The sequence below is a fragment of the Camelus ferus genome, chromosome 9 (assembly GCF_009834535.1).
Source record: "Camelus ferus isolate YT-003-E chromosome 9, BCGSAC_Cfer_1.0, whole genome shotgun sequence".
NCBI classification, from domain to species: Eukaryota; Metazoa; Chordata; class Mammalia; order Artiodactyla; family Camelidae; genus Camelus; species Camelus ferus.
In genome coordinates this window covers 13,353,432-13,905,198 of record NC_045704.1, presented here as the reverse complement: position 1 = coordinate 13,905,198, position 551,767 = coordinate 13,353,432, and the positions used below count along the sequence as shown (strand labels likewise).

Below are 551,767 nucleotides of genomic sequence, written 5' to 3'. Positions count from 1 at the left end.
GCTAAAAACTTCACTCTGTGTATCTGTACTTCTATTGAGTTCTCTGAACATCTTGGCCATCATTACTTTAAACTCTTTCTCAGATAATTACCTATCTCCTCATCACTTATTTCTTCTTCTGGGATTTTATCTTGTGCCTTGGCCTGGGAGATATTCCTTTGCTGTCTCATATCATCTATCTTTCTATGCGATTGTGGACACCTTCCATAGGCTTTGGGATTGTTGCTTTGTTATTTCTCTACCTTCCCCAGTGGATGAGTCGGGACTACAGGCTTATGCAGGTTTCCTGGCAGGAGGAGCAAGTACCTGCCCACTGCTGGGTGAAGCTTGGTCCTGGACCTCTGGTGGGTAGGGCTGTGTCTTTGTGGCTTAGGAAGTCTGAGGATAGGTATGGCTGTGCTCCCACCCTGTATGTTGTTTGGCCTGAGGCTTCCATACAGGCTGTTGGGTAGGGCTTGGCCTTTGTGCTAATGATCCAATCAAGATGTCAGCCTCCAAAACACCTCATGTAGACTAACACATCTGGAACGTCCACCATCTGCTTTTATGTCCCTTGAGTGAGCCACAGCTGTCCCCAGGAGACCCTCCAAATCCAACAGGTAGGTCTGGCCCAGGTTCCTATTAAATCACTGCCTCTGCCCTTGAACCTGGTGCACATGAGTTTCCTCGTATACTTCCCAAGTGAATGGAGTCTCCATTTCTCCCAGTCCCATGAGCCTTCCAGAGCCAAGTCCTCCTGGCCTTCAAAACCAGATGTCCTGGGGCCTCCTCTTTCCAGTGCCAGGACCCGAGCTGGGGGGCCTGACGTGGGGCTTAGAGCTCTCACTCCTGTGGGAGGGCCTCTGCAACTTAACAAATCTTCAGCTTTAGGGCTGCTCACTGGGGGCACATGGGGCCCAATTATATGGTGATCACGCCCCACCTACTGTCCTGCTGTGGTTCCCTCTTTATGTTTCCAATTGCAGAAGATCTTTTTTGCTAGGTTCCAGTCTTTTGTCTATGGTTGTTTAGCATTCAGTTATGGTTTCATTATAATCATGAGGAGAGGCAAACTTGTGGTCCTACCACTTCACCATCTTGACCAGAACTCAGGTGGTCACCATTCTTATTTGTGGTGTTATATACCTTTAGACAAACTGATGAATATTCTCATAAAATGTTTTCTCTGTTCACATAAACTTGACATCATCAACACTATTTCTTAATGATTGGAAACTTCCCAGAATTTGCCAAAAGATCTTCTATAGGTTCTCAAATCACTGGATATAAAACAAAAACCATAAAAAACATCCTTTGTAAAGGCCCTTCTCTGTCTGACCCCTGCAAAGACACAGAAAACATGTTTTCACAATAAAAATTCCTCACCTTGGGCACTAGTGTGCAAGGAACAATTTGTATGACGCTTTGTTTCTATAAGATGATACTAGCAAAGGAGTTGTGCTTTGCCTTAGAGTTTTTGGATAGTACAGAAACACAGATTAAATTTAAAATTGTCCCTTGATCCAAAAAGCCACCTTTAGAAATCTAGTCTATAAAATAAGAGCAGCTACCTGCAGAGAAATAGCATGGAAAGATATTCCTGAACTATTATATACGGTGAGGAAAAAAGAAAACCAGCTGAAATCCTAGGAATGGTGGAAGAATTGAAAACAAAATGTGAAAATGCATATTGTGCAATATTTTGCAACTCTTTCAAATGAGTTTTGTCCATGTCTGCTGAAGTGTTTTGTTAGAATGGGACAATATTGTCACACTATTGGTGGAGTTGACTCTGACATTTGGGGGTCCTCAGTCACTGGTCATCCTTCCTCCACTGAATCTTCACAATCTCATCCCATCCCCTGCCCTACAATAGTGTCCAAAGATTGAAGGTCAGCATCACGATGTGCCCCCTCTTCCCCAGACAAACTGCCATCTCACTTAGGTCGTGTCTATGAGTTGGGACTGGACATACAGTTTCCTGTCACATTTCAGGGTAGAGGGACACTTCCATCTCCCAAGCGTTGGCTCTCCATGCCACCCTCACGTGGTCCTGCTTCCATACTGGAAAATGTCTTATTGTTCAGACTGTAAGAATCTTTGGGTTTCTTGGTCCAATATGAGGAGAAGCAATGCATGTGCCTCATTCACAATTGCTAGCATCCTGTGTTGATGGAATGATGTCTAGTCCAAGTTGATAACCAACAAATACTCTGATAAAGGAATGTCAACACGTTCACCATTTCTCTTCAGATCAAAATCTTTTATGTGTAATCTTCTCTCATTTGAAAAAGATTTTGCCTAGCCTCAAGCATGCTGAAAGCATGTAGTTCAGCAACTATAATCCAATGAAAACAAAACCAAAACCAAAAATCCTTGATAGGCAAAGCCAGGATAAAATCAGACAACTGTGAACGCCTGGGCTTCTGGGTCAATGGATGTTACTAGGCTATAATTTTTTTAAAAAGTAAAACCTGCCATTTGGGACAACTTGGATGGAATCTGAGGGCATTATGCTTTGTGATATAATTCAGGGAGAGAAAGGTAAACTATGTGATGTTATTTGGGTGTGGAACTGAAAAAAGCCTAAGTCCTAGAAATGGAGTGCAGAAAGGTGGTTGTCAGGGGCTGGGCAATGGGGGGAAATGGGGAGATCCTGGTCAAAGGGTACAAAGTGCCATTTCTAAGATGAATAGTTTCTGGGAATCTAATCAACAGTATAGTTACTATAGTTAACAACACTGCATTTATACTTTAGAGTTATTGGGAATGTAGATCTAGAATGTTCTCATCACACACACACACACACACACACAAGTAGTTATCTGAAGTGATGGAAATGTTACCTTACTTTACTATAATAATCATGTTGCAATATCAGTTGATCTACAACTATGTGATGGTTAGAGGTGCCACCTGTGCACTACTGAAAATCCAAACGTAACTTTACAGTCAAGCCCTTTGTACCGATGGCATTGAATCAAACCTAGACCATGTAGCGGTAGAGTACATATTTAGTGAAAAAAAAAACACACATGTATAAGTGGACCTGCACATTTCAAAGCCATGTAATTCAAGGTATCAATTCATCACATTATACAACTTAAACTTACACAAAGTTATTTGTCAACTGTATCTCAACAAGGCTGGGGGAAGTAAGCTACACCAGGAGGGGGTCCAGTAGCGGCAGGTGGAAAAGTGAACATGTTCTCTGAGAAAGTGCTCACGGGTCATATGTTATCAATTTCCACTGATAAATTGATGGGAATTTCCATCAAGCAAGTGAAAACTAAATCTGATCACTTTTCTACATTCTGAAGTTTACTTTATGATGGAAGGTCAACTGGGAAAAAAGGACATCCTCAGATGGTGGTTTTGCATCATCATCATCAATAAATCTGAGAAGTTTACCAGGAGACTCATTTTGCATCTGGGAGGGTGATTTGTTGCTCCTCTGGGTGCATTAGGGTGATCCTCAGTAAACAAGGTCATGGAGACAGCGGTTGACGAGGTGACCCATTGGGAGCAGAAGTCCTGCTGTACCATCCCTGATATACAGCCTTTGCCCATCAGTCCCAGTCTTACCAAGATACCTCACTTTGTGGAGAAACCTACTGCTTTTGCTAAGGATTCTGTGACACTCAACCTTGAGAAGAGAGGGAGGTATAAAGACCTTTTCACTATTCCTGTTCCCCATCCTAACCTTCCTAATGGAGACTTCCAAATTTTTCTGATTTAACTTTCTATTAGGTTGCTGTTTGATATAAGTATATTTTCTCATTTTCCCCTTCTATTGCCCCTAATTCTTTTTTTCTTCATATATGTTGCTTCTACTTTCTCCATTCTTTCATTTCTTTTATTCTTTAGTAGCTGTTTCATCCTTTCAGTACCTTTTCATTGCTCAATAGATCCTGTTTCATTTTCAAATCATATCACACTTTCTGCTCTGTATATTGACTTCTCAGTTTATAACTAACAACTACCTGAAAATTTTGCATGTTCTATGTTTTGTCTGATATCCCCTCTTTGTGTTTTTTTATGTCTCTCCTTGATTCTCTGCTCCTCAGTTGATACTTATTTACATGTGATTTAACTTGCCTCTCAGTATCACCACTTAAGCCCTTTCCTAATCATCTGTTTTCCTGCTTTTGTTTCTCCCAACATCATTCTGTTTTTATACATAATAACTTTTATCTCAAGTTATCATACAATCAATGTTTTCATAAAAAATTCTTAGATCCCATTTCCACTAAGTTTTCACATTTTTTCCTCTTAGAGATTTTACATCTTTGTTAACTTATATTAATTCTTATGTTCAATTGGATTTTATGCTATTTAAATGCTATCATTATTTATACTGCATTCTAAAACTAGTTGTCTGCTGGCATATAGATATCCAAATGATCTTTATATTGACTTTGCTTTCAATAGCTTTGGAATGGCTCTTAAATTTTTTAACTAATTCAGCCAAATGATTACATCAGTTTCCTCCAAAAATATATAGAATCTCTCAATGATAAAAGATAGTGTTTCTGGTTATTTTAAATGTTACTTACTTTCTGTCCTATAGCATTCTGGAATCTGCAAACTTGGGCAATACAAGAGGTCAAACAGATCATTTTACTCATATTAACCCCAAAGGAAAAGCTTTCAATATTAAATACTTGCTATGACACTATCTATGTGGAATTTTTTTTTGTCAGTGTAAGGTTCTTCCTTCTAATTGCTAGATAATTAAATTTTTTTTAAATTTTATCATGAACATAGATTGAATTATATCACATTGTCTTATAACTATCTTGAAGTGGTCATATATTTTTGTCCCTTTAAGACTAAAGCCCAGGAAACAGAGCTCAGGGTTAGAACTAAAGAAATATAATGTAGAGTCAGATTTGTTCTTCCCTATTAACAAATGTATTTGTACTTGGCATGTTTGTCATATTTCACCATTGAAGCACTCTTTGAGATTTCTTTCAGAACAATTTTACCCACTGTTCAATGGTATCATGGGGAGATGGCACATTTATGTTATTTCTTACTCCAATATCTTTATTTGGTAAGTTAAGTCTTCAAGAGTTTTGTCCCCAGATATTCTAAACTTTCAAATATGCTGGCATAGATAATTGTAGTATCACGGTACTTTCTAACATTTGCAACCTCTCCACTGCTGTCTTGTCAACACTGTTAATCCCGATGCTACTGTGCCTTCCTTTTGCTGCTGTTACAATCTCATAGGTTTGTTAATTTTATTATTCCTTTGCAGGAACTGATTTTTGAATTAGTTTTTTTTTTATTCCATAGGAGGGCTATTATCTCTCAATTTCTGCTTTACCTTGTAGCAATTCCATTTGTTTTTATTTAGGATCAATATGCTCCTCCTTTTCTTGTGTCACAATTTCCCCTATCTCCATCTTTGACTGAGCAGTTTGAATTCTACCTGCATCCTAAACCTAATTCTTTACCTAGGTTCCCAAGTATTTCTGGAATTGAGTCTCTGGCGGTGACACATCTTGGCCTAAAATACAGAAGGTTTGAACATTACCCAGCCTCCTTCATACAGAACTGTCAATTATTATGTTCTCTCACAAGTTTAATTATTTAGAACTTCACAATATAACCTATTTCATTTCATCTGAAGCCTAGTTGACCTAATTAAAATATCTAAAGTATTAGTCAGATTATGTTTCCAAGTGATACAGTTTGGGGGGTCTTCTTTATATCTCAAATTTGTATGGGATTCATGGGGAACTCAATGCTCTTCATCTTATATATGTACAGCTTCTTAATTCAGTCACCCTTGAAAAAGCCTATAGATTTAATATTCATACACCTGACATTTGTCAACATTTTGACCATCATGTTCAAGCTGATTCCAGATCTCATGTCATCCTTTGGAGTAAGACATTTTCTGGATGATGTTGGTTGTAAGGTAACTTTGTTCGTATACAGAGTGACCCGGGGTCTTTCCATCTGTACGACTGCTCTCCTCAGCGCCTTCCAAGCCATCACCATCAGTCCCAGTCAGTCTAACTGGGTGAGGCTTAAATCTAAATTCTCTACCTGCATTTACCCCTCCTTCTTTTTCTTCTGGATCATCAACACACTCATCTATGTTGACATCACCAAAATTTTAAGAGCCAACCACAATTTCACAATTGCTCCCTCTGGGTATTCTCAAATATACTGTCAATCTAAGCAGATGGAACAGCACCATTTAATGGCATTCCTAAGTGTCATCTTGATTCGAGATCTCCTCTGTGTGGTCTTCATGATGTTGTCCAGCATCTACATGGTGAATCTCCTCTACAAACACCACCAAAGAGCCCAGCATGTTCATAGCCCCAATGTCTCTTCCCAGCCAGCTCCTGAGATCAAAGCCTCTCACACTATTCTTTTGCTGGTAAGTTGCTTTGTCTTCTTTTATTGCTTAAACAATTTCCTTACCCTTTATTTGATTTATAGACAAAATCCAAGACTGGAGAGAATGACTGGGATAATAGCATCCTGCTACCCAACCATCTGCCCATTTGTGCTGATGAAGAATAATAACATTATTTCCAAATTGACTTTTTCCCTTTTAAAGATGAGAATTAACTTTTCTCAAGGAAGTTTCAATAGATGATCTGATACTCACAACGTCCTCTGACAACAGAGAACTTTCCAGAGTGATTTGTACAAGGGAAAAATGGCATTGAACAGTGAAACAGGACTAGTATAATTGAGATGAAATGTGTCAGGGAGAGAAAATTTCCCCCTCTACCTCTTTGAATTCTTGTTCCTGGGCTCATAATAAAATTGCTCCAACATAGTAAGAGGAGAAAAAAATTATTTTGTGTGCACAAAGGTGTCATAGAAATGGAAACTGGGAAAGGAAAAACCAGACAGCTTTTACACTTTTTAGACAAAGAAGCAAGAAATTTGTAAGGATTTGACAAGACAGAGAAAGTGAAGTTCTAGGTGCTTCATTAGTGAAGAATTTAAACAGAGTTTGGACTTGGAGAAGTAAATTCAACAAGACACATGGTTTGTTTATACAGGCTTCTTGGCCCCCAAGTTCTTATCTCTGGTGTAGAGAGGATCCCTTCACCTCTACATGCAGGGATTCACCTCACATGAGAGAGGTTTCCTGCTTTCAGATGGACAGAGAGAGTCAGAGTTTCCTTCTTGCATTGGCTGCTGCACAAGCAATTCAAAATAATTTATATGCCATTGTGGTGTGTATTCTGGCCTCTGTGCTGAGCCCTGCTAGTGATAAAATAAAAATACTCACAGAGCGTCAAGTATAGCTGGAATGGTAGAGCGCAGGCTTGACATGCACGAGGCCATGATTTCAATTCCCAGTACCCTCATTTAAAAAGAGGAAATAATGATAAATAAGCAAATAGACATAATGACCTCCCCTCCAAAAATATACGTGCAGATTTTAAGTCTTAGAATCAAGAAGAAAACATGAGTATATGATTAATGATTTTCATATTGATTACTTATTTAATTATAATAATTGTGTTTTAAAAAATACATAATAAATATATCAGTGAAACTATTTTATCTGAGAAAATGTCCTCCATATATATATAGAATGGAATAGTACTCAGCCCTAAAAAAGAATGAAATCATGCCCATTTGCAGCAAAATGGAGGGATCTACATGTTGTCACACAAGTGAAGAAAGCTAGAAAGAGAAAGAAAAATTCCATATGATATCACTTTTATGTGGAATCTTAAGAAATGACAGAAATGAACTTATTTACAAAATGGAGTTAGACTCAGAGACAGAAAACAAACCTATGGTTAACATGGGAAAGAGGAGGGGGAGGGATAAATTAGGAGTTTGGGATTTGCAGATACAAACTACTATATCTAAAAAGATAAACCACAAGGTCCTACTGTCTAGCATAGGGAATTGGATTCAATAAGCTATAACAGAAAAGAATATGAAACAGACTGCTTGTTTATACGTATGACTGAGTCACTGTGCTCGACACTAGAAACTAATACAGCATTGTAAATCAACAATACTTCAATAAAAAAATTTAGACTATTTTATGTGCTTGTTTTGCTCTTTTTAATATGTGGCTACTAGAAAATTACATTTGGAATTTGATTAAATTTGTATTAAATGACACTGCTCTAGGTAAATTCATGTATTTATTCAACAAATATGTATCGGAAGCCTGACATATTCCAGGCAGGATTTTATTGTCTGGGCATGCATTGGTGATGAACTCAGGCAAGACAGAATTATTAAGGAGACTATATAGAACATTGTAATCTAGGAAAAGTTAAGTGCAGGTGGTAGAGCTATAAAAAATTAGAGCAGGTTAGGAGCATGGGAAGGGATGGGAGTTGAAGCATCACGTGCAGTAAAATGCAGCTGTGAGTCTTCCAGCATCTGCAAAACTTTATCAATAACAACAGCCTTACCCATGCCACCCTGGTGTGTTGGTCATTTTCGATGTATGCTGTTACGATCATTTTAATTAAATGTGTCCCTTCATTTTCCATGGAACCTTTAAAATTAAAAATTGTTTTAAATTGGAGAAAATGAGAACTCACAATAGCAGTTTTCTTGCCTCCGGTGCTGCATTTATGTTAACTCGATGTGATCTGCATGATTGTTTATCACAATTTACCATCATTTCATCCTGTGCTACTTGGAGGTCTCAGCTCCATTAATTCAGTTTCAATTAAAGACCTTAGTGAAAAACTCTTACACCATGAAAAAGAGATTTTGCCTTTTTCAGCAACATGGATGGACTTGAAGGTCCTTGTGCTAATTGAAATAAATCAGAGAAGGTCAAATACTTGTATGTTATCACTTACATGGGGAATCTAAAAAACACAAAAAAGAAATGACTACAACAACAACAACAACAACAAAAATAGGTTCACAGATACAGAGAACAAGCTAGTGGTTACTAGTGGGGAGAGGGGAGGGATGAGGGGCATTATCAGGGTGGGGAATTAAGAGGTACACACTATTATGTATAAAATAAGGTACAAGGATACACTGTACAAGACAGGGAATATAGTCAATATTTTATAAGAACTATTAATGGAGTATAACCTTTAATTTTGTGAATCGCTATATTGTACACCTGTAACATATAATATTGTGTCTATTAATCCTTTGAATAATTTCCCCATAATTCTAACATTACATACTGGTTGGGACTCAAATATTTTTTCTGTAAGAAAAACTCCAGCTGTTTCTGAACTGCTGATTCCCTTTTTTCCTCTGAAACCTTTTCCTGCCCTTACTGGGAAATACGGCCATAATAAAATCTGTGCTATATGATCGCCTGTGTTTATTTCCCATGCTTATTCGCTAGATAACATCACCTTAATTTCTCCTGTATAATCACTATCTGTAATTCCAGTCTGTACCCAGATTCCTTGAGCAGTAAGGACAGATTTTCCTAATAGCAATCCCACAGTTTTTTCTGGCAAGGGCCCATATATTCCTGTATTAATTAATGTAGGGGCTTCCCCTGGCAATATTATCATAGACCTTTTAGCAGGCTGATCTAAGGCTGCACTGCCTCGTGTTGCGGTGGATAATCCCACGACACTGCGTGGTAAGGGGTATTGTCGGTTGTCTGAGTCTGAAAGGCAGCTTGAGCTGGATATGCTCCCTTGCTTTGAAGGGCTAGGAGCTGGCCCCTCCGGGAGTTTCCCTGCAAGGGAGTGCCATCCTCATGAACAGTGGATCTACACTGATCGGCCCAATGATTACCCTTTATGCATTTAGGACAAAGGCCAGGTGGCCTTTCTTGTTTTTGCTTAACATTATTCATTGGTTTCCTTTTAATTGGCTTTTGACATTCCTTCTTAGTATGCCCAGGAGGCCACAATTAAAGCATTTTCCCATAAACCCTTTATTTAATTTTAAATTTGCCATAGCCTGAGCCATCATATTAGCTTTAAATGACTCGGTACCTGTTAATATCATCATTTAAGGAAGCCTTGCCTTTAAAGGGCCCAATCGCCTTCTCACAGTCAGGATCGGCATTTTCACATGCAAGTAGCTGGAGAATGGTATCTGCAGCCTCAGTACTGTTTACTTGTCTTCTGATAGATTCTTGCAATCGTGCAATAAATTCAGGATAAGGTTCCTTTGGTCCCTGTATAATTTTTTGAAATGATGTAGCTGCCTGTCCATTGGATTCAATTTTTTCCCAAGCTCTTAAATAGCATCACCTCAATTGCTCTATAGCCTGATCATCCATCAGAATCTGATCTTGGACTTGTGCCCAGGCATTGAGACCCAATAGCTGGTCAAAAGATATTGGAATGTTCCAAGCTTGGCTATCCCTTGCCGTAATTTCAGCATGGTCAAGCCACCAGGTTCCGCATTGTAAAAATTCAGAAGGAGCCAAGACGGTCTGGGCCAAAGTCTGCCAATCAATGGGAATAAGTCATGATCGTTCAGCCATAGTTTGTATGAGCCCCATAGTGAAAGGGGAATTCACTCCATCATTCTGAACTGCTTGTTTTAGTTCTTTTATCGTTTAAAGTGGAACGGTTCACGAGTAGACTCATAAATGCCATTTGGATTATTTGGATCCACTCCGGGAGCCAAACGTTCTCTCACTACGACAGGCAGAGGCACCTTAAGTGCCTCTAAGTTGCCCTGTTGTTTTGCTTCTAGAGTTCCTTGCTGTACTGTGGAGAGGGAGCTAGTTTTCACGGGTGAGATCTCTTTCATAAGAGTCTGAGGACAAGTTGTTCGTTTTGGCAATGAAACAGTAGGAGGCGGTGGCCATACATCCTCCTCCATTATTTCAGGGGCCGACGGCATAGCGGGCTCCTGAGGCATGGCCGTGGCTGCTCATGGCTGTCCCTTTCCATCAGATAGGGCATGATCAAGGGTCTCTCGGTCATCATCAGAGCTAGAAATATCAAATTCTTCAGCTGTTTGCAATGGCTCCAGAACCCATTTTATGAGACTCCATGTTGGCCAGTGAGTGGAATCTGAATTCCTTTTGCATGTAATTTCTTTAATTCTGCTCCTACCCTTTCCCAGTCCTGTAAACTTAAAGTACCTAATGTTGGAAACCAGGTACAATGTTTATCAATTAACATGAATAATTCTAGTACCCGGCCTTCACTCGTCCGGGCTCCTCCTGACGTGAAGAGCTGCCTCAATAGACAAACATATGGCTTATATTGTCCGGAGATTGGTACATTTCCCATTATAACCCTGAAAAAGTTCTCAAGACAATCCTCACTGGCAGCAGATTTTTGAGGCCTCTCACTCCTCTCAGGGTCCTGCAGCACTGCACTTTTGCTTTGCAGAAATGCCGCCCTCAGTTCAAGTCCCTGTTTGGGCGCCGCTTGCTGTGTCCAGCACAGCTCGGGACCATGTCTGAGGACGGGCGACGCAAGACTTAAGAAACAGAGAGACAAAGTAAAGAGCAAAGATGGGACCAGGGAACTCAAGATCTTGTGGATCTAGAGTGCCGAAAGCCTGGTTGACAACATATTTATTAGGCATATACAGCTCAGATAAAAATGAGATCAAAGGGGTGGGGCTTTAGATAATCCACGCGATAAGCACTAAATTCTGCTTGCTGGTTAACTGATTAATTTCAGGCCTATCCCTTCCAGGAACAATTACCCTCCTCAAGGTATGCAAAATTTCTAAATCTACGCTGTTATTGCCTCTGGGACATCTTGAGATAGCAAATAGAGTCCATAGTCCATAGCGAACTACTGGTGTTATAATCTGGAGTGTTGGTTGGGCTACGGTAAAACTCACTGCCCTGTCCCATGCTTGCACTTTAGGGAACGAGAAGGAACTAAAAGCAGGAGGCACTGAACAGGCTCAGGAGGAAAAGTGAATGTGTTCTTGAGGAGCTGCTCTGAGGTCAGACTTTACCAAGTTCTGTGGGAATTTCCATCAGCTGGGTGAAAACTAAGTTGATGACTTTCTTGGATCATGAAGTTCACTTTAGGATGTAGCTCAACTGGGAAAATGGACCCTCTCCAATGATGATTTTGCTGCTAACTGATAAACCTAATTAAGTTTCCCAGGACAATCATTTTGCACCTGGGAGGGTGATTTGTTGCTCCTCTGGGTGCCTCAGGATGATTCCCAGTAAACAAGGTCTTGGAGACAGCGGGTGTCAAGGTGACCGCCTGGGAGCAGAAATTCTGCCACCTTGTCTCTGATATACAGCCCCTGATATATGCCCTTCAGACCTGGATTCTCCCTGATGTCTCACTTTGCTGGGGAATCTGCTTTTCTTAAGGATCAGAGATACTCAGAGAAACAGAGGGAGGTATGGAGACATTTCCAATATCCCCATGCCCTGTCCTAAGCTTCCTTACAGAGACTTCTGTTTTCTTCAGACTTAACCCCTGTTAATTTTCTGTTACTTTATCTTCTTATTTATATTATTATCCCTGTTTCTCTTTCCTTCCATACATGTGGCTTTTACTTTCTTCATTCTTTCATATCATTTGGTTTTTAGTGTGTCTTACAGCTCTCCAATACTGGTTCATTGTCTCAGTTCTGCTTCATTTTAAAACCGTATCACATTCTTCACTGTATTTTGACTTTGCAGTTTATTATTAACAACTATTTAAAAGTTCCATACACTCCATGTCTTAGCTAATATCCCCCCCTTATCTATGTTTTCATGTTTTAAATTCTCTGCACCTTAGTTGATACTTACTTATGTTTGATATAACTTGACTCTCAGTTTCACTTTATTTCTTCTCTAATTACTTGTTAATCTCATTTTTTCCCACAGCATCATTCTATTTTATAGATAACACGCTTTATCTCAAATTATCCTATGTCATTTGTATTTAAAATCTTTTCATCACAGACTAATTTATAATGTTTTTAAAAGAAGTTTTACACATTTGATATCATATCTTAATTCCTAGCTTGAATAAAATTTTATAATATTTACATGGTATCACTCTTTAAATGCATTTTTAAGTTTCTTTTTTCACTGGCATGTAGAAATCCAAGTGATTTTGATACTGACTTCCTTTCAGTAACCTTGAAAACCACTCTTTATAGAATTTAGCCAATGATTTTATTGGTTTCCTTCCTAAAATTTATATAATCTGTCAATGATAAAAGATAATGTTATTTTCTTTCCAATTCCTATACATTTTATTTTCTATCTTTAGCATAAAGTCCAGGAAATCAAACAACAAAATTACCAAAGTAGTGAAAGTAGGTAATTTTACTACAGCCAATCTCAAAGGGAAAGCTTTCAGTATTAATATTTACTATGCTATAGTTGACATCATAGATATTTTTATCAGGGTAAGAATATTCTCTTCAATTGCCATATAACTAAATTTTTTATCATAAATGTATATTAAACTTTATCACATGATCTTATGCATATATTGAAGTCATCCTACAGTTTTGTGCCTTAGTCTAGCAGTGTGGGTATTCACGTAGATGAAATTTCTAAAGTCAACCATAACTTTCATGTTTGAGATCATTATTTCACCAACTGCTTGATTTTCTTTACAGACTGTGGATGCAATTTTCCAGTTGTTTCGTATAGATTATTCTTCCTTTGGTCCATGAAATAGGCTTGTACTTGTCCATTTCACAGTATGTTTGTTAAATTTTGCTACCAAGTTTATGCTACCTTCTTAATGTGATTAATGGAATGTTATGTTCTCCCTAATTCTATCCTTAGGGGTGGCTCACAGATACTGCTCATGTCTGCTGTGTTGGACATGCTTCGCCATTGACACATTCTTTGAGAATTCTTCTGGAACAATTTTTGCTACTGTTGAAATGTATTATTAGGAGGGTTGCATATTTATTGTTTCTATTCTTCCAATATCTTTTTTTGGTAAGTTAAGTCTTCTAGAAATTTGCCCACAGATTTCTTAAATTTCCAAATGTATTGGCATAATCATAGAATCATGTTATTTGATAATACCTGCAACTTCTCCACTGCTATCCTTAAATTTTTTTAATCCTAACATAATTTGTGTATTCCTTTGGGAAACTGTTACAGTCTCACAGAAGTTGGTTGATTTTATTATTCTTGTGATGGAGCCAACGTTTGAATTTGTTTTTCCTTTCCACATGCAGTTTGCCATCTCTAAATTTCCACTTTTACCTGTATCAGTTCTACTTATTTCTTTATAGGATTAATTTGTTATTTCTTTGTTAGTATCACTGTTTTCTCCCACTGCCCCCATTTGAAGCAGCAACTTGAATTCTACCCTCTTTATAGACCTAATTCTGTGCACTACAGCTTTCAAGAAATTCCAGAATCTAATCTCTGGAAATAACACGTCTTGGCCTGGAATACAGAAGGGTTGAACACCCCAGCACCCTCTCCTCATACTGAATTTTCAAACACCATGGTCTTCCACAGGCTCCATTATTTATCATTTCAAAACAATCTATTTTGTTCCATTTGAAGCCTGGTTAACCTAAGGAAAATGTAAAAAACATTATTAAGATAATGTTTCCAAGTGATGCAATTTGGGAGTTTTTCTTAATATCTCAAATTTGTATGGGGCTCATGGGGAACTCAATCCTTTTCATATCATATGTGTGCACCTTCTTAACTCACCTGAAAAAGCCCGTAGACTTGATATTCATGCATCTGACATTGGTCAATGTTTTGACCATCATATTCAAGTTGATACCTGGCATCATGTCATCCTTTGGAGTAAAACATTTTGAGAGCGATGCTGGTTGTAAGGCAATTTTGTTCACAAACAGAGTGACCCGAGGTCTTTCCATCTGTACGACCACTCTCCTCAGTGCCTTCCAAGCCGTCATCATCAGTCCCAGTGATTCTAACTGGGCGTGGCTTAAATCTAAAGTCTCCACCTGCATTTACCCCTCCTTGCTTTTCTTCTGGATCCTCAACATGCTCATCTATAGTCACATCATCAGAACTGTAGAAGCCAAACGCAATTCCACATTTGTGGGTTCTGGGTATACTACGCCATTCTGTCAATCTGTGCAGAAGGAACAGCGCTATTCAGCGGTATTTTCGAGTGCCATGGTGATTCGAGATCTTCTTTTTGTGGTCCTCATCGTATGGTCCAGTATCTACATGGTGAATCTCCTCTACAAACACCGCCAGAGAGCCCGGCATCTTCACAGCCCCAGTCTCTCTTTCCGAACATCTCCTGAGATCAAAGCCACCCACACTATTCTTTTGCTGGTAAGTGGCTTCATTTTCTTTTATGGCTTAAACAACTTTATTACCTTTTATTTGTTTTACTTACCCAAGAAAAAGCCAAGAATGGAGAACATAATAGGGATTATTTCATCATGCTACCCCACAATCTGCCCTTTCGTGCTGATGAAAAATAAGATTTCCAGGTTTACTTCCTCTCTTTCACAGTTGAAAATGACCTTTTCTCAAAGAACATTTAGTAGATGATCTGATCCTCAGAACTTCTTACAGCAACAGAGAAGTCTCCAGAATGATTTATCCTCAGAAAAAAATGGCTATTGAACACTCAAATTTGGGCTAATGAAATTCAGATGAGGTGGAAACTTAAACTTCACAACAATTTGAAGTCTTAGACAATGAAGAAGAGTACATAAATGTGATATTAATTATTTTCATATTGGTTATTTTATTTAAATGATCACAATTATGGTTTTTCAAGCTATTTTCAAATTGAAGTGTAGTTAATTTGCAATATTGTGTTAGTTTCAGGTGTGCAGCAAAGTGATCCAGTTATATATATATATGTATACTTAAACAAATTCTTTTCTAGATTCTTTTTCATTATAGGCCATTACAAGATATTGAATGTAGTTCCTTGTGCTGTACAGTAGGACTTTGCTGTTTATCTATTTTATACAGTAGTGAGTATCTGTTCATCCCAAACTGCTAATTTATCCCCTCCTCCACTGTCCCCTTTGGTAACCGTAATTTTGTTTTCTGCATCTGTGAAGTCTATTTTGGTTTTTCAAATAAGTTCCTTTTTATCACTTTTAAAAGATTTTATGTGTAAATGATATCATGTGATATTTGTCTGTAGTAATTATGATTAAACAAAATGTGTTATAAATGTATCATTAAAACTACTTTTATCTGCTTGATTCTGCTCTTTTTAAAAATGCAGCTGGAGGAGTGCAGGTCAACCTCCGTGGTAGAGCGCCTCCTTGGTGTGTGCAAGGTCCTGGGTTCAATCCCCGGTGCCTGTGCCAAGGGGAGAAATAAAGAAGAATACATAATAAATAAAATTAAATTAAAATTTTAAAATGCAGCTGCTTGAGAGTTAAAAATTCCAATGTGATTGAATTAATTTCTATTAAACCGTGCTGTTCTAGGAAGGGTCATTTATGTATTCAATAAACATATAATTGCTTGACTTCCACAGTCCAGGCACTGTTTTAAGGGTTGGGCATATCGTGGTGACTAGCACAGGCAAATTTAATTACTGAGGAAATTATATAGAATATTTGTGGTACAGGACAAGCAGAACTGCACACGCTAGAGCCGTAAAAGGACAGCAGGTTAAGAGAATGGGGTTTACTGGGAGTTTCACCCTTGTGTACAGTAAAATGCAAGGGTTTGTGTTTCAATGTCTGCCTAAATCCAGACATAATAACCCCCTTTATGTTTTGCTCATGTATCTTATTTTGATCCAATCTTTTATGAGAATTTCAATGAAATGGGTCCCTTCATTTTCAATAATTTTCCCTTGGAAATAACAAGGTGCTTTGCTATCTGCCATGCTGGGTTTACTTTACATAGGTGTAAATTGCAATTTTTTTTCCCTCAGCCTGGCTTCTCATTGCTTTCATTTTCTGCTATTTTCAGATTTCTGTTTTATTTATTGTTGTTTTTGGTTTTGGGGGGAGAGGTAATTAGGTTTGTTTGTTTATTTATTTATTATTGTATTTCATGGAGGATCTTAGGTTGAACCTAGGACCTCATCCATGCTAAGCACGTGCTCTACGTCTGAGCCACTCTGTCGGTGGCGCGATATCATGTACATACGAACACCGTGCCGAGGGAAGCGAAGCAGTTCTCTGTTTATTGATTCTTAGAAAAGGATTTATACAGGACACGCACGGTGCCTCACATATCATCCAAGTTATAACAATGTTAATCATCTTAAGCTATGTAGGTCCCCAGGCTCCTGCAGTAAGCACAGGACGTTACATGATCAAGGATAGATTGTTTGAAAGTTCGTCACGAAACTTCATTAAGTAGGCCATCTCTCACCCAGCCGGCAGTGCCTGTCTGAGGTTGTCCTACCCTGAGGATCTTGCCCGTCACTGGCTACCCAGCCCTCCGTACTGGATACATTAAGTAGGCCATTTCTTATCCAGCCTGGGGACGTGACATTCCTCACAGCTTGTTATCAGTTCAGCCCATGGCTTATTCTCTAGAGCCTTCAGACAGGGACCTACACACTCCCCCAATTTCTTTTTTCTTTTCTTCAGTTAAGGACTTGATATGATGCAAGGGATATGTAGCTTTAAATATTTGCACGGTAAGTTTTCAGCCTGCTTGATGGACTCTACATGGTTGACACGTAGAACTCTTGGGCGGAGCCCTTTATCATTCAGGAGTTCATGTTTATTATCTTTTCCAGCTTTCCTGGGTGCAGACAAGATAGCCAACCCCAGCTTGATTGATGTTTTTCCTTTGAAGAGATGAATATTTCTCCAGGAGCTTTCAAGTTTGTATTTCATTCTTAGATAAACTGTCACAGGGCTTAAGGTCTTTATGTAGGGTTGGTGTGTGTTTCATTGCTGCTTCTACCCAGGGTGCGGTTTGGATATGCAGCTCTGATGAACGCCAAGATAGGAAATCACCTAAATGATTGTCTCTCCTCCACTGGTGCTGTCACATCCCTCTGAAATTGTTACCCCTGTGTATTCAGCACATGTGTTATTCCTCCTCACTGGGTCTCCACATCCTTCCTGTAGCTTGTCTCCAATATGGTTTTTATCTCTTTGATCACTATAATATGATATTTTTCTTTTGCCTTCATCTACCCAAACCCAACTGAGCATCAGGCATCTTCTCCTGCAAGTATCTACGAACTTTTTTCCTTCATTTTTCAATAGTATAGGCCAAAGGTTATGCCACTCCGTGAATTTCCACAATGGACCCACCCAATCTAACCAGCTGTCAGATCAATACACAGAACATCAATGCCCCCAGAAGCCTGTTCATACCCCTCTCCCCTATCAGGACCCCTGAAGGGTATCTAAGAACTAGACTAATGACATCATCTACTGTAATCATTTTTAGGTTAAATTCCCCTCTTTATTCTATATTGTCATTTTCAGTGGTATCTGAGCCTCCTTAAATATTACCTTAGGTTTGAGTCTAGTCTAGTCTTGGTTCCACGCTGGGTATCAGCAGATCCCAGCCCACGTACAACTGACCTTGGTTTCCATTACGTTGTGTCTAGTTCTGCTCACCTGGAAATAATAAATCAGGTCGATAGACTCTAAATTTAACTCAGCAGATATGAAAGGATGTTGTCCTTTCAAAACAAACGGTGTCTTGGCAAAGTGCAGTATTTTACTTATTAATCTCAAGCAAGCCCATTTAAAGAGATTGAATTTGGCTTTCTTTTTATTTAAGAAATACGATCATAAAAATTGGAATTCCAATCATCAGAACAGAAAATCTGAATGAACAGTCTTTTGGAACTGGTTAACTCTGCATCAGTAACACAAGGCTTTCTGAGCTATGACCAAGTTCAACTGTATTAATCAGCCAGTAAGTGAGGTCTCCAGAAAAGCAGCAAAACTGCACACAAGCAAAATAGTTTTGGGCTTATATTTTCGCAGCTCATTTAAAAAGGTTCAGACATTGCAGCTGGAAGATACTAATTGCACAGGCTTTAAAAATATAGATAATATAAACAAGACAGGTGTCTGTCTCTGCATCTGTTCCCTGCTGTTTGGGCCCTTTCACACATACATGCCCTTTAGTTTTTCCCCCTCTGTCCATTTAATAGACTGAGATTTCTTTTTATTTCAATTGAGGTATATTCAATTTGCAATGTCATGTCAATTTCTGGTGTATAGCATAGTGATTCATTTACACAAATATATGCGTGTGGCATGTGTGTGTATATATGTTCCTTCTCATATTCTTTTCCATTATAGGCCATTACTAGGTGTTGTGTATAGTTCCCTGCACTAGACAGTATGACCTTGTTGTTTATTTATTTTGTATGTAGTAATTAGTATCTACAAACCTCAAATTCCCATTTTATCCCTTCCCACCCCTTTCCCCCGGTAACCATAAGCTTGTTTTTTTCTCTATTTGTCCATCACTGTAGGAGAGATACCCCTGCATAGAGGACTGAAGGTACCTCAACTGTTCAAATTGGTAACAATCTCTTTTTCAAGGTCCTAGTTCTGTGCAACAACAGCAAAATCTAGAAAAGTTTTGGTTTCATTTAGGAGCCATCATTTGCCTGAGTTGCACCTGGAGAGAGGTGGTAAGACAGATGTACCAAATCTGGGTATAATTTCCCATCCCACCCTGATCCATTTTACCAGAAAGGAAAGTTCTGGTTCAGCCCCTTTACAAACATGTAGCTAAGAGCTTCCCTTTTTGAATCAACATCTGAAGGATGACCACAGCTCTCCCATTAAGAGAACAATTTGCTTTTGATTCTAATAGTCACAATCAGATTTATTCAAGCCTGAATTTTGTTCCAATCAACAGGCTTTGGAGAAGCACTAGGAATTGCTCAGTGAAGTCACCTAGTGACTGCTTGAGCCTGATTAGATGATAAGTTAGCAGGCTGGTCTCTTAGTTTTCATTCTAGAGACATTTCAGGATTTTCCCGATCACTGGTTTTCATCCATTCCGGACCAGGCCTTCACTGGCAAACACGAGAACTAGCTGATAGAAGTCACTTTGGTAAGATTGAACGACTATATTAATATCCTCAGCAAATCTGTAGAAATCTTCAGCTAATTCAGGAAAATATTTTGACCACGGCTGCAAGTTCCAGGTCTATGAGAAATTAAAGTTTTTAGCTTCTGCATCCTCAGAAGGCTTAAAATTTTAGAGACAGATTCAGACTAATCAGAGGAAAAGAAAGTGGGGAGGGTTTTAGAGGAAAGGGGGCATTTGGTGAGAGAATGAGTCTGGGGAAGTTGGGGGTATAATGGAGGCATTGACCCCAGAGTAGGGAATGAGAAAGGTGGTGCGGATGTGGAATCTGACCCCCTGGGAGAGAGAAGGTGGCACTGGCGGTGGAGCCTGAGATTCAGAAGCCAAGAGGAGGAGCCGGGGGTTTGGAAGCCATTTTATCTTTCTTTAATCCTTTGCCTCAGTTAATCTAAAATCTAATTTTGCAGAGAGGCAATTTTAGCTTTCTGAGAGCATTGGGAAGCCTAGCCTCCTGTCAAACACGGAATGAAGGAAACATTGGCTAATGCAAGACTTTATTTCTCTACAAAACAAACTCCATGCCTGCCTGGATTATTATTATTTTGTTAAAGAAAGCTGTCAGTGGTGTCATAAAGGGTTCGTAAGTCTTTTTGATGGAAGATGATCCTGAGGAGCGTGTACCTTGCTCAAGATTACTGATCACCTGGGATTACAGCTTTCCACTTTGTATCTCATTCAAGATCTAGTCATTTTATTTCATGAAGACATTGTAGCCAGTCTACAGGGGAACCAAGTGTCTGGAGTTTCGGTTTCTGCTTAGCACTGATTGGTTTGGAGTTTATAAAGGAAATTGGAAACTGTAAGCATAAGATTAGGCATTTTTATTCTCTAGTATGACTAGAAATGCAACATTTCATTTATGTTTGCAGCTCTAGTTATAGTTATATGGTTGCACTGATGGTTAGAGCTCGCTGTGTATCTGATGTTGAAACGAATTCATTTCTTCTACTTTAGTCTTAGGGCACAAAAAGGAGAAGTGGTTATATGCACAACACTGAACCCTCCTGATTTTCAAACCTTTAATCTCTCCCTTTGGCCTACCTGGGCTCTCAAATAGAAAAAAAGAAATCTAACCAAAAACATAAACATCGATCAACTACGCTAAAAATTGAAGAACTTAAAAATCATTGAGAGGGGTTTGTCCTGTTCAGATGGAAAAACAATTCAATCTTCAGGCTTCATTCCAGTGATGATGAAACATGTTGGACAATCTCATGCTACATTATTGAGAAGTTATGTCGTAAATGCGTCTCAAAGTTTATCCAGCAACACATCAGTTTTATATAAGTTAGTACTCTTTCTTTCCCTTTTTTTTCAATTCTTTTTTCAACTTCAGGTACTGCGGATTGAGCCCAGGATCTCATGTATGCTAAGCATGTGCTCTACCACTGAGCGATACCCCGTTCCCTATAAGTTAATAATCTTTCAATCAGTACTTCCACTTAAGATAGTCGACCCCATGAGGCAAGGTGTGAAACTGTATGCACAGAAATGTTTACACCCAGGGCACCTCTAACAAGAACTTACAAGAGACTAATCGCTGGATAGTAGTGGCGCCTATGAAACAGATTTAAGGTTTAAGCCCCATGACATATTATGCCCCATAAAATAATGACTAACCAAATGCCAAAATGTTTCCTCTGTTTGTGTTACTCTGTCTGGGAAATACTTAATATGCTTAATACAATTTTTCTATACTTTCTATTTAAAATGGCCTTATTTGAAATGATTAAAAACAAAGATTGCACTTGCCAAGACCCTGTTTGTTTGGCAAATTTGAAATATTTTGGAATCTGCTGAGTTATATTCAGATTCAATCAACCTTAGGTAACATTTCCAGGTGAGCAGAATCAGATACAATAAAATAGGAACCAAAGTTCAGGGGTTGCACGTGGTGTCAGATCTGCCGACACACACCATGGATGCACCATGGACCCAAGACACAGAATGGAGCTTGAACGTGAGCTAATATTTGGGAGGACTCAGATATAGCTATTTCGAGATGCTGTGGAATTAATGAGGACGGATTCAACCTAAAAATGATTGCAGGAGGTGGTGTTACTAGTCCAGTGAATAGATACGTTTTGGGAAGGAGACAGGAGGGGACATGTAGGGACTCGTGGGAACATCAGTGTCCTATTCCCTGATTTCAGTGCTGGTTCCACGGGAGCATCCACTCAGAAAGTTCGTGGAGTGGTGTAATTTTTGGCAAACTTGCAATACCATAAAGATAGGTGAAGAAAACCATCATTACATAACCTGAAAAAGGGAGTGACTAATGCTTAAGCTTGAATTGGGTTTGGAAGATCAAGGCAAAAGAATAATTTCAACTGGTGGTCATACATGTGCAAATGTTCCAAAAAAAAAACAACTGTGCAAACTGCATCTACTTAAAGCAAATGAGGCACAGTAGGTGGGAAAAGGTCATACTATTTCTAATGAAAAATTGTTGAAAGTGGAGGGTCATATTTAATTGAAATTATCATAACAGTGTGGATCTAAAATAACAAAGACATAGGAGTTGCATGGATTGGGTTATTACTATGGATGAATTTACACAGATGTAGAAAGACGCTGTCTGCATTTCATAGTGGGTAATGAGTAAAAGTCCCAACACTCCCAAAACCCTTATCCTTCGTGAAATATTTATAGAATTGTCACAGGAACTTACTTTTTATAGCACAACATTCTCTATAATCACCCTAGTAATTATATACTGGCTGTGTTAATCACCAATGCCCGTTCAGCCCCTAACATAGTGCCTAAAATTTGCCAGGTATGGTATATCTATTTGTTGAATAGATAAATGATGTTTATGAGAGCAGAGTAGTTTAATAAAAATATAATTCAAGTCTCAATGTAATGAAAAAGTTTCTAGAAGCCACAGTTTTACAAACAGTAAAAACAAAGTACATAAATCTATCTGATGATACAATTACAGTTTGTTTAACCCAAATTGTTGTCAGGTAAACAAGTAATCAGTATAAAAAACACTTGATATTTTTGTACTCTTCTTCATGGTAAGAAGCAAATCTGTGTGTATGTTTTATTTGCAGCTCATCTCAATTCATCCTAGCCCCATTTTGAGAGCCACATGACATTTTTCCCACATGTAAATAAATCATTCTGATGACTCCTATGCTGCTGAGAAAAGTTGCTGGTATCAGATCATCTCCTAAATGCTTTTTGAGAAAAAGTAATCCTCATCTTTGAAATGGGGGAAATAATTTTGGAAATAATTTTATTATTTTTCATCAGGACAAAGGGGCAGATGGTTGGGTAGCAGGATGAAATAATCCAAATAATTCTCTCCAGTGTTGGGTTTCTCTTAGGATTATACAACAAGTAAAGAGTGATGACATTCTCTAAGAAGTAAAAGAAAACAAAGCAACTTACTAACAAAAGAATAGTGTGGGTGGCTTTGATTTCAGGAGATGACTGGGAAGAGAGGCTGAGGCTGTGAATGTGCTGGACCCTCCGGCGGTGTTTGTAGAGGAGATTCACCATGTACACACTGGAACACACAATGAGGACCACGAAGAAGAGATCTCGAATCACCATGACACATATAAATGTCTTTGAAAGGTGTTTGTCTGCCGGCTTGGATTGACAGCGTATATAAGAATGCCAAACCCCAACATATGTGACATTGCGTCTAGCTACTACAGTTTCAATGACATGGATATAGATGAGCATGTTGATGAGCCAGAAGGAAAAGAATGAGGGGTAAATACAGATGGAGATTTTAGATTTGAACCATGCCCATGTAGAATTCCTGGGACTGATGGTGATGGCTTGGAAGGCATTCAGGAAAGCAGTGGTACAGATGGAAAGACCCCGGGTCACTCTGAATGCGTACAAAGTTGCCTTACAACCAAGATCATTCAAAAAATGTCTTTCTCCAAAGGATGACATCAAATGTGGTATTAGGTTAAACAGGATGGTCAAAACATTGACCAATGTCAGGTGTATAAATATCAAATCTCTGGCATTTTTCATGTGATATTGAGTTATGAACATGCACATATATGACAGGAAAAGGAATGAGTTTCCCATGAAACCAACACAAATTTGAAACACGTCAAAAAACTGAAACATTTCATTACTTGAAAACATTCTCTTACTGATTTTAGATGTCTTAATTAGGTCCACCAAGTTTGTATGGAAACAGTGTAGAGTATATTGTGAAATTATAATGGGGCTTTGAAGAACGTAAGAACTGACAGGTTAGCTGGAGGTTAGGGTATGAAATGTCCAACTTGTTTGTATTTCAGGTCGAGGTATGACATTTTCAGAGACACATTTTGAGGAATTCCTGTGAACCATAGAGTACAGAATTAGGTTTTATAAAGAAGGTAGAATTCTATTACTAACACCAAGAATTCTAGTGTATTACCTAGGACATGTTGAGCTTATACAAAAGATGAAGTTAAATTTGCATGTTAGATGGCATTTTTCTTAAGAGTATTAGATTGCATACTGTCAGATTTTATCTGAAGCCATATGTTTCAATATTCCGACCTTTCTATGTAGAACATTATACTTCTAACACACAAAGAGAACTGTGTGTATTTGAATTTGCATTTGAACTTGTTTTGCATATTTTGTCATTTTTGATATTTTTAATATCTAAAAATTCTTTTTTTAACATTTTTTATTGAGTTATAGTCATTTTACAATGTTGTGCCAAATTCCAGTGTAGAGCACAATTTTTCAGTTCTACGTGAACATGTATATCTAAAAATTCTATTAAAGTATATTTTTGGTATTTTAAAAGACATTTGAATGCATTACACAATAGTTCAAAAACAAGTATTTAAAAACTCATCTAATACAGGATTTTCCATTTATAAACCAAAAACAGATTCATAGACATAGAAAACTTACTATAGTTACCAAAGGGGGAAGAGCAGGGAGGGATAAATTAGGGGCTGGTGATTAACAGACACACATTACTATATGTGAAATAGATAAAAAACAAAGACCTTCTGTATAGCACAGGGAGCTCTATGCAATTTCTTGTCATAATCTATAATGGAAAAGAATCTGAAAAGAAAAAACATATATGTATGTACATGTACAACTGAATCACTTTGCTGTACACCTGAATTTAACGTTGTATCAACTACACTTCAATAAAAATTTTAAAGAAAAACAATTTCCCAAATGGACCACTTTGCATTTACTGCCTACACCTTCCAGGTCAATTGCATTGTTCAGACATTTCTGGTTCTCAGAAGTGGGTGCAAAGCTGTGGCATCTGATAGGTAGAGGCCATGAATGCTGTGAAACATTCTACAATACATAGAGTTGATCCTACAACAAGCAGTCATACAGCCGTAAGTGGCAGTCATACTATGGTTGATAAACCCAGTCTAACCAATATTCCATGTATATTTCTGACTGCAACATCTACAATCCACATTGTGTTGTGAGTACTTTTTATGTGCTTCTCATAGAAGCTGGATTAGGAGGCTAGAAAGTCTATTTAGGAAGGAATGTTATAACATTCATTGAAGCTGACCTTCGAAGTCACAAGGTTATAACTTCCTCCGTGTGTATTGGACTTTGCAGTTGTTAAAGACAGGATTCTCTCTAAAATGGATCCTTCCAATTGTTGGAAGTCGTTGGCCAGTTGTTCCCACCATCTAAAACACAAATCTTCTTTACTAAATAGACTTCCAGTGAATTTGATATTTATCTCTTTCATACTGGCAAAGTCTGTTAGAACCTAAGAAGCTGCATTCTCTCCCCTCAGCTCAGCTCTGACCTCCATCCCTCCCATGGTCATGATAGTCTCATTATCTACCAGAGAGGCAGGGGGATCTACATGACTTCCTGAACATGGACGATGTGAGGAGTGTCATTCCCTCAGCGTATCACTTGTTCCATTTTGCTGCTATGAGATGTAGGTTTTACTTGCCTTACTGCTTTGAAATTGTAATGCTTGATATGGTTGACAACCATTGGCAGTACTCTCAGTTTTAAAAATGGATCTGATCTTTAATTCTAGAGCGTGATAGTTTCAAGTTCACTTCAAGCTTATTGACTACTTATTTCCTGACCAGTTCACTGAAGAGTGACCTTTTCTCACTCCTTAATATTAACCATATTTCTGTCTCCAGAACTGTCTCCTCCCTGCTTGTGCCTTCCCTTAGCAATTTAAGCTGTTTCAGTAGATTTATCATCCAGCTCAATTTCCAAACTTCCCATGTGCATTTATGTAGTTGGAGACCCTGGATAACACACTGAGCTCTCATCCAACTGTATTCACCCTGCATTCTGCAGAGCACCTGCTTGGATAAATGGTGTTAGCTCCCACTTCACATGACTAGCAGAGTTAAAAAAAAAAAAATCTGACAATGGAAGGTAACATGACCTGGAACCTTTTTAGTTTAATATGCACCTTGTTTGACATTCAAGAAAAGAAAATCATGAGTAGAAACACACAAAGAGAAATCATATATGACCTTGAGAAAGACAGTCATAAAAGCAGAGCAACAGCATCGTTAGATGTAGAATAAGCATGGAGGGCAATTCCAGTAAGTAAGATAATACTTTATCAGCCACATTCATTTAAGGAAATACAGTGACCAGGAACTTTTCAGAATAAGGAACTAGAGATAGGAATTAGAACTTATAGAAGGGTCAGAGGGGATGCATTCAAGTGTAGGAAAGACAATCATAGGAACAGAAGAAGTCAACGCCCACAATATCACAGAGTGCTAGCACTGCAGGGTGAGGGGATGCTGGTGGAAGGTCCAAACAGCCATGGCTATCTGGTCAAGCAGGTTGTTTTGTAAAGGGGTAACTTATGGCCATTTTGGGGGGGAAACATGGAGGAAGCTCTGCTGGATGGGAGCTTCGTGTCTGTCACTGAGTCTGAATGCCATAATATTACTGGATGAAGAGCCCCTGCTTTTCTCTTCCCTTCCTTGATTCAAGTGAGCCCACCATTGTCCAACTATATCCCAGAAACTGGCAGGGAAGGGTCTTCTGAAAGTGACGTGCTGACATCAACTTGTCAACTGGGTGCTATTTGTCTATTTGGCATCCACATCTTTCCTGCCTACTGCATAGTAAGGTGCATAGAAAAAAATCATGTTTTCAAGTAACGGGGCAAGTGTCCTGCAGAGAACTGAAAACACAAAACACCGTCTGTGACACAGGATATCAACGTTCCTACATGACCATATTTGTGTGCTGGCTGTTCTTCCTAAAACTTTTGATATCTTCCAAATTAAATTCTGTTATGTACGGTTTAAAACTAATTATAGACTTTACGTTAGTTATTGGGAGAAAGGGAGAGTAGTCCAATGAAAAGGAATCACGGTGTCATTCTTGACACAAGAAACAAAGGATAGAGGGAAGGATGGGAGGAAGGAAGGGAAACACAAAAGACAGATAATTCTCTATCTATATCTCATATTTATTTCTGGAGAAAAATATTGATTTCTTTTTTTTTTTTTGACTTTTACCTTTTCTCCAATATTAACTAAAGTCTGTGAATACTATTGTACGAGCACCATTTAATGAAATGTAATTGGCGAATAATAATTATAGAGTCATTGTGAAACAGAGAGAGATAGAGAAAAAGAGAAAGTGGATCTAAAATACTAAAAAATAGATTTCATGCAAATTATGGTAGGAAAGAGAACAGAAGAAAAATAGAAGACATATGGTAAACACATAACAAAACAACAATCCAAATATATGAGCAATTGCAGGAAATGAAAATGGACTAAACACTCTAAACAGAAGGCAGACAATGAAAGACTGAAAAGCACTTCTTCCAGACTACGGACTGTCTGATTCGTATTCCCATTTTAAAGAGAAAGACATAACACAGGGCAAAAGTAATAGGATGTAAAGATAAACCACCCAAGTTTTAACCAAAAGAAAGTGGAAATGACTATATGACTATCAGACAAACTAGAAATTGCCAAACTAGAATTTAAGACCATTGGCATGTGCTTTGTAAGATTTATGCCCAATGAAGAAGATAAATATTCCAAATAAAAGAAAGGAAGATGACAGCTATTATGAACAAAGCAATGAAAGCTGGTGCACAACCACTGTTGGTATTGACAACACAGACTTTAAGGGAATAGAATTTGCGGATGTGTGGTAAGGCATTTCTTATTGTTTTTTAATTAAATTGCATTTTTTAATGGAGGTCCTGTGGATTGAACCCAAGCCCTTGTGCATGCTAAGCACACACTCCACCAGTGAGCTATAGAAAGCCATTTCATAACAATAAACGTTTTAAATTTAGGTGTACAAATAAATATAGTTCCAATATGTAAATGCAAATGTGCATATTATATATAAGTATACATATAAATATAAGATATAGCTAAATCCATTACTTTAGTGAGAGAATTTTAACAAAAGCCTTTTAGTAATTAACACAACCAGAAGACAAAAATTTCAGTGTAGATATAAAAATTTTGAACATGTCCATCATATTTTCAATCTAATTTGCATAGAGTAACAATTTACACCTCACTGAAAAATATCCATATTTTTTCCTCAAGCACATATGAAACATATTAAACACAGCCATACAGTCTCCTGAAGTAGCAATCAAGTTCAAAAGTTTAATATAACAGACAAACGTACCTTAATATAATTATAAGAAGCTGTAATTAGAAGTAGAAGTAACTTTATGAGAAAAAATCCTGATATCTCAATATGATTAAAAAAAAAAAGCACTTTTTCAGTAATCACTTAGAAAAAGAATCTCTGTAATGGAAAGACTAGAAAAGAAAATAGAAGCAGAGAGTTGAATAGTGGTTGCCAGGGGCTGGGGTGTGGGGAAAGTCAGGAGATACCTGTGAAGAGTCCAGAGGTTTGGCTATTCTAGATGAACAGGTTCTGGAAAGACAATGTACAGCCAGGTGACAATAGTTAAGGATACTGTATTGCATGCTTGAAAATTTCTAAATGAGTACATCTTAAATGCCCCCCCCAACACACACAAACACACACACACGTGTGCGCGTGCGCACGGAATTTTGTGAAGTGATGGACATGTTAATGAGCTTCCTGGGTGTGACTGGGGGGGGCAATTGTTTTTAACATGTATCTGCTTAGCAAAATGTGACAGTGTACACTGTAAATAGGTACAATTATTATTTGTCAATTATAGTTTAAACAAGCTGAGGAAAAATGGATTGAATGTATTAGAAAAGGAAGGACAAAATGAATCCTAAAGAAGAAATAAATGGAATTGATACAGGGAAAAGCAGATACTAATAGAAATGGATCTACTATACGAGGGAAGTCAGAAGTTACTTCCTTGAAAAGAATAATAAAATTAACAAACCCCTAGTGAGACTGGACCACTCCTCCAAAGACAAGCACAAATACTATCAGGATTTCAAATAGTCAGTGAATAAGCTAGACAGAAGCTGCAAATATTAGAAAAGAATGTGATGCCATATCAATCTGGAAATTTGGGAGATATGGACAAATACCTACAAGACTTAACTTACCAAAAAGGTATTGGTGTAATAGAAAGTCATACGTGTGCAATGCCACTTGCAATGAAGTTGAAGAGTGGGTGAAAATAATTCCATAGGGAATTTTACAGAATGCTTGATGGTGAAGTACGCCAAGCACCCCAGATACAAACATCTAGGAACAACAGCTGAAGCTAGAAAATGGGAGAACATTCCATCATGAGCTTAGCATAAGCTTGGCAGCAAAACGGAACATAGTAGGTAAAGGATGATACAAGATTATTTCATGAACCAAGTTAAAAACATTCCATACAAAATAATTGCAAAAACTGAGTCCACAATATGTAAAAAGAATGAAGTCTTTGAACAAAGAATTATCTCAAACTGGAAGGCAATTTTAACATTTGAATCTTTGGCTGTATATCTACACCACTAGAATAAAGGAACAAAAATGTATCATAGCATCAATGTATGAGAAAGAGTATATGATAAAATTCAACATATATTTATGACAGAATTTTTAGTCAGGTAGCAATAGAAAGGAATAATGGTACCTAACAAAACATTTACAATATCAACAGTAGTAAATGAAAGGTTACATTTTGAAAGCTTTCCCTTTGAGACTGGCTATGAGTAAAAATATCTGGGTGACCACTTTTATTTTTCATGCTTTCAGATTCCCTGGATTTATATTCTTAAAAAGCCAACAGTTGGAAACATTGACTCACCATTATCTTTTATCATAAAGGGATTCTAAAAATTTTAAGAAAGAAATTGATGGCTAAATTATGAGAATTTTAAAGAGCAATTTTCAAGAATCCTGAAAGCAAAGTCAGGACAAAAATCTTTTGGATTTCTATATGCCAGCATAAAGTTTATTTTAAAATACAATGTAAAGAATTATACCTGTTACATGGCATGAACATTTGTTGAACCTAGGAGTTAGTGTATGATAAAAAATGTGTAAAACCTCTAAGAAGAAATGATGTTATCAGTTAATCTGAATGTGACTGAAGCACTTGGAAATTTTTAAAAGTGTGTTATAATTTGAAATAAAGATTATTATACAAATAGAATGATGCTGGGAAAAAAACCAAAAGCAAGGATAATAGAAGATTATAAAAAAGAGAAATTAAATGAACGTGAGAAGCATGACATATCAAATGTTAAGTAAATATCAATTAAGGTGTAGAGTATAAAGAAGAGACACAAAAGAAAAGCATAAGATAAGGGTGGGTATCAGTCAATACATGGAATTGTTTGGAATTTTAAATAGTTGCTGATAATAAAGAAAAAAGTCAAAATACAATGTAGGAAGTGTGATGGATACTGTTTAAAATAAAAATATATTATTGACAATAAAAGAGTCCTAGAAAGGTGTTAAGAAATACTGAAGAAAAATAATGAAGAAACTAAAAGCAATAAATATGAGAGGAAAGAGACATAGTGACAATATTATGAGAAAGAAGATCAAACATACTCATATCAAACAGAAAATTAACAGACAATTAAATCTGAAATTCAAAAAAAAATCTGTAAGGAAGTCTAGGATGGGGAAAGGGACTATTAAAAAGCTTCTGTACCTCTCTCTTCTTCTCAAAGCAGAATCCTTACTGAAAGCAGCCAGCTTCTCCAAATAAGTGATACATCTTGAAAAGACTGGGTGTGACCGGCAAAGGCTGTATATTAGGAATGGGACGGCAGGACTTCTGCTCCCAATTGGTCACCTTGTCACCCGCTGTCTCTGTGACCTTGTTTATTGGGGATCATTCTGATGCATCCAGAGGAGCAACAAATCACCCCCAACCCCCAGATGCAAAATGATTCTCCGGGGAAACCTCTCAGGTTTGTTGATGAGGATGCAAATCACCATCTGAGGATGTCCTTTTCCCCAGTTGAACTGCATTATAAAGTAAACTTTAAAATTAAGAAAAGTGATCAAAGTTAGTTTTCACTCCGCTGATGGATTTCCCACAGGACATGATAAACTCTGACCTCAGAGCCAATCTGCAGGGAGCACGCTCACTTTTCCACCTCCCTAGTTGTGTTTCATCTTTTAGCGCTCATGTTTTTCTTTAACTTTCTTACACTAACATCCAGAGTCACCCTTCGGGATTTTGTGAGATGCCTCTAGCATGTAGTTAAGCCATAGAAAGCTTTATTGGTTTCAGTCACTGTTTGAAATTAATATAAGATCCTATTCATCCAAGGCCAGATGATGGATCACTAAAACTGGCGATAGTGAAAACAATGAATTTATTTCAGAAATCTCAACAAATACCCAGCTGCCACATTGGTACTTACGGGAGGATAAAACTGAAAGGAAAAAACTTATAACAACTGCTCTAAAGGAATTCCTTATCTAGATGAGAAAGAAAAAAAAAGAAATTAGATTTTAAAAGAAGTCCAATATAAATTATTGTTCTGAACCACGCCCCAAGAAATAGATCAGTCAAAGGCCATTATAGACCTACTGACATAAACAGCTGTCTTTGTCTTGCAAAATCCTCCAAAATCCACAAGTACAACTCTAGAACCAAGTGGAGGCCAATCTGTCTTCACCAGTCCCCAAAACTGTACTGATTCCTCTCAAAATGCTTACAGATATCATAAATCAGCAGGCTACTGGAGCAAAAGTGTCCCATTCTTAATGAAATGTCCTATACTGAATTATCCTATAGTTGATGAAATAAATATAAAAAAGTTAACCTCAGACTTTTTATTATAGACAAATAGACTTTAAAACTCCTAGCTAAATCTTGCATTTTTCATTCTCTATCTCTTAAAGTTATAAATCTCATCCTGTCTTTGAAATGCATTACACAGTCCCACATCCTCTGAGACATTTCACTCAATGGGTAGAACATGAAAGTAAAAGGGAAAAAAGGGGGAAGAGACCTTTTTAGACGCAAACTGTGCAAGATTCTTTTCCCCCAAACTGCCTCCTGAAAATTGCTTGTCAAAGGTAAATACAGATGAAAAGTCTTGTCCACAAATATTAAAGGCTCAGCCATCTACACGAGTTAATGTAACTTATCAACAGTAGTTATTTATAAACCAGTGACTTTCATATTGTACCTGATTCATGACTAAAGTTTTCAGATAAAAAACTATGGGAGCTCTGCCTGTGTGTATCTGTTTGTATGTATGTCTGTGAATGTACATTGTATATATAGGGTATTTTTCTTCTTCAGATAGTATTACCCAAATTATTTTTGCTAAAGAGCTGTATTTAATTGGCTTAAACAAAGAAGCTCTTATAGAAAAATTCTCAAAAATATAATAAAAACTAACTCAAATATTTTTCAAGTTCATTTGATAGAGGATAATCTTTTAGTAAATAAAATCTAATTTTAAGCTTTTTGGTTTTATTAGCATAGACATGTCTTCAAAGTTATCAACATTACATATAATGCGGAAAAACATCTTTTATTCTGCTTGGGTTTAGCATTCAAAGGAGCTCATGTATTTCTGTTGCAAAATTTGTCTGCAAAAAATATTAGGATTATGATTAACTGCTTAATTGTCTCATGAGGTTTTCATGAGGAATTTAATTATGATTGTTGAGAAAAATGAATTAAATAGATGTAACTGAGAACAGTTTTTAGGTAAATATTTAATGGTAATTTTTTAAATGGTATGTCCACTTAAATATTCTCTTAAATCCTTTTGGTAATTTATACCCTTAGAGTTTTTCGGAGTGAAATTAAATGGTGGAAATTCATTGAAAGTGTAGATCATTTCCACATGATATAAAATACTGAAACAGTAATTGCTAAACAAGTCTAAATTTATCTACTCTTGATTTCTCATTGTAGAAAGAACAAGGATGGCTAAGGCAAGGCTTCACTCCTGTAGGAAACAACCCCCTTGAATCTTTGATATTAATTTTTTAAAAATTGTCAGAGGTGTCATAAATGGTTCTAAATCTTCCTGATGGAAGATGACTCAGAGGAGAGTTTACTTTGCTTAAGATTATTACTATTCTTATTTTTAATGAAGGTACTGGGAATTGAACCCAGGACCTCGTGCATGCCAAGCATGTGCTCTACCACTGAGCTACAACCACTTCCACCCACACACTCAAGATGATGATCACTTTGGGTTACAACTTTCCATTCTGTGTTGCTTGTTCACTATATATGTTTTCATTTAATGAACACATTTGGTCAGTCAACAGAATAACCAATTGCCTGGGACTAAATTCCTGCTTAGCACTGATTAAAATGGAAGTTTTAAAGGAAATTGGGATGTGTAAGCTGGGAAAGATTAAGCACTATTACATTTTTATGCCCTAGTGTGATGAGAAACAGAGAATTTTGTAGATGTTTGCAGTTGACTTTATATCTAAATGTCTCTGTGACTTTGGGAAAATCATTTCCCCTATTTTAAGCTGAGTTGTCCAAAAAGAAGAATTGGGTACAATGAGACTGAACCCTCTTGATTTACAAATCCTTGGTTTTGCACCCTTGGCCTTCATGGGCCCTCAAATGGGAAAAATATATATTTATCTATGAATATAAAACTTGGTACACCTCACTCTTAATTTAAAAAGTTTAAGTTGATTGAGTGGCGATTACTTGTCCAAAATGGAAAATATTTAAGTGTTCATACTTATTTCTAGTGATGATGAAAGGGGTTGGATCATCTCAGGCTTCACTCTTGAGAAATTCTAAGAGTGCCTTTTGAAAGTATTCTAAAATGCAACAGCTTTAAATAAGTTAACACTCTTTCAATGAATAATTTTACTTAGAATACGCTAACAAAAGAGTAAAATGTGTATGCATGGACATATTAACTGCCATCTATTAATGAGAAGTTAGAAGTGACTGCTGGAGAGTAATGGGGTGCTTAACAACCTACGTGCCCACGGACGGACGAATGGATAAAGATGTGATGTGTATATATGCTACTCAGCCATAAAATTCTGTTTCTTCTTCTAGGTTCTGGCTCCATGGTTCCTTACTAGAAGCAGTAGGTTTCTCCACAAAGTGAGATACCTTGGAAAGACTAAGTGTGATGGGCAAAGGCTGTATATCAGGGACCGGATGGCAGGACTTCTGCTCCCAGTGGGTCACCTTGTCACCCGCTGTCTCCATGACCTTGTTTATTGAGGATCATCCTGATGTGCCCAGAAGAGCAACAAATCACCCTCCCAGAAGCAAAATGAGTCTCCTGGTAAAGTTGTCAGTTTATTGATGAGGATGCAAAATCACCATCTGAGGTGATTTTTTCCCAGTGGACCTTCCATCATAAAGTAAACTTGAGAATCTAGAAAAGTGATCAAAGTTAGTTTTCACTTGCTTGATGGAAATTCACATCAATTTATCAATGGAAATCGATAAAACCTGACCTGTGAGCAGCTTCTCAGAGAACATGTTCACTTTTCCACCTGTCCCTACACCTGCTGGTGTAGCTTACTTGCCCCCAGCCTTGTTGAGATACAGTTGACACATAACATTGTGCAAGTTTAAGGTGTACAATGGGATGACTTGATACCTTGAACTACACAGGTTTGAAATGTGCAGGTCCACGTATACATGTTTTTTTTTTCCACTAAATATGCACTTTACTGCTACACAATCTAGGGTTGGTGAATCCACTGATCCAAGACCACAGGAAGAAAGCGCTCACTGTAAAGTTACATTAGGATTTTCAGCAGTGCAGGGGTGGTACCCCTAACCAACGCATAGTTGTAGATCAACTGATAATGCAAAATGATTACTACAATACAGTTAGTTAAAATTTCAATCACTGCAGATAACTACCTGTTCTCTGTGTGTGTGTGTGTCATAAGAACATTCGAGATCTACACTCCCAATAACTCGCAAGTATACAGTGCAGTATTGTTAACTATATTAACCATACTGTTGAATAGATTCCCAGAAATTATTCATTTTAGAAATAACACTTTGTACCCTTTGACCAAGATCTCCCCATTTCCCCCCAATGCCGAGCCCCTGACAACCATCTTTCTACACTGTTTCTAGGACTTAGGGTTTTTTCAGTTCCACATCCAAGTGACATCATACAGTTTGCCTTTCTCTCTCTGACTTATCTCACAAAGCATAATGCCCTCAGGTTCCATCCAAGTTGTCCCAAATAGCAGGTTTTACTTTTTTTAAAAAGTGTACCTTGTAATATCCACTAACCCCAAAACCCAGCCATTCAAAATTGCCTGACTTTATTCTGGCTTTTCCTATTAAGGGTTTTTTGGTTTTGCCTTTGTCTCAATAGAACTATAGTTGCTGTACAATATGCCTATGAAGGTTTGAGCATGCTTGAGGCTAGGCAAAAATCTTTTTCAAATGAGAGAGGATTCACATGAGAAAATATTTTGACCTGGAGAGAAAGGGTGAACATGTTGACATTCCTTTATCACACTACTCCTTGGGTATCTACTTGGACTACATATCATTCCGTCCACACAGGATGCTAGCTAGCAATGATGAATAAGCCATATGCATCGCTTCTCCTCATATTGGGCGAAGAAACCCAAAGATTCTTACAGTCTGAATGATAAGACATTTTCCAGAATGGAAGCAGGACCACGTGAGGGTGGCATGGAGAGCCAACGCTTGGGAGATGGAAGTGTCCCTCTGCCCTGAAATGTGACAGGAAACTATATGTCCAGCCCCAACTCATAGACACGACCTAAGTGAGATGGTAGTTTGTCCAGGGAACAGGAGGCACATCATGATGCTGACCTTCAATCTTTGGACACTGTTGTGGGGCAGGGGATGGATGAGACTGGAAGATTCAGTGGAGGAAGGATGACCAGTGACTGAGGACCCCCAAATGGCAGAGTCAACTCCACCAACACTGTGACAATATTGTCCCATTCTAACAAAACACTTCAGCAGACATGGACAAAACTCATTTGAAAGAGTTGCAAAATACTCCACAATATGCATTTTCACATTTTGTTTTCAATTCTTCCACCATTCCTGGGATTTCAGCTGGTTTTCTTTTTTCCTCACTGTATATAATAGTTCTAGGATTATCTTTCCATGCTATTTCTCTGCAGGTAGCTGCTCTTATTTTATAGACTAGATTTCTAAAGATGTCTTTTTGGGTCAAGGGACAATTTTAAATTTAATCTGTATTTTCATACTATCCAAGGTCTAAGTCAATGTATAGCTCCTTGGCTAATTTCATCTTAGAGAAACAAAGCCTCATACAAATTGTCCCTTGTGTACTAGTGCTCAAGGTGAGGAACTTCTACTGTGAAGACATTGTTTTCTGTGTCTTTGCAGGGGTCAGACAGAGAAGGACCTTTACAAAGTTTATGGTTTCTATCTTAGATCCAGGGATTGGAGAACCTATAGAAGATCTTTTGGCATATTTCAGGGAGTTTCCAATCTTTAAGAAATTGTATTGATGATGTTGAATTTATGTGAACAGAGGAAACTTCTTATAAGAATATTCATTGGGTCATTTAAAGGTATATAAAACCCCAAAATAAGAATGGTGGCACTTGAGTTCCAGCCAGGATGACAGAGTGGTAGGACCACGAGCTTGCCTCTCCTTGCGACTAGAACAAAACCACAACTGAATGCTAAACAACCACCAAAAAAAGACTGGAAACTAGCAAAAAAAGATCTTCTGCAACCCGGAAACATAAGAGGGAACCACAGCAGGATGGTAAGTGGGGTGAGCTCACCATATAATTAAGCCCCGTACCCCCCAGATTGGGTGACCCACAAGCTGAAGATTTGTTAAGTTGCAGAGGCCCTCCCACAGGAGTGAGAGTTCTAAGCCCCACGTCAGGCTCCCCAGCTCAGGTCCCGGCATTGGGAAGAGAAGGAGACCCCAGGACATCTGGTTTTGAAGGCCAGGGGTCTTGGCTCTGGGAGCCTCACAGGACTGGGGTAAACAGAGACTCCATTCGCTTGAGAAGCCTACATGGAAACTCACATGCACCAGGTCCTAGGGCAGAGGCTGTGATTTCATAGGAACCTGAGCCAGGCCTGCCTGCTGGATTTGGAGGGTCTCCTGGGGACGTGGGGAATGGCTGCGGCTCACTCAGGGGGCATTAAAGTTTGTGGTGGACATTCCAGGAGTGTTAACCTCATGAGCTTTCCTGGAGGCTGACATCTTGATTGGATCATTAGCACCAAGACCCAGCCCCACCCAACAGCCTGTAGGGAAGCCTCAGGCCAAACAGCATACAGGGTGGGAACACACCCCCACCCATCAGCAGACTTCCTGAGCCACGAAGGCCTCTAGACACAGCTCTACCCACCAGAGGTCCAGGACCAAGCTCCAACCAGCAGTGGGCAGGTACTGGCTCCTCCTGCCAGGAGATCTGCATAAAAGCTTCTAGTCCAGCCTCATCCACCAGGAGCAGATACTAGAAATAAGAAAATAATCCCAAAGCCTGTGGAAGGAATCCACAAACACACAGAAAGATAGATGATATGAGGCGGCAAAGGAATATCTCCCAGGCCAAGGCACAAGATAAAATCCCAGAAGAAGAAATAAGTGATGAGGAGATAGGTAATTTACCTGAGAAAGAGTTTAAAGTAATGATGGCCAAGATGTTCGGAGAACTCAAGAGGAGTATAGATGTACAGAGCGAAGTTTTTAGCAAAGAGTTGGAAAATATAAAGAATACCCAAACAGAGTTGAAGAATAAAATCACTGAAATGAACAATACACTAAAAGGAACCAAGAATAGACTAAATGAGGCAGAAGAATGGATCAGTGAGCTAGAAGACAGATTAGTGGGAATCACTACTTCAGAACAGAAAAAAGAATAAAAAGGAATGAGGGTAGTTTAAGAGAACTCTGAGACAACAAGAAGCACTCTAACAGTCGCATTACAGGAGACCTAGAAAGAGGAGAGAGAGAGAAAGGTCCCGAGAACAATTTTGGAGAGAGAATAACCAAAAACTTCCCCAACTTGGAAAAGGAAACAGTCACGCAAGTCCTGGGAGCACAGAGAGGACCACACAGAATCAACCCAAAGAGAAACACAAAAAGGCACATAGTCATCAAATTGACAATTAAGGATAAGGAGAAAATATTAAAATTAGCAAGAGAAAAGCAATGAATAACATACAAGGAAACTCCCATAACGTTATCAGCTGATTTTTCAGCAGAAACTCTAACAGCCAGAAGGGAGTGGCATGATATATTTAAAGTGAAGCAAGGGGGACACTTACAACCAACAATACTCTATCCAGCAAGGCTCTCATTCAGACTTGACGGAGAAATCAAAAGTTTCACAGATAAACAAAAGCTGAAAGATTTCAGCACCACCAAACCAGCTTTACAACAAATGTTAAAGTGTTGCCGTGTCCAAACTCTTTCTGCTCGCCACACGACAGGCCAATAAATCGGGAGACAAGGTGTTGGGGCAAGGAATAGCGACTTTATTTGGAAAGCCAGCAGACCGAGACAATGGCAGAGTAATGTCTTGGAGAACCATCCTGCTCTAGGCAGAATACAGGCTCCTTTTATACAAAAAATAAGGGAGAGGGTGTGGTTGATTGTTGTAATCTTCTTGCTGCAGGCGTTCTTTGTTCTTGCAGCCCTCCCCGTGGGCTAGGTCATGGTGTCCCTGTAAACCTCCAGCAAAACAAAGGTTTTTCTCTACCACACAAATGTTAACCTAGTGGTTATATAAAAATAGATGAAAAAACAAACTTCTTCTATATAGCACAAGGAACTGTATTCAATATCTTGTAATAATTTTTAATGAAAAAGAATATGAAAACAAATTTAAGTATGTGTTTGCATGGCTGGGACATTGCTGTACACCAGAAATTGACACATTGTAGCTGACTATGCTTCAATTTTTAAAAAAAGTCAATGGCAGGATGATCATTTGGGGGGTCTGTTGAGGAGCCGCATACAATGTGTTCAGACCAATCTCAAGAGAGGATGGGAGGCTGGGGCTTTTATTCACTGGCTGCCATCACCCCACAGTCAACTGAATCATTACTTTGCTGTAACCAGAAACTAACACAACATTGTAAATCAACTATACTTCAATATTTTAAAAAAAAAAGGGAAAATGAGTTTAGTATATATGACTATTAGATAATGTGAGTTTTAAGGTTGGGTTACCTTACTAGACATAAAGAGACATCTCACAAAAATAAATAATTTCATTGACCAGAAAGGGGTTCGGCTGAAGCAACTGGTGGGGCTGGCCTCACTCTTTCCTCCTCAGGAGGAAAAAAAAAAGATGCAAATCAGGTCTTGCTGGAGACTGTCAAAAAATTCTATGAGTGACTCAAACAGAGGAGAAAGGCTTTAATTTCTGTTAAATTTCAGTGGTTGTACATTGTAGGGTACCCGAAGAAAAGGCGACTCCTCAATTTATAAAAGTCTTGGTTTTTTCACAGGGTCGGAGGGAATGGGGTCCATGTCCTAGTGGCTTAATATTTTGTTATCAAAACAACTTTACTGAGGAACTATGTTCAATAGCTTGTAATAACTCATAGTGAAAAAGAATATGAAAAAGAATATGCATATATATGCATAACTGAATCAGTATGCCGTGCACCAGAAACTAACACAACATTGTAAATCGACTATACTTCAATTAAAAAAAAAACTTTACTTATGTTGATGCCAATAATCAGTAAATAATCTATAGCAGGAATAGAAAAGAGTTTTATTTGAGCCAAACTGAGAACTATAGCCCAGGACACAGCCTCTCTCAGATAGCTCTGAGGAACTGTTCCAGAGAATTCTGGTTTCAGCAGTTTTATCTTAGAACAAAGAATATCAAACACGACAGGTGTACACTCCTTTAAGATTAGAAAAAAGAATCAATACACACGTAGGGGATTCAGTATGACCTTGGCTCCTGTGAAGGGCATCTTAGCATCCAAGGAGTGGGATGATTCCAAATCCCAGGAAGGGAGGCATTTAATCTATCTTTTAAAAAGACATTCTTTACTTCTGGTCAATGAACCCTTTTCTTTCATGGTTAACGCAGATGTACAATGTACGTCTGATACCCCACGAACAGGCTGTTCTAGTTAGCATCCAATTCCAGTTAAATCACGTTTAAGCCAAAGTGACTTCCCCAGATCTCAATATGTGAACATTTCTTCCATCACTTACAAAAAAGACTTCATTTTTGTCATGAACAAGTGGATCTGGAATCATGGCAAACCTGGACAGGACAGGCAGGTAAGTGGTCAAAAGAAAAGAGGCGGTGGGGAGGGGCCCAAGAGGGAGCCTGAGGACCCTCTGTTAAGTGTGTTTTGGCCATTTTTCAGCGTAGAGGAAAAGCCCTTCCTTTCCTCGGAAAGTGGCTGTCATCTCCAGAGGGTGCACAGAGCCCACAGGGAGGCGCGCTGCCCTGCAGAGATCAGCTTCCCGGGCTGGGAACCCGGCGGCGGGCGCGGGGTGGGGAGGGGGCAGGGGGCGGGGACAGTGCGAGCCGGAGGCTAGGAGGCTCTACCCGCGCTAGCAGGTCCGGCTGGCTCCAGGATCAGGAGTGTCTGGGGAGAAAGTTCTGCAGGAAATGCGAATCTGTTGGGGGTGGGGCCAGTCCCTGGGCTCCGGGAGGTTTCCCGGGGGCGGGCAAGGGTCCTGGTCTCGGGATCCCTTCCTGCTTGGCCCCTCCTCCTCCTCCTCCCCTTCCTTAAGCCGTCCATTTTGAGGAGAGGGGTCTGGAAGCAGGTACAGACTACCTGGGCTGGATGGAACTCTGTCTTGAATCCTCCCTGGCGGGGCAGGGCGTTATTTTTATTTCTTTATTTCAGTATTATTTTTGCAGTTCCATCCCTCCCGTCTGCTGCCCTGCAACCGTCTAGTACCGGAATGAGCACTTGGGACACGTCTAGGAGCCGGTGCTGGTGAAATGGTGAGTTTGCCCGGTTGCTGCACGAGTCCACGCGCAGGGCGGGACCGGGTCGTGTTCCGGGAAGCCGGCCTGCGAAAGCCGGATTCTCTCCACCCGGGAGGGGAGGGAAGCCGCCAGCGGCCCCCCGCGTTGAGACCCAAGGAGAAGGGGCTCTCTCATCCCCGGGCGGCGACTTCGCAGGACGCTCCCGTCCCTGGGCGCCGGCCAGGAGCTAGTCGCGTGCAACGCTGGCGAGCGTTGTGTTATTTGAATCTGCAGATGGGCTGAGGTCGGTTATGGTGACCGTGAGCTGCAAAATTCGGGGCCCAGTCAGATTGATAGGATGCTCATTGGGTTCTGTTCCCCTGGAGAAAGAGCTTCGGGGTTTGAGTTGGGCCCTCTGGGCACACTCTTTTTGTGAGTTGAGACCTCAGAGGGCGGTTGTAAAAGGACAGGTTGAAGGGAAATTGACAGGGGGATGGCGGGACAAACCCTGCGGTCGGAACAAGTTGCATGTTTATCATTCGCGTTCTCCAGTGAGGTCCGCTTAACAGGACGCTCCGGGCGCGGGTGAAGATGTGTTTCATCTGCCAGATATGGGCGTTTTCCTTCTACCGGCTTGCCTGAGCTGACCCAGAATTATGTGTTCTTTTTCTTTCCACCCCCGCCCCCACGCCATTCTCCCCAGATAACGTGCCTCAGATCACCAGGGACAAAACTGGGGCCCCGGTTGTATTGGCTTGTTACTCGGGGGGAGGTGGACCCGAAAGGAACCTGACAAATAAAGGAAGGGACGGTGTCTTGATAGGATAAGGGTGGAGTTCAAGTTAAATCTAAATGAAGCCCTTCTTTAAAAGGCTCAGAGGTTAATAGCTCAGTGGTAGAGTGCATGCCTAGGTTCAATCCCCAGTACCTCTGCTTAAAAAAAGACAAAGGGGAATGACATCTCGTCTTTGGGGGAGAGTATAGCTCAAGTGGTAGGGTGCATGCTTCTCTGTCAAAGTGACTTGGATCCCCCAGGCAAGAGTGGGAGTTCCTTTCCTATTGATATGATGTCAAATATCGAATAGCAACATTTTTTAGCTTTCTTATTTTATTGAGATATAATTGATCTACAATATTGTATTAGTTTCAGGTGTACAAATAGTGATTCAAAATTTTGTATAAATTATACTTCATTTATAGTTGTTCTAAAATATTGGCTATACTGCCTGTGGTGTTCAGTATATCCTGTAGCTTATTTATTTTGAATAAATTTTGGCAGTAGTTTGTACCTCTTAACCCTCTACCCCATCTCGCCCCTCCCCACTTCCCTCTCCACACTGGTAACCAGTAGCTTGGTCTCTGGATCTGTGACTCTGTTTCTGTTTTGTTATATTCATTCGTTTTATTTTTTAGGTTGCACATATAAGTGATAACATACAGTATTTGTCTTTGTCTGTCTGACTTATTTCACTTAGTATAATAGCCTCCAGGTCCACCCATGTTGCTGCAAATGACAAATTTTCATTCTTTTTTATGGCTGAGTGGTATTCCATTGTGTGTGTACGTCTTCTTTATCCATTCATCTGTTGATGGACATCTAGGTTGCTTCCATATCTTGGCTTCAAATAGCAACATTTTTGACCGTCTTCAATTTTTAGAAGATGAAGTTTCGCAATGAATAAGAAAACAGTAAGAAAGAAACAAACCAACAACGACAACAAAAAAACTTCCTTTGACTTTGCAACTGGCTTTCTTTGGACTTTGCTATCTCCATCTGATGAATGGCTAGGCTGATTTTACATCATTTCATAGTGTGAGGGCTGCCTGTAATTTCTAGCTTGCCCAAGCATTCAATAACTTTATAATTATTTGAGTGTTACATTTCTTTTTGTTTTGTGAAAACCTTGAGTAATGGGAACTCCAAAGTAGTGAATAGAATACAAGGGGAAGTTGGGACCCAAGATACATATTTGAATTTTTTTATACCAAAGTAATACTGCTGCATCTTTCTTATAAAATGGAATCACTGTATTTAAGAAGCTGTGGGAGGGAGGGTGTAGTTCAGTGATAGTGCGTGTGCTTAGCGTGCACGAGGTCCTGGGTTCAATTCCCAGTACCTCCACTAAAATAAATAAAACGATAAATCAATAAAGATAAATACTTCCCCTCTAGAAAATAAAACAAATATACAAACAAAAAAAAAGCTGTGGGAATACAGTTCCTACTGGAAGAACGCCTGACTTCTGGCAACATCTTTGTGCTCCGAGAGACTTTTGAAATGTCGAGGCCATTAAATTTTTCAAATAGATGGAATTCCAATTTTAACTGGAAAATAAGACTTTATAGTAAAAAATCCAACCCATTGCATTGTAAGTTATTTGTCAACTGTATTTCGTTTAACCGTTTATTTTTTGAACATGTAGTAGATCAGTGTGTTTCAAAAATTGGAATGATTAGGTCAAACCTCGAACTCCTTCCTCCGTCCTGCCTTTGTTGACCCTGTTCCCAGCTCCTGGCCACCCAGAAGGAACCGCTTTTATAGGTATTTGCATACATCTTCAGGGTTCCTCATTTTCCCTCTGTTTCATAGAAATGAGCTACTTGTACAGCCTTCCACAGCTCTATAAGGGACAATTGTTACAGAGTTTTAAAGACTTGAGTGCCAAATATAACATGAGGGTCTTGTTTGGGAGACTGGCTGGGTATCTGCTTCTATAAAAGCATTACTGCTGGGACTTCGCAGTGTGATGCTGTCCGATTACATTTTTTAAGATGCCTCATGCTTTAGAGATTGCAATGCGAGTATTTAAGAATGAAATGCAAGAAGAAGAAAAAAAAAAAGAAAAATACTATGATATCTGGAGTTTTGTTTACAATAACACAACAGGAGAAGAATACGCTTTTGTACCACTAAGCTTTGGTTTGTTTGCTTTGGGTGGGAAGGTAATTAGGTTTTTCTTTCTTTTTTTTTTAATGGACATACCAGGGATTAAACCCAGGACCTCATGCCTGCTAAGTGCGCGCTCTACCACTGAGCTATACCCACCCCCTCACTGTCTTGAATTTTCTCTTAGCCTTCCTCTTGGTTTTCCCTTTTTCTCCCCCAAATTACCTTTTAAGCACTTTCAGATCTGCAATGAAAAGAAGAAAATGAATACCCAAGTAACCACAACTATTCACAATTTTTAAAAATATTTTGCTTTATTTGCTGTTTGTATGTACCGTACGTTCTCATATGCTTACACGTCTTTGCCTTGTTTGCTGTGTGTTGATGAATACGTGCTCACCTGTGTTCACCTTCCAGATCCCTGCCTTGTTTGCCTCTGTGCGAACAGGTAGTAACATAAATTCGCAGGCACAGGGGTTGTTTTCTTGTGGTGGTGGTTTTGCTTTTGCTTTTGCTGAACCACTTGAGAGATGCTTTCTGATATCATGGCACGTGTCCCCTTCTACCTGGGCGAGCCTCCCCTAAAATCTGGCACTCCCACAATGCTCTTCTCACGCTCAGGATGCACGCAGCCCCCCGCAGGCTACGGCACTCTCTCCCTCTGTTGTTTAGCAACGCTGGACCCGTTCCCAACTTTGCTGCTGGTTACACAGAACTGCCATGGTCGTTCCTGTCCAGGTGACCTGGTTTTCCTGTGGAAGAGCTTTCTTTACAACCTGGCTGCTCAAACTGCCATCCAAAGTCCTGCAAAATGGGCATTGCTGGAAACATGTTAGAAATTTCTGCTCTCAGCCTCCTTCCAGACCTGGGGAATCCAGCTCTGCACTTGACAAGATCCCCAGGTGATTCCTGTGCTTGTCAGGCTTTGAAACGGCAGTTCCACAACATATATCTTGGAGCAGAATTATTGGGTAGTAGATTTGGTGATATTCAGATTTTCAGTATAAAATACATTTTTCACAAAATGATTATATATTAATTTACATCCAAATAAGTTTTATACATAAACTTTTATATGTAAAAAAATTATAAAATTATATATTATGCTAATGATTTATTATATTTTCTCATAAGTTACATACAGATATACTATATGAATATATAATATTAATTGTATAATTACTATGTTGATATAATTATAATGTAATATGACTATATAATTATTTATATATAAATTTTATATATAATACATCCTTTAATGTTTATGAAGATATAGTTAATATATAAATATACATACCAATCTCCCTCATAGCCTCTGACTTTGTATATAGATTGTATATGTTTATATGAATACTTAATGTGTATATATTTTTAGTTTCTATTCTGATGTCTCAAATTTTAAATTTTTTTTCAAAGTACAAATACAAAATGTAAAACTCACAATACAAAATGATCTAACTACCCAAAAGAATGCATCACTAGAAATCAGGGCATCCAGGACCCCAAATATCATATCAGAAAAAAAGAAAGAAAATGATCATTCTTAACACCTGGTCAAAGTTTGAATTTCACCAGTTTCCACCAAAACTATTTCTTTCAGAGTTCAGTTTCTTTGAAGCAGGATGCAAACACATGCGTAGGTGATGCTTCTCCCTCAGATCTCATGGTGGAACGTGAACCCACTTCCCTGTGTTCAGGATATTGCGCGGCTGAAGTCACCGGGGTCTTGTGACTGCTCCCTTGTGCAGTTGAACATTAGACCTCCAGGAGTGATTGAAATCAGGGTGAACATTGTTGGGATGTTACACCTTAGGCAGTGTAAATATAATGGCTCTTGCCCCAGTGTGGGCAAGGCTAACGTCTACTGGTGGTTTTCCCACTTCTTAAAGTTGTTATTATCCAGCAAATAATGATCCAAGTGGTACACTTGTACCCTGCAGTATAACCCCGTCCCCTTCATATTTTTACCCCCGTGTCTTGGCATCCATTGTTTTTTTTTAATCAGTTACTTCATTTGGGTTGCGAAATGATGGTCTTCAAATGTGATCATTTCTTCTAAGTGTTTATTTGGAATTCTGTAAAGTTTTCCATCCTCAGCAAGGGCTATTCAGTTACTCCCAAATACTGTTCCTACTGGAAAGACAGAGTGAAGACTTAATTCTCTCTCTTTATTAAACAAGTTTGAGAATAAGGACTAATGCTCCTTATGGTCTCCAGTGGTGAGAAAGGCTCTCTTTTCACCCCCTCTTTGGTTTTCCCTTTCTGGGTGCCATTATGAGTTTATGTATTTTTAGTATTCAGGGTATTCCAATCAGTTGCAATTTTGTGGTTCAGAATATCCTAAACTGAGCTGTTGGAAGACTCCTGCAGCTGGCCTCTGCATCCTCTTAACACAGCGTAGGATGGTTTCTCTGCCGACTAGCACCTCAGGATATCTCAGACACACATTTTGTATTTCCTGTTCCTGCATCAGCCACTCCTCTTTCCTTCCTGCTGATTAATTCTTGTAAGCATTTTCTCTGCACCTGCTTATGTGCAGAATAATAAGGAGAAATACGTGTGTGTGTTGTGTGTGTGTGTGTGTGCATTTTTGTGCTATTATTTGACCATAAATTCAACATTTTTTAAACTTTTTAAATTTTTTCTTTGAATCTTTCTTCTTAAATGAAAAATCTTGCTTCCTAAAATTATGGACATAATCCCTTTGCCTGATCCTGCATATAAAATATTTATAAGAAACAGTGTCAAATATTACTTGTTGCAGTAAAGCCACTTGGTATGAAATATTATTTCCTTTCTTTTTGAACAATAGACTGTTACATATAGTCTAGAGGTTGTAGACTCCTTCAAATGAACTTTTTACTCCAAGTGGCTAACCTGTCAGCTTGATATATGCATTTATTTCATTTTCCGAATGGCTTTCTGGGTTTTTTTGTTGTTGTTGTTTGATTTTATAAATAAGATTTATTTATTTTGTATTTTTATTTTTTAATGGAGGTACTGGGGATTGAACCCAGGACCTCTACCACTGAGCTATACCCTGACACCCCCTGGTTTTCTTACTTTTGAATAACTAAATGTTACATGGTTCCCCAATAAAATCTGTACAGCAAGGTTATATTTAAACAAGTCTACTTCAGTCTCTTCCCTCCACCCTATTCCTTATGTGGTTTGCAATACATGTTCTGTGCCCTTTTTTCTTTTCACTTAAAAACACAAAATATAACCTGGAGACCACATGATATCACTTTATATGCATATGGAAAGGCTCTTCCTCATTCTTACCTGTGTGGTTCTTCATTTTGTGGCTACAGCATAGATTTTTATGCATCTTCCTTTATTGACTATTTGCGGGTGGTTTCCCATCTTTTGCTGTTATAAATAACCTTCAGTCAATAATTATGTAATTGCCAAGACAGGGAAGCAAATGAAATGTCCATCGACAGATGATTGGATAAAGAAGATGTGATATATACATACATTAGAATACTACTCAGCCATAAAAAAGAATGAAATAATGCCATTTGCAGCAACATGGATGGACCTAGAGATGATCATACTAAGTGAAGGAAATCAGGCAGAGAAAGACAAATCTCATATGATATCACTTATATGTGGAATCAAACAATGACACAAATGAACTTATTTACAAAACAGAAACAGACTCACGGACATAGAAAACAAACTTATGGTTACCAAATGGGAAGAGGGGGAGGGCTAGATTAGAAGTTGGAGATTAGCAGATACAAACTACTATATATGAAATAAACAACAAGTTCCTACTGTATAGCACAGGGAACCATATTCAATAACTTGTAATAACTTATAACAAAAAAGAATATATATATATATATATATGTATAACTGAATCACTATGCTGTACACCTGAAACTAACACAACATCGTAAATCAACTCTACTTCAATAAAGATTTTTTTTTAACTCTACAAGAAAATAATAAATAAATAAAATAAATAAGTGCATACATCATTTGGCTTTTTGGCCAGGGTAGTTTAGGACTATAATCCCATGAGTGCAAATGCTGGCTCAAGGGGTGAATGCATATAAAATTTTGGTAAATTGTGCCAAATTTAGCTTCAAATTAGAGGTGGGACAACTTTATAGACAAGTTGACCTCATCATTTAACTAGTTTACGTCTTCAAAGGCTCTATTTCCAAATCAGGTCACAGGTACAGGTGCTGGCCGGGGTGGGCTGGAGGGGGCGGTTTGAGGCGGGGATTTCAACATACCTTTGGGAGGAGACACAAATCAACTCATAACAATACCCAACTGATGTTTAGGACTCGGTGACCTTCGAAGACGTGGCTGTGAACTTCACCAAGGAGGAGTGGACCCTGCTAGACCCCGCCCAGAGGAAACTCTACAGAGACGTGATACTGGAGAACTGTAGGAACCTGGCCTGCGTGGGTAAGGATGCCCATCCTGCACTTGGTCCCGGATGGGACTCGTGTGAGTCAGGCACCTCCTGTGGTCCAGGGACCAGCTGGGAATCCAGCCGGGCATTTTCAATTCCCGACACACAACGTCTGCCTTCAAGTGGCGACCATAGCATTTTTCCCACGAAACTGGAAATCTGTCCTTTGCATTAAATTTTGATTCTCTTCATGATTAGTAGCCTCTGGAGGATCCTTAGGTGGGTGAACATGGAACTCGGAGTTTTAGTGCATTCGTGAGAAAGTCACTTGCTTAGCTTCAGAACGCCTGCAAACCAAAGGGCGCGCCCACCGTTCCCCCACGTCTCCTGCTCTCCCATCTTCCAGTCACTGGGATCGCAGTTAGGCCAACCCCATCCAATCTTCTATTTGGAGCAAGAAGTGGATCTGGGAATAGAGTAGGGGAAGATCACCCCGGGGAACCAGGCAGATATGAATCCTTATGAGGAAGGATTTTACAACGTGGAAATTTTGATTGAGAATCCATTTTAGGGTGAAGGATGGTACAGCTCAGTGGTAGAGCACGTGCTTAGCATGCACAAGGTCTTGGGTTCGGTCCCCATTACCTGCATTAAAAAAAATAAGTTTTTAAAAAACCTCCCCCACTAAATAAATGTTTTTTAAAAAGAAAATTTTTTAAAACTCAGTTTCACCCACTGTGGAAAACAGCTTAACAAGTCCTCAAAAAGCTGAACATAGACTCATCACACGAGCCAGCAATTCCACTCCTTGGTATATACCCAAAGGAATTGAAAACAGGTGTTCATACACTTCAATTAAAAAATAAGAATTAAAGAAAGAAAGAAAAGAGGTGTTCAGACAGTTACGTGCACATATGTAAATAGCGCTATTTACAGTAGCCAGAAGGTGGAAACAAACCCAGTGTCCATCAACAGATGAATGGAGAAACGAAATATGCTCTATTCACACAATGGAATATTGTTCACCATAAAAAGGAATGACGTTCTGATCCCTCACTACAACGTGGATGCACCTTGAAAGTAATATGTTAAGCGAAAGAAGAAAAACAGGAAAAGCCACATATTGTAGGATTTCATTTACATGAAATGTCCAGAAATAGGTAAATCCCTAGAAACAGAAAGTCAATCAGTAGTTGCTAGGGGCTGGAGGGAGGGGAGAAATGGGGAGTGACTGTTTAATAGGTACCAGGTTTCCTTTTAGGGGTGGGAGGTGAGGAGGAATGTCCAGAAACTAAATGGAGGTGATGGTTTTACAACTTGGTACCAAATGTCACTGAACTGTACACTTCTTGTGGGGGGAGGGGGTAATTAGGTTTGTTTATTTATTTATTGTAATAGGTACTGGGGATTGACCCCAGGACCTCGTGCATGCTAAGCACACACTCTTATAACTGAGCTCTACCCTCCCCCCTTGAATTGTATATTTTAAACTGGTTAATTTGATGTTAAATGAATTTCATCTCCATAAAAAAAAAATTGTTTCATCTGAAAACCAAGGCTCATCTATGTATGAGATTCTTCAGTTATGTATAGTTTTTTTTGTTTTGGGTTTTTTTTTTTTTTTTACTTTCAGCCTCTCAAATCTTTCTCTTTTTTTTTCCCAGAAAAAGACCTGTCCCCCTCTGCCTTAGTCATTCAGGCTGATATGACAGAATATCACACCCTGGGTGGCTGAGACAAGATACATTTATTTCTCCCATCCTGGAGGCGGGGAAGTTCAAGATCAAGGTGCTGGCAGATTCCATTGCTGATGAGGTCCCTCTTCCTGGCTTGCAGACAGCGACCTTCTCACTGTGTCCTCACAAGGCAGAGAGAGAGAGAGAGAGAGCACCCTGGTGTCTCTTCCTCTCCTTAAAAGGACACTAGTCCCATTGTGGGGTCTCATTCCACCCTCATGACCTCGCCTAAACCTAATTACTTCCTGATGGCCCCACTTGCAAATACCATCACGTTGTGGAGTGGGGGCTTCAACATATGAATTTGGGGAGGGGGAGGACATAAAGTCAGTCCATGACAGACTCTCGGTCCAAGTCTGTCACACTTAGCATTCCTGATCATACCATCAGTCTCTGAAGAACCATTTCTGGGTGACTTGCTGAGTGTGTTGAACCACTGTACTGAGCGTAGCCAAACTCCTGCTACAGCCCAAGTCCAGTGTCGCTCTCTGCTTCTCTGCTGGCTTCTTGCTTTCTTCCTTTTCACATTTTCCTCACAGGCATTGAGGGAACATTTGAAAAGAGATCCACACCACCATTTGCCTGTTTGGTCATCTCCAACCCACCTTTACTTTTCTTTTTTTTAAATGCATTTTTTTAATTGAAGTGTAGTTGATTTACAATGTTAGTTTCAGGTGTTCAGCAAAGTGATTCAGTTATTCATATATATGCATATTCTTTTAGATTCTTTTCCATTATATATTATTACAAGAAATTGCATATAGTTCCCTGTGCTATACAGTAGGACCTTGTTGTTTATCTATTTTATATATAGTAACGTGTGTCTGTTAATCCCCAACCCCTAATTTATCCCTCCCTGCCCTTTCCCCTTTGGTAACCAATTTGTTTTCTATGTCCATGTGTCTGTTTTGGGGTAAATAGAATTTGTATCTTTTTTTTTTTAAGAGTCCACATATAAGTGATATTATATATTTGTCTTTCACTGTCTAACTTTACTTAGTATGATCATCTCTAGGTCCATCCATGTTGCTGCAAATGGCATTATTTCATTCTTTTTTATGTCTGAGTAGTATTCCATTGTATGTGTGTATATGTCTGTCTGTGTGTGTGTGTGTGTATCACATCTTTATCCAGTCGTCTGTCATTGGACATTTAGTTTCTTTCCATGTCTTGGCTACTGTAAATAGTGATGCTGTGAACATTGGGGTGCATGTATCTTTTCAAATTATAGTTTTCTCCAGACATATGCCCAGGAGTGGAATTGCTCAACCCGCCTTTACTTTCAACAAAGAGCTAACATTTTGTGCCACTTTATTTTAGATTGGGCAACTCGACAGAAAACCAAAGACTCAATCCTTCAGCAGGACAGCCTTGCTAAAAAGACCTTTCATGAAGTGAACAGAGCGTGTCTGGCCAGCAGCAGTTCCCAGATCTCCGAGTTAGGAGGAGACTGGAAGTACCACCCAGTAGAGGAGCCGCGGGAGCAGAGGGGGCAAAAGCTGAAGCAAGTTGCAGCCTCCCACGGGAAAGGTGAGTCCCCAGGTGGAGTCTGTGAAACAAGGGACAGCTCTGAATCTGGCCCAAAGCTTATACCTTCACAGGAAGAGTCCACAAGAAAACGGACCCCCACGCATGACTCCAATATTTTGAAACAAATTCTTGTCTTAAATCAAAAAATCTATGAAAACAACGAATATGACGGAGTCTTGTGGCAAAACATCCCATTGGTTCCACGAGCAAGAACTCAGACGGAGCTGGGGTCAAACAGACGGATCGACAATCAGAACGGTGTACTTCGTTTGCGTAATGAAATGCATACGGGGGTTAGCGTTCATGAATTCATTCCACGTGGAAAAAAAGCCTTAGGTGAAGACACTTCCCTCGGGACACACATGACTCACAGGAAAGAGAAAAGTCATGACTCTCATCAGGATGAAAACAGCTTCCAAAATAACTCCCTCTGGGCTGTGCAGGTGCAACCCTGCATGGCAGAGACAAATAATGAGAATAGTCAAAGGGGAAAACCATTTGCCCGTGTTCCAAGTTCTGATTCACACAGGAGAACTTCGATGGGAGGGAAAAGCTATAAATGTGGCGATTGTGGGAAAGCCTTTGTGTATCAGGCATCCCTGAAGAGACACATGGAAATTCACACCGGAGAGAAGCCCTATGAATGTAAGGACTGTGGGAAAGCCTTCAGGTATTTCTTACACCTTAATAAACACTTAAGAAATCACATCATGAAGACCTTTGAATGTAAGGAATGTGGGAAGACCTTCAATAAGTCCTCAAACCTTAATGAACATACGAGGATTCACACTGGGGAGAAACCCTACGTATGTGAGGAATGTGGAAAAGCCTTCATTAAGTCCACAAGGCTTAATGAACACATAAGGATTCACACTGGAGAGAAACCCTACAAATGTGTGGAATGTGGAGAAGGGTACATTAGTTCTTCAAGACTTAAAAACCACCTGAAGACTCACAGTGGAGAGAGGCCCTGTGGATGATAAGGATGTGGGGAAACCTTCATTAATTTTCTCAGAAATACTGGCATAAGGAGGACATCTTGGAAGGGAGCTCAGTGAGTTCACAAACATGGAAAAGCCTTCCCTGAACTCTTGGATCCTACAGAAATGGAAGGATTCACCTGTTTTAAATTCAAAGAAACCCTGTGAAAAGAAGGTCTGTGGAATGTTTTTCATCGACATTCATCTTTAGTAGACGCCTGCCTTCACCCTGGAGAGAAACCCCATGGATCTAAGGAATATGGAAAAGCTTTCAGTGTTGTCGCAACCTTACAGTCTCTATAAGCACTCACACTGCAGAGACCTCTCTGGGGAGTAAGCCATGTAGGGAAAGCCTCCTTAACGTTAAACACTCATCCGTTAACATCACTCATGAGACCACACCCCGGACAGAGACCCTCATCATGGCAGATGTGAGAAAGCTTTTAATTCTCTCTTCACTCACAGGGCACAAGTAGGAGAGAAACGTGGTAAATGTTACAACTGCTGTCATTCTCACTGTCTTAGCCTTCGGTCGGAACTGAACTTCATTCTTTTCCATTTTTTCTTTCCTAATAAAATCCTGTGCGGTAATGACTACCCTTCTGTGGACCCTTTCAGCTCTGCCGTGTGAATTTTGATGCACAGGAGCTTCATTACAATTTGCTTACATATCACCTCACCCACACGAAGCCCTGTTTGAGCTGCATTTAATTTAGACTCGGGTTTACGAAGCTCCGTGGCACCACTACTGCCAATTTGTTGTTATGGGTCATGATTCGACTACATAATGGTCAGAGTGTGTGATCTTTATGATACTGATTGAGGAACTTGTCCCGACTTTGATTTTGGTCTCATGTGAAGATTCTGTCATTGGCCATATCCATTCTTATCTTCTTTACTAAGGGAACATAGATTTGTTTTTGTTTTTGTTTGGGGGTGGTTCCTTTTTGGGGGGTAATTAGGTTTATTTATTTATTTTAACTGAGGTACTGGCGATTGAACCCAGGACCTTGTGCATGCTGAGCACACGCTCTGCTACTGAGCTCTACCCTCCCCCCTGAACTGTACTCACCCCCCTCCTTGTGGTCCCACTGTTTATGTTTTTAAATGCATTTCTCGGGCTTTATAACTGATGGTGAGCAGAGCTTATAGCCCTGGCCAATGAGGAGGGCAGAATTCACTAGTTTGGATTCCTACAGAGCTGTTGGAAAGGTCAGTGTGTCCTTTACGCTTTTTCTCTTAATCACGTTCCCTTTTCTCTCTTTCCTTGTTTCTTTCTGGAAATTGGGTGATATCCCCTGAGTTAGCACAAACAACTCCAGGATCTTTGGAATGAAGGTCATGGTCCCAGTAACACTACCCTCAAATAAAAGATTTCTCAGTCTCCAATGGCCTATTTTGCGATATCCATGGCTGTAACTGACTGTATTTCTAGATTTATTATATGAAGTAAACCCCTAATTTTGTTAAGAAGCATTTTATAACTCAGAGTTAACTGTGAAACAATAAACTTAGTGTGTGCCCAGCTTTTTGTAATTTCTTCTGTGTATTTCAAAATACTATACATTCTTTGGTGGTGGGTGGGCTCAGAGTTCAGTATTTGGATGGTCAATCTTAAGAGTGTTTTGCAATCTCTTACAAATAAAATTTTTTACTCACTGAACAAGTTTATAATAAAATAACCCATTCTAAAAGTTGATTATCAAAATCATCTAGTTTTGTCAATTCTTGTTTAATGTATTTGGAGACAATGTTATTAGTTGCATAGGAGTTTGGGCATTTCCTTTATCAAAGGTATCTATGTTTTAACCATCTTTTCTACTAACAGTAATTTTTTGTTCATTTATGTAATAAAGGTGAAAGTTTATGTGCCTCTTACTATGAGCATGTACTTACATATATCACCTTATTACTCACCACCATTCCACAGATGAACACTTTTAGCATCTTTTTTTATAAATGAGGAGACTAACACTTAGAAATAAGGAAAATTGTTAATGTTAAATGGCTTCTTTTGAGTTTCAAAGCAATGAATTGTCAAGTTCAGTGTTCACTACATATGTTAGTTTCCTTTTGCTGCTATAACAAAATATCATAAACATACTGGCTTCAAACAGCACAAAATTATCTTACATTTCTGGTAGTCAGAAGTCCAAAATGGGTCTCATTGGGCTAAAACTAAGGTGTCCACGGGGCTATGTTTTCTGGAGCTTCTAGAGGAAAATCCATGTTCTTGCCTTTTCTAGCTTCTTGAGGCTGCTGGCATTCCTCGGTTTGTGGCCCCTTCCTTCATCTTCAAAACCAGCAACAGTGGTTGAGTCCTCAAATCACATCCCTCTGATAGTCCCCCTCCTGTTAAGAGTCCTTCCTCTTCCATTTATAAGGACTCTTGTGATTACATTGGCCCCATTTTGGTAATCCAGAATCATCCTCCCTCTCAAGATCAGCTGATTAGCAACCTTAATTCCGCCTGCAGCCTTAATTCCCTTTTGCCATGTAGGGTAACATATTCACAGGTTCAAGAGCTTAGAGGGTGGACATCTTTGGGGGCCATTCTCCCATCCAGTACATACATGAAAGATCAAACTTAGTAACTGACCAAAATAAAAGCTTTAACACTAAGTTATTTAGGCTTTCAAGACTGCTACTATTAATTGGATGCATTTTCCTGAGCATCTCCTTTGGCTGTGAGCTGTGATAGACTCTGGAGCTAGATCAGGTCAGCAAATTTTTCTCTAAAGAGCCAAAGAGTATTTTAGGCTTTGCCAGCCCTATAGTCGCTTGTGTCCACTGCTCCACTCCGCCATTACAAGCCAAAGCAGCCACAGACAACGTGTAAGCAAGTGAATGTGGCTGAGTTCCAGTGCAATCTATTTACAATGAGATTTGAATTTCATATAATTTTCACATATCATGAGATATTCTTCTTTTGATTATTTTTTCCCAGCCATTTAAAAATGTAAAACCATCCTTAGCTCCTAGGCCAGGCCTGATTTGGCCCAGAGGCCAGAATTTGCTGACCCCTTGCCTCAAGGAAAGAACAAAACAAGCCTTTAACTCCTAGCATCTGCATTCTTGTGGAGAAGACAAAAATATATAGAAGTATGGCTCTCTCTATCCTGATTTTTTCCTTTTTTCTTCTCAATTTTTAAAAAATTAGAAAATATGGAGTACAAAATTTACAAATATTAACTAGTATATATAAAAATAGATTTAAAAAAACAACTTTCTTCTGTATAGGACAGAGAACTATAGTTAATATCTTGTAGTAACCTATAATGAAAAAAACATGAAAAGGAATATATGTATGTATATGAATGAAACATGCTGTACACCAGAAATTGACATGTTGTAACTGACTATATGTCAATTAAAAAAAAAAAGAAAGAAAAAATATGGCTACCTAAAATTATGTGAAAAGGTACATATACAGTTAAAAGTAAAGTGATTCCTCACATACCCAGCAACCCCCAAGAGGAAAACACTATCTTACAGTTTAGATAATTCATTTCCTTGCTCTTTTTTTTTTTTTTTTTTGCATATATAGTTGAGTTTTACCCAGGTGGACTTTAGTAGCAAAAAACCATGTAGCAAGTAAAGCACTCTATAATACTTTCCAGAAAAAACTTCCACTTTAGACTTGAGATATTCAATATATATGTCATCCAGGCACCTGGTCTCACATTTTCTTTTTTCATTATTGAGGTATAGTTGACTTATAATATTATATTAGCTTCAGGTGTACAACATAATGATTCGATATTGTTACAGATTATACTCAATTTAAAGTTAATAAAAGATCAGCTATATTCCCTGGGCTGGACAATATATCCCATAGCTTATTTATTTTATACATAGTAGTTTGGACTTCTTAATCCCCTTCCTCTACCTTGCCCCTTCCCTCTTCCATCTCCCTACTGGTAACCACTAGTTAGTTCTCTATATCCAAGAGTCTGTTTCTCTTTTGTTTTGTTCATTCATTTGTTTTACTTTAGATTCCACCTATAAGTGATAACATACAGTAGTTGTTTTTCTTTGTCTGACTTATTTTACTAAGCGTAGTACCCTCCGGGTCCACCCATGATGTTGCAAATGGCAAATATTAATTCTTTTTTATGACTATTGTATATAAATGCCACATCTCTATCTATTTATCTATTGATGGACATTTATGTTGCTTTCTTTTGCTCATTTTTACATTTACCACCTAAATCCCTAAGTATCATGTTTTCCGTTTTTTGCTGATTTGTATACTATGTCTGATGGCATCCCATTGAATATTTCTTTGTGTCTTGCTTCTTTCAGAGAAAGAAAGATTAACCCAAGTGCATTGCAGGTAACATTTGATCTTTCATTTTCACTGCCCTGTAGGTTATTTTTCAGTTAAATTCATTTTAGAGACACTTGTGATATTTCTCATTGTAAATAATACAAACATTGCTGCTGAAACTGATTTTGCAAAGGTGGGTATGTGTAAAAGTCACAATTAAGGTGGAATGGCTGGGTTGGAGGATCTGCATATGTTCAGTACAAAAATATTTCAGACAAAATAAGATTGCATGATTCCATCTATATGGAATTTCCAGAAAAAGCAAATCTTTAGAGACAGAAAACTGATCAGTGTTTGTATGGAGTTGGAGGTGGGACAGGAAATTGACTGCAAGCTGGCAAGATGGAACTTTGGGGGATCATGGGAATGATCTAAAACTGGAATATAGTGATGATTGCACAACTCTGTAAATCTGTGAAAAATCATTGAATTGTACACTGCCGATGGGTGGATTTTACTGTCTGTAAGTCGCACTTTAATGAATCTGTGGAGGAAGAAATGAGGCAAGGAGAGAAATATATATATAAATTTAAATATATAAATAAATATATATATATCACAGGTTCTTTTGGGAGCCTGCAGCTGTGTGGCACCCAAAAGCTCTGCTAAGTTCAGCTTCTGGCGTTTGGGGAAGACCTGGGACCAAGAGACCCACCCTGTGGGTGAGAAGACTCTCCAGCTTGGCCCTTTCGCCCTCGGCCCCGCAGACTGCGTTTCCCAGATGCACTGCTTTGTCCTAGAATCTGGGTGCGTTCAGGCTCCTCCTCACTAGCCCCAGACCATGCAGGGGAAACTGGGTCCACTCGCAACTCGAGGGAGCGCTGTGCAGAGGAAAAGGACCCTGGCTGGGAGTGAGAACCCCTGGACTCAAATGTGGGGGTGGAAAATGTGACTTTGGGGGTTCCCTCCTCCACCCCATGCCCTGATCTCAGTTCCTGCATCTGTAAAATGCGAATTTTAAACACTTGGTTTAACAAACTTATCAGGCCTTTTTTATTTACAAATCTTAACTCATTTAATGCTCACGACAACCCTATGAAGTGGGTGATATTTGTCTCATTTTATAGCAGGGGAAACAGGCACAGAGAAGCTAAGCAAGCTGCCTGAGCTCACACAGCCGGCAGGACTCGCCCAGCGTTGTCTCGAAGCAGACTAGGTGAGGAGGACTCTTTGTACTGGCTGGGTCGTGAATTTGGCATCTTGTCTGTCCTCCCCCTCCGGGATGTGAGCTCAGGGAGGGAGGACTTCGTCCTGCGCACAGAGGCGTTTAATAAATATTGTGGAATGAAGGGGATGCCTGGATATCTGAAGATGGCCACATCCCTTCTTGACTGCCTGAGCCCTCCTGCTGCGCTCTGCTAAGGGAGCTCTATTCCTGGTCAGGGCTTATCGTTCTAGTAAACTGGATCCTCGGGGCGAGAGGGAACCCGAAGGAAATCCCGGGCTTGCGCCTTCCGAGTAGAAGAGAGAGAACCCACTTACGGCGGGGCACTGGCGCCACCTGGCGGCGGAGTCCTGGTGAGACCGAGCCACCGGGAGACCGGGAACGTTTGCTTTGTCAGGCGAAGTGGAATCTGCATCAGAAAGGGAGTTGATATCGGGTATATTAATGGGCAGTTGTCTGAATCACTGCTGTCTACCAGTGGCTTCCAAACTTTTCTGACCATGATGCACAGCAAGAAATCATTTCACATCCACATAGTTTCACAAAATACCACCCTGTACTGCATGATGTTTTTTATTCTACTCTATTCCTGTTTTTAAGTGTTGGAGTCCCTTAAATTGACTTCCTGACTCTCTAATGAATCTTCGCTGATACTCTAGGATAGTGTTTTCCAGTGTCCTAGAGTATGTCCTTTTATTTTTTCAGCTGACACAGATTACGATGGAGAAAAAGTTAGCACCAGACCACACCCCCAGTGATGCTTCTCTACCACGTTGTGCAGCCTCCAGGATTTTCCCCCAGCTCTGACTTCAAGATGAACTGGGCTCAGAGAGGTGAAGGCACTTGTCCAAAGCCACACAGGTTGTATGTGATAGTCCCAATTTCTGCCTCACTCTTGAAGGAGAAAAATCACTAAATGCTCCAAATTGCATTGCTATTGAGTACAATTTCATTTAGTCCTTTCTCCATTTTGCCAGTAAGATTGAGCTACACTGGTCTGCTGTTTTCTTATATTGTTTAATGTAAATTACATTCTCAAGCTCAGGCTTGAAAATGCAAGTCTTCCTATGTAACAAAATGAACCTGAGATGGCCATAAAGAGTCTGTGCTGAGGTGACAATCAGTTGCACTGCCAGCATTATTACCAAAAACTGGCAGCACCATTCACCACCACCATCACCACCATCACCATTATCATCACCATCATCACCACCATCATCACTTACCACCATCATCACCACCACCATCATCACTACCATCACCATCATCACCACCACCATCATCATCATCACTATCATCACCACATCCCCTTCTCTGTCACCATCAGCATCACCATCATGACCATCATCACCAATGTCACCAAAGTCACCACTTTATCACCACCACCATCCCCACTATGGCCATCACTGACATCACAACCATCACCATCACCATCACCATCACCACCACCATCACCGCCACCCTCACCACAACAATCACCCCCACCTCAAAGCAGGTATCAGGGGACCACTCTTTGTCTCCTAGCTACAGCCTTGGTCCAGCAAGCCTGCGTTCTCCATCCCTCTCTCCATCCTGGGCCATAGGGATGTGATGACATAACATCAAGGGAAGTGCTGTCCTGCTTGGGAACCAAGAGGATTCTGGGTCTGATTGTCCAACTTCTCTTTAAGTGGCCTCAGATGTCTTCTGAGCTTGCTGGCACAGGATGGACCATCTATAAATGGTGAGCCCAGCCCCCGGACCAGGGGATAGCAGAGGAGGGTCCTGGACCCTGGGGGTGGCTGAGAGTTGAGGTGAGGCTGAATGCCTCCTGTCACGGGGGTCTGTGAAACCACTTTGGGGGAGAAAGGCTTGGATTCTCTCAGCCTATTTTCCTGTCTTAGGAGAGAAAGAGGAGGATATCACTCAGAGATGGCAAAGTTTTTTATGGAATCTCCACACTGTTTTCCATAGTGGCTGCACCAATTTACATTCTCACCAACAGTGTAGGAGGGTTCGCTTTTCTTCACGCCCTCTCCAGCATTTATCGTTTGTGGACTTTTGAATGATGGCCATTCTGGCTGGTGTGAGGTGATACCTCATTGTAGTTTTGATTTGTATTTCTCTAATAATTAGTGATACTGAGCATCTTTTCATGTGCCTATTGGCCATCTGGATGTCTTCTTTGGAGAAATGTCATAGAGCCTTCTTTTTAATCAGGATTCCTTACTGGTACCAAACAGGTTGCTCTTCCTGTTCTTTTTCTTGTTAAAGGTTTAAAATTGTTGAGACCCTAAGCTTTGCACATTGGAAACTGAGCCTTGTGCTGTTAAAATGTTAAGGCAATTTCAATGTTTAAAAGGTCTGGAAGTTCTTCCAAAGTTCAAGGCCGCTTCGTTTCAGTCAGCAGCGGGAGTCTTCTGGAGGAAGTTACAGGAGGGTGGGGTCTAGGGAGGGATGATTACTGGGGACGAGGCACCGGAGGAGGGGCAGGCCCTGAGTGCTGGGCAGCACAGGCCAGCTCACAAGGACTGATCTGAGCATTGGGATCAATTCCACATTAGGTTCACAGGGGTGGGTTGAAATCAGTCATGCTGGGAGACAGTATTTACACAACAGAAGTGGGCAAACACTACAAGTCAAGGGTTGTTTGTTTTTCCTGAAGAGCGGGTTGTTAAACAGGAAAGGCCTCACCAGACTGTAGGGTCAGATGAAGCCAGAGGAAGCCTGGACCATCTGAATAGGGAGAAACATGCCCTTAATTTTCATCTTCATCCTCGTCATTCTCATAACCACAGGGACTTTTGAGCACTGACTACAGGCCAGATATTGGTCTACGGCTTTGCATGTATCAATTCATTTTATCCCCACAAAAAGCCGCTTTGAGGTAGGTACTGTCGTCAACCCATTTTAAAGGAAATGAGGCCAAGAGTATTATCTTCTTGTATTGGGAAGGTGGATGATGGGTTATCTGTTTGGGTTGGGTTGGATTCCATTTTGACAGGGCCTCAGACATGACTCAATGACAGGGAGGCGTCATCCATGGTGTTAATCCCTCTTCAACCAAACCCACCCCCAGGAAAGGGACAGACTCTGCTTTATCTCTGGGACTCTCTGGCAGGCATTAGGACCATCCAGAAACATCCTTCTCTTCTTCTAAACACACAGGAAGATCGCACTTCTCATCCTCCTTTGAAGTCAGGGAAGGCCAAGTAACTTGCTTCGTTCAAAAATGTGAGTGGAAGCAGTATGTATCGTATGCAGGTAGAAGCTTTAAGAGTCATTGCAGCTTTGCCATTTTCTCTCTGAGCACCACAGGGACTGGTGACATTCCAGATAGATGCTGTTCCATCAGCACGGGTCACAAGGATGATGTGAAACAGAGCTCTTAGCTGACCCACAATGGACTAGTAACACCTAGGAGGAATAAACCTTTGTTGCATTAGGTCGCTGAGATTCTGGGGTTGCTTGTTACTGCAACATAACTCAGCCTGTTCTGACTGATACAGTTCCCAGTTTCAGTAGAGCCTAAAACATGGAAGTCTCCAAAATAAGAGTGAACTAATGAATGAATGAATGAATGGAAGGGAATAGGGACAGGGTCATAGATTTTCCCCTGGGCCAGAGGTAGAGGAAAAGCAGCCATGTCTCAATCCTGCTCTCTCACACATAGGCTTGTAACCAGGCTGGGGTAGAAGTCAGGCTCTGAGCTTTATTTCCTTTGGTCACAGCTCATGTTGACCCCAACATCTCTGCCCTGATTCTTCCCCCACTTCTCACTCCTGGGGGCTCTGGAGGAGCTACAGAGATAGGGACATGAGATGCAAGGAGGGCCAGGGAGATGGAGGCGCAGAGAGGGAATTAGAAATGGGGAAACTGAAACAGGAGGCAGGGGAATAATCAGAGAGGTGAGACAAGACAGCATCACCCTGAGTGGGAAACCAAGAAACTAGGAGATTAGGAAACAGCAAGGGAAAGGAGGGGAGGAAAGAGAGGGGGACCAGGAGACAGATGAGGAGGAGCAGATGGACACAGATCCAGGGAAACAGTGAAAAGGAGGTGGAGGCAGTTCTCCAGGAACTGGGTGAGAAAGATGGAGGGTCTCAGGAAGAACTGGGAGGCAGAGACACTGCAGGCCCTGCCAGGAGCCAGGGTGGGGGCAGGGCACCCCTACTAGTTGCTCTGGGAGTCCTTGCTGATAGTGGAGCCTGGGCCTGTGCTGGAGGCAGGGCCAGTGCTCGAGATTTGGCCTCTGCTGGACCCAAAGCCTCCACTCAATTCTGACTCAGGGCCTCTGCTCTCTGTGCCTCCAAAGCTCTCCTGGCCTCTGCTGGACCCCAAGTATCCAGTGGACCCCAGGTAGCCACTAGAGCTGGGGGGTCTGAGGGTCACACGGCCCCTAGTCAAGCTCTGGCTGGTCATCAGTCTCCCGGTGGCGCTGGTGGAGTCAAAGGTCACGTGGCCCACACTGGAGCTTGCGTCCCCAAAGGTGACGTGGCCGACATTGGAGCTGGTGGCACGGCCTCCACTGGACACCAGGATGCCGCTAGTCCTGTGGCTCCTGACAGACCCGGGGACAATGCTGGGGCTCTTGGGCAGCAGGGGGTTGCTGGAGCTGGCCTTCTGGGTGCTGGAGAAGTTCATGGTTGGAGTGATATCCACCTTCACGGCCTCGGCCAGTTCCTTCAAGTTATGCTCCCTCGCCTGCTCTCGGATCTCCAGCTGTGGGGGAAGAGGGTTAGGGTCCCCAAGGAGCCCGGGCTCCTGCCCCGCACCCGTGGGTATCCGTGCTCACCGACTTCACCACTTGGCTCAGCAGCTCCTCCTTGCTCAGAGGATACTCATCTTTGGTCTCAAAGCCTGGGGGGTCCTCCCTAAAGTGGGGGGAAGATAGGAAGGGGCTATTCTCCCACCCCTCAAGAGGCGGATGGCTCCTCATCACTAGACCCAGAGACCCTCAGCCGCACACAGAGATCTGGCCAGCCCTGAGCACCCTTCAGCCTTCTGGTCTACCCAGTGCCCCATAGCATCCCTGGAGCCCTTACTCCTGGTTCCTGCAAAGCACCCACTCCATCTTCTACTCCAAGCCCCCCAGAGCCACACTGATCCTCTAATCCCCAAGAGCCCCCCACCAAAACCCTCCTTCCCATATGTCCCCTCTGTCCCCGTGGAATCTCCCTCTTCCCCCTCCCTCTTGCTCTCTGACTCACAGATTGTCGGGGGGCTGAGGTGGGGCCACTTTCTTCGGAAGATCCTCAGGGCTCTGACCCAGCACCAGGAGGGTAGCGTTAGGCAAGCTGGTGGCATGATAGTTCTGGAGGACAGATAAGCCAGCGGTCTGCTCAGACCCATCTCCAAGGCTCTGGTTCCCTGTCCCCCCCTCAGTGCCCTCTGCATCCCGACCTGGCTTTCCAGGAAGGCCTGCACTGTCAGAAGCTCCACCAGCCGCTTCTCGATGAGGCTCAGGAAGAGGCCTATGTCCCGGTCTCTCATGTGGGTCTTGACCCCCAGGAGGTCGTTGATGATGGTATTGTCACACTGGGCCCTGGTGAAGACGCGCTGGATATCTGGGGTCAGAGGGGGCCGGCTGTCATGGACCTGGTGCCCACTAGCTGGAAGCCCTCTCCTCTCCTCAAGTCCCTGCAACCTGGGCTGGGGAGGTGGCAAGCGAGGCTCAAAGATGGAAAGGGACTTGCACGAGCTCAGCCAGCCAGCCAGCCAGTGGGAGGGCATCGCTGTGTGCCTGGCCAGGGGCTCGGGACCACAGCAGGCAAAATGAGAGAGGGGTCAAAGAAAAACCTAACAAGGGCACCTCCACTCGGAGGGACTTTTTCACACGGCTCAGAAAAACCTGACTTCCACCCAACCCAGCGAGTCCACGGCCCAGAATGTGTTTCTCCTCCCGGAACACTCAGGCGCATGCTCCGTGGGAGAAGTCGGAGGAAATTCATGGCAGCACCGTGACCCGTTCGTGACCGGCGCTCACCGTGGGCCCCTGCATGGCACATTTGCATTCAGGTAGCGGGTTATGGTGAATGAGACAGAAGGCATCTATGACCCTGACAAAAATCTGCACCCAACCATACGGCATCCCCACCACCCGACCCTGTGCGGCCTCAGCCTGGGCTCCAGGCTCAGAGTTTCCTCCTGGGGTCCCTCCCTGACCATCCCCCAAGACTGCGCACACCCAGCTCAGGGTCATCCCCCAAAACTGGCTTCCCACTTCACCCTCACCAGGCCAGACCCCCGCGTGCCTCAGCCCCAATAGTCTGTCAGTCCAGTACCTCTGGGCTCCACTCTCCTCTCCATCCACATTCCCCTCCCTCCTCTCCACCACCGTCTTCTGCTCACGACCCTCCTGTGGCTCCCCAGCACCTCCAGGACAAAGCCCCAGTGCCTCAGCCTGGCATCCCTTTAGCACAGGCCTTCTTCAACCCCCACCCACGCGCTTACATTCCCCTCTCTGCACAAAGAATCTGTATTCCTTGAATGCACCTCCAGGCCTTGGTCCCACTTGCTGGGAACATCCCCTCTCCCCAGTTTTTCAGATAAATACTTATCCCTCAAAACCAGCCTCAAGTACCACTGCTCCCCGGAAGCCTTTTAAGGATGAATGGATGATGGATGTAGGATGGGTGGTTGGATGGATACGGGACAGACGGACAAGGGAGTGCACAAAGTCTCCGCGGCTCGGCTCCCGGCCTGCTCATCACTTCCTCCCAGATGAAGAAGCTGGGGCGGGTGCTCACCTGTCTTGAGCTTCTCCAGCTGCCCTCGAAAGTCCTGGAAGCGGGCCTCCAGGTTCTCGGCCTCCGAGTGCGCCTCGTCCACGCGCTGCTGCAGCTCAGCCCGCTGCTGCTCTCGCTGCGAGCGCTGGTCCTCCCCGCTGCCGCGCCCCCTCACCAAGGCCTCCTGCATCTGCGCGGGCAGGGGCGCGACGCTGGGCCCAGCTCGGGAGGAGCGCTGACGCGGGGAGAGGAGACCGGGAGGGAGGAGGAGCGCGTGGGGCTTGGGGAGGGGGCGGGTTTCGCTCACCAACTTGATCTCCTCCTGCAGGTGCTCCAGCTCCGAGTTCTGCTCATTGATGAAGGTGAACTCCGCGAAGTTCCGCTCCTCCACTGAGGGCGCGTGGGGAAAGGCAGGGTCCAGAGAGACACACGGGGACAGACACACACAGAAAGGCAGAGAAAGAGATGTTGAGAAAGACGTCAAAGAGAGAGAGAGAGACGGAGAAGGAGAGGCAGATAAAGGCACAGGGGACACAGAAATAGAGCAAGTCAGAGCGAGAGAGAGAGGGACAGAGAAAGTGCCAGAAATACCAACAGAGCCACAGAGAAGGAGAGAAGCGAGGGAAAGAAAACGGTAAGGGTGGGTAAAGAGAGAACAGGACAGCAACAGGGACACGGAGAGAGAAACACAGAAGGAGAGGGGAAGGTTTGGAAGGTGACCGGCAGCCCCGAATGAGGGCGGCGGAGGAGGGAGGAACCGGGAAGGGGAGATGGGGAGGCGGGAAGGCAGACACGCCAGTGAAATTCGACAGAAAGAAAAAGGCGGAGACACACTCCTTGAGGACAGAGAGAGGCCGACAGGTGGAGACCAACACAGCAGGAAGGTGTCAGAAGGCCCGAGACAGGGGCGAGAGAGACTGGGGAGGAGGATACTCGCACACGCGGAGGGGAGGGGAGACAGGACCAGAGGCAGGGCGGACGGCATGAGGCGAGGAGGGCGGAGCGGACTCCAGCGCAGGTGGAGTCCCCAGGGCCGAAGCGGAGGCCTCGTTGACCGTGACCCAGCACAGTGCGCACTGGACGCCGGGGAGAGTTGGGGGCCTCCCCCTCCGTGCCCCACCACTTTCCGCCCCAGCTACTCACACTCCAGGTACTTCTCCACCAGCACGTCCGGATCGCTCTCCCCGGTCAGCTGGGAGAGTCTTTTCAAGGCGTCCTCGTAGCGAAGCACCAGCTTCTCCTGGGACGTCTTCCGGTAGCCTTCGGCCACCTCCCAGGCTGGGGAGGACAGGGAGCTGCGGAAGGCGTCCGGGGCGGCCACCAGCCCGGGAGGACCGGGGCCGCGCAGACCCCGCCCCTTCCAGCTCCGCCCCCTCCGCCGCCGCCCGCTGGGGGACGCGGAGCGCGCAGCCCTGCCTCTCCCGCCGGGGCCTGCGCGGGGCGGAGGTCGCGCGGCCCAGGCCTCACCCCGCTTCTCGCGCTTCTCCACGATGGCAGGATCCAGCTGCCGGTCTCCGTTCTTGAGCTTGAGGAAGCAGTGCAGCTGCTCCAAGCGACCCATCTGCCGCTGCAAGAGCTGCACCTCCGACTCGTTCTGGGCCACCTCCTTCTCTGCCCTCTCCCGCAGCATGCCTATCTTGGTCTTCGCCTCCTCCCTGGGAGGGATAGTGGGTTAGAGCGGGGCCAGGGAGATTGGAGGTTGGATTTGGGGTCAACCAGGAGCCTAGGGAGGGGCGGGGTCATCCAGAGGTCATTGGAAGGGTGGGGTCAGCCTGGGGTCACAGAAACGGGCAGAGTCAGGCTGCAGTTACTCTGAGGTCACAAAAGGCAGAAAATTGTCTAGGTTCCTAGAGGTGGGTCAGGATGGGGTGAGGGAGCAGAGTCAGGGCTGAGGGGAGAGGGGGTGATAGGTCATGTAAGGGACTGATGGTTTTGCCCACAAAGGGGGCACTGCTGCAGTGCCCGGGGCACTGGGGAAGCCTGGGCATTCTTATGTGACTTGTGGAACAGGAGGCAAGATGGTAATGATGGCACAGGTAGAGTATACTCAGACCCCCAAGGTAGCCCCAGGTGATAAGGTAATTGTGCCGGAGTTTGGGGCGGTGTGGCTGGGAAGATAAGAGGCTTGGATCACTAAGTGGCGCACTTAGATGACATCACTGGCACTTGGGCACATGCCCTGTTAGGAGACTAGGGACATCCGAGAAGCCTCACTCACTGAAACTCCCCTAGCCTGCTCCACTGAAGATGGAGCTTTTAAGCTTTTAAATGTCGTGCAGTCAACTGTGAACTCAGAATGCCCCAAGGCTACTTCACAAGTCGGGGGGTCATTCAGTTGGGAGAACAGCAGGCCAGTCCCCTCAGGTCCCTGCCCATGGACCATCCCAGTCCCCCTCCACACCTTTGCCAACCTTGGTTGCCTCCACTCAGAGCACTAGCATCCTGCTCTATTCAGGTTCCTTTGAGGCTCACTCAGGTCAATCCTCCTGGGTGGGAGGCCTCCCTGGCACCCACCAGCCCCAGTCCCCAGTGACCCCTCCAGCCTCTGATGGCAGCCCCTGAGAGATTGGGACTCAAAGTTCTTTCTGTGCCTTGGGATCCATGCCAACAGAGGGACAGGGAAGAGGGTACCCAACTTCCTGAGAGCCAGGCCCTACAGTGGGCCATGAATCCCCACAGCGGCCCGTGAGGTAGATACCATTATTACTGCCATGTCACAGTGGAGGAAACTGAGGCTCAGAGAGGGGAAAACACCTTCCTAGGTCATCCAGCAAGGAAGCACTCAAGGAGAGGGACTTTGCCCAAAGAACTGGGAAATCAGAGGGAGAGAATGGGGCACCTTATGGAAAAAAAAGTAGATCCTGGTGATCTATTTCTTGAGTTTGGAAACTTCCCATCACTAAGAAAAGGCACATCCTGAGTTACCTAGGCCTCCACCCCAGGATGCACCCCAGGGCCCTACCTGACAGTGTAGGCAGAGGTGGAGGAGACCATGAGGGTGCTGACCGTGTCCCGCAGGAGCTGGATCTCCTGCCAAGAGAACAAAACAGATGCCACTTGGAACATCTTCATCACTGGAGGACTTTTCTTGAGGCCTCGCCTTTCCCCAATAAGAAGTGGGGCTCCTTCGAAACATGGACCTTCCCTAATTAGTGGCAACCCTTGAAAGGGGTTTTAAAGAGGTCCTTCCAAGTGAAAGGAAAGCCAGACTGATGAGCAGGAGTCCAGTGAAACATCCAACCCAGAATATTCCTAAGAGCGCCAACCTAACTTTGGGGGAGGGGTCAGAAATTTGTGTGAATTTCATAATGGTGACCACGCTGATCTGTATGCTAGTTCTACGGAAGTGTCTTTGCAGAGTTATGGGTAAAAGGGTTCTTTCAGAAGAAAGAAGGGAGGAAGTTATATATATATATATATATATATATATATATATATATATATATATATATATATATATATATATATATATATAATTATATATAATATATAAATAAATATATATGTATAAATAAAATACGTTATGTATTATATATTTTATATACATACATAAGGGGTATATGTGTATTGATGTATATACACACATATATACACACATACATATATAATTAGTGTAATTATATTATATTATATTATATTATAATATATTATATTATATTAGTGTAATGTACATATACACATATATGTGCATATAAGTACGCAAGCACACACACTTTTGCAACAAGAAACCCAGGATAAATACTCAGAAACTATGGGAGCTGAATGGGAACCAAAATGGAAGAAATGATGAGGAAATGATGTTTCTACCATTTGGAATAGTTTTGATTCAGGACCACTATTAATGGTTTACCAATTCATAAAGAAAATTAAATCAACAAAGATAAGGGAAGGAAGTAAATGAACCTAAATGTATTTCAAACAAACATAACCACAAAGAAGAAAAAAAAATAGGAACTGGGAGGAGGGTGTAGCTCAGTGGTAGAGCACATGCTTAGCATGCATGAGGTCCTGGGTTCAATCCCCAGAATCTCATGAAAATAAATAAGCCTAATTATCCCCCCCAAAAAAAACAATAAAAATTTAAAAATAGGAACAAATCCCAGTGACTTCTGAATACAATTTGAAGATAGATAGATAGATAGATAGATAGATAGATAGATAGATAGATAGTAGATACCCACGCCCTCAGAGGACAAAACAATCTGCAAACAAATCATGAACTCCGTTTCTAGGTTCGGGGGGTGGTAGTACAGCTGTAGCAATTCTGACCCTCTCGTGGGTTTTGAGGACTGAGCAAATGAATACGTGCATCAGTGCTGTTGGGAGTCAGAGTTCCCCCAAGGGGAGAAAAGAAAGATAAAATGGTGAATGTTCGGGAATAACCCAGTGCTGCTGGATTGGAATGAGAAGTACCAACATGAAGTCATGATTTTAAACTATCTGTTTCCTAGCTCTCTCCAGAGAAGGGGCGTCATGGCAACAACACCCCCATGGCAATGAGGACTCTTACTGCCTGTAGCTTGGTTTCTCACCACCAATCCACACTAGGAAGAACCAGGACTCCTTGGATAAATGCTAACTCGGGTGTTGAGGCAGAATGAGGACAAGATAACCTGAACTATCTTCCTGTGCCAGAAAGTAAGGAAGTGCTCAAAAACAAGCAAGCAAACAAACAAAATGATGGGCTTGTCAAAAGGACACAGAAGCCAGCTTAAGGCGGCTCCCACCAACCAAATCTGGGACAGTTTGAGCATCAAGATGAACAGTGACCACTATGGGTTATAACGTATAGAATAAAGTAAGAATCCATGAATGCTTACTGATAACAAATATACAGGGGAGAATGAGAAGCTCTTCCTTAAGTAAAATGCCATCACATAAAGGAAGGAGAAATGGTCGAGTTAGAAAAATCACCATCTGGCAGCCATTACAGTAATAATTATTCAGGCAAGAAACATTAACGGATGCTAAAATCACTGAGTGACAGGGCGTCAGGGAACAGGATATTTACATAGTCTCAAAGAATCTCCCTGGACTTATTCATTACAAAGAGGAAAACTATACTGGAGAAGTACGGCTAACCAAGAGATTGAGGTCAATGTCGCTGGTTATGGGGCACCTGACGTTATGTGGCCGATACAATGCCTGCAAACGAGACAATACCGTCCAAAATGCACAACCTGAAGCTAATCACGAAGAAAGATCAGATAAACCCATCCGTTATGTTGAAGAGAGACTCACAGCTCGCCCTCTCCCACAAATACACCAAGAATTACATCTAAGACCCATGAATCGCACAGAACACCTACTGAACTCTGGTAGAGTGTCTCTTGCTTCGAAATACAGGATTCTCACAAAATCCAATAAATAACAAATTCATACTGTATAGCACAGGGAACTATATTCAATACCTTGGAGTAAATTACAGTGAAAAAGAACATGAAAACGAATATATGTATGTTCATGTATGACTGAAGCATTATGCTGTACACCAGAAATTGACACATTATAAACTGACTATACTTCAATAAAAATATTTTTTAAAATAATAATAAGAAGAAGGGCCCAGGGACTGTTCCAGATGAACGGAGCCAGGAAAACCAAATGCAGTGTGGGATCCTGCCCTGCAGCTGGGAGCAGGATAATCAAATTAGGTACAAAGGACGTCACTCGGACAATCACAAGATTTAAATATGGACTATTTAGGATTGGAACAACGTAAAATGTCCTGACTGGCGGAAGGGTGCCGTGTTTACATAAGAAAATGGTCTTGTGCTTAGCAAAGCCACACTGAAGTTCTTAGAAGCGCAATGTCTGCATCGTACTCTCAAATGGTTCGGCAGTCATAATAATAAATTATTTTCAGCAAAAATAATTATACAGAGAGAGAGTCAATGTGGTAAATTATCCATGTAGGAGAAGAATATATAGTTAATTGTACTATTCTTGCACCTTTTCTGCAAATCTGGAATTATTTCAAAGTAAAACTTAGAGAGAGAGAGAGGGAGGGAGGTGAGAGGGAGGTGGAGGGAGAAAGGGAGGGCTTTTCAAAGGACTTCAAAGGTTACTGAGAAACCCATGGAATGTAAATGGTCTGGCCTGCTCCTTGGTTGCCTGGGGTGATAACGCTCAAAGTGACAACTCTGCTTTCTGCAAATCTAAACGAGGCTGCTTTCTTGTTGGAGGCATCCTGGAACATTCTCCAAGCGTCTGTTCCCTGTACTTGAGGCAGGGTGACTCTCGAATCCTCCAAGGGGTCCGGGGCTCCCAGGCCACTGACCTTCTGCAGCTTGCGGTCCACATTGAGATAGCGGTTTCTCTCGATCCTCAGGATATCCAGCTCCTCCCGCAAGGTCGCATTGCGCACCAGCTGGATGTCAACGCGACAGGTGACCTGGTGGGGTGTGGGAGAAGACGCCAAGAGTCTGTCTAAGGCCTGGCCTGCCTCCCTCCGCCACACTCAGCCGAGGAGGGGGTGCTTGTAAGAGATGGGGCCCATTCCCAATTTGGGGACCCTGAGAGCACTGCCACCCCCCGAGGACACCAGCATCAGTCTCTTTTCCTTGGGGACCCTCCATCCCTCCAAGACCTTGTCTCCTGACGCCCCACAGGGAGCCCTGTGTTTTAGGCCTGCCTGCATCTAGGAATTTGGTCCACCATTTCTGAAACTTGACCCCATGCTCAGTTCTTCCCCCAGACCCCAGAGTTCACGCCTGGAGACATACAAGAGGCTGACCCTCACCCTGTTCAACTGGTCTTCCAGGACCTTGATCCTTCGCTGGATCTTGCCCTTCTGATCCAGCATGCATCCCGGGGCCCTGACACCTTTACCATAGGCAAAGATCCGGGTCTCCCACTCCTGGATCTGGAGAAAAGAGGGTGGTACCTGTTTGTTGGCTGAATGTAGGAGAGATTGAGGGACCGAGGGAGGAGATGAGTGGGAAGGTGAGTAACTGAGTGTGGTGACACCTGCTGTCCCTGTGGCCCCAGCCAACTGTTAAGACCCCTCCTCTGTGGTCAGTACCCAACCTCCCGTGTGGATCGGGCTTCCAACCATAACCAGTCGCCCTGCCAACCAGAAGACCCAGGTCGAGACCATTCTTTTCGAGATGAGCGTGTGACCCAAGCTGAGCTAGTGTGAATCCTTCCCTGGTAATTTGGGAGAAAGGCGTGGGCTGGATGGATGGGGTGCCACGCCCAGTAGACAAAGTGGAGACGAGGGACCAAGAGATGGTGAGAAGGAGCCCTGATGCCATTAGAGTCCCCAGGGCCACTTACGCCAGGAACCAGCTTCTACCCCACCCTTCTCACTTCTGTATTTGTCTCTAGTTAGACCTCCAAGTAACTTGGAAGCTTCATGAGGGAGGATTTGTGTCCTTTTTGTGCTTGACACAGAGTCGGTGCTCAACACACATGCAGACTAAATGAATAAGTGAATTGCTTGATACCGTGTTTCCCAATACGTGCGCCATTCTGGGTTGAATTGCACCCCCCAAAAACGCACAGGTTGAAGTGCTAATCCTCAGTACCTCAGAATGTGACCTTATTTGGAGACAGGGTTTTGACAGAAGTCATCAAGTTAAAATGAGGTCATGGGGTTGGGACCTAATCCTCCATGGCTGGTATCTCTATGAAAAGGAGAAATTTGCACACACAGATCTGCAGATGGGGAGAATGCCATGGGAAGAGGAAGGCAGATGTGGAATCTAAAAGATACTACAAACCAGTGAATATAACCAAAAAGCAGCAGACTCACAGATAGAGAACAAGCTAGTGATGACCAGTGGGAGGGGCCAATTTGGGGCGGGGGAGAGAGAGGTACAAATGACTGGGTGTGAGACAGGCTGTACAACACACGGGGAATAGAGCCAATATTTTGTAATAACTGTAAATGGAATGTAACCTTTAAAAAATGTATTAAAATTTTATTTAAAAGACAAGAAAAAAAAAAAAGATGAAGGCAGAAATTGGAGGGAGGCTTCTACAAGCCAAAAAATGCCACAGATGGCCAGGAAACCACCAGAAGCTGGGTGGGAGGGCTGGAATAGATTCTCCCTCACACCCTCAGAAAGGACCAACCCTGCCGACATCATGATTTCGGACTTCTGTCCTCCAGAACTGGGAGACAATACATTTCTGTGGCACAAGCCACCCCAGGAAATGAATACATGCACCAAGGCTCCCTGGAGCTTTGCAGCAAACTCAAACAGGGCACTGCAGGGATATTTTAAAATTTGAGGAAGACATAGGCATTGTCAGACGCCTCATGAACTAGGAGCTCAAGGTTGTTCCCAGGTTCGACGTGAGATGGTGCTAGATCCCTGTGGAGAATGTCACTCCTTTTGAAACTGAGTTTTTAGCAGTTGCTGCTATAAAAATCATACTCCCCAAAATGGTACCATTGGAGGAAATTGGGCAAAGTGTATGTGGAATCTCCCCAGATTACTCCTTCAACTGCATGTGAATCTACAATTACCCCAGCACAACTTTCAAAAAAAAAAACAAAAAAGCAAGTACTGCACAGAAATTGGTATAGAATGAGGATGGTGAGTCCAATCTGACTCCAAGGTCTGAAAAGTTGCATGGTGCCCAGCAAGCACAAACATCCCACGGGTAATTGCGGTTTTTAAGAATGAAATACAACGTTTTCAATTTATGTACATTAGTTTTGCAAGGTTCCTAGGTTGTTAAAATGCAAACACTTGCTGGGTTGTCTGGTCCAAACTGTTAAATAGAGCTGTGCACTGCTAAAGAGTAGTGCAATCCCGGAGCCCCCTTGGGCAGCTTTTCAGAGCTGGTCGTTAGATTTTCAGGAATCACATGAGATAAATTGTTGGTAGCTTGAAATTGACCATTGTATTAGTTTTCCATTTCTGCAGAAAAACTACAGTCATCCTTCAGTCACCACAGGAGATTGTCTCCAGGACTCGCCTCAAATACCAAAATCCAAGGATTCTCAAGTCTCTTATATAAAATGGTGTAGTATTTGCATATAACCTATGCACCTCCTGTATACTTTAAATCATCTCTAGGTTACTTATAATACCTAATACTGTGTAAATACCAAGTAAATAGTTGTAAATACACTGTAAGTGCTTCGTAAATAGTCCGTCCTGCAAATTTCAGTTTTGCCTTTTGGAACTTTCTGGATTTTTTTTTAATATTTTCTATCTCCAATTGGTTGAATCCACAGATATAGAACCTGTAGATATGGAGGGCCAACTTGTTCCACAAACTTGGTGGCTTGAAATAACCCCCATTTATTATCGGGAAGTTTCCACAAATCAGGAATGTGGCACAGGTCAGCCGGATCCTCCGATCAGGGCTCACAAAGCTGCAGTCAAGGTGGCAGCCAGGACTGAGGTCTCATCGGGGACTCATCATGTGGCTGTTGGCAGAATTCAGTTCCTTGAGGCTGCAGGACTGATGCTCTCGGCTCCTAGGAGCTCCAGGAAATTCCTTGCCATGTGGCACTCCTCCAGGCTCCTGCACGGCAGTCTTATATAGCATAACCCAATCAAGGAGAGGACTAGAAGCTAGTCACAGGTTCCGCCCATATGGGGGGTAGTGGATTCTACCACTGGGGGTCACGTTAGGGTACGTTCACCAGAGCCAAGATCAGAGTATTGATGTTATGAAAATCAGAAGATGCTACTAAATCAGGGCACTTCCCTGCTGCTAACTGCTGGTTTCCCAGCAAGCCTCTGACTCTCTAACTAGACTTTGTTTTCATATGGTGAGGGTAGGAAATTTTTTTTCTCAGCTTTGTTGAGGAATAAGTGACATACAATAAAACTGCACATATTTAAAGTATGCAATTTTGTATGTTTGACATAATCAAGATAGTGAACATATCAATCATCCCAAAAGTCTCCTTGTGCCTCTCTGTCGCTCCTCTCCCCACTTCCTTCCCGCAGCCCCCGCCCCCAGGCAGTCCTCCATGTATTTTCTGTCACTGTAGGTCAGTTTGCATTTTTGAGTTTTATATTAATGGAATCACAAATATACACTCTTTTTTTGAAGAAAAGGGTTTGGCTTCTTTCACTCATAACAATTATTCTGAGCTTCGTCCACATTGTTGGTGTATCAACAGCCCATTCCTTTTTATTGCTGAGTAGTGTTCCATTGCATGGATGTACCACAGTTTGTATCCACTCACCAGTGGGTGGACCCTTGGATTGTTTCTGTTCTGAATTTTACAAACAAAGCTGTTATGAATATTCATGGACAATTTGTTGTATAAACATGTGCTTTCTTTTCTCCTGGGTAAACACCTAGGAGTGAAAATGTCTGAATCATATGGTAGGGGGACATTTCATTTTTTAGTAATGGCCAAACTGTTTTCCAAAGTGGTTGTACCACTGATGTTCCCACTAGCAGGGTGTGAGAGTTCCGGGTTCTCCACATCTTCACCAACACTTGGTATGGTCAACCTCTTAAATTTGAGCCATTCTAAGAAGTGTACAGAAGTATCCTGTGATTTTAATTTGATTCTCCTGATGACTAATACTGTTGAGCATGTTTCATGTGCTACTGCCATCTTATATATATTTGGTGAAGTGTTTGCTCAAGTCTTTTTCCTATTAGGTCATTTTTTTTCTCATTGAGTTTAAAACTTCTTAACATATTCTGGGGTTTCTTTGCTAGATTTAGGCCTTGTAAATATTGTCTCCCAAAATGAGGCTGGTCTTTTCTTTCTCTAAACAATATCTTTCAAAGAGGAGAAGTTTTTAAATTTTACAGAATCCAGTTTATCAATTTGTCCTTGTTGGGACCATGCTTTTGGTGCTGCACCTAAGAAATCTTAGCCTAACCCAAGCTACAAAGATATTCTTTTCTTCTATGCTTCTCTCTAGAAGTTTTAGAGTTTTAGGTTTTGCACTTAGGTCTATGATATTTTACACCTTTTTTTCCTTTTAAAAAAGATGTTATTGTGCACAGAAAAGTGCATATATCAGGTAGGTACAGTTTATCATTTATCTTAAAAGTGAACATGTTTGAACCACCACCCAGGTCAACAACTAGAATACTGACAGCACTGCATATGTCTCCCTCTCATCACTACCAACTTCCCCTCCATACAGGTACCACTCTCCTGCCTGTGTTAGTCCCCACTGCTGCTGTAACAAAATACCACAAATTTACTGCCTTAAGAGAAAATAAATTTACAATCTTACAGTTCTGGAGGTCAGAAGTCAGTTTCACTGGGTGTCAGCCAGGCCGCATTCCTCCTGGAGGATCCAGAGGAAAATTCATTCCTTGCCTTTTCTAGTTTCTAGATGTTGGAGTCCTTGACTTGTGGCCACTCCAACATCTGCTTCTGTTGTTACATCTCCTCGCTCCGTAATCACATCATCTTCTCTGAGTCTGAGCTTCTTGCCCTCTCTTACAAGGATTCTTGTAAGTACATTGGGCCCATTGAGACAATCCAGGATAGCACACCCATCTCAAAATCTGCAGTCACATCCGCAAGGTCTCTTGCCATGTAAAGTAACGTGCTCACAGGTTCCAGAGATGAGGACACAGACATCTTTGGGGAGTCATTAATCTGTTTGCTATACTTCCTCAAGAGAAGTTCTTTTCTTTACCATTTTGTCACCCATGTATAAACCCCCTAAATGAAAGTTTGTCTTGGCCTGATTTTGAATTTTATATAAATGAAATAATGCTGCCTGTATATTTTATGTCTTGCTTCCTTCAAATGTTTGTGAGATTCATCCATGCTGCTGTAATTGTCATTTTTATTGCTGTATACTCTTTCATTATAAGAACATACCACAATTTATTTAGTCATTCAAATACTGATGGACATTTGGGTTGTTTCCCATTTGGAGCTAGCTAATGTGAATAATACTTTTATCAACGCTCTTTTCATGAATCCCAGTTCCAGGCTATATACTCAGAAGTGGAACCGCTGGGTGGGAGGAGGGTTTCTGATAAATCTAAACCGTTTTCTACTGGGAGATGACTTTGGTTTACTTCCATTCAACACTGTTTCCATGGAAACATACTGGGTTAAGGTAAATACAGAATGCCAGCTGTGTTCCCAGGCAACGATGTTTATTGTAAAAATGGCCCCTGATTGGTGAACCAGATCAGACTAGAAGGGTTGTGAGTGGACCCATAGACCCCAAAAGCCTACATGACCAGGACTGAATAGAAAACTGGCTCTTCTGTAGGGTGTTTTTTTATAACTAAGTATGTTCCTGGTGGGATCTTAGAAGCTGCCCTCATGATCTGGTACAAGAGGTGGCTCCCGCTGTATATGAAAGTGCCCTATGCCCGGGTGGGCAACACCCACCCACCCACCCATGTGGTATCATCCAACTGAAGATGCTGAGAAACAGGCCTGGGCCACTCAGGGAAGATGTATTTGATGCTGTCGTGCAAAGATGCTGTTGTTTCTTGTCTTCTGTCCTTCAGAGGTAAGCGAACCTGGTGCCAAGGGGTAGTCTATTGAATCCTGTGGCTATGAACGTCAGGTGGAACCGAAGACTGCCTCTGGTGGCCATGTGGAGTGGATGCAACCCTAGATCACGGGGTATGTCTATCTTCAAATTTAATAGGTAGTAGAGAAAAAAAAAAAAACTTTTCAGAATACTTTAGACAATATATACTCCCACCAACTGGTGGGGGCTTCTGAACCAACAGTTCATAATAGTTCCCACTGCGCCTTCTCTTCCCAGCATTTGGTATATTTGGACACTAGTTGTTGAAAATCCGGTGAGTGTTTAATGATAGCTCATTGTGGCTTGCATTTGCCTTTCTTTGCTTACTGATGAGTGACAATTCCTACATTTAGTGGACATCTGAATCTCTTATTTGGCAATGTGCCCACTCGAGTCCTTTGACTATTTCAAAATTGAACTGACTCTTTAATGGTTTGTAGACGTTTCTTGTATGTTCTTGACACTAGCCTTTTGTCAGCTATGTCTTGCAAATAACCTTCCTGTTCTGTGACATAGTTTGCACACTCTTTATGGTTCTTTTGATGAATTAGGAGTTGCTAATTTTAAAGTCATGGAATGTATCAATCCTTTCCTTTAAAAGTGGAAATTTTTCTAACTTATTTAAGAAACCCTTTCCCACGTTCACAAATTTAGATCTTGGATCCATCTGGAATTAGTTTGGGGTACAGTGAGAAGGAAGGGTCTGACTTCATCTTACAGTGTGGATATCCAATTTTCACAACACCGTGATTAGAATCCTCCTTTTCCCATTTCCTGAAGTCATATATCAAGTGTCCTCATATGCATAGGTCTCATTCAGGGCTCTCTGTTCTGCCCCACTGTCCCATTTGATTAGCCCTGCACCAATTATGAGAGCTTTATAATAAATATTGATAATTGATCAAATAAATCTTTCCACAGTGTTCTTCTTTTAAGTAAATCTTAGTCATCTTGTTCATTGCACTGCTATAGAAACCTTAGAATACGTTTGTCCAGTTCATCTATTAAAAATAAAAAACTTTTAGTATTTTGATTGGGATTACATTGATGCTAGAAATCAATTTGGAGACATGACATTTTACAACACTAACTCTTCCAATCCATGAATAGGTTATATTTCTACATTTATTAAATTCTTCCTTAATATCCCTCAATAAACTCTTACAATTTACTCCATAGAGGTCTTGCACACTTTTCAATAGACTTCTTCTTAGGTACTTCTTTTGGCAATTATAAATTTGTCTTATTTTATTTTCTAATAGTTATTGCTAATATAAGGAAATATCATTGACTTTGTATCCAGCCACATTGTTAAAACATCTTGTTAATTATAGGTTAGCTTTAGATTCTTTTGGATCTTTTATGTACGCAAATATATCATCTACAAATACTGACAATTTCATTTCTTCCTTTCCAGTCTTTCTTTTTTTTCCCTGTCTTTAAATTGCTTTGTTTTTCTTTTCCTTGCCATATTGCTCCAGATAGGACCTCCAATACAATGTTAAATAGAAGTAGTTGTAGCTGACATCTTCATATTGCTACTGATCTCAAGAATTTTTTTTTCATGTTTCACTAACAAATATGATGTCTGCTGTAGATGTTTTTTTAAAACTTTTTTTTATTGAGTTACAGTCATTTTACAATGTTGTGTCTGCTGTAGATGTTTCATAGTTGCCCTTTATCAGATTTGGGAAATCCCCTCTTATTCCTGGCTTTCTAAGAGTTTTTAACATGAATAGATGCTGAATTTTATCAAAAATGTTTATACCTACATAGATTGTTGCCATGAACTGGCACAAGTCCAAGGACTGTCTGTTCATCAGTCTCTGATGTGATAGGTTCAGAAAATGAGAGTAAGCATTTAGAAACAGTGTTCTTGGGTGCTGTTGAATCACATAGCAAGTCACACAAGACACAAGCCTTACAAAGGTACCAGACAGTAACAGATTGGAAGTTTTAAAAGTTGATCCTTCAACACATATGGTTTGAGAAACACTATGGCTAACTTTACATTTTTCTTTGCCAGAAAATATGTATTCTGCTTTGTCATTCTTGGATGATATTTTCACTGGGTATAGAATTCTAAGTTGATAGATTTTTCTCTTAGGACAGTCAAGTTTTAATGTCATGCACTATTTTCTAACTTCTAATGTTTCTTTTGAGAAATCAGCTGTCAATCTAACTGTGGCTCCTTTGAAAAAAATGCTTTTTAAATTTTTTCTGGCTCCTTTTTTAATTTCCCTATGTCCTGTGTAAGTGTGGCTCTTTTATTCATCCTGTTTTGGAATCTAAGGCATCCTTGAATCTGTCGATTTGGTCTTTCACTGGCTCTTGAAAGTTCTCAAATATCCTGTCACACACTACATCTGTCCCGTTCTCTTTCTGTTCTGAAACGTTTGTTACTCATCTATTAACCCTTCTCACTAGGCCTGCCATTCTCTTAACCACCCGTCCATGTTTCCCATCTTTTTGTCTCTCTGTGTGAGATTCTGGATGATTTCTTCTGAGCAAATCCTTTCTTCAGCTTTCATTGGCTTACTGTCTGTCTCCCCAGTAGAATGTCAACTGCTCTCATGCAGTATGTTTCGGTCACTGTTGTGTTTTCAGCACCTAGAGCAGCACTTGGCACTCAACAAAATTTGTTGAATGAATGAATATCACCAGACAGCTACATCCTTTCTTGACCTCATGAGGAAATTTACATAGCTGTATTCTGAGGACCCCACCTGACCTACAACTCTCCATAATCAGGTTTCTTAGATGGAGTCAAGATAATAAAATCATCCCACTTGGACCTGTCTCTGGTGAGTTTCCATCCAAGACTAAAGGAAAACCAACCCAAGCAGCCAGCACCCACTAAGCCACTGTACTACCATGAAACAGCCAAAATTCTGACAGGTGTGAATCAGACAGAATTCAGCTTACAAAAGGTGGCTCGGGGTGATATTGATTGCTGAACAAACAGACTGACTGAAAGTCACATGTAATAAAACTACAGAACATGTGGTAGAACAGAAAAATATCCCCCTCCTCCTGCCCAGATGTCCACATCGGAATCCCTGGAACCTGTGAACCTGTGGCCTTCAATGGCAAAAAGAACTTCACAGATGTGATAAAGCCAAGGATCTTGAGTGGGGGAGATTATCCTGGATTGTCTGGGTGAGCCCAGTATCATAACAGAGGTTCTTATAAGTGAAAAAGGGAGGCAGGAGAGTCAGATTCAGAGAAGAGATGATAAAGGCATCAGAGTGATGCAGCATGAGTCGCTGCTGGCTAAGAAGACACAGAAAGGAGCCATAGACCAAGGAACGCAGGCAGCTTCCAGAAGCTGGAAAAGGCCAGGAAAATAATTCTCCCCTGAAGCCTCCTGAAGGAACACAGTCCTGCTGACACCTTGATTTTAGCCCAGTGAGACCCCCACCTTCGGACTTCTGTCCCCCAGCACTGCAGGATCATTGATGTGTATTATTTTAAGCCAGCAAGTTTGTGGTAATTTCTTCTAGCAGCAATAGCAAACTAATATGGACCACCAAGATAACTAACTTTCAGACCCCTCTGTGTGATCCATCAGTGTGCAAGGAAGCTTTTGGTCTAGGCAAGCTACTTTTTAAAATGAAGAGTAGACCAGAAAATAGCAGGATGGAGCCCACACAGAAAAAAGTAAGTATCATTTGGGGAAATTTTGTTTCAGCTATATATGTGTGTGTGCGTGTTTACATCCATTTGCATCTGTGTGTGTATGCACTGTGTCAGGATGACTCATGGTCCTAAAAACTGAGAACACTGGGCCTAGAAAAGTCAAGGTTTCTAAGGTCAGATAACAAGGTCTGCTGCATTATCAGCATCCTCTTTCTGTGGATGAAGAAACTAGGGCCCAGAGAGGTAAAGACTTGGCCATCATGGCACAGCTCTGATGTAGCAGGCCCAGGATTCTCATGCAGGCTTCACTGATTCCAGAAAGTGAATCTTTTTCTCCTAACAGTACCAGCTCCATTTTTGAATATGCGAGACTGTGCTAAGCACTAAATACTCATATTCCTACCAGAGTCTGAGCACAGCTCCCCCAGGTGGATACTTTCAGTAACCCCACTTTTCAGATGAGGAAGTGAAGGCTCAAAGAGGTTCTGACACTTGCCCCTAAGTAGGAATTACAGAGTCTTGACTCAGAACCCACCTGTCTGTCCAGGGCTCTGGTTTGCTCCTGCAGATCCTTGACCTCAGCCTGTACCTGGACCCGGCACTTGAGCAGGTGACCCATGTTCTCCAACTTTTCGCTGTCCCGCAGCCGCTTGACCTGGCTCTGGGCAACGCTGATCTGCACCTGCAGTTTGTCCCGCACCCCCTCCAGGCGCCGGATCTCCTCGCTGCCCAGACAGGGAGAGGGGAAGCCAGAAAGGGGCAGAGCTCAGCATCACTAAAGTCCAGGCAAACTAGGCCTGCCCTCCCGGCTCAGACCCAGGAGTCAGCCCCCCAACCTCCTTAAAAGCCCCCTCCCCAGCTCCAGGGACCCAGGCGCATGGCTCACAGTTGCTTGTTGATACGCTGGTGGACTTCCTTGCTGTAGGCTCGCCTTTCACCCTCCATCACTTTGCACTGTCGCTGCAGTCTGCTCAGCTCCCAGTCCACTGGGATGGGACCCGGCAAGGGACTCAACGGGAATCCAGGCCCCAGCCCCTCCCTTCCCAAGACCTAGGAATTCTGGCTCCCTTAGGGTCTCACAAACTGCAACTTAACCTCAGACCCAGGCTCCAACACCACTCTAGGGCTGCATCTCAGGTCCTGTATCCCTCATTCCTTCATACCCCCTGTACCCCATGCTGACCTCCACATTTTCCCCCTAAATCCACTCCTACCTCGGGTTTGGGCATACATCTGTTTCCCCACTAGAGGGCACTCCTGGGAGGCCTCACAGTCCTTAGGGACCAGAAGGGCAAGACCTAGAACTTGGCAAAGCTGAGATCAAGTGTAGGGACTCCAAGGGACACCATTCTTATCCCCTCCCTCCACTTCAGCCCCACCACCCAGCAGTCCTCAGACCCATCCTCCCACCTCCTCACTTCCAGCCCATCCCCTTGGCTCGGGCCTCATCCTCCCTGGCCTGGACCACCACCCAGCCTCTTCACCAACTTCCTGGCCTCTCCTCATGGCCCCAGAGAGTCCTTGCTACACCCAGATCTGACCCTGTCACAGGCCTCCCCTGGTGCTCCAGCACCATCCCCAGGGCAAAGTCCCAGCCCCTCAGCCTGGCATTCAAGCCCCACAAGACCTGACCCTACCCACCTCTCCAGACTTGTCCACCAGCTCCCCATCTCCCACAGCCCAGTGGTTCTCAAACAGGAGCAATTCTGCCCTTTAAGGACATCTGGCAATGTCTGGAGGCATTTTTGATTGTCACGATGTGGGGGCAGGTTGGGGGTGTTACTGACACGTAGTGGGTAGTGGCCAGGGATGGTTAAGCATCCTCCAACTCACAGAATTATCAGACCCCAAGTGTCAACTGTATGGAAGTTGAGAGATCCTGCCCCAGCCACATGCTGTTCTCTCTGCAGAAACACTTCCCTTCCTTCTCCTGTTGGTCATTCCTAGGAGGAGTTCTGGGCCCCACTCAAACCTCTCCTGGCCATCCCTCTCCCCCATATTGGCCCATCCATCTGCCCACTAGAGGGCTCTTCTGGAATGCCTCCCCCTCCCCAGTGCCCACTGTACAGGGCCTCAAACAGGGGGAAATCAAGGAAAAGAATGAGTGAAATAAAGAAAGAATGTATGAATTACCCATGCCCTCCAGGAAGGCCTCGCTTCCGTCCTCGGAGCGAGTGCTTCCAGCAGAGAGTCCCAAACGCATCTTGGCCAAAGAGTGTGGGGCTCCTGTAGAGGCAACGCAGGACCCCTTCAGATAGAGAGCAGGAGAGGGCTAGGAGGAGAGAGGCAACGAACAGTGAGGGACTAGGAGTTAGAAGAGGGTGACTCCGGAACCAGCTCTGGCCTCTCTTTGAGTCTCAGTTCCTTCGGTGAGTTGGAGGGGGACACTCTCAGGCCTCTCCCAACGCCCCTCCCAAACTTCCACCTCTCACATTCTGTCTTGCGTCGCGGCTGTGACTCTGGCGCGGGGGACAGATATATCCTCTAGGCTCTCGGTATCTCCGAGGCGGGGCTGTTTGGGGAAGGGATCACAAAAGAGGGGGAACCTCCGGCCAGCTGAGAAGAGCGAGGCCCGGTCCCTACCTGCTGGAGTGCTTGACCTGTCCTTGGTGCTCCAAGCTCACTGTTGTGGTCTGGTTACTGGGGAGATAAGGGGCCAATGAGGTCTCAGGACAGAGGCTGGGGAGGGACCAAGGCCGCCGAGGAAAGCAGTGGGAGGGGAGGTTAGGGAGGAGGGACCAAGGAGGCCGAGAGTAGACTTGCGGGGATCTCGGATACTGTGAATAGATGAGCAAGGGAAGCTCTGCGAGGGGCGGGGCTAGAGGGCTGCGGGGGGCGGGGCTGCGGGGGCCTTCGAGGGGCGGGGGTAGGAGGGCCTTCAGGGCGGAGCTGTAGAGGACTGACGGGCGGAGCTGAAAGTGCTTATGAGGAGAGGGACTGGGTGGGCCTGCGGGGTGCGGGGGCTTCAAGGCTTATGAGGGAAGAGCTCGGAGATTTGCAAAGGGCAGAGCTGGAGTGTCTGAGAGGGTTGGGGTTGGGGGCCCTAGGGAAACCCTGGACCCTGATACCCGTCCAGGGCGGGGCTTCGGAGCCTTGAAAGGGGAGGGGCACGGGTACATGTAAAGGGCGGGACTGCGGACTTTATGAGGGGTGGGGCTTCAGGGTCTGGTGAGGGGCGTGGTTGGGAGAACACGTGAGGACCCAGCTAGGAGGGCGCTGGAAGGACGCGGATTCTCCAGACTTGTGGGACCGGGGCTAATTAGGAGGCACTGAAGCTCTGAGAGCCTGGGGAAGGAGGTCAAGATAGTCTATTTGGAGAGCACGGGATTGTGAGGGGAGAGCTGTGTGTTTCCAGGTGGGGGAAGCAGTAGCTGAAAGAGCCCGTGGAGACAGGGCTGGGAGGGAACCATCTGCAAGACTCTGGAACTGGGCCGAGGTCCTTTGGGACGGGGCGCGAGAACTGCTTGTCTTAAGCTGACTAAGACCACGTTATTTTGAGGATTCATTAGCAGGGAGGCGGTGACGATGCCGGGAATTGTCGGGGGAGGCGCTCACCACTGCCTCAGGTCCTCCAAGCGGCTCATGACGCATGCGCGGCCAACGGCCTCTGAAGAGGCGGCCAAAAACCCTCAGCCGCCTGAGGTCCGCGCACTGAGGCGGAAGTGGGCGTGGTCTAGGGCGCTCCGTGCCGCCCTCGCTCTCCGGCCACGCCCTTCGTTGCCACACCCCCTGGCTCTGCAGGGCACGCCCCTTGACAGAGGGCTGCTGCCCACGTGGGCCTCCACAGAGCGGGCTAGCAGTAGGCAGCGTTCCCTGCAGGCTGGGTGTGTCCGACGCCTGCGGTTTCCTGTGGGAGGAAGCGGCCCGCAGGCGCTCAGCTCGTAGTTTAGGAGGCCCAGGAAGGGGAGATACCGCCACAGCCCTCTGGTCCCTTGAATTCTCGCCTTTCTACAGGGCCCTAGCATGGGGGACCGCCCCACCACCACCCCTCACCGGAACATCCCCAGGACATCCAACTCCGGCGCTGATTCCACTCAGGGAACTTAACTGAATCCTAGCCTGTTCTTCACTTATCCCGCTCAAATTTCCGTCTCCCTCGTCCCTGGTTCCCAGACTCCTCCCGGGACCCAGGTCTGGTCCCCTCTGCCTCCATGAAATCATATAATCTCCAGCCCCTCATTTTTTCCCCAGTGACCCAAACTTGCTAACTTACTTGTGGAACTGAGTTCAGACCTCCGGTCTCTGTCCTTCTCAAAAGTATAAGATGAAGCAACTTACTCCCCACCCCCAGGGATCTTCATTTTGTACTCCCTACGTTTTAGCCTTGAGATCCACTGAGTCCAAGAATTTGCCCTTTCCCCTAATCCTAGAGACCTTTATCTAGAGTCTCCCAGTACTGAATCCACTCAGGGACACAATGTCTGGTATTAATAAGCACATACAACTGTACTTACTGTGTACCAGACACTTCTCTAAGAACTGCTCCATAACACTTTTACAATTATCCCTATTTTACAAATAAACTGGGTCAGATTCATAACTCGCCCCAAATCACAGCTAATGAGTAAAATGGCTTCGAACTGAATCCAGCCAGTGTGTCTAGAGCCTGTGCTACACTGGTACCCCAGCTTCCCGAGCACCCACCCAGTCACTGAACTGCCCTTCCCTCACCGCTTCGGTGAGTCCAAAAGACCAACCACTCTCCCTTCCCCTAGCTCTGGCCCCATCACATACCCAGACATCCCATTGTCCAGTTCCCTTCCCTTTCAGGGACCCCGGATTTCAGTTCTCCAGCTCTTAATTCCACATCAGGACCCCAGACACCTGGTTCCCTGTCCTTCACTTTTCAACAGTACTCAACCCTGCAGAGAGACCCAAGTGCATAGTGGTCATCACCCCCACACACACACCCTGATTCAATAACCCAAGAAATAATAATAATAATAATAACAACAACAACAACTAACATGAAGTCCTGGTACTGCATTTTTGTTCTTCAATGGCTTCCCACTGCACTTAGAAGAAAACCCAAACTCCTTTTCTAGGCTTCAAGAGCCCTCTTTGGTTTCCCTTCCTACCACTCCTTCTCACGCCCTGTCTTCCAGCCACACTGGCCCTTCTGTCTGTTCCCTGAACAACCTGAGCTTGTTCTCAAAGGCTTGGGCACTACCTCTCCCCTCCCAGCATTCAAATCACTCCTATCTTCAAGTCTCAGCTCAGATGTTACCTCTTCAGAGAGACCTTGCCTGATGACCCTTTCAGAGTAGCCTCCCATCAATTAAAAAAAAAATTTTTTTTTAAGAACAGTCTCCAATCATATCAATGTCCCTGTATTTTAGTTCCTTCAAAGCACTTATCACTATCTGAAATTTCTCTTCTTCATTGATGTTTTGTCTTGATTGTCTGGCTGTGTCCCTTGATTAGAAGTTAAGTCCACAAGAATAGCAGGGCTTCCCTCTGTTTTCTTCATTATGAACTCCTGGTTCATAAGAGATGGTCAATAAATGATGAAGAAAGGAATGCATGTGTTAGGTGTGTCCATGTACTGGTTTTAACTTACTCATTAGAGTAAGTGTCAGAATTGTTATTATCGGTGTTAGTATATTGTCAGGATTATTAGTGTTATTGTACCCACCTCATAGATTAGGAAACTGGGGCTCAGAAGTTGATCAACTTGGTCCAGGTTCCCCAGGCAGGAAATGGAAGCACTGGGCTTCTTAACTTCCACCTCCTGCCCCCTTCTAGAGTTCTACACTTCTCCATTTCCCATCCCCTGACCACCAGCAGCCCTCAGCCCCACTCCACACCTCAGAAATCTGGCCTCCTCCCTCAGTCTCCCATCCCTCTGAGTATCCGGTCCTAAGCCCCATCAAGGAAAGCAGACAGAGGTCCCAGGACAAGACCCCGAGCAGAGGCCTGAGAATCGGATCATCTCACCGCCGCTGCTGGCCCCACCCGTGGGCCCCAGCTCTGTTCCCTTCCTTCCAAGGGTGGTTCATCTCAACCGCGGGAGGGAGCCCCAGAAGATGCCTGTCTGGGGGTAGTGGGTGGGGGCCTGAAGAATGAGGAAGCCAAGTGCCAGGGCCCTCCCTCTGGCTACAGACCTCAGCTGGGTGCGGTGAGGGTGGGTATAAAAGGGTCAGTATATATTGAAAGGATTAGAGAAATAGAAGCCAGGAGAGTGAGAAGAGGGAGAGGAAGGAGGCGTAAACAGCGAGGACAAGAGAGAGACCAAAGCGGCAGGACAGAGAAAGAGAGAGGGAGAGAGAAAGGGAGAAAGGGTTCCAGGGTTGGAGGGGAGAAAGAGCGAGGGAGGCAGAGGGGAGAGCGAGGGAGGGAGGAAGGCGGCGAGAGAGGCGGGGGCCGAGAGAGGGTGGAAGGAGGGAGAAGGGCGGGGCACAGAGGCCTGAGCGAGGGACCAGACTCCAACTCTGACTTTTTCCGCCGCTCTCGGTAAGTTTCCAATCCGTTATTCGGACTGGGATTTCCTTCTTTAGTTGTGTGTGCAGCACTGGAAAGGAGACCCCCAGCCCAGGAGAGACTACCCCTACCCCAGCTCTCAGACCCCTTGACAATCCTTGTAATTTAAGAAGTGATTTCTTCGCACTTGGCATGGGAACTTGGGAAGGGGTGGGGCTTGGCAAGATTTTAGGGTTTCCAGCAGAGCCCCCTACCCAAAAGATCCCTGCAATTTTTTTCCCACGGCTGTCCACTCTCCCTTGAAGACCCTGAGGACAGGATTTTTCGTTGCGAACAATCAAAGTCTGGGGACCCCCCAGCACCCCCCCACCCCCACCCTCTCGGGACTCTAAAGAGTCATGGGAGGCTGGCTCCTGCTTCTTGGGTCTCTCCCCACCCGCAAGAGATCTTGTCCATTTTCCCCACAAGATGTCCAGCAGACACTAGTCTGGCGGCAGGGTTGGGTGGGGATCTCGTGGGCATAGGCAAGGGCTGGGGTTTCCCTGGTGCTTGGAGACAGGAGGAGGTGAGATGAGTCACCCGATGACTCACCGGGTCCCCCTTCCTCCCCCCACCTCAGGAGAGGAGTGGGGTGAGTCAAGGATGCCCATCTCTGGGGGCAGCCCCCAGCTTCCGATGAATCTGAAAGGGTGGCAATATGAATTTTCATATCCTGGCTCATACGTGCCCAGGGACAGGGCTCTGAGATGATGGGAGCCACATTGCTAGTCCTACTCCTTCCTGGACCCAACAGTCTATCTCTTGCCCTCTCCGGTCTCTGGGGAATTCAGGAGCCTGGGCCCCCAGCCCCCTCCTCCTCGAGACCCAGGAGTCTGGTCCCAGCCTCCTTCAGACCAGGAGTCCAGGCCCCTAGCCCTCTTTTTCATTAGACCAGGGAATCTGGACTCAGCCCCCTTCTCTGCCAGGATTCAGGCATCTCACCGGCCCTGTGCCAACTTCTTGAAGTGACCATCCTCTACATCCCCACCCAGGCTTCCACCACGGCCATGTCACTCCTCTTGCTGGTGGTCTCTGCCCTTCACATCCTTATTCTCATCCTGCTTTTTGTGGCCACTTTGGACAAGGTAAGCCTACTTGGAATCGCGGGGCCTCCTTTTCTGCAAAGATTCTCAACAAGTTCCTCCTCTAAAGTCACTCTGGCCCCACCCCCTTTCTCTAGCATTTACCCTTCTGAGCTCTGCCTCCACCCTACCCTTTCCCCTAACAAGACCGCCTCTCCTACTTTCCTCCTAAATCCATCCTTTCTCCAGTCCAGCTCCTTCCTCCTTCAGAGTACCTCACCCTTTTCCTAACCCTTCCCAGTCACCCTAACTTTGCCCCTCTTCCTCTGTCCATCTCAGTCCTGGTGGACCCTCCCCGGGAAGGAGTCCCTGAATCTCTGGTATGACTGCACATGGAACAATGACAACAAAACGTGGGCCTGCAGTAACGTCAGCGAGAATGGTGAGGGGTGAGGGGCACTGGGGCTGATCTGCAAAAGGGAGGGGTAACCCCAAGTCTCCTCCTGGGACCAAGGATTGGGGGCCCCCAAAGTTTTGAGTGCATGGGTCTCGGTCTCAATGCTGGGTGACTGAGGCTGTTGTATGATGACCCACCTATCTGGATGGTAGGGGGAAATATGCTCATGTTCTAAAGAGGATGGTTTGAAAGCACCCCTCCCTATGATTCAGGAATGGAGATCGCATGCTATAGGTTTAAGGAATGGGGGAAAAGCTAAGATTCCGAGAAGATAGGATTATGTTTCCACAGTTCTAAGAAGACATGACAGGTGTTCTGAATGGATGGCTGGGACCAATTTGTCCAAGTTCCAAAGGGGTGGACCACATTAAGATTTTAAAGGGGTGAGGCTGAATCCTTCCAAGGTTCTAATGAAGCGAGACTAGAAGCATCTGAGTTCTAAAACCGCAGAGCTGTTATCTATCAATATTTCTAAGTGAAAGAAGGTGAAAATTATATGCTTTTCCCCTAAAAGCAAAGTAAGAGTTTCTGCTCTTATTTCTATAAAATGTTGTACTTAAGGTATCCAATGCAACAAGGCAAGAAAAAGAAATAAAAGGCATAATGCTGGGAAAGGAAGAAGTAAAAGTTTCTCTATTCCCTGTGGACATGTTTATGTAGAAAATTCTAAAGAATCTGCAAACAGCTTCTAGAACTGATGAGGGAATTTAGGAAAGTTACAGGAATCAAGGTTGACATGAGTGATATTACTTAGTATCTGAGGTTATATGGCCCTAAATGGAAGAAGGGTTGGAGGGGGGCAATGATGAGCAAGCAGGTGCAGCTGGAACTCTGGACCTGTGTGACTTCCACCTCTATCTCCTTTTTGCAGGCTGGCTGAAGGCGGTGCAGATCCTCATGGTGCTTTCCCTCATCCTCTGCTGTCTGTCCTTCATCCTGTTCATGTTCCAACTCTACACCATGCGGCGAGGAGGGCTCTTCTATGCCACTGGCCTCTGCCAGCTTTGCACCAGTGAGCACTGTTCCCTGGGAATTGAAGGGAAGGGAGGGGGGCCTGTGGGGATGCTGGGGGCCCTGAGAATGGACAGATACTGAAAGAAAACAATTCTCAACAACCCAAGGACCACCTAAAGTGCCTCCTTTAGCTGCCTCTCTGTCCCAGCAACTTACGGGAGTTGTAGTTTTCAGTGACTCGATGGTGGTTTGTGGTGTGTGTGTCTGAGTCATGGGGGAACTGGAACTCAGGGCTTCAAGAAGCCAGGGCTGGGGAAGTGGATGTGGACAAATAATTTAGATCCCAGAAATGGAGGGGGGCAGCAGGGATAGGTAGCTAATTAATATCCCAGGAGAGAACTCTAAGTTATAATAGTAGTGGTCTTATAATGTCAGCCAGCTGCTCTTTCTTGTGGACGTACCGTGTATCACACACCTCAGGGAGTTTTACGTACTTTTAAGTTTTTTGATTTCCGGTGCAAAGAGCTAAGTTAATCACAGTCCTCAATTTGGGGGACGTTACATTTCTAGGTTTCCTTTTGTTCTGTTAATTCACTACTTCTGTGCTTGGTTTGTAGAAGAGCACTCAAAAATACTCCTTAGTTGTGTGGATGAGTAGATATTATCGTCCCATTTAATGGATGAGTAAAGGGGACGCAAAGATATTAACTAATCTGCCCAAGGCCACGCTGCAGTAGCCCCGTTGGACGGCGCTGTGGGTGCGAACCACAACTCCCAGCAGACAGCGGTGCTGCGCACTCGCCCTCCCGCGGCTTCTTTGCCCCGTGGGTTGTTGGGAAATGCAGTCTTCTTGGGGGTCCTGAGTGACGTGTGGTTCCCGTCTCCCCGCAGGCGTGGCAGTGTTTACTGGGGCGCTGATCTACGCCATTCACGCCAAGGAGATCCTGGCAGAGCGTCCGTCGGGGGGCAGCTTCGGTTACTGCTTCGCCCTGGCCTGGGTGGCCTTCCCCCTCGCCCTGGCCAGCGGCATTATCTACATTCACCTGCGGAAGCGGGAGTGAGGACCGCGCGTCCCCTCACCTCCGCAGCCGGCTCCCAGCCCCGCAGCCTCTCCCCGAAGCCCCTGCCCTGGCTCCAGAAAATAAAACCGTCTAACCACCAGTTCTGCCTTTGCCTCCTTCCTTCCTCCTGCCGGGACCCAGGCCGTTCACGCCTGATGCCCCCATCACCAGCAGCTCTGCCCTCAAAATATCCAGCTCCAGGCCCCCTCCCGTCCCTTCTAACTCGGGACACAGGAGCTCAGCGTCCCGGCTGCCTTTCCCTTTCCACAGATTAAGGCCCCAGGTCCTCCTGTCTCAAGACTCAAGATTCTTTCCAAGTCTAAACCATTAGGAACCTCTGGGTAAGAGCCAGGAGTCTGAGTCTCCATGTCATCTCTCCTTGGTCCAGGGCCTCTCTCGCTCAACCAAGCAGGTTCTAGATCCTTAAGCCTCTTTTTGCTCCCTCTGACCCCTCCTCTGAGAAGATACTCCCGTTTCCCTCTTGGAACCAAACCCTCTACTCCCCCACCAAATTCTCTGCACAAATACAGCCTCTAGTCCATATGACACCTTAGTAAAACTTAGATGACATCCCCTTTCTCCTGGCTTACTCAACTCCATATCAAGATACACGGGGAGGGGAGGGTATAGCCCAAGTGGTAGACGGCATGCTAAGCATGCATGAGGTTCTGGGTTCAATCCCCAGTACCTCCCCGCAAAAATAACTAAATAAACCTAAACCTCCCCCACCAAAAACCAAAATACATGAGTGAAGGGGAGAGGCCAGATTTCACACCAATCCACCCCCTGCCTGTGTGCCTTAGTGCCATGAACAATTTGCCTTATCTCCTGTCTTCAGAAAACCAGTCTTTTGGGGAATGAGGGCCTCTAAGATCCTTCTCTGTGATCCACAGACAATTTCACCAACTACAAACCCAGTCTCTCTAGGACTACAGCTTTCTCTGCCCAAGACCCACCCAAATGCACTTCCCCAACACTTAGAATCTTCTTTCCAGGATTCTGATGACTTTCTTCTCTGCAACCCCTGCAACTATACCCTACTCACCCACATTTATTCAACATGATTTATTCCTTTGGGAGAGGGGACAGCGGGAGACATCGATAGATCAGTAAATATTGCACAGGCCACTGGTGGAGGCAAGATCCAGGCCGAGGTAGTTTCTGTAGGAAGGGTGAGGGACTTGGGCAGGGAAGTCACCTGAGTTTTGTTTTGGGGGCCTGAGTGGACCTGAGCCTTGGGGTGAAGATGGTCTCTGATTCCTACTGGCCCACAGCTTTCTGCCTGGGACAAAGCTCCCCACCCCTTCAGCCTGGACCAGCTGATAAGTATTTGATCAAATGGCCTGCCTTATAAGTAGCGGCAATTGGTAGAAAGATCAAGTCGCCGTTAGAAATTCTGATTGGTTGCTTGACACAGGGACAACCGGCTGCCCAAGGTTGGTAGTGCCCGGCAGCTGTCATTGGCGGGTTGCCAGAGAACCGAGCTAAACGGCTCTCATTGGCTGCGGGTTAAAGCTCCGCCTCGGTGAAGAGGATGGGCAGTTTTGCCCCGTGCGGGTGCGGGGTAAAAAGACAGTGACAGATAGCCTCGGGAGGGCTCAGTTTAACAACTGTGCCTGGTGGTTTGCAGCGATTAACAGCTGTGATTGGCTGACCCTCCCTCCTCAGCCAAACCACGTTTAGATGTTTATGGTGGGGGTGAGACTAAGAGATGGAACAGGCGCTGAGCCAAAAAGCTTTGATTGGCCGCTCATCGGAAGAAGGGACCTAGCAACGGCGGGCTGCCTCGATGCGCGGCTTTGTTTAAGAAAACAGCGTAACGGAAGTGGAGGTCGCCAGGGAGTACTTCGAAGGCGGGGAGGGGCAAAGCCAAGTAGCCGTGATTGACAGCTCGTCATGGAGGAAGCGGGGCTTAGTTCCCGACCAGGTGGCTGGGCGGGGATGGGCAAGAGAGGTTTCTGTCAGGGGTTGTCACTGCTGGGTGTGGCCTTGGGGGAAGTGATAGCAGCCAATGAGTCTAGTTTGGGGAAACCCGGGGGCGGGTACATCCCGATGTTGGGGGTCAGGGCTTGCAGGTGGGCCAGGGCCCGAGTTCCGTTGAAGGCCACGTCACAGCCTGACTGGGCCAGGAGCCAGTTCTCCACCTCCGACTGGAGCCACTGGGAGGTCTCTGTAGGGGGAAAGGCAGGTGTTGTGAGGCGGTCAGACAGACCCGAAAGGACTGGGGGAGGACGACAGGGCAAGGAGTCCGAGGGTTCTGGGTTTGGGAGAAGCCTAGGGGTCGGACAAGTGTAAGAGGGGAGTCGGACAAAGCCTAGAAGACTCGGTTTTGGGGCTCTCATCTGGGGACAAGCCAGGGACCCTTGTTCAGGGAAGGGTCCCGTTGGGAAGGGACCACCTGGGGCTTACACAGGGAAGGGTAAGGGTCTCTTGGAGGCAGTATTTGGGTTCACATATAGGAAGGAGCTGGTGGGGAGTGGAGAGCATGCCACAACAGGAGTCTGATCCAAGACTCTTGCCAAGGTTGAGGTTAGGAGAGGGAGGTCACCCCAGGGAAGGATCATGTCCACCAAGATCAGGAGCTAAGTCAGAGGTCCGGTCTACTGAACCAATTTCACCAGCGCGAGCTGAAAGTGGGAGGCAGACAACGGGGGTCGGGTGTCTCACTGTGGCAGGGCCACTTGGGACTACGGGGAGTCTCGACCCTGTAGGGGCAGGGTGGAGTTTGTTCAGGCGGAGCCACGTCGGAGGCCAGCCACATTGGCCTGGGGCGTGGCTCTTGGGGGAGGAGCTGCAAATGACGGGGTAGGTGGGGCCTAGCGAGGGCGGGCCCATAAAGGGGGCGGGGCCACCTGGCTCCGCGAGTCCTACCTTCCGGCCGGTTGCGGGACCCCCGGGGCCGCCGGGCCAGGAAGCTGTGGGCCAGCAGCGCCTCCTTGGCGTGCTCGTCCTGCGCGCGCAGGGCCAGGGCGCTGAGCAGCTCGGAGTTGTTGGACGTGCTGCGGTAGTAGAGCATATGCGCCAGCTCCAGCGCATGCGCGCTGCGCCGCTGTCCAAACATCTGCAGGCGGGACGAGATCCGGCAGGGGCCGGGCAGCGCTGGGACTCCACTTCCCCACCCATACACACACCCCTGGGTCAGTCACACTGGCGCCGCCCTTCCGGAGGACTCCCGGGCCCTCACCAGGCCTATTCAGTTCAGATCCCCAGGTCAGGGGACCAGGTATTTGGATTTTTATCCCCCACGCTCTCGCCCCAGTGACTCCGCAGCCGCTGCCCTGGTTTGCTCATCTGAGCCACGTATTAATGGCTTTATTAAGGATTTCCGGACCATATGAGTTTTAGCCTGGAAACTTTGTGTTACAAAGGTTTTTTTAAGTCCTTATCGTTTAGATACATACTAAAGTATTAACAGATATGCGTAGGATTCAAAATAATAATAATCTAAATGGTGGGAGAGTGGTAGGTCGTTAGATGAAAACTGACTGCTGCTAATTGTTGATGCTGGGTGCTGGCTACAGGGGTGCTCACCATACTATTACATTTCTGCATTTGTTTGAACTTTTCCATAATTAAAAACAAGATTTTAAACATTAAATTGTAAAGAGAAATGTTAACAGATGACAAATACTGGAAGAGCCACTTTCAGGGAAGAAGAGGGGAGGAGCAGGTCTGGGGCCCTGCTGGATACTGGCTGCCCCCTTTCTCCAACCTTATGGTCCCTAAGGAGGGAAATGAAAGCCCACCAGTGCCCTCTGGGGCTCACATTCAAAACGTCTGTCCAGATTCCTCCTCTCACCCACAAAATGAGCTGAAGACTGCTGGGTCCTACAGCCTGCAGGCCTGGGTGCCCGTCCAACTCTGTCCCCTCCAGCTGTGAGACAGTGGTTAAGACCTAAATCCTCGGGTAGTGCTGTGAATGGAGGCAGATAACAGAAGTGCTCTAGATGCTAATAAAACACTTGGCACAGAGCCTGGCCCATAACAAGCATTTAAACATTGGCTATGATTGAATATTTCTCTACACCCCGGGCTGGAGGCTCCCCTTTAAACATAAGCGTTTTCTGCCTATAGAGCATCACCCATCTTACACGGAGACCTAAGGTGAAATGCCTCTGAAGTTAACACACCCGTGGAAAATTGCTGAAATGGCCTGCACAGTACCGATGACACGCTCTGTTGTGGACTGTACTCTCTCCTTACAAGGCCAGCACAGTCGGTTTATGTCCCCGCTTTGGAACGAATCGCCATTTCTTTGGTTGAAGGCAAGATGTAGGAATTGCATGCATTCAGGATGAGTATAAAAAATATCTTGGGTTTTGTGCCTGTTTCTGCCAAGCTTATAGAGTTGAATTCTCACAGGTTAAGGGAGCGGGTCATGTGACTCCATGGCACACAGATGAGGCCAGAACTCTCCCTGGAGAGGGCTCACCAGTGGCCACCTGGATGTTCCCTTCAACACTCGTGGTGGCCCACGCTGAGTGCCCTGTCCCTCTTCACTCAACCCCTCAGTCCACTCCTCCTTCCTCCCCTGGGTTCTGTACCTGGGGTGATGCCACCATCTACTCAATCACAGGCCAGACCCCTGGCACAGACCCCACCACCTTCCCAGCAGCCTGTCAGTCTCCAGCCCCCTCCTCCTGCCTTGACTCTCTGCCTTTTCCCCTCCTCTCCAAAGCACCTAGTGCAACGCCCAGCCTCCTCCTGGCCTCAGTCTCCCCCTTCCAGTCTGTCCTGACACAGCCTGACCCTGCTCCTCCCCTGCTCACAGCCCTCCCATGGCTCCCTAGTGCCCTCAAAGAGTCTGACCTCCACGGCCTGGCCCCTGAGGATTTCTCCCACTCACCTGCTCCTCCCCTCTGAACACAGTCCATGCTGAATGAGCCAATTTACCATGAACATTCCCCTGAGCCCACCCTGCTCTCTCGGGCTCCTGAGCCTTGGAACAGGCCAAGTCACCTTTAGTCTGTTCCTGGCTAACATTCATTGCCTCAGCATCAAGGTTCAGCCACCCTCTGGGGCCTCACTTCTCCCCCCTGCACCCCAGATTCCAGCCCTGTGAGACCTCCAAGCTGTGCTCACCCAGCCCCTTCTCCACCAGGCTCAATCCCTGGCTTTCAAACCTTCCCTCCAATCCCACCCGAGCCCTGGGCCTAGGCAGGAGTTTCTCCCCCTCCCCACAACCCTTCACCCTCTCAGCCAGCGCAGCCTGGTTGTTATCTGTGGGATTTATTACCAGGCCTCCTAGGAGCCCACCGGGATGGCTGCAACAGCTTGAAAACCAATGAACCAGCAAGTGAACGATCGGGTCCAACAGACGCCTCACACCAGTCCACACCCCAGGGGCCAGTGCCAGCCCTGGGGGAGTATCAGTAAAAGGCAGTCCCTCAAGGCCCACTCAGCCTCAAGATAGAGCTCACGGCTCAGGGAGCAAAGCACAAGTTGGGTGTCAGCCCCACCTGTCCCCTCGGCCATGAACCCTTGGATGGTGAATAACCTGCACGACTGTACGAGGCAGCCCTGCACTCATGTGTAGCAGAATCAGGAAGGCAGATTGTTAAAAATACAGCTTCCAGGGCCCTAGGCCCAAAGTTTCCAACTCAGTCCACAGGGGCTAGAACACAGGGGCCGCGTTTATAAAATAGCTCCCCTGGGAGGGTAGGGAAAGCGCAGTGGCAGAGCACGTTCTTAGAGTGCATGAGGTCCTGGGTTCAATCCCCAGTACCTCCATTAAAAAAAAGAAAGAAGGAAAGAAAAACAGCCCCCCTAGTGTTAATGACACCTGGCCAGGACGGGGAGGCCCAGACACAGGGAACAAGAGCCCTGTTCTCAGCAGTATAATTCATTTAATCCCGAGTTAGGTCCCATTGTCATCCAGTTTCCAGATGTGGGAGCTGAGGCACAGAGAGGTTAAGCGGCTTGTTCAAGGTCACACAGCTAGAAGACAGTCAAGCTAGATTCAAACCCAGGAAATCTGGTTCTAGAACACACATCATTCACCACGTCAAGTGTCTGTCAAAGCAGGCGCCCAGTGAGTGGCCGTGAACACCTGTGTAGCACCTGCCACGTGCCAGCACTGCACCCAGTGCCCTTCACAGAGGCACTCATTTCATCCTCACAGCAGGTCTCGCCATCCGGCCCATTTCCCAGATGAGGAAACTGAAGCACAGAGAGATAGGACAGCCTGACCTCCTGGCTGCACACCAAGGAAAAGGGACCCGGGAGGCTTGGCGGGGTGGCCCACTTACCTTGGAGGCCCGCAGGCCCATGAAGGCCGCAAAGAACAGCAGCAGCAGGGAGGTGGCCATCTTGAAGTCAGAGAGCACGACCATGCCCACATTGACAAAGAAGACCACACCTGAGACGACCAGCGTGAAATTGAGCAGGGCACGCTGCAGGGTGGACGTGCGCACCTTCAGCTCGGGCAGCAGCTGCTCCAGGCCCTCCAACGGTGTGTCCTTGAAACTCTTCAGCACCAAGTGCCCCTGCTTTGTCCGGGCTGCTAGCACCACCCGCTTAAAGTATCTCCTGATGGACAGAGATGGAGGGGCGAGGGTAGTCAGGACCGCCCTGGGAAGCCCCCTCCGGCCCCAGGGCACTCTCTCTGGCTCTGCAGTCACACCATCATTTTAAAACCTACTTAACAATGGTTGGAGGAAAGTCAGAAATAAGTTTTGTGTCCAACAATAGGGGATCAGTTACATAATGCAATTCCCTATCATTGGACACATAGGTTTGCATCTTGATTTTATGGACTTAATAAATGAGAGTTGAAGAAGATTCCTTAGTTAATTTTCAAAATCAAATTCTAGATATATTTCAGAGTATCTGTTCAGTGCCAGGAGTGCTATGTAGCTCTGGAGAGACAAGAAAATGAGTCAGTTGCTGCCTTTGCAGAGCTTATAGTCCAGTGGGAGAAACAGATAATTAAGCAGTCTGCAAGTATAAATATCTCCCTGGCATAGATTCCTGGAAGTGGAATTACTGGTTTAAGGGATATGAGGGGCTTTTTGTCTTTGGTTTTTGTTTTGTTTTTGGATTTGTGACCCTATTTGATAAACTGATTTCCAGAAGGACTGGGTGATACACAGGCCCACTGGCCGACTCTGAGAAGATCTGGCTGTCTTGACCCTACTCTGGATTTGAATATCCTCTGTTAAAAATATGATGTTCATCAGAATCCCAGCTGCTCCACTTTTTCAGAATGTGGCCTTCCCTCTCTGAGTCTCAGTTTTCCTCATCTGGAAAATGGAGAGAAATGGAGAGAAATGTTCCTAACCTTTCTCTTCCCCTGGGAATTGTAGTTCTTACTTCTTGGGAAGGAAAGGTAGTATTGATTTACCCCTCCCCCTTTCTCGACTTCCCACCCAGGTCCCAGACACCCAGATCCAGACACTGACCTGTCAGTCCCCTCTCGACTCTAACCTGGCTCCCTCTTGCTGCAGCTGGGGAACAAGGGTCGCCTCACCTCTCTGCGGGGGGCGACTTGAAGAAGCCACGCTTGGAGCCCACGCTGGACTTACGGGGCATCTGCCCAACTCGCTGGCCCAGGGCCCAGAAATGCATGTAGATATACTGATCCAAATTTATTGTCACCTGTCAAGGGGGAGGAAGGAAGCAGAGGCAGCTGAGTATAACCTGGGATGTGAGTGCAGGATATTAGAATTAGATGCTTCTCCCCACAAGGATTTCCCCAGCCACCCCTAACTTGCCTTCCCAGGCTTATCATCACCCTGTGTCATTACCCTGCCATGCCAGGGCAGCCATGTATGGTTGTTCATGCTGTACATTGCACAAGGGCACCCCATCCAAGATGGCACCATTCACATCATAGGCATCTTTACTACCATATTTCTGAGAATCTAAGATGCTACTGATTTTAAAATACTGTATTATTTTATGAAATAATAAAAACAGTTTATTTCCCCAGCTAAGAGGGAAAATATATTGCCAATTAAACTATGTCACACCACCACTTATAAGTCACAACCCAATTTCAGAGATGATAACTTTGGAAGATTTTAGTAGTTTTATCATAATTTTGTTGACTTTAACAATGAGTGTTTTGGATTATCTATGATAGTCAGCTTCCATATCTGCAGGTTTCACATCCAGTGATTCAACCAACTATGGGATGGAAAATATATATTCTTTAAATTCCAGAAAGTTCCAGAAAGCAAAACTGGAATTTGCTGTGTACCAGCAACTATTTTACATAATATTTACATTGTATTGGGTATTATAAGTAATCTAGAGATGATTTAAAGAATACTGGGGGATATGCATAGATTATAAGCAAATACTATGCCATTTTATATAAGGGACTTGAATATCCTTGGATTTTTTATATCCACAGGGGTCTTGGAACCAATCCGCTCCCATACCAAAGGACAACTGTATTACAGTTCTCTGGCAGATGGTGATAAAGTCCCTAGTCCTAACAAGATCTGTTTCTTATGATACTTTTCCTACAGATGTCAGTGAAGTAAACTGAGAAAGATGTGACTTTTTCTTCAAAGGCGCCACGTGGACTGGTGCCCTGTGTTCAAGACTGCAACTCCCAGCAGCCTCTGCCTCCCAAAGGCGCCACCCCTGCCCCAAGGCCTTCAGGGAGTTTTGGTTCTCCTCTGGAAGACAGGCACCTGGACCTCATCTTGAGGGTGATGGACCACCAGAGCGTAGGCCATGGCGTCCTCGGAGAGCAGGGAGAAGTTGGCCTGAGCCAGCAGGGGTTCCAAAGCCTGAAGCACTTCCTGCTCTTTGGACAGACGCTGGGAGTCGGTAAGTGAAGGCTGGTCAAGGGTCTCCCTGTCAGGGTTGATGGGGTCATACAAGGCCTGAGGAGAGAGTCAGAGAGAAGAAAAATGGGCTATGTCATAGCCTGAGGGATTATGGGTACACATAAGGATGTTCCTGGCCCCATCCTTTAAATAATGTGGGACCCCCAGGCTTGATTCTGGGCTCTCTTCCCTTCTCTCTCCTGGAGCTCACTCTAAGTTGCCTCTCCATTCGCGCCTTTAAACACTGTCTCTGTGCATATAACTACCCAGCTCACGTCTCCAGCTCGGACCTCTCCTCCAAGTTCTGGACCTAAAATCCATTTCCAGTGCATGATTCTGTCCTCCCCTTCTCCAATGGAAATAGAGGTGAAAGCAGCATAGGGCTGCCCAGATAGACTACATTTCCCAGCCTCCCTTGAGGCTAGGTGTGTCCCAGAGAATTCATCCTAGTTCTGCCTACAACCCAGTTTTGACCCCACAAGGGTGAAGACAATGCCCTTAGGCGATGGCAGAGTACCAAGATGGAAGGACCCTGGGCCCCAGCCTAATCTCATGTGAAACAGAGCCACCTGTCCACCCTGGCCCACTTGCCACAAGGCCGTGAAGTGGAAGGGAAAGAATCCTCCACCTTCTTTAAACCATTGCATTGTGGGGCCTGCTTGTTACAGCAGCTAAGCCTTTACAGTAACTGATACAAACTCTCTACTTGACATTTCTTTTGGGATGTCACGGTCACCCTCAAATCCAACATGTCAAGCCCATAAGATCACATCCTCCCATCCCCGTCTTCCAACAAAATAACCATTTTAGGTTTCCCCTCCCAAACGTATTCATTCCAACCATCCCTGGCCTCTCCCCTGAGCATCAGACTCTCATATCCCATTATGTCTTTGGCATCTCCCATTGGGTGTCTAATGGTATCTCATATCTAACAAGGCCCCAGGAGAATGCCTCCTCCTCCCCTGGCCCAGTCCTCTCCTTTCAGGAAGTGGTACTATCACCTATTCACATGCTCTGATCAGAAACCACATCCTTGATTCCTTTCTTATCCTCGCTCCCATATCTAATCCTTTAGCAAATTCATTTGCCAAAACTCGGAATCGCTCTTGCCTCCATCTTCCCCTCCTGCCGCCTTCTCATTCCTGCCACCTTCACCTGTCACCTCACTTCCAAACCAGTCTCCACCCAGCTGTCACAAAGAGCTTATTGAGATTATAAACGGATCCCACACCCTGTCTCTCCAATGGCTTCCCACTGCATTTGGAATAAAATCCAGGCGCTTTCTAAAGGAACTTCAAGGTCCCTACATAACTGCTCACTGCCTTGCCCACCTCAGCTTACACACCCACCACTCCCCCCTCGAAAACTTGTCAGATGAATGAATGAATGAACAAACAAATAAATGAAAGAGCAAGCTTCCGGGTGGCTTGCCTATTTGCTCACAGAGAGATGGAGTTTCAGGGTGACACGTGACTTGTCCCAGACTATACAGCAAGCCACAGAGGGAAATCACCCCTCGGTAAAACCAGCCCATACACACAACCCTCTGTGTGTCTCTCAGGAGAGGCAGCCTTAAGGAAAAACTCGTGGAGATCAGGTGCGTCTTTGAAGTGGGAGGAATGACGCGGACAAAGGTTTGGAGGCAACTGAGCCAGCACAGCTGGGTGATGCGGGAGAAATACGAGCCTAGCAAATCCTCATCTAAACTACCTCCAGAGCTGGGTCATGCTGGCAGAGGATGAGACTGGAGCCCAAAGCTAAGGCCTGTGCCCAGGTCCTTAGCCAGGTCTTGGACTCACAGAATGACCTTGAATATTCCATTCCTGGGGCTGAGCTGCAGTTTGAGAGTGAAGGGATCTCAGAGCTGGAGGACAGCAAAATCTACATCCGTCAGACATCCCCTGCAAGCCAGATTCTCTTCTGGGAACTTCACATCCACCTGGGGCTTCAAGCCAGAAACCTGGACCTCGCAGGTGACCCCTGATGCTCCCTCCCCTCACATGATAAATCACAGTCACACTGATTCCACCTCCAAATCAGATCACTGCTTCACCCAGCTCTTTCCTCCCACCAGCCCTGCCCCATCCACACCATCACCGCCTTCTCCTGCCTGGATGAGTGGTCTCCCCAAGTCCCCTCCCCTCCCTCCTCTGCCAAACGGTTCTCCACATAGCAGCCAGGCAGGTCTCACCCAACAGTAACAACAATAGTGATAAATGAAAATGGCAACTTACATAGCACTTATTACGTGTCAGGCGCTGCTTGAAGAATGTTATCCACATTTGCACAGTGTGCCTCATTTATAGTTGTGGCAACTGAGGCTCAGAGAGGTTAAGTAACAGGCCAAGGTCACACAGCCAGGAAGTTGGATATCAGGAATCACACATCCAATCAATCTCCTACTAAGACACTTCCCAGGCTCTTACGGCCCTCAGGAAGGAGGACCATGCTCCATACTACAGCCTGCAAGGCCTCCCAGGGCCTGACACCACAACCCTCTTTGGTTGTTCTACACTAAAGCCACCACACTGGCTTTAGTTCCTCCAGGCACAAGGACTTTGCATATGCTGTTGGGACACTCTCCCTGCCCCTCTTCCTGCCTTCTTCCCTTTCCCCAACTGAATTCCTGCTCCTCCATCACATTCCTGCTCCCTTATCACAAAAAGCCTTCCTCCACTCCCTAGGCTGAGCAGGGCTGCCCGGTGCAGTTGGGCAGGATGTGCACTGCACGAATGTGCCAGACCTAAGAGGTACCATTGTAGATGCTATAGATCTAGACATTTATCATCACAGTCACCCTTTCATAGGGACATAAAGGGTACAGCGCAGCACCGTCCAAAAGAACTTCCTGCAGTGATGAAAACATCTAGATCTGCACTGTCCACTGGGACGCCTCTGGCCGCAGATGGCAACAGAGCACTTGAAACCTGGTGGAGGCAACTGAGGAATGGAATTTAAACTGTTATTTAATTTCAATTCTTCCCAATTTCAACAGCCATGTGTACATAGGGACTGTCATATTAGACCACCCCAGGCTTGGGAAAGGAGCACCTTTTTCTAATTTGTACACAGACCCTGGGGCAGACACCGAGGTCAGTTTGGACATCTGCTCAGACACTGGCCTTCACAGTCTGAATTCATCCAAGCACTGGGGGAGAGCATCTGCCTCAGGGCTGTCCCCACCACCCAAGTTCCGCTCCCTGAGGGCAGGGGGCAGGCTCGAGTTCTCTCCTCGGTGAAGCCGCAGCACCTGCACGGGACTGGGCACAAACATCTGCTGAAAGGATGAACGATGTCATCGGGTCTTTGTGGCAGGTGTTACTATTTCCTATCCTCGAGCATTCCCCTGGGGACCACACATGGCATCTGTCTACTGAGGACTCCCAGACTTCTAACTCTACTCTGACGTCTTTCCTAGGCTCCAGACACACAGCCAAGAGCCTATTCCACACTTTCGTGAAGATGTCCAACGGGCCTCTGGAGGCTTCCACACGGGCATCCAATGGGCCTCCTCTCAGACCTGCTGTGGCCCGCCTTGGGGTCCCGAGACTCCTCCCAAGAGCTGCTCCTTTTGCCACCTTATGCATCTCAAAAGAGGCCAAGTCCACACTTCCAGGTGCTCGAGCCCAAAGCCTCAGGTCATCCTGGACCTCTCTCTTTCTCATACATCCAACCCACCAGCAAGTCCTGATTGTCCTGCATTCAAAATCCATCCAGAACCTGACTTGTCATCCTCTGGGCTGTTGGGGTGGCCTCAGCCCTGGTCTCCCTGCTTCCATCCTCACCCCCTAGTCTGTTCCCCACACAGCCACCAGAGGGCGCCCATTGTAACCTAAGTCAGCTCATGCTTTTTTTCTCTGCTCAGAACCCTGTGGTGGCCCACACCTCACTCAGAGTCAAAGCAAAGTCCTCACTGTGTCCCACAAGGCCCTGCAGTATCTGGCCCTGGGTGCCCTCTCTGCGCTCCTCTCCAGCCCTCTCCCCCTCGCTCAGCCTCCTTGCTGTTCCTCCCACACACCATGCACACTCCTGCCACAGGGCCTTTGCACTTACTCTTCCCACAGATCTCCACATGGCTCCCTCTCGCCTCCTTTGGGTCTCGCCTCCTTTGCGTTACCTGCTCAAAGTTCACCCCCTTAGTGAGGCCCTCCCTGACTACCCTACCTAAAATGGCAAAGACACTTCTACTTTCTTTTTCTCCTTACTTAGGGTTTCCAGATGTAGCCCAGAAGAAATGAAATACAGGACACCAAGTTAAATCAGATTTTCAAATCAACAACAAATAATTTTTCAGTTTAAGTAGGTCCTATACAATAGTTGAGGATTGTACTGCATGGGACGTAATTATACTTTAAAAAAAACTATTCAGAGCATATCTGAAAGTCAAATTTCACTGGGTCTAAAGGGTTGAATAGGTGTCTCCTCTAAATTCTTGCCCCCTGGAAACTCAGAATATGACCTCATTTGGAAAGAGGGTCTAATGGCAGGTGTCATTCAGGTAAGGCTCAAGATGAGATCATACTGGATTAGGGTGGCCCTCAATCCAATGACAGTGTCCTTATAAGAGACAGAAAAGGACACACAGACAAGAAGGTGATGTGGAAGATGGAAATAGAGACTGGAGTGATGTGTTAAATGTTTATATAATAAGATTTTTTTAATAACAAAAAAAAACCACACACACATACACACACACTCTTCTCAGGTGCCCCAGAGAAGAGCTTGGAGGTGGGCAGACAGGGGCACAAATCCTAGCTCTGCCACTTGGGACCCACAGGATCTTGGGCACACCCGGGTCCTCTTGGAGCCTCAGTCTCTGTCTCTGCAAGTGGGGCTGATGTCAGCTGCTCCTCCAGGCCGCTGGAAGGCGCTGATGAGCCTGACATAGGGGGCTGTTGCTGCCACTCATCAAAGCAAAGGGGGAGCTGGGAGGGGCGGGGCAGTGTGCAGTAAAGGGTGAACTCAGCAGGCCTGGGTTGTCTAAATCCAGCACATTCCAAAGAACTGGCCCTTGCCTGGCTCCTGGGAGGGAGCCTCTAAGCCCTTGGACTAACCTGCCTGGTAAGAGTGTCTTGGTTTACGGATGGGGGGGGGCGACTTGGGACACATCTGATGGTCTATGCTAACAATGTGATTTACGGTGGGGCCTTGTGCCACAGGGTATCAGCTTGACCTCCAGAGGGGCTGGAGACTGAGGTCAGCCACTCGGGCAGTCCGTCTTACCTCCACGACCAAACCTCAATAAAAACCTTGGAAACCAAGGCCCCGGTGAGCTTCCCTGGTGGGTGATGCTCTGTGCGTGTTGTCACATCGTTGGGGAAAGCTGTTCCCATGACTCTGCTGGCAGAGGACAACCAGAAGCTCTCGCTCCGCCCCCTCGCCTTTTTCCTTTGCGATTTGATTTGCTATCCTTTTGCTGTAATAAACAACTACTGTGAGCGTAACGGCTTTTCTGAGCTCTGTAAGTCCCTGGAGAAAAATCAATGAATCTGTGGGTGTTCTTGGGGACCCCAACACAGGATCCCAGGATAAGGAGGATGCTGAGAATTTGGCTTCCTGACATCGCTCTTCTCTGGAGTTCCACTTCTCTCTGGCTGCTCCTGGTCCATCCCTCTTACTGGTTCCAGTTCCCCTTCTTGACCTCAAGACTGACACTCCCCAGGGCTCAGCAAATACCCCTGGTGGTCTCCTGTGGTACCTTCTAGATCCTCCCAGGATTTTTTCTTAGCCCAGACCCCTTGACCTCCAGACTGTGGGCATTCTAGTCCATCTCTCTACCTGGCTGTCCAATAGGCAGCTCAGATTCCTAAGTCCGAGACTGTGCCCTCCATCTTCCCCGCAGATCTGTCTCCCGCCCCCGCTGTCTTCTGCATCTTCGTAAGTGGCAGCTGGAGGCGCCCCCTGACTCCTGGCTTTCCCTCAAGGCCCTGCGCACACGGCCGAAAGCAGATGCCTTCCAACCATTATCAGCGTCTGCCCACTTTTCACCACTTCCACTGCTATTTCTCTTGTCAGAGCTGCCATTACCTCTCACCTGGACAAATTTAATAGACTCTTTAATAGATCTACCTGCCTCTGAGAGCCTGTTCCCCACAGGGCAGCCAGAAGGATCATGTTAACACATAAATCAGCTCATGACCCTCTGCTCTGAGACCTCCTGCAGCTCCCAGCTCCCTTAGCACGAAAGCCAAGCCCTCACCATGGCCCGCAGTCCGGGCACAATTTGCCCCCACTCCCGCTCTGCTCTCAGCCCTCATCTCCTGCCCTCTCCCCTTCCAGCCAGTGGTCCCACTGCTGTTCCCCCAACACTTCGGGGATCTCTCTCACTTCAGGGCCTTTGCACTTGCTCTTCTCTCTGCCTGGAATATCCTTCCCCAGACACTTGCTATCAGGCTTGCAGTGTCTCTGTACTCAGGTCTTAACTCACCTGTCACCTCCTTAGGGAAGCCTTCCCTGACTACCCTGTCTAAAATAGGCCCCCATCTGGTCCCTCTCTATCCTGCCTCAATCTCTTTTTCCTTGTTCTTCATAGCACTTAGCACTCCTGGGTATCATATTTTATATGTATTGACTTATCATCTCCCCACATGAATTCCACAAGGGCGTGGCTTCATCTGTCTGTTCGCTGCTTCATCCCAAGTGCTTAATACTTTCACTTTTTAATTTCAAAATTACTGTTTTTTTTTCTTTTTTCATGGAGGTACTGGGGATTGAACCCAGGACCTCGTGCATACTAAGCATGTGCTCTACCACTGAGCTAACCCATCCCCCATCCCCAGTGCTTAGAACTGGGGCCAAGCTCCCAGGAGGTGCTCAGAGAATTTTTGCTTAATAAACAGGCAAACAAGGACAACAGGCACCCCCCACCCCGTGCTCACCTGCAGCTGGGCCAGGATGTGATGGTAATGGAACAAGGTACAGAAGTCCACATGGGCGGCAAACTCCTCCAAAGCCACTTTATCCGCAGGACTGGAATGGAACTCCTGTAACCTCAGGAAGCAAAACTTCTCTTTAGGCCTCTCCCTTCTTCCTTAGGGGGAGGAATTCTTTCCCGGGCAGCCCTAACAGACAATCAGAGCTCTGAGCTCTTTAAAATGTTGTGATTCGTTGTGCTTTTTGGGGGGGTGGGGTGGGCACTGATCAGTTTTACTGACCAAGAAACTGACGTAGCCTCAGAGAATGAAAAAGGGATGGCTTACAGAGCTAGACATTCAAGTTCCCGCTTTGACATTTACTGGCCGGCATTGACACAATGCTTATTGTGTGCCAGGCACTGTTTGCCAGCATGATATCATCCCCCATAGGATGCAAGGAGGCTGATGGAATTATAACCCTCATTACTCAGAGGGGACCCTGAGGTTCAGGAAAGTCACTTACTGAGGACCACACTGTCTCTGTAAAGAGAAACTTGAGACTCCAATCTGGGCCTGTCTGACTCCAGAGCACGCATATTTAACCACTTTTTTATATTTCCTACCTCGGTGCCCTGGGTGAATGTCATCAACTCTCTGAGCCTGTTTCCTTATTGGCAACAGAGGCTCACAACCTCTTTCTCAAAAAAGCAACGGTGAGAATTTGATGTGATTATGTGTGCCTGTATACATACCTCTGTGTTCATGTGTGTGTATATCTATCTGTGTGTGTGGTTAAAGTCCAGCATAGGACTTAGTCTCTACAGAGGTATTTGATTAATAATCTTAAAAATTTTTTATTTATTTATTTATTTTTAATGGAGGTCCTGGGGATTGAACCCAGGACCTCATACATGCTAAGCATGTGTCCTACCACTGAGCTGTTTCCCTCCCTCTAGTCAATAAGTATTAAATGAATGAATGATAATCCAGAATAGTCACAAGGGTCATAGTAGCTTAAGCTTGGGAGCAGGGCCAGGACTAAGCAGATGCAAGTGAAGCAACTAAGGTGCAAAATTTAAAGAAGGAGCTCACTCTTACAGTCACGCAAGTGCCTACTTGCTTCACCCTAGTTGCTGCCCTGCTCTGGAATTAGACTACTTCGGTTCAAATCTGGGCCACTAGTCATGACCTTGGGTGAGTCACTTTCCTTCTCCTGCTTCAGTTACCTCATTTGTAAAATGGGCATGATGGTTGTACCTCTTTTATTGGATTGTTCAATAATTCAAGAATACATGGAAAATGCCTAGCACAGTGCCATGTAGTAAGAGCTCAAATAGTGTGATATAATTATAATGACAGCTGCGTAGCTATAATTATTAGGTAGTAGCAATAGTAATGATGAGGATGATTATTATACCCATTTTGCAGAGGAAAAAACCAGGCCCCAGCAAGTGCTTGTTCTAGCCTCCAGTACAAGCTAGAGGCTGGAGGGGGAAGGGTATATATAGCTCAAGTGGTAGAGCGCATGCTCAGCACCCAAGAGATCAGGGGTTCAATCCCCAGTACCTCCTCCAAGCAGAAATAAATGATGAAACCTAATTACCTCCCCCTCATAAAACAAGCTAGAGGCTGAAATTGCTGCTGCATCTGCATCTCAGAGGTCTGTCCCCTGCATTCCAACTCACGCCACGCCCACTTGGGGGGGGCCGGTGACGTGAACGCGAACTACAACTCCCAGTGGGCGCCAGGGCAGCCTCCTATAGCATGAAGCGCTATACTGCCGCGAGGCTTGCCGGGAGTCGTAGTCCCCAGGCTCTTGGACCCGGGGCGGGCGGTACCTGTATCAGGAGGCGGAGCAGCTGCTCCTTGGAGAACGGGATGAACCGCTCGCGGTACTGCTGGGACCAGTCGCGGGGTTGCGTGGGGTTCCACATCCTGCGGTACTCCCCCATCTTGGCCGCCAGCGATGACAGGGCCCGGGGGTGCCCAAGGACCGTGGGCAACAGGGGCCATACTCGGACCCTGGATCCCCAGACCCCCCGGGTCACATGCAGCATAGCCAGACCCTTTCCCCGGAGCCTAAACGAGGGAAATAGGGCTGAGGTCAAAGGTCATTTGGCGGACAAGCGCCCTCTCCACCTCCAGGTCCCAACAGTTTCTACCCCAGGATGGGCTCAGAGCCCATCCACCAGCCTCGTAGGCCCTCCTGCCCGTCCCCTCTCACACTGTTCAGTTGGCCTGGGTCCCTGGCAGAGGTCAGAGTTCTTAGGTCTAGGGGCGTTTTGCGGGTCCCTGAAGCCCTGTGGTGGTACAACTGGTCTCTGAAGGGTCTAGGCGGCAGGTGGATCTTAAGAGCATAGGAGATGCTCAGAAGAATACAGAGGGGTTGCAGAGCCGCCCTCCCCCGGCCATGCAGCCCTTGACCCTTTCCCTCACCTTAGCCAACGCTCGACTGTCATTGAGCCTCCTGCGCATGTGCAGAAAAGCGTCCTGGGCCTCCGAAGTTCGGCTTCAGTTCGCAGTAAGACGCATGCGCAAAGCCTGGGTCATTGAGCAGGTCCTATTCTAATGCCCTGTCCCGACTGCGCATGTGCAACCTTCTTGCGCCACACCCTTTCCTAGGGCTCAGCGCAGGCGCTGCAGAAGTATCTCCTTGTCCACTAGCCTTAAAGGAAAAGGGGCGGGGCGGGCGCGAGACTCCCGGGACGGCTGGGCGGGGCAGACCTCCCGCGCGCAGTCCGCCAACGGCGGGCGGGCCAACGTCCGCTGAGGCCACGCCCTGGCTCGTGTCCCCTCCCAAGTAGGCGGGGAAATAAATGGGCGGGGCTTTGGCGCAGCCAATCATCTGTGGAGGAAGGAAAAGGCGGGAAAAAGAGGAACCAAAAGAAGGCTGAGGTAGCGTCAGGGACCAAGCAGGGAGGGTGGGCGGAAGGAAGAGTAGGCCTCCAGGTGACGCGGACCGGGCCTCCACAGTAGGGGTGACTCTTTGTCAGGCAGCATAATCCCCAAGCCTCACCGCCCTCGAGCCCCACCACCCCCATTCCACGTCCTTAAAGGGAAGACTCCATTCCTCTGAAGGTAACTTAGTGCCAGGGGCACGGCCTCCTCATTCTGAGGCGACAGCTCAGCTCGGAGCCCATGTTTCCCACACATCTGAGGTCCAGACCTGCCACTTGAGGAAATGTACTTTGATGAAGATGGAGCTGAATTTCTAAGCGGGGGCCCTGATTCTTAAGGAAATCACCCCAAATCACAAGGACAGCCTAAAATCTACCTGGAGATGCCTGGTGTCTCCATTGTGGGTGCTGTCACCCCAAAACCTGAAAGGGATCCCCTGATTCAGACCTCCTAGTGTTTCTAATCTCCTTTCCAGCACCCCTGGTCCCTCGAAAATTCCTCTAACACTGTCCTTAAAATGGGACCTCTGGCTCTTGGGTCAAGGAAATCACCCCAACATCCTACCCCTTCTCCCTGGCCTGGAATCCCCTCGCCCTGCACCTCCACCTCTCAGGCTCTGGCCCCCTCACCCCACAGCCTGCATTCCTGACTCCTGGGACCCCCCAGCAGCCCCCTCACCCTGCACCCTTACTTCTAGAATTCTCAGAAGACCCTCACCCTGCACCCCAAGCATCATGGGACCATCAGCCATCCTTTTACTCTGTGCCCCATCTCTAGGACCCCCAGCAGCCCCTTCACCCCATGCACCGGCTCCTAAGGACCCTGGCAGACCCCTCCCCCTGACATAACCCAATTCCTGGGACCCCCCCAGAACCCCCATCCCATGTCCCCTACTCCTAGGACCCCTGGCAGCCCCTTTACCCCATCCCTTGGACTCTAACCATCATCCCTTTCCCTCTTATCTTGCAGCAGCCGAGCCCCCAGATTGGGCCTGGAGCCTCCGGACGGCGGTGCCCAGCAGGCAGCACCCAGCATCCCTGCCCCGGCCTCCGGGGATCGGGGAAGCAGAGCAGCTGCCATGCACATCCCAGAAAGCCTCCAGGACCTGGCCGACAGTGAAGCTGTGCAGTTTCTCAAGAGGCTAAAGACGATCACTCGGATCTTCGCAGGGGTGAGGCCCTCCTGTGGCCCGGCTGCCCCGTGGGTGACCGGAAACAGGAGTTCTCACCTCTCAGACCCAGTGCAGAGGGAGTGGGGGTATAAAAGGGGTCCGATGGGGAGAACAAGGCAAAAGGGAGCTTGTAACTGAAGGCAATTTTTACTGAACATCTAATCATAAGCCCTGCGCTATTCTAAGCACTTATCAACTCTCTTGGGAAGAAATGACCCTTCAGAGTGGGTGCTGTGAGCCCCAGTTTTGAGATAAGAAAACTGAGGATCAGAGAAAGTTAAATAATTTTTTAAAAGGCTATGCTGGCCAGTGGGGTAGCCACAGGCCACATAGTGGCTATACTAATTTAAACCAATTAAAATAAAACATTCTGTGCCTCAGTCACAGTGGCCACATTTCAGGTACCCAACAACCACTGTGGCTGGTGGCTCTCACACTGGACGGTAAGGATCTACAACATTTCCATCAAGGTGGAAAGTTCCATTGGACAGCATTGACTAAGGTCACAGAGTAAGAGGCGAAGCAGGGATTCAAACTGGGGTCTGTGAGATGCCAGAGCCCATTCATTTTCCACCTCTCAGACAATGGACCCAGAGAGGAGCAGGGGCTGGGAGCTCTGGGAATAAAGAGATACACAGAGGTAGGAAGAAAATATGTAACACAGACCTAAGATATCAGGGCCTGGGTGGGCACTGGGTGGGCACTGTGTCGGCCACTGTGCCAAGCGAGGCCTACACCTGCATTCATTTCATCATTACCACATTCCCAAAGAGTCAAGATGCCTGGGGTCAAATCCTCATTCAACCCCAGACTTTGCTGTGTGACCAAGCCAATGACTGCCCCTCTCTGGACCTCAGTACATGAGGGGTTAGAGTGGTGACTCTGGGCTTTATGCTGTGCTGGCTCCCTTGCCCTCCCTTGACAGAGTTGGGAACTGAGGCCCAGGGAGAAGATGAGATGTGATCAGAGTCTGGGGCATAGGAGGGGTACCCTGGACTGAACCTAGGGTCCTAATCCAGGATGGATCAGGCCCAGCTGAGCATCTTAGTCTAGCCCCATGCTGTCCATGTAGAGCAACATTCTCCACTTCTTGCCTGGGTCACTCCTGGTGTTATTATCAGCAGCACCACTTTTCATTCTCAAAAGTGCCCCGTTTTTTTTGTTTTAGATTTTTTGGTGGTGGGTAATTAGGCTTATTTATATAATTTTTTTTAATGGAGGTACTAGGGATTGAACCCAGGACCTCAAGCATGCTAAGCACGTGCTCTACCACTGAGCTATCCACCCTCCACAAGAGCCCTGTCTTATTTGATAACTTCCCAGGTCACCCAAGGTCTGTGTGACCTTGAGCAAGTGACTTGATTTCTCTGAACCTCTCTACCCTCCTGTGTCTAGTCCTTCCTGCTCACCAAGAAAGACTGTTGTGAACATCATACAAATTAATGCCCCTAAACTGATGAGCGTGGGCCTGACCAGTCGTAATCTTTTCTCAAATAGCAATTATTATTGGGACAAACCATGACCTGGAATGGAGGAGAGAGAGGGGTGTGGGGGGCAAAGGGTGGTGGGGACTTGCGTCCACTGTCGTCTCATCCAGGGGAAGAGGGGACTTAGGAATTCCACATCCCAATTCCAAGTCCCTCCCTGGGGCCGGCTCTTCCGCTCCTTACCACGACGCTGTGATGTGGGTGTTATCACACTCGTTGGACCTAAAGGGGAAACTGAGGCTCACAGAGGTTGAGGGACTTGTCCAAGGACATCAGCCAGCCAGCGAGCCAGTCAAAAGATACTTCTGATGCTTCAGAAAGAAGGGCGGGTGGCCAGGGAGGAGGAGGCCCAGCTGGTGTGGACTGGAGTCAGGAAGGGTTGGGGGAGGGCCGCCAACCGGGCCAGACGTTCCAGTCACGGACTTTGCCTGCTGCCTCCATTCTCCCGCCCGCCAGCCCTCTCCTCCAGCCCCCCTGGCCCGGCTCCTCGGTAGGGAGTCTCTGGGCAGCTGGTGCTCTTGTCCTTCTCACGGCCGCCTGCCAGCTGGTGCCTTAACTGATGAATCTTTGCTCCCTCCCTGGGGACAGGATGGGAAGGGTGTGGAAGGAGGTTGGACTCAGGCTTCAGAGGGCGAGAGGTCCCCTCAGCCCAGATGAGTTCCCGCTCCTTGCATCTCCAGGGTGCCCTGGGCTGGCGCTGCCACCCAAGGTTCTCGGGGTCAGTGGACAGCCGGCCCATGGGCCTGGAAGGCAGGAGGGCTGGATTCCAATCCCCGCTCCCTGCCTCCACCGCTGACTGACCTTTAGAGGACACCTCCCCTCTCTGGGCCAGATGTGAGGATGAATCTCAAGGCCAGGCACCCCCCCTTCCCCACAGAGGCAGACTGGGAAACTGAGTCTCCAGGAGGGGAGCGATCTATCTGCCCAAGGCCACACAGCTGGTGGAGTCAGAAGCGTCTGGCTCTTTCCACGGCACCATAATGTCTTCGATTTATCACCTGTGAAACAACAATGAATTAGTAACCTGTCTCACACCGGGTTGGCCTGAGGCTTCAGGGAGGCAGCGCCCGTCACGAATACAGGCTCAGAAATGATCAATGGGCCTTCCCGTCCTTGACCTGGCTCTGCCTCTGACCAGCAGGGCAAGATGCTCCCCTTCCACAGACTCAGCTCCTCAGCCCCTAATAGGGGATGGATGTAAACACCCTCACTTAATATTATGGTGCCGGACAAAAAGGGGGACTAGTGATTATTATTATTAATTTGGTGTGGGTTTGTTTTTTGTTTTTTGGTTTTTTTGGTGGGGAAGGTAATTAGGTTTATTTTATTTATATGTTTGTTTTATTTTAATGGCGGTACTGGGGATTGAACCCAGGACCTCATGCATGCTAAGCACACGCTCTACCACCAAGCTACACCCTCCCCCTTCCCCTGTCTTTTCTCGGTTATTTTTGTTCAGAGAAAGCAATTAAGGCAAAGGAGAGTTGAAGATGAACAGAGGCCGAGTTTAGGGGTCAGTCCTTTGCCTCCCACGTTCCCCCTTCCGAAGGGCAGGGCCAGAGCAAAACAGGAGAGCCAAAGTCATTCACTCTTTCAACGCGTGTGCTGAGGTCCATTCTGGTGCTGGGGGCCAGGCATGGAGAGAAGGGTCCCAGCTGGACCCTGTCCAGGAGGAGTTCAACTTCTGATGAATTCCCTTTCCCTTGCCTACTCCCTCCCTCCGGTCCCCAACGCCACCGCATCCAATCAATTACCAAGTCCAATTTTACGTCCTAAATGTCACCAGATTCCCCAGAGCTCCAGCCTCAGCGTTTCTTTCCGGACCCTCCCACCAATCTCCTCTCTGAGCTGTCATGGCCCTCCCATCCATCGTAGCTCAGGAGATTGTCTCTAACTCCCGGGTCTGAACCAGGTCATCCTGTGCTCAGAACCCTTCCACTCATAAAGTAAAGCCCCAATTAGGACTTTAACTTTCCATGGCTCCCAAGTCCAGGCTCCTTGGTCTGGTGTCCAAAGCCTCCGAGGGTCTGGCTCCCACCCAAGTTTCCAGCCTCACCTCCCACCAGCTCCCTCAGATGGGATTTCTCTCCAGCCCCTGAAGGAGCTTCACTCTGAGGCAACTAGTTTTTTGTACACATGGTTCGCGCTGCCTGGAATGCCCTTACTCCCATATGCCTGGAAAACCTCTCATTCTTTAAGGTCCAGTTCAGAGCTCACCTTAACTTCCTCCTAAATTCTTCCCCCTGACTTTGGTGCCTGCTCAAACCAGGACTCTCCCCGACTGCAGGCCCCAATCTCCTCCCCAGCCTGCAGTCTTACCCACTCTGGTCCATCTCTACATGGCCCCAGAGGGGTCTTCAAACACCCAGAGCTGCCCCTGCCCTGCTCACAGCCCTTCCGTGGCTCCCTACTGACCCCTAGACAGCATCCAGTCTTGTAGCCTTCTTCATCCTGCCATGTTCCTTACAGGCACTGCCTCATCCAGGAAGACTTCCTGGACCAGTTCCCATCCCTCACAATGTACACACAGGGGTTCCTTCCACATCCGGGGTGGCCTTTGCCACACTTCATTGTGACTGTCTGAAACCAATAATTGGGCCTCAGATTGTCTCTGAATCACAGTGATAGGGACCACTGCCCTCAAGGCGTCGGGTCCAGCCAGAGGCCGTATATACAGCCAGGGCTTAAGGCGGACTCAAGAGCCAGGCAGCTTGGGTTCAGATCCAGGCCCTGCCCCTTACTTGCTGACTAACTTTGGGCAGTTGCTCATACTCTCTGTGCCTCAGTTCCACTACCTAAAAAAACAGGGCTGTTCATAGTGCCCACCTCCTAGGGTGGTGTAAGGATGACATGGGCTAGGGCACGTGGGGCAAGTACATCAGTAGTTTAATAAATAAACCGGGTAAAAGACAAGGGTAGGCGGGGACAGCGTGCTCTGGTGTGCTGTGCGCAGCGTGGCGGATTCGGGGGTCGGTACCGTCTCAGTGAGGCTGTATTTGCTTTAAAAAAAAAAATCTTGAAACAAGATTAATATTTGTTAGGGACTGAATGTTTGTCACAGTCCTCTCTGCACTTTTCTGTGCCTTTTTAAAAATTTTATTGTGGTATAATTTCTGTACAGTAGACTACACATATTTCAGATGTATAATTGGACGAATTTTGATAGACGTCTACACCTATGAAACCACCACCACAATCGAGATATCTAACACTCCCATCACTCCCCAAGAGGTGCAAATTTCAAACTCTCAGTTTATCCCTTCCCAGCTTCTTTTCTGTGTCTTTGGAATATTGCACACACACACACAAATTTTTTTAATTGAAGTATAGTTGATTTACAATGTTGTGTTAGTTTCTGGTGTACAGCATAGTGATCCAAAAAAAGGTATTTTTAATGGAGAGAAATGAGCTAAGCCTGAGGGAGGAGGAGGAAGTTGTAGGCAGAGGGAAGAGCTTGGAGGCAGAGAGAATCAATAGGAGAGCAAATCCATATTGCCCTGTCTTCCTAGGTCCTGGGCACTGTGCTAAGCACTTCATGTTGGTACTTCGGTTTGGTAGCGTGTCCCCGTGTGGGATGGCAGAAGGGGAGAGTGACTGGGGAGAGATGAGGGGCTGGGACTCTGTCCTGATGGGTCCTGGGAGCCATGGGATGGGGAGCTGTTGAGCCAGGAGGGGCGGGGTGCGGAAAGACACCTCTGGGGCCATGTAGGGGACACAGGCTGAAAGGGCAAGACTTGGAGGCAGCGAGGCCAGGGAGGAGGCTGGGGCAAGCGCCCAGGGGAGAGGACGAGGCCTGAGTGGAGGGGTGACAGAAGGGATGGAGCTTGGAGGCTCTGAGGATGTGACAGGGAGGGAGGGGCCAAAACCACCCAGTGGGTGTACAGCCTGGCTGGCCCAGTGATGGGGAGCCTGGGGGGAGGAGTGGGTTCCGGGAGATGCTGAGCTCTGCTCCCGCCCCTGGGAACCCCGCTCCCACACCCACAGGTCTTCTCTCTCATCGTCTTCTCCTCCCTACTGACCGACGGCTACCAGAACAAAACCGAGTCTTCGCAGCTCCACTGCGTCCTCAACAGCAACAACACAGCCTGCAGCTTCGCTGTGGGGGCCGGCCTCCTGGCCTTCCTCAGCTGCCTGGCCTTCCTCGCCCTGGACGCCCATGAGAGCTGCATCGCCAACACCCGCTTCAAGACGGCCTTCCAGCTCCTGGACTTCATCCTGGCTAGTGAGCCTCACCCCGCTCCCGGGCAGGGCCCACCCACAGCTGCCCGACTCCAGCTCCCAGCACCCCTCCCCCCGGCTCCCCAGGGCCCCATGACACTGCCCTCGACCACCCAGCTGGCCTCTGACTGTCCTCCACACTGTGTCCTCCCTGGGGAATTACTGCCTACCCCTTACACTCAGTGTCACGGTCACCTCTTCTGACCCCCAGGCTAATTCTAGAAGCCGCTCTTCTGCATAGCTTTTTCCTCCCAGTCACCTCCCTTCTTCACAAAATTTCTTGAAAATCCACCAGTGGCTGGAGGAAGGGTACAGACCCGAGTTTGAAATCTCGCCTCAGGCGCCTCCTTGCTCAGTGAGCTGGAATGGGTCTCCTCCTCACAGAAGCTGGGATGAAAACCCCCACTTCCAGGGCTTTTCTGAGGATGAAAGGAGAGAAGGGACTGTAGTAATGTTGACATTTACCAGGCACATCCCACAGGGCAGGCAGAGTCGAGGGCTCCATGTGCCCCATCTCATTTCTTTCTGAGAACCACCCGAGGAGGTAAGTCCTATTCAGATCCCCATTTTACAGAGGAGCAAACTGAGGCTTGAGGAGGGTAGGGAATTGGGCACACAGCTGCGAAGCCCAGATCCAGGCTTCCGAGCCCAGCCTGGCCTCCTAACCAAGGCCAAGCACCTTAGCTAGAGCCCAGCACATAGTAAGTGCCAAATTAATGCACATCCCTTTCCCTCAGGCCCCAGGCTCCTTTCTCTCCTCTTCCACACCTGCCCAGTTCCTGCGTCTCCAGGCTGGGAGGGCCCCTAAAGATCACTGAGTCCAGTGCTGTCCAAGAGAACTTTCTGTGACAGTGGGAATGTCCCCAGTGAGGGAGCCACCAGCCGCGTGGGGCTACTGAGCACCTGCAGAGTGGCCAGTGCCACCAAGGAGCTGAGTTTTTTTAAATTCTATTTTAATTGATTGAAAATGTTAATTGATTGAAATGTGAAAAGCCTCAAGTGGCTGGTGACCTCTGTCATGGACAGCGCTGCTCCACGCCAGGGTGCTTTAGAGAGGGCTGGTGGGGAGAGGCCTCAGTGAGACCCCAGGCCCCACCCACCACCCCCAAGTCCCCCTTTCCACACTTCAACCACACCCCCTGAGCGTGCTCTCTCTCCACCCCTCCCCACCGCCTCTCTTCTCTCCTGCAACCCCCCTAGTCCTCTGGGCAGGCATCTGGTTTGTGGGATTCTGCTTCCTGGCCAACCAGTGGCAGCATTCGCAGCCCAGACAATTCCTCTTGGGGAGCAGCAGCGCCAAGGCCGCCATCACCTTCACTTTCTTCTCCGTTCTCGTCTGGGTGAGGATGAGCCCTGCTCCCCAGGCACCCTCTGCAGGGCAAGGGGGTAAGAGGGCTGGAATGTTCCCGCTCTCACCCAGCTCCCTAGGCCTCCGCCAGCCCCTTCTGTGACTTTGGGCAAACCAGGAAGAAGGCGCCCCTTCCTCTGAGCAGACACAGCCCAGCTTTAGGTGACATGCTGGTGCCCTCATCCAGTGAGCTGTGGACACAGCCGTCCTCCCCACCAGGCCAGCCTCCAGCCCCAGTCCCTCTCCTCCCTCGCCCTGCCTGAGCCAGCCTTCAGCTCACCCTCCTCTGCCCACAGGTTTTCCAGGCCTACCTGGCCCTCCAGGACCTCCAGAATGACGCTCTAGTCCCCTACAAGCGCTCCCTGGATGAGGGAAGCGTGGTGCTGACCTCCCTCTCCCCACCGTCGGCTGCCAGCCCGGTCAGCACGCCCCCCACGGGCCCCCACGGCCTGAGCTATGCCAACTCTGCCCTGCCCCCCTATCTGACCACTCCGAAGGCCCCCCGCCTCGCTATGATGCCCGACAACTAGACAGCCTCACCCACATCAGTAAAGAGATAATCCTCCCTCCAGAAGGGTTTCTGAAAACAGCCCTCTGTCCTCCTGTCTGTTCCTCTCTGGTCCCTCTAGTGGCCGGGGATAGGGGGAAATCCAATAGGGTCTTCTCAGGGGTGTCTGCAGCGTGTCCCATTTCCCTACTGCCCCCCGGATTCTCCACCCGGGCAGCCCCTTGACAGTGGCAGATGAGAGCCAGTGGCAGGAAGGAAACACTTTTGGGCCTATTACACCGTGAGCCCTTTTCTCCTTGCACTGGCCACGGGAGGGAGGCACGAGGTGGCCCCCTTTACAGCTGAGGATGCTCAAGTTCAGAGAGAAGATGCTACTGCCCGCAGAGAGGGCTGACACTGGGACCCGCCCTGTCGCTGAGCCAGGGCCCCACGCCCTTAAACTCACCCCAGGGACAAGGGACCCAACTCAAAACCATGCTGTGTGAGGAGTCGTTTAAGGAACAGGGAACGGCAAGTCCGTGACCGAGATGAGGGGAGATCCTTGTCTTCAAATATCTGAAAGACAGTCTTGGGGAAAAGGAAGGAATTGTATTCCAGAACCCCAAAACTAAAGGGGCCACCAGCATCCAGCACCACAGGCCCGGGGTGTCTAGAGCAGCGCTGTCCAATAGAAATCGAGCGTGAGCCGCAGGGGGCTGACTTTAACTTATCCACCTCCCCCATGAACAAAAGTAGAACAAAACAAGTCAAATGAATGTTTATTTCATTTTACCCAATATACCCCAAATAGTATCATTTCATCATGTCATCAGTATAAAAACCACGAGCCAGGTATCCTACATTCTCGCACACTCAGTTTTTTAAATCCTTCCCCATCTTTTACAAGGTGACGCCTCAGTTTGGGCTCGCCACATTTCAAGCGCTGATGGTCACGTAGCTAAAGGCTACCATATTGGACACTGCAGCTCTAGAACCTTCTGCTTTTTCTAGAACAACCGGAAATCTGTTTCTTTTGATGTGGATTGGTTGACAGTGAATACCAAAAAAAAAAAAAAGCTGAATGTTACATGGGCCGAACAAAACACACCCGCCCAAGGGCCATGGGGGAACCTGAGAAGCAATCATTCACAAACTGGACAAAGGGGTATGTGCCATGGAGAGTCAAATATGGGCTCCGTGGTCCCTTTTTTGGTTTCCTGTGTGGCAGACCCCATGCTCAGTGCTGAGGGTGCAGAAATAAACAGGATGTGGTCCCCATGCGCATCTGGAGAGAACAGCCACGGTGCAGTGGAGTGGGCAGTGTTCCGGGCTGGGAAACGGGAGGACTCGGAGCTCTGGTCCTCACTCTGTCACCAGCTGGATCACCTGGGACAGGTCACTTAATTTCTCTGGGCCTGAGTTGGGCTGGCAGTCAAACCAGAGACTTGGACCAGATTTAGATTGATAGTTTGCAGGTTGCGTTCAGAGAGGTGCCCTTCCAACCCTAAATCAACCCAAGCAGCCTAGTTCCAGCATTTTCCATATCAGGCTTCTGGGCAAATTCCTCTAAACAGAAAGAGAAAAGAAAGGAGAGAAAGGGAGGAAGGAAGGAGGGAAGAAGGGAAAGAAGGAAGGACAGTTGAAAAACCCCATAGCAGTGGCTGAACACATGGGCTCTGGCAGCAGGAAAACCGGGCAGGTGCGAACCCCAACTCTGCCACTCGCCCCACTAAGCCTCTCTCCTCCTCCGCAGTGAGGGCGCTGTGAGGGTCCCATGAGCTCCCCTCCTGCAACATACATTGCCTTGTGTTTCCAAAATGCTCTCAAAATGCCAGCTACCCGCCTCCTGAAGCTCCCAGAGCCGTCCTACAGGACAGCTGGAGGCGGTTAAGGAAGGTCTAGGCAGACATCTAGGGGATCTGTCTAGATCAGGGGGCAAAACTCCAAAAGCTTACAAGGGCCAGGCAAGTAACACGAGTGAAGGAAACAGGCCAGGTGTGAAGCCAAACTGGAGGGAAACGGAAAAGGTCTGACTTTCCTTTGACCTCCACAAAACAGAAACAAAACCCGACAGCGTCAGCCCATAATCGATGGTAACAACACTTCAGCCAAGTCCTGGGGACTTTGGGGAACTGTGGTGGGGAGGGGTGCAAAGCTCGCATCCCAGCTATTCACTCCAGCCATCTGCTGCCACCCAGAAACGAGGACCCGGCATTGTCAGATTGATGGATTTTTTTTTTTTTTTTCAAAAGAAGCCAGAAACCCTGGTTTGAATGTGAAAATCTGGTTTTTAAAGGCTGGCAACCAATTCCTTTTTTTTAAAGAAAACTTAAAGGAGCTCAACAAAATGCAAAATGATGGGGGACGGCGGATGCCCCCGGATGACTTTCAAATCACAGGTTCTAGAAGGTCCTCCACAACCCTGAGATTACAGAGAATTGTCAGGGCAGTTTTGTGCTAAGATAAGAAGAATCTCTGGATTTTTTTAAATTTCTCCAAAACCTCTTCCCCAGTGGAGTCCTGAGGAGTCGGGGTGCAGCTCAGAGTCTTGGGGAGCCCCCGTTTCTTATCTTCCTGCTCCTCCCAGGCCCGGGTCTCCTGTAGATGATGCGTGGGATAGAGCAGAGGCAGAGAGAGGGGCTGGGGTGGCGGGTGGGGGGACCCCACAAACACCAGAGAGAGAGCAAGGAGTAGCAAAAGAGAGGCATCATTTTCCTCTGTTTATTTCAAGAGAACAAAGAATCAACCATCAATTCTGTACAAAAACGTGGCGGCAGAGCTGTGGTGACCCTCGGGCCAGCCCCCTGCCCACGTCCACCTAAATTGCCAAAAAAAAAACCAAAAAAAAAAACAAAAACCGAGGACAAGACCCCAAAACCCAAACTCTGGGAAAAAATTATTATGAAAAATCAGGGGAGACCTCCCCTCCCCACCTCCCCCTCCCCAATGCAGAAGTTTGGGGGACACAGAGTGTTGTGCCACGGTGGGAGGTCCGGCAGGTAGGTGTCTGCCAATTTAGTGTTTGGCAACCAGTGGAGCTGGCGGGGTAGGATCTGGAAGGGAGCCAGGGAACTCGCGGGAGGGAAAAGATCTCCAGCCTTGTCCGGCCCCACGGGACACTCGAAAACAGTTTATAAAAATCGGGGCCAGAGAGTAGAAGAGAAAGGAGTCATCAGAATCAAAAACTACATAGTGGAAAGATTTGTGGTTTTTTTTCTTCTTTTCTAAAAGGCAAAAAACTACAAACAGCCCAGGTCCTGAGTTCCCCAAGACTTGGGTCCTCCACCGCCCCCTGAAACTCGGCAGGAGGGGGCTGGGGAGCGGGGAGAGGTTGGTTCTTTAAAAAATCACCCCTGGCTGGGAAGGCGCTTCGTTTTCCGTGGCCTTCCTCTGCCTCTCGCCGCCGCTGCCACCGAGGAGAGGGATGGCGAGGACCAGGGCTAGGCTGGCAAACTCAGCTTCTTCCCCTTCAGGACTGTCAGGAGAGAGAGGGGGGCGGGCATCACCATGGGGCCCCTGCAGAGGGGCCGACCTCCCACACCCACAGCAGGGGCTTGGATGCTGGGCTGGGCAGAGATGCAAGAGGGTCAGCCCGAGGGCTCCACCTGTCAACTGGGGGCATCAGCCTGAACTCTGAGGGGTGGGGCGAGGGACCCTGCTCCAGCCTAGGGGCTGAGCCACAGAACCCCAGAGGAGGCCCCATTTCTTCTAAGGCTGGCTGCCCCTCTTCCATCCTGGAAGGACTCTGAGGGCTGGAGGCCTTGGATCTCGAAGGACGCTGGGGTCAGAGGGTCTAGCCAGGCTGGTCAGGTGAGACCACCCTCTCCTGCCCTCCCAGCCTTAATCCTGAGCAGCCGTGGCAGCCTCTAGGCCTCTATCCTCCTGTCCTCTCCTCCCTTCACACTGACTCCTGATTGCAAGTCTTTGCTTTAACCATCTCTTGTAGGAGGCCTCCCCCGACCACACCCTTCCAAGGAAAGTCACCCCCTCACCCTCCACAATTGTTCACTAACATCCCTGATTTCCTTCGGTCACTGCCCTTCTCACTATTTGCAATCGTCTCTTTTTACTTGTTCATTTCACCATCTCCCCCAACTAGAATACGAATGGAGGGGAGGGCCTCAGCCATCTTTTTCCCTACGGTTGTATCCCCAGAGCCCAGCCCTGGCCAGGGACACAGAAAGTGCTCAATAAATGTGTTGGTTGAATGAATGAATGAATGAATGAATGTTGGAGGCCTGACTCCCTGAGGATGAAGACAGAGATCAGTCAGCAGAGACAGTGTCCTCCCTTCTCTGAGCACCGCTGGGGCTGGGGAGATGGGAATTCTGGCTTTGTTACGGGTGTGATGGAAACACTATGGATCTGGAACCTCAGGGCAGGAAAAGGGTTTATGACAAATCCCAAGAAAGGAAAAGTCAGAAGCCACCCCTGCCCCTTCTTTGTCCTGTCTCTTCCTCCACCAAACGCCCAGAGCTGGGGACAGGGACGCCTGGTCTCTGTAAAGGGAGACAGCACTGTTCACAAGAAGGCAGCCCCTGCCACATGGGGGCCGAGAAGAGTGACTTCTTGGTCCTTAGGGAGGCAAGGGCTGGAGGTCTGAATTCCTCAGAGGGCCCAGGTCCCCAGAAACTGGGAGAGGAAGCCCTCCCTCGAGTGGTACAGGGCTGGTGAGTTGGAGCCTGGGGCCCCCAGGAGGGTGGGAACTGGAGAAGGAGTGGGCTCCCTTCCAGTTGGCGCCCCAGCTGGCTACCTTTGGTGATGTAGAGGTAGAAGAAATCGCAGTAGAGGACCGTCTGGACCAGGCCTGCCACGATGGCGATGAGGTCGAAGAAGCCCTCAAAGTGGTAGCGCCAGATCCAGTTGAAGAGATAGAGCGTGCGGTAGACGCCCAGCGCAAACAAGTAGTGGCTGGTGATGGTCTCCGCCTCGCCCGTCTTGCTCACCATGAACAGCTGTGGCAGGATGGCCACTGACTCCAGGTAGATGGAGAAGGTCCAGAGGATCTGCAGGGAGGTCAGAGAGTGGGATGAGGCAGGAGGGGAATGAGGGCAGAAGGGAAGGGGAGGACGGCGGGCATCGTGGTTACAGGTGCAGTGATGTTGATGAGAGAACAGGTTCAGCGATGCCCACTGGGCACTCACTGCCTGCAGAACTGCTCTACCCGTCTCATGCGTGTTCTCTCATTTAATCCTCACAATGACCCCTTATTATTAGCATCCTCTTCTACAGAGGAGGAAACTGAGGCCCCGAGAGGGTAAGAGACTTGCCCAGGGCTACGTGGCTAGTTAGCAGCTGAGCTGGGATTTGAACTAAGGCTTCAGAGCCCGCGTTCATGAGCCCTCTGCAATTACGCCTCTCCCAACAGTGGACCTTGACTCTGAGACTTCCCTCTATGAGACCTTGGGCAGGAGACCCAGATTCTTGGAGCCTCTGTTTCCTTATCTCTAAAATGGGGATGATTTTTTTCTGCCCTGGTAGGGGCGACATTCAAATTCGTGAGCAGGACAGGGCATCAGAGGAAGGAGAAGCGGCAGCAACTGCAGACATCTGTCTGTCCTTTTTCAGTCCTCAGCTCCCTGAAAGTCCCACCTGGGACGGCTTGTGGTCTACAGACCCACCGAAACCTCCCCTCAGAGAATGAGGCCAGCTGGCAGGTGTACTTCCTCCTGGGGCGTTTAGGTTTGTGGGAGGGGCGTGGGGAACATCAGGACGTATTCATAAGAACTCACGTGTATACAGCATTCACTACATCCAAGGCACCGCTCTAACGGGTATTAACTGGCTTCTGCCTTCACCCTACAAGGACGTCCTACTGTTACCCCCCCTCATACAGATGAGGAGACTGAGGCCCACAGGATCAGGAACTCATCCAAGGCCACACAGCCAAGATGTAGGTAGAAACAGATTCCTCCCTGGGAAGCTGGCCTTCCGAGTTGGCTCCCATAATCCTTCAGAATCCACCAATGAGGCTCTTAGGTCAGGTTAGTTGAGGCTCTCTGGAAATATACCCACTAAATTGATGAGTACCCACTTGATTGTTAGCTTTAGACTAGAATCATGACATAAGAGGAAATAGAAGGTCTATGGCATTTTCCTTTATTTATTCGTGACATCTGAATTTTTAAATTTCGTTTCCTTCTATAATGAAAAAAATACCTTTTTAGCATGTAGCAATTAATAGCATAGGGTTGAAAGCAGGTGGACTTGGGTTCAAATCCTGTGAGGTCTCCCCTCTGAGCCTCACCTTAGTCCTCCAAGAAACAGGGAGGAGGAGGTCTGCTTCCCCAGGTGGCCAAGGGGTCCCACAGGATGATGACGGATTTGGAATGGCCAGCATGGAGCCGGACACAGAGTTGGTGCCAATACTTTGCACAAGTGACCTCCCCCCTCTGAAGGAGGGAATCACAAAAGCTGGAGTCAAGAGGCCTAGGTTTTAGCCTGGCCTCCTCCACCTGGAGTAAGCCCGACTGCCTTCCCACCAGCCTCAGTTTCCCCCATCTGCAAAATGGGCCCGCCTCAGATGCGTGCTCTGCCCAAGGTGGTGGTGATGATGACAAGTTTGCAAAGTCCAGGCCCTGAAGCCAGGCCTGAAGTTCCCACCACAGCATAGGGCAGCCTCCCTCTGATATTTCTGGGACCCATGGGCCAAAGTCATCCTCAGTCAGATCTGTCTGGCCTGTTGGGTGTTTTTAGACATCTATTTGGAATCTGTAGCCACAGCTGTCAAATGAGGTCTCCCAGGAAAACACCTGAACTGTGGCTTCTGTTGAAAACATCAGCATGTCTGGCCACTCAGGGCCAGCTTCTTAGAGGGCAGGAGTGGTCCTGGGGGAGGAAAGACCACTCTGAGTTTGACTCCTGCCAAGCCCCAGGGGTGAGGAAATTGCAGACTTAGCACAAGCTCTCTCAAAATTCCTCCCAGGAGTCTCTGTAGGGCACACCAAAAGGCCATGCAGTTAAAAACCACTACAGCCAATGTTTAGGGGTTAAAGTATCCACGTGGTCCTCAACGCTGCAGTCACTAACAAACGCTGACAGCACCTCCTACCTACCTCCAGATACTGTGCTTTACCAATATTAACCCCTCATTAGAACCTATGAAGTAGGCATTGATTATCCCCATTTTACAGATGAGGAAACTGAGGCACAAAGAAATTACATGACTCGCCCAAAGTCCCACAGCTGCTAAGCAGGCTTCGAATCCCGGCCCTCAGGTTCTGGAGTCTTGATATTTAATTTAGCCACTAGGCAATACTGTCTAATCTCAGTAAATCCTCACAATGACCTGATCTCAACTTTACACTTAGAGAAACTGAGGTACACAGAAATCAAGCCCCATGCCCAAAGTCATGCTAATAGAAAGTAGCAGATCTGGGATCAAAATCCAACTGGCCTGGTCCCCCAGAGCCCCTGTTTCAAATTCCTGACCTCTTCATTAGGCTGATGACCTTGGATGTGCCACTTTGACTCCTTAAGCCTCAGTTTCCTCGTCGGTACAATGGGGCTGCTCTGAAAGGCAATACATTAACGTACATGACATGCTCAGAGCAGCGTCCTGCATGTAGTGAGTGCTGCTGCTGGTACATGAACATCACCTGACTCCAGAGCCCATGTTTGGAACTTTCTGTCCTAAAATAAGGAAGTCTCAGCCAACTCTATAGAGGGAAGACTTTGAGTGGGTCCACTGTCAATAGCCATTCTCCCACAGCCTGTCCAACAACAACAGGGACCCTGCCAGGTAGCCTACCTCTAGAGGAGTAAAGTCATGGTTGACCAAGAACGCCAGGATGGCCGTGGGAACAACAAGGAACTCCACCCGGAACGTGTCGTGGTTCCCATCGTAAGTGGCTTTGAACTTGCTGTAAATCATCCAGACTGTGGTGAAAGAGCAGGCTATGTAGACCACCTACAACGGGGAGGATGGAGAGGGCGCTTCAGCTGGAATCTCGGGGCCCCAGTAGGCTTAATGCAGGAGTCCGGACCCTCAGACCCAGGACCCCCGGCCCCAGCCCCTCCTCCCTTGCACCTGCACCTGACTCCTGGCTCAGGAGGACCCAGCCGGTGTGCTAGAGCCTTTACCTTCATGCACGTGTTGTAGAGTGAGATGTAGTTGGTGAAGAGGTCCAGGTAGCGGGCAGTGAACACCACAGCAAACAGGACCTGGCTCTTTCCCGAAATCCCTGTGGTCCAGAGAGATGGGGTGGAGGGAGGCTGGAGGTGGGCTGCATGGGCAGTAAACCAAGGCCCGGGGCCTGGGAAGAGCCTGGGAACGGCTCTGGAGTGCAGCTGTCCCTCGAGGCCTCCTGGGCCGCCCGCCTGGGCCGGGCCCTTTCCCACGGTCTACAGCCAGGGGGCAGCCCGGCCCTGAAGCTACTCCAGCCCGAGGCTCTGTCCCAGGCTAGGCCTCACAGCCACCCCCGGCCCCCTCAGGGTCCTCCCACAGTCCGGACCCAAGGCGGGGCCTCGCGAGGACCCCACTTGACCTCAGCCCTCCAGAACAGGCTGCCGATCTCCCGCTCCCTTTCTGGCGGCCACAGTCCACGTCACCAACTCCCAGCCACCTCCCTGACTGCCACAGCTCTCTGTTCCCAGCCCCAGGAACCCCAAGGCCACCCAGATAGGGGCCAGAGGAGGCTGAATTGAGTTCCTGGACCCACCCCCACCAAACTGTATGCATCCCTGGTCGGGGAAATGAGCTGACCCCCTGGTGACCCCAGATCTGGAAAAGGGGATCCCCAGTAAGCAGCGGCTGGGAGGGACCCGTTCCCCTAGTGCCTCCAAACCCTTCCCCGAGTCCTAGGATGTCCCCTGCACTCTCCCCTCTTCTCCGGCCCCGGTGGGCGTCTCACCGGCACACGAGCGGGACTTCCAGATTTTAAGCAGAAGCAAGATGATGGCTAGGAGGTGGGAGAGGTCTCCCAGGAATCGGAAGAGATTCATGGTTGGGGGGAACTGGCAGGGCTGGGCGGGAGGGAGGGAGGCTGGCGTGGGGCTGCCTCCCGGGGCTGCTGTTCTGGCCGGGCGGCTGGGCTGGGAGGTGGGGCGGGAGAGGCGCCCTCGGGTGGGCTCCGCTCTGGGGAGGGGGCTCTGGGAGGGGGGCGCCGAGGCCGGAGCCGGTGGCCGAGCTGGAGATAGGAAGAGGGAGGAGGGCGGGAGGGGGAGGGGTCCTGTAGGGAGGCTCCGCCCCCGAGGGCGGAGTCCCGGCTCTCGGGCGCCCCCTACCACCCACTTCTCAGAGTTGGCGCCGAATATACCCGCCAAGGCTGCCTCCTAGGAACTTGTGGGGTCGCTGGGATCTGAAACTCCCGAATCCGGCACCTGTCCCTCCAAGCAGTCTGTGCCTCTGTAAAGGCTGCAACCCAGCCGCCCAGTCTCTGCCCTTGACAGAGACTCAGAAGGCCGGTCTCTGAGCTTTAAAAATCCTAAACAGGGACCCAGGGGCTGGTCTTTCAGGGGCCTCCAGCTCCAATCCACCCAAAAGGCAAGAAAGCCCCTCCCTCAGACCCAGGAGTCTGGGCCCCAGCACCTTCATCCTCCAGGACTTAGGAGTCCAGGCCCCACTCCCTCCTCCCTCAGACCCAAAAGTATGGCTCCCTTCCTTGGGACTTAGGGTCCCATCCAACGATCTTGCGTCTCAAGCATCCTAGATCCGTGAATCTAGATGCACAATCCATTCCTCTCTCTGGGACCCACGAATTCAGGCCCCCAGACTCTTCCTTTTCAGAAATGACACTTTCACTCCTGCTCTCCCAGACTCTGGAGTCAGTAGTCCACAGCCCTGGCTCCAGTCCCCAGTCCAGAACAACCTCCTCACAGGTGCATGCGCTCTCTCTCTCTCTCTCTCTCTCTCCTTCTCTCTCCCTCTCTCCCTCTCTCTCTCCCTCTCTCTCTCTCTGCCCTGCGCCACACTCCACCCCAGCACTTTATAGAAGTGCAGGGCCTAGCCTCTAGCAGGAAGGGCAGGAGCCAGGCAGCTGGCCTTGAGGGACCCTCCAGGGACCAGGCTGTGTCTAGGAGGGGGCACACACTGCTTTCCTCTTGGATGTTTGAGTACCCATTGGTGATGGACATCAGGGTCTCTCAATAAAATAAGGGGTACAGCGGTACAGAGGTATTGACCTCCTCCAAGTGCTGGATGGACTGGGTGTCTGAGGGTGACACCCATGAGTCTTGGACTTGTGGGCCTCTGAGTGTGGTTTGTGCCAGGGGGTCAGTTTGTCTGAATGCCTAACAGGGACTCAGGCCTGGAGGAGGGGGCCTGGATTACTGTGTACCAATGGAGAAGGGAGCAAGAGGCTAGGACTCCTAGGTCTGGGGGAGGAGGGGGCCAGGTACCCAAGTCTGAGGTCTGAGCAAGAAGGGGTCTGGGGGCTTGAACTCCTGGGTTCTGAAGGAGAAGCGAGCTGAGGACTTGAATTTCTGGGTCTAAGAGAGGAGGGGGCTCGGAGCCTGGACTCCTGGCTTCATGATGGAGATCTAGTTTGCAGACCTGGCTTTCCCAGGCAACAGAAGCCAAAAGATGGGTCCTGGCATGGTGGAGACTGAAGTCTGGGAATGGCCTCCTGCTTCAGGAGCCTCAAAGTGGGGAGTGGGCAGAGGGCAGCAGCCCGTGGGCCCTGGGGTCCAGGTCCAAAGTCAGTGTTTTAATGCTGGGTTCTGAGTCCCTGCCTGCCTCTCGCCCCATCCTCCCTTTTTTATTTGCAGCCCCTTACTCTCTTGCTCCGAGAGGAAGGCAGCGGCTGGGAGCCGGGGGTAGGGGGCGGCCCCCTCCCCAGCCCTGGCAGGAGGAGGGGTCCCCAGGGAGGCCAAGAAGGGGGGCTGTGGGTCTCCCGGCAGGGGCGGACGGGGACTGAATGTTAATCGCATCCCGAGTGAGTGTGTGTGTGTGCGAGAACAGAGCGAGTGTGCGAGTCCCTCCCGCTCCGGCTCCTCCAAGCCGTGGCCGCCGCCACCACCCTCCGCCCGCAGCCTCCCTCAGCCACCGGTGCCCAGCTCGGGGGTGTCGGCCTGGGTGGGTCTGCCCGGCCCCCAGGGGTCTCTCGAGCGTCTGCCATCTGCCCGGTGAGGATCTGTGTGTGCCTGGGTGTCTAGGGCTGGGCTGGTGGAGGGGGGGTGTGTCTGTAAGGGCTGCGGCGGCTGAGGGAGGGAGGGAGGGGTCTGTCTGTCTGTCTCGACTCTGAGCCGCCTGCCTAGATGTCTCGGGTCCCCCAGTTTCCTCCCCTTCAGCCCCCCAAACCCGGATGGATGCTGTATACCTGGGCTCTGTGCCTCCTGCCTGCGTCCGGCCGGGCGTCTGGCGTCCACGGCTGCCTGTGTCCTCCTGTCTGTACGGACAGCCCCTGACAGCAGTGGCAGCCCCCCCACCACCATTGGACCCCTTCTGTGTGTGTGTGTGTGTGTCCCTCCTCAAGCTCCGGGGGTGTTGAGGGGGAATCCCAGGGAAGTGAGGCGGTGCGTGTGTGCATGTGTGTATGTGTGTTTCTGCCTGTGTTTGAGAGTGGGGGCGCAGGGGGGTCTGGAGGTGGCGAAGGGAGGAAGGGGCAAGCAGTCTTGTTCCCCAGCCAGGCAGTCTCCCGCCGCTCACACGCACACACACACCAGCCACCGGCTTCAGAGGTGACCCAGACAGACAGACAGACACAAGCGCGGGGAGGTGGGGAGCTGAGGGCACAAAGGGGGGGGGGATTGCGAATGAGCCAGGGAGAGGCGGGACCGGACACATGGACGGGGGGGAGGAGCCGGGGCTGAAGCGGCAGAGGGGGGCACCCCGGGTGGGCGGAGGGGGGATCCCCACGGGGTCGGGGCGGCGAGAGGACACCCCGACAGCCTCCGCAATGTCCGGGGCCCAACTTCCAGCGCAACATGTGTAGCAGCGTCCTCGCCTAGCCAGGGTGGCAGCAACCTTGGGGGACAGACAGGGCAGGACAGACCGAAGAAGAGGAGGGAGAGCCGGAGCCAGGGACAGGCAGGAGGTCCCCGCCGCCACCGCCGCCGCCGCCGCCTCTGCCGCCGCCGCCCCAGGGCCTGGCACCCCCGGCGGCTCCCTGAGCCCTCCGCCGAATCTTCGGGTCGCTGGACTCCGGTTCCTTTCCTGGCCACCCTGTCATCCCCCCCCAGATCAGGGTCATGAAAAGGTAAGGCTGGGGTAGGGAATGCAGGGGTGGGGGTGGGAACGTGCACCCCCAGATCTAGGACAGAGAAAGTTGGCCAGGGGCCTCAGGGAAAAGGGGGGATTGAATGGTGAACAGGGGTCTTTACCCGCCCCCAGCTGACTTACCTCTTGGGGGTTCTCTGCCCCTCAGCCCTTTTTTTGAGGTCTCTATACCTCAGACCTCCTAACCCCCCATTTCTGACACTTTGATCCCTCTCCCCAGCCACATACACCTGACACCCCATCTCTCTCTATAACCCCATCTCTCCATCTCACCTTCCCTCTGCACCCCTCTGCCTGCATCAGTCTCCCCCCTCAGCTGGTCCTCCTCCCTCTCTCCTCTCCATCTCCCCTCCCTCCTCAACTGCAAGTCAGCTATTAATACCCTGGCCAAGGACCTTGAGAGCATCCAGGCCCTGGCACCCCTTGCCTTAAGCTACCATCCCTTCCTCAAGGTTCTGGAATCCCCTTCCAGTCTCTTCCAAGCATCAGGATTAGGGTGGGGAGAGAACGGGGTTGCGGGGGGTGGTCAACAGGACTCCGTCTGCAGCACGACGCGAGGAGGGGGGTGGGCTGTTGATCAAAGTGGCCTCTTCTGTGATGGACTAGGGGGAGTGATGGAGACAGGGACACCCCAGGAATCTCTGGCACCCTCCTCAGCTGGGGGACAGGCTGTACTGTGCACAGGACCTGAGTGGGGTGACTCGGGGAGGCTGGAAGCTGGCAGGGTGTCCAGGATGCTGGGACAGATGGGGCTTGAGACAAAAAGGGGTCCTTAAGAGAGGAGAGGGCTATGGGCTTGGATTCCTGGGTCCTGGCCATAGAGGAGGCTGGGCACCTGGATCCCTGAGTCTGGGGCAGGAGAAGCTGGGACTCCTGGGTCCTGGAAAAGGACGGAACTGAGCACCCGGACTGCTGGGTCCTCGAGAGGGAGGGGGCCGGAGAGCAGGACTCCGAATCTATGGGAGAAGTTGGAGGGTAGGGCTTCTGTGTCTGAGGGAGGAGGGGGCTGGGGGCTCAGTCTCCTGAGTCCCTGACAAGGCAGGGGATGGGGGTCTGGACTCTTTGGTCCCGTGGGCATGGAAGTGGGGAGAGTGAGACTCATAGGGAGGTGGAGATTGGAGGCCTGGATGATGTGATCCTGAAGGTGTAGATTTTGGGGGCTGGAACGCCAGTCCCCTAGGGGCTGGGGATGTCGCTTCTCTGTCCCTGGAGGGGTGGGAGACTGGCCTCCCAAATCCCTCATGGGAGAAAACTGGGTGTCCAGCTTCCTGAGAAGGGTGGGGCTGGAGCTGCTCTTCTGGGTTCCAGCAGGGAGCAGGACCTTGGGGTCCCCAAGGCCAGAGGCTGGGCAGGGGTTGGTCTGAGAGAGGCAGGGGAGGGGCTGAGGGGTGATCAGCCATAGGGATGGGAGAGGAGAATGAGTGTTATCCTGGGGAGGGGGGGCACCAGGCCACAGCTGTGGGTTATTTTGGGGCAGAGGGGGGCTATTCTGAGCACTGATTGAGCCAGCTGCTTGGGGAAGGGCAGAGGAGAGGAGGGGCGAGGGGGAGCCAGGATTTGGGCATGCTAGGAGCCCCCACCCCCACCCCTGGGGAGATAGTGGCCCAGGGTCCCTGGGAAGCCTAGGGGGTGTAGGGGGCAAGGCCACAAGGCAGGGGAGGGGGTGTGGGCCTTTCCCCTACCCTGGCTGTCTGTGGGGTGGATGGAGGCCTGTGCTACCATGGCAACCAGACAGGAGCCTGATTGACAGTCAAGAGTGAACCCTGCCCTGTCTGGACCCTCACCCCTTCAAGAAGCCCCTTCTGCAGGCTATAATCTCTCTCTCAGAACCAGGAGTCCAGGCCTCCGGTGCCCTCCTCTCCCTCAGACCCAGGAGCCAGGAGTCTGGGCTCCCAGCCCGACCACCCCAGGCAGCTAGTATTCAACAGGGGACACAAGAAGAGACGCTGTATTGCCTCTAATTTACTAAATTGCTCTGGGCTGGAAGCCAGGGACCCCCTCACCGCCCCCACCCCAGCTCTCCACAGCTGTGCCCCCCAACCCCATAGCCCAGCATGGGTTGTGACTCTGTAGCTCTCATTGACAACAGGACGGAGACAGGAGTAAGGGGCCAAAAAGGGGTTAGGGGTTGTGGTCAAGTTCAGGGGTAAGATCATGGGGAAATTTTTCTCTCTGTGGGATGCCCCACTAATTTCTTTTTCTCTCTGTTTCTCTCCCCCCACACACCTGACCCCTTTTCCCTTTCTCTTTTTTGTTCCCCCTCACTTTTTCTTCCTTTTATTTTTGATCCCTCCTGCCACTCGCCTTCCCGGCCTTCCTTTCATGTCTGTGCTGGGTACCTCTCTGGTGGGGGTCTTGATCTTTGCCTTGCCTCGCTATTTCTGTCTTACTGTGTTTTCTGTCTGCTCTGCCCGCCTCCTCCCTCCATCTCGAATTCTGCCTGTTTCTCCATCTCTTGTGTATGCATGTCTCTTGGTGGCCGTGGGGTCTCTGTCTCCCTCTTCCTGGGTTTCTTTCCATCTCCCTCTTTCTGTCCAACTTTCTCATTTCTCTTATCTCTCCCACCTCCCTTCGTCTATCTCTGCATCTCTCCTGCCTCTCACTCCCTATTTTTCACTCCGTCTTATCTCTCTCGGCCTCGTCTCCCTGTCTCTGTTCCTCTGAGCCTCTCTATCCCTATTTCTCCTTCCATCTCTCTCGTTATCCCTTGTCACTCTCTCCCTGACCATCTCTCTGAGGCGGTTTTCGTCTCTTCCTATCTTCTGGGTCTCTCTCTGCTCTTCTGATCCCATCTCTGTGGGTCTTTATCCCATCTGTCCTTTTTTATTGTCCTCCCCCTTCCTACCTTGTCTCTTCTCGCTGCCTCTGTTTCTCCTCTGTCCTCATTACCCACCTCCACTCTTCCTGTGTCTCTGTCTACCTCTGTACCTGTCTGTGTCTCTCCCTCTATCACGCCAACCTTTCTCCTCCCTATCTCTGCGTCTCTCCCTCCTTGTATCTCTCTCTGTTATCTTGTCTCCCTGTCTCTGTCTTTCCACCTCTGCGTCTCTCATTTGTGCCTCTGCTCCTGCTGTCTCTTCGTCTCTCTGCCCCACCCTCCTCTGTGTCCCTCCGCGGGCGCCCGCGCGCTCAGAGGCCGCCCGGCAGGGCCCGCAGGCGATGCGCGGCGCCGGTGGCCCCCGCGGCCCTCGGGGCCCCGCTAAGATGCTGCTGCTGCTGGCGCTGGCCTGCGCCAGCCCGTTCCCGGAGGAGGTGCCGGGACCGGGCGGGGTCGGCGGGCCTGGCGGGGGTCCCGGCGGGGCGCGACCGCTCAACGTAGCGCTCGTGTTCTCGGGGCCCGCGTACGCGACCGAGGCGGCGCGCCTGGGCCCGGCCGTGGCGGCGGCCGTGCGCAGCCCGGGCCTGGACGTGCGGCCGGTGGCGCTGGTGCTCAACGGCTCGGACCCACGCAGCCTCGTGCTGCAGCTCTGCGACCTGCTGTCGGGGCTGCGCGTGCACGGCGTCGTCTTCGAGGACGACTCGCGCGCGCCCGCCGTCGCACCCATCCTCGACTTCCTGTCGGCGCAGACCTCGCTGCCCATCGTGGCCGTGCACGGCGGCGCCGCGCTCGTGCTCACGCCCAAGGTGCGCGCGACCCGCGGACGGGGCGGGGCCAGATGCAAGGGGGCGGGGCGGGGACCTCATGCGTGGGCGGGGCTGTAAGGGCGGGGCCAGTCCCGAGAGTCAGCAGTGGGGAAGCCGTGAGGACCGACGTAAGGGTCAGGCCTAGGTAAGAGGAGGGGCTGACTTGCAGTGGCGTGTCTAGAGTGAAAGGGGTCTGCCCAGGAATCACCTAGAAGCAGGGTCTGAGATGATCAGGGTATGAGAGTTGAGACACTGCGGGAGAAGTGAATCAGGGGAGGGGGTGGAATCTAGGAAAGAGGTGGGGCCGGCCGGCGAGGAACGGAGATTGGGAACTAGAAGGGTCAGGTCTGAGAGGGCGAGATGAGGGAGTGGTGGGCTCTAGGATCAGCGAGGGTGGAGTCAGTTGAAAAGCAATGAGGTTCAGAAAGGGGTGAGGTCTAGAGAGGAGGCGGGAGCCAGGAAAGAAGGGACTGGGACCAGTAAAGAGGGGTATCAAGTCCTGAGGGACAGAGAGGGGCCCGGCCAGCTGAGCATGGAGTCTAGAGGTCAACGTAGGACGGAGCCATCCGGCGAAAGGCGTCGTTAGCGAGAGGTGGGCTAGGGATGCGTAGCAGCAAGAAAGTGGGGCGAGGCCAGTCAAGGAAGGATTCAGTCAAGGAAGGGGCGGACTAGCTGGTGAAGGGAGAGGCCAGGGAGGGCAAGGCCTACGCTCTGTACTAAAAAGGCGGAGTCTAGAGAGGAAGACGGCGGGGAAGTGAGGTTTGGTTAGGGGTACCCAGCAGCAAGAATCCAGAACGTGGGCCTGGGAAGATGAAGGCCCATAGTGGAGGCAGGCCCAGCCAATGAGAGGTCAAAGCCAGGAGCCTGCGGGCAAGGCCGGGGCAGAGGTTGGAGCTGGCTGTGGCCTGGAAAGAGACCGGCCTCCCAAGAGCACAGAAGGGGCCAGCTGGAGTGGACGTCTGGCAGGGAAGGGCAGAATTTGAGCAAACCTGGTGTGCGGACTGAGAAGCAGAAAAGATCAGCTAAGAGGAGGTGTCTGAGAAGGGGCGGGGCCTAGTCAGAGGTGGAGCCAGTGTAACAGAAGTGGGACTCGCCCGAGGATGGGACCACCTGAGTGGGAGGAGCCTAAGTCTTCACCAGTTCCCTGCTGTGAGGGCCGGCTGCTTTGTGATCACTATTGCATGTTGGGACTCGTAGTTCTCTAATGTCCAGCGCTCTCTGGAAAAGACCTCTGTCCAACTTTCTTCTTCTCTTTGGTATGGGGTTGTCCAGATATTTGTAGGCAGATCACCTGCGACGTGAACTTATTACTGGCTGCCACCTCCATGGCATACAGAGAGACATGGTCCCTTGTGCCTGCACTGCTGCTGAGGAGTGTGTGTCTCTCTGTTTCATTGTCGGCTGGGCACTGTGGCCCGCTCAGTGCACACCCGTTGCCTTCTGGGAAATGTAGTCCCCTCGGTGTCTCTAAATGGAGGAAAGAGTAGTCCTCACAGCTCCATCTGTGCCCCCAGTGAATGCTGGGAACGTGGTCCCCTGAGCTCACCTCCACCTGCCAAGAGTGAAGGCCTCTCAGGTTTCCCATGGCATGCTGGGAGACCTCATCCTCTCAGAACAACTGCCCTAATTGGTGCGCGTATAACCGCATGCCTAGGGAGAAATTCCACTTGCTCATCTCATTGCATTACTGGAAGATTTATTGAGGACTGATTCTCTGCCAGGGCTGTTTTAGGCTGTGGAGAATACAGTTGTAAAAGGTTAAAAAAGGAAAAGAAAAAAAAAAAAAAAAAGACCAGGTCCCCACAATTTTGGACCTTGCCTTTCTAATGAGGAGACAGGCAAAACAAGTAACAGAGAATGAAATCTGTCCTGGAGGAGAGGTAATGACCCAGGATGTGCTTTCAATAGATGGCAGTCAGGGGAGGCCTCCCTGAGAGGGTAAGGCTAAGCTGGATCTGAGGACTGAGGGAACGTGGCAGTGGCGGGGGGGGGGGAGTCCAGCATGGAGGAGCTGGGGGAAAAGTGTCCCCGACAAAGCCAACTGGGAAGGGTAAAGCCCCTGAAGCCAGAGGGAACCTCAGGTGTTTGAGGAAGAGCAAAGAGGTGAAGGTGGCAGGTGATGAGGTCAGAGAGATAACAAGGGCCAGGTCATGTGGGGCCTCGTGGGCCCCAGCGAGGACTTTGGCTTTGACTCTGAGATAGAATAATTGGAAGGTTTTCAACCAAGGAGGGAGGTGATCCAATTAATATTTTGAAAGGATCGCTCTGGCTGCTATCTGGAGAATGAAAGTTGTGAGAAAGGAAGTAGAGATGGGTTAGGGAGCTGTTGTTGTCTAGGCAAGAGAGTGCTAACAAGGACGGCCGGGGCGGGGATGGTAGTTAGAAGTGAATAGCTGGGGTTGTGTTTTGGATAGAAAGCTGAGAAGCCTTGGAGATGGCCTAAATGCTAGCCTGAAGGCTGTCCAATAGAATTTTCTGCCACGATGAAGATGGTCTTCATCTGCTCTGTCAAGTCTGATAGCCGTTAGCCATGTGTGGCTGTTGAGCCCTCGACGTGTAGTTAGTACAACCAGGGAACTAAATTTTATTTAGCTTTAATTAATTTTAATTGGAATAGCCATGGGTGGTTAGTAGCTACCATATTGGAGAGCTCAGGAGACAGTATTTAAACCCATGGATTTGGATGAGATCACCAGGAAGAGAGGATAGAGAAGACTAGGGCACTCCCATGTTTAGATGCTGACTGAGAAAGAGTCCAGCAAAGGAAACAGAGAAGGAGGGGACAGGCAGGTAGGAGGAAAATCAGAGAAGGGCAAGTCGGCTTGGCAAAGCCTCTTCCAGTTGGGAGAGACAGTCCCTTCAGCATCCTCATTGCCTGCTGGGAGACATAGTCTCTCTCAGTGGATGCTGGGAACTGTAGTTCTTTCCAGGGATGCTGAGGGTGTTCATCATGGTCATGTTAGCTGCTGTAACAGAAAGAAAAGAACCCCAAGAATGTTGTTTCTCACTCATATAAAATCCAAACAGATGTTCCTGATAGGAGGTGGCTTTCCTCCAAGCGATGACTCAGGGACTCAGGGTACTCCGTCTTGTGGCTCTGTAACCCCCTGGGACTTCAGGGTTCTCCTCTGGGGCTGGTGAATCTGCCGTCAGACAGGGAAAAGTAAGGTGCCTGGGATGAGGAGAGTTTTTAGGGATGAGCCTAAAACTCAGTCACGTGGCTAAACTTAACCAAGGTCTAGCTCTGTGCCCCAGCAAAAATAGGCATCTCCTTTGGTGAACAGCTAGTCAGTCTGCCATGTCAAGAGCTGGGAGCTGCAAAGTTTGGCCATTGGGAGCCATGATGCCCTTATCAGTTGCTGGGAGATGAGGTCCCCTTTGGACCCTCCGGAAACTGTCAGCAGCTGAAGGTCCCTTATTGACTGCAGGGAGCTGCGGTCTCCACGTGAGGAGTCCTGACTTCCTCCGCTTTCCCTGCAGGAGAAAGGTTCCACCTTCCTGCAGCTGGGCTCATCCACAGAACAGCAGCTTCAGGTCATCTTTGAGGTGCTGGAGGAATACGACTGGACGTCCTTTGTAGCCGTGACCACGCGTGCTCCCGGCCACCGGGCCTTTCTGTCCTACATCGAGGTGCTGACTGATGGCAGCATGGTGGGCTGGGAGCACCGCGGGGCATTGACCCTGGACCCTGGGGCTGGCGAGGCCGTGCTGGGTGCCCAGCTCCGCAGCGTCAGCGCCCAGATTCGCTTGCTCTTCTGCGCCCGCGAGGAGGCGGAGCCCGTGTTCCGGGCAGCAGAGGAGGCTGGCCTCACTGGGCCTGGCTACGTCTGGTTCATGGTGGGGCCCCAGCTGGCTGGAGGAGGGGGCTCGGGCGCCCCTGGGGAGCCCCTTCTTCTGCCAGGAGGCGCCCCACTGCCTGCGGGGCTGTTTGCAGTGCGCTCGGCAGGCTGGCGGGATGACCTGGCCCGGCGTGTGGCAGCTGGCGTGGCCGTCGTGGCCAGAGGTGCCCAAGCCCTGCTGCGTGACTATGGCTTCCTGCCCGAACTTGGCCATGACTGTCGTGCCCAAAACCGCACCCACCGAGGGGAGAGTCTACACAGGTGAGTGGGGCTGGGGTGGGAGGGCCGTGAGAAGACTCCAGGGCCTGACTACCTGGGATACTCACTGCCTGCATGGCCTCAAATGGTTCACATCCTCTCTCAGAGCCTCAGTCTTATTTTCTGTAAAATGGGTGTCATCGGGTCTCCTTTCTGGGGTTAAATCAGATTATCTGGGGGGAAAAAGCACCTGAGATACAGTGAGTGTCTGACTCCGTGATTTTAGGATGCACATCTTTGCAGAGTTGAATGTCTTTGTCTTATAGTTGATAGCTTATCATGGTTTCACGGGCAGCACTTTTTTTCCTTTGGGGTCCAGAAAAATAGTGACACATCTTCTAGTTGACAGCATCTTAGATTTGATTAAATACCGCAGTTAGAGTAGGAACTGAACTTCAGTAACCAAAAACCCCAGCAATCCAATGTCCCAAACAAGGCAGAAGTTTGTTCCTCTCTGACTTAACAATCCAGAGATGCGAGGTCCAGGTTATCAGGAGACTCAGGTCTCTTCCACTTTGTTGCTCTGTTATCTCCTTTCTGCACAGTCAAAGCTGGGTCCTAGAGCACATCTAAATTCTAGCTCAGGAGAAGGGGAAAGAGAGGAAGAGGAGAGCAAGCAATTTCCTTTAGGGCCAGTGAGCCAGAAGAGACAAGTCTTACATCCCATTGGTGAGAACGTAGTCACTTGACAGGGCTGACTTATTGCTTGTTTACAGCCACATCCATGCAGATTGGCTCGATGTCGATTCTGATTGGCTAGTGTCTATGCTGTACCGATTGTTACAGTTTGAATATTACCCTGCCCATGGCCTGGGCTAGCTGCAAGGGAGACTGGGGAATGTTGGCTCTAGCTGGACAGGTGTGTGCCAGCTTACACACTATTGTTTGAGAAGAGGACAATGGAGTTTGGTGGGAAACAGCATCTCCACTCTAGGAAGCTTTGGGAGTGAGAACTTGATGAGTTTGGTGATAGAACAGTGGGTGGAGAGATCTTTCATCCTGAAATAAGGATGAGCTTAGCTTGGGAAGAGGTGACGGGTGGGGAAGAATAGCCTAAGGGAGGAGAATTGAGAAATGGTGAGTTGGAAATCAGGATCCAGGGGCAAGAGGGTGAAAACAGCATCCCTCGTTCATAAATACTTACTAAGCGCCCGCTAGGAACGAGGGCTCCTGCTGAGCTCTGGGAACAGAGAGATGAATAAGGCTGTAGACTTCTCTTTAAAGAACACAGGGTCCTGTAGGGGTAGCGGACAGGGATGGGATAATGACAACGCAGCACGACACTTGCAATGATGGAGGTTGCACGGGCTTTGTGGGAGCACTGGGGAGAGTACAGCTAAGCCAGGACATTTTTGGTTGCAAGAAGCAGAGTCTCATTCAAGTTTCCTCAGGGAAAAAGGGGTTTATGGGAAAGATAAACATGCACAGAAACTCAGACATCAAGAATTGAGGCCAAACCTGGGGACCAGCTACTCTTTCAAATCTTTCTGATTCGCTCTGCTTCTCACCCCACCCCTTGCTCTCTCTCTCTCCCTCTCCGTCATCTCTGTCATTATCACCATCTCCATCATCATCACCATCATCATTTCCATCATCATCTCCATCATCATCACCATCATCATTTCCATCATCATCTCCATCATCATCACCATCTCCATCACCACCTCCATCTCTAGCTCATGCTTGCCACTCCCAGAGGCTGTCCAGTTCTTCTCTTACCACTACTTACCCAGAATTTCTGCTCCCTCATAATACACATTATGTCAGCCCATCCTGTCCACCACCCATCCCTCCAAATCTCACAGCTAACTCCCTCCCAGGAGAGAAAATTGTATTGGCCCCAATCAACCTTCCAAACTAGGCAAGGCAAGTCATGAGTCAGCCTGTGGAGACAGGGAGGTTTCCAGGAGGAAGAGCTATCTAAGCTGAGACCTGAAGGATGCATTGCTCATTCATTCACTGAAAAGCCCTTTATCAAGAGTCTCCTATGTGCCAAGGGTATAATGTTGAACAAGGCCCCCACTCTCACAGACCTTACAATTTCACAGGCAAGGCAGTGAACAAGAAAAGAAAGAAAAAATATCAGCAGGTAATAACTTCTGAGATGAAAATAAAGCAGGTAGAACATGATAAGAAATGCTAATGGGGCTAGGTTAGGTGAGGTTGTCAGGAAAGGCCTCTCCGAGCAGGTGAAATTTGGAGGTTAAAAAAAAATTGGATAAGGAGAAAGAGCCAACTATCAGAAGAGCTGAGTGAAGAGAAGAGACAGCGAACAACAGGGGCAAAGGCCCTGGGGCTGGAATCACCTGCTTGGGAGCCAGTGTTTCTGGAGCACAGTAGGCAAGTGGGCAGGGGATAACTCGGGGATGGAGTGTCACCCAGGACCCAGATCACACAGGGCAGTTCGGCCAGGTTAGGAGTTTAGATTTGATTATAAGAGCAGTTGGGGGTCCACCAGAAATAGATATTTCAGGCAGGGGGAAGAGCATTGTGCACAAGCCCGGAGGGGAGAAAACCTTGGGCAGGCTGGTGGGCCCATGATAGCTCGGGGTGGATGAAGGCAGGAGAATAAGGGGTTGGAGGGGATGAGGCTGGGGAGATAGACGATGCCAGGTTGGGAGGCTGGGACTTTGTTCCAGGGCACTGGGGAGCCATGGATGGGCTGTGAGCAGAGGAAAGGTGGAGTAAGTTTGGGGTGTAGGAAGACCCCTCTAGGATGGGGTGGGGACAGACTGGAGGGGAGAGACTGGAGGCTGGAGGCCAGATAGTCCAGGCTGGGGTGGTGGTTCAGGAGGGCTGAGGGGATAGAGAGGAGGGGATGGGGCAGAGACATCCCAGAGGCAGAAAGAATGGGGCTTGGGGAACTAACGGTCTGGATGGGGTATAGCGAGGGGGCAAGGATGGCAGCTGAGGGTCTGGCTTAGTGCCCAGGGCAATGCAGCAGGCACAATACAGGGTGCCATTGTAAAGATACCTGTCCAGAGAGTCCAGGGACACACCTAGGGCTTCTTTCCAGAAGGAGGCACACATGAGCTAAGATTGGAACACCTAAGACACCTAAGAACTGATCAGGATGAGGAGGGACAGAATAAGCACCTAGAAAGGCCTAGAGATAGGCAAGCACTTGGTATGTTTGGGAGACACCTTGCATTCAGTGCTAGTGGGGCACAAAAAGGGCTTGGGTGGAAAGAGTTTGAGGGTGGGAAGTGATCAGAGATGGGGCAGCAGAGGCAGACAGAGCCCCTAGAACCTCAAACCCAGGCTGGGGGGCTGGGGGCACTGGGCTGCCTAGGGAGAGTGCCTAGCGGAGAAGAGGTGTACTGGGGTATTCAAGAACTTGGAGGAGAGATTTTGAACTGGGGGCTGGGGTGGATCAGTAGAAAGGGGGCTTTCTCTGCCTGCAGCTGCCAAGGGCCAGGCCAGGTCCCCATTTGTCCCCTCCCTTCCTCCCGGGCAGGTACTTCATGAACATTACCTGGGATAACCGGGATTATTCCTTCAATGAAGACGGCTTCCTGGTGAACCCCTCCCTGGTAGTCATCTCCCTCACCAGAGACAGGACTTGGGAGGTGGTGAGTCCCAGCCCCGACCTCAGGCAGGGGAGAGGGGCTGGACTCCTGGGTCCTGGCAGAGGTGGGCTCTGGCCTCCGAGGGAGGAAGGGGCTGGGAGCTTGGACTTTTAGGTCATAAGGGGAAAAACTGGGAATCCCAGACTCCTGGGTCTGCAGGAGGAAAGGACTTCTGGGTCCTTCTGAGGGGAGGGGGATGAGGCCCAGACTCTTGGATCTCAGGGAGAAGGAGCTGGGAGTTCAGGGCTCTGAGGAAGGAGGGCCATGAAGATCAGAACATTCTGGAAAGTCCCCTCAGGAAGCCTGAATCCCCTGCTCTTGGCTAAGGTGGGCAGCTGGGAGCAGCAGACTCTCCGCCTCAAGTACCCGCTGTGGTCCCGCTACGGCCGCTTCCTGCAGCCGGTGGATGACACGCAGCACCTCACGGTGGCCACGCTGGAGGAGAGGCCCTTCGTCATTGTGGAGCCCGCCGACCCCATCAGTGGCACTTGCATCCGAGATTCCGTCCCCTGCCGGAGCCAGCTCAACCGCACCCACAGGTGACAGCCCGGGATCCAGCAGTTGCCGCTTGAAAACTTTCCCTTGAAGCCCAGTCGTGCTGGTCCCAGCCCTTTCCTCCCTTGGGACCCAGAATTCACAAAGCCCTCCAGCTTGGTGACCTTGGACAAGTCACGGAACTCCTTTGTGCTTCAGTTTCCCCAGAAAGCAGTACCCACCATAGTTTTAGCTACTGCTTGTCCCTCCCTCCATAAGGCAGGCGAGGGTCCCCAACGTCCCCAAGCCTGCTCGCTCCCCGCAGCCCTCCGCCGGACGCCCCCCGCCCCGAAAAGCGGTGCTGCAAGGGCTTCTGCATCGACATTCTGAAGCGGCTGGCGCAGACCATCGGCTTCAGCTATGACCTCTACCTGGTCACGAACGGCAAGCATGGGAAGAAGATCGACGGCGTCTGGAACGGCATGATCGGGGAGGTGAGGTGGGCAGGGACAGGGCGGGGACTGTGCCAGGACAGGCTGGGGGGCGGAGTCGGGGCCCAGTCTGGGCTGGGTCCAGGCGCAGGTGTCAAGAGGCAGGTCTGAGGGGGCGGGACCAGGAGGGGAGAACTGAGACCGGAGGGGTGTGGCCAAAGGTGGGAGCGACTAGATTTTAAGGGGCGGGGCCACGATAAGGACCTGCCTTAGCGGAGGGGCGTGGCCAGGAGGAGGGGCCTACAGATGGAGGAGGCGGGGATAGGAGGTGGAGCTACTCGGAGAAGGGGGCGGGGCCGGGAAGATGGATCCCCAAACCTTCAGAGGCTTGATTGGGGAGCAGGACACGGCCCGAGGCCAGTTCTTCCCACTGCTGTTCTTGACTCTCACCGCCAGCTTTCCTGCCCCACTCTGCCTGCATCCCGCTCATCCACGCCACCAACCTCCTAGCTCTTTCTCTCACCCTGTCACTGGTTTCCTGGGGCCCGTCTTTGCCCGCCGCCAGCCTCTATCCTATTCCAGACAGCCTGGTTCCCTCACTCCCTCCTCGCATTCACCCTAGGTGTTCTACCAGCGCGCAGACATGGCCATTGGTTCTCTCACCATCAATGAGGAGCGATCCGAGATCGTGGATTTCTCCGTTCCCTTCGTGGAGACGGGCATCAGCGTCATGGTGGCGCGTAGCAATGGCACTGTGTCCCCCTCAGCCTTCCTCGGTGAGCCGGGGCCCCGGGATGGCAAGGCAGGGACGGTATTGCCTGTACCGGCAGGGTGACTTTGGTGAAGTGACATCACTTCTAGGCCTCAGTTCCCTAATCTGTAGAATGGGAGAAGTAATTTCCCCCACCAGAAGCAATTTTACCATGAAACTAAGAAAGGAGTTTCAGGAGCCTTCTCTTACAAGCCTTTCTTTCAGAGGCTTCTCTTACAGCCTCTACAAGGCCCTGTACCTGGTCTTGTATTCACAATTTTGTATTACTTTTTCTTAAAGAGAACCCTCCACATTGTATAAGCAGTAGGCCCCACAAAACCCATTTTCCCCTATGAGATGAGGAACAGATTAGCATGGGAACAGCACATGGTAAATGCTTAATTCACCCATCAGTGTTAACTGAGCAGCTACTATGTGCCAGGCTCTGAGCTGCACACAAAACCCTGCCCTCTAAGAGCTCTCAGCTGGCCTCAGGGGGGAGACTGAAAAAAAATGTCTTAAAGGGATACACGGACAAGATCATTTCAGATGGTGGTAAATACTATGAGAAATTAAGGCGGGGGATGAGGTGGAGAGGAATAGGATTGGTGCTGCCATGGGTGGACAGGCAGTCCTACATAAATCTGTCTGGAAAAGCATTCCAGGCAGAGGGGACAGTCAAGGCAAAGGCCCCAAGTTGGGAACGTTTGTGATGTATTTGTGAAATATGGGGAGACTTGTGTGACTCCTGGCAGGGGGCAGTGAGTGAGCATGAGAGGGGTGGGCAGTGAGGGCCAAGAGGCAATCGGTTAGCATATCACACAGGGCCTTGGTCACTTTCATAGGAAGGTTGGGTTTTAATCTTATTGCAATGACAAGACTTTTAGCTACAGATGGTGGTGCAGGGATATACTATCAGATTTAGGCTTTTAAAATATCCCACTGGCAGCTCTGCTGCGGCAGGGGGCCTGTGAGAAGGCTACTGCAGAGGTCCGTGCAGAGTGAGGATGGGGTGCGGGATACAAAGATGGCAGTGTGGGTGAGACAAGTAAACAGGCTTAGGATGCAGTGGAAAGCTGACATCCGATGGGGTTGGTGGCTTTGCAATGGATTGAGTAGAGATCTTATTTACTGAGCTTGGAGAAGACAAAAGGCAAAGTGTATATCAGGCCAAGGGCAGCATCAGCAGTTCATGTCCATTCACTCTTTTTCTCTGAAGTCTGAGCAAAGCTCCTGGGGGATGGGGAGGGGCTGGGAGGAAAGGGACATCCCTTCCTTGGTGTTTGGTTTTCTGTATATTTCCCCAGTGATGTCTCTGGTGGCCTCCTCTTTGCACCAAGGTCTCTGCAGGGCACCCAGAGACACACCACGTGGGGCCCCTGCCTTCAGCAAGGGAGTGACAAGGTCATGTTTATGCCCCACCACGTGGCCTAGTGGAGGTGACAGGCATGTCCCCAGATGCTGCAGTGACAGTCCAGGGTAATGACCCTGCTGTGACAGGGGCAGTCCTGGCTGCTTGCACTTGGCCCAGGAGGTCAAATCCTGGGTACTGATCTCAAGGATGGTGACTTGGGTTTATGGTCAGTGAACTCCTGGAGGCAGTGTGAGGAGGGGAATGCACGAACTCGAATTTGTCTGATAGACAGGTCAGGGTGGTGCCTCTGGCAGGGGAGCTATTGAGAAGGGCGCAGAGAGGGTGTGGCTTGCTCGGGAACTGTGAGTCCCAGGTGGTTAAAGCAATGGGTTCTTGAGAGAATGATGAGGCCAGAGAAGGGGTTGGAAGCCAGGCTGAGGGATGGGGATTTTGTCCTGTGGGTACTGGGGAGCCATGGAGGGCTGTGAGCAGGGGAGAGGTCAGGTCATCTCTGGGAGTAGAAAGAGCCTCTTATGGCTGTGGTGGGGGAAGGGCTGGAGAGGAGAGAATGGGGAGATGGTCTGGGGGGACAGGATGAGGCCTGAGCTGTGTTGGCAGAGAGAATGGAGAGGAAAGGCCAAGGTAGGGGGTGGGGGGAGGCCAGGAGGATGGGGCTGGGAACTGACAGGATGCTGGGGAGGGGGAAGGAGAAAGGGGGTGAGGATGGCAAACGATGGTGGGGAGGGGTGCAGGAAATCTGAATCTTGATTGGATGGGTAGTGAAGTTCCCAGGATGGGGAGCCTGGGAGTCGATGCTGGGATCAGAGTGGGACGAGGTGGGGGGCAGGTTATAGCTTAGTGGTAGAGCGTGTGCTTAGCATGCAGGAGGTCCTGAGTTCAATCCCCAGTACCTCCATTAAAAATAAATGAATAAACCGAATTACCATCCTCCCCCCGCTCCCCGAGAATCAGGTCTGGGGCTCGGGAATCATATTTAGGATCTAGTTTCTATTTGGTTGTTGAAATCACAGAAATGGTTGCAATGACTGTCTTTGAGAGAGACTGTCCCCTCAGGGGTCTGGGTGGGCAGTGAGTTTGTCCACAAGATGGGGAACCTGGGAAGGGGGCAGAGTAGGACAAGGCCAGATGATCTCAGCTGTACTTTGTTCGCATGTCTGTGGGCCCCCAATCCTTGGCTTGGCTGAGTCATAACCAGACACCCCCTTGCCCCCAGAGCCCTACAGCCCTGCCGTGTGGGTGATGATGTTTGTCATGTGCCTCACTGTGGTCGCTGTCACTGTTTTCATCTTTGAGTACCTCAGTCCCGTCGGCTACAACCGCAGCCTGGCCACGGGCAAACGTGAGTCCGTCCCCTTTCTCCATCACCCTACCTCGAGTGCCTGGACCATAGTAGAACTACATTTCCCAAAAGCCCCTGGGAGAGAGCTATGGCCTCTTGAGGTGGCAGAGGCCTCAGGGCCCACTGGGAATTGTAGTTCTTTCTGCTCCCTCATTGAGCAGAAGGGATTTGGGGTCCATGACCCCCTCCTGGCCCCCTGCAGGCCCTGGTGGCTCAACTTTCACTATTGGGAAATCCATCTGGCTGCTCTGGGCCCTGGTGTTCAATAACTCGGTACCTGTGGAGAACCCCCGGGGGACCACCAGCAAAATCATGGTGCTGGTGTGGGCTTTCTTCGCCGTCATCTTCCTCGCCAGCTACACAGCCAACCTGGCCGCCTTCATGATCCAGGAGGAGTATGTGGACACCGTGTCTGGGCTCAGTGACCGAAAGGTGTGTGTGTTTGGGGAGGGAGGGAATTGGCTGGGGTTGGAGGTGGCAGAGCTTGGCAAGTGGGAGGTCAGAGGGGGATTCCTGAGAGTCTCTTTCCAGAAAGAATGGTAGAATGGAATATTCTGGAGGAAAAAGGTTATGTTAAACAATGAACTATTTAAACATTCCAAGGAGAAGAGAATGTCCCCAAATGTTCTAGGGGCAGTAGTACCTAATGGGATATTCTAGACCAGTGCTCTCTCAAACTGTGATGAAGGACTAATTTTTCCAATTTCTAATCCAGCAGAGACAAATGCTCTTGCAAAATAAAACAGAAAGGAATAGCTGAAAAAATAAAATAAAATTTAAAACAAAGACATGCAAAATTCAAACCCCAATTTTTATTTTTTAGGTTCAACAGACATAAAATTACTCTGTCAAATAGCTTTAAATGTTCACTCCCTCAGTTTCTGTACTAAACTCATCACGGATCGCAGTTTGTTCAGGGACCAGTGATCTGTACAGCACATTTTAAGACTAATGTGGTTAACTGGGTGTCATGAACTATTAGAAAGTTGAGAAACCAATTCAATGGATGACAACGAGCATTTTTTAAAATAACATAGAGTAGAAAATATGTTTGCATCTTCTGTAAGTTTTATGAAACTTTAGTTTTAGTCATATATACACCTGACATTGAGCCAGCACATACCTGTCTGGCTATGTCTGTTGTTAAAATAGTGACCTATTTCTGCATAGGCTGGTAACTAGCAACTGCCCGCGGTCCCCCACCACACCAGCCCCCACACCTGGGACAGCTTATGATCCGGCAAGTTAAGGGTCGATGCCCAGCACATCAGGGCCCACTGGGACCCTTCTGGAGCTTTGTTGCTGGTGTCTTTTCTTTTCTTCTCTTTTCTGTTCTTTGCCAGTGTCTTTTCTGATTGGACCATGATCAAGCCATGCTGGGTGTTAAATATTTTAATATTTCACCTGATTGTGGGTGCACGTGTATATGTGTACATGCCTGCATACATGTGTACAAATACCTGCGGGTGTATGTGCTGGGTGAAGAGTAGTGCTTACTACTCTGGGTAACAGTGAGCAAGTTTGAGAAACATTTCTGGACTGGGGTGTCTGCCAGTTGGCGAGTGTCCCCCAGAATCAAGGTTGAGGGAATCCTCGACCCAGATGCCCTCCAGTGGGGGGTGCCCTAATAACTCCCCATTCTGCCCCAGTTTCAGCGGCCCCAGGAGCAGTACCCACCCCTGAAGTTTGGGACGGTGCCCAACGGGTCCACGGAGAAGAACATCCGTAGCAACTACCCCGACATGCACAGCTACATGGTGCGCTACAACCAGCCCCGCGTAGAGGAAGCGCTCACTCAGCTCAAGGCAGGGTCAGCGCAGACGGGGGGCCGGGAGGCCGAGGGGGGGCTGTGGGGGCTCTGAGGAGGCTTGGAGATGGCAAGGGGTCAGGGATTGTTCATCAGCCCAGGGTGGGTCAGTTGGAGGGCAGAGGTCATTGAGGGTGGGAATGAACTCCGCCTTCCAGGAGTAGGATTCTTATGATGTTTTCAGGCATCTAGTGTTATGGATTCTGGGGCCAGACTGCCAGGGTTTGGATCCTGGCTTTGTCCTTTCTTGGCTGTGTGACCTTGGGCAAGTTACTCAACCTCTCTGAGCCTCAGTTGCCTCCTTTGTAAAATGGGAATAAGAGAACCCACCTCATAAGTTTTTTATAAGAATTGTTGTAGTTATTATTACGAACTCTCCCCTCTCCCTCCTTATTATTTTGACACGTTCCCTCCAGCATGTTTTCTAGAGCAGAGCTGGGGAGCCACATATTCAATTTAAACATATGCAGTAGCCACACTAAAAGAAACAGGTAATATTAATTCTAATGGTGTATTGTCTTTAACCCAATAACTCCAAGATATTACCATTCAATATGTAAGGTAAAAATTAGTGAGATATTTCCATTTTTTGGCGAGGGACGGGGGGATATTTTGTACGTTATAATCACAGCACATCTCAGTTCAGACTCATCACGTTTCAAGAGCTCAAAACAGCCACAGTGGCTTGTAGCTACTGAATCGGGAGACCCAGGTCTACATCATCCAAACGCAAAAAGTTTCATAATGAACGTTATGAACATGAGACATGAAAGGACTCTGTCCACCTCCCCACCCCCACTAGGACTTTTTTACTTCCTTACTCACCCCTAGTGTATCCTCCCCAGCCAGCCAGCTGACTCATCTCTCCCCCTTTCCCTCCTCAACCCCCCTCCAGGAAGGCCCCTGGGAATTCCAGATCCGCTCCCTCTTTTCTGCAAAGTAGGGCGGCTTTCCCTGATGGCTCTGTTCACCCATCCCTACTTCTTCAGCACAAAGCGCCCATCTTTGGGAGGCAGGGGAATTGCCCTCCTCTTTTACTTCTACAGGCGTCCCTCACATTCCCAGTCTATTTCATTCTCATGATTGGAAAACAAGAATTCCAAGACTCGGGGAGGGCTAAGACCCCATGTCCCAAATCTCCTTGGTTCCTGAGTTTTGGAGAGCAGTGAGAGTGTGGCCAGCAAGGGAGACACATGCCCCATCTCAAAACATGAACCCAAATCTACCCTGTCTCTGAGTTTAGAGAACAAGGGATATCTGTATTTTTCTTTCCATCCAAATATCAGCCACAATCCCAGTCCTTCATAAGTAAAAATAGCTCGAGGCTTCATCCTGTGCTTTTTTATATTGATTTTTTTTTAGCTATAACAGGGGGCGGAGGGTAGAGCTCAGTGGTAGAGCTCATGCTTAGGTCCTGGATTCAATTCCCAGTACCTCCATTAACATAAACAAACAAACAGAACTAATTTCCTCCCCCAACCCAAAAAATTAATTAAAAAAGAGATATAACAACATACACAGATCTTAAGTGTGAAGTTCATCCATCATCTATACCTTCAGGTGAGCACACCCAGATTCAGGTATAGAAAATTTCCAGTTCCCCTCTGCCCCTCTAATCACCATAGCTTATCCCTGGAAATTAGTTTTGCCTGGTTTTGAGTATCACATAAACAAAAGCAAATAGTATATCTCATAGTTTTTGTGTCTAGCTTGCTTTGCCCAACACTACGACCAGGTTTGGTCATTACCGCATTCCACTGGGTACACCATTGTGGAAATATATCAGAATTCTTCCATTCTATTGTTGGCAAACATTTGGGTTGTTTCCAAGGTTTGGCTGTGGTGAAGAGTCTACTATGAACAGTCTTGTACAAGTGTTTGGAGGACGTACACCTTCATTTTTCTTGGGCAAATTCCCACGGGTAGAAATGCTGGCTCATAGGGAGGTGTGTGTTCAGCTTCCAAAGATAGTGCCAGACATTTTCCTAAGTGGTTGTACCAATTTATCCTCTCCTCCGTGGTGTAGGAAAGTTCCATCTGTCCCATATCTTTGCCAAGGTTTGGTGTCATTCTCGTATCTTTTTCATTTGTTATAGTGTTTATTATACATCAAGTTCTGTTCAAACTCTTCATTATTCGTTTTCTGGGGCTGACAAAACTGCACCATCCCACAGCTCTGGGGGCTGGAAGTCCTCCTGGTTCCTTCTGAGGTCTGTAAGGAGAGGATCTGTCCCAGGTTTCCCTTCTTGGCTTCACAGATGGCCCTCTTCTTCCTGTGTCTTTTCACATCTTCCTCCCTTTGTGCATGTCTCTGTATCCAAACTCCCTTTTTCTTTGGAGGGGGTAGGGATGGGTAATTAGGTTTATTTATTTATCTTTTTTTTTTAATTGAGATACTGGGGATTGAACCCAGGACCTCCTGCATGCTAAGCATGCACTTTACCATCTGAGCTATACCCTCCCCACACACGCACACTCCCCCCTTTTTTTAATAAGAACACCATTCCTATTGGATTAGGGTCTACCCTAATAATGCCATTTTAACTTAATCACCACTGTAAAAGACCCGATCTCCAACTAAGATCATATTCTGAGGCACTGGGGTAGGACTTCAATATGTGAATGTTGGGGAATGCAGTTCAACCCATAACACTTTGTAGGTGAATATTATCATTCCCATTTTATAGATGAGGAGACTGAGGCTCAACAAGATCCTAGAGTTATGGAAAGGCAGAGCTGGGATCTGAGCCCTGGCAGTCTGAGCCTAAGCCTAACCTCCCAACAACTACCCTACATTAACGTCACTCACACAGTGAGAAACCCGGAGTCACCCTCCTTGAGCCCCTCCCCAGAAGCTTTGTGGATTCACAAAGGATGCCCCTGTACCTCACTGACACCACTTGCTCGGATTTCATGCTTTTGCTGAATTTGTTTTCTCCCCAATATTCCTTTTTACATTTTTCCCTAATATTCAGTTCAATTTTTACCAGAGTTGTACATCCACATAGTTTGGAGAGTCAAATACTAGATTGTTTAAACGACGAAAACCACCAACAGTCATCCCCCATCTGCCTATCCTCTGTGTCTCCCACCCTAGAGGAATCTGCTTTCACCTCATTTATTGTATCATTTTTCTACTTATCTCTCTGTCTCTAAATATCATATTTCTATGGCAACCTCTTGACTTTTCAATTTTAGTTATTTTCCATTCACTTCTCACTGTGGAGGACACATAAACTCATACTCATTTAAATTACTCCAGCCTCCCACGTTGTGATTCTGGCTAGATGAATGTGCAGTGTTTACTTGTTATGACTGTATAAATGCTCCCATAGATGCCACAAGTAGTAAACCATGATTACTTTCCTCTCCTACACAATTCTTTAGTTTTTCCTGGAGTTAATATTGTCTTTTTGTTTTTTTCACTTGCACAGTAACTGAGTTTTCTTTGTGCTTGACTAATTCAAACCCAAATTCTCCACTAACTATATGAATCTCTCCTTTGCATATTCAGATGCATCAGGTACTCCATTCATTTCATCTCATGATAGAAGTTTCTCATGTGGCCTTCTGGCCTCCTCCATTCTGGTACATGTTCACCCTCTTGATCCCTTCACCAGCCGCCTGGTTTGCATCCTGTTGTATCCCAATTCTTATTCTTCCTGGGTTTTGCTCCTTTTTTCTTTTGAGCTTCCTAACAAAGGCACCTGGGAGATAACATTTTGGAGACATTGCATACAGATGTGAAAACATCTCTACTCTTAATGGGCCATCTGGCTGGGTATAAAATTCTGGGCTGGAAATCATTTTCCTTCAGAATTTTGAAGGCATCACTCCATTGTCTCTTCCTCCTCCTCCTCCTCCTTCTTTTTTTTTTTTTTTAAGTGGGAGTAATTAGCTTTACTTATTTTTAGAGGAGGCTCTGGAGATTGAACCTAGGAACTCCTGCAAGTTAAGCATGCATTCTATCGCTTGAGCTATACCCTCCCCCCAGTCTTCTAATTCCAGTGTTACTGTTGAGAAATCCAAAGTCATTCTGATTCCTAAACCCGGTGTGTGACCTCTTTTTCTTTTCCTTGTCCTCAGTGTGCTGACAATGATCAGCAATGTGTCTTCATCTATTTGCATCACTGGACCTTTCGGTCATATCCTGAGGTCATTCATTCTGGGAAATTTTCTCGAATTCTTTCAATTACAATTTCCCTCCTCCTTTCACTTCTCTGTTCTTTCTCTCTAGAGCTCTTATTAACCTGATATTGGGCTTCCTGGACTGTCCATTTCTTTTATTCTCTCTCTTATTTTTCCAACTGTTTGACTTTCTGTTCTCTCCCTGGGAGATTTTCTTAATATTATTTTCTACTCTTGCATTATGCTTTTTCATTTCTGCTAGTATATTTTTAATTTCTAAGAACTCTTTTTTGATCTCTGAATTTTTATTATATTTTGTAAATTTTATAGTATTATTCTGTAGTATCCTACTTTATAAATCCTATTTGTGGTTCAAAGTTACAGTATCTTTTTTAAAAAAAAAAATTTTAGAGGAAGGAGGTAATTAAATTTATTTATTTATTTATTTATTTATTTATTTATATTTTTTTTTAACAGAGGTACTGGGGATTGAACCTAGGACCTTGCGCATGCTAAGCATGCATCCTACCACTGAGCTATACCCTCCCCCACCAATGTTGCAGCATCTTGTCTTGTTTCTCTGATAATATTGATGATAGTGGTTGTTGTTGCTGTTGTTTTACATTTTCTCCTCTCTGCATAATCTGTTTCCCTCAAGTCCCCCCTCCCTCCTCTTTGTTTCGTTTTTATCTGTCTTGTCAGAGGCTTTATCTGATGGCCAGTAATCTTTGGTAGTCTGTTCATATTTGGGAGTAGGGGTCCAAAACTCTGGAAGTGGTGGGCCTGAGAGCATTTGAGCAGGGTTGTAGACTATGAACTTCACTGTAGGATGCTCTGTCTGGACCACTTTTGTTGGGGAATTCCCAATGTCAGTATTTTTCAGTGTCTTTTCCTGGGTTGGTCATATATATATATGTACATATATGTATGCATATAAATATATGTTTTTAATTTATAGAGGACCAAAGAAGAAAACAAATTATGAATCATGATCTCCCTGACAAAATACCCCTAATGATTTGAACGTTAAAAGGCATTCATTCATTCACTCATTCATCCAATAAATGTTTATTAAGGTCTTGCACCAGGCGCTGGGCTAAGCACTGAGGGTAAAGCAGTGAGCACATCAAATCTCTGCTGTCCTGGTGCTTCCATTCTAGCCTGGAAGACGGACACATGTGTGTCTAGAGCAGACCTCTCCAATAGCTCTTTCTGTGGAATATTCTAGATCTGTGAGGTCCAATATGGCTGCCAACAGCACGTGATCACTTGAAATGTGGTTGGTATGACTAAGGGACTGAATTAATCTTAATTAAAATTTGAATTCAAATAGCTACCTGTGGCTAGTGGTTACCACCGTGGACAACACTAGAAAATTCCATCCTTTTAAAAAAAAAAGAAAGAAAGAAAGAAAGAAAATCCCATCCTTACAGAGAATTACGAGGGAATCGGCAGCCTCCCATGGCTTTGGCTGGCTCACACGCCAAACGTGGGCTTACCCTACCGCTGAGGGCAAGCAACCTCCCAGGAAGAAAAAGGAAATGCGTCTCTTAAAAAGAAATAAAGAAACACAGCTTCTCCTCCCAGGCTGTTCTAGAAGCCCATTCTGTGAGGGAAGTTCAATTTCTCACTCTCAGAGAAGGGGCAAAAGAGGAAACATGAGGTCCCCTTTCCCTAAAGTCAGCATTATTTTTCATCCCTTTCAGATCAATTAAACCATGTAGGCACACACGTCATCACTCACTCCTTACCAAAGGCACACACTGTTCTCTTGCTTATTCCGCGGAGGAAAACCTCTTGGCATCTTTTCCATATTAATGAGATCTTACCCTTCAGCACCAGTGACCGGTCCACAGAATGCTCCCCTTGAGCCAGCCTGAATTCATTCATTCGACCCCTTTCTATTAAGCACCTGTTGTGTGCCAGGAGCTGTTCTTGACCCTGCGAAGTGAACCACACAAACAAGGTCTGCTCCCTCATGGAACTTAAACTGCGTCAGTGGGACAGAGGGGAGATGAATGGTAAATGTATTAACTAAGAATATTTTATAGTTACAAGGAGGTAATTGCTATGGACAAAAACAGGACAGAGTGAATGAGTTTGGGAGACCTTGGAAGGAGGCTACAGGCTGCAGTATTAAATAGGTTCTCAGGAAGGTGTGTGTGTGTGTGTGTGTTTTTTTCTTCACTTTTTGACCCATGAGTTATTTTATTATTTTTTTTAATTGAAGTATAGTTAGTTTACAATGTTGTGTGAATTTCTGGTGTACAGCATAGTGATTCAGTTATACATACATATATACATATATATTCCTTTTCATGTTCTTTTTCGTTAGAGGCTATTACAGGATATTGAATATAGTTTCCTGTGCTAGATAGTAGGACCTTGCTGTTTATCTTCCCCAACCACACTTCTGCACACAGGAAGGTGTCTACTGAGCAACACTTGAAGGAGGGGAGGGGACCAGCCAGGCTGGTCTCTGGGGGAAGGATGATCCAGCAGAGGGAGCAGCCAGTGCAAAGGCCCTGAGGCAGGAGCATGTTGGCACCATTCAGGAACTGCATGACTGTGGCTGGAGCAGACTTAGTGAGGGACACATGTGTGGGAGATGAGGCAAGGAGGGACATGGGGGTGTTTGGTGGCACAGAGCCTCATATCATGAGTGAAGTGGACACCAGCGGAGGGCAGTGAGCTGGGGAGGGGCAGGAGCTGACAGGGCGGGAATTTTCATTTTTCCCAAACAAAGGCTATAGGACATGGTTGAGTTTTACTAGAGATTTAGGGACAATGAGGGTATAGGAAGTAGAAGGTGGGGAGAGGGAGGCAGGCATTATATCCCAGAATCACACAAAGGATTACATTAAAAGCAGACTCTTTGATCCCCTCTACCTGAAAGTCCCATTCACCTTTCCACCACTGGAAGCCTTGACTTTTGGCTTTCTCTACATGCCTCTCAGGTCTCTCCACCCACATCTCTCCCTTGGGCCCCACCCCCCACCACACCGCAACCTCCATTTTATCCTAATCCCCAGCACCTCCCTCCCTCCTCCTTGGCCTGACTCTGGAAACTCCGAGTTCTTCCCGCTTAAACCCTGGGGAACAATTCACCTCTTGCCCTTAAGGGCATTTTCCTAAACAAAGAGACACCCGGAGAGAAATTACAGTTTGCCTACAAGGCAGCAGTGCCCGCAGGCAGTGCGGTATTTTTCTTGCCTATAGACCATGTAGGTTTCCAGATGTCAGCTGGGCTCTCCTGGCCTGTTAGGATCTGTAGAAAATGAATTCAAACCCCGTTCTCCAACCACAGGTGGTGAGTGCCCTCCCCACGTCTTCTGCTCATTCACTGGAGCTTTGAATTCTTTGTTCCACCCCAAGTTTTTGCTTCTGCTGGATCCATTCAATTTGGGGAATCCTCTCTCTGTCTCCCCATTTGAGGTGCAAGGACTAATTCTGTCCTTTTCCTTAATTTCTATGCAGCCAACTCTGCACCCACCGTGCACACGTGGCACAACACGTGGCACAACAAAACTCCAGGTGATGTATTCTTGTCAGGAAGAGCTTTTGCCGTCTCTTCAACCCAGAGTCCAGCCACATGCCTTGAAGTTCTCTTGTTTTCCTCAGACCTGTGCTGTCTGATACTATTTAAATTAATTAAAATTAAATACAATTTAAAGTTCCGTCCCTTGGTCACAATGGTCACATTTCAAGTGCTCAAGAGGCTGGTGGCTGTGCAGGCAGAACATTTCCATCCTCCCAGAATGTTCGTTTGGACAGTGCTGGACTAGACAAGACAGGGACCTCCCTCTTAGGACTAGTCTGGTGTCCACAGTTGAGATGACCAAAATTTCACCCCCAAAATGACTACGGAGCTATAGTCTATATAAGATTCCAGGACTAATTGTTTTTTTTTCTCATTAATACATTCTGGACATCTTCATGTGTCAGATCATAAGCACTTTTGAAAATAGAATAGTTCCACAGTGTGTAAGTTACAGATGTTTGGATTCCTTCCTTCCTTCTTTCATTTATTGTGCAGATATTTACAACCACCTTGTAGGTATCAGGACCTGCTGGGTCACAGCCTGGAATGTGATCATCTTGGACCCAGCTCTAGTGAGGCTTGTGGTCTAGGGGAAGAGGTTGCAATTAATGAAATCATCACAGAAATAAATGTCAAACGGCGGCAGTTGTGAAGGAAATGACATGTAGCAAGTGCCACCATGTATTCATCTGTGAGAACCACTCATTCCACATCCCTCCTTGTCTTCCCATTAAAGTGTAGAAATTAAAGCCTAGAGGAATACCCCAAGCCAATTAAGATGCGTGTCTGGTCCCGTGTTTCCCTGTCTGAATAATGGAGACAATAGTTTCTACCTCATAGGGATGTTCAGAGAATTGAGTTACTCTAGTAGATAGAACAATGCCTGGCACAATATAAGTCATCGTTAGCGTATTATTATTTGTACGATTCTGCTTTCTGAGCTTCAGTCCTCCTCTTTAAAATAGAGGAGTGTATAGGACCTTCTTTGGAAGGTTCCTGTGAGGACTGAACACGAAGTTATTTCATTGACAGTCACAGCTAACATTTCTCCTGTACTTACTTTGCTCCAAGGACTAGCTAACCTTTGCAATAACCTTGGAAGGGAGGTGTTGCTGCCATCCCCATTCTACAGATGTTTAAACTGAGGCACAGAGAGGTGCCTTGACTTGCTGAAAAGTTCACTACTTAGTGGGAATTGGGAGCAGTTGGAGGTTAGGAGTTAGAGGGATTCTGAGTTGGGCCACTCGGGCATCTGGGTGGGACTTACTCTGCCCCTCACGCCCCTGCCCACAGGAAGCTGGACGCCTTCATCTATGACGCGGCTGTGCTCAACTACATGGCCCGCAAGGATGAGGGCTGCAAGCTTGTTACCATCGGCTCCGGCAAGGTCTTTGCCACCACGGGCTATGGCATCGCCCTGCACAAGGGTTCCCGCTGGAAGCGACCCATCGACCTGGCACTGCTGCAGTTCCTGGGGGATGGTGCGGTTGCTGGCAGGGATGCCCACCCGGGAAGGGAGGGCAAGACCCCTGGGGCCTGGGGAAGGAGGGGATGAGACTCCCTTATCAGAGAGGAGGGTCCTCAGAGGGTGCCCAAGGAAGGTGACCGCCCATCCACCTTTCTTCAGATGAGATCGAGATGCTGGAGCGGCTGTGGCTCTCTGGGATCTGCCACAATGACAAAATCGAGGTCATGAGCAGCAAGCTGGACATCGACAACATGGCGGGCGTCTTCTACATGCTCCTGGTGGCCATGGGCCTCTCCCTGCTGGTCTTCGCCTGGGAGCACCTGGTGTACTGGCGCCTGCGGCATTGCCTGGGGCCCAGCCACCGCATGGATTTCCTGCTGGCCTTCTCCAGGGTATGGGGGAGAGAGGGAAGTGGAAGGGGAGGTGAGGGGATACAGGCAGGGATGCCTAGAATTGAAAGAGAAATGGGTGCGGGACAGGAGGGAGGGACCGAGGGAAGGCAGGTGGTCCAGAGCTTCCGGGGCTGACCCTGCTTCTCCCGCGCCCCTCGCAGGGCATGTACAGCTGCTGCAGCGCGGAGGCTGCCCCGCCGCCAGCCAAGCCCCCGCCGCCGCCGCAGCCGCTGCCCAGCCCAGCTTACCCCACGGCGCGGCCGGCGCCCGGGCCGGCGCCCTTCGTGCCCCGCGAGCGCGCAGCCGTGGACCGCTGGCGCCGCGCCAAAGGTGCAGGGCCGCCGGGGGGCGCGGGCTTGGCTGACGGCTTCCACCGCTACTACGGCCCCATCGAGCCGCAGGGCCTGGGCGTAGGTGAGGCGCGCTCAGCGCCCCGGGGCGCGACCGGGCGTCCGCTGTCCCCGCCGTCCGTGCAGCCCCCGCAGAAGCCACCTCCCTCCTACTTCGCCATCGTGCGCGACAAGGAGCCAGCGGAGCCCCCCGCTGGCGCCTTCACCGGCTTCCCGTCGCCGCCTGCGCCCCCTGCCGCGGCGGCCGCCGCCGTCGGGCCGCCGCTCTGCCGCCTGGCCTTCGAGGACGAGAGCCCCCCGGCGCCCACGCGCTGGCCGCGCTCCGACCCAGAGAGCCAGCCCCTGCTGGGGCCCGGCACGGGGGGCGCGGGCGGCGCGGGGGGCGCGGGCGGTGGAGCCCAGGCCGCGCCTCCCCCGTGCCGCGCCGCGCCGCCTCCCTGCCCTTACCTCGACCTCGAGCCGTCGCCGTCGGACTCAGAGGACTCGGAGAGCCTGGGCGGCGCGTCGCTGGGCGGCCTGGAGCCCTGGTGGTTCGCCGATTTCCCCTACCCGTATGCCGAGCGCCTCGGGCCGCCGCCGGGCCGCTACTGGTCGGTTGACAAGCTTGGGGGCTGGCGCGCCGGCAGCTGGGACTACCTGCCCCCGCGCAGCGGCCCCGCCGCCTGGCACTGTCGCCACTGCGCCAGCCTGGAGCTACTGCCGCCACCGCGCCATCTCAGCTGCTCGCACGACGGCCTGGACGGCGGCTGGTGGGCTCCACCGCCCCCGCCCTGGGCTGCGGGGCCCCCTCCCCGGCGCCGGGCCCGCTGCGGGTGCCCGCGGCCGCACCCTCACCGCCCGCGGGCCTCGCACCGGGCGCCCGCCGCTCCACACCACCACCGGCACCGGCGCTCCGCAGGGGGCTGGAACCTCCCGCCGCCCGCGCCCACCTCGCGATCGCTCGAGGACCTCAGCTCCTGCCCCCGTGCGGCTCCCGCGCGCAGGCTCACCGGGCCCTCCCGCCACTCGCGCAGATGCCCGCACGCCGCGCACTGGGGGCCGCCGCTGCCCGCCGCGCCCCACCGGAGACACCGGGGCGGGGACCTGGGTACCCGCCGGGGCTCAGCGCACTTCTCCAGCCTTGAGTCCGAGGTATGACGCGGCCCGGGGAGGGGGGCCCGCCGCCCCCTCGGTCAGCGCAGGCCACAGCCCGAGGAGGCTTGCGGGGTGGACAGGACCCGCGTGGTTTGGGAAGGAAGAAAATGGAACTGGCCGGACCCCGCCTGGAGCAGCGTCCTGCGCCCCTCTCTACGGGGGCGCCGTGAGCCGGAGGGGATCTGGTCCCCCAAATCTCACCCAGCTTGAGAGCGAGGGGGTGGGGGTCTCGGAGCCCACTGGACTTTTTTTTAAACCCGACAAGGGCTTTTTAACGTCACCAGATGGGGCGCGAGGTGGTGGGGGCCAAGCCATGCCCGCGCCCCACGCCCGCGCCCCACCCCCACGCCCGGGGCCGTGGCCCCCACATCACTGTGCAGCTCCCCGGCTCCAGCCACGCCTCCGGGGAAGCCCGTTTTTAATCTTTCATCCATCGGACTCAAAACTGTGAGACGAGTTCGCCAAACTGTGACCCCAGACCTTGGCCCCGCCACACAGAAACCCCTGACCCCAGACTGTGACTTCCGACCCCCTAAAAATGGTCATCCGACCCCAGACTGTGACCCCTGACCCCAAACTGTGACCCGAGCCCCAGACTGCCCCGACCAGACTGTGACCCTTGACGTCAAACCGTGACATCCCCTCCTCCTTTTCCACCCTCAGTAGCTTTTCCTTCTCTTGACCTAGGACACGCCCCCAACGGAAGCCCCGACTCCCTGCCCCAGAGTTGATCCCAACCTCCATCAGGCCAAAACTTCCCACTCTGTCACACATCACCAACAGCCCCAGGTGCCACGAACCACATCCTCTCCAAATCCAACCCTTATTTGTGACCCTTCAGTGATGACCCAGTAAGACCCCCAAAAGCCTTCTCTTCCCAGATCTCCAGCCGGGTCTGGAGCTGGGTTGTGGAGGGGAGGGTCTGGGAGTCCACAATCACCACCAACCTCCCTTCCCCCTCTCCTGTTCCACATTGCAGTGTTTGGAATAAACCACGTTTTTATGCCTCCTCAATCCAAGTGTGAGCTCCATGTCTGTCTCTTAGTCCCCTTCAAACTTCTCTGGAGGTACTCAAAACTGAGAAAAGTCCCACAGAGGAAGAGGGGACAGAAAAAGAATTTGAGCAAGAATAGAGACCCTGGAGGGAGGTGGGAGGTAAAGACCCAGAAACAGGTGGTGAGAAAAGACCCTGAAAAGGGCTGAGAAGGGGTGGGGGCGGAAAGAGAAGGGGGGACAGAGAGTTCAAGAAAGGCCTAGGCTCAAAACATTCTAGGATTGAGTCTAGGGTCCCATTTCTATGGCAACAGGCAACGAGGCTTGCTGGGTTCTTTATAGTCTGTTCATGCAAGCGAGGAGAGTGTCTGTTACATCCCAGCCAATCCACATATCTCTGATGCCGTTAACCTCACCAATGCGAATCTATTTCTAACATTTCATTACGCCAACCAGCCAAACCTCTGGTGCTGATGGGCGATAAAAAGAGCGGAAGCACTTATAATAGCTGCCCCCAGAGTGTGGACTTTCTGATTAAGTGCTTGCTGACCTTAGCTGCAGTGTGAACGCCTGGTTAGGCAACTGACTGCCCCTAGAGGGTAGATTCAACCGACTAATTTACATAATATCATCCTGCCTACACTTAAGCATTTTGAAGTAAATTAAAGCCTTCATAACAAGGAGGGGAGAAGAAACAGGCTTTATGGGTCCTCGGGGAGCAGAAACCCAGTCTCCTAGCCAGTAAAAGCTCTTATTTGCATACACGAATAATTAAGTGGAAAGAAAGCACTGGGAGTCAAAGGTGGAAGATGGAGTCGGGGCTTGGAACGCCTCCAGTTGATGGAGCGAACAGGAGTCCTGCAGAACTACAACTCCCAGGAGGCCTTGCCGCTGCTCTGCGGAAGAGCGCCCCAAAGTCATGGGGAGGGTGTACTTGCTGCGGAACCGCAGGCTTCGATAGCCAGGCCAGGACGCTGTTACCTTAGTTTTCCTTCACCCTCCTCCCCGTCGCCCTCTCTAATTGGTGAACCAGGAAGTTTCCAGGGTAACTGCGCAGTAGGGCGCGTCTCATAAGAAGGCAAGCGCAACCCGGAAATGACGCTCTTACCTCGCGCCGGCGGCGAGAGAGTTCGAAGATGGCGACGCGCAAGGGTCGGCGGCGCACGTGTGAAACCGGGGAACCTATGGAGGCCGAGTCCCACGACGCAGGGTCCGAGGGCAGGGCTCAGGTCTACCTGCCCGGCCGGGGACCGCCGCTGCGGGAAGGAGAGGAGCTGGTCATGGACGAGGAAGCCTACGTGCTGTACCACCGAGCACAGACTGGTAGGGCTGGGCACCCGGACTCCTGGGTCCTGAGGAAGGAGGGAAATGGAATCCTGGGTCCTGAGGGGAGCTGGTTCTGAGCCTTTAACTTAACAGGCTCTCTAAAAGAGAAGACTGGGGACTAAGAGGGTTGACATCACACTCGAGAGGGTTGAGATTCCTCTATCCCATCCTAGTTTTCCAACCCCTCCCTCCATTCCCCAGGCTCCCCCTGTCTCAGCTTCGACATAGTCCGAGATAACCTGGGAGACAATCGGACTGAGCTTCCTCTTACACTTTACCTGTGTGCTGGAACCCAAGCGGAGAGCGCCCAAAGCAACAGGTGAGTAAGAACTGAGGCTTTCGCAGGACTAGACGTCTGAGCCTCCAGCTCCTCCTTCCTCGAGACCTAGAAGTTGTGGTTTCCAGCCTCTCTTCCCTTCTGAGGATCCTGGCATCTAGTGCCTCATTCATCCCACACTTCCCCCAGATTGATGGTGCTTCGGATGCATAATCTGCATGGGACGAAGCCTCCACCATCTGAGGGCAGTGATGAAGAGGACGAGGAGGAGGACGATGAAGAGGATGAAGAAGAGAGGAAGCCTCAGCTGGAGCTGGCTATGGTGCCCCATTATGGCGGCATCAACAGAGTTCGGGTAAACACAGCCCGGGGAGCCTGCCCTACATTCTCTGGAGCACAGCCCCACATCCATACCCTTCAGCTTTTAGAAAAGCACCTGGCATATAGTTTTATATATTAGTTTATAAATGTCTTAACTATTATGAGCATTGTCACTAGGTGCTAGATGCCACGGGGATATTTTTTAATCTTATTTTTTCTTTGTAAATGGTGATAGTTACAGAACTTCCCTGGTGGGGCTGATGTGAGGATAAAATGGAGTAACGTACATTTCAATAGCCGAAGTTATTTTAGGTATTTAGGAACAGCACTTGGCTGTAACATGAGATATGTGTTTTCCATTATTGCTCTGGGAGTGTTCTGGGCTGTGGGGTTACTTCTGTGCTTCAGAGTTACTGTCCCTTCTGATCAGGTTGATGTGAGAATTAAAGGCGGTGCTGTACTCGGAGCAGTGTTTGACCTGTACACAGTTCTTGCTCTGAGTTTCCATTAGAGTATTACCATGTTTCAGGACTTGTTCTAGACTCTAGGGATTTCACAGGAAGCAAAAGGTCTCTGGCTGTTTGAAACTCACATGCCAGGTGGGGCGGGAACAAGAAACTTAAGTGTCTGTGTGTATATCAAAAGATACTGAGTGTTGTGGAGAAAAATGAAGCAAGGGAAAGGAGTTAGGGTCTTTCAGGGTGGGGTTGCTATGTTCAATAGTGTGGTCCAGGGAGCATTCACCAATAAGGTGCCATTTGAACAGAGACCCACAGGAAATGAGGGAGTGAGGCAAGGATACCTGTGGGAAGAGGTTTGCCAACACGGGAATAACAAGTGCAAAGGCCCTGGGGCGAACTTGGCATGTTGGAGGAGTTTTGAGGGAAGCTGGGGAGAACAGTACTGAATGGATGAGGGGAGAGCAACACAGTTTGGCAGGTGGCCATGGAGAAGACAGATCTTTAGGGCCTTGTAGGCTATTACAAAGACTAGGCTTTTGCTTGGGGTGGAAGTGGGAGCTGTTGGAGGGTTAAAAGCAGAAGACAGACTGGATCTGACTTGTGTTTTAAAGGGATCCCTGTGACTGCTGTATTGAGAGTAGACCGCAGGGAGGCCAGGGCAGAAGGATGGAGACCTGTGAGCAGGAGGCCAGTACAGGAACGCAGGGAAGGGTGACTTCAGCAGTAGCCTGAGTGACAGCAGCAGAGGTACCGAGAAGGGTTTGGAAGTGGTGCATTCTGAGTGGCCCTAGCATAGATGGTGGGCCTGAGGAAGGAGAGACAAGTCAGGAATGAGTCGCACAGTTTGAGGCTGAAGTGGGGACCTCCAGGGAGAAGTAGGTTGCAGTGGGTGATTAGGAACTTGGATTTGGTCTTGTGCAGTCTGAGTGGTCAGTTCAATGTGAGTCTGGAGTTAAGGAGAGAGGTCAGGGCTGGGGGCTACTGGAATGGGATCTCCTAAGGAGCCAACGTACAGAGGCAGAGAGACCTGAAGACAAGGCCTGCGACCCGGTTACAGAGGGTTAGAGGGTTCCAGAGACCAGGAGTCTGAACACACTTTGGGGGGCTGGTGGAATTACAGCCTTGATTCCCCGGAGTCTGGAAGGAGTTTTGTTCTGCCACAGCCACCATTGTCTCTCCCGCAGGGTGGGGAATTGTCCCACGTGCCAGGCTGGTCTCTTGGGCTGTGATTCTGTTCCTGAAAAGGTTTCTGGGAGTTGTAGTCCAAGCCCGAGGCTGGGAGGGGGGTCTGAGGAGCCGCAGTTCTGATTCTTGGGGATGCTATGGTCACCATACTGAGCCTTCTCTCTCATCCCTCCCCTCCCCCCCTCCCTGTAGGTGTCATGGCTGGGTGAGGAGCCTGTGGCCGGGGTCTGGTCAGAGAAGGGCCAGGTGGAGGTGTTTGCACTGCGGCGGCTTCTGCAGGTGGTGGATGACCCCCAGGCCATGGCGACTTTCCTCCGGGATGAGCAGGCCCGCGTGAAGCCCATCTTTGCCTTCTCTGGCCACATGGGCGAGGGCTTTGCCCTCGACTGGTCCCCTCGAGTTCCCGGTGAGTCCCTGGGGTGTGCAGTTGGTCCTGGGTGGTGGGAGGGAGCTGGGTTTACAGCAGGGGTGGGTGCTAAGACAGGAGTGAGCTGTTGGCCAGGTGGACAAGGCGGGGTTCCTGCCTCTCTTCCCCAGGGCGCCTGCTGACAGGTGACTGTCAGAAGAACATCCACCTCTGGACGCCTACAGACGGTGGCTCCTGGCACGTGGACCAGCGACCATTTGTGGGCCACACGCGCTCCGTGGAGGACCTGCAGTGGTCCCCGACCGAGGACACAGTGAGGGAGGGCTGGGGGTCTGGACTCGAGCATCTTGGGGGAGGAGGGGCTGGGGTCAGGTCCTGATGAGGGGGTCTCTAAAAGAGAGGGCAGCCCACCACTAGTCCCGGGTTTTCAGGGTGGGGTACACCAGGGTCACTCAGAGCCCGCCTTGTCCAGGTGTTTGCCTCCTGCTCAGCTGATGCCTCCATTCGCATCTGGGACATTCGGGCAGCACCCAGCAAGGCCTGCATGCTCACCACCGCCACTGCCCACGACGGGGACGCCAATGTCATCAGCTGGAGCCGCCGGGAGCCCTTCCTGCTCAGCGGTGGGGATGACGGAGCCCTCAAGGTCTGGGACCTGCGGCAGTTCAAGGTATTGTCCCCGCTGGACACCTGGGAGGGAGAAGCACCTGCCCCCAGCAGCCACTAGGATTCCTGGGGTTTCCCTCCTTAGGTGTTTCATACACCAGAGCTGGGAAGTCCCTTTGATTAGGGGCCCAACCCCTTCAGGGTCCAGATGAGGAAAGAGGCTGAGCGAGCAAGAGGAAGGCTTGGGGCTGGCATGGGCTCGCCCACTCTGCCAGCTGGAGAACTGACAAGGGAAGGAAGGGGCCGGGCGGCGGCATAGAGTACAACTCCCATCTGCCCGTTGGGGAGCGGTGCTGCCAGCCGTAGTGCTGCCCAGGGGTGCCAGGGCTTCAGGAGATTGCAGTTTTTCTTTCAGTGGATGTTACAGTATCAGCTGAGAATCAGGGCCCAGCTCACTCATTTTGGGCGAGGACACTGAGGCACAGAAAGGACAGGAGCAGATATGTTACCACCCAGCTGAGAGCTGACTTTGTAGAGCTGGGGGGTGCTCTGGGCAGGAGAAATTGTAGCTTCTGGCATTGCTCCCCATCTCCCCCGAGACAAAGCCATAACGTCGTGCACCTCTGTGCCTTTCTGGGATCATCTTTTTTCTCCCTCCAACGTAATGAGTTCTATAGAAGTAGCCCTGGGGAAGCTTCCAGCAATGCACCAAGGCAGGGGCATGGCCAGGTCACGTGGCCAAGTTGCTTGGCCACTGGAACTTTGGAACCATTTCTCCAAATTAGACTCTGATCTCCACCCACAGGCTTTGCTGTAAAAGTGCTGTTCTTTGCATCAGCTCTCTCTGGAGCCCAGGGGCCATGCTTCTGCCTGCTTTAAGGCCTTTACAAGGGGAACTACACCTTCCTTTTAAAGGAAAGGAAACTGAGGCACAACCTGGAGGAGCAAGGGTGGGGATTTGGGGACCTGGAGCTGGGAGGGGCTTCTTTGCAGGTGAGACCACAACTCCCAGCAGCCTCTGGGACATCACACCTTTATGACCAGCTGCACTCTGCCCTCTGTCCCTTTCAGAGACTCTGGGTCTGTGGGGGCTTAAGGAGTGGCTCCTTGGTTGAACCCTAAAGCTGGAGGGCTGGGGGGGCTCTACCAGAAGGGGCTCAGAGGCCCTGACTCCCATCTTCCCATAGTCTGGCTCCCCGGTGGCCACCTTCAAGCAGCACGTGGCCCCCGTGACCTCTGTCGAGTGGCACCCCCAGGACAGTGGGGTCTTTGCAGCCTCGGGCGCAGACAACCAGATCACGCAGTGGGACCTGGCAGTGGAGCGGGACCCCGAGGCGGGTGACACGGAGACTGACGCCGGGCTGGCGGACCTGCCGCAGCAGCTGCTGTTCGTGCACCAGGGCGAAACAGACCTGAAGGAGCTGCACTGGCACCCGCAGTGCCCAGGGGTGCTGGTCAGCACTGCGCTCTCGGGCTTCACCGTCTTCCGCACCATCAGTGTCTGAGGCTGGCCCAGCGTTGTACGGCCTGGCCTTCCACTTGGGAACTGGAGCTGAAGTTCATTCCCCTGAAAGGGACTCATTCAGACCTGTTGGCCCGCCCCTTCCTGCGAGGACGCAGTCTGGCCCTTTGGCCGCCATGATGGACTCTGCCTGACTTAGTTTTCTTTGAAAGGACTTGGTTTGGTCTGGTGGCCCCTCTTGCCAAAGGATGTGGTTTGACCCATGGCTCTCAAAAGCTAGGACTTGGTTTGCTCCAAGGATTCCTCCAACCAAAGGCCTTAGTTTGAGCTGTGCCTTATAAAACCCCTGGGTTTGGCTCCAGTGACCACCTGTCAGAGACTCTGTTGGCTTTTTTCCCTGGTGGGGCCGGGTTGTTGTGGATATTTTGTCTTGACCCTTTGACCTCTCTGCCACTGGTTCCCCCCAGGGAACTTGAGAGCTTTACAGTGGCTAGACCAGATTTGAGGGGTGGCTTCCTCCAGCCGAACTGGGTTTGCCCCCTCCTGCAGCTGGCTTTTGGCCAGGACTTCCCGAGGAGAGGCTGCGTGGGGCTTTCCCTCCCAAAGGCAGGCGGTGCGCGGGGAGGAAGGTCAGGGGCTGCTGAGAGGCCGTAAAGGACCAGCACGAGGCCTGAAGTGTGTGAGACTCATCCTTCTGCCGCTGCTGCCCTATGAGGGGAGGGGAGAGGGAGGCAGGACCCGGCACCCGGCTGTCCCTAGGCCATTGGGTCCCCGCCCTGTGCCGTCCATCCCACACCCCATTGGGTGCTATCTGGCTCTGCCGTCCCTAAATTTTATTCTATCTGGAAATCACCCCAGGTCTCTGGAGGGGTATCTCACTTGTTCCCCCAAACTTTGTAAGACTTCATCTCGGGGGAACCAGGGAGCCCTGTCTCTCTTGTCTTCCCACCACTGTTCTCATTATCACTCTCTCACCATTTCTTTGTTCCCTCATCTGTGTCCCCATCTTCCTGTGTCTCCTGGCCCCCAGGCTCTGTCTTCCTCCCCCTCCCGTGTCTCCTCTGCCACAGTCTCCAGCCTGCTTGGGCCACGGCCCAGCCGCCCTGCCTGGCCCTCCTCCCTGGCTCCCCCTCTGCGGCTCTGAGCTGGCCCCACCTCCTGCCCCCCCCTTGGGCCAGGCCTCTGATCCGCCTGTGGACACCGAGGTCTATTGCCTGGCACAAGGCCCCTGGGGCCGAGGACAGACCGCAGCGCCTCAGCACCCCCAGAGGCAGCCCCTCAGCCTGAGCAGAGGAGCCCCCGGCAGCAGGCATGGGGGTGGGCTGCCCCACCAGGTAAGTACTCCACGCAGAGCCCCCAGGCCAGGGTCCCCTCCCGCCTCCTTGCCTGCCATCTTCCTTTCTGGGGCATCTGCCCCAACACCCCCACCCCATCCTCACTGTTCCCCCCTCAGAGGGTTCTATCTCACCCTCAGTGACAGATCCCAGCCCCAGAATAATCCCCCCCCCCCCAGGTCTGGTGCCCCCAACTCTGAGCTCATCTCCATTTTCTGCCCTTTTTCACTCCACCCCTCCATGCTCCTTCATCTTGTCCCACCTCTGTCTCCCATCTGCCTGTCTTCATGGCTCCTGTCTTTCCAGTTCCTAAGATCATCTCCACTTCTCTTGGCCCAGCTGCTCCTGGTCTTCCTGTTTCTTTTCTGTCCCCTCTGGGTTCCCGAGACACCCGTGGGGTCTCCGTCTCCCCCTCTTTCTCAGGCTGCCTCACTCCACCTGCCCTCTGCTGCCATCTCTGAGCCTCTGTACTCTTGTTTTCCTTCAGCCTCCACCCCTACCTCCCTTCCTGTCAATCTCTGCCCTCCAGCCTGTTGCCCAGACCCCACTGGTGAGTTGGGGGTCGTGGGGGGACCAGCCAGGGTCTCAGGGAGAGTGGGAAAGTGCTGTGAGGGGGTGGGGCGGGGCTTCTTGGCCCCAGATTAAACAGTGACTTTGACACGAAGTTGATGCACCTTAAGCCCTGCGCCGCCTTAATATGGAAACATTAAGCTGCTCTCCCAGGTCAGGGGGAGGCGGGGGGGGGGGGGAGGACTTCAGGCACTGGATCCTCTTCCCTCGTGTCTTGCCGTGGCTGCTGGGAGGTGTGTGCCCCGCGAGCTGGGCCATGTTGGACTCAGACGGGACCCCCTAGAGGTGAAGGCCCCTGTCCACTTTCGGAAATGGACGAGGTCACGTCTGCCTCACAGGGCTGAGGGGCCCCAGGAGGATTTAGGAAAGCGGAGTCCTGGGTTGGAAAGTCTGAGGACCCAAACCGGCACCTCCATCCCCAGTACTCTGCTGGTCTGGCCAGTTCTCTGAGCCACTCCCCCACCTGTGAATCGGGGCGATGACCTTGACCTCCCAGCATCCTGAGCAGCCAAGGTGAGCAGCGGGGTCTGATGGAGCCCAGCAGGCAGTCTGTGGGCATCTGGTGAGCTCTGCATTGTAGGTGCTTGGGAAGCCTGAGCAGGCAATTCGGTTGCCTGTAGTCCACTCTGCCACTCAGGCTTTGGCACCGAGAAGGCTGAGTGGGAGTCCAAGGTTTGCCGCTCCTTGGCTAAGGGACCGGGGACAAGAGATGGACCTCAGCTCTTCAGTTGGCTTTACTGTGAGAAGCCAAGTTCCGACATGCAAACGTTGTGGTCAGAGATGGGTGGGTGGGTGTAAGGGCCCCAACCCCCTGCCCCTACTCTGTCACCTGGTGGTCCCTGAGGGGTGCTAGTGCACAGTGGGGACTTCTGGGCAGGAAGGGGCTATAAATGGAGAGGTCAGAGCCTGGATTCTGACCTCATACCTGCCCCCTTCAATGACCAGCCTCAGTTTCCCCTTTTTAAAGAACAATCTCTAATGCCCAGAGTAGCTGAGGATGAAAAGAAGAGAGTTGGGGCACATCATGGATGCTAAACACAGCCAGGCCCCGTCCTCTCTGACCTGAGCCTCAGCTTTGACTCTCTAGAATGGGCCTAATAAGCACCCATGTGGTGGGGCTGTCTGGGTTCAGGTGCAGACCTCTGAGCAGGGGTCAGGGGAGGGGGAGGGTACCAGTTGGTGTTGAACTTGACATCACCTAACAGCCCTCTCCTTGGAGTGAGTGCCCCCAGCCCTGCCAAGAAGCCAATAATCTCCAGAGCCTGGTCCAGGGGGCCCATTGTACATAGGTGCTTGATAAATACTGACAGAACTGATATGCAAAATGTTGGGAGGGTGGTCCTTGTTTTTTTTTTTAACGGAGGTATTGGGGATTGAACCCAGGACTTTGTGGATGCTAAGTACCCACTCTACCACTGAGCTATACCCACCTCCCCATATGCAAAATACTTAACCCCCTACCCCAGACAGGTCCTGGAAGTCCCCGCCTCACAGTGCCAGATGTTAACCCTGCAGCTGCTGGAGGACAATGAGGTCTGCAGGTCCATGCCTAGTCCCTTCCCTCCTCCTCTCCTCCCCACCACTCTGCCCAGGGTTCAGCTGCTTAAGATTCCCTCCATTTCTCAGATGAGGGAACTGAGACTCAGGAAGGGATGTGACTTGCCACCAGTCACACAGCTAGTTAAGTGCCTGAGCTGGGATTCAAACTTGAACAGCCTGATGCAAAAGCCTGAGGTCTTAGATCGCTGCTCCTTTCAAGGTTGTTTTTTTTTAATCCCCATTCCACAGATGAGCAAACTGAAGAGGAAGCCAGTGGTCCCAGGGCACACAGTGGGTCAGCAACTGACCGAGGACTGGGTCCTGGGTCTCTATGTCTGGAAGACCTTCCTGACCTTGGAGAAGTCCAGTTTCCCCATTTTACAGCTGAGGAAACTGAGGCTCAGGAAGGCTGGCCCAAGATCTGAGGGTCAGGGCTAAGCCTGGGTCTTCCTGGAGGCTTTGGGGGGGGGGTTTGTAACAGCTTCATTAAAATATAATTCACAGACCCTAGACTTCATAGAGGAAAATGTACAATTCAGTCTTTTTTAGTATAATCAGAGTTATACCACTATCACCATATTCAACTTTAGAACATTTTCATCCCCTCAATAAGAAACCCCATTCCGCTGGCTGTCACTCCCCAAGCCCCCATCTCCCCATCCTCCCCACAACTAGTCTACTTTCTCAATTTATAGATTTGCCCATTCTGGATATTTTATATAAATGAAATTATACAGTACATGGTCTTTTGTGATTGGCTTTCACTTAGCATGATGTTTTCAAGTTTCATCCATGTTGTAGCACCTATCACTTCATTTTTTAAAAATTGCTGGGTAGTATTCCATTGTGTGGCTCTACCACGTTATATTATCCATTCATCGGCTAATGGATATTTGGGTTGTTTCCATCATTTTTTGGCTATTGTGAATAATGCTATGATCATCTGTATACCGTGTTTGTGTGGACACGTGTTTTTATTTCTCTTGGGTAGATACCTGGGAGTGGAATTGCTGGGTTATCTGGTAACTCTATGTTTAACCACTTAAGGGACTGTTAGACTGTTTTCCACACCAGCTGTACAAGTTTACATCCACCAGTAGCGTGGGAGGGTGCCAGTTTTTCCACATCCTTGTTAATGCTTTTTGGGTTTTTTGTTTTTTCTAATTTTTATAGCTATCCTAAGTGGGTATGAAGTAGTGTCTCATTGTGGTTTTGATTTGCATGTCCCCGCTGGCACAATGATGTCAATTATCTTTTCACGTGTTCAGTGACTGTATAGTTGACCCCTGAATGGCACGGAAATTAGGAGTGCCCACCCTCTGCACAGTCGAAAATCTTAGTATAACCCTAGAGTTGGTCCTCTGTATCTGTGGTTCTGAATCCAAGGATTCAACCAACCAGGGACTATGTCATACTACAGTAGTATTTATTGAAGAAAAAAAAATTGCATATGAGTGGACCCATGATGTTTAAACTCAGGTTCAAGGGTCAAATGTATATCTTTTTAGAAGAAATGTCTATTCAGATCCTTTGCCCATTTTAAAATTTGGTGGGTTTTTTTGGTTTGTTGTTGTTGTTGTTATAAGGGCTCTCTGTTTTAGAAAGTTTCTTAGATATAATTTGCAACTACTGTTTCCCATTAGTGAGCTGTCTTTTCACTTTCCTGTTAGTGTCCTTTGAAGCACAAGACTTTTTTTTTAATAAATTATTTTTTAAGCTTTTTTGGGGGGGGTGGGGGGAGGTCATTAAGTTTATTTGCTTTTTAGTGGAGGTACTGCGGTTCAAACCCAGGACCCTGTGCATGCCAAGCATGCACTCTACCACTAACCTATTTCCATCCCCCAAGAGGTTTTCATTTTGACAAAGTTTAAGTTACCTTTTTTCCCACCTTTTGTTTCTTGTACTTTCTGAGCTTTTGAACCACAGGTGACCTCAGAGCCTGGGCTCATCTCTGCGCTGCCTCCACGCTGAGCAGTAGTTACCATTAGTCTTTATGAGCATAGACTCTGGAGCTGGATGCTAGCACTCAAATCCCAGCTTATTGAGCCGTGACCTTGGGCAAGTTAAATAAACGTTCTGTACTTGGGTTTCCTCATCTGTAAAATGGGGATAATGATGCCTACATTGCTGTGAGGCTCAAATATGTAAATTCACATAAAGTGCACTGTATAAATGTCTGCTCTAATTACTGTAGTGCCTGCTGTAACCCAGTATTGTTACGGCTGTAGTTTTGTTGCTGTCATTGCTACAGGTAACTCCTACAGTATCATCATCATTGTTGTTGATGCTGTACTGTTCTGATTTTTCCATCCATTTGCCAGATGAAGCCACTAAGGCCCAGGGAGCATGCCTGGCCAATAAGCCCACCCATTCTTAGCACCCTAGACTTGGTGGCATCCCTGGCATGCGCATTTCTTGTTCCCGCAGGTTCGGGGCGCCCGCCCCCCGCTAGGCCAAGTGGAGGGGGTGTCCCCACCCAATGGGCCTAGCCAGGGCCCTGAGCCGCCTGAGCGGCGCCCTGGAGTCGGGGGACGACCGGCCGGGCGATGAGGAGGAAGCCGGACCGGGGCTGTGCCGCAACGGGTGGGCGCCCGCGCCGTCGCCGGTGGGGCGGCGCCGCGGGCGCTTCGTCAAGAAGGACGGGCACTGCAACGTGCGCTTCGTGAACCTGGGCGGCCAGGGCGCGCGCTACCTGAGCGACCTGTTCACCACGTGCGTGGACGTGCGCTGGCGCTGGATGTGCCTGCTCTTCTCCTGCTCCTTCCTCGCCTCCTGGCTGCTCTTTGGCTTGGCCTTCTGGCTCATCGCCTCCCTGCACGGCGACCTGGCCGCCCCGCCGCCGCCCGCGCCCTGCTTCTCGCAGGTGGCCAGCTTCCTGGCTGCCTTCCTGTTCGCGCTGGAGACGCAGACGTCCATCGGCTATGGCGTGCGCAGCGTCACCGAGGAGTGCCCGGCCGCCGTGGCCGCCGTGGTGCTGCAGTGCATCGCCGGCTGCGTGCTGGACGCCTTCGTCGTGGGCGCCGTCATGGCCAAGATGGCCAAACCCAAGAAGCGCAACGAGACGCTGGTCTTCAGCGAGAACGCCGTCGTGGCGCTGCGCGACCGCCGCCTCTGCCTGATGTGGCGCGTCGGCAACCTCCGCCGCAGCCACCTTGTCGAGGCCCACGTGCGGGCCCAGCTTCTGCAGGTGCGGGGCCACCCAGTCGCGGAAGGCCACGCCCCCCGGAGGGCGGGCGGGGCCCCTTCCAGGGGTTCGGGAGCCCCGGAAGATGGTGGGAATTGTAGGTCTAAAGGGCAGGTGTGCGTCGAGCCTGGAGGGGACCTGGACTACAATTCCCAGCAGTCTCTTGGGCAGAGACCCTCCCGCCCGCCTTGAGGGCTGAGGATGGTTCCCGGAGCCGTCCTAGGAGATGTAAATCCGAGAGAGAGGTCTCTGATCATTTCTTCCCGGAGGCCTAGATTTGAGACAGATTTTGAGGCAGAAAGAGCTTCCTGGGGCTTGAGGCTGGGCGCCCTATGGAATTGTGGAAACTCCAGACCTGGCCTGTAAAGGATCTGAACTACAATTCCCAGAAGCCTCAGTGGGCAGGGGAAGTGCCCACCTGGGATGGACTGAGGAGGCCTGGTAGTTTTGTGAGTGGTGTAAACCACAGCTCAGCTTTACAATTCCCAGCCGGCACTGTGGTACAGAGAGGGGCCTGTGACTGAGGCCAGGCCCCTTGGGCTTGTGAGAGATGTAGGCCTGAGGATGGGGTACCGCTCACATCTGCAGAGCTATGCAACACGGGGGATTCTCCATGGCCTCTGGGCATGCAGTCCTGCAGCATTTGTGGGAGACTTCATTTCCCACCTCAGTGGCCCAAGACTCTCCCACCAGCCTCCTCCTCAAAGAAGTACAGGACAGGGGTTGGAAAACTCTTGAATTTTAGCTTCTCACCAAAAAAAACCCAAAACAAACAAAAAACTACAATTCCCATTGGCCCCTGGGGCAGCGGCTCCCTGATGAAGGTACCTTAGTATTTCTAGAATTGTGGTCAAACTGCCCAAATTGTGGGGCAGTGGCTGACCTTACCCAAGTAAAGACACTTAAGAACCCTGGGCTGAGGATGGACTTGGGTGAGAGGAAGGACGGTTGGTGGTGAGAATTACAACTCCCAGCAGCCTCCAGGAGACAGTTGGAAGAGAATAGGTCCCCACAACCCACTTCTGTGGGTTAAGACACAAGGATTCAGGACCAGGAGGGACATGGTCTCTCCCAGAAGTCTGTGGAGCGCTGACATGGCCTGGGAGGTGGTTATGGAACCGGTGAGTAGGTGGGGTGAAACTGCTAATACCTGGCCTGCGGTTAGGCCCCCACCCTACACAAATGCACAGATGAACAAGGGAATGGAGGTAGTTGGGTTAGGGGTAGGGGGTGGATAGCCCAGGGGCTAGCCTAAGGCATCCAATGGGATGGTGGACCTAGATTGTCATCCTGGTTTATTTTTCTCTGGCCTTATATTGAAAACCATTTTTCTATCCCTCTCCTCCAATTGCTGGTTGGATGTCATTCTTATCTTCTGTTGTCTCTTTAATTCCATCTCTGCCTTGCCGATTTCTGTGGCTCTATGCCAATGTCACTCTGTCGCTCTCTTTTTCTCTCCCCTGTCTTTCTCTTTCTTGGGTTTCTTTCCCCAAACCCTCTCTGAGTCTCTGTCCCTTTCTCTGTATCCCTGGGTCTCTGTCTCTCTTTTCTCTGGGCCTCCATTCTCCTCTCCCTGGACCTCCCCTCCCTCTCTCTGGGTCTCTGTCTTCCTCTCTTTCTGGGTCCATGTACTCATCCCACCTCCACCCCTGTGGGTCTCTGCTTACCTCTGCATTCTCTGTTTCCTCCTCTTGCTGTCTCCATCTCCATTTATCTCTGTGCTCCCTGCTGTCTGTCTTTGGCTGTTTGCCTTTTGCTGCAGCCTCGAGTGACCCCGGAGGGTGAGTACATACCGCTGGACCACCAGGATGTGGATGTGGGCTTCGATGGTGGCACTGATCGAATCTTCCTTGTATCTCCAATCACCATCGTGCACGAGATTGACTCCGCCAGTCCTCTCTATGAACTAGGACGGGCTGAGCTGGCCCGAGCTGACTTTGAGCTAGTGGTCATTCTCGAGGGCATGGTTGAGGCCACAGCTATGACCACACAGTGTCGTTCTTCCTACCTCCCTGGTGAGCTGCTCTGGGGCCATCGTTTTGAGCCGGTCCTCTTCCAGCGTGGCTCCCAGTATGAGGTCGACTATCGCCACTTCCATCGCACTTACGAGGTCCCGGGGACACCCGTCTGCAGCGCCAAGGAGCTGGACGAACGGGCAGAGCAGGCTTCCCACAGCCCCAAGTCGGGCTTCCCTGGTTCTCTGGCAGCATTTTGTTATGAGAATGAACTTGCTCTAAGCTGTTGCCAGGAGGAAGATGAGGAAGAGGAGGCCACGGAGGGGGATAGGGCAGAGACAGAAGAAGATGGGGCTGCCAGCCCCCGAGTACTCACACCAACCCTGGCATTGACCTTGCCGCCATGATGCAAGCTGATGTCTCCCTATTTGTACCCCCTTCCCAGAGGTAGCAAGACGGAGAGATTGGGCCCTCTCCTGGGCTGGGGTCAGGTGTTTCCTAAGACCAACAGGCCTACTGGGTAAATTATTAGCTGGTGATGTTCTGCCATGCCTAGTGGACCTACCATGGATGTACTGGACCTTCATTCCTCTGAGTTCTGTGCTCCCTCCTGGGACCCCTTTGTCAGCCCAGTTCCTGAGTCTCACCAGAGATGAGGGATCCAGAATTCTGGACCACCCAAGAGGCAAGGACTGGCAATTCTAGATTCCTCCATATGGCTGGTTAGGTTTGTTGAGCAGGATCTTGAAACAATGGTATAGACTGCCTCTGGGGGAGGAAGTCTGCGGTGCTCAAGCAACAATGGAGATCAAGAATTTGTTGGTCTGAATTGACCTAAGATTCAAGGAACTGTTGCTTCTAGACTCAGCCAACCATGTAGCAAATCATTGTTTCTAGACTACCTAAGGAGGGAAAGTTATGGAATGCCCCAAGAATTCTTGATTGACCAATGACAAAGAATATTGACTGCAAGTCAAGAGAAGATTTTGTGGGTCCAGAAAACCCCAAAGTTGAGATTCTGTGAATCTAGATTAACCACAGAGGCAAGTACTGGTGAATCTAGAACAGCTTTGACCGGAGAGTTGGACGAATCCAGAAACGAAAGAGAGAGGTTTCTAGAATGCATGAAACAATGGAGAGTCTGTGGGTCTAGAGGGACTAAAGTGGCAGATTTGGGAGTGCTTGATGTAACTTCAGACCACTGGCTATAGGACCGCAAACCAAGGGGCTATCAGTGCTTCTGAATGATCCACAGGTTTTGTGTCTTTTTTAAGTGCCATTCTAGAAAGTCCAAAAGAATCAGATTGCTCTAGATTGATCACAGAGTCAAGGAAGGAGTGGCGATTCTAGGTGTCTGAGACTTGCTGGTTCCACTTTGCCCAGTGAAGTTCGGGATGCAGTCCGTGAGGATACATGACTTCTTTGTGGTTCTGTAATGCCAAAATAAATCAAGGCTCCAGGGATCGAGAGTTGTCCATTATCAAAACCTGGAAGTTCTAATCAGCTCCTAGAACTTGGCAGTTCGAGGAGGTGGACTCGGAATTTGACAGGCAGCATTGCTGGGCTGGCCTGGGAGGTGAGGGCCCCGCCGAGACCCTGTGGGTAACAGAGTTAGTTATTGGGCAAGGGAAGGGAGAGCCCTAAGGCTGGTGAGTCTACGATGCTCTGGAATCCTCCACCTAGTGATGTGTGTCTGTTTCTTAAAGATGTTATACATATGTGTATTATATATATATAATATAAATAAAGATATCTATCTATTTTTTCCTGTGGTTCCTAGAGAAGGGTTAGAAATGAGCTTGAGCTACGTGGAATGGCATCCTTTACAAAGATCCAGGAAGCTTTGCTCTAAACCCCAAGTCTACCTCAACTGACTATGTGACTTTCAGCAAATCACTCCCCTCTCCTCGCCTCAGTCTTCCCATTTGCAAAAATGGGACATTGGAACTCGAAATTCTCTAAAAGCCTTTCCACTTGGATGATTCCTCACTTCACTGAGGATGGGATGGAGGTGAGGGTCCTGGAGGTTCCCCAGTTCTCCCTGGTGCTGTAATGCATGATCTTCTGGGGGAAACTGGGACGAGAGATGCTCTGAGAGGGCAGGTTGGGACTTGAATGTCTGAATGACAGGGCAGGCTGAGGACCAGAATCACCTCCTCTCTGGTCCAGCATAGAGAGCAGAAGATGGAGGAGGTATCTCTGAATATCAGGGGATGTATGTGTTTACGGGGAGACTTATCCCCCAGATTAAATCACCGGGAGCCCTAGAGGTGTGTCTGTGAGTGTGCTTTTGGGGTACGGGTCCTCGGGTCTGGCTCTGGCCCATGTGGCTATCTATCTAAGTGCCCAGCAGGCTAGGAGCCAGCCGCAGAAGGAGCCAGGTCCAGGAAGGACACGTTCCCATCCCTGTGTCCCAGGATTGAGGACAGGCACTGTCATTGCCCATCAGCCTGCCCCAGTGCTGCATAAGTCCAGGTCCCCCCTTCTGACTTCCCCACCTCCCTTTATCCTTCAGAATCCCCACATAATAACCGGATGGGATTAATTAGCTGGCTGCTCCCCCAGCACAGGGTGGCCAGGGTAGGTACTGGGGGCAACGGAAACACAGGCATGAAGAAGGATGTTAAGTTGGAGGGGAAGGGATACGAAAAGAATTCTGTTTGGAATGCGAGGGAGTAGGGGCAGGGCTGGTGCAGCCTGGGTTTCCAGCGGGGAGGGCAGGGCTTGAGCCATTCATAAAGGTCACTGAGGGGATTAGGAGGCTCCATGTCTAATCTGTCAGCTTAACCAGGTCCTGGCCCCGAATCTGTCCCCACCTGCCTAGCTCAGGGACAGCGAATGAGGACCAGGCCAAGACACCATCTCAGACTCAATCAACCTGACCGTGATGGGGGTGCCCAGCTTCTCCATCTGAGCCAGGCCCCTGCACCCACTTTGCCCGCAAGGAATGGGAAGGAGAGGCGAGGGAGGGGAAAGGGCCTCAGGATACCCAGAGGAGGGAGGAGTTTAAGAGCAATAGTATGAGAGGAGGGGGAAGTTAAGTGAGGTGAGTCAGAGGAGGGAAAAGACCTTGAGAAGGGAGAAGGAATCAGAGGTGGGAGGATGCGGAGGAAAGGGGAGTTGTCCTACAGGGAAAGGATGCTAAAATAAGGGGAGGAGTTTTGAGGAGAATGGGAGGAGACAGAGGCAGCCGGTGCCAGGAAGGAGGAGCCTGTGCTTTCACTCTATTTGGCCTTCCCCTATAGTCCCATTCTCCACGACAGCTACTAAAAAGCATAGCATTTGAAAGAAAGAATAAGTCTTTTGTTTCACCACTTCTTGACGCTGAAGAGGCTGAGGTGAATGAGGAGGTCATGGGAGGGGATAGGGAAAGGATCTGGAGATTGGAGGGGCCAGTAGCCGAAGGAAGAGAACCAAAAGAAAGGTTAGCCAAAGCTGCTCGCGGTTGCGTGGCAACCACTGCGGTCTAAAGCCAGCTGGGCCTGCTAGAAGGTGTGGCTCACGAAAACAACCGATAGTTGTGGCCCCACCCCCTGGCAACAAGCCAGACAAAGTACCGCCCCCTAGCAACGTATTACTAGAGGCGGGGCTTGGTTGAACCAGTAGCTTAGTGCCCAGAGCCTTTGCGCAGGCGTAGTCCTCTCTGCTTGCGCATAGTCCCACCTCCAAGCAAATTCTTTCCGAGGAGAGCAGCCAGCCAAGTGCCTTCTTTAGTTTCGGAGGTGGGGCCCGGACCCCTGCCCGCACTCCGATTGGCTCCACAGACCGTCTACCTCAGGCCGGACACAGCTACGTCTACTCTTTGTGTGCCTATTGGCCCTGGAGGGCGAGCCCGTCGGTCTCGGAGGCGGAGCAGACGAGAGGGGCCGCCGTGGATTGGACGGTGTCAAAACGAGGGGCGGACCCTACTGGCGGGGCGGTTGGGAGGCGAAGGGAGAGTCTTTTCAGCGCTGAGGATTGGCGCTGAGGAGGCGGCGGTGGCTCCCGGGGCGTTTGAGCGGGCTCACCCGAGCCCGCGGGCCAACGCGGATCCAGGCCCTACCGGCGGGACCGCCCCGGACTCCCCGCGGGCCTTCCTAGCCGCCATGGAGGACGGTGTCTATGGTAAGTCGGGGAGGGGCGGGGACGGCTGGGAGCGGATGGAGGGTTTCGTCCCGAACGTTCTACTGCGAGCGTTCCTCCGGGTGCGCGCCTCACGGAGCCGTTCGGCCCTATTGTCGCCTAGCTTTTGTGGGGCTCGGGACGGGCTTCCGGCAGGTCCTAAGAGCGGGGCGTTCCAGGCCATTGTTTGGGCCGAGCCTGTTTCCGGTGGCGGCGGGAGGGGGTGGGATGGAGAGGCGGAGGCGAGGCTGGGGCGGAACCATTCCCTCTGGAGGGGCCGGGCTAGCCCAGTGCCTGCTGGGATCGGGGAGGGGGGCTTCTGCGGGCGGTGGGGTGGGGAGAAATCTTGGGGGCTACAGAGATCCCGCTAAGGCGGAGGGCTTCCATGCCCCGCCCCCTACCCCAAGTTGCAAGCTGTCATCAGCTTCCCCTGCCATAGTTACTTTCCATGGACCAAGGAGTCAGGACACCCAGGCCCCCAGCTACCTCGCCAAGAATGGAGGCAGAAAACCAAGGCTTCAGCTCCCTTTCAAGTAATGAGCCCAGCTGTTCAAGCTTCCAGCCCTTTTAACTCCCCAGACATGAGTCCAGGCTCCCAGTCCCTTTCTCCCCAAGGACTAAACAGTCTAGATTCTCGGCCCTTCCTCCCCTAAACTGAGGAATCTAGGTCCCCAACCTTTTATTCCAGCAGACAGAAGGCTGGACCCTCTCATCCTCATCCTCTGCCTGAACCTAGGAGTTCTGCCCACCCCACCCCCCAGCCATATGCTTCCCTAGATTCAGAAATGCAGGCTCCCAGTCCCCAGAACTGAACTCCAACCCGTGTCCTCCTCCCCCAGAGCCCCCGGACCTGACTCCAGAGGAGCGGATGGAGCTGGAGAACATCCGACGGCGGAAGCAGGAGCTGCTGGTGGAGATCCAGCGCCTGCGGGAGGAGCTCAGCGAAGCCATGAGCGAGGTGGAGGGTCTGGAGGCCAATGAGGGCAGGTGAGGGCTGGGGCAGGGAACCTGGGGGTCATGGGGCCCGACTGGGACGAGGGATGCCCAGGCAGTGACCCTCCACCCTCTACTCTCTGCCCCTGCAGCAAGACATTGCAACGGAACCGGAAGATGGCAATGGGCAGGAAGAAGTTCAACATGGACCCCAAAAAGGTGCTTGGGGCCACAGGGCTGGGATCAGCCAGGCAGATATTTAGACAGTGGAGTCTGGCTCATCCAGGTTCCAGAAGTGTGGTGGTTAAAGGTCTGCCTTTGGTAGACAGACTTGGTCCTTATCCCTGGATTCAGATACTGGCTGTGCATTTGTTCCCTGACCCCTAACCAAATGCTCCAGCCTCCTGACCTTTGCTTGTGCTAGTTCCTCTGTCCAAGAGGTCCTCTTCTCTTTTTTGCTCATATTTCTGGATCCATTTCTGTTGTCACCGGGAATCCCCAGGAGGAGCTAGACTGAGTCTTGTAGGGACCATGGACAGTGACATGTACAAAGGAGGGTTGACAAGTGCCATGACAGAGAGAGGTTCCAGGGCTGTGGACTCTCAGAGGAGGGAACCTGGTACCATCAGGGAGGGCTTCCTAGAGGAGGGGATATTAAGGTCAGGTTTGAAGGATGAATTACTGTTCACCAGGTGGAGAAAAGATGTTTGTTCATTCATTCATTGATTTTATACCCATTTTCTGAGGCCTCCCTTGGGCCTGCCCCTCTGCTAGGCAATGTCGGGGACCCAGAGGAGAGTTTGACCCTGCCTTGCCCTCAGGGAGTCCCTAGACATGGATCCCGCCATCCAGAGTGAGATTTAGCCACAGTGAGGTCCTTGTGGCATCGGGAGAATCAGAGAAAGCCCTAGTCCAGCCTGAGGCTTGGCCCTGCTAACAATTTCCCACTTTATTCCTCTTGCCCAAAGCAATTGTAGTTTGTTCAGTCATTCAGCAAACATTCATGGGGCTCCCGTTCCTTGCCAGACCCTGCTCCCAGGGCTGGAATTAACCAGGCAAAGGCAGACAGAACAGGAGGTACAAAGGCTATGAGGTGGGAGGGGTGGTCTGTAAGGCCCCAGGAGTAGCCTGAAAAGGAAACCTGGCTCTGCTCTGGTGAGAGTGAGGGTGGGTTTGGATGCCAAGGTTCCTGAGGACTTGGGAGAGAGTGGCTCCCTGAGCACACCAGCGCTGAGACTCAACCCCCGCCCACCAGGGGATCCAGTTCTTGGTGGAGAATGAACTCTTGCAGAACACACCAGAGGAGATCGCCCGTTTCCTGTACAAGGGCGAGGGCCTGAACAAGACGGCCATCGGAGACTACCTGGGGGAAAGGTGAGACCCCTCACCTCCGCAGCCCCTGCTGGATCTCTCCCCTCAGTTCCCCGCATGCAGCGCCTACTCTCAGGCTGCCGGCTCCTCCTAAGGAGAGGCCCTGATAGACCAGCCTTGTGACTGGACGACGACACAGGGAGCTGACACTGGCGTCTAGGGGAGTCTGGGACCTTCTGAGGAACCTGGGGACGTGAGCATCTAGGGGGCATGGGGACCATCCATTTATGTCTGGGAACAGTGGAGCACATCTGCAAGTGTCGTGGGAGCGTGGGAACCTTGTGTAGACAGTGGCATGCTTAGGGGCAGTGTAGACAGCTAGGGAGCATGGGGGTCCTCACTGGACATCTGGGAGCATGAGGACCACCTGTGAATGTCGGAATGTGAGGACCCTGTAGACGTCTGAGGTGCATGGGGACCTGTGACGTCTGGAAAACCTGGGGACCATCTGGGAGCACCTGGGGTGTGTGGAGACTATCTGAACACCTGGGTGCACAGGACTATCCGAGGATGTCTGGGATGTTTAGGGATTGTGTGGACATCTTGGGTGTGTGGAACTTTCTGAACATCTGAGGTGCATAGAGGCTGTTTGTGGACATGTAGGGTGTATGGGAACTATCTCGGGGGTGCGGGGATCATCTGTAGGTGTCTGGGGATCGTCTGTGGACATCTGGAGTGCATGGAGATGGTCTGGATGTCTGGAATTGTGGGGATGGTTTAGTGGATATCTGGGGTGCCTGGGGACTGTCTGTGAACAGCTGGGGGATGGGGGCCATCTCTGGCCATCTGTGGAACCTGGGGGTCATCGGAGAGGTGATGGCCCACAGAGACGTGTTTGCTATGTTTCTCCCAGCTGCAGAGGTCCAGGCACACCAGGGTTCTTGTAGCAGATGGTCCCCCCAAGAGTGTTCCGATTATCCCCACCCTGGTGCCAGGCCTGTGATGGGGGTCTGGCCAAAACTTCTATCTACTACAGCGGCAGCTGCTGTGCAGAAGAAGGGGTGCAGCCTCCCCAGTGCTTTGCCTATTGCCTCCTCTCCTCCCCGCCCGCCATCTCCCCAGACCCCTTCCTGTGCATGACTTTGTCCCTGTCCTCCCAGGGAAGAGCTGAATCTGGCGGTGCTCCATGCCTTTGTGGATCTGCATGAGTTCACTGACCTCAATCTGGTGCAGGCCCTCAGGTGAGAGGGATGGGGTTGGAAGGGCAGGAAGGTATCTGTCAGGGCTTTCTGTACAAAACCAAACAAAAACAAACAGAAATTAGAGAATTGATTGCCTTACACAACACCAGAGTCCACAGTAGGGCCTCCTTCCGGCATAGCTGTATCCAGGTGCTCAAATGGTGTCAGAAGATCAACTTTCCCTATTGTGGAGATAGACATTGGCATTGCTCCGTGCAGACCCTCCTCCCACAGGATAGCAGAAGCTCCGAGCCAACCCTCAGAGCTGTTCAATCTTAGTAGAAAGAAGTTGTTTCCATACAAATCCCACCAAAAGTCTTATGGTCAATGCTCATTGGTCAGATTGGCCACAGACTCAGACCTCTTATTGGCCAGTTCCTATCCCAGGGACTGAGAATGGAGGGGGTTCTGCCAGTCCTGAAGTTCACATCCGTCCCCTCTCTAACCCAGGCAATTTCTCTGGAGTTTCCGCCTCCCTGGAGAGGCACAGAAGATTGACCGGATGATGGAAGCCTTTGCCCAGCGCTACTGCCTGTGCAACCCTGGGGTTTTCCAGTCCACAGGTGGGGGCTCAGAATCCCAGGGCCTGGGGAGGAGGGAGCCGGGGGCTTGACCTCCTGGGTCCTGGGGGGCCCACACCCCCTTGTCGTCACCATCTGCCTGTCCGGTGCAGACACGTGCTACGTGCTGTCTTTCGCCGTGATCATGCTGAACACCAGCCTGCACAACCCCAACGTCCGGGACAAGCCGGGCCTGGAGCGCTTCGTGGCCATGAACCGGGGCATCAACGAGGGCGGGGACCTGCCTGAGGAGCTGCTCAGGGTCAGGCCCTGCCTTCCCCTCCCCCCGGCCCCCCAGCCCTGTCCCTCTTCCTTCCAGCTGCAGACCCTCCTCCCTGCGGGTCTCCAAGTGCTTAAGCTGTCCACTTGGCATCACTGCCTCTCCCTTGATGATGCCAGCCTGTCGGTTTCTTTTCTCTGTGTCTCTGCCTGCCTGTCCTTGTCTCTCTGCTTCTCTTTTCTATCTCTCTCTGCTCTCTGACTCTTTGGGGTCTTGATCTGTCCCGTTCAGCTGTTTGTCTGTCTCAGCACTTAGCTCTTCTAGCGTCTGTGTTGCTGCATCTTTCTTTCCTCCTCTTCTTGGGGCTCCCTCCACTCTTCTGCCTTCTGCTTCCCTTTCCTCCCCGGACTCCTCCCTCCCTCCCTGGGCCGGAGGATCTGTGGTCTCATTGGCTCCTCAGCTGCTGGGAGAGTACCCCCCCACCCCCGCCAAGTAGCCCCAGGAGGGTCCCAGGAGCCTGGAGTTGCTGACCATGCCTTCGCCCCTTAGAACCTCTACGACAGCATCCGAAATGAGCCCTTCAAGATTCCCGAGGATGATGGGAACGATCTGACCCACACCTTCTTCAACCCGGACCGGGAGGGCTGGCTCCTTAAGCTGGGTACGTCCCCCCTGACTCTGCTGGCTACCTCTGCAGGGGTCAGCGAGTGGGCCTGGGCTCTGGACTCAGCTTTTGCACATATCCACTGTGTGACCTTAGGCCAGTAATTCAACCTCTCTGAACCTCAGCTTCCACATCTGAAAAGGAGATCAGGCCTGCATGTCATGCCCAAGCCCAGGACCTGTCATGTTTTCGGTGCTCCCTAACTCCTTCCATTGGTCCCCATACATTTCTGGAGCCAGGCCCTGGTCCAGGCACTGAGGCCACAGTCAAGAACCAGATAGCACAGGCCCCATGGGGAAGGGGGGATGCTTTCAGCTGCAGTTAACAGAAAAACAGCCTGGGGGAGGGGACGCCTGGGAGGCCATGACCTCACTTGGCAGGAACTCCCAGGGGTCGGGGCAGGGCCCAGTGTGAGGGTCTTGCATCTGCCATCTGCCGCCACGGTCTGTTGTCACCTCATCAGTCCAGTAGCATGGTGTCTGTTCCAGAGGTGTCACACCTCCCCAGACATCAACCATAGGCAGAAAAGAGCCCACAGAAATGAGAAGACTGGTCTTAGAACGCTCCGTGGGCTCCTCAGCTGGTTGGATTGGTCCCCAGTGGGGAGGGGAAGCAGCATGGCTGCTGTCGATGAATGGGTCGGGTGAGGGCCAGTCCACCTAAACACGTGGCCCCATCAAACTCAGGGCCAGTGAGCAGAGGTCCTGCGGGTGCCCCTTCCATGCAGGTATCTGAGGACTGGAGTGGTTCTCAGCGCTGACTGCCAGGGAAAGTCATCTGGGAGCTTGGAAAACCGCAATGGCCAGGCCGCCAATTCGGGCAGTCAGGAACTGTGGGGCAGGACAGGCCATTAGTCATGTTGAAAGCTCCCTGGGGGGCGGTTCCAGTGCATGGCCAAGGTTGAGAGCCTCTGGCTTGCAGCCAAGCCTTGTAATAGATGCCACTGGAGGGTTAGCAGTGGCTATTTAACAGAGAAGCAGTGAGTAGCTACTCCAGGGAGACAGAATCTGGCAAGGACTTACAGTCTCAAGCAGACAGTGGAGGCAGCCCGGATGGTGGGAAGGTCCAGAGGAAGCTTCCAGCCAGGGCTTTGCTTCCTTCAGGTCTCATCATCCACCAGAGTCAGGCTCCCCGCAGCACCACCCAGCCCCCTGTGGAATTGCCTGCATCAGCTCCAAGGGAAGGAGGCAGGTCTGGGGGAAATCTAGATTCTTCAAGGCCAAATAGTGCCCCTGGCAGTGAGTGGGCGGGAAAGGAAAGCAGGAAGGGCAGCTTTATTGGGAGCTGGTTCCCCTCCAAACCACTCCCATCGGCAGGAATCCTCATTTCTTGGATGAGGAAATGGAGGCTCAGTCACTGTCCAGCAGCCACAGGGCAGAGGTGTCCTTGGCCCCAGATCTCTGACCAGAGCGCATCACAAGGTTGTTAGAAAAAGGCACCTCTTGAAACACTGAAGTACAGGAAAGGGAGTCTGCGGTGGTGGTTATAGTCACAAAGATGGTTAATAAAAGCCATTCTTATGGTTGCTATTTAATCTTTCCGGGACCACAAGGAACCCAGAAGCAGGTCACTTTGAAGGAGGAAGGTGTGGGGCCGAGTGGGTCTCCAGACTGGAGTCCAGAGAGGGCAAGAGGTTGTCCTAAGGTCACACAGCCACTTTGTACTGGTGTTGATATGAGTCCCCACACCCACCTTGGCCCCAGGAGTGGGGTTTTGTCTTCTGCCTGTGGAGGTGACCTCCAGATAGAGACATCTTCACCATGGCAACCGAGGGCCCTCCTGGCCTGGGATACGTCCTGGGGGTTGGGCTGGAGCCAAGCACTGACTCCAGGAGGGGCTCCCAGCTGCTGTGGTGGGGCTCAGCATCCCTGGCCTCCCCGGGAGGGAGGGGGTCCAGCCATTCCTCCCTCATGTGGATGTAACTGGTTTTCTTCCCTCTCTCTCCCTCCCTCCCTCTCTGCGCATTTCTCTTCGCTCTTTCTGTCTCTGTCCCACCCCCCTGTGCATCCCTTCCCTCCCCCTCCCTGTGGCTCTGGGGGGACACCCCCTTCTTTCGCCTCCCTTCTCCTCGCCTGGTCCTGCCTGCTTTCTCGCTGTCTGCCCCAGGAGGTAGGTACACAGCCTGTCCTTGCTCCCTGACACAGCACAAGGGGCGGGGAGGCGGCTGCCCTGGCCTGGGGCCCACAGGAGGGGACAGGGGGCTCAGACTCCCGGCCCAGGTCAACACAGGCTTAGAAAGTGTAGAGCCCCCCCGCCTGGGGTGGATGGTTCCCGGGGCTCAGACATGCCTGTCCCCTGTCCCCATGCTTATCTGTCTCTTCCCACGTACCGCTTGGTCCTAGGCCCTGATAGCGCCACCTTTCCTGCACTCACCCTGTCTCTCACCACCTCCCCACCCTCCCAGAGGCCCTGTCCCCCTGTTGAGCCCAGGCCCCCTCCCCCCTTCCCTTCCAGGGGGCCGGGTGAAGACGTGGAAGCGGCGCTGGTTTATCCTCACGGACAACTGCCTCTACTATTTTGAATACACAACGGTGAGGGCGGGGTGGGCGGGGTTGGGTGGAAGAGCAGGGGCGGGGCTGGGATGGGGGCCTGGACTCCCGAGTCCCAGGGAGGAGGGGGCCTGTGGTGAGGATTTGCAAGTCTGAGTCTGACTTGTCTTCTCAGGACAAGGAGCCCAGAGGAATCATCCCACTGGAGAATCTGAGCATCCGCGAGGTGGACGACCCCCGGAAACCAGTAAGACCCTCTCTGTACCCGGTGCTGCCACGGGGGGGGCGGGTAGGGGCGCCTCTGGCCCCAGGGCTGGCTCTTCCTCGCTGTCCTTGTTCTCCAGAACTGCTTCGAGCTGTATATCCCCAATAACAAGGGGCAGCTTATCAAAGCCTGCAAAACAGAGGCAGACGGCCGGGTGGTGGAGGGGAACCACATGGTGTACCGGATCTCGGCCCCCACGCAGGAGGAGAAGGACGAGTGGATCAAGTCCATCCAGTGAGCCTGGGTCCCAGAGTCCTCGGGGAGGTGGGGGTGAGGGGCTCACACTCCTCAGCCCTCATCCTGGGATCCGCCCCTTCCACAGGGCAGCTGTGAGTGTGGACCCCTTCTATGAGATGTTGGCAGCCAGGAAGAAGCGGATTTCTGTCAAGAAGAAGCAGGAGCAGCCCTGACCCCCGGCCCCCAACTCCATTATTTATTACGGAGCTGCCCCACCCGGGTGGCCGGACCACCGGGCCCTGGGGCTGCAGATCCCGGTCCCCGTTTGGAAGATTCACCACCTCTAGCTCCTCCCTCGTTATTTGTAATTAACACGCTGTTGGTAATCTTATTAATTATTTAACCACTCGCGGCCTGCAGACCCCCTCATTTCTTGGGGTTGACGGACCCAGCCAGGCAGCCGCATCTGTGACCTCGGCCAGGAGCGTGGATTGTCGGTAGCTCTCATAGCGCATGAGGAAAGGGTGCTGTCCGAGCCTGGAGCCCCACGGGGGCCTCTCTGGGACAGCTCACTTCTGGTTTCACTGCTAGCCTGCAGGGAGAGAGTGAAGGGTGAATAGCGTGGCCAGAGTTAGCAGTGAGTTAGAGCTGCGTGGCCCTGAGGATGTAGGCAGGTAGAGGTTCCCGGACGATGTGTAACATTCATTCTAGACATTACTGGACAGCCAGGAGCCAGGCAGATGCTCGTCCCACCTTTGCCCTCCTGGGCTTGGGGGCTTTGAGGGAGAACTGGAGAGCTGGAAGGACTCTGAAGGGGACCTGCTCTGGCAGGGTGTAGGATGAATCTGGAAAGAAGGGAAAAGGCCCAGGTACTGAGTACAGTGAGTGGGAAGGCCTTGCTGATGGGGCTGGGCAAGAGGTCAGTGCTGTGGAAAATGGGCTGGGACCATGTAGATGGGGCAGGGCTTTGGGGCCAGGAGGACAGGCCTCTGGCCAGTTGAACTGCATTTCTCAGCCACCGGAGGATTATTCTCCTTCGGAGACATTTCGCACCAAGCAGGGATAGTGCTGAGAAACTGCATTTTTACTCCTTCCCCAGGATTCTGGAGGTCTCCAGAAGTGTAAGGACTGCCTTCTTTAGGGGTGAAAACTTGGGAGGTGTGGTACTCCTGAGCCCCAGATTCAGGCCTGTCCTCCCTTCCAGCATGGGGCGTGCATGATGTCCCCAAAGAACAAAGGTGCATGGATCCCAAGAAGGGTGTTGGGAGACCCTGTGTCCCTCTCCTGTGGCCAGATCTGTAGCTGAGGAGGCTTTAGTACAAGAAACCACAACTCCAGGCAGGTCCAGGACCAAGACCGCGCTGGAAGGGAAACCTGTGGCCCTGGGACACGCCAGAACCGCAGTTATTCCTGCCTGCTGTGTTCTCTGTCCCCGAGGGCCAAACCCCTGATTGCTCCCAGTGGAGTGGGGAGGATCCCGAATCTCAGGCCTTGGTCCCAGCCCCACCCTTGGCCACCAAGTCCATCCGCAGGTGTGAAGGCTCCTTAGCGCTGTAACACTCCCCTCCCTCCTGTGAGACTGCAGACTACAATTCTGGGTGAGCTGTGGCGTCGGCCACCCCGCTGGCAGGAGAGCCATTTTGGAGGCCTCCTGGGAGATGAAGTTTCTCAGGTTTCCCTTAGCCTGATCCTGCGCCCTTCCACAGGTTGGGAAACAAGGTCCTTGGACCCCTGGGGCTGATGGAAAGTGGGGTTTCCAAAGGAGGAAATGGAATTCCTAACTCCTCCCAAAGTTTCTGTAGAAGTGGAGCCATCCACCCAAGGTCAGGGGAAATGAGGTCCCTGTATCAGTAGAGGGTCCCACCACTATCTCACCCTGTGTTGCTTTCCATGGAACAAACCCACAGGTACTGAGTGCCTCCTGTGGGGAAGGAGCTGACCCAGTGGAGATGCCTGGGAAGGGCAGAGGGGGAACAGCATGTGTGGAGGCAGGAAAAGGCATGGTGTACTGGAGTAACACAGCAGTGCCTCTTTGGTGGTGAGGGAGAGGGAGTGGGGGTGACAGGAAATGAAGGGGACGCCTGGGCCTGATCATTTGGGGTGTGGACAGCCATGCTAGGATTTTGGATGTATTCTTAGCTGATGGGAAGCCATCCAAGGGCATGAAGCAGGAGAGTGATGTATTTGGATTGAGGTTGTAGGCGGGACCTCTGGCTGCTGCAGGAGAGCGATCTGAAGGTGAGCAGGGGCTGGGTAAGTTAGGAGGCCGTGCTGTCATCCTGGTGTAACGGGTGGAGGTGAAGAGACCTGGACCCGCCTGAGTCATTTTGGAAGAGGAGCCAGCAGGACCTGCTGCGGGCTGGGTCACCTCTGGGATTCTGGCTCGAGCAACTGGTGACCAGCAATGTCATCAACTGAGCTGGCTGAAAAGGGAATTCATGGGGGGAGAAAACCAGTGGTCCTGTTTTGGCCAAATTAAGCTGGAGATGCCTGTGGAACATTCAGATCAGACTCCTGCCACCTCAAAATTGTCTTTCACTGTTGCCCCCAGTCTGTCCTCTAAGGATTGAGAATTCTGGCTTCCAGCCCCATCCTCTCCCAGGACCCCATACTCACAACCCCTTTGTTACAGATTGAATTGTGTCCCCCCACGAATCCATAGATGGAAATCCTAACCTGTGGTACCTCAGAATTTGATCTTATTTCAAAATAGGATCATTGCAGATATAATTAGTTAAGATGAGGTCATTACTGTGGGCCCTAATCCAATTTGATCAGTGTCCTTATACAAAGGAACATTTTGGACACAGAGACAAACAAGGGGAGAACGCCGTGTGACATGATCAGGGTGATGCTTCTACAAGCCAAGGAGCACCCCAGATGGCCAGCAGCCCACCGGAAGCTGGGAGATACACCTGGAACAGAAGCTCCCTCACAGCCCTTGGGAGGAACCAACGCTGCCAACACCAAGATCTTGGACTTCCAGCCTCCAGAACTGTGAGCCAATAAATATCTGTGGTTTAAGCCACCCAATTTGTGGGATTTTGTTACAGCAGCCAGAGTGAACAAACACACCCCTTCTCCCTCAGACCCAGGAGCCTAACCTAGCTGGGTTCCATGCACCGCCCACCCTGGGCAGACGTGTTCTGAGATCAGTTGGAGAACCACCCGAACTCCCGGCAGTGGCAGTAGTGGAAAGAGGCAAAACCTAATCCTCTGCCTCTCCCTCCATCCCCCACAACTTACATGTGACCCTAATGCCTTCATCACCTTAATTCCTAAGCCAAGAGTCCACAGCATCCCAGCTGGGTCCCCACTCCTGACCCCTTCCCTCCTTCATCCAAACTGCATCCCTCAAATACACAAAGGAATCTGGCTTCCAAGGTGATGGGGGACAGGTTGAAGCCAGGAGGTGAGATGCAAAGACAGACCCAATCAGAGCAAAGAAAAGACAGATGGAGTCAGAATCAGTCAAGAGCCCAGGACAAATCGGGGAAAAAGAAATCGAAGCAAAAACCCATGGCAGAAAGAAATCATAGAGACAGGAAGGCTATGGGGAGACACAGACAAGGAGGAAAAAAGTAGAGACAGGGAGAAACTCAAAGAAATAGAAATAGAATCAGATGGGAAGAAAGGCTGAGAGAAAGACACAGATGGAGAGATGGGAAAACATAAAGACAGGTAGACGAGAACTGGGGTGAGTGAAACAGGGAGCTAAAGAAACAAAAAGAAATTTGAATGGAGAGATTCGGTCAGGGAGATGGGTGGTCACATGGAGAAACAGGTAAACTGAGGCACAGTCACGACGGGCAGGGAGATAGATCCTCTTGAACTATAAGTTGAGGCCACAGCAGAAGTCGGTGATGCCAGCACAAGACACAGAGCTGGGATCCGAGAAGCAGAGAGGCCAGGGACTCACTGCTACACGGCCGTTCTGCCCTTCTGAGCCTTGATGATCCCATCTGTCAAGTGGGGTTGTGAGGACGGCCGTGCCTCCTGGATGGCACCTGACCCCTGCATCCACCCCTCTTTGCCTCCTGAAACACACACGCACCCCGCGTTCCTCCAAAAAGTTGTTTTTGTCTTTTTTAAATAATGTGAAAATGCCACGCGAAGGTTTGAACCAGAGGCCCCTCCAGGGGCCGGTCCAGGGTGGGGAAGGAGAGACGCGAGATGGGGGGGGCCAGGTCCCCGAAGCCTGCGGCCCCTGTCTGGGGCTGGGGGTGGGTGAGGAGGGGCCTCCGCTGTGCAGAGGGGCTCCAGGCCCAAAAGAGTTCAGTTCAGTTCCGAGAAAGGCGGCTCTCCAGGGAGGGGCGAGGGGCTTCCTGCCTCATTTGGCACCGAGGGGGTCGGGGGGGTCAGGGGAGCCGTCCGGGGGGCTGGGGGGCGGGGGGCCTGGGCCTCCCGTTTGGCACATGGTGGGGGAGGGGGAGGGCCCAGCCTCAGGGGCCTCCCCGGAGGTGGTGTCTGTGGTGGTGGCAGTGGCTCCGTCGTCCACAGAGGATTCTACTCTCAACCCCTCTTCTTGGGGTGCAGGGGGGTCGGGTCTTCGGGGAATCAGTTCTCCACGGGGCCTGAGGATGGAGGGAATGGAGAGAGGAGTGGAATTACTGGATGGAAAGGCTTATGGCTTCTGGCTCACGGGAGTGAAAACAAAGCCCTCACCATGGCCCACAAGGCCCCACACAATGCTCTGGCCCTTTTCTGTCCTCATTTACTCCCTCTCCCAACTCACTGTGCTCCAGTCACACTGATCTTCCTTGACGGTCCTCCCTACGTTCCAAGCACAGTCCTACCCCAGGGCCTTTGGTATGCCCTTAGCCCTTTTCAGAGAACTCAGGCCTCTGTTGCCATGGCCCCTCCCTAGGGGCCTTCTCTGGCTCTTCTCAGTCAACCAGTAGTCACCCTCACCTCTCCCATTCCACCCCATCACTCTGTCTCATTGCACTATATTTATTTTCCTTCACGTTTCTCCCCTGGGACAATCTCAGTCAGCTTCCTGTCTGCTTGTCCCTCTGGAATGGAAGATCAGAGAGGACAGGACATTTGGTCACTGCTGCATCCCCAGCATCCAGCCCTGACCCTGCACAAAACGCCATGACCCTCCCATGACCCCTTTTCTCTTAGGGGAAGGAGAGCCCCCAACCCATTCCACAGATCCAGAAAACCAAGGCCTGTGCGGGGGAGGCTCTTGCCGAGGGCTACGCCCTGGGCGCCCTCCCTCTCCACCTTGCACTTGTCACCTAGGTGGGCTGGGTCAAGTCACTGTCCTCCCTCCTTGTCCCTGAGCCTCAGTTTCCCTCTCCTTAAATGGGGAGCATGCCCCTCGTGTCCTTTTCAAAGGAGCAGGGAACTCTGGGATACGGGGCATCACTTAGCACCCAGGGAACATGTGTGAAGTGGGCAGAGCCATGCTGAGCACAGGAGTCCAACGAAGAAAAGAGGCCCCCACACCACGGTCTCGGAAAACAGGCTCAGTAGCATCCCAGCCCAGCTGCAGTGGGGATTTGCAGTTTTACACCGTCCCTCTCCTCTCCTGGTGATTAAAGGTGAAGTCATCTCCGACTGCTGGCCCTGCCGGCCTCAGTCCTGACTCACCACTGGGCCAGCGTCCCCACTCCTTGGAACCCACCTTGCCCTGTCCTTAAGGAGGCTTCAGAGAAGAACTCTGGGACGAAGTGACATTTGGGGTAAAATCTGAGGATGTTGCCAAGTGAAGAGTCAGCCCTCAGCCTATGACTCTCTGCATGGACTCTCACCCTGGCCTCTTCCCCAACCTCCCTGCCTCCGTTGACCCTCACGTGGCCCCCAGAAGTCTTCTTATACCCAGCGCCGATGCTGCCCCTCCCCTGCTCACAATCCTCCCTCGGCTCTCCAGTGCTCCCAGGACAAAGCTCCGCCCCTCAGCCCACCGTCACGCCCTACATGGTCTGACCTGCTCTCTATCACTTTGTCCCCAGCCCCATCCGCCCCACTCTCCAAGTAACCCGCAGACACACCCACTTCCCTTCTGTTCCAGGAACTGGCCAAGCTCTCTCCTGCCTCAGGCCCTCGATGCAAGCTGTTCCATCTGCTAGCATGCTGTCCCCTTCCCCTTCACCTAGTTAACAACAACCAACCCTTCAAGTCCCTAGTTAAATGACACTTCCACCACCAAGGAGACAAAGCCCTTTCCTCTTGTCATCTGCTTTCTCAGTAACCATGACTTCGCAGTTACTCATTTACTGGGGGACTGTGGGGTCAGTGCCGTGGGTGGGGCAGAGTGGGACTCACTGATCTTGCCCAGTCCAGAAGCCCCAATGCCCAGCTCAGCCAATGCTCAATAAGCATCTATTTTTTTTTTTTTAGGTTTTTCTTTTAATGGAGGTACTGGGGAGTTGAACCCAGAACCTTGTGCATGCTAAGCATGCACTCTACCACTGAGCTGTACTGCAATAATCATCTATTTTATTAAGTGCAGTAACAGCTACCAGTTAGAGACCAGGCTCCTTGCTGCGTGCATGGAAAGGATTAAGCCATTTAATCCCCTTAAAGTCTTATGAATTAGATCCTGGTATCATCCCCATTCTAACAGAAACTGAGGAACAGAGAGGGAAAGCAATTTGCCCTAGGTCACACAGCCAAGAAGTGGCAGGGCCAGCACCTGGACTCAGGTACAATGTGGTTGTGGTTGGAGCAGGAATGGAACCTGCCCTGCAAAGGGCCAGTTAGCTCTGTCATCAAGGAACACCTCCACTTGCCTGGCCCAGTGCAAGCCCTGTGTCCAGGGGCGTTCTCCCCAGGTGGTAGTGAAGATTAGTGATACGGCATACATAAAACTGTACAAGAAAGGAAGCTGACAGATGTTGACTACTGGAGAGGGCCAGGCAGCCAGGGTTTACATCCAGGTTCCTCATTCTTCTCTGTGCCTCAGTTTTCTCTTCTGTGAAATGGGGGTGAGACTAGAATCCACCCCATGCGCTCATAGGCTTAAATGGGTTAAGATGCATCAGGCACATTCTAGGGTCTGTTACTGGTAGTAGCAGCACCATTGTTGTACCACTGTGGGGCTCCTTGGCCATGTCCGCTCTTCTCTGGTTCGGACTAACTCATTTTGAGCCCCTTGGTGTCCTCTCTCTCCCTGTCTGTCTCCGATCAACTGTGCCCCCAAAAGGAGCTGGGATCAGGAGTCTTAGCCCAGAGATGGGGCAAAGATGGGCAAGACTTGGAGGGTTGGGAAATTGAGTCTTGGAGCCCATCTGATGGACATCGCTTGGTCTGAGCTGGTTCCGGAGTTAGGTGGGGTTTCATTGGTGAGCTGGAACATTGACTGAGAGAAGGGGAAGGGAGAAACTGGGAGAGGCAGGGAAATTCAGAGATGGGGACAGAGAGATTGGCAGAGGTGAGGCAGGGCCGAGAGTCTGAAGCACGATACCTGCGGGTCGGGCGTCGGGGGCCCGGGCGGGGGGCCCCGGGGTCTCCAGCGCAGGCGAGACGGAGAAGCGGGAGAAGCACAGGGGGGGGCCTGGCGGGGGGAGGAGGGGGAAATCCTCCGCCCACTCGAAACTGCCTCCTAGGGTTGTGGGGTGAGGGGGAAAAGGAGAGGACGGGTCAGACCCTCAGTCACTTCTTCAGCCCCCCAACTTCACCTCCTGCCCTCCAACCCCGGCCCTCCACAAGCCACGCCTCTGTCAATAGACTCCGCCCCCAACGCTGCCCTGCCCCGCCCCTCACCAAAGCCGCTGTCGTTGTTGGGAAACCCATCTCCGGGGGTGGCGGGGTGGGGAGGCGTCGGGGGCGCTGGAGGCGTTGACTGGTCCGTGTCCCCCTCGGGGGGGCCCTGGACACTCAGCTCGTTGGTTGGCGTCTCCTGTGAAGGTGAGGGGGCGGCGAAATGTCACATCCCACTCACTGCATCCCAACAAGTAACAAACCCTGCTAATATTTCTGGGGCTTCAGGTATCCCAATTTACAATCGCTCTCTCTGGAGGTCCCCTAATCTGCCTTGGAAGCCTCAAGCCAGCTTTAACCCCACCCCGGCCTGAGGCGCCTCCCCCGACTATGGAGCACCGTCCACAGCTAAGCATTCTACGGAAGGAATTCTCTCCCTGCTCCTTAAGGCGCTGCCTCCACGGAAGCCCCTAACCCAGGACTATCTCCGGAAGCCCGACCTCTATGACATTTACCTATGTCTCAGATCTCGGCCGCAGGCGTTCAAGTGCGGGCCCCAGAACTACATGCTTCTATGGTCCTCAAAACCCCTACCCGATCCTGAGCACCTCCCAAACCTCCTGCAAGCCCCTAAGCCCCGCCCTCTGAAGTGGCCCCGCTTGAGCCGTCCAAGCCCCGCCCCTTTGTTTCAGAGGCCTAGGCTCCAGCTCGTGACCCTGTTCCCACTCGTCTTAGGAGCATGCCCCGCCCCAGGTTCACCTAGACATGGCCCCAGTCCACAAGCACCGCACTGCCCTCTGTTTTGCTCTTCAGCATTATCCTCCCAGGCTAGTTACTCTTAACACAATCCTCAATTCATCTCTCTAAGCCCCGCCCCAGTTCATTAGCTCGGTCCCATCCCTGAACCCACTCCTGCACTTATCAACACTACAAGCCGTATGTTTTAAACCCCACCTACAGCTTCTGCATCGCCTGCCCCTAGTGGGTAAGATCCGCTCCATCCTGAGTCGGCCCCTCAACCTCTACGTCGATAGAGCGCTGGTGGACAAATCCCGCCCCGAGATTCAGTATACTCTGCCTCCACCTACAGACCACGCCCCAATCCTCTCACTTTCTCCTTAGCCTCTCCTGGCTCCGCTCTGACTACTATATAGGTAGCCCGCTTTCCCTCCAGGCCCCTCCTCCAGGCCCCTCCTCAACCCTGCAGCACCCACCCTATCACAGACCTCTCGCCATCTTCACCCCTTGCTCCACTTCTGCCTCTGGGCTCGGGTCTTCCTCCCGGCTCCGCCCATCCAAGGCCCCGACCTCATACTCTGGGACTCATCCCGACCTCCAAGTCCCACCCTCTTCCGTCTCTCCCCAGACCCCGCCCCCACCTGAGGAGCGGCTTTCCTCCAGTGCCTGCCCCATTCCCAGGACCCGCCCTCACCCTGCAGACCCCGCCCCCAATCTAGGCGCGGTCTTCGTCCAGGCCCCGCCCCCAGGGTCCTGCGCACCCCTCCGTGGCCACGCACCTGGTCGAAGAGGTAGACGGTCACGTCCCCGTGGAAGGAGACCATCTTGCGCTTCCTCTCCAGCTCGCTGTCCTCGGGCTCGTCGGCCCCGCGCGGAGACTTGAGCAGCCCCCGCAATGGGCGGGCCGCGTCCGCGTCGGCGCTGCTCACCACGACCGGTACCGGGGCTGCCCGCGCTCTCCCGGGGCCCCGGGGCCCCGGCGCCGCCGCCGCCGCCGCCGCCGCCGCCGCCGCGCCCGCCGCCTCCTCGTCCTCCTCCTCCTCCTCGTCCTCGTCCTCGTCCTCCCCGTCCTCCTCCGCCGGCCCCGGCGACCCCGCCCCGCCGGCATCCCCGCCAGCCGCCCCGGCGTCCGCGCCCTCCCACGGGGGCCGCCGCGGGCCCGGCCCCGGGAACGGAGTGAGCGTGAGCGGCGGCAGCGCCAGCGAAAGCCGCGAGAGTTTGGCTGCGAGGGGGAGAGACGTGGTGAGCCCCAGTTCTTGGGGAAACTGAGGCATGCCCTCCCGCCTAGCTGTGTGTCCTTGAGTAATCTTAGACACAGTCTGGGCCTATTTCCATCCTTGTGAACCGCCAGTCTGCACTGGGGTTCTCCAAGCAGTGTGGGAGAGCTCTTCCCTCTACTCCAGTGCTTAACCCCATGGCTCCCCAGTACCCACAGCACAGAGCTCCAGCTTCTCCCATGGCCCACCAGGCCCGAGTGCCCTGGCTCTGCTGACCTCTCTGGGCTCTGTCCCTACCTCATCCTGGCTTGACCTCAAGCTGGTCACATGGGTCACATCCCCATTCCTCCCACCTCTGAGCCTTTGCACAGGCTGTTCCCTCTGCCTAGAACTTCCTTTTGTAACTCAAGTCCTATTCATCTTCCAGCTCTGTCTGGTCTTTCAAAGCCTTCAGAGATCTCCCAGGAGGTCAGGCCAGACCACCTGCTCTGCACCCCACAGCACCAAGCACTACTCTACTTCCGAGTAGATGATCTCAGTATAGAACTATAATTCTATGGCAACCTGATTAATGTTTGCCTTGCCATAGAACAGAGGCTGAGTCAGGCTCATTCTGGCTGCATCCCCAAGCCCCAAGCCCCCAAAGTACTCAGTCAATATTTGTGGGATTAATGAATGAATATTCCGGGCTATATGATGTTGACCAAGGTACTTTACATCTCTGGTCTATGACTGTCAGATAAAACTGGTGTGTCTAAGCATCTTCAGGCCTTTTCCCTGCCCTAAGACTCAGTGATCTCAGCCTGCTGGGAGGGAAGGACTTCAGGACTCTGGAAAAGGAAACCTCACTTCAAATTCCAAGCCTACCCTGCTCTCTTGCTGTGTGTCCCTGGGCAGACAGATCCACATCTCTGAGTCTCTGTTTCCTCACTGGTAAAAGGACAGGGGACACTCATTCCTCCATTACTCGGTAAGTGAACTGTGTGCCAGGCCCTGTTGGTGATGGTGGGGATGAGAGGAGGGGCAGGGCAGGGAGAAAGATGAATGTGGACAGGGTCTCTCTCCTCACCTCATTCACTCTACTCCAACTTCACTGACCTGCTATTCACTGAACATGCCAAATTAGTGCTCATCTCAGTGTCCTCTACCTGCAACATCCTTCTCCCAGATGTTCACCTGGCTCACTTCCTTCAAGTCTGCTCAAAAGTCATCTCCTCAATGAAGCCTCCCCTGACCACCCATCTCAAAGTGATGGGGGGGGACTTTATCAGGGGCTATGGACACCCAGAGGAAGGACAGGGTGACATCTTTTAGAAATCAGGAAGGATTCCCAGAGAAGGGGAAATTCGAGTGGAGTCATGAAGGATGAGTAGGAGTTCATCGGGTTAAAAAAAAAAAAAAAAGGTCGGTTGTTCTCAGCCTCTTCTCATCCAACAACACCAATACTCCTCTGAAGCATCTTAGCTGCTCATCCCCTGACATTTTCATGCTGCCTGGGGTCTTTCCTGACACAGCTGGTTGCAAACTCCCCACAATAATCTGGAGGAAATGGTAGTGTTCCAATACCATGGGCTTTGAGGAAGGAAGTTTCTCTCCTCAGTCCCCTTCCTGACCTTTCCCTCCTGAGCCTCACGCTCCTCTGGCAAATGGAGATGATACCAATTCCCTCAAGTGTGGTTGTGAAGTTGCCAAAATAAAACAGGGCCTGGCCATTTATAGCTTTCATACAGATATTTGAGGAAATCAGGCCTCAGGGTGATTCCGCTGGAACCACAGTCCCTATGTCTACATCTAAACAGGGGCCATTTATCTTTATTCTTCATTTATCTTCTCTTAAATTGTCCCCTCTCTATGACAAAAAAATTCCCGTATTCCTATCAAAACTCAGCTTCGAGAGGAGGGAGGTGGGTATAGTTCAATGGTAGAGTACATGCTTAGCATGCAGGAGGTCCTGGATTCAATCCCCAGTACCTCCATGAAAAATGATAATAATAACAAAGAACTATAAAATTATTTTAAAAAACAAAAACAAAAACAAAAACCACCTCGGTTTTGAGAAAAGACATTTCTACGGCTTTCAGGCTATCAGTACCATGGTGGGCAGGGTAAGATCTCAGGCCCCCTGTGTCCCAGTGTTGGGCAGTTCAGGGCCTGGCATATGGGAGGCCTGACACATTGCACAGATGTCCCAGCTTGTTGGAAAGTTGAAACCAGTGATCACACACTGGCAGCCTAGCCCACAGAGAGGCTTCGATTGAATTGGTTTCAACCAGGAAAACACCCAGAACTCTGGTTTCAGGGCAGGTAGTGGCAGATTTGGCAACATGCAGTGGGCATTCCTGACTGAAGCTGAGAAGTGGCTGCATTTCCTCCCCATCTCCCACCCCGCCCCTCCCAGTTCTCATTCATTCATTCATTCATTCATTCCCCCCTCTCATTCATTCTCTTGTACTGTCTGGCACCCATGGGCATCTGAGTTTGAGACCCTCCTCCACCATCTAAGTGAACTGTGGTAATAACAGCAGATGCTTACGAGTGCCAGGTGCTAAGCCAAAGGCTTTGGAAGTCCTAACTCATTTAACCCTCACAACAACCCTATTAGGTAGATGCTATCCTTTCAACCATTTTTGGCAGGTGGGAAACCAAGGCATAGAGAAGTATGGTCATTCGTCCCAAGTCACAGAGCTAGGAAGGGGATGAGCAAGGATCTGAGCCCAGGTGGTTCGGCTCCACAGTCTGCCCTAGTCACTGCCAGGCTAACCGGTCTGGTACCCGGGAGCCTGAGCTTCTCCACTGCATCTATGTCTTGGAAGGGACTGGACCTCAGCCCACAACCATGCTCCCCTGCTCCCAGCAGCCCACTTACCTTTGATCTGCTCGCTGTTCCCCTGAGGGGGTCCCAAGTCCAAGAACAGTCGTGGCATCTCGGGGCCCTTCCTCTCGGGCTTGGGGGGGTCCCCGTCTCCGCTGGGTGCCGTGTCTCCGGTGGCTCTGCTGTCTGGGACCCCGGGCTGTCCCTCGGGGGACACCTCCGGCCTGGCTCTCTGGGGCGCTGGCTCCGGTCTCCTCGGCTGTGCCTCCAGTGGCGGTGGAGGCAGCTGTGGCCTCATGCTGTCGACCCATCCGGCCTTTGCGTCCACGCCGCTTCCGAGGCCGCCGCCGGGGGCCATCCCCATGCCCACTGGGGCTCGGCCCCCACTCCCGAGGTCCAGCCTCCCAGCCCCTGGGGCTCTCGGTGCCCCCCCAGTCTCGGGGGCTCTCCTCTCCGTCCCGGGTTCCGGCACCCCGCTCCTGGGGGCTGGGCCAGTGGGGCCAGGGGCTGTCTCCCCGCCGTTCAGGGCCAAGGCCATGGCGCCGGGTGCCCGGGCTCTCTCCAGCGAGGTCTCTGGGGCTGGCTCCCCGGTCGTGGGGGCTGGACCCCCACTCTCGGGCATCTTCTCCCAGGGCCCTGGGGCTCTCCAAGGCCCAGTCTCTGGCAGCCTCTCCATGTTCCTGGGGAGTCTCAGGCCCCCATTCTCTGAACCCTTCTCCTCGATCTTTGGGGGTGTCAGGCCCCCATTCACCAGCACTCTCTCTTCTCTCTCTGGGGACCCCGGGTCCCCATTCTCCAGCATTTTCTCCTCCCTCCTTGGGGGTGGCAGCTCCCCATTCTCCAGCACTTTCTCCGGCACTGTCTCTTCTTTCTCTGGGGACCCCGGGCCCCCATTCTCCGCCACCTTCTCCTCTCTCTGTCCCCCGTTCTCCAGCACTGTCACCCCATTCACGGGGAGGCTCAGGCCCTCGTTCGGGCTTGGGGCTTTCTTCACGCTGTCCAGGACTGTGGGGTCCCTGCTGGGGCCCGGGGCTTTCTCTCGGTTCCCGGGGCCTCTCCCCGCCTTCCTGGGCCCCATCTCGCGGGCGGTTGCCCCCTTCTCCCCCAGGAGGTTCCTTGTCACGTCCTCCTGCAGGGACATCAGCAGCTGCTCGGTGCTCACTTGAACTACGAAGGTCGGCTTCTCCCGGGCCCCCAGGAGCGGGAGGGGACCCGGGTCTGGGGGTGGCCGGGGCGCTCCCGGGTCGGGGGGCTCGGGGGGAGCCCGTGGTCGAGGGACCCCTTCCTCCTCTGCTGGTCCCCCGCCTGGGAAGGCTCCCTCGGGGGAAAAAGGGGTCTCGGTCTCGTAGCCGCTGTCCCCCGGCTTGGGGCCCGGAGACGACAGGCCTGAGCCAGGACTGGCCACGGCCGAGGGGGGGTCGGGGGACACGGCCGGGTCGGCGGGGGCCCGGGGAGGTGGCGGCGGGGGGGGGGGAGCGGGAGGTGGCCCCCGCCCGGGGTACTGGGGCGCTGCTGCCCCCATGAGGGGGTCCAGAAACTCGGGGGGGGCCGAGGCGGGGGGGTTTAGGGGCAGGTCGGCCAGGGAACCCCGCTCTGCCCTCAAAGACGAGTCGTCCTCTGGGGGATGAGGGCAGCCAAGAGCAGGGTGGCCCCCCCAGCCAGCGACAGCGTCCCCCCGCTCCAGGGGCAGGCAGGAACAGGCCCCCTCGCGGCTGCACAGGGGACAGGGTAGGGGGCCCCGACGGCTGGGGCCACCCCCAAGGCTGCTGCTGTCTTCCCCCGGGGAGCTGCCTTCCTCTTCCTCCTCTTCTTCTTCGGCCCATGGGGCAGTCCCCCGCTCCCCCAGCACCTCGGCAGGGTCTCCTGCTAGGGTCTCCCCGGCACCCCGGCCCTCGGGGTCCCAGCCACTCAGGAGGAAGCTGCCGGATGCTGAGGACTGGGCCGGGAAGGGCCGGGCTGCAGGGAAGAGGGGGGAAGCCCAGGTCTCGGACACCAGCTGGGGGACCTCGGAGGGGGCTTGGGGGGCTTGGGGGGCAGGCACTCCTGGGTCCAAGGGGTCCCAGTCATTGGGGAAGAGGGGCTCTGGGGGGGAGCCATGCTCCTCGAGGCGGATGTAGTATTCGCTGCTCACAGAGGGGCTGCGGGCGCTGATGACCGGCAGCACACTGGGCGTGGACAGCGCCTCATAGAAAGGGTTGGAGGGGTTGGCATGGGGGGCTGGGGGAGCGGACGCCGGCTGCCAGGTGGGAGCTCCCCCGCCCCGACCGGCCCCCCTCCGCGCCTTCTCCCACAGGCACTCAAGGTTGAGGCCACGGCTACTCTCGGTGACCGTGAGCACGTCATCAGGGTCAGCCCCAGGGAAGCCATCCAGAAGGGGGAACGGCGAGGAGAGGGTCCCTGGGCGGGGGGCGCTGTGCTGCGGGGGCCAGGGCCAGGGGAAGGGACCATCTCGGGGTGGGGGTGGCGGTGGCGGGGGCCTTGGGGGCCGCTCAGAGAGCAGGTAGGTGAGCTGCAGTTGTAGATCAGAGGCCGAAGGGCGCTGGGCAGGTGGCCGCCAGCAGGACTGCAGGATGTCATACCTGGCGGAGAGGGAGGAGGCAAGAGTGAGGAAAGCAGAGTCCCAGCGGGGTAGAGGGGTCACTGGGGGCGGGCAGAGACCAGGAGAAAGTCTGGGGCTGAGACTCAGAGGAGGACCAAGACCCGGGGGCGGGCAGAAACTCAGGGAGGGGGAGACAGAGACCCAGAGAGGGGAACAGAGCCCCAGACAGACGGGGGACAGAGTCCTAGAAAAAAGACAGCAAGGCAAATGTGAGATGATGGTCGACATGGCCTTCCTGTTTGGGCTATGAGTTCTGGAATCACAGACAAGCAAGCAGCAAGGGTGTTCTACGGTTGGAGAAACTAGGTTAAAACACCAGCGCTGCCACCCCATACCTCAGTTTCCCCATTCCAAGTGGCAGATTCTGGCAGAAGGTGGGGACGTCCCAGCTCCACACTCGGGGTGGCAGCGAGTGGTGCGTGCAACTGTAGTGGGTGTGTGAAAAGAGCTGGGAGATTCTGGGAACATCCTGGGGTGGGAGGTGGAAGGTCAGGGGTCAGGCCCCATCCTCACCAGTAGTCCGCATAGGGCAGCTTGAGCCTTGGCCGGGCCAGCTTGACATGCTGCTGACGGACGACGAAGGCAAGGACCTCCTCGTCTGAGAGATGGCGGTAGGGCTGCGCCCCAAACTCAAACAGCTCCCATAGGGTCACCCCTAGGGACCTGTGGGGAGCAGAGGGCAGAAAGAGGTCAGAGGCCCACCCTGACTGATTTGGGGGCCGCCCCGCTGGGCCTCAGTTTTCCCCAAACGTAGAACTTGTGACCCTTCCGTCTTCCTTGCCCTCCTTGGCACCCCCACGGCCCGGGCCTCCTCACCAGATGTTGCTTTCACGGCTCTGGTCCACCACCATGAAGGTCCCGTGCAGCTCCCCGAGGAGCTCGGGCGCTGCCCAGCGCAGCGGGATCCACAGGCGCTCGGGGGTCAGGTAGTAGTCCTCCTGGGGGGCGGATCGGGGTGGGGTCAAGCGGGCCGGGGCACCCCTCGCCGTCCCCCTGCCCTGATGGAGGGCAGTCCCCACCTTGTAGTTGCTGTGGGCCAGCCCGTAGTCTCCGATGCGCACGGTGAGGTCGGAGGTCAGCAGGCAGTTGCGCAGGGCCAGGTCGCTGCGGGCGGGCGAGGTGGGTGAGGTAAGGGGCAGCCCGGCCCCCACGCCTAGACTCCGCCTACTTTCCGCACTCCTCCCCACCTCCCCTGATTCCTCCGCCCACTCCAGGCCTCCTCGTCTCGAGGCTACCCCTCCTCTACGGACTCCTCCGTCCCTGACTCCGCCCCTTCCTGGCTCCTCCCCCTCTCCGGACTCCTCCTCTTCTTCTGTGACCTCCCCCTCCTCCCCCCTCCCCCTCTCTCCTAACTACTCCCTCTCCTTTTCTGACCACGCCCCTCCCCCCGACCCTCCCAGGTTTCCCCACCTTTTGTGTCTCGCACTCAGGCCTCCCTCCTTCCTTGAGCCCCCTCCTCTGTAGCCTCACCTCCTACCCCGAGAGCCTCGCCTCCTTTCCCTAAGTAGTCCCTCCCCCTCGCCCGGACTCCTCCTATGGCTCCCGAGCTGCCACCTGTGCACGTAGTTGTGGGAGTGGAGATGTGCCAGCCCGCGGGCGATCTCCAGGCCCATCCTCTGCAGGGTCCGCAGGTCTCGAGGGGGCAGCTCAGGGGACAGGCCCTCGGGGGGCCGCTGGGCCCTGAGGTAGCGCTTCAGGTCCCCCTGGGAGAGAGGGCAGGGAGGGGTCAGCACCCCACCCCCTCCCAGGCACCCCTACATCCAGCCAATCCGGTACGAGATGGGGGCGTCCTTTGCACTCAATGGGCAGACCCTCCGGGCCTCAGTTTCCCCTGCTGCTTAGAAGCGCATAATAACAGACCGCCCGCAGATGCTAGTGCAGTGAGCCACCTGGGGAGCGAGTGCGCATCTACAGGAATGGTAGCGCCTGTCACAGGTGTCGCGATGATGATGATGTTATTGTCATAGATTCCTAGGAATTGCCCTCAGTCCTCACCCCGTCCAGCCACCTGCCCCTCGCCCTGCTCCCCCCTCCCCCCCCCAGACCCTCACCAGTTGACAGAACTCCATAATCAGCAGAAAGGGCAGTGTCTCCACGCAGACGCCCAGGCACTGGAGGACGTTGGGGTGCTGTAGGCTCCTGCAGGGGTCGGGGGTTGGCTGGGTCAGGAAACGGCCCCTTCCATCCCACGCCAGCCTCCCAGCAAGACCAGGCTGTTGCTTCAACCTCTTTGGTCTCAGTTCCTGCACTTGAGATTCTTCCCCCCTCCCCCCTCCTACCTTCCCCACATCCCCATCTCAGGGCGCCCCACTGTCTCCCAGTTTCCGGGCCAGACCCCCGGGGACCTCCCTGAGCCTCCTTCTGGCTCACCATTCCCTCAGTCTTTCTTTCTGCCCCTTGACTCTTTCCCCTTCCCCCGGCTTCTCCACAGCCCCGGCTTAAGCCTCCTCCTCACCTCCTGAACTCTCTTCTCAGCCTCCTCCCAGCCTCACTGCCTCCAGTCTCTCCCTTTCAATCTGTCCCTGACCTGCTGTCCACCTGTTCACAACCCTTCATGGCTCCCCAGTGCCCTGGGACAGAGCCTGGCTCATTCCTTGTTCTTTCTTGCTCCTCCGGCTGGCCTCACTGCCTTCCCCAGCGTCACTCTCCACACCCGTGTACATCTCCCCAGACTCACAGGTGCCTGTGTGGGCTCCAGGCCTTTGCATGTACACGTCTTTCTGTGGAGAACACTCTCCTCTCATCCAAGTCCTACTCATCCCTCAGGCCTCAGTTTCAACATCATTTCCTCAAGAAATGTCACTGCCCCCTGACCCCAACACTGGATGATGCCGGTCCTTTATCCTCAAACTCTGGGCAAGGGTCAGACTTGGGGGTTTGAATCCTTGAAAGCCTTTCCCAGGTGTGTAACCTCGCAGAAGTCATTTCACCTCTCCCTGCCTCAGTTTTCCATAACATGGGGACCGTCACTGTAACTCCCTCATACAGTTGTGGGGAAGAACTGAAGGGCATCAGAGAAAAGAGCTGGCACACAGTGGAAGCTCCTCGCTACTACTGCTGTTTTATTTGAGCGTTGTAACATATTGTTTGATTTTCTTAGTGCCCTGCATTTCAACTGCATTCTCCTGCCTCGCCGCCTTTGCACCTTCTGTTCCCTTTGCCTGGAACACGCTTCTCACAATGCTTTGCGTGACTGAGTCCTCCCAGTCAGCCCCGCCTCCCCCACAACCCGGCCGAAGCTTCCCCTTTCTCTTATCACATTCTGCCTTATTTCCTCAAGGCACTTGCCAGCCTCTGATATTTTCTTGTTAGAGTTTATTTCTTCAACTGCTTACGTATTGTGTATCCCCTCCACTAGGTGGTGAGTCCTACTAGGACAAGGATTTGGGGCTTTGGGTTCCTGTGGCCATGTCCCCAGTGCCTAGACTAGTAGGTGCTCGGCAAAAATCTGCGGAGTGAAGGATTTTACCCTGATACGGGGCCCCGGGGACTGTGGGAAGATTAAAATATTTGGGGCTTGCAGCCCAGAGCCTGGCTTAGGGTAGGTATGCCAGAAATTATTGTTCCACTGGGGCTGGGGGGGGTAGGGGGGGAGGCCGGGGCCCCTTGTGTGTTTTGGGGGCCAGTGTTCAGGACCCAGCTACCCATCGCCTGTGTTTCAACGTTCTCCACCTGGGGGAACAGCGCCTCCTGCTCTTGCCTGGTAGAAGACTCATGAGACAAAGTGTTCCTAAAGCCCTGGGCATGTGCTGGGGCTTGAAAAATGGCTGGAGTTCACGACATGGGCAGGACTTAGGATGGCAGATGCAGAGGGAAGCTTGGATCCACTGTGCACCTACTAATCTGAGCCAAGGCTGGCCACTTTGTTAGCAAGTCCCCCTAACAACCCAGCTAGGCAGGATGATGTTTCCCATTTGATCCAGAGGCAAATGGAGGCTCAGAGACATGAAGTCACTTGCCTGGGTTCACACAGCAGAGTTGGGATTTGCTCTCAGGTCTCTGGCTCACTTACCAAACATCTACCAAGGGCTGATTTGTGCCTGGGTGACAAGATGGGCCCCGAGCTGCCAGTATAGTCCTGCCCTCTCCAACTGAACTTTCTGTGAAGGTGGGAATGTTCTAGATCTGGGCGGTCTAACATGGGAGCCGCTGGCCATATATGGTCACTGAGCTCTTGAAAGGTGGCAAGGATAGCTGAGGAAAGACATTTGTAACTTGATTTCACAGTATTTAAGATAAATTTAAATAGCCATAAGTGGCTAGTGGTTGCCAGCACAGGTCTAGAGAGAGACAGGCCAGTAAGCAGGTAAACAGGTGACATCATGACAAATAGGATACATGGGACAAAGAAATCACACAAGTTGACGTGATGGAGCATCCCTGGGCCCTCCTTAGGTGGGAGTGTGTGTGTGTGTGCGCGTAAGGGAAGGCCTTTCTGAGCTGACACTCAAGGAGGGGAAGGGACCCGACCCTCCGAAGCTGGGGGGTGGGTGAGCAGGAGTGATACTCTAGATGGATGGGACAGCAGGGACAGAGGTCCTGAGGCAGGAAAGAGGCTGATATGTGAGAGGGTCAGTGAGAAGACCAGGGTGGCTGGGGCAAGGGGGTCAGTGGCAGGAGAGAGAAGTGGGACTTTGTCCTGTGGGCCACAGGAAGCCCTGGGAGGTTTTAGAGGAAGGGGCTGATAATGTCTTGGGGAAAACTCACTCTGACAACCATCTGCTAAGAAGTCCCTGTGTACACACCCTTCCCATGACAGAGCACTCACTAACCCTCAGGGCATTGATGCAGCAATTTTTTACGTAGTCCTTGTCTAGAAGCCCTTAGAGTGGAGGGGGGACCAGGCATTGGAGGGACAGGGTCCTGCCTTCCTGGACCTCCCAGTCCAATGAGGGCAGGGGTTGGGGGACAAAAAATCCCTCAGTGGCCATGCTGGGCAACCACTCGGGGCCCTGGTCTGTGATTCTGATTCTACCTTTGCTCACCCACAAGCAGAGGCCTGAGGAGGAAACCACTGCGATGTACCCAGTGCCTGACACAGGACCCTCGTGCATCCTCTCAGCTCCCCTCTATATGAGGATGCTATGACTTCCTGGACTCACTTTCCAGATGAAGATACTGAGGTTCAGAGTGGAGAAGGGCAGGCCTCTGGCTCTTTCCCCTCACCTTCATCACACTGCCTTCATATCCCTGACTCTGACTCCAGGAAGAACCCGAGTGTCAGGGAGAGAGATCTTTTGGACTGATAGCACAGCCAGGAAGAGGAAGATTTAGGATTCGAACCCAGGTTTCGCCCCACACTGTACTCCTCCCACTTGCAAATGTTACCTCCATGAGGTACAAGATATCTGGGGCTTCAGGGCCCAGGTTTCACCAAGAAGTCCCTATACCTGTATGGCTGTGCTTCCGAGATGAACTTGCGCTGCTCCAGGGGCCCCGCACTGGCTCGGAGCTCCTTCACCACCACCTGGGCTGGGGTGTAGTCGGAGAAAATTTCTCCCAGGATCACCTGATCAAGGGGGATCCAGGAATCAGTGCCTGCGTTCTCCCCAGCCCCGTCCCAGGGACCACCTCCATCCCACCGTCAGGCTCCCAACTTCCCCCTCCTTCCCAGACTCTCCTTTCATATCCCACCACCCTCGTTCCCCACCAGATGCAGGGTGAGAGACTCACAGGCCCAGAGTCCGATGGACGCAGGGACGGGTGGAAGGATGGACAGACGGACGCGTGGAGAGCCGGATGGCGAGGCGGAGTGGTCAATGGAGTGAGAAGGGAGGAGCTGACCGACAGATGTGGGGGGATGGGGTGGGTGGGCGCCAGTGAGAGGTGGACAGAGGGGAGGGTGATGGGTGGGCTGAGGGGGCAGGAGAAGGAGGCAGGGGACAGATGAGAAGTGGTGGGGATGGGGGATGGACACAGAAGCATTGCCCTGGATTGTATGGACACCCCACCTCCCACCCCAAACCCCACTCACCTTCCCAAACCAGCCACTCCCAATCTCTTGTAGGTAGCTGAGGTGCTGGCGGCTAAGGCCCAGGGGGGTGGTCATGTCTAGGGGTGGGGGAGCAGAAGGGGGAAGCCCCTGAGCCTCTCTCCCCTCCCAAGTGCCTCCAACACCCCTCAACTCAGTGGAGACGGGAGTCAAAGCAGACACCAATCTCTTTTCATTGGCTGCCCCCAACATTCCACGATAGGATCTCAGTCTCCTTACTGGCTGCCCACAAAGTTCTACTGTCCAATCTGGTCCTTCCCTTTGGCGTCCCAAGATCCTATGACATGACTTCAGCCTGCTGCTGGCTGCCTCTTAGACCAAGATCTAGGCTGACCTCGCTACTGATTGCCCCACAAGAATCCCTAAATCTGGTTTTGGATTAAGCAATGGGTCCCACCAAGATGATCTCTGACTTCCTATAGGATGCCAAGGGCTCCTAGCCCTGCCTTTCCCCTTGGCTGCCCGGGGCCTCTGCTCCCTGTTCCCTGAGGGAAGACTCTCAGGGCCCTCCGCCCCATCCTGTGGGACCATGGGCTCCCGGTCAGGGTGTGGGGCAGTACCTGAGTGTGATGGCTGCGGGGCAGGCATCGGCAGGGAGACCTCCGCCAGCGGGAGAATGTAGACGTCAGGCAGTGACTGTGAGGAGGAGGTCTCCTCGGCCGGGGGAGTATACTCCCCGGAGCAATCCTCCCCTTCGGGGTTCTCAAACTCCTGGGGCCGGGAGGGGGGAGGGGAGGGAGACCACAGGGCTGAGACACGCCATTGTCCTTCCCATCAGTGTGTATCCCCATCTTTCTCACACTGTCCCCCAGTCCCAGCCCAGTTTCTATCCCAGGGTTCTGGATGTTGCTGTAGCTTCAGGCCTGAAGGGCTCTCAGACTCGCTGCCCTGCTCCCCCTCCTACCACCTGGGCTGAGGGAAAGGCCTCACTGGTGTCTCCCTCCCCACCTTGATCCCCCTCATACACCTCACCTTGAAGCCGACATCGCCCCGTTTGCAGCACAGACAGGTGAGGAGGAGGAAGATGAAGGCCAGCAGGCCTGAACAGGAAATGAGGACCACCGCGTAGGGAGGAGCCAGAGGGGCCCGGCCCAGGGCAAATCCATCTGTGGGCACAGGGCTGGGCTGCGGTCCCGGCTTCAAGCCTCTGGTCCCCCGACTCCATGCCCCTCCCGGCCCAGCTAGGCTTAACTACAACCCCCATGATGCTCTGCAACCAGGGGCCCCCTTGGCAGAGGAGCCGGGTGGCCTAGGGCATTGTGGGAGTTGTAGTTCGGGGCCTTCTCAAGTGGTTGGGTTGGGGGTGGGGTCCCACCTCTAGCCCCAAGCTGGAACCCCCCCCCCAACTCGCCATCACCTCACTCCCAGGCTTGGATGAATTCCAGTGAGGACTGAGGGAAGGAGGAGTAATAGTGGAGCGTGGAGCTCTCAGAATTTAAAATACGCTCCCACAACAGCCTTCTTTCCCCCTATTTGGGGAAGAGGATGAGCCCCCAGCTGCAGGCTGGGAGAAGATTCTTGCCCCGTGCTGGAACCTCCTAGTTAAGGGGGTTGAGGCCTGTCTCTTTAGGGACGCTGGGAGCACACACACGTCCTCTGTCCCCAGCCCAAGCCTCCAGAAGGAAACTCCGCAAGCCTTGAGTCTCCCCCAAAGCTAGAGACAGCCTCCTCTGCTATGTGCCCCTTAGAAATAGTATTCCTCCCCTCTGCTCCCAATTTTCCCAGAGGCCCTGTCCTTCCCCGGGTCCCTGCACACACCTGCAAACACTCATGCGTGTGCACACACATGTTGCCCAAACGGACCCCCTCCCCACCCAGCCCCCAGCCTTCCTCCCACAGGCCCTGCTGACAGAGACACAGTCTCCGCGGCTCCCCAGGCCCCATCTCGGCTGCGGGAAGACGCCACACAGGTGATGGAGCCGGAGCCCCGCAGACAGACCCCTGGGCAGGCCAGGGTTGGGGTGGGGGAGGCCGCTGGACTGCCGGATGGCCGGACAGACTCACCAGGGTGGGCCGGGGACGCCAGGCAGCTGGAGGCGGAGACGGCCGCGAGGAGGATGAGGGCGCCGGGGGCAGGCATCTTGTCGAGGATGGAAGGGAGGTGGAGATGGTGGCGGCTGGGGAGGAGGGGGGGGCGGGCCCTCAGCCCCCAGCCATGGGGACCCGCGCGACCCTGACCTCCCCCCGGCCCAGGAGAGGGGCAGGAGACTCAGGACAGGGGGAGGGAGGGGCTGCTTACTGGCTCAGGTACCCCCCTCCCCCTCTTTGAAGGGACAGACAGATGAAGGGATGGAGAGGCGGACAGAGGAGAGGAGCTGGGGAGCCGGGGTTGCTGGGGTGGGGGGGGAGAGGGTAGGATTTGGGGGGGGGAGAATGAGGGCCCCGCCCCCGAGGGCAGCCAGGATTGGGGGAGCAGAGAGCCTGTCAGAGGAAGGGTGGGAGGAGGGAGGATGGAGCGTCGTCATGGCAACTGGCTCCCCAGTAGCATTGGCTTCCAGGAGGGAGGGGAGGGGGAGGGACAGACAGGGACCAGCAGACCCTTGTGTTGGGGGGGCACAGGGCCCACAGTGCCTGGCCCGGACATTGCTGTGACTTGCCACCAGCATGGACACGTGTGCTTCACGCCAAGATACAGATGTCAGGCAGGCATATGCAGCCCACACATGGCTGACACACGTCGCAGAGACCCTCACAGACAAGCACATCACATACAAAGGTGGACAGCTATCGGCAGACGGGGACACGTACACGTCACACACAAAGACGCAGGGATGATGGGCTGCACTAAGAACGCAGAGGCAGGCCAGCCCCCGGCACAGATGCACCCGGCCACGCAGGAACGTCAATGCATCACAAAGACCCACACATGCCACAGACAAAGTAAAGCCCCAAATCCACAGACACGCACGCCACAGACAAAGATCCATGCAGACACCACGGTGACATCCCAAGGCACACAGTCACCAACAGAGACATTCCACAGACAAATGAGCAACAAAGAAGACCCACAGACACACACAACACATACACAGATAAACACAGACACGCACATCACACAAGTACACAGACATCATTTGCATGAGACACATAACGTATACTAACTTAGACACAAGTATCATAGGCACAAATATACACAGACACACAGCAGATACACGGAGGGACATGCACATCACATACACAAATACACACAAACACATACAATATACATCTATATATTTACAAATATATAAAAAATACACACATCTCTCACCCAAACACACATTTCACCAACATGAATACACAGAGACACGTCACATACACAGGTACACATGTACAAAAACAGGTCATACATCAATATAGACACACAATACATTCAAAGAATATACAAAGTTACACAAATCACATACAAAAATGCACATAAAATTACTGATACATGCATGTCACACACATCTATGCAGTCACACATACATACAGAAACACACGCAACATAGGCACACACATTGAACACACAGATACACAAAGACACATCGCATACCTAAACACTCGTGGACACATACACGACAGATGTACACACATTTCACACGAAGTTACAAGGACACATTACCCCACCGTAGTCACATATCAGATGCACAAATACAGGCATACAGGACACATACAAAGATACACACAGACACATGCATCACAGATACCCACAATTCCAATGAGGTTACACAGCCATTACACAACCAAAGGCACCTGATTCTTACAAAAGATAACATGGTCATTGTTTATTTAATTTATTTATTCTTTTGAGCTTTTACTCCGCGCAAGGCATTGTCCTCAGCGCTTTACACATACTACTTTTAAATCCTTACAACTGCCTTCTGAGACAGCTTCTTTTCATCATTCCCATCGTACAGATGAGGAAATTGAGGCACAGCGAGGTGCAGACATCTGCCCCAAGGCACACAGCCGGGAAGTGGCCAAGGGGGTACTGAGCTCGGTCTGTCAGGGACACAGACAAAACAGACAAGGACGCACACATCACGTGCCAGGCCGCCGCCGTCTCGGGGTCGCCCTCCCCCTCCCACCCCCGCACGGCACCCGGAGCTGCAGACACACCGGAAGCACGGACTCCCACCCTACGCGGACGTCTCCGTGGTCCGTGAGCCCCTGCGATGCGTCCCTCCCGGGTGAGGCTGGGCCGGAGCTGCGCATCCCAGGCGCAGCCTCACAACACACCGCGGAGGCGACCCAGACAACCCTTCCAAGCACAGCCCACACCGCTCCCGCCCCTGGCCCCCAGCGTGGGCCCAGGATCCCCTGGGTCCAAATCGCGCAGCCAGCACACTGGTACAGGCGACCCCATTGGAGGGGGAGGGGGAGGTGGGGGAGGAGAAGGAAGCTGTCTCTGAGGGGGGGCTCGTTCGAGAAACTGAGGCAGGTTCATCACGCCAGGAGGGGTGGGAGGAAAGGTGTGCCGGGACCATGGCTGCAGGGTAGGTTGACCATATATATATAGGTAGAGAGAACGGAACTGGGGGCTGGGGGTGGTGAGGAAAGGTGCAATTATCTGCCCGGGTGGCTGAAGGACACAGAACCTGGCGGAAGCAGAGGCTTATGGGAAATGTAGTCCCAGCCCTGAGACTTGTGGGAAATGGAGTTCTGGTTCATCCAGAGGGAGGAAGCCGCGGGTGGGTGATGGTAGCAGGATCCTGGTCTCCGCTGCCTGGGTCTTTGGAAATGGTGTGGACAGGATTCTTGAGTCCTAGAGACGGGCACAGGCGGGGATGCAGGCCTAACTCTGTTCCTGGCTTTCTGTTCATTCACTCAACAAACATTTATTAATTCCACTATGTGCTTAGCCAAGCCCTTTGCTGGAATTTTGGGGGCGCAGCACGGAACAAGTCAAACCCATTCTCTACCCTTGTTGGGGAGGATGTGTGTCGCAGGAACTTACAGAAAGTCTCTAGAGTTTTTCAAACAGTGAGCCATTACTGAGGTCTGACATCAAGCTTTCAGGTTGAGACCAGAGTTTTTTGAAAAACAACATAGAATAATCTAGAATATGAAGGGAAAATACAATGTAGGGAACTTTTATTTCTGACAGGTCCCTTATCTGAAACCCTGAGGGCAGATATATTATGGATTTTGTAATTTTTAGATTTTAACAAGGCCATAAGAATATATACTGTATATTCTGAACAGCCCCAGTGTGGTCTGGGGCAGCCTGGCTGGCGTATTTCTAAGGTGAAATGTATGGACAGTCCCAGTAAGAGGGATAAATAATTCAAGACTGTGACTCTGTTTAGGTCACGTTCTGCCTCCAAACCTATGATAAAACTTTTTGTTTACGGCGCTTTTTTGATTTCCAAACTGTGGGCCTGTATGTCAGTAGGTTCTCAAAGTGTCCCCTAGGGGTCCCCGAGACCCTGTCAGGGGATAACGGAAGTCAAAATTCTTCTCCTACTAACTCTGAGATGTTACCTGTTTTTTTCACTCTCCTTCTCTCATGAGCGTCCACTGGAATTTTCCAGAAGCTACACAGCGTGCAATATCATGACTAAACACAGAAGCAGCTACAAGGGTCCAGCTGTGTTCTGTTGACCCAGATAGTAAAGAGATTTGCAAAATGATAAAACCAATGCTCTAAACTTTTTTTGTTTGGGAAAGTCATTATATTTCATAAAATAGGTTTCTATGTTAACTGCAATGGGTTTGTTATTATTTTTAAATACATTAATAAACAAATATTTTTAAATGTATCAGTTAATTTCTAATGTGGTAAATATAGGTAGACATAATTTTTAAGAGTGTAAAGTCTTAAGAAATGTTGCTTGTGTAAATATATATGACCTAGTCACAATATTTATCTAGTATGTGTATATATATATATATATATATATTTTTTTTTTTCCTTATGGGTAACAGTAAAAACTGAAACAAGAAATTACAAAGTATTAGCTGAAATAGTATCTGAGAGACAGGGACATGAAACTCAGGCCCTGTGGGAATTAGCCAGAGGAAACAAGAGGGAATAGTGTGTTTGGGCAGAGGGAACTGCGCAGGCAGAGGAAGGTAGGAAGTGTCTGTTGAGGGCAGGGCAATGAGCACAAATATTTAGTTTGCTCTCATTACATGTCAGGCACTGATGCTCACCCACCCTCGTGGGGCCCTGCCTAAGGTGGAGGCAGCCACTGGGCAAAATGTCACAGGAACGGACATGCAACTTCAAACCATACTAAATGCAATAAGAAAGAAGTTGAGGGAGGAGTCAAGGAAGGCTTTTCTTGGAAGGTGACATTAAAGCCCAGATCTGTGAGGGGAAAGAAAGAGGTAGGGGAAAGCAAGGCAAAGAGGACTGGTGCAGAGGGAATGGCCCTGGGGATGGCTCTGAGGCTGGATAGCCCTTGGGGCATCAAGAAGTAAATAGGAGGCTGGTGTGGTTGGGTCTGAATGGGCAGGAAGTGGGGACATGTGTTACATCGGAGAGGTGAGCAGGGGCTGGCTAGGTGAGCCAAGCATGGTGAGAATTTGGATTTATTCTCAGCCAATGAGGAACTATCCAGGAGTTCTACTCTGAGGAGGTTGCAGCCCCCTGATTGTGTGAACAAAGGAAGAGCCTTGGGCCGGAATGGTAAACAAGTTATAAAAGGCTGCAGACTCAGAGGTGAGAAGGCTGGTTAGCCAAGGATGGGTAAGATCCCCAGAGGGGGGCAACCTAAGACAGGCACAGCCGCCTGAGTCAGAAAGAATGTCATCAAGCAGCTGTTTTCCTATATGTTCTGCCTGATACAGTGTAAGTCCCACTGGCTCCATGACGAGTGTAATCTATTAAAAATATCAAAGGATCTTAAGATCCTGACCTTAAAACAATCTGTGCGTCTAGGGGGTCATAAAATGTCATACCATAGTTAAACATTTTCCATACTTGTTCTCTTTTGCTTTATAAGCCTGTGTAGTTTAATAAACTTTTAGAGTAGCCATCAGCTCTCTCCGCATATGGGGTGTGTGTGTGTACATTGATATTGCGACGCCAACGTTTGGTGACCCCGACGTGATATCAACTTGGCGGCATTTCATACATGTGAGTATTCAGGGGAATTTTCTTTTCAGCCAGTCAGGCCCGCCGTGATTTACCATGGCTCAGCAACTGACCGTGCAACAGAGGTTATATTTTAAAAATTTGCAACAGCTCTTAAAAGCTATTTCCGTTTCGCTTTCTCCGACGGATGTACGAAATTTATTGTTAGCAATTGCCAAACATTGCCCTTGGTTATGGTAATGCTCTGGCTACAAAAATGGAGCCATTGGGAAACTTGAAACGGGGCATTCTCCCCAGTGCCCCGAAAAAACAAATATAGGGAGCAATGGTCAACAACAACAACGACCACAGCGCCTGTCAGTCCTCGATCTGTTTCAGCCTCCCCTGGGAGCGCTGGAATAGATCTGATGACTGTCAACGATGGAATTTTAAATGATGCTGAAAAAGCTTATCTTCTGCCCACTGGAGTATGGGGTCCCTTACCCTTTTCTTACTTTGGTCTGTTATTGGGACGATCTAGCACCGGGTTAAAAGGACTTACTGTTCTCCCCAGGGTAATAGACAATGATTACACAGGAGAAATTAAGATTATGATCCGTTCCTCCTCTTATTACATTATACCAGCTTATACATGTATTGCTCAGCTAATTTTAATTCCTTATCTAAAACCCCAATATTTTGAGAAAGAACAAAGAGGCCAGCAAGCTTTCGGACATTCTGCACAGCAGGCCTTCTGGATACAATCATTAACTCATAAAAGGCCCACTCTTACTGTAACCATTCAAGAATGTGCTTTTCAGGGATTAACAGACACAGGGGCTAATAAAACCATAATTTCTTCATCGCAGTGGCCTATAAGTTGGCCTAAACAAAAAACTTACGTGGCTGTCCAGGGCATAGGAGTTATTATGACCCCTGAGTTTAGCTGCAATGTCTTAAAGGTCAAGGGCCCTAAAAACAAAATGGCTATGGTGGCTCCCTTTATATTACCAATTCCTTACTCCTTATGAAAAAGAGATTTACTGACTCAATAAAACTTATCTTTAAAAATAGACCCTTTTTAATAGGGGCCACTGAGCTCACCCACAGTGTTCCTCCCATTGCCCTAACATGGACCCAACAACAGCCTATTTGGATGAAGCAGTTGCCCCTTCCTAAAGAAAAACATAAGGCATTTCAAAAACTGGTCAAGAAACAATTGTTGTTGGGTCATATAGAGCCTTCTACTTGTCCTCGGAACACTCCTGTTTTTGTTACTTAAAAAAAAAAAATCAGGTAAATGGCGTCTACTACAAGACCTAGAGCCTTTAATGCCATCATGCAGCCAATGGGACCCTTACAAAGAGGGTCACCCAACCCTTCTTTAATTCCAGACTCCTGGCCTTTACTAATCATAGATATAAAGGATTGTTTTTTCTCATTACCTTTGCATGACGATGACAAAGAGAAGTTTGCCTTTACTATACCTGTATGCAATAACCAGGCAGTTCCTCAATGATACCAATGGAAGTTTCTGCCCCAGGAAATGAAAAATAGTCCAACCATTTGCCAGCAGCTAATTGGAGGACTTCTCCGCCCTAGAAGACAATTTCCACGTGCCTTTATTTTCCATTACATGGATGACAATTTGCTTGCAGCTGAATCCTCTGATACTCTCTCTAAATTATATCACTCTCTATACTTTCTTTTGAAATCTAAAGGCTTACTTATTGCTCAAGACAAAGTTCAAAATCGTACTCCCTGGAAGTTCCTGGGCGTGAATATTGATGCACAAACTATTAGACCTCAAAAATAAATATCAAACAGACCATGACATTTATACAATTACAACAGTTATTTATTAGGGCATGTTAATTAGATTCGACCATTTTTAGGTATTCCTACTTATTGTTTACATCATCTATTTTCTTTACGGAAAGGAGACAGAAATCCTGCTTCCCCATGAACAGTAACACCTGAAGATCTAACAGAGCTTCAGTGCCTTAATTCAGCCATAAAAAAGCAATTCTTAAATAGGATACAAGTAGACCTTCCAATATTGCTTCTCATTATTAATACACCACAAACACGTACAGGCCTCTTGGCACAAGAGAGGGATTCACAAATTTATTTTTTGGAATGGGTATACTTATCTCATTCCTTTCACAAGGTACTACCCACCATTTTCCATACCTTTGCTGATTTAATTAATAAAGGACAAACACGATGCCTGCAATTACTAGGGTCAGACCCTCACAGCATAAACCTTCCTTGTACATCTTCTCAATTTCATACTTGGTTCTCTACTAATGAAGACATTCAGTTGTCTCTAGCAAATTATTTAGGACAGATAACCTTTAAAAAATTCTCTCATCTTCTATTACAATTTTGCATGCAAGTGCCTCTTAGCTTTCCTGCTGTCTTGTCAGAGATGCCATTGGCCAAAGCCTTAACTGTCTTTACAGATGGATCAGGAAAAACAACAAAGGCAGCTATAGCATGGCACGATGGCAACAAATGGGGCACACATTATTCCAAAGGACATAAAAGTACTCAAATTGCGGAATTGGCCGCTGTTAAATTAGCCCTTCGACAACATAAGGATATTCCTTTAAATATTATTACTGATTCTCTTTATGTTGCTAATGCGGTACCCCTTTTAATCACTGCTATTCTACCAAAATCCCCCTCAAAGATACACTTACAGCACTTTTTTGGCAATCAAGGGGTTACTGATGGAAAGAGAACACCCTTGCTTCATAGCTCACATACGATCTCATACTAAATTACCAGGCCCCTTAACAGAAGGTAATGCACAGGCTGATAAGATCGTCTCAGGTTTTACGCGAGATACCTGTAAATCTATAAATATTTCTGCCTTCCTTAAGGCACCACATTTTCATGAATTACATCATAGCAATGCAACAGCCTTGAGAGTTATATATTCTCTTACTAGGCATCGAGTACAAAGTATAATACAAGCCTGCTCTCAATGTAATCAATTTACTGTAACAAAACCCTTATATAACCTTGAAGGTATTAATCCACGAGGAATCAATGCTAATCAAATCTGGCAGACAGACACTACTTTCTTCCCACCTTTTGGCAGGTTAAAATATATTATTGCTTCAGTAGATACATATTCCAAATTCTTATATGCCACTCTTCATACAAAATGCAATGCTGCTAACGTAATTAGACACTGGCTTTCTGCTTTCAGTGTGCTTGGGAGGCCACTATACATGTAGATGGATAATGGGCCTGAGTTTTCTGCAAAAAGCATTTCTCAATTTTGTCAAGATTGGCAAATTCAACATAATACTGGGATTCCTTACAATTCTACAGGACAAGCTATTATAGAAAGATGTCACCGTCCTCTGAAGTCTTATTTGCATAAATTAAAAGGGGGGAAGTATGGGGCACAGGAGGCGCATAATATATTACGCCATGCACTTTACAGTGTTGCTTGTTTGAGTCACACTAAGGATGGCTCTACTGCAGCTGTCCGTTTTTCAACTCCTCCCATACCTATACCCTCTGCAAATAAGAAAGCTTGGGTGAAGAAACCATTCGTGGGTAAATGGGAGGGGCCCTTTGAGGTGAAACGTTGGAAGAGGGGGTCTTTATGCATTGACACAGGTGATGGTCTTCAGTGGATTCCGCAAAAATATGTTCGTTCGTGCTCCACGGCTGATGAAGCTGACCTTTCTACAGGTTAGTATGCTTTCTGTATACTTACGCATGATGGGTATCTCAGCTTCTACTTTCACTTCTGCAAGCACGAATCTATGCTATTGGGCTTATATTCTGAATCCTCCTTTATTTACACCCTTAACTTGGTGGCGTGCAGTTCCCCCTCTTGCCTCTAACGATTGAGTGGACAGGTGGAACATGGATCCCACCGGTGACCAGTACTGGAAATTAATCTGCGCAGCGACGATTCTCTGACGTTGTATTCTCACAACCCTCCGATATGCACCCAGTTTGACAACACAAGCGATTCTTCATGCATAAAATTGCAAGCTCAATTGTACTTATACTACCAACCAAAAAAGGGAGATATCGCAGCAAACCTTACATCTATTACTGCTGTATCTACATCCTCTACAACATTTGTAAATGCTTCTCGAGTTCCTCCTATACCCATTTCCCGGCCGAAAACAGACTGGAGGTGTAAGTTTTATTCGGTGCAATGGGCCCCTTGTCGGATTCCTCAACCCGGAAAAGACTATTTTTTTTTTTTTTGAGGGGGAGGTAATTAGGTTTGTTTATTTATTTATTTTTAGAGGAGGTACTGGGAATTGAACCCAGGACCTCATGCATGCTAAGCATGAGATCTGTCACTTTGAACTATCCCCCCAACCCCACAAAAGACTATTTTTAACGTGACTCTGCTGGATTGGGGGGCCTCATGGATATTTAAGCAGTAAAAATGTCTCCATACCGTTTGACAAATTCTTCAGCTCCCATCACGTGGAGTGAACATGGCCTTTCCGGACCGATACTACAACTCATGGGTGGAAATACAATTTTTAGTCCTGTACATAAAACAGTTTGGAGGTTGGGATTGCCTTTTATCAACAGGCTTCTTTATCATGGCCGATATGACAACCATTCTGATAATTATTCCATGAAAGTAGAACGGAATGTTTCCAATTCAGTTATGATATGTACTACGCATCCATACATCCTGGTATGGGGGCCTGCAAAGCCCAATATTACTATTGATCAATTGTATACGATCAAATTATCCTCACCTTTCTGGTATTCTGATTTTTTATCTTATGCTAATGTAACTTCTCATAATGTGTCTTTTGTTAGGGCATTGAAAAGGAGAGCTAGTGTCTGGCTACCGGCAACACTTAATAGGACTTGGTCTAATGCACAAAGTTTATATGTACTTTTAGAGTCCTTTAAAAAGATTCGACCCAAGATTTATTGCTACGCTAATAGCTTTCATAGTATCAGCTGTGATTATAATTGCCTCTGCTGCTGCCGCTACTACAGCCCTAGTTTTGTCCATTAACACCGCTCATACTGTGGAAAAGGTGTTAACCAACATCACACGAGAATTACAAACACAGGTGGATATTGATAGAGCATTATGGCCAGATTACAAACGCTAGAGGCTGCAGTAGAATGGCTGGGGGAACAGCAAGAGGCCTTAGCTAGTAGATTACGCCTCAAATGTGACTGGCAATTTTCTATGCAATGTGCCACTCCTAGACATTATAACGAAACGCATATACTTTGATATATGGTAAAACATCATTTACAAGGGGCATTTAACGCGTCCCTCAATGAGAAAATTGATGACTTGCAAACTAAATTAGATGAACAAGTGCAAAGTATTCACTCTGCCTTTGCAGAGTGAATTTGCAGATTTTCCTTAATGTGGGACTTTGTTGCCTTCTTGGTATCATTATCCTGTGCATGTTACGATGTATGTGTCGATTGTATAAACAACAGCAGGCACAAGAACAAACACTGGCTATGATGGGGCTTCTAGCCTCTGTACAACACGATTGCTTCGTTGCTTTAAAACAAAATAAAAAAGGGGGAAATGTAGCTCCCCGATTGTGTGAACAAAGGAACAAGCCTTGGGCCGGAATGGTAAACAAGTTATAAAAGGCTGCAGACTCAGAGGTGAGAAGGCTGCTAAGCCAAAGACGGGTAAGATCCCCAGAGGGGGGCAACCTAAGACAGGCACAGCCACCTGAGTCAGAAAGAATGTCGTCAAGCAGCTGTTTTCCTATATGTTCCGCCCTGATACAAAGTGAGGCTCACTGGCTCCATGACGAGTGTAATCTATTAAAAATATCAAAGGATCTTAAGATCCTGACCTTAAAACAATCTGTGCGTCTAGGGGGTCATAAAATGTCATACCGTAGTTAAACATTTTCCATACTTGTTCTCTTTTGCTTTATAAGCCTGTGTAGTTTAATAAACTTTTAGAGTAGCCATCAGCTCTCTCCGCATATGGTGTGTGTGTGTACATTGATATTGCGACGCCAACAGAGGGCAGGACTTGACCTTGGTGCTAATAGGTTCTCTCTGCTTACAGTATGGAGAAAGACAGAGGGCAGAAGCTGGGAGCCCAGGGAGGAGGAGACTTTGATTGTCCAGGTGAGAGATGGTTCCTGGCAGTAGAGAGCAGAACGCTTCAGGACAATAACAAATGTTGACAAGGATGCGGAGAAATCGGAACCCTTATGCAATGCTGGTGGGAACAGTGCAGGCATTTTGGAAAACACTTTGATAGTGTTTAAATGGTTAAACACAGAATTATTATATGGCTCAGCAATAGCACTCCTAGTTATTTCCCCAAAGAAATGAAAACACGTGTCCACACAAACATTTATACAAGAATGTCCACAGCAGCATTATTCATAATAATCAAAATGTGGGAGCAACCCGAATGTCCATCACCTGATGAATAAACAAAATGTGCTATATTCGTACAGTGGAATATTATTCGGCCACAAAAAGGAATGAATTAGTGACAGATGTTACAACATGCATGAACACTGAGAACATGCTGTGTGAAAGAAGCCAGACACACATAGCCACATACTGTACGATTCCATTTATAGGAAATGTCAAGAATAGGCAAATCAGATAGAAAGTAAATTAGCGGTTGCCTGGGGCTGCAGTAGGGGTCGCTTAGGGGTTTCCTGAGGTGGTGAAAATGTTCTAAAATTGACTGTAATTATCGTCACACAACTTGGTTAATATACGAAGCCCCACTGAACTGTACAATTTAAACGGGCGAATTTGCATGATATGTGAGTTCTGTTTCAGTAAAGCTGTTGAAAAATTGCTTCAGGGTATGTTTGGGTGAGAGACTGTAGCAAGCTTAGTGATGGTTTGGGCTAAGAGAAAGGGAAATATTTGGAGTACCTGCTGGTGGGGTGGGGGGGGGCTTGAAATTGGACAACTGGTCAACCTTCTTTCAACATTGCTTGCACAAATTTCTGAAGTTTTGTGGTCAGTAGGACATGCTCAACAAATGTCAATTATTATTGCTGTTGTTACGGTGATCCTGCTGACTTGAATCAAATCACATCACTCCTCTACTCAGAACACTTCCGTGGCTTCCATCTAACTTGGAGTAAAAAAGGGAAGTCCTCCATGTGGCCCCCAAAGTCCTGCCAGATTGTCCCCTTCCCCTTCCATTCCCTCTCTGAACCCTCTCTAACCTCTATTCATCAGCCCTGGCCACGCTGGCCTACTCCAAGTTCCCCCCATATTCTAAACACATTTCTACCTCAGGGCCTCTGCACTTGCTGTTTGCTCTTCCTCAATATCCACATGGCTTCTTCCTGATGTCCTTTAGGTTGATGCTCAAATGTTACCTTCTCAGTGACTCTGTGAAACCTCCCTAATCACCTTATGAATAACTGCCCCTCCTCACACCCCCACCTCATCTCACACATGGAATCCCAATTTTTTTCTCCATCATCATCACCATGAGACACACTAGATCTTTTACTTCTTTGCTTTGATTATTGTCGTCTCTCCTTGTAGAGACCCATGAGGGCAGAGATCTGCCTCTCCTGTTCCCTGCTCTCTTCTCAGTGCCTATTAGAGTTCCTGGCACTAGGCATAGTTGCTGAATGAAGGTATGGATTCAAGGTCATTTCCTGTTGATGCATTTGCTACCTGGCTAAAGCCATGGCCCCTCCTCTGTCACTCAAGTGTTACCCACTTGGCCCGAGGTGCTGGCAAATAAACTCTGACCGTCCCGTTGGGAAAAGAAGAGCCAGGTGTTGTGGGGCACACACAAGAGGGCACACCATGCTGAGCCAAGGTTAAAGAGAAGCTTCCAGAGAGGGTGACATTTTGGCTCAGCTATGATGACAGCAGGGGCGAGGCTGAAGCTGGAGGTGGGAAGTGGAGAAGGGAGGGCATTCCAGGCTGGGGGACTGGAACGCACCAGGGCCTGGAGGTGTGAAACAGCTTGGTACATTTACGAAACTTCCACCTGCCTCCCCAGCTCAGTGGCTTGGGCCCAAACCTCACAGTCATCGCTGACTCCAGTCTCTTTCTCACACCCCCACGTCCAATCTGTCAGCTGACTCTGCTTTCAAAATATTCCCAGAGCCTGACCACCTCTTGCCACCTCTACAGCTACCGTCACTGTTTGCTCAGACCATTGCAGTAGCCTCTTCAATGGTCTTCCTACATTGGCCAACCCCCGCCCCCCACAGTCTCTTCTTGAGAGGGAAGGCTGTTAACACCTATCAGTTTGCATCCCTCCTCAGCTCCCAATCCTCCCGTGGTTCTCATTTCACTTAGAGTAAAGAAAACAAAATTTATCCCTTGGCGCACAAATGCCCAAACAGTATGCCCCTCAATATTTGTGTCTCTACCTCTGGCTCTCTCTCCCTCCTCTTCCAGCCACACTGGCCTCATTCCTTCCTTGAACATGCTGTGTAAGTAGGAAACTGCCCCAGGGCCTTTGCACCAGCTGTTTTCTCTAGGGAACACCCTCTCCCCAGATCTCCTGGCTGATGTTCTTGCTTCAACCCAGCCTCTGCCCATGTATGGCCTTCCCAGAGCACCCTTTCCTGGCCACCAAAGATGCATCCCCAGCTCTTGCCTCCTCCAGCCCCTCTGCCTGATTCATTCTGCTTCAGTGCAGTTAGCACTACCTGACATCAGGCTGCATGCTTGTTTATGGAGCCCCCAAGGGCAGAATCTTGGCCTATCTTGTTGCCAGCTCTCTCCCTGGTACCTGCACCCAGAAGGCACTCAAGAAGACAACTGGATGGGCTTTGACAGATGCATACATCTGTGCAAGTTTAATATCCCAGTTAAGATATAGAACATTTCTGTCCTCCAGAAAATTCCCTTTCACCTCTTCCTGGTCAACCCCTCCGCCCCCAGGCAACCATCAGTCTGTTTTCTTTCACTATTTATTAATGTAGCCTGTTCTAGAGCATTGTATGAATGGAATCATACTGTTCATATCTTAAGAGCTTTTCATTTGCACAGAATAATGACTTCGAGGCGCACCCATATTGTTGAATGTATCAGTGGTTTGCTGCTCTTCATTGGTGAGGTATATTCCATTGCCATGGGTGGACCACAATTTGTTCATCCACCTCCTGATGGGCCTTCTTCAATTTGGGGTGATTACGAATAAAGGTGCTGTGAACACCTATGCACAGGTCTCGGCGAGGATCTAAGTGTTCATGACTCTTGCGTAAACACCTAGCAGGGGAATTATTGGATCAAAGGTTGAGGATATGTTTAACTAGATAAGAAAAGCAGCAGCATTTTTTGAGTGTTTATACACACTAAACACTCACCAGGAATCATATGTTGTCAGACAGCCCTCAGAGACAGATCTTGTTATCAGCCCATTTTGTAGGAGAGAAAATACAGGCTCAGAGAGGATATAATCTTTGCCCAAGGCCACAAACACTAGAAGTGACAGGGCTGGGACCCAGACTCAGGCCTGAAGGCAATGCATCCAAGGGCTGTGTCATCAGACCCAGGTTGATTCACTGGGTTTTATCTAGTAAAGGAGAGAGACATTTGTGCAGATCTGCCTACAGAATCTGAAGCCACATCTCCACCACCGAGGTACTGTCTGCCATTTGTCTTTGATTGTCATTTCTGTAAAAGTCACAAATCATGGGAAGCTACCTTAATATTCAACAGTAGGGAGTCGGTTGATAAACAGAGGTGCATCTATCCTACGAAATATTATACAGCTGTTTTTAAAAAATGAGGAAGAGCCATGGACTAATAGGGAAAGAGCTCTGAGATGTATTGTTGACTGAAAAAAAGCAAGTTCTAGAACATTAAGTATAGTGTGATACTACCTCTAAAAGAAAAAGAATGTAATAACAGTCCAAAGCTGCTTTTTGAGGCTCATACGTACATATGCTCAGAAAAAATATGCAAGCATATAAAACAAACTTGGCAACAAAATCGGGGGTAGGCATGAAATGTGAAGTCTGTATCATTTCAATTTAAAGAATATTCTGGTTACAAGAAACCCGCTTAATTTTCCCCCAGCTTTAGTGAAATAGAATTGGTATACAGAAAACTGCACATGATGTATATAATTTGGTGAGTTTAGACATCTATGTGTGCTCATGTTAGTCCCTTTGTTTGTGTGTGGTTTGGTTTGGTTTTGTGTGGGATTTTTTTTTTTTTTGGGGGGTGGTAAGAGCACTTACCATGGGATCTACACTCTTTGATCTTAGATCTCTACACTCAGATTAAAAAAATTTAAAGTACACAGTAGCATTGTTAACTATAGGCACTATGTTGTACAGCACATCTCTGGAACTTTTTAAGAAGAAAGTATTCATACATACTGTGTCTCTGTTTTTAATTGTTAATTTAAAATTAGATAATGTTAAGGACACAACAAAGGTTTGAACCAATGTTGTCATATACACAGGTCGAAGCAAATGTTTTTATTGGAGCAGGCATTGTGCGTCATTAGGGAAGCAAAGGAGATGGCATTTGATCTGGGCTCTGAGGAGCCAAGAGTTTGCCAGATAGATAATAGGGCAGTTGGGAGAGATTTACAAGAGGAGGGCTCAACAGCTGCAAAGGCAAGGAGGTGTGAGGGGACAGGGAGCGGTTTGGAGCATCTTGAAGTACAAGATGTAGCTATGAGTGTTTGCATTGCGGGGAGTGAGGGAGAAAATGGAACAGTGAGAGAGGTGCTTCTTTTAGAAATTGTGTAGCTACTGGTAGCCCAGAAATATCAATGGCTTAAACAAGATGGATGCTTATTTCTTGCTCACATTAAAGAAATCTGGAAAGCAGCAGTTTAGAGATGATATGGGAAGTCCACAATGCCACCAGGACCAGGACCTTCCAATTTTCTGCACCACCACCTTATGCATATGGCTGCCATCATCCAGATTGCCTCATGGTCCAAGGTGGCTGCTGCAGCTCCAGCTTAATGTCCACACTCCAGGTAGGAAGAAGGAGGTGGTGGTGTTGGGAGGGAGCAGAGAAAAGGGAACATGCCAGTTGTCTGTGCCCTTTTTAAGGAGCTTTCCTAGAAGTTCCACCCTACAACTTCCACTTACATCTCATTGACCACCAGTTGCAAGGGAGGTTGGGTAATGAAGTCTTTTAAGTGAGCATATTTCTGGCTCAAAATTAGGGCTATACAACTAAGGAAGGAGAGAACTGTTGTTGGATAACAATAAGAAGTCTTTGCATTTTAAAGTAGGCCCTGTCAGGAGAGCTCTCGAATGCTCAGTTCCTTGGCCTCTATCCTCTGGGCAGTAGGGGGTCGGTTTTGAACAAAGTGGGATATGCAGACCCTCCCATGGCAGTCACGTCTTAGATGTGCCTTCCTTGCCCCATAATCTAGGTTGTATGCTCTCCTAGAACTTGACTCCTTTCTTTTAAAGCTTTTTGTCTTGGTTTGTAATATATTGTATTAAGTAGTGTAATTATAAATATCTCCCTCCTCCACTATACTATATGTATCAGGCAAGCAGAGGCTGTGTTGGTTTTGATTGTAGTTGTATCCTCAGAAGCTAGCTCAATATTTGTTGAACAAGTGAATGACATACTTTAGAACAGTTGTTTGAAACATAACACCTCTTCTGGGGTGTAGAGAAAAGGGAAACCTCCCACACTGTTGGTGGGAATGGAAATTGGTGCAGCCACTATGGAGAGCGGTATGGAGGTTCCTTACAAAATTAAAAATAGAGTTACCATATGATCCAGCAAGCCCACTCCTGGACATATATCTGGAAAACATGAAAACTCTAATTCAAAAAGGTACCTTCACCCCAGTGTTCATAGCAGCACTATTTACAATAGCCAAGATGTGGAAGCAACCTAAATGCCTATCAACAGATGACTGGATAAAGAAGATGTGAGATAGATAGATAGATATGCGATGGAATATTATTCAGCCATAAAAAAGAATGAAATAGTGCCATTTGCAGCAACATAGATGAACCTAGAGATTATCATATTAAATGAAGTCAGACAGAGAAAGACAAATATCATATGATATCACTTATATGTGGAATCTAAAAAAAATTGATACAAATGAACTTATTTATAAAGCAGACTCACCAACGTAGAAAACAAACTTATGGTTACCAAGAGGGAAAGTGGGGGGGGATAAATTAGAAATTTGAGATTGAAAGATACATACTACTATATATAAAATAGATAAACAACAAAGTCCTACTGTACAGCACAGTGAACTATATTCAATAATAATTCAGTAATAATCTTGTCATAACCTACAATGGGAAAGAATCTGAAAAGGAATATATATAACTGATCATTTTACTATACACCTGAAACATTGTAAATCAACTATACTTCAATAAATTTTAAAAAACACCTTGGGGGAGGGAAAGTATAGCTTGGTGGTAGAGCACATGCTTAGCATGCATGAGGTCCTGTGTTCAATCCCCAGTACCTCCATTATAAACAAACAAACAAACAAACAAACAAACAAACCAAATTACCTCCTCCCCCCAAAATGAAGACATAAACTAAATTAACAAAAACCCACCTCTTGCATCCTCCTGGAAGTTCTCATATCTGAACTCGCCTAACTCTGGTTCAAGAGTTCTTAGTCTTGGGTCCAGGGACCCTCAAAAGGTTTGTGGATAGAATTCATGCCATCCATGAATTTGGATAAGAAAGAAAAAAAAAATCACATCTTCCTTTTCACTAACTCCAACTGAAAACTAGCATTTCATTCCATTTCGTGGCAGATTGTAGGTTCCAAAGATGCCCTCAACAGTATCTCCCATTCCACACACTCTTCTGCCATTTCCCCATTAAGAGATGAAGTCCGTGTCTCTACACCTTGAACCAGGGGGACAACCTTGCTCAATAGGGTGTCAAGGAAGTGAGGTTTTGTGAGTTCTGAGGCTAGGTCATAAAAATACCACGCACTTCTGCCTGATTCTTTTGGGACAAATGCATAAAACTCAGCCTCTGCGTTGTGAGGAAGCTCAGGAGTCCATGGGGAAGCCCACACACAGAGGACTTTGGGGTCCCCCAATCCCCAGCCCCAGGTGAGGTAAGAAGCAACAGCCGGGATCAACTCCCCAGTCAGATGAGTGAGCCATCTTGACCAGGAGGCTCCCCAGTTCCCAGAGGAGATGTCTCAGTTGTTGCTTCACGGAGCAAAGATGAGCTGTCTCCGCTGATCCCCACCCAGACTGCAGATTCAAGAGAAAATGAATGATCACTATTGTTTTAAGCCACTAAAGTTGTGCTGTGATTCCTTACATATCAGTAGATAACTCATACAATTATGAATGTAGGTAACGAGACACAATCCCTGTGCAATCCCTGTGACTTTGTTTATTCTGGAACCAATTATTCCAGTGATAGAAATCACAGCTATGCCCCAACCACATCACAGCTGTTGCAGATATCTGAAATATTATTTACCCTCCTCACCACTTGGAAATTACAGTAATTACTAGACCTGCTGCTAGTCTTTGTTATTCAGTATGTTAATCAAGAAGCAAAAGTATTGTATCAAAGAGAGATCCTTTAAATATTTTTAAAAGTGTGTTTTCATTGGTTTGTCTTGTAATCGTATGAATTTCCTTTCAAGTATTTACACATCATTTCAGAAGGTAGTGTCAAAGTATAATTTTCAGAGAAATACTTAAAAACATGATCCATACAAATGTATTGTAAGCGCATGTCAAAGATTCACGGAATACAGTAACGAGAGAACCAAAGTGCATGTGCCAGGCACGAGGTCCTGGGTTCAATCCCCAGTCCCTCCATTAATGAATGAATGAATGAATGAATGAGTAAATAAATAAACCTAATTACCTCCCCCACAACAATCAATCAATCAATCAATCTTTAACAGCTTTATTGTGGTATGGCTCCTGTACGGTAAACTATACACATTTTAGATATACAATTTGATGAATTTTGATAGATGTACACACCCACAAAACCACCACCACAATCAAGATAGCTAACATTTCCATCACTCCCCAAGAGGTACATTTTTCAAATTTCCAATTTGTCCCTTCCCACTCCCTTTACCCTCTGGTAACCATGAGTTTGTTCTCTATGTCTGTGAGTCTGTTTCTGTTTTGTAAACAAGTTCATTTGTGTCCTTTTTTAAACATTCCATTTATAAGTGAAATCATATGGCATTTTTCTTTTCCTGGCTTACTTCACTTAAAATGACAATCCGTGTTGCTGCAAATGGCATTATTTTATTCTTTTTAATGGTTGAATAGTATTCCATCATGTATATACATCACATCTTTATCCAGTCATCTGTCAATGGACATTTGGGTTGTTTCCATGTCTTGGCTATTGTAAATAGTGCTTCTGTGACCATTGGGGTGCATATTTCTTTTTGAATTAGTTTTTGTCTTTACTGGCTATATGCCCAGAAGTAGGATTGCTGGATCATACAGTAAGTCTATTTTTAGTTTTTTAAGGAACCTTATACTGTTCTCTATAGTGGCTGCACCAATTTCCATTCCCACCAACAGAGCAGGAGGGTTCCCTTTTCTCCACACCCTCTCCAGCAGTTATCATTTGTAGACTTTTTAATGATGGCCATTCTGACTGGTATGAGGTGGTATCTCATTGTAGTTTTGGTTTGCATTTCTCTATCAATTAGTGATGCTGAACATCTTTTCGTGTACTTGTTGGCCATTTGTATGTATAAAAAAACGAGAGAACCAGAAAGACAGACTTGCTTAAGAGCGGACATGAGAAACTGATGGAGAGATAGTGAAAGAGAGAATTCCAGAGGGAGATAACGGAGTTAGAGACAAAAACAGTTCATGACTCAAAGGGCAAAAACGTTGGGGATGGACTTTCTACTTGAAAAACAATCATTTCAATGTATTAATTTAAAACAAGTCAACATCTAATTTTACAGATGGGAACTCTCACTCAGTGATAAAGAGTAAGTCAAACGAAGGAACCTTCCGCTAGAATAGGGGTTGGCAAATTGCAGCCCTCTGGCCACATTCGGCCCACTGCCTGTTTTTATCAGTAAAATTTTATTGAAACACAGCCATGCTCATTCCTTTCTTGTCTATGGCTCTTCTTGCTCTATAGCAGTAGGGTTGGGTGGTGGTGACGCAGACCACATGGCTGCAAATCCTAAAATATTTATCTGGCCTCTTACAGACAGAACTTTGCCTCTCCATCCCTGGTGTGTCAGAAGACCCTTAGGTGGGCTTATTAACGCCCTAGCACTCCTCTGTGCACTATGGTTGCCTCCGGTCACTCAGTCACTTAAATGTAATTGTGTAGGGATTCTGGGGGGCCATCTTGGAGGCTGCCTGCTGTAATCTGGGGTCCATAATTCACAGTGGCAAATGACTAATTATCATAGGGCCCTGTTTGTCTGTGACACTCAACTCAGCTTTCAAAGCTGTAGCTGAAATGGTCCCCACTGGCCAGTGACACCCCTCACAACGCCCAGGGGACCATACTGCTCTGTTCCCCGGGACGTCGATGCCCTTTCAACATCCATCCAGTTGTCCCCGTTGTTGGTGTCGCGATACCATGTACACATACACACCGTAGGCGGAGAGAGCTGATGGCTACTCTGAAGCTTTAGTAAGTTACACAGTCTTATATAGCAAAGAAGAATGACAAGGGAAACGGTTAACAGGCAGCGTCTGGCTCAAGGTCGGAAGTTCCTTTATGTTTTGGTAAATCATGTTCGTGTTGGCACCAGCGAGCCTTACAGCTTATCAGGGCGGAACGTATAAGAAACGGCTGCTTCACAACATTCTTCTTGGACTCAGGCGGCTGTGCCTGTCTTAGGTTGCCCCCCTCTGGGGATCTCACCCATCCTTGGCTAGCCAGCCTTCTCACCTCTGAGTCTGTAGCTTTTTATAACTTGTTTACCATTCCGGCCCAAGGCTCATTCCTTTGTTCCCACAGTCGGGGGCCTACACCCGTGTCACCTTCTGGCTTTGTGTTTGTGTCTTTCACGTCTGTTATTAATTGAAATGAGGCAGAGTCTGCACTCTGAATGCAGAGAATGAAAAGTTGTGGGTTTTACTGTACCTTTAATATAAAGGGAAAAGAAGAGGGTGTTGGTTTGACAAAGGCATCTCATTAGGTATGCCTTTCAGGGAATTCAGAACTGGCAGTTAATATGATTAGCAGATATGAGAAGTCACAGGCATAATTACTTCGCAGGGTAGGGCCCAGGGACACAAGGGCTCGAGTTTGGTTTTGTTTTGTTTTGTTTTTTAAAAATCTGGTGCTAGCTAACTGGTTTGTCCACTTGGAATTAATTCACCAAGCTGTCTACTTCTGAAATGCATTCTCTTATATAGGTAATTTGTAGTTCAATAAAAACTTAAAAAGTTTGTTGCCAGGAAAGCAAATTATCAAATAAGATAACTAATTAGTGTCTCAGGTTTTTTAGAAACAAAATTGCCTGGTGGTTAAGAGCATGGGCTGTCTGCCTTTGAATCCCAGCTGTGCCACCAAGGCTGTGTGGCTTTGGGCAAGTTACTTGACCTCTGTGACCCTTCATTTGTACAGCTATGAAATGAGATACCTACGGGGCAAAATTGCCTGAGATAAAGAGTAAAGCATTTAGTAGAATAGTTGTCACAGAGCAGATGTTGAATACATGATACCACTGTTGTTTTTGCTTTTGCCATAGTTGTGGTAAACAAAAACCATTTATCCTCATTACTAACTCTCTTAATAGTACGACAGCAGGGTCCTGCTGTGGAGCACAGGGAACTATATTCAATATCTTGTAACAGCCTATAATGAAAAAGAATATGAAAAGGAATATATATGTGTATAACTGAATCACTCTGCTGTACACCAGAAATTAACACCACATTGTAAGTCGGCTATACATCAATTTTTAAAAAAGTACATATTGCTCTCTGATATGATCCATCCACTTATTGATTTACTTGATTACTGTCTATCTTGCGCCCCTTCATGCACTAGAACAAGTCTGTTTTGTTCATTGCTGCATCTGCAGTGCCTAAAACTGTGCCGGCCAAGCAGCAGGTGCTCAATAAACACTGATGCAACGAATGAGTGTAGAAAAAGTGACGGGGGGAGGGTGTAGCTCAGTGGTAGAGCGTGTGCTTAGCATGCACGAAGTCCTGGGTTCAATTCCTCAATAGCCCCCTTCAAATAAATAAAAACCAAATTACCTCCCCCTCAAAAATATAAATAAATAAATAAATAAATAAATAAATAAATAAATAAATAAATAAATAAATAAAAAGAAATGAAAGTGAAATTCAACTTGTCACTGACCAGTAGTAAAGCTCTGATAAAACGATAACATTTGGTAATAACGAGGGTGCGGTGAGACAAACTCTGCCCTTCTGTGCTTTTTGTGAACAGGTGGAAATTATTTTAACCTTTCTAGAAACTGACTTGGCACTCTTACCCAGTAATTCCATTTCCGGGACTCTATTGTAAGGAAATCCCAAAAGATCTGCACAAAAGTTTATGCACAAAGATATTCTCTGTTGCATTATTTGTATCAGTAAAAAACAACTGGCTACAACAAATATTTGTAATACTAAGTTTTATACATTTACAGCGATAAGCTTTAGAGGAAAGGCTCTGTAAATTACGGAATAGCAACATTATGGAATATTAGGCAATCATTTTAAATGAACGGGGAACATGTTTTTATGACATATTAAGTAAAAATAAGCAGAAGGCGGAAGTGCTGTGTGATGTACTCTCAACAAGAAATGGAAGAAAACTATTCATAATTTTAAATTATTGGAAGAATCCATAACAAATAACCGGGGGCAGAATCACCATGGTTTCTCTCTTTTTTTATATTTTATTAATTTATTTTTTAATCGGAGTATAGTCAGTTTACAATGTTGTGTCGATTTCTGGTGTACAGCATAGTGATTCAGTCATACATATACATATATTCCTTTTCATATTCTTTTTCATTATAGGTTACTACAAGATATTGAATGAAGTTCTCTGTGCTATACAGTAGAAACTCTCTATCTATTTTATATACTGTAGTTAGTATCTGCAAATCTTGAACTCCTAAGTTATGCCCACGGTTTTTCTTTTCATCTTTTGGTTATCTATAGTTTCCAAACTCTCTACACAAACATGGATGCGATTTTTTTCAGTGCCCACAAAGAAAGCAAATCATTTTCAGAGGAGAGTGTTTGCTTCCTCTGACTGGTCAGGAATTTAGTTCCGGAGATGGTGGAACTAATCCAAAATGCAGAAATGGCGCTGGGCACAAACACAATTATCCCACAGAAAACTTGGCAAAGAACTCAACATCTAACCATAGGGAATTGGGGAAGTAAATCATAATCCACCCATAGAAACTCGGGCAGCCATTAAGAGTTATGTTTATGAAAAGCCTGAAGCACCATGGCAAATGTTTGTGTTTAAAATCATCTGTAAAACAGCAAGATATAAAATGACATATGCAGGGGGAGGGTGTCGCTCAGTGGTAGAACGCACGCTTGGAAAGCATGAGGTCCTGGGTTCAATACCCAGTACCTCCGTTAAATTAAAAATAAATAAATAAATAAATAAACCTAATTACCCGCCAAAAAGGGCTGCGTAAAAAAATGACATATGCAATATCATTCCCTCTGTGAATATATATATACATAAAATCTCGTGTTACATACAGAGGGAAATATATATATATATATATACACACACACACATATATACACAGAGAAGATTTTATATATATGTATACAGACACATACATAACATAGAGGCATAGAGAGGATTTTACATACGCAGAGAAGGAAATGAACATATATATAATATAAATGTAAATTTTATATATAAACATAAAATATTCATTACTATAAATATATAAAATGTATATGTAAAATTATACAGATGAAAAATATACATATATGAAATTAGGAAGCAAAAACAGGATGCTAACAACACAATTTTACAAAGACAAAACCTGGAAATAAACATGTTAGACCGCTACTCCTGGTTGTTTCTTGGTGGATTAATCTTGCTGCTTCAACTTTATAGGAAAAGCCCCTCAGCCACTGGACGCCTCTCCCTGGAGACCAACTTTGTCTGTCAGATGTGTCACTTCATAGGGTTTCCCCCCCCCATGTATTTCCCACATATTTAAACCTTTATAAATACAGACTTCTGTAAGTTTTTTTTCCACCTAAACCTTGTATATCGTATGAATCGTTCTGCAATCTGCCTTCATCACTTCATAGGCTTCAGAAAATTTATTCTGTCAGAAGCACCGCCTTGGGAGTTTAATCGGCTGCCTCGCATCTCATAGAAGCGCGGACTCCCAGTTTATTTGACGATTCCCTTATTGGTGGCACGTGGGTCGTTTCCAGGGCTTTTGCTGTGACACACAGCGCGGTGAACATCCTTGCGCATCCTGCCGGGGGTTCAGGTTCAAGTATGTCTCTAGGGAGATTCCAAGAAGTGAAAGTTGAGGAGGAAGAGGGCGCACGTTTAAGGGTTCCGGGGGCCCTACATGAAGACTGCCCTCTCCTCTTCCTCCTTTTTTGTAATCGCCAGGTTTTCCGTTCTGAGCCTGTTATTTTCATGAAAACAAAAACCAGGCGTGATTTCGAAGAATGCGACTTGCAGCCCATTTTCTGGGAACCAGTTGAGGATCCCCCTGGACTGATAAGTTACCTGCATCCCCCTCAGGTGAGCTCCCAGTGTGTTGAGGGTGACCTGGTCCCACCTCAGGTCTGAGATGGAGGATCCAGGTCCCAGGTGCCCTGCCCCCTCTCTACCCAGCAAGAGGCTCAGAGCAGAGTCTGGGAGACCTGAGATTGCCTACTCTCACCCCATTTAAGGGGGCAGCTCACACTCCCTCAGGGAGCGAGCCGGGGAAACTGAAACTTGTTTTCTCTCCCTCCTGCTGCAGCGCGAGTCTCAGTAAAGCCTGGCTTGGATTGCTCCTCTGGCCTGTTATCAATTTCTATTGATTAAGGAGATCAAGAAGCCAGGTGAGTAGCAGCGAGTTTCATTATCCATAACAAGCCCCTTTCAACCACACCTGAGTTTATGCTAATCAGGTGATGCTCTTGCTCCCCTAGCGATCTTCAGAATAGAGGCTGGTTGCCAAAGGAACCAACCATGTGATTAGAGGGCTGGAAGGTTCAGCCTACCCACCCTGCACCCCCACCTCCTGGAAGAGGAGATGCAAATTAAGTTAATCAGGAATGGCCAGTGATGGAACCAATCATGCTTATGTAATGGAACCTCCATGAAATCTTAAATCAAAGAGGTTCAGACGGCTTTTGTGTTGGTGGATGTATTCACATGCAGGGAGGATGGCTCACCCCAACTTCCTGGGACAGAAGCTCCTGCCCTCCAGACCTCCAGACCTCCTTCATCTTGCTATTCATCTGCATCCTTTGTAACAAACTGATAAACATAAGTGAAGTGTTTCCCTGAGTTCTGGGAGCCACCATGGTATATTATCAAACCTGAGGAGGGGGTCTCGGGAACCCCCTGATTTACAGCCGGTTGTCAGAAATACAGGTGACAGCTTGGGACTTGTGATTGGCGTCTGATGTCGCGCCAGCATTGTGGGACTGAGCTTTTAACCTGCGGGGTCTGCCCTTACCCTGGGTAATTAGTGTCAGAATTGAACTGAATTGTTGGACAGCCAGCTGGTGTCTGGAGAGTTGGAGACCTGGTTGGGAGAGGGAGGGAACCTACGCATATTTGGTATCAGAAGTACTGTAAGTAGTCTTTTATCCCCTTTTTACTCACGTTGATATAAAATGTTTCAAACATACAGAAAAATCAAAAGGATTGTACAGAGACTGTCCCACCCCACCCTTTGATTCATTGGAGAATTTTCATTCAGTTTGCTTTGTGACCTATCTGTCCATCGACTTTTTACATTGGCATGTCGTTGACACATAATATTGTGTAAGTTAAGGTGTACCAGGTGATGATTTGATAGATTTATATGTTGTAGTGTAATTGTCACTAACACCTCCATCATGTCACTTTTATTATTGTTTCTTTTTTGTGGTGGGAAAAATTAAGATCCAGCCTCTTAGCAGCTTTGCAATTTCTAACTCAGTATTGTTTGTGCTCACTCTACTGTGCATCAGATCTCCAGGATTTATTTATCGACCAGTCGCAATCTTATTTTTTTCAAGTCAGATTTATTGAGGAATAATTTACCTAATAATCATACAATTCTGCACAATTCAACTCATCCTCTTAATAAAGTACATGGTTCAACTTTTCAAGTGTACAGTTTGAGTTTTGGGTTTTTTTTAACTTACAGCTCTATTGAGACATAATTAACATACAATAAACTGTACGTACTTGAAAGTGCACAATCTGGTGAGTTTTGACATGTGTGTACCTCTGCGAAGCCACCACCACAAGCAAGATAGTGAACACATCGGCACCCCAAAAGTTTCCTGTGCCCCCTTGTAATTCTTCCTTCCTACCCCACCCCACCCCCATCCCCAGACACCCATTGACCTGTTTTCTGTCAGTGTAGATTAGTCTGCATTTCCTAGACTTTTATATAAGTGGAATCATACGGAATGTTCTATTTTGTGTGTGTGTGTCTGGCTTTTTTTGCTCAGCAGAATATTCTGAGGTTTGGCCACATTTTTGTGTGCTTCAGAAATTCATTCCTTTTTATTGTCAAGCAGTATTCCGTGGTCTGGCTGTGCCACAATATGCTGATCCATTTGCCTATTGATGAACATTTGGGTTGCTTCCCATATTTAGTTACAATAAATAAAGCTTCTGTGACCATTTGTGTCCGGGTCTTCGTATACATGTGTGCTTTCTTTTCTCTTGGGTAAATACCCAGGACTGTAATTGCTGGGTCGTATGATAAATGTCGGTTTCAATTCATAAGAGTAGAGGGGGGGCAAAAAATGTCCTCTACCGTTCGAGGTTCTTTTGGCTAGTCCAATAATTAAATCAACATAAGACAGATCAACAGGAGAAAAACAAATTTGATTTTGTGTGTACAGGAGCCTCATGCAGACATGAGAGGCTCAAAGACAGTCAGGCAGTTGAGGTCTATGTGCCATCCGGACCTAAGGAGAAGCGGGTGGGCATCTGGGGCTTCAAAAGGGAAGGAAGACAAGTCACAGGAAAATGGGAGGAGCAAGCGTTTGGTAGACAAATGGTCGCCAGGCCATGCAAAGACAATGGGGTACAGAGAGGAGTTTGAACAAACAGACCCTGGCGAGCTCCCCCACAGTTTACCACACGTAGACCATACTCTTTGTAGTTGTCTCTGGGGTTAGTTCTCTTCCTGGACCAGGCCCCCAATCTGAATTCTTTTAGGCAGTTAAGGGAGAGATGAAAAGCCCTTGTTGGGCCCATTGGGCATTGACTGTCTTCAGCGTGAAATAATCTACATGCCCAAGTGGCACGCCCTGGGGCAGCCTGCCCCGAACGCCATCAGCCCCCTGCTCCGAAAATTCCCTGGAAGTTTCACACATGAAAAGCAGAGCTGGCTGATTGTTTCATGATTTCATTGAATTAATCTCATAGTCTTGAAAATAGGTCATTGCAGTTGAACAGTTGTGTCTCATTTTTAGGAGGTGGTGATGCAGCCGGTCTCCCCAAGTTAGGCCTATATTGCATGAGAAATTAGGTATTTAATAAGGCATTTCTATGGAAACAAAGGGAAAACAATGCGTTAATGACTGGAGCAGATGACAGTCCCGGTTTCTGAGGTCTGAAGGCAGCTAGTTGGAAGATTTCTAGATGTTGGGCTCAGAGAATCTTCGGATGGAGTGGAGGCAGGCCATGGCAATCTGACGGGTTTTCTTGGTTTGTAGTTTGAATGTCTCTGGTGCTTTTTCTGAGTGACCCTGCAGCAACAGGCGTGCAGATTGTCCATGCATGAGCTGTTGTGGATTTTGTATCAAATTGTCCAACTTTAGTTTCCATGGCTTTGAGGAAAAGGGCAGTTTTAGTTTTCAATTTTTCCAAGGCAGAAGGGTGAGGGGGGAAAATAGGAAGTGTTAGTGTGGACAATAGCCAAATATTGGAGGAAACTGGACAAGTTCAAGATCTAGTCCAGGTACAGGTTGTTTACAGGTAGAAAACAAAATCTCAAAGTCAATTCACAGAACTAGAATCTAATATCCACATGTATGTATTATGGTGTCTACTGAAACACAACTTTTCTCTCTACAGTCACCACATTTCCATCACAGATAACCACAGTGAGGTGAATTTGTTTGCAAGTTAAGTCTAGTTTCAAAAAACATGGCTTGATTATTTGCATAAGGGTAGCAAACATAGTGATTAATCGTATATAATCTTTTAATCTGTTTGTTGGATTTTTTAATGAGAAAGCTCAAACTGGATTTTTAAAAGCCTCTCAAGGCTAGGAAGTCAAGTCAAGGACTTACCATCAGACTTTGCTTGCTGCACTTATAGATTTGGGCTAATTCCTCTCTTTTTAGGGTCCTTAGACTGTTCTGAGGTTCCTGTCCCTGCCAGGAAGTGACCTTCCTTTCTCACCTGGTAAGGCTGCTGGGAACCGTGTAAGTAAGGTATCAGGCTGTTTTTCCAAGGGGCTTTATTGGTTCCATTAAGTCAGTCTTAGTTCCTTAAAGCGGTCTGGTCATATGTGATTCTTTGCATGTACTCAAGTAGGACGTTCCCATCAAAGCCTTGGTAATATAATCACTGTTTCCAATTGTGTCCTGTTACAAGGAGAACAGATCCTTAGTGAACTTACGCAAGTAACTATATTGCCGTGAAATAAGCATACTCACTGTGAGTTTCTGAATTCTGGAGGGATCAGGTAGGGAGAAAAGGAGAAATGTTTCATCTTTGTTCACAAAGGTATATTGCACTAAATTGTTCTAAGTCATAGGTATCTTTGGAGAAAAGAGAAAAAGATTTCCTTAATCTGAGAAAAACAAAACAATTTAAAAATCAGCAATGTTTTAAACAAAAAAGTCATAAAAATTATAACCATCCTCCTCAGTTCATTCAGTCCCATGTAATTCATATTTGTTTTGAATCCGGTTTTTCCATTAATTCTGGAAATTCTTACCCCATTCAGTTTGATGATTTTAAAATTATCAGAAACCTGTATTCTAGAGTACTTGTCAGAGTCCTTTCCATGAATCTTTCTGATGAAACACTTTTGCAGGAACACTTTTGCAAAAGCATCAGAATAAAACAATAACTGTCCATAAATAAGAAAAGACTTTAAAATGACATGGTTAAATATCTGATTAGAGTTCATTACAGTGCAATTGACAGGAAATTTCATTATTTCTGTGATATACAACATTTTAAGATAATAATTAGAATTATGACTGATAACATTATAATGACGTATCAGAATTTTAGGGACTTTATACAACTTCTAGAACACCCATGTTACCAACATTCACCTGTACAATATAACCTTAGGAGGTTTATCATTCCCTATTTGACAATGATTTCCATATAATTTAATATACCAGATAAGCCAAATTAGTTTTATCTCTCTTTTATAAGGAGAGAGAACAAATCTTTTGAGATATTCCAGGATCCTTCTAGAAAATCTTGGTTTTGTTCAAGGTAAAAAAGACTTCACTTAGAATTTGAATTTTTGAAAGTTTGTCAAAAATATCACAAAGGTTTGGACACTTTACTAAATAGGATCACAAATAATTATGAAAAAGTGCTAATTAGTCATTTACCCAAAGTGACAAAAAGATTTTTAGGGTAAATATAGATTACATAATTCTGAGCAAAACTCAGTTCAATATTGAAAAGACCCAGTTTATTTAAGTAACCAAATTCCTAATGATAACGTAAAGCATAGGAAATTATTTTAATAAAACATAAAATCTTTGTTTTCTAGGCAGATTACTAAAAAGATAAAGAAAAAACACTTTGTTTAAATCTTTGGAATTAAGAGCAGACCGATAATCTAATAGAACTTTGTCCTTTTAACAGAGAGAGAATCAAATTCTAATTTTTTAATCAGTGTACTTTTGATATTAAAATTTATTCATTTTTAAAAACTTAAATTCATTTCAATCTTAACCAGCTAGACCACACATAAAATTTCTTTCTAAAGTGTCTTTTTTCACAAAGCTTCTACAATTTCTTTTTACATTCAGATTTTTGGTCCTGTGTTCTTTCTCTTTCCCATTCTGAAATAACCAGCCTCTCTTCAGGACAAAACTACTTTCTTTTCCCTTAACAAACTGCATTTCCATTCCTCTCACTTTCTTTTACCAAAACACATATCCTACTTTCCTAATGTATAAAGATGTTTCCCTTACTATGTCTAGTAGCTTCAACGACATATATCAGAATTTTTACCTTTAAAAACCTTAATTTGGAGAGGGTGGATATAGCTCAGTGGTAGAGTGAATGCTTAGCATGCACAAGACCCTGGATTCAATCCCCAATACCTCCATTTAAAAAAGAACCTTTAATTTTTAATAGACACTAAGAAGTAAATAATTGTGAACTGTTATACCAGCATTCTACAGATTGGCAAATGTATGAAAACATAGACATTAGACAAAGCCAGCCATCATCTCAAGCTGTTTTTCTTGCTGAAAAATTTTGTAAGAGACAACATGAACTTACCTAACTTTAGCAAACCTAGGTAGAATAAAGGCATTCTATTTAACACTGATAACTCTAAAGACATGCCTGTTTTAATTTGAGCCAGCAAACTTAAACTAGCTTTAATAACCAAATATTTCCCTAGGTCATGTGAACCTGAAATCGATTTGGGTTAGTTTCTATTATATTTCTGAGGATTTAATTTATATAAGTGTTTAATTGTCTTTAAGCCAATTAAACAGAACTCTCTTTTACAACTGACTGAGAACCCAAAGGAGTGCAGAAGAGACCAGCAGGAGTTATTTACTCTTCCATTCTTTTGCTTTAGGTACCTCTTGCGTCATTCATTTTCCCCTAGCTTTTTACAATGAATCTTTCGAAGAATTGGGTAGCCTTTTCCCTGGTAATGCTTAGAGGCTGATTAGCTCATCTAATTCCATTATTCTGAATTTGCCTTTTTATATCAGGAGGAAATTTCCCACTAAGGCAGAAATATAAAGATTTTTAAAGATTTTAAAATTTCTACTAAGGCAGAACTTAAAAGGTCTGGAATTTCAGGGTTTAGTGTAGTATGGCTTTTAAAAGCCTATATAAAGTATTCAACAAAGGCCTTCGTTCTCAGTGCAAAATTTAATCTTAGACCACTTCACTCACCTTAGAGGGGGAAGCCTGTATGAATGTCTCTGTTGGCCTCTGAATACGAACCTCCTGCCTAGACATTTCCCCGTTATTTACAAGAAGTCCTAGGAGACTCTCTGGCCATCTGTGTCCTCTGTGTGGGTTTGTCCCCCAGGGGGTGGTCTGGTTTATCTGATAAACCAGAATGTCATATAACCATGGGTGGGAAGGACACCCCTTAGCTGCCAAACAAGATCGCTAAGAGTGGGGTTGTGAATGCCCATTAATCTATTAAATATATCTTTAAATTTGGTAGGATCTTCTGAAAGTGGAGGTAAAAGGGTTTGATAATTTAAACGATCTGCTGCTGTCCAGGGGACATAAATTCTCTGAGTGGGGATCTAAGCTGTATCTGCAAAGGACATTGTACAGGAAGGCAGAGCCTGATTATAGAGCCCAGAACATGAGCTGTATCACCCCTCCCTGGTGCTCCTGCTGACTTGCAGCATTTACAAGGGTAACCTGTGCATCCCAGGCCTGGAGATTAGGCTGAAGTGCTCTCTGCAAATCCTGTAGGGAAAAGGAGGCTAAAACAGGCAGTTGGGCCTTTAAGGGATTTTCCAGGAAAGGTGGAGGGATTTTTGGAGTTAAGGGAATTTCCTGAGTTGGGATAAGATTATAAGAAAAGGAATTTATGTAGGATGTGGACTTTAATTTTGTTCTAAGTCTAATCTCTGTTCTTTCACTTTATTAAGGGAGTCCCTAAGACCAGCCATTATGCAATTGACCCTTAAACAACATAGGTTTGAACTGGGTGGGTCCACTTATATGTGAGTTTTTTCAATAGTAAATACTGCAAGACTGCAATAATACATGATCCATGCTTGGTTGGTTGAAGGGTCAACTGTATTTCTTTGTATCCACTTTTTAAGTTTGTTTTTCCCTGGGTACCAACAAGACAATTATTTAGGATGAGAGCTCTCTGAAAAAAATTTTTTTTCAGATACGGAAGTTTTTCCCATTCAAAAGATCCATCATCAAAGAGTAGGATCTATTCATCTGAATAGTGACTCAAACCCCTAAGGTTTTGTTTTTGTTTTTGTTTGTTGGTTTTTTATGGTTTAACCAAGAACACAAGAGGTGTCCCCACAAGAGAGTGCGAAACATGCAGCCCTCACAAGATCCAGGAAATTCACTCCCAAAGACAGGCTAAGAAAGTAAAGCCCTTTGTTGTTACAGGTGGCAAGAATGGTGTAGTGAGAACAGCGTCTCCAGTTTCCCATGAGAACGTGAAACACCTCCAGCCACAGACCCACCAATCTGTGACGCTGGGCAGGACACTGGAATGGGACTTCTCTAGCACTAACAGAAAAAGGTTGAGATGACAAAAGCCCCTTATGGGCTTAGATTCCTTATGATAAACTCCCCTGAGAGCTGAAATAATCAAACAAAGAGAGGGCTGCTTGTGACTTCGTGTCTCAGAACCCTAGTCTATTTGACAGGCCACCAAGATGCGTGCCAGGAAATGCACCTTCTGGGTGGTGGAGACCAGACAGAATATTCTCACTGGTCACAAAGCCAAGCTCTCAAGACATAAAACAAGATGAAAGGAAAACCTCATCTAATTTTTTCTAATATACACAGGAACAGCTTTAGCTAAACCTTGTGTCTCTCAGGACCAAATTAATACCTAAGAGGGATGAGCCACTGCAATGGGGATTATGTGATGTTTTACAGAGTACCTGATTGCGTGGAAATTTTCTTGAGGTTGATGGGTGGTGTAGTGTCAATCTGATCCGTTCTGTGACCAACTTTTCGCAACACGGGAGTCTTTGAGTTAGCCAGTGCATGTTCCAGTAAATTTTAAGTCCTCAACCAATACCCACCAATTTAGCGGCTTTGGTTTCCAAGATGTTCCCTAGCAACAGCCTTTATCTCATGTGCACATTAACCCATAGCTAAGTTTGCCTGAAGAGATGCTAGTCTGGTGAGAGCTGCGACCTCCCCAGTCTTGAACAGCAGGCTTATAGGAGTTATGCCTGTGTTGTAGGGGAGGGAAAAATTTTCCTCCACTGTTCAAGGTTCTTTCCTCTGGTCCAACAATTAAATCAACATAAGACAGATCAACAGGAGAAAAACAAATTTGATTTTGTGTGTACAGGAGCCTCATGTAGACAAGAGAGGCTCAAAGACAATCAGGAAATTGTCTTTGTGCCATCCGGACCTAAGGAGAAGCGGGTGGGCATCTGGGGCTTCAAAAGGGAAGGAAGACAAGTCACAGGAAAATGGGAGGAGCAAGCGTTTGGTAGACAAATGGTCGCCAGGCCATGCAAAGACAACGGGGTACAGAGAGGAGTTTGAACAAACAGACCCTGGCGAGCTCCCCCACAGTTTACCACACCTAGACCATACTCTTTGTAGCTCTTTCTGGGGATAGTTCTCTTCCTGGACCAGGCCCCCGATCTGAATTCTTTTAGGCAGTTAAGGGAGAGATGAAAAGCCCCTGTTGGGCCCATTGGGCATTGACTGTCTTCAGCGTGAAATAATCTACATGCCCAAGTGGCACGCCCTGGGGCAGCCTGCCCCGAACGCCATCACTGGCAAACTGTTTTCCAAAGTGTCTGGGACATTTTGTACCTCCTCCAGCAGTGTAGGAGAACTCCAGGTGCTCATACTTGCCTGTTCTTTGATCTTTCACATTTTAGCCATTCTAGTGGGTATGGAATATTCTGACTCCAATTCCAATTCCAACGTGTGGATTTTCTTTCCCTCCACATGCAGAAATTCTCAGACACTAACTGGGTGTACTGCAATTCAACTCGATGCTGACACTGTCTACCTAGGGATAGTGTCAGATCCCACAGGTTTAGAATTCAGTCCTACAGGACTGTTCCCCTCATGCCCGCTTCAGGCATCAATAGAAAGTCCAGGTTGTCACTTGTGATTCTGACTGGCAGATCAGAGGTTTGAATAATTCTTCCCTGGGCTTGACTAATTTGCTAAAGCAGCTCACAGACCTCAGAGAAACATTTTACTTACTAGATCACTGATTTATTATAAAAGAATATAACTCATGAACAGCCACACGGAAGAGATGCATAAGGCAAGATATGGGGAAAGAGCATAGGGCATCCAGACTCCCTGCGAGTGCACCAAACTCCATAAATCTCCATGTGTTCTCCAGCCCAGAAGCCCTCCAAACCCCAACCCTTTGGGTTTTCATGAAGGCCTCTTTACATAGGCATGATTGATGAAATCACGGGCCACTGGTGACTGACTCAACTTCCATCCCCTCTCTCCTCCTCCCAGGTCAAGGGTTGGATCAAAGTTCCAACCTTTCAATCACATGATTGGTTCCCCTGGAAACCAGTCCCCATCCTTAGAGGCTTTCCAAAAGTCACTCCATTAACATAAACTCTGGTGTCGTGGAAAGGGGTTTGTTATAATTATCAAGACAACTTTATCACTTAGGAAATTCCAAGGGTTTAGGAGCGAGGTGCCAGAAACAGGAAGAAAGTATATAATTCTTATTATAAACCACAATATCACAGTATATGAAAATTTTTTGATGCATTTCAAAGTTCAGTATTCACAGTTGTATTTTTAGAACAGGGGTGAAATTTATACAATGCGAAGTGCACAAATCTTAATTTGATGAGTTTCAAGAAAGGTCTAACTTCTGTGGCCCTTTCCTTTTGCTGTTCCCCTATCTGAGGCACTGAAGAGCCTGGCATATTGTCCTGTATAGAACGCCCCACCTCCTGGATTCATCTCTTCCCTTGTAGATTCCTTTAGCTTAGACCCTCTCTCTGCTGCTCTGTGTCTCTCCAAAACTGGAAGGTATGTCTAGAACGAGGCTTCTTGCCTGGGCCCTGCTGACTTTTGGAGCTGGATGATTCTTTGTTGTGAGACCATCCCGGGCACTGTAGGATCTTGAACAACATCCTTGACCTCGACCCACTATTCCTTGTCCCTGGTGGTGAGAAGGGTGGACACAATCTCTCCTCCAGAGACCGCCAACCAACAGGAAAGACAGACGGTTACACTTGGACTCTGGCACTTCCAACCTGTCTCGGCACGGGGAGTGACTTTTAAAAGCTGTCCAGGGGATTTTGATGGGCAATCAGGATGAGAACTGGTGACCCTTTGAGTTACTGTTGATTAAGCATTGATTGAGGGGCAGGAAATTTGTAAAATGCTTTTTTTTAGCATGGGCTACTGGGTTTGAATCCAAGCTGGAAAAGTGATGTTAGCCCTCGGTGTCTCGGTTTCCTCATCTGCCAAATGAGGATAATAATAGTGCCAGCTGGGTAAGGTCATCGTGAGGACTAAATGAGGAGATGTGTAGGGCTCTTGGCACCATGTGAGGCACTGAGTAAGTGCTACGTAAGTGTCTGACAAACACAGCAAAACTATGACTCTGTATCTTGGTATTACAAGGGTGTCCCTGTGCACTGGCAAGGCGTGTCAGTTTCCCGGAGCTGGAAGAGAGCTTCCCACATCACAGGGGCCCAGCTCCTCCCATCTTTCTGTTCTGCCTGTGAGAGGCAGGGTCCCACCTCCAAAGCTTTGCCCTTGCTGTCCCCTCTGTCCTTTCCTCCTCGACCTTGTTCAAGTACTTGCTCAGATGTCATCACCTTCGTTAAAACTGCAATTCAACTCAACACCCAACCCGTCTCCTAGTCCCCTATTCTGCCTAAGTTTCCTCCATCACACTATATTTCTTTTTTTTAATTTTTTAATTACAATGTGTCAATTTCTGGTGTACAGCACAATGTCCCAGTCATGTACATATACACAGATATTTGTTTTCATATTCTTTTTCGTTAAAGGTTATTACAAGATATTGAATATAGTTCCCTACATCGCACTGTATTTCCATGTTTATTGGAAAGCTCTCCCTGCAGGGCAACCACATACCATTATTAAGGCCATTCAATCCCATACTAATATTTTAAAAAATTCATTTGAGAAAGAGAGGAGATATCTTTCTTTTTTCTTAAAAAAATTTTTTTAATTGAAGTATAGTTGATTTACAATGTTGTGTTAGTTTCAGGTGTACAGCAGAGTGATTCAGTTATACATACATGCATATATATTCTTTTTCACGTTCTTTTCTATTATAGGTTATTACAAGATATTGCATATAGGGGGGAGGGTATAACTCAAGTGGTAGAGCACATGCTTAGCATGCATGAGGTCCTGGGTTCAGTCCCCAGTACCTCCTCTAAGAATAAGTCAATGAATAAACCTAAATACCTCCCCCCACCAAAAAACAACAACAACAACAACAACAAAAACCCAAGATATTGAATATAGTTCCCTGTGCTATACAGTAGGGCCTTATTGTTTATCTATTTTACATATAGCAGTGTGCATATGTTAATCCCAAACACCTAATTTATCCTTCCTCCCCACCTCCTACTGTCTTCTTTAGTAACCATAGTTTGTTTTTTTTATGTCTGTGAGTTTGTTTCTGTTTTGTAAATAAGTTCATTTGTATCTTTTTTTTTTTTTTTTTTTTTTTTTTAGATTCCACATATAAGTGATATCATAACGATGTTTGTCTTTCTCTGTCTGGTTTTCTTTACTTAGTATGATCATCTCTATGTCCATCCATGTTGCTGCATTCATTCTCTGTCATGGCTGGGTGACATTCCATTGTATATGTACACCACAGGGAGATGTCTTTTTCTAATTGACCCAGAGGCACTGTATGGACACTCAGCTCCTCCTCACACCTTCTGCTCCAACCACACTCACCTCCTACCACATGCTTCTACCACAGGGCCTTTGCACTGGCTGTTCTTGCTGTCTGCAACACTCTTCCCCCAGATATCTAGGTGGCTTGCCTCCTCACTTCCTCCAGGCCTCTGCAAAATGTCACCTCCTCTGAGAGGCCCACCCTGACCACCACCTAAAAGAGCCCCTTTTCCCGATCAAAGTTTTCTTTCTGGTTCTTGTCACTTCTTGCCATTTATATAATTTTTAGCTATTTGCTATCTTTCTCCTTTACCACCATATTAGTTTCTGCAGTGGCTATAGCAAATTGCCACAGATCCAGTGGTTTAAAACCACACAAATTAATTGTCTTCTAGTTCTGGAAATCAGAATTCCAAAATGGGTTTTACTAGGCTAAAATTAAGGTGTCTGTAGGGCTGTTTCTTCTGGAGACTTCAGAGGAGAATTTGTTTCTTTGCCTTTTCCAAATTCTACAGGCTGCCTGCATTGCTTGGCTCGTGGCCCCTTCCTCCAGTTCCAAATCCAGCAGTGTGGGATCTTCAGTCTCTCTCTAACTCTGACCCTCCTGCCTCCCTCTGTCACTTTTAAAGACCCTTGTGATTACATCGGGCCCACCCACATAACCCAAGGTCATCTCAAGGTCCTAAACTCAATCACACCTGCAAAGTCCCTTCTGCTGTCTGAGGCCGCATATTCACTCCAGGACTAGGTGGCTGGCTCACTATTCAGCCCACCACATTCTCATTTTTTGTTCATCATTAGATTCCCCAGTGCCTGGAACAGTGCCTAGCACAGAATAGGCACTCTGTAGGAGGTGCTGAGTGAATGAATGAAACAGAAGGAGCAGGAAGGGCAGGATGGATGTCTGGCAGAGCAGGTTTGGGGGGAACTGAGGGCCAAGGAGGAAGTGCCAACCCCAGAAGGGAGTAGGGGCAGTGCCTGTTGCCCAAGACAGGACGGTGGAAGGAGCTGGGAGAAGCCAGATGGGTGGGACAGGCAGGAGGCAGAAAGATGGAGCTGGGACTGGGGCATCCTGTTCTCCAGGACTTGAGCCTGCCTTCCACCCGCCTGCTCACCTAATCCGCCTGCCCACGCCCTGGGGCTGGGCCCAGACCTCCTTGGAGCTGCTGTGGGGAAGGGAGGGAGTAGGGAGAGGGGGTCAAGGGGATGCCCAACTGGCACAGCTGGTTTGGCTGGTCCTGACATCTTGGCAGAGGAGGGCCCTGGGGACAGGTGAGGATGTCACTGGGAGCACCGACCAGGAGCTGAGGTTTGGGGGGAGGCAGCCCCTTTCTTCTTGGGTCCACTCCTGTGGACCTCAGACTCCCATACCCAACACCCCCACCCAGGAAGTTCATTTGATGCTGTCTGTCCCAGTCCCAAGGACCAGGAACCTAACCTCCCCATCTCCAACCTCCTCCTCCCTCAGACCCAGGAGTCCGGGTTCCCAAGCCTTGGATCCCCTCACACATTATCACCACCAGGCTTGATCTCTTTGGAGTCCTGCTCTCTATGCACCTACGCCCCCGGCTCATCCCTCTCCTCCTTTTGTGAGCACGCAGCTAGTAAGAACAGAGGTTCTCAGGCCTCCTCCCCCCTCCCCAGTCTCTGTCCCCCTCCAGGACCCCAGAGCCAGGATCCCCAGGCACCCACTGCCCCAGAAGAGGCCAGATGTGGCTCCGCCCCCACCCCTGCAGGAGCCGGGGGCGGTGGGGGAGGGGGGGTGCGGCGCCCCTCTATGAGTGTCTGGGGCGGTGCTGGGCCTGCAGTATCGGCCCTGGGGCAGGCTCCTCCAACCGGATGGAGTAATTGGGGTGGGGAGCAGAGCCGGAGGTTTCTGCAACGATGCACACCCCGAGATGGACCCACTGATTAGAGGGAGGGCTGAGGGGAGGGAGCTGTGCCCACTCTGAGGTGTCAGCTGCCCTCCTCCCACCTCACCCAGCATGACATCTTTCTTCCCTTTTCCTAGGGGCCCTGGATAGCCTTGGGGAAATATGCATCCCCACCACCCATGACCTACCCGTTCCCCGGGTCCAGGTGTCTAAGCAGCCCAGTTTCCTCTCTGTCTGAGTCACAGGAATCTCAGCCCCCTTCCCTTCCTCCTCCAGGACCCAGGAGTCAGGGCCTCCAGCCGCTGTACTCCACCCCCACCCTGATCCCAGGATTTGAGAGCACTACCTCCAGCCTCTGCCCTCTGGGGAACCCAGCCTAGAAGCAGACAGAGCTGGCCTGTCCTCAGCTTTCCCAGAATTCCCAGCAATTACTAGCTTTTATTGGAAAGGTCAGACTCTGGAGGTGGCAATGGCCCCGATTCTGTGGAAATGTGACCTCGTGACCCAGTGACCTCCCTTTGCCCATGTCTGAGCTCCAAGACCAAAATGGCACCTCGTGGGGCTTCCTGGGAACCAGGTGGGAATCTGAAGATGGGGGCAGGGAATTGACATGGGGGTCCCAGGGAGGGCACGCTTACAGGGGCAGAGGGCATGTCTCAACCGGCCCAACCCATCCTTACCTGGAGCCTCTGGGGATGAGTGTGAGCTCCCACTCGAAGACCCTGGATGCCCCCTATCCCCAGATGCCCCCTCTTTGGACTGGTGGAAATATCTCCCAGCTGTCTCTCCTGCCTCTAGACCTTTGCTGCCACCAGACCCTCCATCTGGATGCTCTCTCCATTCTGGCCACTCACCTGGTGAATTTCCCCCACTGGGGCATCCTTGCCCCTGGGAAGCCATCCCTGACCTTCCCAAGAGGCCCGTATCTACAGGCAGGATGCCAAGCGGACTGAAGGTTATTCCAGGCCAGCAGAGTCATTTCCACTAGTATGCTAGCCACGTGTGTCATTCTAAACTTTTCAGTAACCACATTTTTTAAAAAAGAGAGAAAAAAACGTGAGATTAATTTTAGGAACATATTTCATTTCATCCCATAAAGCCAAAATATCATCCTTCAATCTGTCATCAATATAAAAAATTACCCACGAGATATTTTACATGCTTTATCTCAATTCCAGTGCTCAGTTTCCAAGGGTGAGCGAAGTGTAGTCTTCCCAAAGCATTAATGCTGCATTTAAGAGGAATTACGTTGTTTCTGTTTTTAAAGTTTCTGTTTCTGTTTTTGAATTTAAATTTCACATTTCTAGTGCTTAACAGCCACATGTGGCCGGCAGCTCCTGTGCTGGATAGCATAGCCCTAAGCTGTGTCTATTTACCTATCTTGTTTGTGGACACAATGCCAGGTCCTGATGTTAGTCAGAGGGTTGGATGGCTGGAAGGATGATGAGGAATGGAGGGAGGGATGGGTGGATGGATGGACGGATGGATGGATGGACGGACGGACAGATGGATGGATGGATGGATGGATAGGTGGACAGAAGGATGGATGGTTATACAATCTCTTTTCCTTTCAGTGCCTCCCACCCCAACAGCTGGCACTGGGTTTCCCACCTTCTCCTTCCTACCTGTTTCCAAGTCTCTTCCTTATCCCCAGATGCCTAGGCCCCCCAGATCCATTTCTCTGGGGTCAGTGGTCCCCATTACTGTCCCTTCCCCTTGTCATTGGATAAGATGCTACTTGTGTCTTCTGGGTCCTCTTGCCACCTCCTTAGGAGTCTGGGCCTCTCACCCTCTACAATCAGGCTTTGCATCTCCCCATCTTCATCCCCATGTTCTGAAGGGATTCAACCAACTCCTCCATGCACCACTGCTACCCATCCCTCATTCCCCATCACCCTGTGACAATTCACTCATTCCATCAGCAGCACTGATTGATTCCAGGAGCTCTTACAGGCACTTCCCTTAGGATACAACAGAAGACAGATAACAAGTCTTGTCTTAATGGGGTTAACTGATGAGGAGACAGGCAGAAAGACCAAGGAGTAAAACATTTAGGATATCAGATGGTGATGAGCACTACGGGAAAAAGCGGAACAGGAAAGGGGGAGGGAGAGGTTGATGGGCAAGCTCAGAGGAGGTGAGACAGAGCAGACTTGGACAAACGGAGGCAGTGAAGCTCCCAGGTGTCTGGGGAAAAGCATGTCAGACAGAAGAACAGCAGGTGCAAAGGCCCTGAGGTGGGAGCATTCTCTGTGTCTCCTTGTTTGGCTGGTCCCTTGCTCACTAGGCACAGCCTCCAGGCCTGCCTTCTCCTTTAAATATCTTCCTTGAAACTCTCACTGGGTCTTCTTGGCTCTTTTTTGTCCCCAGGGCTGTCCCCCGCAAGTTTCCCTCCCAGTCTCCCTCAAGGATCTGGGCATTCCGTTCCCCCTAGACTCTCCCTCTCCTTGGAAACTCGAGGCTCCCAGCTGTCTTAGGTGCCCCTCCCCTCTGGTTCTGGCAGCGCTGTGAGGGCCCTGGGGAAGGGGTTCAAGGGAGGTTCCCATGGGAGGGACAGAGCAAGGTTGTCACCTCCTCAGGGCTAGGAACAAAGGGTCATTGAAGGCAGAACAAAAGCCAGGCAGTCCAGGCCCAAAGGCCAGGCAGCATGTCTCGCTCAGCCCCCCATCACCCCAACATGGGACGTGCACTCAGCCCCAGACAGGGAAAGCTGGCTCTCTTGACTTTCCTCCTCCCTGTGAAGGAGCCCTTTTCCCAGATGAGAACATCAAGGCTCATACTGAGGTAGGGGGAGGCTCTCCACACCACAGCCTCCTAGAGATAGGTCTTCAGGCAGATAAACTGACGGGGGGCATGACACCCCAGGATGCTTGTCTTCTGCCTGCCCTCAAAGTGAGGGTGGACAATGCTTTGTGAACTTGGGCAAGTCACTCCCTCTCTTTGAGCCCTCTCCTGCATCTATTACATGACTCTGACGTGCCCCCTCCCCCTCCCCTACACAACAACACATGGCAAACTGTACTGGTCAGTAAATAGATTTGTAAGTGGTGATATTTGTGTATTTATTCATCCAACTAAAATTTCTCTGGCACATACTAGAGCGATGAGGAAAAGTTTCTAGAAAGACACCACCAAAATGTTAATGGTATTTAGCTCCATGAGTAGAAGGAAGGTCACAAGGATTCTTATGTTCTTTCTGGACTTCTCAGCTCAGTTTGTGTTTTTTTTTTTTAAACAAAGTACACACATTTTTTGTTCTATGAAAATAAGTCATTTCTGGCGAGGAGATTCTGGTGGTCAGATGCTAAGTCTCTGAGGGGTCAGGAGACCAGGGGGTAGGGAGGAGCTGGGTTTGGAGGGACAGAGCAGAAGGAGATGTGGGCTTTGCGGAGCCTACTGTGTGTTAGAGACTCCGCTGAGCGCCTGATAAACGTCCCATCTGGTCCTCACAACAGCCCGATGACGTGGGTACCATTCACAGGTGGGGAAACCGAGGCACGGGGGCTGACGGGACTGGTTGCAGGCTGCGCAGCTGGAGGTGCTGGAGGTGGGATTCAGACCAGGCGCTGTGAGCTTCAGACTCCCATACCCAGCCAGGTCTGGCTGTTGCATCTCTGCGTCTCTGTGTCTCTCACTATCTCTGACCCTCCGTGTTTCTCTTTTCCCCTTGCTCTCTCACCATCTCTGTCTCTCTGTGTGTCTCTGTCTCTCCCTCGGTCTCTTGGTGTCTCTTGCTGTCCCTGACCCTCTGTCAGTCCCTCAGTGTCCCTCTCCCGCCTGTGCCCCTGTAATCCTAGCTGCATCTCTCTTGGTCTCTCGATCTCTTTCTCAGTGTGCCCCTTACGGTGTCAGCCCTCCAGGGCAGTTTCTGTCCGTCTGGTTCCCAGTGGTGTCCTAACCCTTAAAACAGCACCTGACAGACAGGAGGCGCTCAATAAATATTTTTTGAATGAATAAAGGCATGAATGAATGAGTGAATGAATGAACTCTGGGATGAGGTTAGCTCTGTGGTCAGACGAGCAAACTGAGGCTCCCGGTGGGCACAGACCTGCCCAGAGCCACCAGCCAGGGGCAAGATGCCCAGGAGGTGCCTGTCACCTGTCCTCCCCGCCCTCACAGAAGGGTGGCTCTCTCCTGGCCTCTCCCCCGTTCGGAGGCGTGGGTAGCAGCCGGGAGAACCGGCTGGATGCCGCCCCTCCCCTTGGGCGTGGAGGTAGACACCAGGCGGGCTCCCCCGGTGGCAGACGCCAGGGCTGCACATACCCGGTCCCTGTGCCGCCTGCTCCCAGCGCGTCCTCCTCTCCCCACCCTCACCCTCCTGCCATGGACGGGCCTGCCGAGCCCGGGAACCAGGCCGCGTGGGACCCCTATGAGAAAAACATCTCGGAAATCAGGTGAGGTCCAGACCTGAGTGTGCGATGACAGCCACCCTGGAGGAGGTGGCCTGGGGCAAGAGCCAGGGGCCTCTGCCAAGGTGGCCACCAGCCTCCCGGAGCCTCAGACCTGGCTGGGCTGGGTGGGCTTGTCCACCCCGGGGTGCAGGTCCCTCCTGAGAAGGGAGTCAGTGACCTAGGCTGGGCTGAGTCACCAGTGGGATGCCTGCGGTGTCCCTGTCCCTCTGAGAGCCTCAGTTTCTCTGTCTGTCCAAGGGGCCCAGAAACCATTCAGTCTCTCTGATATCAGACTGGATGAGAGCAGGGCACCGGATGTGTGTTAGCTGCGGAAACAAGGGTGCCTGTTGTACCCCCTTTCCTCCCCAGACACCCCCCAAATCCCGCAAGCTGGGGTGCTTTCCCTCCTGGGGGCTCTGAATGTGCCACTTTGTTTGCGGGAGGATGGAACAGCAGAGATGGGCGGCATTCTGGAGGGAGCAGAGCCCCAGAGCCACAGCCATGCCCCACGGGGGTACTTGGGGGCCCAGAGGAGGGACCTGAGACTCCTCAGTCCTTGTAGGAGTGGTGAGGACAGATCACTCCTCACCTCTGAAGTGTGGCTCCTTTGTTCCTAGGAATGAGTCACAGACTTTTATAGCACCCGCTTTTCAGATGGGGAAACGGAGGCTCAGCAGGAAAGTGATAGGGCCATCATGATGCTGCTTGGAAGCAAATCTGAACTCCATCTATCTGACTCCCAGGTCTGTGGTTTCTCCTTTCCTCAGCAGCCTCAGGGATACCCCACTCCCCACGGCTCCTTTTCTCAGAGGAGAAGCAGAGGCTCAGAGAGGGCAGGCAGCCTGCCTAAGATCACACAGCGAGCTGTTTTGATGATGTCCAACCCCTGATATCTTTCACTGTCAGGCGAGTCTATCCTGGCCTCCTGGGCCCCTCCAGCCACCCCTGGCTGTACTGTTTCAGACTCTCCCCTCCCCTCCCTCATCCTCGTGCCCCAGACTCCAGAGATCAGAGCAGTTGAATTCTCATTGCTGTGTGACATAGACAAGACTGATGGTATCTCTGTGCCTCTCAGGGTGAGAGTGGCCACCAGGCTGGTCCCAGCTCTGCTTGAGAAAGTCCCCAGCATTCTCTCCTTGGCATTCTTTTCTCTGCATCCTCTGGGTGCTGCAGTTTCTCCCTCCTGAGATAAGCTGGTTTCCCTCCTGGGTGCCTGTCTCTAGGAAGACTTCACCTCCCACCAGGCCCTGGGAGCCTCTCTCTTCTCTGCCCTCACACAGCCAGTTGGCCTCAGTGCGTGACCTTGATCCAGTCATTTGTTCTCTCCCAGCCTCAGTTTCCTCATCTGAGAAATGGGGTAAATAACCCTCACCTATAAGATACTTCTGGACCTGAATTCTGCAGCCCCCTGGGAGGTGCCCTCAGGACCTCAAACCTCCTTTTCCGTGAGCTTCTGGAATCCCCTGGATCCAGAAAAATGCCTCTCATGAGGGCACTGAACCCCAGGGCACTCTGACACAATGTCCAGGGTTGTGCAGAATTGGCTTCCACGGAATTGCTCCTCCTCTCACGCTGCCATCTCAGGGATGCCCCACCAGTCACCACGTCAGGCCCCCTCCCCCCAACATTGTCCTTGTCCCTTCATTCCTCTCCCTCCTACACTCTGCCACTCCCCAACTCACTCCCCTGTCCCCTGACTCTCTCCATTCCCATGGCCCCAGCTCAGGCCTCATCTTCACCCCTAGGTCCTCGCCCAGGCCTCCCCACCTCCAGTCCTTCCCAGAGCTGCCCCTCCCCTGCTCCCAGTCCCGAGGCCCTCCAGGTCCAGGCACCCCAGCCTCTCCAGTACAATCTTCTCCCTCACCTGCATTCCATCAGCCCTATTACTTCAGATTCCCTGGCTATGCCTCACTGTTCCCTGCCCCAGTGACTTTGCATATAAGGTTTTCTCTGCTGGGATTCCCAGAGCAGTCTTTTCTAATCTCCTAATCGCCCCCTGGGCTTATTCTGCTCAAGTCCCTTCCATGGCTCCCCAGCACCCACAGTGACAATTTCCAAAATCTTTTTAAGACACAGATTCCTTGGTCCAAGAGAAATCTTACATCCAAGCAGAAATACGTAATAGAGATCAAAACAGAACTGCTCTGGTTTTAAATGGGGGAGTGGAGCTGGGGTTCTGCTGCCAGCCCTACTCCCTCTGTGGGACTGCCTCTGCCCAACTCTCTCCATCCCCACCTTCCTCACTGCCTGGGTCCCACTTGGCTGCTTCCACATCTCCTTCGGTCCAGATCTCACATCTCCGGGCCTTTGCACCTGACGTCTCCTTTGCCTGGGATGACCTCCCTCTCTCTCATCAGGGAAACTCCTCCTCCTTAAGACTCTTGGCCACCACAGGTAGGTCCCAGATCACACTTCTAGCTTCAAGCCCGTACCATGGCACCAAAAGGCTGACCAGTTCACAGACCGAGACATAGTTGGGACCACCTCTGTGGTCCTCGGCTGGGGGCCCTGCAAAGTCTCTGAGGATGATGTCAAGGAATGAATGGAGGGGAGATTAGGCAGGCTTTGAGTTGGCGCTTGCAGGGTGAGTCGGGGGTGGAGGACAGGCAGGGGAGGAGACAACGGACACCAGCTGAGGGAAGTGAATGAGTGACTCAATGTCAAGGGCAAGAAGCGATTCCCAGGACGCCCTCTGCAGCCTGATTCTTTTAACCCTCACCTCCACCCCCACAAAGAAAAGATAAGCAATGTATTGTTACAGGCATATGTGATCAAACTGTCTTTAAAAAAAACACAAGTGGCTGACAAGGATTTAACTTGGGACAGTGGTTGGGGTGTGGGGTGGTGGGAGGCCAGCGGGACATGGAGGAGGCCAGAGAGACCCGCAAGACAGAGTGCTCAGAATGTTTGAGTTCATGGGGTATGTTATGAATTATGGTTTAGAAATTCTCTGTGTGTTCCATGTAGATGTGTATGTATCCCATGGACTAAAAAGGGATCTGAAGGGCAAAACCAAAATTTAAAGAGGAAAAAGTTAGAAACAGGGGGTAAGAAGGACCCAGGCATTTATGCACAGTTTACAGGCGGCAGAGCCAACAGAGACAAACCCAAGAGGCGTTAATCCCTATAGAATTTTTTTAATGCTCATTTGCTGAATATTTCCCACGTATTATCTCATTTTATCCTCACAACAACTGTTTGAGATTAACTCAGGTGAATGATTACTTATGATCATCCCATTTGTAACAAAAGCAATTGAGGCCCAGAGAGGTTCAGTGACTTGCCCAAGGTCACACAGCTGTTAAGTGAGGTGTAGTCAGGATGTGAACTGGGACAGCCTGACTCTGTCACGCCCTGGATGGGATGGGCAGATGCGAAATGAAATTGGGGAGAAGCAAAATGAGGGAGCAGCAGGATCAAGGAGGTAGCCCCTGCCCAAATAGGAGGCTTAGCAGGTCCTCAGTGTTCTGCTGTATTACCTGGATACCTTGTGTACTGGGCTGTACTTTGTCCAGGCCCTTCTGGAGAAGGTCAAGGCCAGAAGCCCAGCTGGCATTTGGACTCACGGTTGCTGCCCCTCCCCTCCCTCTGATCTCAGAGAACCCCCAAAAAGGTCCTTTCTGATCTCACCCTCCTTATGGTTAAGGCTGCCAACCCTGGTTTTACAACCCCAGCCCCTCCTTCCTTGGGGAGAAGGCCAGCCAGCTACTTGAAGCATAAGCCCTGTGGGTTATGGAGCTGCTTCTGCCAAGGGGAGGCGGTCTGATAATAAAAAGGCAATAAACAAATAATTAGATATTGGATCTTGTCGCCTGGGTGGAATTCTGGGCAGGCAGAGAGAAGTCGGGGCAGGGGGGTTCTGGACCTCCACTAATAAAGTGCCTTGTTAAGAATTAAAAAGAAGTGCTCACAGCTCCCACCTCCCCCTGAGCAAAGGGACCCAGGCGTGGAGAGTGAAGGGTGGGATGTGTTTTGGTTCCCGCTTGCTCTCTAGAGGCTGGGGAGTGGAAGGGGGGGACGTGTTCCTGGGGGTCCAGCACAAGGATCGGGAAGGGGGATCCTTCAGGACCCAGTTGGAAAAAACTGAGCAACCCTGTTTGCGGAAGGTAGGCTCTAGGAGAGGGAGTGGGACCCAGCGGACCATCGCTGGTAGCGAAGGCCAAGGCGGGAAGGGAGACCCTAGTCACGCTGGGAGGCTTGAATCAAAGTCCTAGGAGAGGTGTGGCCAGCTACTCACCGGGGAGTGGGGTCCCGGCCAGGACCTGGGCCCCGAGGACAAGGCCACTGCAGGCAAGAATAGCAGCCTGCAGGAAGACAACCCTGAGTTCAAACCCCGCCCATATCGCTCACCAGCTGGGACCCGCCGAACAGACAAGGTCTCTGTGGGAGCTGCGCACTTGTGAAATGGGCGGAGCTGCGCATCTGTGAAATGGGCGTGGTGGGTGATGCCCCGGGACGGACAGGCCAGACCCGCTACTCTCTGCTGAGTCAGGGATTGCTTGGTTTTCTGTCCTCCTTCTCTAATTCCTGTGACCACTCCTGAGCCAGGAACCCAGGGACCAGGAAGGGTGGGGATGGGGTGAAGCAGGATAATAATTACGGCTTTCCTGGGCATTGGCCACGCGCCAGGCTTGTGCGCATAGCTTCACAACAGCCCTGTGAGGGCAAGGATGCTAGGATTTCCACGTTACAGATGGGAAAACAGGCCCGGGGCGGGGGGGCTCGCACCTCTGGGATTTGCTCCAGAGACCTCGCTCTTTACCCGCATGCTAGACAAAGGGCTCAGACAGGGGCCTCGAACTACAGAAGAGGCTGCCCCTCTGGGGCCATAACCTTCACCCGGCACTTGTCACCCCAAATGGGATCACTGAGTCCAACCTCCAGACCAAAATTTTCCAGGAATTGAATGGAGTGTCAGTGTTTCAGTTGAAATCAGTAATAATTAAATAACCAGTAAATGTTTAGCACCCTGTTTGCAGTGTCATCATTTCAAGGGTTCATGTGGCCAGTGGCCACAGCAGCAGTGCAGAATAGTAGGGGGGCGGGCTGGAGGGTAGAGCTCAGTGGTAGAGCGTATGCTAAGCATGCACAAGGTCCTTGGCTCAATCCCCAGTATCTTCATTTAAAAAAAAAAGTCCATTTCCATCATCATGGAAAGTTCTGTTGGAAGGGAGAGAGAAAGAGGTAGAGAGTAAGGAAAGAGAGAAAAGTCGAGAAGAGCCTTCAGGCCAAAGGCACAGCACATGCAGAGATTCAACTGAGTGGTGGAGCATGGAGAACGCAGGGAACAAGTTGAACTTGATGGTGGGAGCAGAACAACACTGGCTGTGCTGGCCTGGGGACCCAGGGGAGGGGCGGGCAGTGCAGGCCAACAGGCCCACAAAGAATCTGCTGAGAGACAGAGCCAGGGATGCAGGACCAAGAACCCTGAGAATTTCAAGAGAGTGATTAATTTCTTTAGCTAGATTTTTCTCTATTATTATCATTATCATAAAAGTAATGTCAGTGATATATCTCAATTGTTTTTTTTTTAATCGTTTAAAAGTGTGTATAGATTTTAAATGTGCAGGAATTGCCAAGGGAAGAAAAAAGAACAGGGAAGGAGAATATACCCTATCAGACCTTAAAATCTACAAAGTTACTATAATCCAAGCAATATGACCCCCACCCTATGAGCCAGCAATTCCGATGCTACTTATTTGCCCAAGAGAGATGAGAACTTAGGTTCCACAAGAAGACAAGGATGGTCACAGTGGTTTTATGCATAATAGCTGGGCCTGCACGGGTCAACACACTGTGATTTATATATACAGTCGAATTCTATTCAGCCATAAAAAGGACCGACTCTGATGTACACACAAACAAGGATACATGTCAAGAATATTATGCTAAGCAGAGGGCGGACACGTGGCAGTCACTGCCGCTGTGTTCATTATTCCAAATTCAAGGCGTACAGAAAAGCGGAAAATTCTAGTTTCCATAACCACCCCAGACCCATCCCTGGAGTCAACACTTTCAATGCTTGCCTGCCAGAGAATTTCTGTTTATGTGTATAGCTTGCTTTTACTTATTTTTTCAACATAATTAAGATGCTACTTTATATCTGTCTCTGCCTCTTGCCTTTTCACTCTTTGTAACAGCTATGAAAATTTCAAAGCATATACAAATATTGGAGGAATTATCCCAGTGAACACTCCTCTATACCAAGTACACCTAAACTTTAAAAAAAATTTAAGAAAATTTTTTAATGGAGGTACTGGGGATTGAACCCAGAACCTTGTGCATGCTAAGCACTCACTTCACCACTGAACTATACCTTCTCCTTCAAAAACTTTTATTACATTTGTCCTATCATATATCTGTTTATCTTTCTCTTCATCCAGCAATCCGTCCATATTTGTGATGCATTTCAAAATAGTAAATTGCAGACATCAGAACATACCACCTTAAACATTCCAGGCTGCATATCATTAAATGGACTTCAATAATTGCTTATGTTTTTCTTTTAAAGATGATGTTTATGTACAGAACACTGAAAAACTGCAGCGCACCAGTTTTGAGAAAAATACGTGTAACCCAAATCCCTATCAAAACATAAATGCCTCCTTTAGAATGGCTGGATTCCAATGTTTGCTGGCTGTGATTTATTCATCCAGTCCTGATTTGTTTATCTGGTTCCCTGTCGTTCTGGTCTTATAAACACTGTTGGAATCAGCAGTCCTGGTGCTACGGAAATGACAGGCCAGCCAAGAAACAAGCCCCACTCGGAGGGTTGGAGTACTCAGATGTATTACGCCAGCGGGCTCAGAGGGGCTTCTGCTCTGAAGCTCTGAGCACCTCCAAGACGTGTGCATGAGGTTTTATAGGGTTAATTACAAGCTTGGGGTATTTGGCCAATAGGCGTAGAACAGCTTTAGCAGCATCATGATCACAAAAGAGGAGGCAGGGAGGCAGCAAACTAACATTCCAAGGCCAGATATGTCTCTCTGAAAATCCAGCTGGCTAGCAAAAAACATGAGCAGGGAATCAGCAAACCGACACTTATTAACTTAGATTTACCAGTTAGCCCAGCAGAACTCAGATCAGTAATCCGACACTTGTTACACTTAGATTTACAAGTAGGCCCAGCCCGGCTTTTCCTTCACATTCCCCTCTCTTGGTGCGTTCACAACCCTTGCTGGAGTGAGCATCATCATTTACCTGTTGCAGGGGCTCATAATTGGAGGCTAACATCTGGAGTTTCATAGTCTCTATCCGCTCACTGGCAAAGCAGGTCAGGAAGTTCAGGACACAGGGCCCAAACAGCAGAGCTGTAAAAATCAGGAGCAAGGGACTTATGAACGGTGCCAGCCAGGAGGTCCAGCCCCACGGGCCTGTCCATGGGCTCTTGTCTAAAATATGTTTCCTCTTTTTCACTCGGTCTTGTAACCCTTGAACCATCCCTCTGACATTTCCTGATTGATTGGCATAAAAACAGCACTCTTCGTTAAGGAAGAGGCCCAGTCCCCCCTCTCTGGCTATGAGTAGGTCCAGACCCCTCCTGTTTTGTGAGACCACCTCGGCCAGAGAGTCAATCTGATTTTGCAGCGCTCCCAGGGTTTCTGTTATTTATTGGAGATCCTGGCTGAACTCACCTGTAAGCTGATAATAGTAATAAGAGGATGAGGCTATGCCACCAATTTCTGTGCCCACCCCTGCTGCCATTTCGAGCCCCACTAGCAAGGGGAGTGAGGGCATTAGCATCAGTAACATCAGCCTTATGATTATCTTAGACATGACGCTGCGGTGATGGCACTAGTTATAACAAAGTATAAAACAGCTATCAGGATCCTATGGCCTATATCCCAGTCAGGAGGGGCGGTGCTGGCCAGCCCCACTGCCAATACGCAGGCTGGTATAGCAAACAAGGGAAGAGGCGAGGGAGCACATGAGGCATACATTTAACAGTTTCACTGCACTTTCCTCAAGCTTCGGCCGTGCGTTGACTAGCCAGCTTCCGGGTGTGGCTAGAGCAGGGCTCCTCAATCTTCTTCTGGTCCCTCTTGATCTTGATCTTGAGCGGGTCTCCTGGGATGCTCTCAATTCTTTAGGGACCCTCTGTCCGAGGTGAAGTCGCTCTCTTAACCCTGGAGTGGTGGATCCAAGGGATGATTACTGCAGCTTTAACAGCTTCCCTGAGCTTTGAGGCTGGTATGCTGTGTTTTTAGTGTCTTAGGATTTTACCCACCCTGTGAAGGTGCAGACGAAAACCAGCAGGTACTTATATCCCTTACTGTGTCCCAGTTTAGTAAAGTACACTTTTAAATCTTTGAAGGGAGCCAATCTGCATCATTGTATTTTCGTTGGCCCAGTGGGCCCTTGTTTTGGGTTGTTTTCAGCACAGAGCAAGCAGCGCTGGGAGACTGATGTGCACAGAGTAGGGAGACGAGAAATCGGGAAATATCACATTTGGAGGGCCTCCAAAGCCATTTTTCCCGTTGTGTGGCTTCGTGCTGTTGTTGGCCTATGCGATAAGCTAGTCATTCCGGGATGAAAACCCTTCCATCCATCCGTCATGATCCACCATCCGTCCTTTGCTTCCTTCCCTTGTTTGGCCTGTGCCCAATTGTTTTCATCGTGGCTATATTCTGGGGCAGTGGGTAGCTCTGGCGCTGCCATAATTTTAATTATTGAGTGTTTTTAGGTGGCTGCCTCTCTTGCCTTTTGATTAGCCAGCCTGTTTCCCTGGCTCACAGGGTCATTTCCTTTTTGGTGTCCCTTACAGTGAATAACGGCCACCTTCTTTGGATCCCATACTGCCTCCAGTAACTGTAAAATTTCTTCTTTGTTTTTGATCTTTTTTTCCCCGGCAGCCAAAAGTCCTCTCTCCTTATAGATGGCTCCATGTACATGCAAGGTTGCAAATGCATATTTGGAATCGGTGTATATATTGGCTCATTTTCCTTTCCCTTCCCTTAGTGCCTGGACCAGTGTCCAGATCTCTGCTCGCTGAGCAGACCATCCTGGGGGAAGGGACTCTGCTTTTATTACCTCTCGGATTGTTGACACAGCGTAACCTGCTCGCCGTTGTCTATCCTGCATGTAACTGCTGCCGTCTGTGAAAAGTTCCAGGTCTGGGTTTTGCAGGGGCTTGTCGGTTAGATCAGGCCTGCTCGCGTACACCTCTTCGATGATTTCTTCGTAGTCATGGTCAGGCTGCCCTTCCCCTTCAGGAAAATATGTGGCTGGGTTTAAGGTTCGCACAGTCTCTAGACGGACTCTTGGATTTTCACATAGAAGCCCCTGGTAGTGGGTCATCCTTGTGTTAGTTATCCATTTGTAACCTGGGCTGTTTATCAGGGCCACCACAGAATGGGGCACTTTTACATTTAAAGTCTGTCCCAGTGTGAGTTTGTCTGCCTCGTGACCGGGGGCTGTGGCAGCGAGGGCCCGTAGACAGGGTGGCCATCCTGATGCCACAGGGTCCAGTCTTTTAGACAAATAGGCCACAGGCCCCACATTTTGAGTCAGGACTCCGAGAGAAAGTCACAGTCTAGTCTGGTGTCAGGGGCCCGTGTCATAGCCCACCCCTGAGCATTTAATGTGTCCCTGGGGGCTCGGCCCTGCAGCCATTTTCGTGCTTCAGTGAGAATGTGTCTCTTTTCCTCCATATTGAAAAGAGTCAGAAGCAGCTGGCGAACATCTTCCCAGGTGGGCTGGTGAGAATGAAAGACAGACTCTACAAGGTCAATCAGAGCCTGCGGTTTGACAGCCTGATTACAGTCGTCACACACCACCAAGTAGAAATCATCGTGGTCTGGACAGAGACCAAATATTGGCATGTCTCCGTGAGAAAGCCCCATGACTGTCCCAGCATCACTTCGGGACTGGGCAGGGGCCGGCGCTCCCCGACAGCTGTGGCGGCGGTGGTGGTGGCAGCAGTGGCCGCCGAGGTGGAGGCGGTGCCGGGGTGTTCCTCCTGATGTTAAACACAGCCCGCTCCAACACTTTTTGCTCCTTTTTCTTTTTCTTTTTCTTTTTTGGAGGGCAGGCCAAAAATCCTGACCGATTTACCAGTGGCTCTTCATCTGCTATTATTGTGGAAGCTCTTTTTTAATTCTGTTCAGACCATGATGTGATTGAAATGCCTGCGGTTTTTCAGAGTAGGAAGGAGTATGACGGCGCCAATTGAGAAGGGCTGTAGTGCTAAAGGGTTGGTAGCAGAGTACGGGGCGCCTGGGCTGAACAGTCCCGTCCTCCCCAGCTTGCTGGGGCCCTTGTGTCCCCCGCAGCGGCATTTGGAGGGCCGGCGGTGCTGGCCTCCCGGCTTGTGCTGAGCAGAGTCTCCTTCCTGCAGGCTCAGGCTGGGGGCTGGGCTCTGCCTCTGGGTCCTCAGGTTGGGAAGGTGGTGACACAGAGGGTGGCCATGTCTCCAGTGGGACCGGAGGTGTCGGTGCCCCGGGTGCATACAAAGGGGGCAGGCACATCTCATCCTCTGTGTCTCCCTGGAAAACAGGCTTTTCTCTATCTGGTTTTTGTTTTTGTTTCTGTTTTTTTGTTTTTGCCTGGACCAGCTGAGCTGCTAATATCTTGCATCGTCCAGATCCATTTGAGCAGAACCAAATCCATGAGGGTAGATTCTGGGCGATATTTAGCCAGGAGTCAACATAAGGGAATTGAACTGGGTGGCCTGGGGTTCCGGTGATTATTCAATAGACTGCTCGCACTGTTGCGAGGTCCAGAGTTTCTCCTGAGGGCCACCCGACTCCAAAGGTCAACCATTTAAATTTTCACAAAGTATGGAACCTGCCAGGGGTCATTAAACTCTATAGTTTCCTGAGAACACCTTTTGGAAATTTTTAATCGTGCAGTCCAGAACTGTCGGCTTTGATTTAGAGGCTCCCACTATTATTAGTTGACAGATTTTACGGCCTATAGGTGTGGGTCTGCTCCTGGCACCAAGGACTGTGACCCCAGTATTTCTGGTTTTTTCCACTCAGAACAGTGAAAATTTTAAAAAAAAAAAAACCCTGTTGCCTGGCTGGGCCTAATATCTATCTGCTTGGCTGGAAGAGCTGCCAGTGAGTTAGGGTTTCACAATAGGCACTTGTCCCTGAGGTTCTCCTGGGCCTGGATGAGCTCTAGGGGGTCCCTGCACAAAGCCTTCTCTGTAGCCTAAATTGACAAAATATGAGGCCGGGATGGCCATCCGGTGGCAGAATAAATGGACCAAAAAGGGGACCTCAAAAGAGGGTTTTAGCCAGTCCTGGGGTGGCTCCCTCTGGCTCAGGTCTTGCGGGCTGTATTTTAGACAGAGGGGTAGTATTGAGGGTGGTTTATTAATCATGACAGGATATTCTGGGGGACTGGTGACAAGGTCGCATCTGAAACTTTTTTAAAGTAGTCTCATTTTAGTCCCCAAGGGCACAGGGGTCGTTTACTTCTATGCTGTTTTATGTCCCTTTCCCTCCCAGTGTAGCCACCCTGTGCAGGTGTTGCAGACAAGACAAGGGAGGGTTTTTGCTGCGTCCGCCTGGCCGCTCCCCTCACGGGGACGAAGGTGCCTCTTAGCTTTGGTGGGTCAGTATAAGCCGCTGACTCCAATAGGGACCCTGAGGGACCGATACCTCCCTGAGCCGTATGAGGTCACCACAGAACTGCAGGTTGGAACTCACTCGAACTCCATAGCAGAATGCCGTGGAGCTACAAACTCGAGCCTGATCGCATGCTTCACAGGATGCACATTCACTCACACACACAGAGGTTAACAACAGTCCTCCCACCAATCCCAATATCCTGTTTCCTGTAGGAGGGGATCAGCCTCCTCTTCTGTCCACTGGGACAGGACCTGATTCCTCCCGGGGGTTCCTACCTTGTCCGGACGGCCACCTGGTGAGTCTGTCCTTCCCTCCACCGAGTCTGGCTCTGGTTGTAGCCCAGCCACACAGGGGGGCCGAGTCACCGTCACGAAGGAGAACCCGGAATTATCGTCAGGCGGCACCACCTCGTTCCCTGCTGAAGTCCGGTCCCCTAGTCGGCTGGAGCCACCAGTCCAGTGGCTCAAGGGGCCGGCGTGGTTGAATCTCGCTGGGGCCTCCAGAAATGTTACGGAAATGAGAGGCCAGCAAGAAACAAGCACCACTCGGAGGGTTGGAGTACTCAGATGTATTACGCCAGCAGGCTCAGAGGGGCTTCTGCTCCGAAGCTCTGAGCACCTCCAAGACGTGCGCATGAGGTTTTATAGGGTAAAGTACAAGCTTGGGGTTTTCAGCCAATAGGCGTGGAACAGCTTTAGCAGCATCATTGTCACAAAAGTAGAGGCAGGGAGGCAGCAAACTAATATTCCAAGGCCAGATATGTCTCTCTGAAAATCTAACTGGCTAGCAAAAAAAGAAAATGAGCAGGGAATCAGCTAACCGACACTTATTAACTTAGATTTACCAGTTAGCCCAGCAGAACTCAGATCAGTAATCCGACACTTGTTACACTTAGATTTACAAGTAGGCCCAGCCCGGCTTTTCCTTCACAGTGGAACATATTTCTTCTGGCACTTCCTTAGGGGGGCCCCATCCCTTAAAATTCTGGGGGGTCATGTTCATTTGTGCATCTAACAAAAATAATGGAGTGTTGCCTGCCTGTCAGACTCTGGTTCTTGGAGGGGGGACCTGTGAGGAGGGGAATTTCTGCTCCCTTGTAGCTCCACTACTAGCGGGGAAGATTGATTTAAAGAAGTTAATAGACAAAGAAAATAGTTACTAAGTATTAAAAGGGCTGTAAAAGAAGCAAACAGGGTGCTGAGGTGGGGAACCATGCGCATGGAGGGAATGTTTTCTTTAGCAGAGGAGGCCTGTGTAATTTAAACGTTGCCAAGTGAGCTCCCAAAGAGGTTACTCTAATTACTCTCCCTGCTGCCGCAGCAGGGGAAGGCAGGACAGTCAAAGAGCCTTTTCTGCATTCTGGCCAAGGCATGAGTCATTCCGCTGAGGTGGAGGTGGCCAGAGAATGTGAGATGCTTGCCCAGATGGGCTCCAAGTGGAATTTCGAGAGGTGAAAAAGAGCACTCCTGTAAGAGAGACAGCCCAGGCAAAGGGCGGCTGACCACCGCACAGGGTGTTCTGGGAACGGAGGCGCATAGAATGCAGCTCAGACTAGTGGAGTCTTGGCAGCGTTCTCTAGAGAAAGGAGGGTTGATCGCAGGCTCCCGCTGTGAGTCAGCAGGACCGCGGGGCTGCAGAGAAACTCCTGGTGCAGCCGCAGCCGCAGCCGCAGCCGCAGCCAGATGCAATCACATTCTTGGCCGGATAGGGTCCACACACAGGAGTTGGGGGGCAGTTCCAGTCCCACAAAACCCCAGAATCCCAGCAGCCTGCCCTCCCTCCCTCCTTTGCACACACTGTTCTTTCTGGTACCCACACATGACTCTTTCCTCACCTCCTTCAAGTCTGTTCAAAGGTCACCTCCCCCGAGGGCCCTCCCCTGACTCCATCGACCTAAAATTGCAAACCCTCCCAACCCTAGATGCTCCCTAGCCCCCACCTGCTTGTTTCCCCTATCACTATCCAATACACAACATTTAGAACATTTTGTGTTAATTTTATTGTTCCTTCAAACATAAACCGCAATAGAGGTTTTTTTTTAATTTTATAAAGCATTGTTATTGTTTTGTTTTTGAGTGTTTTGGGGGGGAGGAGGAGGTAATTAGGTTTACTTATTTTTTTTAATGGAGGTACTGGGGGTTGAACCCTGACCTTGTGCATGCTAGGCATGCACTCTACCACTGAGCTATACCCTCCCCCTGCAATAGGGGTTTTTGTCAGCTGCACTCACTTTTGTGTCCCCCAGTGTCTGGCACAAGGTAGATGCTGGGTAAGTATTTGTGGGCTGAAAGAATGAATTTGACCCATTTCAGGCAAAAAGGCCTAAAGCTACCAGGAATGGGGAGTTCTCTTTGGAGATCAGACTGGGAGGTCCCTGGAAAAGAGGCCCCTGGTATCTTCTCCCTGCCCCATCAAATCACTGCTCATTCTTCAAGTGAGACCAGAGGGGGCTTGAGAGTGACCTCAGGTCACACAGCAAATCCAAAGCAGGCCTGTCACTTAGGCAGGAGTCACTTCTCTGCATAAACCTGGGTAGCCTAAAGGGATCCTGGCCAGCGGGATGTCTTGTTATAAAAATAGCTAATGGGTGTTAAGTGTCTATTTGAGTTTTTTTAATGAATCAGTCAAATTGATTTGTGTTGTGGGAGAGTGTATAGCTTTATGAATTTTAACATATGCATAGATTTGTGTAACCATCACTGCAATCAGGATGGAGGACTGCACCACCATCCTTTTGTAGTCACACCCTCCCCCATCCCTAGCTGCCCTCTCCCCTCCCCTCCTTACCCTACTCCCCCAGCTACTGATCTATTCCCTGTTCACATAGTTTTGTCTTTTCAGAAATATTATGTGGTTTCCTATTGCTGCTGCAGCAAATGACCACAAACTGGTTTAAAGCAATACAGATTTGTCCTCGTACACTTCTGGAGGTCAGAAGTCTGAAATCAGGGTCATTGGGCTAAAATCAAAGTGTCAGCAGGGTTGCAGGCCTCCCGTCTCCTCCCAGGCCTTTCCCAGTTTCTGGAGGCCACCTGCATCCCTTGGCTGCCTTCATCCCTTCCTCCATCTTCAAAGCCAGCTGTGTAGCACCTTCCAAGCTCTCTCCTTTCTGACATATGAGTATCTCTTCCCTCTCCGATTCTAACACTTCTGTCTCCCTAAGGACCTTTGTGATCATGTTCAGGGTCCACTAGATTCTCTCCCCAGCTCCAAATCCTTAACATAATCCTAGCTGCAAAATCCCTTTGACAGTGCAATGGAACCTATTTGCAGGTTCCAAGGACTGGAACGTGGACCTCTTTGAGGGCCATCATTCAGCCCACCGCAGTCATATGGATGGAATTATATAGTTTGTGACCTCCTGAGTCTGGCTTCCTTCACTCAGCCCAAAGCCTCTGAGACTCATCTATGTGGCTGTGGTATCAACGGTTTCTTGCTTACCATTGCTGAGAAGTACCGTGTGGTGGTTGTGCACCACTGTTTATCCACTCAACCTTTGAAGGATATTTGAGTTGTGCCCAGTTTTTGGAGATTATGAGTAGGGCAGCTATAAACATGCTAGTACAGACATTAGTGTGAACATAAGGGTTTTCTTTAAATATTTTAATTATTATTAAATTTTTTAATCATTTTATTTTAGTGGGTGGAGGGAGGGGAGGTAATTAGGTTTATTCATTTTTAGAGAAGGTACTGAGGATTGAACCCAGGACCTTGTGCATACTAAGCATGCACTCTACTGCTTGAGCTATACCCTCCCTCTGCCAAGTTCTTAAATTTTCTGTTGTTTTTTTGGGGGGGGGGTAATTAGGTTTATTTATTTATTTATTTTAATGGAGGTACTCGGGATTGAACCCCAGACCTCATGCATGCTAAGGACGTGCTCTACCACTGAGCTATACCCTCCCCCCACCTTTTTTTTCCTGACCCCAGCAGCCTCCGTGGCCAGCAAGGTGCTACAGAGGCCCCTTCCCACTTGAACAAAAGTTTTATTTCTCTTGGGTGAACCCCCAAGTGGGGGAGAAACTCCACTTTAAAATCTGTGCTTATATTAAGATATTTCATTGAGGTATATTAATCTACAATATATAATATAATATAATGATAATAATAATAATAGCATATGTCTAGGAGTTAAATATTCCTGCGACCAAGGGGAGGGAGGTGGACACTGAGACTTATCGAGGTTATGTGAATTGCCTGAGGTCAAACCTATGTCTTCCTGACCACCCCCTCCCCCAGCCCCCCACAGTCCCCTCCCAGAAAGAGCACATTTGAGGAGAACCCTATGGGGAGTGGGGAGGAGCTACGCCATGGCACTGAGTGGTTAGGGGTGCAAACTGTGGGGCCACACTGCCTGGGTTCAAACCCCAGCTGTGCCCTCTGCAGCTGTGTGACATTCACCAAGTGACTTTGCCTCTCTGTGCCTCCATTTCCCCATTTGTAATGCAGGGATAGCAATACTATTGTGGGTGGCCTCCTGGGGTTGTTGAGGGAATAAATGAATTAAAGCGCATGATGTAGTGAGGAGTGTCGGGTCAGGGAGCACTGTGAGAGTTATTTTTTATTTTTTCAACAAAAATTGACTGGGGGTCTTCTCTGGGTATGCCAGTGGTTTGATACATTGGCAATCAAGACAGATTCCCACCCCCTCCCCCCAAAAAATCGCTGGTCTCATGGAGTTTACATACAAGCACAGAGAAAGGCAAGAGACAATCAACATGATATGTAAACCGTAAGAGCTGGTCATGGGCAGTGTGATGGGAAAACAAGGCAGGGTGAAGGGATGAGGTGGGTTCAACCGTAAACAGCGTGTCAGGGGAGGCCTCATTGACAAGCAATGATGTTGGAGCAGAGACTTGCAGGAGGTGAGGGTGCCAGCCACAGGCCTGAATGGAAGACAAAACAGCCAGTGTAAAGGCCCTGAGGCAGGACTCAGCCTTAAGTGTTGGAGGAACAGCTAGGAGACCTGTCTAGCTGGAGCCCAGTGAGCACGGGAGAGAGGGGGAAGATAAAGGCAGAGCAGGATCAGGGTAGATCAGGCGGGGCCTTGCAGTCATGGTGAGACTTTGCTTTTACTTTGAGTGAGACAGACCGAGGGACAGTTTTGAGCAGAGGAGGGACAGGAGCCGACTTAGGTTCTAACCAGATCCTTTTGGCTGCCATGCGGGGAACGACTGTAGAGGGCAGGGGTGGAAGCAGGGAGACCAATAATGAAGTGAGCGCAGTAATCCTGGTGAGAAGGGACAGGTGAAAGCAATTTTAATCCCTACCAAGTGCCCTCTTTCCTAGACTCCTCCAGATGAGAAACTGAGGCACAGAGAGGTCAAGCCGTGTATTCAAGGTGTCAACTTTAATAATGTAATAGTCAGTTATTTTATCAGCAAAAGTGAGTTTATTTGAGAATAGCGAAACGAATTGCAACTCGGGAAATGCAAGCTGTGGTCTCCCATTGGCAAATCCAGAGAACAAGGGAGAAGTTGCTTTACAGGGGAAAAGGGAGAATTGGGAGGGGCTGTGACAACCAACGAATTCATTGGAGGGTTCCAAAGTCTGGAGGTTTTCCATTGGTTGGGCTGCTACAGTCTCTGATTGGCTGGGCTGCTCAGTTTCTGATTGGTTGGGCCATCATGGGCGGGAGTTTCCTTCCTTCCGCGGGATGGTAAGTAGAGTCACCTTCCTGAGACGGAAGCTTCTCTCTCAGGTTTGGAGCAAATGAGTTCATGGCAGGGCATGAATGCTCCCCCTTCAGGCCTCTGACTCCAATTTTAGCTGAGGTTTCTTTAATTCCACAAAGGTCACACAGTTAATTGGAAAAGGAGCCGGGGCCAAATCCAAGTCTGTCCAACCTCAGCCCGTCTTTCCTCCCCGCTGTGTGGCCTGGGCTGCCTCTGGAGGTGGTGACTGAGCCCCCAATACCAGGGAATCTGAACCAAGGATGGGTTTGTTTCCTGCACAGCTGTTGTATGCGAGGCACAGGGGATAAAACACAGAAGGAGGCAGACACACTGTGTCCTAGTGGAGGAGGAAGGAGTGGAGCACATTGACAGGTATTTATTGAGACCTCCTATGAAGACTGCTGTGAGACCTTAAGAAAATATATTAACCTCTCTGGGGCTCCACTGCTTCTGGCATGAAGTGAGGCTCTCAAGACCCACTTCATGGGGTTCTAGGAGAAGTCTGTGATAATGCATGCCCTTGGCATAGCATTTCCACAAGGGTGGCTTCCCCGCCCCTCCTCCCAAGCTGGGGCCAGAAGGGTCTTTGGAGTCTGAGGAGGCCAGGGGAGTGGCAGGCCCCAGCCTACATAGGACCTTGCATTCCAGGCCATTTCAGAGATGGACAGGAAGGAGAGGCTGGAGGCCAAGAGACTGGGGAGCAGGCTGGGCTGAGGGTCCAGGGGGCAAGGAGGAGACTTGAGCTGGCCGGGGGCAATGAGGACGAAGAGGAAGAGACTGGTGGACTGTGGGGCAGTGGGAGGCAGGAGGGTCACCATGTTGGGCGGTTCTTAGAGTCTCATGTCCTGAGGTCTCCCTAGCAGGGCAGGCCAGGCCAGGCCAGGCCAGGCCCCTTCGAGGAGGCTAAGTACGTCCTTGGCCCGTTGCCTGTTGTGTGGGCCCTAGCTGTGTCCCCTGTTCCTCCTGCTGCTGGTCTCTGCCCCAGTTCAGTTGCCATCTTCATTCCTCTGCTCCAGCCGAGAGAGCAGCATGCCAGACCCTGGATGGGGCATGGGAACAAAATGGGCTCAGAACCCAGGGAGAAAAAACGTCACCCGGGGCCAGATTTAATTTACAAGGTAGGGAAAGAAATGCACAGCTTCTGCTTGGGGACACACAGGAAGATTCAGCCAAGCCAGAATGCGGGCCTCCCTGGCTAGCCTCCATGCTCAAGCGCAGAGACCGGCATTCCCGGTGGGAGGAACTGCAGACACAAAGGCCAGGGGTGCATTTGGGGGCTTTGGCTGGAGCGAGGGGTACATCGGGAAGGAGGGACTGGGCCAGAGCTGTCTCGGGCTGAGGTTCAAACCTCACCTCTGCTCTGTACTTGCCGCGTGGCCTTGGCCAAATCGCTCCCCTTCCCTCAATCTCCATTTTGTTATCTGTGGCCTCCTAACCTGCTGGGAGACCCCAGTCCTCTCCCTTTCGTGCCTTGGTTATTTACTGACTGTTGATGCCCAGTCATTTATTGAGCAACTGATTGTTCTGGGCTCAGAGAGCCAGTGGTGAGATTTGAATGCTATCGGCTTTGAGTGATTTCAGGCTTTGAGAATTTCTAACGTCCCCACAGGGGATTCTAAAGTGCCTGGGGCTGAGAACCACAGAGGCAGCTGAAAGGACATAGCAAGGGCTCTTTGATGGTCCTCCACTTTTGTCCTGGTAACTCCCTTCATTCATTCACACATTCATTCATTCATTCACTACACCTTCAGTCAATATGCTAACACTATGGATTCCACCCTGGCCTCCTGGGGTGGGGCTTGGATCCCCATTTGGAGATTGTAAGTGCTGAGGGGGGTGGTGGGACACCCTCATATATATACATTTCTGCATCCAGTGACTATTTCGGGGATACCCGAAGGATCCAGGATCTTTGCTTTGCTAGCATCTCTGTTTTTCTCTCCCGTAGGCTAGGGAGGAAATTTCTCCCTCAAGGAGCTGTTTTGTTGGTGAGATCAAAGACTAAACTAGCAAGGAACGCTGAAGGGAGCTTCAAAGTCCTGAGCATTTATCAGGAGCCTGGTGCTTAACATACATTATCCCTTTTAATCCTCAGGTAGGCATTAAAACCCTAAGGTTGAGATTACTGTTATCTTCATGTGACAGGTGAGGAAACAGGCTCAAGAGAGGTGAGATCTGCTGCTCTGGGCACAGAGACAGCGTATCTGACCCATCAGAGCCAAGGCCTAGCAACTTCAGCAGCTAATCCGCCTAGTAACTGATGACCTCACAGCTCCACCCACTGGGCTAAATCTGCCTGGCAACTAGTGACATCACTAATTCCCCAGCCTGCACTCAACCTATAGGATAACTGATGACATCACTGAACAATAAAGTAATTACAATGCGCTGAGGGCCTACTGTGTGCCAAAGGCTGTACCAGGCAGCCTCTCCTCTGGGCTCACACAATGCCCAATGTTGCCTCTATTACTGGTATAATGACAATAATTTTAGCCCAGATTTATTGAATGCAGACTAGGAGCCAGGCTCTATTTTAATCATTTTTATTTCCATTGCCTGCATGAAACCCTCCAACTAAACCTATTTTTTAAAAAATTAACAAACACGTATATTGTGCTTACTCCTGTGCCAGGCCCAGTCCTAAGCTCTTTTTAACATGCTCACAACAACCTTCTGAGGTAGTGTTTATTATGCTCCCCATTTGATGGATGTAAGAACTGAGGCACAAGGAGGTTGAGTGAGTTGCCCACGGCCACACAGCTGGCGGAGGTATCCTTCAAACCCATGTATTCCATCTCCAGGGTTAATGCTGTTAACCAGCACACCATGCCATTTCTCCTATTCCCATTTTACAGCCGAGGAAACTGAGGCGCACGAGGAAGCACCAGGTCTCACTGGGCTAGCAAGTGCCAAAACCAGACTGAGCCCACAAGGCCCAGCTCCAGAACCACACTCTTACTCATATCAGTTCCACTTTGGTTACTTAGAAGCAGGGCCTGCAAAGCCTCCACCCCTACCCCTTTGAAGTGACCAGCCCTTCCTTCCCTGTCTCCTTGGGAACAGCCCCCAGCCAGGGACAAAGAGGGCCTTTGCCAGCCGACCATAGATCACATACCAGGTTCCTCCACAGCCTCCTCCAGGCCTGCCTTGGGACACTGCCCTTGGGAAACCCTGGCTGTCTGGGCTGAGCCTCACCTGGGCTCTGCAGAGCCCTCCTGAGACTCCAGGCAGAGGACACAGTTCTCCACCTTTGTCCTTCTGCTGTAAGCCTGAGCCTGGTACCAAGCCCCAGAGAAAGTCCTCACCCCTCAAATCTCCCAAGCTGGTGGAGGCCTTCGGGAAAGACACCGGGAGTGGGGGAGGGTATAGCTCAGTGGTAGAGTATGTGCTTAGCATGCAGGAGGTCCTGGGTTCAATCCCCAGTCCCTCCATTAAAAAAATAAATAAATCTAATGACCTCCCCGCAAACAACAACAACAACAAAACAAAAACAAATTAACAAAATCACTGGGAGAGCCCCGGGCAAGTCGCAGCCCTCAGTGGGCCTCAGTTTCCTCATTAGTCAACTGGGTAGACAAGGAAGAATGACCAGAAAAGGCTTGTGCAAGTCAGCTGGGTTTTCAACCTCACTAGGTCCCACATCTCACCCCCTTTTATTCAAAACAATTGTTTTAGTAGGAAAAGGTGGTTTTTTTCCCCATTCGTTTTATTCATTCATTCATTGAAAGTTTTATTAAAGGAAAACATGAGTGCTGTGCAGAGAGCTTCAGGCAACCGCTCAGCAAATTTTGCAAAGCAGGCAACGCGGTTGAAACTAGCCCCCTCATCAGCCCCCACCCCCCAAGGCCACCCCGCCTTCTAATAGTGTAGGTTACTTGTCCCTCCGTTTGAATGTCCCCTCATTGGAATCATATCCTCCGGGACATCCTGTGTTTCCGAGTGTCATCTGTGTGGTCACACCCCAGCCTTCTTTATGTAACAGAATATTTGTAAATCCCCTTCGCTATCCTGAAACTAAATCCACAGACAATATGACCCACTTACACACACATAATTTTTTCTTCCGGCTCAAAGTACTGTGATAAGTCTACCATAAAGGACCACAAATGTTAAGTAGTACGGTGTGGCGGCCAAGACTGGGCGGATCCAGGTTTTGTGGGGCCTGAAGCTTATCCGGTTTCAAAGAGGTTCTCTCTGAGAAAAAAGATCAGTACGTGTGACTGCAACATGAGGTAGTGGGAATGTTTGTTTAGAGTGAGAAAAGAAATGACAGCGAGTTGTTTCGCTTTGAAAGCTGGCAAACACTCCACATATTCCAGAAAAATAACACACCAGCTTCTGGCTTCAAACCTGTCTCCTCTTCCACCCAAAACTTTTGGTTCCAGGTGCCCTTGGACAGGTGATAGGGTAATCTGACCTCGGACCCCAGCCTTCCGGTCATTAAGCCCAAGAAATGCTCCTGGAAGCACTTCCTGTACCCAGCCAGCTCCCCATCCCAAAACTATACACAGACGTGACCACAGACCTGATCACTGTCCCACGCGAGCCCAGTGAAATGTATCCCCAACTCAAGTTCTCCTTACCCAGGTCCCCAACATCCCTATCGCTCTCCCACGCCACAGACAGAAGACCCCGGGAGAGCATGCGATTAAACAGATGAGCCATCGGATTAAACGGATGGCTCCTAAAACGTCTCACTTTGGAAAATTTTACTTACGTGTACGGCTATATGAACCCATTGCAGGGGTTTTGGAAAAGCAGCTTGAGTGAGGGGCTGGAAGCTTAAGGCTGTTTTAGCTTCCCGGGGACTCTACATCTGGGCTCTGCTGCTCTGTGACTGCCTAGGAAGGGTGACTGCTTGGGCCTTGGTTGCCCCGTTTGTAACGTGGGTGGTGACTTGGTGTCTTCCTTGAGGGTTGGGGTGAAGAGTAGATGTATGGAAAGCGCTTAGCCCCCCTCGGCAGATGGGAGGTGCTGCATGCCCCGCCAGCGGTGTAGCTTTAGGCAAGCCACTCAACCTCTCTGTGCCTCGCTTTCTTCATCCAGAAAATGGGGAGAATAAGCATCGTCACCTCATAGGATTGTTAGGGGTGTTAATAAATCATCCTCACTTTGTGGATGAGGAAATGGGGTGCAGAGAAAGTTCCTTGTCAAGGACCCGCTAGCAAGTGGGGGCAGCCCTCACTGCCCTCCCTCACCTGCCCTGAGATTCCTCCGCCACTTTTTGCCGCCACGTGTCCCGGAGGCCTCCGCTGTGAAGCTGGACCCTGTGCAGGCTCCTGGAACCTTGAAATCTGCTCAGTCACAGGCCTTTGGTCTCTCACCCTCCCAGGGGTGACCTCGGTCCTAACCTCCTCCCCAGTCCTCACGGTGTGTCCCCCACCCTCCTACAGCCAGAATTTGTCGGGTGAATACTTCAGGTATAAAGGCATCCCCTTCCCCGTTGGCATCTACTCACCTGAGAGCATCAGCATCGCAGAGAACGCAGATGTGCAGGATGACGACATCTTTATTGTCACCTACCCCAAGTCAGGTAACTGCTGGGCCGGGGCAGGGAGCGGGGATGGTGCTAGGGAGTGTTGGGGTGGGTGTGGGACAGAGGATGAGAAGGGCACAATAGGGAAAATGGAAAGAGGAAAGCAGGGAGGAGGTTCTGAAGGCGCCTTGGGGGGCTCAGGACCAGGGTGAGCTTGGCCTTTGCACTGGCTGGTTCTCCGCCAGGAGGCACCCTTCCCCCAGATCCCTCCCTTCCCCTAGGCTGGCTCACCGTCCCAGGGGTGCCTTCCCTGACCTTTCTGGCTAAAATAGCATCCCCATCCTGTCCTTCTCTACCCCTTAACTCCCCTCATACTGTTCTGCGCTGCCAGCCACTATGTTATATTTTCATTTGTTGATTTTGTCTCTGGTTTCCTCAATACAACACGGCTCCTTGATCACTAGTGTAGTCTTTGAGCCTGAATAATAAATGCCTGGCACATATTCAATAAATATTTGGGGAAGGAACTCTTTTTTTTTTTTTTTGAGGTACTGTGGATTGAACCCAGGATCTCATCTTTTGAATGTATCATGTTTTTGAAGTTCATCCATGTTGTTGCCTGTGTCAATATTTCATTCCTTTTTATGGCTAAATAATATTCCATGGTATGGGTGTACTGTATTCTGTTTAGTCATATAAACAATCAGTTTTTTTCCACTCTTTTACTCTTATGAATAATGCGTGTAGGAACATTGACATACAAATCTGTCTGTGGATGTGTTTTCATTTCTCTCGAAGTTCTATGAGTTTTGATAGACAAAGTCATAGAACCACTACAATCAAGATACAAAACAGTTCCATCCCCCCCAAAAAAAATTCCTTCACACCCCTTTGTGGTCAGTTCCTCCCATTCATCTGTTGAAGGAACTTTGTGTTGTTTCCACTCTAGGGTGAGTATGAATATGGCTAGTCTGAAGCTTTGCATACAAGTCTACACATGGAAATATATTTTCACTTGATCTTGGGTAAATACTTAGCAGTGGGATCGCTGAGTTTACGGGAAGTACATATGCTTAACTTTATGAGAAACTGCCAACCTGGTTTCCAAAATGGGAACCATCCTGCATTTTTTACAAGCTGGTTTACCATCTTGCCTTCTCACTGGCAATGTGGGTGGGTTCCAGGTGCTCCACTTCCTTGTCAGCACTTGATAATGTCAGATTTTTTTAAAAAGCCTTTCTAACAGGTGTATTCTAGTATTTCGTTGTGGCTTGAATTTGCACGTCTCTAATAGCTAATTATGTTGAGCATCTTTTCATGGACTTATTAGCCATCATATATCTTCTTTGGTAATGTATCTGTACAAAACATTTTTTGCCCTTTTCAATTGGGTTGTTGGTCTTCTAATTATGGGGTGTTGACAGTTCTTTATACAATCTGAGTCCACATCCTTTATCAGATATGCCTTTTGTAAGTATTTTCTCCAAGTCTGTGGCTTGTCTTTTCATTCTCTGTTCAGTGTCTTCTCGGAGCAAAAGTTTAAATTTTTGATGAAATCCAACAGCCAATTTGTTCTTTAATGGATCAGACTTCTGATGTCATGTCTAAGACATCTTTTCCTAAACTAAGGCCAATGAAGATGGCCTTTATGTTTTCTTCTAGAAGTTTTATAGTTTTAGATTTCACACTGAAGTCTCTGATCCAATTTAAGATAAACTTTATATATGGCATGAGATATATATCAAGGTTCTTTGTTTCCATATGGATGTCCAGTTATTCTTTTAGTTGTTTTTTTTAAATTTAAAATGTATTAATTAATTTCTCTCTTAGAAAGTAATATATTCATGGTTCAAAATTCAAAAGGTACAAAAGGTTTACTCTGTAAAATCTCTCTCCTCCCACAGCCACTAGTAGTCCCCATGTATCCTTCCAAAATTTGCATGTACAAGCAAAAATGTACATAATTTTTTAAACTTTTTTCCCACAAAAGTTAACACGTGATACACACCATTCTGTGTCATGGTTTTGATTGGTTTTGCCTTATATTTTGACATCATCCCATCTGAGAACTGTAAACAAATAGCTTCCTGTTGTTGGTTTTGTTTTGTTTTGTTTTGTTTTTTTACAGTTCCATAGTATTCCATAACAGCTGTACAAGAATTCTTGTTTAACTAGTTCCTTCCTGATTAGGATTTACTAGTTTCCAGTCTTTTACCTTTATATACAATGCCACATCTTGTACATGTATCATTCGCACACATTTGCACTTACCTGCAGAACAAACTCCTAGACATGGAATTGCTTGGTTAAAGGCTCTGTGCACTTGCAATTTTAATGAATATAGCCAAATTTCCTTTCATAGAAGTTGTGGAAATCTGTTCCCCAAACAGCAGACTTTGTTTGAAACAGCTTTGGAGCTAGACTGTAGTGATATTTGCACAATAATGTGAATGTACTTAATGCCATAGAATCGTACTCTTAAAAATGGTTAAATTGGGGGGAGGGGTGGGTATAGTTCAGTGGTAGAGTGCATGCTTAGCATGCACAGGGTCCTGGGTTCAATCCCCAGTATCTCTGGTTAAATTGGTCTATTTCGTTTTATGTATATTTTCCACCCACCTACAAAAAAAGAATTATTAACTGGTAACAGGGGATTATACAGGCAGAGCCAATACAAAGAGCAGCTGCTCCCTCTAGGGCTGAAGAAAAGCGCCCAAGGAAATTTGCTGGGGGGTTGGCGGAGGCCTAAGTGCCACTGGTGTCCCCTGCACTGCTGGCCGCTGTCCATCACAAGAGCCAGCCCGGAGAAGCTCAGGAGAACAAGGAAGAGATAGCCCATCCTTCTACAGGGTTCCTCTGGCGCCCTCTACTGACAAAGATTAACATTGCGCTAGCTGGCAAGGGAGAAATGTTTCCAGGGTCCAGCTCCAACGTCACAAAACCCGCCAATCCAGTGCGGATTTGGAGCTGAGAGGCAATACACTGAGAACTGGCACAGGGTAGCTGTTAGAATCCAAGGCAATAGAATACTAATTCCAAGTGATTAAACAAAAAGAAAAAATTTAAAAAGAAGAAGAAAAAAAATTTCAAGTGATCATTAACATTATTATTATTTCTCATCTAACCTGCCAGTAGTCTCCTAGAATCTGGACCTATGAACTGGGTCATTAATGAGGTCTCTTCCTTCTGTGTGGCGTTTGTGGCTTCCCACAGAAATCAAGGTGTTATTTCCAACCAGGGGCAGTGAACAGAGCTGAGGTTTTAAGTCTAGACACCTAGATTCAATTCCAGTTTCCTCTATGTATTAACAGAGGGCTTCTGTCCTAATACATAAGCCTTAGAATCTCAGAAGCTGAACCCAGTAGTTTATTTCTCATTCCCATAAACTCCAACTGGCGCAGGATGGATGCAGGGAAGTCGGGGAAAATCTATGCAGTCTCCAGCATCCCAGCTCCTTCCAACTCATGGCTCTGCCATCCCGAGGAGCCCCAGTTTCCACTGGCATCTCTGCATCCAGCCAGCAGAGAGGGGAGGGCGGGTGTCACGTGGCAGGTGTTTATGGGCCAGGCCTGGAAATGTCTGCACATCGCTGCAGCCTGCACTTCCTTGGCCAGAACCCAGTCACATGGCCCCACATGTAGCTGCAGGGGAGGCTGGAAAAATGCAGTCCCATGATATTCCCGGTAGGGAAACGAAATGGGGATGGGTGGACAGCTAGCCAGTCCCTGCCACCTGCCGCTTCCTAGCTCTGCTGCCTTGGCTGGCAACTTTGTTTCTTTGAGCTTCAGTTTCCTGCTTCTAAAATAAAGATAACCAACTCTAAGGGGGCGGAGGATGGAGGGATAAATTAGGAGTCTGCGATTAACATATACACACTACTATATATAAAAGAGATAAACAAGGGCCTACTGTATAGCATAGGAAACTATATTCAATATCTTGTAATAACCTATAATGGAAAAGAATATACATATATATGTATCTGAATCACTTTGCTGTATACCTGAAACTAACACAACATTGTAAATCAACTCTACTTCAATTAAAAAAAAAAAAAAAGATAACCAACCCCTGACTTCTTTGCTGGTTTTAAGAAATCTGTGCAATAAAATAGGTAGCAAATTATGCAATAAATGCAGCCATTACGCTTTTGATTATATCCTTCTCTTCACCCCTCCCCACTTCTGATTAATGTGCCCAATTTCTCCTGACAGGCACCAACTGGATGATTGAGATCATCAGCTTAATCCTCAAGGATGGGGACCCCTCTTGGATTCACTCAGTACCCATCTGGAAGCGGTCACCCTGGTGTGAGGCCATCATGGGTGCCTTCAGCCTCCCTGACCAGCCCAGCCCCCGCCTCATGAGTTCTCACCTCCCCATCCAGCTCTTCACCAAGGACTTCTTCAACTCCAAGGCTAAGGTGATGGAGGAAGGACGGGTGTTGGGGGAGGGGGCTTAACTAACTGATGAACTTAGCACATCCTTATTGAATACCTACTATGGGCCTGGCCCTGATCTAGAACAGCAGTAAATACACACACAAGAACACCTGCCCCGTGAGCCACATTTTAAAGCGGACAGGCAGTGAACAGATGGCCTACATAAGGAAAATATTTAACACGTCCAAGGCGATAAATTCACAGTGAGAAGGGGGAGAGGGTAGGACTAGAGTTAGGGGTGGGGATTTCAATGATAAATAGGGTGGTCATGGAGGCCTCAGTAGGAAGGTGTATTTGAGTAAAGACCTGGGAGGTGAGGGAAAGAAGCCAGTGGGATGTCTGGGGAAAGAACATTTCAGGCAGAGGCAAGAGCAAGTACAAAGGCCCTGGGGTAGGTATGGCATGCCTGAGGCCCAGCAAGGAGGACTATGTAGTTGGATCCAAGTGAGAAAGGGGGAGAGGAGTGGAGATGATGTCAGGGAGGTAAGAGGGGCCAAAATGTGCAGGGCCACGTGGGCTTTGGTGGGGAGTTTGCTTGTCTCTGAGTGGGACAGGAGCCAGGGGAGAGCTCTGAGCAAAGGAGAAATGGAGCCAATTTAGTTTTTTACATGTGCCCTCTGGCTGCAAATTGGGAACAGACCGTTGGGGAGAGGGCAGAAGCAGTGTGCTGGTGAGGAGGCCATAGGCTATGTGGAAGGGGGTGATGGAGGTGATCAGGGTGATGGCCATGGAGGTGAAGGCAAAGGGCTGGGTTTAGGGGTGTATTTTGAATGTGGAGCCCAGAGGCTTTGCTTGGCAGATGGGATGTGGGTGTGAGAGAAACAGATGAGTCAAAGGTGACGGCAGGGGGGTTGGCTTAAGCAGCTGGGAGGATGGGGCCATCATCAACTGAGATGGGGAGGTTGGGGAGGAGAGGATCTGGGGGGAGATGGGGAGCTCTGCTGTGACCCATCGACGTCCAGGGGGAGGTTGCCAGTGGGCAGCGAGATAGACAAATCTGGATTTGACAGGACGGATGTAGGCTGGACGCATCTATTTGCAATCTGTTGAGATATGCATATATGGAGAGAAAGACAAAGAGACAGACAGATATACAGAGACAGAGAAATTAAAGCCAGGAGACTGGTAAGATCACCAAGGAAGGATATGAGTGCAGACAGAGAAGAGACGGCTACTGCAATCTTGGGGTCCCCAAGACCACTTTCAGACTCAGTGATTCGCTAGATGGATTCACAGAACTCAGCAAAGCTGTCATACTCACAGTTACAGCTTATTACAGAGAAAGGGTAAAGATTAAGTTCAGTGAAGGGAAGAGGTGCCTGGGGGAGCATCCAGGAGAGACCAGGCACCAGCTTCAAGTTGTCTCTTACAGTGGAGTCGCATGGACCGTGCTCGGTCCTCCAGCAGTGACGTGTGACAACACGCACAGAGCATCACCCACCAGGGAAGCTCACCCGAGCCTCCGTGTCCAGGGTTTTTGTTGGAGGTTTAGCCATGTAGGCATGGCTGACCTTGGGCTTGGGGAAGGACATCTCTGATGGGGCTGGAGTAGGGTTGGTTGTGGAATCTGAAGCTGGTAAACAGATCAGAATGCCAGGCCCAGGGGCCAGGACTCCACCCTGGGCACTGGAGAGCCAAGGAGGGCAGGGTCAGCTTCTGGTGTTGTGTGGAGGCTGGGAGGCTGGGGAGGAGGCTAGGGTGGGAGTCTACGCAGGAAAGAATGAGGCTGGGGTCTTGGCTTTGGGAATAGGCAGGAGAGGAGGCTGCCTTTCTCTGTTGGTCAATAGCCCTCACCGGGATCTCCCCCACCCTGAACCCCATGCCTTCCTCCTCTTCTCTTTATCTCCTGAAGCCAAACTGTGCCTCCACCTGGTCTAGAAACAGTCCCTCTCTATTCCTAGAACATAGTTGGAAGGAACTCTCTCCATCCTGTGGATTGATCTGAGCTCCCGTTAACTGGGAAGTCCCTTGAGAAGTCTAGCTTGAGTCCTTCCTGCTGCAGGATCAGGAGAAAAAGGGCATGCAGCTTGCTGGGCTGACATCTCTCCTCTTCCCAACACCCACGCACAGGTGATCTACATGGGCCGGAACCCCCGGGATGTTGTGGTTTCGCTCTATCACTATTCCAAGATTGCCAGGCAGTTGAAGGACCCTGGCACGCCTGACCAGTTCCTGCAGAACTTCCTCAAAGGCGAAGGTGAGGACTGGGGCAGAGTGAGGTGGGGGACCCCCTGGTAGACCCAGATGGGAAGAGGGACAGAGGAGGGATGGGTAGGAGACAGAAAAAAGAGACAGAGAGATAGAGAGACAGAGATACCGGGCATTATAAAGAGCAATGGAGACAGAGAAGAGACCAAGAGATTGAGAGAGAAAACAGAGACAATAAGATACAGAAACGGGGAGAAAGAACCAGAGAGAGATTGAAAGACACGGAGGAAGCAAGAGAGAGAGAAATGGAAACGGAGAGAGACGGAATCAGAGAGACACAGCAGGAGACAGAAGGACACGGGGAGCCCAATGTAGGGGGCTTGGAGGGAGGCCTCCAGCTGGGAGAGGCCAGGCCTGGGGCCACATGGGACAGGCTGGGCTCCTCTGAGCCCCAGCAAAGGGGGGCCAGCTGCCCGCCCCTCACCCCACCTGCCCCTCTGCCCGCAGTGCAGTTTGGCTCCTGGTTCAACCACATTAAGGGCTGGATTCGGATGCAGGGCAAGGAGAACTTCCTGTTTATCACCTATGAGGAGCTGCAGCAGGTGATTCCCCAACCCCCACCTCAGCCCAGCAGCCCTATTACCCCTCCCCTCCTCATGCCCGCCAGCTTCCCTTCCGGTAAGACAAAGAGCTGAGGAAAAAAAGGTGAGTGGGGAAGGAGGAGGCAGCGGGAACAGCCAGTGCAAAGCCCCTGAGGAGAGCATGTGCTTAATGTATTTCAAGGAGAGCAGAGGCCACCGCCGTGGCCAGAGCCGAGGTTGGGGGTGCTGGGAAGTGAGGGCAGAGAGGGGATGGAGCCCACAGTGAGGACTCCGGCTTTTCTCTGAGTTGGTGGAAGCCCCAGCTGGGCTCTGAGCAGAGGTGACAGGATAAATGGGACAATGCAGAACTGTGATACGTGGGAAGTGATGATGGTTTAATGATGGTTGTGACCTGAAATGTGGAGAGAAGCAAAGGAAAGAAACAGCCTTAGGAGTCAGACAGGGAGCCTATCTGGACCCCATCGAACATCCTGGGGGCAGGTACCCTGGGAGAAAGAAACTTTCCTGCTAGGGCAATCAGGGAGGACTGCCTAGAAGAAGGGGCCATACAGAGTGCCTATGGCTTTACCCAGGCAAGGAGATGCTGGGCTTCTAGATGGACCAGTCCACAGTAAATGTGTCCAACTGTTCTACGTTCTTAACAAAGATGTGTCCTGAGATGCTGAGAACTTAAGAGGCTCTCAACACATTCCTTCACCAACATTCCCAGACATTCTCTTCCCATGTGTGCATTTCATGCATTTTTGTACCCTCCTTTCTGTCTGTGCTTTTTGCAGCCTAAAGAGCCTGGATTTTGGTGTTGAAAAAGCTGTTAAAATCTTTTTTTAAAAAATGTTTATAGTTTCTTTTTTATTTATATTCTTTTTTATTGAAGTATATAGTTGATTTACAATGTTGGTAGTTTCTGGTGTACAGCATAGTGATTCAGTGATAAATATATATTCTTTTTCATATTCTTTTTCATTATAGGTTATTATGAGTTATTGAATATAGTTCCCTGTGCTATACCGTAGGATCCTGTTGTTTAAAATCCTCTTAAAAATCTCTCAGAGCCTCAGAAGTCTCATCCTTAACATGGGTGAAAAATGCTGGAGCAGAGGGTTGTTGTGAGGTCCACAATATCGGGCACTGGCGTATTATAACCATCTGACAAGCTATTGCAAACAGTTAGTATAGTGAGCAAAGTAAGAGTGATTAGGTACTGAGCGAGGGCCTATCTGATTAGTAATAGCCCCAGTATCAAACGTTTCAGCCTCTCTGACAGATGTCAGGCACCAAATGCTGCACACAAATGATTTGGTTTAACCCTGTAATCGGTGAGGTACAGATTAGATCAAACAACATGAAATGCCCGTATTTAACCAGTTTCGAGCTGCAAAAAAAAAAAAGATAATTTTCTATGCTTCACCCCAATATTGTTATTGCCCCCATTTTATAGAGGAGGAAACAGGGAGGTTATAACCTAGAGAGGGTAGGGGTCTTCCCTGTGGGCCCTGTGGGTTTTTTTTCCCCACCCTCGTAAATCTCTTTTGATGGAAAGATCCAGAAAATATTTCAGCACTACCCCTCCCCCTCTCTTTTCCATCAAGCTTTATTCTCCAAACCCAAAACTGGGTCACGCAGCCTGACAGAGTTTCTGGGCTGCCCCTGGGTGTGAGGAACTGCCAACATGTTTGAATTTCTGGGACACCTTAGTTGTTCAACAGGATAAAGGGATGGAGGCTTATGAAACCAAGAATGACCTGGAAAATCGGGGCCATGGGGTTGGTGGAGCTGACCGGTGCCAGGCGCTGCATATTAGGGAAGGCAGCAAGATGGAAAGGAGGATGTGGGCTTTGGGGACTCAGATCTGTTTTCCTCCTTGGCTGTGTGACCCTGGACAAGTGTCTTCCCCTCTCTGAGCCTCCATTTACCTACTCGGGTATTGACACCTCTCTGTAAGGCTACTGGTAGGTCCGATGGCAGGTATTCATGAGGGGGTTGGACTAGAGATTGGTACACAATAGGCGCACAATCCACAGTGACTTTCCAACCTGAAAGAGGGTGATTCTGCATAAGATGCTGAACTGACCTCCGCCCCCCTGCTGTGACCTCTGACCCAGCCCCATCCCTTCCCTCCCTACAGAACCCTCCAAAACCCTAAACTGCAAAACCCCTCAGAGGTCATGGCCCAACTGCCTGGCTTGGAGGTGGGGAAACTGAGGCAGAGGCAGAATCACCCAGATTCCAGATCTGGGTTGGGACTCAGGAATCCAAACTCTGGGACTAAAGTTTCTTTCTCACCTGGGGTCCCCTTCCTCCACTGACTCATCCCCTGCCCCTTCTCCCCTGTCCCCAGGATCTCCACAGCTCCGTGCAACGCATCTGCCAGTTCCTGGGCCGGCCGCTGGGTGAGGAGGCGCTGGAATCTGTCGTGGCACACTCGGCCTTCAATGCCATGAAGGCCAACACCATGTCCAACTTCACGTTGCTGCCGCCCAGCCTGCTGGACCAGAGCCATGGTGCCTTCCTCCGGAAAGGTGTGAGGACTCGAGGGCTCCAAGGCTCATGAGACCTCTGCCTGGCTGTGTGGCTTGGCTAGTTACTTAACCTCTCTGGGCCTATTTCTCTAGCTCTCACATGGGGTGCTGGGAGCAGAACTGCATTTATGGGATCACTGTGGACCCGGGATTGACTCTGCACACAGGGCTTGGCAAGGGGCCTGTCGTCCCAGGCCCACCACACCCAGAGAGCTCTAAACTGGAAGAAGACACTTGAGTACGTTTTCTTCATAGCCAGCTCCAAACCACTATGAGGCTATTTCAAGTCTTCGTGAACCCTTCTTAGCATTAACGTTCACCCCAGAAATACTCAAGTGTTGGATTCAGGGTGAGGGTGGAAATGTGTTAGTTTCCTGTTCCTGCTGTAACCCAATACCACCAACTTAAGTGCTTAAAACAACACATGTTTGTACCTTATGGTTCTGGAGGTCAGAAGTCCAAAATCAGTCTCACTGGGACAAAATTAAAGTGCCAGGAACATATTCTTTCTGGGGGCTCTAGAGGAGAATCGGTTCCCTGCCTTTTACAGTTTCCAGACCCGCCTGCATCTCTTGGTTTGTGGCCCCTTCCTCCATCTTCAGAGCATCTTCTACTCTCTGACTCTGACCCTCCCTCATCCTCTTATAAGGATGCTTGCCATTAAATTGGGTCCACCCAGATAATCCAGGGTCTTCTCCACACCTCAAGATCTTTAACTTAAATCACATCTGCAAAGTGTGATTTATCAGGTCACATATTCATAGGTTCCAAGAATTAGGTCTTAAACATCTTGGTCGGGAAGTGGGTATTAACCCACCACAGGGAGCCCCACCCCCAGACCTCACTCAGGGTGTCTTGTAACATGCAGTGTGGGGATCTGCTAAAATTCAAAATACTGTGATCTAAATTACTTTGGCCCCAAGATTCCAGGCAAGGGCTGGTACCTCAGATTATCCTCCTGTGAGATCAGAAACCTAAGCCTCAGAGTGCTTGATCCGGGGCACACAGAACCAGCAGAGCCACGCCCTTTGCCTGATTAATTGCTGGGAGGATTAAAGAGTGAATCCCAGCCAATCTTCATCATGATGCCTGGTATCCACTGAGTGCTGGGACAGCACTGATTCCCAATGCCAGAGCAATAAATGGAGGTAAGGTAGGGCATTGCAGGAGTGCTGGAGCGAGGAAACCCTGCTCTAGCCAGGGAGCAGAGGGACAGGTCACAGTCAACCTATCCTTGTAAGAAGGTGAAGGAGGGTCAGCGTCAGAAGGTAGAAGATGCTTTAAAGATAGAGGAAGGGGCCATGAGCCAAGGGTTGCAGAAGGATCTGGAAACTGTAAAGGCAAAGGTTGGGAGTGTGTGCAGGAATACTAGATGGGGAGGCAGATATTCTGGGTAGAGATTTAAGAGATCCGTGCAGGAAGGTGAGAAGTCTGCTGGAGGGTTGAGTAGGGTGGGGCGGGGTGGGGGGGGGGAGGGAATGGTGGCCGGGGGTCTGTCCATTGTTAGTCATCATCAGAGGAGGTAAAGGGGCAAAATGGAGATGGGGGGCGGGGGAAGGTCAGTGCTTCTGGCAAAGGGAACATGGGCAAAGCCCGGGAGGTGGGAAAGAGGGTGCTGGGATGTTGGGGGCGAGGGACGATGCTCCTCACCTCGGCCTCCCTCCCTCCCCTCCAGGGGTGTGTGGTGACTGGAAGAATCACTTCACGGTGGTGCAGAGCGAAGCCTTCGACCGCGTCTACCGCGAGCAGATGCGGGGGCTGCCGACCTTCCCCTGGGACGAGGCCCCTGAAGACACCAGCCCGGACCCCGACCCCAGCCCGGACCCCAGCCCAGCCCCAAGCCAGGCCTCTGAGCACCCCCACCCGTCACCCTAAAAATAAACACATCCCTCCTGCCCGGGCTCAACGATGCGCTGTGGAGGTGGCGTCCCGGCGGCAGGGGGCGCGCGAGGGCGGGCGGGGCGCCGCTGCGGACCGCGGAGGTTCTGGCGAGGACCCCTTGGGGGCCACCCGAGGCCTGGGGAGGACGAGGTCCTCTAACCCACCTGGCACGCTGGTGGAGTCTGTGACTCAGAAGTCTCGCCCAGAGGCAAAGGTAGGGCAGAGAGGCCAGCGCTGGGCACCCGACTCCCCCAGGGTGAGGGTGCTGCGGCCGCGACTCCTGGATCCTTGGGGGAGGAGGGGGCTGGGGACCTGGACTCCTGGGCCTCCCACTAGGCTGTGGAAATGCAAGTTTCTGGCATGAAGCAGCTTTATTCTAGGCAGAGGTAAAAGGCAGCCCCAACAATTCACCCGCTGGTGCCCACAAAACAGTCCCAGCTCCTGCTGGGTCCCTCTCCACGGCCTTGGCCTGTTCCCCAGCAGGTGTGTCCTCACCGATTTCCAGTCCCTCCCGATTCAGCGCGGCTCCCTGGATGGGGCTCTCTCCTCTCCCCGGCCAAGCTCAGTTTATCCTCAGCTCCTGAGCACGGTGGGTGCAGAAGTTTCCCCTTTGTCTCAGGGACTCCCCATCTTCACCCCACACAATTCCAGCCTGGGAGCCACTCAGCCAGGCCTGTCCTCAGAGAAGTTCTGATCCAGCCGGAAAAGGATGTGTGCTGTTCTAGCTCCCAGCCAGAGGAGACTTTCTGCCCATTTTCTAGGCTGTGACACTGAGGTCTAGAGTGGGCACTGGGGCTTGCCCACGGTCTAGAACAAGTGAAAAAAAACAAAAACAAAAATAAAACCCCTTTCCACTTCCCGGACACTGAGGCCAGAAGCCTTGTCCAAGGCATGATAGCAAGGCTAGGGGCTTCAAGTGACAGTTGTCCAAATATCCTGAGACAGGCCAGTCCCATTTGGCTTTGGCTTCTGTCAGGGCCACCCCTGGATTCCTGGCTGGGCGGCCTGGTCTGGCTGCCGAATGCCTCTGGGTTCTGGAAGTTTGCCTGCAGCATCTTTACCAAGCCTCCTTTGGGTCGGGGACAGATAGTGGAGGCGGCGGGCAGGGATGGGGGACAGGGTGCTGCCCCAGGGCTGGGACCAGGCCAACGGACGGGAGTCTGCCTCACCCCAGGGAGCCCCTCCAGTGCCCCGCTGCCTCATCAGGGCCTTGGCTGGGGTGTCCTTGGAGCCCCGGGACTTCTTGTGCTGCGGAGGGAAAGAGAGGGAGGTGAGAGGAGGCTCTTGGGGGCCCAGAGCTGGAGCAGAGAGACGAGGGTGAACAAGGATGGAGAAGGTGGTTAGGGAGAAAGGAGAGAAGGAAGGTGAGACAGGAAGGCGAGAGATGACACAGGAGGGAGGTGAGGGAGAACGAAGGGTGGGGTGAACTCCACGGGGAGGCGAGAAGACCCCTGAGTCTCCAGAGCCAGGAAGGAAGTGAGCAGGAAGGCTGGGGACCCCCCAGACCTACAGAGGGGGCAAGGAGCTGTGTCCCCTTGGGCATGTTTGCAGCTGGGAAGGAACAGGAAGCAGCTGGCACCTGTGTGGGGGGAGCAAATATTTGCCAAGGGAGGTGATGCTGGGTGAGGGCGGCTCAGGATCAGGTAGAGGTAAGGACCTTGCCCCTGCCCCTCCCTTGGCACAGACTGAGGGAGGCGATTCCTGGGACATTTCTTGCTCAACCTCGGAAGAGGCCTTGAGCTCCCAGTTAGATGAGGAAACAGACTCAGAGGGCACAGCTCGCTAAGAGACTGACCACAAGTCTGCCTGCGTCCAGGGAGGGTCCACTGGTTTCTCCACAGCCTGCTTTACTGCTGGGGATACTGATGCCCTGCCCAGGGTCCCCTAGAGAGTTGGGGCAGGCTGTTAGAACCCCAGTGTCTAAGCAGCTGAGCTCCCCTAATTCCCTCCCCAACACCCCAGGACACTCAAATCCAGGAAGCCAACAAGCAGAGCATTTAAAAGCCCTGCCTGAGAGGCAACCAGGGCTGAGTTCTGATTCCTCCCTGGTGCCTCAGTTTCCCCATCAGTGAAAGGAGTGGATGGAGAGCTGTAATCACACCTACCTCGTAGGGTTGTGGCAAAGGTGAAATTTAACCACCTCAGTGAAAGCGCTTGGCCTGGAGCCTGGCACGTGGCTAGGAGCCCACAAAAGATCGTTGCTTTGACCTTGAGCAAGTTCGGCTCAACCTCTCCCAGCCTCTGCTTTCCCAGCCATAAAACTGAGCATGAACATTGCCTCACTGACCTGGGATAAGGATGTCATGAAGGCAAAATAAATTCCATTTGGGGGAATTTATGATAATGATGATGATTCTAGTTCGTTCTACCCTTATTGACTCCTCCTCCCAAGCAAACTGAGGATAGGGACAGTCACTCAGCCCACATCCTTGATGAGAACACTGAGGTTCAGAGAGGGCAAGTCTCCACCCTTCACCCACCCTGGGCTCTCAGAGTTGGAGAATCATGCCAGGTTTCATGCCCAGGGCTCATGAGGTCTCTGCCCCTGCAACCCAGGGCTCCCCTGCCCAGCACACAGTATGGGTACAGGAAGTGGACGATGCAGTTATGAACAGAAGTGAGCAGTTTTGCTTTTCCCTGCCCCTACACAGGGCCAGGCACGTGGCAGGCCCTCAGATGCCTCCATCCTCTCTCAGCTATTCTCTCTCAGACCAGCCACCAGGTCTCACCTCATTGTCACCGTCACTGGAGCCTGACAGCTCGGACAGGCGGCTCAGGTCCCATAGAGAGCGGCTGGGCCGGGCCGGGGGGCCACTGGGGGTCCGGGTGCGCTGTACGCTCCTCAGGATGTCGCTGAGAGCTGGCCCTGGCATGGCTGGGTTCTCCTGCCGGTCCTCCTTGAAGACCCGGCAGGCGGCCAGGCGCTGGGCCAGCGAGCCATCAGGTAGTGGTGGCGGCAATGCGGGGGCCATGGAGCGGCGGTGGGCCACACGGTGCGGGCTGTGTGCCAGCTGCAGCTCCCCCGGGGCTCTGACAAAGGGTCCTGGGGTGGGCGCGGGCGGGAGTGGCCAGGAGGCCGCATACAGTGTCCGGAACTCACGGCTGAAGTCATCGGCAATCTCACCGGTCAGCAGAGTCACCAGGCCCCGGTGCAGGCGTGAGTCACTCCATGTGAAGCTGAGGGGCACAGATTAAGGGGTCAGGATCTCCAAGTGGTCCCAGAGGCCTGACCCAGCCCCCATCACCTCCAAGTGGTCCCAGGGCAGGCTGTGTGACCTCAGGTAAGTCCTGCCACCTCTCCAGCCTCAACATGCCCCTCTGTAGAATGGGAACAATGAAGTACCTACCCCAGAGGGTTGATGTGAGGACATGAGTTAAGGTACTTAAATTATCATCCGGAATCAGACTCGAGTTTAAACCTGGGCTCAGCCCCATCCCCACCGAGAGATGCCTCTGTTTCCCTCTCTGGAAAGAGACAGGATTCCGACACTCTCAGGGACTGTTTTAAGACTTGGCTGCTTCCTATAATGACAGCCATTTATTAAGTACTTGCCATGTGCCAGGCTCTAGGTGCACCTGCTCCCTGCCTCAGTTTGCTCATCTGTAATATGGAGCTAAAACATAGGAAGATTAGAATGAGAGGACATGGGGTCGAGCACAGTGCCCAGTAGGTGCCCAGCACCAAAAACCTGTGGGCCGTGGTCAGCTGCACCCTTAATATTCCTGTGATCATAGAGGTTGTGATTTAAAGTCCCTAGCACAGGTCTTGGCCCACGGCAGGTGCTCGGTAAATGCCGTCTTTGGAATTAAGTGAACCTGGGCTCTAGTCCTGGCTCCGGGGACCTTGGACATGCCACTTTCCCTTCCTGAGCTTCGGTCTGCCCATCTGAAAAAACCCTGCTCACCCTGGGCCGTGTATCTTGTGCCTTAGCAGCTACAGCACCCAGCAGAGAGGACAAGTGCGGCCGGGATGGTGAAGGTGGGTTTGAGCATCCTTACCTTGGCGGGGAGGCGGTGTCCTCGCTCCCTCCCAGCCTGCCCTGGAGATTGTGACACCCCTCCCCCACCTATGACCTCATCCCCAGAGCGGCCAGTGGGAACCCTAGAGGGTCTGTGAGGTCACCCCATTCCGCTCCACAAAGACTCCTGACGGGCTGCAGCCACTGGCTCGTCTCTGTCCCGGGGGAGTTTCTGAGACCCGAGGACTTGAGAGCCGTGGTCACAACGGCGCTCCTGAGAGGGACACGGAGCATTGGGAACTGAGGACACGCCGGGTGCTGACCCTGGGAGACCAGAACCAGGGGCAGAAGTCTCGTGGGCGTGAGGAGTGTCATTCAGCAGTTCCAGGAGGTCCAGGAAGCCCACGGCCTGGCTTGGGCACCGTCACCGCCACTAGGCCACCATGGTCCTTGGCTGGCTGCTGCTTCTGGTGACAGCTCTGCCCCCAGGTACGACGGGCGCCAAGGACTGCGTCTTCTGTGAGCTGACCGACTCCTTGAGCTGCCCCGGTACCCACATGCGCTGTGGCGATGACGAGGACTGCTTCACAGGCCGTGGGGTGGCGCAGGGCGCTGGCCCCATCATCAACAAAGGCTGCACGCGGGCCACTTCGTGCGGCCGCGAGGAGCCCGTCAGCTACATGGGCATCACCTACAGCCTCGTCACCAACTGCTGCACCGGCCACCTGTGCAATGGGGCTCCCAACCCCACAGGCAGCTGGATGGCGGGGGCCACCACTGGCCTGGCGCTGGGCATGCTGCTGCTGCTGCTCCAACATTTGCTGTGACCTACCTGGAGGGCAGGGCTCAAGACTGGTCTCCCGGCTCCACTGCTCCCCATGCCCCCTGCCTCCACCCCCTTCCCCCATTAAATGGCCAGAGGCCCTGGACAACCTCTTGTGGCCCTGGCCTCATCCATTCTAGGGTTGTCCACCAGAGCCCAGTGCTTGGCGAAGCATCCTCTGGCCTGATTTAGTGGTGGGGACCCGTGCCCAGTGGGTTCGGCTGGACTACTGTATTTTGTTGGTTCTAAGACGCGTATCTTTTCACATTTTCAACAAGAAGCTTCCTTGCTTTAGTGGCACCTTAGAGTTGATGAAATATGGTTAAAAAAAAAGTAATAATAATAATAAATGACAGCTGACATTCATGGAGCACTTCTTATGTTATATGCCAGGCACCGGTATCTCACTGAATCTCCAAGTGAAGCTGGGATGGTAGGTTCTCTTCAAAACCTCCCAGTCTGGATGCTGGTGGCTCTCCAAGTGTGGTCCCCGGACCAGCAGTGGCAGGATCAATGGAGAACTTGCCAGAAATGCCAATTCTTGGGCCTCATACTAGGCCGGCTGAAGAGGGGTAGGGCCCAGAAATCAGGGTTTTAACAAGTCATCCAGCTGATTCTGAAGCCCAAATCTAGAGCAGTGGTCATCAGTTGGGCACTTCTGCCCCTCAGGGGGCAGCTGCAATGTCTGGAGACACTAGGTTGTCATAACTGGGGAAGGGGAAAGCTACTGACATCTCCTGGGTAGAGAGCAGGGTTGCAGGTCAGCCCAGGAAAGCCCCCCACAACACAGAATCACCTAGCCCCGAATGTGAGTAGTACCTCTGCTGAGAAACCTTGCTCTAGAGGCACTAACGATATCATCCCACAGTGGCGAGGGGGAAACTGAGGCACAGAGAGGTGAAGCCAGTTGCCCAAAATCACACAGCTAGGAACTGGCAGAGCAAGGATTCGACCCCAAGCCACCCAGCCCTGGACTCCAAGCGCCCCACCACATGCTGCTCTGAGGACACTGGAAGTAGCTATTTTCACACTGTCCAGATGGGAAACTGAGGTTTGGGGTGTGGGAGGCACCCGCCCAAGGTCATGAGCTAAGAAGTCATGGAGCCAGGTTCCAGGGACCACAAATAGAGCAGAGGAGGGAGATGAAATGGTCGGAGGGCCAGGCCATTTGTACCCTGGCTCTGATTTTTTTTTTTAATAGATGCTCAGAGAGGTGGAGTTACTCACCCAAGGCAGAGCTAGGACTCCAATCCAGGTCCCCCTGGTTCTGAAACTCCTACATCCTAATTGTGGGCCCAGTTTTCCAGATAAGGGAACACATAGTCAAAGAGACAAAGACTTACCCCTAGGCCACTGAACAGCCCAGCACCCAGCCAATGCCAGCTCGTTCTGCTCCAGGACACCTACTCTCCGGGGCCGGGTGTTTAGACCCATTTTACAGATGAGGAAAGAGTCTAGAGAAGGGGATGCCACCTGTTGCCTGAACATGCTGAGGGAGAGCTAGGGACAGGAGACCGGTGGCATGGTCGGGGGGAGCCGCACCTGTAGGATCCTGAGACGACCCTCTCGCTGTCCAGCAGCACAAACTTCTCCCGAACATTGCCGCTCACCTGCCGACCACAGCGGCTCTGGAAACTGCAGCCCCGTACAACTCGGATGTCCAGGTTCTGGGGTGGGGAAGGCATACCCCCTGCTCAGGCCGACCCCACAAAGCCCCGCCCAGTGCCAAGGGCTCAGGACGCCTCCAGACCTGGAGATCCTGGCCTCTACCTGGGTGGCCCATGACTCTCTGGAAGGGTCTGTTCCAGCTTCCCCAGAGCCTCAGGGTATCTTGGAAATACCCCTAACTCAGAGGGACCGCATGGGGAGATCCCCCCGCTCCCCATGCCATGGGCATCAGCTCTCAAGGGACCCTCAGCTGGCATCCACCTCGATGACCCAGGACCCCATGGAAGGGTCTGGCCCAGCTGCCCCCAGTGCTCCCAGACACAGGCCAGGCCCCTACCTCAGTGGCCCAGGGGTTCACCTCCATCTGCTGGGCCAGTGTCAGGAAGGCAGGCAGCTGCTGACGGTCCAGGAGCAGGTAGACGGGCACCCGGCGGCGTGTGGCTGCATCCACCAGGTCCGAAAGCAGGTCTGGGTCAGTGAAGATGTCCATGACTACAGCCACCAGCTGGGGGGGTGGGGAAGAGGGGCTGTGGTGGAGCCTGGGGCCCAGGGGACAATCTGAGGGTGGGGCTCTGGGGATGAGGTGCTATGGGGGCTAGGGGTTTAAGGGCCCAGGCTCTCTGTGGGATGTTTAGGGGGGCTGAGGGGGAGACCCCCAGACACGCACTGCTGTTCATGCAGCGCCTATGTGTGAATGAGAAGAAAACAGCCAGCCCTTCCTTGAGATCCTGGCCTCTAACTGCTGGAAAGCTGTCATCACAAATCACACATCTGCAATGGTGAATGGTGTCCCCTGAGTTGTGACACTACAGGGCAGCCCTGCTCCAGGGGTCAGGGGCTGGAGGCCCCCACAGGGCACTGTGGGCAGCTGCACACCTGGTCCTCAGGAGCACCCAGCATGCCGGGTGGGAAGGGATGACATGCCAGGCCACCAAGGAGAGCTCTGTGAACCAGAGGATGCTGAGAGCTTAGATCTTGTGCGCAGAAAAAGGTAGTGGAGATAAACTCCCACTCACTGGCCAGAAGGCCTTGGTTCAAATCCCCACTCAGCCACTTACAGGCAAAAGACAACTTCCCATGTCTGTTTCCCCATCTCCTCAATGGATACATTAAGTCTCAACCTAATGGTGCCCTCCTGAGGATTATGGAGGTTAAGCCATATAAAGCACTTAGCGTGGGAGCAGAAAAAGATAAATTGCTAAATAATGAATAGGCTGGGAGTGGGGAGAATATAGCTTAGTGGTAGAGTGTGTGCTTAGCATGCCTGAGGTCCTGCATTCAATCCCCAGTACCTCCACTAAATAAATAAATAAAGTGAACCCAATTACCTCCCCCACACACAAAGTTTTTAAAAAAGGCTGGTAGAGTGCATGCTTAGCGTGCACAAGGTCCTGGGTTCAATCCCCAGTACCTCCATTAAAAATAAAGAAATAAAAATAAAGAACAGGCTGGGGGGATGCAGGGGAGATGTCTGGACCCTCCCTGGAAGGAGGCGGGGTAGGGTAGATGGCCAAGACCAGGGTGGGTCATATTTAGTTCCAAGGGGCATGGATGCCTAAGGCACCCAGGTCTTGGGGAGAAGGTGGAATATGCTAGAATACACCACATCTAAGAGGGTGAGGATGAGATCCCGGAAGTGTGGATGCCCAGGTCCTAGGGGCTGGGAGGTGTGGACTTGCAAGTTCCAGGAGGGCCTGGCTCATGCCAGGGGACGTGCTCTCACTCACAGGTGAGGATGACGGGGTCTGGGGAAGGGACACCAGGCCCCCGAGGCCCCCACCTTGTGGGCGGCCTGGATTTCCTGGCGCACCAGCTCCTTGAGGGATGGCTGGCCCTCACCAGGCGGCTGAGTGTACAGCTGTGCCCGGGTGATACCCTTCCAGGCCGAGTCCTCCGGCCAGCCCAGCCGCAGCATGGGCACTGGCTCCTCCGACTGTCCAGGCCAGTAGGTCAGGCTGCCCAAGTCCCCGTCAGCAGTGGTGGCTCCATCAGCTGCCCTGCCAGACTCCTGCTTGGCTGCTGTCCAGTCCTCGGCTGCCGCCTCCAGGCCCCGGACCTCATCTCCACTCAGGAAGGGCCGCAGCCCCTCGCGCTGCAGGCAGGCCTCGAACGCGTCTGCGCCCTTGCTCAGCAGAGCCTCCAGCGCCAGCCGCTGGCCCTCGGAGTACAGGAAGCTGGGGCTGGCCTCGGTGAGGGGCAGCCCCCCAGCGCCCGACTCCGTTCCTTCCAGTGCCGCCAGCTGGGAGGCCGCCATCGGACCACTCAGGTGAGAGGACGGTGAAGCTGGGTGTCCAAGGGCTTGGCTGTCTCTGGTTACTTACCATCTGGGGTTCAGACCAACAGACCACCAGCCATCTGAGCGTCCTGCCAGCCTCTGAGGGTCAGGCTGACCATCTGACACCGTCTCCAACTAGCTGCCCATCTCTGCTACACGACACGACCTCCAACTCTAGCCCACTGGCTCTACAATGCCCCAACTGACCCTGCAGCTGGCTCAGGCTGACCCCACTGCCATCTCCAGGTCACAGGCTGTCTGCTCGTCTCTGTCCCTGATTAAAGGCAGGGCGGGCTGCCTGTTTGCCCCTGGCCAACGGCACATCAGACTAACCCTCTCTGGATGTTTCTTCGTCTAGAAGACACTAATTGCTTCCAACTGACAAGCTCAGTATCTGACTGCTGGGAGGAGCTCCCAGCTGGCTCCGTTCAAATCTGTTTCTCCCGACGACCGACCTGGCTCACCAGCTCTCACTGGCTGACCATCCTGGAAGCCCTCTCTGGATCTCCTCTCTCAGCCGTGGAAGAACACACTCCAGCCCTGTCTTGGCATCACCCCTCCCCAGCTGGGGAACTAGGTCAGTCTCCTCTGGGTTGAGGACTCTGCTCCCCAGACCTTCACACCCACTCGGGCTGCCCCAGTGGTGGATGTCCTCGGAGGGGGTTTCATTACGATGGAACCGGCCCATCTACATTGAGGACACGACTAACTAGCCACTGTTCCTCAGGCTACTGCCCCTGCCTGTCTCCCGGGCCACCAGTCGTCTCCGTCTGTCCTACAGTCGGGACTGCTACCTTAATCCCATTCTCTCCTGTTATCAGACCACCCATTTATTCCTGGCCAAGGACCACTCCGCATCCCTTCTGGTCCCCTTTCCAAGTTGCCCCCTTGAGGCTCCTGACCCAACCTCTGGTCTGTGGACCTTGTACCCCTGCAAACCAGCAGCGCCTCCTTCCAACCCCAGCACCCAGGGAGCTCCTTTCCTCCAGACCAGTGTCCAACCCTGCAAAGAGAAAGGAGAGGAAAAGCCAGGCCGTCTCCTCTCCCTCCCGTCCCCCTCAGCTTCCCCAGCACATCCAGGTCTCCATCCCTTTCCCCTCCTCTTGCCTTCTCAGAGTCAGATCAGGGAGCTGGAGACTTCCTGCTTGTGTTTCTGCGGTTCTTCCGGCTGTCCTGCCTTATTCATCAGGTTTCTGCCTGGGATCTGGGAAACCCAACCCCTTGAGCAAACACAGGGGGAGGGCCGACCCAAGTCCCCGGAGGTCTGGGGAGCCACACGAGTGTAAGGGAAGGTCCCAGCCCAAGAACACATTCAACAGGTTGCTCACCTGGGGGACAGCAGCTGGCCACTCGGGCTTCGGGGTAGGGGAGGACCTTGCCTGTTCCCACGCACACCCTCCCACAGGGGCCTACCCCATCCATACTTCCCTGTCCACGCCCCGCCCAACCCCATCCGGGAGGACAGCAAGGGTGCTTTAAGAGTCGGCATGACTAATCCTGAGAGGAGGCAGGTGCACTAACACCTGGCTCTTGGGTGGGGATTTGGCCTTATGGGGGGGGGGAGCTGCGAGGTCCCAACAGGTGCAGCTGCAGCTAGGTCCAGACACACTGACTCCACCAGAGGGCGCCGGCAGGCTTGGTGTGGGAAACAGGCAGGCAGGCGCCTGGGATCCACTGACTCGGCCCCAGCACCGCTGAAGGGGCTCCATCCCTGAGGCTGGTCTCCACCAATATAGGTGCAGCATCCAATTGCCCAAACAAAGACTTTTTCACTAGCAGGCTCCAATCCTTTCTCTCCCCCTGGCCCCAACCTTCCCCAAGAACACACAAAGGGCCATCAGCATCCAAAATCAATTTTTAATAACAAGGCAAGATCTGGGGTTAGTTTTTGTAGCCGCGGCTGGCACGTCGCCCTCTGGCACGCTCGAACTTCCGGCCCTTGGAGCGGACATAGGGTCTGCGGGGAGAGAAGGGATGGTGAGCGCGGGCCCCCGTTACAGATGGAGACAGGGATGCCCCCTGGCGGTCAGGGCCTGCTTGAGAGCTGGGGGCTCAGAGCAGTGCTGCTTGCTCTAACAGTAGCAGGGGGACACCGGAAGGGGGCCTCACTCAACCCAAGAGTATCAGTGGTGACACCGAGTCGGCTGCTGGAAAAACCTGTCAGTGCAGGAAGCCAAGATGCCAGGAGTGGCTGCTGCAGCACCTGCACTAGGCCCGGGGCCCCCAGAAACTCAACAAAATGCAAGCCCCGCCTGAAAGATGGGGACAGGCCCTGAAGAACACAGGGAGCTCAACACCCCCAGGAACACCGCTTCAAGCCGAGTTCCGAAGGAAGAGCGGGTAAGATGGGGTGGGGAGTTCTAGGGAAGCCCGAGGCTGGACAAGTAGGAGAAACAGAAGCAGATGAGAGCACAGCAAGGCCTAGGCCTGCAGGCCGGGGCCCAGGGGAGTCAGGGCTGGGTATACTCACTTGGTGTGGCTGTGTGGGGTTCCTGGGGCCTTGCCAAAATGCCTGTACACCTCTCGGCCCTTGCGAGGACCTGGGGAAGGAAGGGGTGGTTCAGGCTGATTTGGGGCAGCAGTGCCCCTGACCTCCCAGGCCTGGGAAGGTAAAGAATGCCAGTGGTCACACACCCCCACCAGTCTTGCGCCACTAAGTGTTACTCACCAGAGAGCAGGACAGTGCCGCAGCCCTTGGGCGAGTCCAGGGCCAGCTGGTCAAAGGTGAGGATCTTGCCCCCAGCCTTGAGGATGCGGCTCCGGGCACGGCTGCTAACTCGCAGGGCACATACCTGGGGGACACAGAGGACAGGCATTTTCAGAGTCCCCTAGATGGCAATGTAAGGGCTGCTGCCCAGGCCCAGCAGAGGCGTCCCACTGCTTGCTCGGCCTGATAACCAACCCCACCAACTACTAGAGGGCACTTCCTGAGCTGACAAAAGCTGTTCTTACCACTTTACTTCTACAAACTCCTTTAACACAGCAACAACCCGCAGCTATTACATGGAAGGAAACTGAGGTTTGAAGAGATCCGGGGCTTTGTCCAGAGATGACAAAGTGGCAGAGAAATCTAGCTCTGAACACTGGCTGGCTCAAGAGCCAGCACCATCAACAGGGTGCCAGCAGGGGCTTGCCCAGGGACACCGGCCATCAATATGCTAATGACAACCCCACTTCCATCCAGGCATGATGCCTACCAGCCCCACAGCAGGACAAGGATGTGAGCCAGGTCTGTAGGACCTCACCTTCAGCCTGTGCTCGTGACCCACTCACCATGCTCCTGAGCCCCCTCCCCGCTCACCTTCAGCTTGGGCACCTCCTGGACACGCACATCATCAGTTATGGTCCCCACAACCACAGCTGTTTTGCCTTCCCGACCAGGAAGCTTCATCTTCCGGATCTTGGTGGGGAGGGGGAAGATACATATTAGGTAAGTCCCTTCTGGTGGTTTAGTCCAATCCCACTGCTCCAGGAATCCCGAGGACCAACAGCTTTGCCTACTGGACTAAACCCACCCATGGCACACCTCTCAAAACAAGCACAAGCCTCGGCCAACATGGAGAACAGTATGGAGGTTCCTTAAACAACTAAAAATAGTTACCATATGATCCAGCAATCCCACTAATGGGTATATATACAAAGAAAACTCTAACTGGAAAAGATACATGCACCCCAATGTTCACAGCAGCACTACTTACAATAGCTAACACACGGAAGCAACCTAAATGTCCACCAACAGATGACTGGGTAAAGTATGTGTGTGTACATAGTATACAGAGGCATATACTACTCAGCCGTAAAAAAAAAAAAAAAAAAAAGATGCCATTTGTAGCAACATGGATAGACCTACAGATGATCTTACTAAGTGAAGTCAGTCAGAAAGAGAAAGAAATACCGTATCGCTTATACATAGAATCTAAAATATGATACAAACGAACTTATTTACGAAACAAAAACAGACGTACAGACACAGAAAACAAACTTATGGTTACCAAAGGAGAAAAGGGATGGGGAGAAATAAATTAGGAGTTTGGAATTAACAGACACAAACTACTGTACATAAAATAGATAAATAAGGGTGGTGTGGTATAGCTCAGTGGTAGAGTGGGTGCTTAGAATGCACAAGGTCGTGGGTTCAACCCCCAATGCCTCTATTTAAAAAAATAATAAATAAACCTAATTACTACCCCCCACAAAAAGAAAAAAAATAAAACAAACAAGGGCTTATTGTATAGCACAAGGAACTATGTTTGATATCCTCAAATAATGGAAAATAACATGAAAAAGAGTATGTATTTACATGTATAACTGAATCACTGCTACACACCAAAAGCTAACACAATATTTCAAAACACTATACTTCAATTAAAGAACAAACCAAAAAACCTAGCACAACCCTAACCTCAGGTCCAGCCTGGGAAAATCTCCAGAAAAGAGAATGCACCTCAGACTGTTAACAGAGCTCTCCTACAGAAAGCGTTTGACACACAAGACTTGCTCTATGACATGACACCTCAGGAAGACCTCATAAAGCCATTCTAACACCTCCCCCTCAACCGGGTAACCAATGAGAAGGAAAATGAGGCCAAGCCAGTCCAAAACCGCTGCTATTCACCTACAACCAGAGGATCAGAGCTCTGTGCCCACCACTGGTAGAGGTTAAACCAGGTGATGGCCAGCTGCTACCACAAAGCTCCAAGCCTGCCCTTCCTCTTGAAGTCCAGTTCCAGACATGATCCAGTTGCCCCCCAGTTTGGCTATGTTCCCAGCTTTGGTCCCTCACCATCCGAGAAAGGGACAGAGGTGGTCGGTTGGTGCGACTCATGAACAACCTCTTCAGCACAACTTGATTGAAGGTGGAGTTCGTTCGTCTGGCCAGAAACCTGTACAGCTGGAGGGGAAGGAAAGAGAATGAGAACCCAGGGCAGCCCACTCCCTGCTCCCTCCCAGCCTTCTAACAAAGAGGCAAACAAAGGACTTAGGGCTTTCTCCCAACCTGTCAAGCCCAAGGGGGAGAGCTGGCCCAGGCCCTGGCCAGGGATCAAGAAAATCTCCCTCCACACCTGCAAACTGTACACAAACCCAGAAACTAAAAACACTGAAGGAATCTCTGGAAAACAATCAGACTCCAGCCTGCCCTGCAGGCCCCTGGAAGGAACCAATACTCGCAGAGACTCTGGAACTTGTAGTTCTGGGGTGGCCTTGCCTGAAAGTCTCGGGCCCCAGCTTCACCTTGACCAACAGCCTTAGGTAGATGTCCTGGCTCTTGGGCTCCTTGCGCCGAACCTTTCGGTCCTTGTTGTGGCGGATGTCAACTCCCTGCAGGGATTAAGGGAAGACCATGAACTCAACTCTGATCTGGCCGATTACTCAGCCCATAAACCTTCTATTATTCCTTACCTTACCTCTAAGAATTAAAGCCTCAGTCTCTGGAGACAACAAATCCCAGTCTACCACAGGGAGACCCCTGGGAAAAATCACTTACAATCCCGAGCCTCAAATGACCCCTTTGTAAAACTCTACACGAAAAGCTTTCAGCACTCGGCATACAACACCATGAGAGATCTTAACACAGTAGCTAAATTAACTCAAATTTTTGGTTCTTTACAAGTTGTGTTTTTCAAAAACCTCAGTATTATTTCAGCTCCCAAAGCTCGCTCCCACACGTGGAGCATGACCAAAAACATTTCAACCCAGGGCAGATTGTAAAATTATAATGGCAACGCGCTTTTTTAAATTACTGTGTACCAAATCCTACAACGACCTTTCATGCACTATCTCTTTGAATTCAACCACCTTATGAAGTAGTTTCCCAGTTTAGTGATAAAAAACTTGAAAAACCCACGATTTCCACTACACCCCCACTCGCTTTCCTGAAAATGTTTTGTACTGTCATGAGCCGTAAAGAATTACTTAACTATTAATAGCAGCCATTTAGCCAACACTTAACGTGTGCAAGGACCTGTGACGAGCACTTCTTTATTTCTTCCCAAACTAAGTTGAGCAAAATTATCGTGTCCCCAAATGAATAGATGAACAAACTGGGCAGAGGCCGGGAAAGCAAGATGATAAGGTGGGTAGGAGCTTGAGACTCGGAGGCCTGCCGGTCCCCAAAACTCAGGCACCGGACGGTTGACACCCCTAAGAACACAGCTTTTCAGGCTGGGGTGTGACAGGTCCAGAAGCAGCACAGGCAACCGTGGCTGTGGGACCAGCTCCGAATCCTGGGTCCGAATCCGGCTCCGCCACTTACTGGCACTGTGACCAATTTGGTCATCTATTAAACGGGAGCCATAAGGAGTACAGGAGGGGCGGAAGGTTGATACGACTCCCATCCATGGTCTTCGGGCCCCCCAAATAGCTCCCAACCACAGGAGTCGCCTCATTCAGACACCAGGGGATCCCTGCCTCCCTCTGGAACGTCCCCAGCCCGAGACTGCAGCGGATGGCAGCGGATGGTCGAACCCCAAACGCCCCAAAACGCGCTCACCATGATGGCGCCTACTCCTTAGCCAGCTCCGGAAAGAAAGAGCGGAGCCCGGGTGGGCGGGGAAAGCCTTCAGTGAGTGGCGCCTACGTGACGTCACATGGGCGCGACGGCAATCTCTACCGCGACTCGTGCCTCTCCATGGTGCATCGGAGGACCGGCTAGAGGGGCGATTCCGGAATTGGATGGAAGAACATCTAAAGCTGAACAAACGCCATCCCAAGGAGGGAAGGGCCAGCACTTCGGAAGCCTCTCTGGTCATACCAGTCCTTGTTCTCCATAGTCTTCCGGAAGAAAGGGCTCTGGGAGCCAGAGAGATGTCTCGCGGCGCTAGGAAGACAGGTTGGGCGGTGACGCTCTGGCCCGACGCCGACGGCTTCTCTGTGGCTCCTGGACGACCCAGAGAGGGCTGGCTCAGCTAGTCGGGGCCTTGGGAAATCTCTGATTGCATGCTTTGGGCGTTTCCTTATCAGGCTCACCTCTGCTTTATCTCTTGCTGAGCTTTCCAGGCGCGGCAGCAGCTCAGGAAATCTTACTTGAGATCTAACCTGAGCTCTTATTGCTGCAGCCCAGCCTGTGGCATCCTGCATTTCCACCTTTTAGGTTCAGCTTCTCCCTTTGACTCCAGATGGCCCTTCCCTGACCCCTCCTCAGCCTCTGTCACCCGGAGGCTGCTTTTCCCAGCCAGAGAGATTCAGGTGGCCCAGCGGGTTCGGTGAGAGGGATGTGCATTTTACTGGAGCGCAGAGGAGGCAAGCTGAGGTTCCGGGCTTGGAGGACGGGGTGGAGAGAGGGGATGAGTAGAAAACTCTTGAGAATGGTGATGCCATTTGTAACCAAATGCAAATCCTGGCTCTGCTACTTACTCATGGTGTGATATTGGGCAAATCAACCTCTTTGTGATCTTGGGCAAGTCTTGTAACTTCTCTGTGCCTTACTTTCCTTATCTCCAAAAAGGGGATAAGAGGCCTGGCACAAAGAGTGTTTTCTAGTATTACGTAACTTAATTAAAATGCTCAGGACAGTGCTTTTTACAGAATAAGTGCTCAGTTTAAAATTATTGGATGGGACCTTATTGGGTGGGACCAGATGGACTGGTTGGGGCAATGACAAAGCTGACTTGTACACTTTTTTCTCCTTCCTTGTAAAGGCCCTGCCCCTTGGGCCTCCAGCATTTCTAGCTTGACCTCCTGTACTCTGCCCTTGATGTTCCTAGTTACTCACCTCTCCTCCACAGAGCCACAGGACAAGCCATGAGGCCTAGTTCCTTGCCCAAAGCACCCTCCCATGGCCTCTGACCCAGGACCAGAATCTCACTGATGTGGTAACACAGCAGTGGGCTGGGAGATAAATGGACACCTTGAATCCAAGGAGCAGCAGGACCAGGTAAGGGTCCATCTGAAAGTCATGATCACCATACCATGGGACACAATTTCCTCCTCCTCCTTGTCCCCCTATTCCTTGGTCTCTGTCTTTCTTTCCCCTGGAGCCCTGAGCTCACACACTGTGTTTTCCTATCTCTCCATCTTAACTGGTTTCTGTCCCTCTCTTTCTCTGGGACATTCTTTGGCACATATTATCTGGTGCTGTTGCTACTCTGGGTTGAACACTAGGTACATTGTTTGACAGTAAATGAACTTCTTCCTCCATTTATTTCTAGCAAGCTCAGTCCCTATCTCCTTCAGCATGTGTCTTTCTCTCCACAGTTCTGTCTGTTTCTAGGTCACCTGATATTCTTGCCTTGATTTCTTTCAGTTTCACCATGTCTTTGCTCTCTCTGTCTCTGTCAGCATCTTTGCTTTCAGTCTTTTGGTTTAAGTTCCTTGCAGCCTATGGGCCTTCTACATTCTCTCCCTCCCTCACCCCTGATCTAGAGGTCTCTCTCCTGTGTCTCTGTCTTGCCATGTAATTGGGTCACTCACTGGGCAGTTATTTGTGTCATGCTGCCCCCACTCTGGTTTGGGCCCAAGTACAGTTTATGAATTAATGAGCCTTTCCTCCCTGGTTTTCATTCCAAAAGTGTCTGCCCCCATCTCTCTGTGTGTCCGTCATTTTCAGGGTTTTCTTGTGTCCTGACCTTGCATACTCTTAATTCTACTGTCTTTATCCCTGCTTTTCTTTCTATCTGCCTCTCTGACTCTCTGTAACTATCTGAAAAAGAGACAACACTGTTTCCAAGTCTCTTATTGCCTCTGACTCTGCTTCTCTTTTACTCTTTTTGCATATCTCTGGATCTTTGTTACCTGTGTTAGAGTCCTTCTCTACCTGCAGCTAAAGATGTCCTTTCCGATATCCCTTATCTTTCATAAAGTCAAAGAATGGGCGGGCCCACTTGCCCTTAATAAAAATGGCGACAGGATCGCTGGCTGTACGGCCGTGAAGCCGCCTCTGCTGCGCTTGTGCCCTCACCTAGAATGGCGGCTGATCTCGCGAAGCGCGATACCCCGCCCAGTTCTCCGGCGGCAGGCCCCTGCGCCAGGCTCGCGAGTCGGATGGCCCAGCCCCTGCGCGTCCTTATTGGTGCGGTTCAGGCCGGCTGCGCCACCATTGGCTGAGGGGATGCACACCCTCCCCCCACCCCTAGGTCTGATGGGGGCGGTTGGTGCTGATTTGAGGGGGCCGCTTGGAGGACCTGGCGTGTGAGAAGGGTCCGGGGGTCGGGGCAGGGACCCGAGTCTGGAGGACTGAGGGACCAAGAGGAACGGATACGCAGGCCCAGGATTGGGGTATCAGGGGTGTGGGATGGAGATGGAGAACCAGAACCAGGACTGAGGGATCCGGTAATGAAAACCCAGGTCTGGAACTGGGTTCTGGAAATGGGGTGGGGATGGAGGCCCGGACCAGGGGAACCGGAGACAGAGACGCAGGCTTAGGATTAGAGGGACCTATGGATGGAGACCCAGGCCCTGGTGCGGGGTACCTGGAGGGTGGGGAGAATGGAGACCAAGCCAGAGACCTGGGGACCTAGGGATGGAGGCTCAGGCCCAGGGCTGAGGGAGATCTAGGGCTCTGTGCCTAAGACTGTTTTGAGGTGGGGGTGGGGCCTGAGGACCTTCTAAGGGTAGGAGGCAAAGGTAGCTCCTGAGAGTGAGTCCACAGATGGGGGTGTGTCTGGAGCAGTTCTGAGCCTGGGGAAGGCCAGAGGCAGGACTGATAAGTGGCTGGGTGGGTGGGGCAGTGGGGAACAAAGGTGAGCTGGAAGGAGGAGGCAGAAACTGGGCAGAGGGCAGGGGGAAGGGACCTCAGGCCCAGCTCCCACTCTCTCCCTGGAGAGCAGGCGGCCAGACGCCCAGGTCAGTGCTTCAGGCCCAGCTCTTGGCCTCTGTCCCTTGCAGGTGTCTGCATGTGGCTCCTTTACCTCGCTGACCCCTTAGTCCCTCCAAGTCACACCCCTTTCTCAGTCTCTCCAGCTACTACATCCCTTACCTCCTGCCTTTCCTGTCTGCTCTTTCCCTCCTTTCTAAGTCTGTTGTCTTTCTTACCCTCAGAGGGCCCCCTAGAGCCCCTAAACTCTCACTCAGCTCTCTAAGTATCTTTTATCGTACTAGGTTTCATCTCACTGAAGCTATCTGTCTCCTCTCAGTGTTTTCCTGGCTCTCAGACCTTACCCCTCTTTTTCTTTGTGTCTGAGTGTCTCTTGTTACTTTCACTATCTAGTGATGACTCTGTGGGTATGTGTTGTGTTTTTCTCTGTCTCTGCATGTCTATTCATGTATCTCCACCATCCTGATCTCTTTCCTCTGCATAATTTTTCCCCGAAGCCTTTATCACCCAACATGATTCTTATTTGATTTCTTTATCTTGCTTTCCTGTCTTCTGATTAGAATATAAACTCCACAAAGGCAGGGATTTTTGTCTGTTTCATTCATTTCTGTGTTTGCTGGGCCCTGCACTATGATTGGCACAGAGAAAGTACTGAATAATTATTTGGGAAATGAATGAATGTTTGCATGCCTGGGTGTGGACCCTCCAGGATATGGGCCTCCTGTCCAGCTGACCTCTGCCCTGGCTCCTCAGAGTCTTCCCACATTTGTCGGGGCCTGTCTCTGGTGCGCCATCTTGCCTGTCAGCACTCTTGGTTGTCTCCTCCTATCCACAGGCACTGCCCCTGCTTCCCTCTGCCCACTGTGGGGGTCCTGGACTCTGACTCCCACCCTCCTTCCTCCCCACAGAGGCCAGACCAGGAGCTGACCTGGAGCTGGGGACACAGGCCTAGGAGTGCCCTGGACAGGGCAGAGGCCATGGCCCCCCCACCACCACTGGCCGCCAGCACCCCACTCCTGCATGGCGAGTTTGGCTCCTACCCAGCCCGTGGCCCACGCTTCGCTCTCACTCTCACACCACAAGCCCTGCACATCCAGCGGCTGCGCCCAAAGCCTGAAGCCCGGCCCCGGGGTGGCCTGGTCCTGCTGACTGAGGTCTCAGGCTGCTGCACCCTGCGGAGCCGAAGCCCCTCGGACTCAGCAGCCTACTTCTGCATCTACACCTACCCCAGGGGCCGGCGCGGGGGCCGGCGCAGAGCCACACGCACCTTCCGGGCCGACGGGGCAGCCACCTATGAGGAGAACCGCACCGAGGCCCAGCGCTGGGCCACAGCCCTCATGTGTCTGCTGCGTGGACTGCCACTGCCTGGGGACGGGGGTGAGGCACTGGGCAGCCTCTCTGTCCTCAGGCTCCCTCGATGTCTCTGCGGATCTCCCTCTGTGGGCATCTCTGTCTCTACTTTTCTGTGTGTCTGTCTGTGTGATGTGTCTCTGGGTTCGTACTGAAAGAGCGATACACAGACAGGGGTGAGCTACAGAAGGAACGCTATCCCAGGCAGAGAGCTATGATTTGTGTCTGCGGCTCTCTCACTGAATTTCCATCTCTGCCCCCTCCCCCATTCCATGGGTCCTGACCCCAGATGAGTCAGAGGCTCCCGGGCTGGTGAGAGCAGCAGACTGAGACGTGCTCAGTCACCACCCATGGTGACAGGCACTCACGGAGGTCCCCTAGGGCATCTCGAGCCCAGAGATGGCATCTGACCCAGCTGTGGGGGGTCAGAGAAGGCTTCTGGGCAGAGCCCTGTCCCCCCTCTCCACCCCCAGGGTACTCAGTTGGCCCAGAAAGGTAAAGGTTCAAGGGTCCCCATCTGTTGGCCTTTTCTTGGTCCTCCAGGATCCTGCCGGCTGTCTAGGGGCCCTAAAGGGGTGGTGACAGTGAGAGGGCCTTGCATAGTGGAGTAACCTGATCCCGGGTTCCAGGTGTTTGGGGTTGAGGAAAGTGGAAACCACAGCTCTCCTTCCATCTCCCACACATGGGTCCAACGGGCACTGGGATTAGACACCCAAGCCCTGCCTTTGTCTCAGCATCTGGGAGGTGGGGCGGGGCTGTTTACCTGGCCTGAGCAGGTGAGGCTGGGGAGAAGAAAAAAACTTTTAATTACCGCCAGGCTCCAATGCCGGCCCTCCACCAGTTCCACTGGAGGCTATTTGAAGTTATTGTTTCTGATGTGAGGGGCCTGGGTCCCTGACCTGTGTAGACTCCTTCCCCTCTCTCTGCAGAAATCACCCCTGAGCTTCTGCCAAGGCCGCCCCGATTGCTCCTATTGGTCAATCCCTTTGGGGGGCGGGGCCTGGCCTGGCAGTGGTGTAAGAACCATGTGCTGCCCATGATCTCTGAAGCTGGGCTGTCCTTCAACCTGATCCAGACAGGTAAGGGCAGGGTCAGGATGGAGGTGGGAGCTGGGGGCTAGGACTCTTGAGTCCTGGGGAGTGGTGATGGGTGGGGGTGGGACAGCGGGCCTCACTGCCTGGTTCCCCACATTAGAACGACAGAACCACGCCCGGGAGCTGGTCCAGGGGCTGAACCTGAGCGAGTGGGATGGCATCGTCACGGTCTCAGGAGATGGGCTGCTGCACGAGGTAGGGCATGAGTGCCCCACCCGAAGCCTGAGCCCTGGGGGACTGCGGAGGCCAGGACCAACGCCTGGTGTCTGGTCTCCTGCCCTTCAGGTGCTGAATGGACTCCTGGATCGCCCGGATTGGGAAGAAGCTGTGAAGACACCCGTGGGCATCCTCCCTTGCGGCTCTGGCAACGCGCTGGCAGGAGCTGTGAACCAGCATGGGGGGTAGGTGGGAGGAGCCCTCCTGGGGTGATGGGCCTGGCAACAGCTGCCCCACACCTTCCCATCAGCCCAAAGAGTCCCACTGTCAGTCACGTTGATCAGTCTGACTGCAGCATGCTCCCCACACCCTTCCTGGATGTTTTTGCCTGTCATGTTCCCAGCTGTATCCCTAGTGCCTAGAACTGTGTCTGGCACACAGGAGGCACTCTGTGGATGCTTATGGAATGAAAAACCTGACAGGAATCCTGGCCCAGTAAGGAGTCCATCTGGAGGTGGCCAAATGGCTGTGGGCAGGCCCAGGACGTGGCCTGCCTGGTTTCCCCCAATGTCTGCTGCCCTGTGTGTTTTTCCTTCCTGCTTCGTGCTGTGTCTCAGCCAGCCTGTTTCCTCTTTCCCACTGTGTCCCTCCATGTCTGATTGTGAAGGTTTGAGCCAGCCCTGGGCGTTGACCTGCTGCTCAACTGCTCCCTGTTGCTCTGCCGGGGTGGTGGCTGCCCACTGGACCTGCTCTCGGTGACGCTGGCCTCTGGCTCCCGCTGTTTCTCCTTCCTGTCTGTGGCCTGGGGCTTTGTGTCAGATGTGGACATCCAGAGCGAGCGCTTCAGGGCCCTGGGCAGTGCCCGCTTCACACTGGGCACGGTCCTGGGCCTCGCCACACTGCACACTTACCGTGGACGCCTCTCCTACCTCCCTGCCACTGTGGAACCTGTCTCGCCCACATCTGCCCATGGCCTGCCACGTGCCAAGTCAGAGCTGACCCTAGCCCCAGCCCCAGCCCCACCTGTGGCCCACTCACCCCTACATCGCTCAGTGTCTGACCTGCCCCTGCCTCTGCCCCAGCCTGCCCTGACCTCCCCTGGCTCACCTGAACCCCTGCCCATCCTGTCTCTCAATGGTGGGGGCCCAGAGCTGGCCGGGGACTGGGGTGGGGCTGGGGATGCTCCACTGTCCCCGGACCCACTGCTGCTCTCTCCCCCCCCACTCCCCCAAGGCAGCTCTACTCTCACCCATCACTGAGGGGGCCCCGGAAGTACCAGCATCCTCTGGGTTCCCGCCTCCTACCACTGATGTCTCAATAGCTGCCTCTCCTGGGGGCCCACCTGACCACCTTCTCCCTCCTCTGGGCACTCCACTACCCCCAGGCTGGGTAACACTGGAGGGGGACTTTGTGCTTATATTAGCCATCTCACCTAGCCACCTAGGGGCTGACCTGCTGGCAGCCCCCCATGCGCGCTTTGACGACGGCCTTGTGCACCTGTTCTGGGTCCGCAGTGGCATCTCTCGGGCGGCTCTGCTGCGCCTTTTTCTGGCCATGGAGCGTGGGAGCCACTTCAGCCTGGGCTGTCCCCAGCTGGGCTACGCCGCGGCTCGTGCCTTCCGCCTTGAGCCGCTCACGCCCCGCGGCGTGCTCACGGTGGACGGGGAGCAGGTGGAGTATGGGCCGTTGCAGGCGCAAGTGCATCCGAGCCTCGGTACACTGCTCACTGGTCCCGCAGGCTGCCCTAGGCGGGAGCCGTGAACCCAATCTTGTTTCGAGCCCGCCGGGGGCGGGGCCTGAGCGAGGGGGCGTGGCGTGGCTGCTAGAGGTAGGGCAGAGGGCACACCGGTCCTGAACCGTTCTCAGGATTGCGCCCTCCCCTAGGGGACCAGAGGTGATGCTGGAGGGTGTCCTGAATTCCAAGGGGTGGGGGTCCTCATGGTCACGGAGGAATGGGCTCTCCCCAAGGGTAGTGCCTGATCAACTAGGGCGGGGCTCACTCCAGACCCTCACCCCCGGCCTGTAAGAGGCCAGGTCGGCTGAGGGCGGAGCCTTACACGTCGTCCAGTGACGCGACCTGGAATGTACGGGCTGGGGAGGCCTTAGGTAATTGGCCAGTCAGGGCCCGGGTCTCACCCTGTCCACTCCGGTGCCTCCACTAAGCTGGCCAATCAGCCCAGGAGGGGCAGGTTCCCCGGGGCCGGCACTCCGATTTGCACTAATGTTCCTCTCCCCGCAGGTGGGGGCGGGGAAGTTCGTTTCTCCTGTCTTCTGTCTCCCGTGCGTCCCCTGGCCCCAATCTTCAAAGCAATTGAAAAGGTCTATGCAATAAAGGCAGTCGCTTCATTCCTCTCAGGCCCTCGCCCCTTCCTCCATCCGGCAGCCCGTGGGAGGGATCGGATTCTGGGCACTTCCAGCAGCTCCTGCCTTTTATGGACCCAAGCCCAGGCCTACCCGTGGACTGGGGCCAGTGTGACCCGCTGGCCTTGAACTGGGGCCAGGGCGCTGCCTCCTCCCCCAAGACAGCTGGCTCCGGGGTTCTCAAGATTTATTCAGGATCGTGTTAACGGAGGCGGTGGGAGGATGTGGTCCCCGACGTGCCCGGGGCACACACAGAGGACCCTCCCCGCCCCCGTGAGGGAGGGGGGAGGCTCGCTTTTTCTTAAAAATATAAATGTATTTATCTGCATCATCACGTCCCTGGGGCACCCAGCTGGCCAGCCCGTGGACCACAGGGCGGGGAGGGAAGACGGCGGCAGGGCGCAAGTCTGAGCGAGGTGGAGGAAAGCTCCGCCTGATGGGGGTGGGGGTGGGGGCGGCCTCACAGGGCTCCGTGTTGGGCCTGGTATCGCGACAGCACAGCGCGGTAGTGGGACAGCTCCTGGCGCACCGCCACCACCTCCTGCCGCAGCAGGGCGTTCTCCTTCTCCAGGAAGGCCGCCCGCACCGATATCTGGTTCTCCTTGAGCCTCCGGGCGTCGCGGGACCGCTTGGCCGCCTCGTTATTCTTGTACCTCCGGCTCCAATACTTCTCGTCCTAAGGGATGGGAAAGCACTGAGGTCCAGACGGGGCCCAGCCCCAGCGAGAGAAGTGAGGAACTGCTTTGCTGGTGACTTTAAGGACAAGAGTCCATCTAAGAGAGCCCTGAGGCTGCTTCTCACCCAGCAGTGGGGCCCAAAGGATACCGGGTCTCCCCTGCGTGGGTACCCAAGGGTCTGCCCTTGAAGGGCCCTGGTTGCTAAGGACAGCAGGCCCCTAGCAATAGGCATGAGATAGCCTCCCACCCCAAGCAAGTCAGCTTCAAGTCTCCGCTGTGCAAAGCAGACGAGCTCTCCTCATTTGACAAAGGGCCTGCAGTTAGCCCCTGGTTTGCTAAGGATGCTTGTTCCCTAGCAACAAGGCCTTCAGGGTCTGAGGGTTTCTCCCAGTGAAAAGCACTGCCCTATGCATCACCTTTCCAGATCCTGTTTGCTAAGGAAAGCCTAGGCTCCCAAGTGATGGAGTTTGGTGTCCCATAAAAATCCTCTCAGAGCTGGGCCCTTTGACCTGGTTGCCAAGGCAACCTCATCCCTCCTCAGCAAATAAAAGTGAGGTCTAAGTGGTCCCAATGACCACAGCCAGTCTCTGACCCACTGGCTTTGAATAGAGGCCAGGGAGCTGCCTCTTCCCTAACAGTCCCTGGTTGCAAAGGGGTCTACCTGAGACCTCCCCGCACCAGCCTTGGAATTGGTTGCAGAGGAGGACCACTCCTTAGTGACAAAGGCCACCCAAAGCTCCAAAAGATGCCCCTCCATCCGCATTTCATTAAAGCCTAGTCCCTGCTTGCTAGGGTCAAACCAGTCCCGAGCAACAGGGTCCTGTGGCAGGAGAAACCGCCTGTCTAGATTTGGGGTATAGGGCAGTACTCACTGCTTCAAGTAGTTGTGTCTTACACAAGGGCATGGCAAAGTCTTGTGTGAGAAGCCCAGGCACCTCTTGTTAGGGAAGACCTCAGAACTGGCAAAGAGAATTCTAGAGAGATGCAGTCACTGTCCAAAGCACCCCAAATCAGAATGTGGCCCTGGAGGCTAATGGACACCTGAGGCCTCTCACCAGTAAGTAGTCCAGGCCCAGGAAACAAGGCCCAGAGGGGCTGGCAAACTCTTCATCCTAGTCAGATGTAATCACGCTGAAGGATGTCCTAAATCAGAGATTAAAAGGCCAACCCCAGCCTGGTTGGCTGCTCAGAAGAAACAGGCTGATACTCCATTCCTAAGGGATGCTGTCCTTAGCATCTGGGCCTGGTAGAGCCTGAAGCCTGCTCCAGTGAGGGTTTTGGCTCCTTCTGAAAGAACCTCTAAGCCTATACAACTGGCCCAGCAGGGCTGGCTGAGTCTGAGTCCCACAGTGATACCATTTTCACAGTCTCAAACCCAAACCTCTGCCCCCTGTGCAGCCCATGGCCAAGGTCCTTTGCTGTAGGTTAGGAGAACGTGAGAGCTAATCCGAGCTAAGCCCAGGCCTGACTCTGAGAAAAGGGCCATCCCTGCCTGTGGGGCTATGCCCTCCAAGCCCGTGTCCCACACCCAGTGATGCTCACCTTCTGCTCCTCTGGCACCTGGATCTTCCGTGCCTTCTTCATGATTGGCTGGGGCTTAAGCTCCTCCTCTGAAAAGCGATGTCTCCGAGGGTCAAAGGTCTCATGGCCGGGAATGCTGGACAAGGCTAAATCCGCTGGGTCAGGTTCAAAGGTCATCAGCACCTCCACGGTGTCTGGGTCCACAGGGCTGGGTGTGTCCCGAGAGGTCAGGCCTTGGGGAAACAGAGTGTGCCACCTGAGTGTGTGTTTATTGGGGGCGGGGGTTCCCAGAGGCTACCCCCTGCTTAGGTATCATATCCACTACAAGGAAGGCCCTTACAGGATCCAACATAAAGCCCACCAGGGATCAACCTCCCTAATATAAAATATGAAGGTTCTGTAAGCCACAAAGATACTTAGAAATCATGGAACCAACTCCACTTTTACACAGGGAAACTGAGGCCCAATCACGCGTGGGTAACACAGGAACCTGGGCTATTGCTTCTAAAACCTCAGGACTTCAGAGTCACAGTGTTACATTCTTTTTTATAGTCTACCCTTCTTAACTGAATCGTCAACCAAAGCTAAGACCCCAGGCTGCTCAGGGAAAAGTAATTTAATGCAACGAAAAGACCTCAAGTCAGCTTCCTAAAAGGTACTAGCTGGGAAGAGTTAATGACGTGAATAAATGGCTCTGAGGTTCCAGGAAGTTGGTTCCCGAGGAAGGGCGGCCTGTACCTTTAAGAGCGAGCAAGCCGGGGCCAACTGAGGACACAGGTTCAGGGCCGAGTCACGTGCTGGCGCCTGCTTTCCCGCCCCGCCCCCTGCCGCCACAGGCGCCCTCACGTTCCCCAGCCCCGCCCCCCTCCCGCGTGACCGCGCGTGCGCGAAGCGCGAAGCATGGAGGAGGGAGGAGAGGGCTCACGTGGCGAGGGAATGTGCTGCTGGGAAAGGGAGGGCCCTGGTTCGGCCCGGAGGTCGGACCAGGAGCAGGTGGGTCCAGGAATCCCCCGCCTACAGTCCGCACTTGGGGACCCCAAGGTGCCCGAGGGAGCACACCTTTCCTCTTGCTCTCTGGGGGTGGTCTGTCAGCTCGAACCTCTCAACCTCCGAGGATCCAGACCCCTCTGCTCTCGGGAGAACACTCGAAAAGCAGCCCCCGGATCTTCTCCTCAGGCCCCCAACGCCCTCGCCACTAGCATATATACGATTTTGGGGTCCCAGGCCCCTGGGTCCTTGCCCCAATAGAAGACCTAGAATGAAAATCCTTTCTGAAGGACTCCAGTACCCAGGTCCCCAGCCCCTCTCTACTGTGGAACGCAGGAACCAGGGCTGCCAGTCCCTTATGTCCTGGGGAAACAGAAGTCTGTGCCTGGCCCTCGCCTTCTCCCAGTAGAGAGCCAAGAAGTTCTGGTCCTACCCAAGTCCCACTGATTCTGGGCCCAGATTCTGGGGCATAGTCCACTCCCCAGTTAATAACTCCGGTGTTCTGGAACCCCAGTCCCGGCTCTTCGAATATCCAGACCCTTTGTCCTCAACGTCCCACATAAAAGTCCACACACTACTTCACCTAGTCTCTGATCCGTTAGGGGACACAGAATCCGGACTCCTCTCCCAACATCTCCCGATTAGGAGATCCAGAATTGGGGTGTGCAGCCCCAGTACCACTATCCTGGCCCGGTGTCGCACAGACCCGCCCTCTGGAGTCCAAGCCCCGCCCAACAAGGGCCCTGCCCCGCCCCCGCCGTCGCACCTGCTCGGTGGCCGCCGGCGGCCCCGAGGGCAGCCCTGGCGGGGGCGTGCCCCGGCGAGGAGCGAGGGGAAGCCGAGCCGCAGGAGCCGGGCCCCGGGGAGGGTGCGGGCGTGCGCACGGGTGAGGGAGCTGGCGACGGGCCGCTGGGGGGCGGCGGGCTGGGAGGGAGCCCGTGCTCCAGCAGGAAGGCGTCCAGGTCCACGTACTCCACGTCGCCGAACGGCAGCGTCCGCTCCCACAGTAGCGGCGCCAGCAGACCCGGGCCAGGCGCGGTCCCCGGGCGTCCCCGTGGGGACCCGCCGCCCACCACCGCCCCAGCTGAGGCATCCGCCGGGCCCGCCGTCTCCAGGCCCGGCCCCGGGACCGCGGCTGCCGGCGGAGCCGCCTTGCGCTCCTTTTCCTTCAGGAGACCTGCAGGCCAGGGAAATACCGGAGAGAGTGGGGAAGAAGAGGAAGACAGAGATGAAGAAACGATTCCGAGTGGAGAGAGACACGAGGAACAAGGGGATAGAGACCCACACCGCAGAGATCCAGAGAAATAGGGGACAGAAGGGAGGTGAGGGAGAGATCGGAGAGAGAGGGCAAGGATCCAGAGAGAGGAGGGGACACAGGCTCAGAGAGGGAGAGAGACCCAGAGAGAAAAGACGGAGATGGGGTTGGCAGGCCGAGAGAGGCACAGAGGGATAGAGACTCAGAAAGAGGGGAGGGCAGGGATGCCAAGAGGAAGATGGGGACAGAGACCCAGGAAGGCATAGAGACACACAAGGGGGACAGAAGTTCATACAGATGTAGGTGGAAGGTTGGGCAGGTGAGAGAAAGAATGACAGCTCTGTAATTCCCCTGTAATCTATCCCCTTCCTTGCGCACTGTACCCCTTTCTCCCCGCCCCCACAATCTGTAAGGGGCAGGAAGGGGCTCTATTCCTGGGGCACATTCCTCATCCCTAGACTCCATGTGACCCCAGGAGGCCCCGCCCAAGCCCGTGTAACTACCGTGTGAGCATCCGACACACCCCCTCCCTTCTCCCTGGACCCCAGAGGTCCAGATTCTCGGAACCAAAAGGAAGAGGGGTCTAGGGCTTAAAGTCTTGGGTCCTCGGGGTGGACGGGCATGAGAGAGCCAGGACTTTGGGGTACTGAGGGATCTAGGGGCCCCAACAACTAAGTATTTGAGTAGATAAAGGTTGGGAGGATGGACTCTTGGCACATAAGAGGTAACTGTGGGACACCCCTCCCCCAGCAGTTGAGTCCCTAAGAGAGTAGAGTTTCTGAGCTGGGCGAGGTTGGGGCTAGAACTCACAGCTGGCTGGCTCTTTGGGCTTGCTGGTCCCCTGCAGAAGGCTCCGCAGCCCAAGTAGCGCTCCCCCGCCAGGGGGGGCCCCGGCCGGGCCGCCCAGCAGCAGTGGGGCCGGGGTCCTGTCGCTCACGGGCCGCGCCATTGCCGGGCACCTGCCGGCAGGCTCACGGGCTCATGGAGAGGCGAAGAGCTGGCCTTCCAGTCAGCGGCACACTCCTGTGGTTCAGGCGAGTGTCTGCCCAGGGGCGGGCGAGCGTAGCTTGCAAGCCTCCAGTATCCAGAACACTGCAAATCCTAGGAGCGACGTGTTATTGCTGTCCTCGGTGCAGAAACGTGCAACTCAAGAGGGTCCCAGGAGACCATACAGTCTGGGTGAGGGGTGATCAAATCAGGCGGCCGGCTCTTTGCAACCGAGGGTTCAAAAGGACACAAGGCGCTCCTTCTACAAGGTGGGCGAGCCTGGCTCTTGCAAAATCTGCAGCTCTCTCCACGGAAGGAGCTTTGCAATCTGTACCGAGAGGTGTGCGCGGAGGGGCGGGGGAGAGGGCAGGAGGAGGTGGCCGCCTTGAGGCGTGGCCAAAGCAAACTTCTTTCGCGGAAAAAAAAAAAAAAAGAAGCCAAACCAAAACACCCGACGCCACAGCGCTCACCCCTCCTCTCGGCCCCCGCCCGACTCTAGGGCCCTGCACTCCAGCCGCGTGCCTCCCTCTGGCTCAAAGCGCAGGCCAATCACGTCTCGACCCCTCGAGATGTACAGCCAATGGGACCCCTGGATCCGCCAAGGCCGAGGAGTGAGAGAGGGGCTCAGTGCGTGAAGTTACCGTGCCTTTTGGAGGGAGGCGGGACCCTGACCTACATTTACCCAATGGGAGACAGCGCTGGGGGCGGGACTGTGACCCAGTTCGGACCAATGAGGCAGGCGGGAGGGGGAAGCACATGGCTCTGCGCGTGCTGCCTGACTTGGGGGGGGTAAGAGGCTGGGGGATGGAGGGGTAGAACGCCGCTTAAAGGAGCCACATACCGAAATGACTGTTCTGGGAAACAGGAAGCAAAAAAACCGAGTTGTGGGGTTTAGGAAGAGGGATATTGGTTTCTAGAAGAAGGCTGCTATTCTTTAACACCCAGATGTTTCCCCACGGCGCCTAGAATCAGACCACTGAGATACAGGAAGTATTCTGTCCCTTTAATAGCTTTGTTTTGGGGGTGACTCCCCTCCCCTTGTGAGGAGGCTTGGGAAAGGCAGGCGCAATCCTCGATGACGAGTCTCAGCGACCGTGGGGGGCACCATCCACTGTAAGATGACACCGGTGAGGGGGGCGTTAGTTTAGGGCAAGATAGAAAGGAGTGCAGAGGGCGTGCAGGGGGCGGGGATTGGGCCGCGCAAGGCTCTACCATAGGCTGCGAAGGGGGAACCAGAGTGTACCAGGTTGAGAAGTTGAGGGAAATGGTAAGATTCTGGCACGGGGCTAAACCATAGGAATGCAGCAGGAGAGTGGAAAAGGGACTCGTTTAAGCTTTAGGCAGAACTATGTGGAGGTATTCATGGGGCGATGTGGGCTGTACCATGTTGAGAAGACAGAGAGGTGAACTTTAGATCACTGGGCTGAACCAAGAGGAGGCTGTAAGGAAGGGGGTTGTACCATGTTGATTCTCAGTAAGGGGGATGTCAGATTATGGAACAGCTAGGGTTGTACCACATGGAAACAGGGAAAAGGATTCGCGGTGTACCATTTCGGAAAGCCATAGTAATAAGAACCACGGGCCAGTAGTTGATCGTACCACAAGGAAGCCAGGGGGCTCGGGTTAAACACCAAGTTGCAAGTTGCAAGCAGTGAAGAGGAAAGACAAATCAAGGACCAGCAATGGTCTATGACGGGAAGGTGGGCTGTACCACGTTGACACAAAGAGGGAAGGTTGAGAGGGCGAGTGAGAGCTCAGGAGGCTGGATCACAAGGAAGCAGTAAAGGGGAAGCAAGGACTGTATCATATTGAGACACCAAGGGGAGACACAGAGGCGGGTTAGACCAAGACATGGAGGGGGGTGCAGACTGGATCATACCATGCAAGCGGTAGTTGGGGCCTCGGCAACGCCTCTCGGGGTGCCGGGGGTCCCTGTTGCCCCTCAAGGCCCTGTGGGCCAAGGGCTGCAAGGGCCGGCCGTTACCGCTGAGGCTCTGGAAGATCTGGGACGGAGGATTCTGGCTCAGGAGTCTCAGGGAGTGCATCTGCCGTGGAAGTGGGGTGGGAAACTCCGAGTGAATAATAAATGGCCCTGGTGACGTCACAAGGAAACCCCGCCCCTGGGAGCGAGTGGGCGGGGTCTTGCTTAGTCCCACCCGACCCCCAAGGGTTGTCAGACCCTCGAATCGACTCTAATTCCCTGTCAATGCGGGGGGGGGGGCGGTTGGAGGGTAGGTGAGGCAAAGCGACACCTAAGCCAGGGAACGGATTGGGGTGGCAGGGATGGGGGGAATGGGCCGACGGGTTCACCTGGAGGGAGGTGATATTCAGGGCCCTGTCAATGAGGATCCAGGTAACAGTCTCCGAGCAGGGTGGGGTGCTGAGAGAGCCCTGATAGGTGATGAAGCCAAAGGATTCGGGGAATAGCAGCTCCAGGCTGAGGTCTTGAAGAAAGTAGGCATCATCTGCGGGAATAGCAGGCCAGAGTGAAGAGGGGTGCCCCTGCTGAACTCCCCTTCTGTGCACATCCCACCCCTACGCCCCAATGCCCAGGGACTTACTCTTGTAGGAGATGCGGGTGATGGTGTCACGGTTAAGGAGGCGGCTGAGGAATGGGTTTGAGCTACCAGCCACCTGTGTGGAAGTCTGAGGTGAGGAGACAGGAACCCAGAAGTCCAAGCCTCCAATCCCTTTCTCCCCCAGGACCCAGGAGTCTGGGCCACCCTCTCAGAAGGCCCTCTTCTCAGGCCCCAGGTTCCAGCCCCTCCCTCCCTCCAAATCTTGCCTGGGCTCACATTGACAAAGAGGCTGAGAATGGCCAAGCCATTGGGGCCCCGGGAGGCGGCGCTGAGGTTCCCATAGAGTTCTTGGTTGAAGTGGATGAGCTGCACCTGGGAAGGGAGCACAGAGAGTGGGGTCCTCCAGCAGAATTGGGGAGAGAGAATGGGTACAGCTCTGAGTTGTTGAGGTTAAGGATTAGTGCTGGGGGGCAGCTCTGTGGAAGGAGGATGGGGTGAATGGGGGAGGTGGGAGGAATTGAGTCGACTCAGGGTGAAAGTCGAGGGTTAGAGGTTAGTGGCTGCCACCTCAGCAGAGAAACCCTGATGGTTGATCTGGTGTTCAGAGCCAGCTCCATCCCGTGCTCCAAACAGCAGCCGCAGTTCACTGAGTCGGTGGCTATAAAGGAGGGGCCCCCCAGACACGTTGACCACGGGCCGGGGTGCAGGCAGGAAGGAGACATGGCGACCAGTGTTGTACAGGGTTCCCCGGAGCTGTGGGAGAGGTGGAAACCTTTATGGGGACACACAGAGAAAATCTTTTCCCTACTGTTTTCCACTCCTACATTTCCCGCTGCCAACAACCATTTAGTTTGAACACTAAAGTCTTGCCAGGCTCTGTGCTGGTCCATGGTAGATGCCTAATAGTGGTGAATATATTTAATTAATAACTAGTTATTGAGCTGCTACTCTATGCCACAGATTCCAGGAAGAGAGCAATGAGCAAGTACACAAAAATTCTGGGCCTCCTGGAGCTTCTGTTTGAATGGAGGAGAGACAGACAATACATACTGAATCGCAGAAGTAAGTGCTTAATTAATTACATCCTGTGCTCATGCTGGGAAGAACTGGGAGTTCTGAGAAAGCAGAATGGGAAACCCAGTCTAGATTGGGGTGGGGGTGGGGTGTCAGGAAAGGCTTCCATGAGGAAGTGACATTTGAATGGAGCCAGGAAGGATAAGGAGGGGTTAGTTGCAGGGAGCAGGGAGAAGAGCATTCCACAAGATGGAACAGCAAATGCAAAGGCTCTGAGGTGGCTTGTTTTAGAAGCCAATGGACCAGAGCTCAGTGAGCCATGGAGAGAGTGGTGATGGGAGCCAGATGGTGCAGAGCCTTGTGGGCAGTGATGGAGTATTTTGTGTTTTTATTTAAATAATTGAATATATATAACACACTTGGCACAATGCTGGGCACATGGTAAGTGCTATATAAGTGTCTGCTGATATTACTTATCCTAATAGGATTTTTGAGCAGGAGAGTGGCATGGTCTGGTTTGCATTTTAAAACATCTCTCTAGCTGGAGATGGAGAATGGATTGCAAGAGACAGAGAAGCAGGCCATCAAGGATACTATGGCACTGGTCCAGGAGCAAGATGATGGTGGCAGCAGTGAAGGGACAAGAAGTGAAGTGATATTTAGCAGGGAGACCAGAAAAGACATGATGGGAAGTGGCAGTGAGGGAGAAAATGGGATAGGAAATAACTCTGAGGCTTTTGACTGGGGTGGCTGAGTGAAGGATACTGCCAACTCTTAGAAGAAACGGTACTGCAAAGTGGGAAGAGCATGGATTCTGGGACCATACTGCCTGGGTTTGAATCTCAGCCCTAGCACTCTCTAGCTGTGTGACCTCAGGCCAGTAACTTAACCTCTCTGTGCCTCAGTTTCTGCATCCATAAAATAAGGGTAATAATAGCACCTATTTCATGGGGTTGTTGTGTGGATTCGAGGATTTATCAAGTTTTAAAACAGTGCCTGGCACAGGAAAAGGTCTATTTTACCATTGTTTCTAAGAGATGGGAAAACTAGGGAGGATAGACGAATAGGTAATCCATTTTAGACTACAAGGCACCTCATCTCCACCCAGTGTGTAGGCCTCTTTCCCCAAGACTAGCCTCACAACTTAATGCCTCACCCCCCCACCCCTACTCATGCCCAGTCCCCATGGATTCTGTAGCCCCTCCCACCAAGCTCCTTACCTTCTCTCCTCCAGTGCTGAGTCTCAGCGGAGGCAGAAAGGGGTCATAAAGGACCCTCTTCAGCTCCACATCCACGGGGCTCTGCCGCTTTCCCACGGCACACAAACTCCAGGCTGCATTCACCAGGCCCCAGAAGGGAGGCCCTGAGAACAGGGGTGTGGCAGGGAGGAAAGGGAGTCAGAAATATGGACCAGATGCCAATGCTGGCATCTGATGGGAAGGCTGTGGTCTGGACTCTGGATCCCAGGAGATGGAGAGCTGGAAATCTGGACTCCTGGCTCTGAGGGAGGGGACTCGAATCCAGGATCTCGGGTCCTAGAAGAATCTTGGAGGAGTTTCCTAAGACCCCACCCCCACCACTCTCCAGCACCTCCAAGCCTCTCTCTGATCAAACCTATCTTAAAAATCGTCATTGGGGAAGGAACTACAACTCCCAGCAGGCCCAGCGGCTGCCAGCCTACCAATCTACTGCCGGCCTTGCCAGAGCCCATGGGAGTTGTAGTTCCCTCAGTCTCCCTTGTCCCACAGCTGGATAATGAAGGTACTGGGGAGGAGTTGCAAGAGAGGCCTGGATCAGGCGGGGAACGGGACCGCTGAACCCCTTGGTCTCAGCTGGAACCAGGATCTACATGCCTCTTTCCCTGCAAACACGCACACACTCTTCCACCCCCATACTCCCTTGCCTTCCACTCACTCCCACTCACTACTTGAAATGCACATGTATAATGTCCCACTCCGTTCAGAGGCTGGGTCTCCGGAGGCAGGGAGGAAGGGGCTGGGACTCCTGGGTCCTGGGGCAGGAGTGGGAGGAGAGGGCTCCTGAGTCTCAGGAAGAAGGCGCCTGCAGCCCAGACTCCTGGGTCCCCGCCCTGGCTGCACCTGGCACGAAGTTTCCCTGGAGATTATCCTTGTAGCTCCACCAGTCCTCGGGGTCAGGTGCGGGTCCGATGTGAGCTGGGGAGAGAGCAGCCTGAACTCCTCTCCTTGGCATCCCCACCCCCACCGCTCCCTCAGGGGCCCCTGCCCCGACCCCCAGGCCTTACCTGCAGCCCCCAGTGCGGCCCAGAGAACCAGCGCTCCAGGGGCGCTCAGGCGAGCTGCACTCCCCATCCCCAGGAGACCTCTGGGCGACCCCTTCCCAATGCTCTGGACCCCCTCTCTCGGCTCTGTCCCCTCTTTCTGGAACCCTGTCCTTCTAGGACCCCCAGCCTTCCTCTCCTCCCCACAGGGAGTCCCAGTTCCCCAGCTACTAAAGCAGCCGAGATGGAGAAACCCCCACCCCACCTGCACCCCCGCCCCTTTTCCTCCTCTCTGAGCCTCTCCTGCCTCTTTCCCGAACCCTCCGGCCTCCCTCTCCCTCCCGACCTTCCTTCTCCTCTCTCTGCCTTCTGCTTCTCCCTCCAGCTACCTCTTGGTTTCTAATCCACACCCTCTTCTTGGCTCTCTTTTCCTCAAGCTCCCCCAGCCCTCTAACTCCGTACCCCACCCTGCTGCTCTCACCTGCTCCTCCTCCTCCCTCTCCCTCTTCTCTGCTCCTGCCTCTTCCTTCTCCCTTCTCTCCCCCTTGTCCTCCCCACTCTCTCCCTCTCGGTCTCCAGCTCCTCTGTCTCCCCACCTCCTCCTCTCCAGCCTCTTCTCTCTGTTTCTCTGTGTCTCTCTTCTCTCTCCTCCCTTCCTCCCTCCTCCCTCTCCCTCTCTTCTCTCTCTGGGTGTTATTCAATTTTTCTGTCGTTGTTTGGGGTGTGGGGGGGTCCTCACAGCAGTGAACACTCCTCCTCGGGTTGGCGTGTGTGGGGGTTGGTGTCTAAGGGGCAGGATGGAGGGGTCGTTGAAGGGCTAGTCCCCACTCCCATCCGCGCTGGGGCCATGGGGGCGGGGGTGGCCCCGGACACCTGGGGCCCAAGAGCTGGCAGTTTCCATCCTCCGCAGAAGGCGGAAGGGGGGGGGCGCTTAAGGTGGAGCTGGGAGAGTCCTCGTTGTCTCCGTGCTCAGGGCCGTTGGCCCCGGGGGATCGGGGGTCTCCGAGCTCGCGGGGGCCCGGGTCAGAGGCTGCGCCAGCGCCTGCAGCCCCCGCCCAAAGCATCACTCGGGCCTCGGCCAGGGGCTCCCTTAACCCGGCTGAGGGATCCCCTGGGAGACTGGAGTGCGGTGTGGGCCGCTGACCAGGAGGGGGAGGCAGAGACCTGGAAAGAGAGAGGGAGGTGGGAGGAGGAGCTGGGAAGGCAGAGGCAAGAGAGCAGAGGTGGGATCAGAGAACTGCGGAGGCTTGGAGAGGGTAAAGGAGCTGAGCTAGGTGTGGAGAGAGGACGGAGGGAGAGCCAGGGAAGAGATGAGGGGGCGGGGGCGGGGGGGGTGGGGGCAGGAGGAAGAGAGACTGAGAGACTCACATACCTTGAATGAAAGAGATGCAGAAACGGATGTACACAGAGAAGAGACAGATAGAGACCCCCAGAATGAGAGGGTAAAATACAGAACGAGACAGATACAGAGGGAGGCAGAGAAAGAGAGACAGAGACACGCAGAGAAAGAGAGACAGAGTCACACAGAGAGACAGAGACACAAACAGAGATAGAAGCAGAGAGACCCAGAGACAGAGAGACCCTCAGAGCACTTAAGAGATGGAAGAGCAAGATGCCAGGCAGGAGGTATGAGGGGAGAGACAGAAACAGAAAATAAGATCTAAAGACAGAGATGCATAGAAACACACCCCTAGAGCAAGGGGCACAGAGAGGAGGAGACAGAGAAGGAGGCAGACGCACATGCACATCTACACATAGAGAGACTCATGCGGAGGAAGAGGTACCAGCAGACACCAACAGATAGACAGAAACAGAGACCCAGATACAGAAACACTGACATAAGGGGAGATACTAAAGAGAAATCAGGGAGACAGAGGCATTCAGAGATAGAGAATGAAATGGACACTCAAGGACACAAGATGTAGGGAGACAGACACCCAGAGAGAGGCAGAAATAGAGAGACACAGAGAACACACAAGAAAGAAAAGTTTGTATTCATTTTCCATTGTCACATAACAATTTCTCTAAAACTAAGTGGCTTAAAGCAACACTGATTGTCTCAGTTCCTGAGGGGTAGCAATTAAGGAGCAGTTTGGTTGGGTGACTCTGGCTCAGACATCAACAGAGAAGTCAGGGTCTCTCATGAGGGTGCAGTAAGCCATTGGCCAGGGCTGCAGTCATCCGAAGGCTTGACTGGGGCTGGAAGATTACTTCCAAGCTCCCCTACATGGTGCTTGGCAAGAGGCCTCAGCTCCTCACCACATGGCCACTGGCTTCTCCCTCAGATTGAGTGACTTGGGAGAGAGAGAGAGAGAAGGTGTCTTAAACGACCTAATCCCGAAAGTCACACAAAATCACTTCTGCTTGATTCTGTTCATCGGAGGTGAGTCACTAGGTCTGCCCACACTGAAAGGGGAAGTGATTAGGCCTCTCCTCTTGAGCAGAAGTATCTCAAAGACTGTGGACTTATTTTAGATACCATCACAGGTGGGGGGAGGAGGAGAGAGAGCAATGGAGAGAGATAGACTCTTAAAGTCCCAGGATGCTCAGATGTCAGTAAGAGAGTCATTCAGAAACACAGAAATGCATCAAGAGAGACACTTGAGGACAGAGGGACCTCTGGAGACCGGAAAAAGACCGGACAAAGGAACAGAGGCAATGATCATTACAGCAAAAGCATCCGGCACATAAAGCAACTCCTATGTACCAGGCAAAGTTCTGAGCACTTTCAATGAACTCACTGATGTAATCATCACAGCCACCCTATGAAATACAGGATGTTATTTTCACATTTTATACATGGGGAAACCAAGTCTCAAGAGGCAGAAGCGACTTGACCAGAGTTATACAGGTAGGAAGCACACAGAGATGAAGAAAGTGTGATGGAGACATATGTGCAGAGAAATGGGGAAGTGGCAGGAAAAGCCTGGCAGAAGAATCCAGTTCAGTGGAAAAATAAATCAGTAGAGGAAGGGGGGAGGTGCCAAGATGGCAGAGCAGAGAGACTCACAGCTCACTGTCTCCCACAAATACACCAAGAATTATATCTACAAACCCACAGAATCGCACAGAACACATACTGAACTCTGGCAGAGTGTCTCTTTCTTCAAAATACAGAAGGATTCTCACAAAACCTGATAAACAACTTCATACTATATAACACTGGGAACTATAGTCAATATCTTGTGGTAACTTATGGTGAAAAAGAGTATGAAAATGAATGTATGTATGTTCATGTATGACTGGGGCATTGTGCTGTACACCAGAAATTGACACAACATTGTAAGCTGACTATATTTCAATAAAAATATATATATACAAAAAAAAAATCAGTAAGAAATAGCAGTACCCTGACTGAGGGTTTCCTAGATACCAGGGCTATACCATGCACTCTGTAGGCTTCATTTATCCTCGAAATTGCCCTGAGAGATGGGGACTAATTTTAGCCCAGTTATACAGATAGAACCCTGAGGCTCAGAGAGGAGTGTGACTCACCCAAGATGTCATGGGTTGAATGGTGCCCCCCAAAAAAAGATCTCTCCACCCAGAACCTGCGAATAGGAACTGATTTGGCAAAAGGGTCTTTGCAGATGTAAATAAGTTAGTGATCTTAAGGTGAGATTATCCTACATTATCCAAGTGTACCCTAAATCCAATGACAAGTGTTCTTTTAAATGAAAGGCACGGGGAGGGGGGGAGGGTGTAGCTCAGTGGTAGAGTATGTGTTTAGCATACACGAGGTCCTGGGTTCAATCCCCAGTATCGCCATTAAAATAAATAAGTAAATAAAACTAATTACCCCCCACAAAAAAAAAAAAGAGGTGGGGAGGATATAGCTCAATTGGTAGAGTGCATGCTTAGCATGCATGAAGTACTGGATTGAATCCCCAGTACTGCCATTAAGTAAATAAATAAATAAACCTAATTACCTCTCTCTTCAAGAAAAAAAAAGGAAAAAGAGGCACAGATAGCAAGGATTCATTGTGTAGCACAGGGAACTATGTTCAATATCTTGTAATAAGTTATAATAGATAGAATCAGAAAAAAATGAATATATATATACACATATGTGTGTATAACTGAATCACTTTGCCATACACTTGAAACTAATATGACATTGTAAATCACCTATACTTCCATTAAAAAGAAAGACAGAAAGAGATTTGAGACAGGAGAGATGATGATGTGATGACAGAGGCAGAGATTGGAGTGATGTCACAAGCTAAGGACTGCCAGAAGCCACCAGAAGCTGCAAGAGGCAAGGAAGGATCCTGCCGCAGAGCCTTTGGAGGAACTATGGCCCTGCCCAATTCTTGATTTCAGACTTCTGGCCTCCAGAATTGAGAGAATAAATTTGTTATTTTCAGCCATGCAGTTTGTGGTAAATTTTTATAGGAGCCTGCCCCAGGGATTAGGGGAGATAATGAGAAAAACATGGAAGTCATTAGAGGGCGAGACAATGAAGGAACCAGAGACACACAGAGGGAGAGAAGACAGACTGACCCTGCAGGAAGAGCAGGCTCTACCTGTGCTTTGGCTCTCCTCCTCCAGGAAGCCCTCCCTAACCTTCAAGCTGGATCTGTGCCTCCTGTGGACCTTCCCAATGCTATGTGCTATCTCCGTTAGAGCACAGATCTCATTAGGAGAGGGACTGTGTCCTGTGTGGCCTCCCTCGAGGGCCCAGGCCTGACCCCTCTCCAGGGTCATCACCCAGCATAGAGCACAGGGGCATCCTCAGGAGAGAAATCTGGCTGGACTGAATGACACAGTGCACCTGGTACTTCTCCTGAGCAATTTTGGCCCCTCCTGTCTGCCTGGGAGACACTTGGATTTCCTGCAAGTCCTCACCTCCTCCAGGAAGTCTTCCCTGACCTCCCAGGCTGGGCCCTGGGCTGCCTGTTATTACGCATTATACCAGATGCGACTGTACCCATGTTTCTCCTCTACTCCACCCTCCCAAACTGGGAGCCTCTCTAGGACAAATCTGGGAGACCTGCCTCTCCCTTAGTAACAGCCATCCCATAGCTCCCCAGCACCCCTGGACAATGTCCCTACTTCTCAGCCCTTCTTTTCATGATCAAATCCTTCCTCTGTCCTTCAAGACCTATCTCAGCTGTCACTTCCTCTGAGAGAAGTTTCCTGACTTCCAGACTGGGTTCAAGGCCTTCTTTGAGCTCTTCCAGTGACCCGAGCCACCTCTGTGCTCATCCATATCACTATCTGTTTCTCACAATGGGCTGACCCTGCCCCTCCCCTGCTCATAGACCTCTCATGGCTCCTCAGTGCCCCTGGGGAAAAAACTCAGGCCCTCAGCCTGGTCTTAGAGGCCCCACATACCCCTGCTGCCACCAATCTCCAGCCTCATCTCTTTTCTTACCGTACCAGGCCCTCTGGCCTCTGGAGCTTTGCACAAACTGGCTTCTAACTGGGCCTTTCTTTCTCCCTCCTCTGCTGGACAAATGCCTACTCAGACTCGTATGCATTTCAGGATTCTGCTCTTCCAGGAAGCCATCAGCAATGCTGAGGTGGGCACAGTCTCTTCTGAGCTCTGGAAGCCATCTGTGCTGCCGCCATTGTGGTGCAAAGACAGACTGGGCTCAGTGCCCAGCGGCGGGAGGGAATGGCCAGGCCGGAGGTGGGTCCCAGATGTGGATTTCACGCCTATTCGTCTTGGGCGCTGGGAGCAAAGTTGGGGTCATAAGGAACACATGGGGCTGGCCCCGCGTCTCACTTTCGTCTCCTACCTCCCCGGCCCCTGGGTAGGAGGTGGCAGGGCCAGAACTCTCCAGGCCTGGGTGGTTCCCACAACCCTTCTTGGCCTCCTCACCCCTCACTCCCTGCTCTCAACTCCCACTCCCTCCTGGAGCCCAGCAAAATCCTCCTGATCTGTGTTCTCACCTTCTGGGTTTGCGTCTCCTGGGGGATGTGTGGGCACCAGACATTTAAATGATAACAGCAGTGGGGGAGGGTAGAGCTCAGTGGTAGAGCACATTCTTAGCATGCACGAGGTCCTGGTTGCAATCCCCAATTCCATTAAATAAATAAATAAACCTAATTAGCTCCCACCAAAATAAAAAATAAAAATGAAATAATAACAAACTCAAATGGCTCTTACTCTGTGCCAGGCACTGTTCTAGGCCCATTATGTACACAGATTAATTCATTTCATCCTCATAATATGCCATGTCAGTTATTTCCTATTATCATCACCATCATCCCCGATTTACACATGAGAAAACTGAGGGACAAGGAGGGATGTGAACCAGGCAGTCTGGCTCCAGAGTCCACGCACTTCATGAAAATGGTCTCCAGAGCAGTGCCGTCCAATAGAAGAAGTTTCTGCAATGGCTGAAATGTTCCTTATCTGCTCTGTCCGATATGCTAGCCACCAGCCATAATGTAGCAGTAGTTACTGACGGGATAGCTCAGCTCTGGAGAAATAAGTTTGAATGCTGGCTACTTGCTGTGTGATGGTTGCTAAGTCTCTGTACTTCTCTCAGTTTCTTTACCAGAGAGGTGGTCAAGGATTCTAGCCAAACCCAAACACATGTGGGTTTGAATCCCTGCCCCCATCTCAAGGTGACGTCCCCCAGGGAGCCTCAATTTCTTTATCTGTATAATGGGTACAATAATAGGACCTACCTATTTATTCAACAAATATTTATGGACTATTTATTATGTCCTGAAGGCTCAGGTTACAGCATCAAACAAAACAGCCCCAAATCCAAGGTTAGGGCCACAGGAGGTGGGATGAAATGTTATGACCAGACATCATGTACTTCCAACCTCAGCCTCACTTTTCCTGGAAACACCAAAACGCTGCTCTGCCTCATGATGCCCATGTCTGGGTTCTGATTGGCTGACAGCCTGATGTTAGCCAAGTCCATTAATTTCTCCAAATATCCTTTTTCTTCACTTTTTTTGATATCAAAACATCCTATTTAGCTGGGTCCAAGACAGCTCAGCATTAAAAACTGTATTTCCTCTCTCTCTTGTAGCTAGCTGTGGTCATGTGACTAAATTCTTGCCAGTAAGATGAGAACAGAGGGGTTGTATAGTTGCCTTTGGAAAACATCCTTATAAATCAGTTGTGTGGGTTTTTTTAGTCTTTAGAGTCGCAGAGGTGTGAATGAGGGAGAATTGTAGGAGGTGAGGTCAGTTACATGGTGGGAGTAGATCGTGTAGGGCTTTGTAGGGCAGAGCAAGCATATTGGATCTTATTCTGAGAAAGATGGGAAGCCATTTAAGAGTTTTGAGCATAGTAGTAGCATAGTCCGACTTAGGTTTGTTTGTTTGTTTTTTAATGAAGCATAGTTATTTACAATGTTGTGTCAGTTTCTGGTGTACAGCATAGTGATTCAGTCATATATATATATATTCTTTCTCATAGGTTAGTACAAAAATTGAATATACTTGCATGTCCTATACAGTAAGACCTTGTTGTTTATTGTTTATACAGTAGTTAGTATCTGCAAATCTTAAACTCCCAATTTATCCCTCCCCCTTTCCCCTTTGGTAACCATAAGTTTGTTTTGTATGTCTGTGAGTCTCTGTCTGTCTCCTAAGTAAGTTCATTTGTGTCATTTTTTTTTAGATTCCACATAAAAGTGATATCATAGGATAGTTATATTTCTCTGTCTGATTTACTACACTTAGTATGATCATCTCTAGGTCCATCCGTGTTGCTGCAAATGACAGGCCTCACCTGGGTTTTACAGTCATCATCCTAGCTTCTGTGTGAAGAAGACTCTAAGATGGTAGTGGGGAGACCAGTGTAGAGACACTGTAAATTGGGCAAAGAGTGGTGTAGGCTTGGACCAAAGTGGTAGCAGTGGAAATGGTCGACATGGTTGAATTTTGAACATATTTAATGTAACTAAAGAAACTGCAGGTAGAGTTGGAGGTGGAACAGGCCTGTAGTGGGAGCTCTCAGGCCCTACCAGGCATCCTCAATTAACTGGAGGGAGATTAACCTACATCTGGGACAGGAAGGTGCCTCTAGGTTACTATCCAGCAGAGGAAGAAAAACGTCTGCCCATTGTAGCTCAGCCAATCAGAGACTTTAGCAGCCCAATCAATGAGAAGCCTCCATACTTTGGACTCCCAGTTTCCTCCAATGGCCTCTTTGGTTATTACAGGTCCATCCAACTCTCTTCTTTTCCCTCTAAAACCAAGTTCCCCTGCCTTGTTCTCTGTATTTGCGTGTGGTCACCTATCTTTGCATATCCTCAATTGCAATTCTTCTGCTATTCCCTAATAAACTCACCTTTGCTGGTAAAATAACTGACCATTTTATTATTAAAGTTGACAAATAGGTATGAGGGTGAAGTAGTGGGGTGAATGCCTGATTGACTTGTTTCCAAGAAAGGATGGAAAAGCCAGATTATAAAACTAGAATTCTTCTTAGAAAAGCCTTTAAAGACTCCTATCTCCTGCTTCCGAGATGGCCCAACCCAGGCCACTCAGTTGGAGGCCAAAGGCAAGCTTCCTTATACATAGGATAGTGTTGGCAGGTCGGAGGATCAAACAGTCACTTCCTAAAGGCTATTTCCGTCATTTTTCAGTCTCCTCAGGAGCACATCCAGAATATTGGTGGGAGGGCTTGTTCTCTGCCTAATACCCTGTGACATCATGGCCCATCCTGACTCCCCATTGGCTAAGAGGCCTGCTTTTCTCTTAGGGGAAGAACACGTTGCTCTCTAGGCCCCAGTAAAACTTATATCATATCCCTTCGTCTGAGATTCCATCAAACTGCTTGTTCAGGGACTCTCCCACAAAGGTCACACAAATTTGAAATTTTGTGGTTAATTGTGGGGACAGAGGTCAAGGTGACAAGGAAGATCATAGGCCATGGTGGCCTTCCATTCCATCGTACTTATTGCTTCCTGCCTGTTGGCTCTGGCCTGTTGGGTGGGAACAGATTTCTGTTTAGCATCAACTAGTGTCATAACACTCTGTGGCTCCCAATTGGCTATTCACTCATGAAACGGTTTAGGCTGTGCTTCAAAATCTGTCAGAATCCTCTTCAGATATTCACCCAAAGATCCATTATTTTTGTCTCAGAGACCATGCTGGGGCTCATCAGAAACCAGAAGTTCCTCAGTCTGGAATTTTCTGGAAATCTGACACTGCCGAATTTTCCTCATGTGTATTTCCCGCCTTTTCTAGTCACCCTCCCCTCCCACTGGCTTTGGCCAATCATGAAGCAGTACAAATCTGACTAACACCCAGTGACATCTCACAGCTCTTTCGTTGGATTGGCCATTTGGTCAGAGAGCTGTAGCCATATCTCGGCTCCTCAGATTTCCTCAAAGCCTTCTTCATTTTACCCCCACAGATCCTCTCAGCACGGATCAGGGATCTATAGCAGAGATTCCCTAAGATGTGAGACTTTATTGAGGGGACTTGCTGCATAGGTCACAGGTGGAGGGTCCTAGCCTGAGACCAAGAGTCCTTGCAGTTTGCAGCCTTCAGTTCAGCATCACACGTGCCTGCTGGGTGCCGGCGCATGCCAGTGACGTCATGGGCTCCTCAGTGTCTGATTGGCTCGCTGAAGGACACGCCGTGGAGGTAAAACCTCAGCTTCGGGTTGCTTTCAGTTCCTTCCTTGGTATTCGAGGCCTCCAGGCTTCGGCTCTAGAGCCCAGGTTCAGAGGTCAGAGTCTAAGGCCGCAAGCTGGAGCAGCTGCCTGCGCGCTCCTCCTGCTGCAGCCGCCTCAGGGAAAAGCAGGGCCTCCAGGACAGCGCAAGGCCCTAGCGGTCGAAGACTGGTCGGACAGGGCCGCGCTGCCAATCAGCAGGTAGTGGGTGGCGGGTCTTGGGCGCGAGCAACCTCAGACCCTCAGATGTCAGGCTGAAGGACATCATGAAACTCTACAAAGCCAAAAACATGGCGAAAAAGAAGACATAAGGTAAGGATCAGCCCCGCCCCATTTGTTTGCTCTCCCATTAGAATCTAGATTGGGAAAGGCCCTTTCAATTCCAACATCCCTTTCGAGAAAACTGAAGGGGACTCTGGCCTGGAGGCAGAGCTGAACACCTTTGCAGCTGCTAGCCCTTTTTCTCGCCAGCACTCACTCTTGCTGCCAGTACCTCCGAAGTCTCCTGTGTAACCTGGTCCTAGAGATATTCCAGTTGTTTTCGCACTGAGGGTCTGAGGAGGGTCAGGCTGTCTGCAGTGGGCTTCTGAGGCCTAGACTACAGCATTCTGCCCCCTGCCCATCCTGCATTCCATCCTGATGGACAGCTGGGGTGTCCGAACCCTTGGGATGGGCTCAGTGAGCCACCACTGTATCTCTACCTGGGGGCCCCATCAGCTCCTCCCCAATCCCTCTTGCTGCCAGGGAATTTCACACCAGCCTGTCTTACCAGAGCTGTAAGCATCAGGGGTTGTAGCAAGGTGGTGGGTGCCTCGGGAATTCCTGGAGAGAGCAGAGATTTAGCTTTTCAGTACCCACCTCCTCCCCTGAGGAGTCCAGGCATCCAGAACCCAAATGTGTATTCCCTAGGTGCCCAAGAGTGTAAGCCCACTTTGTCCTCCTTCCTGGAGTTCTGCTCCCTCACTCCTTCTTCCTTTAGACTCAGGAGTCCAGACCCCTAGTTCTGTCATTCTTTAGACCCAGGATTCCAGTCCCTTAACCCCTCTTCCCTGAGACCCAGGAGTCCAGCCCCAGCCTCTTCCTCCCCCAGACTGAGGAGACTGGAATTTCAGTCTCCACATGTCAAAGGACTCAGAGTTCAGCCTCCAGCCTCTAGCTTCTAGCTTCTAGCTTCCATCTCCCAGAGACCCTCACCCCAGCTGCCAACTGGAGATCTGGGATGTCTCCCTCCCGCCCCACCTGGGACTTGCGGCCCTGTCCCTCAGGACTCACGCTGGCATGGCATCCTGGGGGAGCGGCTCTGCTGGAAGCCAGGACCACAGTGGTTGCATGTCAGGCCAGTGACCCCTAACCTGCAGGAGCACTGCCCACTGGTCTGGTTGCAGGTACCATTCTGTCGCCCCAATAGGATGGCACTGGCAGGCTACATGAGGGGAGGATCCAGGGATGTGGAGTCCAGGCTCCCAGCCTCTTCTCCCCAAGACTGGGGAGACTGGAATTCCTTGTCCCCTCCTCCCTCAGACCCAGGAGCCACACCCCCAATCCCCTCTACCCTCAGACCCAGGAGTCAAGTTCTGCCTCCCCTCCCTCTCGGCAGGGCTTCAGGCTGCACTCACCCCTGCAGGCCCTGCGGCTGGTGATGGGCTGGCTGGGGTCTCTCCAGAACCCCGGCTGGCAGTAGTGGCAGTGCCGCCCAGCTGTGTGGTGGCGGCACCGCTCGCAGACACCCCCACTGCGGCCACCCGACAGCCTGAACAGCTCAGAGTTGAACCTGCAGCGGCGGGCGTGCTGGTTGCAGGAGCAGGCTAGGGGCAGGGTGGAGTCGGGGCATGTCAGGCCCGGCCCTGTGTTCCCCTTCCCCACCTTTCTCCCCGCTGCCCTCAGGATGGAGACTGCCTGGGGGTCTGGGTAAATGTGGGCCCTACAACCTCTTCCTTCTCCTCTTTCAACCCGTGCAGTGGACTGGAGCTGGGTAGGCCCTAGAGGGCTGCTGGATGTCTGTGTGAGCCCGGAGGTGGGCGTAAAGAAGGGTGGCGGCTCCGGGCGGGGGCTGCGAGTCAGGCCCCTACGTGTAACTGTCTCCCTGTGTTCCTTGGACAAGTGATTTCTCCTTTCTGTAGCTCAGTTTCCTCTGCTGCCAGATGACATTTATAGTGTCTACCTGATGAGATTTAAATGAAACCCACTAGCTATAAAGTGCTTAACTCAAGGCCTAGGCTTGACACAGAGCATGTGCTGGCCTGTTTCGAGTGACCACATACCAGGTGCCATGTTTTAAGTGTTTGGCGTGTTTCCTTCTCACAGCAGCTTTGTTAGACTGGTGCTGTCATCATCACCCCCATTTTACAGACACGAACACTGAGGCGGAGAGGTGCCGTGCCTGCCCATGGTATTGCAGCTGAGGGGAGGTCAGAGGTAGGATTGGAACCCAGGCCTTCTGGCTCCAGAGTCTGTGCTCCTAGCAGCCACACTCCAGTGCCTCTCACACAGCTCACATGAGGACATGAGGCATGTACGTTTTCCTGGAGAGCATTGATCAGATTTTCTAAGGCAGTGGCTCTCAGACCTTGCCACTTACCTGAATTACTGAGGAAATGTTTAAAAAGAACAACTCAGATTCCAGGGCTTCTGTGGGCCCAGGGGCCTGTACTTCTAGCAGGAATCCCAGTGAGATGCTAACAGAGGGGGCTCATGGGCCATTCTTTGGAGAGATGTAAGGGGTTTTGACTTGAGGAAATTTGAGAGGCCAGGACGGGCAGGTCCTGAGGACCCCAAGGAGTAGTGGTCAGGTCAGGGAGCTGAGACAGCTGTGTGTTCTTGCAGAAATGACTCCCCCTCTCTGAGCCTCGATTTCCTCCCATTTAGTAGGGATCTCAATTCTGCTCTCCAGGGTTTTGTAGGCATCAGAGATGGCAGTGCTCTTCAGATTATGAGGGAGTGCTGTCGGGCTTTGGATTCTTTCTGACCGGACAGTGATCACTTCACCTCGCTTCTCTCTAGAGAACTTGGATGGGGGGATATTCAGGCCACCGTGTCTGTGAAGCCCATAGCTCCGCCACAAGAGTTCTTCTCACCGTGTCCGCCCAGACCCTTCTCCGTCACAACCCTGTGGTCTCTTACCCAGGCTCAGAGGGCAGTGCCCAGCTCAGCCAGGGGGGTGTGGTGATCCTCTGAGGGACTGCCTCCCCAATTCCCAAGCCCTGTCCAGGCCCAGGATGAAGCCAGCCCCACCCTCAGGCCACGTGAGTCTGCCCTCCCTCACTCCTCTGTTGGGGCCTCAGATCTAACTGGTGGGAATGGGCCAACTGGACAGAGTCCTGAGGTGGTGGGGACAGAGGGTCAGAGAAGACCCCAGCGGGGATGCGGACAGAGTGGGGAGCTGTGCCAGTAGTTCAGTCTGTCAGTCCACTTGACATTGCAGGAAGAAATAGAGGGGAGGGACAAAGAATGTGGGAGATGGAGAGAGTGAGATCCATGGAAGTATAGACAGAAAGAGCGTGTGTGTGTGTGTGTGTGTGTACGTGTGTACGTACCTGTTGGACTGGAGGTACCTCCCAGGATTAGTAACACACTTAGAGCCTCCGGCAAGGGCTGCAGGCTGGAGGTGGGAGTGGAGGAGGCCTGTCTCTGAGGGGAGCTGCTGGAGGGATGGGGAAGGGCCTGGACTCTGGAGGCCAGTCTGGAAACAGTGTGGAGAGGGAGGGTGTTGCGCTGCCCTGGGGTGCGCTGGTCCAGCTGGAGAGCACGGTGTTGGCCCAGCATCTAGGAAGGCTGTTTTCGAGTCCAGTCCTGTCTGACCCTTGCTGGCCATGAGACCTGGACCAAGAGACCCATCCCCTTGGGCCTGACCCCCCTCGTCTGGAGAGTGGTAACCCTGGTGGACTCAGGAAGCTCTTTCTGTGTGCCAGGTACTGTATTCAGCTTTATTCCAAGGACTTTATGGATGTTAAATTATTGAATTTTCACTATAGCCTGTAAAGGAAATGCTGTTACTATCCTCATTTTCCAGGTGAGGAAATGGAGGCACAGAGAGATTAGGTCACTTGCCTGGGGTCACAAAGCCAGGAGGCAGAAGAGCCGGGATTTGAGCTGGTTGGCTGCTGAGGCCACGCTTCTGTCTGCCTGTAGAACGTCTAGTGTGACAGCACCTGACAGAGCCTGGCAGGGACCAGCTAAGACCCTTGGGCTTGGCCTCTCAATCTCAGTTTCCAGCCTTGCCACTGACTGGCCATTTGTCCTTGCCCAAGGTACTTTCCACCTCTAGCCTCGGTCTCCTCGTCTGTAAAATGGGCTTGATCTAGTACCTGCCAGTCACACAGTAGATGCTGGTTAAATACATGTCTAATGAATACTTTCCCCACATGGTTGATTTGATGAGTCCAGACGTCCAGATGAGTGCGGCTGTGCTGTTCCCCTCCAGCCAGTCCATAAATCCCACCCGAGTGTCCAAGTGTGTGCCCCAAGCCAGGCCCTGGGCTGAGTGCTCAGGAAATGTTACCCATCCTCATGATTGAGTGTGGGGAGAGGTTGGAGGCCCTAGTGAGTGTTTAAGTAGCTGGGAATCTGGGGATGGCAGAGATTCGGGGCAGATAGGTGGTGGCGGGTAGTGAGGGGAGGAGACTAGGGGCCCTGTCTGGAGAAGCACATGGGGGGAAGCAAGGAGGGAGCAGCCCTAGGGAAGGACAGAGCTTCCTGCCCCTCAGGGACAAGGGACCCCATGCTGGGGTCATGGGGTCAGGTGGTAGGTGAGTGAGGATGGGGGACCCAGGACTCACGCAGGCAAGGGTGATTGTTCCAGGGAATGGCGGGCTGCCAGGGCGGGTTGTGATGGTATAGGCAGCAGCTCTCGCACCCTAGGCCTCTCACCACTGCTGCTGCTGCCAGCCCTGCCTGACCCCCAAACTCCACATGGAGGTGACTGGGCACCACACTAGCCATCAGGCCGGTGAAGCTCGGAAGGTAACACTCTCGGGGCCTCCCAAGGCCCGGGGCCAGGCAGGTCTGTGCCACAGTGATCTCCAGGGACCTCCAGTGGCCCAGGCAGTGGACAGGACCAGGGCTGGGGGTTCCTGGGGTGCAGAATCGCAGGCTGACTGATGTCAAGAGGAAGGTCCCACCCAGGCCAGGGTCAGACTGACATTGCAGGTGGCCTTGGGACCAAAGTCCACCCCTGGGGAGAAGAGACAGGCCTGGGGACAGGAGGCGGCCAGGCCAGGCAGCTGGGTCACTGGTGGGAGGCAGAAGCGGGGGCGGCCCCCTGGATGGTAGCAAGGGTCTGCACTGGCCTGGCTCAGGAGGAGCAAGAGGGCCAAGGTCACGGGCATGGTTCCAGCAGAGGCAGGTACCTGGAGAGGAGAAGAGTGCCCGGCTGAGAGCCTCAGGCACCTTCAGGGGTCCGATTCCGCCCTGCTCCCCGGGCTCCCTGAGGAACCCCGGCATTCCACCCCCAGCCCTGCCCAAGACCCCTCCCAGCTGCTTCCAAGCGAGGAAAATAGTTCCATCTGGGGAGAATTACTGTTTACATAACCCGAAGGGGAAAGAACGCAAACCAAATCGAGAATTTTGCCTGAACTAATCCATAGCTTAACACCCCAGAGCTATCTGTCAGTCAGTGTCGGGGGGCAGGGGCCCTGGGGAGGGGGCAAGGAGGGGGCAGATGGGGAAACCTAGAGAGGGCACAAGGGGGAGGGGGATTTAGAGACTGAGGAAGCCTCTGAGACAAAGAAAAAGAGGCAGAGATAGATAGAGACACAGATAGAAAGACAGACAGGAGAGGAGGAGACTCAAGTGTAGGGAAGGGCCAGGCAGGGAGAAGGAACCACGAGGAGAGAGGACAGACACAAGGGGAGGCCAGGAGGCCTGGACAGATGGCAGCCAGGCAGCAGAGTCCTCAGGGACTGCGGGGACCGGGTCCCAGGGAGCCTGGGGGTTGGGACAGACAGTGGCAGTTGGACTCAAAGACACCCGTGGAGCAGGAGGAGAACAGACAGTGCAGCAGGCCTGACTGGCAGGGAGGGGAGCAGGAGAGGGGAAGGGCCAGGGAGCCCGGGGCCCAGGGATCAGAAGCCAGAGGCCAGGCCCTGACCTACTGGGATGAGAGTGGAGGCCCTTTCCCATGTAGGGCCCTAACCTTGTTCTCCACACCCTGGGCACGGAGGGGGATTATCCCAAACAAAGGGGCCTCCCTGCCACCCACCTCCAGCCTCCAGTTGCCCTTAACCCTTTCCCACCCAGGTGCAAGGCTCAGAGAAGTGTCTTAAGGAACAGGATGGGGATGTCTAGGGCTGGAAGTGGGTAAGGAATCCGCATGGGATCAGGAAAGCAGACGTCTGAGTTCTCTTTGAAACTCGGGGTGGGAGGACCCTATGCTTGGATTTCTGAGGACTTTCTGATAATTTCTGCCATCCTAGGCCTCGGTGTCTGAGAATCAGAGCCCTCACATTCTCCATTGGTCCTAAGTCACCAGGTCAGATTGGGGAACAGATGGGGTGGGGGTACTGGGTGCTGAGGAAGTAGATAAAGAGGCAGGACAGGGCAGAACCAGATGCCTGGCCATTGGAGGGGCCAGAAATCTAGATACCCGAATGGTAGCAAGGAGGAACGACTTGGTGCTGAAATGTCCCCCGCTCTCCCTTTCCTGAGCCGGCAGCCCCTAATGAGGAGCTCACTCAGATCTGGGACCTTAGAGCCTTTCTGGGCTCCACCGTCCCAGGCTCCTGCTCTGAATCTAGATGAGGGCTTGTCCGAGGGCTGGGAGTCTATGAGGCACCTGGGGGTGCGGGTGGGGTCACATTTTCCCCAAGCTTGATTTCAGAGTCCGCGTTGTTCCAACTGCACTGGCCCTGTGCAGAGACAGCTTCCCCCTGCCCTAGATGCTGGGCCTGGCCCTCTGCACTTCCCGAGGAGCCTGGCACCACTTTGCACTCCTCCCTGGGCATTTGCCCCAGTCCTTCAGCACCCGCCTTGTTAAGGACCTCACCCCATCTCCCACCTCTCCTCTCTTGCCTGGGTGGTTCACGGGGTACCACTTTCTGGCCCTTAGCACTTTGGGTAACTGGGCTGAGTCCCCCAGTGTTCCCGAGAAATCCAAAAGCCAGCTCCTGCCTACTAGAGCACCCAGATGTGCAGCCCCCAGTCCCTGCCCCTTTTGGGAACTGTATCCCACCTCCCAAGGACCAGAGTCTAGCTGTGCTCCCACCAGATGCAGAGTCAGGCCCTGTGCCTGGCCAGTGTAGGGGTCCAGCTGGGCCCAGCCTTCTTTTCCCTGGTTGTTTGGCATGCACCCCACCCATGACATCTCCTAATGTTGTCCAAACCTGCACCCAGGAAGAGAGCATCCTCTGCATTTAGCTCCTCACGTGTTCCCTCTCGCAGGAGCTTTGCGGCCAGCTCGGGTTCCAGGGTGTGAGTGCGGAGTGGCTGTTCTCAGGCCCTAGGCTAATGGGGCTTCTGGGCAGGAGCTCAAAGCAGAGCCCACAGAATCCAGCACCACCTCAACTCCAGTCCTCAGGCCAACAACCACACTCTCCCCACAAGGACCCCTGGCAGCCATGCCACCCAAGAGTGTGTGAGACATAAGAGCCACACCCTCCAGGGATCTACAGCCAGACAGCCCTGAGCCAGCTGGCCCAGCAGGCATGAGTCAGGTAGGGTGACGGGACGGTGGCCAGATGATCTTTCTGGGTTTGGGGTCCCTGCTCCACTCACACTCAGCCCCCTGCCCCACTGACTCCTAAGGGCAGGCAAGCGGGCTCAGCCCCACCACATGGTAACTGTGATCTCAGGGAAGGGGCTGACCTGCTGGGTGGGGATCAGGGTCACTAACACTGAGGTGGGACATTGTCCTCTGGCTGCATGATTCCTAGCCACTTCTCCTCCCGTCTGTGGGAATACAGAACAACGTGATATCTCCTAAAGAATAAGGAATATACAAAGTTCCCTTGTGACAGGTTAAGGCTGTTAAACAGAAACCAGATGCTTCTTGGAGGCAAACGATGTTAGTCTCAGAAAACTGAGCTAACGTGAGCAGAAAACTGCTCTGGCACGTACACCCTGCCATTTGCTAAAGGGTGGTCAAAAGGTTATCTGTGACACAGCCCTGACTTACTTACAAGTCAGAAGAATGAAGCCAGGAGGAGATAGGATGGTGACTCTTTTTAATAACTAATCTAGAGTGCTGGGGGCCTGGTGGCTGCTATTAGGCTTCAATAATCCTCAGAACTATTCTTAGGTTATTTCCTGCTAGAGAATCATAATAAATACGATCCAGACCGGGCACTCAGGGCTCTTGATCTATGAGGTCTTGAGTCCTCCGGTCCCATCTGTGATCTTACTCTTGTGTCTGTCTTTCTTAAGTGCTGCATCACCCGTCCGTTTACAGGAACCGTTGTGCTGGCCACAAGTGGCGCCCGAACAGGGACCTGGAGCAGATGGAGATTCACCAGAGTGAAACCGAAGCTTGGGAAGAGCCACAGGACCCTGAGAGGAAAAAGAGGCCTCAAGAATCCGTTGCCGGTAAGGATTGTGTCGGGAATTTAATCAGGGTAAAAATGGGAAATACAGAAAGCTCAGGCCAGTACCAGCCATATATATGCCTTTTGAAGCAGCTGCTTAAAGCAGGGGGAGCTAAAACAAGTGAAGGACATATTTTAGACTATTGATGACTATTGAAAAACATTGTACTTGGTTTCCCTCCCTGGGCACATTAGATTTACAACAGTGGGAAAAAGTAGGGAGCGAACTAAAGAAATTACATCAAAAAGGGGTTCCTACACCTATCTCCATTTGGCCTACTTGGTCATTGATAAAATCGTTTTTAGAGCCATTGCCGACACAAGATGAATCAGAAGAAAGTTCAGATGAAAAAGATGATGAACTAGGTTGGAAAAGCCCCAAATATGCTATTCCCAAAGGGACAGGAAAAACCGTACTAGAACATGAGGGACAAGAGAGGTATACTTATCCTAGTGCCCTGCAAATGGAAGAGGAAATAAATTGGCCTCCTCCTCGTCCTCTTCTGTCATACAAGAAGGATAACAAAAATGAGAAAATGAAACAAAAAAGGTGAGAGAATATTCTTTCATCCGTACAGCAAGGGATATTACAAGCCAGACAGGAAGGAGATAAATTTAGATGCTATGAAAGCTGCTTTTCCCATTGTCATATGAGAAGTAGTAGCCCCTGGGGTCGACCCTCAAAATCCTCAAGGAGTTTGTGAAGCTCCTCATGAGCCTTTCCCTTTCAAAGCTGTCAAATAGCTGAAACAGGCAGTGCAAGAGTATGGGGTGCAATCACCTTTTACTTTAGGAATAATACAAAATATAGCTGAAACTGCCAGACTTATTCCAGCCTATTGGCAGGCTTTAGCCAGAACAGTCTTAGCTCCAGGAGAAGTTTTGCAATTTGAAACTTGGTGGGCGGATTATGCTGAAACTTTGGCTGCTCACAATCGTGCTAATAACGTAGCTGTTTCGGTAGATCAACTTTTAGGAATGAGTAATTGGTTGCGTGTAGCTGATCAACTCCCTATGCAAGATTTGTCTATTGAACAAGTTAGACGATGCTGCTTAAGAGCTTGGGAAAAGATAGAACCTAAAGGGCAATCAGCCACTGCTTTTCAAAAGATACATCAGGGACCTAAAGAGCCCTATACTGAATTTATTGCTCGGCTGCAGGAATCTATCAAAAAGCAAGTAACTAATGCTGAGGCTGCTGACACCATTCTTCAACTCCTTGCATATGAAAATGCCAATGAGGATTGTAAGAAAGCCATACGCCCTTTTAAAGGAAAAGCCTCACTGACAAAGTATATCAAAATGTGTCAAGGAGTTGGGACAGAAAGTTTTAAAGCCAACATGATGGCACAAGCCACGGCAGGATTAAAATTAGGAAAAATTTTCAAGGTAAGTGTTACAATTGTGAAAAAATTGGCCATACGAAAAAGGAGTGTAGAGGCAGTAAACAAAAAACTACCCAGGTAATCAAGCGAGAAATAGAAAAGAAAAATCTCCTGGACTTCGTCCAAGATGTGAAGAGGGAAATCATTGGGCAAATCAATGTAGGTCTGTGTTCCATAAGAACAGAACTGTGCTCTGGGGAAACTTCAAGAGGGGCATGCTCCCAGCCCCGCAGCAAAAGGGGGCTTTCCCTGTACAGGCCAGCGACAACACAGAGTACCACGCGGTGTCATGGAACTATCCCCAGCAACCTCAGGGAGTGCAGCAGTCGATGTTCGCTGTTTAAATTCATTTATCCTCATGCCAGAAGAGCCATCGTTGTTTAATAGAAACAGGGATTTATGGACCCCTTCCTCCCGGCACAGTGGGACTGTTAGGAAGATCAAGTTTAATGTCTGAAGGAATTCGAGTACATACTGGAGTGACAGATACTGATTATACTGGAGAAATTAAAATTATGATGTCCTCAACTAAGCCATGGAAAGGAGGAAAAATTGCTCAGTGGCCGCTTTTACCACACTGCCCTGTGGGCACTAGTAATAATGTGAGAGGGGATAAGGGATTTGGGAGCTCTGGAAAGAAAGGAGTATTCTTGACAGAAAATATCTTAAGACTCACATCCCGTATGTAGTGTAAAGATACAAGAAAAATCTTTTAAGGGACTAATTGACACGGGAGCAGGTATTTCTATCGTTAGCTCTAGTCACTGGCCAAATTGCTGGCCGCCGCAGCCTGCAGACATCAGAGTAATAGGTACAGGCAGGGCGCAAGGATTGAAGCATAGTAGTTTGATTCTTGACTGTCGAGGCCCAGAAGGACAAAGGGCAAAAATACAGCCATATGTTGCTGATTTGCCGATAAACTTACGGGGAAGAGATTAGCTACAACAGCGGCAGGCAGAAATCCATATTCCCTCTCCTTCGCGATACAGTCAGCAGAGTCAGGCGATGATGGCGCGCCAAGGCCGTGTGCCTGGCATAGGACTGGGAAGAGAATCAAGGGATCTTAAATCCAGTCGAGCCTAAGATTAATACCCATTGAACAGGGTTGGGGTCCCCCCCCTTTTATCCTAATGGCCACTGTTTGTAAAAATGATTCTCCTAGACCAATTCCATTAAACTGGAAAACTGATGCCCCTGTCTGGGTTGAGCAGTGGCCTTTGACAAAAGAAAAATTAGAAGGAATACAGCAATTAGTAGAAGAACAATTAAGAAAGAAGAGTCTTTTAGCCCTTGAAACTCCCCAGTCTTTCCGATTAAAAAGAAGTCAGGTAAATGGAGACTTTTAACGGATCTAAGGGCTATTAATGCAGTTATACAACCAATGGGTCCTCTACAGCCAGGACTCCCATCTCCTGCTATGATTCCTGCTGAATGGCCATTAATAGTCATTGATTTAAAAGATTGTTTTTTCACAATTCCATTAGAGAAAAGGGACCAAGAACGTTTTGCTTCCTCAGTGCCCTCCTGTAACAATGTTGCCCCCATGAAAAGATATCATTGGAAAGTTTTTCCCCAAGGAATGTTAAATAGCCCTTCAAATCTGTCAGACATTTGTTGCTAAAGCTTTGGAACCAGTTAGAAAAAGGTTTCCACATTGCTGTATTATTCTTATATGGATGACATCTTGTTTTGCAGCCCCATCAAAAGAGGAACTTATAACTCTTTTTGAACAAATTCAAAAGGACTTAGAAATGGCAAGTTTAAAATTAGCTCCCGAAAAGATTCAGACAGCAACACCCTACTCCTACTTAGGAACAATTGTAAAAATGACCACGATCAGACCACAAAATACAGTTAAGAAAAGATCAGGTCAAAACTCTTAATGATTTACAGAAGTTAATAGGAGACGTAAATTGGCTGAGGCATAAAATAGGAATTCCTGCTTATGCCTTGTCTCATCTTTTTGCCTTGTTAAATGGCAGCTCTAGCTTTGAATAGCCCCGAGAACTTACCAAAGAAGCTATAGAAGAAATAAAATTAGTTGAAAAAAGAATTCAGGAGGCTTGTCTTACTCGAGTTGACCTTGATCAAGCTTTACAATTACTAATTTGTCATCCCTCCCACTCCCCTACAGGATTATTAGTACAAAATGAAGGCATAATTGAATGGCTCTTTCTTTAAATTCGACAGCAAAATCACTATCCCCATACTTAGACCTTGTTGCTGACATGGTTATTAAGGGCAGAAACCGCTCAGAAGAGCTGAGCAGCTATGATCCTTCTCATATTATTATAGAACTCTCAAAGAAGGATATTGATCATTGTTTATGCTCTTCTCTAAACTGGCAGGTTGCTTTTGCTGATTATATTGGTGTCATTGATAATCATTATTCACATAATCCCATTATTCAATTGATTAAAAGAACGCAGTGGATTCTTCCAAAAATTACCAGAAAAAAATCCTATACCTGATGCTAACACAGTTTTTACAGATGGTAACTAGTCGAGGCTATGCTGAATATACTGGGTTTAAAACAAAGAAAATTGATACCAGTGGGCTTTCAGCTCAACAAGCGGAGTTAGTAGCAGTGTTAACAGCATTATAAGGTATTTCAGAACCTATTAATACTTTATCTGATTCTGCTTATGTGGTACATGTAGCCAATTCAATTGAAGCTGCCACTATTAAACAAGACTTAAAACAACCTTTGTTAAATCTATTTATAAAATTATAAAATGTTGTTCATCAGAGAATTTCTCCATTTTACATTACTCATATTCGTGCACACACAAATTTACCTGGGCCATTGCCTGAAGGCAATCAAGCAGCTGATAAGATTAGTAATGCCTATTCTTGAAGAAGCTGTTAATTTTCACCAACTGACTCATATAAATTCAAAAAGCTTGAGAATCAGTTTAACATTACCTGGGAACAAGCTAAAAACTTAATAAGGACTTGTCCATCTTGTCAAATATTAACTCTATCACCTTACAAGAAGGACGGAGTAAATCCTAGGGGATTAACTCCCAATGATTTATGGCAGATGGATGTAACCCATGTTCCCAGTTTAGGAAAACAGTCATATGTACACGTTACTATAGATACATGTTCTAAATTTACATGGGCTATTGACACAAACAGGAGAAAAGGCGTCACAGGTAAGGTAATTCAACACTTGTATGCTTGTTTTGCAGTTATGGGTCTACCTGCTGCAGTAAAAACAGACAATAGCCCTGCCTATACTAGCAGACAATTTAAATTGTTTCTGGAACAATGGAAAATAAAACATTCCACAGGCCTCCCTATAATCCACAAGGACAAGCAATATTTGAAAGAGCAAATCAAACTTTAAAACGTATGCTACAAAAACAAAAAGGGGGAGATGCGAACGCACATTCTTAATTACACAAATCTTTATATTTACTTTAAATTTTTTGAACATCAATGAGTTTTCCACCTCGGCAGCCTGAATTACATTATAAAAGTAAAAATGAAGAAAATACATCAATTTCGACACAGTGTTTAATATGGTGGCAAGATCCACTGTCAGGGGAATGGTCCCCTGAGAGATTAATAACATGGGGACGAGGGTATGCTTGTGTTTCCCTAGGCTTTAACTTAGAACCTGTGTGGGTGCCTAATTGGAGAATCAAGCCATACCATGAGCGGCCAAAAGAGAAGACGCACCCTGTGGGACACTGAGCCACTGATAGTGCAGATGGAAGGCCTGATGATCCAGACCACTAAGATAGCTCTGCCGACAAATAATACAAAGAAAGCCCTCATACCGACATGGGAGCAAATTAAGAATCTGTGCCTAAAGGCTGAGCAGCTGCTGGATGAACAAGAAAAACCTGTCACAACACCCAATCTGATGGTTACTACATTTGCCTCAATTGCCATTGCTGTAAGAGGCATTCCCAAGTGCAGGCAGAAAATTTTACTTGTTGGGTTTATGTCCCAAATCCCCCGTTACTAAGACCTGTAACTTGGGGAGAACCATCTATTCCTATATATATTAATGATTCCTCTTGGACCTGTGGACCAGAAGATGATCGATTGCTTCTGCACCCATCAGAGGAAGGGTCTAAATGTAACATCACATTAGGCTTTAAGGACAGACCTGTTTGTATTGAAGCCACCCCCAGGCTGCTTAAAGTTAGGAATGCAGGCCTGGTTATCGGTGACTCCTAAAAATAAGAATTCCAGTGCAACTTCACCTTTTGTCTGGGTTAAGTTTTAGATTCGATGAAATCAATATTACTAAATTAGATCCCCCTGATTGCCCATTATGCATTGTTGATAGAATTTGGGCCCCTGCAAGAGATGTTATTTATTGGGATTACTGTAGAGGAACTAATTATGTGACTTTACTCAATGATTCCTGTGGAATTGTAGTAGACTGATCCCCTAAGGGGTACCCAGTTCAAAATTGTTCGCGTGCTCCTTCCTCTTGTGATCCACATCATAAAGCATTAAAATGGAGTGTGGATAATTATAATCACACTTGCATAACCACTCATTCAAAATATCCCATAATATGGCATGGAGGAGGAATGACGCCTCCTTCACCCCAAACATTAGATGGAATTACACAAAATGATATTTGGAAAGTTGCAAGGAATTTAAAATCTGGGAAGGTTCATATCATCATGACAAAAATTATACTCTTAATTTTCAAACTTCTCCTAATGGAACTCATTACATTCAAGCCTGTTTAAGAGATCCTTATGTTTTCTTTAGAGGAACAATAGCTATAAATTATACATCCCATGAAATGTGTGGATATGGGAACTGTATACACGTCTAAGTCAAACTTTGTATGGTTCCAACTATTCTTACTACATTGTTAGAAGAAGGTTAGGAATTTGGATTCCAGTAAAACAAGACAGGCCTTGGGAGAATTCTCCTGATATGAATGCTCTTTTAAATGTTTTAAATGCCATTCTTAAACGGTCAAAGAAATTTATAGAATTATTAATTGCTGCCATCATGGGCCTGATTGCTATCGCGACCATCGCCGCTGTAGCTGGGATAGCTTTACATCAGACAGTTCAAACAACTCATTTTGTACAAAAATGGCATGAAAATGCGAGTGCTGCTTGGGGCAGTCAAACTCATATAGATGAAGAAATTAATGAGAGGCTGGTGGATTTAGAAAGTGCTGTCTTAAATTTGGAAGAACTCCAAATTATGCGCTTACAATTGCATTTAAAATGTGACTGGAATGTTACTTCGTTTTGTGTAATCCCTTACGTGTATAATCAAACAGCTATAGCTTTAGAAGCGGTGTTCAGACATCTTAAAGGACACAAAGATAATCTCACATTAGATATTAAAGAACTACAAGCAAAGGTCACTGGTATGCAGCACGCAGCTTTAGAGCTGCTACCAGCCACGGATACTTTGGAAGGCATTGCTCTGGGGCTTCAGTCACTTACTCCCATTCACTGGATAAAAAATTGGGGTTGGGGGGGTTATTAAATGGAATAGTTATGCTTGCCGTTTGTTTAATTTTACTTTGCTTAGTCTGCAGATGCGCTCAACAAAACCTCAGCGGACTAGTGAAGAAGAATGCCTTTTTTGCCTACGTGCTGTTACAAAAAAAAAAAGGGGGGAGATGTGGGAATACAGAACAACGTGATGTCTCCTAAAGAATAAGGAATATACAAAGTTCCCTTGTGACAGGTTAAGGCTGTTAAACAGAAACCAGATGCTTCTTGGAGGCAAACGATGTTAGTCTCAGAAAACTGAGCTAACGTGAGCAGAAAACTGCTCTGGCACTTAGACCCTGCCGTTTGCTAAAGGGTGGTCAAAAGGTTATCTGTGACACAGCCCTGACCTATTTACAAGTCAGAAGAATGAAGCCAGGAGGAGACAGGATGGTGACTCTTTTTAATAATTAATCTAGAGTGCTGGGGGCCTGGTGGCTGCTATTAGGCTTCAATAATCCTCAGAACTATTCTTAGGTTATTTCCTGCTAGAGAATCATAATAAATATGATGCAGACCAGGCATTCAGGGCTCTTGATCCATGAGGTCTTGAGTCCTCCGGTCCCATCTTTGATCTTACTCTTGTGTCTGTCTTTCTTAAGTGCTGCGTCGCCTGTCCATTTACAGGAACTGTTGTTGCGCTGGCCGCAACACCCTCTGGAACCTTCCGTCAACTGTAAGTTAACTGAGCATTAAGGCCAGTTGCTTTAAAGTCTGAAAAATCAGTGTTCCGGGAAGGATCAGACCAGCCGCCAGAAAACCCAAAGACCTGGGCCGCTTTCTAAGATGGCGGGGGGGATGGGGCGGAGGAGATAAGAATGCCTCGGATCTCAGAGGTTCGGAGGGAGAAATCGGGGACCCCGACCCTGAGGGGGACAGAACTCCAAGCCAGCCTCCCCACTGGCCAGTTTTTTGGGAGGTCTTGACACTCTGCTATAAAATTTTCATGCCATTGTCACTGTCAACTCTATTCAGTGACGCGACACAGAATGCATCACCTCTGAGATGAACTTACAGTCAAGGTGTACATGAATCACTGTAATGAGAGGTAAATTAACATATAGGTGACTGCCATCGTCCCACTGAGGTTCTGTCAACCGATGTGAACTCTACAAAACCACCAGACTCCCCTCTCCCATCAGAATCCCACCACTGAAATTCCCACCAGAACACCCCCACCAGAAGTCCCTCTCCCACCAGAATCCCCCCTGCTGAAATCCCCTCTCCCAGGAGATCTCCCCACCAGAAACTCCTGCCCCCACTATAAACCTCTCTCCTACCAGAGCCTCCCCACGGGACCCCTCCTCTTCCACTGGGACCCGCCCTCCTCCTACTTGAAGGCCCCCAGATCCTCTCTCCCATGCACCATAAGGGAACCATCTATGAAAGGCTTGTGGGGACAGGGATAGCTGGAAAGAAATTGCTCCCAGCTGACCTCAGCCCAGTTAAGCCAAAGGCTTTGCTGAAACGCAGGTTTGTTCTTGCAGGTTAGTTGATCTTGAGAAAGTGAGACCGATGGATCGTACCTTCCCAGTGAAACCACACTGATTCCTAGCTCTTTCCTGTAGGCTCACAAGACAGCTGATGAATAATCTAGTATAGAATTTTATTTAGGATTTAGCAAATGCGGCCACTTCATCTGCCTTCTGTTCTGAATCAATACCATTCCCTGGTTTTTAAAAAATCAGTGGCAGCCAGAGGAAATAACAGCTCATCTGGTCCGCGTGCTCTAGATATTTATGATCGTAAACACGTGTTGTTATACATTGTAAGCCTACAGGGGCTGGAGTTAGGAGATGACAGTAATATTCTATATAGTGTTTGAGCCTGGCTCATCTGCTTAGAGTGGTAGCTGTGAATGGATTGGATTGTGTCCCCCTAAAAAAGATATGCTGACGTCCTAACCTCCAATACCTGTGAATGTGACTTCTTTGGAAATAAGGCCCTTGTAGGGCCTTTGAAGATGTAGTCAGCTTAAGATGAGCTCATTGTGGTGAGCCCTAGTCTAGTACGACTGTGTCCTTATGGAAAGGGGACATGTGGGCACAGTCACACACAGGAGAGCCCTGTGTGAAGAGGAAGGCAGGGACTGCAGTGATGCAGCTACGTACCGGAGAACTCCAGCCACAGCCAGCAAAGCCCCCGAAGCTGGGAGAGAAGCAGGGAAGAGAGTCTCCCTCCCACCCTCAGAAGGAATCAACTCCACCAGCATCTTTTTTTTTTTTTTTTGGACGGGGGTTGGGGGAGGGGTGATGATTAGGTCTATTTATTGATTTATTTAATGGAGGTACAAGGGATTGAACCCAGGACCTCACACATGCTAAGCATGCACTCTACCACTTGAGATAAACCCTCCCCCCCACCAACATCTTTTTTGTTCTTTTTGAGGGGGAGATAATTAGGTATATTTATTTATTTAATGTTTTTTTTTAAAATTGAGACACTGGGGACTGAACCCAGGACCTTGTTCACGCTAGGCATGTGCTCCGTCACTGAGATATACTCTTTCCCCCTCCTTGCCAACATCTTGATCCCAGACTTCTGGCCTCCAGAATTGTGAGACAATAAATTTTCGTGGCTTAAGCCACTCAGTTTGGGGTATTTTGCTCCAGCAGCCCTGGGAAATGAATACAGTGCCTAAGAAAGTGGGGAGGGCGGAGGGTTGTTTCTGGTTGTTTTATGGAGTTTCTTCAGTTAGCCAAGCTTCAGTGGAAGGCTGCCTGTGGCCCTGTATGCTAATTTTAATTTAATTAATTAGGTTCAGGGACATGGGGTGTTCCTTCCAAGCACGGGTGTTCCCTGGGGTCCTATCCGTGGAAATCACCATTCTTCTCCCTGGGCGATTTCATGATTTCACTTACTGTATTTAGATGACTCTCACATTTTTTATTTTGGGGCCAGAAACGTCCCTTTAGACCCAAAACACAAAGTTTAATAAGAGAATAACTGAAAAATCCCAAAGTAGAGCAGGTTGAGGAGATCAGGCTCTACCAGATGTTAAACAATACGGTCACGCCTCAATAAATAAAACAGTATGATCCCAGTGCATGGAAAACAGATTAAAGGAACTGCTTAGAAAGGTCCGAATTGGACAGAAATCCATTTGGGAATTTAATGTATGCTGAGGGTGTCATTACACAGTAACGATTGAAGCATGGATACTTAACAAACAATGTTGAGGCATCTAGAAAAAAAAAGCAAGCTCTTAAACAGAAAACCAAAAGAAATTTTTAAAATACATATTTTTATTGAAGTATAGTCAGTTTACAATGCTGTGTCAGTTTCTGGTGTACAGCACAATGCTTCAGTCATACAGGAACATACATATATTCATTTTCATATTCTTTGTCACCATAAGTTACTACAAGATATCGAATATAGTTCCCTGTGCTGTACAGTATAAACTTGTTGCCAAAAGAAATTTTAAAACTTAAAAACTTAAAAATAAATAACTGTGAAAAGATCACATATCACATTTGGTTCAAATATGGACTCATACAAACTTGGGCAATTTGCTTTCCTTCTTAAATCTGCTATGAATAGTAAACATCTTTCCAATCCCGTTGGTAATTGAAAAAGATTCTATTATATTCATCAGCTCTGGCACATCCGTACTCCAATTGAAGGTTTTTGGGTTGTTTGTTATTTTTTGCTATTACAAATGATGATGGAGAAAATATCCTGTCACTTGCCATTTGTGGCTGTAGTGTGGGAAACGCTTATGCACGCATACTGATACTTCTTCTTAAGAATATCTTATTAGAAGTAAAATTTCTGGACCATGATGTGTGCATTCAAAATCATTTATGTTGTATAACTTGTGAAAAAGTTATATTCTGTACAACTCTGTTTATAGTCTGTCCAAGCCCATTTTTCCATAGTCTTGTCAAAGTTGGATATTACCACCTTTTAAAATTTTCTTTAATTTCTTCGGGGAAAAAAAATGGCACCTTTTTCAATGACATGTCTCTTTGAGTGAGATCACTTTTAGTCCTTTTATCACTTCTTCTGGGCTTTGAAGTCAGTCTGCTAAGTGAGAGGCTGCCCTCAGGTTCTCAACCTCAAAAGGCCAAAGTGAATTCAGAACTTCTTCATTTTGCAGGTTTTCTCATCAGCCAAGCCAAGTCTTCTGTATCAACCCAATCCAGAAATTTATTTTTAATTCTTCCCTTTTCTTTATTTGCCACCTTGCATTAGTTATGAAGTCCTGATTGTTATTTTTAAATTCTAACACCATACATGTGAAACATTCATAAAATGCATGGTATAAAGAATAACGGAGCAGAAACTCCTATCCAGGTTAAGACCTGGTATGTCAGGTCACTCCAAGACCGCTCTCAGGTTCAGTGAGTTGCTGGAAGGACTCACAGAACTCACCAGAGCCATGCTCATGGTTATGTTCTATTACAGTAAAAAGATACAGATTAAAATCAGCAAAGGTGCACAGGGTAGAGCTCAGGAGAGACCAGGTAGAAGCTTCTAGTTGTCCTGTCCCGGTGGACTCACATGAACAGACTTAATTTTCCCAGCAGTGATGTGTGACACCACATAACAAGTACTGTCAACCAGATAACCTCATGTGAGCCTTGGTGTCCAGGGATTTTCCTGGGGGTCGGTCACGCAGGACTGGCTGGGTGCCCGTGTGGCCGACCTTAGTTACTTGTCTCCAGCACCTCCAGAAGGCAGGCTGATACCATGTGGCCCAAGGTCCCAGGTAAACAAAGCCTCTCTTATCAGGTAGGACATGCCAAGGGCTTGGATGTCATGTCCCAGGAGCCAGTCATGGGTCAATCTTTTCTTTGCTACATTAAAAAATTTATTTATTTTTATTGAAGTATAGTTGCTTTACAATATTGTGTTAGTTTCTGGTGTACAACAAAGGGATTCAGTAAGATATATACTTTTTCAGACTCTTTTCCATTATAGTTTATTTCAAGATATTGAATGTGCTATACAGTAGGATCTTATTGTTTGAGTCACTCCTTTCTCTGGAGTGTGCAGAGTTTGAGCACCACGAGACCGTTGAGTTAACCCTTTACTGCACATCTGGGATGCTGTCAGGGCCCAGAAACCCCCAGAAAGCCTCTCTCCCCACTGCAGTCGATGATGACTCTCACTTTTGCAGGCATACTCCTATCTTTCTTCATCCTTTTACCACTTCTGGATATCTCTCCAAACAAATTCATACCGTTCTGCTCAGTATTTATTTCCCAGCTTTACTGAAATATAATTTATATACAATAATGTTCTCCCCCTTGATAGCAGCATTATTCATAATAGCCAAAAAGAGGAAACAACCCAAATGTCCATCAACGATTGAAGCAAGAAACAAAATGTAGTGGATGGCATATCATTCAGCCATAAAAAGATGTGAAACACTGACACACCCTAAACCATGGGTGAACCTTGGAAACATCATGCTAAGCGAAAAAAGCTGAACACGACGGGTCACCATTCCATTCATATGAAATGTCCAGAAGAGGCCAGTTCACAGAGACAAAAAGTAGATTAGTGGTTGCCCAGTGGGAAGAGGAGAGGTTTAGGAGGGAACGGGTAGTGACTGCTAATGGGCATGGGGTTTCTTTTTGTGGTGATGAAGGTGTTCTGATAGTGACTGTGGTGAATATACTAAAAGCAACCATTGATCTTCTTCCTGTCACTTTAGTGTTGCCTTTTCTAGAACTTTACGTAAAGAATCATTCCCCATTTAGTCTTTCTGTTTGACTTCTTTCACTTAGCATTGTGTTTCTGAGATTCATTCATGTTCTTGCAGGTATCAATCATTCACTGCCTTTTCACTGCTGAGTAGTATTCCACTGTGTGGATGTCCCACGGGGTGCCTATCTGTTCACCACTTGACGGACATTTGGGTTCTCACCAGTTTAGAGCTATAATGAATAATGCTGTCATCAACATTTGTGTACAAGTCTGTATGCAAACATATGTTTTCATGTCTCTTGGGAAAATACCTTGGAGCTGGGTCATCTATGAGGTCAGAGAGGAGAAGTGATTTGTCAGGGTACGCAGCTAGGGAGGGGCTGGGCTCAAAGTCTGAATGGAGGTTTGGCACTGAAGGGATGTGCCCAAGGGGAGGAGAGAGTGACTATTCATGATTCTCTTTCCCTCCTTTCCTCTCAGTTCAATCACTTACCCCTCCCTGCCCAGGCCCTGGGGTCCTCATCACCAGGCTGCTTGGGGTCTGGGAATGCACATGAATAATGTCCCTTGGGGAGCCACTCTGTTCAGAGGCTGGGTCTCCGGAGGCAGGGAGGAAGGGGCTGGGACTCCTGGCTCCTGGGGCAGGGGTGGGAGGAGAGGGCTCCTGAGTCTCAGGAAGAAGGCGCCTGCAGCCCAGACTCCTGGGTCCCCGCCCTGGCTGCACCTGGCACGAAGTTTCCCTGGAGATTATCCTTGTAGCTCCACCAGTCCTCGGGGTCAGGTGCGGGTCCGATGTGAGCTGGGGAGAGAGCAGCCTGAACCCCTCTCCTTGGCATCCCCACCCCCACCGCTCCCTCAGGGGCCCCTGCCCCGACCCCCAGGCCTTACCTGCCGCCCCCAGTGCGGCCCAGAGAACCAGCGCTCCAGGGGCACTCAGGCGAGCAGCACTCTCCATCCCCAGGAGACCTCTGGGCAACCCCTTCCCAATGCTCTGGACCCCCTCTCTCAGCTCTGTCCCCTCTTTCTGGAACCCTGTCCTTCTAGGACCCCCAGCCTTCCTCTCCTCCCCACAGGGAGTCCCAGTTCCCCAGCTACTAAAGCAGCCGAGATGGAGAAACCCCCACCCCACCTGCACCCCCGCCCCTTTTCCTCCTCTCTGAGCCTCTCCTGCCTCTTTCCCGAACCCTCCAGCCTCCCTCTCCCTCCCGACCTTCCTTCTCCTCTCTCTGCCTTCTGCTTCTCCCTCCAGCTACCTCTTGGTTTCTAATCCACACCCTCTTCTTGGCTCTCTTTTCCTCAAGCTCCCCCAGCCCTCTAACTCCGTACCCCACCCTGCTGCTCTCACCTGCTCCTCCTCCTCCCTCTCCCTCTTCTCTGCTCCTGCCTCTTCCTTCTCCCTTCTCTCCCCCTTGTCCTCCCCACTCTCTCCCTCTCGGTCTCCAGCTCCTCTGTCTCCCCACCTCCTCCTCTCCAGCCTCTTCTCTCTGTTTCTCTGTGTCTCTCTTCTCTCTCCTCCCTTCCTCCCTCCTCCCTCTCCCTCTCTTCTCTCTCTGGGTGTTATTCAATTTTTCTGTCGTTGTTTGGGGTGTGGGGGGGTCCTCACAGCAGTGAACACTCCTCCTCGGGTTGGCGTGTGTGGGGGTTGGTGTCTAAGGGGCAGGATGGAGGGGTCGTTGAAGGGCTAGTCCCCACTCCCATCCGCGCTGGGGCCATGGGGGCGGGGGTGGCCCCAGACACCTGGGGCCCAAGAGCTGGCAGTTTCCATCCTCCGCAGAAGGCGGAAGGGGGGGGGGGCGCTTAAGGTGGAGCTGGGAGAGTCCTCGTTGTCTCCGTGCTCAGGGCCGTTGGCCCCGGGGGATCGGGGGTCTCCGAGCTCGCGGGGGCCCGGGTCAGAGGCTGCGCCAGCGCCTGCAGCCCCCGCCCAAAGCATCACTCGGGCCTCGGCCAGGGGCTCCCTTAACCCGGCTGAGGGATCCCCTGGGAGACTGGAGTGCGGTGTGGGCCGCTGACCAGGAGGGGGAGGCAGAGACCTGGAAAGAGAGAGGGAGGTGGGAGGAGGAGCTGGGAAGGCAGAGGCAAGAGAGCAGAGGTGAGATCAGAGAACTGCGGAGGCTTGGAGAGGGTAAAGGAGCTGAGCTAGGTGTGGAGAGAGGACGGAGGGAGAGCCAGGGAAGAGACGAGGGGGCGGGGGCGGTGGGGGTGGGGGCAGGAGGAAGAGAGACTGAGAGACTCACATACCTTGAATGAAAGAGATGCAGAAACGGATGTACACAGAGAAGAGACAGATAGAGACCCCCAGAATGAGAGGGTAAAATACAGAACGAGACAGATACAGAGGGAGGCAGAGAAAGAGAGACAGAGACAGAGACACAAACTTAGAGATAGAAGCAGAGAGACCCAGAGACAGAGAGACCCTCAGAGCACTTAAGAGATGGAAGAGCAAGATGCCAGGCAGGAGGTATGAGGGGAGAGACAGAAACAGAAAATAAGATCTAAAGACAGAGATGCATAGAAACACACCCCTAGAGCAAGGGGCACAGAGAGGAGGAGACAGAGAAGGAGGCAGACGCACATGCACATCTACACATAGAGAGACTCATGCGGAGGAAGAGGTACCAGCAGACACCAACAGATAGACAGAAACAGAGACCCAGATACAGAAACACTGACATAAGGGGAGATACTAAAGAGAAATCAGGGAGACAGAGGCATTCAGAGATAGAGAATGAAATGGACACTCAAGGACACAAGATGTAGGGAGACAGACACCCAGAGAGAGGCAGAAATAGAGAGACACAGAGAACACACAAGAAAGAAAAGTTTGTATTCATTTTCCATTGTCACATAACAAATTTCTCTAAAACTAAGTGGCTTAAAGCAACACTGATTGTCTCAGTTCCTGAGGGGTAGCAATTAAGGAGCAGTTTGGTTGGGTGACTCTGGCTCAGACATCAACAGAGAAGTCAGGGTCTCTCATGAGGGTGCAGTAAGCCATTGGCCAGGGCTGCAGTCATCCGAAGGCTTGACTGGGGCTGGAAGATTACTTCCAAGCTCCCCTACATGGTGCTTGGCAAGAGGCCTCAGCTCCTCACCACATGGCCACTGGCTTCTCCCTCAGATTGAGTGACTTGGGAGAGAGAGAGAGAGAAGGTGTCTTATACGACCTAATCCCGAAAGTCACACAAAATCACTTCTGCTTGATTCTGTTCATCGGAGGTGAGTCACTAGGTCTGCCCACACTGAAAGGGGAAGTGATTAGGCCTCTCCTCTTGAGCAGAAGTATCTCAAAGACTGTGGACTTATTTTAGATACCATCACAGGTGGGGGGAGGAATAGAGAGCAATGGAGAGAGACAGACTCTTTAAAGTCCCAGGATGCTCTGATGTCAGTGACACACTTCTTCAAAAATGCAGGTATGTGTCGAGAGACACAAAGACAGTGGGAGCTGTAGAGACCAGGAAGAGACAAGCCAGAGGAAACAAATGCATACACAGGTTAATTCATTTAATCCTCATAATATGCCATGTGGGTTATTTCCTATTATCATCATCATCATCCCCATTTTACGCATAAGAAAACTGAGGGACAGGGAGGGGTGTGAACCAGTGATCTGGCTCCAGAGTCCATGCACTTCATGAAAATGGTCTCCTGAGCAGTGCTGTCCAATAGAAGTTTCTGCGATGGTGGAAATGTTCCTTATCTGCTCTGTGCGATATGCTAGCCACCAGCTACCAGTTTGGCAGTGGTTACTGGCTGGATAGCTCAGCTCTGGAGAACTAATGAATGCTGGCTACTTGCTGTGTGACAGTTGCTAAGTCTCGACACTTCTCTTATTCAGTTTCTTTATCAGAGAGGTGGTCAAGGATTCTAGCCAAACCCAAACACATGTGGGTTTGAATCCCTGCCTCCATCTCAAGGTGATGTCCCCCAGGAAGCCTCAATTTCTTCATCTGTATAATGAGTACAATAAGAAGACCTACCTATTTATTCAACAAATATTTATTGACTACTTACTATGTCCTGAAGGCTCAGGTTACAGCATCAAACAAAACAGCCACAACACCAAGTTCAGGGCAGCAGGAGGTGGGATGAAGTGTCAGACCAGACATCATCTACTTTTAAAGTCATCCCCTCTTTTCCTGGAAATTCCAAAAGACTGCTCAACCTAGCATCTCATGATGTCACAGTATACTTTGGGTTCTGATTGGCTGAGGGCATGGCAGTATTGATTAATGTCCTTAATATCATTTCTATTCTATTTCTTTGATATCAAAACATCCTATTTTGCTAGGTCTAAGACAACTCAGCATTTAAGGCTATATTTCTGCTCTCTCTTGCAGCTAAGTGTGGTCATGTGACTAAATTCCTGCCAGTAAGATGATAACAGAGGTGTTGTATAGCAGCTTTTAGAAAACACCTTATACATGAGCTGTGTGGGGTATTTTGGTCTTTGTATCTGCAGAGGTTTGAATGAGGTTGATTTGCAGGAGGTGAGGTCAGCTATGTGGTGGGAGTAGATCATATAGGGCTTTGTATGGCAGGGCTAGGATTTGAATTTTATTCTGAGTAAGATGGGAAGCCACTCAAGTGTTGTATACCATAGTAGTAGCATGATCTGAGTTAGGTTTTCTTTGAGGGGGAGGAGGTAATTAGATTTATTTATTTATTTTTAGAAGAGGTACTGCAGATTGAACCCAGGACCTTGCGCCTGCTAAGCGTGAATTCTACCACTTGAGCAATATCCTACCCCGTCACTTAGGTTTTGTAGTCATTATCCTAGGTCTTGTTGAAGAAGACTCTAAGAAGGTAGTGAACAGGCCAGTGTAGAGACACTGTAAACTGGGTGAAGAGTGGTGGTGGCTTGAACCAACATAGCAGCAGTGGAAATGGTCAACATAGTTGAATTTTGAACATGATAATATGTGTAACTAAAGAAACTGCAGGTAGAGTTGGAGGTGGGACAGGCCTGTAGTGGGAGTTCTCAGGCCCCGCCAGGCATCTTCAGTTAACAGGAGGGAGGCAAACCTACATCTCTAATAGGAAGGTGCGTTTAAGTTACTATCTAGCAGAAGAAGAAAACTTCTCTCCGCCTCTTGGCCCTGTTAGCTCAGCCAATCAGAGACTTTAGCAGCCCAACCAATGAGAAGCCTCCATACTTTGGACTCCCAGTTTCCTCCAATGGCCTCTTTGGTTATTACAGGCCCCTTCAACTCTCCTCTTTTCCCTCCAAAGGCAAGTTCCCCTGCCTTGTTCTCTGTATTTGTGTGTGGTCACCTATCTTTGAGTATCCTCAATTGCAATTCTTCTGCTATTCCCTAATAAACTCACCTTTGCTGGTAAAATAACTAGCCGTTATATTATTAAAGTTGGCAAGGAGATATGAGGGTGAAGTATAGGGGTTAATGTTTGATTGAATTGTTTTCAAGATATCATGGAATAAGCCAGAAAGAGAAAGAAAAATGCCATATGATATCGCTTATATGTGGACTCTAAAAAAAAAAAAAAAAACAAATAAACCACTTATTAGTTATAACTTAGATGAATGATTTCTTGAATATGTATAAGCACATTTGACTGTCTGTTATGATTGGATTATTGCATTCTGTTGATTCTTATTTTGTGTTTGGCTTTATTCCTTTGATAACTATGTAAGTTTAAAAAACTAAAGGTCTAAACTGTTCTTAGCAACAATGAACAATAAATATATGTATATTTTAAAATGTGCAGTATATTGTGTATATGTATTTGCATGCTATATACTGTATATGTGCAGTCAAATTATGTCAATTTTACCTAATAAAACTGGAAAAAAAAAAAAAAGACCAAAAAAAGAAAGGACAGATAAAGCCAGATAATTAAACAGAATTCTTCTTAGAAAATCCCTTAAAGACTCCTAACTCCTGCTTCAGAGATGCCCCCACCCAGGGCACTCAGTTGGAAGCCAAAGGCAAGCTTCCTCATACATAGGATAGTGTTGGTAGGTTGGGGGATCAAATAGTCACTTCCTCTCCTCAGGAGCACACCCAGAACATTGGCAGGAGGATCTATTCTCTGCCTAGTAACCTGTGACATCATGGCCCATCCTAACTCCCCATTGGCTAAGAGGCCTGCTTTTTTTCTTGGGGGAAGAATACGTTGCTCTCTAGGCCCCAGTAAACCTTAAATCATATCCTTGCATCTGAGATTCCATCAAACTGCTTGTTCAGGGACTCTCCTACAAATTTGAAATTTTGTGGTTAATTGTGGGGGCAGAGGTCAAGGTGGCAAGGAAGATCATAGGCCATGGTGGCCTTCCATTCCATCGTACTTATTGCTTCCTGCCTTTTAAACCCCACCCCTCTGGCCTGTTGGGTGGAATAGATTTCTGTTTAGCACAAAGTCACGTTATAACACTGTGGCTCCCAATTAGCTATTCACTCAGGAAAGTGTTTAGTCTGTGCTTCAAGACCCATCACAATCTTCCAGATTTCACTCAGAGTTCCATTATTCTTTTCTCAGAGACCATGCTGGGGCCAAATGAGAACCCAAGTTTCCTCAGTCTGGAACTTTCTGGAAATCTGACACTGCCGAACTTTCCTCACGTGTATTTCCCGCCTTTTCTGGTCACCCTCCCCTCTCACTGGCTTTGGCCAATCATCAGGCAGTACAAATCTGACTAGCACCCAGTGAAGTCATACCAGCTCTTTCATTGGATTGGCTGTTTGGTCAGAGATCTAGCCATGTCTAGGCTCCTCAGATTTCCTCAAAGCCTTCTTCATTTTCCCCCCAGAGACCGTCTCAGCACAGATCAGGAGATTCCCCAAGAGTTGAGACTTTATTGAGGGGAATAGCTGCGTAGATCACAGGTCAAGTGTTCTAGCCAGAGACTGAGAGTCCGGCTTGCAGTTTGCTGCCTTCAGTTCAGCATCCCTCCTGCCTGCTCTGGGCCGGCGCATGCCATTGACGTCAGGAGCTCCGCAGTATCTGATTGGCTCGCTGAGGGACGGGCCGTGGAGGTAAAGGCTCAGCTCCGGGTTGCTTCCAGTTCCTTACTTGGCATTCGAGGACCGCAGGCCCAGGTTCTAAAGCCTGGGTTCAGAGCTCGGAGTCGCAGGCTGCAGTTCGCGGCAGCCCCCTGTGCGCTCCTCCTGCTGCAGCCGCCTCAGCGGCCGGCTCCAGCGGGGCCTCCAGGGCAGCGCGAGGCCGTGGCGGTCGAGGACCAGGCGCGCGGGGTCGGGGTCGCCGGCCGCACTGCCCAGCAGCAGGTAGTGGGTGCCTGGCCGTAGGCGCAAGCAGCCGCAGGCCAGGTCGGCGCGGGGCACCCAGGCTTCCTGGCCGCCGCTGCGCACGGGCCGGGCCCGCTGCTTGTACACGGCCAGCACGCGCACGGCCAGCCGCTGCCACACCGGGCCTGCCGCTTCAGACGCCAGCACCTGGGCGCGAAGAACTGCGGGGAGGGGAGATGTCAGGCCTGGGCAGTGGGGAGCTTCCGGGGTCCCATAGGCTCAGTAGTGGTAGAGAGAGGCCCGGGACCCGAGAATGGACTTCCAGGATGCCGTCAGGAAGAAGAGAGACCTTGAACATTTGAGGCTGAGAGGTCGGGGGGGGGGGGGGGTCTGACCCTGCTTTATGAAGAGTGAGGCCTCCTAGAGGAGAGGGGTCAAGGCAAGGAAAGCGGGGCTTATGTGATGTGAGTTTGTGTTATAGGATTGTGATTGGGAAGGGGTACCTTCCAGGTGTCTCTCTGGAAGAGGGGAGACCAGACCGGGAGAGGAATCCAGGTGCCCACTATGGATATGCCAGGTGCGGCGCTTGGGAGGTAATATTGGAAGCCGAGGATACAGGAATTACTTAAATGTTGGAGGTACCAGAAGGACCCTACAGTGAATGGGTCCAGGAACAAGGCAGAAGAGGTAGGTCTGCGGTCTAAAATGCCACGGGGTCAGGTGTTAGGAGCAGAGCCCTTGGAAAAGAGGGGTTTTGCCAGGGGAGAGAATCTGGATTAGGGATTAATTTGGGGGCTGGAAGGTCATACTAGTGGTGCTTCACATGGTGTCCTCTCTGAGGAGGTGAGGTGAGACTTGTTGGGAGCAGGACTCTGGCTTGGTAAGCTAGATCTATGAGGCAAAAGATCCTTGTGGGAGGTGGGGGTCTAAGATTGAAGTCTAAGAACACTAGTGGCCAGTTGAAGAGCCTCAAGGAGGGGAGGTCTGGGGTCCTATACCATTGAGGGAAGTTACTGGGGCTGGACTGAACTCCTGAGTGTCCAAGAGAGCAGAATTACCCGACCTCATAGGCTCTGAGGTCATGGGTCTGGTGTGGACTGATGGATTAGGAAACTGGGGATGAGTCTCTGGCAGTAGGGCTATGTCTCAAGAGAACTGGGACCCTGAAGGGAGGCAGAGAGGGTCTGAGATAGGCAAGACAGAGCAAGGGTCCCTTCCATTCAACCAATTTCCCTTTCTCTTTCTCCTTCCATCCTGAGGAGAACACCACCCTCCCACAGAGATATGATGCTGAAGGACATCGTGGAACTCTACAAGGCCAAGAATATGAGGGAAGAGGACATATAGGAAGGTAAGGAACACCCCCCTTGGCATTTGTCAGCTCTCCAGTTAGGATCTAGATCAGGTAGGGTCATTTACCTGATACAGTCCACACCCATTTCCATTTAAGATGAGGAAACTGATGGCCAGAGAAGGGGGTGGCTGTGAGGTAGAGCAGAACGCCTGAACAGCTGCAGCCCTTTTACTCCCCCGCACTCACCGTAGTCCTGCTGGCAGTACCTCCGAAGGCTCATGTATACCCTGGGGTCCGTGATATTGCAGTAGTTTTGACATCGAGGGTCTGGGGAGGGTCAGGCTGTCTGCAGTGGGCTCCTGAGGCCTAGACTACAGCATTCTGCCCCCTGCCCATCCCGCATTCCAACCTGATGGACAGCTGGGGTGCCCGAACCCTTCGGACGCCTCAGTGGGCCACCCCTGTATCCCCACCTAGGGGCCACATCAGCCCCTCCCAGATCCCTCTTGCTGCCAGAGAATTTCACACCAGCCTATCTTACCAGAGCTGTAAGCATCAGGAGTTGTAGCAATGGTGGTGGTTGCCTCGGGAATTCCTGGGAGAGAGCAGAGGAGAGATTTAGCTTTTTGGTATCCTCTCCTTCCACAGCTCCCCTGAGGAATCCAGGCATCCAGACCTCAAATGGGTACTCTCTGGGTGCCAAAGAATGTAAGCACAGTTTGTCCTCTCTAGAACCTAGACCCAGGAGTCCAGGTTCCCAACCCCCTCCTCCCTGAGACCCAGGAGTCCAGCCTCTTCCTCCCCCAGACTGAGGAGACTGGAATTTCAGTCTCCACATGTCAAAGGACTCAGAGTTCAGCCTCCAGCCTCTAGCTTCTAGCTTCCATCTCCCAGGGACCCTCACCCCAGCTACCCACTGGAGATCTGGGACGTCTCCCTCCCGCCCCACCTGGGACTTGTGGCCCTGTCCCTCAGGACTCACGCTGGCACGGCATCCTAGGGGACCGGCTTTGCTGGAAGCCAGGACCACAGCGGTTGCATGTCAGGCCAGTGACCCCTAACTTGCAGGAGCACTGCCCACTGGTCTGGTTGCAGGTACCACCTGTCGCCCCAATAGGATGGCACTGGCAGGCTACATGAGGGGAGGATCCAGGGATGTGGAGTCCAGGCTCCCAGCCTCTTCTCCCCAAGACTGGGGAGACTGGAATTCCTTGTCCCCTCCTCCCTCAGACCCAGGAGCCACACCCCCAATCCCCTCTACCCTCAGACCCAGGAGTCAAGTTCTGCCTCCCCTCCCTCTCGGCAGGGCTTCAGGCTGCACTCACCCCTGCAGGCCCTGCGGCTGGTGATGGGCTGGCTGGGGTCCCTCCAGAACCCCGGCTGGCAGTAGTGGCAGTGCCGCCCAGCTGTGTGGTGGCGGCACCGCTCGCAGACACCCCCACTGCGGCCACCCGACAGCCTGAACAGCTCAGAGTTGAACCTGCAGCGGCGGGCGTGCTGGTTGCAGGAGCAGGCTAGGGGCAGGGTGGAGTCGGGGCATGTCAGGCCCGGCCCTGTGTTCCCCTTCCCCACCTTTCTCCCCGCTGCCCTCAGGATGGAGACTGCCTGGGGGTCTGGGTAAATGTGGGCCCTACAACCTCTTCCTTCTCCTCTTTCAACCCGTGCAGTGGACTGGAGCTGGGTAGGCCCTAGAGGGCTGCTGGATGTCTGTGTGAGCCCGGAGGTGGGCGTAAAGAAGGGTGGCGGCTCCGGGCGGGGGCTGCGAGTCAGGCCCCTACGTGTAACTGTCTCCCTGTGTTCCTTGGACAAGTGATTTCTCCTTTCTGTAGCTCAGTTTCCTCTGCTGCCAGATGACATTTATAGTGTCTACCTGATGAGATTTAAATGAAACCCACTAGCTATAAAGTGCTTAACTCAAGGCCTAGGCTTGACACAGAGCATGTGCTGGCCTGTTTCGAGTGACCACATACCAGGTGCCATGTTTTAAGTGTTTGGCGTGTTTCCTTCTCACAGCAGCTTTGTTAGACTGGTGCTGTCATCATCACCCCCATTTTACAGACACGAACACTGAGGCGGAGAGGTGCCGTGCCTGCCCATGGTATTGCAGCTGAGGGGAGGTCAGAGGTAGGATTGGAACCCAGGCCTTCTGGCTCCAGAGTCTGTGCTCCTAGCAGCCACACTCCAGTGCCTCTCACACAGCTCACATGAGGACATGAGGCATGTACGTTTTCCTGGAGAGCATTGATCAGATTTTCTAAGGCAGTGGCTCTCAGACCTTGCCACTTACCTGAATTACTGAGGAAATGTTTAAAAAGAACAACTCAGATTCCAGGGCTTCTGTGGGCCCAGGGGCCTGTACTTCTAGCAGGAATCCCAGTGAGATGCTAACAGAGGGGGCTCATGGGCCATTCTTTGGAGAGATGTAAGGGGTTTTGACTTGAGGAAATTTGAGAGGCCAGGACGGGCAGGTCCTGAGGACCCCAAGGAGTAGTGGTCAGGTCAGGGAGCTGAGACAGCTGTGTGTTCTTGCAGAAATGACTCCCCCTCTCTGAGCCTCGATTTCCTCCCATTTAGTAGGAATCTCAATTCTGCTCTCCAGGGTTTTGTAGGCATCAGAGATGGCAGTGCTCTTCAGATTATGAGGGAGTGCTGTCGGGCTTTGGATTCTTTCTGACCGGACAGTGATCACTTCACCTCGCTTCTCTCTAGAGAACTTGGATGGGGGGATATTCAGGCCACCGTGTCTGTGAAGCCCATAGCTCCGCCACAAGAGTTCTTCTCACCGTGTCCGCCCAGACCCTTCTCCGTCACAACCCTGTGGTCTCTTACCCAGGCTCAGAGGGCAGTGCCCAGCTCAGCCAGGGGGGTGTGGTGATCCTCTGAGGGACTGCCTCCCCAATTCCCAAGCCCTGTCCAGGCCCAGGATGAAGCCAGCCCCACCCTCAGGCCACGTGAGTCTGCCCTCCCTCACTCCTCTGTTGGGGCCTCAGATCTAACTGGTGGGAATGGGCCAACTGGACAGAGTCCTGAGGTGGTGGGGACAGAGGGTCAGAGAAGACCCCAGCGGGGATGCGGACAGAGTGGGGAGCTGTGCCAGTAGTTCAGTCTGTCAGTCCACTTGACATTGCAGGAAGAAATAGAGGGGAGGGACAAAGAATGTGGGAGATGGAGAGAGTGAGATCCATGGAAGTATAGACAGAAAGAGCGTGTGTGTGTGTGTGTGTGTGTGTACGTGTGTACGTACCTGTTGGACTGGAGGTACCTCCCAGGATTAGTAACACACTTAGAGCCTCCAGCAAGGGCTGCAGGCTGGAGGTGGGAGTGGAGGAGGCCTGTCTCTGAGGGGAGCTGCTGGAGGGATGGGGAAGGGCCTGGACTCTGGAGGCCAGTCTGGAAACAGTGTGGAGAGGGAGGGTGTTGCGCTGCCCTGGGGTGTGCTGGTCCAGCTGGAGAGCACGGTGTTGGCCCAGCATCTAGGAAGGCTGTTTTCGAGTCCAGTCCTGTCTGACCCTTGCTGGCCATGAGACCTGGACCAAGAGACCCATCCCCTTGGGCCTGACCCCCCTCGTCTGGAGAGTGGTAACCCTGGTGGACTCAGGAAGCTCTTTCTGTGTGCCAGGTACTGCATTCAGCTTTATTCCAAGGACTTTATGGATGTTAAATTATTGAATTTTCACTATAGCCTGTAAAGGAAATGCTGTTACTATCCTCATTTTCCAGGTGAGGAAATGGAGGCACAGAGAGATTAGGTCACTTGCCTGGGGTCACAAAGCCAGGAGGCAGAAGAGCCGGGATTTGAGCTGGTTGGCTGCTGAGGCCACGCTCCTGTCTGCCTGTAGAACGTCTAGTGTGACAGCACCTGACAGCCTGGCAGGGACCAGCTAAGACCCTTGGGCTTGGCCTCTCAATCTCAGTTTCCAGCCTTGCCACTGACTGGCCATTTGTCCTTGCCCAAGGTACTTTCCACCTCTAGCCTCGGTCTCCTCATCTGTAAAATGGGCTTGATCTAGTACCTGCCAGTCACACAGTAGATGCTGGTTAAATACATGTCTAATGAATACTTTCCCCACGTGGTTGATTTGATGAGTCCAGACGTCCAGATGAGTGCGGCTGTGCTGTTCCCCTCCAGCCAGTCCATAAATCCCACCCGAGTGTCCAAGTGTGTGCCCCAAGCCAGGCCCTGGGCTGAGTGCTCAGGAAATGTTACCCATCCTCATGACTGAGTGTGGGGAGGGGTTGGAGGCCCTAGTGAGTGTTTAAGTAGCTGGGAATCTGGGGATGGCAGAGATTCGGGGCAGATAGGTGGTGGGGGGTAGTGAGGGGAGGAGACGAGGGGCCCTGTCTGGAGAAGCACATGGGGGGAAGCAAGGAGGGAGCAGCCCTAGGGAAGGACAGAGCTTCCTGCCCCTCAGGGACAAGGGACCCCATGCTGGGGTCATGGGGTCAGGTGGTAGGTGAGTGAGGATGGGGGACCCAGGACTCACGCAGGCAAGGGTGAGGGTGCCAGGGAGTGGCGGGCCGCCAGGGCTGGTCGCGGTGGGATGGGCGGCAGCTCTCGCACCCTGGGCCGGTGGTGTGGTGGCGGCAGCGGCAGCGGGGTGGCCGGGCTCGGACAGCACAGCGGGCCGCGTGGCCGTGGCACTGGCAGCGGCCTCTCACCCCTGCTGCCGCCAGCCCTGCCCGACCCCCAAACTCCACGCGGAGGTGACTGGCCACTACTCTGGCCTTGGGGCCGGGTGCAGCTCGGAAGGTCACCCTCTCGGGGCCTCCCAAGGCCCGGGGCCAGGCAGGTCTGTGCCACAGTGATCTCCAGGGACCTCCGGTGGCCCAGGCGGTTGACAGGACCAGGGCTGGGGGTCCTGGGGTGCAGAATCGCAGGCTGACAGATGTCAGGAGGAAGGTCCCACCCAGGGCCAGAGTCAGACTGCCATTGCAGGTGGCCTCGGGACCAAAGTCCACCCCTGAGGAGAGGAGACAAGCCTGGGGACAGGAGGCGGCCAGGCCAGGCAGCTGGGTCACTGGTGGGAGGCAGAAGCGGGGGCGGCCCCCTGGATGGTAGCAAGGGTCTGCACTGGCCTGGCTCAGGAGGAGCAAGAGGGCCAAGGTCACGGGCATGGTTCCAGCAGAGGCAGGTACCTGGAGAGGAGAGGAGTCCGAATCCCCCCTGCTCCCCGGGCTCCCTGAGGAACCCCGGCATTCCACCCCCAGCCCTGCCCAAGACCCCTCCCAGCTGCTTCCAAGCGAGGAAAATAGTTCCATCTGGGGAGAATTACTGTTTACATAACCCGAAGGGGAAAGAACGCAAGCCAAATCGAGAATTTTGCCTGAACTAATCCATAGCTTAACACCCCAGAGCTATCTGTCAGTCAGTGTCGGGGGGCAGGGGCCCTGGGGAGGGGGCAATGAGGGGGGGACAGATGGGGAAACCTAGAGAGGGCACAAGGGGGAGGGGGATTTAGAGACTGAGGAAGCCTCTGAGACAAAGAAAAAGAGGCAGAGATAGATAGAGACACAGATAGAAAGACAGACAGAAGGAGAGGAGGAGACTCAAGTGTAGGGAAGGGCCAGGCAGGGAGAAGGAACCACGAGGAGAGAGGACAGACACAAGGGGAGGCCAGGAGGCCTGGACAGATGGCAGCCAGGCAGCAGAGTCCTCAGGGACTGCGGAGATCTGGTCCTAGGGAGCCTGGGGGCTGGGACAGACAGTGGCAGTTGGACTCAAAGACACCCGTGGAGCAGGAGGAGAGCAGACAGTGCAGCAGGCCTGGCTGGCAGGGAGGGGAGCAGGAGAGGGGAAGGGCCAGGGAGCCCGGGGCCCAGGGATCAGAAGCCAGAGGCCAGGCCCTGACCTACTGGGATGAGAGTGGAGGCCCTTTCCCATGTAGGGCCCTAACCTTGTTCTCCACACCCTGGGCACGGAGGGGGATTATCCCAAACAAAGGGGCCTCCCTGCCACCCACCCCCAGCCTCCAGTTGCCCTTAACCCTTTCCCACCCAGGTATGAGGCTCAGAGAAGTGTGCTAAGGAACAGGATGGGGATGTCTGGGTCACTCTGGGTTGGGAAGTGAGTGTGGTATCCCTGTGGGGTCAGGAAGGAAGATACCTTGGTGTCCCTTGGGATCGGATGACCCTGTGCTTGGATTTCTGAGGACTTTTTGATAATTTCTGCCATCCTAGGCCTCAGGGTCCGAGAATCAGAGCCCCCACTTTCTCTACTGGTCCTAATGTCCCCAAGGCAGATGGGGGAACAGATGGAGTCGGGGTAGTGGGTGCTGAGGCGGTAGATAAAAGAGGCAGGACTGGACAGGACCAGTTGCTGGGGCACTGGAGGGGCCAGAAATCTAGACACCCAAATGATGGGAGGGAGGAACGACTTGGTGCTGAAATGTCCCGCGCTCTCCCTTTCCTGGGCCGGTAGCCCCTAATGAGGAGCTCACTCAGATCTGGGACCTTAGAACTTTTCTGGGCCCCACTGTCACGGCCTCTGGTTCTGAATCTGGACCCAGGTTTGTCCCAGAGCTGGGAGTCTGTTAGGCACCTGTGGGTGCGGGTGGGATCACATCCTCCCCCTGCCCCATATGCTGCACATGGCCCTCTGCGCCTCCGGAGCAGCTTGGCGCCATTTTGCACTCCTCCCTGGGCATTTGCCCCAGTCCTTCAGCACCCGCCTTGTTAAGGACCTCACCCCATCTCCCACCTCTCCTTTCTTGCCTGGGTGGTTCACGGGGTACCACTTTCTGGCTCTTAGCAGCTTGGGCATCCAGGCTTTGTTCCCCAGTGTTCCTGAGGGATCCAGAAGGCAGCCCGTGCCCACCGGGGAGGCCCGATATCCAGGCCCTAGTCCCTACCCCTTATAGGAACTTTAGTCCCCTCGTCGCTCCCCCTTAAAGACCTTAAGGAGTAGCTGTGCTCCTACCAGATGCAGAGTCAGGCCTAGTACCTGGGCAGTGTAAGGGTCCACCTAGGACCCAGGCCCCTTTTCCCTGACTCTCTTGCATGCACCCTGCCCTTCACCCCTGATGTCCAAACCTGCGCCCAGGAAGAGAGTGTCCTCTGCATTTAGCTCCTCACAGGTTCTTCCCTCCCGCAGGAGCTTGGCGGCCAGCGTGGGCTCCAGCGTAGGCTCTAGGGAGTGAGTGCGGAGTGGCTGTTCTCAGGCCCCAGGCTAGTGGGGCTTCTGGGCGGGAGCTCAGAGCAGAGCCGGCAGCATCCAGCACCACCCCCACCCCAGTCCCCTGTCCAATGCAACCACGCTCTCGCTGCTCTCTTCACAGGGACCCCTGGCAGCCACACCACCCAAGACTGTGTGGGATGTGAGCATCGTCACCCTCCAGGGACCTGCAGCCAGACAGTCCCAAGCCGGCTGGCCCAGCAGGCTCAAGGCAGGTAGGAAGGGATAGTGGACAGATGACCTTTCTGGGTCTGAGGTCCCTGCTCCACTCACACTCAGCCCCCTGCCCTTCGGGCTCCTCTAAGAGCAGGCAGGCAGGCTCAGCCCCATCACGTGGTGGCTGTGATCTCGGGGAAGGGGCTGACCTGCGGGGCGGGTTCAGGGCTCCACATGCTGAAGTGGAAGGTTGGTGTCTGGCTGGGTGACCCCAAACCAGCCCCTCTTCCCCTCTGGAATCTTCTGTCAGCTCTGGGTTAACTGAGCATTAAGGCCAGTTGCTTTAAAGCCTGAAAAATCAATGCTCCTGGAAGGATCAGACCAGCCGCCAGAAAACCCAAAGACGTGGGCCAGTTTCTAAGATGGTGGCAACGAGGTGGAGGAGATAAGAATGCCTCACGCCTCAGAGGTTCTAGGGGCCAGAGGGAGAAATCAGGGGCCCTGACAGGGACAGAGATCCAAGCCGGTCTCCGCCATGGTATATTTCCTGCGAGGCCTCAATACCTGTCGTGAAGTTTTGATGTCAACATTGCTGTCAACTCTGTTACATACCCAAATTGTCTGACTAGAAAAATACGTTTTCCATCAATTCCCACTGAGAAAAGCAGACGTTTGGGGACCTACCATCTGGGGTGGTAGGACATAGCCAGGCAATCCGTGATTCTAGTTCAGGGTGACCCGCACTGCAGTGGAGGGGCCTGCCAATTTGAGAGTCAGCTGTGAGGATGTTACCTACAAAGAGAAAGGGACTGAGGATAGAGACACCCCCAAATGAGAAGGGACATATGGGATCTGGGGCGGGCAGTGAGAGTGACAGGGTAGCACAGTGCAGCATGCACTGTGCTCATCCATTCAGCTCAGAATGACTTCCCCTGTGTGTGACACTCTGCTGAAGATCCCGTGTGACATGTACAGAATCCCCATCCTTGTCAGGTTCACCATCCAGAGAGAGCAGAGATGGCCACCAAAGAGTAACAGTAATTATGTTCTAGAGTGTGGTGGAAAGTGACAGATGTTTGGAGCGAAAGAAAGGAAGGAAGTAGATGGGGTGGGGTGGGCGTCAGAGGGGACATTTGGGCTGAGACCTGAAGGAGGTGAGGGCAAGATGCTCCCTGGGCATCGGGGCAGGAGTGACCCAGGCAGAGGGCGTTGCCAGTGCAAAGGCCAGTTCTGCCAGAGAAACTCAGGAGGAAGGTTTAGGGCTCACTTTATTCCTGCGCACCTGCAAGAAGTTTCTAAAGCTAAGGTTCCCTGGAGGGAAGCTTGCTTCCTCACTGTTGTTTTTAATAGCCTGTGCTGCCTGAGGTGATTAGCACCCCGGAATGTGGCTGGCAGGGGGTGTACAAGCAGGCAGAGCAGAGAGGAAACATTCCCAGAGTTGAGAAGGGGACATGTGTGGGGATTCCTCAAGTATCAGGCACCTTTACCCTCACAGCGCCCCAGAAAGGAGGCAGGATCTCCCAGGGACCAGCTCTGAAGTGGGCTCAGCAGGGTGGGACCCTCACCTCTGGGCTTCCACAGATCTTTTATCCCTACCTTGGTGTCACCGAAATCACAGAGGCCCCACAAGGCCAGGCAGGTCAACCCCTGAGTAACTGGAAGGAGAGTTTCTCGGCGTGTGCGCCCTCAGGACAAACGGAAAAATCAAGGACCATAATTAAGAGCACGGATTCCTGAATCACTGTCTGTTCAAATCTAGGCTCCCCCTCTTTCCTACCTGTGTGACCCAAAGCGAGTTTCTTAACCTCTCTGTGCAGTAGTTTCCTTATCTGTTAAATGGGCTTAAAAATGTACCTTCCTCGTGGAAAATCGTGAGGACCAAATGAGCCAGGACAGGCTTACAGTCTCGTATCTGAAACTCTTTGGACCAGACATGTTACAGAACCCGTGTTTCAGGCCCTTGTGGGGTGCATAGGTTATATATCACGCAGCTCCCCCAGCGCAGTTTGGGTGGCATCCCATAATCAAACATTGTTTCTGCAGCAAAACATGTGGGCAGTCACACCAGGATAAGTCAAGTCTAGGAACAGCTGCAGGTCTCTTTAGGCCAGATTTGTTCCCAGACGAGTTCTATTCCGGTTGGGCTTTGTCACTGATCTTCAGGAAAGTGGCAGATAAGGAATTGTGGAGCAGGATATAAGCACTGAAAACAGTGCCTGGCTCCAGGCAGGAACCACAGAAGCATCAACCTTGAGTCATTATTTTCAGTGGCCTTTCAGTTGTGCAGGCTGATGTGAGGCCAGGAGAGGGAGCTCTTAATACTCGAGGACAGAGGTGGCTGCCAGACTATCTGCTTTGCAGAGCTCAGTACAAAATGAAAAGCCAGACTGCCTTTCTCAAATTTGTGGAGAATTTCTAGCTGGTGCGAGCAGAGCCGGACACAGAGCAGGTCACTTTGGGTCTCAGGACTTGTGCAGCTGCTCAGGTCACACTCCATGGTGGGTCGTCAGGGGAACAGAGGAAGGGAGAGGACAAAGCGGGTCAGGACACACTGGGGACCCGGAGTGAAAAGACTGTTTCTGGGAGCCCAGGGGAGAGCTGGAGGAGAGGCTGACTCAAAAAGAAGCAAGCCAGAAGAAGGGATTATCCACCCCATTACAAGGATGGGGAAACTGAGGTTCATGGAGCCCAGTCAGAGCCCAGTGAAGTCGGGGCGGGAGCTGGATGGGGATCTTGGTGGGTTCAAATGTATAGGCCTCACTGAGATCGCACGGCACGCCCACTGTGATCCAAAAGACAGACTGTAGTGTGTGTGTTGGCAAGGATGTGAAGAAGTCAGAACCCTCATAGGCTGCTGGTGGGAATGGAAAATGAGGCAGGTACTTGGAGAACAGTCTGCGGTTCCTGGAACTGTTAAACACAGAGTTATTTAGTTATCATATGACTCAGCAATTCCACTCCTAGGGAAATACTGGAGGGATATGAAAACTTGGGTCCACACAGAGGTTCGTATGTGCGTGTTCACAGCAGCATTATTCCTGATAGCCCCATGGCGTTGCCCATGTGTCCAGCAGCCGATGAACTGATAATAAAATGAGGCATATCCGTGCAATGGAACATCAGTCGGCTGTGAAAAGAAACCAGTGACATCCTCACAAATGCTGCAACATGGATGAACCTTGGACATGGGACACTGAGTGAAAGAATCCAATCACGAAGAGCCACTTGTACAATTCACTTACATGCAGCGTGCAGGCTAGGTAAATCCACAGAGATAGAAAGTAGATTAGTTGGAAGGAGGAGGCGGGAGGATGGGAAGATTGGGGTGAGAATGGCTAAGGTGTGCAGGGTTCCTTTTTGGGGTGATAAAATTTTCTGCAATTAATTATGATTGTTGCCCAGCTATGTGAATATACGGAAAGCTATTGTACACTTTAAATGGGTGAATTATATAGCATTTGAATATTATCTAAATGAAGTGGTTACCAGAAAAAAAAAAAAAGATGTAATATAAAGACATAAATATCACAGATGTGAATATAAAAGTTAAATGTAGGCAGCTTGAGGTGGCAGCTCAGAGAATGTGACGGAGGCAGGAGGTGGGAACTGCCAGTCCCTGAAGTCCTGGTCTAGAAAGGGCCCAGCATCACTTCTGCCATATTTGATTGGCTGAGGCAGTCACAGGCCCGCCCAGACTCAAGGGAAGGACCGTCAAAGGGTCTGCAGCCAGCTTGAATCCACCACGTCCACCAACAGTGGCAGGAAACACTTAGCTCTTACCCTGGGAGGGGCCCTTCCCAGTGCAGCTCAGCAGGGGCTGTGGTTAACCCCATTTTACAGAGGAGACTGAGGCTTAACTAACGTACTCTGAGGTGCCCCGCCAGGAGGAGGCAGGACCCACATGCAAAGCTGGGCTGTCTGGCCTCAGTCTGTGCTCTGAACCTCCATACTACACAGCCTTAACAGACTGAGCTCCCCAGGAGTGAGGATTCATGTAGTAAATACTCTAGACGTATTTATTTTGCACTTACTGAATACTTCTTGTGTGCTTGGCACTGTCCTAAAAATGTTACAAATGTCACTACCTGTAAGGTAGTTCTGTCAGGTTAGACCATATGAAATGGCTGTTTGTGTAGGTAAAATATGGTTGAATATTGGCACTTTGAAGTGTTTTGACCTAATCTTCGTGTTTAATGGGCAAGGAAACGGATTCAGAGAGGTGAAGTAACTTGACTAAAGTCACACAGCACTGGTAAGGGGTGGAACTGGGATTCAGACCCAGGCCAAACAGGCCCAGGGTCTGTGCTCTTAGACCTCCACAATGGAGGCCACTAGATATACATGGAGGGGCTGAGTGAGCGAATGAACCTCCTGCCCACCCAGCCATCCCCCCCGACTTCAGTCCTTCCTCTCTCTGCCCTGCAGCCACCATGAAACTCCTCCGGGCCACTTGCCCTTCCTTGTCCACCATCTTCTTCCTCTTTGTCATCTTCGTGGTGTCTGCCATCTTCCACTGCCACCAGCGCCTGGCTCTGGTGCCCATCCCCTGGGCCTACCAGGGTCATGTGGTCCTGGTCTCCAGACACCTGCCCAGCGGGGGCATGTTCACCATCAACTCCAAAGGCCGCCTGGGGAACCAGATGGGGGAGTACGCCACCCTGTATGCCTTGGCCAAGATGAATGGGCGGCCAGCCTTCATCCCACCCCAGATGCACAGCACTCTGGCCCCCATCTTCAGAATCACCCTCCCTGTCCTGCACGACACCACGGCCAGCAGGATCCCCTGGGAGAACTACCCACTGAACGACTGGATGGAGGACCAGTACCGCCACATCCCAGGGGAGTACGTGCGCCTCACCGGCTACCCCTGCTCCTGGACCTTCTACCACCACCTGCGCGCCGAGATCCTCCAGGAGTTCACCCTGCACGACCACGTGCGGGAGGAGGCCCAGAATTTTCTGCGGGATCTGCAGGCCAAGTGGGCCGGGCAGGCCACCTTCGTAGGGGTCCACGTGCGCCGTGGGGACTATGTCCATGTCATGCCAAGGGTGTGGAAGGGCGTGCTGGCCGACCAGGGCTACCTGCAGCAGGCCTTGGACTGGTTTCGGACCCGCTACCGCAGCCCGGTCTTCGTGATCACGAGTGACGACATGGCCTGGTGCCGGCAGAACATCAACGGCTCCCTCCGGGACGTGGTGTTCGCCGGCAACGGCCAGCAGGGCTCACCTGCCAGGGACTTTGCGCTGCTCATCCAGTGTAACCACACCGTCATCACAGTGGGCACCTTTGGGATCTGGGCTGCCTACCTTACAGGTGGGAACACCATCTACCTGGCCAATTTCACCCTGCCCAACTCCCCCTTAGACATGATCTTTAAGCCACAGGCAGCCTTTCTGCCAGAGTGGGTGGGTATCGCAGCCAACCTGGGGCAGGCCAGAGGGAACGACCCCTAGCCGTGCTCCTCTTCTGCCTCGTCTTCGGGTCTAACAGGCAGCATGAGCTTGGACACCTGAGTTTAAATCCAGGCTGCTCTGCCTCCCAGCTGGGTGACCTCAGACAACCTCTCGGTGACTTAGTATACCACCTGAAAAAAAAAAATAATGCAGCTCTTTGTGAGCACGCAGCAAGTTCACTTGGTGCCCTGGAAACACGGGGTGAGTGTTGGCTGCTAACGTACATGTGAGTGGCGCGCCCTGAACATTTGGACTGCTAGAAGAGAGAGGCTTTTTTTTTTTTTTTTTTTTTTTGGCCATCTCCTTTATGGCTCCAGGAGCATGGAGTCCAAATATCTTGCAGTTGCTTCCTGAGAGAGTTTGGCTCTTCCTGCCCTCAAATGAAGAGGAGCTGGGTGTTTTCAGCAGCTGAGAATTAAAGCTTTGGGTTTAATGGGCCCTTACCATGAAAAAATGTGAGGAAAACAGGATTTGAGAGGATGAATCACAGGGAGATACCCTTGGTGGAGTGTGGGAGGGCCTGACAATGATGGCAGGACTCAGGCAGAACTCAACTCTGGGCTTTGGGTGTCTTTCCTGCAGCGGCAAAGGCACTCACAGTCTACATGACATAGAAGCAGCAGGCGGACCACCTAGGGGCAGGGACCACAGAGATCGGAGCATGGCCGTGTCAGCAGTCACCTGGGAGGCCAGATAACCTCACACCCTGCACTGCCTGTGCCCCCAGGACCTAATGCCACTCTGAGAAACCTCAGTATGGACGAAAGTTGGATGAACTGATTACAGTACTGGTTTTCCTGTGTTCAGTGTATTTTAAAGTATGGAGATACCAGTATTTTTATTGGTGTGCTACTCCTTTTTGGAGATTAAGAAAAAGTTAACGTATAGTTGTTTACGTTCATTTACATTTCCACCAAACATAGGTGCACTGGTTTAGAAAACATTTCAATCACCTCTCTTTCCTGTTTTAAACTTTCCAAGTATCTTATTATTTGAATTCCCATTTCTTGGCATACTCGTGAGGTTGAACACCTCTCCTTTCATGATTAATAATTTTGTTACCTCCCCAGAGCCATTTTGGGCCCCAGTTGACTTCCTTAAGTCCTTCATGGTGTCATCATGGTGTGGGGGTAAGGTCAAGAGGATGTTAAAGAAAGCAGAAGAAGGGTCTGAAGGGGCAGGGAGTTGGGGAGAGAGGTTCTGTATTTGCTACCTATTGCTGTGTAACAAATTACCCCAAAATTTAGTAGCTTAAAGCAACAACAATAACATTATCTCTTAAGAGTTTCTGTGGGTCAGGCGTTCAGGAGTGGCTTAGCTGAATGGTTCTGTTTGAGATACCCAGTGAGGATGCTGTCAGGTCTCCGCGAGGGCCACAGTCATCTGAAGGCTTGCCTGGGGCTGGGGGATCCACTTCCATGGCTGGCGAGTTGGTGCTAGCTTGAGGCTCTTGGTCAGACCCTCTTGATGTGGACCTTGGTGGGGCTATTTGAGTGTCCTCACCACATGGTAGCTGGATCCCTCCAGAGAGAAACCCAAGAGACCAAGGTAGAAACAGTACCTTTACAACTGAGCCTCACCTTGTCACACACTGTCACATCTGGTGTGTCCCACCCATCACACTGAGCAGCCTGAGTCAGTATGGGAGGGTCTGACACCAGCAGATGAGGATTATTTCAGACTAACTTGGAGTCTGCTGTATTAGTTTGCTAGAGTTGCTATAACAAAAGTACCACAGATGAGGAGGCTTAAACCACAGACGTTTATTGTCTCACAGTTCTGGAGGCTTGAAGTCTGAGATCGAGGTGTTGGCAGGGTTGGTTCCTTCTGAGGGCTGTGAGGGGATGATCTGCTCCGAGCCTCTCTCCTTGGTTTGCAGGTGACCTCTTCCCCCTATGTCTTTACGTCTTCCCTCTGTACATGTCTGTGCCCAGATTTCCTCTTCTTCTAAGGACACCAGTCATAATGAATTAGGGTCCACTTAATGATCTCACTTTAACTTAATTACATCTATAAACTGGGCGTAGGACTTCAACATAAGAATTTTTGTGGGGACACAGTTCAGCCCGTAACAGCTCCCAGTGTCCATTTCCAGCCCCCCCCCCCCCCCCCCGGAGTCAGATTGGTTTTGGTCCCCTTGCCTTTTCTCCTCCATTCTCTCAGGACCAGCCCTTCCTCCTCAAGATAATTTACCTTAGCCAGGATATTTTCCCAGATTCTCTCTTTGGGAGAGACTCAAGCCAGAAGGATAGAGGAACCTCAGCCCTGACCCCAGGTTATCTGTCAAGTGCAACATCATTGGAGTGCAGAAGCGGCTGGCAGCCATATCTCCCATTTCAATAAAACGCTCATGTGGCAGGTTCCTTCCTGCTGCCCCACCACAAACATCGCCAGCTTCCTCCACCCTGCTCTGTGCCCTGGGAGGCTGTCTGATGTTATCTGCTGTGGCTCAAATGTTCCTGCCCCCACCCAAATTCCTGTATTGAAGCCCTAATCTCCAGTGTGAATTTGGAGGTGGGCCTTTGGGAGGTGATTAGGTTGCACGGGTGGGGCCCTCGTGAATGGGATTGATACCCTTCTAAAAGACACGAGAGAGATGTATAAGGGCCAAAGCAGAATTTGGGCAGCTGCCAAAATAAATTGCATGGATTCATTTAACAAATATTGATTGATCTGCCAGTCAGGGAGTGGGCTGTCACCAGGAAACAAATCAGCAGATCTTGGACTTCTCAGCCCTCAGAATAGGGAGGAATACATTTCTGTTGTTTAAGCCACCTAGGGTGTGGTATTTTTGTCAAGGCAGACCAAACTGGCCACCATAGGATCTGTAGGCTCCCCTGCCCTATGCCTCCCTGTTGGCCAGGTCAGTGGGATCATAGTCCAGAAATCACAAGAGGAAGGAGAGTGAAGCTGGGGTGTTTATTCTCCCAGATCCATCCCTGCTGACCAAGAGATGGTACCAGCTGCCCACTGTTGCCAGCCCCTGGGAGCTGTACCATCTCTCATAGTTTACCCTACATTCTACCCACATCTTTGTAAATTATCCTGTTAAACTCCTCTCAGGTTTGCCCCCATGAGTGTTCCATCTCCCGCCAGGACTCTGAGTGGTGCCCCCAGGATTTTGGTATTACACAAAAGAAACCCCCCGCCCCCGTTCCCACTTTGCCCCGACATTGAACCCATTAGCTGAAATTCGGGCCAGCTTAGTGGAATGAGGACTTGTTCTCAGTCCAAGTCAAGCTGATTCACAGAACATACTGAAGAGATGTGACATTGCTCGCAGCCCTGACTTGGAGGATGAAGCTGAAATCTCTGGAATGATCATAGCACCCATGGGCGAGAAACTGAGCACTAGTTTCCTGCACATCTTTTCTTGCATGTCCTGGGTACCATATAGATGCTGGAGGAAGATTCAGAAGACCTGTGCTCACAGTCACCCTCTCATGTTACCCGCCAGGAGGTCTCTACCCAGAAAGAGCCCTGCAGGTGGACAGAACAGGCACCAGCTGGCATCTGCGAGCCGAATGGAGCAGTGTGATATTCTGTATTGAGTTCTGTCTAATCCAAATGCTAAGGCCCCCCAGCTCTGTTCCCTGTGCTTGAAGTGCCCTGCTTGAAAGAGGAAGTTAACTTTTATTGTGTCAAAGCAGGAGCTAGCCAGCTGCCAAAAATAAGTTACACGAATTCATTCAATAAATATTTACTAAGCTCCTTACTGTGTTTGCAAATCCAAAGCAGAAGGTAGCAAGCCCTTAAAAGCCTTCCTCTTGCTCAGAGGGGACACAAGGATGCCCAGAAGGACAGAAACCACTTACTATCTCCCAAGACAGAGATCTCATAGCCCAGCACACTAGACAGTATCAGCACATAGTGTATGTTTCTTATGGGTTGAACTGTGCCTCCCAAAAGCTATGTTGAAATCCTAACACCCAGCACCTCAGGATGTGACCTTTGGAAGTAGCATCTTTACAGATGCAATTCGTTAAGATAAGGTCACACTGGAGTAGGGTGGGCCCTTACTCCAACCGGAAGGGTGGCACGCAGACACGCAAGGGGGAAATGCCCCGTGCTGAAAGAGATAGGTTGCGGGCCTCCAGAATTGTGTTTAAATCACCCAGTGTGTGGTATGCTATTACAGCAGCCTCATAAAACCAATACAGCGTTTAATGCATTTTTACTGACTGAACTGAACAAGCCTTGGGTCAGTGCTAGACTCCTGGCTTAGCACAGAAGCAATTAACAGCCAGCACGTCTCCGGCTGCCTTCACCCAGGGCATGTGTTCCTGGTTGGAGCCTGGAACCCGGGGGGCCATTACGAGAACACCAGGGCTGAGTCAAGCAGGGTGGGACCTAGTTGAACAAGGGAAGCTGTCAGAAGCTATCCAGGTATGGCATTGAATGACCTACAGCAGTATCTTTGCTTCTGATTTAAAAGTTGCTGAAATCCTCAGAGGCCATTAAGATCGCGTGAAGGATTTCTTTGCAGAAGATTCTCAGTGTTGACTAGATGCCTGGACCACAATTGAGCCAACCCAGGTAGGGCTCTGGGCCCCTTGAGTCATCCCCGGGTGTTAATTTGAGCCCAGCCAGAAATGAGATGCCTGGGTGAGATAGCCTTCTTGGGCATTATTGGACTCAAAGGAACGGAGCCAGCGGGGCTGGTTTTGCTGAGTAAGGTTCATTACACAGTTCAGCTGTGGCTCACAAGCTTCTCCGTCTTACTGCCCCCAAATTCCTGATAAGCCCCTTTCTCAGGGCCACTGAAAGCAAAGCCTCCCCATTCCCTCTGAAACCCACCCTTTTAGCACTAGGCAACCACCAATCTGCTTTCTGTCTCTGTGGATTTGCCCTTTCTGGACATTTCCTGCAAGATACGGTTCTTGGGCCAGGCACTGTTTAACCCCTCAGAGAGGTGAAGCCACTTCCTCCAGGATCACACAACTGCCGAGTGCGGGAGGCCGAGTGGGCAGCCCGGGGCCAGAGGGTGTGCACCGACCGCAGAGTCACAAACCCTCTGAGTCATCAGGTGAAGTACAGTCTGTGCGGGGCTGAGTGAACAGAGGCTTTGCTTTCAGTGACTGATTAATGGTTTGATGAAAATGTTCTAAAATGATGGTGGGGATTGATGCGTAGCTCTGGATCCATTCTGATTTTTAAGTCACTGATCTGCAAGCCACTAAAAACCACTGAATTGTAAGGGGGAGGGTATAGCTCAGTGTAGAGCACATGCTTAGCATGCATGAGGTCATGGGTTCGAGCCCAAGTACATCCATTAAGTAAAAATTAATGACAAATAAGTAAGCCTAATTACCTCCCCCACACACAAAAAAACCCCCAAAACAATGACAAAAACAAACCACTGAATTGTATACTATTAAAAATTATTTTTCTTCTGGTTTTATTGGGATATACTTGAAATACAGAACTGTATGAATTTAAGATATACACCTTAATCAAGTCAGATAGTGATTCAATTAACATACATCATAAAGTGATTATCCCAAGTTAGGTGGACACACATCATGTCATACAGACACACAAAACTAAAGAAATAGAAAAAAATTATCATGTGATGAGAACTCTTAGGATTGACTCTCTTTGAATCTTATACTTTAAATGGGTGAATGTTTTTTATGAAGTATAGTCAGTTTGCAATGTTGTATTAATTCCGGGGATACAGCATAGTGATTCAGTTATACGTATATATTCCTTTTCATATTCTTTTTTATTATAGGCTATTACAAATTTAAATGTGTGAATTTTACAGTATGTGAATTCTACCTCCATAAAACTGTTATCTAAAAAAACAAAAAAACAAAAAAACCCCACAAACCAGCGCCAGGCATGTATACATGTGTAATGAGTGTGATCTATTACAACACACAAAGCAAAGAGTGCTCTTGTTTGTGAGCGCTGGGGCAGCGACCAGTGGATCTTCACCTTTGCATGAGGATGTGTTGGTGGTGGTTAGAAGGGAAAAAAGGCAGCTTTGAGACCATCCAGGAAATTATCATTTAGGCTGGGTGTTATATGATGACATATTTAGAGATGATTGCTAATATTTAGATCTAGTAACAGCATGGTGCTTTTTATACATTTTAAATGGTTCTCATCAATCTGAGGAGCACACTGATGTGTTTACAGATTGAATGAGGAAGCTGGGTCAGGTACAGATGCCCAAGACTGTCAATATGTTGAAAATGCAATGGGTACATGGGGCTGCGTTGTATTATTATCCTGTCTACTTTTGTGCATGTTGTTAAATTTAAATTCCATAGTATGGTTTTTTAGAAATATACCACAACCCCTTTTTGTGCCAGAGGACAAGCTTAGGAGTGGCTTGGCCCCATTCCCAACCCCACATAGCTCTCCGTCTGATGGCGGGTAACCTTGGCAATGGAGGCTGGAAGGATGTTGTAAGTGGTCCTTTAGTTTACGCTGAGTATCTCCTGATCGATGCAGAGGTGGATGACAGGGTGTCGAGGGTTTTATCCGCAGCTCTGGACACCCATGCACCTTCCCTGTGGTCACAAGGGAGCTTTCCATCCACATTCCCACATGCAGCCCTGGGCCCCTCTAAGCCCTCTAGCTCCACGGTTAATAAGCAAAACACATCCTGTGATCAGATACTTATAAACCAGTTTTTCACCTACTTTCATGTCTGGCAGAATGTTCAAAAGTCATGGGGACGCAGGACAGTTCCTCATTAAGCAACTTCTGGCATCGCCGGCCCTGGTTATGAAATGGGATAGTGGTATCCAGAGGCAGACTTTACTTCATTTCCCTTCACAGATACTGCATTTTTTACAAGTCAAAGGTTTGTGGCAACCCCACGTGGAGAAGGTCTACAGGCGCCATTTTCCCAACACCATGGGCTCACTTCTCTGTGTCACATTTTGGTAATCCGTGCCATATTTCAAAGTTTGCATTATTATTCTATTTATCATGGTGATCTGTGATCACTAATTTTGATGTTATTATTGCAAAAAGATTGTGAGTCGCTGAAGGCTCAGATGACGCTTAGCATCTTTTTAGCAGTGAAGTATTTTTATTAAGGTATGTACGTTGTTTTTTTAACTCTTAAATAGTTTTATTTAGTTCTTTTTTTCTTTCAGGCTTTCTGCAAAATGAATTATTTTTTAAAAAGAAAAAAAATTTTCCTGTTGTTTATTCTACTAGGTTGAAAATATGGGCCAGATTACTTAGACGTGTGGTACATGCTGAATATAACTGAATATATGCTTATTCGTATGGACACTCTGCAAGATAGGGATCACCCACATAGGGTCAATGGACTGGACGAGTGTTTCGATGCAAATTCCAGCCCCAAAAGCCAGCATGGTTTAGATTTCACAGTATGAATTCCCTGGAATCTGGGAAAGGGTAACTGAGGTCCTCCCTCAGCAGCTCGGTCCTTCAACATTCTGAGAAATCAGGAAGGACTGCACCGCTTCTTCTGTGGACAGGGGGCTGGTGTCAGTGTCTTCAAGAGCATCGGTCACTGAATACTGCCGATGTCGCAACTGGTTCCAGTTAGACAGAACATTGTGATACTCAGACACTTCCTCATAAGTTCCTGTGGCGTTGTAAAGTTTAATGAGGCCTCAGTAATCATATTACTCTAGTCCTTGTAGCCTTCACCAGTTTCTTCCCAATTGCTATAGATCGCAAATTAAGTTTCTCAGCATTTTCATACTGATCCACATTATAATTATATAAAGAAGCCAGATGTCCCACTGAAAGGGCTACTTCATAATCTTCTTGCCCAAGAAGTTGCCCTTTAATCTGAATTGCTTTGACGTGCATTTCTTCAGCTTCCGTAAATTTTCTCATTGTCTGATAAAGTCTCCCAAGTTTTCCATAGTGTTTTGCAGTCTGTACGTTGAATTCACCAAAAGCTTTTTTAGGTAGCTGGAGTGAAGACAGGTGCAAATCATGAGCTTCTTAAAGGAGCCTCTGTTCAGTTTCTTTATTATGACAGTCAGTTGCAATCTCCTCTAAAATAAGTGCTTTCACCCTCTTTGAAGAAGCCAAAAGAAGATGATCTTCAGGTAGGATGTGGGTAATGATACCAACAGCTCTGCATGAAACAGTGCATCGCCAAACTTCCCAGAGCTATACTGGTGAATGTAAGAATAAGCCAAGTCTTCATGAGCTGTTGCTACATGGATATTTTTGCCGCCAAACACTGACTGCCAGACGTCAAGGGCTGCCTGATAAATTGCAACAAACTGACAGATATTATCTACATTGAGTAAACAGAACCCATAAGCTAGCAATGCGTCAGAATAATTAGGGTGTTTGGGTCCAAAATGATCCCTTGCCAAATACACTGCATGCTTAATTAACTGTTCTGCCTTCTTAAATTCACGTTTTACAACACAAGCCTTAGAAGCTTGTCTTAAAACATCCACCACAACTTTGACTGGTAAGCCCGCTGTGATTTCTTTCATTGCCTCAATGCACCATTTATATGCCTCGTCATAGTTACTTTTTGCAAATAGGAGTGCACATAGTTCTTCACGGAGTGCAGCTTTGTTTGCTTGCTGGCCTTGTTTTGAGAGTTTATCCATATACGTCTGAGCTAACTTAAATGTTTCTTCACTCAGATGGTATTTGCAGTTTCCATTTCGCACATGAAGCAGCCTTACACAACATTTCTTCTGCACCAAACCAGTGAAGCATCTCATCGTGTAGAGTACACAACTGAAGGCAAGACAGAAAAACTTTCTCAGCATCACTGTACCAGCCTGCATCTGAAAGCAAGCCACCAAAAACAAAGCCAACCTGAATGGCTTTTTCCTTTACCGCAGCATCTGATTCTGCTATATACGTGCACCGTCTACTGAACGAGTTAGGCCAAGACTGAAGCAACTTTCACACCATGATCCTTCAAAGCCTGGACACAATGATGAAGCAATTGTCTTTTATCCAAAGCTCTCAATACTTTAGCAAAAATTTCCAATTCACAAAATTCACTGCCCTGTTGACGCAAGCATCGCTGTTGGTACAGTTTGTTGTAAACATCGAACTGGACGGAACTTTTTGGGCAAGGAGCGAGTATCTCCGCGGGCGTGGATGTAGCTGTCCACAACAGCGGAGATGGCAGCGTTACACAGACTCTAAGATCCGCTCTAGTTCCACGGCCGCCGTCTCCCTTCCCTCCTCTGCCGCCTCTTCCGCCTCCCTCTAGCGAACTCCTGTGCGGCCCGGGCCCCGGAGGATTCGTAGGGGCGGCGGTGGCCACGCGGGCACGCAGCAGAAGGGCGCAGCCGCCCTGCCTCCTCCGGGCCAGCTAGGGATGCGGCGGCGGGCGCAGGCCGGCGCGGAGAGTGGCCAGGAGCCAGGCCCAGCCGGGCCCAGCCGGGCCCAGCCGGGCCCAGGCCCCACATTCTGGGTTTGAGAGCACCCCGGGGTCCGTCCCAGCGCGGATCTCTGCAGGGGCGGAACTCCGTTGTGGGGTTTTTTGTTTGTTTGTTTTTTGTTTCTGGGGGGATGTAATACTACTGCACACTTAATAGTAGACATATAGTGTAGACATAACTTTTATATGCACTGGGAAGCCAAAAAAATTTTATGTGACTTGCTTTATTGTGATATTTGCTTTATTGCAGTGGTCTGGAACTGAATCTGCAGTATCTCTGAGGAACGTTTGTATACATATGTACGCCCTCCACCTAAACGCACACTAGTTACATGCATAGAGGCTGGTGGGCAGTTACTGGCTTCCCCCTACATTTCAGGGACATCAGCCCGGGACACGGAGTTCTGAAAAATCCTTCCCTTCCATCCTTCCTCCCTTCCTTCCTTCCTTCAACAAATACAAATTGAGCTCCTATTATCTACCAAGAAATGTTCCAGGCAATGAGGACACAGTAGGGAGCAAAACAGTCATGCCTCTCAGCGAACTGCCTTAGTGGAAGGTGTTTCAGTTAGCTAATGCTGTGTGACAAGCCAGCCCCAGCAAAACAACTTCAACTGCAAAATGTATTATTTCTCACAGTTACATGGATTGACTCGGTGCTTCTTCTCTCCTTGTGGTGTCATTGAAGCCTCTTCATGCAGCTGCACTCAGCAGGGAGCTTGGCTGGGACAATTGGGTCTCCTCCACATGGCCTCTCTCCTGAAGGACAGATGGGCTTCCTCACAGCATTGCAGCTGCATTCCAAGAGAACGCATATCAGTGTTCTAAGAAATGCAGAAAGTGTGTGTGCTCAGTACCCATTACAGACAGGGTTAGAGTGATAGTCACTGCTTACTAGTAATTGTCCACCTCCTTGTGCCTTTCCCATGGGGCCTCCTGGCTTATCCCCGACAGTCTCCTGAAGCAGGCACCAGGCTGTTTCACAGGCTGGGGGAGTTCAGATCCTCAGCCCTCATGTGGCAGTCAGGTTTTGAACCTAGGCCAGTGACACTCAGTGCATCTCCCTTCTGTACTGCTGCCCACTTCTCTGCAGCTCACTCCACGCAAAGGACAGCCAGTTTCAGGTTTGTTAAGCAGGGGTTGGACTGAAGGATGGCAGGGAGCTAGAGTCCCCAAAGCAGGATGTTGTGGATTCAAATCCTGGCTCTGGGCTCCTGGGAAGGGCATGACTTCTCTGCCTTGGTTTCTCCATCTGTGAGGGGAAGAGGGTCCCATGAGCACTTGCTCTGTAGGTGTCAGGTCCCCTCTGCATTTACTCAACAGAGACTTTTGAGCTTTTATTACCAGCAACAGTGGTTCTGTGTTCTGGAAGCAGTGAGTGTTGCTTTTCAAAATACTGACTGAACCTGTGTTCACAGCAGCGCTGTCCACAACAGGCAGAAGATGGAAGCAACCCAAGTGTCCATCAGTGGATGAACAGATAAACACAATGTGGTCTATCCGTACAATGGGATATTATCCAGCCTTCAAAAGGAAGGAGATTGTGACACCTGCCACAACATGGGTGAACCTGGAGGACACTATATACTAAGTGAAATAAACCAGTCACAAAAAGCCAAATACTATATGATTCCCTTTATATAAGGTACTTAGAATAGTCAAACTCATAGAGACAGAAAGTAGAACAGTGGTTGCCAGGGGCAATGGAGAGGAGTATTGGGAGTTGCTGTGTAATGAGGACAGGGTTTTGGTTTTCCAAGATGCAGAATTACTGGAGATTGGCTGCACAACACTGCCAGTATATTTAACACTGTTGAACTGTACACCTAAAAATGGTAAAGATGGCACGTTTTATGTTATGTGTATTTTACTATAGTTTTTAAAAACACACACACAACAGATATGGGTTCAAGGTTTAAATCCTAGCTCTGCCACTTCCAGGCTGTGTGACTTTGGGCAAGTGACTGTACCTCTCTGTGCCTCGGTAGTGATAATTTACGGGAGTGGGGAGGATTAAGTTCTTGATATTGTGCAGCAATAAATAACATAGATAGGGCTCCTGCCTGCAGGGAAACAACAATCACTACAAATATTCTGATTCTATTATTATTGTTTTATTATCATTCAAGGTGCAGTACAGATATAAAACAGGGTTATGGGAGTTCCTGGTGGTTTATGAAGTCAGACTAACTTTGACCCCCAAACTGCAAAGGAGCTGGCAGGGCAAGGGGAGTGTAGGGATTTGGGAATGAGTGACTTGAATTAAAGACCTGCCTCTAGGTCACCTTCTCCATGTGACCTTGGCCTTCTGAGCCATGGTGTCTAAAGAGAGCAAAGTGGAAGTCAAAGCAAGACAGAACTCTGCTGATGCCCAGGGAGGTGTGGGAGGAACTTAAATTGAAGCTTTCTGAAGAGGCCTGGCTGGGCAGAGGAGGGTTAGGACCAGTAAGATCTCTCCTGGGGGTGACAGGTGCCATGGTGGGGGTTTGGGGAGAGTTGGGGGGTGGTTGGCTCAGACGTGTATGAGACACAGTCGTATCATATTGCCACAGGCTGATGGCAGTCATCAATTCACCATTTTAAGGTGTATGATAGAGGGGGTTTTAGCACACTCACAATGTTATGCAAGCATCACCACTATTGAATTCCAGATCATTTCCATTCCCTCAAAAAAAACCCAGTACCTATAGCAATCACTCCTCATGCCCATTCCCCCACCCTGGCCCCTGGCAACCACTAATCTACTCTCTGTCTCTCTTGATTTGCCTACTCAGGACACATCATATAAGTAATCAGACAGTAAGCAGCCTTTTGTGCCTGGCTCCTTTCACTTTGCGTGTCTTCCTAGTCCATCTATGTTATAGCGTGCATCGGTGCTTCAGTCCTTTTGACAACTGAATACCAAATAGACTTTTGCAAAGTCCTGAGTGACAATACTAATTGCAGGAATTTATTTCACAAATACTGGTCAGGTACTAAAGTTCCCAGAGATTCTCATACCCTTGCCCCCAGAAGAAATCCAGAATATAGTATGTGCTTAATTAAATATCTGAGCAGATAGAATCACGGAAGGTATAGTCTATATAGTGGAGACTGTAGTGGAGAGTGACAGACATGGTAGCCCCTCCCCCCCAGCCCCCAAGCCATAATAGCCCTACTTGACCTGGACCTTTCCAGAGCAGCCTAGAGGGGACACTGGCAGTCCCAGAATGGAGCATCAAAGACAAGCGATGTAGATCCCAAGCAGTGGTGTGTTGGAGTCAGCACACACCTCTTCAGAGAGAGCTGATAGTTAAATTTCTAGGAATGCTGCCTGCTGTTTGTTAAGCACAGCCATTACCTAGAATTAAATTATACCACTTACAATTGAATATATTACACAACAGGGAATGAGTGCTCAGAACTCATCACACCCTAATTATCTTACTACATTGTACAATAATCTATCTCACGGTTATTTCTCTCTATTGTCTGCATGGCGGGGATATAACCGTGTTTTGCTGTGCACGTTTTTCCAATTCTGTGACCCACAGTGTCCTGTTGGTAGCTTGAAATTGACCATGGTGGGAGTTTTTAGACCGTGGAAATTGACAAATGCTACCAAGCAGGGTTTTCTTCTCAAGAGAGCCGGTTGTTAAGAGTTTACCAGCACACCCCTGGTCCCCAAGAAGGGTTAGGGTGTTAGGGTGGTAGTTCCCAATTCAGGAGTACTGTTCCTCGGGGGGCATTTTTAGTTGTCACAATGGTTGTCTGGCGCTAACACATCGTTTAGTGACTGAGGGCCAGGGCTGCTAAAAGTTACACAGTGAAGAATCGCCCTGTAACCCCATGACTTTTTTTTTATTTACTATGTTGTAATAGTTTCTGGTGTACAGCATAGTGATTCAGTTATACATACATACATATAGACATATTCTTTTTCATATTCTTTTCCAGTACAGTTACTACAAGCCATTGAATATAGTTCTCTGTGCTATACAGTAGGACCTTGTTGTTTCTCTATTCTGTACATAGTGGTTTGTATCAGCCAATCCCACTCATGACTTTTGAACAACCTGTTAGACATCCATGCAGGTGAAAAATCTGCTTCTCTGTTTCTGAGCCCCAAATCTGCTTTGCATATATTATAAGTACCCCTCTCAATTTGCTACTTTTTTCCACATCATTCAATCATGGGGGAAACCGGGTCATTTGTCCTGTAGACTGCGTCCTACTGGCTGATTTTGTCCTCATGTTGTTAAGTCACTGGAAACTTTGTCCTCTTGTTTTCTAAAAACTGATGATTACAGTGGGAGACTTGATTGGATTCAAGCCCCCTTTTTTCTTCCCTTGTGGGGATGGAAGGAGGGCATTTGTACATGTCACCAGTAGGGGAGGTATCCAGAGGGCTACTTGTCCCTCTTTCAGTGTTAGGAGTGCTGGGAACTCTGGTGATGCCCGCCTCACCACCCACCCCTCCAGTAAAATGCTTCTGCAATCTTGAGCTTTGCTTGGACCCATAATATACCATTAAGAGATACAAAATGGTCTTTTCCCAAGAGAATCTTTTTTTAAATAAGGGAAACTGAGAAGAGTTGCTATTTGCCAGGTGTTCTCCAAAATTCTACCCTGCCTGGTTTCATATTCCAGCCTCTGTGACTTTCTAGCTCTGTGACCTTGGGCAAGTGCCTTCACCACTGTGTGTCTTGGGTTTCTCAGCTGTGCTGTAGGGCACACGAGTGTCTCTCTCACGGAATTGGTGTGAAGGTGGAATGAGGTTGGTAGGCCAGGTAACTGCTAACAGTTGTTTGCCCAAATAAATGTAGGACCCTGAGAAGGCTGAGTCTGGGAGAGCCAAGGCCAGCAGGACTCTGTCCTCCTCCTCCAGGCTGCCTTCCATGTCTACATCCTGGCAGCACCCGGCACCTGGGGAGGAAGGAGGAGCTTGGGCTCAACTGGCTCTGGCAGCTCAGGCACCCTGCCTCTCACAAGCTCCCAGAGGCTGAACAGATTCTGGGCGGGGTTTTCTGGCCACAGGTGCTGGAAGGTTTGGCAGATTCTGAGTGAGAAGTCGTCCCTGAGGGGAGGGAGCACGCTGAGCTGCCACTTTGTTGTCCAGCCAGGACCAGGTGAGAGATGGTGAGGGGGAGTTTCTCCCCACACCCGCAGCCCGCTCGCGTTACACACACACGCGCGCGCGCGCGCGGGACAGAGGGCTGGGGAGAGACTTGAACCCAGAGATTCAGCGCCCACCTCCTCTGGCCCCAGCACACGGGCCACCTGACCTCCCGGCAGCCCCCTAGCCGGCTGCCTTTCTCAGCTCCCACTGCCTTCCTTCCTTGCAGATCGGTTACTTGAACCCCCTTCCCCCTCCGTCCCCATCGCTCTCCCTTCCCCCTCCAAGGCCACCGGCTTCCTTCCTCCCTCCCTCCTGTCACCATTTCCCTGGAACCGACCTGAGACAACCTGACAATGGCAAGCCAGGACCGGCCTGATAGTAACTTGAATGACTTGGTCCCATCTTGGTCCCATCTGAGATTGAGACAGACTGCAGGACCCCGATGCTTAGAGACCCCGGGCGGCAGGCCCCACCCCCAGGCCGCAGGCCCCACCCCCAGGCCAGCCCTTACCCGGGAAGTGGCCTGATCCCTGGCTTCTTTATCCCATCCTGAGTCACCATTTCTGTCCTAAGTCTGAGAATAGAGTTGGAGATTTCCAAGTGGTAGCCCAAACATTTTTGTCTTAAACTCTTCCCCAGGGTTGTGGTGATAGTGTGAATTTCGGGAATAGGGATGGACAGCGCAAACCTGTCCATGCCTAGCCGAGGGAGAGCGGAGGGAGAGCTGGGAGCTGGCAGCGAGGCCGGGACTCAGCTGATTGACCTGAGCTGACCTGGGGGAAGGAGGCTGGAAAGGGTAGGGAGGGGCTTTCAGAGCCGAAGGAACAGGTCTGGCAAATCCCAGGGTGTGACAGAACTGGGCTTGAGGAAGGGGAGTGACAGAACTGGGCTTGAGGAAGGGGAGTGTTGGGGTTACTCCCTGGTGACAAAGCCTGGGGGGGCGGGGGGTGGGGTGGGGGGAGGGGACAGGACGCCCAGAAGGGCTGTGAGCTGAGGAGGAGGCAGGGTCAGCTCTCATGTGGGGCAGGAAGGGAGGCGAGGAGGCTGTGGCCAGCCTCCCAAGAGAGGAGAGGATGAGGCCAGGCCTGGGTAGAGAGATGTGGACCAGATGGAAAAAGTTGAAAAGAAGCTATCGGCAGATTTTAGTGGCCTCTTTGCTGAGAGACCTGAAGGCTTCATTCCTCCTTTGAAGTTGGGGCTCTTTTCTGTTCTGTATCCTCCTGCAGTCCCTCAGGGGTGACCCCCCCCCCCCCGGGACCAAGGTGGAGGAAGGGGCCTTGACCCCTCACTCCAAGGCCTAATGCAGCTATAAGACTGAGGGCAGGTAAGGAGATGTACTTCCTGACCTCAGAGGACTGGGGGAAAGGCAGGTTCCTCCAATTTGCCAGAAGCTGCCTCTGGTCCAGACTCCAGCTGCTGGCTTTCCCCAAAGTTCCCCACTGACGACATCAGCGAGCCGCTTTCCCAGTTTCCTCCCCTCCTCGCCAGCACCCGCCCCAGCCCTGGCCCTCCCCCAGGCCTGCCACCCACCCTCCTCTCTGACCAGTCGCTGAGCCTTAGTTTCCTTAGCTTTCAAATGGACGTACTTACACCTGCTTTCCAGGTTGTTGTTAAAATTTACTGAGAGAAAACTGCAGGAAGGGGGGCACGAGAGACAGGACACTTGGTTTCAGCCTGACGTTAATGTGAGTTTGGAGTGTGTCCCCTGCCACGGGAGACAGGACCAGCCCACTCGGTGCACATCCCGCCGCAGCCCTGCAGAGCGGTGCTGTTATTATTACCTCCAATTTTTGGATGTTGACACTGAGAGGCACAGACCCTTGGTCAAGATCCTACAGATATTTAGAGGCTTCTGACCACACCTCACTGAGCTTCTCTCCAAACCTAAATCTTTCAGAACGTCACAGCGAGGCCCACGCTCCCAGACCCTGGGTTACAGCCTGCGAGGCTCTTCCCGCCTCCTCCTCCTCTCCCTGCAGCCTCAGTCAAGGTCAGGGCTTTGGTCAAGGTCAGGGGGCTGAGGTCTACAGGCCAGTTAGGCCCCTCAGCAGTGGCCCATCCCCTTTTCCGGATAAGAAGGGAGGGAACACCTAGGGAGACTGAGAGCCATAGTTCTAGAATATTCTGCATTTTTTCTTACCCAAAGGAAACTGGCCTTCTTATCTTTCTGTCTGCTGTAAACAAATTTTCAAGGGGACCTTTGGGGCACTGGCTGCCAGTCCAGAGATGAGGAGGTTTGATTGTGAAAATCTCTTCTTCCAGTATTCATTGTTTCACCCAGTAGGTGCTGGGAAATGGAGATGTGGGGAAAAAAAGCAAAGAAAAAGGTAGGGATGTAGGGAAATGAATGAGGCAGGGAGATGTTGGCAGAGACTCAGTGAGAGGGGGAGAAAAAAACAAATGGGGCCAGAGGGGGACTTGACAGAGGTAGAACTTGTACCCCTTCTACATGCGTCTCCTGAGCACCTATTAACATGTGTGTAAGAAAGACGCTGAGACTGAGAGATCCCAAAGGGACTGTCCTGGAGAAGGAGAGAACGGGGACAGAGCAGAGACTGGAGGTGGCACCCAAGTGGCGTAAGATTCATCTTGTCCATCTGCCTCTTTTCTCTCTGTCTCTGTCTCTGCCTCTCTGTCTCTGTATCTGCTTTTGTCTTTCTATTCCTGTCTCTGTCTGTTTCTTTCTTCCTGTCTTCCTTTCCCTGCCTCCCTCTTCCTCTCTGTCTCAGTTTCTGTTTGTCTGTCTCTCTCCCTGTCTTTGGTTCTGTCCTTGTCTTTTCCTCCGTATCTTTCTATTTCCCCTGCTCTCTTTTTTTGGTCTCTTTTTCCATCTCTCTCTCCTCCTTCCCCTTCTCACTTCCTTCTCTCCATCCTTCTGCCTTCCCCCAAGCATTCCCCCTGGCCCCCAGCATCCCAAGTCCCGTCCTTGGCCAGCGGGGAGCCAGACAGAGGTGTCAAGTCTACCCCTTGCCCTTCAAGGACTCACCGTCCAGTTGGAGAAGGGAAGAGAGGACCACAGTGGGAAGAAAGCAGAGGCCACTCCGCAGAAAGCTTGCCTCCTCCTACCGTGGGGCTCCCTCCTCCTTCCCGTAGCTTCCTCCTGCTTCCCAGTCCCCAGAGGGTTCCTCTCCACCCAGAATCAGGGGTGGGTTCTGGACCAGAATGAAATGCCACGTGGCCTTGAGGGAACAGGAACCAAGAACATCAGGACCACAAGACACTTTCACCTCTCTCTAGGGTCTTCACTGATTTTGATTCTCAGGGCTGAATCCCCTCTGCTCACAGATTTCTCCCGTTCATCTTAGACATGGCTTCATGTGCTGCCTCAGCTGGGCCCTCGGGGGCCCTTTAGCTGCCCAGCCCACAGTCAATGGGCCACCGTCTCTGGGCTTCTAACTTCCAGTTCCCAAGGGAGAGAATCTTCTTGGTACAACTTGTTCTCTGGAGCCGGCACCCACCCCCAAGCATCATAGCCTGGCCAGTGGATGGGCCATCCTTGGGCCAGTCGTTGTCTTATGATGTACTATGGGCTGTGGTTTTGCCTTTTATAAAGTCACCCATCGTCTTGGATTAGCGCCAACCTCACGGTGACCTCATTATATCTTGGTCACCTCTGTAAAGACCCTGTCTCCAAATCAGGTCACATTCTGAGGGACCAAGGGGTTAAGATTTCAATATATGTTTTTCAGAGGGATACAATTCAACCCATAACAGGCTGTAACAAGGTCTGTGGGCTGGCCGAGCAAAAATACACCTCCTTAATACAGTGCACGTCATGATCGCCCATCACCTGCTCTCTTTATCTTATGCCTTCAATGCCATTTAAAAACTAAATCAAACCTCAGTCATGGCAGGTGAATCACAGATATACTCAATCACTCCCCAGAGATATAACCTCCCAAAGTCAGCTCGGTCCACGGGATCTGTCTCTGATGTATGGGGCGACCTTAGTTGATCTCAGAATTCACCACCTCTGATGAAACAGATTCCTCCTCTAGGCCTGCCCTCATCACATTCATGTGTGACTCCCTCCAATTCTATGATCTGTGTTCTAAGGGCTAGATTTGACCATTTACCCATACACCCAATATAAAACGTGGAAACCAACTGGTCACTGGCCCAGAGCCCATATAGACAGCATCTTTTGCTTTATATGGGATAATATCAAAAATTGATGGAGGGGGGTGGTAATAGCTCAGTGTTAGAGCATGTACTTAGCATGGATGAGGTCCTAGGTTCAATCCCCAGTACCTCCATTAGGAAAAAGAAGAAGAAAAACTGACTGCATGTGTGTATGTGCCAGGCACGGTTTTAATCCTCAGAGAAAGCTGTGGGAGCTGGCAGTCAGCAGCCCGCAGCCAGAGGGTGTGTGCTTAACCAGAGAGAGACGTGTCCTCTCTGGCTCACTGCGTCAAGTACATTCCACACAGAGCTGAGTGAACGGAGGTTGCACTTCCAGTGGCCAGGAGGAAGGGCCTCACGTGGAACTTGCGGGCAGTAAGACTGAGACTCAGCTGAGCTTTGAAATGAACCTTCTTCAGTCAACCCAGCCTCCCTGACTCCTTTCTTTCAAGTCAAAAAGGGTTAGAGGAGATTGTGCCACCAGGGAGCTATTTCTGGTTGGGCTCAACACCTGGGGATGACCCAAAGGGCCCACCCCCGCAGCTGAGTTGGTTCAATTCAAATCCAGGCATGTAGTTGACAAGCCTCAATCTCTTCTGGAAAGATAACGCTTATGTGCTCTTAATAGCTCAAGGGTTTCAGTGACTTATAAATCAGAAGCAGGGATATTGCCACATTTGGTTTTTTGCTAACTTTTTTTTCGAAGTATAGTTGATTTACAATGTTGTGTTAGTTTCTGGTGTACAGCATAGATATGCATATATATGTATTCTTTTTCATACTATTTGTCATTATAGGTTATTACCGGATATTGAATATAGTTCCCTGTGCTGTACAGTAGGACTTTGTTGTTTTTCTATTTTATATATAATAGTTTGTTATATGTAACATATCTGCTAATCTCAAACACCTAATTTATCTCTCCACCCCCGTCCCTTTTGGTAACCATGTTTGTTTTCTATGTCTGCAAGTCTGTTTGTTTTGCAAATAAGTTCATTTGTATCATTTTTTTTTAGATTCCACATATAAGTGACATCATATGATATTTGTCTTTCTCTGTCTGACTTACTTCACTTAGTATGATCATCTCTAGATCCATCCATGTTGCTGCTAATGGCATTATTTTGTCCCTTTTAATGGCTAAGTAGTATTCCATTTGTGTGTGTGTGTGTGTGTGTGTGTGTACAGATATACAACATCTTTATCCAGTCATCTGTCAATGGATATTCAGGTTGCTTCCACATCTTGGCTATTGTAAATAGTGCTGCTGTGAACATTGGGGTGCATGTATCTTTTCTAATTAATGGTTCCTCTGGATCGTATGATAACTTTAGTTTTTTAAGGAATTTCTGCACTATTTTCCATACTAGCTGCACCAAATTACATTCCCACAAACAGGGCAGGGGGGTTCCCTTTTCTCCATACCCTTCCCAGCATTTGTTATTGGTAGACTTTTTAGTGATGGCCCTCTGCTAACTTTCTATCAGCCATAGTTAACCCGAAAGGACCACACCTGCATAGCTTCCAGCACCTTCCCAGCTTCAGCCAGGTCACACCTAGCTTGATTTAGCCCCAATGTTCTCTTCTTAGTGGCCACTTAGTTCAGTAGTTTGACCAGGAACACAAGCCCTAGACCAAATCAAATAGACATCTTTATCTTTCATCTACCTTGGTGCAAAGCCTCCAGGATATGCTGCGATTATAGCCTGCTCATAAGGAAGAGGTTTTTATACGTGGGTGGGAACCTCACATTCACAGAGAAGGAAGAGGGAAGTCTTTGGAAAAGCTGAGAGAACATCATTCCTTTGACTCCTCCCAGACATCTCCATTCCTGTTCTCTTGGATCCCCATCTTACACAATTAGGTGCCACTCCTGGACTTCCACTGTGGCAACATGTGCTGGTCCCACCTAGATTGCAAGATGACAAAGCCTATCAGTCATTTCTCGATGTAATCTTTGGCAATAACAAGGTGTTAACTGTGATAACATTAAGTAATTGTCCTGTTCCGCTTTTCCTTACTGGCTTCTAGCCGCATAATGGGGAGTCAGAACCGACTTGTTTCCTGCTTTTCTTTTCTTACAACTGCTTTACTTTTGCTCAGCAATCTTATCTTCAAAGTCTCATCCTTTGGGGGCCTTTGATTTGTTCTAAAGAATCCCAGCCAACCGCTTAATTAACTGCTTCACTCTACAAACCACTGGGTCAAGATTTATGTCCCAGGATGGGGAATTCTCCAAGTCCCCTACCTCCTATAACACCATAGTGACTCCTGTGTGTTCTCGGAAGTTCTGGACTATGCAACCACCCTACCCCAGGAACTAATTTCTGTTGTAACCAGAGTTGAAAAGAACAGGTTGTATACTCGTTCAAATATAAGTGTGTGTGTGTGTGTGTGTGTGTGTGTGTGTGTGTGTGTGTGTGGTGGAGGGAGGGTATAGCTCAATGGTAGAGCATGTGCTTAGCATGCACAAGGTCCTGGGTTCAATCCCTGGTGCCTCCATTAAAAATAATAAGTAAGTAAGTAAGTAAATAAATAAATACATACATACATACATACATACATACATACATACATACATACATACATACCAAATCTCCCCTCACCCCCTGCCCAAAAAAACCCAAAAGAAATATAAGCAGATTTTCTGGGATTTCTTCAGCAGGAATTGAAGTTCTCTTGAAGTCTCTGCACATCCATCTCTTCAGGTGTTTTCTGGTAATTGGCTCCCTCTGCTTCAGTTTGCATCTGACACATCCCAGCTGCACCAACTCCTATGCTCCCTTTCAACATCACCTGTCATGGTTTCATAGAATCATCTGTGGTCTTTGTCCCCAGTTCCTGGCACATAGCACCTAGAAGCCTTGACATTTCCTGATCGATAAGCGATAGGAATGTCTTTCATACTGATGAGGCGCCTCTTGCCAGGGCTCTAGATAGCTTCAGGATGGGAGCTGGTCACCAGAAAGACCAAACCTCCATTAGAGGATTGGCACTTTCACCCTCACCACCCCGCCCACGCCAGATCTGGAGACGAGAAAGAGACTAGACATCGAGTTCATCACCAGTGGCTAATGATTTGATCAGTCGTGCCTCCACAATGATACCTCCATGAAAACCCCAAAGAATGGGTTTCAGGGAGCTTCTGAATTAGCAAACATGAGCTAGGAGGAGGATCTGCCCCAACTCCAAGGGAACAGAAGCTCTGTGCTCAGAACCCTTCTGGACCTTGTCCTAAGGACCTCTTCTTCTGATTACTCATTTGTCTCCTTTATAATTAACTAGTAAACACAAGCAAAGTGCCTTCCTGAGTTCTATGAGCCATTCTAGCAAATTATCAAACCTGAGGAGGGGGACACAGGAACCCTGATCTATACCTGGTCAATCAGAAGTATGAATAGCCCAGGGCTTGCAACTGGTGTCTGAAGTTGGGGACAGTCTGATGGAACGTAACTGTTGAACTTGCAGGATCTGATACTAAGTCCAGGTAGATAGGGTCAGAACTGAACAGAATTGTTGGACACCGAACAATGTCATGAGGGAAAAAACCAACTGCCTCTGAGCCTTTTAGTAAAAAGGCTCAAGAGAAAATTGGCCAACTGGTCTTTTAGAGCCAACTTACACTTCTCAACGCCTCAGCTAAGGAAAAGAGAAGCCACCGGGGACCCAGGTGTCTGTCTCATGTTCGGTCATCTACAGCCAGGAGGGTGACCAGATCAAGTGGTTGAGCTAATGATGGAAGGGCAGTTTCCCTTCGAAGGGGATACAGACAGGCAGGCATGTCAAGGTGGACATCTCTTGAAACTGGATCCCCAGTAATTAGTAGGTTCATACACTTGTGTTCATCACATATAGACACCATACATGTATACTCACAGTCTATAAACACTCCCATTTAAACATACAATATAACGTATGCATATATATACACAGACTCACGTACACACACATGCTATCTAGCCACAGACAACTGCACACTATATATATATATATAAAAAACACACCCGTACATGTACACAATACAAATGGAACTCAGAGATATTGCAGGTTCAGTTCCAGACCACCACAATAAAGTGATGACTGCAATAAAGCAAGTCGCACAAATGTTTTGGTTCCCCAGTGAATACAAAAGTGACGTTTACCCTATACTGTAGTCTACTAAGTGTGCAACAGCATTATGTCTAAACTATCAATGTACGTTAATTTAAAGTGATTGTTTTTATTATTAATTTAGTTTAAGTACAATGTAGTTAATTTAAAAATAATTTATTACTAAAAAATAAAGTCATCACCTGACAACACAGGGTTGCCACAAACCTTCCATTTGTAAACACTGCGGCATCTGGAAGCAGAATAGAATGAGGTGTGCCTGCGTGCACACATGCGTGCAATATACACTGTGCATATGATGTCCATTCGTGTGCACACAAGTGCACACACACTTACCTACATACACAATATATGGATACCCATACATATCATACAATGCGCATGCCATGTGAACACACACAATGCACATAGATCTACATGTGTAAACATGCACATATGAATCCAGTGTAAACACATCCACATAGCACACACTGCAGAGGTGCATACGTGTACCTGGGTATTCACACTACATGCACACACGAAGTAAATCCACACACACATACAACCACACAGTGTCTGCACACACAACTGCGCTGCTAGCTTCATTGCCACCCCAGGGCCTCCATCCCCCAAGCTAACTGTCCCTGCTCTCCCTCCCCTGACAGCCATGCACACAGCAACTTTCTTCTTCCCCACGGCCCCCTTCATCCTCTTTGTCTTCGCGGCTTCCACCATATTTCACCTTCAGCAGCGGCTGGTGAAGATGCAACCCTCGTGGGAGTTAGAGATGCTGGAGTCAAAGATGGTGGAGACTCCCTCCAGCCCCCCGCGGAAGGGCATGTGGACAATCAATGCAATAGGCCGCCTGGGGAACCAGATGGGGGAGTACGCCACCCTGTACGCCTTGGCCAAGATGAACGGGCGGCCGGCCTTCATCCCGCCCCAGATGCACAGCACTCTGGCCCCCATCTTCAGAATCACCCTCCCCGTCCTGCACGATACCACGGCCAGCAGGATCCCCTGGCGGAACTACCACCTGAACGACTGGATGGAGGACCAGTACCGCCACATCCCGGGGGAGTACGTGCGCCTCACCGGCTACCCCTGCTCCTGGACCTTCTACCACCACCTGCACGCCGAGATCCTCCAGGAGTTCACCCTGCACGACCACGTGCGGGAGGAGGCCCAGAATTTTCTGCGGGGTCTGCAGGTGAATGGGAGCCGGCCGAGCACCTTCGTAGGGGTCCACGTGCGCCGAGGGGACTACGTTCACGTTATGCCCAACGTGTGGAAGGGCGTGGTCGCTGACCGGCGATACCTAGAGCAGGCCCTGAACTGGTTCCGGACGCGCTACAGCACCCCCATCTTTGTGGTCTCCAGTAACGGCATGGCCTGGTGCCGGGAAAACATTGATGCCTCCCGTGGGGATGTGGTGTTTGCCGGCAATGGCAATGAAGGCTCACCAGCCAAGGATTTTGCACTGCTCGCGCAGTGTAACCACACCATCATGACCATTGGGACATTCGGGATCTGGGCCGCCTACCTTGCAGGTGGAGAGACCATATACCTAGCTAATTACACTCTCCCAGACTCTCCCTTCCTCAAAGTCTTTAAGCCCGAGGCAGCCTTCCTGCCAGAGTGGATCGGAATTGAGGCAGACCTGTCCCCACTACTCAAGCACTGATGTTAGCTGGTCCTCTGGACCCCATTCTCCTTTTTTGGCTCCCCCAAGGTCAGTGCCAAGGCAGGAGGAGCACATTGTTACATGTTCCAGGACACTTCCTCCTTGTATCAGAATGCTTCAGGCTGCAAGTAACAGAAGTCCCAATGAACTTATTTAAGTAACATGTTCATGAGTCTCACACAACAGGAGCAGAGGTGGCACATCTCCTGGGTTAATTTAACAGCTCAAGAACATCATCAGTGACCCCAGTTCCATCCATCTTGTTGAGCTGCTTAATCTCTTAAATTGGCTCCCTCGTGGTCCCAAGATGGCTGCCACATACCCAGGTGTCACACACAGACAGCTTCTTCCCAAGGCAGCAAAAAGAGGTTTGTTCTTATCTTAGGTCCCTTTTGAAGAGTGTGGGAAGCCTTCCAAAACCTCAGCAAGTGGCCCTGTGTCTTAATGACCAGAAGTGAGTCCCATGCCCACATGACTCCTTCCTTACAAAGCACGATGAATCAGACCCTGGACTTGACTTAGCCTCAGATCAAGAAGTCTTTGCCCTCTGCAGCTGGGAAATCAATCAGCCTCCTCTGAAGGACACGGTTGTTTGCAGAAAGAAAATTGGGGTGCTCGTATCAAGGAAGAAGGGAAGAATGGCTATAGAGTGCAAAATAGGGAAGCTCTGAGTTATTGTGCAGGTAGGTCACTAAGCAAAGGCACCTGGCTAAGGAGTCAGGTGGGGCTTAAATAGAGCCCACAGTCTTCTCTCCAAGCCGTGTGTTCTAGGGATGGTGCCCACCCAGAGGGCTCACTTTTTTTTCTAGTTAGCCCACCCAGAATAGAGACTTTTTTTTTCCAGTCTTCACAAGAGAGCCATCTTGGCTAGTAGTTGGGTGTGAATCCAAGACCATATGCCCCACCTCTGCAACCCTGGGTTCTAGGGCCTCAGGTGATTATTGTTGAGAACTCAGAGACCAGCATGGCTCAATGAACTCGAGGAGAGTCCATCATCCTTGTAGTAACCATATGTGGTGTGAACCTAATAGACAGGATCCCTGCCCTCAAGGGCTGCATTGACAAAACATAGTGGCTTAAAATGACAATTTGTTATTTCCCACAATTCTGTGGGTCAGCTGGGTGATTCTCTGCTCCATGCTAAACTGGCCGAGTTCTCTCAAGCAACTACCTGTGGAGCTCAACTGGTGTAGGACAGGGTAACTTGGACTTACTCACAACATGGCTTTTAAGTTGTTTGCTGGAACACTCACTCTTGGAGTCTTCAGTCATCAGCATGATGTCAGAAGTCCAGCCATCTGAAGCTGCCATGCTGTGAGGACGCCCAAACCCAATGAGAGTCCACATGGAAGTACTCCGATTAACAGTCTTAGCTGAGGCCAGCTTCAAGTCACCCCAGCCCAGGCATCAGATATGTGAGTGAAGAAGCTTCCAGATGATTCCACAGAAGTTCCAGTCAACCTAGCATTTAGAGTGATGCAGCTGAGGCACCTGATACATTGCAGAGAGAAACCATATCTGAATTCTTGATTCACAGATTGTGTTGAGCATAATAATGTGACTGTTTTATGCCACTAAGTTTTGGGAAAGTCTGTTATGCAGCCGTCAATAACTGGAATAAACTAAAACAATTACTTTCTGTATTTGCAAAAACTTTTATGACTTCGGCATGAAAAAGGCCAACATGAATTTCCCCACCTGACTTGAGATGTCATGTGCAAAGGCCCTGTGGCAGGAGAAAGTCCAGTTATTTATGTGAGTGAAATGAGGCCAGTGTGGCTGGAACACATCAAGACAGGTATGGGTGGAGAAGTTAACAGGGTGGGACCATAAAATGCCTTGTTGACCCTGCTGAGGGCTTTGGGTTTCATTCTAAGACCAATGGGAAGCCATCAGAGGGTTTTACTTAGAGAGGTGATATGATCTGATTTGCTGTGTGGACATTTCTGGCTGTTATGTGGAGACATGGCTGTAGGGGCAAGGGTGGAGACATAGAGACCAATAAGAAGGAAGGCTACTGTAACATTTCTGGCAACTAATGATGGTGCACTTTTGAAAAACTTAAATTCTATCCAACTCCAATTATAGTCTGTCTACACCCATTCACCCACAGTCTTGCCGAAGTTGGATATTACCATTTTCTAAATTTTTCTCCAACTTCTTTGGAAAAAAAGGCACCTTTTTCAATTACGTGTCTCTGAGTGAGATCTGTTTTAACCTTTTTTATCACTTCTTCTAAAGTCAGTCTGCTAAGTGAGAGGCTGCCCTCAGGTTCTCAAATGCAAAACTAAGGTGAATTCAGAACTTCTTCACTTTGCAGGTTTTCTCATCAACCACACCAAGTCTTCAGCATCAACCCAACCCAGAAATTTTATTTTTAATTTTCCTTTCTTTATTTGCCATCTTGTATTAGTTATGAAGTCCTGATTGTTATTTTTAAATTCTAACATCATACATGTGAAACATTCATAAAACGCATGGTATAAAGAATAACAGAGCAGAAACTCCTATCCAGGTTAAGACCTGGTGTGTCAGGTCACTCCAAGACCGCTCTCAGGTTCAATGAGTTGCTGGAAGGACTCACAGAACTCACCAAAGCAGTACTCATGGTTATGTTTTATTACAGTAAAAAGATACAGATTAAAATCAGCAAAGGTGCACAGGGTAGAGCTCAGGAGAGACCAGGTGGAAGCTTCTAGTTGTCCTGTCCCAGTGGAGTCATATGAACAGGACTTAATTCTCCTGGCAATAATGTAGGACAGGATATATTAAGTACTGTCAACCAGAGAACCTCACATGAGCCTTGGTGTCCAGGGATTCTCCTGGGGGTCGGTCACGCAGGACTGGCTGGGTGCCCGTGTGGCCAACCTTAGTTACTTGTCCCCAGCACTTCTGGAAATCAAGTTGATACTATGTGGTCCAAGGTCCCAAGTAAACAAAGATAGTAAACTGTCAGGTAGAACATGCCAAGGGCTTAGAGGTTATACCCCAGGAGCTGGTCATGGGTCACTCCTTTCTCTGGAATGTGCAGGGCTTGAACACCCCAAGACTGTTGAGTTAACCCTTTACTGCACACCTGGGATGCTGTTGGGGTCCAGAAACAACCAGAAAGCCTCTCTCTCCCCACCGCAGTTGATGGTGACTCTCAATTCTGTTGACATATTCCTATCTTTCTTCATTCTTTTACCATTTCTGGATATATCTCTAAAAAAGAAAATAGTTTCATTCTGCTTTATCTTTATTTCCCAGCATTATTGAAACACAATTTATATATAATAATGTTCACCCACTAGTTAGTAGTATTCTTTATAATAGCCACAAAGGGGAAACAACCCAGTTGTCCATCAACTGTGGAAGGGAGAAACAAAATATGGTGGATGGAATATTATTCAGCCTTAAAAAGGAGTGAAACACTGATACACCCTAAACCATGGGTGAACCTGTGAAACACGAAGCTGAGTGAAAGAAGATGAACACAATGGACCACCATTATGTTCATATGAAATGTCCAGAAGTGGTCAATCCACAGAGATAAAAAGTAGATTAGTGGTGCCCTCCATACCTCAGAGGACAGGTATGGGAGGGAACGGGCAGTGACTGTGCAGTGTGGATTGCAAATGCCAAACAAGAAGTCCAGGCAGCTAGTGCTTAAAAGAGCCAAACTCCCTGATGACTTCCAGGGAAAGGCTTTTAAAGATGGGGGTGGAGAGGTGGTGCTGCTGAGTGCGTGATCAGCTTCTGGACATACTTCTGATTGGTTGGTGGTGAGGTAATCGGAGTCAACATCATCAACCTTGTGCTTCCAACCCAACCCACCTGAGGTCTATGTGCCTGTGGGCAGAATACAGTTGATTTCTTCCACCTGGTGGGGGTTTCAGTATCTGCAAAACAGCTCAAAGGATATGGCTCAGAAAATTATCTATAGCCCTTGAGGAGAAACTTCAAGTTCTTGAGTTTGTTTAAGGGCTAAAGTGTTACTATTTTGTCTTGCTTGTTTTCCTTTGCTTATGCATTTTGTCACTTCTCTGATTACATTTATTCTTGGGAACACGAGGAAGACCTAAGACGATCAAAGTTTTCTACAAACAATAGGCAGGCAGAGGACATGGGGTAGGGGGTCAGGGGGTGCTGTCCCAGGAAGGGCCCATTGGGTCCTGCTCAGTTACACTTCCTGTCACTTTAGTTTTTCCTTTTCTAAAACTTTAGATAGAGAATCATTCCCCATTTAGTCTTTTCTGTTTGACTTCTTTCACTTAGCATCATGTTTCTGAGATTCATTCATGTTCTTGCAGGTATCAATCATTCACTGCCTTTTCACTGCTGAGTAGTATTCCACTGTGTGGATGTCCCACAGGGTGCCTATCTGTTCAGCACTTGACAGACATTTGGGTTCTCTCCAGTTTAGAGCTATAATGAATAATGCTGTCATCAACATTTGTGTACAAGTCTTTATGCAAACATATGTTTTCATGTCTCTTGGGAAAATACCTTGGAACCGGGTCATCTATGAGGTCAGAGAGAAGTGCTTCTCTGGGATCCGCAGCTAGGGAGAGGCTGGGCTCAAAGTCTGAATGAAGGTTTGGCACTGAAGGGGTTTGCCCAAGGGGAAGAGAGTGTGAATGCTGATGATTCTCTTTCCTTCTTTTCTTCCCAGTTCAGTCACCTAACCCCTCCCTCCCTGGGGTCCAGGGTCCTCATCACCAGGCTGCCTGGGGCCTGAGAATCCCCATCATCCACCTCAAGGATAAACAAGATTTGAGAGAAAGAAGAGGTAACAGCCAGACAGACTGAAAATGAGAAAGCTGGACAACACCAAGGGCAGGGCAATCCCTGGGCACTCATGGTTGTCACAAGGGTTGGCACAGCCATTTGGCAGAGAAGTAGAAGTCACATCAATCCTGACACAATCACTGACACTTAACAAGTGCTTCCTTTATGCCAGGCATTTTTCTAAGCACTCTACACAGGCTAGCTCATTTATTCCTCACACCAACCCCACATAGAGAGTACTATTACCCTTGTCCCCATTATATAGATGAGGAAACTGAGGCACAGAGAGGCTAAATGGCTTGCCCTAGGCCATGTAGATACTGGTGTAGAGGTAAGTCCACATAGGTTGATCTGGCACCAGAGATGAGACTCAACCACTGTGGCACCTGCCTCTGTGTCAACGCACTCCTGGGTGTGATTCCTGGAGAAATTCTCCCACAGGTCCCTAAGGGGCTGTGCTTGATGGTGACAAACAGGAGGGTGAGGATGAGGATGATGGGGTGGAAGATGATGAGGATGAGGATCGCGGGTGGTTAGTGGAGTTGGGAGCTGCGGGTTGGTCACCACTGATAGAGCAGAGGAGGTGGAGGTAAAAGACAGAGTAGAAGTCAGCAACTGGAAGCAGTGACTAGATATGTGGTAACAGAGAGAAGGGAAGGAGAGAGAGAGACATGGAGGTGGGTGGGGAGAGAAGACGAAGAAGAAGAGGAGGGGGAGCAACGAGGGGGAGAAAAGCAAACAAATACATTCTTCTCCATTCTACCCAATGAATATGAATGTACCCTTCTGGGGAATATGTCTATTAGATACATTGGTACCCTGGGAAATTTGTCAAATATATTCTTTGTCTTTTACATGTTTCCATTGAAATCATGGGGTGGCAGCTCGGTGGGGCGTGGGGTTGGGATCCCCATCTGACATTCTTCTCCAGTGCCCCCATAGGTCCAGCCTTCATTTCCCCTGCTCCCTCCCTTGGGGGAGGCCCAGCCCTCTCATCAGAGGCAGGAGGGAAGGGACTGAAAGGTCTGGAGAAGGGTTGGGGGGCAGGCTGTGGAGCGTGCAGGACCTAAGCCTGTCCCTCAGGCTCTGGATTCAAAACTGCACACTCCACCCAAGCCAGAGCCTGTCTTTCAGATCTCCACCTTCCAGAAAATCCCTTAGCCACCCCTACCCCTGACTCTCTTTGGAACTCCACACAGGCCCCACAGGCTCTCAGCCCAAGGCTGCCCTCCTCTGGACATGGGAGAGATGGGGACAGAGATGGAGGAGGACAGAGACAGGCAGAGACGGGAAGAGGCTGATTTGAAGGTACAGGCAGATAAGTGTCAGCAGGGAAATAGAGACAGAGGAAGCCCTGCCTGACCCCTTCTGATCTTTCCAGGGCTGGCTGCAACCCTTTCCCACCAATTTTCAGCCTGACATGAAGGGTCCTGCAAGACCCAGTCCAACACCCACATTTTTCTCCAGGAACCCTGACCTCACAAGGCTCCCCAAGGGGCAGCGCCCTTCACACCATCAAGCCTCTGAGTGTTCTCCTTCTACAAGGATGTTGTCTTCCAGGGGGTTCCTCTGACCAGCTCCTCCTTATCCTTTGAGTCTTAGCAAAAATGCTTTCTCTGACTACCCTGTCCCATTCCCCCACAGCTTCTGGTACTTTCTAGGAATCTTGACCCTGCTGTCCCTCATACCATTACCAAGAAAATGCTTATCAGCCTGCGCTGGGACTCTCTCTTTGCAAATGTCTGAGCTTCACCAGAGCAGAGATTGAGGCTCTTTGATTTTTCAACCCTGAGGGCACAGGCTGTGAATTTACTAATCTGATTTAAAACCCCACTCTGTGTGACATTGGTCAGGTCACTCCCCTTCTCTGATCTTTAAGTATTTCATCTGGAAAGTAAGGATGACAAATTTGACCTGATTGGTTTGGAAGACAGCAAAGTTTTTTTGTTTGTTTGTTTGTTTTTGCCTCATGGTAACAAACATTTGTTCCCTTCCATTCCTACCTTGGATCTTTAATGTCCATCAGAGTTTATATACTTTGTGACACTAGAATTGTCAATCAGCAGCAATATTTATCAGCACACATCACATGCCAGGTCTAGTTCATGGACAGTCTCGGTGAACGCTCATCCTCACCAGACTGTCGGTACAGGTGAGGAAACTGATGTGACAGCAGGCCAGGGGAAGTCGCTGGCTCTAGTTGCTGTAACATAATTAATCCCACTTGCACATTCCCAGTTGTAGTGGACACCATTGGTGGCCTGCCCAGATCCTCTCAGATTCCTCTTACCAGTTCTGTGCACCCAACACCCAGCTTCTGCATGCTTTATGCATTAATCATGCCTTTTTTGCGTCTGTATTTCTGGCACTTTGATGTCTGGGCCTTGCTGACATTGGAGGGAACGCCCCTCCCCGGGCTAGCCAGTGCCTAAAGATAATAAAGGACTCACTTTTAAACATGCCTTTCATATACGAACCAACCAACCCGGAGCCTAGACCCCCAACCACTTCCTGTATGGAGCTCTTAAACTTCCGGCTACTGTTCCTCTGCCTAATCACCCCAGGACCAAGTTCCAGATGACTGGGGGCAGCCCCTCCCCCACCCCAGAGCCTGCTGAAATTATTCAACTAGGCAATCCTAAACTTACCTTGGTCATCTATTCCTTCCTGAGGAAACCACAATAAGGACTCTTGCCCAAGGTTCTCCTCTTTGCCTGTACCACCTCCTGACCAACCTCGGTGCTTCCTCATATAGCCCTGTATAGCTTGGCGTGCCCCCTTCCTTTGGGATCTGTGAGAATAACAAACTATCTTTTCAATAGTAATTATCTTGTAATCTGTTGGCCTCACCATACCTGAATAGTAATAAAACCTATATTTTAAAACACGTTGCTGTTAACAGCTGACACTGTGACCTTGTTCCCAAGACTGCCCTGGAACTTGAGGTGCCCGGGAGTTTATGTCCTGCCCTCTTCCCATCATGATCCATGGCCCACAATGACCAGGCCCCTGACATTCGTACATTGGTATAGTCTTCTCCCATATTCAGCCTGGGCTAGCCTGATTTGAATTAATCAATAGAATATGGTAGAAATGACATTGTGCCAGTTCCAAGCTTAGTTTTTAAGAGACTGGCAGCTTCCACTTCCTCCCCTGGGAATGCTTACTTTGGGGTGCCCTGAGCTACCATGTAAGGAGTCCAGCTACCTGTAGGAGAAAGCACATGGGGAGGGAGAGCACTGAAACTTCATGGAGAATGAGAGCAGTTCCGATGTCCCACAGCCCAGTAGGCTCAAGCCTACTAGCCCTCCTTGCCAGACACATGTGAGTGCTCCATCTTGGATGTTCCAGCCCAGCTGGGTCCTAAGATGACTGCGGCTTTAGTTGACATCATATGGTAGTGAAGAACTACCTTTCTGAGCCCAGTCAACCCACAGAATTGTGAACAATCATAGACTGTTATTATTCGAAGACTCTAAATTTTCAGGTGGTTCATTATTCAGCAATAATAAACCCAAACAGTGATCTCTCTTTGCCTCAAAAACCCAGTTCCCTTTGCCTAAAGGTGGGAAAGACTCTGCAACTTAATTTATCCTTCAGAGCTCCCCATGGGATCAGACTGGGGTTGGACTTCACCTGAAGCCACACTCTTGCTGGTCTTCTTCCTCTTCACTGTAGTGTTTCATCTGTTCCTGTATTGGTTTCTCTTGGAGGCATGTCTTTAATAAATTATGGACACATGAATCTTGTCTCAGGGTCTCCTTCCAAGAGAATCTGAGCTCAGATATGATGCATCTGATTTTTCTCATCTCCAATCAGAAGTCAAGGGTCTGGCTCCCTATTCTCAAGGGTCTGGCTCCTTATTCTCTCTCCCCATTCTTTCTTGCCTGTCTCCTGCATCCAAAAAGCACAGACCACCTTCCAGATTCCCCAGCAACAGGCAGCCATCTAGTCGGTGGGATCGGGGGTGGGTGTGGGGGTGAAGGTGGAAACAAAAACACCCACGTGGTCTCTGAAGGAAGCAGCAAGCAGCGTGTTTGCCCTGGCCAGCAGCAAATGACACCTCCTTGCCCCCAACCACACAACCATGGAGGGGATCAAGTGGAGGTCAGAAAGACAAAAGTCAGGAGGTTGGCATGTCAGCAGCAGTTCAGGGGCCAGGTGGGGATGAGAGTTGTCTCTGATTTGGGGTCTGCAGTGGGAGGGGCTCTGCTGGTTGTTCCAACCCTTCCCTCAGGGACTCTATCTCTCTGACCTCCCCATCCCCACCAGTTCACAGTCCCTGAAACCCCAAAATCCATCACCATGGATCCTGCAGCAGGTCCCAAAGCCGGGTGCCACTTGAATCGGATAAGTCAGCAGAGAAGATGCTGGGGGCTGGAGGGCCACAGCCCAACGGGGGACCCCCACTCAGAGCTTCCAGCCAATCCAAGGAGTCCGTGGGCCCCCTGGGAGAGCGGGATGGGGAGTTCGTTGGGGACGGGAGCGAGGAAGAGAAGACAGATGAGAGGCCTTCAGAGTCCGGGGAGGGGGACAGCACATCGAAGGAGCCGGGGAAGTCCAGGGGGATGGGGGGCAGAGGGTCTGCAGGGGGAAAATGGAGTGTGAGCTTAGGAAGGCATAGGTCCGGACCCCAGCACCCTATTTGTTCTTTCCAAGAGTCTAGGTCCCCAGCCCACTCCTCCCTAGGATTCAGGAGCCCAGATACCAAACTTCTCCTCCCTTGGACCCGGAAGTCCAGAACCTCGGCCTTCTTTCTCCCCAAATCCAGGAGGTTGCTCTTACCCTCAGGTTCCACCTGATCCTCCAGGATGTCATCGATGCCCCGGTTCGGAAGCAACTGCGGACGAGCAGAAGCGGCGTGAACCTGGGACGCCAGCCTGATCCTGACTGAGACCTTAAGCCCGCTCCCTCTCACCTGCGCTCTGCGGATCGCTTCCTGCAGCTCCTCCTCCAGTGTCAGGGCTGCAGAAGCTGGTGCTGAGGAAAGGGTGGGCACTGGACCTGGAGCAGGAGCCGTCGTCTCAGCCGGAGCCGGAGCCGGAGCCGGAGCTGTCACAGGGGTTTCCGCGGCACGTGGAGGAGGCGGTGGGGGAGATGTTGGACTAGGCTTGAGCTAGAACAGTGAAGAGGGCGTTCCTACAAGCCACGCCCACTGGGAAGCAACCCCACCCACTCGCAACCTATGACTCCACCCCCTGTCGCATCCCCGCCCTTCACTCGTCGACACCTCCCTTCGGCCTCGCCCTCTATTTCATTGGCTTCTCTTCCCTTAAGATCCTCCCACTTTGCTCTTAACCACGCCTCCACAAGTTATTGGCTAGTCTTTTCTCGATTTCCCGCCCCGTCCCGCTTTGTCTTCTCATTGGTCCACACGCGCATAGCCTCGCCCTCACCGAGCCCGGCCTCCGGGTGGCTCCCAAAGCCTTGGGCCTGAAGCGAGGCCAGGGAGCATTTGCGGAACTGTCCTCTCGTCGCGGCTTCTGCCGCTCACGGGGCGGGGTGCCGCTACGCATGCGCTCCAGGAGCATCGACTTGGTCCCGGACACCGGGAGGCCCCGCAGGCGCAGCTGCTGCCGGAGCTCTGAGACCTGGGATGGGAAGCGGGGAGAGGCCGTGCTAGGCCGGGCTCTGGGGTGCAGGCGAGGGGAGAGGTAGGGGACAGGGCTGGACGTTTGGAAACCAAGAGAGGAGGGACTGGGGACCCCGGGTCCTGGATGTCCGATGGAATAGAGGCTGCAAGGTTAGACTTCTGGGTCCCCACTGAAGGAGAGGGCCAGCCTGGGAAGTTACTCCCCAAACTTACCGTCAACTCTTCCAGTTTGAGGGTCTGAAGTTCCAATTTGTGTGGAGGGGGCGAGGGGCTGGGGACTCCTGGTGGGGAGGGAGTGAGGGAAGTGGGCTTCATCCTGGCGATAGTTGTGAGGGGGAAACAGAGGTTAGAAGGAGAGAGAAAAGACATTATGGAGTCCCCAAAGACAAGGACTCATGAAGATGCAGGAGGGTGAGGGACCCAAATTCTGGATCTCCGAGGGCGCAAACACAGGAGGCTAGTTCCTGTGCTCGGGAGAGGAACTGGGGCCTCAGACTCTTGGATGTGAGGTCAGGATTCCTGAGAAGTGAAGGAAGAGGGGCTGGGGATCTGGACTCTTGTGTCCTGGGAGGGGGCTGGGGGGACTGAACTTCCCAGAACAAAAACAGGGGTCATACCTAGAAAGTGGCTGCTGTGAGTTTGTCTCTTCCCACAGAGGCTGTCCAGGAGGACTCAAGACTGGTCGTTCAGCCTGGGGGTTTGCCCTGGACCCTTGTTTCGGCTCTGGGGGCATGTACTGGTGGTATGTCAGGTTCCCCTTGGGCTTCGGCTCTCTCCAGTGTCTGGAGATCTTAGGAGAGTCCTGAAAAAGCAGGTAAGATGTCATATGCTTCTGCTGCTTTCCCACTTTCCTGCCCCCAGAACCCCATGCAAAGTATGAGGTCAGCTTGGCATTACCAGAGAGGAGTAAGAAGGGCAGCAGCAAGGAAGACCAAGTCTAGACTCTCAGGGGGACTTCCCTGCACTCCCATTGAGACTTACCTTCTTCAGGGACCTCCAAGGGCTGTATTCCGGCTCAGGGAGAAGGACTCCAGGGCTGAAGAGGAATGGGGCAGGGCCGGAGGGTGAGGCTGGGGCTGGAGCCACAGCTGGGCCTGAGGCTGAGATCCACGGATCTGGATCCGAGACTGGAGAGGCAGCGAAGGACCCCGAGAGGCCTGCAGGCAGCAAGCCAGACAGGGAGAAACAAAGCTGTGTGGGAAGGAGGGCCCTGGAGGCCCCAGCCCCTGTGTGCAGGAGGGCAGGCCTGGGGAGTGAAACCCAAGTGGTGGGAGCTGGTTGTCTGAATTCCTGCATCTAAGGGTGGAGGTGCTAGGGACCCAGACTTTTACAATCTCAAGAAAGGCAGGAATCACCTCCTTGGTCACCAAGTGGTGTGGTGGCTGAGGATCACAGATTTCTGGGGTTTTACTTGGACAGGGGTGGGGCCAGCACTCCTGGTTCTTGGGAAAAGAAGCTGAAAGCCACATCCTGAGATTTGTGTGTGTGCCAAGTGTGGTCTGGGATGCCTGTCTTCTCCAAAGAAACAGAATCTGGATTCATGCACTTCACTGGAGTGGGAAAAGCCCAAGAGCAGGAAAAGGGGTCCTAGGAGTGGGGCGGCTGGGGACCTGTATTCCCGGTCCCAGGGAAGGGCAGGATGGGCTTTCAGTGTACCCTGGGGCATAGGTACTGAGGGTCTGGGACCAGAGCAGCATATCTGGTAGCTGTACTCCAGGGTGTCCCTGGGAAGTGGGGCCACCATTCCCTCCCTTTCTGGGCCCACACTTACTTGAGTCCTGATACCGTCTGTGGATCCGAAGCTGGAGGACTGTGGTGGGAGGTGGGAGGAGAAAGGCGGGAAGGGAGTGTCCAAGAGCCTGGCCTGGCAGGCGGCTGTGAGCTGCAGTTGGCGGGACATGCGTGCCCAGCCCCCTTACACACCCCGTGAAGGCGGGTGGGCGGGCAGCCTGCTCCCTTCCCGGGCCTCCTGCCTGCTCCCTGCCAGCACAGCCCCGAAGGCCAGAGCCGTTTGGGGGCTAGGAGGCAGCCAGCATGCAGGCAGGAGGCAGCCCTGCCCCCTGGCTCCACCTGCCCCCTTGACAAGCTATGCCCACCCCAGCCTCAACACAAATTGCCATCTTGGCCTTTATACCTCGCCTCCTTCCATCCACGCACCCCGCTTGGCCCACACCCACTCCCTTCTGTGCTGCCTCTGGGCCTCCCCTCCGTCACCCCTTTGCACACCCACCTTTAAACACGCGTTTTTCTGGGCTCTCGTTTTGCACCTACACCACTTTGGTGCACTTGGACCCTTCGTCCCTCTTCGTCCTTGGCTCAAGGTCTTGGCACATACCCAGCTACATGCACACACTTATTTGCACATTCAGGATTTGGGCCCCCAGTTCCAGAGCAAGGATCTCTCTTTGCACTTTTCTGCTCTTTGTATTCGTACACTTTTGAACACTCCTGGCTTTTGGTTCCTAGTGTCTTGGCACCCACCCAATCATGTAAGCACGCTCATTAACACACTCGAGTACCCTCTGTCGCCTCAGGACTTGACCTCCAGGTGAACTTACTGGCACACTTTCCACCTGCACTGGGACCTGAAATGCAACCTTTGACCCTTTCAAGGCTTGTGGGGACCCTTGCCCACAGTTCCATGCTGGGCACACTTAAGTCCCCACTATGCACGTGTCAGTTTAAGCCCCCCTTCTTTTGCGGTCCGTGATCCTCAGCACACCCACCCTGAGCCGCCCACTCCCTAATGTTATGTGAGCACTTCACTAGCCATTTGCACCCTCTCTGTCCACCACAACTTGACCCCTTTGCTGGTGCCTCCATGCCCGAGTGATCTTTTGCACAGAAAATACATGCCTCCTGGGTGCCACCGCCCTCCTCCCACTCACTCCGCGGTGCACACTCCCAGAGTCAGGATATAGTCTCAGGACAGGGAGTATCCCTGCCCTGCATGCACAGAGAAGCTTCTCACCAGATCGGAACTTGGAGCGAATGATTTGGGAGCGCTGGGAGGAAGCCGCCAGAGTCATTGCCAAGCCTGGGAGGGGGACCTGGACTTGGGGGAGAGCAGGGCCACCACAGGAGGCAGGGTCAGAGTGGAGGTCAGGAGGCGGCCCTGCAGGTGAACGCAGCAGGGAAAGGGCCTGTGGAACTTTGAGATGGGAGAGCCTTGGGCCTCTGGATCTTGGCGGGGTGGAGGGCACTGGGGGCCAAGACTCCTGGTTGTGAGAGAACAGGGGGCTGGGGACCAGGACTCCTGGGTCTGAGGGAGGAGGAGCTAAGGGGTAGGAAGGACCTGGGGTCTGGGAATCTAGGATTCTAAGAAGGCAGGCATGGGGGCCTGGATGCAGGGTCTATGAAAGGAGAGGAAGGAAAAGGGGGCGAAGGGCAGTAACTCAATATTCTTTTGAGGGGCCTAGAATCCAATAGCCTTGATCAAGAGGGGGAAGGGGACCCGACATGTCCCTGGGGAGTAGAAGGGGTTCTGTCACCTGCATTTGAGAAGGACGTTGGTGGGTGTCAGCCACCCGTGGTCTGTGGGGAAGGGACTTGGATCAGAGAGGTGACAGAAGAGTTAAGGCGGGTTCCCCTCCCACCGCCCTCTCACCCCAGGGGCCTCTCACCAGGTGGGCTCCGCGCAGCTGTGCTCTGGAGTGTGTTGAGTCCAGCGGTCTAGGCTGGAGGCCGCAGGCTCCGCCCCACCAGCCTTGGATCGCCTCGGATCCCCCCCTTTTGGGGGCGTGTCTGGAGCGGTGGAGGCGGGCGGGGGAGACAGGAGCCCCCTCCTAGCACCCCGAGAAGGGGCGGGAGCACGGGATGGGAGGGCCTTTGGCGGGGCCGGCGTCGGGGTTCCCTAGCTCGCTCCTCCTCCGAGTCCTGGGGCTACAGGGTCGGACAGGGCAGTGGTGGACAGATTGACAGAAACAGGTGCCAGGAGAGGGGCGCAGGGTGAGCAGCAGCGGCAGGTGGTCGCGCCTTAGCCCTGCAGGCAGGTGGCACCTGTCGCTTACTTTTTCCCTGACGCAGCAGCGGGAGTCGGATTCAGGAGGATGAAAAGTTCAAACTAGAGCCCCCGACTCCTAGGTCTGAGGGAGGAGGGGGCTGGGGGCACGTACTTATGGATGTGAGGGAAGAGTGATTCCAGAATAGGAACAAGAATGTTGAGGCTCATCAGTGTGTCCGACAGGCAGGAAGGTCCAGAAGGGGCTTGGGAACCCAGACTCCTGGGTCTGAGGGAAGAGACTGGACTATGGACTTTTGGGGGGGTCGAAGGGAGCGATGGCTGTTTCCCACTTGCAGGACTAAGGGCCTGATCTTTGTTAGAACAAGTCGAGTGTTCTGTCCTGATATGCGTGGGAGGCCCCAGTGTTCCTGGGTTGGATTACATGCGAGAGGGCAAGCTGAGGCCGTGGCTATAAATACCTCAGCGGACTCGGCAGGAGCCCAACGCTCCAGACAAGGGCCCTGATGCCTTATTCCGAAGAAAATCATCATCACTCCTGCTCCCGAGTCTTAACAAGTGAGGCGTTGCCAATACCACAGATACCTTTATTGCTTCTGGCGCTCAAGTCCTAAACCCAACTTCCCAAGGTCCCATCCTATATTACCCGAAAACTCAAACTCCCAGCATTCCACGCCGGGAAAAACCTACAACTCCCAGAAAGCTCTGCGCTCGGGCGGGCTCTAGTAGATGAATTTTCAAGGTTCGCGCGCTCGTTTGCTATTGGTTTTTCAAGGAGGCGTGGCTACAGGAGGTCCGTGGCGGTGATTGGCCGGCAGTTCCTGCTGCTCGAGATCCCAGAGGAGGCGGCGGAGCCTGCGCAGTTCACGGTGGAGGGCGTCGTCCGTCACTGGACCCGTGAGGCAAAGGCGCGAGCTGCCCAAGGGCAGGATGAGGGGAGGATGGGAGGAGAAGCTTTCAAAGATGTCTCCTATAAAACCGAAGAACACAGAGTTAAATTCTGCAAACGGGCAGGAGGCAGTAGTGTCGAGGAGAGCCTAGGTTGCGCCACTCCCGAAAGTAGGAAAAACGTAACCCTTTCGCAACTTCTGGAGTAGGATCCCCTCAAACGCTACTCTTGGAGTCCCCAAGCATCATGGGAGTTGTAGTTCAAACTATGAAAGGCCATCGTTGCCTGGGAAACGGGCGATGGAGTTGGGTTCTTGGGTCCGAGAGGAAGGAAGAAGGGCTGGGAAGTTCGTTTTACGGATTCCTTAGAGTGAAGGGGCCTGGAACCCGGACTTAGGTGAGGGGAGTAGTTTGTGGGGGAGGCTGGTGGCCTGAACCCCTCAGAAAAAGGAGCTGGGAACTTAAACTCTTGTATCTTGGGGGAGAATCCTATATCCTGGGATCCAGCACTTAGCACCTGGGGGAGGAGAGGGCTAGGAGTCCAGAATCCTGGATCAGAAAGAAGGAGCTGGGGCTATGGATTCCTAGGTCCCAAGGACAGAAGAAAGCTGACAGCCCTGATGCCTCTGTCCCCATTTCTCTTCACCTGTGTCCACAGCATCTCTCTCTGCAGGGGGAGGATCCCAAGCAGGTGGAGGACCGCGGCCAGGACCCAGCTGGTAGTGGCTGAGCAGATGGTGGAGCTGAGCAGGGGTCAGTGTTGGGTGGTCAGTTCGTAGGCTGCTCCATGAAGCCTGGTGGAAAGATGAGGTGAGAAATCTATGATCATTATGGGGCAGCTGAGAGATCTGAAATGGAAGGCCCTCCACAGAGAGTGTAGATGTAGTGGGTAGCAGTGGTGTCTGTGTGATGTCTTCCAGGCACTGTGAGGTCTAGTTGTCACCAAAGTGATGGTGGGAAAGGGTACACTCTCAGTTTTAAAAAAGAAAAATGTGCTTTGCTTCAGAATGCATAAGGAGGTAGGAGAAGGCAAAGGTGAGGAAGAAGCAAACTGACTATTAGTTTATATTATTGTGTACATATGTATTCGTTATTATAATAACCTACTTCACGGGGCTTAGTCAGCATTCAATGAGAAGGGCTAAACACAGTGCCTAGTGGGGAGGTTATACCTCAGTGGTAGAGTGCCTGCTTAGCGTGCATGAGGTCCGGGGTTCAATACCCAGTACTTCCATTTTTTAAAAAAAGTAAAAAAAATTTTTAATTATAAAAAATTTTTAATTATACTTAAAAAAAACCCACACAGTGTCTGGCATATAGTTTATATACAATGAATGTTTTAGCTGTCACATTCCTTGGTCCCATACCAGACTTCCTGAATCAGCAGGTCTGAGGGAGGGAGCTATTATTATTTATAAGTCCCACTGGGATTTACATGCAGCCAAGTTTGGACATGATGTGCCTGTCTTCCTTCCAGCTGCTAATGCATCACCTATGGTGTCTGAGCTGGGACTGTGGAGAACATGGAGTCCAAGGAGCAATCCAAGGGTGAGCTGAATACAGAGGATGGCTGAGTGGGGTTGGGGAGTCAGAGGTCAGGGTTCAGGAGTCACCTTGAGCAGGGAGGTGCGGGGCACACAGAGCAGGTTCACAGCCATGGAGAGTTTCCGGAAGAATTCAGTGGCGATGTCGCCCAGCCCAGCACCCTGCAGCCAGTCCAAGACAAGATCCAGGTTGGTTCGGATTTGGACAGCTCGAGACCACTGATAGAAAGGTCGGCCTTGACCTGTAGGGGAAGGGAATGAGAAGCAACGGGTGTATAGGGGATCTTGCCCTCCCACCACCCAGACCTTTCCTATCCTTCAGCTTGGGATCTAGAGCTTGCTGTCCAGAGTCCCTAAATATGTACCCTGAGCCTGTGGTGTGTCTGAATTGAATAGATCTCAGTGGCTCCCATCTCTGCTTCCAGTCCTTTTCCAGTCTGACCCTCACCTCGTTCCATCAGCGAGTTGAGAAGGGACGCATTGGAGAAGAAGAACAAGTAGCCGAAAGTCTGAGACACAAGGTCCGGGTGCAGCTCGCACTGGCTAGTCAGTTCCAGGGCTGCCTGGAACACGCCCAGGGTAGGTCTCAACCCCGGAGGCATGGCCCCCAGCTCTGCGCCAGGCCCCGGCAGCTCTGCCCCAGCTGTGAAAGGATTGCTATCCAGGAGAGCAGGCAGCGTTGAATATAGAGTCTGAGGAGATACAGAGATGCAAACAAGTGATCAGACTACAACTCCCTGGAAGCTTCAGGGCAGTAGAGTATGAAGATACTGGGGAGCTCCACAAAAGGCTTCTGCGAATTGTAGTCCATCTACTTTCAACACCCTAAAGGTCTCCATGAGCAAATCCCTACTTTCCAGATAGGTTTTAGCATTCATCAGGCCAGGGACACCTCAAATCTTAAGGGCTTTCCAGAAGTCTCTTGGGTATCTTAAGACCATCTCTGATGCCTTACAGGACTTGTAGTTCTCAACAGGGAAAGCTCAAGTAGGACAAAGGACATTGAACAAAGAGGCTCCCTTCAATCAAATAATTATTCATCCAGAATTCCCAAAGGAAAGGAAAAGAATGGAGAGTCAGGAAGTGGGAGTGGGGTGGCAGTTAGCCAGTGGAAAGTGAGATCAGGCCAAGGACAGGAAATGAGGTCAGAGCCAAAGAAGAAATAAAGCTACCCTTGGCAGGGATGTACAGGAAGTGAAGCCTTGGAGGAGAGGGCTTCACAAATCAAGGCTGATCAAGGAACATAGAGACTATCTGTCCCCAAGGATGCCCTTTCATTATACAGATAGGGAATCAGGCCCACCAGAAACCAGAAACTAGAAACCCTGAGAGTTCCAAGAAGCGATATTAAGCTCAAGGGAAGTGGTGGGGGACTGGGGCAGAAAGCAAGTCCTGCAGGATGGGCACTCCAGGGAGAAAAGGTTTGTGGCTCAGAAAAGGGAATGAACTCAGAGCTATAGGAAGTGAGGTCAACAAACACAGGAAGTGTAGCCTGATTAAAGCGATTTTGTTTAAATGATGGTACTTAGTACTGTTTGATCCATCAAAATCTATCTGTCTACCTATCTATCAAACTTACCAGTGACTTAAGAGTGGACTTAGAAAACAGCAGCTTGAGAAAGTGGTAATAGTGATATACCCAGACAGTGAAGTCAGCCAAGATGGGATGGTTACAAAGACAGAAAGAGAAGTCAGAAAGGCAGGAAGTGATGTAAACTCAAACAGGAAGTGGTATCAGAACACAAGGTGCTGGAGTGAAATGGGAGGTGATGTCAGAGAAGCAGGAAATCTTAGGAGGTCACATGGGAAGTGACATCAGAGCAATGTGATGTAGTTCAAACAGGAAGTTATGTTATGCTAAACAGGAAGCAGGTGTCAAGGCCAACCTTGGTGAGGTAGTAGACAGACTGCTGGAAGGTACACATGATGACCTCATCCAGGAGGGCCATGGCTTCGTCGCATAATTCCAAGTCATTGCAGAGCTGTGGGTCTGAGGACAGACCTAGGAGTGAGAGGGAGAACCAGAGGCTGGCAGGCAGAAGCCCAGGTCCCCAGGTGCAGGGAATGGCAGGAGGCTTGGTTGAGCATGGACCTGGGTCAGAGCTCACCCTCCTGGTCGGCCTCCTTCTCCATCTCTAGCACCTTCTCCTGCACAAAGCTCAGCAGCTCCGTGGTGTTTGCCATCCACAGCATGAGTGGCCGCAGCTCCACAGACACGGCCTCAGGGGTCAAGGTCACCTCAGGAACCCCCTCAGGGTGGCTAGGAAAGGAGGAAGGGACCTGTAAATCTTGCCCAACCTCCACCATAATGTCCAAACCCCGAGATCTGGGTCTAACTGGGGACAGAGTCCAACTCTCATTTCACAACTAGAAAAGTTGAGTCCCAAGGACTCAAGAAGCTTGCACGAAGACATGCATGGAAATGTGAACAGAGAACTGGATGCAAAGCCTGACCCGTACATCCCTCCAGACCCTTCTCCCCAGAGTTTCTCTTACTTCTCTGGCTGGCGGTCTCCAATTTCCTTAATCTTTTCCTGTGGAACAGTAAGATCAGAATTAAGGTGAGGGGGTTGAGGAAACAAGGCCTATGGGTTAATACCCTGGATCTTCCTTTTTGACAAAGACTGTCCCCACTTTTCAAATGGACTCTAATCCCCAAGCTTCAGAACAGTCACTCCTCTTCTCACCTTTTAAAACACACACCCCTATGATTATGAGTGGTCTACCTCCCTTTAGGTCCGCTTCTAGTCAAATGGAGTGTATTTTTCCCCACCCCAAAACTTCTTAAACCTTTTCTCTAAATAGGCTCTAGTTCAGTAGGATGGAACCTCCCACACCACCTCTGCCACCCCCATGAATGGCTTCTCCCTGGCACTTCCATCTGTTGGTCCATAGGTTTGTTCTTCCTCGCTTGCAAGAATGGTCTCGCCCACTATGGTCAGGGCCCACCTTACTTCTCACAATGGTCTCTTTCAACTTTTCATCCAATGGGATCTCTTCCCCTCTACCCGTCTCCCAGAATGGTTTCCTCCATAATCCCACAGCTGCAAATTTAGGTACTACTGTACAGCCTGTGGATGGATCCACAACTCGCAGCATCCATGGGGGCCCTAGCCCAAGCCCCCTCCTGGGGTATCATGGGAGATGTAGTTTCGTCCTGCCCAACTACGAAACTAAGGTTAGAGGTGGCGAGGGGACACTGGGGAAAGGACTTGGGGCGCAGATGGGGCTGGACGGCGGTTGGGGGCGCTCACCCAGACAGCCTCCTTGATGAGACGGGCCAGGCGGCCCAGCAGGCGCGGCAGGTGACCCAGCTCCAGCTCCCGGGCTGAATGCTGCACACACAGCGCCAGCAGCGTGGCGGGCCCCAGGGGTGGAAGGTCTCCGGCGCCCGCGGCCGCGGCGCGCACGATCTCGCCCAGCAGCGCCTCTTCCTCGCGCGGGCGGAAGCGCAGCACCGGCTCGCGGCCGTCCAGGTAGGCGGCCAGCGCTTCGCCGCGCTCCTGCAGGCCACGGCCGCAGAGGCGGCAAGAGAAGGCCCAGCCGGGGCCCGGCGGCGTGGCCCCGGGGCGCGCGGGCAGCCACGGCAGCCGCGCCGGCCCCGAGCCCCCATTGCGGGGGTCCTTGTACATGAACAAGAAGTGCTCGCCCAGCCCCAGCAGATCGCCCGGATGCAGCTCGGCCTCCCGCAGCAGGAGGCACCCGTTGTGCGTGACCGGGGCTCCCCGGGATGGGCGCACCATTGCCGGGGGCTCAGGGCCCGCGCGTACTGTGCAGTGACGTGGCAGGATGTCTGGGGCGTTGAGAAAGGTGTCCACATATGGGGCAGGGGACCCACCTCGAGCCGAGGAGTTCCCACCCCGGCCAAACACGTGCTGCTCCCGCGTCATCACATACACCACGAAATCCTGGAGGGAAAAGCGAAGATGCACTAAAGGACACCACTCCACGAGGAATGGATGCTTCCAAAGAGATCCCTTTCCCACAGTCGACTCTTCCATCAACCACATCTCTTGAATGAGCACTTCCAAGGAGATCTCCTGGGATCCCAAAGGACTCACCATTTACCCCCACCTCCCATGCACGAGTAGGCTCTTCAAGGGCAGTTCATATGGTGGACTGCCCTATAACATACAGCCTGCAGACTGGATAAGAGGAAACCCCTTTCTTGATACAGGCTCTACCATTTCTGTCTCTCAAAGAATGGATGCTTCTCAGGAGATCTTTCACCAGTGGACTCTCCCATCTTCTCACCTCCTGAATGGACTCCTTCAAGGCAATCCCTTCCTACAGTGGACTCTCCCATAACATCCAGCCCAAAGAACGTGTGCTTCCAAGAACACCACATCCCCGTTACTAAAATGCACTGTCCCACTACCCTCATTCTCAAAGAATGGACCTTCCCAAGGAAACCTTCTTCTAGGAACTCTCCCATTTCCCTGACGGTGGCCCTGTTTGCCCACCATTCCACCCCTGTGATGGAGGCTTTTCAAGACATTTCCCCTCCCAACAATAGTTTCTCTCAATATTCCCAAAGCAAGGAGTAGATACCTTTTAAGAGACTTTGCCTTTGAACAGTTTTCTTCCATTATCTCCACCCCATGAATGCACGCTTCCAAGGAGACCCACTTTCTACAACGAACTCTCATTTTTCCCTTCATGATGAATTCACTCCCAAGGTGTCCTCCTGCAATAGACTCATCTACTCCCCTCACTCCCATGATGGAGAATTCCAAAGATACTCTCCCTTCCATCAATGGATGCCCTCAACATTCTCATCCCCCCAAAAAAGACATCTCCAAGGAGATCTACATACAGTGGCATGTCTAGTAATCCCATCTTATAAACTGATGTTTTCAAGGAGACCTTCTTAAACTGGAGTGTCCCATTTCATCTACCAAAGATGTATTCTAGAAGACCCCTTCCTAAAAAAGACTCTCTTATCTGCATCCTGTAAAAATGGAAGCACTCAGTCTGATCCTCTCCTAAAACCCTTTTGTTCCCTATTCATGTCTGAGAGAACAGTCATCCAGATATTCATAAATCATAAATCTCCTTCCTACACTGAACTCTCCCATCACCTCTACCCATGGATGGACATTTCTAAATCCCATTCCTACAATGGATTCGCTCATCTGCCTTTCAAGAAAAATGGACCCTTCTAGTCTGACCACCTTCTAAAGACAGAATCTCCTATTTTCCATCCCTGTGTGGAGAAATGGAATGATCCAAAATATATGAACCCCTTTTTACAGTGGCTCTCCTGTTCCTTAACCCAAGAAGGTTCTTCCACCTCACCTACAGTGAACTCAGATTACAGACACCCATGAATAGACAAATGCAAACAAATTCCTTTCTACAAGAGATGAAACTTATTCCTGTTCCCAAGGAATGAACACTTTCAAGAAAGCCTCTTTCTTATCAAGAAATTTCTCATGAACCCTGCCCGAAAGAATAGATGTTTCCAATGTGTCTCTCTCTTCCCATAACATACTCTCTTATACTCTCAGGACAGATCCTTCCAACAGACTCACAGACATAGTAAACAATCTTATGGTTACTGGGGAAAGGGGGTAGGAAGGGATAAATTTGGGAGTTTGAGATTTACAAATGTTAGCCACTATATATAAAAATAGATTTTAAAAAAAGTTTCTTCTGTATAGCACAGGGGACTATGTTCAATATCAATATCTAATAACCTTTAATGAAAAAATATGAAAATGAATATATGTATGTATATGAATGACTGGGACATTGTGCTGTACACCAGAAATTGACATGTTGTAATTGACTGTACTTCAATTTAAAAAAAAGAAAGAAGAAAGAAATAGACTTAGGATAGATCCTTGCAATTTGACCACCTTTCCAAAATAGAGCCTCCCATCCTCCACCTTGTCTGGAGGGATGGACTGTTAGAAGATATACAAAACCCTTCCTACAATGAACTTGCCCTGTCCCCTTGCCCCAACAAGGAGGAATGAATTCCAAGGCAAGCTCTTCTCTGAATAGTTTTAACCCCTCACCCATATACACAGCCAAGCCACCTAACCCAATTGGCTCCCTCTCTGACAGTGAAAATGGAACTGTTAAATAAACTCTATCACTTTCCAGAGTGGGCTGTTTCCAATGATTCCAGTGGTACCTGTTGAGTGTGGCTGTGCCACTGTTACCCAAAGGTGGACAACACCATAAGAATGATTCTCCTAATCACCACACACACACACGAACATTTCCAATAATACATTACATTTCTATTAATGAAATAATATCCCACTGACCCCCAACCACTAATCCTTTCTCCCTCTCTGCTCCCCAACACTTTAACAATTCTCCTACTGCCACCCAAACATGTAAAATAGAAGTGTCAGCACCACCTGCCCCCATCAGCAATGGTCAAATCGTTCCAGTGTAAACCATTAGCTTAAAAAATGATTTAGCCCACTCTTCACAAGAAAATATAGGCTTAACCAGAACAAGATCCCAGACATCAATCAGACTATCTACCTCCCTCCAGAATATACTTTTCTCTTACTCTCCCTCAGGAAATAGAGGCTTCCAAGAAGATCGTTCTAAAATACTGGCTCTTTCATTCTCCCTGAAGGTAGACAGTGCTTTCCACCAACTTTGAACGAAATAAATCATTCCTTACCTGTCCCTCCAGTGAAATCCTTATCTGCCATCTATTCTCCAACATTTCCACTCTCTGACAGTATCTCCTGCTCTGGAACCTCCCTGGGACCACACCTTCCAGCATACCAGAGACTAATGCGGCCCAAGGAGTTCTGGGAGTTGTAGTTTTGTCTCCCTTCAACAGAAGGGTGGGGCATAAATCTCTCCCCGTAGGAGAGGCTTTGCTTACCTGAGCGTCCTGGTAGCCCTGCAGCAGCAGGAAGTAGGGGCGATTGCTGGGGGCCTGGATGAGGCACTGGGTCAACTGATCGAAGTCTCCGGGGTCTGCAGGTCCGATTTGGGCGTCAGCTGCCCCTGGGGCCATGCTAAGTGCCTGCTGCCTACGCTCCTGCTGCCTCCTCCGCCGCCCCTGCAGACTGAGCTCCGATACGCTGCGCCGCAGGGATAGGTTTTCGGAGCGTTCCTTGCCCCCGGACCCAGCCGGGGGTCCGGACCCCGACCCTGGGCCAGGACTGGCCAGGGCCGCCCCACCCGACGCCGCCCGGGAGCGGTTCTTCTGCGGCCGCCACGAGGCGGCGCCCGTGCCTGCGATGAGAGATGGAACATGATGAGACAGACTGGAAAGAGATAGGGAGAGATTATAAAGAGAGAATTGGCTGCAAAGAGGTGAGGCTGCTTACCACATCTAGGTTTTTGCACTTGCTGTTCCCTGTGCTTGGAACACACTTCCTGCCTGATTCCTACCCATCTCCTTAGGTTTTTGCACATGCTGTTCCCTGTGCCTGGAACACTTCCGGATTCCTGCCCACCTGATTCCATCTTGCAGTTCCAGCTGCTTAGTTTATTCGTTCTTTCAGTTAGTATTTTCTGAGCACCTACTATGTACCGGGCACTGTTCTAGGCACTAGGGACTTCTCAATGAACCGAGAAGATCCTGCCCTCAGGGAAACAAACCACCTCCTCTTGAACACCCCTAACATTCCAAGTTGGAACATTGAATTCCTCCAGGGCCCTAAATAATGCGTGGCCCACAGTAAGTGTTCAATTAGTGCTTTTGAGGGGGATAAAAAGACAATGATGCCGTTCTTTATCGAGCGCCTACTATGTGCCAAGCCCTGTGCTAAAACCCTATACATGATTCCATTGAATCTTTGCCTAGGATTCTGCTGTGTTTAACTGGCAAAGAATGGGTTGGAGTCCAAGCCTGAGTTCAAAGCCCATGAATGTATCTGATACACCAGCGCATCTCCCAAGGGGAGACTCAGGAACAGAAAAGCTGTAAGAAGGCTACCTGAGCAAACTCTATCCCTATGAGCCAGACCCCACCCCTGCCAGGCTCTGCCCTATATTTGCTATTTCACATACTGGCACACCTCCTGTTCCAGGCCCGGCCTTCTCAAAGACCAAGCCTCCGAGTAGCCTGGTCCTTGGCCTTTACAAATACCTCTTTATTTCCCGTGCACTACCCTCAAGCCCCTGCTCACTTTGCAGCCAACCCAGCCTAAGGTCACCTGCCCCAAGGCCCACCCCTGAGGCTCCGCCCATTCTTGGGCCCTGCTCTAACGGCCCATTTCCTCATTCTCCAGGCTATTTACCCTTGTAGGCTTCAACCACAAAGGCCCTGATCCTCACTAACCACTTCAACCTACTGCTGAGAGGCCTCTTGACACCAGGACCCGCGCCACCAGCATCTGTCCCGCCCAATACCTCTGGCTACTTGTTACTCCATTTCGCGGGCCCCGCCCCTGCATCGCAGGCCCCGCCCATAGGCTCTGCATTTATTCCCAGGTTATCATCCTCTGGCCTAGCCCATCTGGCCGACCTAGGTCCTGTCCCAGTTCCACCTTCCACTTGATCCAGTGCTATAAGCCCCGCCCATCCCCAGTGGGCCCCGCCCCTAGTCGGCCATCCGGTTCCCCCGGCCCCCTCGGGCCCCGCCAACTGTAGCTCCGCCCACTAGTCCCAGCCGATCCCTCCACTAGCTCCGCCCCCAGAGTCCAGCTAACAGGCTCACCATCGCTGTCCGCCGCCCCGAAGGCCTCTTGCTCCAGACGGCGCGCCTCCTCGCGGCCGCGCAGCTCGAAACGCCGCGCCCAGCCGGGCCGTGCCCGCCACAGCTCCTGCACCAGCAGCGGGCGCTCGGAGTCGCCCAGCACGCGCAGGTGCTCCGCCCGCCACTCGCCGTTGCCCACGGCGCCCGCCGCGGGCCGGCCCAGCGCGTCGCAGAGCGCGAAGGCGTCCACACAGCTGCTTTCGCTGGGGCCGCCGCCGGGGCTGCCGGCCAGCCCGTAGCGCTCCAGCGCCTCGGCCACCAGCTCGCGCGCCGTGGAGCGCGCCGTGGCCAGCACGCTCTTGTAGTTGGCGCCCGAAGCCAGCCCCGCGCCGAAGATCTTGAGGACCCCCGGGGGCGCCGTGGCGCGGGCGGCCAGTGGAGGCTCGGGGGCCACGCCTGCCGCCAGCTCCGGCAGCTTCTTCTCGCTGGCCCAGCGCTGCGCGGATCCCGGGGTCCCGGGGCCTCCCGCGCCACCAGACCCCGTGGTCCCTGTCCCCGAGCCCCGGAAGAGCTGAGAGATGCGCTTGGCGCGGCTCCCCGAGGCTCCCCCGGCCGCCTTGACCGCGCCCACTCGCCGCAGTTCCACGTGCGGCGGCGGCGGGGGTAACGGCTCGCTGCTGCGGCTCCCCGTGTCGGAAGACGAAGACCTGGGAGCCCACCAGGGAGTGCAGACACAGGAGAGAGATCCAGAAAGACACGCAGAGTCGAGGGTCAGGGGTTAGAGAAGGAGGGAGATGGACAAAGACCCAGGTTGCGGGGAGAGGGGGGACAGAGACCCAGAGATAGTGGGGGACAGACACCCACAGAAAGTTGAGAGATGGGGGTGTACGGAGATGGGGGTGGGCAGAAGCCAGAGGCAAAGAGAGAAAAAGAAAATAAATAAATAAAGGGGAGTCCCACAGAAGGAAATCCCAAGAGGTGATCAGGGAGGGGAGGAAGGAAGGTGAATCAAACCACTGCTCCTTCTGTGTCCGTCCCCATGTCCATCCAGCCTAAGCCCATCTCACCAGGCCCTATGTCACTGGGTCCCACCCTCCCCTACGGCCTGCCAGCCCACTTGCCCATTCAGGAGAGGAACTGGGACCAGTCCTTCGAGGATCCCTGACACTACCCTGTGCAGGAACTGGGTCATAAACAGGGAAGATTGGGAGGCAGGTGGGGCAGGGGCCAGAGTCGTGAGGAGGTGGGCACTCACTTGACAGAGGCAGCACTGGGCCAGCGCCGCCCCAGCTTGGCCAGCTGCTTCCTGGGAGAATTGATCCACAGGCCCACGGGGAGATGGAGCTTCCCGAAGCGGGGACTTCCACTCTCCTTTCGCTCACCAGATAACATGGCCCTACGGGAGGGTGGATAAGGCCCCAACTCTTGAGACCTTGAGAGGTAGGGGGTTGGTGGAGGGGGACCTGGACTCCTGGGCCAGAGGGAGGAGGGGGCTGGGGCTCAGTCTCTGGAGTCTGGGTGCAAGAGAGGGATGGGAGCCTGGATTGCTGGTAGCTGGGATGGAGGGATGGCTGGGGACTGACTCCTGGGTCTGAAGGAGGAGGGTCTGGACTCCTGGGTCCCCAACTCTTACCCTGCTTCGGGTCCCGGCAGCACCCGGGGGCCTTGGCTCCGTTTGCCCTGGTTGGTTCCTGACCCCGCTGCTCCTGTACAGCCTTTGCTTCTGCCCCAGCTCCCAGCACTGGGTGGGGGACAGGAAAAGGCAGAGGAAACCCGGCAGGAAGAGCGGGGAGGGGGCGTCCTGTGAGGGGACCGGGCCTGGGGGAGGAGATCTGGGGAGGGCTGGCCCTGCCCCACTCCTCGATTCTGGAATTACATCGCAGCCAGTTGGCCCCTTCCAGGACCCAGAGGGCCCGGCTCCCAGCCCCTCCTCCCTCAGCCAGAAGACCATCCCCAGACTTCTCCTCTTGGAGAACCAAAAGTTACAATCAGTCCGGAGGAGTGAGTCAGATACTTAGACAACCAGATAAATTTTTATTTTCTCCCTGATTTATCGGTCTTTTCTGCTGAAACCCCGGAGTCCTGAGCATCTCCATGGCCAGTGCTGAACCAGGAGGACTTTATGAAATCGATCACTTTCCCAGACCCAAAGTAAAGTATCCTGGAAGAGGGTAGGGGCACAAATAGCGGGAACAGGTTAGGTCCTAAGTGAGTAAGGAACATCCCTCCCTGCCTCCCTCGGTTTGATCTTACTCTAGCAATTATCTAAGCTTCTCTCTCCTAGGTAAGCCCCTCTCCCAAAGGAAGTCAGTGCTCCTGGGCTCCCAGACCCCCTTCTGCATTAGATAGTAGGAAACCCCGCGCCTCACTCCAAGCCCTGCCTTCTTCAGTGGGCGGCTCACGCGGTCACAACGCCAGCTATCAGCACCACAAAGCCCCAGATCAGCAGCCCCACGAGGCGGCTTCTTAGCACATTCTCGGGCTTCGAAGACTGTGACTGGAGGGTTGTGGACGGCTGGGGGCGACCCAGAGTCACCTCACCCGGTGCCATCTCATCCTGGGTTTCGGTGTTTGGTGATGGTATCTCCTCCACGATTCTTTTGGGCAATACTGATAGAGGAGGGGTAAGGAGCAGTTCTGGGAGGGTGGGTAGGTCCCGCCAAGGCAAGCTCTCCCCATGGCAGCCCGCCCCAGGACCCAGGCCCTCTGAGACAGAATCATGCCTCTAATTGCGTGAAGCCCCAACACACCCAGAGGGAAGCCCTGGCCCTGTGGCCAGAGGCCACACTCTGGGCAGGAAGCCACACCCTCGTAGCCTGAAACCACACCCCTACAGGAAGTTATGCCCCATAGGCCATGCCCCTGAAGCTGACGGGCCCTCAGCCTTAGGACCCTGAATTCCCCTTCTCTCAACTGACCTGTGACACGAAAATGGATGATCGTGGCTGGACTGGATTTCACAGAACCCAGCTCGCAGCGGTAGATGCCTGCATCCTCTGGACTCACCATGATCTTGGTCAGGGTTGGCTGTATCCCCTTGGACATCAAGGTCTCAGAATTGTTCCCCCAAACCTAGACCCAAGCTCAAGGGGTCACAGAGGCCTGGGGAATTCAGGTGTTGGGGGGAGTACAGGGGTGAGAAGATCATGGGACTTCAGTGGGGAGATGGGAGTCCAGGGTGTACGAGTTAGGGCAGGGGTCCCAGGGGGTCAGAAGAAGCCAGACTTGGTAAGTCATGGGTCATGGGCATTGTGGATCCAGGCTTGTGAATTCAGGTGCTGGGGGTTCATACAAGCCTGATGGACTTGGAGTGTAAGCGAAACAGGAGTTCGAGGGCCCCACCCTGTAAAAGCTGTAATCGGTCAGGCCTTGAGAGATTTTATGCCAGTTGAGCTCACAGTCCAGGATCATATCTTCCATTTGATGGACCTCGACTTTGCGCTCTGGGGATAGGGGGTTACTGTGGGATGCTCTTTCACTGTCCTTGGCCCTTTCCCAACCCCCTTCCACTTGGTATCGCCCCGCCATTTCTCGTTGTCTGACTCCAGTCTCCGCCCTTTTTAGAGTCGGCCTCTCCTCTGGCTCCGCCCCTCATACGCCAACCCCTCCTGCTGGGGCGAAGTCTCTCACCTCCGCAATCCAAGGACTTTCGACAAGCGTGAACCTGCTCCTGGCAGGTACTGCACCAGATCAGAGGCTGCAACATCAAACCTGAAGGGACAGGATCAAGGAAGCGGGGCTAAAAGGAGAGGGCAGGGCCAAGGGCTGGAGCTGGGTCGAGTGCTGAATCCCTAGGTGGGGCTCGAATGCAGGCCTGTAGGAAGCAGGCTCTACCAGGCTCAGCAAAGCATACAAATAGAATATGACCCGTTTCCCAAGAAATCTGAGGTGCAGAAGGAATAGTGGAGACCAAGCAACCTCTCTGACACAGAGAGAAAAAAAACACAGACCCCAAAGAGGGAGGCTGGATATTCTCGGGGCAGGGATAAGGGATGGAGGACCAGTTTCCATAATCCGGACTCACCACATTTGTTGGGACAAAAACCTGCCTCGGAAAAGAGAAAAAAACAAAACAAACAAACAAAAAAAAAAGAGCATCAGATTTCTAAGTGAGGGGGGAGGGTATAGCTCAGTAGTAGAGTGCTTGCTTAGCATGCATGAGGTCCTGGGTTCAATCCCCAGTATTGCCATTAAAAAAAAATATAAACCTAATTACCTCCCCCACCAAAATAAATAAATAAAAATAAACAAAGGATTGTTAATTTTTAAAAAAAGTTTCTAAGTGAAAGGAGATGAGAGAAGGAGGCAAAGGAACAGGGTAGGGCTGGGTCTCTTGGGTTGAAGGGAGGAAGGACCTGGGAGCCTGGACCCCTGGGTCTGAATGAGGAGAGGGTTGGGAGAGCTAAGGGATTGGAGTCAGAGAAGCAGAAGGCTGGGGACAGGGACTCTTGGACTGCGGAAGAAGAAGGCTGGCGTGCCCAACTCCTATCTTCTCTCACCCTCTTTTTGAAACTGAGCAGCGTAGCTGGCAAAGGTATCCTTTGCCAGGTGCAACATCCACAACAGCTCTTTCACAAAGAGCTGACCTAGGAAGAAGAAGGATGACACAGAGTAGTTCAGCGCCCCTGCCCCTCCCAGGCATAAGTTACAGGAAAGCTGGCCTCTGTCGACAGAGCCTGGCATTCAGCTTTTGGGTCTTCTTGGGAAAGGTAAAATTTAATGACCACATAACATAATGTTAGTCACTGGGCTAAGAAACACCTGGGTGAAGGCATTGTCATGGTCTCCGTTTGAGAGATGACAAAGCTACCAAATTTTTTCACTCAAGACCATACAGTTAGGAAATGGCAAGCCAGAACTGGAAGTGAGGCTGTCTGGCTCCAGAGCCCAGTACCTGACAACCAGACCAGGTGTCACCAGCAATCTCTTCCCTGAGCGATTCTGGAGGCCCTCCTCTGTCCCCTCTGTGCATTTACCTTTTACATCGCTGTCTGTGACACGTTTCATATCCTTCAGCAAACTCCAGGATGCCTTTTCTAGTGTTGGTTTATCTGGGGAGGGGGGTGGGCGGGAATAGAACCCCAGATTCCAAGCTTCATTGGCTCATTGGCTCACCTAGTCTTAGAAACTACAATACCAATGGGCCCAATGGGCAAGGATAGGCCTGGTTAAGGGATTTTTCCTCTGCCCCCCGTTGCCTTCTGGGAGTTGTAGTCTTAGTACATAAAACTGCAGGATTAAGGATAGGGGAAATACTGTATTTGCCAGTCCTGGAGAGCCCCAAAATCTGCATCCCAGCTTTCTCCATTCCCAGGAAAATCTGCCTCCAGCCCTTTCTCCCCTGCACCTCCCGGCAATCCTAGCCCCAGAACCCTCCTTTCCCAGAATCCAGGAGTATGCACTCCGCCCTGCCCTCACCGACGACCCCCATATAGGAATCCTCGTCAATCGGCAGATTCTTGAAATCCTCCACGGCTTCCTTTACCCTTATCATCAAATTTTTGTGATCTTTGGCCTCCAGGTGGCCAGGCAGGTAATCCGTCTCCAAGGAGTTTAGAGCTTCCACGACCTTTGGATCACACATGACACAGCCCCAGGCAGGAAGCAGACAGGCGGTCAGCGCCACCACCAGGAGGGGAAGCCACCGCTGCCCCATGGTGGCCCCAGTGCTCAGTTGCCGCCGAACTCCAGGGTGAGTCCTCTTATCCTAAACCGAGGAGGTGAACGCTAAACGGAGAGAAGCTCTTCCCCGAGACTAATGGAGTCCCAATTTGCAGGGCGCACAATTCTCGTTAGGAAACGGAGTCTCAATGCACCCTAAAAAGCCGCTGCTTGACCTTGATACCTGACTGTTGTATCCTCGAACACTAGGGTTCACTGAGGAGTCCAGGTTCTGAGGGTCTTTAGAGAAGACGATCAAGCCACGTCTTTCCACGCTTTTCCCACGACTAAAATTAGGGATTTTGTTTTGCGAGGGTGAGGTTGGTCGCGTGGACTAGAGCTTTTGGTTGGGATCACAGTCACGGTTCGCCCCTTACTACTAGGAACTCCCACAGCCTCCACATTCTCGCTACTCACGTGGGACCCCGAATTCCCAAGAGATATTTCCTAGGGTTTCCTCGGCCCCGCCCAGAAGCCCAACTCTTAGTCTGATTGGACAGCAACATACGGAGGCCCCGCCTATCGCTCCATGATGTCACAGAAGCAGCAGCCTTTTCAGACTAGAATTTTGCCAGCATCTACCGCAGGGAGGTCCCCTGTCAGCTCTGGTTTCCAGAGCCAAGGAAAGGGCTTCTAGCCTTCAGTCTCCTTCCCTTTCTGCGCCCCAGGACCCAGGCTTTTGGCTAGATGCCCAAGGCCCTTTGGAAACCCTGTCGTCGAGCTACGAAAAAGCGGGAAATGGCCCTTTCTAGCCCTAGGACTAGGACTCCCAGAAGGCTTCCGGGTCTTTTCATAGCAAATTACCGCAGCCAACCCCATAGCTTCATGGGAAATGTAGTTCAAGAAATATAAACTTTGCTCACTCCCTCCTCCATCCACCTTCTCTCTCTAGTCTCTAGGGTTGGATGCCAAGGTCCCAGAGGAAAGAGAGGACTGGGAACCAATACTGAGAGGCTCTGAGAAAGGCATTGATGTTCCAGGACCACAACTCACACAAGTGCAGTAGCAAGAGAGCAATGTCCCAAGATATGAGTGATGAGAGTCCCCGAAATTTCCACACCTTTACTCCTCCTCACTCACACACACACTCATGCACACAAGACTCCAAAAAACCTGCAGAGACAGGTTGGTAGTGTGGACTTTTAATTCATACCTCCCTCTTTCCCGCCTATGGCAGCTGAATAGAGAATGGTCCCCCAAAGCTCCCTGAGAAGACTAGAAAAGAGCTTCGATTCTCAAACAATTCTGTAATAAAATCTACCTCCATTCCCTTCAAAAAGCATCAAAGGGGTCCTGAAATCTGAGCCAAGAATCACATCACATCCTCTTTGGCCAGACCCTGTGCTGCTGCCTGGGTGGGAGCCCAGTCTGGGGTCTGCATACCTTCTGATCTTTTCATCTCTGACTTGCCTGAAGCCAGGTTCAGTGGTCCTAGAAGTTCAGAGGCAGATAGGGGTTGGCAAAGGGCACAGTACCTGCAGCTTTCTGAAAGCCCAGAGGGTACCCTTATGCCAGCTGACTGTCAGTAAATTGACCTCATCATCTCTTGCATCCTCACTACAAAGGAGAAAACTTCCTTAATTGGGAGAGGCAACATGAACTCGGCACCAAAGTGTGCATGCCTACCTTTGGCAGTTTTTGAGCTTCAAAACAAAAAGCCCCTAGATTTCTGGAGAGCCTTGCCCCTTAAGCTGCCACTCTCCCTTTCCCCACCTCCCATGTTTTAGCATATCTGTAGTTTTTTCAGGGGCTGAGAATTTGGGTCCAGTTTCACTCTGTGCACAAACTTTCCCAGCTACAGATCGTTTACCTTCCATCACTTTCTAAAAGTGGTGAGGTGTTGCGCCCCTGGTTGTATCTTCATTAGCTTCTTTGCCAAGGTTATCTGGAATTCCAGAATCCCATCCCCTCTGAAAGGGCTCCACAAGTTCATTACAGGCATTAGAGCTGACTCTCTCTAACGCAAATCCCCCCTCTAAAATCACTCCAGAAACACCAAAGGGGAGTTGGTAAATACTTGCTGTAGAGTAGCCACGAGTTTCTTCAGTCCTGATGACCCAGGGAAGGAGAAATATCTCTTCTAGAAAAGACCAGGCTGGTCAAACACTGGAGCAGGCAGTTCTCTGCTCCTAGGGGTGGCAGCCATCTAGAAGCACTCTGGACAAGGACTGAGAAGAACAGATAGGTACTGTGCCTTCTAGAACTGCCATGAGCTTCTCCAGACATTGCCAGCCATCATGAAAAGATCTGCCAGTTCTAGAATGTTCAGGCAGTTGCAGAAAGCCACTTCCTTTTTTTTCCCCCCTCAAAGTCTAGCCAACTAGAATCACTCTTGAAATGAATGTCCACCTGCTGAAGGACCACAAGCTCCTCCAGAAGCTGCTAGGCTTCCAGAGGCACATAACGCTGATTCCAAGTTGGTCAGGCTATTCCTGAAAGCTTCCCTGCTGCCCAGCCTACATGTGGAGTGGAGACAAGTCTGCATTAATGCCCACCCACTCAGGCAGGAAGGCAGCCTTAGGTTTAAAGATTTTCAGGAATTTGGAGTTAGGCAGGGTGAAGTTGGCCAGGTAGACAGTGTCTCCACCAGCCAGGTAGGCGGCCCAGAAGCCAAAGGTACCAATAGTCATGATGGTGTGGTTGCACTGCACGAGGAGAGCAAAGTCCTTACCAGGGGCATCCTCCTGCCCATTCCCAGCAAAGATCACATCCCCCTGGGAGGTGTCAATATTTTTCCGGCACCACCCCATGCCATTGCTGGTGACCACAAAGATAGGGGCTTCATGCCGGGCCCGGAACCAGTCCATAGCCTGCTGGAGGTAAGAGCGGTCTCCCACCACACCCTTCCAGCGGTGGGGCATCACCTCCAGATAGTCCCCCCGGCGCACGTGCACACCCACGAAGGTGCTCGGGCGCTTCCCGGTGCGTCGCAGTCGGAGTCGACTCAGTAAACGCTGGGCCTCTTGCCTGAGGTAGTCGTGCAGGGTGAACTCGCGGAGGATCTGTTCCCGGAGATGGTGGAAGAAGGTCCAGGAGCAGGGGAAGCCGGTGAGCTTCAGCCAAGGCTCCTCCAAGTGGGCGTACTCCTCCGACATCCAGTCGTGCAGCTCGAGCTCCCGCCAAGGCGCGTGGCGGTCCACCTCGGGCGCCAGCACGGGCAGGGTGATGCGGAACATGGGGGCCAAGGCGGCGTGCATAGCGGGCTGGATGAAGGCCTGGCGACCGTTGAGCTGGGCCAGGGCCAGCAGCGTGGCGTACTGCCCCATCTGGTTCCCGAACCGACCATCTGGGTAGATAGTCCAGGTTCCTGAGGACGAGGCTGGATGCTTGGGACAGGAAATGGAGGCGTTGGGGTTTATAGGCGTGCCCGACAGGCAGAAGATGGCCACAGGGGATGTCACCAGGTTATAGTCTGGACACAGGGCAGACAGGTCCAAGGCATCATGAAGGAGATCTTGGTGGATGTGGAAGAAGAGGATTGCAGCAGAAACACAGACCAGCAGGAAGGTCAGACAGAGGTGACGGCGGCTGGGGGCCCACATGTCTGCAGGGGAGGAAAAGTGAATGAGTAGGTACTCAGAGCTTGAGGTTGGATATCAGGGGAGGGAGGCCTGGGGAAGGAGGAAATAATGGGTTTGGACTCCTGGGTCCAACGGAAAAGGGGATCAGGGCTCCCAGATCTGAGTTAGGAGATGCTGGGGCCTTGGAATTTCAAGGCATGGGAGATGGTGAAAATTTGTGGTTTCCAAAATAGCAATTGTCCATGACCCACCACCTTGTCCTCACATCTTGAAATCTCAGTCTCCCAGGCTGTAAGGTGTAACTGAGGTTAGACAGTGTTCCCCCAGCTCCTTTCTCCATGTACCTGTGTGTGAGGGGGAAAGTCCATCACAGAGGTGACAGGAAGTGACAGGCCAAGTCCAACGTGAGAGGCTGGAGGCCCGGAGGAATTCTGATTCATGAAGGAGCAGGAGTTGGGGATTGGGGGTGAGGGAGACTTCCGGGGTCGTAGGGGGTTAGAAGTTGAGAGTGAGCCTCTTAGGACTGAAGATCCAGCTCCTGAGTCCGAAGCATCCGCATTTCCCACGTACCTGAACTCCTGGCTGATGGCAGATCCACAGTCGCCTTGGCGTGGCTGGAGCGCTCCCTCTGCAAGTGCAGCCCACATCCGGCGGCCCCCGGAACACTGCACTCAAGGCTCCCTGGCCCAACAGCCCTCCCCCTCCAAGGCCGCCTCCCCAGACTGGCTGCGAGGGCTCGGGGAGGGGAGGTACGAGAGGGAGAGCGGTCCGGAGGTTCACAGCCTCCGCCCCTCCCGGGCCAAGCAGGTAGCTCGGAGGCGGAGCCCCGCCCCTTCCCTGGCTGCGAGCCTGACTCCCCGGGCTGGGGTGACAGCCCCCGCCCTCTGAACCCTCCCCGGACCGGGAGATCCGCGCTCCAGCCGCCTCATCCCCGCAACTGGCCAGCCTGGGGCAGCCTACTTGGCCTCCCAGCAGCCGCATCCTTCCGTGGACGTGGAGATCTAGTGCCAGCTGCAATGCTGGACCCAGATATTCTGGTCCATCGACCTCTCCTCTTCCCCTCCAGTTCTGGGTTCGGCCATCCGCCCCGGGTACCTGGATGCGCCGAGTCTGGACACGCCCCGGTGACTGGGGAGGACCCGGGCAACTGGTCGTGGCGAACAGCGCGATCCTCCGCTCCCTCCTCGGGGTGGGGCGGGGGCGAAGTGGGATGCAAAACCTGTTTTCCAGGCTGCTGCTCCAGCGGATGCAAAACCTCCTCCAGCTCTTAGGGTTTCGGCGCGAGAGCCTCCGGCGCGAAAGCGTCCCGGCGCCCACCAGGGGCCGCTGATTCCCCATGCGTCCCGTCCACCCACAAATCAGAACGTCACGGCTCCCAGTCTCTCCTTTGGGGGATCTTGGGGTCTTACGCCTGATTGCTGCTTTCTAGAAGGGCACGTCCCGGAGGCGGCTTCTCCGGAGGACGGGAGCCGAGAAAGCAAGAATGGAAGAGTTTCTCTTCCCCGCCTCCCGCAGGAACCGCAGCAGCTGCCGCCTGGAACAAAAGCGGCGCTCCTCTGCAGACCTGAAGCGCTTTCCCTTGTCGAAGGCCCCTCCCCACCCGCCCCCACCCTGGCCAGAGCAGTCTGATCATTGCCATTCAAGAAATCAGATCCAGGAATTGGACTTGGCTCCCCAGAAGTTTGACCGTTATTTCCCCAGAACCAGGACTCCAGGTTGTGAAGTCCAAGCCCCAACAGTCAACTTCTCGTTCAGATCTGGTGTCCAATCTCTTGCACCCTTAGATTCTGGGAAATTGCCACTCCCCCCGCCACCCTGATTCCCTTTGAGATCTTGGGTCTAACTTCCCCCTCCAGAGCCTTGGTCAGTTGCCAACTCCGAGTCAAAGATTTTCACCCTCCTCTCCCCCTTCCCCTCCCCAGGCTATTTTAAGGACAATTGTCTGAGCCTGGGTAGCTTCTCTGGTGAAAGAAACACCAGGATTGCATCAGGAAGGAGGAGGCTGGGATGTTTGGTGTTTGGGTGCCCGGGCTGAGGTCGCTGAGGTTAAGGTTGGAGGCTTCTGGGTCAGGACACCTGTGTCCTTACTGAGGACACTTTTGTCATGTGCTGCCTACTGACTTCCTGATGATCTAGGAACCTCAGTGTCTGAACCCCAGAAACCCAGACATTGAAGTGGGATGCAGAAATTCCAGTTGTGGGCCACAAGGTGCATCAGTCAGCCGGTGAGGCAGTTTTCCAGGCCTCCAGCCCCCTCCTCCCTCAGACCCAGGAATCTGAAACCCCAGCTCCCACCTCCCTCAGACCCAAGAGACTGGGCCACCAGCCCCTTTCATCCAGGTCACAGTTAATCAGATCCCTATCCCCCTGATTCCAAAGACTCAGGAGTCCAGGCCCCCAGCTAGAAGGACCCCCGATTGCATCATCCACTCAGGCTGACCTGGCCACGGTGGAATCCTAGCTTCTGCCAAGTGGGTCAGATATCATGCGTCAGGCGTCGGGAAGGTGATTGGGCAGGTCCATCTGGATATAAATTCTGGCGCTTCTGCATCCATCCCAAGAGACTTGGGTGTCCCGTCAGCTGGGAATCCAGCTGGTGCAGGAGGACCCGGGCATCTGGACTACATGAGCAACCATCCGTGGATCTGCTTCCCCAGATGACCAGGATCTTAAACAGAATCTACACCATTCAGCTCTTCAAACCCTAGACCCCAGACCTCATCTGAAGACGTGAGCCATTGATGGACTGGGACGAGGCCAAGTTCAAGCATCTGGGACTGTGGGTCCCAGTGCTAACTGTCCTTCTGCTGGGAGCCTGCCAGGCACGCCCCATTCCTGACTCCAGCCCCCTCCTCCAATTCGGGGGCCAAGTCCGGCAGCGGTACCTCTACACGGATGACGCCCAGGAGACAGAAGCCCACCTGGAGATCAGGGCTGACGGCACAGTGGTGGGGGTGGCCCGCCAGAGCCCTGAAAGTGAGTGTGTGGGTAGGGCCTGGCCCTGAGGGAGGAGCAACGTGGGGCCCAGACTCCTGGGTCGAAGGGAGAAGGGGGACTTTCTGAGTCCCTGACCACTTTCTTCCCTTAGGTCTCTTGGAGCTGAAAGCCCTGAAGCCAGGGGTAATTCAGATCTTGGGAGTCAAGACATCCAGGTTCCTGTGCCAGGGACCAGATGGGAGGCTGTATGGATCGGTGAGTTTCTGGGACCCCCATCCTTGCACCCCACCATTCCTCTTAACATTCTCATAATCTGGGGACCACATCTTGCACCTTTGACCTTGGCTCCTACGTGCCCGGCTCATGCTGGATGCAGGGTCGCAGTAAAGTGAACATGACCTTGAGTGCTAGCCAGATGCCCCTGCCAGGACTTCGAGAGCCTTGACAGATCCCTGGGCTGGAATATTCCTCTCTGTGAAGTTGGGGCAGGGAGGTGGGAGTTGCAGGACTGCTTCTGTTGTTTTGTGTCCTGGGGGAGGGGGCTAAGGACCTGGATTCCACATCTGAGGAAGGAGGGGCTCCCCCAGCTCCCCAGGAGTCTGGGAACCCCTGCATCCAGTTAGAGTACAGGACTCAGTGGTCTGAAAGGAGAGAGAGCTGGGGGCCTGGACTCCTGGGTCCTGCAGCAGGAAGATGTACAGGAGTCAGTCCCATGTCTCTGACCTGTGTTCTCCTCGCTTCAGCTCCGCTTCAATCCAGAGGCCTGCAGCTTCCAGGAGTTGCTTCTTGAGGATGGATACAACGTTTATCAGTCTGAGGCTTTTGGCTTCCCACTCCGCCTGCCCCCCAGCAGCTCCTCGAATCGGGATCCAGCTACCCGGGGACCTTCCCGCTTCCTGCCGCTGCCAGGCCTGCCCCCGGCACCTCCAGAGCCTCCAGGGATCTTGGCCCCCGAGCCTCCTGACGTGGGCTCCTCTGACCCCCTGAGCATGGTGGGGCCTTCATACAGCAGAAGCCCCAGCTACACTTCCTGAAGCTGCCGGCTGTTTATTATCACATCTCCTCTTTATTTATTGAGTTATTTATCTTATTTATTTTTTTATTTTTCTTACTTGGGATAATAAAGAGTCTGAGAGGAGGATCAGAGTGAGCACGTGTGTTTGAAAGAGGAAATGGGTTTGCTTCCTTGTCTTCCTTGGTACCCCATTGCCAGGGAGGATCCCAGCCTCTCCCCAGCCCTTTTCTGCTCCACAAAGGCATCCCCAAGGACTCTGGACTATCCCTGCCCTTTGACAGGACAGGACTTGTAATTCTCTCCCATCCCTCCCTCTTCCCCTGCTCCTAGCCTCATGGTAGTGTTGCAGGAAATATTTCCTTGAGGTACCTCAATAACAGGGGACATTTTTTAAAGTGACACAGGACATCCACAGCCTCATGGGATATGTAGTTTTCTGGGTTCATTTAGCACTAGGAATGAGAAGACATCTTGGAACTCAAGATTGGGCAAGGACCCTTGGGTTCCAGGGGTGTAATTTATGCTAGGAAGGCACTCTCAGGTCCTGAGAGATCAGAGAGCTGGACATTAGGACATCTGGATTTCAGGAGAACAGGGGAATTGGAACTGCACACCCTGGTCCAAGAGAAGAAGAACCAGAGATTGGGAGTCCTGAGTCTCAAGAAGAGGACTTGAGTATCTGAGTGCTTCCATCCAGGTGCTTATGGACGTTGGAGTGTAATGACTGTTTCACAGAATCCAATCCCAGTGAGCACTCTCCCTCCCTTCCCACCACCTAGATTTCCATACTGCTCTTCAAGTTACTTCCTGGGTAGGAAGGACATGAAGACAAAGATTTAGACTATACTTTGCAAAGGATCGTGGGTCAGCCTTGGCTGCATCCCCGGTGTCTGACTGACTACAGCAGCCTCATAGGAGCTGTGGTCTCAAGCCCTAATAAATTCCAAGGTCCAAGGGAGAGGAAAATCTCAGACAAAAGAAATGTAAGTGTGGATCCCAGAAGGTCATGGGAGGGATTCAATATCTGGAGGCAATGAAAGTCTGTGTCTTGTAGAAAGGATGGTTTCTACTCCGATGGTACCAGACTGGTTCAGACAAGGGAGAGTTCTCACCGGCAACATAATCTGAAATGCCTCAAGGGGGCAGAGACCCAGATAAATGGGAGGACAGAAACCTAGGAGGAGAGAGAAGGACAAAGATGGTTAGTGTCCCCTTGTCCAAAGAGCATCCCCTGAGGTTGCTGCCAGGTACAGGACTGCTGATCTTCCTCAAGATCTGCTCCAGCATCTCTGTTTCTAGACTCAACTCCTGGCAGGTTCCACTGGGTGAGGTACAAAATGTGATCAGCAAGGAGCTATGATGTGCACCAAAAGAACTGTAAGATTTTGCCCTTAAAATTGATAGCAACCTGGGCAGCCAGTCTGGGAAGGGATCCTGGTAGATGAATTTACTGGCAGTGATTCCAGATTCCAGTGTCAGTTCTAGGGGTTGGGGGTGGCCCTCACTGGCTCTTTGGCTGATGGAGACCTGCACCCCAAGTGGTCTACACTTGAGATGCTTTAGGGTGACTGTTCTCAAAGGCTGGTCCTGGACTGGCAGCATCAGCATCAGCTGGGAACTTGCTAGAAATGCGTGTTCTCTATTTACAATAGCCAAGACATAGAAAGAACCCAAATGTCCATCAACAGATGACAGGATGAAAAAGCTGTGGTATACATATGCAATGGAATACTACTGAGCCATAAAAAAGAATAAAATAATGCCATTTGCAGCAACATGGATGGACCTGGAGATCATCATTCTAAGTGAAGCAAGCCAGAAAGAGAAAGAAAAATGCCATATGATATCGCTTATATGAAGAATCTTTTTTAAAAAAAAAAAAGGATACAAATGAACTTATCTACAAAACAGACTCACAGACATAGAGAACAGACAGATTCACAGACATAGAGAACAAACTTCTCACCCCAAGGGGTGTGTCCATCTATCAAAAGTCATCAAATTGAACATTTGAAACGTGTAGTTTACTGTACAGGAATCATACCACAATAAAGATGTTTTTTTAAAAAAAAAAGAAATGCATGTTGTAGAGTCCAGATATAATGAATTTAAAATTCTGGGGAAAAGGCTAATTCATAGGGACAGAAACCAGATTAGTGGTTGCCACCAACTGGTAGGAGGATGGAATGGGGAGCGTTTTCATTTCCTAGGATGCTGTAAGGAAGTACCACAAACTGAGTGGCTTAAAACAACAGAAATTTGTTCTCTCACAGTTCTGGAGACTGGAAGTCTGAAATCAAGATGTGAGCAGGGCGATGCCCTCTTAAAGGCCCTAGGGAAGGATCTGCCTTGTTTCTCCCCAGTTTCTGGCAGTTGCTGGCAAACCTTGGCATCCCTTGGCTTGTAGGTGCACCTCTCTTATCTCTGCCTCCATCTTCGCAGAGGCTTCTCCCCCAGTGTCTGTTTCCAGCCATATGGGATTTGAGGGTCCACTTTAACCCACTATGACCGCATCTTGACTTGATTACATCTGCAAAGCCCTTATTTCCTAGTAAGGCCACATTCACAGATTCCAGAGGGACTCACATTTCCAGGGGCTGCTGTTTGACTCAGGACACATCTCTACGTGCAGTTCCCGTACTCCTCTTCTCTTGTTCACAAGTAAGTACATTTAGGAATTTTCTTGGTAGGAAGTGCGGTGAGGCACGATCTCTTTCCTAGCCTCCCCATTCTCAGAGTTCATTCTTTGCTGTTTCCATACAGTGTGAAAACATATAACCTCTCAGCATAGCCACCTCTGCAATATTTCAGAGGAAGACCTGCCTCCTCTGTTTCCTCCCCCACCAGGACTTGAACAATCTCTCTCCTTTGCCCCTGGAATTCCTGCCAAATTCATTCTGGGTTTTGCTTTCATTAGTTTTCATGAGAAAGGACCTTTGTCCAACCACTAAAAAGAAAAGATCATCATGTAATGTGATAGAGGTAATTATCACCACAATGCAATCCTATTACAAGATACGTGTATGAAATTAACGTGTTGTAGCCCTTACATTTACACAACGTTATCTGTCAAATGTATTTCTTTTTTTGACAAAAAAGTTTTATTCTACTATACTGCATTTTTTTTCACTTTTTATTGAAGTATTGTTGATTTACAGTGTTCCAGCTGCACAGCAAAGTGATTCAGTTATACATATATGTATATTTATTCTTTTTCAGGTTCTTTTCCATTATAGGTATTACAAGATACTGAGTACAGTTTCCTGCACTATACAGGTCCTTGTTGTTGAATTACAGTTGATACACCATATTATATATATTATATAAGTTTCAGGTATATAATATAGTGATTCACAATTTTTAAAGGTTATATACCATCTATAGTTACTATAAAAATCTGTTCTATTTCCCTTGTTGTATTATATACCCTTGAGGCTTATTTTATACCTAGTATTTTGCACCTCTGAGTCTCAAATATATTTCAGTAACATATTTTTTTTTAAATATGGAGTTTTGTTCTTCCAAAAGAGAGATTCTGTTGAGTAATTCTGAGATCTCTGAGGACCGGGACCACTACCGCATCTTCCAAATTTCCCATAGCCTCCTATACCCACCTACTAATTAGAGGCTGTGAAACTTCACACACACACAAAGATTTGACTGCTGCTGGTGTCACATTCTCTCACCAAGTCCCCAGCCGTGAGGACGGGTGGGAAATTTCCAACTTTCAAAGCACTTTTGCTAGTTTCCTTCTCTTCCTGCACTGGTATTGGTTCGGCCCTGCTCATTCTGATATGTCAGGGTTTGCGGGGCTCCCTTGTCAGCTGGTTTTGCAGAAGGTGTTGTTTGTGAGCTTTTCCTACTTGCTCTATCTCGGTTTGTTTGGGGAGCTGGGGAGTGGAATTTGAGAAGACTGAGAGACGGTGCTGCCTAACCTGAATCTAATCACGAGGAAACGTCAAACAAATTCCAATCGAGGGACAGTCTGCAAAACAACTGGCCTCGACTCTTTGAAAATGTCAAGGTCAAAAGAAAGATGCAAGAACTGTTTATACTCACAGGAGACCAGAGGTCCGCGGCACCAGTAAATGCACTTCGTTGAGCAATCCAGGCGATACCGTGGACTTTAGCAAGACGATTGATGAAATTTGAATGAGTTCTGTACGTCAGATAGCAGCATTTTGTCTGTGTTAAATTTTCTGGTTTTGATCATTGTACTGTGGTTATTAAAAAGAATGTCCTTAGCGGGGCGGGTATAGCTCAGTGGTAGAGCATGTGCCTTGCGCTTAGCATGCACGAGGTCATGAGTTTGATCCCAAGTATTTCCATTAAATAAATAAATTAACCTAGTTACCTCCCCCACCCCTCCAAAAAAAAAAAAAAAAAAAAAAAAGAATGTCCTTGTTCTTAGCAAATACACAATGAAGTATTTAGGGACAAAGGGGCATGGAGTCTCCAATGTTTTCTCAAATGTTTCTGGAAAGGTAAACACATAGTAATATGAAGACAGAGAGAGTGAATGAGAAAGCAAAGGGGGCGGGAATAATGAAAACTAGGAAGTCTAGGTAAAGGATACGAAGTTTCTTGTCCAAATCTTTTTTTTAAATTGAGGTATAGTTGATATATGATATTAAATAAGTTTCAGGTTACATAGTGATTCACAATTTTGAAAGGATATATTCCATTTGGAGTTATGAAATATTGGCTGTCTTCCCTGTGTTGTACAATGAATCCTTGTAGCTCTATTTATTTCATATATAGTCGTTTGTACCTCTAACTCCCCTACCCCATCTTGCTCTTTGTGTGAGTCTTGAAACTTTCTATAAGTTCAAAATTGTCTCAGGTAAAGGTTACTCCTACCCCTCAAAAAATCCATGCTACAGCACCTACTGCTCTCATGCCTCTTTCCAAACGTCCTTCTAAATGCATTGATGAGCTTCTAAGAAAAAAGAGAAATCTCCCATCCTCTCCCTTACTCTATCCCTAAAAGAAAGAAAAAGAGAGAGAGAGAGAAAAGGATAGATACGATAGGATTCCACTGACAAGAGGTACCTTCAATAGGCAAATTCGTAGAAACAGGAAGTAGGATGGTGGTGGCCAGGGGAAGGGGTGGGGGATGGGAAGTTGTTGTTTAGTGGGTACAGAGTCCCAGAGCGAGGTGATGAAAAAGTTCTGGGGATGGACGGTGGGGATGGTTGCATAACGATGTGAATGCACTTAATGCCACTGAACTGAACACTTATAAGTAGCCAGAACAGGGAAGAGGGTATCGCTCAGTGGTAGAGTGAATTCCTAGCATGCATGAGGTCCTGGGTTCGATCCCCAGTACCTCCATTAATAAATGAACACAATTATCTTCCCCCACTCAAGAAAAGATTTTTAAAAAAATTTTAAGTAGTTAAAATGGTCAATTTTATGTTTTCTTGCCCTGCCCTGCCTCACAATAACTTGAGGTGTAGAACTGTCAGAGGAAAATGATTGTTCAAGATCTCTTTTAAAAAATTATCAAATACACACAACATAAAACTTGCTATCTGAGGCCGCCTCTCTCTCTCTCTTTGGAGACGGCCCGCACTCTGTCTATGGAGTGTGTATCTACTTTTAATCTGAGCACCCAACCCCCACACCTCGTGGCCTTTCTCTTGCCTTTCAAAGTATCTCTCTGAATAAATCTACCATTACTCAGAAAAACAAACAACAACAACAACAACAACAAAAAAAAAACCTTGCCATCTGAGCCATTTTCAAGTGTACAGTTCAGTAATAGAGTATATTCACATTATGGTGCGAACAATCCCTACAACTTTTTCATCTTGCAAAACAAGATGTACATATCAAACAGCAAGTCCCCATTCCCTCCTCCTCCTAGCCCCTGCCCACTACTATTCTACTTCCTTTTTCTATGAATTTCACTACTTCCATATAAGTGGAATCATACAGTACTTGTCCTTTTCTGACGGGCTTCTTTCACTTAGCAAAATGTTTTCAAGTTTCATCCATGTTATAGTAGGTGTCAGAATTTCCTTCCTTTTTTGAGGCTGAATAATATTCCATTGTGTGAATAGACTACACTGTGTCATTCACCTATCAATGAACATTTAGGTTGCTTCTGCCAGTTTTGTTTATTTTTGTTTGTTTTGGGGGGAGGTAATTAGTGATTGATTGATTTTTAGAGGAGGTACTGAGGATTGAACCCAAGACCTCATGCATGCTAAGCACACACTCTACCGCTATGCTATACCCTCCCCCCACCCATGATGAGATCTTTCAGTGTCAGAAGAACTTTTGCATCTGGGCACAAATATTCACAACTATTTGGTTTTTTGGTAATGATTAATTACTTTTCAAACAATCAACTTTCCTCTAAACATTCACTGACTACTTCGACCGCTAAAAATAGCAAGCCATGAGTTTCATAATAGTAGATTTCCCAAAACATTTGAACATTGTTTACAAATTTAATCAACAAACTTACAAATCTGGGATCTCAGATTCCCTTAAACGAGTTAGGGACCTTGAAGAGAAGGGGGGAAAAAAGTGATACAATTTTTATTATATTTTTCACAAGTCCAACATACAGATTCTTGCAAATGCATTAAATAACTTCAAGGACAGACTAATAGGACAGTAATTATCACGTTGATCAGTTTCCTTACATTAAACTGGTTACAAAAGGGCCAGCATCATGGATATAAATGGACTTCTTCAATGCCTCTATTCTGATCAAAGATTTTGGTTCAACAAGCTTGATACCTCCTCTTACCTGTGATTTTTCTTACCAGAAAAGAGTTAGGCTTTGTTCATTTACCAGCTGAGTTAACAGTTTGACAGGTTGATGGTTGAAGATTCAGGTCTGGGGTTCCTTCCAAGTTGATTCTCACCAAGCTTGAGTTTTCCAGGACAATTAGACTTTGTTGTGACCACGTGACCACATGAGTTAGGAAACTGACTTGGGTGATCCTGATTTATTTCCCACAGCTGTTTGTTCAGAGTATCATATCTTTGTAGTACAGCTTGAAGAACAGTTTCTAGGAGTCATGTCATTTTAAAAGGCTGAGAGGTGAGATTATTTAGCAGCTGTTTGTTTGGAGCCTTCCCCGTTAAATGTGTGCAGTGTTTCCTCTTTATTTTACACCCAGGTTGAGCCTGTATTCCCCCTGCTTATTCTGGTGAGGCTGTGCTGCTGTCTCTTTAGCATAACTCTCACCTTCCAAGCCTGTGACCCCTTTTGACAACTGACCAGAGTGGCAGGGAGGACCCAGCAGGAGACTGGGATGCAGGAGGAGGAGCCAAGGAACTGCTTTCCCACCTCCAGCTCCGGTCTGCATCTTCCCACAGCCACAGGCAACAATGGCTCCAGCTGCCAGTTACTTTTGGCACTTCCAGCACCAGCTAGCTGTACAGACTTGGCAAGATCTCCAGCCTCCTTGGACAGAGGTACTGTCCCCCATAGGCCATGCCCTCTTGGAGGTCAGAACACCAGATACCTGGAGCCCCCCCCCCCCAGAGGTCTGAGTTCTACCCTGAGAGACCACTCCTCCAAACTCCTGTGGCCCCAGGTGTTCGAGCTGCTTCTGATAATTACTGTCTCTGCTACCTCAAGGATCATGACTTGCTCAGCTAGCCTCCCAGCACATGTGTAACCAATTCCCTTTAATAAACTCCCTGTATTTTAAATACCTGGAGTGGTTTCTGTTTTCCTCTGCAGACCTAGACACCTGGTCTAGGTTTCAATTCGACTGAAAGTCTTTGGTCAATTTTGAAATCACTGCTTGTGTTTCTAATAATACTTAAGATCTACAACATTAACAATTATAACATGAACATGTTCAAATGTCTGAAGCTTTTTCCTTTAAGGATTAGAAATGAGAAAAACCAAGGCATTATTAAAAGATCAGGCAAGATTAGAAAAGAACAAAGTAGAACTTGTAGCAGGAATGAAATATACAAAGAAATGAAACTGTCACTGAGATGAAAAACTCGGAAGAGTCAAACAGTGGATTAGAAACAGCAAAAGGGAGAATTCACGAAATGAAAGGTGGAGATCAGTGTAAACCCAGAAGGCACCACTGAGAGGCAAGTTGATAGAAAATTGAAGAAAAAAATTAGAGATGTGGAAGGTAGAATTAAAAGGTTCAATAAGCTTCTAGAAGAAAATGTAGAGATGAACGGAGAAGTAAGCTTCGAGAAGATAATGGCTGAGCACTTCAAAAATTGATGAAAGAAGGATTTCTCAGATGTAAGAAGCAGAATATGTCAAAGGATAAAAGTAACGCATATCGAGATGTATTCTAGTGAATCTGCAGAACACCAGAGACAGAGACACCACACTTAAAAAGCCAGGCGGGGTGGAAAACTTGCCTACAAAGGACAGACAATTCGACTGACAATCAACTTGTTAATAGCAACCATGGAAGCTAGAACTCGGTGGTACAGTATCTCCAATGAACCGAGAGAAAATAACTGTAAATTCAGACTTGAGTGGAAGCCACACCACCTTCAAAATATTAGGACAAAATAAAAACATTATCAGACAAAGAAAAACTGGAAAATGAACCCTAAGGGGACTCACTGGTTCTTTGGGGGCTTCCTGCTCACAGGTCTTCCCAGTGAACAGATTTTATAGATGATACACATATGGGTATAGGTGTAGTTATAGAGCTCACACTGTATATTACATAGGCACAAACAATGTATATATTATATGTTGTGTGTGTATTATGTATATACATATGTATACATACATACATCTATATATTAGATATACACATACACACATATATGGATACTAGGTGAATGTACACTTATGCATTTCCATGTCTGTTTATGTATATTGAAAACCATGTATTTACAATGATATACCCAAGTCCAACACCTCGAGTTTTCTCACTTTCCATATGTATCCCCTCCTTCCTTGGCAATGAGAAATCTGACTTCCGTTTTCCTTAATTTACTTATTTGATCAATTCCCCTGTATGTGACCTCACCCCCACCCACACTCTCATCCCCCGGCTGGGGTTTTCGCTCCCCAAGCCAATGGGCCCCCTCTTCCAGCACAAACACCTTATGCCCCCCACTTGGACACCCCTACTCTGCTGAGTTGCTCTAGGGGTAGATGCCCTCATTACCAACCCTAAGATCCCGACACGCCATTCTGGGCCACTGTCCCCACCCCATACTGGCCTTGCCGGCTTCACACGAGGGCCTTAGGACTATATTGCTCAGGAAGAAAAGGAAGCAGAAGAGGAAGAACGTCTGCTCCTATTTCATGCATTTAAACATGTTAGTGTTTTCTTTTACGGCTTCTGGATTTTGAATCATAATTCAAAGGTTTTCTACACACCCAGGTTATAAAAGAATTTTGCAATGTCTACTTTTCATTCTTTTTCGTTTCCTGTTTTACATTGAAATATGATCCATTTGGAGTGTATTCAGCATATTATTTTTTCTGTTCCTTTCTTCTATTAGGTGGATGGGGTTTACTTTATTCCCTCTTTTTTCATATAGGTTTTGTTTTATCATTATTTTTTCTAATGGAGGTGCTGGGGATGGAAGCCAGGACCTCATGCATGCTGGGCATTCACTCCTACTGAGCTATACCCTTCCCCCATTTTTATTTTTTTAATTCAAAGTTATATACTCACACAGCAAAGTCATAAAGTGCTCTGTTCTGTTTAAACTTCCGCATCCTGGGAGGAGGGTATAGCTCAGCGGTAGAGCACATGTTTAGCATGCACAAGGTCCTGGGTTCAATCCCCAGAACCTCCATTAAAATAACTAACTAAACAAGCCTAATTACCTCCCCCCCACCAAAAAAAAAGGCAAATAAATAAATAAATAAACTTCCACACCTTGTCCCTTTAGCAATGGGTCCCTGTAATTAGTGAAAGCAACATTAGTCACTGAGGCAGATGAGCTCTGAGATAGCGGACAACTGATTTTTACTTCTTGTTCATGTAAAGTTCAATCAGCAGAGAGAAGAGGGCCAGGAAACAAGGGTGATGCAGGGGAGTTGCCTTAACATGCATTTCCCAAGGTCTCCCTGGCTATAGCAACCAAGCTCCAAAATGGACCCCAGTCATCCCACTTCTTGATAGCCACATGCGGGCTAGTCCCCTCCCACTATGTACTAGAGTTGGTCCGTGTGACCAATAGCCAGTGACAGAGGTGATGGGGTATCACTTCTGAGACTGGGTTATAAAGACCATGGCTTCCATCTTGGGCTCTTTCTCGAGTTCTCATCACTTGCTCTGGGGGAAGTTAGCTGTTGCAGCCAAACAGCCTATGGAGATGCCATCAGACAGAGAAGAACTGAGGCCTCCAGCCAACAGCCATGGGAGTGGAGTGGACTCCTCTAGCCCCAGCGGAACCTTCAGATGACTGCAGCCCTGGCTAACAGCGTGACTGAACCCTCATGGGAAGGCCTGAGCCAAAACCACCCAGCTGAAGCTGTTCTCAATTCCTGACCTTCAGAAACTATGTGACATAATAAATGTTTGTAATTTTGAGCTGTGAGGAATTTGGGGGTCAACATGTTACACAGCAATATATAATTAATGACACAAACTACTATATACAAAGATAATAAGGTCCTACTGTATAGCACAGGGAACTATATTAATAGCTTGTAAGAATCTATAATAAAAAGAATATGAAAAAGTATATATATAATATATACGTAAAACTGAATCACTATGCTGTACACCAGAAACTAACATAACATTATAAATCATCTATACTTCAGTTTAAAAAAAAGACTCATCCATGTTGTAGCATATGCCTAGATTTCTCATTTTTGAGAGCCAATAAATTCCCTTTTGGGATTCAAAAAAAATAGATAACTAATGCACTAGCATCCACATTTAATCAGCAGGTGAGAAGGGAAAGATGGACACATGGGGAGATTTTTATGAACCAGACCTGGAAGTGAAGCAGAGCTCTCTTGCCTGTATTTCATTGTCCAGAACCAGTCACATGACCCCGTTCTCGTGCAAGGAAGGCTGGGAAATGTAGTCTTTCCGTGGACATTAAGGAAGGGGAAGGAGGGAGGGTAGAGCTCAGTGGTAGAGCATGTACTTAGCATGCACCAGGTCCTGGGTTCGATCCCCAGGACCGCCATTAAATAAATAAATAAATAAATAAATAAATAAGAGCTTAATTACCTCCCCTGCCAAATAAATAAATATAAATAAATAAAAGGAAGGGGAGCACAAATTCTTGAGGGTCAGTTTACCTTCTCTGCCGCCAACAGTCCTCTGCCTGGGGAATTCCTCTCCATCATGACCCCATTCAAGTGTCACCTTTTGGGGGAGAACTTTCTCAATCCATCAGCCCACACCACCCCTCAATGACAACACTCATTCTACTAGATTCTCACTGAAATGTGTGAAACTGGGGTTAGGGTTGGGTTTGCCACTAAACACATCTGATTCACTATGCGTCTCCATCCTCCCCCGAACCCTGCTTCCTGGGGCATTAAAAGTGTGTTTCAGTGTTGCTTCTGGGATGTTTTCCCAAGCTGCTGATCTCCACTCAGCAAACTGTGAGGCCAGTACTTCTGATGTCCACACACAAGCAGGCCACGAAAACTTAGATGACCCCATGGGTGATAAGGGCTATCCCTACTTCAGAGATGTTGAAACGCGCCCCTCAGACTGATGAAGAAGGACATATCAGATGTTCTGCCTGTTTGATTCCTTTTGTCCTTTCCTGGTATCCAGGCTAGCAGGCAGCTGCTTTAACTGTGCAAGACAGGGCTGCAAATGAGAGCATCCTTATTTTGAAACACTCAGCAGGAAAAAGTTCAACTGGGGTTGAAATCCATTTGCCTTATGACAGGAACTGTCAACATTACTTCTGTCAATGAAAGAAAAGAGAAAGCTGTTTATTTTTAAACTTTGATTTCTTCCATAATACATACATAAAACTTCGGTGTATGGTATATTCCTTTCCTAAGGTTGCTGTACCAAATTACTATTAATTGAGAGCCTTAAAATAACAACAACAAAAAAGTATTCTCTCACAGTACTGGAGACAGAGGTCCAAAATCAGAATCACCAGGTCGAAATCGAGGTATGGACAGGGCAATGCTCCCTCTGGAGGCTCTTAGGGGAGAATCTGCTCCTTACCTCCTGCAGCTTCTAATGGTTACCGGAATTGCTTGGCTCGTGATCACACGACTCCAGTCTTCAAGGCCAGCATCTTCAAATCTCTCTCTGCTCCATCTTCACATCATCATCTCTTCTGTGTGTATCAAGTATCCCTCTGCCTGTATCTTGTAAGGATACAAGTGATTACATTTAGAACCTGCCCAGATAACCCAGGATACCCACCTATCTCAGGATCCCTCATTTAATCAGATTTGCAATGAACTCTTTTTACATGCTCTACCACTGAGCTACACCCTCCCCCAGAGACTTAAACATGAGGCAAGACACTGCAAACTTCCTAGAAGAAAACATAGGCAAAACATTTTCTGACATAAATCTTAGCAATGTTGTCCTAGGGCAGTCTACCCAGGCAATAGAAATCAAAGCAAAAATAAACAAATGGGGTCTAATTACACTGATAAGGGAGTGGGAAGGGATGAACTGGGACTCCGAGATTTTCAGTAGTTAATATACTACTATATACAAAATAGATAAACAAGTTTCTTCTATATAGCTCAGGGAACTATATTCAATATCTTATAGTAACCTATAATGAAAAAGAATATGAAAAGGAATACATGTATGTATATGCATGACTGAAACATTATGCTGTACACCAGAAATTGACACAACATTGTAACCTGACTAAATGTCAATTAAAATAATAATAATATAAAAAGAAGTAATTATGAAGCAAACGCCTGAAGCACCAGCATTCAGGTTAAGCAGTATATTGTCTCCCCCCAAGTCCTTCACACACACACACACACACACACACACACACACACACACACACACACACACGAGGAAAACTGCTATAAATTCTAATCAGGAGAAAATACTAGACAGATTAAAATTCAGGAGCAAAGACAAAACATTCAGCCAATATTCTTCAAAACTGTCAAGGTCATGAAAGACAAGGAAAAACTGAAAACTCAGAAATTGGAGGAAAATAAGAACATGTGACAATTCTATGCAATGTGGCATCCTGGGTCGATTTTGGAACAGAAGAAGGACAACTGTGGAAAAACTGATGAAATTCAAATAAAGCCTGTAGTTGAGTTAATAGTATTGTACTGTTAATTTATTACTTTTGACAAATAAACCGTAGTTATTAAGGTGTTTACATTAAGGGAAACTGGGCCAAGGGTATAGGAGCTTTCTGTACTAGGTTGGCAACTTATCTTTGTAAATATGAAGTTATTCCAAATCTAAAAGCTTCTGGGTTGGTAACACGTGGAGGTAATTACTGCAAGAGAGGTGTCGCTTCCCCATCCTCCCATAGAGTTTAAATCATCCCTGGATTACTTATAAGACCTAATACAATGTGAATAGTTCTAAATACACTGTAAATACTATGTAAATAGTTGACAGCCAAGTTTTGCTTTGGGGAAATTTCTGGATTTTTTTTTTTTTTCGAATTTTTTCCATCCACAGATTGGTTGAATCAGTGGCTGCAGAATTCCCAGCTAGGGAACGCTTTTCAAAGAGGGAAGTAACACAAAACAGCATGAAAAAAAAAATCTCACAAAGCAACGTAGAGTGAAAGAAGTCCTATTTTATTTCTTTTGGTCCTCTCATCCATGGCTGGTAGGGGTGTGAAGCAATACATCTAGTCTATCGGCAAATCCCGTTGTTCCAACCTTCAACATGCACCAGAATCCAATCACTTCTTGCTCTTCCCCCCAGTGACCACCCTGGTTCGGCTGCCATCACCGCCAACCTGGGCTCTTCAGTCTCCACTCGGGAAACTCCCGGCTTCCGCCCTCGCCTCCCTCTGTTGGTTCCCTCATGCGGCCACCAGAGGGCGCCTGTTCCCATTTACAGAGGGTCAGTTTCCTTTTTGGCTCCGTGCTTATTCCTGGAAAAGTTTAACTGCTCACATTGATTTTACAAGGCTCTGAAGGAGCTGGCTCGACTACACCCTGCCCTCTTATTCCACCCTCTCCTGCCTCGCTCAATCTGTTCCAGACACGCTGGCCTCCTCCAAGTTCCTGGAACACATAAGGCACCCTCTAGCCTCAGGGCCTTTGCACTGGCTGTTCGCTAAGGCTTGGAATGCTCTTCCCTGGGACGCCCACAAGGTTCACTCCTCACCTGCCTTAGGCAGCCGCTCCAATGCCACTTTCTACTGGGGATTAGATATCAAGGAATTATTGTTACTTTCATTAGGTGTGTAAAGGGATTGACAGCAGAGAATGTCTTCCTTGTTGGAAACAACCGAAGTGTAGAGTGGGGAGCAAAGATGGCTGAAACTGACTCACCTGGTTCAGCAGATATAGAAATATAAGACCAAAGAAGTGCTGTGGCAAAATGTGGCAAATTGCTGAATGCTCTCTGTAGATGTAGGTGTGAACTGTACTATTCTTTCTACTTTTCTGTATATTTGACATTTTTTCATAAGAAAAAGGGCTTTCTAAAAATTTTTTCTTTTTTTTTCTTTTTTGGGGGGTGGGAATTAGTTTGGTTTGTTCATTTATTTATTTATTTGTTTGTTTTTCCCAATCAACACAGCTTTTGTTGTATCCTTAATATATCACAAATGAATCTGAAGAATCATCTGTCATCTTGCTTTCTGTACCTGGACAACTTGGATATTATTCATCAGCCTGCTGAATTGTTCCTTTTTCAGAAACATAGATACCATCCAAAAATTTTCTGATATCCTTGTTTTTATCTGTTGTGGCTTGCTGAATCAAAGCAGCTGAAGTTGATACCAGTTCAATGTCTTCTCCCTCAAGAACTAACTCATCTTTCTGAGCTTGAGATACTGAACAAGCAACACCTGGCCTCATTCGAACCCCGCGTATGTATTTTTCACCCAAGAAATTTCGGATTTCAACAAGCGAACCATTCTCCCGAATAACGACTTTGATGGGGACGCGAGCATGCACAGACCTCACCTTGTAACAGATGCCCAGTTTAACACCCTTGGTCGTGTTCTGTACATGACTACAGATAGAAAAGAACTGGCTACAGTTCGCACTATTTCCCCACCGCTTGTCAACCTGGAGCCTCTTCTTTTTCTTTCCAAGGAGACTGAGTTCTACATTGATGTGATTGAAGTCCCTCCGCAGGGTGCCTCTGGGGCCCTTCACAATAACTGTGTGTCCCTTCAAAGTGGTGGCGACATTTTCTGGAATGTCGACAGTCTGAGTCCTGATAACAGATTTTCGCAGGAGATGCGGCAAAGAGCTCATTTATTTATTTTTAACGGAGGCACGGGGGATTGAATCCAGGACCTTGTACATGCTAAGCATGTGCTCTACCACTGAGCTATGCCCTCCCACAAAAGGGTTTTAAATGACACCTAAGTGAGACCTTTCCTGACCACAGTATTTAAAAGTGTACTCCTTCCAATACCCCATCGTCTCTCCCTGCTTCGTTTTTCCCATAGCACTCGTCTCTGTTTAACATCCATCCACCCATCCAAGCTTTTATATACTTTATAATAAATACATAAATGTAAATGTATAAATATATTACACTTTATGCTTTACAAATGTCCTTCATAATATATAATACCTAAACATATTATACTGAATAGTATATAAGTATATAAATATACTTACATATATATACTTTATAATATACAAATGCATACTTTACAAGAAATATAATATAAATATATAATACAGAAATATATTTATGTAAATATAAATACCATAATATTAATAATACAATTGTATTTAATTATAATAATTAATACATAATACGATAGAAAGTATATAGTTTGTAAGGTTGATTTTACCAGTGTGCAGTATGTCTTTCTTTTTTAAGTGGAGGTACTGGGGATTGAACCCAGGACCTCGTGCATGCTAAGCATGCGCTCTACCACTGAGCTATAACCTCCTCCCTATAGTACCTACTCTTACTCCCTGCTGGAACCCCAGTCCCAGCCCAGGGCCTGCCAGTCAGCAGGCTCTTAAACGTTAGTGGCATGAATGAATTCCCTTTCCTGGGTCTCAGAGCAGGCTCAAAGGTCCCTGGAGGCAGAGAGTTGCTTCACCAGGGATGTTAGGATGCCCAAGGGCCAAGGCCCCTGTTTCCTCTGCTCCGTGTGGGTCTAGCTCGGCCCGCCAACTTTCAATGCCTGGAGTTGCGGCACCTCTGATGCCCCAGAGTCTCCCGGGCACTGCCTGGTCCCAGACTGTGCCAGGCATGACTGTCCGAATTAATCTCCCAACAAGCCCATGAGTGAGGTGCTATTATTATTCCCATTTTATAGACAGGGAAACTGAGGCCCTGGGGGATCACTTTGACCAATCCACACATCTAGACAACAGAGGAGTTAAGGTTTTAACCCCTACACAGTTTAGCTTCCAAGTCCACGTTCTTCACCACTGAACATTACCTCCTGGGGACGGCACAGGGAGGGAGGCAGATGAAGTCTAACGTGCTATGCACTCTCTTACCTTTACTAAATTTAGTTTCTTGGAAGAAATATTTCCTGGCCACTGGGACTTGAGTATGTGTGTGGAGAGAGATCTCATCAGCCCTCCCTGGCCGCTGGAACTGTCCACCTCCCAGTAGAGAAGACCCAGTGCTTCGGCCGCCCACCTGGGTCACTTTAAACCCGGCGGGTCCTGAGGCCTCGTCCACCTGCATCTGCAGATTTCCACAGACCCAGAGTCGTGACCATCTGTTCACCAAGCACCCTCGCTGCCTCTGTCCACTGCCTCCTGCAAGCTCCGCTGAGCTGGTGGCAGACAGCGACCACCCCCCAGGAGCTGAAGGTCCGCGCGGGGGAGTCTGGGATCCCAAGCCTAGCGACCACTGACCTCATGAGGTTTCAGCCATTTGATTGGCTACGTGGTCTGCTAGCTTCTATGTCATCTGAGGAATGGGCAGTGTGGGCTGGAAGAGGGATTCTTCATCAGGAGTTACAGATCAGGGCTGGGCTCCCAAACCTTTTGAAATCACATGCGAAATTGGACATATAGCCTAAGCATTTGTGTAAGATATGGGCACGGGTTGGGGTGGGGGAGAGACACTCTGGGTTACCCAAACCCTTATACTGGAGTAACCCCCGACAGGGGACCTCTGAATCTTACTTAGCATTGCCGTCTGTAAATGGAGATGAGAGAATTACTGTAATCTCGGTGCCTAGTACCCTTTCAGAGAAAGTCTCGGGAAACTGCTAGCTATCATTTGATTATTACGTTCTGAACATTTAACGTGTGTGTGTGTGTGTGTGTGTGTGTGTGTGTGTGTGTGCGCGCGCGAGCATGCGTGTGGTAAAACTAATGTAACATAAAATTCACTATTTTAGCTATTTTATTTTATTGAGGAGGAGGAATTAGGTTTATTTCTTTATTTTATTTTATTTTATTTTATTTTATTTTATTTTATTTTAATGGAGGATGGAACTCAGGACCTTGAGCATGCTAAGACCACGCTTTATCACTGAGCTATACTTGCCGGCCCTTTAGCTATTTTAAAGTGTACAATTCAGTGGCATTTAGTACATTCACAAAGTTGTGCCACTGTCACAGCTATCTAGTTCCAGAACATCTCATCATCCCAAAAGGAAACCTTGTAGCCATTAAATAGTCACTTTCCTCCCTCCCACAAACCACTAATCTGGTTTCTGTCTCTATAAATTAAACTACTCTGGAGATTTCACATCAATGGAATCATACAATGTGTGGCCTTTTGTGTCTGGTTTCTTTCACTTAGCTTGATGTTTTCAGGGTTCATTTGTGTTGTAGCCTGTGTGAGTACTTCATTTCTTCCTTTTGTAGGCTGAAAAATTTCCACCATATGGATAGATTATATTTTGTTTATCCACTCATCCCATGATGGTCGTTTGGGTTGTTTCCCCCTTTGGGCTACTATAAATAATGCTATTTAATTTCATATATAGGTTTTTGTTTGAAAGCCTGTTTTTAACTTGTAGTTTTTGGAGGTATATACCTAGGAGTGCAGTTGCTGGATCATATGGTAATTCTGTTTATCCTCTTAAAGAGCTGCCAAACTGTGTTCCCCAGCAGCTGCTCTATTTTACAAGTTTGCATTTCCATCAGCAAAGCATAAGAGTTCGCATTTCTCCACACCCTCACCAACGCTTGTTTTCCTTTTTTTGTTGTTGTTATTGCCATCCTAGCAGGTGTGAAGTGTTGTTTCATTGTGGCTTTGATCTACATTTACATCCTTAATGATTGTGTGTTGAGTATTTTCATATATGTGTCAGCCATTTGTATATCTTCTTTGGAGAAATGTCTATTTAAGTCTTTGTCCATTTTTAAGTTTGAGTTGCCTCTCTGTTACTAAGTTGTAGGAGTCTATATATTCTGAATATTAGACCTATATCAGATATATGATTTGCAAATATTTTTCCTACTCTGTCGGGATGCCTTTTCATTCTCTTGTTAGTGTCACTTGTTGGACCAAGTTTTTAGTTTTAATTTATCTAATTATCTAATTTATCTATTTTTTTCTTCTGTTGCCCGTTCTTTGGGTGTCCCATCTAAGAAACCATTGCCAAATTGAAAGTAATGACAATTCAGCCCTATGTTTTTTTCTAAGAGTTTTATAGTTTTAGCTCTTATATTTAGGCATTTGATGGTTTGAGTTCATTTTTGTATGATGTAGGCTGGACTTCAGTCTTTCGCATGTGCATACCCAGTTATTGTTTTTTGTTGGGTAGGAGATAATTAGATGTATTTATTTACTTATTTATTTTTTAAATGGGGGTACTGGGAATGGAACCCAGGACCTCATGCTCACTAAGCAGGCACTCTACCACTAAGCTGTACCCTCCCCCTTCAAGCCAGTGTTTCCAAACAATCCTAAAAAGTGTCTTCCCAAACAGGTGTCCCTCCAGGTGTTTGAAAATTTTTATAGTGCCATAAAAAGGTTTTAACCAATCACACAATGAAAACTGCTGGAAGTCTTTTAGGATGCTCCCACCATAAATCGCCTTTTCCCTCTTCCCGCCTTTGAGACTGTATCCCAAAACTGGCCACCAGATGGCGCTAGATTCATTTCTCAGCTGCACCTGAGGCCAGAGCTGGCTGTGATGGGGTTACCATTTAAGCTGAGATTTATTTACCGTTTACTTTAAATATGGTTTTTCTTTTTCTCAACTTAACCTTATTCTTCATTACTTTTTCTTATAACAAGGAATATATATATTTTCCTCTTATTATCATGTTTATATGTTACTAGGTGCTTCTGCATAAAACATAATTAATTTTTATCAATTTCTTTGATTGGTTATTACTCAGAATTGGTGCTTAGCATTCACAGTTAGACCAAATCTGATTTTTTGGACTTATTACTTATTGTCCTATTTTAGAAACCAAGAAAAATGTTTGTATCCAAAAGCATGACTGTTGAACATGATTAGTGGAATTGAGGCATTTACAGCTTCCGAAAATCAAAGCTACAAAAAAACATTTTATTATATATAAATCCAAGAACTTTCTGTGAATCTTGCAGAATTTTGATTAAGTTAAATGAAGATTCACATTTTTGTTCTTTCCGTTCCTTGTATATTTACTATTTTCAAATGAAGAACCTTCTTAAGCATGAAGATCACAAAATATTTTGAAAAAAATCAATTTTCTGAAGCTATTAAGGGCTACAGTCCTCTAAGTATTGCATAATTAAATACACTTAATCTTTACAAATATTCATTTCCCCCAGAATTCGACAACTTTTTGAATAAAGCCAGAAAATCAGAAGCACAAGACAAATTCTGTTGTCAAAAATAACAAGAGCAATATTATAGCACTGTCTACATGCCAGGCCCTGTTCTAAGCACTTTACATTTAATAATTCATTTAATCCTTAGTATAGCCTTAATGGTTGAGTACGATTATCCTCTTTTTAAACATGAGAAAACTGAGACTCAGAGAGGTGCACTGACTTCCCCAAGGTCACACAGCTGTTAGCTTGTTAAAAAACAGTTGATCTCTGAGGAGGCAACGTAAAAGGGTTCTCTGAAATGCGAATGTGTGTATCCCAATAATTCTCATCTTCACCCTAAGTGTCTCATTTGCAATGAAAAGTGGTCAAATGAAGCAAGAATGCTATGTAAGCCTGCTGGCATCTTCCAACAGAATGTCTGTTTCACACAGAAAAGGCCTGGGCCATTTTAAAATGTCTACAAATGCAAAACAAGAAACAAAGTTCTTTTATGTGATAAGCTGCAATCCTATCAGATCTGTTGCTTATTTTGTTATTTAACCAACACTCACATCAGCTTGCTAAGCGCCAGGCATTGTCCGTGGACAACAAACAAAGTTCTTTTATGCGATAAGCTGTAAGCATTAGCTCTGTTGCTTATTTTGTTATTTAACCAACACTCACATCAGCTTGCTAAGCGCCAGGCATTGTCCGTGGACAGCAGCTCTCAAAATCTTTGGCCCTGAGACCAATTGACACTCTTTTTTCTTTTTCTAACAGAGGCACTGGGGGTTGAATTCAGGACCTCGCGCATGATAAGCAGGGGCTTTACCACTGCCTGTACTCCCATCCCTGACTTTACACTCTTAAAAATCACCGAGGACCCTTAAGAGCTTTAATTAATGTGGGTAACATCTATCAATGTTTAGAGGATTAGAAATACAACAGGAAATTAACAAAATATTCATTAATTCATTTAAAAGTCACAATATTTATCAACTATATTTTGATTTTTTAAGTAAAGTAAAAATCACAATACTTAATCTATTGCACATTATATTTCTCTGTTTAATCCTAGTTGCTGCTGCATCAAGTGACTTTCAAAAACTGGATTTGCCTCTCTGAGCCTCAGTTTCCTTGGGAGGGACTCTGCCTTCTTTATCTCATAACAATGGCTACTTGCCCTTTCCTGATCAGTCCCTTAGGATTCAAATCTAAGATAAAAATCTGGCTGAGGTCTTTATCTGGGGCCCAGTCACTAGCCAGCAACTGAATTGGTTGCTAGAGTCAGGGATTCTCCCTGGATGCAATCAGCACTGATCACCGGGAGATACAGGGAAGCAAAGAAGCTTTTGGCTGCAAGTCACACACACAACACACACACACACACACACACAAACACACACACACACATTGCTGTACACAGAAACTACCACAACATTGCAAATGAACTCTACTTCAATTTTTTTTAAATAACTAAAAAAGAAAAAAGATTAAAAAAGAAAAACACAATTGCAAATAACAAAAGACAGATGACCTGACAAACATGGCTTAAATGGGTTTTTGCTTTGCATTTTTTTTTTTTTAACAAAACAACCCAGACATCAGAGGTTTCATGGTGGGACCAGCCCTGGGATCTTATCTTTGTGCCCTGCCTCCTTCAGTGTGTGGGCAATTGCCACTCTTGGGCATGAAATGGCTGCAGCTGCTCCAACCATCACACCTGCAGGTAATCATAGGCAAAACAGAAAAGGAAGAAAAGAAGAAGGCACCCTTCCTGGGTGTTTCATCAAGGAAAGAGCTTTCCCAGAGACCAGAAGACAAATTTCCCCTTGTGTCCTGTTGGCCCGTGGCCTTCCCTTGAGCAATCGTTGACAAAAGAGAATGAGGGGGCGTGGCAATGGTTGGCTGCTGCGAGTGATTGCTGGATATACCACAGAGACTGCCCAATAGTCCCACAGGGCCTCCCTCCAAAAACTAGGCATGACTGCGTTAGATAGATAAGTGGGGGCACTGGGCAGATAGGTGGAGGAGAGGGAGGATGGTCCGGAAGGTGGCATTATGCCCACCTGCAGCACAAAGGGGCTTTACTTCTTCTAAATGAGCGCCAGCAAGAAGCCAGTTAGAACACGACATGCTCAACTGCTCCACAGTGAGGACTTAACAGGACATGACCCAGTGCTCACAGTAATATAATTAACATTGCAGTTTAGGCGCCCCACCACCACCCCATGGGTTTTTCTGTGTACACCATGGTAAGGACATGTGCAAAGGGGCCAAATATGACTAAGCGTTCCAGGGGCAAGAGCCGTCAATCAGTCAAAAGACCACCTCTAAGCCAGGATATAAGAGAACAGGCAGACAAAGACCGCTGCTTTTCCTCCCTTGATCACCCTGCCTCCCGTTCTTGGAGGTGTACTTTTCCTCTTTTAAATAGATCCTTTAAAATCTTTTGCTACACAGTGCACCATCTCCGGACTGTAATCGAATCTTTTGGGTATGACAAAAACAAGGGTCTTTTCCCATTTCCTTTTGGGATAACACCTGGTCCTAATGCCCTGCTCTTTTGACACTTCCACACAGCAATTGTTAAGGTGTGTATGTGTGAAATGGCCAAGATTAGGAGACATGGCAGGACACAGAGAGATAACAGGGCTTACATTGTATGGACTTCTTCATGTTAGCCCCTCCAACAATCGAGTGTCATGACTCACTCCACACCCACCGGTGCCCATCATCTGCAGTACCGGCAGTAGATGCTGGGAAACTGGAAGAGGAGGGGCAGGGGCAGCTCTGGGTGTACAAAGATCCCTTTGGGGCCAAACTAGAGGCCAGGACAAGGATCTGGGCAGGAGAAGACAAGATGTGAGCAGAAGCCAAGAAGAAGAGACTGGAATGCACAGTGGGGCTATCCCCAGGATAAGGAGGTGGGGGAGGCACAGGGAGAATATTTGTGACAAAGTGGAAAAAATCTTCCCTATCAGAGAAACCCCCAGGACACTGGGGATTAGGATTGCTGGGTCCTTGAAATGGTTTGAAGACCAGGATTCCTGGTTAAGAGCCTAGAGTCTCAGAGTTACATCATTGGAGATGACAGCTAACGTCTTGTTCTTTGGCATTTTATTTCAAAATTGCAGCGAGAAAAAAAAAAAAAATCAGCGGCAGCACGGGGAGATCCGGCTGAAGGACGGAGATGCAGAGTCAGGATCAAGGTGTATCCTTGACACCACAACACGGAGCAGCTGGGAGTCCAGGTCCCCAAGGCCTGAGCGGCGGGGCTAGGGGCCAAAACGCCTGGCTCTGGCCCTTATGGCTTTGGGAGTGTAACGTGGGAGCGCCGGAGATCCAGGCGTCCCGGGCCCCCCTCCCCTTTATTTCATATTGCACTTCAGGTGAGTCATTGGTATGGAGGCGAAGATCCAACGGAGACGGGATGCTACAGGTCAGTGGGTCCATGGAGTGGTGGGGCACAGCCCACAGCGTCACACCAGAAGCATCCACTCGTGGGCTTTCGTTCCGTACTGGGGGATAACAGAAGGCGGAGGTCAGAGGAAGCTACACTACAACTCCCAGGAGGCCCCGGGTCGTCCCAGGCTGAGTGGGAGTGAAGTTGCGCCCCAGGACCTCATGGGAAATGTAGTCCGCTTCCCGGACGCCCGCCAACAATCATCCGGCGGGCGGAGTCGTGGCAAGGATGGCGCAGAGGCTTAAGGGACATGTAGTTCTGCAAAGAGGAGTTATTGTAAGGCCCTGAAGCCTCTTCGGAGAAGTCATTTTCAGCTGAGAAAGCCTGGAGAGTCAAGAGGTGTAGCTCTAGGTCCTGATGTACAGGAGTTTACAGATGCTCACAGGAAAGGTAGCTCTAGATCAAGTGCCAGGAAAGGAAAGTTATCTCTGCTCACATGAATGAAAAGACCTCCAGAGGCTTATGAGAGTAAACCTTCCCAGATCAGAGCAGGTCACGGTCCAGAGACTTATAGGAAGAAGACTTCTCAGGCCGGAGGAGTAGCCCAGTGCTCCTGGGGATCCTTGGGGCGAGAATCTCAGTGGCTAAGAGGCTGGCTTTAGGTCCCAGAGGCGTGTGGGAAGGGGATTTCTCAAGCCAGGGGTCCAAAGACTCACAGGAAAGGGTCATTTAGCCCCAAGAAATATTCTAAACCATGAAGGCTCCAGGAAAGCAAACTCAATCCAAGCCCAGAAACCGAAGGGAAGAGCCATTAACTGTTTGTGGAGACTATGAGGGGGACGTTAACTTCTTTGGGGAACAAACATCCAGCCCATCTCCCAGCAAGTGCCCCTCACCTGGATAGCCTTCAGTTCCTTCTGGAAGCGGAGGATAAGCTCAGGGCCGTTTTCCATGGTTGGAACGTGGAGGTGCTGGGGAAGAGAGTGCCCATGAGGATGGCGCCCTGTCCTCTACTTCTCCCTCATCGCCAAGGGCAGCCCCACCTCACCTTGCCTTCGTACAGGATTCGGTGCACGGGGCAGACCTGGCAAGCGGTGCCTGAACCAAAAACTTCCCGAACCCGCCCGTCCTCCAATGCCCTCATGAACTCCTTCATGGTGATCTTCTGCTCTGTCACCCGGAACTCACCCTGTGGGGCAAGACACACTTACATCAGAGCCAGTAGGCTGCCCTGCTGCAGAGCCCCGCTGCTCCCGCAGTAGGGATACTGAGGAAAACAGAGACCCAAGAGGGGGGCGGAGACCCCCAGAGAGAGGAGGGGGGCAGAGATATGCCATTGTGCCCCAGCCCCCCCCACAGCCCCCTGATACTCTGACCCCCAATTCAGCAGCACCCCATCACTCCGGCCACCCAAAGACACTATGTCCTCACCCAGGAATGGGCCAGGTCCAGCAGGCTCTGTCGGACTACTCCAGGCAGGATGACACCGTCCAGCGGGGGGGTCACCAGTTCCAGCACTGGGTCACCAGGAAGGGATCGGGGTGTGACCTGACACCCTCATGCCACTCTCCCATCCTCTTAGGAGCCACCCCACTGACCCCCAAACCCTGAGACCTGCAATCCACTAAGAATTAAGCCACCACCCACTTCACCAGGGCTTGGGTGGGGCCAGGGGTGAGCTCACCCCCGTCTTCATAGGTCCAGAAGATGAAGATGTTCATGGTGCCCACTTCGGTGAGTTGGTGGTCAGGCCCATACAGCCAGAGGACCTGTTCACAGCCCCTTTTTTCTGCCTCCTGCTGCACAAACACGGTGGGCCCATAATTCCTGGGGGACAGGCACATGGTTGACCAAGGCAAGGGATCCCCATCCTTCTCCAGCGTGGCCCTATGTGGGTCTTTCCAGACCAGGGCTGACCCTGCTTCTCCCTGACTCACAACCCTTCCATGGCTCCCCAGTGCCCCCAGGAGAGAATCCCTAGCCAGTAGCTTGGGGTCAAGGCTCTAGGTCCCCTCCCCCCACTCCTTTCCACTCTCCAGATCACAAATGCACCACTGTCTCCTCTGCCGATCACCCTCCTCACTCAGCTCTCCAACCGACCAAATCCCCTAATGTCCTTCAAAACCACCTGTTATGTCCCCTCCTCTGAGGGGTGTTTCTGAACCTCCAGGCTGGGGTTTCAGGCCTCCTTCTGGGCTCCCTCAATAAACTGGGCCACCTTGATGATTTCCATATCACCTGTTTTAGCCCTGTCTCTCACCCAGAGCTGACCTCACTCCTCACCTGCTCATAAGCCTTCCATGGCTCCCCACTGCCTCTGGGACAAGATCCCAGCCCCTCCGTTCCATGTTCAGGGCTTAGCCTGGCCTGTTAATCTTTTAGCAAAAAACAGGCTTATTTTTCCTCCCTGACAACTTCTGTGACTCTGCCTCTCCTCCCTGCCCCCATGCAGGTATGTTGAAAGGACCTGCATGAACTCCCAGCTGGGGTCACACTTGCTGCCCCAGCACACCCTTCCCCAGCCCTCTGCCTTATCACCACACTCCTTGCCCAACAAGACAAAGCCCCTGGCAGGACAGATTTACACAGAAAGTCCACACACAGGGTGATGGGCGCTGGAGCCCCAGGGGACTATGGGATGGGTGGGATCTTGGGTCTTCAGGGGAGGCTACCTGGGGGAAGACCAGTGAGTTAATTTCATCTCCCTGGGGGCCATCCTAGTTTCTCCGCTTCACTCCACCCAATCCCTTCTGGTCTCTGAGCCGATTTGTCCACAGCACTTGGCCGGGACACCCTGGCTCCCCCAACACCAATACCAATGACATTACAACCCAACATACAAGCAAAGCTGTCCCCAACCATGGGAAACAGGACGAGGACATCCAAAGACACACCCCAAAGCACGAGCACTACACTCCGTGTCTCTGACACCCAGTGCACCAGACCTGCAAGGTGGGGGAGGGACTACTTACCCCCCCAGCTTGCAGTCGCCGACCCCACCCACCCAGGCCCGGATGAACGTGGGGTCGGCTAGGAGGGAGACAGGGCTCAAGGCATCTCCGGGGAAGTAGGAGCCCACGGGGCAGAGAATGACGTACAGGAGGGCTTGCGTGGGATTGCCAACACCTAGCGAGGGCTGCGATGGGCAGAAGGGTGCATCAGGGACCCAGGAGTCTGGGCCCCCAGCTCCTCTGGGTCCCCAGCCATACCCATTAGGAACCACCCCGCCAAGTGTCGTCCCCACCCCAACCCAACCCACTGAGAGCCGGCCCACCTGGTTGCCAATGAACACCGGCCGCACGTAGAGGCTGCTGCCAGTGCTGTCGGGAACCCAGTCCTTGTCCACTTCCACCAGCTGGCGGATGCACTCAAGCAACTCTACCTTGTCAAAACTCTGGGCGGGAGGCCGATGAGTCAGGCGGCCCTCGCGATCCTCGCCCCTGCCCGCGCCCTCCTCCCCCAGGGCGGCCAGGGCCCCTCACCGGCAGGCAGAGGCGCAGGGCCGAGCGTAGCATCCGGTCCATGTTGAGCCACGGTCGGAAGAGGCGCACCTGCTGGTCCCTACCTTTGAACGCCTTCATGCCTTCAAAGAGCTGCAGTGACAGGCAGGCGGGCAGGCGGTCAGAGCTCAGAGACCACCTCAGCCAGCCAGGGAGACAGGCTGATACACAGGGATATAGACAGAAAAATGCAGAGAGCGGGGAGGAGGTGAACACGCTGAACACAAAGAGGAGGGGAGAGAGAGAAAAGATACAGATTCAGAGAGACCCAGAGACAGAGGTGCACGGAGGATGCTCTGCTTAAGCCGTTTCCGTGTTACTAGGACTGTTTCTCAGGAATGAACCTACGCTTTTAAAGAGCCCTGTGTTTTGGCAGAACGCTGAAATTGCTATGGATGAAATAATACAATGTCCAGGATTCGCTTCCACATCATACAGAAAGGAGAAAGGGTTAGTAGAAGTCCAGGTGAAAAAAGACGGTGACAAGCCTGTGCTAACTGATGAGGGAGGGTGATGGAGGGGGGAATTATTGTCACACTTTTATGTTTGAAATTCCTCCAAATAAAATCATTTTTAAATAAACAAGGTCCTGCTGTATAGCACAGGGAACTATATTCCGCATCTTGTAATAAACTAGAATGGAAAAAATGAATATATATATACATATATATATATAACCGAAACACTTGGCTGATTCTAACCTGACATGAACACAATATTGTAAGCCAATTATACTTCAATTAAAAGATAAAATAAAGGGGGAGGGTGTAGCTCAGTGGTAGAGTACATGCTTATGCATGAGGTCCTGGGTTCAATCCCCAGTGCTTCCATTTAAAATCAATCTTGGATCAATCAATCAAATTACCCCCCCCCAAAAAAAACCTTAAAAAGATAAAATAAAATAAAACCTTTGAAGTACCTTTAAAGTCACTTAGGAGACTGGAAAAAATCTAAAGGTTTGACAAGGGTCACCCAGGGTAAGAGGAAACAGGCTGGGCTGGTAAGTGTGGAAACTGATACAACTTCTGTGGAGGTGGTAGTGGCTCAACCCCTGTCACAGTTACAAGTGCACATACCCTTTTGTCCAACAGTTTCAGAAACTGAGAGGAGAGATACACTGGCACTTAGAGGAAGTGATGCCTTGGCTGGTTTATTGCAACACTGTTTATAATAGCACAAGACTGGAAACAACCTAAGTGTCCAACAGTAGGGGATTATCTAAAGGAGGCACAGTTAGGATAGACTACTACACAGCAGCAAAAAGCAGGGGGGGGGGAATTCTTCAAGGGCTGCTCAAGAAACTTACAGCTACTTTTTCTTTCTTTCTTTCTTTCTTTTTCAGGGAGCAGGGGTAGTTGGGTTTATCTATTTGTTTATCTTGATGGCAGTACTAGGGATCGAACCCAGGACCTCGTGCGTGCTAGGCAAGCACTCTACCACTAAGCTATACCCTCCCCACTAAGAACCCTCCAAGCTACTTTAAAGGAAGGCAGCAAGATGCAAAACAGTGAGTGTACCATATGTACCAAAGTGGGTGAGTTTGGTGGGAGAAGAATGGGGTAAAACAATTACACATGTCAGTGTTGCTATCCAGAAAGCAGACCTCTGGAAGGACACGGGGGCTGGTACTGGGGGCTGCTGTTGCGGGAGGTGAAGAGGCGGCTCGGGAGCTGGGGAGCTATAATCATTCCTTCTTTGACATTTTTGAACTGGGTAAATATATGACCCATTTTTTTTAAAAAGCTATTTTTCATTTTAAAAAAAACACTCCAAATAAAATTACAAGTTTAAAAATACAGGGACATAGGGAGGTGGAGGTAGAGCTCAGTGGTAGAACATGTTTAATCTCCAGTACCTCTGTAAAGGGAGACAAAAATTGAAAAAAAAAAAAAATGCAGGGAGATGAGGACAGAAAGCCAATTAATGGTCGCCAGAAGCTGGGGTGAGGGGCTTGGAGAGTGATTCCTTAATGGGTATGGGGTTTCTGTTTTGGATGATAAAAAAATTTCTGGAATCAGATAGTGGTAATGGTGCCCAACACTGTGAATGTACGAAATGTCACTGAATGGTAGATTTTAAAATGGTTAAAATGGTCCACCCTATGTTTTATGTATTGTTATGGATGTGTGTTATTACCACAAAAGTTAAAAATGACAACACGAGCAGTTGGCGTGTTATTTGACATGGGCCCCGGAGTCGGGATGACATGGGGATGTGACTTGCCCATGCCCTCAGCTGGCCTCAGCCCTCCAGGTGCCCTAGATGGGAGGGGTCACAAAAAAGTGTGTTGTGGATGCCAGGGTATCTAAACTCCTCCTTCTGCACTCACTCCACTAAATGAAAAGGACTGGGTCCTTAGCGGTGGGACACCCTTGGGTGTTGGGCTGAGAGGAGAGGTAAATGGTGGTCTCCAAAAATAACCTTCCTGGGGGGATCTGTGGACATCCCCCGACTGCCCGTCCTTCATATCTAACTGCTCCCAAAGCTGTGTCAACTCTGCACAGGACAGACTGGTTCTAGTCAAATGTGCAGAGGAGGTGGGAAGAAAAACTATCAAAACTCTGAAAAGAAAAACATGACTAACCTCACAGAACTATGTCTTAAGGGACAAAAAGGACCCCAACTGCAAACCAGCGACTAGACGTGCAGTACGTTCATCCAAGTCTTCTCACAAAGAAAGCTTCCTCAGAAAGACTAATTTCGGCCAGTGCTTGAGGTCGGAAACCACAGGCCTCGGGGATCTCTGTCCTCACAGACCCCTCACCGAGTCTGTAGGAGCCAGTCCTCCTCCTGTGTCCCCATAGGGGGCCGTTCCCATGGTCTACATGGTCACCTGACCTTACCTCTGGGCATCACCCTTGGCCCTCCTTGCCCTTCTCTCACCCAGCCTGCCAATCCCTGGTGTCCCTGAATGTCTCTGCCCCTGAATCTCTTTGTCTCAACCCCTCCATGCATCCCCGAGCTCTGGCCCCAGCTCAGCCCTTCACGTGGCCTGAGAGGGGTCTTCCTATACCTAGAGTGGGCCTGCTGCAACCCTGCTCAGATCCCTCCAGGGCTCCCAGGACCCCGACAAGGTCCCAACTCCTCAGCTCTTCTTTGGCCCTGATGACATCCTCAGCCTTCCCTACCAGGCCCCAACCCCACAATCCTCCCCAAATATGTGGGGCTTTTCTTTGCACTGGTGTCTGCACTGGCTGTCCCCTCTCCCTCTAACCACCTAAGCTCCCCTCTTTGACAGGAAAGACCCCACTTTCTTTCAAATTCGAGGGAGGGTAGGGTTCCTCTTCTGGCCTCCCACAATGCCTCAGCTGCCTCCATCAGAGCCCGGATCTCCCTGAGTTGGAACCAAAAGGTGGGGTTTTCAAGTGACGGAACTGGGTCCCCTCATCTCAGTGAACCAAGCCAGCCTCGCCCAACACGAAGCCTGGGACATGAGAAGCCTCAGACAATGGATGGATGAAGAAGGCCCAGAAATGAGAAACACACAAAAAGCAAACCCAGGAGGGTAGACCCAGCAAGAGGGAAGAGAAGCAGGGAGAGACGGGGATGGAGGGCCGCCACCACGCCACCTGCAGGGAGTAGTGGAGAGCGGAGCTAGCCGGGTGCAGCGTGAGGGTCTGGAAGGGCTGGATTCGGGGCTGGCCCCAGCCCTTCTCTCTGTTCCATTCCACCATCAGCATGTGGTCGGTGAATGTCTTCCCAAACAGCAGGGGCTTGCTGGGATCGGGCTTCTTATGAGGCTTCTGTGTCATTTCCAGCTGCAGGTCCACAGCCTGAGGAGACAGGTGTGTCCTCGAATCTGACCACAACCTCCAATCTGAAAAACTAAAACTCCCATGAACCCCTGGGGGTAAGACGCAGAGAGAAGAGGGACTTGCAGCCCCAGAGGCTTCTGGGACATGTAGTGTCATCTCTTCCCCAGGGCCTGATGGCAGGCAATTAGACTACTCCATTGCCACCCACCTTTACCTTTGGGCCTTGGAACTTTTGGAGATGCCCAAATCCAGCCCCTAGCCCTCTCCTCCCTCAGACCTAGTGGTCCAGGCCCCCAGTTCCTCCTCCTAAGATCCAAAAGTATAGCCCTTCGTTTCACCTTGAAGCTGGACGAGGCATATCTTCTGGGACCACACAGAAGCCAAGGGACAGGGAGAAATTCTCGGGCCCAAATCTGGGGGTGGAAACAGAAGTAAGAAAGGTGAGGAGGCCGGGAGAGAGAGGGAGCAGGGGGTCCAGACACCACCTTTGTCACCTCCTGCACTTGGGAGGTCCCTCTGGCCTGCTCTGTCCCAGGCCCAGTGCATTCTAGGCAGGGCATGTGGCCCTGACCAAGAGGAGATCCTGAAGGAGGCCAAGCCCCATCTCTGCCTCCATGAGGCCATCCCTACAAAGAACTGAATCAGCTCGCATCCCTTCCTCCATGCTGGAGCAAAGTCAAACACAGGCACCTCCCACCCCAGGGAACTTTGGCCCCAGCCCTGAGGCCAGTTCAGACTGAAGACGACAAGGGAAGGTGTGCAGGTAAGTGAAGGCTTCCCTGGGGGACCCAAAACCTGAAGATTTAGAAAAGTGAGGGACCTATAGGTCACACTCCGCCGGCCCCTCCTCCCTCAGAACCCGAAATCTGGGCAGTCAGCCCCATCTTCCCTCAGACCCAGGATTCCAGGCCCTAGCCCCCTCCTCCCTCAGACCCAGAAGTCCAAGTCCTTATCCTTTCTGATCAACTGGGCTCAGCTTATCTGAAGCCACAATCCCACACCAGTGATCCCAGTTCCTTTCAGATCCCAGAACTGAGGGGCAGCCACATGGACCTGGGACCACCCCAGTCACCAAAGGACACTGCTCAGATGAACACTTCCCTTGTGGTCCTGCCCGAGGCCAGCAGGGGAGAGTAGGTTTGACTGTGTCCAGCATGGTAAACTTTCATCAGTGGTCTTTGACTTCACAATGCCTCTTTCCTCAGCCTAGGGTGAAGGCAGCTGTGTCATGAGGTTGGGAGAGGCGGAAGACCCTAGCCCGCTCCTGCCTTATGGGTGAACTGACACCAATCACTGAGAACGGATGTGAGTGGCCGAAGTCACTGGTCAGTAGGTGAGTCATGGGCAGAGGCGGGCTGCAGGGTTGTAATGTCCTAAAGTCTAGGCCATGACATCCAAGCCGAGGGCTTCTGGGACGCGGGTGTGGGAGCAGAGGGCTTCTGGGATGATCAGCATGTGGGTCCCAGGCATGGCCTCTAGGTGGCAATGTGTAGCCTGCTCAAGCCTTAAGCCACGTTTCTGTATAGGAGGGGACAGGACACCCAGAGTATAGAGAAAATGTGGACACCCAGGAGAAAGCCAGCATGTAGGCAGGAAAGCAGCCCTCAGAAGGAGCCAGAATGGGCAGGGGGTGGGGTGGGGGGGGGGGAGTGTAAGAGAGGGAAGAGCAAGAGTGTGAAAAAGATAGAGACACGGAAATAGAAAACAAACTTTCAAGAACGGAAATCAAGGCCAAGAGATACCTAAATAGAAATGATCAGAAAGAGAGCAAGAGAAACAAGGACCTACTGTATGGCACAGGGAACTAGATTCAATATCTTGTAAGAATTTGCATCAGAAAAGAATATATACATATCTGAATCTCTTTGCTGGACACCTGAAACTAACACAACATTGTAAACAACTATACTTCAATTCAAAAAAAAAATTTTTTTTTCAAGGGAGAGAGAGAGAGACAAGAGACAAGAGGGAGAGAAATTCAGGCTAGGTAAAGCCTGGAGAAATCAAGAAAATGCTGAAGGCAGGATAAAGAGAAGCCATGAGAGAGAATGAACAGGGAAAAGGAGAGAAATAGACAAAGACCAGATGTCAGGTGATAGCACAAAGTAAAAGAGAGACCTAGAGAAATGAGTAAAGACTGGGAGAGACAGACCATTACAAACACCTGGAGAGAAACTGTCTCAGCGATGCTGAGAGACAGAGATGTCCAGGAGAGACAGACAGGAGAGGCAGAAAAACACACCCACAAGGAAGAGAGAAAGTGCCGGGCACCATTTCCAGGAGATACTGAATCTGCATTGTCCATAGAGACCCTGTCACACTAAGAGAAGATGCTTTCATTCTCCCAGGACATTGTTCTAGGGGCAGGAGTCTCAGCTCTGCTCAGGGAAAGTGCCCCTCCATCTGATACCCCAAGCCAAAGGAGATCTCAGGTGGCAGATGGGCTTTGGGGAGAAAGGGTATAAAAGGAGTGGGGCTGAATTAAGAAATGAGAAATGGTTGGGGTTGGTGGTATACACAAGGCAGGGCTCTGTGACAGGATGGAGCCTCCACTGTATCCCATTACAGCCCAGGACTGTCCCCACATTACAGCCTGGGAAAAGTCCCCATCATTGTGCAGTGCTGTCCTTGTCTCAGCCAGGAACTATCTCTATCATAGCCTCAAAGTGTCCCTGTCACAGCTCAGCACTGATTCCATGACATGTAGAACTGTCCCATCACAGCCCAGGTCCAATAACAGTCCGGGACTGTCCTATGACACCCCAAGACTCTCCACATCATAACCCCATACTGTCCCTATCACTGCCCAGGACTGTCCCACCATAGCCCGGGAGGGTCACCATCAAAGCCTAGACTGCCCCAGGCCTGTCTCAGTCACTAAGATGCTAAGAAAGTGAAAATCTTTCCTGCTATCTATCAAGCTGGAATAAGAGCCCCAGATAAAGTCAGGTGAACAATTAACAGGAAACACTTCTCCCAATGTTATGCTGCAGCTGTCAAGGGTTGTAAAGACCTCCTTCTTTGAGTTGTTACTGTTTCCTTCCTCACTGAGAAACCCTGTTCTCTAAACTCACAGACTCTCCGAAGCTCTACCTGTTGACATCCTCTCAGTAAGAATGGACGGTCCTACTTTCACCTGGAGGATCTGTCACTGACAATGAGATGCTGCCTCAACTTCCAATGCAGGTGCAGGGTTTCAGATAAGAGATTTTAGGGACACAACATTCTACATTTGTCGTTAAAGAATCGGGCCTTGGGTCCAATTCCCAGTCCAGATTTGAGACTGAACTCTGTGCCTTCATCATACTCCCATTCCTAGAGGTGCTGGATGTCTTATCCTGGTGCCCCCACCAACTAGGAGGCTGACTCTTCCCTCCTAATCCATCCTCCCACCCCAGTCCCAACCCTCCCCATTACTGTCTCCTCCGTGCTTCCTTCCTCATACCTCCCATCCAGGTGCCCTTCCCACTGATTACCTCTCCCCCGCACCCCCTTTCGTGCTCTTTTCTAAGGGGCCCCCGTTTCCTCGGCGCCCCGCAGCGGAACCCGAGCGCGGGAGGAGCGGCGCGACGCCGGACCGGCCGCGGGCGAGTGGTCCTCCCGGAAGTGCGCCTCGCCTCAGGGTCCCCCAGCACCCCCAGCACTGGGCCGAGAACCCACCTGCCTCACTGCGGCCGCGGCCATAGTCGGTGTGGCGGGTAACTGTGCCCGCCCAGAGCGCAGCCTGAGAAAAAGCCGTTCCAGCCCCGCCCCACTGACGCCCTTTCGTGGGATGGCCACCAGCCGGCACCCCAGATGGACCAGGCCTTCCCAGATGTGGGGCGCCTGCGGGGAGCTAGGCCCTGCTGCAGAGCGCATGCGCTAGAACCGGCAGGGCAAGGCGGCCGAAACACACCCTCCTCCTAGGCCCTCCCCAGCCCCCACGCCATGCAACGTCTTTGAAAAAATGCCTTTTAATAGGTTCAGCACTATTGTGGAGCGCTATCAAGGATAAGCAGCCCGAGCAAGAGAAGGGAAAGGCAGGGAGCAGAAATCTTTACATATCACAATTCTTGCTATAAATGTCGGTGGGCACAGGTATTATGTAAAAATGCACAGGAACAGGGAAAGGACTCTGAAGAGGGTGGCAGGTAGGGATGAAGGGGGAGGTTCACTGTTTGGATACTTATCTGTTTGAATATAGGTTTTCTTTCCAACGAGAAGATACATGTGCATTCTTTGTAACTTTTTAAGAGTTAAACACACACACGGTTCACCATGCCTCCTTCCAGCCCCTTTCACCAGTGAGGCCCGAAAATTTCCAATCCAGCAATTCATCAATGAGTTTCTATAAACAGCCTGTTTCCCTTCAAGAGTGTCTCCCCAACTTCATGATCCCCAGAGGCAAAATTAGCCGATCACAGCCCCACAGGATCCCTCTTCTCTGTAGCAATTCAAACCTGCATCAGTGTCCCCTGTATCGTGCTCGGTAACTGTGCCCCTCAACTCCACCATCCGGGTGACTGTGACACCAAAATATCGTTCCTGCTGTATCCTTAAACTCTGGGTCCTAGGTCACTGTGCTACCCTGGGACATTTTGTCCTCAAATTCTGTTCCCCAGCCCTAAGGGCCACAGGCAGGCAGGCAGATTCACAACCCTCCCCCGCAGGATGTCTCCCTGTTTTTCTTCCCTTCTCCCCAGTCCTCCTCCCCCACCGCCTTGGCTGGAGTCGTTAGGGTGCGGCGCCCAGACCGCTCCAGCCTCCGCAGCGGCCAATCAGAGATTGCCGCACACCCCCGCCGCGGCCAATCCGCAGCAGCAATGCAGCTCCGCCTCCTCACCTGGGGGACTTACCCAAGACTGGGCCTGTCGCCCCGCCTCGTGGAGTCTAGGTTCCAATCCTTCCCAGCCAGGGAATCTACACCCCTTGGTTTTCCCTCCTTCCCCAAACCCAGGTTTTTCCGGACCCCAGCCCCTCCTCCCTCCTACGCAGGAGTTTCAACCCCCAGCTTTCTCTTCCCTCAAGACTTTTGGCGATGGCCACTCTCCAACTCCGCAAGTAGCAAGGTCAACAATCCTCTCTCCTAGGGGCCAAAAATAAAGAGGAGGTCTTTTGCTTTACCTCCTCCATCATCTTCTAATTAGAGTCTAATTTATTCTCCCCTGCGGACCTTTTCATTAGCGCGCAGGTGAAGCCGACCAGCACTGCCTTTCCCAGGAGCCCCTGCCTACATACAGGCTCTTTCTGCAAGGCCTGCCAGGAGTTGTAGTCCCTCGGGTCCAGGGCACGCGTGGGAATGCGTGGGGCTGAGGGGGAGGCGGGGGATGGGGTCCTCGTGTGGTAGGACTCATAAAGGGCTGAAAATAAATGTAATGATGCCCTCCTCCTCCGCTGCAAAGTGCTTTTTGGGAACCTGTGAGGTGGTTTAATGTCTCCAATTGGGGGCGGTACCTGAGAGGCAGAATGTAGAAGCTGGAATTTGGGACACTGTGTTTGGGGTGGGAGAGCCCTAGTCAGGGAGGCCCAAGTGGAAATGTGGGAGATCAGGAAGGTATGGTGGGGGTCTCCACTGGGGTGCCCGGACCTGCCTTGCACCCATACCCCAGCTCAGCACCCCCGGTCACCAGCAGCTCAATCCCTGTGCAAAAGGTGGCTTCAGAGGCCAGGAACACAGCGGCAGCCCCCACCTCAGCTGGCTGGCCCATGCGGCCCAGGGGCTGGGGAGAGACAAGCGAAAATCGAGATCAAGAGGAGCCCCCACCTGACCACAACCCCCATACCACCTGGGTGGCCCCCATTCCTACCTGGGCCAGTGTGCCCTCTCGGATTGTGGCAGTGGGATCAGGTGTTGAGGCTGCCAGCTCTTCCCACAGTGGGGTCCAGATGTTTCCCGGGGAGATGCTGGAGTGAAAGAAGAGAGGATCAGTAAAGTCTGCTGCAAACACTGCCTCTTGGGCTCACTCATAGCCTTCCCAGTTCCCCCAGGAGGCTCTCAGCCCATGTGGAGCTGCTCACCAGTTGACACGGACGCCATATTGACTCTCATCCAGGGCCAAAGCTTTGGTCATGGCTGTTACTGCCCCCTGCAAAGACAGGGTGAGAAGAAAGTTCAGACCAGGAAAGATGAGGGTCCTCCCATCCTCTCCTCCCAACTAAGAGGCACCAAGTAGGGGCATCAGCATCGGGAAGTCAAGCCCTCCTCGCAGGCTTCCTTGGGAGGTATCAGGCTGTTTCTTAGGAGACACTTGCATAACATAACCTGTCATAGCTGGCTGTGCCTCAGGGCTGAGGCTCCTATAGGAAGGACCAGGGTACCTTGGTGGCCACATAGGGAACTGCCTGGGACTGGCCAATTGCCCCGACCAGACTGGAGATGTTGATGACATTCCCCCGGCTCTTCCGCAGGTGAGGGAGGGCAAGCTGGGGAGACAGAAGGCAGAGTACAGTGCCCCAAACCCTGCTGAAATTCATCCAGATGGCCAGGACAATGGCCATCTCCCTGGTGTATTCTCTAGTTGATCTGGGTGTCTAATAGGGACAGCATGAAGGACCGGCCTTCTCTGGTTTGCCCAGGATCTCTGAGTCTCAGCCCCTAAGGAGTGTCTCCTTGTCTGGAAGGGATTTTTCTCTATGTCTCTTCTACTGCCTCTCTCTGTCTCTGTCCCCCACTTTCTGTGCCCCTGTCCCCTTCTCTCAGGGTCTCTGTGCCTCTCTCTCTAGGTCTTTGTATGTTACTCAAACTCCTATCCATAACCAGATAGGAAAATGCAAGAGAGACCAAGATGGCTGCATATTTTACAAAAATGGGAGGAATCCCTTTTATGCATGGAGGGGAAGATGGTTTCTCCGAGTTTCAGTGAGAGCTCTGTGGTGAGAACATGACATGGGAGTCCATGAAATACACCCCATATTCTGCCACCATCTCCCCCACAATCCCCTGGCCACCCAGAGGTCCCTAAATTCTCTCTCAACTCTCTCCCCTTCCCTTTCCTTCTCTCTCCCTCCCACTCTGACTGTTCTTTCGTTACACATGACCTTGAATAAGCTCAAATTCTATCCTTTCCCTTCCTTGTCTTGAGCAGCTGAGCTGACTCTGCAGGGCCTGTCCCTGCCACTAAAGATTAACGGGCACAAGCTGGCTTCCTCAAGAAGTAGTCAAGGAGGGAACCTAAATTATCTGCCTCTCCAGTTCACCTGAGAAGCTCTTTCAAACCTTCTCCACTCACCCCAAAACGGCCTCCACCCTGTCCTCAGTGCTTCAAACATACCCTGAGTGTTCCAACCTCAGGACCTTTGCACGTGCTATTCTCTCTACCTGGAATATATTGCCTGACCTAGCATGTGACTCACTCCTAGGGTGACCAAGTTTCCCAGTTTTCCCAGGAGCTGAAGGGTTTCTGGGGGCATGGGACATTCAGTCCACAGTTTCAGGGCTAAAGCTGGACAATCCTAGCCCCTCAGCAATTTCAAATCCTGTTCAAATGTCACCTCGGTGAGGTTTTCCCTGACCATCCTATTTAAAACTTGCAAACTGCCTCTCCCTGGGCCCCCATGCCACTTCCTGATTCCTTGTCTCTGTCATGCACCCCTTTTGAATTTTATGTATATATATATAAAATATATATATATATATTATATATATATATATATTATTTATATATATTTTTTATTTCCTCATTTGCTCATTCTCTCTCTCCCACCAGAATGCAAAAACCCACGAGGGACGGTGGAAATTTCTTATTCTGATTCATCCCCAATACTAAGGTATCTGGCACATAATAGAGGCTCAATAAATATCACTGGACTCAATGAATGAATTTGTTGAGGATCAGTTATGTGCCTGCCCCTATTCTCAGCTCTTTACCCCCATTTGCTCATTTAATCCTCACAACAGTACCAGAAAGGGGTCCAGTCAGCAACCCCTTCCTCCAGGTGAGGAGACTGAAGAACAGAAGGGTGACTACTAGCCAGAGGGTCATGTGACACCTGACAGAGCCAGTATTTGTGGCCTGGCAGTCCGAGACCAAAACCGACAACCGTAAACTCTGCCAACTCTAAGTACTAAGAACTTTAAGATAATATCAGCATGACTGATGTGAATATGGGGACCTTGGGGGGTGGGGGCGGGGAGAGGACCCTAATCCTCTAGCCTCCTCCTCAGGGACCACCCCTCCCTTCACCCTCTCCTTCTCCCCTCACTCCCACCCACCTTGAAACCCTTCCTCCCCAAGCCCCCACCCCAGGCCCTGCCCCTGCCATATTTCTCTCCTTCATCCTTATCTCTCCCCGCGGGGCTGTTTAACTCCCTCCCCTCCCCAACCCCTCAAAGGTGTGGTCCATGGGGGCTGAGACACATGAATTCGCCACCCTCATGCCAGCCCTGGGCACTCAGCTGACGCTCAATAAATATTTGTCCTACACTCCCTTGGCCCCTTTCCAGCCCTCCCACATATTCCTTGGCTCCCATACACCCCCACTCCCCACCAAGCTCACCCATTGCACCTCCGCGGATACATCAAGGACCCCCTGGTCTTTTATTGGCCTGACTCTCCCCCTCTTCTCCCTCCCTCTCTTCCGACACCAAATCTGAAAGATCCTGGCTCTCCTGCATGTCCTGCAGCTTCTCTGGGGCCTGACTGCATTTCCCCTAAGGGTTAGGGTTCCAGGGTCTGCTTCTCACTCTCTGAGTTCTGCTGGGGGAGCCCCCACTTGGCTGGTTTTTCCACCAGCATCTCCTGCAATCTCCCTTGGAGCCACCTTCTGAAGCTCCTGACCTGCTACCCTTGGCCATTTCCATTTCTGTGTCTTGCCTGCAAAACTTATTCCATTGTCTCCCCAGAAAATCTGCCCCACCCCCTGGTTCCCAGCCTCCAGCATGGGGTCTAGTCCCTCCCAGAGTCTCAGGCTGGAGACCTGGGGCATCAGGGAGTCTTCTGGAGCCTCCACCTCCTTCAGTTCCTCATGAGACCCATCACCAAGCCCCGGCCATTGTGCCTTCTAAGGATCTCTTGACTCTATACAATTCCCTCCACCTCATTAATTCATTTAACGAACAGTTGTTGAGGACCTATTATGTGCCAGGTACTGTAGTCAACACTGGGGACACTGCAGGAAACAAGACAGGGAAAGATTTCTGCCCTTGTGGAGCCTAAGTTCTGTGGGGGAGGCAGCAAGAAACAAAAAAAAGTACACTACTGAATGTTCTAGAGTGTGATTAGGGATATGAAATCAGAAGTAGAGCAGGATGAAGGGGAATGGGACCATTGGGCTGGGGACAGCTGCAAACAGGGCACCAGGGGAGGGCTTCGGGAAGGTGAGATTTGTGGGGATTTCTTTGAGATCATCGTGCCAGGCAGAGGGAATAGTGAGCGCAAAGGCCCTGAGGCAGGAACAGGCTGGGTGCATTTGACAGCAAAGGGGCCACTGTGGTGGGAGGTGGGATCAGAGAAGCAACAGATTGGGTGAGGCCCTGAAGGCCACCTCTTCTCACTTGCACATGAGCAATCCTCTCCTGACTTTAATTCCCACCTGACTTTGCCCTCTGATTTGTTCCTCATACAAGAGCCAGGGAGATCTGTTATAACTAAAGATCTGTTAGTATTAATGGGCTCACATCACTTCCTTGCTCAAATGTCTTCTGTGGCTCCCTATTTCTCTTGAGATCAAGACCAGATGTCTCAGCCTGGCCCCTCAAGATCCCCCCATGTATTTGCCCCCCAACTCCTTCCTGAACCACCCCCTTCACTCACTCCATTAAGCACCTCAAGGACTCCAAACCCTCACTGCCAGGCCTGTGAATAGGCTGCTCTCTCTGCCAGGGACAGCTGCACCTCCCTGTAGCTCCATCAAGGACCCACTGGACTCTTAATGGCCTGACTCACCAGTCTCCCCCACCTTCTCTCCTAATTAATTGTTGTTCATCTTTCACTTCTACAAGAAGCCTTCCTTGGCTCCCAGAACAAACCAGAACCAGAATACTCTCACCCGTGGAAACTCATCTCGTTTATAGAACACCTAGCTGTCCCGTGACTATAAACTCCACAAGAGCGAAGACCACGTGGTGTATTACCAGCACCAAGAATGCTCCCTGACATCTATGAAAGCTCAGTCTTTGATGAATAAATAGATGAACAAACAGATAGGTCTCTAAGAACCAATCCAGCTCTGAGAGTGTACACCAGACACTTCTCTGTTCAAACATCTTCTGTGGATGCCTGTTGCCCACAAGATAACTATATAAATATTCCTGATTGCTCTATTGTTTTCTCTAGCCAAGGGAATCACTAAAGTTGGCTTGAGTCAGAATCCACCAGGGAGACCAAAACCCCAGAGGTTCTGATTCAGGAGGCCAGGGCTGGGGTCTCAGAACTGACATTTAGACAGCTTCCAAGGGATGTTAGTGGTGGTGGCGATGATGAAGGTAATGAGGATGATGATGTGGGGATGCTGGCAACTGGTGAAGATTGTAATGATGACGGTGATGATGGCAATGATGGTGAGGATGGTAATGATGTAAAAATGATGACGATGATGGTAATGGCAGTGATGGTGGTGATGGCAGTGTGGATGGTTATAATCATGGTGGTGATAATGGCAGCAACTTAACGCATGTCCACAAATTTCTTTGCAATGGCCACTGTTTTAGCTGCTGGGCTGGAGGCATGAATAAGGAGACTAAAGTCTTTGTCCTCTGAGAAATCAAATGTAATGGGCAGACTTTGCCTGGAGCTTAGTGTGAACAAACCAACTGTAATAAGACATTTGAGAACCACTGGGTGAACTGAAATAGGGCTTGGGTATTAAATGGTAGGAAGAAATTACTGTTAATTTTCTTAGGAAATCTAACAGTAATTTGGTCATGTTAAAAAGTCTTAATTTTAATTTTTAACAATATTTTGTCAAAACGAAAATAAATGAGCATTCTAATCCATTGGTAGTATTTATAAAGTTCTTACTAATGGAATTATATGTCTGAGTAGGGGATGGCAGGAGGCAATGGATAGAATAAGCTTAACATTATGCTTCTAATTGTTCAGGGGAGATGGAGATGGGAGTTCTCTTGTTCTTAAAACACACCCAAGTGGTTTCTGCCCCAGGGCCTTTGCACACTCTTTTGGTAAGTGAATTACCCTATGCCTTACTTCTCTCCTTCCTCCCCTCCCACTCAAGGTTCAGCTCAGCCTTCACCTTTTCCCTTCTCTTTCTCCCAGGCTTCATTTTCCCAGAGTACATATCCCAGAGACCTCAAACTGAGTGAGGTAGATGGGCTGCAAGGAACAGAATGGGACAAGGTTCATGTTAAACAATAATAACTGGCAGATGGTAAACTCTGTGCCTGGCATGTTCTAAGGGCTTTGTGGGTATTTATTTTAATCTCATTCAATTCTCAGAACAACCCTGTGAATTAGCTACCATTATTAGCCTCATTCTACACATGAAAAAACTTAGGTGCAGGGAGATGGAGTAACTTGCCTGATGTCACAAGGAGGAAGTGGCAGAGAATCTGGACAGGTGGGCTCCATATCTAGACCTCTACTCCCACACAAGGCTTCTGTATCAGCCCCTCACAGGTAACAAAGTAAGGAGGCCCATGGTGGGGGGAGACTGGGGTACAGTGGAGGACAAGACCACATTTAGCAGACTGTCACCCTCCCCATGGGTCCAGGTAGCTAACTTTTCAAGAGAAATCAGAAATCCAGTTGTTTATGAAACATTTGTATATTATTTTAAAATTTTAATTAATTGATTAATTTTTTGGTTAATGGAGGTAGTAGGGATTGAGCCCAGGACCTTGTGCGTGCTGAGCACGTGCTCCACCACTGAGCTATACCTTCCCACTGCCCCCCTTCTTTTTAAATGCTGACAGCTAATGAGAGAGGGAGGGAGAGAAAGAGAAATACACACACATGCAGTTTACAGGCTGCAGTGGACGTGTACCTTACTGTATGGAGGTGCCAATTTAGATGGCAAACAGAAACTGGGGACAGGAGCCAGGGCTCGCTGGTTGAGCGAGGGACTATCCAGCTGCCGGGGGACATCTCACCTGGCTGTCACATGAGGTATTGAGGTTGGCATCCGAGGTTCCCCACGTGGCTGACCGCTGACCCACTCCTGGGGCCTCCCCTCTCCTCTGTCTGCATTTGCTTTTCTGAGCTCCAGCCTCAAGCTGGTGTGCTCCAAACCCATGTCTCCAGACCTCAGCCCTTGCCCTAGACCCATGGCCCCCACGTGGACATCTGGTGACTATCCCACACTGGACAGCTCCCTGCCACCACCTGCTCCTCCCCAGGCTTCCCCAGGGTGGCAAGGTGGTGGTTGGCAACACTGCCCTGTTGGCTGCTGGGGGGAGGGGTGGGGCAAATAAATCCAAACCAAACCAAACACCCATTCCTTTCTTTCTCAAGTCCACCCCCACATCGAGTCTATAAGGAAATCCTAACAAGTCTACCTTTAAAATGGATGCAGGGGGAGGAGGGTGTAGCTCAGTGGTTGAGCAGGTGCCTTAAGATGCAGAGAAGTCCTGGGTTCAATCCCCAGTACTTCCATTCGATAAATACATAGTAAAGTAATAAATCAACCTAATTACCCAATTATGGGAAGATTCAGAGGAAAGACGTTGAGGAAGAGGGAGATGCTCTTTGCTCCTAATAACTATTCAGTAGGTGGCAAAACTGGAACTCTCTCTGACTGACTCTGGTCCCAACCCTTCCCTCCATATTGTCAACATCCCGCACCAGTACCCTCACACCACTCTGGAAGGTTCCTAAGAAGAGGGGGTTCTGTTCCTACAACAGCTAGTCTTTGAGGAATGCAGGGATTTGCACGCATTCATTTGCATTCATTGACAAAAAAAAAAATGGGAGTCCTTTGGGAATAAGATCAAAGCAAGTCACAAAAAAAATTTGGCTTTGCGACAAAGTGGGTCTGACAACCTGGGCCTGACTGTTGTGGCCCCAGCCCTCACCTTGGTCAGGGTGTATGTCCCCAGCAGGTTCAGCTCCAGCAGCTGCCGGAAGCCCTGGGCGGAGGTCTCCTCGGGCCACTGCGGAGGTGGATCTAAGGGTGAGGGTGGGAGAGAGCAGAGATGAGGATGAGGGAGCCTTGAAGACAAGAAAACAGGGAAGGGAAATAGGCATGGGGTTGGGGGTGGGCATAGGATGGTGGGTGACAAACAAGAGGGTCAGTGATCCTGAAAAGATCAGGAGGTTGTATGGTGGTCTCTCAAACAGGAGTCTCACAATTGGATTAAGATGATGTGGTTTGCTGAGGGAAGATAATAAATAGCTCAGGCATAGAGCGCATGCTTAGCATGCACGAGGCTCTAGGTTCAATCCCCAATACCTCCATCAAACAAATAAACAAACAAACCTAATTACCCCACCACCACCAAAAAATACAGAATGAGAGTAACACTTTGTTCTTGGGCTTAGAAATTTCACAAGTCAATATTCGTGCCAGACGCTTTGCACTATAATGTTCTGGTTATCTAATAAACAGTAGGAGGTGGGAGGATGGCAGGACAGAAAAATCCACATTCAGAAGGAAAAAAGCTGGAAAGGTAGGAGTGAGAACAGGAGAAAAGACAGACTATGGAAAAAATGGACCCTGAACCTTCCAAAGGCTTTAGGAGTTAAGTGGATAAGGGGACAGAGAGGTCGGAAACAAGATGATGGAAAGTTAAAGAAATATTGGGTTATTTCTCCCCTAGACACCCAGAGTTTGTGGCCTTGCTTCCTTCAGGGAACAAAATAGACCAAACACCTTCAGAGAATCCGCCTGGGATCCTCGTCCAAAACAGCCCCTTCATTCTCTGAGCCCTCAGTCAGCTTAATTCTTCATCATAGCCTTTATCACTACTGGACATGCCAATGTATTCAATTGACTCTCGTCATTTAAGGCACCCATAGTCTATAAAGTTGCAGTGGACACTGAATTGGTGAATACTGACCCATTGCTCCTAGGGAAAATATGTGCATACAATATACATAATAATATATACATGTGGACTGAATGTTTTTGTCCCTCACCAAGACTCCTATGTTGAAATCCTAACCTCTAATGTGATGGTGTTCCAAAGCAGGGGGTCTGTGGGAGCTGATTAGGGCACGAGGATGGAGCCCTCTTGAATGGGATTCGTGCCCTCATAAAAGAGACCCCAGAGAGGTCCCTTGCCCCTTCCACCACCATGTGAGGCCCCAGCAAGAAGCAGGCCTACAGCAGACACTGCATCTGCCTCCACCTTGATCTGAGACCTCCCAGCTTCCATTACTGTGAGAAATAAATGTCCTTGGTCTAAGCCACCACAGTCTTTGGTATTTCTGTTAAAGCAGCGTCAACAGATAAGACAGGACATATGTGTGTCAGTCCATATGTACATATGTTTATGTATATAGCTGTGTGGCAATCTAACATGGACTATAATCTTTAATCCTAAAAACAACCCATACTGGTAAACTCTATTTTATTTATTTTGCAAAGGAGGTTCAGGAGTTTGAAGTGACTTGCCTGAGGCAGTCCTACTCACGGCTGCCAGAGCTGGGATTCAAACCCACCCAGCTGGACAGAGAGCAAGCTCCTTACCTGCCCTATCCGGTCTCCCTCCTCTGGGTATCTCTTTGTTTGAGAACTGAACCCAGAGGGCAGAACATCACCGTGTTTGGACTTAGCTGGAAAAATTGCTGTGGGCATCTCACATGTTTGCCTCTCCGCGTATGTCCGAGAATACCAGGAAAGCACAGTGAGGACTGATTCGGAGGTTACAAGACACCCCCTCCCCCACGCCCCACACAGCAGGTGAATTTGCAAATATGGAATCTGCAAATAATGAGGATTAGCCCTATCTGTCTTGGGGGTAAAGAGGGTGGGAAAGGATAAATTGGGAATTCAAAAATTGTACCTCTTGGGGTGTGATGGAAATGTTAGCTCTCTTAATTGTGGTAGTGGTTTCACTGATGTGTACATCTATCAAAATCCATCAAATTGTACATTTGAAATAAGTGTAGTTTACTGTACAACAACCATATGACAATAAATGTGTTTTAAAAAGGCACTGCTACAAACTATTTGAATACTTGAGTATTTATACATAAGTTATTTAAATAATTGAATAATCATAAATAAATCTAGATATTCAATCCAAAAAAAATAAAAATTAAAAAATTAAAATCAAGATTAAAAAAAGCATTCATCTTTTCTTGTCTATTTCCCTACTCTAGAATGTGAATCCTATGTGGACAGGAATATTTGGTCTATTTTGTTCACTGTTAAATCCGCAGTCCTTAGGACAGAATATGGGGCATAGTACATGCTCAATAAATATCTTTTGAATGGCTAAAGGACACAGAGAGAAAGGCTGAGCTAGTATCTGTCACCTCTTTAAATTCTTACAAGAGAAGGAAAGTGCAGCTCAGAGAGGGTAAGTCAATTGCTCGAAGTTGCACAGCCAGTAAGAGAGGCTTCTTTCTACCATGGCCTTGCTGCGTGACCTTAGTCCAATCAGTTCACCTCTCTGAGCCTCGGTTTACCAAAGTGAGGCATTCTTATGAAGGGCAGTCATCACGCTGATGGCAAGTTCCCTTCAAAGCCTCTACACCAAGCCCAATAAACCATGAGCTGAGAGTATGTCTTCTCAGGGAAAAAAATGAGAAGGGCCATCAGCCTCACTTTGTAGATAAGACACTGAGGCTACAGGGATTGAACAGAGCCAGAAATGGGGTGGGAAGCCACGAGGTCGGTCGACACCAGTGGAGAATGGCCCTTGGGCCTCACAACTTACGGTAGCCGGCGTTGTTGACTACACAATCCAGGTGGCCAAAACGGCGGACAGTCTCAGAAATGAGCGTCTGAGGAGAAAGACTGTGAGTGAGCGGTGTTTGCAACCGGGCTCCCAAAAATAAGGCAAGGATGGGAGGCTAGATTCACAGCTGAGGGGACAGGAACCAGATGTGGGGGACCCCTCCCAGAATCACCAGGCATGGCAGGAGAAGAGGAGACTGGAAGTCAGGGGTGCCAGGGACCAAAGATCTGGTGACATTCACATGGCAGTCATTACTCCAGAAACCCAGGGACCGGGTGAGAGTGAAGGGCAGATGTCAGAGATTCCACTAAAGGGAAGGGATAGAAACACTAAAGAAAGAGAAAATCTCTCAGAGGAGAACTTCAGTGAAGAATTTATTGGTTCCACTCCATGCGACAAGTGTGACAAGCCTTGAAGAGTGGGAGATAAAGGAGACTCTTCCCAGGAGACACAGAACCTGGCCAGCAGAGTTGGGGAAATTCTTGGGGAATTAGGGAAATGATATTGAGCTGAAACCTTTGGGATCAGTACAATGTAGCCAGGAGAAGAGGACAAGGTAGAGGGAACAGCATGTGCAAAAGCCTGGAAGAGCACAAAGCTAAAGAGAGAGAGAGAAATTGAAGATGGGGTAGGGGGACGGTAGGGACAGAAAATACGCTCACCTTCACATCTTCCTCCTGAGTCACATCACAGAGGAGAAAGACAGTTCCAGGAAGCTCTTGCTCCAGAGCCTGACCCCTGGACTCTGCAGAAAGAGAAGGGCTGGGGTCTGAGGTAGGAGGGGCCTGGCGGCCTGGATTCCTTCTGGATCTAAAGGAGGAGGGGTTGGGGGTAAGGAATGAGGGACCCTCACTCACCATCTTTGTCACAGATAACCACTTGGGCGCCGCTTTCCGCTGAGAATAGGAAGGGAACAGTTTATACCAAAGCAGAATTTGGCAAAGGCTTCTGCTGTCCTCTTGTGGCCACCTGGAGTGGGGACTGTCTCCCCCTTGCTCTCCTAGTGACCCCAAAGTCTCATGATGATCCCCCTAGGACAAAGGCAGAAGCCTGGACACCTATTCTCCTTGGCTACTCCAGGTGCCTGCTGGGGTTCCCGAGCCCCCCAACCCTGGTTTCAGAGTAAACCCTAAACCTGCAAGACCCGCTTTGTAGCTATAATTGAGACCCAGAGAAAGAGATGCAATGGAGATTGGAAATGCGCCAAAATCTCAGGCCCCAGGCTACCACTCCCTAAGTCTTCGTTAACTTTGCAAATTAGATTTCGTAAGGTAAGAATCTACATTCCAGTACAGAAAATACTCCTTCCCACACCCACTAACCCCCCAGGGGTCCCTCTTCTCCCAGACTTCAATATTTAGAGCCAGCCAGACCCCACTCACCGAAGGCTCTAACTATCCCTGCTCCGATGCCGCGCCCGCCCCCTGTCACGACGACCACCTTCCCGGCATAGCGCGTTCCCGATGCCATTCCGCAGTAGACCGTCTCTCCCTCTGTCACTCACTCCGGGCTTCTATCCACCTCCGAAGTCAGGTGAGGTAGTGTGATTGAACCGTAAATAGGGGCTGGACCCTGGAAGCCCGACCCTGAAGGGGCGTTGCCAGGAAAGCTAGCAGCTTGGAAGCTTGGCCCGGGCCCCTTCCTCTTTCAGACCCGGGAATCCAGGCCCCCAAATCCCTCCCCTCTCAAACTCTGGATTCCTGGCGTCTGGCCCCCTCTACCCTTGGACTCAAATGTCCAGGTCCCTAATCCTCCCTTCCCTCAGACCCAGGAATCCGGGTCCCCAGCCCCCTCCTTCCTCAGACCCAGTAATCCAGATCCCGAGCTCCCTCCTTCCTCAGACTTACAAGCCTGGGGCCCCTGTCCCCTCTTCCTTGGGGACCCAGAACTCCACGACTCCAGCTCAACCTCTCAGAGACATCAGTGTCACAATCCCAAACAGACACAAAGTTATTGACTAAAGTTTCTAAGTTTTAATTCAAATTTGGACAAGTGTTGGGAAAACCAAACTTTGGCCTCAGAAAACTACTCCCCTTCTAGGTCATGGGACCAGATCACGCCCGGAGGTGCGGGGAGGCGGTCCAGATCTCGGGGCGGTACCGTCAGGCCACGCCCTCACGCTCTGATTGGCTGTCGCGTTTGGGTGGGTCAGAAGCTGGACTGCAGCAGAGTGACTCGCAGAGGCCACGCCCCCTCGTCTTGGATTAGGGCGGGAGGGGCGGCCCCGGAATCCCAGTTGGCCTCCCAGGAGGTGGGGCCTGCATCGCGCCCACCACCACCTCCCCGGGAGAACCTCGTGGAGCGGAAATCAGTCACTGGAGGAGATCTTGGGGGCGAGGACACCTGGAGCGTGGGGTCTGACGGAGGCGGCGGCGCAGGGGGAAGAGGGTCACCTCGAGAGTCCACATTTCCACCTGGAAAGGACGAATGGGGAATGATAATGGCAAACTTTGGTACCCAGATGACCGGACCCCCAGACCTTTCCTCTCAGACTTAGGAGTCCGGGCTCCCAGTCCTCTCCTCCCCTAGACCCAGCAGTCCTGGACCCCGGTCTCCTCCTACTGGAATGTAGAACTCCCAAGTCCTGTCCAGCTTTCTTCATCAAGACAAAGGAATCCCAGCAGTCTTCAGATCCCTCCCCACGAGAACCTAGGATCCCAGGCCTCCGACTCCCTGTTTCCTAGAAACCAAGAGCCCAACCTTCCAGCCCATTCTCACTTGTCATCATTCTGTGCCACTGTGACGCCTCAGTGGCCAGGGCTTGAGAGAGACTGAGAACTCGCTCGCGGTGACCTTCGGATGTCGGCAAATAAGGGATGGTGTTCCTCGGGCTAGAAAAAAGAAGATTTGAGGGGCTTGTATAATTAGCCTGTACAGTAAGGACCACAGTGCCGCGCGTGTCCTTCTGGGAGCTGTAGTCCCTAACACGTGGCTATAAAGGATTTTAAATATTGCAAGACCCTCTTTTTAAAAGCCCGCGTGCATTATGGGATTTGTAGTCCAGTTGCCAGAAAACTACCCCCTATTTCCTAAAATAGGGGTAAAGTTTGACATTCACCTAGGAACTGCAGTTCTCTCAGCGAACTACGGCTTTCTGATTCCCCAGGAACTCAAGCGTCTCTAAAAGGTTCTGTGATCTATTCTTTAGTACTGGGGAGTACTCAGGAGACAATAGTAATGCTAGTCTTCTTCCCTTTGTTGATTTCCCTGCTCTTTGCCCCGCTCTCCAGTTCCTTACCTGCTCCAGGACCCGGAGCTTCTGAGCCATTTCTGGGCGACTGAGTGTCCCAGGACAGGCTACAAAGGAATTGGGGCATTAGAATTCCTCACGGAAGTCCTCATGTTCTCATTTTGAGGGTGAAGTGAAGGGGGCTCAGAGAGGGGATAGAATTGCCCCAAACACACTGCCAATTTTTAACTTTACCTGAGTTCCTGGAAAACAGGGAGAGTTAGGAAAATCAGCCCCCTGCCCCAAACACACACACACACATTCTTGTGTTCTGGGAAGCATGCTTACTGCAAAGAACCCTTCTTCTCCGTATGACTTAAGATAAGATTGATGAAATTTCTATTTTAAGACAGGACAAGAAAAATTAAACATAAAATTCCCTCTGTGTGTTTGTTTGGGCCTCCTCCCTCCTTCCATAATAAGCAGTGTGCATCTGTGTTACACATCAACCAGAGCTCCTCAGAGATGAGAGTGATTGGTTCATAGTAAAGAGCAATCCCCCCTCCCTCCCCATCTTCCGGTGCTTAGCAATGTAACTTCTTAAATGAATAACATCCGTTCCCATCTCCATAGGGGATCACAGAGACTTGCAGCTGGCTTTGTGCATGCTTACTTGGACTATGCATCCCTGGTGAGTTTTACGTAAAATATGAATACATCATATTGATGTACTATCCTTTGTCTCGAAAATGTATATGAGCGTGCCTTTGACTTCTAACAGGCAGAACAGTTCTCAAAGCTTTCTGAGTCAGTCACCTGGTTTACAATCCTCCATTTGAAAATTCTTTTTTCTTCCTGATTTTAATTGAATTTTCATTGACAAGACTTACAGATGACACCCCACCGTTGTTTACCTATGACAAGGGAGAATCAGATCTTCCGAATTCACATCCCTTTGCCATAAATGATTAGCTGAACTCCTTGTCCTGTCAAAACTAGCTAGACATAGAGATAAACATTTGGTGTTCCCCTGACTGATATGCCTCCTGCTTACAAAAACAATCCCAACTGTAAAATCACCCCACCTATGACTGATCTAATTCCTCCCTAGAAAAGTCCAAGGTGAAACCATCCTGCTCAGACATTCTGACCTTTGGATCTGGTGTGTGTTCCTCATTGCAACAGTGTGAATAAAATTGATTTCTTTACTTGCTCAATTTTTTTTTTTCTTTTTTTGCCTTTGACAACAGATAGTAACTGAAAAAGAAAACTGGGCTTCCAACCCAGACCCATGACCCTCCCCCCTAGGAGGGAGAATGCTGGTGAGGTGGCGATGTAGTCTCTGGCCCACCCCACCCCATCCCACCCTGTCCTCCCCCCATTAAGGGAGCCAGGATGCTGACTTCAGCACAGGTACAGGGCAGGTAAATCTGGAAATCTATTCTGGGTAAGGAGGTAGGAAACAGCTCCACTTTACAGAGAGACAAACTGAGGCTCCAAGGGGGAACAGAGGACCCACTGCCACCTCACTGCCTCCCCACTGTGCCCCTCACTTTTGGTTCTGCATCAGGCTGGCGTCGGGCTGGGGATAGTGTCCTCCCCAGGGTGAGGAGCCGGGGGGAGGCCGGGCGGGGGAGAGGCCGTCCACATTCCTGGTTTCTGCGGATTCTCTCCAGCTGCTCCTGAGCGCTCATCCGGGGCCGGGCCAGGGGGACCTGGGGAGATGAGAAACATCTGGAGACTCCAACCTTGGCCTCCGTTTTCTCTCTTCCCCAAACCTTTCAGTCTCCTGTCTTGCCCTTTCCAGTAAGTTCACCGCTGAATCTTTCTACACCTGTCCCTCTGCCATGAAAACAGGGACTGGCAGGAGGGGATAGCTCAGGTGGTAGGGTACTGGGTTCAATCCCCTGTACCTCCTCTAAAAATAAATAAACCTAATTACCTCCACCCTAAAAAATAGTTTTAAAAAAAGGACTGGGCTGAGGACCTTGCCTTGTAGAGTCTGGCACTCAAGAAGGGTCTGAGATGTTCCTTGACCTGAACTGAACAACCTTTCAGTTGATGGACAGCATTCTGGAGGCCAGTGCTCTGTGCTCCCCAGAGACCATGTGCAGTTGTACCAGTTGCACACTGCCCAAGGACGGTGCCCTCCATTTGAGACAGGAAGGGGGCAGGGCACAGCCATTCAAGGAATGATACAGCAATTAACAGTGGAAGATTCAACCCCCAGTAGGCTCTGAGGCTCAAGATGGCAGGAGATTTGACTTCTAGTAGAACTTCAGCTTCATTATATGCTCATTGTAAAATATTAACATGGTGAATAACATGCCCACAGGCGCCATGACAGTCCCAAGGCTAGCCACAAAAGGTCAAAGAGTGGGAAATGGCCAAGTTCCTGGGAATCCCAGCCCCTTCCCCAGGCTAGTTAGATTGGTCCTTCCACTTATTAGCAATATGAAGCCACCAAGCCCATAAAAACTGGCAACAGGGTGCCTCGCAGCCGCTGCCCTCTCTCCCTCTTCGGAGATGGCCCACACTCTGTCTAAGGAGGGTGTACCTACTTTTAATCTGAGCACCCAACCCCCACACCTTGTGGCCTTTCTCTTGCCTTTTAATGTATCTCTCTGAATAAATCTACCTTAACTCAACTGGGACTCGCTCTTGAATTCTTTCCTGTGCGAAGCCAAGGACCCACACTTGGCAGGGCATGTCCCAGGGGCTCAACTGAAGCCTGGGACACAGCCCTCCTCACGCCACACATCTGTTTTTCCTGCATCACATTGACCAAGCCAGCCCCTGCAGAAGGGGCATCTGTCTCTAATTCACAAAAAAGGCAGCCTGTAGGCTAGCAGAGGCTTCCTAAATCCCCACCTCAGTCTGGACATTGGCACCAGCTCTTTCCCTGCTTCCCCACTAATAAATTCTAACTCACTCTTCAAGGTCTCTCTGCCTCCAGGAAACCATCCCCAACATGCCCAGGCTGCCCAGGAGCTGCTCTGTAATGGCGCCAATGCTTTGTGCTTTCCCCATATTAGCACATGCCTCCCTCTCTTCTGGCAGTGTTTATGTCTGAAGCTCTTCAGTGCCTGAGATCTGGTCTGATTCAGCTCAGGAACCACAGTGCCCAGACAAAACCCAATCCACAAGAGGCCAGGGGCCACCCCAGCGCCAATGGGAACAATGCCAAATAGGCAGCTTGAAGTTAATTAACATATTCAAACCGGAACTCCCCACCTTCCATCCACCCAAATCCCTCCCCATCTCCTGCCTGCTAACTCCCTCCTTCCGGATGCTCAGTAACTCCCTCCTTCCAGATGCTCAGGCCAAGAACCTTCTAGTCATTCTTGAGTCCTCACACCCCACCTCTCATCGGCCAGGAAATCTTGTTAGCGCCACCTTCAGAATCAGTTCCCCAAATCTCTTATTTGCCACTCCAAAAATAAACAGCAATCTTACAGCCGATGTTTGTTTTTCTAAGTCGGTGCTGTTATCCACCTGGTGGTCGTGATGGACGGCATCCCCCAAGTCTCCGCACACCCTCCATCATCCGAGCCTCTGATGTCAATTGCTATTTTCTTGCTTTTTGTTTTGATTTTCTAGTTTGATTGCTCTCTGAAGATGTCATAAAATGCCAAAAATAGCCACAAGGAGAGTGAAATGAAATGAACAGAAACATCTTGTCACTTCCAAGAGCTCAGAAAGTAAAATCACATCAGGAAGAGGATCGAGGAGCGTCTGCTGGGACATCTCACTGAAAAAGACCCTCGAGATGTGATGCGATGAAAACAGAAAGAGTGGTTGTGAAAGCTGTACTCTGACAGTGATACCAGGAACTGATGACAGGAAACTCTGCCCTGAGCAAAACATGAAGATCTGAAGGTAACCGGATGGTCTTGCAGGCTTTTGGTCATGAAACAAGCTAGAATATTCCATGAAGACTGGAAAATTGATCATGAACCTATGACTGGCAACATATGACTTAAAATACCTGAAGATCTGGGGTGGCAAAGCAGCAGCCGGTCATCAATTATACTGATGGGTTTGCTAAGATATCAGAAGGAAACTCAGTGCTGCAAAAAAATGTATACAGTGGATAAAATGGCTTCTGAGTGATGTTGTCTGCCTACTAAAATGTTACCACAGCAATGAGAGAGGATAATGACAGGCTTGAAGGATGCCAGGCTTGGGGGGTCTGTTCTTGGGCACACTGGAACCACAGACACACACACACACACACACACACACACACACACACACACACACACCACAATTGGTAGTGCCTGGAAAAAGCTGACATCTAAGGTGTTAGGAACATGTCTATGATTTTCCTGACCATTATTATGCAAACAAGAAATCATGACATCTCTACATACGGCTTGTAACGATGCGAGTTGACACTCCATGAAGAGCAAGAATGACCACCAATACCACCCTTAAAAAAACCCAGAAAAACTCCATACTGGCTTCAGGTCTTGGGAACCCGGGACCCAAGACTTTTTAGGGATGCCACCTTTGTAGCTTCGAATACTTGGGATGAGGTTGATACACCATCACAAACAAAGGCAAACACAGACTTAGGGCTCCGATGAAGCTTGAAAACAATGCTGCAGCTGAAAACAAAAGGACTGCCTTTACCCTAAGTCCGCAAGCAACCAGATTTGGTGTCGCTGATGAGAAGAGGATGAAGCTGAACTTTGTTCTTCTTGCCCAAGGTGATCAGGTACAAGCGGAACCTCCTACCGGACCCAGCAATGACTCACCCGGTGGGCACTGGTTCGGGGACCGAGAAACTGCTGACATGGTGTGAGATTCGGGAACGTGAGAGGGTGACAGCGATGCTGACGAGGCTGAGACACAGGGGGAAATCTCCCCATGGACGAAATGGTGAAACGGGCGGCCAGTTCATTGCTGCCCTCCAACAGTAGGTATTTATCAGCAACCTAGAGAATCTAACCCGTTTACTCAATTAAAAGGGCACTGCCCAGACAACACCCTTGGTTAAAGAGCAAATGACACAGCCAGAAACTCTACCAAGGCCATCTGCCTCATCCTCAGGGATCCCACCCCTGGCCCTGCTCCAAATGTCCCACTCCAGCTTTATGATGTCATTGCTGCCCCAACCAATGACCCCAGTCTCCAGAGTCCTCAAGCCACCAGATGCCATGAGCATTCACTGCAGGTGAATATTTAGGTACTTTGGTTTCCTTGGTACTTGGATGTGTGACATGATGTTTTACTAAACCTTTTCCTTAGAAACAAAAAACGCCTGATACTTACCATCTATTTTTAGTGCACTGACTCCTTCATGAAAGTAATTCATTGCTTTATTTTTAAAATAAACTTGACTTTTAAATGGAGATATTATTTACAGCCTTTATCCAATTTAGTATGCATATTCATACATTTTATTGGGGAAACATTCATGTGTTTGATGAATGGTGCTGCATCAGACACCACGGCTGCTTTTATTCGGTGTAGAGCATAGGCACCAAAGTACCAGTCTAGAATCTGCAAAATTTTGCATTTTGAATGACATCTGGTTCCAAGGGTTTTGGATAAGGTTTGCAAACCAAGATATCTAGAACCTGACTCCCTCTAGACATCTCCTCTTCTTGGAACCTGGTGCAAACAACTGTTATCTCGCGCCTGGACTCTCCCAGCGGCCCTTTCACTGCTTCCCAGCCTCCGCCCTCGTCCACACACACTGCTCTCCATGTGGCCACCAGAGGCCACCAGTTCCCACTTACAGCAACGTCCCTGTGCTCAGAACCCTCCACGGTTCCTGTTCAAGCAGTGTCAAAGCTAAGTCCTCATCTTGGACCACAGCCCCAGCACTATCTGCCCCCATTTCCCCTCTGCCCTCATCAGCACCGGTCTCCTCCTCTCTCGGTTACTCTGTTCCAGCCGCACTAGCTTTCTAGTTACTTTCTCCAACACGCCAGACTCACTTCTGCCTCGGAATCTTTGCAAACGTTGTTCCCTTTGCCTCTAACACTCTTCCACCAGATATCCCCAAGGCTCCCTCCCTCACCTCCTCTGTGGTGGTCAAGATGGACCTGAGGAAGCGGGATGGACTGCCTACCTTGGTTCCTGGCTGTGGGGAAGGGGGGCGGCGACCCTCAGGGCTGGAAGCCCGGGAGACCCTTGGAGATCCAAGACCTGGAAGAGCAGAACAGGACCAGTGAGGACAGAGAACTCTGAGAAAATCCCGCCCGACCCCATATACTCACCTGAGCGAGGACTGGCGAGCTCTCTGTCGCCTCCTGGGGGCCGCCCCCAGTCAGCCTCGGGGGATCGAGGTGAGCTCAGTTCTAAGGACTCAGGCAGGCTCTGGAGGAGTCAGGAAAGGAAAATCATCATGATGATTACCATTTCTCAAGCATAAAGCAGCTGAGACACAGCATAAGTAGGATTAAGATTGAAAACCAGAAGCTAGACCTAGTTTTCAACCCTCAGCTCTGCTTTTTTTGTTTTTTTTTTTTTTTTTGGCTGTGTGACCTTGGGCAATTTACTTTACCTCTCTGGACTGTATGTCACCTTTTGATATGAGGATTAATTCATGCATATAAGGCATTTAGAACAGTGCCTAGCACATGGCAAGGCATTATAAGTGTGAGGTTCCGCAATGATTAAGCATCTGGCATGGTAGGTACTAAGTACTTTATCAGCATTATCTCATTGAATCCCCTCAGTAAATCTACAAGGCAGCTATTATTATCCCTTTTTTATATGTAGGGAAACTAAGGCTCAGAGAATGAGGACAAAGACTAATGTCACAAAGATAGCAGAGCTGAGATCTAAACTGAAGTCTCCCGGATACATGATCTGATGGTCAGGACCAGCAGCAGCTCTACCTGGCTATGGTCATAGTGGCTCCCGCTTCCTGATGGCTTACTCTATATTAGGCATTTTCTAGTTACAATTTGTCCTTCTTACAGAGCCTTGCAAGATAGGGGTTAAGATTAGCAATGTCTGGTAAATGTTTAACAATGGCCTCTCTGGTAGGAAAGAGCCCTAGTTTGCAGTGTTTGCCAATTACTGCAGTTTAAATACCCTCACTGTGATCTGTTTCAAGCTACCAACTGAATGTGACATTGAGAAAAGATGCAGGCGATTGGATCTTGGGAGGTCTTGGGATCTGGCTCCAGCACACCAGTAGACCACACCATAGTATAAGAAATAAGAAAACAAAGGCTTCCAGAGCTTAGGATACTTGCCTGAGGTTGGTTAGCTGATCCAGGGAGAGAGAAACAGGTGAATGGGTGATAAGCTGGGTCAGGGGCAGATAGGACAGGAAGCTGGGGATGGGGAAAGAGGTGTGTGAGTCTCACCTCCCTCTCTGAGGACTCCTCGCCTTGGAGTGCAGGGGATGGGGAGTCAGGCTCAGTGTGGGGGGGTGGTTTCTGGGGGCCTCCCAGACCTGCCAGTGTGTCTTCCACCATCCACAGCTGCTGCTGAGCAGATACTCTGTCCTGGGGAGAGGAAAGGAATTTGTTACTCAAAGGTGGGAAGATGTAAAGAGGGTTCAAGTTGATAAGCCATGGAAAGGGTCTGAAATCAGTTGGGCTTTACTTATGGAGTCATAAACGGACTGTGTGCATATGGGGGCTATATTTGTGGATATCCATTTCCATATGGATATCCCACTAACTGCACCATTTATCATGAACACTGTTTTTCCTATACTGCTCTGCAGTGTTACCTCTACTATAAATGGGTGACCGTATAAATGTATGTGAGTCTGTTTCTGAATACCCTAGTCTATTCCTTTGGTCCATTTGTCTAAGCTTAATACTACACTGTCTTCTTATTAACTGTAGCCTTATACTCAGACTTGACATCTAGTTTGTGTTACTCCTGCAGCTTGGTTCTTGGAGGCTCCCTTGGCTACTCTTGGCCTTTTGCACTTCCAGATAGAATTTTGAGTCAGCTTGTCAATTTCTACCAAAAAAAAAAAAAAAAGCTTCTGAATTTATACTGGGATTGAAGAGCTCCACTGGAGAAATCAATTTGGGGAGACCATATCTTTACATTAGTGTATCTTTCCTATCCACGAACATGGTATATCTCTCCATTTATGTAGGTCTTCTTTAATTTCTCTCAATGTGGCTTGCAGCATTGATGTCTTTCGTATCTTTCATTAGATTTCTTCCTAGATATTTAGTTTGTTTATGTTAATTATAAACACTAGTGTTTATAAATATATATTTTTCTAATTGTTTGGTACTATCATTCAGGAAGACAATTGATTTTTGCATATTATCCTTGCATTCAGTTACCTTGCTGGATTTGCTTATTCTAACAGTTTATCTGGACATTATTTTGGATTTTCTACACACATATCTTTCTGTCATCTGTAAATAAAAACAGCTTTACTTCTTCCTTTTTGGTCCTTATACCTTTGATTTATTTCTCATACTGACTTGTACTATCTAGGATCCCTGGTACAATGTTGACTGGAACTGGCAATAGCGGACATCCTTGTCTTATTCCAAATGTTGGGGGAAAGTTTTCAATATTTCACTGCCAATAATAATGTTTGCAGTAGATTTGTTATAGATGCCTTATCAGATTAAGGAAGTTTCTTTTTATTCCTACTTTGCTGAGAGCATTTATCATGAATGGATGTTAAATTTGTTTAATGTTTTTCTTGCATTTATTGAGATGATCATGTGGTTTTTCTCCTTTATTTTATTAAATGTGGTGAAGTACATGGACCTATTTTCAAGTGTTAAATTAATCTTGCAGTCCTGTAATAAACATAATTTGGTTTGTGATGCATTGTTCTTTTCATATATTGCTGGCACTGAGTAATATTTAACATCAATAGGTGGGGGATTAGAGTTGAGGGGTGGATTTTAGGAAGAAGTGGGAGATGTTTGGCATGAAGAAGGTGGGATTTAAATCTTGAGTATGCATTTAATAATAGAAGCCAGAGTTTTTAACTAAAGATACATGATTTAGAAATTCTACTGGTAGGCTTAGAATGAAGAAGGGGGTCTGAGGCTAAGCAATGGGGCTTATACCTTAGGAGTGAGGCTTGAAGTAAGAGATTGGATTTAGAACTGGAGACTCCAGAAGATAAATTTAACAGCAAAAGTCAGGATGCAGAATGCAAGAGATGAACTGGCAGGATGGGACAGGGATGAGGGGTGGAGTTTTGACACTGAGGGCACGGCTTCGAAATAAGAGGAGAGATTTAGAACCAGAGGGTAGAGTGATTCTGAATCTGAAGATAGGTCTTGAAGGGCATGGTCTTAACTACAATAAAAGGTTTAAAGTGAAAGGAAAAGACAGAGGGGGAGGTGCTTAAATAAAATGGGTGGGGCTTGGTGCTGTGGGCAGGGCTTAAATGCCAAAAGGTTTCCAAGTGAACTTAGAGAGGAGGGTGGAGATTGGGAGCCTTAGGGCAGGGATGTACCTGGGGGGACCCAAGGTGCAGCAGGTACTCAAGGGTCTCTCTTAAGGTGCCCAGCTCCTGTTCCAGGCCGCTGTATGTGTCCCAAACCCGCTCTCTCTCCTCAGGTCCCAGAAAGAGGGAGACAAAAGGTTAGCATGCCCACCCCCCAGATCTTTCCCCATTTCATCCTACCACCTGAGCAAGAGGAAGGGTGGCCTGGCCCCTGGTGCCTTGGGGCCAGGGGACTACAATTCCTAACGGAATTGAATGGACTACAATTCCCAAGGGCCTCTTTGCTCAGACTACTGGGAAATCCAGAGTTTGTATAGACCCTGTCATTCCAATGAACTTCTAGTATAGACAAATAACAGCTTTCCCCTGAGTCCTCTGGATTACCTCTGCACTTACCATGTGCCAGGTACTGTTCTTAGCTCTCTAATTTTTCTGAAGTAGGTACTATTAATGTCTCCATTTTACAGATAATAATTACAGCTAACACCTAAGTATGCTTACCATATACTAGGCACATAAGTGTTAAATATTTATTCATTTATTGACATATATTTATGAAATTTCACAATGACTCTATGAAGTCAATATTATTTTTATCATCTCAAGTTTACATAAGTGTCATCTAAGGCCCAGAGGGGTTAAGTAACTTTTCCAAGGTCACACAGCAACTGTAAGTGGGAGCTGAGATTAAAAGCCAGGCTATATTAAATATTGTTGTTTCTTGTCTGCTTGCCCCTCACCCTCTAGGACAAGATCATTGGTTTAAAATTTGGGAGGGAGGGATTCTCAAGAACTACCTTCCCATGAGCCTTTGAGAGCAGGTTCACTTTAGTAACAACTTGTAGAGTCCTGGAGTCCCTTGGGAGGCATGGCCCTTCCTAGATGCTCACCTGGGTCAGGTGACAAAGAGTGGCCCTCACACTGACTAATCGGTCCTGCAGGAGGCGCTGGCGCCCCCAGGCCCTTCCAGGAGCTGCAGCTTCCCTGGTTGTTTGGCCCATCTGCTGTCGGGTCAATTCCAGGGCTGCTTCTAGTTGCTCCTGCATGGAGAAGGAAGGTGGTTAGACTTCTGAAACCACACCAAGCCACAGGAAGAGAAGGTATCCTTCTGTATCCGGGCATGCTGGGGATCAGGATGGGCTAAGGGTAGGTGGAGAGGCCAGGTGTCCCTCCCCTGTCCTAGAGCCCTGTACCTTCTCCTCCTGCCTCCGGTCTATCTCCTCCTGCAGCCTCCTCAGGAGCCGGTCCTGCCCACACAACTTGGTCAACAAAGTCTGGAGAAAGGGGAATAGGAGCTATTTATGGACCAGATCTGGCTCTTCCCCTTGTCCACTCCCCCATCTCAAACTTTCCCTTCTCAACTCTGAGAACTTAGCAAAGGTTTGATCAAGGAGAACTTACATCTGTCTCCAAGCTTTGGTGGAAGGTTGAGTCCAGTGGGGGACCCGGCTGAGGAGAAAGAGAAAATTGGGGGTCATATGCCCAAACAGGTCCTTATTGTAGCTCAGTGCTAAGATGAGACCTGTTTCCACTGAGAGACACCCCTGTCCCTGTTAGCTTTGTTCCAAGCTTTAGCAAACCTCAGTAGACCAATTGCCAGATTCTTGGCTTTAGGAAGACCCAATGGGCTCTGCTACCAAATAGCTATAGCAAATACTATAATTCATAGAGAAAACTTAGACATTTCCTTTTTGACTGAGAATAAAACAAGGACACTCACTACCACTGTTACAGTATTAGAGATCTTGACCAGTGCTATAAGATAAGACAAAGGAAACAAAAACTGTAAAGATAGGAAGGGGAATGACAAAACCACCATTGTTTACAGATGAGGTGCTCATCTACCCAGAAAAACCAACAGAATCAAAGAGTATTTAGAACAAATAAGAGAATTGAGGTGCAAAATGAAGCTACAAACTTCATTAATGGCATATATCTACATCATCAATAACTAGAAAATAAACAAATTTATTTTTAAATATAAAAAAGAAGAGAAAATGTATCATTCAAATAACTATAAAAATGATCAGGAATTTAGGAGTTACCTTAACTAATAGCACACAAAATCTCTATGGAAAAACTTTAAAACTCATAGACCTAGAAGATTATATGAACGAATGGAGAGATATTCTATATATATGCCACCCAGGTTTCAACAGCCCTAGAAAACTTAATATAAGCACCTATCCAGGCACCTTGACATACCCTGTCTCCTCTAGGCACACTAGTCCAGGAGATGACATTCACCATAGCAAAGAAAGCAAGGGAGGGGGCTATCGCAGATTCAAGGTGCCCCAGGATACCTACCAGTAAAACCATGGAAGCCCCGGTCCCAGGAGGTCTCGGGGGGAGCTGGAGATATGTGGAGGAACTAGAGGGGGCCTGGAAGGAATATTGATATAGAGATGTTGAGAAATTAGAATGTGTGTGTCCAGAATTGAAGTGCCTTAGGAGATTCTTTGAGGTTCAGAACTGGGACCCCAAAACTGCCTCAACTGCCTGCTCTCCAGCTGTGTGACACTGTAGGGATACAGAGGATGATAATAAATGGACAAGCCTGGCAAAACTGTCCCAGGAACTGATGAAAGTTGCACTTTACTCTCACTCTCATGTTTGTGGTTAGTTATGGATTTTCTGGGCTACAATCCCGTGATGCTGAGAGAAAACAGCAGATGACCAACTTGGAAAGATAAAACTGAAGACACAGGCAGATGCAATCCACACTAGCTTTCTCAGTATTGTCTTAGAGAAGAATATTCTGGACTACAATCTCCATAATGCTTAAGGGGTCATGGCCAAAGACCAGCCTGAAAACAGCCCTGAGAACTGAAGGAAGATAAAGTTCACTCTCCCTTTCACACCTGAACCCAGCTGTGATTATGCTGAACTACAATCCCCAAGATGCTCAAGGAGTAATGGCCTAGAGACCAGCCTGGAAAGACAGCCCCATGGCCATAAGGGAGATGTGGTCTCCTACCCTGTTGCCTCAGCTCACCGGTATTCTGGTCTCCTGACTCCAGTGCTGGGGACTTCTGGGGGGCTTTCCTCCTCCAGCTTCGGAGGAGAGTCCTCGGCGGGGAGTAGGGGGCCTGGAAAGGGTCTGGCGCTGGGGACCCCAATCCAGAGGAGGCCGGACATCGATGCGACTCAGTGGGGTATGCGGTCTGGCAGAAGGTGCTGTATCTCCAGAGGAGGGAGGGGGTCTCCGTGCAGGAGCAGAACGGGGCCGGGGGAGGCTCAGAGGGGAGGGAGGGCGAGAGAGGGGTGTAAACAGACTGTAGGGAGGAGAAAATAGGTGAACTGGGTCAACTAGAGCCCCCTCACCCCGCTAGCCATCAAGCTAGTCTCCAAGATGTATCTCCCTTCAGTGTGTCTCACTGTTCCTCTGGAGTAGAACCCTCCTCTATTAGCAAGATTCTAAAAAACTTCCGCCTTCGTGGCGTCCCCTTCTTAGGCCTTCTCCCGGACAGGCTCTGGCCCCACAAGAACCCCAGCAAGTCACCTACACATCCACATACCCGCGAGAAAGCACTTGCCTCCAATCAGTCACAGACCCGCCCTTCTCTTAGGCCACGCCTCCAACTTTTTCCTCTGGAGCTCAGCCCTATAGAACTTTTTGGTCCCAGACTCCCTCATCCAACTCACTCTGGGCTCCTCGTCCTCCGAATCCGGGGTCCAAACTGCAGGTCGGCCGTGGGGCTGGGTGCGAGCAGCCCGGGTCGGCCACGACCCCTGGAGAGCCGAGCCACTTCTGGAGATTCTGAGCCACGGCCCTCTTCCCCTCTGCTCACCTCTGGGGGACCACCAGGGCCGCCAGGGCCCTCCCCAGGCTGGGGACGTGCAGGTGACCTGGGTTGCCCACTAACGAATGGGCATGGAAAAAGACATCACTCCTTTGACCCTTATAACAGCCCTTATTCCCATTTCACAGATAAGGACCCAGGGACCTACAAAGAAAACAAAGGAGGTGGTGTACTATAAATCATTGTCCCTATTTTGTAGATGGGGAAACTAAGACCCGAGTGCGGAAGTGACTTGCGCAGGGCCACAAGGCCCATCCAGGTCGCTGGGCCGAATGCCCCTGACTACGCGTCGAAAACTGGGACAGGCAGAGACAGCCTGGAGGCTTTCTCTTTTTTTGAATCTGATATTGTTCAGAAGGCAGCTGCAGAGGGTGGAGACTTCTGAGCAAGTCAGAGAGTGAGCAATATTGATGGACAAAATGGTGGGCGGAGCTTACAAGAGAAAGCCTTTTTGCTGATTGGAAGAGTTGGAGTTCCCTGGAGCTGCGGCCTGAAGGGCGGGGTCTCCTTAGCCAGAAGACTTGTGATTGGACATTGAAGGGGCAGGTCCTCAGGGGGAGGAGTTTGGGATGATGAGCCAGACCCAGATTGGAGGTACAGGGTCAGGGCGTGGCCTTTACGTATACTCACCAATCGTCGCCCTCCGCGCGGGAGGCCCGGCCCAGCGCCCGTAGCCAGCCCCGCAGGTCCTCTAGTGTGTCGGCCGCCAGAACGTAGGTCCTCATGCCCGGGTGCTCCGCCTGAGGGAGGAGAGAGCTGGAGGACCTGGACGCTTGGGCCCTTTAAAAAGGAGGTTGCCATGCACCTTAGTCAAGGTCTCTTATCTCCAATAATGGATGCTCTATGTCTGCTCCTAGGCCTAATTCCTTAGTACCCTTGGGGGATGGACGGACTCACTGTGAAAGTGAAGCGCCGTCCTCGGGGGGCTCCTGGCCCATCTGGCCTGATACTGTAGCTAGGGAGCAGGACGCTTCCTAGGACACTCTCCTCGCGGCTGTCTGCAAAAGAAGAGCTGGGGTCAGGGATCACAAGGATCTGGAGGCTGAGAAGCTAAAGAAAAGGGAGGGTGACGGGGTGGGGGGGCTGCCCACCCCATGCCAGCTGGGGCACTGACCCTTGTAATAGAAGAGGCAATGGCCAGAGAGGACAAACCAGCGGCGTTTCCAGAGCCGGAGCCCGGAGCTGTCCTGGGGGGAGAGAGTGGGAGCAGAGGGCTGAGTAGAGCCAGCAGGTAAAAAAGAGATGGAGACAGTGACACTTGGGGGCAAAGATCCAGAGAAAGGAGAGAAGCAGAGATACATGTTTGATGCAACAGATTCAGATGGAGAGTGGGAAACATGTGGGTTACAGTTGACGGGACACAGAATCTGGACACAGTCAGACCTGAGTTTGACTCCTGGCTCCACCATTTTCAAACTCTGCACTTAAGCAAGTCATTTCCCCACTAGGAACCTCATGTTTTCTCATCTATCATTGAGGATTGAGAAGTTACAGGAAGGTTGGGACAGATACTATACCACTCATGGCAGGGGCTTTATATAGGAAGACTTGGTCCAATTATTATGGTGTGTGAGACCCAGAGAGGCTGGGAAGGTGATGCTGAGCCACAACCTGAATCCTGCATCTCTCCATCTCCTCTGCCAGAACTACTCAATCGCCAGCCTTGTGCCCCTCTTCTCCTCTTCCATCCATTCCCACAAAAGCAGCATGATCTTTTAAAATTATAAATCAGATCATGTGAGTATAGAAGGTAATTAGGTTTGTTTATTTATTAATTTTTAATTCTTATTTTTAATTGAAGTGTTGTCGATTTACAATGTTAGTTTCATGTGTACATCAAAGTGATTCAGTTATACTACACATATAAATTTTTTCAGATTCTTTTCCATTACAGCTCATTACAAGAAATTGAGTATAGTTCCTTGTGCTATACAGTAGATCCTTGTTGTTTATCTATTTTCTACATAGAAATGTGTATCTATTAATCCCGAACTCCTAATCTATCCCTCCTCCTCTCTTTACACCCCCGACAACCACAGTTTATTTTCTATGTCTGTGAGTCTATTTCTGCATTGTAAATTTTATTTTTTATTTTTAATGGAGGTACTGGGAATTGAAGCCAGGATCGCATGCATGCTAAGCACATGCTCTACCACTGAGCTATACCCTCTCCCCACAATGGGCTCCTTCTTGACCTAGAGTTTTCAGCTCAAATGTCATCTCCTCAGAGATGACTTCCCTGACCAACAGTCAAATGTAGCTCTCATCTCTCAACCACTTTCCAGCACATCTCTCTGTATTATTTCTTCGCAGAGCTTCATTTGCTACCATGTGAAATCGAGTCCACTTGATATATACGAATTTATTATTCATCCCTGCCCTGCCCCCATCTTGCATGTACTATAGATACTTGATTGTCTTATTTGCATGACGTGCTCCAGGGCTTGGCATATTGTAAATATTCAAGAAGTGATCATTGAATGAATGAATGAATGAATGAATGAATGAATGAAACAACGACAGAATAAGGGAGGAAGCAGTGATAGAAAAAGAGACTTGGAAGGAGAAAAACAGCAGAGAGCCAGGGGCACAGCCTCCAGCATCACTTGGAATGTCCTTTCCCTTCTTCCACTTGCTCTACCTGTTTATGAAGCCAGCCTCGGATGTGCACAGGGAGGTTGGGATCCCTTCTGAGTGCATTGCTTCTCTTCCCAAAGGCATGCACCTTGCTTACTGCCCGGGTGGGCTTCTGAGGAGAGAAGGAGGAAGGAAGTGAACAGGGCCTTGGGATGGGCTTGGAAAGGTGGTGCAGTTGGACCCAGGCAACCCGAGGCTCAGCTGCCTTTAGAAATCAGGTCAAGGAGGAAGCTGAGTTTGGGGATCAGAAGGACCTGTGAGTACTGCAGAGTGGAGAGATACTTTTCATGGGTGGAGGGAGCTGTTTGGAGGCAAGGAAGAGGCTACTGGCCAATCGGGAAGGAATCTGGGAATCAAGGATCCACTGCCAAGGAAAGGATGCCCTTGGCCACCAGAGCCAGAGATGTAGTAGAACTTTCGGGATCTGAACTGGCAATACTGCCGGGGAGGTCCCCATAATCAGGAGGGACCTCCATGCTGAGTCCTTGGTGATGGGCCAGCTGGAATCAAAGGACACCCCAGCACCAGGGAATGACATCCCTTAGTGACCACGTCGAGGGTGCTGGGGGGAGCTCCAAATCCCTCCATCCCAATAGATGGAGCCCCCTCCCTGGTCCACACAGATATATCAGCCTGATTCTCACAGGATGCCTTTCCTTGGCAATGGCGCTGCCCCAGGTTGGGATCAAATCTATGGATTCTGAACTTGGGAAGCTAGACATGAGTGAAGGGAATGGCCAGAGGACAAGGAAATGAGTGTCATCACTGAACTTTGGACGAGGGTGATGATTTGGGACCCAAGTATCTCTGGCTTCATGGGGCCTGATTGTTGGAGAAGGAGCTTTCCTGGTCAGATTTCAGAACTGGGTAGATTGGAGGGCTAGAAATAGGACACGAATTCTCAGTCCTAAGAAGAATAGCCACTGCTTCTGAGTTCCTGTATGGGGAGAGGGGAGGGCTTGGCTGGGGAGCGGCCTTATGTTAGCAACCAGAGTCAAGTGGGGTTGTTACTCCGGCTTCAAATTAGGAAAATACGAGGGGTGGAGACAGCTGGGAGTGCCTTGGAATTCCTAGCGGTGGCTGGTGGGCAATTTGGGACCTCTCTAGGGCTGACAGACCCAGTTTGCTAAAGATCTTTGCTCTTAACAACCGGAGTCCCTAGGAAGGCACCTAAACCACGGCTTGGATACAGGAGATAGAGGAGCCCAGAGTCCCCCACCTCCTCCCCAGCCCCACCAAGAAGCTCGAACCTTGGTACTCAGGCTGCCGAGTGAGGAGATGGTGGAAGCACTGCTGGCCAGGCTGAGGCTGCTCCGAGGTCTGCCCTCCTCCATCAAGGGCTTGGGGAGAGAAAGAAAGGGGCTGTGTGCGTCTCTCTGCAGATGACCCGGCTGGGGACAGAGACAGGGTCAGGGGCTTGCAGGTCAGAGGAGGCAGAGGAGAAAGAGCCTGTTGTTTGGGGCTTGGGGGGCTGGGGGAGGCCCTGGCCCCGGATCGCATACCAAGAGTGATGCCAAGAGAGGTGGGCGGCACTGGCAGCTGCGGGGAGGGGGCAGCTGTCTGCAGCCTGGGACCGAGAATAGGGGCTTCTTTATTCTTGCCCCCTACACTCTGGTCAGGAATTTGACCTTCTCTGTGCTCGGGACCCCCTTAACCCCTGCCTCTTTCTGGCTGCCCCCAGCTACCTGTCTCCTGCTGTCCCACAGACACCCCCAAACCATCCCTGCCAAGCCCTGGGACACCAGGAATGTGCACCCAAGCGGCCCCTCCCCCCAGCCAGGGAACTTACCAGCTCCGGGGTCCCAAGGACAGAGGGCAAAAGAGGGCAGGGTGGGTGCTGGGACACCCAGCCACAGTCTCCCTCCTCCTCTGTCTCTTAGGTGCTGCCTCTCCTCGTCCCCAGTTCTCACCTGCTCATTCACACCCTTTTTGTCTCTTTGTCTCTGATGATGTCTTCTTCCTCTCACACTTTCTCTTTTATATTGTCTCTCTCCACTCTCTCCTGTCTCTCTTTCTCTCTAATCTCTGTCTCTTCCAGTCTCTCCCTTACTTGTTCTCATCCCCACCCCCATATCACTTTCTCTTCCAATCTTTCTGTTTGCATCCAAATCCTTCTCTGACACAGAGTCTCTTCTTTTAAGTCTCCGTCCCGTTCTCTCTCTCTCTCTCCCCTCGTCTCTGTCTTGCTGTGTCTCTCTCTCCCTCACATTCAATCTCCTCTCTCTCTCTCTCTCTCTCTCTCTCTCTCTCTCTCTCTCTCTCTCTCTCTGTATGGCCCTCTACATCTGCTGTTTCCTCCTCTCTCTGATTCTCCCTCTCATTTTCTCTCTTCCTCCCTCTCCCAGTTTCTCTTTCCTCTCTGCTGGACTTTCCCTCCCTCTGCCAGCCGCCCACGCGCCGCTGTCTCCCCTCCCAATCCCGGCTGACCCCGCCCCTCTTGGCCTCCCCACCGCAGCCTGACCTCTTGCTCAGTTGCCCCCACAGTTGATGGGAGGGGCTGGGTCCACAGCACTGCTCCCCTCACCCAGATCCCTGCTGGGCTGGGACCTGGGGAGCTGGGGTCCCATAAATGGCTGAAGCTGTGATTCCTAAATGTTTGGAAATTAGGAGCTGGGGCCTGGACTCCAGGGCTTCAGTAGGCTGGGTCATTGGTAGCCCCTAATGGAGATAGCTGGGATCTTGGAAGGCGTGGGAGCTCAGAATCCTGGGTGCCTGGGAAGGCGTGAGCTATGAGTCAGGACTTCCAGCGTTGTGAATGAAGCCAGGGGTCTGGAAGTGTGGCTTTAAGTGGATGAGTCCAAGTCCTCCAGCAAGGAAGGAGTGGCACCAGATTCCCCAGTTCTGCAAAAGCAGTGTCCAGTGGCCAGTGTCAACCTCCACCTCAGACCCAGGTGAGAATTCTGTTCTAGACTAAGGATGAGAGGGAGACATTGTTCCTGGGAGTATTTTGAGGAAAAAGGTTATGGACCAGGTCAGGCGTGGGAGGCGTCAGAGAACTGGGTCTGTGTCCCTGGACCTGGAATTTGTGGCAGGAGACCCTCCACTGCCATGAGGTTCAGTTGATGCTACCCAGCCAGAATTTCAGTTTGTGTAGCAGAAGTTTTGTATAAATTTGAAGCAGGTGATATATAAAATAGATAAACAACAAGGACCTACTGTATAGCACAGCGAGCTATATTCAATATTTCATTATAACCTATAATGGAAAAGAATCTGAAAGAAAATATTTGTATATACATGTATAACTGAATCACTTCGCTGTACACCTGAAACTAACACAACATAGTAAACGAACTATACTTCCATTTTAAAAATGGTTTAAAAAATTGAAGCAGGTGAAACCCAGGAGTGGAGCCTTGTGACTCAGACAGGGCAGGGGTCTGAGTATTTGGTTTAGTATCTTCACATCTCATATTTGTTGAGCACCTACTATGTGCCAGGCACTGAGAAGAAAGCAGTGAGCAAAGTAACGTGCCTACCTACAGGGGGCTTTCACGTTCTCGTTCTCTTTTGCAATGAACCTAGACTCTTCTTGTGACCATCTTGAGCAAGTGATTTCATTCTCAAGCCTCAGTTTCTCCGTCTGTGAAGTGGAAACATTAATGCTCTCCCACACTGGATAGAAGACGGCCGGGATGGGAAGGTGGGAGACCCTAAACTGGGTCCTGCTGGTTAGATTAAGGGGAAAGGACATTTGCCTGGAGCAGGGGTTGAGCCAGCTCCCTCACTGTTCAATTGGTTCACGAGTTTGATTGACAGCTCGCTTGCTTCGGGGCGTGGCCACATTCGGAAACGCCGTCGTGACATCACAAAGCCCGGAATCTCCGCGAGAAGTCCAACCTTATTTTCTGTTCCGTCTCTCACGTCTACGTTTCCAAACCCCACCTCCCGCGTCACGTCAGCACTTCCGGCTGCGCTGGCCTATAAAAGCCGTGCAGGCGGCGTCAGCGTTAACTTGATCCGGTTCTTACAGGTTTGTTTGTATACGTCTCCCTGCACGACTCTGCGCCTGTTTGTCGCGACAGCGCTTGCAGCAGCCGGTAACAACTTGAGTCCCCGAGCCAGGCGCCGGAGGGCGAGATGAACACCCTGGCCTCCCGAACCTTCTGGACCTGCGATCGCTTGTGGCAGCCCCAGCCGGTACTCCTGCCCCCAGGGTGACGCATAGTACCCAGCCGGTGAGTGGCGGCGTTGGAACGCCTAAGTCCCCAGGGGTTTGGGAGCTGGAGATCAGACTCTTGGTCACTAATGAGAAAGGAGCTCAAACCTTTGGGTTCCGAGATAGAAGGGCTCGGGGCCTGGACTCCTGGGTCCTACGGAGGGCCTGGGAACCTGAACTCCTGTGTTTGGAGGGGTGGGACGGGGACGGACCTCAGGGATCGGATTTAGGAAGGAGAGGGAATTAGGAGATTGGAATCCTGACCCGGACAGAGGAGTAGTCTGGGAGCCAGACTCGGGTCCCAAATGAAGGAGCAATCTAGGAATCGGAATTTTTGTGTCTCCGAGGGAGGTGGGTGATGGGGGCCTGATTTGTCAATCCTCAGGAGGATGAGAAGCAGGGACTAAGGACTGTCCCCAAGGAAAGCAAGTAGAAGACTTGTCTTTTTGCTTCTTGGGACTAGAAGTCTGAGAGGAGATGGGGCTGGGGGCTTTGGGGCTAAGCAAGGAGAGAAGGGGGACCCAGATTCCTGGGTATTCAGAGATGAGGCAGGAAACAAAGGACCGAGATGGGAGTGGCTGGGATCAGAAAGGAATTTGGGGCAGGGACGCCCTCTCTCGTGTTGCTGTTTGTGTTACTATTTTCGTTGCTATGACTCAGAGTCATTCATCCTCAGAGTCATTCATCCTCTGATGTGATCCCCTAAATGGCTTCTAATCTTTATTCCTTTTGTTTCTCACTTTCTCCCAGCCCAGACAGATGGCCCCAGGCCAAGTGCCCCATCAGTCTGCCCCCTGGAAGGATACCCACCCCTTCTTCCTCCTGTCCCCACTGATGGGCCTCCTCAGCTGGGCCTGGAGCCGCCTGAGAAGCCCAGGACCTCCAGAGCCCTGGCTGGCGGCACCAGTAACAGGAGCAGATCAGGGAGAGGCTAAGGCTTCTCTGACCACCCACCATGCTCCCTGGAGCAGGCGCCCTCCAGAGGAGACTGGAGACAATGGAGCAGCTGAGAGCGATGGAGCAGCATCGTCAGGGGCCTGCCCTGACCTGAAAGCCAAGTGTTCTCTTCTCGAAGCCTGGAGACTTTCAGGTGATGATGATGAAGAGAATGGCAGAGAAGAAGCAACCAGAGTCCCTAGCAAGCTGGGAAGTGAATTTATAGAGGGCCAGCCTGCTCCCCTGGCCTCCAGCCTTCGGATAAGATCCCTGCAGGACCCTCCTGGGGAGGAGAAATCTGAGGAAGGAGGAGTTGCTAAAGATAAAGAGATCATGTTCCCTTTTCTCCTATCAGGCTGGGAGTACTGTCCAGGCTCGGAGTTAGAGGAGGAGGGGGTTGGAGCTGTAAATAAAGAAGCTCCGAGAACATCTACGTCCCCCTTAGCTCCAGGATCCACGCCCAGAGCTTGGGTGTGCTGCCTTCCAGTGGAGGAAGGGGATGAAGCCACAGTGGAAGAAAGAACAGAGGATAAAGCAGCCACGAAGACCTCTACTGCCCCCTCATCTGTAGGCTCCCACCCCAGGGCCTGGGAAGGTTGTTCAGGGGAGGAGCGTGAGGAAGAGGCGGACAACAAGGCTGAGACCAGAGCAGCTGACCCAGAGCCACACTCAGTTCTAGCCCAGAGGCCCCTGCTCAGGACTTGGCAGCATCAATCCAGTGAGATCACAGAGGAGGATGAAGAGGAGGATGAGGACAGTGCTTTGTGGGCAGCTGAGGGTCTCTCTTGTGTCCCACACACCAGTGCCTTCCTGAGGGCCTGGGTCTATCGACCAGGAGAGGACACGGAGGACGAGGATGACAAAGAGGACAACAAGGACAACAAGGAGGAGGACAGTGATTCAGGAGCAGCTGAAGAGGAGGGAGAAGCTGAGGGTCCTTTTTCCATCCCCCCTACCAGTACCTTCCTAAGGGCCTGGGTGTATCGACCAGGAGAGGACTCAGAGGAGGAGGAAGATGATGAGGATGAGAATGAGGATGAAGATAATGAGTCAGAAGCAGCTGAGTCGGGAGCAAGTCCCTCCCTTCAAGCCCAGAATGCCCTCCTCAGGGGCCGGATCTATCGGCCTGGAGAGGAAACTGAGGGAGAGGAAACTGCTGAGGAGTGGAAAGAGGCTGAGTCCTGCCCCTTCCACGTGGCCATCTATTTACCTGGAGAGAAAGCGCCACCTCCCTGGGCTCCTCCTCGGTTGCCCCTCCGACTGCAGAGGCGGCTCAAGTTTGAAGAAACCCCCGTCAGGCATCAGGACCCTGAGCCTCTCCTAAAGACCAGAAAGGTGGGTGCCGAGAGCTTAGATTCTTGAGTGTTAGGGAGGAGAGGGCTGGAAGCCGAAACTCCTGGGCTTGGGGCCAGAAGGGCTGGAGGCCCTGACTTCTGGGTCCCCTGTGTTGCAGAGGGTTGCGCTGGGAGGGCTGTGTTCACTGTAATGCAATCCTTTGCAAGAGGCTGGGCCCCTGTGGGAGGAGGAAGCAGTTGTGGCTCAGGTCAACCCCGGGGAACCACCTCCACCTTCAGGTGGCTTGGCGAATGACTAGCCAGATAACAATCATTGTTATGCAACTAATTTTTGTTTGGTTCTCTCTCTCTACCCACCTCCCATCTGTGGCTGTTTGTATCTTGTGTCTATCTCTGTGCTGGTCCATCTCCAGGTGCGCTTCTCTGAGAAGGTCTCTGTCCATCTCCTGGCTGTCTGGGCAGGACCAGCCCGGGCCGCCCGCAGAGGCCCTTGGGAGCAGTTCGCCCGGGATCGCAGTCGCTTCGCCAGACGCGTTGCCAGGGCCCAAGAGGAGCTGGGCCCCTACCTCACCCCTGATGCCCGAGCCAGGGCCTGGGCACGCCTCAAGAACCTTTCCACTTCTGTGGCCACCATACCTGCCCCTACCCAGACCTTACCAATGTCCCCCATCCAGGCCACGCCCTTGAGCCATGCTACAGCCTCTCCCCTCCTTCATATGTCTCCTTGCCTGGACCTCAGTGGGAGGCGTGGCTAAGATGATGTAGTTTTCATGTTATTAACTATTTATTTTTTTAAGTGTTGGTTTATGTAGGAATAAAGTCTTTTGTAGTGAGCAGTGTCTCTGTGTCTGAACTGACAGCATCCACTATTCCTGGGTCCCCAAGAAAGTTGGGAAGAACAGCAAAAGGCGAGTGCCTCAATAGAGGATAAACTACATTCCCCATCATCTCTTGGATTTGCCTTTTTTTCATTGTGAAGCTTCTATTGAACTAAGGGCTGGTGGGTTTGGCAGTTTTTCTTTTGCTTCTGCCTAAATTTTTGTTAAACTTGGGATGGTTATCTCCCCAAGGGGGCTGGCAGCTGGACTCACTAATCCCTCAGAAAGTGTTAAGCTCCAGATTTCTGTGCCTCCTGGAATGTAAAGACATCCTACTGGCAGGTGTGGTGAGTTCCTCAAGGCTTTCAGCTGCCCCGTTTCACATTTATAAGCCCTTTTTCCTTACCTACAGCACATGGCTAACAATCGCACATACCTTATGAGACTGTACAGCCCAAAGGAGTTCATGTTTAAAACAATGCTTCAAATAACAAATGTTACGTAAGTGTTAGCTAGCATTGTAATTATTCTCTCACCTGCATGCATGTCCTTTAATTACTCACCCTATTTAGCTCTCCAGCTTGGAACTATTCTCAGCAGTTCAAACAAGAGTGGCCCAAATGTCCTGCACCGTCCAGCCTCATACCCTCCCCCTCTGCACTGGTTTCCCCAAGTTCCTCTACACTATCATTTCATTCCCAAACCGACCAAGCCCCCTTCCACCTTAAGATCTTTGTAGGAGCTGTAGCTACTGCCTGATGTTCCTATCCTTGAACCTTCTGGTTCAGCTAGTTCCTTGAGATTCTTCAGATGTAGTCTGAAAATCATTTTTTTAGAGATGTTCTGACCGAGCCAGTTTGTGCCTCCATGTGCTTTCCTCCTTTATAGCAGACGAGCATTTTGATTTTTTGTTAAGACCCATCTCCCATGATCGGCCTGTGATTTCAGGAAAGCAAGTGCTGCTGAACAGCCCACTCCCTAGAGCATAGTACTAGGCACCCAGGCGGTGGCTAATAAGTATGGGTTATTAGTAAACTGGGGCAAAAGAAGGCATGTTGGGGCCCTTTGTCCAAATGAGCAGGCACAGAAGCTGATGGGAGTATTTCATTGAATTACTCACACGCCAGCTTCCCATTGAAAATGGACAAGCAGATGGCGAAGGCTTGGAGAGGGCAAAGTGGGAAGCAGAAGTCCATGGTGAACGCGTCTGGGGCTACGCGGCCGAATTGGAGCACCACGTAGTTCGCTGAGGAGGAAGTCAGGAACTAAGCCTCGCGTGTCTCATTTCCCTGCTGCGGGCCTCTGAGCCGGGAGAACTACGACTCCCGAGAGGCTGTGCGGTGCCCTTTTCTATGCCCAGAATCCCTCTGAGGGCCATGCAAACTACACTTCCCAATAGGCTTTGCAATAGCGTGGCGTCCGCCCTGCCTAGAAAAACGCTCAGGTGCTCATGGGAGAAGTAGTTCTCGTCCGCTTATGCCCCCCCCTTTCCCAGGTAAACCGGTTCCTAGAAGCTCACGGTCATCCGGATGCACGATCTGGAAGTTCTTGACTGAGGCCCGGGTGACGCGACCATGAAAATCGAGCACATAGGTGCCGCTGTCGTCGCTCCACGATGGGGCTTTATTTTGCAGCAGGGCCAGCCCCTGGGTGGCCCCCCGTTGGAGGCGACTCAGTAGCGACTCCTGTTCCTAGAGGGTAAAGTAGGGGGCATGGTTAACCTACCACCAGCCAGCTTCCTACCTCCGGACGGCAGAATTTTGAGTCCCTAGTCTGTCCTCACGTAAGTCTGACGAAGTCCTCCCAGCTTTACACGTGACCTTATGCAATCTATCGGCCCTCTCCCTCGTAGGAATTATGGCCTGTCCCCCAGCCCCTCCTCTCCCATTGACCCAGAAATTCTCAGCCTTGCGGGACTCACATTTTGTGGCTGGACGCTAATTCTCTGGTTTTGGGCGTCAATTCCTGGAATGATTACAGTCATTTTCCGAGGCCCTCGGAATCCCAAGACGTTGGTCTCCTGGGGGTAGCAAGCTCCATTTGGCCTGTGTCTTTCTCCCTCCCCACCGTCCTGTTCTATTCTCTTTCGTCTCCCGGGCACTCACATAACACACAGCCCCCAGCTCCTTCCTGATCCGAGTAGTCTCTGGGAAGAAATTCTTCTTTTCAGGATTCACCCCATTGTCGAAGATGGAGAACTTCGTGCCCAAGACATTAGATCTACTCCAAAAGGGGAGTGATCAGCATAAAAATAATAATTATTACTGTTTTGCTGTTAACATTAACTGCTTTCCCATCTCATCTCATCAAATCTTCCCATCAATCCTCTACATAAGATTCATGTTCTGTGTCCCATGTATTCAGTCCCTGCCCTCTCCCATTCTTTGGTAAGCCATGAGTTTAGCCTCCTACTTCGGCTCTAAGGAATGCTCTTCCCTCTAAAACTAAAGAACTCATATATCCCAACCCTCTTCTCCCCCAGTGCTTAGGAGTCCCAGCCCCTTGCCTCTCAAGAAGTCAAATGCCTTAAATGTCAGCCTTTGCTCCAAAGCCTTCAGTTCTTCTGTTGCCAACCACCCTGGGCTTACAACTTGAAGAACTACAAAACCCATCAGCCCTAAGAGAAAAGATCCTAGAGCAGATGGAACTTCTACCTGATGGCCTGATGGGAAATGTAGTTCAATTGTCCCTTTCTTCCCCCAGGCCCCCTGCTACCTGTTTCTCGCACATCAGGACTCTGCCCACCTGACTTTACCCACAAAGTTGTCTCCCTCCCGAGATAGGTCTATGGGGTCCAGGGAGATGAGATAATTAGAGGTTTTGCTTCTTTTTCTCTTGCGCGCAGCCAAAAGGAAGTACTGTGGATGTAAGAAATAGCCTATTAGAATCGATTTTTGGTATCTGGCTAGGGCTAGGGGCCCAAAGACAAGGAAACACCCTGTCCCCAAGACAGAGGAAAGGGTAACGGAGTAATGTGTCCCAAGGCTTGCTGGGAGATGTGGTTCTCACTGAAGGAAGTCATCAGCTGGGTCCTGAATAGGGAGCTTCATTTCACATCTTAATATCTCCCCTTCATTCCTTACACCATTGGGTCCAGGGTTGGGGCTGAGCCCAGGCAGGGATGAGCCTGACTGGCAGGCAGGGCCAGGCTTTGAAGAATAGGGAAGAGCCTCTCTTGGAACTTTGCAGCAGGACTTTGGTAGGCGTTTCAACAGGGAAAAGCAGGTCTGGCACTGAGTAGGGAAAAAGCCTCTTCTGGGAGAGAGGAGTACCTTGAGGAGAGACTGCCACACCCGGGAAGGGAGTGGCCAGACTAAGAGGAGCTAAGCTTGGCTCCGGAAGGGAAATCCACGAGGGGAGAGGCTTGGTTCCTGAGAGGCAGGGTTTATCCTAGGATTGGATGGGGCCTGATTAGCACAGAAGGCTCGGTGAGGGACCAGACTTTGCCCAACAAAGATGGGGCCAATACCTCAAGAGGCCTGTAATGGGTGGGGTTTGGGACCCTGTGGCCTGGCTTTGAGAAAGACTGGCCCACCTGAAGGGTGGACAGGGCTTGATTATGGGATGGGGAGGGCCATAGGAAAGGAGAGGAGACTAGTTCTCTGAAGGTCAGGGCTTGGTATTGGAGCTGACTGGTCCTAGTTCAATGGCGACCAAGTCCGGGAATTGCGAAAGTCTTGACCTCGCTCAGAAAGGGGCTGGACTTGCCCCTGGGAATTGAGGCTTGCTCGCAAGGCTGCCAGACCGTACCTTCTGGCCGTCGGGCACCTCCAGGTAGAGATAGTAGCAAGGGAACATGCCCTTGTCTACGCCGCGCTTGTCACGTCTGATGCAACACTGCACCGTGCAACCGCACCGCGCAGGCCTCAGCACATACGCTTCCATGTTCCTGCCCGGCCAAGGGCCTGGGGCGCGGGGAGGCCAGCGGGGCGAGCTCCCGGCATCGCTGCTGCCCGTGCTACCCGTGCCTTCCGAGGCCTCGGACACCTCCTCGCCGGCCGCCCCTGGGGAGTTCCTCACGGTAGACTCCGATTCCTCTTTCTGCTCTTCCAGGTCTTCGCCCTAGCCCACGTGCCAAATTCAAGTTGAGGGACAGCCGAGACCTGCCCTTCACCCAACTTGCCAACTAGTGATTGGCCATCCCAGCTCAAGAGTTACACCCTCTCTCAGCCAAGTTTTCTACCTATTGGTCAAATATCTCGGCCACCTGCTGATTGGCCACTACGTTCAAGGGGCCCACCCAGCCAAGTTCTCATCATGTTTACTGGCCAGTACCTTTAGCCTCCCTCTGCAACCACACCCACTCCACCTACCTATTGGAGAATCCCGTTGAAAGTACTGCCCATTCCGCTAATGCCAGTGTTCATTGGGCTAGATAACTCATAATACCGCCCAGATCTACTCAACTGAAACTATCGCACCTTCGTCCATACCAAGGTGAGTGCCAACTGGCCCTTTCTATCACTGTTTCACCCTCTCCAAAGCTCACTGCCTTTCAGTGGGCTGGGTTTTAATGTCTATGCTCACATCAATTCAGATCCTCTAGATTGACTTACTAAATGGTGCATCACAGAGCCTCTGCTAGCTCAAACATAACAGGTTCCACCCACCAGTAAAAAAGGACCTTGACTGGACTTCAGAATTTTAGCCATCCCTCACCCCGCCAGAGTCCGAGACTAGCCCTCCTCCACCTATATTCTTACTGGCTGTGCCACCTCCCACCTTGTTGGAGGCCAAGTCTCCATGGCCCCCATCACCATCCATTCCAGGGTTTGGTCTCGGACTAGGCACCTCGTATTCATCTCCAACATCCTGGGATTCACTCTCATCCTCAGCACTGCCCCCTATGAGGTGGAAGAAGCCCTAAGAAGACTGAGCTCAGGACACCTGGGTCCCAGGAGTTTGGGACAAGGTCACCAATACTAGTTGGAAAAGGCCAGAACTCCTGGGTTTCTGACCCTTATTTATTTCTCATCAACCTCACTTGCCAGATGCTCCTCCCTCTCCTTGTGCTCAGGGGTCTATACAAGCTGAAAAGTCTCTGTTCTGGATCTAAGGACAAGGAGAGGTTAGAATCCTCCCTTTCCCTTGTCCTAGAGAGAGCATTGGAGAGACTGGGGAACTAAAATGGGATGGTGAGCAGAGTTTGAGGTGATAACCCAGAGTCCTGTTATTGAAATCATTGGTCATGTCATGAGAATAAAAGGAAATGTCACTACAATGGAATATTATTATGAAATAAAAAGGAATGAAGTACTGATAGTGCTACAACATAGATGAACCTTGAAAACATGCTAGGCAAAAGAAACCAATCACAAAAGGTCATATACTGTATTAACCTATGCATGAAATGTCCAGAATAGGCAAATCAAAAGAGACTGAAATTAGATTACTGGTTACTTAGGTCTGGGAGAAATGGGGAGGCAGGTACTGATAAAAGGTTCAGGGTTTTCTTTGGGGGGTGATGATAATGTTCTAAAATTCATTGTGATGGCTGCACACCTTGGTAAATACACTAAAAACCACAGAATTGTTAACTTTAAATGAGTGCATTGTATAGTATGTGAAATATATCTCAGCAAAGCTGTTACAAAAGTGAGGAGGGGAGGATTTGCCACGTGGACCAGAGGGCCAGATTTCACCCGAGGTCCCCAAAATTACCAGGTCGTTGGCGGGCTGGCCAACCCCTCCGTCGAGTCCCTGGAGGCTCTTCATAAGGAGGTGAAGAGGCGAGAACATCCTCCACAGAGACTTCCTCCAACTCCGGATCGGAACTGTCTGGTAGTCAGGATAGGGAGGGGGACTAGAGATTGGGATTTCTGAGGACTGGGGAGGGAAAAAGCTGGAGATTCAGATTCTTGGGTGTTGGAGAAGGAGAAAGTTCAAGACCTGGACTCTGTGGTGGGAGGGATAACGGGGTTCGCGGGGATCCTTTGGAGAACAAAGATTGAGGTCCAGACTCCTGGGTACTAGTGGGAGTGGAATTCTAGGGTATAGGCTGCCCAAGGATTTGAGATTACCTGCCTCTGTCAGCGATACCAGTGGGCCACACTCGCCACTGCCATCTCCACAGCAGCTCACAGTGCCCAGGACACTGTGGATAACAGGGCGCAGATGTGCCTCTGGCACGTTCTCCTGAAGAAAAGGGTTCCTGGGGCCTGGGAGAAGGTGCCCATTATCAGGATGTACAAATTCTGGTTCTCTGAGAAGATCCGCCTCCTCACTGGGCTCCCAGACATTGCCCCTGATTGACGACCCAAATCCCCGACACCCACTGAGAACCCAAATTCCATCCTAAGGTTCAAACAAGCACAAGCCTACCGCTAAACAGTCGGCGGTTCCGTGTGCAAATAGCCCCACGCCGCGCTCTCAGTCTCTCCAGTACCTCGGCTCTAAATCACCCAGGCCCAGCCCCTAGCACTTCACCAACTTCAGCCGTCAGGGACTTCCAAACTGCATCCGGGCTTTCCCAGGCCACGCCCCCAGTCCTACCAGGCCCTCCCCAGGACTCCTTAGACCTCCCCCACCAACCCCGCCCTCTCTGGGCGGTCCCCGGCTCTCCCAGGCTCCGCCTCAGAGCTCTAACAAAGCTAATTACAGGATTCTTTCGGGCCCCACCTCTAGTTGCACCATAACCTGCACCTGCTCTCTTCAAGGCCCTGCCCCAAAGTCTCACAGGTCCTGTCCCTGGGCCCCAACAAGCTCTGCACTCAGGCTCTCCTGAGCCCCGCCCAAGGGTTGTCAAGCCCCGCCCCCGTGCTCTACCAAGTCCCCGCCCCAGGGCTCCGCCAGGCCCCGCCCATTCAAGTCCTTTAGACCCCGCCCCCACATTCCCACAGACCCTGCCCCCTCCACAGGCCTATGCTCCTTCTGGACTATTCCTCACCCCTGTCTCCCGAGAGGCGTTTCTCCCGCCACCATGGTCGCCGGGGCCGCAGGAAAGCATCCAGATTGGCCCGAACCATGAGGGCCTCTTGGCGCTTCCGTCGCTGCTTCTTCTCAAACAGCCGCCGCTGTGGGAGCGGCAAAAGGGTGTATGGCGGCCAGGAACCCGACAGGAAGACAGGGATGGGTGAAAGGGGGCCTGGGCCAAGGGGAGGCTTGCATCGGTGGGAGAGTTCCAAGAGTCGAGGCCTTCAATCCCTCAGCAACTCCTTCCTTAGATCCAGGAGTCCTGGCACCCTGTCCCCTCCTCCCCCAGGACCTAGGAGTCCTGCTCTCCAGAATCCTTGTTCCTTAGAAATTTTGGAGTCTCAGCACCAAGGGTTGCTTATTAAGATCCTGAATTCCTATTTTCTCATTTCCCAGTTGCAAAACGTGAGGCTCTGGAGAGCAAATGAGGGCCAGGAGTTTCAGAACAAGACCTGGGGATGGGACTTTCAGGGAGGTATGGAAGATGGAAGAGGGGGTGTGGTTGGCAGGATTCCTGGGCATAGTACCTGCTGTTCCAGCTTCTGTAGCCTCATGGTGGCAAGCTCATCCCCCAGGGCCCTGAGAGAGGTGCAGGCTCATAGTGACAGCAAGCAGGTCACCCTAGTTGCCCAAGAGCCCCTCCCTCTCCTCATTCCCTCTGCTCAACTTAGGGTTCTGAGCACTTGTGAGGTCACAGAAGGGGCAGAACTTGAGCCTGCTCCACCAGTTCTGAAGCTTTTTCTCCCAGCACTTTGTCTGTCTAGAATCCAGAAGTCAGAGATCCCAAGGCCCCTCCTGTCTCAGGACTCAAAGCCCCCAGCCTCTCCTCTTTCAGACCCAAGGGTCTCCATCTACAGCTCCTTCTCTTTAGGTAGGACCCAGAAGTCCAGGCCCCCAGCCCCTTCCTGCAAGGACCAGAGCTGAATGGGTGTGGGCATAATGAAACTTTGAGAATTCCCCCCTGCACCTGATTTCCACTCCTGCCCACCTTATTTCCCCACTCACTCTTTCTTCCATATGTCATTCTCCTGAGACATTCTAGAGAAGCAAAAAGAGGAGTCAGGACCCAGACCCAACATCCCAATGGACTCTGCCCTCCAACACCTGATCTTAAACTTTAAGATTTTCTCCTGGACCTATACAGCCCAAATTCCAGTACCTACGCTTGTTACGGACCCAGCAGTCTGTTTCTAGCTTTTATCACTATGAGGAGTTCTCTTCTCCCCAAATACCTAACTCTCCTAAACCCAGGCATGGGAACACAGGACTTTTGACCCCAAACACCCCACCTCCAGAGACCTGAGACCCCAAGCACCCACCTGCCTGGGATCTTGGAGACTCCCTCTCCTCCTTTGGTGCCTGGAGAGGCTTTTCACATTCACACCTCAGTGTCTTGCCTCTCTGGCCAATTTCTAAACATACCTGACCCTCTCTTTGGGAGCTGGGGACCTAATTTCTGAGTTTCTGGGAAATAATGCAGGGGAAAATAAGAATGCTCAAAGGGAGGGGGGATTCCCCCTGGGACCTGCCTCCTGGTCCTCCCATGCTCCACTTCCAACAAAGCAATGACCCCTGGCCTCTGCTGCAGCCAGGTAACCCTGCTCCAGGGGTTCTGAATTGGAAGAGGATGTGGGTGTTCCTTAAAGGGACCTAAGAGAGGCTGCATCTCAGGCTCTGTCTCATATGAGAGACTTAAAAGGTGACCTGTGCCCACTGCTACCGATCTGTAATTCCAGTCACCTCTTGGGGAGAAAATAAATGGGAAAACTACAACTCCCATGAGGCGAAGGGGCCAATATGCCCGCGGAAGTTGACTCATTTTCCCCCGTTCCGAAGGGAGTTGTAGTTCTCTTTGAAAGCCCCTTTTCTCCTTTCGTCCTAAAAAGCAGGAAATGTGGCGTCACAAGATAGGGCTTCCAAGAAAGTAAGCCAGGCTTTCGAGAAAAGGCCAGCGACTTCGATGAGGGGCGGGGCCGCTAGGCAGAGGCCGGAGGGACTTGGAGCCAGCGTAGACCAATCTGGCTGCCGAAGGCGGGTCCTCTGCTGGAAGGTGGGCGTGGCTTAGGGGGGAAATCACCGAGAACGCAGCGGAGGTCCTAGCTCAGGAAAACGCCCTCTGCGGTGAAGGAGAGGTGAGGGGCTGGGGGGACCCAGATTCTTGGGTTCCGGAAAGAAGGGAGACAGGGGACCAGAGGCTGGAAAACTGAGTCTCGGAGGAAGACACCAGTACCTCTAGATCCTGAGAAAAAAGGAGGCTGGTGCCCTGGACCTTTGGGTCTGGGGAAAGAGAGGGTCGAAATCCCGGATTCCTGAGTCTAAGCGAAGCGGGTGCTGGAAACCAGGATTCCTGGGTCTGAGTTAGGGAAGGTCAGAGGCACTGTATCCTGGGTCCCGGGAAACGAAACGCTTTGAGTCATGACTCTTGGAAGAGGGCAGGGTGGGGAGGGTCCAGACTCCAGAGTCCAGGGGAGGAGGAGGCTTGGGACAGACGTATTCCACTTCTCTGCCTCCCACAGACCACGCCGCCATGCCTCCCTCTGGGCCCTGGGCCGCCCTCCTCATCCTGCCACCTCTGCTGTTGCTGCGCGTTATTCTGGCCGTGCCTCTGGAGCGGGGGGCTACCCAGAAGGAGAATCCCGCGACCGAGAGCCCCGTGAGTGGCCCTGCCCTGCTCGCCAGCCAGGTGTTTGCAGTGGTACTACAATTCCTGCGTCCTCGGTGGCCCCTGGGTGGCTACTCCAACCCACGGATGCGGCTTGTAGTTTGCCTGCCATTCTTTGCTATCCCAGGGCTTTGAGGTGGTGAAAAACTTGGGGTGTGGGGGAGGGGGTCAGATTTCTAAGCCCCTGACTTTGAGGTATGGGAAACCAGGTCAGATTTTAGATTAAAAAAAAATCTGCATCACATCCCCATCTAAACCTCTCTGCTCTTTTACGACGCCCTCCTCTTAAGAAGGCATCTGGAAAAAAAGAACTACATTTCCCAGTAGCACCTTGAGCAGGTGGTGTTAGCTAACTGGGGTGTCCTCGCATCATGGCGCTCATGGGAGTTGTAGTTTAAATTATGACTGGGGCGTGTAAACTGCTTATTACAACGAGCGTTTATGGAACCCTATGAAACCTTTAGTTTTAGGGAATTTGTAACTTTAAAGATCCTCAAGGCCAATACCCTGATTTGTGGCCGGAATCCTGCAGCTCCCAGTAGGGATGAGCACTTCACTATCTGTGGAACAGATCTTTCCACGTGTGGTAGGTCCCCACCTAGCAAGTTAAGTCTCTGTTCCATGAAATCTTTGCAGTCACAGAAGGGCTGCTTGAGTCCCCTTTCCTTTCATTCTTTCCACACATTTCTTGAGCATCTACGAGCCAGGCACAGTGCTGGAACAAGCCCCATGCCTGATTCACTGGGAAGACAAACAGCAAGGCTCTCTGAGAACAGACATCAGGTGACATGGTCAGGGAGGAAGGAAGGGTCACTTAAGCTGAGATCCAAAGTGTGGGAAGGAATGTTCCAGATGGAAGGAACAGCCCGGCAAAGGCTGTCTGGTAGGAGAAAGCAGAGTGGTAGAGGGACTTGGAGGATGCCAGTGAGGCAAGTGATGGGGAGCTGAGGTCAGAGAGGGGACAGGGCAGATCACACTGGGCCTTGTGGGCCATGGTGGAGAATTTCTTTATTCTGGGGCTAATGAAAACCACACAGGGTTATAAACATCAATCATAGCAATCATGACAACATTGACAGCTCCCACTAAGTAGCGAGTTAAATATTTAAAGATATTAACTCCTCTGATCCTCACAACAGCCCCTATGAGGTGGGTACTCATTACCCTTACTTTACAGGTGAGGAAGCTGAGGCACAGAGAGATTAAATAACTTGCCCAAGGACTAAGATTGCCAGACTGGGCCAATAAAGACACAGGACACCCAGTTAAACTTGAATTTCAGATAAACAAAGAAAAATTATTAGTATAAGTGCACTCCACACAGTATACTTATACTGAAAGTTATTTGTTGTTTTATCTGAAATTTAAATTTAGCTAGGCATCCCAGCAGTCCTTAACAAGGTCATATAGCCAGTAACTGGCAGATTTAGGATTTCAGCCATTGTGTTTGGAATAATGGCCCCCCAAAATGTCCATGCCCTCATCCCCAGAACCTGTGAGTATATCACCTTACGTGGCAAAGCAGTGTTTGCAGGTGTGATTGAGTTAAGATCTTCAGGTGGAGAAATTAGCCTGTATTATCCAGGTGGGCCCAGGGTAACCACAAGGGTTCCCTATAAGAGGGAAGCCAGAAGGTTGGCATCAGAGGCGATGTGATGACGTAAGCAGAGGTCAGAGTGATGCAGGGCATGACCCAGGGAAGGCAGGCAGCCTCTAGAAGCCAGAAAGGTGAGGAAACAGATTCTCCCCTAGAGTCTCCCGAATAACCTCAGCCCGGCTGACACATTTTGGACTTCTGACCTCCTAAGAGAATAAATTTTTGTTGCTCTAAGCCACTTAGCTTGTGGTACTCTGTTACAGCAGCAGTGGGAAGTTGGTATACCCACAGCGGCATGGCTGGTGATCTGTTATCATTTGTTACCTATGATGTGTTCCACAACATATCTAATGATAGCCCTAGCAGATGGGGACTATCTTCCACAGCCTTATCATAGTGCCAGGCTTTTTATCTCATTTAATTTTCACCGCAGCTCTGCGAGGTAGGGAATTTATTGCCTATTTTACAAACAGAAGAGGAAAAGGCCAGCCATCTACGCATGGCAGGGCTACGACCAGGAGTCCAGGAATTTCTATCTTGTTCACTTGGCTGTGTACCCTGGAACCGTGCCTGCTACATGGTAGGAGCTCAGTGAATGCTTTTTGAGTGAATGAACGAATGGATGTATATGTCATTTCTTGGAAACAAGTACCAGTGTGTTCCCTCTGTGGGCAGCATTGGACTGGGTGTTTACCCATGTGAATTCCATTTCATCTTCAGTACAGACAGACCTGGGAAGAGGTGAGAACTGTGGCCCAGAGGATCAGGCAGTTAACCGAGGGTTACAGAGCAGCTGGGGTCTGCTGGCTCCAGAGTCTTTGTCCCACAGAGTAGGCCTCCTGCTGAGGGGTGGGGTGGGTGGTCTCTGGGTCCCTCAGCAGGTGCCCAGGGAAGCAGAACCTGGATCCTACCTGCAGGGGAGACCCAGAAAAGGTTGGGGCTACTATATTCATCCTTGTCGCCTCAGGATACAGGCCTGTACTATCACCGGTACCTCCAAGAGGTCATCAACGTGCTGGAGACCGACGGGCACTTCCGGGAAAAGCTGCAGGCTGCCAACGCGGAGGATATCAAGGTGCGGCTGTGTGCCAGCGCGATGGGAGGGGATGCGCATTCAGAGGGCAGAGCTCAGGAAAGGACTGAGTTCCCTAAAGGGAAATCTTCCAGCTATTACAAAACTGAGCCTTGGAGGGGGGATTTGCTTCTCCGGGTCACACAGCTGGGAAGGGATCTGGGAAAGACCAGATGTGTGGTTCAGTGTGGCTACACATGACACAGGTTCCCAGTCTCAGTTCTACCATTTACCAGCTGGGTGACCGCCCCTCACTGTGCCTCAGTTTCCCCATCTGTGAAATAGGGTAATAATAGAACCTGCCTCACAGGACTCTCCGAGGTAAGATGTGTAAAAGGCTTCGAGGTGCACAGTGGTCATCCTCAGTAAGCACCGAGTGAGGGCTGGGTCCGGGGGTACTCGGCACTCTTTACCCAGGAAGAATTCAAAATAGGGGAGATGCTGTCATCACTCATGTCACCCCTAACTCTCACATTAGGCCCCCAAAGGAGCCATGATTCTCCCCATTTTACAGAGGCAGATGCTGATAGCAGTATCTGTCCTTCTTGTAGGCCCCTTGAGCTGGCTGCGCCCGGAGATCATACCCCCTGCCATTCCCCCGGGCAGCATCCCTCAGAAAGGATGGTGTCACCCTCTGTGAGGAGAGAGGGCTGTCTGCCCCCACTCCTCCATCCCACCCCGAACCCCCTCCCCATTTGGGTGCAGGTTGGAATGTCCCACCTAGGGAATCCACCCTGAGTTCTCCAAACACTTCGGCCCAGGGAAGTCCCCAAGACTTGGGACTGATGGGGAGGCAGCCCTGCTCCCCCCAAGACCTCCCAGCCTTCCTGGGACTCTTGTCTGTCCCCATCTACCTGGCCCCGGGCAGTGGACGGCAGACCTAGAGACTGCTGAGCCCAGACTGTCCCACTGCCCAGCCAGGGAAACAGAGATCCTAGAGGCCATCTGGCTTGCCCAAGGTCATACAGCTGGGAAGTGACATCAGAAACAGAGTGGCCATATAGACAGGCAGGTTCTGCAGTGGGATGGTGCCGCATTCCAGTCTCATCTCCACCTCATGCTCTCCTGGGCAAGTGGCCACACCCCTCTGTGCCTTGGTTTCCTTCTCAAGAAACCAGGAGGCTCGTGTAGCAATTTCTCTGTTGAGAGGGGTGAGGGGGGGATTGTGCGAATCAGCGATAATCCCCACTTCAAGGGCTTGGCAGAGAAGAGGTGTGCTGGGGTCACGCAGTGCAGTGGTGCCAGGGCTGGGATTTGAACCAAAAACTCCCACTCTGGGGAGCCATGACACTGCCTTGGTCACCAGGCTGGAAACTGGCTGCCCATCCTCACTGAGGGACTATGGGCCAGCAGCTTCTCCTCCTGGGCCTCCGTTTGCTCATCTGTAAAATGGGGTGGAGGGCAGGATTAGAGGACAGACTCAGTGAGTTCAGCACAGGACTTGGCTCATAGTAGGTGTTTGACTAGTTGAGGTTAATATGACTGGCACTGGGATCCCTTGTCCTGCTGCCTCTGCAAAGGCCACACCCCTTCACAGGCTGGAGAGACCAGATGTGAGTCAGGAGTAGCTGAGAAAGCCCTCTGAACAATAACGGAGGTAGTGGGGGTGCTGGGGAAGCCCCAAGAGGGACCCAGTCTGTCTGACAAGTGAGGAAAAGGATACTCTGAGTGAGGTTTGAAATTCTGAGTGGGAGTGTCTGGTATAGAAGTTGAAATGTGTATATGTGGGAGGGGGAAAGGATGACATTTCAGACAGTAGGAACCATGTGTGCTGACGAAGCATTCTGGTGCCTTCAGCTGGTGGCTGGCAGTGCCTTAAAACTGACTTAAAGACAAGGGGGATGGGGCATGGGCAGGGTGGGGGTTGGGCATGGGCAGATGGAAGCTCCTGCAGGGTCTTGAGTGCTCGGCCCAGGGATTCTGTCCTGCTGATACTGGGGAGCCATGGGGAGCTGTGAGCAGGAAAGGAATGAGGTCAGCTCTGACTGAGAAACAGACATAAGCCAAAGCAATGATACAGGTCGCTCAGAGAAGGCACTTGACTCAGTTTGTGTGTGTGTATGTGTGTTTGTGTGTAGTAGGGGCCAAGGGGTTTGTCAGAGGATTCTTCCCAAAGGAGATGCCATCTGCTTAGAGTTTTGAAGGACAGTCAGGATGATTTGGTTAGGCCTGAAAAGCATTGGCAAGAGAGAATCCCAGGCAGAGGGACCAGCATGTGCAAAGGCCGGGAGGTGGGAAAGAGCTATGATCATGGGGCCCCCTTGTAAGTATTGCTGGAACCAAGAGTGTGATTTGATGAGTGACAGGAGATGAGAAGGGCCTTGACTGCCAGGCTGAGGGGTTGGAATCTTGTCTCAGGGGCTCTGGGGAGCCCCAGGGTGGGGCATGAGAAAACTTGTAGAAGGTTCCAGAGAGGGCAGCCTGACCAGTGTCCCTCCTTCTCCGGGCAGAGCGGGAAGCTGAGCCGGGAGCTGGACTTTGTCAGCCACCACGTCCGCACCAAGCTGGACGAGCTCAAGCGGCAGGAGGTGTCGAGGCTGCGGATGCTGCTTAAGGCCAAGATGGATGCGGAGCAGGAGCCCAGTAAGCAGAGGCCGGTGGGTGGGCGTGGCCAGCGGGTGGGCGGGGTGGCCTCATTCTCTCCACCCCCGTAAAATCTGCGTGGAAGACTGATCAAGTTTCCTTCCTAGCACAATCTACTATTAACATTAGTCTGTTGTTAGTTGCTCGGTTGGTTTTTTTTGTTTCAGGTTTTTAATTTTTATTTTAACAAATCAGGGTCATTTAAAATTTTGATGTAACTTCAAACTTAACAGAAAAGTTGCAAGAATACCACCAAAAACTCCCCAATACCCTGATTCTCCAGTTGTTAACATTTGCACCATTTAACTGCCCTTGACATTTGTGAGTTCCTTGCAGACACCGTATTCCTTTATGCCTAAGTATTTCGGCGTGATTTTCCTCAGAATGACAATGTTCTACAAAACTATAGTACAGTGATCAGAGTCAGGAAGTTCAACAGGTTACACTGTATTTTTCCTTGGCTTATTCTCTCTCTCCCTCACTGAAATGATTCTAATTTCCTGGCATTTATATGTAAAGCTGTAATTTATAGTCTAATTTTTTGGCTAAAAAAGAAAAAGAAAAAAAAAAAGTGCCTGAAGAGAGAGGTTTGAGTGGATTCACATTCCAAGATCCCATCCTATTTCTAACATTCCTAGAGATATAGTTTGTTATAATCTGTGTCTGACCATGCTCTTTCTTTTAAATGAGTTTATTGAGATAAGATTCATATACTAAACAATTTACCCATTTAGAGTGTACAGTTCAGTGGTTTTTTAGTATGTTCACAGGTATGTGCAACCATTATCAAAGTCAACTTTAGAGCATTTTTATCATCCCCAAAAGAATCACTGGACCCTGTAGCTTCTACCCCACTATTCCCCCAACCCCTGGGAACCTACTTTCTGTCTCTAGATTTGCCTGTTGTGGACATTTAGTACAAATGGATTCATACGATATGTAATCTTTTGTGTCTGGCTTCTTCTAGTGTAATCCTGTAGCTTATATCACTAGTTCATTCCTTTTCAGGGCCAAGTAATATTCCCTCAGTCTGGCTCTACCACCGTTGGTTTGTCCATTCATCTATTGATGGACATGGGTTATTTGCACCCATTGTCTGTGATGGACCGGGCTGTTTCACTCATGGTAGCTTTGTGGGGTATTCTGGTACTGTGGGGAAAGTTTTGGCCTATCACTAAGTGTAAGAACGAGCCCACTTTCTTGAGATTTGCCTTCTGCCTCTCCCTTCATTTCCTGATACCTCGTAAGACTCATGTTACAGATGGGGACCCTGAGCAGATGGTGTTGAGGGTCAGAGAGCTGAGCTTTGTTTTCCTTCCTATCTGATGTCTTTTATCCATTGACCCAATATGACTTGAGTCCTGCTTTGTGCCAGGCACTGAGCTGAGTGCTGGGGCTCTAAGGTGACCAGATAGGCATGGTTTCCTTCGACATAAGCATCCACGCCTTCTCTGTCCTGCTGTTTTAATTACTACAGTTTCAGATTCTGACTTGATCTCTGGTGAATTAAGTGTTCCCTTGTCACGAATGAGAAAAATCTCTCCTGTCAATTGACTGCTTATTATGTTCCATGTGCCAAGCTGCATACTTCCACTTTTGTCCCTTGGACAACTCAGAATATCTCTAGATTCTGACCACTTCCCTCCACAGCTGTTGCTGCCACTTAGGTCCCACTTGGATCAGAGCCGTTGCCTCCTCCCTGGGCTCCCTGCCACCACCCCTGCTTTTCCCAGTGTTTTCTATTTCCCAGAGAGCAGCCAGTGTTAGCAAATCCCGTAAACACCTCGGTTGGTTTCCTGTGGCCGATAGAACAAGTCACCAAACAGTGGCTTAAAACAACAAGCATTCATTCTCTTAACAGTTCAGAGATCAGAAATCAGCGATCAGTTTCACTGGGCAGAAATCAAGGTGTCAACTGGGCTTCATTGATTCTGGAGGCTGGGGGGCAGGGAATCTGTGTCCTTAACTTTTCCAGCTTCGAGAGCTGCATTCCATGGCTGAGAGCCTCTTCAAAGCCAGCAGCATAGCGTTTTCCTTTGGTCATCACCTTGCCTCCTACTGGAGTCAGGTCTCCTGCTGCCTCCCTCTTAGAAGGATTACATTTAACCCCTCTCCCCCAGATAATCCAGGATCATCTCCCCATCTCAAGATCCTTCATATAATCACAGCTGCAAATTCCCTTTTGCTCCGTGAAGTCGCATATTCACAGATTCCAGGGATCTGGATGTGGATGTCAGGGGGAGAGGGGGAGCTGCATGCAACCTATCACAGCACCCAGTTCAAGTCCTGTCCCTCTGCTCAGAATCCACTATGAGGGGGAAGGGTATAGCTCAGTGGAAGAGTGCAGGTTTAGCATGCATGAGGTCCTGGGTTCAACCCCCAGGACCACCATTAACTTAACTAAATAAATAAAACCTAGCTACCCTCCCCCCAAAAAAATTTTAAAAAAATACCCATTATGGCTCCCCAGTGCCCTCAGGATTAAGTCCACCCTTACTGCTACAGCCGTCCCAGCTCCTCCCTTCGCATGTGTGCCCTGTCGCCTGCCCCTCTGGCATTAGCATTTTTAGGGCTGTTACGGAGTACCACACACCAGGTGGCTTAAATAACAGACGTTGGTTGGCTCCCAGCTCTGGAGGCCAGAAGTTCAAAATCAAGGTGTTGCCAGGGTTGGTTCCTTCTGAGGACTGTGAGGGAGGCTCTGTTCTAGGTCTCTGATGAGCAGATGGCCATCTTCCCCCCATGTCTGTTCACATCATCTTCCCTCAGTGCATGTCTCTGTGTCCAAATTTCCCCTTTTTATAAGGACACCCATTATATTGGATTAGGACCCACCCTAATGACCTCATTTTAACTTGATCACTTCTGTGAAGACTCTCTCCAAATAACATCACATTCTGAGGTCCTGGGGGTTAGGACTTCAGCCCCCATGTGAATGTCAGGGCATGAGATTCAACCCAGAACAGAGGTTGAGGGTCACATGCTCTGGAGCCCAATGACTGTGCTAATCCTCACCCTGCCACTTCCCAGATGGTGACCTGGACACATCACTTCTCTCTGGGCCTCAGTTTTCGCTTCCATAAAATGGGATAATCACAGAACCTATGTTTAAGATTTCTGTGAAAAGTAAATGCCTTAACATGTTTAATGTGTTTAGATCAGGGCCTGGCATTTAGTAAGTGTTTGATATATGTTGGTTATTATCATGGTCATTATTATTTTAAGCATCAGACTCAGTTGTGGTATTGCCTCCTCCAAGAAGCCCTTCCTGATTGCCCCAGGCTCATTCAAGCCATTCTCTGGGCCTCCCCAGTGCCCTCTGTGACCTCCTTTAGAGCACATCCGGCCCAGGATAGGGATTTTGAAAGAAAGAATGTTGCATGAGTTCTTCATTTTTTCCCCCCCATCTTCTCTCTCATCTAGATGTACAGTTGGATCACCTGAGCCTCCTGAAGCAGTTTGAACACCTGGACCCTCAGAATCAGCACACATTCGAGGCCCGGGACCTGGAGCTGCTCATCCAGACGGTAGTGTGACGGGGACCTAGAGGCAGAGGACTGGGGGGAGCTTTGGAGAGGGGGAGAAGAGAGCAGAGCCTGGGGCACGAGCCCACTTACCCTTGCCCAGTGTTCTCCGCGGCCAGCGGCTGCAGAGGGCCAGTATTTTCTAAAAATCCTCCCCAGAGTCTGAGGCCTGAACCTCAACCAGCTGTTTTCTGTCCTGCTGGAGCTCCATCTGGTGGCCATGAAGATAATAGCAGCCATTTGATTTAATCCTTGCCTGGCCTGGACCTTGATCCCTGTGGGATATTTTTGCTGCTTATTTCCAGAACACTCCAGAAACTGTCCACTTTCTTCCAGCCCCACTGTCATTCTCCTGGTCTTAACCATTATGTTGAGAGCCGGGCTCCTTGGTTGTGGGGGCTGTTTGTGCTGTGTGATGTTTAACAGCATCCCTGGCCTCTACCCGCCGGATGCCAGTAGACTCCCCCAGTTGCGACAACCAACACTGTCTTCAGATGTCGACAGCTGTCCCCTGGGGGTGGAAGTTACCCCAGGTTTAGAACCCCTGCTGTTCCATCTGTTCCCCATACAACAGCTGTATTGGTTTTCTGTTGTTGCTGTATAACAAATAAGCACAGACTTAGTAGCTTTAAACAACATGAATGTGTTGCCTTGCAGTGTAGGTCACAAGTCAAGAAGGGTCTTCCTGGGTGTATTAGTTTCATGCAGCTGCTGTAACAAACTACCACAGACTCAGTGGCTTAAAACAACAGAAAGGTATCTTCTCACCGTTCTGGAGGCCAGAAATCCACAACTGGTATCACCAGGCCAAAACCAGGGTTTCCCTAGAGGCATCTGCTTCTTGCCTCTTCCAGCTTCTAGTGGCTGCCAGCATTCCTTGGCTTGTAGATGCATCACTCCAGTCTCTGCTTCCATCATCACTTGGTATTCTCCCTGTGTCCCTCTGCATCTTCTCTGTAGCCTTTTATAAAGATACCAGTCATTAAAATTGGGGCCCACCCTAATCTAGTAGGACCTCATCTTAGCTGATTACATCTGCAAAGGTCCTACTTCCAAGGAAAATCACAATCTGAGGTTCAGGTGCACGTGAATTCTGGGGGGACACTGTACAACCCAGTATAGTATTATTATCTCCATTTTCCAGAGATGGAAACTGAGGCACAGAGAGACTGAGTAACTTGCGTAGGGTCACACAGCTAGTGGGATTTGTTTACACGACAAGGCCTGGATTTGAACGCTGGGCAGAATAGTTAGAGGCCTCATGTTCTTTACTACCTAGCTGCACTGCTTTCTGTATTAAGTCCACCTTGTGTGCTGTTTATTATTTATTCCTCCATGATCTTGAGATGGTGGAGGACTTGAAAGAGGTGAGTTAAAGTTGTCATTGTGTAACCATCCTAATCTTTTTTGAGCAGAGAGAGAAGGTTATGTGTGATGGGGCAAAAAGTGACATCAGGACATGAGACCCAGCACAGGTGGAAGTTGGGCCAGATTCAGAGCCAAAGGCCTGGCATTTGGAGGTTGGAATTAGGGGCTGGGCATAGAGGTGAGACAAGAGTGACCATGTGCCTTTCCCCAGGCCACCCGGGACCTTGCCCAGTACGACGCAGCCCATCACGAAGAGTTTAAACGCTACGAGATGCTCAAGGAACATGAGAGACGCCGTTATCTAGAGTCACTGGGAGAGGAGCAGCGAAAGGAGGCAGAGAGGAAGCTGGAAGAGCAACAGCGCCGGCACCGAGAACACCCCAAAGTCAACGTGCCTGTAAGGACCCGCATTCATGCCCACCTCCCACTATGTCCAACTCACCAAGCTCTGGAAGAAAGTAGCTGAAAAACTACAACTCCCAGCAGACTTTGAGGCAAAAGCCTCTTCTGAGGTGTCCAGCTACCCCCAGGGGCTGCTGGGAGTTGTAGTTTTCTTAGATTGCTTGAAGGGCATGACACTTGAGGGATGGGGGTACAGGGTTCTCTAGCTTTATCCTGTGGGACCCAGACTTCTTGCTCATGAGCCCCTGGCTCTCCCTTCCACAGGGCAGCCAAGCCCAGTTGAAGGAGGTATGGGAGGAGCTGGATGGATTGGACCCCAACAGGTTTAACCCCAAGACCTTCTTCATACTGCATGGTAAGGTGGGGAGGGAGTCCCAAGACCCAGGCTAACTCTGGGGCTCTGACCTTTCTGGGGCCTGAACGCTAAGAAGGGGCCTCCCTATCTCATGGGGCTTAGGCAGGCCAGAGAGTCTAAGCCCATCTCCTCTGGTGATCTAGAAGGCCCTGTCCCTCCCTGTTGCTAAGGCTGGGGTCTTCTATGGAAGAGCTGGGCCTTTTTCTGGCATACACTCCACCTCTGGGTTTTAAGGACTGGCTGGTATCCTCTAACTGGGCAAAGCAGGCTTGGCTAGGCCTAGGCCCCCCTCCCATGGCAGCCTAGAAGCCCTGGTTCCCTCTGGGAGCCCTGTCACTCAGGGCAGGCTGCTCCCTGATAAATAGGCCTCCAGGGACCCAGGAAGCCCCTTCTCCAGGGTGGTTCAGAGACACATTTCCCTTCAGTCTCTTCCTGTCTGGAAACCTAGCCTGGGCTTGCCAGACACCTTCAGGGGTGCCCAGGACCCTGACCCAGAAGCTACAGCCTGTCACCAGAGCTCAGCAGAGCCTGATTCATTCATTCAGCAAATGTTTACTAAGCGACCTCTAAGGACCCAGCTTCACAGAGACCCCATGGAAACAGCTGTGGACAAAACAAAGTCCCCCTGCCATTACAGAGCCAGTGATCAGGCAAACAGATAATTCTGTATTTCAGTGACTCTCAGTGGCCGTGGAGTGTAAAATACACTTGAATGTTACATAAGCTGTCCATTGAAGTGACACACTATCATGATAAGATGCCCCCCAATTTCATGGATGATAAAATACAGGGGGTGGGGTATAGCTTAAGTGGTAGAGTGCATGCTTAGCATGCATGAGATCCTGGCTTCAATCCCCGGTACCTGCTCTAAAAATTAAAAAAAAAAAAAAAAAAAACCAAAAACTAGTTACCTCCCTACCCCAGAAAATAAGTTAATAAATAATAAAATAATAAAATACGGGGTGGGGGAAGCACATCTTATTTGGAAAGGGAGGTAATTAGGTTTATTTATTAATATTTGTTTTGAGGGGGTTTTGGGGGTGGTAATTAGGTTTATTTACTTATTTAATTTTTTTTCTTTTTAATGGAGGTGCTGGGGATTGACCCCAGGACCTCATGCATGCTAAGCACCCACTCTACCACTGAACTATACCCACCCCCAAAAACTACATTTTAGAATCAGTGAAATAGGTTCTATAATAGATGCTGAGGTAGTTAACATGTACTGTGGCTACAAGGGCAGCGGGATTAAGGGCCTAGAGTGATGACTTTAGAGAGCCTGATTGGAAAGGGTTTTTACTAGACCAGCATTGTCCAACAGAACTTTCTATGCTGGTGGAAATGTTCCGCGTCTGTACTGCCCAGTACCCAGCCACCAGCCCCATGTGGCTATTAGCACTTGAAATAAGGGTTTTACAATGAAGGAACTAATTTTTTTTTTGATAAACTAAATTTTTTAAAATTTGTAATTGTGGTAAAATACACATAGCATAAAATTTAATGTCTCAGCCATTTTTAAGCGTATGTTTCAGTCATGTTAAGTACACTCACACTGTTGTACAACTCTCTTCATCCTCGCAGACCTGAAACTCTGTATTAATCATCTCCCCATTACCCCTCCCCCAGCCCCTGATAACTTCTCTTCTCTTTTCTCTCTCTCTGAATTCGACTATTCTAACTATGTCATATACGTGGACTCATGCAATATTTGTCTTTTTGTGACTGGCTTACTTCATTTAGCAGAATGTAAAAGAAATGAGTTTTTCATTGTATCTGGTTGCTCTTAAAGTTCATTTGCCCCACGTGGCTCATGGCTGCTGGACTGAACAGCACAGCTCTAGTGAGATGACATTTGAACCAAGACCTCAGTGAACTGAGGGGTTGAGTCTTACAGATATTTGGGGGAAGAGGGTCTAGGTTGTGGGGAACAGCAGGCACACACAGGGAGGAATGAACTTGATAGGTTTCCAAGGTCACTGGAGCAGAATGCTTGAAGAAAAGAATGGTAAGAAAGACTTGGGGAGGTTACAGCAGCTCTACAGCTGGGATAAGGAATTTGGGTTTTATTCTGTTTTGGGTAGGACACCACAAAAGGACTTTGAGCAGAGGAACTGACACCATCTGCCATAAGTTGCTGACAAAATCCACCTGGGCGTTGTGTCGAGGACAGGCTGTAGGGGCCAAGGTCCAAAGCCAGGAGCCATGTTGAAAGGCATGAGATGCTGGTGGCTAGATCATGGAAGTAGGGAAGAGTGGTTGGATTTTGGATTCATTTTGAAGGTCAAGCTGGTAGGACTTGCAGACGGACTGGATGAGGATTATAATGGAATGGAAGAGTGAAGGGTGACTCAGGTATTTGGCACAACTGGAAAGATGGTGAGGGAAGAGCATGCAGGTTTGGCAGAGAAGATTGGGAACTGGTCTGTTCATGTCAAATTAGAGATGTCTGTTAGACATTTATGTGGAGATGGAGAGTAGGCAGTTGAATATTCAGGTATGGAGGCAGCTTGCAGTTAGCATTAAAGTGGAGGGACTGGAGGAACCCACTGAAGGAAGTCTTGGCCAATCAGACGCTCTTTGTATCGATGGAAAATGTCCTTTGCTGCCCAAGATGGCAGCCACCAGCCACATGGGGCTGTTGGGTGTTTGACGTGTGGCAAGTGGGACTGAAAAACTGAAATTTCAGTCTTGTGTAATGTTTATCAGTTTAAAGTTAAACAGCCCATGTGGCTAGTGGCTTCCATACTGGACAGATCTGAATATTTGGTAGAGAAGAGGGATACACCAACGTGTAGAGGTCAGGAAGAGGACAGAGCCAGCAAAGGAAAATGAAGGGCAGCTGGAGAGAAGAGGATAATATTCTGGGACCCAAAGGCACAAAGTCCAGTAAGATAAAGGCTAAAAGTTAACCATCGGATTTGCAAGGTTGGGGTTCCTGGCCACCTCTGTAGGACTAGTGTGGGAGCTGATCTGAGTGAGCAGAGGAGGTGGAAACAGTGGGCCAGACTGGCAGGGAAATGCTTCTCTGGCAACCAGAGTCAGCCCTGGGCTGGTTCTGGGAGGCAGGGATCTCTGACACCCCTGGATCCTGGGCAGAGGGGCTGATCCTCTGCCCAGGTCACTGGATGCTAGGGATCAAGTCATCTTGCATGACACTGGGCCCAAGAATGGTCCCACAGGAGCCTGATCTTCATCTGCTCCCCATTCTTGGGACCCTGGTAGGTAAAGAGCTATCCTAGCAAGGGGCCTGTGGGGCACTGAAGTCTGAAAGCCACCATCCTACTTTCAGAAACCCACTGTTACCTGTCCCCTGAGAACAGACCCTGCATCAGCCCCAAATTCCTTCTCCAGCAGGTCCCTCAGGAACCTGACCCACCCAGAGTCCTCGATCCCCCAAGACACCTTGTTGTCTTTTCCCCAGATATCAACAGCGATGGGGTCCTGGATGAGCAGGAGCTGGAGGCCCTCTTCACCAAGGAGGTGAGCATCTTGGAAGCTGTGGGCTCAGAGGATGCCCAGATCAGTCATGTGTCCCCTCAGTGATCCTAGTGGTCCCCTCAGGTTCCCCTGGATGTGAGTTCAGGGGAAAACTGCAACTCTCAGCAGCCCCTGGGGCAAAAAGAGGCTGCCAGCAGTGGCAGGACTGATGGGAGTTGAAGTTGTCTGTGTAAGGAGGTGGGTGGAGTAGCCTGGGAAGGAGGCTGCCCTGGGCCTCTCAGTACATTCCGCCTCTCGCTTGACCCTGCAGCTGGAGAAGGTGTATGACCCAAAGAACGAAGAGGACGATATGCGGGAGATGGAGGAGGAGCGGCTGCGCATGCGGGAACACGTGATGAAGAACGTGAGAGGGGTGGCAGTGGGGGAAGGAGGGGGTCAGCGGAGGTGGGGGAGGGACGTCCAGCTCTGTTGCTTACCCTTCCCTGGCTCCCCAGGTGGACACCAACCAGGACCGCCTCGTGACCCTGGAGGAGTTCCTCGCATCTACGCAGAGGAAGGAGTTTGGGGACACGGGGGAGGGCTGGGAGGTGAGGACACGGGGATACTCTGGGTCCTGAATGTATCTCTCTCTCCCGGGCCTAACCCTTCTTTCAGGGTCTCTGGCCACTTTCTCTCTGGATCTCTGATCTCCCAGCCCCTGAGTCTTTGTCTCCTCCTCTCTGGGTCTTTATCTCCCACCCCTCTCCGACTCTGGTCTCTCCCATCCCCACGCATGGCCCAGGCCTCCCAGCCTTCTCTGAAACCCCTCCAACATGGGCGGGCCAAGGCTGGAGTCATCCTGCTGATGGCCTCTGTCCTCACCCCGGCAGACAGTGGAGATGCACCCTGCTTACACGGAGGATGAGCTGAGGCGTTTTGAGGAGGAGCTAGCTGCCCGGGAGGCAGAGCTCAATGCCAAGGCCCAGCGCCTTAGCCAGGAGACCGAGGCTCTGGGGCGCTCCCAGGGCCGCCTGGAGGCCCAGAAACGAGAGCTGCAGCAGGTGACTGGCCAGGGAAGTGGGTTCATCCTCTAAGGCCCTGGTGGCTCTTGTCCTTGTGTATCCAGAGACCGGGAAGGCCTGCATCTGCTCTGTTAATCATTGGTAGATCCTTGGGTAGCAGCCGCCATCTTGAGGAAGGGCAAACACCCCCATCCCTGACTGCTCTGCGGCTGCCATGTTGGATAAGGGCAGTGGGGTTATAAGCTGTAGAGGGGGAAAGGCCAAGGAGGGAAGAAGGCTTCCATGTCCCAAGGTGAACTCAAGCCATGACAAGGGAGGGAGAACTGGATCTTTAACTAGTATTAAGCCCAATTCTCAATGAGAGAGAAAAACTGAGGCCCATGGAGAAGGGACTGGTCTATGACTGCTTAACGGGTTGCCATGGAGACTCAAGGTCATCCCTTTGAGCCTGGTGATCTCCCCCACCCCCTGCAGGCTGTTCTGCAAATGGAACAGAGGAAACAGCAGCAGCAAAGCCACAATGACCCAGCTGTCGGCCCTGAAGGACAGCTCAAGTTCCACCCCAACACAGGTGCTGGGTCCTGGGCCCAGGGGGCAGGGAGGGAGCTGGGGGTCCTGGACTCCTGGGTCTGAGGGAGGAGGTACTGGGATGTCAAGTTCTACCATTTCCTCCCCGCCTGCCATTTCCAGATGATGCACCTGTCCCAGCTCCAGCTGGTGACCAGAAGGATGTGGACACTTCGGAAAAGAAGGTTCCTGAACAGACCCCAGGGCTGCCCCAAGGGGATTCACAGAACCTGTGATCCTTCTGGGATGCCAGCACTCTGGGTTCCTATTGAGGCTGCTGGAAGGGGGATGAGGTGTCAGTCAACCTCCTCTGGGGGCCCGGCATCACCCATGGCCTCCTCGGGGAGGGGAACAGGATGGCATTCCCAAATTGCTGCCCAGGCCCCCATATCTGCCGCCTTCCAGTCTGTGGTCCCTTCTTTCTCTCCCCTTCCAAGGGACCTGCCTTCTCGTGTCCAGTCAAGTGTGCACTGGCTCAACCTAACTTAGGGAAGCCCCTCCATCCCAAGAGGGTCTGCTCCACGCCTGCCTTGCTAGATGGTGTGGCCTCACCGCCCAGGTTGTGACCACTTCAGCATCCCACATCCTCACAGCTGCTGGAATCCTGCCTGCTGCTTTGGGTCCAGCTTCTATTGGTTTACGGGGCTTGGCTGGTCCCTCGAGACCTTTCTCTACCCTTTGTGGGGTCAGCAATGCCTCAAAGATGTCTTCCCCATGGCTGGGTGCAGAGGCTAGAAGAGTCCTCAGCAGAGCTGCTCAACTCTGATCCCAGGAGCCCCGACTCCCCCTGACCCCTGACCTCAAGCCGCTTCAGCTTCAGGCCCCTCCCTAATGTCTTGGCCCCTCGCCCCTTTCCCAGGATCTGGTTCTAGCCCCTCTGCCTCATGCGGAAGGCCCCGCCTGCCTTTCTGGCCTTATCTCACATGGCTCCCTGTCCTGCTCTGTACTCTGGTTCCATCCAAATACAGTTTCTGGAATAAATCCATGCCTCTGTTTCTTTGTAAATACTGTTCTTTCTGAAATCCCGTATGCACTTCACCTGCCAAAGTCCTCATTTTTTAAGATTCAGTTCAAGCATCATTTCTGAGAGGTTCCATCCTGGCATCTTTGTCCTCTCATGATGGATCTGCTGCCTACACACACACACACACACACACACAAACACTCACCTTCAGTAAGATCCCTTAAGCCTCAAGGATAGAAAACCCAAACCTAGGCTTAAACAATAAAAAAAAAAAAGTGTATTATTACCCAAAACTAGAAGTCCCAAGGTAGGGTAACTCCAAAGCCTTCAGGGAACCGGTTTCTCCTATCTCCCAGTTCTGCTGTAGTAGGTGTGGGGGCTGCACGTTTCTTGTCCCAAAGTGGCTGCAATTGCTCTGGATGTCACACCTGTCTGTACTGACAGCTAACAAAGGAAATTGGCAGAGGCTTCAAATTACAGGCCCACCACCACCACCTGCCCCCTGCCACAGCCTGTTTACCAACACATCACTGGGCATGAGGCAGGACTAGTTTGGCATCCACAAAGAGGAAGAAGTGTAAAGGAAGCCCCAGTGATAAAAAAAAATTATCTGGGAGGCTCATTACCAATACATATTCCCAAACCCTGGAATGTCCAAGGAAGGGTCCTGGGAAGATACGTGTGCTGTGACCCCCCACCTTTCCCCTGCTGAACCTCAACAACCATGAGCTTCACGAACATTAGCCACAGCCTCTCTCTGCTCTTGGAAAACTCGGTGCTGGGCCTCAGTGATGCAACCTGGAAAATGGGCATAAAATGTTAGCAGCTCCAGCATTCCTTGAAGGATCTGATAATAACAATACATATGAGTGACATGGCTTCTGCCCTGAAATTTGAGATTAGCAAGCAGTAGCTGTTATTGTTGCTATGAAATAGACATGTCTATACAACCAGGGTCTCTGGGAGCCAGTCCTTGACTCCCATATCTGAGGAAACCGAATCCAGCCCTCCCAGGATGCTTTTTACATTTTGCAATTCTTTATCTGTAACTGTGTCCACTTGGTTACTCTCTCTCCCCACAAGAGACTCTAAGTTCCAAAAAGCAGTGGGGGAGGTTCACATCTAGTCCGTTACCCCAGACAACAGAGTACCCTGCATACAAGGTCAAGAACAGGCTCACCTCTTCCCCGGAGCAACCCTCATCCCATCCCTGCCTCCCACCTGACCTCCTTCCAGTCTTAAACAAATTATCATGGCCCTTCATGTTTAATTTGAAAATAATTTTCTTTTTGATCTGTGCGCAAAGATTTTACAATGATTACTCTCTCTGCAAAGGTTATACAAGGATTACACTCTCTTTGGAATATCCTGTCCCAGAGGAGCCACAGCTCATGCTATAGACAGGGTTTGGGGTGGCTAGAGAGAGGACTGGGAATCTCAAGGAAGAGACAAAAATGGGGAGATGGGGATGGGGGCCTCGTGTTTCCCAGGGATTCCAACTCTGCCTTCACCCCATATTCTGGGTCTCTGTCTCGCTTTGTAGTAACCATGTGATTTTGATGTTTTGACATCTGGGGTCTTACAGACACACTCCCACGGTCAGCCAGTTGCTAGAGATAGTCAACCACTCACCTGCTACTGACTGCACCTTTCCTAAGCAAACCAACCTCTCGGAGCCCAGACCCCAACCACCTCCTTTATAGAGCACCTACAAACTTCCAGCAATATTTCCCTGTCCTAATCACACTGCAATCAGGTACTGGACAACTCAGGACAGCCGCTATACCCCAGAGCCTGCTCAAACGATTCAAACTTGCCAGTCCTACACCTGCCTATACTGACTTGTCCCTTCCCTCCCATAGAAACCTCAATAAAATCTCTTGCCCATATTTTCCCCTCACTTTCTGTCTCCTGACCAACCCTGGTGCTTCCTCCTGTGGCCCTTCACCTTTTGCAGCAAAAGGGACTTTGCAGGTGTGATTAAGTTAAGGCTCTTGAAATGGAGAGATGATCGTGGATTATCTGGGTGAGCTCAGTGTTATCTCAAGGGTCTGCATTAGAGGGAGACAATGGGGGTGACCGACAGAGAAGGAGATGTGACCACAGATAGCCAGAGTAATTCAGGGCCAAGACATATGCGTGGTTCCTAAGCACCAAAAAAGGCAAGGAAATAAATTCTTCCCTCAGAATCTCCAAAAGGAACCAGCCCTGCTGACACTTTGATGTGAGCACGCTGAGACCCATTTTGGACTTCCAATGTCCAGAACTATAAGAGTTTGCATTTTTTTTTTAATTTTAATGGAGGTACTGGGGGTTAAAACCAGGACCTTGTGCATGCTAAGCACACACTCTACCACTGAACTATACCCTCCCCACATTTGTGTTGTTTTGAGCCAGTGAATCTGTGGTAGTTTGTTACAGCAGCTGCAGGAAACTAATATAGTTTTTATCTTTATTTCTCCAGATCCCTGTCCCTCTCACTTCCCTTCTCTGAGTCTTCATTTCATTCATTAAAATACTCTATAATTTAAAAGCCCACAAATAAGAAATGCTGGAGAGGGTGTGGAGAAAAGGGAACCCTCCTACACTGCTGGTGGAAATATAAATTGGTGCAGCCACTATGGAGAACAGTATGGAGGTTCCTTAAAAAACTAAGAATAGAGTTACCACATGATCCAGCAATCCCAGTCCTGGACATACATCCAGAAAAGATGAAAACTCTAATTCAAAAAGATACATGCACCCCAGTGTTCATAGCAGCTCTATTTACAATAGCCAAGACATGGAAGCAATCCAAGTACCCATTAATGGATGAATGGATAAAGAAGATGTGATATATATACACAATGGAATATTATGCAGCCATAAAAAAGAATGAAGTCATGACATTTTCAGCAATATGGATGGACCTAGAGATTACCATACTAAATGAAGTAAGTCAGACAAAGAAATAAAAATATCATATGATATCATTTATATGTGGAATTTTAAAAATATGATACAAATGAACTTATTTATTAAACAGAAACAGACTCACAGACATAGAAAACAAACCTATGGTTACCAAAGGGGAAAGTTCAGGGAAGGGATAAATTAGTAGTTTGAGGAATAACAGATACACACTGCTATGTATAAAATAGATAAACAACAAGGACCTATTCTATGGCTCAGAGAACTATATTCAATATTTTATAATAACCTATGATGGAAAAGAATCCAAAAAAGAATATATATATGACTAAATCACTGTGCTCTACACCTGAAACTAATACAACATTATAAATCAACTCTACTTCAATAAAAATTTGTTTTTTTTTGAAAACACACACACACACACACACACACACACACACACACACACAAAACTCTAAACTCTCCCTCACATATCGCCTCACATTTTTATGGTCAGAGCTCTGGGCAGCAACCAGAACTCTTATAGCATAAACACTAATATTTCTGCTGGTGGTGGTACTTTCTCACAGCAGCAGGCAGAAACTAGTACATACTAATACATAATAGCTAACAGTCCCATAGCACTTAGAATAAACCTAATTACCTCCCCCTCAAAAAAAAAAAAACCCACAAATTTATTATCTTACAGTTCTGGAGGTCAAAAGTATAAAATGGTCCTTATTTGGTTAAAATCAAGGTGTCTGGTAGGGGAGGCTATAGCTCAGAGGTAGAGCCCAGGCTTAGCATGCATGAGGTCCTGGGTTCAATCCCCAGGACCTCCATTAAATTTTTTTTTTTTTTAATCAAGGTGTGTGCAGGGCTGTGGTGCTTCTAGAAGTTCTAGGGAAGGATCTGTTTCCTTGCTTTTCCAGCTTCTGGAAGCCGCCTGCATCCCTTGGCTCGTGGCTCCTTCCTCCATCATCGAAGCTAGCAGAGTAGCATTTTAAAATCTCTTACTCTCCTTCGTTGTCATGTCTCTTTCTCTGGTTCTGACATTCCTTCCTCCCTCTCATAAGGACATTTGTATTTATAGTGAGCCCACCAGATAATCCAGGATAATCTCCTCATCTCAAAATCCTTAACTCAATCATGTCTGCAAAGATCCTCTTGCCATGTAAGGTCACATAGTCACAGGTTCTGGTGAATAGGACGTGAACATCTGTGGAAGTGGGCGTTATTCTGCCAAGCACAGAGGAAAACAGTGAGTGACATGAGGGTCATCTCTGGGTCCCCCAGAATCACCCAGCACATGGCCAAGTCATGAGTAAAAATGTTTGCAAAATGAATATGAGAGGCATGCCAACAGTGGGTGACTCCATCAGAAGCCACCCACACTAGACCTTTGTTCCTGCCACTTGGCAGTGTCCTCTGTGGGCCCTCCAAGACTTCTCCACGGCTAGCTTACCCAGCCCCATCTTCCATCACACTCCTCCACCACTCCTCCACCATCTTTTTTCCTCAGCCACTCTGGTTTTTTTTTTTTTTTTTTTTTCAGGTCTTAGAACATACAGTGCTCTTTCCCAACTCAGAGCCCTCGCTCATGCTGTTCCCTCTGCTGCTGTTCCCCACACTAACAACCCCACTAGACTTACCAACACCTCCATGAGGACATCAAAACCATCTGTCTCCTTTCAGTTAATCCTCTTAACCCTATATAGGTAGATGCTATTGTGATCTCCGTTTTCCAGAATAGAAATGTGAGCCTCAGAGACCGAAATCCCTCGTGCAAAGCAATTCAACCAAGAAGTGGCAAGGAGGGGTTTGGAATCCTGATTCAGTGCTGGCTCCAGGGCTTCTAAGCAGCACAGCCTGGTTTCTCCGGAAGCAGCCAATTTGCAGGTCTTTGCATCTTGGCTGTAAGACCTCGGAAAAAAAATTAGCATGGCTCTCTGGATCTGTTTTTCCCTCTGTAATTAGGGCGCAATAGAACCTTCCTCGCAGTTCAGTGGTGAGAAATTAGCAACGAAGAAAGCAAAGCGCGGAGCAGGGGGGCCTGGGCTACCACATTCTGCAAACGTCAGTCATTAATACATATTAGTAAAAAATTACTAAAAAAAAATTATCTTTGCTATTACTGTCCTCTCTCTCCCTCTGGACAATTCCTAAGGGTGCGCGGCTTTCTGAGCCAGAGTCGGGGGGAAGGAGGAAAGGGGACAGGTTCCAAGGACCTAAATTGTCAAGAAAAGAAAGCCCCTTCCCTTGGTCACGTGGCTATAAGTCTCCAGAGGCAACGAAGTGTTTCTGGTCCACCCCTATTAGGCGGAGCCAACGGTGCGGTCTTCCAATGGGGACGCTAGAATTAAATAACCTGCTCCCTTGCATTGGGACTGTAGGGGCGCGAAAGCCCGGAGACCAACGAGGAGCGGCATAGGGGCAATGGGGGCGGAGAAAAGGGCCACGCCCCCGTGAGCCGGGTATCTGGTCTTTTTAAATCCCCCCTGGGTAAGATAGGGACCATTGGGACTCCGGGTTGCAGCGATGGCGCTTCGCTGGGGCATCGTGTCAGTCGGCCTTATCTCCAGCGACTTCACGACAGTGCTGCGGACTCTGCCTCGCTCTGAGCACCAGGTCGGCCCTCCCTTCGGAGGGAAGAGCAGGCCGAGGCGGGGTGGGAGGGAACTCCTGGGTCTGAGGGAGGAGGGAGCTAGGGTTCTGGACTTCTTTTTATTTGTTTTTGTTTTTTTTAATTAAGTATAGTCAGTTTACAATGTCATGTTAATTTCTGGAGGGTTCCGGACTTCTGAGTCCCCAAGGCAGTGAAGCAATCTCAAATTCCCTACGCCTTTCTCCCTTTCTGTCTTTTAAACACGAGTTCCATGAGGTTTGGGAGGGTCTTAATCTGACCTGCTGTGAAAAGAAGAAATTTAGATACTAGGGGGTTTAATAATTGCTTGCCCCAGATCTCTCTTTCTCAGGACCCAATTATCCAGCGGCCCCTTCACCCGTCACTTCAACCTCCAGGACCACATTCCGCCTCTCCCATCTTGGGAGATGTAATTTCTCCCTACGCCGAGGCCTTCTCCATCACCTTCCTTCCATCCACTTGTCTTCCACACCTGCCCCTCATGTTTGACCCTGGCGCCTCTCCAGGTGGTGGCGGTAGCGGCCCGTGACCTGAGCCGGGCGGAGGAGTTTGCGCGGAAACACGACATCCCAAAGGCCTATGGCTCCTATGAGGAGCTGGCCAAGGACCCGAACGTGGGTGAGTGGCCCGAGGGCTGCGGGGGGGCCACTGGGGCGCTGCCTCCTGGAAGCTGCCTAGGAGATGCAAGGCTCCCCGGGGATGAGCCAATCCCTCTGGGCCCTGGAAGGACTCTGAGCTGGGAGGCGGAGCTGTAGGAACCGGTTAGGTCTGAAATTAACTGGCGTGAAATTGTGATTAGGGGCAACACCTCCGCGGTAAAGGCAGGGTTTGAATTTCTGAGAGAGGCCTTCCAGGCTTTAAAAATAACCCTGTGGCCTGGGCTTCTGCGTTCTGGAATTGCCTGGATGGAGAGACAGGACAATGTAGTTGGACAACAGCCCGGCGGTGGAGTCAGGCTGCCTGAATTGGCATTTTCCTCTTTTGCTTGCCTTCTCAGTTTCCTCATTTGTAAAACGGGCGAAAGAATAATCTCTACTTCCTGGTGGACTTGTGAGGCTTAAGTAATTTAATACGATAATTTCACAAGGCTGGAAATAATCTGAAGGAAATAGAGTGATGATAGAGAACCGTTAGCTCCGCCCTAATGGGAGGCTAGGGTTTGACTCCTGTGGTGGGACTTCGTCCTGGGATGTTGGGGGCGGGGCCTCTATATTATGGGCGGCCCCGGAGGACTCGGTGGGCAGGTCTCATCTCTTGACTTTCCTCTGACCCTAGAGGTGGCCTACATTGGCACCCAGCACCCCCAGCACAAGCCAACGGTGTTGCTTTGCCTGGCGGCGGGCAAAGCCGTGCTGTGCGAGAAGCCCATGGGCGTGAACGCCGCGGAAGTGCGCGAAATGGTTGCAGAGGCCCGGTCCCGAGGCCTCTTCCTTATGGAGGTGAGGGTGGAGGGGGTCCTTCCAACATCCATCGCAGCACTACTTGCCATTATTAAACATGGTGGCTGGTGGACATTTTTGGAGGAACATAAGGGGGATAGGGTTTCCAAGAGTTAAGATGGCCACAAAATGAACCCAGGTCTTTGCCGTTTGTCAGGAGGTAGTTGCGCTACGCCATGGAAACTACTGGCAACATCTCCCATAGCTGGAAGCCACTGCTTTGGGCTCTTAGCAAACATGGCCGCCTGAAAGATCCTTTGTCAGCCTTTCAGAAGAAGATGCCAGTAAGAAAAAGTGGCACAAAATAGCAATGGGCTTAGTTTGGGTGGATTTCCAGTGATAGAGGTCAGAAGTACCAAGGAAGCCCTACCAACCCTCGATGTCAAGCTGCCTCTGTTTTTGCCCTTATCAGACTTGCCTACCTACAGGGGTCTTTGATTTCGCACAGATTGCCAGTAATTAAAATGGCCACCAAACAGCAATGGATAGTGCCAGCAGTAAAGATGGCCACCAGATGACCCCCTGGAAGCTATTTTCATGTTAAGGAGTATTATGGTTCTTAAATACTTTGCTGTAGGTTCTGCCAGTAGTCGCTATAGCTGCCTCTTAACTTCTCCACGTCCTATCTAGGCGTCATATGCCCAGCATTGCTGAGCTTCCCAGTCTGCAAAGGTCTATGTGCCCAACAAGTAGTCAAGATTCATTATGTTACTCAGCGCCTTCTGGTGCTCACTGTGTCCTGTCAGTGCCAAAATTCTGTGAGTTTATCGCCTCCTCATTTTTATTGGCACCTAATGTGTGCCAGATCCAACCCTAGGAACTTGGGACTCATAATGTTTAAGACTCACTTTTCCAGGAACTCAAGGTCCGTTATGATCATGGAAATGGGCAATCTCTATTACCAGTTGCATGGACTTCATGGACATAGGACTGAGCAGTTGATGGAGCACAGAGGCCCTGGCTCAGCCTGGGTGATGGTCAAGGAGGTTTCCTGTGGGTAGGGACTGACCTATGCCTTAAAGGAAATATCAGTTGCCTAGATAAATATGCCAGATGGGGAAAGCAGAGTTAAGACTTAAAGAAAATAAGAATGGGCAGATTTCATGTATTTAGTATGAAATTTATCTTGGACAGGTCAAGATTTCTGGCTTGAGAATCAGAGCACTCTAGACTCCAGTCTTCCAGTTCCTGGCTCTGTGCCTTGGACAGGAAATCTGATTTAACTGGGCCTCAGTTTTCTCATCTATAAAATGGACATGATAGCTACATGGGAGGGATGTTGGGAGGACTAATTATACAAAGCCTGTACATACTGTCTTGCTCATAACATATACCAAATACACTGGGGCTGATATTAGGCAAAGGGGAGCATTAGAAGAGTATTGGGCAGGGGTGAGACAGAGTCAGCTCTGGAAGGAAAGCTCCTTCCAGGTCATGTAGGGAACAGACAGGAGCAGGGAAACTCGGCGTGTTAGTGTGTTAGGGCTGCCATAACAAAGTGCCACCACGGATGGAGTGGCTTAAACAACAGAGGTTTATTTTCTCAAACTTCTGGAGGCTAGAAGTCTGAGATCAAGGTGTCAGCAGGGTTGGTTCCTCCTGAGGCTTCTCTCCTTGGCTTGTAGATGGCCGTCTTCTCCCTGTGTCTTCACTTGGTCCTCCCTCTGTGAATGTGTCCTAATTTCCCCCTCTTATAAGGACACTAGTCTGACTGAATGAAGACCCACCTCACTGACCTCATTTAAAGTTAATTACCTCTTTAAAAAGCCTGTCTCCAAATACACTCACATTGGGAGGTACTGGGGGAGTGGTTAGGACCTCAACATGAACTTGGTGGGGGACGGCACAATTCAGCCCATCACATTGGGAGCCTGGTGTAATTGACATTTTATCTCATTTAATGTAATACTTTGTAATGGCCCTATGAGGCAGGTTCCATGAATATCCCCATTTTAGTCCAGATGAGAAAGGACAGGGCCAGATGGGAACAGAGAGGAGAGAAGAGGGCAGAGAGAGTCAGGACCACACAACTGGAGGACTAACAGGCTGTGGAAGGAAGAGGGAGGGATCTTGTTTGGAGCAGCGGGTACCCCATCAAGACTGGATCCTTGAAGGGAGAAGAACTGGTTGGTTAACTCCTGGGTCTTGACCCTTTGCCTTCCCTTTCCACATCCTGCTTTCTTCCCTCTGTGGTCCACAGGCCATCTGGACCCGCTTCTTTCCTGCCGTAGAGGCTCTGAGATCTGTTTTGGCCCAGGGAACCCTGGGGGACCTTCGAGTGATTCGGGCAGAATTTGGAAAGAATCTCACCAATGTACCTCGGAGCATAGACTGGGCCCAGGCTGGAGGTGGCTTGTTGGACCTTGGCATCTACTGCCTCCAGTTCATCTCCATGGTCTTTGGTGGGCAGAAGCCAGAGAAGATTTCAGCTGTGGGAAGGCACTATGAAACAGGTATGGTCTATCCTGAATGATATAATGGTGATAGGAGTGGTCCTCTCTTCCTGGAAGCACTGCTCTGGGACTAAGTCTCCTAGCCCATGAGAATCAAGTTAGACAGCTGGAGGAACTTCCTGTATGAAATCAAAAGAGGATCAGAGTTAAGAGGGTGGGCAGGCTTCGTGCTGGGACCTTGCTGTGTGATGTTAGCCAAAGGACACAACATCTTTGAGTCTTAATTAGTTCCTGGTAAAACGTCACAAATAGGGTTGTCAGAAGGAGTTAATGAAATAACTATTGAGGCAAATTGTAAGCAGTTACTAAATATAAATGGTGGTTAATTTTTCAATTTGTCTCCATCAGCCTTTGCTGCATAACAAACTACCCTAGAACATAATGACCTCCAATAATGATTATTTATTAGTTTGTGATTCTGTGGATTGGCAGTTTGGGCTGCGCTCAGCTTAGGTGGTTCTTCTGCTGGTCTTCATCGTGCAGCTGCACTCAACTGGCTGTTTGACTGGCGCTGGATGGTCTAGGATGGCCTCACTATGTCTTACAGGTGTTGGCTACTGTGTGGAGAGTCTTGGTTCTCTTCCACGTGGCCTCTCCAGCTGGCTAGCTCAGGCTCATTCACACTGTGGTCTCAGAGTTGCAGGCGTAGCAAAAACACCCCAATGTGCAAGCACTTCTCAAACTTTGGCTTGTATCATATTTACTACTGTTCCATGGCCCAAAGTCAGCTCAGATTTTGAGGAGGGCAAATAGATTATACCTCTTAGGAGGATGGAAGGAGTACCTGCAAAGGGGCATTCATAGAGGAATGAGAGGAATTACTGCGGCCAGCGTTGCAAGCAGTACCACAGAAGGCAATGAACAACCAGGAAAATAATACTCGCTCTTTAGAAAAACTGTCTCAGTCTAGCATCTGGCCAATTCCTAGGCTAAATAGTAGCTGTAACAACAGATCCCACTTTTCAAGTGCTACCTCGACATTAGGGTTATTATACAAATGATCTTTCTGATCTATGAAGGTTGTCCCCATTTTACAGATGAGGAACCTTAGGCGCAGAGAGAGGTAGTGACTTACCCAGGCTCACACAGCAGATCCAGGATAAGAACTTGAACTTACCCGAAATCAAAGAGAACTAGGTCAGTAAATTCCTCCATCTGTGACCTGCCTGATGTGTTCCAAGACCAGGCTAGTACTTTAATCTAATTTTTAAGAGTTTTTGTTTGTGTTTTGATTTTTTATGGAAGTTCTGGGAATTGAACCCAGGACCTCGTGCATGCTAAGCATGCACTCTACCACTGAGCTATATCCCCCACCCCCAATGTAATTTTTAACTGATGCATGTATATCACTTACTGTAATCTAAATAGCCTTCTAAGTGCTTTTGGACATTTTATCTCATTTAATGTAATACTTTGTAATGGCCCTATGAGGCAGGTTCCATGAATATCCCCATTTTGGATATGAGGATACTTGAGTCTCACAAACCTGCACAACAGATATTTACAGAAGAGGAAACTGAGGCTCAGAGAGGTGAAGTCTCCCTCTCTCTCTCTCTTTTTTTTTTAGCATATTTTTGTTTATTTATTTATTTATTTTGATAATAGACTTACTGAGATATGTCACATGCCATACAATTTATTCCTTTAAAGTGTCTAATTCTGTGGCTTTAGTCTAGTCACAGTTATACATCAGCACAATCAATTTTAGAATATTTTCATTACTCAAAAAAAAAAAAAAATAACCCACACCCAATTCTCCTATTGCCCTGGGCCCTAAACAAGCACAAATCTACTTTCTGGCTCTATGGATTTGCAAACAGCAGACATTTCACACAAATGGACTCCTACACTGTGGGACCACTCATGTTTGGCTTTTTTGATTTAGTGTAAGTGTTTTCAGGGCTCACCTGTGTGGGAGCACACATCACTGCTTTGGTCTCTTTCATTGCCATGTTAGAGATGAGATCTCTTACCCAAGGTACCACAGGCAAGATTTGAGGCCATGCTTGCCCCTGTCCTGTGTCCTTCCTCCAGGTGTGGATGACACTGTCAGTGTGCTACTCCAGTACCCAGGAGGGGTCCACGGCAGCTTCACCTGCAGCATCACTGCCCCGCTCTCCAATATGGTCTCTGTGAGCGGTACCAAGGGCTTGGCCCAGGTGAGGCACGATCGGCCGGGCTGGGCTGGGCCCAAGTCCCAGGAACCATGGCCCTTAGCAAGAGGGGTAGGCCTGTTGTGGCTTCTGGAGCTGGATATGGACTGAACCAGCCTTTTCCCACACCACTGCTCAGGGATCCATCCTCAATCACCAGGTCATGGGATGGGGTCTGGATCTCCAGGCTCCATCCTGAGGGTGAACCCATTGGTCTTTCAAAAGTCCTTAGGCCCAAGTTGAAACCACCCTCAGAGAGCAGCTTTAACCTCTCAAATTGCTTTCAGGACAGTTTACGGGCGTTATCAAAGAACAGCTTCGTCGGGCTTCCTGGAGCCCTGTTGCTAAAAAGAAATTCTATTCTCAGCAGAAGAATTTGGATCTTGCCCCAATCTTGGACTGTAGAATTTGGACCTTGACCCAGATGCACCTCTGTTTCCATTTTCATTTAGACTTAGATATTGAATTAGTTTAGGCTTCCCAGGGCTCTTTGGCCAAAAAAAAAAAAAAAAAAAAAAAAGTCTCCTAATGGATGAGAAGGTACTGGGTTGTCTAATTGTCTAAGCCTCTTCCTTGCAAAAGGGATTTGATAATTAAAAAGCTAAAGATCTAATCTGTTCTTAGGAACAATAATTAGTACATATATGTAACCTAAAAACGTGCGGTATACTGTATATATGTATTTACATGCAATATAATGTGTACGTGCAGTCGAACTTATAATTTAAAAAAAAAGGGGGGGATTCGCTAAGCCATCTTCACAAGGCCTGAGCATGGGGTTAAAGAAGGATTTGTTCCTGGGGAAACAAACAACAAGATAGGCATCTGGTGTGGCATCTGTGCTGCTGAGGAACAGTCCCCCAGCAGCCAGAGCAGGGGTGGGGGTGAGGAGGGGGGCCCAAACCTCCCTGAGGATGGAGGGAGATCAGCCCTTAGCCACCAGGTGTGAGAGGGAAGGTCCTGAGCATCCCCAAGCGGGAGCCCCAGCAGCCCTGTTGGTGAGGGCAGTAGGGCCACCTGTTATCTCTCCTCAGATCCTCAGCCCCTGCTGGTGCCCGACAGAGCTGGTGGTGAAGGGGGAGCATAAGGAGTTTCCACTGCCCCCAGCCCCAGACAAGGAGTTCAATTTTACGAACGGAATGGGCATGATTTATGAAGCCAAGCATGTCCGGGAATGCCTACAGAAGGGTAAGGATGTGGAGGACAGCTGTGGGAGAGTGACAGGGTGGCAGGGTAAGCCTGGTAGGGGAGGTGGGTATCCTCCCCATCCCTCTGCCACTCAAGCAGCTGTTTAAAACTACATCTCCCAGCACCCCTCTGGGGCATCCATATGCCTGAACCAGTATTACTGTGCCTCATGGGATTCTGGGAATTATAGTTCTTTGGGTTTTGGGGATGTGAGCAGGAGGGGTCTCTAACTGCACTCTCCCTCAGGCCTGAAGGAAAGTCCTGTGATTCCTCTGGCAGAAAGTGAGCTCCTGGCTGACATCCTTGACGAGGTGAGGAAGGCCATTGGAATCACCTTCCCCCAAGACAAACATTAATGTACGCCCTGAATAAAGAAACACATGGTTTCCACAGAGATCTTGGTGGTGGTGGTTTGGTGGGAGCTGGAGAGAGCCCACCATCAAACGGGTCACTAGAGAATAAACTGGGTGGAAGGATGTGGGGAGGGGGAGGAAGGTGGGATCAGGACCACATTGCTCACAAGCTCCTGGAGCAGACACCTGTGGACAGATCCACGGTTGCCTTCCTCAGCCCGTGTGCCCTGGGGCAGGGAATTGTGTGTGGGTAGGAGGTGTCCCTAACTGTACTCTCCCCAGCCTCTCTCTGCCTTTGTCTCCTCATTAGTAAAGGGGAGATACCATACAAACCCCTCTCTGGTGAGTATTAAATAGGATGGTTTATGAACAGGCCCCAGCACGCAGTAGATTCTCAACAGATGGTAGCTGATAGCCCTTTACTTTGAGGTAAGGCCTCCATTAAGGTATAGAGAGTCATTTCAAAAGAAATGTTTACCTCTGTGTGGCAGAGGTAGGAGGTCATTCCCACCGAAATTACAAGCAGTTGAAGGGGGTCTATATGCAGGTGCTTGGTCAACCGATTAGGGTTAACTCTGTGCTCTAGGAAAAATATAACTTTCATATTTTTCTACAGTCGTGAGTATAGGTTAGGTTAAGCTGTAGTAACAAACAACCCCCAAATCTTAGCTTAGCATAACAAAGTTTCTTCCTCACTTGTGTTCTGGTCTGTATATGTCTGAGACCCAGGCTGATAAAGCCATCACCATCTGGAATCCTGCAGATCAATGTGGCCAAGGAAAGAACACCCTGAAAGCTCTTATACCAATACTTAAAGGCTCTGACACAAAACTGATATACATAACCTCTTAGAATTTGTTAGCTCAACCTAGTCATGTGACCTGAATGAACCACAGAGTCCGGGAAGTTCAATTCTACAGATGGAGATGGATATATTGGGTATATGACACTAATAACTCTCACTCTGGGAAAATCAGTAATTTGGTAGAAATTTGAGAATATTGAGAGAGAAGACATCAGCCAAATGAGTTTTCTACTGTTTGCTTATTCCAAGTCCCATTACACATCATTCGGCTATAACCACATTAGTTTCTGTCCTTGGCTTGCTTGGGTTCAGTCATTTAATTGTGTGGCAGAGATGCCTAGATGTCCCCTTAATAATTATTCACCTATGATAGGAAAGTTTCACTGGACACATGGCTGCACAACTAATGACTACATTTCCCAGGCCCCCCTGCAACTAGCTTCTTGCCATGTTGAATGGCTTCTGGCCAATGAGATGCACGCAGCATCTGAATTATAGCACAGCCTTCAAAGGCAAGGAACTTGACATCCCTTTCAACCTCTCCCTTCCTGCTACTGTACAGGGGATGGGGTGTTGGACATTGCGGTGTACATCTTCCACTATAGGATGGAAGCCTTGTGTTGTGAATGGTGGGGCAACAAGCTAGAAGGTTAGAGGAAAGACATGATTATGGAGGTAGGCATGCCCCAAGATCTTTGGGATGAACTGGCAAACTGGAGACCCAGGAGAGCCGACATTTAGTTCCAGTCCAAGTCTGAAGGCCTGAGTACCAGGAGAGAAGATGGTGTGGTTGTTGTCTAAAGGCTGGCAGATCAAGACCCAGGTAGAGCCAATGTTTCAGTTTGAGTCAGAAGGCAGGAAGAAAGCTGATATCCTACTTCTGAGGGAGTCAAGCATAAAGAATTTCTTCTTATTCAGAGACTTTTTGTTCTGTTCAGGCCTTTTGTGCAATCTGCTTTACTAAATCTGCCAATTTAATATTGATCTCATGCAAAAACACCCTCACAGAAACACCCAGAATAATGTTAGACCAAATATCTGGGCACCCTGTGGTCCAGTCAAGTTGCTACATAAAATTAACCATCGTAGTCCCTGATACTGTGGAATTTTACTCACTGATAATATCACTTAGGATTGCTTATTCTTGGGCTATTACATGAGAGGGAAATAAACTTCTGTGTTATTTAAGCCACTGTTACATTAGTCTTTGCTAAAGCAACTGAATTAGTGTGCTACCTTATATTTTCCAAAGATATCTCCTATGCCCTCACTTCCCCCATTAAAAAGCAGAGTCTCCTTCCCCTTCCCCTGAAGTTGAATGGGCTCATGGCTCACGTGTGGCTGTTGCAACACAGCAGAAGTGACGCTGCATGACTTCTGAGATCAAATCAGGAAAGGCAATGCAATTTCTTCTTTCTTAGCTGAAATATTCCAAAACTTCAGCTATCAGGCAAGGAATTCAACTGCCCTGAAGCCACCAAGCTGTAAAGAAGCTCAAACTATCCTACACAAAGAAACCACACGGAAAGCCTTGAGGCGCCATGAAAATAGAGACAGCTCCATCAGGTCCTGACACCCTCTAGCCTCTCTGCTCTTCTAGCTCCAGCCACTGTCTGACAGCAAACACGGAGTGACTCCAGGCTAGAACTGCCCAGAGAGCCTTTCCCAGTTTTATTACCCACAGGCCTATCAAAGATAATAAAATAATTGTTGTTTTAAGCCACTAATCTTGGGGCTGATTTGTCACACGGCAATAGCAAACCAGAACATCTGGTATAACTTTTACAATGTGAGAGATGGAGTCATTTTTAATAAATCTAAGGAGAAATCCTACCCATTTTTCATTCCAGAAACTTTTCTAAATCAGCCACCAGGGCCCTCTGCTCCTGAATAACTTAGCATTTATGATACATTATCCCTTTCTTTTGCTGCCCTTCCTTGGTGTATGAAGGTTCTTCCTTTCCTGGCATGTAAATGGTTTCTAAAATGGCTCTCAAAGACCTCCACCTCCTGGTATTCATGTCCTTGTGTAATCCCCTCTCCTGTGAGTGTGCTGGATTTAGTGACCTGCCGTTCATGGCAAAGGGGATGGGATGTCCCTTTCAAGGCTAGGTTATAATAGGCTATGACTTTAGTCTTGCTTGCTCACTTTGATGAAGCTACCTGTCATGTTGTGAGCTATGCTATGAAGAGGTCCCAAGATAAAGAAAGGAGAGTAGCCTGAAGCCAACATCCAGCAAGGAATGGAGGCCCTCAGTCCAGGATCTCTCAAGGAACTGAATCTTCCCCCAAACCATGTATATACAACAACCATGGGCTTGGAAATGGATCCTTCCCCAGGTGAGTCACTGGATGAGACCAGAACCCCAGTCAACACATTTTTTTTATAGCCTTGTGGAAGAATGCAAAGCAGAGGACCTAAGTAAGCCACACACAGGCCCCACCTATAACTTCCATCTTGTAATATACATCTGTAACTTTAAAATACCCATACATTATATTTTCCTTTATTAGAAGAGTCTTACTATATCATTTTCTCCCTTTTCCCTTTGCGTGTACAATAAATAACAAATTCTACTAGATTCATTGTCTTAAAGTAATGTGCAAGAGAAATTTGTAATTACCATAGGAGAGCTGTGAGTAGGGGAGGGCCAGGGTCAGCTCTGGATATGAAAAGACCCTTCTAGGTCCATGTTGGGGATGAGCTGGAGGAGAGGGACAGAAGGCTGGAGCCTATGAGTGGGGCTGCGTAAGAAAGC

General features: G+C 49.6%; 33 protein-coding genes, 8 long non-coding RNA genes and 2 pseudogenes across 116 annotated transcripts; 21 read left to right on the top strand and 22 right to left on the bottom strand.

Moving 5' to 3' along the window:
• Positions 1–40,752: 40,752 nt before the first annotated feature.
• ZNF114 (zinc finger protein 114) lies at positions 40,753–54,323 on the top strand. 2 transcript variants are annotated; one of them, XM_032485658.1, is made up of 4 exons: positions 40,753–40,995; positions 41,093–41,179; positions 48,332–48,458; positions 51,462–54,323. In XM_032485658.1, exons 2-4 carry the CDS (start codon positions 41,177–41,179, stop codon positions 52,649–52,651), a joined length of 1,320 nt encoding a protein of 439 aa, XP_032341549.1. In that variant the 5' UTR covers positions 40,753–40,995; positions 41,093–41,176; the 3' UTR covers positions 52,652–54,323. The 2 variants fall into 2 exon arrangements, with proteins under 2 accessions (XP_032341549.1, XP_032341548.1); XM_032485657.1 differs by having other exon boundaries at positions 41,079–41,179.
• A 7,489-nt stretch (positions 54,324–61,812) lies between these two features.
• CCDC114 (coiled-coil domain containing 114) lies at positions 61,813–86,596 on the bottom strand. 6 transcript variants are annotated; one of them, XM_032485651.1, is made up of 15 exons: positions 83,525–83,711; positions 83,075–83,213; positions 81,828–81,927; positions 81,477–81,666; positions 71,596–71,718; positions 71,134–71,247; positions 67,816–67,883; positions 66,321–66,508; positions 65,997–66,131; positions 65,161–65,243; positions 64,875–65,043; positions 63,529–63,692; positions 63,336–63,439; positions 62,921–62,999; positions 61,813–62,847 (listed from the first exon to the last, which is right to left on the bottom strand). In XM_032485651.1, exons 2-15 carry the CDS (start codon positions 83,142–83,144, stop codon positions 62,299–62,301), a joined length of 2,136 nt encoding a protein of 711 aa, XP_032341542.1. In that variant the 5' UTR covers positions 83,145–83,213; positions 83,525–83,711; the 3' UTR covers positions 61,813–62,298. The 6 variants fall into 6 exon arrangements, with proteins under 6 accessions (XP_032341542.1, XP_032341540.1, XP_032341543.1 ...); XM_032485649.1 differs by having other exon boundaries at positions 83,075–83,167; XM_032485652.1 differs by lacking the exons at positions 81,828–81,927; positions 83,525–83,711 and adding an exon at positions 86,577–86,596 and having other exon boundaries at positions 83,075–83,167.
• A 473-nt stretch (positions 86,597–87,069) lies between these two features.
• Positions 87,070–90,994, top strand: EMP3 (epithelial membrane protein 3). Of its 3 annotated transcripts, none has more exons than XM_006180892.3 (5): positions 87,070–87,394; positions 88,327–88,485; positions 88,762–88,864; positions 89,751–89,891; positions 90,725–90,994. In XM_006180892.3, the coding sequence occupies exons 2-5, from the start codon at positions 88,408–88,410 to the stop codon at positions 90,892–90,894; spliced, it is 492 nt and encodes a 163-aa protein (XP_006180954.1). In that variant the 5' UTR covers positions 87,070–87,394; positions 88,327–88,407; the 3' UTR covers positions 90,895–90,994. The 3 variants fall into 3 exon arrangements, with proteins under 3 accessions (XP_006180954.1, XP_014411502.1, XP_006180955.1); XM_014556016.2 differs by having other exon boundaries at positions 87,228–87,394; positions 88,291–88,485; XM_006180893.3 differs by having other exon boundaries at positions 87,229–87,394; positions 88,393–88,485.
• Positions 90,995–91,943: 949 nt separating this feature from the next.
• Positions 91,944–109,058, bottom strand: TMEM143 (transmembrane protein 143). Of its 4 annotated transcripts, none has more exons than XM_006180894.3 (8): positions 108,965–109,058; positions 108,367–108,607; positions 106,553–106,657; positions 99,537–99,731; positions 98,363–98,490; positions 97,143–97,422; positions 93,766–93,955; positions 91,944–93,064 (listed from the first exon to the last, which is right to left on the bottom strand). In XM_006180894.3, exons 1-8 carry the CDS (start codon positions 108,985–108,987, stop codon positions 92,856–92,858), a joined length of 1,371 nt encoding a protein of 456 aa, XP_006180956.2. In that variant the 5' UTR covers positions 108,988–109,058; the 3' UTR covers positions 91,944–92,855. The 4 variants fall into 4 exon arrangements, with proteins under 4 accessions (XP_006180956.2, XP_014411504.1, XP_014411505.1 ...); XM_014556018.2 differs by lacking the exon at positions 108,965–109,058 and adding an exon at positions 108,753–108,925; XM_032485656.1 differs by having other exon boundaries at positions 92,867–93,064; positions 93,766–93,893.
• Positions 109,059–109,400: 342 nt separating this feature from the next.
• On the top strand, positions 109,401–118,446 carry SYNGR4 (synaptogyrin 4). 4 transcript variants are annotated; one of them, XM_032488169.1, is made up of 6 exons: positions 109,401–109,423; positions 110,396–110,597; positions 116,069–116,306; positions 116,784–116,846; positions 117,503–117,642; positions 117,947–118,446. In XM_032488169.1, exons 2-6 carry the CDS (start codon positions 110,505–110,507, stop codon positions 118,178–118,180), a joined length of 768 nt encoding a protein of 255 aa, XP_032344060.1. In that variant the 5' UTR covers positions 109,401–109,423; positions 110,396–110,504; the 3' UTR covers positions 118,181–118,446. The 4 variants fall into 4 exon arrangements, with proteins under 4 accessions (XP_032344060.1, XP_032344059.1, XP_032344058.1 ...); XM_032488168.1 differs by having other exon boundaries at positions 109,410–109,423; positions 110,399–110,597; XM_032488167.1 differs by lacking the exon at positions 109,401–109,423 and adding an exon at positions 109,480–109,606.
• Positions 118,447–120,825: 2,379 nt separating this feature from the next.
• On the bottom strand, positions 120,826–127,308 carry KDELR1 (KDEL endoplasmic reticulum protein retention receptor 1). Its single transcript, XM_006180896.3, has 5 exons — positions 126,990–127,308; positions 126,220–126,320; positions 125,888–126,046; positions 122,891–123,143; positions 120,826–121,612 (listed from the first exon to the last, which is right to left on the bottom strand). Exons 1-5 carry the CDS (start codon positions 127,078–127,080, stop codon positions 121,578–121,580), a joined length of 639 nt encoding a protein of 212 aa, XP_006180958.1. The 5' UTR covers positions 127,081–127,308; the 3' UTR covers positions 120,826–121,577.
• Positions 127,309–133,453: 6,145 nt separating this feature from the next.
• On the top strand, positions 133,454–158,944 carry GRIN2D (glutamate ionotropic receptor NMDA type subunit 2D). 2 transcript variants are annotated; one of them, XM_032485646.1, is made up of 12 exons: positions 133,454–133,918; positions 137,399–138,018; positions 141,473–141,587; positions 141,912–142,123; positions 142,384–142,552; positions 143,112–143,265; positions 145,829–145,954; positions 146,157–146,386; positions 147,604–147,764; positions 156,724–156,911; positions 157,058–157,290; positions 157,452–158,944. In XM_032485646.1, the coding sequence occupies exons 1-12, from the start codon at positions 133,454–133,456 to the stop codon at positions 158,775–158,777; spliced, it is 3,999 nt and encodes a 1,332-aa protein (XP_032341537.1). In that variant the 3' UTR covers positions 158,778–158,944. The 2 variants fall into 2 exon arrangements, with proteins under 2 accessions (XP_032341537.1, XP_032341538.1); XM_032485647.1 differs by lacking the exon at positions 133,454–133,918 and adding an exon at positions 133,986–134,063 and having other exon boundaries at positions 157,452–158,777.
• LOC116665662 lies at positions 154,169–158,223 on the bottom strand. 3 transcript variants are annotated; one of them, XR_004322284.1, is made up of 4 exons: positions 158,088–158,223; positions 157,048–157,280; positions 156,698–156,901; positions 154,169–156,016 (listed from the first exon to the last, which is right to left on the bottom strand). It is a non-coding gene; the product is annotated as an uncharacterized LOC116665662 (long non-coding RNA). The 3 variants fall into 3 exon arrangements; XR_004322283.1 differs by having other exon boundaries at positions 157,048–157,345; positions 158,088–158,216; XR_004322285.1 differs by lacking the exon at positions 158,088–158,223 and adding an exon at positions 157,539–157,660.
• A 1,919-nt stretch (positions 158,945–160,863) lies between the features above and the next one.
• GRWD1 (glutamate rich WD repeat containing 1) lies at positions 160,864–166,441 on the top strand. The gene is made up of 7 exons (XM_006180897.3): positions 160,864–161,090; positions 161,295–161,412; positions 161,560–161,725; positions 163,530–163,743; positions 163,875–164,017; positions 164,177–164,374; positions 165,498–166,441. Exons 1-7 carry the CDS (start codon positions 160,904–160,906, stop codon positions 165,813–165,815), a joined length of 1,344 nt encoding a protein of 447 aa, XP_006180959.1. The 5' UTR covers positions 160,864–160,903; the 3' UTR covers positions 165,816–166,441.
• A 4,515-nt stretch (positions 166,442–170,956) lies between these two features.
• Positions 170,957–176,064, top strand: KCNJ14 (potassium inwardly rectifying channel subfamily J member 14). Its single transcript, XM_032485645.1, has 2 exons — positions 170,957–172,402; positions 174,162–176,064. The coding sequence occupies exons 1-2, from the start codon at positions 171,695–171,697 to the stop codon at positions 174,759–174,761; spliced, it is 1,308 nt and encodes a 435-aa protein (XP_032341536.1). The 5' UTR covers positions 170,957–171,694; the 3' UTR covers positions 174,762–176,064.
• Positions 176,065–178,244: 2,180 nt separating this feature from the next.
• On the top strand, positions 178,245–189,343 carry CYTH2 (cytohesin 2). Its single transcript, XM_032485644.1, has 12 exons — positions 178,245–178,458; positions 179,295–179,442; positions 179,541–179,607; positions 180,644–180,762; positions 181,860–181,940; positions 182,391–182,503; positions 182,614–182,762; positions 183,270–183,381; positions 185,839–185,915; positions 186,049–186,120; positions 186,218–186,372; positions 186,461–189,343. Exons 1-12 carry the CDS (start codon positions 178,440–178,442, stop codon positions 186,546–186,548), a joined length of 1,200 nt encoding a protein of 399 aa, XP_032341535.1. The 5' UTR covers positions 178,245–178,439; the 3' UTR covers positions 186,549–189,343.
• Positions 189,344–190,375: 1,032 nt separating this feature from the next.
• Positions 190,376–211,440, bottom strand: LMTK3 (lemur tyrosine kinase 3). 2 transcript variants are annotated; one of them, XM_032485643.1, is made up of 16 exons: positions 211,404–211,440; positions 209,328–209,440; positions 208,296–208,429; positions 207,884–208,034; positions 207,306–207,382; positions 206,722–206,840; positions 203,383–203,470; positions 202,886–203,034; positions 202,351–202,435; positions 202,148–202,269; positions 201,845–201,994; positions 198,787–201,311; positions 195,483–195,925; positions 194,029–194,164; positions 193,730–193,867; positions 190,376–190,889 (listed from the first exon to the last, which is right to left on the bottom strand). In XM_032485643.1, the coding sequence occupies exons 2-16, from the start codon at positions 209,401–209,403 to the stop codon at positions 190,873–190,875; spliced, it is 4,410 nt and encodes a 1,469-aa protein (XP_032341534.1). In that variant the 5' UTR covers positions 209,404–209,440; positions 211,404–211,440; the 3' UTR covers positions 190,376–190,872. The 2 variants fall into 2 exon arrangements, with proteins under 2 accessions (XP_032341534.1, XP_032341533.1); XM_032485642.1 differs by lacking the exon at positions 211,404–211,440 and having other exon boundaries at positions 209,328–209,646.
• A 21,777-nt stretch (positions 211,441–233,217) lies between these two features.
• On the top strand, positions 233,218–235,609 carry LOC116665661. Its single transcript, XR_004322282.1, has 2 exons — positions 233,218–234,269; positions 234,592–235,609. It is a non-coding gene; the product is annotated as an uncharacterized LOC116665661 (long non-coding RNA).
• Positions 235,429–264,612, bottom strand: LOC106730600. Of its 3 annotated transcripts, none has more exons than XR_004322281.1 (4): positions 264,288–264,612; positions 259,637–259,746; positions 238,047–238,151; positions 235,429–237,974 (listed from the first exon to the last, which is right to left on the bottom strand). It is a non-coding gene; the product is annotated as an uncharacterized LOC106730600 (long non-coding RNA). The 3 variants fall into 3 exon arrangements; XR_004322280.1 differs by lacking the exon at positions 238,047–238,151 and having other exon boundaries at positions 235,429–237,212; positions 237,790–237,974; XR_004322279.1 differs by lacking the exon at positions 238,047–238,151.
• Positions 252,266–286,783, top strand: SULT2B1 (sulfotransferase family 2B member 1). Its single transcript, XM_032485640.1, has 7 exons — positions 252,266–252,439; positions 275,081–275,220; positions 279,378–279,586; positions 281,676–281,802; positions 282,261–282,355; positions 284,694–284,874; positions 286,550–286,783. The coding sequence occupies exons 1-7, from the start codon at positions 252,369–252,371 to the stop codon at positions 286,747–286,749; spliced, it is 1,023 nt and encodes a 340-aa protein (XP_032341531.1). The 5' UTR covers positions 252,266–252,368; the 3' UTR covers positions 286,750–286,783.
• Positions 286,784–286,923: 140 nt separating this feature from the next.
• FAM83E (family with sequence similarity 83 member E) lies at positions 286,924–296,481 on the bottom strand. 2 transcript variants are annotated; one of them, XM_006194443.2, is made up of 5 exons: positions 294,986–296,481; positions 293,543–293,710; positions 293,080–293,204; positions 289,485–289,932; positions 286,924–288,003 (listed from the first exon to the last, which is right to left on the bottom strand). In XM_006194443.2, the coding sequence occupies exons 1-5, from the start codon at positions 295,457–295,459 to the stop codon at positions 287,728–287,730; spliced, it is 1,491 nt and encodes a 496-aa protein (XP_006194505.2). In that variant the 5' UTR covers positions 295,460–296,481; the 3' UTR covers positions 286,924–287,727. The 2 variants fall into 2 exon arrangements, with proteins under 2 accessions (XP_006194505.2, XP_032341530.1); XM_032485639.1 differs by having other exon boundaries at positions 293,564–293,710.
• SPACA4 (sperm acrosome associated 4) lies at positions 290,807–291,805 on the top strand. Its single transcript, XM_006194439.3, has one exon. The coding sequence runs from the start codon at positions 291,158–291,160 to the stop codon at positions 291,539–291,541; it is 384 nt and encodes a 127-aa protein (XP_006194501.1). The 5' UTR covers positions 290,807–291,157; the 3' UTR covers positions 291,542–291,805.
• Positions 296,482–297,317: 836 nt separating the features above from the next.
• RPL18 (ribosomal protein L18) lies at positions 297,318–302,045 on the bottom strand. Its single transcript, XM_006194440.3, has 7 exons — positions 301,971–302,045; positions 300,713–300,799; positions 300,264–300,371; positions 298,782–298,880; positions 298,149–298,272; positions 297,951–298,020; positions 297,318–297,437 (listed from the first exon to the last, which is right to left on the bottom strand). Exons 1-7 carry the CDS (start codon positions 301,971–301,973, stop codon positions 297,362–297,364), a joined length of 567 nt encoding a protein of 188 aa, XP_006194502.1. The 5' UTR covers positions 301,974–302,045; the 3' UTR covers positions 297,318–297,361.
• A 2,515-nt stretch (positions 302,046–304,560) lies between these two features.
• Positions 304,561–310,186, top strand: SPHK2 (sphingosine kinase 2). The gene is given in 7 exon segments (XM_032485633.1): positions 304,561–304,762; positions 306,140–306,608; positions 307,511–307,660; positions 307,776–307,870; positions 307,961–308,076; positions 308,499–309,039; positions 309,041–310,186. Coding segments are annotated over 7 exon segments (1,935 nt in total). The 5' UTR covers positions 304,561–304,750; the 3' UTR covers positions 309,593–310,186.
• A 176-nt stretch (positions 310,187–310,362) lies between these two features.
• Positions 310,363–316,103, bottom strand: DBP (D-box binding PAR bZIP transcription factor). The gene is made up of 4 exons (XM_032485638.1): positions 315,443–316,103; positions 314,144–314,554; positions 312,412–312,623; positions 310,363–310,868 (listed from the first exon to the last, which is right to left on the bottom strand). The coding sequence occupies exons 1-4, from the start codon at positions 315,579–315,581 to the stop codon at positions 310,653–310,655; spliced, it is 978 nt and encodes a 325-aa protein (XP_032341529.1). The 5' UTR covers positions 315,582–316,103; the 3' UTR covers positions 310,363–310,652.
• Positions 316,104–316,601: 498 nt separating this feature from the next.
• Positions 316,602–322,306, bottom strand: CA11 (carbonic anhydrase 11). 3 transcript variants are annotated; one of them, XM_032485634.1, is made up of 10 exons: positions 321,416–322,306; positions 321,252–321,326; positions 321,077–321,163; positions 320,373–320,515; positions 318,706–318,891; positions 318,415–318,510; positions 318,181–318,253; positions 317,930–318,084; positions 317,499–317,664; positions 316,602–316,730 (listed from the first exon to the last, which is right to left on the bottom strand). In XM_032485634.1, the coding sequence occupies exons 1-10, from the start codon at positions 321,480–321,482 to the stop codon at positions 316,705–316,707; spliced, it is 1,074 nt and encodes a 357-aa protein (XP_032341525.1). In that variant the 5' UTR covers positions 321,483–322,306; the 3' UTR covers positions 316,602–316,704. The 3 variants fall into 3 exon arrangements, with proteins under 3 accessions (XP_032341525.1, XP_032341527.1, XP_032341526.1); XM_032485636.1 differs by lacking the exon at positions 321,077–321,163 and having other exon boundaries at positions 320,373–320,485; positions 321,416–322,302; XM_032485635.1 differs by lacking the exon at positions 321,077–321,163 and having other exon boundaries at positions 321,416–322,301.
• Positions 316,625–346,959, top strand: LOC116665660. Of its 3 annotated transcripts, none has more exons than XR_004322276.1 (4): positions 316,625–316,732; positions 319,099–319,200; positions 339,371–339,504; positions 344,499–346,959. It is a non-coding gene; the product is annotated as an uncharacterized LOC116665660 (long non-coding RNA). The 3 variants fall into 3 exon arrangements; XR_004322277.1 differs by lacking the exon at positions 316,625–316,732 and adding an exon at positions 316,740–316,886; XR_004322278.1 differs by lacking the exon at positions 316,625–316,732 and adding an exon at positions 318,121–318,270.
• Positions 331,579–336,435, bottom strand: LOC102523411 (annotated as a pseudogene).
• Positions 346,960–358,897: 11,938 nt separating the features above from the next.
• Positions 358,898–365,821, bottom strand: LOC102522843 (netrin-5). The gene is made up of 6 exons (XM_032485603.1): positions 365,022–365,821; positions 361,863–362,051; positions 361,520–361,669; positions 361,079–361,132; positions 360,784–360,864; positions 358,898–359,464 (listed from the first exon to the last, which is right to left on the bottom strand). The coding sequence occupies exons 1-6, from the start codon at positions 365,794–365,796 to the stop codon at positions 359,100–359,102; spliced, it is 1,614 nt and encodes a 537-aa protein (XP_032341494.1). The 5' UTR covers positions 365,797–365,821; the 3' UTR covers positions 358,898–359,099.
• On the top strand, positions 359,166–377,377 carry LOC102522586 (galactoside 2-alpha-L-fucosyltransferase 2). Of its 7 annotated transcripts, none has more exons than XM_032485620.1 (5): positions 359,166–359,282; positions 359,754–360,594; positions 361,186–361,245; positions 367,812–367,923; positions 372,290–373,350. In XM_032485620.1, exons 3-5 carry the CDS (start codon positions 361,219–361,221, stop codon positions 373,315–373,317), a joined length of 1,167 nt encoding a protein of 388 aa, XP_032341511.1. In that variant the 5' UTR covers positions 359,166–359,282; positions 359,754–360,594; positions 361,186–361,218; the 3' UTR covers positions 373,318–373,350. The 7 variants fall into 7 exon arrangements, with proteins under 7 accessions (XP_032341511.1, XP_032341509.1, XP_032341512.1 ...); XM_032485618.1 differs by lacking the exon at positions 359,166–359,282 and having other exon boundaries at positions 359,367–359,930; positions 360,506–360,594; XM_032485621.1 differs by lacking the exon at positions 359,166–359,282 and having other exon boundaries at positions 359,367–359,930; positions 360,503–360,594.
• A 388-nt stretch (positions 377,378–377,765) lies between these two features.
• On the top strand, positions 377,766–399,313 carry FUT2 (fucosyltransferase 2). Its single transcript, XM_006173856.3, has 3 exons — positions 377,766–377,853; positions 387,698–387,789; positions 396,656–399,313. Exons 1-3 carry the CDS (start codon positions 377,825–377,827, stop codon positions 397,672–397,674), a joined length of 1,140 nt encoding a protein of 379 aa, XP_006173918.2. The 5' UTR covers positions 377,766–377,824; the 3' UTR covers positions 397,675–399,313.
• LOC102522329 lies at positions 379,536–384,998 on the bottom strand (annotated as a pseudogene).
• A 962-nt stretch (positions 399,314–400,275) lies between the features above and the next one.
• On the bottom strand, positions 400,276–411,870 carry MAMSTR (MEF2 activating motif and SAP domain containing transcriptional regulator). Of its 17 annotated transcripts, none has more exons than XM_032485604.1 (11): positions 411,661–411,802; positions 411,529–411,585; positions 411,009–411,152; positions 409,809–409,919; positions 409,019–409,194; positions 408,655–408,839; positions 408,251–408,353; positions 407,841–408,035; positions 407,363–407,560; positions 407,230–407,284; positions 400,276–407,028 (listed from the first exon to the last, which is right to left on the bottom strand). In XM_032485604.1, the coding sequence occupies exons 3-11, from the start codon at positions 411,064–411,066 to the stop codon at positions 406,745–406,747; spliced, it is 1,365 nt and encodes a 454-aa protein (XP_032341495.1). In that variant the 5' UTR covers positions 411,067–411,152; positions 411,529–411,585; positions 411,661–411,802; the 3' UTR covers positions 400,276–406,744. The 17 variants fall into 17 exon arrangements, 12 of the variants coding, with proteins under 12 accessions (XP_032341495.1, XP_032341503.1, XP_032341497.1 ...); XM_032485612.1 differs by having other exon boundaries at positions 409,809–409,847; positions 411,009–411,092; XM_032485606.1 differs by having other exon boundaries at positions 411,529–411,571.
• Positions 411,871–412,564: 694 nt separating this feature from the next.
• On the bottom strand, positions 412,565–424,820 carry RASIP1 (Ras interacting protein 1). Of its 2 annotated transcripts, none has more exons than XM_032485590.1 (12): positions 424,687–424,820; positions 424,309–424,449; positions 423,075–423,760; positions 421,290–421,645; positions 417,685–418,338; positions 416,927–416,964; positions 416,539–416,690; positions 416,317–416,432; positions 414,879–415,122; positions 414,500–414,672; positions 413,533–413,680; positions 412,565–412,968 (listed from the first exon to the last, which is right to left on the bottom strand). In XM_032485590.1, exons 2-12 carry the CDS (start codon positions 424,443–424,445, stop codon positions 412,769–412,771), a joined length of 2,904 nt encoding a protein of 967 aa, XP_032341481.1. In that variant the 5' UTR covers positions 424,446–424,449; positions 424,687–424,820; the 3' UTR covers positions 412,565–412,768. The 2 variants fall into 2 exon arrangements, with proteins under 2 accessions (XP_032341481.1, XP_032341482.1); XM_032485591.1 differs by having other exon boundaries at positions 416,317–416,420.
• Positions 413,560–415,950, top strand: LOC116665658. The gene is made up of 3 exons (XR_004322274.1): positions 413,560–413,696; positions 414,364–414,434; positions 414,856–415,950. It is a non-coding gene; the product is annotated as an uncharacterized LOC116665658 (long non-coding RNA).
• Positions 424,821–425,061: 241 nt separating the features above from the next.
• IZUMO1 (izumo sperm-egg fusion 1) lies at positions 425,062–429,146 on the bottom strand. Of its 13 annotated transcripts, none has more exons than XM_006173854.3 (9): positions 428,472–428,980; positions 428,030–428,104; positions 427,553–427,639; positions 427,078–427,098; positions 426,684–426,764; positions 426,396–426,496; positions 425,972–426,125; positions 425,456–425,663; positions 425,062–425,214 (listed from the first exon to the last, which is right to left on the bottom strand). In XM_006173854.3, the coding sequence occupies exons 1-9, from the start codon at positions 428,707–428,709 to the stop codon at positions 425,088–425,090; spliced, it is 1,092 nt and encodes a 363-aa protein (XP_006173916.2). In that variant the 5' UTR covers positions 428,710–428,980; the 3' UTR covers positions 425,062–425,087. The 13 variants fall into 13 exon arrangements, 6 of the variants coding, with proteins under 6 accessions (XP_006173916.2, XP_032341517.1, XP_032341515.1 ...); XM_032485626.1 differs by having other exon boundaries at positions 425,972–426,089; XR_004322271.1 differs by adding an exon at positions 429,132–429,146 and having other exon boundaries at positions 425,073–425,214; positions 425,456–426,125; positions 428,472–428,622.
• A 694-nt stretch (positions 429,147–429,840) lies between these two features.
• FUT1 (fucosyltransferase 1 (H blood group)) lies at positions 429,841–433,824 on the bottom strand. Of its 3 annotated transcripts, none has more exons than XM_014561234.2 (2): positions 433,331–433,824; positions 429,841–432,258 (listed from the first exon to the last, which is right to left on the bottom strand). In XM_014561234.2, the coding sequence occupies exon 2, from the start codon at positions 432,254–432,256 to the stop codon at positions 431,171–431,173; it is 1,086 nt and encodes a 361-aa protein (XP_014416720.1). In that variant the 5' UTR covers positions 432,257–432,258; positions 433,331–433,824; the 3' UTR covers positions 429,841–431,170. The 3 variants fall into 3 exon arrangements, with proteins under 3 accessions (XP_014416720.1, XP_032341520.1, XP_014416716.1); XM_032485629.1 differs by lacking the exon at positions 433,331–433,824 and adding an exon at positions 433,196–433,327; XM_014561230.2 differs by lacking the exon at positions 433,331–433,824 and adding an exon at positions 432,806–433,189.
• A 403-nt stretch (positions 433,825–434,227) lies between these two features.
• Positions 434,228–436,568, top strand: FGF21 (fibroblast growth factor 21). The gene is made up of 3 exons (XM_006173828.3): positions 434,228–435,211; positions 435,324–435,427; positions 435,916–436,568. Exons 1-3 carry the CDS (start codon positions 434,977–434,979, stop codon positions 436,204–436,206), a joined length of 630 nt encoding a protein of 209 aa, XP_006173890.1. The 5' UTR covers positions 434,228–434,976; the 3' UTR covers positions 436,207–436,568.
• Positions 436,569–447,353: 10,785 nt separating this feature from the next.
• LOC106729902 lies at positions 447,354–452,950 on the bottom strand. Its single transcript, XR_001366326.2, has 3 exons — positions 452,752–452,950; positions 448,316–448,461; positions 447,354–448,043 (listed from the first exon to the last, which is right to left on the bottom strand). It is a non-coding gene; the product is annotated as an uncharacterized LOC106729902 (long non-coding RNA).
• A 6,121-nt stretch (positions 452,951–459,071) lies between these two features.
• On the bottom strand, positions 459,072–472,157 carry BCAT2 (branched chain amino acid transaminase 2). Its single transcript, XM_006173827.3, has 11 exons — positions 470,290–472,157; positions 466,968–467,042; positions 466,444–466,647; positions 462,857–462,967; positions 462,649–462,768; positions 462,347–462,510; positions 461,059–461,201; positions 460,806–460,891; positions 460,423–460,563; positions 460,271–460,345; positions 459,072–459,489 (listed from the first exon to the last, which is right to left on the bottom strand). The coding sequence occupies exons 1-11, from the start codon at positions 470,485–470,487 to the stop codon at positions 459,451–459,453; spliced, it is 1,356 nt and encodes a 451-aa protein (XP_006173889.3). The 5' UTR covers positions 470,488–472,157; the 3' UTR covers positions 459,072–459,450.
• LOC106729900 lies at positions 467,258–470,828 on the top strand. The gene is made up of 3 exons (XR_001366325.2): positions 467,258–467,392; positions 467,835–467,962; positions 469,706–470,828. It is a non-coding gene; the product is annotated as an uncharacterized LOC106729900 (long non-coding RNA).
• HSD17B14 (hydroxysteroid 17-beta dehydrogenase 14) lies at positions 470,567–484,395 on the bottom strand. Of its 3 annotated transcripts, XM_032485632.1 has the most exons (11): positions 484,255–484,395; positions 483,790–483,928; positions 483,265–483,303; positions 483,070–483,152; positions 482,387–482,453; positions 479,576–479,667; positions 472,927–473,031; positions 472,627–472,694; positions 472,416–472,512; positions 472,213–472,328; positions 470,567–471,694 (listed from the first exon to the last, which is right to left on the bottom strand). In XM_032485632.1, exons 2-11 carry the CDS (start codon positions 483,875–483,877, stop codon positions 471,679–471,681), a joined length of 771 nt encoding a protein of 256 aa, XP_032341523.1. In that variant the 5' UTR covers positions 483,878–483,928; positions 484,255–484,395; the 3' UTR covers positions 470,567–471,678. The 3 variants fall into 3 exon arrangements, with proteins under 3 accessions (XP_032341523.1, XP_032341521.1, XP_032341522.1); XM_032485630.1 differs by having other exon boundaries at positions 470,567–472,328; XM_032485631.1 differs by having other exon boundaries at positions 470,567–472,328; positions 483,790–483,993; positions 484,255–484,390.
• On the bottom strand, positions 484,358–503,707 carry PLEKHA4 (pleckstrin homology domain containing A4). 10 transcript variants are annotated; one of them, XM_014561198.2, is made up of 21 exons: positions 503,218–503,707; positions 502,679–502,768; positions 501,433–501,540; positions 499,906–499,978; positions 499,689–499,789; positions 499,422–499,531; positions 498,634–498,849; positions 497,984–498,263; positions 497,296–497,370; positions 496,390–496,437; positions 496,182–496,262; positions 495,879–496,028; positions 494,998–495,096; positions 492,908–493,048; positions 491,807–491,906; positions 491,659–491,735; positions 487,130–487,291; positions 485,832–485,839; positions 485,646–485,704; positions 485,126–485,238; positions 484,681–484,821 (listed from the first exon to the last, which is right to left on the bottom strand). In XM_014561198.2, the coding sequence occupies exons 2-20, from the start codon at positions 502,760–502,762 to the stop codon at positions 485,132–485,134; spliced, it is 2,079 nt and encodes a 692-aa protein (XP_014416684.1). In that variant the 5' UTR covers positions 502,763–502,768; positions 503,218–503,707; the 3' UTR covers positions 484,681–484,821; positions 485,126–485,131. The 10 variants fall into 10 exon arrangements, with proteins under 10 accessions (XP_032341483.1, XP_032341484.1, XP_006173887.2 ...); XM_032485592.1 differs by lacking the exon at positions 485,832–485,839 and having other exon boundaries at positions 484,358–484,821; positions 502,679–502,819; XM_032485593.1 differs by lacking the exon at positions 485,832–485,839 and having other exon boundaries at positions 484,358–484,821; positions 503,339–503,707.
• On the top strand, positions 486,170–489,918 carry LOC116665659. The gene is made up of 2 exons (XR_004322275.1): positions 486,170–486,267; positions 489,177–489,918. It is a non-coding gene; the product is annotated as an uncharacterized LOC116665659 (long non-coding RNA).
• A 1,660-nt stretch (positions 503,708–505,367) lies between the features above and the next one.
• On the top strand, positions 505,368–508,651 carry PPP1R15A (protein phosphatase 1 regulatory subunit 15A). Of its 2 annotated transcripts, none has more exons than XM_006173853.3 (3): positions 505,368–505,606; positions 506,338–507,858; positions 508,232–508,651. In XM_006173853.3, exons 2-3 carry the CDS (start codon positions 506,347–506,349, stop codon positions 508,571–508,573), a joined length of 1,854 nt encoding a protein of 617 aa, XP_006173915.3. In that variant the 5' UTR covers positions 505,368–505,606; positions 506,338–506,346; the 3' UTR covers positions 508,574–508,651. The 2 variants fall into 2 exon arrangements, with proteins under 2 accessions (XP_006173915.3, XP_032341492.1); XM_032485601.1 differs by lacking the exon at positions 505,368–505,606 and adding an exon at positions 505,659–505,938.
• A 697-nt stretch (positions 508,652–509,348) lies between these two features.
• On the bottom strand, positions 509,349–516,102 carry TULP2 (TUB like protein 2). Its single transcript, XM_032487392.1, has 11 exons — positions 516,076–516,102; positions 515,523–515,736; positions 514,657–514,794; positions 514,298–514,414; positions 513,359–513,480; positions 512,387–512,698; positions 511,382–511,494; positions 510,742–510,856; positions 510,558–510,656; positions 510,156–510,327; positions 509,349–509,882 (listed from the first exon to the last, which is right to left on the bottom strand). The coding sequence occupies exons 1-11, from the start codon at positions 516,100–516,102 to the stop codon at positions 509,749–509,751; spliced, it is 1,563 nt and encodes a 520-aa protein (XP_032343283.1). The 3' UTR covers positions 509,349–509,748.
• Positions 516,103–517,519: 1,417 nt separating this feature from the next.
• NUCB1 (nucleobindin 1) lies at positions 517,520–535,102 on the top strand. Of its 2 annotated transcripts, none has more exons than XM_006173822.3 (13): positions 517,520–517,680; positions 518,065–518,201; positions 520,775–520,882; positions 523,330–523,462; positions 526,886–526,989; positions 528,566–528,751; positions 529,021–529,111; positions 532,533–532,591; positions 532,860–532,952; positions 533,044–533,136; positions 533,419–533,589; positions 534,025–534,121; positions 534,241–535,102. In XM_006173822.3, the coding sequence occupies exons 2-13, from the start codon at positions 518,076–518,078 to the stop codon at positions 534,351–534,353; spliced, it is 1,374 nt and encodes a 457-aa protein (XP_006173884.1). In that variant the 5' UTR covers positions 517,520–517,680; positions 518,065–518,075; the 3' UTR covers positions 534,354–535,102. The 2 variants fall into 2 exon arrangements, with proteins under 2 accessions (XP_006173884.1, XP_014416642.1); XM_014561156.2 differs by having other exon boundaries at positions 518,065–518,231.
• A 5,273-nt stretch (positions 535,103–540,375) lies between these two features.
• On the top strand, positions 540,376–548,244 carry DHDH (dihydrodiol dehydrogenase). The gene is made up of 7 exons (XM_006173821.3): positions 540,376–540,601; positions 541,124–541,235; positions 541,893–542,056; positions 544,257–544,509; positions 546,544–546,668; positions 547,697–547,850; positions 548,097–548,244. Exons 1-7 carry the CDS (start codon positions 540,512–540,514, stop codon positions 548,204–548,206), a joined length of 1,008 nt encoding a protein of 335 aa, XP_006173883.1. The 5' UTR covers positions 540,376–540,511; the 3' UTR covers positions 548,207–548,244.
• The last annotated feature ends 3,523 nt before the right edge of the window (positions 548,245–551,767 follow it).

What these genes read in the sequence shown, in the direction of transcription:
- ZNF114 (XM_032485658.1), top strand. An exon ending in TAGGAACCTGGCCTGCGTGG is followed by an intron (nt 48,459 to 51,461) that starts GTAAGGATGCCC and finishes ACTTTATTTTAG; the next exon opens with ATTGGGCAACTCGACAGAAA.
- CCDC114 (XM_032485651.1), bottom strand. Translation starts at nt 83,144, where the DNA reads ATGCGTTTGGGACTCTCTGCTGGAAGCACTCGCTCCGAGGACGGAAGC. An exon ending in TGGAAGACCAGTTGAACAGG is followed by an intron (nt 71,248 to 71,595) that starts GTGAGGGTCAGC and finishes ACACCCCACCAG; the next exon opens with GTCACCTGTCGCGTTGACAT. An exon ending in TGCAGGAGGAGATCAAGTTG is followed by an intron (nt 65,044 to 65,160) that starts GTGAGCGAAACC and finishes CTGCCCGCGCAG; the next exon opens with ATGCAGGAGGCCTTGGTGAG.
- EMP3 (XM_006180892.3), top strand. Translation starts at nt 88,408, where the DNA reads ATGTCACTCCTCTTGCTGGTGGTCTCTGCCCTTCACATCCTTATTCTC. An exon ending in TTGTGGCCACTTTGGACAAG is followed by an intron (nt 88,486 to 88,761) that starts GTAAGCCTACTT and finishes TGTCCATCTCAG; the next exon opens with TCCTGGTGGACCCTCCCCGG. An exon ending in CCTCTGCCAGCTTTGCACCA is followed by an intron (nt 89,892 to 90,724) that starts GTGAGCACTGTT and finishes GTCTCCCCGCAG; the next exon opens with GCGTGGCAGTGTTTACTGGG.
- TMEM143 (XM_006180894.3), bottom strand. Translation starts at nt 108,987, where the DNA reads ATGACAGTCGAGCGTTGGCTAAG. An exon ending in ACAGTCGAGCGTTGGCTAAG is followed by an intron (nt 108,608 to 108,964) that starts GTGAGGGAAAGG and finishes TCCCTCGTTTAG; the next exon opens with GCTCCGGGGAAAGGGTCTGG. An exon ending in TGCTCCGCCTCCTGATACAG is followed by an intron (nt 106,658 to 108,366) that starts GTACCGCCCGCC and finishes CTGAGGTTACAG; the next exon opens with GAGTTCCATTCCAGTCCTGC.
- SYNGR4 (XM_032488169.1), top strand. Translation starts at nt 110,505, where the DNA reads ATGCACATCCCAGAAAGCCTCCAGGACCTGGCCGACAGTGAAGCTGTG. An exon ending in TCACTCGGATCTTCGCAGGG is followed by an intron (nt 110,598 to 116,068) that starts GTGAGGCCCTCC and finishes CCACACCCACAG; the next exon opens with GTCTTCTCTCTCATCGTCTT. An exon ending in CCTGGACTTCATCCTGGCTA is followed by an intron (nt 116,307 to 116,783) that starts GTGAGCCTCACC and finishes CACATCCCACAG; the next exon opens with GGCAGGCAGAGTCGAGGGCT.
- KDELR1 (XM_006180896.3), bottom strand. Translation starts at nt 127,080, where the DNA reads ATGAATCTCTTCCGATTCCTGGGAGACCTCTCCCACCTCCTAGCCATC. An exon ending in ATGACTTTACTCCTCTAGAG is followed by an intron (nt 123,144 to 125,887) that starts GTAGGCTACCTG and finishes ACCTCCCTGCAG; the next exon opens with ATCCTCTGGACCTTCTCCAT. An exon ending in CTACCTCTACATCACCAAAG is followed by an intron (nt 121,613 to 122,890) that starts GTAGCCAGCTGG and finishes CTCTCCTGACAG; the next exon opens with TCCTGAAGGGGAAGAAGCTG.
- GRIN2D (XM_032485646.1), top strand. Translation starts at nt 133,454, where the DNA reads ATGCGCGGCGCCGGTGGCCCCCGCGGCCCTCGGGGCCCCGCTAAGATG. An exon ending in GTCCCCCTCAGCCTTCCTCG is followed by an intron (nt 143,266 to 145,828) that starts GTGAGCCGGGGC and finishes CCTTGCCCCCAG; the next exon opens with AGCCCTACAGCCCTGCCGTG. An exon ending in CTGGGCTCAGTGACCGAAAG is followed by an intron (nt 146,387 to 147,603) that starts GTGTGTGTGTTT and finishes ATTCTGCCCCAG; the next exon opens with TTTCAGCGGCCCCAGGAGCA.
- GRWD1 (XM_006180897.3), top strand. Translation starts at nt 160,904, where the DNA reads ATGGCGACGCGCAAGGGTCGGCGGCGCACGTGTGAAACCGGGGAACCT. An exon ending in GAGAGCGCCCAAAGCAACAG is followed by an intron (nt 161,413 to 161,559) that starts GTGAGTAAGAAC and finishes CACTTCCCCCAG; the next exon opens with ATTGATGGTGCTTCGGATGC. An exon ending in GGGACCTGCGGCAGTTCAAG is followed by an intron (nt 164,375 to 165,497) that starts GTATTGTCCCCG and finishes ATCTTCCCATAG; the next exon opens with TCTGGCTCCCCGGTGGCCAC.
- KCNJ14 (XM_032485645.1), top strand. Translation starts at nt 171,695, where the DNA reads ATGGGCCTAGCCAGGGCCCTGAGCCGCCTGAGCGGCGCCCTGGAGTCG. An exon ending in TGCGGGCCCAGCTTCTGCAG is followed by an intron (nt 172,403 to 174,161) that starts GTGCGGGGCCAC and finishes CTTTTGCTGCAG; the next exon opens with CCTCGAGTGACCCCGGAGGG.
- CYTH2 (XM_032485644.1), top strand. An exon ending in GGGCTGGCTCCTTAAGCTGG is followed by an intron (nt 183,382 to 185,838) that starts GTACGTCCCCCC and finishes CTTCCCTTCCAG; the next exon opens with GGGGCCGGGTGAAGACGTGG. An exon ending in TGGACGACCCCCGGAAACCA is followed by an intron (nt 186,121 to 186,217) that starts GTAAGACCCTCT and finishes CTTGTTCTCCAG; the next exon opens with AACTGCTTCGAGCTGTATAT.
- LMTK3 (XM_032485643.1), bottom strand. Translation starts at nt 209,403, where the DNA reads ATGCCTGCCCCCGGCGCCCTCATCCTCCTCGCGGCCGTCTCCGCCTCC. An exon ending in GGAGTGGCTGGTTTGGGAAG is followed by an intron (nt 206,841 to 207,305) that starts GTGAGTGGGGTT and finishes CCCCTTGATCAG; the next exon opens with GTGATCCTGGGAGAAATTTT. An exon ending in CTGCCCTATGCGGACTACTG is followed by an intron (nt 201,312 to 201,844) that starts GTGAGGATGGGG and finishes CCTCTCCGCCAG; the next exon opens with GTATGACATCCTGCAGTCCT.
- SULT2B1 (XM_032485640.1), top strand. Translation starts at nt 252,369, where the DNA reads ATGGACGGGCCTGCCGAGCCCGGGAACCAGGCCGCGTGGGACCCCTAT. An exon ending in TGTCACCTACCCCAAGTCAG is followed by an intron (nt 275,221 to 279,377) that starts GTAACTGCTGGG and finishes TTCTCCTGACAG; the next exon opens with GCACCAACTGGATGATTGAG. An exon ending in TGGTGCCTTCCTCCGGAAAG is followed by an intron (nt 284,875 to 286,549) that starts GTGTGAGGACTC and finishes CCTCCCCTCCAG; the next exon opens with GGGTGTGTGGTGACTGGAAG.
- SPACA4 (XM_006194439.3), top strand. Translation starts at nt 291,158, where the DNA reads ATGGTCCTTGGCTGGCTGCTGCTTCTGGTGACAGCTCTGCCCCCAGGT.
- FAM83E (XM_006194443.2), bottom strand. Translation starts at nt 295,459, where the DNA reads ATGGCGGCCTCCCAGCTGGCGGCACTGGAAGGAACGGAGTCGGGCGCT. An exon ending in AAATCCAGGCCGCCCACAAG is followed by an intron (nt 293,711 to 294,985) that starts GTGGGGGCCTCG and finishes CCACCCCCCCAG; the next exon opens with CTGGTGGCTGTAGTCATGGA. An exon ending in CCAGTGACGGTGACAATGAG is followed by an intron (nt 288,004 to 289,484) that starts GTGAGACCTGGT and finishes TTCCCTCCGCAG; the next exon opens with CACAAGAAGTCCCGGGGCTC.
- RPL18 (XM_006194440.3), bottom strand. An exon ending in AGGAGGTGCCCAAGCTGAAG is followed by an intron (nt 298,273 to 298,781) that starts GTGAGCGGGGAG and finishes TGTGTCCCCCAG; the next exon opens with GTATGTGCCCTGCGAGTTAG. An exon ending in CGGCACTGTCCTGCTCTCTG is followed by an intron (nt 298,021 to 298,148) that starts GTGAGTAACACT and finishes TTCCTTCCCCAG; the next exon opens with GTCCTCGCAAGGGCCGAGAG.
- DBP (XM_032485638.1), bottom strand. Translation starts at nt 315,581, where the DNA reads ATGGCGCGGCCCGTGAGCGACAGGACCCCGGCCCCACTGCTGCTGGGC. An exon ending in GCCCAAAGAGCCAGCCAGCT is followed by an intron (nt 314,555 to 315,442) that starts GTGAGTTCTAGC and finishes CCTGGCCTGCAG; the next exon opens with GTCTCCTGAAGGAAAAGGAG. An exon ending in CGCCGGCGGCCACCGAGCAG is followed by an intron (nt 312,624 to 314,143) that starts GTGCGACGGCGG and finishes TGTTTCCCCAAG; the next exon opens with GCCTGACCTCTCGGGACACA.
- CA11 (XM_032485634.1), bottom strand. Translation starts at nt 321,482, where the DNA reads ATGGGGAGTGCAGCTCGCCTGAGCGCCCCTGGAGCGCTGGTTCTCTGG. An exon ending in TCAGCACTGGAGGAGAGAAG is followed by an intron (nt 318,892 to 320,372) that starts GTAAGGAGCTTG and finishes CCTCTCCCACAG; the next exon opens with CTCCGGGGAACCCTGTACAA. An exon ending in TGAATATCACCTCCCTCCAG is followed by an intron (nt 317,665 to 317,929) that starts GTGAACCCGTCG and finishes CTTCCACGGCAG; the next exon opens with ATGCACTCCCTGAGACTCCT.
- LOC102522586 (XM_032485620.1), top strand. Translation starts at nt 361,219, where the DNA reads ATGGGTACTCTCTGGGTGCCAAAGAAT. An exon ending in CTCTCTGGGTGCCAAAGAAT is followed by an intron (nt 361,246 to 367,811) that starts GTAAGCACAGTT and finishes CTCTCTTCACAG; the next exon opens with GGACCCCTGGCAGCCACACC. An exon ending in GCCCAGCAGGCTCAAGGCAG is followed by an intron (nt 367,924 to 372,289) that starts GTAGGAAGGGAT and finishes TCTGCCCTGCAG; the next exon opens with CCACCATGAAACTCCTCCGG.
- LOC102522843 (XM_032485603.1), bottom strand. Translation starts at nt 365,796, where the DNA reads ATGGAACTATTTTCCTCGCTTGGAAGCAGCTGGGAGGGGTCTTGGGCA. An exon ending in GCACCCTCACCCTTGCCTGC is followed by an intron (nt 362,052 to 365,021) that starts GTGAGTCCTGGG and finishes CCCTGCCCCTAG; the next exon opens with CCTGCTCCTGCAACCAGCAC. An exon ending in TCCTGATGCTTACAGCTCTG is followed by an intron (nt 360,865 to 361,078) that starts GTAAGATAGGCT and finishes GACCCTCCCCAG; the next exon opens with ACCCTCGATGTCAAAACTAC.
- FUT2 (XM_006173856.3), top strand. Translation starts at nt 377,825, where the DNA reads ATGCCTGGACCACAATTGAGCCAACCCAG. An exon ending in CCACAATTGAGCCAACCCAG is followed by an intron (nt 377,854 to 387,697) that starts GTAGGGCTCTGG and finishes TTCTGGCCACAG; the next exon opens with GTGCTGGAAGGTTTGGCAGA. An exon ending in TGTTGTCCAGCCAGGACCAG is followed by an intron (nt 387,790 to 396,655) that starts GTGAGAGATGGT and finishes CTCCCCTGACAG; the next exon opens with CCATGCACACAGCAACTTTC.
- MAMSTR (XM_032485607.1), bottom strand. Translation starts at nt 411,066, where the DNA reads ATGACTCTGGCGGCTTCCTCCCAGCGCTCCCAAATCATTCGCTCCAAG. An exon ending in TCGCTCCAAGTTCCGATCTG is followed by an intron (nt 409,920 to 411,008) that starts GTGAGAAGCTTC and finishes CGCCAACTGCAG; the next exon opens with CTCACAGCCGCCTGCCAGGC. An exon ending in CAGACGGTATCAGGACTCAA is followed by an intron (nt 409,195 to 409,808) that starts GTAAGTGTGGGC and finishes TGCTGCCTGCAG; the next exon opens with GCCTCTCGGGGTCCTTCGCT.
- RASIP1 (XM_032485590.1), bottom strand. Translation starts at nt 424,445, where the DNA reads ATGTTATCTGGTGAGCGAAAGGAGAGTGGAAGTCCCCGCTTCGGGAAG. An exon ending in TCATCAAGGAGGCTGTCTGG is followed by an intron (nt 416,965 to 417,684) that starts GTGAGCGCCCCC and finishes ACTGTTCCACAG; the next exon opens with GAAAAGATTAAGGAAATTGG. An exon ending in GAAGGAGGCCGACCAGGAGG is followed by an intron (nt 416,433 to 416,538) that starts GTGAGCTCTGAC and finishes TCTCACTCCTAG; the next exon opens with GTCTGTCCTCAGACCCACAG.
- IZUMO1 (XM_032485623.1), bottom strand. Translation starts at nt 428,709, where the DNA reads ATGGGGCAGCGGTGGCTTCCCCTCCTGGTGGTGGCGCTGACCGCCTGT. An exon ending in TGCTCAGTTTCAAAAAGAGG is followed by an intron (nt 427,099 to 427,552) that starts GTGAGAGAAGAT and finishes TTTCCGAGGCAG; the next exon opens with GTTTTTGTCCCAACAAATGT. An exon ending in CCGATTACAGCTTTTACAGG is followed by an intron (nt 426,126 to 426,395) that starts GTGGGGCCCTCG and finishes GCTTGGGTCTAG; the next exon opens with GTTTGGGGGAACAATTCTGA.
- FUT1 (XM_014561234.2), bottom strand. Translation starts at nt 432,256, where the DNA reads ATGTGGGCCCCCAGCCGCCGTCACCTCTGTCTGACCTTCCTGCTGGTC.
- FGF21 (XM_006173828.3), top strand. Translation starts at nt 434,977, where the DNA reads ATGGACTGGGACGAGGCCAAGTTCAAGCATCTGGGACTGTGGGTCCCA. An exon ending in GGCCCGCCAGAGCCCTGAAA is followed by an intron (nt 435,212 to 435,323) that starts GTGAGTGTGTGG and finishes TTCTTCCCTTAG; the next exon opens with GTCTCTTGGAGCTGAAAGCC. An exon ending in ATGGGAGGCTGTATGGATCG is followed by an intron (nt 435,428 to 435,915) that starts GTGAGTTTCTGG and finishes TCCTCGCTTCAG; the next exon opens with CTCCGCTTCAATCCAGAGGC.
- BCAT2 (XM_006173827.3), bottom strand. Translation starts at nt 470,487, where the DNA reads ATGCGCTCTGCAGCAGGGCCTAGCTCCCCGCAGGCGCCCCACATCTGG. An exon ending in CCCTGCGCCTCTGCCTGCCG is followed by an intron (nt 462,769 to 462,856) that starts GTGAGGGGCCCT and finishes CCTCCCGCCCAG; the next exon opens with AGTTTTGACAAGGTAGAGTT. An exon ending in GGCGACTGCAAGCTGGGGGG is followed by an intron (nt 461,202 to 462,346) that starts GTAAGTAGTCCC and finishes CCTGTCCCCCAG; the next exon opens with GAATTATGGGCCCACCGTGT.
- HSD17B14 (XM_032485630.1), bottom strand. Translation starts at nt 483,877, where the DNA reads ATGGCATCGGGAACGCGCTATGCCGGGAAGGTGGTCGTCGTGACAGGG. An exon ending in GGACATACACCCTGACCAAG is followed by an intron (nt 473,032 to 479,575) that starts GTGAGGGCTGGG and finishes CTGTCTCCCCAG; the next exon opens with CTTGCCCTCCCTCACCTGCG. An exon ending in TATGGCGTCCGTGTCAACTG is followed by an intron (nt 472,513 to 472,626) that starts GTGAGCAGCTCC and finishes CTTTCACTCCAG; the next exon opens with CATCTCCCCGGGAAACATCT.
- PLEKHA4 (XM_032485592.1), bottom strand. Translation starts at nt 502,762, where the DNA reads ATGGAGGAGGGCAGACCTCGGAGCAGCCTCAGCCTGGCCAGCAGTGCT. An exon ending in CGGAGGACGAGGAGCCCAGA is followed by an intron (nt 498,264 to 498,633) that starts GTGAGTTGGATG and finishes TCCTCCCTACAG; the next exon opens with TCTGTTTACACCCCTCTCTC. An exon ending in ACCGGAGGCAGGAGGAGAAG is followed by an intron (nt 496,029 to 496,181) that starts GTACAGGGCTCT and finishes TTCTCCATGCAG; the next exon opens with GAGCAACTAGAAGCAGCCCT.
- PPP1R15A (XM_006173853.3), top strand. Translation starts at nt 506,347, where the DNA reads ATGGCCCCAGGCCAAGTGCCCCATCAGTCTGCCCCCTGGAAGGATACC. An exon ending in CTCTCCTAAAGACCAGAAAG is followed by an intron (nt 507,859 to 508,231) that starts GTGGGTGCCGAG and finishes GTCCATCTCCAG; the next exon opens with GTGCGCTTCTCTGAGAAGGT.
- TULP2 (XM_032487392.1), bottom strand. Translation starts at nt 516,102, where the DNA reads ATGAGGCTACAGAAGCTGGAACAGCAG. An exon ending in GCCAGCCCGCCAACGACCTG is followed by an intron (nt 513,481 to 514,297) that starts GTAATTTTGGGG and finishes TCCACCTCATAG; the next exon opens with GGGGCAGTGCTGAGGATGAG. An exon ending in TTAGCGTCCAGCCACAAAAT is followed by an intron (nt 510,328 to 510,557) that starts GTGAGTCCCGCA and finishes TTTACCCTCTAG; the next exon opens with GAACAGGAGTCGCTACTGAG.
- NUCB1 (XM_014561156.2), top strand. Translation starts at nt 518,076, where the DNA reads ATGCCTCCCTCTGGGCCCTGGGCCGCCCTCCTCATCCTGCCACCTCTG. An exon ending in TGGAGCTGCTCATCCAGACG is followed by an intron (nt 526,990 to 528,565) that starts GTAGTGTGACGG and finishes GCCTTTCCCCAG; the next exon opens with GCCACCCGGGACCTTGCCCA. An exon ending in ACACGGGGGAGGGCTGGGAG is followed by an intron (nt 533,137 to 533,418) that starts GTGAGGACACGG and finishes TCACCCCGGCAG; the next exon opens with ACAGTGGAGATGCACCCTGC.
- DHDH (XM_006173821.3), top strand. Translation starts at nt 540,512, where the DNA reads ATGGCGCTTCGCTGGGGCATCGTGTCAGTCGGCCTTATCTCCAGCGAC. An exon ending in TGCCTCGCTCTGAGCACCAG is followed by an intron (nt 540,602 to 541,123) that starts GTCGGCCCTCCC and finishes GCGCCTCTCCAG; the next exon opens with GTGGTGGCGGTAGCGGCCCG. An exon ending in CCGGGAATGCCTACAGAAGG is followed by an intron (nt 547,851 to 548,096) that starts GTAAGGATGTGG and finishes ACTCTCCCTCAG; the next exon opens with GCCTGAAGGAAAGTCCTGTG.